Source organism: Mustela putorius, unplaced genomic scaffold, assembly GCF_011764305.1.
Source record: "Mustela putorius furo isolate JIRA1106 unplaced genomic scaffold, ASM1176430v1.1 tig00537350_pilon_pilon_pilon, whole genome shotgun sequence".
Classification (NCBI taxonomy): Eukaryota; Metazoa; Chordata; class Mammalia; order Carnivora; family Mustelidae; genus Mustela; species Mustela putorius.
In genome coordinates this window covers 1,300,887-1,877,602 of record NW_025422471.1, presented here as the reverse complement: position 1 = coordinate 1,877,602, position 576,716 = coordinate 1,300,887, and the positions used below count along the sequence as shown (strand labels likewise).

The 576,716-nt window shown below is 37.0% G+C and overlaps 2 protein-coding genes, 1 long non-coding RNA gene and 1 other non-coding gene across 6 annotated transcripts; 1 reads left to right on the top strand and 3 right to left on the bottom strand.

The window, feature by feature from the left end:
• Positions 1-37,612: 37,612 nt before the first annotated feature.
• LOC106003480 lies at positions 37,613-49,138 on the bottom strand. The gene is made up of 4 exons (XM_045074414.1): positions 49,047-49,138; positions 48,186-48,445; positions 39,964-40,099; positions 37,613-37,988 (listed from the first exon to the last, which is right to left on the bottom strand). Exons 1-4 carry the CDS (start codon positions 49,136-49,138, stop codon positions 37,889-37,891), a joined length of 588 nt encoding a protein of 195 aa, XP_044930349.1. The 3' UTR covers positions 37,613-37,888.
• A 28,410-nt stretch (positions 49,139-77,548) lies between these two features.
• On the bottom strand, positions 77,549-77,739 carry LOC123390445. The gene has a single exon (XR_006605043.1). It is a non-coding gene; the product is annotated as a U2 spliceosomal RNA (small nuclear RNA).
• Positions 77,740-166,248: 88,509 nt separating this feature from the next.
• On the bottom strand, positions 166,249-181,518 carry NUDT12 (nudix hydrolase 12). Of its 2 annotated transcripts, none has more exons than XM_004769285.3 (7): positions 181,413-181,518; positions 178,359-178,570; positions 177,217-177,806; positions 173,891-174,058; positions 172,289-172,402; positions 169,565-169,764; positions 166,249-168,378 (listed from the first exon to the last, which is right to left on the bottom strand). In XM_004769285.3, the coding sequence occupies exons 2-7, from the start codon at positions 178,562-178,564 to the stop codon at positions 168,268-168,270; spliced, it is 1,389 nt and encodes a 462-aa protein (XP_004769342.1). In that variant the 5' UTR covers positions 178,565-178,570; positions 181,413-181,518; the 3' UTR covers positions 166,249-168,267. The 2 variants fall into 2 exon arrangements, with proteins under 2 accessions (XP_004769342.1, XP_004769344.1); XM_004769287.2 differs by having other exon boundaries at positions 178,359-178,566; positions 181,413-181,502.
• A 65-nt stretch (positions 181,519-181,583) lies between these two features.
• On the top strand, positions 181,584-478,385 carry LOC123390418. Of its 2 annotated transcripts, none has more exons than XR_006604989.1 (4): positions 181,584-181,678; positions 434,445-434,518; positions 476,673-476,864; positions 477,175-478,385. It is a non-coding gene; the product is annotated as an uncharacterized LOC123390418 (long non-coding RNA). The 2 variants fall into 2 exon arrangements; XR_006604988.1 differs by lacking the exons at positions 476,673-476,864; positions 477,175-478,385 and adding exons at positions 445,736-445,891; positions 446,693-446,859.
• Positions 478,386-576,716: the final 98,331 nt, after the last annotated feature.

Below are 576,716 nucleotides of genomic sequence, written 5' to 3'. Positions count from 1 at the left end.
AGCCACATCATGCTCTCTGCTCAGTGAGGAGCCTGCTTCTCCTTCTTCCTACCACTCTGCCTGCTTGTGCTCTCTCTCTCTGTCAAATAAATAAATAGAATCTTTAAAAAACAGTGAATCACTGATGACAGAATTTTACAGAACTGATGAAATACATCAATCCAAAGACTCAAAAACCAATCAAGAATGGTGGTTACAATGGATGAAGGAACTAGACTTTTGGTGGATTTCACATTTTGTGTATGTTCAACAGATGTTGAATTATAATTTTGTGCACCTGAGACTTATGTACTGTTATTTACAAATTTTATCTCAATTAATAAAATCAAATTTTAAGCAGAATAAATATGACCTGTGTACCTAGATACTTTACAATAAAACTACAGAATACCAATGAAAGAGAAAAAAAAATTAAGGAAAAAAATAATCTAAGCCAGAAAAAAAAATGTTAGAATACTTTTAAAAGAATAGCAGTTAGGTTTATTGCTGACTTCTCAGTGCTATCTATGAAAGCCAGAAGTCAGTGGAATGATACCTTCTAATTGCTGGAAGAAAAGACCTGCCACATTAGAGTAATATACCCTTAGAAAAAACTTTAAAAAGTGAAAGTGAAATAAGATCATTTTTAGACAAACAAAGATAGGGAGTGTTTGCACCAGGTATTATGACTAAAGGAAATTTTAAGGGAGGATGAGCTCAAATGAAAGGCCTAAAATGAAAGAAGGGAGAGTAAAGAAAGAAAAGAAAAGAAAGTGGTAAATACATGGGTAAATATAAATGAACAGTTACTATGTAAAATAACAATAATGTCTTATGAAGTTACAGCACACTATTAAAATACATGTTAATAATATCATATGCTGAGTGAGTAAACTCAGTGAAAACCTATGGTCTTCACTATCTGGTAGGAGGGTAAAGGCATTAATAAAATTTAGAAATATTTATTTAAGTACAAATACATATTTTATACACTTTTCTGTATGTATATATTAATTCACAATAGAGTCAAAAAGTTTTTAATCCAGTGATTGAGTCCTCTGTAAGTTAGGTCTTCAGCTTTAGTCAGCAAGATTTTCAGTGCTTCTTGGCAATCCTGTCTGATTTCCATAGTCATGTCCCTAACATTCTCCATAGGAATACATTCAGATATTCTCCAGTCCCCTACTCTTCTCTGCTCCCAACCTATCTCCTCCTCAGCACAGAACATTACCTCCTAATTCACAGAGTATGGAACAGCCAAAAAAAGCAGAGCTTCTTCAATTTACTGCCACAAAAACAAAAGTTTTCTCATCATCAAAATCAATCCTTTCCTGAAATTTCTCCTGTTCAAGGGACTGAGCTGTTGCTTCTCCAGTCAAAAACCAATTCCTCTGTTTCTTCTAAGAGATTTTATTCTTTCTACTCCATTGCCCGTCTATACATCTCTCTCTTTAAAGGGCCCTTAATCTTAGTATTTAAACATGCTCAAGTTTAAATCCTATTTATCTTAAATGATGTGTGCCACATGGGCACATGTGTGCGCGCATGCGCACGCGCATGCGCGCGCGCGCACACACACACACACACACACAGACACGCACATTTAGACCCCAAAGTTCCCTTCTAAACTAAATTGCATACTATCTCTTTCTTTTTCATAGCCAAACTTCCTGAAAACATTGTTTTTACTCTCTGTCTCTATTTCCTCATTTCCTACTCAATTTGCTAGAATAGCAGTTTTCAAACATTTTGATCTTAGGACTTCTTTTAGACTCTTGAAAATTCACAAGGACCTCAAATAGCTCTTGTTTAGGTGGGTAGCCACAGGTATTACCTATTCTGGGATGCTTAACTTTTCTTTCCAGATGGATAAATACTCTGTCCTCTTTATTTTTACCTAGAGTGAACATAGAGTAGAATTTTGTGTCTTGCTAATCTTGGAATCCCTGGTACCTGACTCAGAACTTGTTACTTTTCGGTTATTATTAACTCTATCTGCTTATTTTCCTGATCTCTTGAATTCTTTGTTAGTAAATATGAAAGAGTCAGTGAGTATTTTTGCCGAGTTTCTTTTTAAGTTTCTTAGGTGCTTTGTGCAGATTTAAAACAAAGTGAAAGAATAGTTTATGAAACAGGAGTGCAAAACCAATTCAACCCCACTCCTTGGAATACATGAAAAAGAAAAAAAAAGAAACAACCCAGATCCAATTTCACACTCCAGCTGAATTCTGTCCTATATCTGAGAAAATTGCCCCAGGTGTCCACAATGGAACTTCTGCTTGAGATTCTAATATGCTAAAGATGATTTCTCAGGAGATGTTATTTTTTTTGAGAAGTGACTGAGAAAAAACTTTGTCAACAGCAAATTAAAATAAAGCTGAGATACAATATTATTATTCTGGCCACATGGAGTGGTTTTATTCCATCTCCAAGCAAAGAAAGAGATACAGAAGGAAGTCCAGGAATAAAGCAAGGTTGATGAGGTATATACACTAACTGAAAGTTAGTTTATGGTGGTTTTGCTGTAAGATAGGCTGCCTCTCGCTTCCACTGAATGGAGGGTTCTTGTTGTTTGTAACTTTAATATCTCAAAATCTTTAAAAATATTAAGACAAAAATGGCTTGCAGTAAATGCCATTACATGTGTGATTCTGTGTAGCCAGATTCTGGTATTATTTTACACATTATACTGGAGTTATAGCTGCGTAGGTTTTTGCTGGCCCTGAGGAAGTGTGTGTGTGTGTGTGTGTGTGTGTGTGTGTGTGTGGTCTTTGACAGGAAAGATGGGTGAAAGGCAGTTGTGGGAGGGGGGAGGGGGAGCAGGTAGGGGCAAAGCTGGGAAGTATATCTGAATGGTCCTTGCAGATGTAGTATGCAGGGCATCCTGGGAGACAATTAACCACATTGTCATTATATGGTATAAATGGGTTGGAATGTAGCTGGTGGTGGAGGCTTGGTAAATAAAAACTGGGTGCTGAACACTACCCAAGAGGTTGCTTGCTTTAAAAAAATCAAATGAAATTTAAAGAATGATTTCATTCTTCATAAGTACTCTTGGTACAAAGAACAACAACAAAAAAAAAACAAAATAGAATTTGCTTCACGAGTCCAGTGTTAAATCTGAAATATGGTCTGAGGCAAAGAGAACCAGATTCCCTGCAAAGCCTTAAGTGAGCCCTTTGTGCTCGCCAGCTTTCATTGAGTACACGGGTTGCCCTAGTGATGAATGTCCTGCTTTGTGTGGTCTCAGCATTTTTTCTGGAGAGGCTATTTTAATGAGAAGGTGAATAGAGGGGGCTTCTTTTGAAAACAGGATAAGAGGAGGGCCACTTCTGAAAATGCAAGCATAATGGTGCCATTCCTTATCACAGAGATCTGACAATCCCAGGAGACTGTCTGCTTCTCCCCGTCTCCCCCCTCTTCTCTTCTCTTCTCTGGACTAATTGCTGTTTTGGTTTGGCCTATGGTCTCAATCCCTGGAATCTTCTTTTGGAAGTACAGAGTAGCCCACCAATCAGATCCGACCTTGTACCCTGGCCTCCTATTCCCTCCTTGAAAAAGGGAATAGACTCTCGGTGTTTCAGGGAAGGACACACCCATGCTCCTTTCTCCTACCTATTTTAAAATGCTGCCCTTTTTCAAGATTTACCCACGCGCTAGGAATTATGCCGCAGCCTGTTTGAACACCCTTTCTCCTTCAGGATCCATTATGCGGGGCAGGAGGGGGAGGAAACCATATAATTGCTATATTTTAGGACTCGCTTGGGGCTAGCTTTGATTGAACGCACACAGTAAACTCTTGATTATCCATGCTAATGGAAGGAATAGTAATTCAGAGCGTACAGTGTTTCTGACTTTGAAATGTGTTATGTGATTTTTTTTTCTCTTTTCTGAAAGCAGTAGCAGGTGGTTTACTGAGAATAATAGTGAAATTACTTTTGTGTTGCCAATGTTTTTGGTAGGCAAAATGTGAGAGGCACCATTCTCCTCATTCCTGTCCCTACCCCACAAACTCACCTGGCACAGACTCCTACTGCCTTCAGACGACATGGTCTTTTTAAATTTTCCCCTTCTCTTAAAAAAAATGAACTCTCAAGAAATTGGTCAATGGGGAAGGTTTACTTGACAGGTAACCAATACAAGGCACACACTGTCCGATATTTACATTTAAATAGGAGTGAACATCAAAGCCAAGGAAACAGAAGTTACTAATATTTCCATAATATTTAGTAGTTGCACAAATAGGGTAAGTTCCACTATAGTAAGTAATTATGGTTATTAGTATTATAGTTTTGATGGTATGTATTTTTATTTGTTTTGTTTACCAGTGTTTATAATGGTTCTGTGAATTTAAAAATGTACCTACTACTACATTTTTGTGGATCAAATGAGAAACCTTGTTCATTTTTTAAGTACTTTTTTGTATACATTTCTGGGTATTCCTACAACTCTCCCAGAATACAGATCTCAGAGTTGTTGTTGTTATTAAAATAACCAATTCTCGGTTTATTCCCCCTTTGGTTTGTATGTAGTCAAATGTCTAATTCAGTGTAAATTTTCAACGGACTATAGAATGATGAAAGGGTTTTTTCCATGCACAGTCTCATCGCACTTTTGCTACTTTGCACTTTGTTGATTTGTCGGGCCAAGTTTTCATCATCCTTATGGAGACAGCTTTCTTCTGGAGAGAAGCGGCACAGTTGTATGCTGCTCACGGGCCGTTTCTGCCCCGGACCCAAGCTCTCACAGTGTGTGTGTATGTGTGTGTGCGCACGATAAACCACTCACTGCACAGTGACCCCAGCTGGGCTCACTCCAGCCTGTTTTCCTTAATAAATACAGTTAACCAAAAGATCTTTCAGCTTTGTGCCGTGTTAGTTGAAAAGAAACCAGAAAGAAAAGGTCAGCATGGACTAGAACCCCCTTTCCTTGGGGAGCCTCTCAGAGGAAGCAGGAACAACCGTGGAATATTAAGGTGGACGGCTTCTGATTCCACCTGGAGGAGGGAGGACTTGGCTTGTGGTTAGAACTTTCCTCATGCCTGTGTTGTGCTAGGGAAGTGAGTTCACTGTTGGTTCTGGAGACTGAGCAGGGGTGAGAGCCAACTCTGCCACTTACCAGCTTTGCAAATAGAGCAGTTTAAGTCCTCTTGGCTTCTGTTGCCTCATCTTGATAACAAGAATGTCCACTTTAGAGTGAGAATACATTTTTAAAAATTTGCAAAGGGCTTAACTTCATGCCTGGTACACACACATTGTCAACCCTGATGAATACCTACTGTGAGCTAGGAATGAGGCCAGATAAGTTTTGCACGGCCTGCAGTGCAATTCCTCCCTGTATCGACCCATTCTTCCCAATGAGAAAACTGAGGCTCCTGGGAGTTCATTAACACGCTTTGTGTTACCCAGCCCCCCAGGGAAATTTGGACCTGTGTCTGTCCCTTTGTATAAGCTGTGACCTCCCTGGGGTTTGAGTGGCCAAGAAAGTTATATCCGTTCCACAGCTACGGTCCCCAATAATAAATACCCCCCTTCAGTTATGAGGGAGATAAAAGGTAAAAGCATTTATCAAGGGGGTACCTGGGTGGCTCAGTGGGTTAAGCCTCTGCCTTCGGCGCAGGTCATGATCTCAGGGTCCTGGGATCAAGCCCCACATCTGGCTCTTTGCTCAGCAGGGAGCCTGCTTCCCCCTCTCTGCCTACTTGTGATCTCTCTCTCTCTCTGTCAAATAAATAAATATATATATATATTTTAAAAGAGCATTTATCAAGGCAGGGATTAGGTAACTGTGGTCAGTTCTCCTCTTTTGTGTTCTTTGGAGGGTGGACTGGGGCTTCTACCCCGGGGCTTGGCAGGGCACAGCGAAAATGACACTTCCTAAGGGAAGCTCTCCCTCCCCACCCTTCCTGGGGTTGCTAAGCCTCCGTGCCACAGCTGCCATGAAGGTATTATCAGGACCTGAAATCATGTGTGAATTTGTTTGGGTCCTCGACGGTCCCTCCCACTGCCCTGTGAGGTCTCGCAGAGAAGGGACTTGGCTTTGTTCACTGCTGCGTCTTCAGCACATGGCCCAGTGCTCAGGCGTGGGAGGGCCGCAATAAATATTTGACCGATTGACAAATGAAGAAGTCCAACCCTTGTGGGAAGGCTGTAGTCCTGGGAGGCGTGCATTGTGTGGGAGCCCCCACATGGCCAGGCTTTCAGTAAGAGATAAAGGGAGGGTTCGGGGAGTAAAAGGTGCCTGAGTTCTCTGCCGTAGGTCTGCTTTGTGCCCCTTTGATGTCAGGAGGGAGCTGTCCTGATTCTTCTGCCAGAGAGTGAGGCCTTGAGGTGCAGCCCGTGGCTAAATATGTCCCAGCTCAGCTTCTGCTTCATCCTCATTAACTCCACTTCATAGCTGGCCACAGGGAAAGATTAATTTAGTGACCAGGCTTAATAAATAGATGCTTCTGGTCTTACATTTCATGCATTGCTCTCAGAGACTAAGAGCTCACTGAAGTGCCAGTTTCAAGATGTCAAGGGCAAGCAGCTGGGCTTCGGGGAAGTGCAGAGATATTTCTGCTGAGCCTTTGTTCCCCAGCCCAAACTGCAATCACCAAAACTGCAGCGACGACAGGAAAAGCCTTCAATATCCATTTCCTGCGCAACCTAAAAACCACATTTCTGAATCGGATTGCCTTTGTGAGGCATGACCACATGCATGGCTCTCCAAGCACATCAAGCCACATTTGCCGAGGAGGGAGTGTCAGAACGTTTTGATTTTATCATCACATACACCTTTTTTTGGGGGTGGGGGTGGGGGTGGTCCCTGCATGGCATCTGACGTAGAGATTCGTAACCTCTTCCCCGCTAGAAAGCATTGACAAAGAGTTTTCATTTTGGAGGAAGAGGCTTGTTTCCGGGCAGCCATCTCCAGAGAAAATCGAGTGTGAGGTACTAGATGGTAAACAACCTCGTTTCCCACAGGGGCTGAGGCGACCTGAAGAAGTTCCAGAGTGAGTCCACGAGAGCAGCATAATCATTATGGAGTGTGTGCGTGCCCATGTCTATGTGTAATTGTAATGTATAATTAATACAGAGCTAAAATTAAACGCCTGGATGAAAAGACTGGCAGGCTGAAGAGGCTGCGGGATATCGACCTGTGAGATGCAGCTTGTTTGCAGCAAACCTCAGCTCGCAGTGCTCTTTTCCACAGATGTATGCCGTGGTTTTTTTCTTCCTTTTTGTTAGGACTTCAGCCTTGAGGAATGACGATTTTGCAGTTTATGCGCTCTCCATCCCCCGCCACCACCACCCCCCCCCCCCGCCTCTGACCCCGACCCCGGGAAGAAATTTTTGTTTCATTTACTCTTGTCCTCTAACCACTTAATGATTATTTTCTCTCAACTGGGGAGACTCCCAAAAGCAAGCAGAAAAAGGACAGAAACATCCCTTTCCTGGTACCATTCCTCTGTCCTTGGTTGGCACTGACCTTGCCATAAAGCCGTGAAGGTTTGTAGCCCGAGAGGACTTCTGACTCTTGCTCACAAATCCTGCCACGTTCCTCATGACCTCCACCATAGGTGACCCGTGGGTGCAACTGTTGCCCTTGATTGTTAATGAAGGTTGGATTCTTGGAGCAGCTGTTCATTGAAAATTTAGGGAAAAGATGGTTTCCCTTCTCTTCTTCCCTGATTGTTTGAAACTCACGGACAGGCTTGAATTAAGCAAGCATCTGGCAAGACATGGCTTCTAACTCCCACTTTACTTTTGTCCACACACAGACCCTCTGTTCCTGACGCTAGCCAAATGAATGCTCATTTTCTGCCAGAAGTTCTACAAGTTCTTTGTGTCACTCCTAGATTTTGCTATTCTCCACTTGAGCAGTGATCTTATTTCTTATTTGTTTGAATAACCTCTAGCTCCTGGTTTCCAGGGAGGCTTTCTAGTAAACTCCCTGAGCATCTTCTGACAAGATGTAGTACATACTAGTCACAGCTTTCTGACATCCTCCTCCTAGAATTCCAATGAGAGGAAAGAGAGGGAGAAAGGGAGAGAGAGACCCCATTAATTCTCTTCTGTATCATCATCAGCAAGTACGAGCAAGTGATTCTCAAACTCTCTTGCTTTTGTCACTGTGATCTTGAGCCAGTTATGAAACAACTCTGAATCCTGGGATACTCATTTGTAAATGGGGAGACAGAAGCAAAGTTTAATTCTCTCTGAATGTGAGGTTGGCAGAGGACCCAACACAGCTGAAAATCTTCAGTTTATTTTCTCTTTGATGTCCTTGCTGAAGCAGGAAAACCAGTGCTGAAGTTTCAAAAACATGCATCCTGGAATTGATCAGAGGCCATTAAAAAAAAAAATTATTTATTTATTTGGCAGAGAGAGAGCACAAGTAGGCAGAGTGGCAGGCAGAGGCAGAGAGAGAAGCAGGCTCCCTGCTGGAGAAGGAGCCTGATGCGGAACTCGATCCCAGGACCCCGGGATCATGACCTGAGCCAAAGGCAGCGGCTCAACCCACTGAGCCACCCAGGCGTCCCTCAGAGCCCATTTTTAACTGATGGGAAAGTTCACTCAGCAAAATTGGTTTGAATCCTGCATCCAATCTGATGGTATTAAATTATTAGTTTTGATGAAAGAATTCTTTGTGTGTTTTGATTAAAATAAATGTTCTGAAAAGGTTCAAAGAACTTCTTGAAGAATTCCATGTAATAATAATAGAAAATAAAGTACTGAAAACAAAACAATATTACAAAATTTACCATTGGCTAAGTATGATTATTATACTTTTCAGCTCCCTTACAATATTTAGAAAATAAAATGGGAAACGATAATGGGCCCAGAGCGTCTCTAAAAGCAGACTTAGAATGACAGTCTGGGTGGAGGAAAGGGCTAGAGTTGGTTTTGAAGTTCTGTTTCCATAGGAAGCCTGGTGATTTTACCCATGCTCATCAGGGGCAACTTTGATGCTGATGAAGTCATGGGGCTTCCCATAAAGTTGTGTTTGCATAACCAACCCAGAGTCCTTACTTACTGGTAAGGCAGCTTATTGAGAACTTTGAGTGTATTGACAGAGACAGTGGTTGGACTGCAATTCATTTTTGCTACCAGTGAGGATAAATTCTGTCCAAGATATATTTAGGGCTTCTGTTTTAAGTTTAATTTGTTTAAAACACAGTGTTAAGATTAGATATGTGAAGAATTCCAATGTTGCCAATTTCACTCACCACTAATTCTTAGACTTGGAATGATTTTTTTTCTTTGCAGAAACAAGGTGTTTGAAGAAGTAGTTGAGAATTGCAAATATGATATCAGAGCTGTGCACGTGCTGTGATTTCTTTCCTAGGACATGATATGTTTGCAAGATCTGTGATGTTTGCTCTCTTTAAGCTTGGATGTTTAAATAAGGGTTTTTAAACTCTGTGCTGAAGAGACAGTCAAATTATAGTATTTTTCCATACTTTATGAAAGGTAGTATCAGCATTCCAGAGGGGCAGTAATGTTCACTGGGGAATAAAGTTAGGTCTTACCTTTAGATGGAATACCTATGGGATTTGGTTTGAGGTCTTTCTGTCCCTAAAACGTCTTGATCTGTGCCTGAAAACCTAAGATATCTCATATCATTGGGTAAAATCAGTAAAATGAAAATGCAATCCAGGAGGAGATGCAATGTCACATTAATTTTGCAGATTCGGATATGTAAGTCTTGTCTATATGTGCTTATCCTGGGAACTATATCTGCTTCTAACTGTACGGATCAAGCAGCTAAGCTTTGTATAGACCGGAATGGCTGATGGCACAGACTGTCCTCTGGTACTTGTAAGATGGTTCTTGATTTTATTTATTTAGACATTCAATACTATTAATCAGGCACTACTCTGTAAAAGTGGAAGATCTAAATATGAACCCTTGAGTATAACTTGTATTTTTTTTCTAAATATCAGCTATTAAAATTCTTTTTTTGATCACTATTTCCCTGTGCAAATGTAGTTATTCACCAAGGGTCTTCATGTTTAGAGTAAGAAACCTTCTGAGACCTTCACACAGAAGGTGTTGGGAGTAGTTGGGAGCCATATGTCTTTGACAGGGTTCCCCCACAGCTTACAGACCAAGCAATGCAGAAAGGATGGGAAGTAACTAGGAAAGAGGGGAAGAACAATCTACCAGCCTTTTCCAGGATCTTGGGACTGTGTTTAGTGCTTTCTTTTTCATTATTTTGTGAATGGTGGACCATATGGGATGTATTTTCTCACCCTTGTGTTTTGAGGCTGACTCATTTTAGATCATTTATGTCCTTGGACATCTTTGTCAGTTTGAGAGTCAGACGTTGGATTTATTATGACACATTCTTTGGGTTTCCATGAAGAGTAAAGCCTGAGACCAGGACTTGGGTGCAGGCAGTTTATTTGGGAGATGATCTCAGGAAACAGTGAAAGAGTAAGAGGAATGAGACCCGGCATAAAGATTGAGGACATTGCCTTGGGCAACATGTAGGGGCTTGCTTTTGCTGAGACTTGATGAGACCCGTGCAGAATGCTTCTGAGACTTGTCTGCCTGAGGGTAGAAGGAGAAGGCATCCATCCACTGGCTTTCACACCTCATTGGCGGAGGACTTAGCTGGGATGTTTACTCCCCTGTACTTCTGGACTGGACCGTGCCTGCACCTGTTCTTGTGCCCAGTGGGCACCTGCAGTGACAGAGAAGGCCCTGAGGGACAGCAGAAAGACGTGCAGATGATGGCAGATATGGAATGCAGGTAGAGCATTTTGTCTGAGCTTCTATTACTGTCCACTGCCGCCATCCTAAAATCACAGGGGATGGTGATGGTGATGCTTCCTCTGGCTCATTCATCACTCTTTTCATCCATCTATCCATTTCCAAAGAGATGTCCATCCATCTCTTGGGCTAAACGCACTTAGCGCTCATTCTATCCCAGTCTATGAGCTAAGCTCTAGGGATGTAATAGGAAAGCAAGGCATGATCCTTATCTTTAGGGAACTTACATGTTATTGACAAGCAGGGACACCTAGTCTTGGTAGATTCTTCTATGAGAAGCAAAAGTAAAGGTGATTTGGAAAGGCTGGAGGGTAGCCAGTTAGATTTAATTCTGATGGGCTTTATGGTGCTCAATAAAATGAAGTTGAATTGGTCAGAATTCTAACAGTGTAACCTATTAAAATGTAATCTTCAGCCAGTCCTACCAAACTACTTGGTACATGTCAGAATTAGTTTTCTGTCACAATGGGAATATTTAAATGGTAGAAAAATTACTGGTTGATTAAGATCACATTTCTATCCTTTGGCCGTCTTCTCTCAAGTGCCATATTATTTTGTGGCTCTACACACACACACTTGCTGAAAAAACAACAATGATGTGAGTACGCTGCCTTGAGTATTGCTGATTGTTGAACTTTCAGGCAACTGTGAGGTAAGTAAATGCCAAAAAGAAAACCCTTCGAGAAGGCAAGGATTAATTAGGGGCGGCAAGCTGTTTGCGATTAACAAGGTTCAATAGGTTTCTTGCTGTGTGAGTGGATTTCCTAGGTTTTCCTGGGCTGGGGTTTAAACAAGAAGTAATTTGGGCTGCTGATGTCATGTTCCAGAATGCTCAGGTGTGCTTTCCCACAGCGCAGTCTCCAATGGAGGCTGTTTAGCATCACTTGCTGCTGAGAGCCGTTTAAACTTGCATCCGAGGTGTCACTTTCTGCCTACTGTGGGAAATTCTTCCCAAATGGTCCTTGGCTGGCATCTTGCCCCAGCTAAAATCAATGCAGTACAGTCCTTTGAGTCCGGGCATGGGGCCAGGAGAGCAGGAGCATAATTCTCATGTGGCAGAGAAAGACGGACGTGAGGGCGCTGCACAACATTATCTTACTTACAAACTCTGAAATGGCAGAATTATACTAAAGAATGGACGTTAGACCTGTGACCATCCCTCTTGTCTTCCTATGGAGAGAAGATTCCCTGGCTATAGATGGAGAAATTCACTTACCTTTTTAAAAATACTGAGTTCCTGGGGCACCTGGGTGGCTCAGTGGGTTAAGCCTCTGCCTTCGGCTCGGGTCATGATCTCAGGGTCCTGGGATCGAGTCCCGCATCGGGCTCTCTCTGCTCAGCGGGGAGCCTGCTTCCTCCTCTCTCTCTGCCTGCCTCTTTGCCTGCTTGTGATCTCTATCTGTCAAATAAATTAAAAAAAACATACTGAGTTTCCATAGTGTGCTAGTCACTACTGCCAGCTGCTAAGGTAGTGAACAAGACAGAGAAGATCCATGCTTCCATGGAGATTATATTCTTCTGGGGGAAGACGTGAAAGAAACAATTAAAAAAGATAAGCAAGAAAATGACCAGATAGGTGCTGTGGAGAGAAGTAGGGTGATGTAATAGAGAGTTTCTTGGTGGGAGTTTCTGAAGGTTTAAAATAGAAAGGTGTAGAAAATTGGATCCAATTAGTGGAGTACAGAACAGTGGTACATGAAAGTCTGGGTGATAATGGATTACCTGCATGGTGACAATGATGTGACCATGATGGGAGAACATGAGTAGCTTACTCTGGGTAGGGTTTTCAATAGGGTGTGAAGAGCAAAGGGGACAAGAAACAGTTACCAGGATTGGGAGCACAATCCTCTGAGTGGTACCAAAGTCCTGTGGTATTGCAAGCTGGAGAGGCAGTTCCACTTGCTGGGAGGAGGCCAGGGTGAACCTCTTGCCATAAGTGGTACAGTGTTGTGTTGACTGGGACACAAGGCGTAGGTGCTGGCTCTCACTGGGCAGCTGGGTGACAGAAATGATGAGCTCCCTTTGCACAGTCTGTCATCATCCTCTCCTCAAGGGATCTACTCTCATAGCACCTGCTGCATCTATGGCTTTATCCCTGAGGGAGGATTCATGAGCCAAGACATGCGTGATTTTTCCATTCTATATATATACCTGCTATGAACTGCAGATGGGTAAGCCAATTTTCTGTCTCCTTCCATGGTAGGGCAGTATGAAAAATGTGCATATGTTTATACAAAAAAAAATATTTTATTAACATCTGAAAATTTTCCTTTTTGCATATTTCTTTTCAAATGACCTCTCCTTTGGCCATTATTATCATCCTGTGTAAAATAAAAAAAAAAAAACAACACTTCCATTCTACCCATCTACTCTCTTTTATTTATTTATTTATTTTTATTTTTTGGAGATTTGCCTTTTAAATTTTATACTGCCTTTTTGAATTGGATACTTAATTCATTATTTTTCAGTTTTCCTTTAATACTTGAATTTAAGGTTGCTTGTGGATTCCTCTCAAATGACATCAGCTGTATTCTACTAGTTCTGAAATACCGTGTTTTTTAGAAATTGCTGTTCGATTCTAAATAATTTTCAAAATTCTGTTATGATTCAGTTTTTGGAGCCACAGATTAACATGTGTTTTAAGATTTTCAAATGTGCAGGATTTGGGAGTTATTTTGTTGCTGATAATTAGTTTTATTGCTCCATCAGAGAATGAGGTTTGTATGAAGTCAATGTTTTGGTGTTTGCTGAGTTTTGCTAAGTTGTATTGAATTTGGTCAATTTTTATAAATGTTCCATGTATGTTTACAAAGAACATATATTCCCCTAACAGTGCTGGATTTTATACATACATTTTTTACATCTTGTTAATTGTGACATTCAAATCTTCTATATTCTCAATAATTTTTATTCACTTGGTTTCTATGTTCTTGAGGGAGGTATCTGAAATTCTCTCATTGTAGTTTTGTATTTTGTCATTTGTAAATGTTTTCCTCATATTTTTGTTTATGAATTTTCAAGCCATGTTGTTAGGCGCTTAGAGGTTCAGGATTATTATATTTCCAGCAAATGTCATCTATCATTACGAAATGCTTTTCCTTTTCTCTATAATACTTTTTGAAAAAAAAAACTTAAAATTCTTTTTCTGATATTAAAAATGCAACCTCACTTTTTGAAGTTTATTCTTAGAAAATCTTTCTACATAACTTTAGTTTCTATTTCGGGGGAACTTAAGGTTGGGTGTTTCTCTTATTACATATAACTTGATTTTAAATAAGCTTATTTAATAGTTTCTCTTTCATTGATAGTTTTATCATGATTACTTTGCTTAAATTGTTCTACCATCATAAATTCTGCTTTTTAGTTATCTCACCTTCTTCTTGCATTGCATTTTCTTCTTTTATACTTCTATCAGATTAATAAAGTTCTCTTTACTCCTGTCTTCTGCATTTGCAAAAATGCACTCTATTTGTAATCTTTAAGAGTTTGTCCCCACCTTTTATACATGCATTCTTAACAAAATATAGGTCTAACCAAACTCTCTGGCAAACTCTTTGCCTTTATACAATAAAAGCGCTATTAAATGTCCTAATGTTAATCACTCCCTCCTATATTCAATGCTCATGTTGCTTTGTTATTTTAGTTCTATTTTTGTGTGAGTTTGGCTTTTCTATGAGACAAAAATCAAGGCAGGATTAGATGCAAAAAATTAAGTGAAAGAAATGAAAGATAAAGATAAAGTGAAAGATAAAGAAAGAAGAGAACCAGAATAGAATGGGCAAGTCTTCAGACCATAATGCACAGCTGAGAACCATGAAAGGAGAGAAGGAAAGGAAGTAGGAAGTAGGAAGTAAGAAGAACTTTAGACTTTAGAACTTTAGACTTCAGAATTTTAGATTTCTGGGATGGTTTTGATGGAGAATTCCTGACAAAAAGTTGCCCACTGGAAGAATTACATTTTGAGCAAGAATGTCCTGGCTCTTGTACCCTGGAGACTAGACCTCAGAATGAACCAAGTGCTACAACCAGAGGTTCAGTACCTGGGCTATTGATCAATCATGCTCTTTTCAACAGAGTATTTTTTTTATATTTTTAAATTTTATTTTCAGCGTCACAGTATTCATTGTTTTTGCACACACCCAGTGCTCCATGCAATACGTGCCTTCTCCAATACACACCACCTGGTTCCCCCAACCTCCCACCCACGGCCCCTTCAGACCCCTCAGATTGTTTATCAGAGTCCATAGTCTCTCATGGTTCAACTCCCTTTCCAATTTCCCTCAACTCCCTTCTCCTCTCTAACTCCCCTTGTCCTCCATGCTATTTGTTATGCTCCACAAATAAGTGAAACCATATGATAATTGACTCTCTCTGCTTGACTTATTTCATCATCTCTTCCAGTCCCATCCATGTTGCTACAAAAGTTGGGTATTTGTCCTTTCTGATGGAGGCATAATACTCCATAGTGTATATGGACCACATCTTCCTTATCCATTCGTCCGTTGAAGGGCATCTTGGTTCTTTCCACAGTTTGGCGACCGTGGCCATTGCTGCTATAAACATTGGGGTACAGATGGCCCTTCTTTTCATTACATCTGTATCTTTGGGGTAAATCCCCAGTAGTGCAATTGCAGGGTCATAGGGAAGCTCTATTTTTAATTTCTTGAGGAATCCCCACACTGTTCTCCAAAATGGCTGCACCAACTTGCATTCCCACCAACAGTGTAAGAGGGTTCTCCTTTCTCCACATCCCCGCCAATACATGTTGTTTCCTGTCTTGCTAATTTTGGCCATTCTAACTGGTATAAGGTGGTATCTCAATGTGGTATTAATTTGAATCTCCCTGATGGCTAGTGATGATGAACATTTTTTCATGTGTCTGATAGCCATTTGTATGTCTTGATTGGAGTGTCTGTTCATATCTTCTGCTCATTTTTTGATATGATTGTTTTGTGTGTGTTGAGTTTGAGGAGTTCTTTATAAATCCTGGATATCAACCTTTTGTCTGTACTGTCATTTGCAAATATCTTCTCCCATTTCGTGAGTGGCCTCTTTGTTTTGTTGACTGTTTCCTTTGCTGTGCAGAAGCTTTTGATTTTGATGAAGTCCCAAGAGTTCATTTTCGCTTTTGTTTCCTTTGCCTTTGGAGACGTATCTTGAAAGAAGTTGCTGTGGCTGATATCGAAGAGGTTACTGCCTATATTCTCCTCTAGGATTCTGATGGATTCCTGTCTCATGTTGAGGTCTTTTATCCATTTTGAGTTTATTTTTGTGTATGGTGTAAGAGTATGGTAAGAATAAACATTGTTAAAATGTCTATACTGCCAAGAGCAATCTATACTTTTAATGCCATTCTGATCAAAACTCCACCAGTATTCTTCAAAGAGCTGGAGCAAATAATTCTAAAATTTGTATGGAATCAGAAGAGACCCCGAATCGCTACAGAAATGTTGAAAAACAAAAATTAAAGGGGGGGGGTATCACGTTACCTGATTTCAGGCTTTACTACAAAGCTGTGATCACCAAGACAGCATGGTATTGGCATAAAAACAGACACATAGACCAGTGGAACAGAGTAGAGAGCCCAGATATGGACCCTCAACTCTATCGTCAAATAATCTTTGACAAAACAAGAAAAAATATACAGTGGAAAAAAGACAGTCTCTTCAATAAATGGTGCTGGGAAAACTGGGCAGCTATATGTAGAAGAATGAAACTTGACCATTCTCTTACACCGTCAACAGAGTATCTTGAAGGGCATTCTGAGAGCATTGAACAAATGCTCATGGGAGCATTGAACAAATGTTGCCAGATCCATTTCCTACTTTGCTAATTCTCTCTTCTGTTCAGTTTGACCTGATGGTTAACCTACTCATTGAATTTTTACTGTCAGCGATTAACTTTTTCATTTTTAGGTGTTCTATTGGTGTGTGTTTGTTTTTTTCAAATCTGTCAAGTTTCCTTTTTCTCAGTATCTTACTATTTTCTTATAGCTTTTATATCTTTTTAAAAAATCTCTTGCTGTATTTTAATTATGCTTATTTTATAATCTATTCTGTCTGCCTCACATTCATCCTGGATAGTTCCCTAATATGTGTCATAACTTGTGAGCTCATCTTCTCTTGGCATTGATCTTTCCTGAGGGAATCTAGGGCAGACTGATTTGCTACTGCATGATTCTTCAGAGATATTTTGGCTCATGACATACTTACCTGAATTATCATTTTGACAATTCCTATACTACCCAAGTGGAACTCCAAAGGCATATGTGGTACAATGTTGGGCATTTGGCTTCTTAGGGGATTATTTCTTTCTCCTACTTATATCAGAACAGGCTTTTTTATAGTTTTCATTGGTAGATGAGTTTAGTTTCTCCAGTTTCTCTTCTACTGAGGATTCAGCTTTTTTAAGTTCCCAGGTTTATGCAAGGTCTCAGCTCCAAATTCTGCTTCACGTGGGCCTAAGTTTTTTTTTTCCTCTGGCCCCTGTGTGTGCATTATAATCCAAGCCCTTAGCCATCAAGTCCTCATTCCTAATCTGACTCCTTCCCATGTTTCATCCCATGTCAGATTACATTCTTACTATCTTGTTTTTTTTTTTTCTAAAGATATTTATTTATTTGACAGACAAGAGATCACAAGTAGGCAGAGAGAGACAGGGGGAAGCAGGCTCCCAGCTGAGCAGAGAGCCCACCAGGACCCTGGGTTCATGACCTGAGCTGAAGTCAGAGGCTTTAACCCACTGAGCCACCCAGATGCCCCCATCTTGGTTTTCAGTTTCAACTTCATTTCTTGCATTTTGGGATATGCATTACTTCCATGAAAAAATTAACCACAATTTCAAAAATAGTCATATATATATATATGTATATATATATATTTTAATATGACTTTTCTGAGTCTTTTTAGCATGACATTTTTATGCTATTTTATTTCTTTGGGTTGCTATCCTAGACATTCTTTAACCTGCCTTAATTTTCTTATTAGTGCTTACTCTTCTGTTATAGAGTGAATTCTCCAGAAGCAGATGCTGAGGTAGAGTTTGGGGTCAACATTGTTTATTAAAAATTAAACAATGAACAGGAAGAATTTGACCTGCAGTGTGGGCTTGATAAGCCCTTGGCCAGCCATGTTAGAAGCTCTGGGGTGAATACTGCTTTTGAGAGTGGCCCATATTGAGCCAAAATGTCTGAACTTCTCTGCTCCTTTTCCCTGCTTAGTTACCAGATGCAGACTTTCTTGGAAATGGTGTGGTTTTGTGAAAGGTGCCTCTCTGCATCTCAAATGGGTCCTGAAAGAGATGACAGCTGGGCCTGCCCACTGACTCCCTTCCCCGTGGCTGGACAGTCCTTTTTTGAAGATGATTGGGACAGCACAGCTCTGTGTCTACCACACACTTCCCGAATTTATACTATTTAGTCATTTCTCTATTGATTTTTGTTTTCTTCACTAAAGAATGTAAGCTCTGTGTACAAAGCTGAGGTTGGCCTGGCACAAATGAAAAGCTGGTGTTTGTGATCTGAGGAAAATTAGTTGTGATTAGTGAATTAGGCCTAAACGTTGATGTGTCTTGAAGAGTAGGAAGAGAGTGTACATTTATTAGCTAGTGCAATAACCTTTTGTTGCTGTCGTAAATGATTACACACTTGGTGGCTTAAAACAGCACAAACTTAATATCTTATGGTTCTCTAGGTTAGAAGTCTGGTTCCTCTGCCCTTGGTCTCACAATACTGAAATCAAGTTGTTAGCTTGTCTGAAGCTTTGGGGGAGAATCTGTTCCCAAACTTATTCAGGTTGTTGGCAGAACTCATTTTCTTGTGGGCATAGGTCTAAGGTCTTTTCCCTTGCTGGCTGTCAGCTTATGGCTTCTCGGAGCTCCTTCAGGAACACCTGCATTCCTTGTCATTTTGCTCTTCTTTCTGAGCCAGGAATAGTGAGTTGAGTCCTTCTCATGTTTTGAACATCTCTGACTTTCTCTTCTACATTTCTTCTGTTTCCAGCCTGAGAAAGTCCTCTGTTTTTAAGAGCTCATATGATTGGATTGACTCTACCAGGACAATCCAGGATAATCTCCCTGTTTTCAGATCTTAGACTTAATTATGTATACAAGGTGTTTTCATCACATAATATGATAAGTCACAGTTATCTAGTGTTGACAACCTTGGGAGACATTATGCTGCCTACCACTGCTGCGGAGAAATTTCAGAAATTCCTGATGTAATGAAGTTGCCATTTTTGGAATATTTCTTAGCAGTTAGGTAGAGAATAGATAGGACTAGGGAGACAGTGAGAGGGTGTTACTCTAACAGAATATGAAAGCATGAGAGCATGGATGAAAGATAGAAGATATGGACTTCAATTAAAAGAAAGATATGGACTTCAATTAAAGTGTTTAGGAATACCTGACCAGATTTGCTGGTGGATATAGGGAGTGGAATTGGATAGTGGGTTGCATGAGATAATGTGTTTGAAAGGAGATGAGTTTGGTTGAGGAGGTCGTGTTCAGTATTACCATATTGCTACGGGGCTGCATCATCCAGACCATCAAAGACTTAACACAGTGGCAAGATTATATGGAGCAGGCTATATACATACATCTCTTTTAATTTTGACTTTAAAAGCATTTATTCTAGAAACACTGCAAATGGGCAGTAAGACCCCAATTATCTATCCAGATAAGGAGTAACGTATGCAAATCATCCAGAATAAATTTCTAAATCCTAAGTGACATACCTTTGACCTGAAAACACATTCTGTAATTCGAGACAACGTACATATCTTCTACAGTGTGTTTTTCTTAGGCTGGTGTTAAAATAAGTTTGTGTTCTCTCAATGAATCAATTGGTGACTGAGGAATTTCCTTTGGAAGCATGTTGAAGGGAAAACAGCCTAAATACTAATTTTTCAGGAAAATAACATATATAGAGATAATTAAGGAATCACTATTTTTATTCTTCTTGTACAGATGGTAGAAAGAAAGATGAGTTATTCAAAGTCTTAAGGAGAATCTATACAGGTATTACCTTAGTTGTCATTTGCTTTTCACCAATGAATTCCTGGTAGAACTGGAAAAAAATACATTGAATAAGTGGTATCCCAAAACAGAAAGGTCACGTTTCTTTGTTTGCAGCACTGAATTCTCCAGAGTAGCTGGAGTGAGTTGGTTTTTGGCAGCTTGCATGACCAGCAATTCTTTTAACACCTGCAGGCCTTAACCTTCAGGTCACTCAAGTTCAGGCTGAAGAAAAGCTAGAGAGAAGTATTTTGAATTAAAGAATGGATAGCAAAAGGGCAGAAAACATTTGGAGGGGAGAGAATGGATCAAGCAAGGTGTTTAACTGTATAGAAATGGCATACTTTTCAATATTTGGTGGATTTGCTCTGTTTCATTCGCTGTGCTTCTTTTTCTCATCAGCAAATGTCAGTTTTTATCCCATCAATAGAAAGGCAGCATTATCCCCATTAGGCTGGACAGGACAGGTTTTATGATTCCTGAAATGATACCACCAAGCAACTTTGCCTGAAATTTTAGGCAGAAATAGTTTGTTTTGTGATCGAGATGCAAGGTTTTGAGAAAGTGGGAGGAAAGAGAAATGGGTCAGTGCCAGTGTTCCAGATGAGGTATCATAGAAACAGCATCATAGGGAGGTAGTCTTGATTGACAAATGTTGGGCATGATTCAGGGACCTGGACCTGGGGTCCAGGCAAATATTGAGAGATCTACCATCTTTCTGATATACCTATGCCTAATGTTATAGTCATTGTGCCTGTGTGTGACTTTCCTGGAGCTTTCATTAAATTCTAAAGGTTAAGGACCAGTGGGCCCAGAAGGGAGATTAAAGAAGCAAAATAAATCTAAAACTAGATAAATATTATCTGAAACAGTTCCTAAAGCAATCACTAGTTGGATAAGGGCATGGGATGAAAGAGAAGAATTTTTAAAAAACATCTTCCCTTTTCTGAGAACATCAAAATAGACAGTGGGTCCTCAGGACAGTGGGGAGAAGGAATGTTTTATATTGAATATCGTTAGAGCAAAAGGCTTTAGAAGGATATGAGCCTTATTTACATATTTTCTGGAAATGTGTCAGAAAGAATGAGAGCATCTCTGTATGCCAAACTTCAACCAAAATAGATGATCTGAGTGAAGGAAATATTATTAAGGGAGCTGGCTTGCCTATTGACATTTATTTAACTCTTTTAGAAGAAAGTACACATTGGCAAGAGTTTTTGGGAAAAAAATGTATCCGATTTCCAACTATAAGAAAAGGCAACTGATTTAAAGCCAAGGAGTATTCTTGGACTGAACTTTTGTAGTGCCTTAATTTAGCCAGCTGGTGAAATGCTTTTTTTTTTTTTTTTCCAAGTATAAAATTATTTAAACTTTCCAAAGGAAAGATTTTCATTTTGGTTTTAAATCTGGACGTTATTGTAAAGTTGTCCTAGTATGAATATGCCAAAGTAACCTCCATTTTTCAGTGATATGAATATATATAAGAGGGGTTTTCATTTGGACAAAGGAGGTAAGCTTGTCCCTATATACTTAGCCAATGGTTCAATCTTAGCAAGCAGCGAGGGGACTTTTGACAAAGATATGAATGACAGCGCCCTAGATCTATATAAATCATCAGGGATCTAGCTCAAAAATTTAATGTTGAGTTTAAAAGCAAGTGGCAGAAGGAGATGTATGGTGTGTTATTTCTGGATAAGTATGAACAATTTGAAAAAATTATGTATATTGTGCTACTGGTTGCCTGGTGTGGGGGAGTTGCCTGTAGGGCAGAGAATAAAGAGAAATGAGAAATGAGGTTGGTAGTTGTCAAAGAGAACTTTAGTCCTTCCTTTCCCTCCGTCGCCCCCCCCCCCCGCTCCCTCCCTCCTCCCTTTCCTTCTTTCCTTAAAAGAAGGCAAGCACAAATTGCCTGCACTGCTTTATTTTAAATTACCCTCACAGGGAAAATAGTGGAATAGTTAATTCAGTATTAAACGTTATTAGTTCTGGGAGTTGATGGTAGGAATATATGTGTTGTTTTTCTGTGTTTTAGGGACAAAGGATCATTTACTGAAGATCCATATCTATGTATTACATCATTGTTAAGTGTTTTTAAAATGCCAGTGTCAACACCAATCTCCTGTTGTCCTACCAGGTATCCCTTAGAAACAAACAGGCAAAGAAAAGTACGAGAAAAAAGAATCGAATTCCTATTCCATATTCCATGATCAAAGTAAAAATAAGGAGGTGAAAGCACTTGGACAGAGGTTTAAAAGTGAGAAAATAAATCACATAAGGGACAAACAGTATAGAAGAAAAAGGGGAGAGAATATAAGCAAAGAGAGTAACCGGGGATAGTTGAAAACTTATACATATTATGAAGCAAACCAATTACATTAAAAGTCAGTCAAGTCTGGGGCGCCTGGGTGACTCAGTGGGTTAAAACCTCTGCCTTCGGCTCGGGTCATGATCTCAGGGTGCTGGGCGAGCCCCGCATCTAGCTCTCTGCTCTGTGTGGAGTCTGGATCCCCCTCTCTCTCTGCCTGCCTCTCTGCCTACTTGTGATCTCTCTCTGTCAAATAAATAAATAAAATTTTTTAAAAAGTCAGTCAAAGCAGTTGGTCAATATCATGTGAAACTTGTGAATTTTAAAATTTGAACTAAGTGTCATAAGATCCATTAGGCTAAAATGTGGAGAAAATGAGTCTGTCACATGTCACATTCAGATCAACCTGAAGCAGGTGTGTCATAATTTGATTAAAACGTTCTGCTGTTTCTCTGTGTTTTCTGTGAAGTGAGATGCTAGACAAGACACCCGTTCTAAGAGTGTGGGAACATGACCCGTCCACAGAAGATTTGACCTGTGAGCACAGACTTCGGCATTGCAAGGACAGACACTCCTTTCTGACTGAAGGCAGTTTTTGTCTGGAAAGCTTCCCTCTAGCAAGACAGAGACCCGAGGAAAAATAATAATAGGGCCGTGTGGTCATGAAGACATGGCCTCTGCAACTGATGACTGCTGGTCTACAGCTTCCCACTGTGCCAGGCATTCTAAGTGAAGGTCGTGGAAGGGGAACCACATCCAGGATGGCGGGGAATGCATACGTGTTGGATCACATTTGGGTCTTTGGATTCGTATCTCCATGCCCTTCCTCTCTCTCTGCCAGGACTGTTGCCATCTAACCGCAATGCTTCAAATGAAAATAGACAGGTTCCTCTTGTAAATTGTCTTGGAGGCCTCTCCTTATCTGCTTTCTTCTTCCTCTAACTGGCCCTTTACGTCCAGCAATTTGTGCTGGTTACAGAATGGGGGAGTTGGGCATGAGAAAAGACATACTCCAAAGAAAGGGAGAAACTAACAGGGTCTGGGCAAGAAAATTATCTTTGGTCCTTCAGTGCTTCCTGCTGAACACATCAGTCTCAACTGGGTTTTGCACTGGTGACCTTGAGTCCCTCCTTTGCTGTAAAAACTGAACAGAGATGCTGAATAGAGCAGAAATAGAGTTCCTCATGGTGAGTAGTACCAAGTTGAATAAATCATGCCTTCAGAACCTGACCTGATTTTTTTTTTTCAGCAGAATTTTGTGATCCCCTAATGGAAATGTTTTAGAATATAAGGGCATATATGATTTCCTGAAAACAATTAGAGGTTCTGTAACACAGCACTTCTAATAAAAATTAAGAATTCTATGGCAAAAACAAATATGAGGTTTTATTGATAAGCTGATGGTTGCACAGGAACACTAGGCCATATTGACTTTAATAAAACATTAAGTGGTTTAATTAAATCATTAATTCCACCCCCAGTTCCATTTGTCAAAAGACAGTCAATGTAAAAATAAAATGGTTTCTTTTTTTAGCTGCTTCTCTTTCCTCTATAATTTATTAAGATGAGTCTATAGATTGACTTATTGCTATTCTGCCATAAAGCACTTGCTGTCATTTCAAGAATATAGCACTTTAGGCAGGATACAAGGAGGTATTGATTTTAAGGTGACATCTTTCTTCACTTTTCATAAAAGGATTTTTTTAGACAAATCTATAAAATGTGTAAGAATGCAAGAGGTTTACGTCACAACATTATTACAATACTACTAAAATGATTATTAGCTTGTTTCTCTGATTTATGAGGAAAACTTAGGAGAGGTAAGTGAGGAATTTTAAATCCATATAATGGTAGTCATTACCTATTTTCTTTTCACATTAATTTTTATTTATGAAAGTAGAACAGAGATGGTTTTAAAAGTCAGTAATATCAGAAGGCTTAGAAGTAATCTTCTGTCTCCCCGTTGCCTACCCTGCAGTCCTACTTCCCAGAGAGAGGCAAGCCATTTCTTCAAGTATTTATCTCTATATTTAAAAATAATATGCTGTCTTAGCCTAGATTTTCTAAAAACAGATGAACTCAGGAATTAATACTTGGATACTTCATTTGGGGGGTATGAGCCCAGAGAGGTGAAGGTGAGGCAAAAGAGAAGGGAGGAAAAGAGAGCTACAAAGCATTGCCATGTGATGTGCTACGTGGCGAATACTCAGTGTGTGTGTCAGGTCCACGTGCGACTTCGGCACGCGGGCTGGGGGCAGTCACCCCACCCTGAATACTGTGCGGATGGGAAAAGGAAGGGAAATTTACCTGCATGGTTTCCTCTTGTCTCCTTTTTCTCTTCAGTCACAGTTCACTCCTTGGGGAGCTGCCTCTTCTGTCCTTTATTGCTGAGCCGTCTGGCCTTCTGGTGGCCCCTCCAGAAGCCTTATTCCCTATCTGGTGGTATTGCATTCCACTGAAGCTCAGGAGAGGAGGGTGACTTGGTGTGGGTAGGCACTCAACATGTGGGGTTTGTGGGTCATCCAGGTGCTGGATGTTACCTTAACTCTGGCCAGCTGGGACGCTTGGCAGAGTGCTAAGAGGTGGGAGTGGGGGGCTTAGCTCAGGAGGCAGACAGCCTCCTTAGAAAGGCGATAGTAGGGTCAATGTGAGTGGCTGTGTAATCCACATACTGTATTTATTCCTTGATTTACTGACTTTGGACATTAAATATTGCCTTCTTGATATGAGCTGATGAGCATTTAACTCTCTTAAATCTCTTTTCTTTTCATTTCTACTCCAATGTAGTTATATAATATTTTTTGTATTTTTGTCATGACCAGGTAAATTAGGTTACCGCTCAGCCAAGTAGTGACTGTAATTAGATTTTCTTTCTTACACAACTTTTATTTCTCCCGATTATCACAGGTTTTTATTTACATTGTTTTCTAAGGACTTGTTTGATTATTTTTCATTGCCGACAGGGATCTCTTCGTCCAAATCCTCCTTCATAGGCTGTCAATTCCATTTTTATTTTTTTCCTCCCTTTATGACTTTTTCCCAGAGCCCTGAATCTTCTTGCTTTAATCTGGACTGATTGCTTTTCAGGCCTGATGGTATGGAATCCTTGTTTTCTGGATCTCATGTTTTCCCTTTTCTTGGGTACTCCTTTGTTTTGCTTGAACACATCTCACAGTGGCTTCCTAATATAAATATGGTAGCCATGTCTAGTACCTCTCCATAATCTGCTTTCCTTCCATCTTGGACAGATGAGAGGGTGACGCTTCACTGCCTCTTGGCAGCTCTATAGGTCATTAACTAGTTCTGGTCAGTGGGTTGTGAGTAGAAGTAGCATGTTCCAGTTTGGGCAAAAGTATTATCTTCCCCTATGAAGAAAGATATCATGCCATGGAAGATATTTGACCTGGAAAATACAAAGGAACAGGAATTAAAATAGAATCAAACTTGTCTGTAATCTAGAATTCTATATCGAGCCAGGTTATTAATTAAAGGTGAGGGGGAAATAAAAATCTTTTCAGATTGAAGTGGCTCAGAAATGTATTTCCCGTGAGCCCTTTTGTATCAGTCAGGAGAGACCAGAATTCCAGCAATGCTAAAAATCTCAATTGCTTAATAAAGCAAAGTTTCCTCTCTTGACATACTTGGAATTTATGTGAGTATAAGAGATTTTCCAGGTCAAACATCTTCCATGGCAATTTATCAACCCAGCTTTAATTTGGGTCTTATGACCTTCTCTGTGTAAGCGTGATATCTTTCTTCATGGGGAAAGATAATGCTTTTGCCCAAACTGGAACATGTTACTTCGACTCTGCATCTAGTTGATACCATTCATTCCTTGAGTGTTTTTTCACTTTATGGCACAAAAATGTATTCTAGATTCATATTGGATCTTCCCTAGTCGGCCTGGAATGAGACAATTCTCCAAGAAGGCTTGGCTTTCTTCTGGCGGAAAGTCAGCTCCCAGTCACTTCAGAGAGTACCTTGGCTTAGAAGCTACTTTGCCCAAGCCGACTCCCCTGGGCAGCCCCACTGAGGGAGGTATGAGAGTCTGTGTTAGAGTATACCTCCTGGAAAACCCAAACTGTGACTGAAGCTAAGTTTAGTCACTAGCTATATTCATTGATATTGGGGTATTGTTGTTCCCAGGCTCTCAGGGGCAGAGGTATTGTGTATGTACACGTGTGTGTGTGTGTGTGTGTGTGTGTACACACAAATGCATTTACAAGTATATTCTTTTATGTGTCTGTGGTAGACTTAAATATAGGCCCCCAAATGTTATCCACATTGGCTAATTAGATCGTTGGCTATCCACATTGGGACAACCAGTGACATTCAAGGGGGTCCACAGGTTAATTGGTAGTAATATACCAGCGCTAACTTTTTTATTTTGGTAGTTATACTGTGGTTGTGTAATAGAACTATCCTTGTGAAATGCACATCAATTTCTTGGAGAGTGATGGTGCATCACTCTTATTCTCAATGATTCAGAAATAAGTGTTTTTGCATATTACTTGAAACTTTTTTGTAAATTTGAGATTGTTTAAAAAAATTCAAGTGACTTATTCTCAAATGATTCAGAAATAAGTGTTTTTGCATATTACTTGAAACTTTTTTGTAAATTTGAGATTGTTTAAAAAAATTCAAGTGACTCCCTCAGCTTTTGCCAAACAGCTCATAGCATTACTTCTAGGCTGGTTGTTGATCCTCTTGGGCAAAAGGGGATGTGGAAGAAGACTGATGGAAAGTGCAAAGTGAAGGAATAAAAATTTATGGGGAACGTCATGCCACTGAATCCCCTCATCCTGAGAACTGTCTCCCAAGATTTGATTGTTTTCCACTGAAACTCCATTCCTTTCTCATTTCAGCTCCTTACCAACCCTCACCATTGCAACTATAGGCCACTAATTTGTTTTCTGATATTTTATCCCCACTACCCAGCTTAGTGTCTGGCATGTGGGAGGCTCCATAGCCATTTAAAATATTAATTAATAATCATCTCTAGAAATGAAGCTGCCAATGAAGTCTTGAAAATATCAGTTAGTTCAGGCTTTATTTAACATTCTCCATTAGTTAAAGAACGAAGCAGCCAAAAATTTGTTTATTTTGCTTTCTGTGTTATTATTTTGAATGAGGTATTTCTATTTATGGCCTCTCCAGCTGCATACATTTTCCTGAGCAGTCCCAGTAATTAGCTTCCTGGAATATAATGCTATGTGCCAGGTTCCTCTAGTCTAGCTCTTTTATGTTTACCTGCTTGAGAGAGTTGTCGTGTCTTAAGAATTGATGGAAGAAGATGCTTTTTTAAGGATCACTTCATGATTTGGTTTAGCCTAGACTTCTGAGTACCAACCGCCCTGGGACGCTTCTTTCTTTGAAAGATAACCTTAATTGGACTGGATTTTTGACGCGTCAACTGTGATGTGGAGAGGTTCTTTCTTTCCCATTATTCTCGTATTAGTGAAATGGTGAACTTGTAGATTCTTTAGATGCCATGGGCTTGGATTTGCTCTTTCTTCCTAGCCAGGATAGTAATTCACAGTATTTTGCTCCCTCGTAGAACAGAGAAGGTCAGTACCTCTAGAACTAGGCATTTACTAATTATCACATTTCCCAGCCATGCTGCCTGAAATTGTAATAGCTCCGGTCACTCATGTCCTATGCAAGTACAACATGCTTGTCATGAGGCCAGTAGAATCTATTCTACCCCAAATTCAGAGTGCTTTCTTGCTCTTGCTTCTTGTCATTATAGAAAGCTCTCAGTGAAAGTTTTGGATTTGGGGGAAAATTTCTATTTGTTTATCTTTTCATATGAAGTAATACAGCCATTCCCATGGCAGCATTCCTGCTTCTGGTGACCAAGTCGTTATGCTTTGGGGACAGATCTCCTTTAAGAGGAATATAAGGAATTCACCTTATGATGGAATTTCCAGTTCCCCAGGGTGCGAACTATGGTTCCGTGTCCGTGAACTGACTTCAGGTCTTTAGGAGGGAATAAAAAGGAACCTAATGCATTTCTCTGAAGGTCACTGTCTTTTCTCTTCTCTCTACTTTTTCTACATTATTTACCAGAGTTTCTTGCTACGCCATCAGGTTTACTCTCTGCCTCTCAGACCACTACTTCTATGTTATACAGAGAGTTAGTGTCTCCAGTTCCATTATGCTCAGGTAACCTCCAGACAACTAGTTTTTACAACTTCTAACAAATTTCAGTTTATCTTGAAAATGAGAATTAAAAAAAAAAATCTTTCCATTATTTTTTAAAGGGAGTGAAAATATCAGATGAATTAGTTGCTGGAGCCTCTCTCCCCCTGCTTGAACACATTCACCTGTAAATGGCTAGGGAGTTCTTCCATATAGTAGGGTTTATGTTGAAGATAATTTGGAGTCTCCTTACTCTTTACTCTCAGGGTAAGTACTCACTCCTCTTTTTCCGTATAGCTTTTCTTTATGATCTCACTTACCTTTGTTGTGTCTCTGCTTCAGTACAAAGCAAGTATTTTACTCTGTGGCAAAAGAGTATACTGAATGTCTGTTGCCTATGACACAATTGATCTACGATTTTAGGACTTGTGCTTTAAGTTATTTTTTATTTAGGAAAAATTAAAAAAAAAGGTCTCTCGAGAAAACTGACAGTTTTAGGGGTGCAACTTGAGGCCTTGGAAAAGAATAAAGCTAATGCATGAAGGTGTTTGACCTATTAAAAGACCCATTAAGGAGCTCAATGGGTTAAAGCCTTTGCCATCAGCTCAGGTCCTGGTCTCAAGGTCCTGGGATGGAGCCCCACATTAGGCTCTCTGCTCAGTGGGGAGCCTGCTTCCCTCTCTCTCTCTCTCTGCCTGCCTCTCTGCCTGCTTGTAACCTCTCTGACAAATAAATAAATAAATAAAATCGTAAAAAAAAAAAAAAAGAGAGACCCGTTAACATTGGCAGTAACTAACTGAGTCAAAGAGTTGCTGAGTAAGGAAAAAATTCCTTAGCGACGTTTTGTTATCCTGAAACGATTCTATGACAGAGTATCGATCTGTGGTAAAAGTGCCAGGAGTGGTAGAGAATCAGCACCCAGTTATCTCATCGAATGTTCAGCCTAACAAGAGGCATAGGGACTAGGTAGAGGCAAGAACATGTCATGCAAAATGTAGCACGCTTCATTTTTAAACTCTGGTAATTCATTGAAAATAATGAGGTGAAATTTATGTCTTCACAGCTTGAGTAATGGTGCTTTAATAGCTAGTTTAGAATGCCACCCCACCCAGCAAAAATATTTGAGATTTCAGTGTCAGAACAATGGTTACTTTTAATTAAGAATGTATTATAACTTATTTAATCATGCCCCCTTCCCAGGTCATCTGAGTTATGGTCTGAAGGACAAGCCCCCCAGGTATCCACTATTACCTCATCTCCATTCTGGTTTCAGTATAATCGCCAATCTGACTCCATCTCCTCGCTCTCTTGTGCCCCCAAATCTCCGGCTCATGGTCAGCAAACTTGTATCTATAAACTCTTTTCTGATTATTCACTTGCTTTTCTTGTTCCAGCAGAAATTCAGCTCTTCCCAAAGGGACTTCTTCTCATCCTCTGGGTCTCAGTTGAATAGAGACACCTCTCTTGCCCATCTTATCTGACCAGCATAATTTTTATTCTCTATCTGTACAAGCTGGTTATTTTTCTCCTTGCACTCATTATCTTTTTTGCTTATTAAATTCATTGATTTATTTTGCTGTTTGTTTATGGCTTGACTCCTCTACTAGAAGGTCAGCTCTTCGATGGGAACAGAGATCTTGTATAGCAGGCAACTCTTCTCCAGAGCCTGACATACATTGAGAATGAGTGAGTGAATGGATGATTATAGAGCTAACTTTTTGATTATTTTTTAAGATTTATTTATTTTTTGAGAGAGAGAGAGAAATACAGTGGGGAGGGGCTGAGGGAGAGAATCTCAAGCCGACTTCCCATTGATCATGGAGCCCAGTGGTAGGCCTGGATACCACGACCTTGAGATCATGACCTGAGTTGAAATGAAGAGTTGGTTGCTTAACTGACTGAGTCACCCAGGCACTCCTGAGTAAATTATAAAAACTAATTTTATCTTTTCACTAAATATATGGATATATGGTCATCACTTTTTCCTGATAAATAGAATATTTATCAGTTAGTGATGGCCTAATGCTGCTTTTACCAATATTCAGAAGAAAAATTTAAAAATCCCATATAGGTTCATCAGGGGGCCACATTTACGTTACTTGGTTTTTGAAGCATTAAACTTTGTAGCAGGTCATGATGATCTTATTTGATATGGCGTATTGGCCTTTTCTCCGTAAAAAAGTTGGCAATTTTTAAGCTATTTCTCCCCCCGCCCCCCCCTACGTTTCTAGGAGTGCACTGACTAGCACCTGTAACTTGTTTAGCTGAATTGATGAATACACAATTCTAAGCTGCGTTTCAAACCAGGTATAAACAGATCCTGGAGTTAAAACACCATAGTTATGAACTGAAAAAATGGATGCTATAAGTGGTAAGAGGCTACTTTAAAAATATTTTTCCTTTCAGGATTGCTGTGGATAGGGTACCTCCATTATTCTTACTGTGTTTCAAGGGACATTTTGTTCAATTAAAACTCTGTCATGGAATTTTTTTTTTTAAGATTTTATTAAATCTGATAGAGAAAGTCACAGCGAGAGAGGGAACACAAGCAGGGGGAGTGGGAGAGGGAAAAGCAGACCTCCCGCTGAACAGGAGCCCAATGTGGGACTTGATCCTAAGACCCTGGGATCATGACCTGAGCCAAAGGCAGACGCTTAATGACTAGAGCCACCCAGGCATCCCCTTGTCATGGAATTTAAAATGTCTGTCTTACTTCAAGGCTTAGGAATTCCTAGGTAAGATTTTTAAAAAGACGATAAATACAAAAATATGTGCACACACAGATTCGTTACAAAAGAGCAGGAGCATGTTCTCATGAAATAAGGGGGGGAAATGGAAAACAGCATATCATCATCAGTATATTTTTGTGGAAGTCTGTAATTAACTAATTCACAGTAAATATAATAATGCTGAAAGAACTAGGGCTATATATAACTCCATCAGTCCAATTAGTATCAGATTTCACATGTAATTAACACTCCAGAGGAAGGTGAGAAAAGCTGGAATGAAAAGTCCATATGAGAGTAGAGCGAAACTACTGGATCACATTACTTTATGTTGGTGCAAAGAACAGATAACAGATTCCCCAAAACAAAATTCTTATTTATTTTGCAGCATAGAAAAATACAGCAGGGATCATTTAAAAATAAATTCATAATTACAGTGACAACAATTGAACAGATTCACTGAGCAAAACATTTTATTAATATCTACAAGTTGAGAAACTGGTAAAGCATAAAGGACAAATATGTATAATCAGTGGGAAAGTTGCCTGAGAGGGGGATTTTAGCAAAATAAAGGATTTGGTGTGGTTCAGTGGCATTCACCCAAGAGAATTCCTACTTCAAACTCACGTTCACAACGTAACACTTGGTTGCTTTGCTCCTAATCAACACGGTAGTGGAGCTCTGTGAAAGGTCAAGCTTGAATCCTGTATTATTTGAACAATGTCTACCAAAAGGGGTCTCTTGTTTTATATGTATAATTTTAATTACAGATTACTATATGTTTCTCATGATATTAAACTATATTGCAATTTCTTGTATAACCTAGTGACCAGTTTAAAGTATGGGGGAATGAATTATATGATTACGAACTTAGAAAAGAACAATCATTTCTCAAGCACTGTCGTTTAAGTATACTGATTTTGAAATTCAGTTGAGGGCTGAGTGTGCATTGTGCAAAAATAAAAAAAATAATAAAAATAAAGGTGAGGAAACTAAATATTGGAAAAGCCAAATGACTTAGTGGACAATACAGCTGGATGGTGACAGAACTGGGATAATATCACAGGCTACCAGTTAACAGTGGTGATCAGTGGCAGCTTTTGCTATGAAAAACAAAGTCCTGTCTCTGACACAGGACTCTGCTGTCTCCTGCCAGCATCCAGGGAACTCTGGAAGACTTTCTCACTAAATTGCATAGTCATTCCAATAGGAATTCTTTGGCCCCGGGGCTCTTCTACACCATTAAACCTATTTAAGTAGGGTATAATCTCAACCAGTGACTTCCCAAAGGGCCCATTTTCCTGACAAACTTCCCAACGATTCCACTTCCTGAAAGTTCCCTCTTCCTTCCTCCTCCTATTTCCCTCCAAACAAACACAGAGTGGGGGCTTCAGAGATCCTCGAATTTATTTTCTTACAATGTAAACCCACCTTCTCGGTCATGAGTAATTGGTCTGTTTGAATTTCTTTTCATTTTTTTTAAAAAAGATTTTATTTATTTATTTGAGAGACAGAGATCACAAGTAGGCAGAGAGGCAGGCAGAGAGAGAGGAGGAAGCAGGCTCCCTGCCATGCAGAGAGCCCAATGTGGGGCTCGATCCCAGGACCCTGAGATCATGACCTGAGCCAAAACAGAGACTTGAACCCACTGAACCACCCAGGCGCCCCATGAATTTCTTAGAATCAGTATGAAAAGAGAGAAATTATTCTCTCATGGGGAACTAACCAGACCTGAGAACATACATACTGGAAGTTGTGAGCTACAGTCCTTTTCCTCCATGTGGATGACAAAGCAGAGAATACCATTGTGCACATTATTCATAAAATGACATATATCTTACTTTGCCCAAGACATTCCCCACTTATATCCATTGTTTCTTTATGATTATGAACAGTGTATTTTCTCAAAATGTCCTGATTTGGAAGCTGAATTATATGGTCACCCTGATCACCCAAGATTCTGATGGCAAATGTTAGAAGCTGGACTTGGACAGCAGCTGCCTAGATATTGTTAAGGGTTCCGCCATCCAAAGTGAGAGACATAACGTTCAAGCACTTGGAAAGAGTGGAGGGACAGTATTGACTGCTTTGTGGGAGCAAGTGCCTCTGAACTGGGAAGTCTCCTATATCTTTTCTATGAAAAGAGGGGAACTCCTTTTTGAGTTCAGTTTTTTGTTAGTGTTGCTGGGTAGGCCCTGTGTTATTGGTGATATGCAGATTAGCTCAGCCTGATGTGTTGATCCTTCATATGATGGTTACAAAGGCTATTCTACCTTATGCTCTGGCTGCTGACTTTATGAGTAAGCGGGCAAGCAATCTTCATGTGTGGATGTCACCAAGACGCTGTGACTGTCCTTGGGATTTTGACCTAAGTCCGTGCACTCATTCTCTCTGTCCACCAAAGTCAAGCTGCAGGGAGAAAGAAGAATGAAGTGGGTACACAAAAAGCAGGAGGACACAGAGAGATGAGGACTTGGGTTTTCTCCTTTGTTTCTATGCCTAGAGGCTACCTCTGAGTTTCATTCTCGCCTTAGTTTCCAGAGAGGCTACTGTTTGTTCATAATGATACCTTCAGGCTTAAAAGTTCTCTCAAAAACTTTTCTGTCACTAGCAAACCTTAAAGTCCGAATCCAAATCAGAATCTAAACTCAAAGTTAGCAGGGGTGCCTGGGTGGCTCAGTGGGTTAAGCCTCTGCCTTTGGCTCAGGTCATGATCTCAGGGTTCTGGGATCGAGCCCTGCATCAGGCTCTCTGCGTGGCAGGGAGCCTGCTTCCTTCTCTCTCTCTGCCTGCCTCTCTGCCTACTTGTGATCTCTCTCTCTCTGTCAAATAACTAAATTTAAAAAATCAATAAAGAAGTTAGCAGATTTAGATTTCATCGGTGATCAGGTCAGTAGCTGGAATTCATGTGTTAATGCGTTTGCCACATGAATGTTGAGTGCTTAGTGTACACTGGACATTGAGCTAACCTCAGGGAATACAGTAAGTCAGACAGACATATTCCTACCTGCCTCCAGTCATCGAACCAGAAAGTACAGATGTGAGTCCTCCCCACTCATCTTCAGAAGATCAGGTAACCCACTAGCATAATTCAAACCTTGTTGGTGCCTCCTGAGTATTCATAGCCTGTGAAAAGTCACTGAAGTGAAAGACTCCACTCAAGAATGGGTTCCATTCTATTTGTGTGTGTGGTGTAAGAAAATGGTCTAGCTTCATGCTTCTGCATGTGGCTGTCCAATTTTCCCAACACCATTTGTTGAAGGGACTGTCTCTTTCCCATTGGATATTCTTTCCTGCTTTGTCCAAAAAAAAAAAAAAAAAAGTTTGGAAACATATGAGGGATATTTTTCAACCAAAAATATACATGCATAAATATTGTAGATGTGAGCTGTGAGGTATTGTTAGAGTGGTTACTGTTTTAAAAATAGGCTTTTACCTCCCACTCTGGACATGTCTTTGAAATGGTTTTACATGGCTGTTCCATGGATTTGAAGAGAAAACATTTTTTTTTAAAAGATTTTATTTATCTGAGAAAGAGAACGAGAATTAGCGGGTGAGGGGAGAGAGGGAGAGGGGGGAAACAGGCTCTCTGCTGAGCAGGGAGTCCAATGTGGGGCTCAATCCCAGGACCCTGGGGTCATGATCTGAGCCAAAGGCAGACACTTAACCAACTGAGCCACCGACACATCCCTAGAAAACAGAACTGTACTATATAAGCCAAACCTCTGGAGAAAGCATATTTTCTCAGAAATCAGGGTGGGTGGGGGACAGATAAATCCAAACCCAGGAAGGTGCTTGAGAAGTGATTTGGAAGCAAGGGATCATTGAAATCATGTTCTCAGGCTAAGTGGGCGAGGCAAAAAAGGAAATAGACTGATTGTGTGTGGCATTCCCTTTCTTAAATCATTTGTGTTCTTTGATTTCTTAATTTATCTTCACTAAATGTAATTCCCAAGTACAAAGCAGTCCAGGGATTTTCCTTTATAGCATGCACATTAAGTCAACAGATGAGGCAGAACAAGAATTGGAGTGAGACCAGCACGACTTGGGCCCATCAGGGACCTCCTGAGATAATTTGGACTTAGTTTAGGGCTTGCAGGGGTACTGATGGAAAATCTTCCAAGTTTATCAAGGATTTGGGCTAGCAGAGTTTTGACAGCAGCAGGTCAGTCTTGACAACTGTAGGGCTCTGAATAGGCGATACTATGTGGCATATGACCCAGAAAGCCTGACACTGTAACTTGGCCCTCTCTGTTAAGTCTACTTAAGGTGGAAACCCTGACAGAATGCTCCTTCATCTCCTCCACCTGCAGGCAGTGAGGTGAATACACAGGATGTATTCCTTCAGGAAGAGTCCACAGAGATGTGAGGTCTATGTGTAGCCAGCTGACAAGCCTCGCTAACGACACTCGTGTCGGGAGTTCACTGGGACCAGTCATTGTTCACTGTTCATTTCCCATAAACACATGGGACAGATACTATACTTATCCCCATTTATAGATGAGGAAACAAAAGCAGGGAGAGTTAAAGGAACCTGCCCAAGGTCACAGCCAGAAAGTGACAGAGCTAGAATTTGAACTTGGGCCTTCCGGCTACAGAGGACATGCTCTAAGAATTTTTCTGCCCAGTTCTTGGCCCACATTAGGTGCTGAATGAACATTTATTGACTAACTGAACATTGGACTCACGGCAAGTTCTCCTTGATTTGCCAAAATGCGGGCTCGTCCTAAAATATGCAGTGGGATAGTGCATCTGTAGAAGCCCGGCCGTGCACTTTCCCCTCCCTCTTTTATCGATTAAAGATGGAAACCTTGTGGATCTTGAGAAATGTTCTTAGTCTTAGAACTGAAAAGTTCTTTTTGAGTCACATATCCCTTGAAAATTGTATCAAAGCTTAAAATTCTCTCCACATAGAAATGCTCACACACAATGTTGCTGTGGTTTTGCATAATGTATGGAATTGTTTAGATCTCTAGAACCTTCCAGGAATAACAACAGTACTTTCTGAGGAGTATCTTTAAACTTTGAACATTGATACCTTTCACTTTCAAGTGAGTTATACGACTGCTTAATTCAGGGAAAATTGTATTCCCATTTTATTGAGGTGGTTGCCTTTCTTTTTCTCCTTCAGGGGAGAGCTCCGTGCCAGCATTACAGTTGGCTGTGGTCACTAGCTGGCTGCCTGGTAACGGCACAGTTTGTACGTTCTGTGGCGGGGCTCCAGAAGGGCTGAGCGCTCCGCTGGGGAGCGGATGTACGAGCTCCAGGTTTCTGACACGAACATTACTGATGCTGCCCCTGCTGAAAGACCTCATTATTATCATGGCAAGGACCGGGGGAACAAAGGGACCATTGTCAGAACAGAGGGCTATCTGTTATTGTTAATTGAATATTTTTTATTATGGTATTAAGTTGGATAGAGGATCGCAGCATGTCTTTTTTTGGGCATGGGTTCATTTGTGCAGCTTCTCTTGATAGGAGACTGAAGGAGCACAGGCTCCCACACTCACAGGCCTCCTTTGGCAGAGCTGTAGGGCACGACCGCTGCAAGCTGTCGCCATCATTTTGAAGAGTTCACAGGCTTCTGGGGGTGGGGGGCACGGGAGGTGAAGAGTATAGGAGCATGGCTTGACTTTTGATCTCTTTTTCACATTTAAGATTCTCTGTAAAATATCATTTGCACGAACCATGAAGCCCTCCGTGAGACCACAGAGATATAAACATGATGTGTTGCTGGGCTCCATGTGTTTTAGTCCTCAGGCAAAGACCAGGACTGTTGGACAACTTTGGGAAGTGGGTCATTACCTCATCTCTGTGAAACCACACTACACCCTTGGTCACAAGGAAGGGTCCTAGGATGAGTGAGAATAACACTGGATGGAGGGATGAAGACCTGGGATCCGTTCCAGTTCAGCCAGGAACAACCTGTGTGATTTTCAACAGTTGACTCCCTTCCTGAGCAGCAGCCATAAAGAAGAGGGCTTGAGCTGTACGGGTCTTGGGAGCTCTGAAATACTATTATTTTGTGAAAAGACAAGACCTCAAATTTTTTTGTTGTTGTCAGAAGCTCTTCCAGAGCACTTGAAGCTGACAGTTGAACTCCCTGCAACTTGTTTTCCGTGTTCCATTAGTAAGGGCATGGGACTTCCGAGTACCTCACAGAATTGTGGCCACACACTAGGATTGTTCCACTAAGAAACAAAGTCGATGCTTAGAATTCATTTTTGAATTTCTCTGAATGTCACTTCCAGGGTTAAAAGCAGGACATTCTTGATTTATTTTGTGTTTTCCCCTTGTAGTGTCACAGATACTCAGGTAATAATTCAGGTAATATTGTGATGCATGCCTTTGAGTTTTCTCCCCTAAGTGTAGCCTACTTTTCTTTATTTTATTTTTATAACAATACTTGTTATTATTTTCTTTCCTCGGGGAAGTCCTGGGAAGCACTTGGGCCAGTCGATTGTAAAACGGCCTGACAGAGATGACCTTGTTGAGTTGAATTATTTCCTCACCATTTAAGTCACTTCATTTCTATGATCTTAATTTTTCCAAATATCACCTTCCCACATCCTGGCCTGTAGGCATTCTAGGAAGCCTACAGTCAAAGGACAGAGCGGAACATTTAACAAAGAATATGAAAGAGAAAATAAATCAACGTTTATTGTATTTATGCTTTCAAAAGACAGGGGTATGGGACATACTACATTTTGATGCTAACATGTGCAGCCTGAGGGGCAAAAACATGGGGGGTGGGGATTAATGATGTTGACGTAAGTTGTATTTCCTGAATGTTAGATTAGATTTTGGTGCGTTGGTTCAAAAACAAAGTTATGATCTTACCACAAAGCTTTAGTGTATCTGAGGAGCATTCAGTTAAATGCTATATAACGAAAAATGCTTTTGTTTCTTCCCACAGCAGATCGGTGATGATCTGTGGGCCCCTTCTCTTAAGATGAGGGTTTCTTTCACATTCTGGTCTCCTCTAGAGGTCGGTTCATGAAGTCTTGAATAGCCTGATGCAAAGGAACCCACTTTTTGATGGATGCTTTCAGAGCCATAATCCAGCTGCCGAAATAACAGTGCAGGCCAATTAAGCGATTTTTAAACAAACAGGTCATTTAAAACAATTACTGGGCTGTAGGAAGGCAAAACGTTAAAAAAAATCTCTTAAATGTATTTCCTAATTGTTTCTTCTAGTTATTTAGTTTGAAATTAATACAGGAGGCCCTGATCCTTAGGTTTGGATTGAATGAAAAGGTAAGATATCAAATGTGGAATATACAATGGTAGAAAAGAAATAAAACTACATTGATGTAACTGATAGGATCAGAAGAAGGCACAATGTTTGTCAACAGTGATTAACGGAGCTGTAAGTCTTTTACAATCATTACTAGTATTTTATTGTTTCTAATTAAATTTCAAGTTCGAATGGTCAAATGTATAGTAATCAAATATTGCCATTAGGGCAAAATATTCCTTTTTACATTCTGCAAATCACAGCGAACTCGGCAGATTAACTCCTCTCTCTTTCCTACTCCCTTCTTTTCATTTTATTGGGTGATGTTCCATAAAATGTGCCAGTATATAATTTATTCTAAAGTTAGTTAGTTGTTATTTTTTTTAGAAGAATGGTTTGGATCAGGTAAGTTCAGGTAGGGGGAGGCATAGAGAAGTAACTCAGCATTCGTTCCAGTGCAATGTGTTAGGAACATTAATAAGTTAATGTCCTTTGTGATTCTCTGAGAGGGGAATATAATTTGTATCATCTCTTAAATTTGCCTAGCTATATTTGAGGAGTAGGGCATCTTATGGAGCCAGAATTATATGAACTATACTTTGTGAAATTCTGCTCTTAGGCTTTGAAATATTTCTCTAGTGATTCAATATTGTTACCTATTGATAATCTCCACTCACGGATTTGGCAGTGAAACCCAACTATTCAGAATCCACTCTTAAATCAGATAGGAGTTAACTTTATTTCATTGACCCCTTTTTCCTATATGCCAGCTGGAGCCTCACCTTCAAGGGAACTGTCTTAGTCGGCCACACAGATTGTAGAGCACAAGCCCAAGGAAAGAGATCTTGGCAAAATAGCTAACAATTCTATATTCCTTAACCTCCCACTCTAGCCTATCCTTAGGAATGGGAGGAGCAGACAGGGTTTACATAATGGGAGAAGTCCTAGGGAGACTCCTTTGTTCCCTACATGGCTACTGCTGGAAACCCTGAAATTCTACTTTCCAAGTTCTATTTCTTTGGGTTAAAGCAATGTAGTTGGTTCTTATAAATACCCCTGAAAATTTTTACCATGTTCTCTGTTTTAATAAATGACTGTGAATTTCTTTATTAGATCTTTTTGACCCAGACAATTGGGAGAAAGCATCTGGATGAGGTGAGGGATGGTCATCAAGCCGGTGAGGGTAGGAATGGGAGACGGAGGGCACTGGATGTCTTAGGGGTTGAAATTAGATGGGAGAGTATCCTGTATGTCCAAGAGAATACTCCTTTTGCCTCATGGTTTTGTCTCTGTTGACTCTACTGCTCTTTTTTCCCTCAAATCATCATAAACCCAAGCACCCATTTCTGCCTGCCAAGCTGGGTAGTGAACATATTGAATTAGGGAGGTAAGTTCTGTATCCTTCAGTGGCTTATAGCAAAATGAAACAACCGGCCACATTTAGATGGACACAGCAATAAGAGTTATATGAAAGGAGCCGAGACCGTGAATCTGAATTAATAACTTATAATATTTACAGATAACTATGTGAGTGGATCTTTTATATTGAAATCTGAGTCAGTCACTGCTTTAGGAAGAATGGCGCATTCCTTTTTCATTGTAAAAAAGTACTTCCAGAAGAGTCATCTTCTATGCATTGAAAGAAAAAAATGCTGGGGAATATTAACTCTAGAGACTATGCAAAGAAAGGGAGAGACTTAATTGAAGGTGGGAGTTGAAATTGGAAAATAAGGATAAGGGCTTTGCGAAGATGACTCTTGTCAGCGCAGATGATGAAGAAGAAATATGTAGACCTTGACTTACCGTTGGTTCTCTGTCTTATTCTCTGCGCAGAAATAGAAAGTCTTGAACTCTTCAGATGGAGGTTCGAGTTCAATTACTGACTGCTTGAAGCTTAGGGTCTGCTCATTCACCTTATATCCTTGTAGATACAGGCCACCTACAGAGGGAAAGAAACGAGGAGAAGAATAGAGAAAGAGTAAGATGGAGAAAAGGAATCTGAAAAAGCACCAAGAAAAATTTTTAACTGCAGGAACCTCTAATCTAAGTGTCTCATTTTACAGATGAAGAAACAGACTCAGGACAGTATGTAATTTAATCCACTAATGATTAATGTCAAGACTGGTAATAGAGGTGGCTTTCCCGGTTTTCATTTTTGTGGTCTTCTCACTGCATGTTCCGTATTTAGCGTTGGGTTCCCGTGGGTCTACTTTACCTGGAGGACACATTTTGAAATAAATTTTTTGGTATCAAAGAGTGACACCTGTGCTGTCACATTAGAGGAAAATTAAATAATATTCGATCAGGCAGAACCATTAAGACATCCTTCCTGAATAATGAGATTGCTAGCAGTTTCTAAAACCAACACAGATTCTCACCTTCTTTGTGCATATGCAAAACACATTTAAAATATGAACCCGCAGAGTGATATGAGAGAGCCAACTTGAATTAAAATGAGAATGAATGACTGGTGTTAGGAGATAATTTCTTCCCCATGGTCCTTTGAATCCATGTTAGTGGGTATATATTGCTTGGTCTGAATTTTGTTTCCATTACTTGGGATAGGGAGAGCATATCAGTTTGGGGGAAGATGCTGGAAAATTAAAACCCTTTGTGTTTTATAGTGTCTTCATGCTCTAAGGTAACCTGAATGTCTTGTTGATACTCTAGGCATCACTAATATTGATAATTCGGTGTTTAAACCTCTTTCTTGCTCTTGCTAACTCTTGTTCTAATCTCCCATCTCCCCACAAGATGCATGTTAGTGCTCTGACAATCATCCTATGCCAATAACGGACTGTGAAGGGAAGATTTGGTTCCTTTGAATGTGACTGACTTTGTTTTCCTTTTTTTATATTTGGTACCAACATCTGGAACACATACATTTTTTTTTTTTCTTTTTAAATGCAAGGAGTGGTTTTTGGACTTTAAAATCTGTCTATTCTATAGAGGGGGGTTTAGATACAGTACTAAATTCAAAAAAGGTTTTCATTTGAAGAGTCCGTTTTAAAGCTAACTTCTAGGAAAGCACTCATTGTAGAAACGGTTAGATTTTTTTCCCCCTTTAGTAGGCCCCAGTAAAACAGTGTTTGCCAAAATCTGAGATTGAGATTAGCTGTCTTTGTGCGAATGCACACACCATAAAATTCACACATTTGAAGTGTGCAATCAGTGATTCTTAGTTTATGTATGGAGTTGTGTGGTCATCACCAGAATCTAATTTTAGTACATTGCCTTCACCTCCGAAAGAAACTCCAGACCCATTATCAGTCCCTCCCCATTTGCTGCACCTTCCTACCCCCAGGTAAACCAACCTCCTCTCTGTGTCCACGGATTTGCTTTTCCCAGGGTGCTCAGGATAAGTGGAATCATATGCTCTGTGGTCTTTTGTGACTGGCTTCTATCTGATGTGCCATTTTCCGGGTTCATCCCTGTGGCACGATCAGTTCTTCATTCCTTTTTCTTAACAAGTATCTTCCATTGTATGGGCATACCACGCTTTATTAGTTAGTTCACAGACATTTGAGTTTTCTTCATTTTTTGAGCTCTTACAAAGAATGTTATGAATGTGTACAGATTTTTGCATAGACTGGGGCATATACTAGAAGTGGAATAAGCAATATGTTGGTTGTTTCAGGACCATGGGCTACTTAAAGACATACCAAAGGTTAGTTTGCTGTCTTAATTCTCTGCTTCCAACAATAGTACAAAATGTTTGTATTGTTGTACTGGTTTCTGACCTTTTCCTCCTGGTGACATTTCCCTTTCTCATATGTCTGAGCAGATATGAATACCCTCTCTCATCCCTACCCTTTTTGGGAACAAACAGAAAGTTTTGTCCAAAAAGGTGTCTGCTACAAACAGGAGAGTTTTGGGGCCCCTTTTCTAACCAGTTATAGAGTAGAAATGATTGGCAGTAAAGACATCAGATTACTACCCCATTACCTCATTTGAGGTGACCTCATTGGGCCAGTCTCTCTGTTATTAAGTAGCAGCAGTAAATAGAAAGCTGGCACAACATTTGGACAGAGATTTCTCACAAGAACTATGCAAGCATTAAGTGTTCCATTTGTTGCAATAAGATAAAATGTATCTGAGAAGTACACGCAGACCTTGATGTGATTTATTCAAGAACAATAGTTAACAGTCACAATTTGTTACTTTTACCTTCTGCTGGAGAAAAATAAAAGGGAAAAAATCACCCAGTATATGGTGAATGACAAGGGGCTTCAGGCCTATGAAGAGGCATTTGACTTAAGGGCTTTTGGAATACTGACACAGTGGCTTTTTAACATTAGCCAGCACAGGCAAGGCAGTAATGCATGCTGTTCAAGTATGAGCACATTCCTTGACAGTAAGCACAGACTTCAGGGAACTGACTGGTGCTATTTCTACAACTCTGACAGTACACATTAGAGGCATATTTATCTAGCTGAAAGTAAAATGTGAGATTCACATCTAATGTGGTTTTCACAGGAAATTAGGGCCATATTGCCTCTCACGTCGTGTACTTTCCCCTCATTTCACTGTTATCTTTCCCGGCCTTCTGTCTGTTGTCCCCAGGATTGCCTCGCTACCTCAAGTGACTGTTACAGTCAATCAATCATGTCCCAAACACTACAGATACCTGTAGAAGTGAGAAATAGCACATGATGTCTCATGGATCTCTCATCAAGAAGATAAACCAATGGAATAAAATAAATGTAAAATGAATTGAAAATAAGCAACTGAGATGCTATGGTCAGGGGGGGTCTTGTCTCTGGGAAGTGGTGACTACAGAAGCCTGAGCTTAATAACAAAGCAACTAACATGGTAGACATAGGACAAAGATAATGGGAAGGAGAAGAAGCTTTTTTAAATACCCTAAGACTGTGAACGTGAAACTGCCCATTTAGCAAGCGTGAATGCAGAGACAAGTGTTTTTGTACTTGAGTGTTTTTCCAACCTTTTCGGCTGTGATCCAAAGATGTAAATAAATGCAGAGCTCTACATTTTTAAATTTTCATACAGTTAGCCCAAAAGTTTTGTGAAGCACTGGGATGTATCATGATATTTTCTATGCAATTAAACTCGATTCTGTTGTATTTTTAAATACTTGTCACAACCTACTACGTCGACTGCATGACTCAGTCATGGGGTAAAAACCTGCAGTTTGATGAATAATGCTATAAATAGCAACCAAGGCCTGCTTCACAGGGCTGGCGAACAAGGAACCAAAGGAGGGTGGGATACGATGTGATCAGATCAGTGCAAATGTCACTCAGTATCACCTAGAAGAACTGAAAATAAGTACTAGAACTCTCTATAATCTTTATGAATATAAAGATTCATATCCCATGTAGAGAAAAATGATTACATTAACTGAGTATTTTATTTTTGATTAATGCATTTCTTTTAGTGCCTATAGTGTTCATGGCACAGCATGGGTTCAGCCATTCTCAGTAAATTTCTCTGCTGCCTGTCGTCACAACTCCTGGTGAGGAGTTGTTGGACTACACAGACCATGGCTACGACAGTCATTGTGCTAATTTCTGGAGACTAGAGACCCAGCACCGATTGCTACTTTAACAAGATTGATTTCTGGCAGGGAGTGCTCTCTCTAACATTATGGCTATGATGATGGGCATAGGGTTTGGATAGCATTTGTTCATATTTTGTCAAGTACCAGCGGGGGGACCACATAAGCGTGTTAGTTAACTTCTCTAAACCTTTGTTTCCCATTTATAATGGGACAATAACAGTGGATGTTTTTCCAATATTAGTTTTAGATGATGACTATAAAGTGCTTATAAGTCTTGGACACATAGGAAGCATTCAGTGATACATGCTAACTTTCCGCCTCCAATACACCCAAGCAGTATGATCCAGTACTCCCAAAAAAACTGTGGCTCCCCTGGGCAGTGATACTTAGTGGACAGTAGAGAGAGGCATTTCTGTTTGGAGAATTTCCCCATGGGAGACTGGGATATGTCTCCATTGTAGCTTGGGTTTTGTTGTTCCCGATCGTTGGCTCCGGGCCTCAGGTCCTGATGCAAGTTAAGATGTACAAGAAGACTGGGGAGGACTCCTAGAAAAAGGATGCAGACCTCAATTCACAGTTCCAGTCTGGGGCAGGGGAAAGTACTCCAGAAGATCTCCTGCACAGCTACCTTCATGCTAGAGAAGAGTGAGCGGCTGGTTAACCCTCGGAGAGCTTCCATCCAGACCCAGCATCTGTCAGTGTCAGAGTGGGGAGGAGGTGGCAGGAAAGCACATTTTCTGGAAGAAAGTGCATGTTCAGACAAGTGGTATTTTTTTATTTAAGAAAGAGTAGAGTCATGTAAAACCCCAAATCACAGGCCTCTATTTTAGAACATGGCCTAGATATAACAATTTCTTTAGGAATTTCAGTAATAAAATGTTCTTTTAATCCACATTTGAGATAATTTAAGCTAGAAATTGAGGGCCTGTGGACATAGGCATATTTAAGATGTACAGCAGGGTAAGAATGGATGGGTTTGGATTAAACATTTTTATTAGTCACATAATGATATATTTTCAAGAGAAGAATTTAAAAATAGATAGAAATTAGGTAACTTCTTAGGGCTAGAAAGAATGTGATACAGCAGAAGGGCTAGGCATCTGGTGGCCTGAGTTTTGGTTTTGCCTTTGAATTGGCTTTCTAATATTCTAACCTTTCTCTACTATTAAGTGAGGGAAAGACAAACTATTCACACTTGACGGGAATGATGGCCATTTGGGGTGACTTGATGATTCATTCATTCATTCATTCATTCAAAATACATAATATAGAATCATCTTTGGGGCATATAGTCCCTTAGAAGAGATAAGATGGCTATCTAGAGGTAACATACAAGGTAGAGGGTGGTAAGTGTCACAGGATAGGTAAGTGTGGAAGACCAGAGAAGGGAGATACTTTGTCTAGGACCATCTGGGATTGCTTTATAGCAGACATGGCTGGTGACTGAATAAGCATTTGAAGGACTGGTAGAATCTGGACAACTAGAGTTGAGAAATCAGTAGGTATAGACTTCCAGGGGAAGGACCTGGAACAAGCAAAGACATGGTGTCAGAAAAATGCTCAATGTGAGGTGTGTTAATGAAGTAGAACATGACCATGTTCAGTTAGAGTGCAAGTCACTTTAACACATGGAATGGAAAACAAAACCACAGAAAGGGTTTGGGGACAAAGTATAAAATTCTAGAGTGCTCTGGAGGCAACAAAGAACAATGGAAGATTCTAGAAAGATAGGTGAGATGATAGGAGCTGAATATAAAGAGGACTTCCTTTTTTCCTCCTCGTCTATTTTTTCTTTTCCTTTGTGTAACTTAGGCTACCTGGGTTCAAATTCTGTCTTCACCATTTACTAGCCAGAGGGAACATGAGCAAATGATATAACCCTGCTAGGTATCAGTTTACCAAGTGGTAGGTGGGAAAGTGACCTGTCTCATAGGAGTGTTACTGAAACTTAATGAAATGATAAGCAAAAACATTTAACAGAGTGACCAGTACAAAAGATGTAAATGGTAACTCTACTTTTGTTGTTATTATTTTTAGGACATTTATTAGTAGCTATTTCCCAGGGGGTCACTTGTGATCTTTCAGAATAAGGGAAGCCACCTAGTGGCTGTCGTTACTGTTTTAAACCCGGAGTCAGCAGCAATCTCTGGGCCCCACGGATTTGGAAGCATTTAGTTAATATTTCAGTTTGGAGTAATCTGAGCATTCAATCCTAAACCTTTCTTTTCTGTCTCTGGAAGCAGTCTCCAAAAAATGAGTTTCGTTGATTTGGTAATTAAAATGATTCAGACTTTTGCAGTGATATTTATTTTATTTATTCATTTATTTATTTATTTTAGAGAGATGTGCATGGGGGAGAAGCAGAGGGAGAGGGAGGGAGATAATCTTTTTTTTTTTTTCCCAAGATTTTATTTATTTATTTGACAGAGATCACGAGTAGGCAAAGAAGCAGACAGAGAGAGGGGGGAAGCAGGCTTCCTGCTGAGCAGAGAGCCCGATGCGGGGCTCAATCCCAGTACCCTGGAATAAGGACCTGAGCCGAAGGCAGAGGCTTTAACCCACTGAGCCACCCAGGTGCCCCGAAGGAGGGAGAGAATCTGAAGTAGACTCTGCCCTGAACACAGAGCCTGACTCAAGGCTCAATCTCATGATCCTGAGACCACAACCCCTGCTGAAACCAAAACAAGAGCTGGACCCTCAACTGACTGTGCCACCCAGGCACCCTTGCAATAATATTATATAGTAAAAGTGCCAGTCCATGACTGTTTTGGAGGTTTGTTGTGTTTATCTTCATTTCCATCCTGGTATCAGGTACTTAAAACTATGGATTTGGAGTTGAATAGGAACAGTGTGTTCTGTAAGCACTTAGAGAGGCTGGCTCTCTACTAATAGTTGAATGATGTTTTGGGTTATGTTGTAACACTCTCAATAGAAAGGTGAATAAGTGAAAGAGAATCATTGTATCCTTCATCCTGAGTAATAAGAAATAGAACATAGTGTGCCATTCACCTTGTACTTCTTTTGCATTTTCCAACAAGGCTGAAATGGTCACTAACTTCCTTTCCATTTGGCATGGCTGTCTAGCTTAATTAAACATAAGCATTAATGTTAAAAAAATAATAAATGACTGCGGTTCAAGGATATTTACTACTATTAACTATTTAAGGATTATTCATTTGGTGAAAAAAATCCAGCCACAAATAAAATGCCAATAATCTCTTTTGTCAAAAATTACAGGAAGGCTAGGGATGTCTGGCTGGCTCAGTTGGTAGAGCACAGGATTCTTGATCTTGGGATTGTGAGTTCAAGCCCCACAATGGGTGTAGAGATACTTAAAAATAAAATCTTAAAAAAAATTACAAGAAGGATAAATAATATTTCTTGTCAAAATCAGGCACAACCATTTCATTATTGAATTATATTGTTTATATACCCATTTTGTACATAGAGCTTTTAAAATACATAACTTAATAAATTGGGGCACCTGGGTGGCTCAGTGGGTTAAAGCCTTGCCTTCCAATCAGGTCATGATCCCAGGGTCCTGGGATCAAGCCCTGCATGGGGCTCTCTGCTTGGTGGGGAGCCTGCTTCCCTTCCTCTCTCTGCCTGGCTCTCTGCCTACTGTGGTCTCTGTCAAATAAATAAATAAAATCTTTAAAAATAAAATAAAATACATAATTTAATAAATATACAAGATGTATACATGCTGTATAGAGAGAGCTTTCTATGTGGAGCTTAAATTACCCTAACAGCAGTTACCTCATGTAATCTTCCCAACAGTCCTATAAAATAGATAGCTGTTTCCATTTTACAAATGAAGAAAGTTAAGTTCTAGGAAGTTAAGTAATTTGCCTGAGAAAAATTAACAGTTAATGTTCTTTTTGTTACTCAATTGCCCAACATTAGGAATACTCTGAGAAAAGGGAGTTACTACCCCCCAGAAAGATACTGGCATTGATTCCGAGTATCATCAGCGACCATAAGAATGAAGGAGTTTGGGGAGTCTGGGTGGCTCAGTCAGGCAGAGCTAAAGCGTCTGCCTTCAGCTTAGGTCATAATCTCAGGGTCCTGGGATCGACCCCCTGCTCAGCAGAGAGTCTGCTTCTCCCTCTCCCTCTGCCTGCTGCACGCCCTGCTTGTGTTCTCTTTATTTCCGTCAAATAATATTTAAAAAAAAAAAACCTCTTTCAAAAAAAAAAGAATGAAGGAGTTTATTTTTTGCTTTTCTAGGGAATAAAAGCATGGGATCTGGAGTTAGCTTGGCTGTGTTTAGCTCTCAGCTTCATTGCCTACTACTTGTGATCTTGTTGAGTGAAGTAGCCTTTCCAGCTAGTTTTCTTAAATGTAAAGGGGGAATAATAATAGTATCTCTTCATTGGAGGGTTAATGAACTAATTTAGGCAAAGCACACAGTATAAGGTTTGGTTAAAGGTCCATAAAGCCAGGACATCTCTACTACTATTACTGTAACGACTATTATTTCGACTAAAAGTTGAGTCCGTACCTGAAGCCTGGGTGGAGCGAATGCTAGCATAGAAGTACAAGCAGCCGTCCTTCAGAATGCAGTAGTGCTGGACCCACCTATCTGTGCTTCCGTCCGATTGGTGCAAAAGGCCCAGGCACTCTGGGTTCTTGATAGCCAGGGGTGGGAGGCTACTGTTGTGCAGAGTAACATCTTCCCACACATGGGTCTGCAGGTGTAGCACAAAGGGATCATCTGAGTGGTCATCTTGACTCCCAGAGCCAATGATAGCAGCACAAAGACTGTTTGATTTCAGAGAAGACACTGCCTTAAGTGATTTTATTGCTAAGTCAATCTCATACTTGAACTACTAGCCAGAAAAGCTGAATTTATCCAGTAGCTGTAGAGAACTTCTTCCTTTCCATGTCCATTAACATCCTTAGTCTTTGGTTTCTATTCTAGTGTGAGGAAGGAAGCCCAAAGAATATCAGTGGTATTTAGAAAGGAAGTGGAAATGGGCACCTCACCAAAGACTGATGGCCTTGTCTTTACATGCCGGTCCCAATGTGCTATTTCACTGACCATGGGGATTGTCCTCTTAGCCCCATTCCTGGCCTGTCTACTGTGTCTTACAGCAGCCCGTGGTTCAGACTTCACTTTAGAATTCCCATTTGTGATGGTTCACAGACCTGTACCCCTGGGGCAAATAATACATTGTATGTTAATTAAAAAAAAAAAGGAGAAAAAAATAACTCCCATTTGTGCAAAGGACCAAGTTAAATGCCCCAGGCCAGATTTGGCCTTAGGGTCAGTGCTGTGGAAAGCCATTTTAAATCAAGATCTTCTGGGAGGGCAGCCCTCAGTCCACAGGCCGGATGGGCAGGCTTTCCCCTGTAACTTGACCTGAGGCCGGGGACACAGTGCTTCATCTCTTTATCATAATTGTCCGGCCAGGTGCTGGCCAGGCCTCCTTTATTTGGTTTCAATTTTTGCATTTCAGTTTTAACAAGGCAGTGCAGAAGATTTCAGGATGCAGAGCTGACTGTATTTTTTGCTGTGAGGTGGAAGCCTGCTGGGAGTTTGGGTGTGCCTTTTTCATTCTGCTATAGACACTCTGAGAGCATTAGCAGAACAGAACCCTCTTAAAAACATCACGCTCATTAGAATGACACATTGGAGAGATGGATGAGGGCGTTGAGCATTGTGCTCCAGGTAAAATGAAACACAAGTCTCGCTGTTTATCATAGGATGATGCCAGTGATTATTCGGAAAGGACAGTTATAGGACACAGGGCAGTACATGTAAGCTCAAACAATCCAAATTCTCCTGAATGTTCAAGAGCCAGAATCTGCAGGGAAGATAATGGATTGTAAATATCTTTTGCCTGTGTGGCATTTTGTGAGAAGGTGAGCATATTTAAAGAAAATCTATAACCTTATTAGAAATCTTGTACAAAGCATAAAAATGAAATAATTGGGCATTAAAGCCATCTCCCCTGCCCAGCCAGGTGATAGCACTAGCTCAGAAAAGGGGTTATCAAATATCTTAGGGCCTAAAGTGATGACTCACCTGTTGATGTTAGGAAGTTATCACTTTATAGATCAAACCTAAATTAAACAGTATATTGCTTGAAACGGGGAGTTGTGAACAGGTAGGGACAGTGAAAGGCGGGCTAGTATGTATCCAAAACAAGGATATGAACATAAACCACTGCATTTCTGAATATAAGACGTTCATTTTCTCATAAGCGGCTCAGCCAACAGCACGATCCCAAGACATCCCCGAGATCTTGTACTTAAGGAATGAAAAGAAAACAGAAGCAGTGGTTTAACCTCCTGGACTGGGCTGTGTGAAACGGAAATCCCACCCCCATATGTGACTTCCCAGCCAGTTCGCTGAGAGAAATGTCACACCAGCCCGTGAAAATAAAAAGAACAGCAGGAACCCAAGTTCCCTCATAGAATCTGAATAGAAAACCCTGTTCACTTAAAATCCTCTTTCCCAGCTTTTAGAGATCTGAGAAGTCCCAGGGTGAACTGCGTGACATCCGACTTGATCCTTTCCCCCTCTGAGAAAAAAGCAGAATCAAGGCAGAGATGAATATCACAGATGCCTTACCTGGCGGACGGGATGGGCTGCTTTGTCCATTGCCTGGAGCCACCTGAAAGACAGTCCAATGAGAGGCACTCTCCTTTGGGGGCTGGTTAAGTATCCTTGGGAGGGGCTTGTCAAGTTCTCCCTGGAAACCCATCTTCCAGACAGAACCCTCCCGAGGCTCAGAGATATTTTGTCTGCTTGAAGATCATAGTGGAAAGGCCACACATTCTTACAAAACTGGTATTACTAGAGGGTAAAATCCCACCCCCCACCAGGCATATTTAAAATAAATCATCGTTATCCTTCTCCTTTGCCATAGTTTCATTAGTGTGTAAGAGAAAATTCTTTCCTTCTTTTATTTTTCCCAACGTATGTGGATTTATGACCACCAGCAGAGCTAGTTAACAATTGGTGTTCCTGACTGGAATGCACAGGCTGGCCAATACAGCCTGGGAAGACACAAACAGTCGCTGTCCTGAGCTCCCTGCCCAAGGGTTCCTTGGACAGTCCACTTTTAGTGCAGACCGCATTTTCTTAGTTTTAAGTTCCAGCCCATCTGCCCCACATCGTTTGCCAGTCTTTTTCAACATTCTTTTAAACTCTGTGACTCTCAATCAAGCCCTACAGCTTGCTCGCTTCCCCAAAGGTTTGACGGATTCCTTCTATCCTCCCTGGTTCCATTTCTTCTTTTGTAGGCTTCTCTGAGCCTCTGCCACATCCCTCATCAACTCCTCCCTCATCCCCACCAGGAGAGATCCTCCCTCTCCACCCTTAATTCCCAGACCGTTTTGCCTTCTCCGATAGCACTTCTCAATTTCTATTTTGCATTACAAATACCCAACTAAATGCCCTCTCTTCTTGGTTCAGCATTTGTCTGAAGGCAAGAATTGATATTTAAACATAGTAATAGTCGTTGGAGAACTTAAAACAGTGTCTTGGACACATTAGCTAGCTACCCAACAAATACCCATGATGAAATACAATCAAGTTACTATTATCATATTTCCCTATTTGTCCTTTAAAGCAGCATGTATTTGAATAAATAATGTTCCCCAAATAGGAACAGTATATTGTTTGCCTAAGAGGTTTCAGGGCTAGGCCTCTCTTTAAAATTCGAGCTGCCTCCAAAACCTCTTAAAGAGATATGCCATCGATAGACTGTTGACCTCTTACATTTTTTTCATTCTTTCTCACTGCATCCAACCTTCACCCTAAATTAGCAGCACTTACACTCAAATTTTCATTTGGCTCACAGGATTGACCAATGGTCTCCATTTCCTTAGGCTGATACACTGAATAATGATCCTAAGTCACTAAATACTTAGAATTTGTAGGCTACTGTCTTAGAAAGCCTGACCCTCCAGTTGGGTTATATGCTTCGAAATGTCAAGCTTACTGCACTATTTTTGTACCCGAGACTACCCATCCAATTAGCCTAAAATATATAAATCTGATAACTTTGGGAAGCTAGATGTGAACCATGACAGTACTAAACTTTTTTAGAAAATGTGGAGGTCTAGAGTAAATGAGTTAGGAGAAGATGTTTCTCTTCTTTAGAAAGTGTTTAAAAAAAAAAAAATTGGTGGGGCACCTGGGTGGCTCAGTGGGTTAAGCCGCTGCCTTCGGCTCAGGTCATGATCTCAGGGTCCTGGGATCGAGTCCCGCATTGGGTTCTCTGCTCAGTAGGGAGCCTGTTTCCCTCTCTCTCTCTCTCTCTCTGCCTGCCTCTCTGCCTACTTGTGATCTCTGTCTGTCAAATAAATAAATAAAATCTTAAAAAAAAATTGGAGAAATAATAAAGAACCAAACATCTCAATCTTCAGAAAAAGTTGATTGACTTATGCTGTGAATCTGCCGTTCCCTCCTCTACTTCCAATCCCCCAAATCTATAAAAGTGCTATTGAAGAAGCATTTCCTCCACCCAAAGTGAAACTCCTAAGATCAAAGAGTAACGAATTACCTTTTCATTTCTTGGTTTGAGGTTGCACAGAAGCAAAAAGTCCTATTTCCAGACTGAGGCGTACAGTTGAACACAAATGGTTTTCCCAAACTGCTATCCATGCCAACTTCTGCACCTTCTAATTTTATTACTTCCAGAGGCGAGCATTTTCCTTCATCCTGTAATTGATAAGGAAGAGGTTCGACATGGGCAGGCACTGCAACTAAGCAGATAAGGAGAAGATGACTGAGGGAAGGAAGGCTAAGCTTATTTTTTTAATTGACTGTATATTCTGAAATGAAAATATAACCCAAATGAGGTTTTGTTGATTATGTTCTCCATGATATATTCCATGAAACTCCAAATTTCCAGCTATTATATTTTTCCACATCCCTTTTGAGTAGCCTCTAATAATATGAATTTTATTTATGCCACCTTGGGGAAGTAAGATGAACCATTAATGCTCATTTTTCCCATGAGGAAAAATAAAACATTAAAAGAAATTTATTTTACAAAATGTATGTGGTTGGTAATGACACGAGATTGCTAGTTAGTGTCTACAATGAGATGCTTATTGGGGCAGGCCCTCTTCTACATTGTTAATATCTATTAATTGGTTTTTCTTGACCAATGCTCATGAGGAAGTTGCTTTTATCATCTCTATTTTATAGATCGGGAAACTGCAGCACAGAGAGCATAAAGAACACTTTTTTTTTTTTTTTAATGACAGTATTTTAAAATACCATCTATATGTGCAAGACTAAAATAATTTTACAGGTAAATATTTTGTTACATTTATTTTACAATGACATCGCAAAACATCCTGTCCATTATTCATGTCTTTTCTAAAAACAGCTATATTGCTGTGTAACTCATATGAGTCAAGTCACTAACTGTATGGGTACAAGTCAATGATTGCTTTAGTCAGTGTGCAGAGTTGCGAAACCATTGCCACCATCTAGTTTTAGAACTTTTCCATCGACCTCCAAATTTTCTTTGAGGCCATGTGTAGTCATTTGCCGCCCTTGCTCCCCCACTCACAGGCAATGACACATCTGTTTTCTGTTCCTATTAATATGCCATTTAGGTACATTTCATGTAAGTAGCATCATACACTAGGGTCTTTGTGATTAGCTTCTTTTCATAATGTAAAGTTTTCGAGTTTCATCCATGTTGTAGCCCTTGTAATTCTTCATTCCTTCTGATTTTTGAGCTATATCCTCTTATATGGATATAAATCATCTAGTTCATCCATTCATAAGATATGGGGGATTTTTCTTTCAATTTTGGTCTATTCTGCATAATGCTACTGTAAACATTTGTGCACAGGTCTTTGAGCACATGTTTTCTTTCTCTTTGGTAGATTACTAAGAGTTAAATCGTTGGGCCATATGGAAAGTTTATCCTTAACTTTACAGGAAACTGCTGAACTGTTTTCCAAAGTAGCCCTGCCATTTTACATTCCCACCAGTAGTGTATGAGTGTTCTAGATTCTCTACACCCTCACCAATGCTCTATAGTGCTTGCCTTGTTGATAAAGTTGCCATCCTACTAAGGATTTAGTAGAATCTCCTGGTGATTTTAAATTGCATATTTTTCTTTTTTTTTTTTTTTAAAGATTTTATTTATTTGACAGAGAGAGATCACAAGTAGGCAGAGAGGCAGGCAGAGAGGGAGGAGGAAGCAGGCTCTCTGCCTAGCAGATAGCCCGATGCGGGACTCGATCCCAGGACTCTGAGATCATGAGCTGAGCTGAAGGCAGAGGTTTAACCCACTGAGCCACCCAGGCAGCCCCTAAATTCATATTTTTGATGCCTGATCATGTGGGACATCATCCAGACCAGAGCTTCTCAACCAATTTTAGGTAATAACTTTGAGATACAGATAAAAAGTATGGGCCCACTCATCCTGCCCCCAAAACATGCATGTGTGCACACACACACGTGTGTGTATACCCAAACACACATGTGTAAATACATATGTGTACATGGATACACACATGTGGGGGCATGTAATACCTATGTGTGTATGTGTGCATGTAAATGCGTATGCAAAAATTTTTTGCAACTTATAAATAGACGGATATAAGAATATTCTTCAACTAAAAGTAATATCTCAGAGTTGTATGGCACTTTAGCTTATAAAACATTTCCCCGGGCTCCGTCTTTTTTATTTTTTATGACTATTGTATAAAATAGAAAGCCAATGTTATCCTCATTCTCTAGAGGAAGAAACCAAGTTTCAGTAATGCGTCTCAAGGTTAAATAGACAGAAAAAGAACTTAAACACTGGTCTTTTGGGCTCTGTTTTCTACAGTATTTCTCCCACGTGTTTGGCTTCTTAGGCCATGGAAATTTGGGAGACTGCTGGATCTCAGCATTAGCACTTGAAAGCTGTAGTATTCAACATTTAAGGAGACGGAGCATTTCCTGAAGCCATCAACTTTTCTGGAATAGAGAGAGATGCAGAATTTTGATTTTTCGATATTATTTTCTCAGAGCATTCCAAACTACAAAAAGAAATGGGGAAAGGAATAAAGCCTGGGAATTTCATTCTCTTGAGAAGTGAGAGATGAGTCATTTCCTAAGAGCAAACGTTCACGGGGTCTGCTTTCCTGTGGGTATAGGTAAGACGATATGTCGGTCTCTCAGTGTTGGTACCATTATGGTACTCCAGAGCTACCGTGTTCTCCATGTCCTTTGCTGTAGGAGAGTGCAGAGGACTACACTCATATGGTGTGTGACACGCGACCAAGAGCAGTACCTAAAATCACTCTCTCCTCTGTTCAAGGAGCAGCTTTGTGAGAAGAATGAATGATTGATGAATGGACTAGATTAAAAAATGAATGCTACTGTCTCTTATAGGGCCTCTAGCCTGGCCCAGATTCCATTTTGACTAATCTCAGCTGCTGCCTCATTGTCCATGATTAGGAGCCTCCTGTGGCCCTGGGAGCAGCTGCAGGAAGACCCTAGACACAGAGCCTGTGTAGTGGGTGTGGATACTCCTGCAGCTGTTCTTACTTGTCTGACACTTTTCTCTCAGTTTCACCCGTCCAAGAACCTTTAAGTTCACTCTTATGGAGATACAGGGTTTGGAAAAGGTTTTCCTTTTAGTCTGATCCTAACCGTGCTGTAGTTCGGTATTTGCAGATCAAATGTTTTCTAGGGATAAGGAACGACTAGAACTCCATTTTGCCGTGTTGCTGTGCCCTTAGGATCATCAACTTTTCTTTAAGCAAAACTCAGTCCCTCAGTTTGATTCTTAAGTGGGTTCTGTTTGATTCTTTCCCTATGGCTCTGCCAAAATTCTCACTTATGTCAGTACTGAAAACAATAAAGATTTCTTTAAGACCAGTTTCCCCACAACTTTGTATTCTCCTTTCCAAGGCATGGAAAGGCTCTAGCTTCATTTTTCTCTGCTTGAGCCAAAATAGAAATCTAGCTGCTTCATGTGTGCAAGATAGAATAAAATAGAAAAGAGGCTGAACAGAACAATATCACGGACTTGTTTAGTGAGGTCCAGAAGCTATCAACTTCAGAATAAAGGAACTTGGGCTCTTGATGCCAGGTGGCCTTGGATAATGTTGACATTGCCTGTCATGGAAATAAGATTTCTACGGAAATAATCCCAAAGGTCAGACTGCTCAGAAAAGGGAAATAGCAAATAATAATAATGATAAAACCCAACCATAGTGAATCTACTTCTAAATTAAATTATTTCTCTAAAGAAAAATATGGTCAAGGACATTTGTATATGTCTGCAACGTGGACTCTCTAGTAAACTAAAATTACCTACAGAGGTTTTTAGCTATTTTCTTTGGTCCAAATTTTGGTTTAAGCTTGGTAGAAATATTTTGTGGTGGTGCCTCTTTGTCTAAAGAGAGAGAAAATGTGGGGACACTATGCCAGTGAAACACTATGTGTTTCACTTTATCTGAAGGCACAGCCATGAAAATCTAGGAACTAAGAAGGAGGAAAAAGACATCTTTAGCCATGAAAAAGAGTTAATTCTCAGTGGGGAAAACAGAGCCAAAATATATTTAGAGGGAAAGAAAGCATGCCCTAAAGCAAAACAGCACATGAAAGGTGTATAAAATACACATCTAGAGAGCTGTATTTAAAGCTAGCGGATGGAAGCAACATTGAGGAGTGAGTGTCTCTTAGAGCCTTATTAATGATGATCAGAGCCTTTGATCTGTAGGCAACAGTTTGGGGGCATCCCCTCCTCTCCTCACTGGTGTCTGAAAACCATCCCTCTTTGATAGCTGAGAGAGAGTGGCCTCTGGCCATGTCATAGCTGACTAGATCAGGAAGGTGGCAAAGCCCACTGAGGTAAGAAGGAGAGATACAAGAGTGCTTTCGCTGTAGTGACATTTGCTGTCTTGGTTCTTGATTAAATGGAAGCCTTGACCCTAGGGACTGCACACCCCTCACGATACAACTCAACATCATTACATATATGTATGTATGTATGTGTTTGTTTATACTTTGCTTTATGCTCTCCAAGTAGGCAAGAAAGCATGGATGAAGAACAGAGGGCAAGTCAAACTTGTTTGTGGGTGGTACTGGGGTCCCTGCCCAAACTTTGTGAATTTAACATTTCTCACTTAGTTTTTATCCAAAGATTGAGATGATGACAATTTTCTCCCCCATGGTGGCAGCAGCTCTTGTCTGAATAGAAGCATAGTTCCTGCTCTTTTCCTGCTTTTATAGTGCCTGGCTGCCACCAGCAGCGGCAGCAGAGGTAACTGGCTGCAAATTCGGAATTTTGTGCTTTTCTTTTCGGTTTGCCTGGAGTGGGGAACCATGTTTTAGGAATGACAAATACATGTTGGCAGCATCACGTTGTTTCCTGGCACCAGGGAGATTCCAGGCTCTGGGAGGCACAGGCGGCTTTGGGGCCTGGAGGAGTCGATGTGCACACAGACCTACGTGTCACAGTGCACCCAGACAGGCTTCCTTCGGGGCAGTTAGTGAGGGGGAGGGGCGGCGGCCATGTTGGAGTCCCAGCCGCCTAGGCTTTAAGGCTTTGGAGAGACGCTTCTGACCTCAAGCACATGCCTCATTTGTCACCCTTTTCCTTGGTTCCTAAACTGTCCCTGAGAGCATAGCAACTACCACCTGGTCCAAACAGCGAGACTGGGAAGACGTTAATCTGAGTCATGCTTGTGACCTTTCCAAAATTGTCAAGAAGTTACCAGGTGAACTGTAAAACCAAGATAGTCTACATCTCGGGCTCTGCCAATGAATGCTTGCCTTACAAGCTTTCTCTCTGAACTCGGCGTATTTTTGGTTTGGAGATGGATTCTAGAGCCAGGAAAGCTGGGTTGGAAACTTCACATCTGTGGCCTTGGGCAACCTCTTTAAATTCCGTGCTTCCGTTTCCTTATGAGAGAAGATTTAGTCAATACATAGGTAAACTGTTCAGAACACTGCTGTGCATTTCATAAGTCATGGATACATGTTAACTTTCATCATTTTTATTTTTTAGTTAGCTTTCATTATTATGTCTATATAATATATTTCATATTGCATAGAAATTTAATGAAATTGGGGAATCAGAACTAGAAATTAACCGAGCTTTTTTTTTTATGTTTTATAAAGGTTTAATTTATTTATTTATTTGAGAGAGAGTATGAGCAGCGGGGTGGGAGGTGGAGGGGCAGAAGGAGAGGGGGAAGCAGGCTCCCCACTGAGCAGGGAGCAACATGTGGGGTTCGATCCCAGGACCCTGAGGTTATAACCTGAGCTGAAAGCAGATGCTTAAGCAACTGAGCCCCCCCAGGCTCCCCCCAGCATCTTCCTTTATAAGGAGGAGATGAGGTGAGATCATCTATGCAAAGTCCACCTAAAAATGAGGTTTTTTCCCTTCCCACATCTGGGCTCTGCTTTCCGTTGAAGTGCAAATAAAACATCACTGCCATATCCCTAGGGCTCAAGACACCGTGAGAGGAAAGTTCTGCACCAGACCCACCAGTGGTGGTTACTGAGAAGAGGGCTGGGCCGCGCTGGGGCCTGGGTGGGCATGGGGCTGGAGCAGGGGAAGACGGCAGAGAAGGGAGGGAGTCGGGGTGATGTCGCTATCTTATCTAAGAAAGGAGTTGTGATGTTCTCGGTGGTTGGCTCCTGTGTCTGGATTCCTGCTAATCTTCCCCTTATTCACAGATTCAGAGGAGTCCGCATTTGCCTCTAGTTATATGTAGACCTAGAATCTCCTGTCTCAGATAGGTAGATGCTATCTGTTGCAAGAGCAGGCACTTACTAACGGCTCTGCCTTCCTCTGTGATCGTGTCTTGAGGCTGCTGTCTTTTGGCCTGGTTGTGCCTGGATGAACATCCTGGCTGGAATGAATTTCTTTCTCCTTACTACCCTCTCTCTTGTCCTTCCTTCCTCCAGCACTTACTGAAGGTGTCTGTACCTTTTGCCAGACTTCGTGCTAGGCACAAAGACCCACCACGGACATGACCAGCCTTAGACTGATCTGTTGGGTCTTCAGGCAGTCTCATTCTTGACAACAATTCCTAGGCCCCCTTTCTGGCCATGTCCTTAGGTCCTGGGATTCCCAAACCCAACATGCCCTTTATTACTCGTGGTTTTTTGCCTGCCTTATTCTGCCCTCTTCTGACCCTCATTATGAAAGGGGTGACCCGGGGGCACTTGGGAGACTCAGTGGGTTAAGCCTCTGCCTTCAGCTCAGGTCATGATCCCAGGGTCCTGGGATCGAACCCTGCATCGGGCTCTCTGCTCAGCAGGGAGCCTGCTTCCTCCTCTCTCTCTGCCTGCCTCTCTGCCTACTTGTGATCTCTATCTGTGAAATAAATAAATAAATAAATAAATCTTTAAAAAAAAAGAAAGAAAGGAAGAAAGGGGTGACCCACTTCTTCCAAGAGGGAGTGTTCTGGTTCTCAGTGGATTCAGACGTTTATCCAGACATACACGATAGCATACTCAGTACTTCAGAGTAGAGAGAACGTGGTTCTCTTTCTCCAATCTCTTTGCAGACCTCCCCTGCTTTCATCAGTTGGGGTGTGTTATGGACTAAATGGTTGTGTCCTTCCCCAAATTCATATGTTGAAATCCTAACCTCCAGTGTGATGGTGTTAGGAAGTGGGGCCTTTGGGAAGTGATTGGAACAAGGGGCTAGACCTCCATGAATGGGATTCATACTCGAGTTGTTTTAGACATTGCCCCTTCTGGCATGGGAGAACACACACAAGAGACAGTCATCTATGAATCAGGAAGCGGGTCTACACTGGACACCGAATCTGCCAGAGCCTTGATCTTATACCTCCTAGTCTGCAAAACGGAGAAATCAGTATTTGTGGTTTAAGGCACCCAATCTCCAGTGTTTTTGTTATAGTAGCCTGAACAGACTAAGTCAGGGTGATAACCTAAAGCAAGAATTCTGGTTTTCCTTTGAAATATTTCACCCCAACCTTGCATTTCTTTCCTAGCGATAGCACTTTGGTCCAGGGTCTTGGCATCTCATGCCTGTATTGCTATAGCAGCCTCCTGGCTGGGTTTCCCAATGCCAGTGCAGTCTTGACAATGTAATTTGAACTGCCTGATATCATACACCCAAGGTCTGCTTCCAGTGCATTTCCCATGGTATTCATTGCCACTTGACTGCCTCTCAGCTCCAGATTTATCCTTCATTGCCTGGTTTGTGAAAATGGACCTGGGACCTTAATAGTTTAATATTAATATTAAACATAAATAAAAATTATAACATTTTTCCTATGCCAGCTGGCATGAAGTTAAGCTTTGCCAGTACAGAGTTCTGGAGGGGCGTTGCAGGAAGAAGGCTTCTTCCTTCCAGTTCCTGTGGGCGGTGTTGCATTTTTTCTCTATTCCTCAGCCCTTTAGGTTTCTTCCGGTGCTAAGTGCTTGTAGGATACAGCTTCTCCAGGGTTTCCCAGCTCCAGTTTAGGTGTTGATGGTATAGTGGGGAGTCCCAGACAGTGAGGCCTGGGTGCCTCTGTACACCCTCTCCTCAGTCCTGTGCAGCTAGACAGGTAAGAAACAGACCCCCATACCTAAGAGGTACTTAAAGTATACTAAGTTATTATAGAGGGAGGTCTTCCCAACTCCCAGTTTCAGCAGCACCCACAGTGGCACTCCAGCACCTTCTATGTACCCAACTCACTCTACATGGCCAAGCATCAGCCTCAGCTCACATGTGCCCTGGACATTTGTTTTGTGATGGTTGCAAGGCAGACACCAAGCTCTCTGGGCCTCATACCTACAGCAGTGCCCAGTACTCTCAATACTCCCGACTCCCTGCACACCTGTCCAGCAGCCTTGGCTCACCTGAGCCCTAAGGGTTGTTTCTGCTAGCCCAGAGACTGTGCACTAGCTCTGTCCTGCCAGCCCAGCAAAATCTTTCATCAACCAGTGACTGCAACCAGCCTTCTCTAATGAGGCCTGAGCCCCTATTTCCAAGTTTATGCTTCCTTGAGTACTCTCTCTTTCTACCTGAAGACACTTAAGAATTCCCTTTTTTAACTTTATAATTAGTTTCTTATCATTGGTCACTAGTTTAAATTATTGTGTGCAATGGTTAATTTTATATGTCACATTGGCTCATGATGGTGCCTAGACATAAGGTCAAACACCATTCTAGATGTTGCTGTGATATATTTTTTTAGACGTGATTAACATTTAAAGGAGTAGACTTGGAGTAAAGCAGATTACCCTCCATGATGTGAGTGGGCCTCATCCAATCAGTTGAAGGCCTCAAGGTAAAAAGACTGAGGTCTTCCAGAGGAAGGAGTTCTGCTTCCAGACTGCCTTCAGACTCCTGCTGCAAAACCCACTCTTCTCTGGGTCTCCAGCCTGCTGGACTTCCCTGTACAATTCAGATTTGCCAGCTCTTACAATGGCCCAGTCCCTTAAAATCTCCCTCTGAGTATACACACATACACACAAACACACACACACACACACACACACACACACACACACTTCCTGTTGGTTCTGGTTCCCTCACTAATACACTGTGTTATTTCTTTCTTCTGACTGGACCAAGATTAATAGACTCCTGAACAAGTCAAAAATATCTTGTCAAGGGGCACCTGGGTGCCTCAGTCCATTAAGCGTCTGCCTCTGGTTCAGGTCATGATCTCAGGGTCCTGGGATCGAGCCCCACGTTGGGCTCCCTGCTCAACAGCGAGTCTGTTTCTCCCTCTCCCTCTGCCTCTCCCCCCATTCATGCTTTTTCTCAAATAAATAAATAAAATCTTTAAAATCCAATCAAGTCTTTCCGGCTGACTCCAATCCCCTCTCTAACCTGACCCACCATTTCTATCAATTTAATTAATCGTCCTCAGTGTTTATCCCAGGAATACACCCCCTCATTCCTTCTCTGCCTGCACTCAGTTTCCCTCACCTTTCATGCCTTCCTGTCTTTCCTCTTCCTGTTCATATTCTAGCCAACCTCAGGTTCCTCTACCTTCATGAAGTCTTTTTATCTCTTGCAGCCATCACCATACTCTCTCTTCCTGCAGACTATGCCCATGCCATATCACTGGGGGCTAAACTATATAGTACCTCATTTGGTTTGTGTGTGTCTATGTGTGTATGCCCTAATATTTACTGAGATTGAGTTTTTATGGTGTAGCAGGTCCTATGCTATATACTTTTAATCATTTGATCAACTCATTTAGGAGGTTTTTTTAATCACAGACTCTTTGTAGGGGGCTATTCATTCCTCTCACACTCAGTATATAATTAAAAATTTTCTTCTTTCTTTAAGGAAACAAATGAGATTAGCAAATCAGAGCTGTGGTCTCTTGTTCTTTAAGATTTTTTTTTTTAGGGCGCCTGGGTGGCTCAGTGGGTTAAGCCGCTGCCTTCGGCTCAGGTCATGATCTCAGGATCCTGGGATCGAGTCCCGCATCGGGATCTCTGCTCAGCAGGGATCCTGTTTCCCTCTCTCTCTCTCTGCCTGCCTCTCTGTCTACTGTGAACTCTCTCTGTCAAATAAATAAATAAAATCTTAAAAAAAAATTTTTTTTTTAAATTTTTATTTACTTGACAGAGAGAAAGATCACAAGTAGGCAGAGAGAGAGAGAGAGAGAGAAGCAGACTTCCCGCTGGGCAGAGAGCCTGATGCAGGGCTCGATTCCAGGACCTGGGATCATGACCTGAGCCGAAGGCAGAGGCTTAACCCACTGAGCCACCCAGGTGCCCCTGGTCTCTTGTTCTTAAGTAAGATGCCAGAAGACTGGGGTACCCCCTTCTTGGAAGAAAAGCAACAGATACATATTGGGAGAGAGGACATATAATACGTCCTGTGGAAAACCTCTCTGTGTGTCTGCATATTATAGTTGTCTGTTGGTTTAGTATATCTAGTAAATAATGGAATCTTCCCTTGAACCTGCCTCGATTGAGACAGCCATTGTGAAACTCCTTGGAGATAGTAGATTGGATCAGAACACCTCCCCCTCTTTACATTAGTTGCTTGGTCATGTCTGCAGAGTTGACTGGGAGTTTCTAGCAAACTCCTTCCTGTCTAACCAAAGAAATCTAAATGGCTCAGAGCTTTGGAAGAGGGAAGAGAAATTTCACCAACATATTGTTAAAAATAATGTAGATAATTCCTGAATGTCATTTGACCTTGTCTTGTGTGAAGAATAAAATGGAAGCAAACAGGCCCTGATTCTTCACATCAGAAAGGATCGTCTTAATACTGCTTGTTGATTTTGGCAGGGTTATGAAACAATATCACTGTGAGAGCTGCATTATCCACATTCTACAAACCGGGAAGTGGGGACAAGGGGGTTAAGTAATTTGACCGAGGAAATGCAGGTAATAGGTGGTAAATCCAGGAAGTGAACCAAGACTTACTGAATCACAGCATGAGACTGTCTCAATGAAAAGGGATTTAATCCATACAGGTCAGATTCAATGTGTCCCATGCTCACATTCACCTTGGGAGGTTAGGACTATTATTATCCTCATCTTATAGTTCAGGAGAAAGGCTTGGAAAAGCTCACTGAATTCCCTGGGTCCACCCAGGTAGCAAGTGAGCAGGACCGAGGCTGGATCCCAGTCTGTGAGAACCAGGGCTAGTAATCTTATTAATCTCTGTTCAAAAGACTATTTCATGTGGGTCTTATGGACCCAGGTAGATACAAGCTCCATCTGAACAGGGATTATGTGTTTTTCCCCAGGTAGTAGCTAAGACAGGGTTGAATCCAGAGGAAGTACTCAGTTAAACACGCAATGATCAAAGCAGATGACTGTCAAGGAACCCATAGTCCTGGTATTCAGCACCAGTCTCTCTTGGGATAGGTGTGTTTCGCTGTGTTTCTTCACAGCTATAACATAATCCCTTCAGAGACAAATTTTCCTAGTTCTCTTTTCTCCTCCCTAGAGTTATCTGAAACTCACTTGTGTGGTGGCTTTGGCCTTTTTCAATCCTTGAGACCTCAAGATAGAAGATTGGCCCTGGAGGATGTGCTACTCAGGACAGACGATGGCTAGAGCCAAGGGGTGGCCATGAAGATGGTGTTGCACGCTTTGAACTCTGGTGTCCTGGTCCTGGCTCTGCTGCTTCAGGGGTAGCTTACCCACTACCTGTCATCCTGGAGTGAAGGACATATGGGCTATTTCTCCCAATTTAAGGAATGATCCTACAGAGTGTTTTGGCCACTGCATGACTTTAATTCAGAGATCTCATTGATTATTGTCTTTCTCCTATGATGTGGGCAAAGAAAAATAACATCATGAAAGAGGTATTCTAACTGGGACCAAAGCTTTGGGATAATATGTTGATTTAATCTGTTACTCTGTTCCACTTTTGCACAGAAGCAGAATTGACTAGGTATTAATTTTCTCTTCAGTGGAAAAACATTTGGAATCTCAGGGCTAAATGGTATTTTCTTATAAAATGTTTCAGCTCCATGAGCTCTACTTTTATTCTACTTCTGCAGATAAAAAAAATGAAACCTGCCCCAGTTTTGTAGTTTAGAGATACTATTCTTGGAATTGGAGACTGTGATTTATTGGAAATATTATTGACTGTAACAGCAATAAGAATGGGTTTCCTTAATTTTTTTCCCATTTGTTCAAAAGATTGTGCTAGATGCTTCTTTATATATTATATATATATATATATATATATATATATATAAAATATATATTATAAAATTATATGTATTTTAAATTCCAACAATATTCCTTTTGGATCTGTGTAGATCCTTTATGCCAATTTGAATTATGCAAATTTTAAAGAGTACGATGTAAGCATCAAGTACAAAATTACAAATAAGGTAAGTACTCCCAAATTTAAAAAATCACAAGAATTTTTAAACTTTTGGGCCAAGAGCACTCTTTACTCTGTTGCCACAAGGTAGTGCTTCTTTCACTGGTAATTAGAAATACCTGCCATTCTCCGTCAAGCTTAGTCTTGGATTCCATCCACTCTTGGGAAAACATTCCTTGCATAAAATACAATTGTCTTGAATTGTAATGCCAGACAGCCAAGAGCAGTGCGTTCCTTGTAGATGATGAGCAATTAGTGAATGATCATGTAGTGGATTTGAATAGGGTAAATGTGGTCAGAAACAAGATGGTTAGCCCTTCACCTTTGGGATGAGAGCCTGACCACTCTCTTTTCATCCCTTCCGAGCTCATGGACAGGGTTTACATTTCCAGCTGAGGATGCAGGTGGGAACTTTTCCTGTCCAGCCAAGTACCTCTAAGTGGCTTCAAGTTGATCCTCTCTTTGTTGCTCTTAGACTCCTTCCTCCCTCCTCTTTCCTTTAGAAAACTAGCACATGTCTGAAGGCTTTTTGTACATAAACTTTTATTCTCAAGTAAGTGTAGATTCACAGCAAGTTGAAGAAATATGTACCCTTACTCAGTCCCCCTGACACACACATGCACAATCATCTTATAAAACTCTGGTAGCACATGTGTTTCTGAAGGACAGTAGCTCACTGAGTTTAAGTTCTGAGGGAAACACATCTATACATTGAGAGGCAGTTACTGTCTCCTCAGGCTTCAGTCCGGGATGGGTCATGAGCATGGGCAGAAGGAGGCAACTGGCATCTTGGAAATCTTAAGTATTTTATCTTTGGACTTATGTTTTGTAAGTGAGGAGGGAACAATGGAGCGTGCACTGGGGGGCTTGGAGCCTCTGCTCACATGGGGTTCCACCTGCCTGCCTCTGAGAGATGTGGTATTCGTCTCCTGCTCTCCTGCTCCCCGCCAGGGACCACTGCTGACTTCCCCTACTGTGGGGTGCTGAGTGTGGGAGCCAGAGTATTGGGTTGAGGGGAAGCATCTGGTGCCTGCGAGGGTCTGTGCTTGCCCGGCAAGTATCCTCATGTTTGAGGGAGTTATTTCATATTGAATAATACAAAACACCATGAGAAGTCAAGACAGAGATGGCTGAAGAAAGGAAAAAGCGTATAAATACACTGCATTTTGAACAAAGGGCCCTACATTTTCCTTTTGCACAGGACCCCACAAATTATTATTGCCATCTCTACTCAAAACTATTTTTTAGTTAGCCCAGCCTCTTACAAGAAACCTAGGCATGAAAATGAATATTTATCAGGAAATAGGAAGCTTCCACAGAAGCACAGAGGAGTATTTGTTTGTCAAAGGCAAAAATAGTTCCCACTAATGCCAGAGAAATCTTGCTAAAGCACCTTTTTATCAAGTCAGAGGCTCTAAAACCCGCAGTGCTCCCTGCTCACAGAATACAGTCTGTAGCCACAGCCTGGCCCCGGGCTCTCCAGAAATAATCTGCCCTCATCTTATTTTCGGAATTTCAGGTTTGACCAGACCTTGATTGAAGTCTGTGCTTGCTTCCAACTGAGTACAGTTCATGCTTTCCCATTTCTGTGCCTTTGCTTAAATAATTTTATTTCCTGAAATGTCATTTTACCCATTCTTTGAGGCCGAACTGTCACTTGTCTCCTAAAGTTCCCAGTCTGTGCCTACCACAGTGCCTTTGCGCTTGTTTCCTCTGCCCATGTCATTCCTCTCCTAAGTCTTGTATAGTTAGAGCCACCTTGTCTTTAGAGAAAAGGTCACCTTGCCACAGAGGCTTACCTAAAGACCTACTCGAAACTAACCTCCTTCTCATCCCACTCATATTCCATTAATTGTATTTATCACTATTTAGATTAACTTTGTATATTTATTTATTTTTACTAGTGCAATGATCATTTTCCCCCTAAGAGTAGGGACCTCTTTTGCCTTCCTCACTTCCATAGGCCTCAAACGGTTTAAGCATGCCTGGCATATACTTGTTGAACAAAGGAAGGGCTCTTTCCCTCCTCCAAATGCTGCAGCATTGTGTATGTCATATTTTCCTTCCATGTTTTCCCTCCTCTTCTATGCTGTTAGTTAGCTTCTTGAGGGTGGGGAATGATTTGTTCTTATCCCTCACAATGCCCAGGAGAGGCCTAGGTTCTGATACGTCTTCACTGAATGCATGTATAAAAATAAATGGTGCAGAGGCAGAGCATTTCTTTTCCCTTTCAGAACAACTGGACACAGCATTAAGCCAGAGAGATCAAAACTAATTGCTGGAACGAGCAGCACATGCCATTTAGCATTCATTGCCTCTGTACCAAGGACAGCCTTAGAAAAGTGTGTAATCAACTAACAGCCCATCGTATCCAGAGTGACCTCTGTGTTCATCACAAAACTATTCTCTTCAGGCAATTGGTTGCCTTTGTGGCCTGTGGGATGAAAAGCTTCCTAAAATAGAGACCAGGGATGAAGTCTAGTTCTGATGGGAGGGATCAGAGCTGGAGGGCACCTTCTTTGTGAGCATCGGGCATCTGGGTTATTCTCTTGGCGAAGTAGTTTGTTTTTCATTGTTGATAAAAATGGAGATACGAACCCACAAATCATTTTGGGGATCTAGGGAGCGCGAAGGAGGTAAGTAAGGTGTGGTGTGGCATTAGTTGAGAGTGACAGGTTTGGGACAGAAATGGGACCATTAAGTCAAAATGGGGTACATGCAAAACAAAACAAAACAAAACAAAAAACGGAAGAGTGATCTGTTCTGACTCTCTTGGGCAGAGGCCCACTGAACGGCTCACCTGGGCTGAGGTGAGGCTTCTTACGTTCTGTGATGAAAGTGGGGAGCAGCAGATTACCCCCTCAGGCAATGGAGAACAGGGTGAACACGCACAAGCTGAAACCTCTGGAGGCCAGAGAGGGGACATGCAACATCCGGAAACTCATTTGCACAGCTCCCTCTCCCCTATTCCGGCAGAACAGCTTCTCGCCCTTAGACGCTGAGCCCTTGGCTTCCCTGAGGAGCGAGGAGGGCTCCCCTCCTCTCTTAGCTGTGCAGAACCTTGTGATGGGAAGCCTCTACAAGGAGAGGACAAACGGTTTCATTCCTGGGGAAAGTTCGGGATTCAAAGAACGTTTCTTGGAGGGGCGGGGCGGTGTGTGCGGCACACATAGGAAAACACAGCTATGCAAACTGTGAGACACATGGGAAGCGTGCCACAGCTCCTGAGAGCAATCTGCCTGGCTCAGGTTCCTCCTCAGGAGGCTGAGATTGGCCGTGGGTGCTGATGGAGAAAGGTGTGATGACCTGAGCTGGTGGAGTTAGAGCTGGGGAGGGGATTTTAGGGAAATCTTTCCAGCAAGGTCTTAGAAGCCTGGGTGGAGTGAAGACTTATTTCAGTCTTCTCCCCCGACCCCCAAGGGAAGGAAAGGTCTATTGTGTGATAAGGCAGCATAACTTGTCCCCCATGGTATGTCCCCAGTCCCCAGGTTCTCAGTCCTCCAGCTGGCATTCCAGCTGGTCTGAATCCCTGCCTGTGTCAATGTCTCGTGGCGATAGCAGGTGGGGCCCCGGACTCCAGGCGGGATGAAGGAGTGGAGGTGGTGCTCAGAGAGGTCTGACAAATGCTACTGGGGCGCCTCTCTAGGCGATTTCTTTCCTTCTCATTCCTGCCACCAAGAAAATCATTCTTCTTACGCCTCATAAGAGAGAAATTCGGCAGAGCCTGGCCAGAGATACCGTCTTACCCTCAAGGTCATTCCCTTCTGTGGCAGCTACTGCTGTCTTGAGCCTTGCTTTTCCGTTCTTGATGACAGTACAAAACCAAAGGGCTTGCCTTTAGACTTGTACAGTCTGGGCTCTGAGTTCCTTCATTTTGGCTAGATGTTTCCGGTTGGTGAGTAAATTATTTATCTGTCAAGTCAGTTACCTAGTAAAGCAGCACTTGCTTCCTAGGACTGAGGACTCTAGTGTGCCAAATGGTACCTCGGGTTCCAGCTCCCGCCAAAACAAAGACCGGCTTAGGAGCTACAGGGACTCTGGCAAGTCCTAGCAGCTCTACCTCCCAAATCCATGTCTGGTGTGTCTCCCTCCTTGTCACAGGTGTGTGTGGCCACTGTTACTCTCGGACGGAGCCACGTCATCTGGATGGCTGTAATAGCATCTCAGCTGGCTTCCCAGTTCCACCCTTGATGTCCTCCTTAAGCCATTCTCCACTCGGAAGCCAGAGGCATTGTATTCATTTCCTATCGCTGCGGTCAGGACCTGCCACACTTGTCGCAGCTTAACCCACGATCGTTAATTTTCTTAGAGTTCTGGAAGTCGGAAGCCCACAGCTATTTTCACTGGGCTAAAGTTGGGGTGTTGGCAGGGCTGCAGTCATTCTAGAGGCTCTAGAGGAGAATCTCTTTCTTGCCTTTTCCGGAGTTAGAAGCTGCTTGCGTTCCTAGGCTTGTGGCCCAGCTTCGCAGTAACCTCTGCTTCCTTTGTCACATGTCCTTTCCTGAGTCTGATTTTCCCACCTCCCCTTTATGGGGATCCTTGTGATGACCTTGGGCCCACCTGGATAATCTAGGATATCCTCCCCGTCTCTAGACTCCTATTTGTTTTAAAGACTTTATTTATTTGCAAGACAGAGTGAGCAAGAGAGAGAAAGGAGCAGAGGGAGGGGCCGAGGGAGAGGGAGAAGCAGGCTCTCCACTGAGAAGGGGGACCAATGTGGGGCTCAAACCCAGGACCCTGAGATCATGACCTGAGCCGAAGGCAGACGCTTAACCGACTGAGCCACCCCAGTGCCCTGTCAAGACCCTTGACTTAATCACGCCACAGTGTCCTTTTTGACATATAAAGGAATATATTCACAAGTTCCAGGAATGCCGATGTGGACATCTTTGGGTAGGTGGCACAGTGTAGGGGACTGGACACATTATTCTGCCTACCCAAACATCATGTCACTCATCTTGTTCAGATGTATGACTTCCCTTTGCGTGTAAAATAAATCCACACTCCAACACCTGGCTTTCAAGACCCTGCCCATACCTCCAGCCACTTGTCCACCAGCCTTTCCCTGACTCTGTGCCCCTGTCACCCTGGCTTGTGCCTCCTCCTCTGAAAACCCCAGACCCTCTCCTTTTGAGGGTCTTACTGGTTACTCTCTGGCCAGATTGTTCTGGTCCCAGCTCCTCACACAGCTGTTTACTCTTACTTTGGGTCTTTGGCCAAATGTCAGGTTCTCTGAGAGATGGTGAGTATATAGCAGAAGAGTTTCCAATTATGGATTTTGATGTTTATTAGAAGGAAGGAATATACCATTAATTATGTGGCTAGGACCTTTTATTGCTTAATCCTCAAATGCCCCATTTGTCAAGCATTGTGGGTCCCACTTGACTCAGAAGAAGAGACTGAGGCTTAAGTAACTTGCCTAAATTTCCAAGGCTAGTGAATAGTAGAGTGGAATCTGACAGCAACCCCAGTACCATTACTATTGTACATACCTGTATAGCAGGGATAGCTTAACCAATAGGAGAAAGCTCAGACTGTGGATGGACACTTGAATTCTGACAGTACCACTTAGTAATTGTGTGACCTTGAGTGAGTGCCTTAATCTTGCTGAAATTCAATTTCCACCTCTCATATCTTTGTTAGGAAAAGTAAGTGAAGTAAGATATACCAAGTGTGTAGCATAATGCCTGGTAGTAAAGTGAATGCTTAACAATTTAGTAGGTCTAAAATGGTATTAATAGAAACCTGCTACTCAAGAAGAGAGGCATTTTTGCTTCCCTCTAACTTAAAAGAAACTTCAGTGAAAAAAACAAATACTCCAATTTAAAAATAAGCAGAAGACATGAACACTTTTCCACAGAAAGACATCCAACAGACACATGAAAAGATGCTCAACACTGCTCATCGTCAGAGAAGTGCAAATCAAAACTACAATGAGATATCCCCTCACACCTGTCAGGATGGCTAAAATCCACAATACAAGAACAAAATAAGTGTTGGCAGAGATGTGGAAAAACAGGAACCTTCCTGTACCGTTGGTGGGAGTGAAAACTGGTATAGCCACTGTGAAAACAGTATGGAGGTTCCTCAAAAGATTAAAAATAGAATTACCATATGATGCAGCAATTCTGCTACTAGGTATTTACACAAAGAATATGAAAACTTTAATTCAAAAAGATATATGCACCCTTATGTTTATTGGAGCACTAAATAGCCAAATTATGGAAGCAACCCTAGTGTCCTCCATAGATGAATGGATAAAGAAGAGGCAGTATAGTTTTATACAATGGAATATTATGCAGCCATAAAGAAGGATGAGATCATGCCATTTGCAGCAACACGGATAGACCTAGAAGGTACAGTGCTAAGTGAAATGTCAGTCAGAGAGATATGATTTCACTCATATGTGGAATGAAAAAAAAAACAAATAAATAAACTTTTAATATAGAGAACAAACTGATGGTTACCAGAGGGGGCCTTGGGTGGGGGAGATGGATGAAATAGGTGTAGAGGATTAAGAGTTCACTTACCATGATGAGCCCTGAGTAAAGAATGAATAGAACTGTTGAATCACTATATTGTATACCTAAAACTAATATACCACTGTATGTTAATTATACTGGAATTAAAATTTTAAAAATAAAAGAAGCTTGAGTGAGAAGAGTTGAAAGAAATGCCCCTGGCTAATAGTTTCCTGTATTTTTATCATTACTTCTTCCTATCACAAATATTCTCAAGCTGAAACTCACTGAAACAAGTTCCCCCATCAGGAATGGATATTTTGTAACTCACTCACAATCTGCAGGGAAAGTTCAAAATTTATCAGTGTCGAAATGATGTTCTTTTGGGACAGTGGAAGCACAAGAAATATTCCAAGTGGGTGAGAGAAAATGTCCTGAGACCCAGTAGCTCTTGTTTCCACATAAGATTATCTCCCTAGTGAAATATTTCCAGAAAGCTATATTTTTCCTATCCCTCCAGGAGGGTAAATAAAGCACTTATCTTAAACTCCCTTGTTAACAATTTCCTTTCCATGTAATGCTTAATGCTGCCATGTTTAAAAGACAAGTGTGTGAAAAATGTTAATACAGATATGTCATATCCTTGCATCAAAGCTCCAACAAATTCCCATAACTTTGAGAACAAAGCCCAACCACCACTCCTTGTCTGATAAGGCTCTCTACCATCTTTCTGATCTACTTCTCAGAGTTCTATTTCTCGGCACTATTCTCCATTCCATCACTGTTGCCTCAACACACCACCCACTTAATAAAGAAGGTGCTGTTAGTTGCTCTTCATTCTTATGCTGGGAATTAACTACAAGGATGTAGACATGTTTATGTTCGCGAGAGCACCATGAATGAAATGTATCCCTACATCCTCTACAGATGAGAGGGGAGTTTCTAACATGGTCTAAGATCTCACTGTCCCAAGATTTGGACCGACCAAACCTATGGGTATTATATATCCTTACAGGCAGCTAAGATGGTATACAGAGTGCCAACAAAAGCAAAGAGCTTCAAAACTTGTATTTAAAGTGTCAATTTATTGATTACCAAATAGGTTGTCTGTTCTCATGGAAAGTTCAGTCACTGGGTCATTTTTCAACAAGAGTCATCAATGATATCTCCACTTTCTTGTATAGAAGATGTCCTAAGAGATGTGCCAAGTCCTAGATATCCATGCATCTTTCCTTTCATTTCCATACTTTTGTTGAACACCTATGAGGTCTAGGCACTTTCTTAAAGACATAGACACATAGAAGTATGGAGCTGGAATAAATTAATTATAATCTGGAGATACTTACAGGTTCTCATGAAGGAGGCCATATTTTGGCATCTATAGATCTATGTTAGAGGGAAGAGAGCCAAGCAGAAGGAATGATGTGGAGACCGGCGTAGGAATTGGAGCAAAGGAGTATTCTGGGGCAACAGCAAGTGGAAGGGCACCGAATGGAACAGAGTATGCACTGAAGAATGCTACGGGAGGTAAGTCTGGATGTTATACTCACATTACGGAGACTCTAATCAGCCAGGCTGAGGCATTTGACCTTGTTCTATGGATAGTAAGAAATTACTGAGACTTGGAATAGAGAAGTGCCACGATCTCCCATTACTTATAGTAAAATATGGAGAAGAGTTTGTTGCATGTTTCAGATGCGTAAGTCATTTACCGTAGGTGTTTCTCAAACAATACATATCCTAATTTCTTTCTGAGCAAGGATTATAAGCTCAAAAGAGTGTGCTCCTGAACAAATACAACAAAAAAGGATTGCATTGTCCACATTTTGCTCTTTTATGTTCCACTGAATTTACAAGAATGTCAACAGAATATTTGTGCCTGGTTAAGATTGGTAATATTTAGATGGAAAATTTATAAGAACTTGAAAAGAAGAAAAAATGTTTAAAAAAGTGTAACTGGACTCTAGCCAAAAAAGTCCATTGGATTAAATTTATCAATCAATTTCAAAATAAGAGTTTACAATTAAATTTAGGAAAGTCCTATTTCAGGGAAATGCAGGAACCCTCTCACCTTTGGGGCTACATTGAGTTCTAGCTAAGCCAAGCCACCTAGCAGCTAAGTGAGCTTGGGGAATATGCTCTCCTTTCTAAGCCTCAGTTTTCTCATCTGTAAATGCGAGTAATAATGTTAACTACATACATGGGTCATTGAAATTATAAGTTTGTTATGAGCTTAACAGTTCTATTTGTTCCTAAGAAACTCCTGGTAAATATTTGCCATTTTTACTGTAGTACTTTCCTCCTGTTTTTAATAAAACTGACATTAAAAAAATTATTATCTTCCATATTTCACTTCCTTATTTTGTTTATATAGTTTTTAAAGTTTTTTATGGAACAGAACAGTTGGTTCTCATTATTCATGAATTCCATATTTGTGAATGTTGTGAATTCATATTGTGAATGTCATACTTGCTAAAATTTATTTATAACCCCCAGATTAATACTCACAGCACCTTCATGGTCATTCATGAATATGTGCAAAGTTGTGAAAAATTGTCTGGTGTTCCCAGCTAAGGCTGAACAAAGCAATGTTCTGTCTTCTTGTTTCAGCTCTTATTTTGTGAACAAGTCCTTTTCCTGGTCTATTTACGCCATAAATTTTGTATTTTTCTATTTTGAAATTTTGTTTTTGTTTCTTTGTGTTCTGGTGATTTTGCTTTTGTGGAATTGATGGCCAGAGTTCCTAAGTGCGAGAAGGCTACGAGGTGCCTCGGTGGAAAGCTTGTTTGAGTTCGTCGTCTCTGTTAGATAAGCTTCATTCAGGCTTAAGTTACAGTGCTGTACGCTGCAAATTTGATGTTAAAGAATTAACAGTATGTATTAAATAAAGTGTATCTGAACAAAAACATACATATACCCTGATGGGCTGATGAAAGTGTTGTGACCAGAGGTGTGTGGGAGCCTCACTAACCCTCTTTCCCCTTGGAGGAAGGGTTCAGTACTCACGAATTCGCTGCTTGCAGTCATGTCATAAAATATGACTTCTGAGAGTAATGAGAATCAGCTGTGCTTTTGAAATTTGTCCTTAAAACCATGAATATAATAAGTGGTTAAACAACTAGCTGTTTATTTTTTTTATTTTATTTTTTAAAGATTTTATTTATTTATTTGACAGAGAGAAATCACAAGTAGACAGAGAGGCAGGCAGAGAGAGAGAGAGGGAAGCAGGCTCCCCGCTGAGCAGAGAGCCCGATGCGGGACTCGATCCCAGGACCCTGAGACCATGACCTGAGCCGAAGGCAGCGGCTTAACCCACTGAGCCACCCAGGCGCCCAAACAACTAGCTGTTTAATCAATAAATATACCATTATAAAAACATTGTTTAAAATTTCTGGCAACTTGTTATTTCTTGGTCATTTTATGAGGGACAATTATACTTATTTCATTTGCTTTTGCTTTTTTAGCTCTTTGTTACAGTCTCCAAATTTTATACTATCAATTTCATAAAAAATCAATTGAAACAACATATAAAAGGCTAGTGTTTTCATTATTTTATTCCTTGGATATTTGTTTCAGGCTATTTATATCTTAGTTAAGTTTTTGTTTGTATTTGGTTTCAATTGGTTGAGCTCTTTGAATAATAGTCACAGAATCCTGATAATGGTGGTATTAATAGAAACCAAATACATCTTTAAATAGTGAGAATGTCATTCTTCGTGAACCAGCAGGAAAGGCTGTGTCTAGGTTCTTCTTGTGAAAACTCAGACACAGAAGCCCATGGGCTATGTGCTCATAGATCAGCAGGAAAGTCTAGCTCCAATACCATGTTGTAATATAGATTTTCTTTCATCTCAGAGAGTTTAATATTTTAAAAAAGATCTGTAGAGAAAGAATTTTTTTTGCAATTTGTTTTTGTTTCAACAGTGTTCCTTAAAAGAAATTCTTTATTTTAATTTATACATAGTTATTTTCTAGGCCTTATGTTCTTTTACTTTTAATTTATTCTTGAAAAAAATTACAGAATTTGTAGACACTATTCTCTATCTATCTAATAGTCCATAAAGACAATTGAAAATGTTAGCTAATAATCTTTGTCGTCTAAACTACTGGCCTTTAGCAGTCAGTTACAAAAAATTTGAAAAGGACATTATCCAAATTGATTTAAGACCTTGATATCCACTATATGGACTATATGGACACCTCAGGGACTGAGATACAAGAAAAAAATAATAGAATTTCTATTTTTAGAACTCTATCCATAAATGTAATTATAAATTAAGCTGTATTAATATTTAATATTATTAATATTTATAATTAATATTAGTAATATTCAATACCAATAATATTAATAGTAATATTAACAATACAGCAGGGACAATAGATTGTCCCTGCTATACATTGTCATGTAGCCTGTATTTCAGGCAGTTTGAGTTAGCAACCTGTACCCAAGTTTCCAACTCCCAAGGACAGTCTGAATTCCATACTCAGAGGCACTAACAACATGCCCATGGCTGTGTGTTCACTTTGAGCATATTGCAATATCAAATTAGTATATGGGTAAGGGAATTAAGAAATTAGATTACCTATGTTAAAAAAAATCTTTATAATACTTTCCAATGATATGGAGCAGTGATTTTGAAAATTCGGCACCACACAGAGGTTTGCTGGTTATGTTGCAGGAAGATAACATGTCAAACTTAAGATTCACTGTGTATGGTTTTTTTGTTTGTTTGTTTTGTTTTTGTTCTTGTTTTTTTACTAAACCAACCAGAAACCCCTCACTTGCAGCTTTCTGACCTTTTCTGATGACAAGTAGTTATCAGTAGTGTGTTACCTAGCAGATATTTGAAACAATAAGCAGACTTGATTTGGCCCTGCAAGGTAAAGGTCACATTTTAATAATGGATGAGAAAGGAACTGCTCTTGAAAGAAACTCATGTTATAAGGAAAGTATTTTGGGAATATTTCTCTCATTAATGATTTAGCTGCCACAAAGAGTGGGTTTCACTTATAAAAACTCATACCTCCACATTTAAGGGACTTGGAATTTAAAAATCTTCCAAATAAGATGTTCTGAACCCATTTGTTAAAAATAGTAAAATGCAATACTGCCCAGATAGTTTGCATGGATGAGTGACTGACATCAGGGAAGACAGAAATTTACTAGCCAAATTTAAATGAAAAACTTCTGCATGATCGGTGAATGGGATTGAAAATGAGTACCATGGGGCACCTGGATGGCTCAGTGGGTTAAAGCCTCTGCCTTCGGCTCCGGTCATGATCCCAGGGTCCTGGAATCGAGCCCCGCATCGGGCTCTCTGGTCCTCGGGGAGCCTGCTTCCTCCTCTTTCTCTGCCTGCCTCTCTGCCTACTTGTGATCTCTGTCTGTCAAATAAATAAAATCTTAAAAAAGAAAAGAAAAGAAAATGAGTACCATGATTTAGGATGTGCAGCCAATAAGGCACTTCTTCCGTTTGAATCTCTAGCTTTGTAAAGTGTGTATTTAAGTTATGACAGCCACTAAAACTATGTAGGAAAACAAACTGAATTCTGGGCGAGGCCTTTGAATTCCTGTCAAACAAAGACCTAAACCAAGATTTTTTTAAAAAATAAAATATACTAAATGAGTTGGTCTGAACAATATTTTTAAGACGAGAGAGAATACAATGGTTCTTAGAGTCCTTAATAAATAGAAAGTTTTAGTGTTGATTTTTCATCCTTTTAAATGTATATTTTTTGTGTAATAATATCAGAGCAGCATAAGAATGTAATTTATAAATAAAGTCCCATATACTGGGGATGTGTGCGTAAATTTAACTGCAAGAATTAGGAGTTCACTAGCCTGGACTACCCATTCTAAGAGTCGAAAATGAAAATGGGTTTGGGACCTTGGATATACATTTCAATTTTCTTTTCCTTTTATTTCAAACTTTTATTTAAATTCTAGTCAGTTAGCGTACCATGCAGTATTGGTTTCAGAAAGAGAAATCAATGATTTGATTTCTTCACTGACATACATACATGTACAAGAGTCCTCCCCAGCCCATCCCCCACCCACTTCCCTTCATCAACCCAATTTATCTATTTTTTAAAGACTTATTTATTTATTTGAGAGAGAGAGAGCAGAGAGAGAGAAAGAGAAAGAATCTCAAGCTGACTCCTCTGCTGAGAGGGGAGCCAGACGCAGGGCTTGATCCCACGACCCCGAGATCATGACCTGAGCTGAATCAAGAGTCATATATGCTCAACAGACTAAGCCACCCAGGTACCCTGTTCTCTGTCTTTAAGAGTCACTTATGGTTTGTTTCCCTCTCTTTCTCTCTCTTTTTCCCCCTCCCACATGTTCATCTGTTTTGTTTCTTAAATTCCACATATGGGTGAAATCATACGGTATTTGTCTTTCTCTGTCTGATTTATTTTGCATAGCACAATATATTCTAGCTCTGGCCACGTTGTCGTAAATGGCAAGATTTTATTCTTTTTGAGGGTTGAGTATTATTCCATTATATGTATCTCCCACGTCGTCTTTATCCATTCATCAGTTGATGGACCTTTGGGCTCTTGCCATAATTTAGCTATTGTTATTAATGCTGCTATAAACATCAGGGAGCAAGTACCCTTTTGAATCTGTATTTTTTTTTTTTTGGTGCACCGTTCCTGGAAGTACTGCAATACCAGGTCGATGCGTGGAGTGGACGGAGCAAGCTCCTATTCCATCTCCCTGCTCCAAAAATCCATTTAATATATTGTCCTCGGATAGAGGACGTATCAGATATTAAACTGATAAGAACAGATACTACACTTGATCTTAGCCAAAAGGCCGAGAAGCGATGAATCTGTATTTTTGTATCCTTTGATAACTACCTAATAGTGCAATGGCTGGGGTAGTTCTATTTTTAACTTTTTTTAACCCCTTTTTACCCCAATGATGGGTAGTTCTATTTTTAACTTTTTGGGGAACCTCCATACGTTCTCCAGAGGTGGCAAATGTCTTTTAAAAAATTCTTTCCCAAAGAGAAACTTTTCAGAAACAGCTATCCTTTTGTATTTCAAAAAGAAAAGGCAATTTAACACTAGAAAATTAGGAAGGACGTGTTTACAAAAAGAAAAATAGACACTGACACTGAAAGTAATTTACTTATGAGCAACTTAAAACATTGTCCTATGAACAAATTTTTTCTGTGACCTCTTGAATACCACCATGGAATGGTACTGGCCTGTACCTCCTAATTCTCACAGTCTTTTTTTTTTTTTTTTTTCATTATACTTTCTCAGGATATTTTTTTTCGGTAATTCATTTCTTTTTTAAATTTAATTTTATTTATTTATTTGACAGACAGAGATCACAAGTAGGCAGAGGAGGAAGCAGGCTCCCTACTGAGTGGAGAGCCCAATGTGGGGCTCGATCCCAGGACCCTGAGATCATGACCTGAGGCGAAGGCAGAGGCTTTAACTCACTGAGCCACCCAGGAGCCCCTGGTAATTCATTTCTTAATGCTACATGGATTTTGACCTCTCCTGTGACAGTTATCCTCCTCCTTCATGTCTTCCTCGACTCAGGGCTCAGGTAAAGCACCCCTGGGGCTATCCTTAGTGAATCAGTGGCTTCACCAGTAGCCAGAGCAAACATTTTTGCATTTTCCATTTTAATTTGCTTTCTGGATGCATGGCCCACTCTAACCCTTTCACATTTTTGGTCTCACACAAATAGACATTTGGTTCCTCTTACCTCAGTATACATTTGTTCCCATTCACCAATTACTTCCAGTTATAAAAGCCATTAGAATTTCAGGCCTACCTTTTGTGATACTAGAAATCCTTGTGTCTATGACTCTAGTCTTCATGATCAAACTTCACATTCCTATTTTCTTGACTATTATTGAAGATGTCAAGTTACAGATTTTCAGAAACAACCCCTGAAGCTTCATTGTTTACTTGCAATAATGGAAAAGAACGTTGATAAAAATTCTGTGTACCGTTTCTGGCTAATTATTTTTTTCATTAGCCATTTCATGTGTATGTTAAAAGAAACAAAGACCTAACAAAGCAAAACCACGTTGAAATCTCCACAAAGTTCTACAGTATGCGTGTTACTTTCTCTCCATCACCAATGCCATCTCTTATAGAAAATGAAGTAAATTGGAAACAAAATCTGTGAACATTATTTTTGTTTCATCACAATATCAACCAAGAAAACACTAATGGTTTCATTTTCCATATGGGGCCTAAGGCTGTGCCCTTTTAAAAGTTATATAGCAGAGGTTATCAATTTATGCACCCGTTCCAGGATTCTCAACACACATCGTCATTCAGTAGGAACAGTCAGGGTCACTCCTAGATGAAATTCATGTTTGGTGCACATCTTGTCCCCTAAAAATACCTTCTTTCCATTGTTCAGTCAACAATTTCCTTCCTGCCTTCTCTCCCCACACCACTGGATGAATAGTCCTATCAACATGCCTCCCGCAGCATTAATTTCCCAGCAGGAAATTCCTCTCTCACCTCTTGCTCCCAATTACAAGGAAGTGAGTTAACGGAAACTGGCCTTCACATAGACACTGTTGGCTTCTGGTATGCGGCAACAACTAACTGACTGGATCCAGGAATAGCATGGTATTTAGCATAGAAAGAATTCTCCAGGGAAGAAAAAAGATTGAGATTATGCTCAGTTATAGAAGTACTGGCATTCTGAAGGTGCATGAAGCAAAGTTCATAAAATAGAAAAAGTAAAAAAAAAAAAAAAAAAAAAAAAAAGGAGGGGCAGGACGGAAGAGGCGAAAGTAGCAACAAAGTAGCAAATGAGGGGGGTTCTTTCCTTCCGTGATCTACAGGTGAGGACTGACAGATGGAATACTTTCTTTCAAAGATAAGAGAGACTTTGAAGATGGTGAGGAAATTGTGTCAGGTCATGATCTCACATGATCCAGATCTCTATAAGGCTTCTTGATGTGTAACAGTCTGGAGAAGCTTGTGTATCTTTTTTTAAGAATAACATTTTAAAATGTGTTAATCAAAATACATAGGATTACAAAGGAAATCAGTTATAGGTAGAAATACCACCATCAAAATATTAAAGACAGGGGCACTTGGGTGGCTCAGTTGGTTAGGCAACTGCCTTTGGCTCAGGTCATGATCCTGGAGTCCCAGGATCGAGTCCTGCATCAGGCTCCCAGCTCAGCAGGGAGCCTGCTGCTTCCTCTGACCCTCTCCCCTCTTATGCTCTCTCTCTCTCAAATAAATAAAACCTTAAAAAAAAAAAAGGACCCAAGTTTAAAAAAAATATTAAAGAAAAATTTGTGATATGGTAGCACTTGCCTTTTTAGTAACTAACACATTAAACAACAGAATCTGGTAATAGTTCTAACTGATGCCTTACTTTTAAAATAGTGATGAATATAAACTGTATTTTAATATATGAACAATAACTGTAATATGACATAAGCTATCTCTAATTTCTGTTATCAAAAAGTTGACAGAACAGCTTATTTTATAATGGTGTGTTTCCTATTTTATAATTGAGGAAAATTTTAAGTTGCAGTGAGAGGTTAGTAAAAATAAAGGTGGAACTTTTTTCCCCATCCTAGTCCAAGAACCTTTTAATATTACGCTCTCAGGGGTCTCTGCACTCCAGGTTAAGAACTTGCGTATCTATGGGCTGAAGACACGGGTTACGGCACTGTGAAGGATGGTGTCTACGGTGGGATACTGGTGAGAGCAGTACGGGATAGCAAGATTAAGTATGGAATGGCAGATGAATAACTGTATCTGAGTTGGTTTTTCTCTCTTTGATTCTTAGTGCCATCCCCCAAATTCACTGTCTCATCTCTTGCCTGAATCAATGCAAAGCTTTCTAAGTCACTGTATAACTCAACTTCCCAATACTGCCCCACAGTCTTAAAGAATGGCTCCATTTATCTTTCAGTATGCTCCTGGGGTTCAAAACAACTCGGTGAATCTTCATGGCCACCCAAACAAGGTACAGCTCTTTATTCTGAATTTAAGATTTGTTACTATTTGGCTTTGGTCTATCTTTACAACCTAAATCTCCTTTGGTTTTCCCCAAGTAGCTCATGGTGCAGATTGGTCCACTGACGGCTCTTTGGTTGGGTCCAAGCACATTCTTGTCCAGCCTTTCCTCAAGCTTCCATCTGGAATTTTTTCCCACATTATATGCGCAGAAATCCTACTCAAGCTACAAGTTTAAGTTCAGTCACCATCCATTGTGAGTGTAGGAGCTTTGTCCTATTCAACTTCATTTTCACACTAATGTTATCTGTGTCCCTTGCACACAAAAGATGATCAGTAAGAGCAAGAGTAATGAACAAGATGACTATACATGGGATATTGGCAAAGACACAAGGTTATAAATAACTAAATGGGATTTGAATGGGATTCAAGATAGTGTGATTCAGCATTAGGTCTGAAAAACTAGGAGAGGGGCACCTGGCTAGCTCAGTTGGTAGAGGGTATGACGGGTATGACTCTTGATCTCAGGGTCATGAGTTCAAATCCCACATTGGGCATAGAGTTTACTTTAAAAAAAATATATTGGGAGAAAGAATTCTGATATTTGGGAGAAAAAATAGGGAGTTGGTCAGCAATGAATCAGAGGTCTTTTCTCACTTTATTTGGATTAAGCTGTTTTCATTTTATTTGTCTATAATACTTTATCTTATTGTTCCTATTATTATTACCTCCCCACCTAGTGAAAAGGAGGAGAAAATGGGGCATATTAGCTGAGAACTATGGAGGAATGAATATTAATATCATGGTAAGAAGTCTAGAGAATATCTTTTATATGGAGGCTAATTTTTTTTTAAGATTTTTTTTAATGTAATTCTTTTTTAAAAATATTTTATTTATTTATTTGACACACACAGAGAGAGATCATAAGTAGGCAGAGAGGCAGGCAGAGAGAGAGGGGGAAGCAGGCTCCCCACCAAGCAGAGAGCCCGATGTGGGGCTCGATCCCAGGACCCTGAGATCATGACCTGAGCTGAAGGCAGAGGCTTAACCCACTGAGCCACCCAGGCACCCCTCCTTTTTACGTAATTTTGACATGCCATTTCTTAAATGTTGCTTGCCTTTAACCTGTATGCGTTAACCTGCCATTAACCTGTATGAGATTCTGGTTAGAAATTATACTAACAAACTCTAGCTTTCCAGTTCCCAGAGTACCTATTACAGAACAAGGCAATCTAGTGGCTGCTGATGATATGAGATCTGAGGAATTCTCTGTTCCCTATAAATTATTCAAAGGCAATTTCAACTTACCAGAAATGAATTTCCTTTTCTATGAAAAAAAAAAAACAAACAAGTTTTGGTCATCTTCACCTTAAAATAACCTAATGGTACTCAAGACTTAATACATGGGTACAGAATATTTCTCAAGAAACTTGTCCTGTGAAGGCTAACCTGACCTAAATTCATGTCTCTTTACCAGATTCAAATGCAACTTGATATCTGTTAGACGAAAGAGCTGGGTGAGAATTAATATTACACTGACCTTGAGTTCTCTCAATTTCTGATGAGAAGTTTCAAGTTGCAAATGTTCCTTCTGTGCTTTCAGAACACATTTTTCACAGCAAGAGCAGATACTCTGCTTATAAGCTTTTTATTTTAAAATTTGTTGGGTGGTATTCTAGGCAACTCCTTTAATATCTTAATTCTTTGCACTATACAAACACCTCTGACCATCTCACAAAATGGAACACAAGAGATTTGGGGACCACAGTTCAGCTTGCCTTGTCATTGTGTTTGGCCCAAGGAAACAGGAGATAGGTAGTCCGTGCCACTATGCAATATTTAGGACAAAGATGACTCAGTTTAAATGGAAACATTATCCTAATTCTGAGGCAAAGAAGAGCAGATCTGTAAGCAAATACCCTCCATGTAAATGATGATGACAAACATATCCCAAAGGGAAAAATGCAAATAGCATGTCTTTCTGAATAATTTGCCTTAATTGTCCATTCTTAAACTTGTACCCTAAGAATTTCTTGTGAAGAACAAATTCACAAACTTTAGTTTATGGATTCTCCTTTTGCTGGTCTAGCAGATATATTTTTAAAAATTTTTTTATAAACATATAATGTATTATTAGCCCCCAGGGTACAGGTCTGTGAATCGCCAGGTTTACACACTTCACAACACTCACCATAGCACCTACCCTCCCCAATGTCCATAACCCCACCACCCCTCTCCCAACCCCCCTCCCCCCAGCAACCCTCAGTTTGTTTTGTGAGATTAAGAGTCTGTTACGGTTTGTCTCCCTCCCGATCCCATCTTGTTTCATTTATTCTTTTCCTACTCCCAAACCCTTCCACGTTACATCTCCATTTCCTCATATCAGGGAGATCATATGATAGTTGTCTTTCTCCGATTGACTTATTTCGCTAAGCATAATACCCTCTAGTTCCATCCACATCATTGCAAATGGCAAGATTTCATTTCTTTTGATGGCTGCATAGTATTCCATTGTATATACATGTATATATATCCATTCATCTGTTGATGGACATCTAGGTTCTTTCCATAGTTTGGCTATTGTGGACATTGCTTAGTCTAGCAGATATTTTACTGAAATAAGGAGATAAGGCTATTCTGGGGGGAAAATCATGTATTATGGAGCCATAAAATAATTTCCACTCTAACGAAGCCTCTGACATTTTGGTTAAAGCATTTGAAGGGTGTGAATTTTGGTTGAAGAGTCTTTAAGCAAAGGTTGTTGGGCTTCTGGAACATCATTCCCAAGGTCCCACCACTATAGCTGCAGCTACTGTTAGGCACTATAGCCTACTCGAAAAATCTATGGAAGAAAGAAGTTACATGCTTTCTCTTTAAATTTTTGATGATAAAAAGTAAGAAAGAAATCAAGCATTAAATATATCAGTCTATATCGGGCAACCAGAAATCCTACTCTTTGTTGGTTTACTGGGGTTGCGTAAGTAGAAGAGTTAGTTAAAACAAAACAAAACAAAACAAAAAGCACCAAAACCTCAGTACCTAATTACAGATGGGAGGTGGGCAGGCAAGAAGTCCAAATGTACTCTTTATGCTTTTTTGGCTATAGTCTTCTAAATCAAATACAAAGATACCAGTGGATTGAGGAACATACTGATTTCCCTCATCATTCCAAACGCATTTGCCATGTCCTCATTGTTGTCTACTGCAGGGGTTAAAATCACAACCTCCCAACCCACAGTTTCACTAATGGAACTTTCTTTCCTATGTATCCCCAAGACCTGGATGAGCTGAGAGCTCAATGCTCTTGAGATTCAGGAAGAGAACATTATTGCCCACAAAATTACATCATTCATAGGAAAAATAATATTATACCCTAAAGAAAACCTAAGGTCCTTTGATTATTCAAATCCAGAAAGAAAAGGGCTCCTTTATGTATTATAGATAAAAAGCCCCACAAATTATCAAAGACCTATATGTTTTTTATAAAGGGAACTACTAAAGGTCTCTAAAACTCCCTAATGTTTTGCAGGTTTTTTGTCATGCATTAATCTTCCCTTTTTCTCTTGGAGGTGTTTTAGCCTTTTCCTACTTTGAAGAACAGCGCCTGTACTAGCAGAAATAGAAGGCCATACTATTTGAGGAGGCAAAACACTGGTAAAATGTAAATTCTACAAAGCATCAGTTCTCAACTTTAGTGTGTATGACATTTATGTGTGTGTGTGTGTGTGTGTGTGTGTGTTTTAATGCATATTCTGATTCTAATAGATCTGTGCTTATTATAATCCCCACCCCCATAAATTCTGATTTGAAAAACCTGATGTGACGCCCAAAGGTATGTGACAAGTGCCTGGTGATTCTAATTTGTGGGTTTCAGGCTACATTTTGAAAAACAATGAGGTGGAAGTAAGCAGGCTATTTTAAAAGCTCTTTCAAGAGCTACTTTGTAGCACTACCATTTGTATTTGGGGCCCTCTGTTTGTCCCTTTAGTAAATCTTTCCTGCTTGCTTGTGATGTCGCCTCTCAGCAACATCCCCGCAGCCCAGGGTCACACACAAACAATTCTCCCCCACCTCTGCACTAGGGAGAGACACGCCTGCCCTGTCCCAGGATGGCCCCTCCCCCTTCCCTCTTTTAAACTTTAGTGCCTTCAGCATCTTTCTCTACACCAGGTAGAAGGTCTCAAGATGCAATAGGAGGAACTACCCAATACTTATTAAGGATATAATGATTAAAAATTGTTTAATGCTTCTTCCACAGGTCCTTTGTATTAATTGTTTCCTCTGCTGATATCATTCCTCCTGATCTTTGTCTTATCTTAAATACCATCCTCTCAGACAAGCTTTCTTGACCCTTCCTTGAAAATGGTTCCCCAACCCCAACCCTCCCCGAGCCCCTGTCACATCCAAGTACTTGTCAGTGTCTAAACTTATCTTGTCTCTTTTCCATCTCTTCCCACAGTAAAGTGAAACTCCATGAGAACTGTTGGTCTTGACTACTATTTTTACAACTCAATCCTGGCATAAATGAAGTTTTCAATAATTATTTTGCCAATAATGGGATGGATGTGGATTTCTCCCGGGAATGTCTTTTGGAAGTGGATATGACACGATGATCTTGCCTCTAGCTCCCAGAATGCCAGGGACTGGGGTAGCCTGGAAAGTAAGCCCCAGGTGGGGTTTTGTTTTAGGGGAAAAGGCAGAAGGTGGTAAAAGGTGATTTTAAATGTCCTTTTAAAAATGGGACTTCATAATACCAGATAAATAGCTCCAATACAATAGCACCCGAAGAATGTGGTCTTCTCATGGCAGAATTTTTCCTACATACACTTGCACCCTTCTAACCCAGAACCAGCTGCTTAGTGACAGTGCATGGTCTTCTTGGGGGAAATTACCCAAAGTTGGAGGCTGGAATGTAGTATAAATAGGAGAAGTTTAGTTGAATGTCAGCCACATGGTTCAAATGATGGACCTTCTCTTGTAAGTTATATAATATTGAATCCCCATTTTCCTGTTTGGAAAAAGGAGGAAGCTGGTTTAAGTTCATTTTCCAATCTCTTTCTGCATTAACAAGAATTTTATGGTTCAAACTCTGATCCGATGGTAGCTCTGAAAACCATCTGTGAGTAAGTGGCACCACCTGCTGGGCATCTCTTAAATTACAAATGAGTTTCAAGGAGGTATTGAAATTTTGCAAGATGAGCTTTTTGGAGATCTTACTGAGAACTTGCAGACCTCTTTTTACGTTGACCATGTGCATTTACTGACTCATTCCCTTCTTTCTGAATGCTATGAGCATACTTCCTTCGACTGGATATTTATTTGCCTAAAATAATCCTGTGAAGTAGACAATGTTCGCAAATCTTACCTAATAGTTCTTAACCTTAGCCTCTCTTTTGTCCTGCAACTTTCTCTAGGGGTTGACACAGTTATGATGTGGGGACAAGTGGGTTGGGCAGCCAGCAAAGGCTGATATCTAGAGTAAAACCAGATTAGCAGGGTAAGGTCCAGCTTGGAGTTGTGAACCTGGAAAGTGGTTCAGGAACTGTGGTTTCCAAGTAGTTGACAGGCAGGCAGGCATTTTAGCCAAGCAGACCTGAGTTTGTTTTTTGTTTTTTGATTTTTTAAAAGATTTTATTTATTTATTTGATAAAGCGAGATCATAAGTAGGCAGAGAGGCAGGCAGAAAGAGGAGGAAGCATGCTCCCTGCCAAGCAGAGAGCCTGATGCGGGACTCGATCCCAGGACCCTGAGATCATGACCTGAGCCAAAGACAGAGGCTTAACCCACTGAGCCACCCAGGTGCCCCTGAGTTTGAATCTATACTCTCTTAGGACCCATGTGACCACAGGCAGTTTACTTAGAATAGGGTAAAATGGGCCAAGGAGATAGCATCTAGTATTTGAAAGTATGTGTAAGACCCTGTAACTATTAGTTTAAAAATATTATGTAATTTAATCCACATAAGAGTCTTATCAGGAAGACATCATGCCCCATGAAATGTTGGTGGCCCATTGCTTTTATCATCCTACACTCTTTTCCTGGATAATCTGGGCATGCTTATAATTCCAACAGCCACGCGAGAACAGAACAGATACCTGATTGCAGTGAATTAAGAAAGAAAGTAAAAGACTCCATTAGATAACTCTCAGAGTTTGCCTTAAAAGGGGAGAAGAGAGAAAGTTACAAGAAATATACCTGCAAGGGCATTTTCCCTCGGGATGGCAGAGAGAAATATGCCTTTAGATTTAGAAAAAGTAAGATCAAAGCTGTAGGCAGACAAAGCCAGCTATAGCAAGGGAGGTCCCTCCTCCTCTAAGAGGCTTGTATCTAGCAGGAAATTAATTCATAGCAGCATTTGACTCCACTGACCACACCTATCTTTTTGAAACACATTTGTCTCTGGCCTTGGGGAACATAAGACTTCTCTTGTCTCATTGTCTGTTCCTGATCAACCCCAAATGCTAGATCCTCACTGCTGCACCAGACTTCTGACTGGCTCTGTCCACAAACCAATGGCCTTGGCCTTAGCTCTCTCTTCTCTTGTAATTTCCATTCTTCCTAGTTTATTTCATGGCATATGGTGCCAACTCCATATGCAAATGATTAACCCAACTGATGCTCTTGCCAGACTTCTCCCCAGCCCTCCAACATCCTGTCTCCTCATATAGTCACCTGGACATCTAAAGGCACAGAAACATTCTGGTGATAAGCAAAACCAGAGGGTGCCTTCAGAAATGCCTATGCCATTTCCTTCTACCGCCCAATCAAACCAATTCTGTGAGCCTGGTTTTCTTCTGCTTCTTGGATCAATTCTAGGGCGAACACTAGGAGTTACTTATTTCCTGGCAACTGGTGGTTTACTAAAAGTTGTAATAAAAACTTATTCAAAAATGGGGGGCTGTACAGCTAGACTGGCCTTCAAAACCCACACTCTTACTCTACTTCACCTTGTCTCCATTTAGTTCTTTTCATAAAAGGAAAGCAGTGACAAACAGATTTACAAAGAGATTCAAGACACATAAAAAACCAAACTTATTTCATGCTCCAAATTTTACTCTTTGTTCAAAATGAAGTCTCCCACACTATTGTGTGTTATTTAGTCTCCTGGGTCCCTCCTCCAACATAGCAAAGTAAATATGCTGTGGCGATCAGAATTCCTGAAACAGAGACAAGTATTTAAAGCATGGCATTGTAAAGCCCAGTGTGTGAAGCGTCTCCCAGTCCCCACTATGCTCCCCCCACACACCCACATTTAGTTTCTTGCATACATAGACTCATAGGACAGACAAAAGTTAGCTTGTTCTGCTACAATATACAGAGAATGCCTTATTTTGTTTCTAACCTGGTTGAACATTCAGTCTTATCCTTCACAAAATTCAATTTCTCTTCTGGTACCTATGGGCTAGCTACACCCGAATTTTAGGATAGATGGCTTATAAGGCAAACATATCCATCAGTTATTCCTCTATCTGTATCTTCAACTTTTCCCCCTCTCTGTTTGACTCTACCCTCCGCAGCATTCACCCTTTGGTATCTTATACCAGAAAAACAATAACAAAACAAGTTTTCCCTCATACTTCCTTTTCAGCTGTCATTAGAACTGTTTTTTTTTTTTTTTTTGTAATAGCAGATTAATTAATGGCAGACGAATTAATACAAACTCTATCATTGAGAAAAATAGAAAAGTTGAAGTGTACATATAAATGGCTCTTCAAATACTTCGGAAGGCTTGTAAAACAGTGAAGTATAATGGGGCTAAAACCCAGCAGGGGAGGAGCCCAACACTGGGGCCATTTCATCTGAAAAGGCTGAGAAGCTAAAAACAGCTTTCAAGTACTTCATGGAGTTTAGACCCCCTGAAGAGGTTGGTCCTGATAAGTCAGGCTCTGAGTTAGAACCCGCAAGGAATGACCCTGGGTGAATGACAAAAATGGCCAACCCTCACAAGGACTACAGGTTGCTTACAATTATTTTCATGCTGATTAGAGGAAGATGATTTGGGACTAGCCTTTATCATTCCGGCCGAAACAAAACTGCGGAAATGGCAGGTGCCAGAAACAGACCTATGGGGGATCCTGATAAAGGATGTAATTTCGCATGACTGTGATTACTGTGTTCAAGTTGAAACATTTCAGCTTATGCAGGAAACTATAAAAAAAGAAAAGTCAAATGAAAGCTGGAACTGAAAATACAATTATGAAAATTAAGAACTTTTAGGGGGTTGATTTGATATTAAACTAGACAGTGGGAAGTATGTGAGAGGAATCTATGCAGAATAAAGCACAAGGAGAGTGTGCTTTTGGCTTTCTATGGAGAAGTTAAGGAAAATGTTGCCAGGTGAAATGCTTGACGATACAGGGACAGATGAATGCCAACAGAGCAAGTAGATATGTAGATAAATACAAGAATATTGATTGTATGAAAGGATATTAATAGTGTCTTAGCAAGTTATATGGAATTAAAATACATGGTAACACCTACTACTTAGGGTGTGGCAAAATTACATGCTGTGATGGCCATAAAAGTGTGTTAAGTACAAATTTATATTCAATGCTAATAAGTTTAAACACATGTTGTAATAGTTTTGATAATCACTGAAAGAATAGTAAGAGACTTAATAACTCCCAAGTTAAGTGGAATTGTAAAACTATTTAATGAAAGCAGGCGAGAAAGGTAAGGAAAAGAAACAGAACGGAGAGACGAGTGGAAAGCAAAAATGGTGATAGTAGATGCAAACCCAATTATATAAGTAATTAACTGTAAGTGAACTGCATACTCAGTTATCACACTGCTTCTCTAGTCACTTTCAGAGACAAGGTTTTCAAAAGACTGGTCTAGCCAAACTATGGAAAGAACCTAGATGTCCATCAACAGATGAATGGATCAAGAAGATGTGGTATATATACACAATGGAATACTATGCAGCCATCAAAAGAAATGAAATTTTGCCATTTGCGACAACGTGGATGGAACTAGAGCGTGTCATGCTTAGCGAAATAAGTCAAGCAGAGAAAGACAACTATCATATGATCTCCCTGATATGAGGAAGTGGTGATGCAACAGGGGGGCTTAAGGGGGTAGGAGAAGAATGAATGAAACAAGATAGGATTGGGAGGGAGACAAACCATAAGTGACTCTTAATCTCACAAAACAAACTGAGGGTTGCTGGGGGGAGGGGGGTTGGGAGAAGGGGGTGGGATTATGGACACTGGGGAGGGTATGTGATTTGGTGAGTGCTGTGAAGTGTGTAAACTTGGGGATTCACAGACCTGTACCCCTGGGGATAAAAATATATTATATGTTTATTATATTAATATGTCTACAGGGCACCTGGGTGGCTCAGTGGGTTAAAGCCTCTGCCTTCGGCTCAGGTCATGATCCCAGGATTCTGGTTTCAAGCCCCACATCGGGCTCTCTGCTCAGCAGGGAGCCTGTTTCCCCCTTCTCTCTCTGCCGGCCTCTCTGCCTACTTGTGATCTCTGTCTATCAAATAAATAAATAAAATCTTAAAAAAAAAAAAAAAAAAAACTGGTCTACAAATGCTACTTACACTTTTCCAATTCACACTAATGAATTGTTTCACTCTGCATAAGCCAGATTTCTCGTACCAAAATTTGCAAGGACTTGCCTCATGCCAAACTTAATGGATACTTCCTAATACTCATCATAGCGTGGTCTTGCGGCGACACTGGAAGACACTGGTAACCTTCCTTTTTGGAACTTTTTCAAAAATCTTGGTTTCCAGCACACGTTTGGTTTGTATCCCTCTGGCCACCTGGCCACCCCTCTCCACCACCCTTCCCTTTTCCTTCTACTCTGTCCACCTTGGGGTAAAGCTGAGAGCTCTCTTTTCATCTCACTTTATATTCTCTCCTTAGGCAATCTCATCAATTTCTGTGGGTTTAAATAATATATATATATTTTTTTAAAAATAATATTTAATTTAAATGTATATAATTTATATATATTTACATAATATATAATATATATTTATTTTTAATATTTAATTTAAATTTATATAATTCATGTATATTTAATTTATATATATATGTACCATACTGTAACATGTAGAATAGACAACACTACAAATTCTCTCTCTATATTCCATAGTCGTTCAAATTGAACTACTGATCTCACCTTACCCTGTACCCTTGTCACCTCTTCATTCTTCAGTAAATGATACCTCATCCAATGAGTTACTTGTGCTAGAGCTTTGAAGTCGTCCTTCAATGTTCCTTATATCTACTTTCTCTGCCACATTGAATTCATTGCCAAATCTGTTGGTTTTAGCTTTACATATATCTGGAGATCTGTCCACGCGGCTTGATTACTCCCACTCCGATCAAGACCACTACCTCTTCTCGCTAAAATGGCACTAGAACTGGTATTTCTACTCAACTCTCGTGCTCTTCCAATTTATTCTCCACAGAACAGAAAGATCTTCTGAAAAGTCCTTTGCCTGAGATATTTTGGTGGCTCTCTATTATGGTTAGGAAAACATCCGAATATCCCCGTCACTGACTCTGGGCCCCACATCACCAGCCTCTTGCTGAACTCTTTAACCTGACCTGCTGTCTTCCCTGCCTACTGCCTTGCACTCTGGTTTAACCACATGGGGCTTTCTCCGAGATCTTCAGACTTTTAAGCTTCCCCCCCCCCTCCCCAATTCGGGGACTTCACACATATTTATTCTGCTTGCAAAATGCTCATCTCAACTTTCGGTCTGGCTAACTTTTATTCAATCCTCAGGCCTCAGGTGAAATGCTACATCCTCAAGAAGGAATTCATTACAGAATTCCCATTTTGTTCATTTATACTAGACCCTTCCTTTTACTTTTGTGCCAATTGTGAGCTTCCTGATTCTCCTCTCCAAATTCACTTCGCATGTGCACCACAATAGTGGATGGAATGCCTTTCCAAAGTTCTTTCACAGTAAACGTGGGTGCTCAGCTTTTTCGGTAGAGGGCGCTGGAGGCACATTGTAGGAGGAAGCCTGCTCCTGGTCTTTCCAGGGGCTCAGACCGGGTCTAGCAGTGTGGGTATGTGGACACATGGGGGTGTTCTGTCCCAACGTGCTGACCCTGAGTCCTGGCGGCCCCAGTGTGGCCTAGTGATCACCTTCCTTCAGCCCTCTCCACGCGGACGTCCTTCCTATGCTCCAGGTCTCTGCCCGCCCCCACCAACCCCGGTATACTGATTCCCTGTGTTCACTTCTCCACCCGCCCTAGATCTGTCTCCTGCCCTCCCCAACCCACCACCCTCCAGACATAGTCTTCCTCACAAGGACACCTTATGCTCCAGGTTTCCAGTCCACACGGGCATCCTCACTCCTGTCACATACCCATGCACAGGCTACCAGCTTCTGTTCATCTGCCCCCTCTGTGATCCAAAGGGTTGCTTCCTTTCTGTTCTGTGACTGTTCTCTCAGACTGGCCCAGCAGACCAGTGGGCTGCCCTGCTGGCCCATGAATTCAACTACCTTTCCCCCAGGAGATCCGAATCCCCAGCCTTGGAGAGGATAGAAGTAGTTCTAAGTTTGTCCTTGCTTGACTACTCCCCCTTGGTACCAGATAGGTTTTTGTTTTTGTTTTCTTTTATTTTGTTTTTTATAGCCTGTAGTTACTCTTTTATCATAATTTCACAATTCTTCATATCAAACTTCCTTGTTTAAATCACTGTGTTACTGTATCTCTTGGTTAGATCCAGACTGCTACTGTTCTCCCTCGCCCTGTCATTGTACTTACAGTACTACTCACCATTGCAAATTTATTTGTGAATATATTCCTTAATACCAGTCTGTCCTATGTAACCATAAGCACAAAGAGGGCAGGTACCCTGTCTTTGTAGTGTGTGTTTCCAGAGTTTAGCATAATGCCTGGCTTGTAAAAGCACTCGATAAATATTTATTGCTTGAGTGAATACTGTATAGCTGAGTTCATTTTCTGCCAATTTATTCTGTTATGTTCTTATTATGCCCCTTTAACTCTTCTCCATCATTGCTATCTATTATAAAGATCAGACATAATATATTCTGGAATTTGCAGCTCCACAAGGGATTGGATTTTGGTCCTTTATAAACAAAATAAAGCCTTATTTTCGTATTCTACCATCTCCACACGAAAGCCTACTTGTGGCATTGATGGTCTGTGTCCAAACTATATAAGATCCACATTTCTTTCCCAAAGAGGACTAGAAACAGTTAAAAAAAAAAAAAAGCCACAGAACACCCTTTTAATTTTAACCACGATACCGCCACACTTCCAATTCTACACATAAATTCTACCCCAGGATTCATATACTCGAACCCTTACAGGGCCTACTGGGTAATTTAAATGACTGGGCTCAGTGTAAGGAAATGAGGAGTAGTAGGGATTATGGCAAATTGGACAGCACATGCTTCACCTGAATGCATTTAATTAAAAAATTTATGAAAACATTGTGCAAGCCAAACATAACATCTGCAGGCAGCACCCGTCCCGAGACTGCCACCTGGCAAACTCAGACCTGGAGCACTGGATCCAGGAACCATTCTGAGTTTAAGAACAGGAAGCTTAAAATATGGGGTGCTTGACATAGGCTGCTTTATGTTATTTGCTTCGCTGAGGAAGGCCATCCCAGAAAAGCTAGCATTGTCTTGTCACTGTTTCACAAGAAAAAACAAAAATCATCACTGAAAAGGTAGAAAGGACACATTCCAAGGATAAAGAACTATCTATCCTGTGAAAGAAAAGCTGGTAAGCTTGCATTATTGTTTTTATTTTTGCCTTCTGACTCTAGACGGGAACACACTTTGCCATGGGACTCGCCCAGGTTACAAATCAGTTGCATGAGAATTACCCTGAAAAAGCATAAAAAAGAACATAAAGTTTCCAAGACCCCCTTGGGGGGTGGGGAGGGAGAAGGAGACGGGTCTTTGCATATACTTTGGAAAACTTTTCAGGGGCTTCTGAAGCAATACCCAGGCTGGAAACTTCTGGTCTGTTTTACTTTAACAGTCAGAATAGAGAGAACAAGCCTGGACTGTCGTTTCTCATCCTGATTACAGAGAATCCTATTTTCCTGCACTGGAGGGAGACAGAGTTTTTTCAAAGTGGCAATAGCTCACATTCCCACAAAAGGCAGACACCTCTTCGTGTATGTCCCAAATAAATGACTCACAGTTTAGGAAAAGGGATTCTTCGCAATGATTCGATATGCAAAGTTATTCCTCATTTTAAAAAAGGTATTGATTTTTTTTTATTGATGTACTCCTTTCTTTGATCCAGAAAGGAATTAAGGTTTTAAGCATGTTATATATATAATACAAAAAGAAAAAAAAAAAAAAGGAGAAACTAGGGTAATGTAAAATAAAGATTGTGTCGTATGTAAGGAAAACAAGCCAAACTCCTGTTCTTACTTCACTTACTAGAGGTAGATCACACCTGTGGTTCAGAGTGAAGCCAACAGGTCAGAAGACAGTGGGAAGGAGTCAGCCCTCTCTTGAACCAGACAGCTCAAAAGCTCCTAGAGGACGGAGTCACTATTCAGCCCCCACCAACTGTTGCTTGGAAATTTTTCAAGAGAAGCTGGAAATCGGGACTTCTGTGGGAAATCTCTGACATTTATGATATTTGCATCTGATTAAACAAATTAAATGCCATATTGTGTAGGGCTGAAAAAACACTTCTGCGGGCAAGACGTGACCCACAGGCTGACCATGTGAAGGGTACCCTAGAATCACCCCAAGTGCCTTCCCCAGATCCCTGGGCCAGTCCCCATCCCTGGTGTGCTGAGAAACGCCCGGAAGGAGGAGAATCGGATCTGCTCATTTCCCCAAATATTCCAACCTTCACCTATAGTTAAAAATCGCTGCTTTGATGAAATCTGGGAAATGAAACAAGGTATTCTAGGCAGCTTCTCGGAGGCTTCAGAAGCCTCGCTGACATCAATCCCTGTAACCTAGGGAACCGCGCTCGGGCGCCGCGGTCCAGCGAGATGTTAGCTGTACTTTGCCTTAGCCCGCTTTGATTTCTCCAGGGTACTAGGTATGCCCTTTGGTTCTTATTTTCTTGGCTTTGATAAGGAAATTTTCACAGAGGATCTGAAAATAGGAATAAACGAGATAGAAACTTATGCCAGCCTTGATTTATGCAGCAGCGGAGAAAATAAATTACAATTCTCGGGACCTCTGAAGAAGGAAAAGTACTTTAAAAGTCACAGGAGAGAACACTGTTTCCAGAATCCTACAACACGGTACCTTATGAGAAAGCACTTTGGGAATGGACAGACGGCACTTCTCAGTTTACCTTCTTATGTCTGTAATAGTGGAGGCAGCCGTCATGCTTCAGCACAAACCACCTCTTCCTCCAACCCTTCACAAAACCGGAGTGAGTCCTTTTATGTAGGTAGCCGCGGCAGGTGGGCCGCGGGGTGTTGGGACAGCGACTGATGTCAGATCCCACCACCAGAGTCAAGATGTCAGGACCTAGAGAAATGAATTTGGGATAGTTCAGTGCTTGAAAAAAAAAAAAAACAACAACAAAAAAACAACTTACAATCCACTTGGAAAGGTTGTTGCTTTTCAGAAGGAATGGAGGAAAGTGGGGTTATGGTTCTCATACACAGAATAAATGAAATAGAATCCTACAGCTGGAATGAATGTGAGCGTTCCTTAGGGACTCAGTCCCTCACGTTGATGAGGAAAATGAAAGCTGGAGAGGTAAAGTGACTTCTCCGAGGACCCACAGCTCAGGAGGAGTTGAGTCAGACGTGGGACCCAGGATTTCTGGCTCTTCACGCAGAACACGTTGTATTCTACCATGTGGTCTTGTCAGCTCTCGTCTTGGATGACTCAAGTCTATCCATTCTCACTGTCTATACTAACGTCAAGTTAAATCTTTAACATATTTTGACTTAGATCCAAGGGAAGGGAGATAGGCAATGTTTGGCTTTTCTCTCTCATTTTTATTCAAGATAATTGTCTTCCACGACCTGGGTTAGCTCACGGGAGGAACTAAGCATGCTAATATATCTGTTGCCCATATCCTTTCTGATCAAAATCAATGATAATCCTCTGACCGTGGAAGTAAACAGAAATTCTAGGAAAGCCGAGGCACAAATGTTTTTATCCTTTTTTCTTTCCTGTCCAACTTAGTGCTGCGGGTTTGACCCTGAACTTCCAGGTACCTGTCCTCTTTCTCAGAGTGACTTCCTTGGGGCCTGGACTCAGAGGTGTCCCCTTCCCTCTATGATCAATATGGTGCACAGCTTGGGGGAAACTGTCCCTGTCCCTAATAATATGAGGTCACCATTTACCAATTGTGCTTTGATGCTGCCAGCGTGGAAACAGACTTTCATCATACGCCTACCTCTGGATGCCTCAAGAAAATTCTCTGAATGTCACTCAGACAGACAACAACCCTGACATGCTTTGAAGATTGCAAATGGGGTATGACTTCATTTACAATTCCTCTGAGAGGGAGGCCACATCCCTGAAGGGGGACATTTGGCCTCAGCAGCGCTGACTTCATCATGATGTCTGACATTGAGATTACCGATCTGTTTAGAGCTGTCTATGGAAATGGGGGTCAGTGAGGAGACTCCTCTTCTATAAATGACAAGCTCCAACCCAGGGGATCATTCCTGGCTGAGCCACATGGCCCTGAAAATAAAGATTTGTCCCAGAAAGGCTGACACAGTCCTAACTTTAGCAGCACGCAAAGCACCTTGGTAATTAAATAACTCTGTGTGTCAAGATAATTCTTCATTGCCATGTAAATACATTTTAATTTATTGAACTGCCCTTAAGCTCCTGTCAAAAACACATCCAGAAAAATTAGAAGAAATGCTCCAGATTGACCGGCAACCCACAAATGTCTTTGTCTTTGGACTTTAGTCCCCAAAGAACTGCACTCTGGACTAATATGCATAGTTGACACATCTGCCAATTTATTTATGTACTGCTGCAGTGGGCTGCCCCTTGAGGTCATTTTCCTCTTGCTTACACAGACTGCATATGGGTTTCTCTGATACTGATCAGGCTAGGCTTGAGTTTCAGCTGGCCAAAAACATAACTTGGTCCACCAGAAAATTCTCTCTGGGGCAGGGATACAGATGGTCCTGCTGTGGCGTGGTGTCATCATATTAAAGGAAAGTTTTTCACATTCAGAGTTAGGACATGATCCCGATACACGGGGAGTTGCTGAGTTCCAAACAGCTGCTGCTGTTGTGATGGTGGTTTGACATCCTTTGCAGGAGGACATGGGTCTGGTAGAATTTAGATTTTTTTATATGATTTCCATGTTAGATTATTTATATAGTCATTGTAGTGTGTTTGTGTGTGTTAAAAGAACTAATTATAAAGTGTAGAATTTAGATTTTTTTATATGATTTCCATGTTAGATTATTTATATAGTCATTGTAGAGTGTGTGTGTGTATGTTAAAAGAACTAATTATAAAGTGTACACAGTTAAACCCTCCTGGTTTTGTTATTACTTATCTACTAATTTTACTGGGAGCTAAAAATAGGGCAATGTCCTAGGACAGTGCTCCTCAAACTAAATGTAGATGCAAATCACCCGGTGTGTTTGTTAGACTGCTCTCTCCATTCAGTAGGTCTGGGATGAGCCCTGAGATCCCATATGTGTAGCAAGTTCTCACTTGATGTTGGACCACAGCTTCGATGGCGAGTAGCCCGGCGTGCCTCAGTGGCCAGGAGGCTCTGCGCATGAGCGGTCTTTGTCATTAACCACTAAGCTCTTCTCTTTCCTTGGCTATGATTTAGGTTCCCCCTGTGGGCTTTTCTTTTTCCAACTGCAGTATTTTACAAAAACAATATTATTATTAGCTTTCCCCCCGCTTAAGTCCTTCCCGAAGTATCTCCCCGCCCTGGAGAAAGAAACTCCTGGCCATTGCCTTCCTGGCCTGGACAGCCCAGCAATCTGGCTTGCTTTCTAGGACACAGAAGACAAACGGCCTGAAGCGAGAGTCCAGAGAACCATTTGTTTCAGGAAATGAACGAGGTTGAAAATCCACGTTTTTTGCAAATACATTTCTTTGGTGATGACGTCCTTTAAAAGACAAGCTCTCCAGCAAACTCTTCCTCCCTAGCCCTTTGGCCTGGAGTTTTGAAAAGTAGGGAGCTGTGGGTGAGGTTATTTACAGCTAGAGGAGAGAGAAAAATGATTTCTTTTTCTAATTCACACTTTCTCCTTGGATCACTGTCTTCTTATTATGCCACCAATCTTACACCGTGTCAGAGTCGCACCTCTGCTGTGAGACAAACGCCACCACTCCTCACAGGCGTGGAAGAGGAATGTGCAAGACAGGTACCATCCCTGGGGCTGCGCGGTCGGCCGGCGCTGCGTTGGGCCGCCCAGGGCCCAGACTTCTGTACTTGTTTTTAGTAAAGCTGCTCTTGGGAAACAAAGGAGCCCAGCGGGTCCAAAGGACTTCTGGGTTGATGACACTTCATTGTTTCCTTTTCCTCTTTCTTTTCCTTGATGATTAAATCTTCTCTTTCGGTCTGCGAGTAACTAGTCCCCAAAAGCCCAAACCAGGAGGATGAAGGACTTCATGAAGTCAAGATTCACATAGAACTGTTGTTATTCCCACTGTGATCCCAAGCACTTGGTTAAGTCTGTTTTAGTTTTCACGTCGGCCAAATGGAGGTAATTTGTACAGGGGTGTGGGATTAGTATTTTTGAAGAGGATTATTATTTGATTAGTGTCATATTATATGCTATATTCTACAGTGTAATATATACTAATATATTATTTTATATTAGGATTGAATAGGACTTAGGTCAATAGAATTCTTGATCTTGCAACATACAGTAGGACCCCTTTCTAGTGTTTGGAAAGCTGGATTTCAGATTTGATGTTTTAAGGAAAATGATTTGATGTTTAGATATCTAAATCAGCAAAGCAGCAGCCTGTAACATAGTAAGATTTTATGAAAGTTTAAAATATGTAGGAATGAAACTGTACAGAAATTTTAGCAGTAAAAAAAGATATCAGGCTTTTAAAGAGTTGATGCAAACAGGTACCAAAGGCGGGAGGAAACATGCAGATTTTTAAACAACTTCGGATTTACTTGTTACTCTTGTTGGATATTGCAGAAACATATTTTTTAAGATCTCTATATACTATATGAATTGAACAAAAGGTTCTATTTTTTGTTTCATGATTATTGCTTTCTCCAACAACTTGGTGACTTTGCTCTCCCGAAGAGAACCCCCAAGAGCTTGTTTCAAACTCTACACATTCCAGAGATACCCTGACCAATTTATAGCGTGCTAAAATGGAACACGTAAAGCACAACATAAAAACTAAATTATTCCTGTTATTTCTTTTCTTTTCTCCCCCCCCCCCGCCTTTTTTTTTAAGTTTCATGGTCATGGATATCCCTCTCCCAGCCCCACTGCCTCTCAGCAATCCTATTTTGTTTTCATTTTTGCTTTCCTTCACATTCCTGCCTATAAACTGTAGAATGTGCAGGGAGCTAAAACTATGCGTGGGTGGGTGCCGTTGAGGAGACCTCCTTCTGTTGCTCATGAACTTGGGTGCAGACTGCTGAGCCCATCATAACACTCAGGTCATTGCACACAATTGTCTTTGGAGTGCAGACCTCCTTTTTTTGTTTGTTTGTTTCACTTTACTTGCTGGCTCCATTCCTAATTCTCCTCACACATTCTGCTCCCCACAATAGGCACTCACAGAACATGTCTGATATAGGAGCGTCTGGGTGGCTCAGTGGGTTAAGCCTCTGCCTTCAGCTCAGGTCATGATCTCAGGGTCCTGGGATTGAGCCCCACCAACCCCCTGCATCGGGCTCTCTGCTCAGCAGGGAGCCTGCTTCCCCCTCTGTCTGCCTGCCTCTCTGCCTACTTGTGATCTCTCTCTGTCAAATAAATAAATAAAATCTAAAAAAAAAAAAAAAAAAAAGAACATGTCTCATATAGGACTGTTCATGCACTCTTTTGTGTATGTCTTTCTATTTCATATACCTGACATGCAAGATCTCATTCTATTTCTGTCTCGCTCTCTCTTTTTAAACTCTAAAACGTGTTTTTTATGGTCTACCCATGTTGCTGGCTAGATGCACATCTTGCATACTGTTTCAAAGTGAGGCATCAAAGTGCAGAGTATGCATTCATTGTTGGTTTATTTATCCGTTGCCCCCTGTGCTGGTCGCTCAGACTGCCTCTAACTGTTCTCTGTCACACAGAACACTGCAATGAACGTCCTCGTGTCTGTCCTCTCAGCAGTTTCTTTGGGCTTGTATCCACAGATGAGCAATTGCTAGGACAAAGGATTTATAGGTGCTTCACTAGGTGCCGCCAGACTGCTCTCCGAGACACCGATAGCACAGCAAGAAAGAGTACATGAGGATTCCCATTTTCTCAGAGCCTTGCCAAAGCTGGCCCTAATCAGATTCCTACCACCTCCCCCTCACCCCCCGAATCTGGGGGATCTAAAGTATCATCTTGTTCCTCGTTGCGTTTCTCTGATCACTAAAAAAATGATTTTCCTAGTTTCGTTTATTGACGTTACGCTTTTACCTTAAAAATTGAGGTCTTTAATATATGTGAGGTCCACTTTTGTATATGGTATAAAATAGAAAGCATAACGTAGGAAGGAAGAAATCCATCCAATTTATGGTTCTTTATAAAAATGATGTAGTAAAAATTTTGTCCCCTCCTCATTGTGCTGCTACTTTTATCATACATCAAGTTTTAATAAACATTTGAGTGTGTTTCTGAGCTTTTAATCCATTCCATTCCACTGGTTTATTTCTGTGAGTGCTACCTTTTTTATTAGTTATTATTATGGTTTTGCGATATACCTTAATATCTCTATGAAAAGTTCCTTTGTCATTCCTAGCCCTATTCATAAATGAGCTAGCTATTTGTAGACGTTTATCCTTCTACATATATCTGAGGATAAGTTTGACAAACTACTCAAATATTTTTAATAAAATTTTATTAAGAATTTATTGAGTAGTTGGATTAATTTGGGAGGGGGATTAAGATCTTTACAAAGTTTTCCACCCATAAAGATACTATATAGCTGTAGTTATTTAAGTCTTATTTAAGTACTTTGGTTGAGCTGTAAATATTTTTTTCATGAAGTTCTTGTGTGTTCTTGGTTTGATTAATTCTTTCCTACCTGGTAGTTTTGCGGCTATTATTAATTATATATTAGTTTCCTTTTATTTTCTTTTTGGTTATTACTGGTATAGAAGAACACTACTGATTTTTATAAGGAGACCTTGGTTTGGTCAATCTTTTGCTAATTAGTTCTAAGCACTGGTATATTGATTTTGTTATAATCATATAATCTGCAAATAATAACAGCTTTATCTCTTTCCTTCCAAGACCATTTACCTTTATTTCTCTTTCTTGCGTTTTTGAGTAAGTCAGGACCTTAGCAATGTGTATATACTTTTACATACTTTTCTCTTTTCATGGTTAGGTTTTTGAGAGTTAACTTTTATCAAATTATAAAAAGAAACTTCTATTCCTATTTAGGGAATTTAAATTGTACACTCGTATTGAACTTTATTACATGATTTTTTGTTTTACGGAGATTGTCATGCACTTTCTTTGATTCACTTGTGATGAGCTGTACTAAAATATTTTCTTAGAAAGCCATGCTTATTTAGGGATAAACCCTACTTCATTATGATGTATTATATGTAATTTTAATAAACAGTTTGATTCAGGTACTTACTATTTTTTTTTTAGGCTTTGTGCATCTATACACTCATAAGTAAAATGGACATCTTCTTTTGTTTTTCATATTACACCTATCTTGTTCTGGAATCAAGATTATAGTAGCCTCATAAAATGAGATGAGAAGCATTCACTCTCCTATTTTCTGGAAGAACTCTGTGGAGTAGGGGTTATTTGTTCTTTGGAAGTTGGGAAAATGCCATCTGTAAAAGTGGTAACTTGCACTTTTGAATGGAGAATGAAGTGGGGGTGGAAATGGAAGAAAAGTGAGGTGCTCTCTTTACTCTATAAATACCTTTATTGTGGTCTATACAAAATTTCTAACCTGGCACTAATTTTGGCACTTTAAATACTTTTGGAAAATGTTATTTATCTAGTTTTCACATGTATTGTTACATAGTTGTTCAAAGTAGTAATTTATTATTTAAAAACTTCCACTTTTTCTTTTTTTCTATTCTTTGTTATTTATTGGCATCTTTTTTATATTTATTATTTCTCAATTAAAAGCTGTGTTACAGGGTGCCTGGGTGGCACCTGGGTGGCTCAGTCAATTAAGCGTCTGCCTTCAGCTCAGGTCATGATCCCAGGGTCCTGGGATTGAGTTCCAAGTCCAGGCTCCCTGCTCAGTGGGGAGCCTGCTTCTCCCTCTCCCTCTGCTTCTCTCCCTGCTTGTGCCCTCTCTCTCTTTCTCTCTCTCGCTCATTCTCTCTCGCTCAATAAATAAATGAAAAGTTAAAGAAAAAGAGGCTATGTCACAATTAGTCTTAGAAATTAAGCCTGAGGAAGAAGTGATCAACACCCTAATCTAGCTGGGTTTAAGGGCCATCTAGATGTTTTCCACTGACTACGCAGACCAGGTGCTGCCATTTGTTTGGCTTTCAGTAGGGCGGTTTAGTCTTGGCTGCCCAGCCCAGGCCAGGGAGAAAAGCACTAAGAAGCTGTCTCTCAGCCATTCCTTGCACGAGATGTTGGGCTGTCCTGGGCTATCGGCCACACTTCCTGTTTCCCCGAACATACACACGTAGGAAATGAACTTGTTTACCTAAAAGTCTCTTAACTGTCCTTACTGGAGCGTCTCAGATCTACAATTCACCTTTCTGCTTCTGAGGCATTTCCACTGCTGTGTTTGAGAAGGTTTAGCAAAGATATGGGGAGGTTCCCTGCCAGTCAGGGAGGCCAAGCTGGCAAGCAAGGCATGGTAGAAACCAAATTACAACAGCAGATAAAGCCATCCTACAGAAAACCGTCAGGAATAACACGAACGAAGGTGTTGAGGTTAGCTCTTCTCCAGTCTCAGTATTAGTTCATCATCTCTTGGGAATAAAAGAATCCTCTTAAATTTTAGAGATGTTTTCTGCTTTCCATTAACTGGTAGAGTGAGTCTGAATGGTTCAATATTACCAAGAACATTAAGCTTGTTGGGGAAAAATAAAAGAAGGCCTAAAAGTGGAAATAAAATCAGCTTTTATTGAACTAAAAAAAATTAGAAAAGTAATTATTTGTGAGAAAGAAACTAGACAGCCAAATCCAAAAGTAAGGGATAAAATCCCCTCATTATCCAATTCATTAGTATAATCGTTACCATATTATCTGGATTTCTTATCTCTGCTGCGTATAGGATAAATATTTGTTTAGGATTTACAAGGAGTTGCTGAACGTGCTCACTGATAGAGTCCTTGGGTTTCTGAGGCACCCATGCACAACAAGTCCTACAGAGCAGCCAAATACTCAGCTAAATTCTACATCGAAAAGGGCCAGAATAGCTTACCAGGATACAAGATCTGTTTGTGGTTTTCTTGTCCTGGTCTCCACTAAAGAAGTCTGTCTCTGTTGCTACCCCTCAAGCATGATGGCATCACGAGGAAGGATAAACAATACTGACTGTTCAGTGAGTTGTACTTAACAGCACATGTGGCCTATACTAAATGCTTGAATGTTCATACCTTTCATACCTTTTCATACCTCTTGCCTGAAAATACATTTAGGAGCAGGGAGGTGTGTATGCAGCCCTTAGAGGCCAGGAACAGGACACCTCTGGAAATAATCCCAGGGGTGGAACCCAGCATTTACCAGCTGTATATTTTTAGTCTGCAGGGGGATAAGGATTTGTAACACAGTGTCAAAGAAAGTAACTTGTTTTGCAGAGAGGAAGATGTTATTGACCTTCCCAGAGAAAGTGAGTGGATGCAGGGGCATGTAGTATTATTGCTCTCTTGGTGGTTCCATCTGTGTCAGGACTGCTTTCAAGGCAGGCCCTTAAATGGCCCTAGGATCTGTAGAAGCTTTAGATTTGTGGTTTCTTTCCTTCTTCCTCTTTTTTTTTTTTTAACATTAAAACCCCGAGTCTCTTAACTCTAAAAACTGATGGAAAGGAAGTCAAGGAAAAAGGAGGGAACAGGGGAGGGAGAGAAGACAGGAGGAAGGAAGAGAAACAGTAAATAAATTCTCGTAATGAGAATATCATTACAGTGACATTTTTTTCAAAGGCAAGGGGTTTAAGGACACATTTTGGGGGTAATAAATAGAGCACACTTTGTGGCCATTTTCTGGTTTCCCTTTTGTAGCTGGTCATTAATGCAGAAGGAACGTGGGGGGCAGAAACATGATTTAATTCCTGTGATACACCCATGTTGATGGCAAGGTATTAAAGGGGGCTTCCGGGGAGAAGCACCTTTGCACCCTCCGGGCTGTTGCATCCTCCCCATGCTGGAACTCCCTGGTGTACCAAAGCCCTCTGCGTCTTCAGCTTAACGCTGAACTCTGTGAGCAGCCCACCCACCTTTCCTTGCAAGGTGCACAGCTTCTGCGTGCTCCGCGCTGGTGACCTCCGTGCCGTTGACAGCCAGCACCACATCTCCGATCTGGAGCCCGGCTTCCTCCGCGGCACTGTCTGTAAATGGACAGACAACAAGGGTCTCATTGAGGAGGGGTCCCAAATTGAGTGCCCTGCTGTTTGTCCTCTTTTTAAAAGGCTCTTTCTCTAAAGGGCCTTTCTTTCCAACTTTAGACAATTGCCTCTGTCATTAATAAGAAGGAAAACGCTATCCTCGCCGCCTCCCTTTCATTTCCTGCGCGCAGTTTCTTTGCACATTCAGCCAGGCGTCTGCATGGCCTCTTTGCAGTATAATAGCCAGGCTGCTCAAAAACTCAATCTATTCATCCACCAGAAGGTTGAACTTCTAGTTCCCATTCCTTCATTGCTGCTAGGTCTCTTTGTAACCCTGAGAAAATCACTTAACCTCAATATCTTCATCCATAAAGAGGGGGGTGGGGGCAGGGCTTCTCTGCAGGATTGTTGAGGGAACAAGTAATTGAAATACTTATGAAGTTGTGGCAAAAACAGATCTTGGAGTAGTCGGGGGTGGGGGGAATAGAGAGCTTCTTTTACTTTGATTGTAGAGGCTCCTTTCTGAGACATCTCAGAAAGGAAACTGAAAATAGTCTAAGCCTTAGGATTTAGGCTTTGGAAGGTGGGGAGGACCTCTCCAAAGGCTATTTATTTTATCTCCTGGTTTTCTAGCATCTGCACTTACTGTAACATACCTAATATTTCTAAGGGTAAGAAAGGGCGTAATAAGCCATTTCAAGGTTAATTCATTTTAAATAAGCTCTCTGATATATTGGACCAAGATTCATGCTGTAGCAATTTAAATCCATTTTTTCCCCTCTTTTAGTTGAGCTTAAGCTTATTTCCTTTTCTTTAATGGTTTTTAATGACTCTAGCTTAAAGATTTTTTTTTAAGTTTTTAATTTTAAGTCCTGTATAGTTAACACACAGCGTTATATTAGTTTCAAGTGTACAATGCAACGAGTCAACAATTCTGTACATTACACATTACACAGTGCTCATCACAAGGGTCCTCCTTAATCTCCATCATGTGTTTAACCCGACCCCTCCATCCCTATCTCCCCTCTGGTAGCCATCAGTTTGTTCTCTGTAGTTAAGAGTCTGTTTCTTAGTTTGTCTGTCTCTTTCTTTCTTCCTTTGCTTATTTATTTTGTTTCTTAAATTCTATACATGAGTGAAATCATATGGTATTTGTCTTTCTCTGACTGACTTATTCCACTTAACATCACACTCTTTAGCTCTAACCGTGTTGTTGCAAATGTCAAGATTTCATTCTTTGTTATGGCTGAATAATATTCCATTATATTTATATCTTTTTTATCCATTCGTCTATCAGTGGACACATGGGATGGTTCCATATCTTGGCTATTGTAAATAATGCTGCAATAAACGTAGGGGTGCATCTGTATTTTCAAACTAGTGTTTTCATATTCTCTGGGTAAATACCCAGTAATGTGATTACTAGATCATAAGGTAGTTCTATTTTTAACTTCTTGAGGAACTTCCATACTGTTTCTTGACAGTGGCTGTACCAATTTAGATTCCCACCAATAACAGGCTTTGGAAGGTGGGGAGGCTTCCTTTTTCTCCACAGCCTCATCAACACTTGCTGTTTCTTGTGGTTTGATTTTAGCCATTCTGATGGGAGTGAAGTGATATCTCATTGTAGTCTTGATTTGGGATTTCATTGATCATCAGTGATGTTGAGCATCTTTTCATGTATCTGTTGGCCATCTAGATGTCTTCTTTGAAGAATATCTGTTCATGTCTTCTGGTCATTTTTAAATTTGATTATTTCTTTTTAGCTTTTTTTTAATGTTGAGTTGTATCAGTTCTTTATATATTTTGGATACTAACTGTTTAGTGGATACATTATCTTCAAATATCTTCTCCCATCAAGAGGTCACCTTTTCATTTTGTTGATTGTTTCCTTTGTTCTGCAGAAGCTTTTTATTTTGATGCAGTCTCAAAGTTTTGTTTTTGTTTTTTTCCTTATATTTCCCTTGCCTCAGGAGACATATGTAGAAAACTATTGCTCTGGCTGATATTAGAGAAATTACTGCCTCTGCTCTCTTCTAGGCTTTTAATATTTTAGGTCTCACATTTAAGTCTTCAATCCATTTTGAGTTTATTTTTGTGTATGGTGTAAGAAAGTGGTCCAGTTTCCTCCTTTTGCACGTAGCTGTCCAGTATTCCCAACACGATTTGTTGAAGAGAATGTCTTTTTCCCATTGCATATTTTTGCTCACAAGAAAAGTGAGTAAAAAGCATCCAAACTAATAGGAAGAAGTATTTTACTAGCAGATGACGTGTTACTATATATAGAAAACCCTAAATATTCACCAAAAAACTACTAGAAGTGATATATGAACTTAGTAAAGTAGCAGGATACAAAACCAATGCACATAATTCTGTTGCATTGCAGCTAAAATGATGTAGTAGAAAGAGAAATTAAGAAAACAATTAAATTAAGAAAGCAATCCCATTTACAATTGCACCAAAATAATAAAATACCTGGAAATAAACTTAACCAAAAACAAACAAAGAAACAAACAAACAAAAACCCTACAAAACACTGATGAAAGAAATTGAAAATGACACAAAGAAAGAGAAAGACAGTCCATGCTCATGGATTGGAAGAACAAATATTGTTCAAATGTCTGTATTACCCAAAACAATCTACACATATAATGCAATCTCTATTAAAATACCAACAGAATTTTTCACAGAGCAAGAACAAATAATCCTAAAATATGTAAGGAACCATAAAAGATGCCAAATAGCCAAAACAATCCTGAAAATGAAAACAAAAATTGCAGTATCACAATTGCAGACTTCAACTTGTATTATAAAGCTGCCGTAATTAAAACAGTAACATGCTGGCACAGAGATGGACACATAGATCAATAGAAGAGAATAAAGAGCCCAGAAATTAGCCCACAATTATACGGATAATTAACTTTTGACAAAGGAGGAAAAAAAAAGCAATGCGAAAAAAAACTGTCTTTTCAACAAATGGCATTGGGAACATGGACAGGTACATGCAAAAGTATGAAACCTGACCACTTTCTTATACTATACACAAAAATAAACTCAAAATGAATTAAGGATTTAAATGTAAGACCAGGAACCATAAAAATCCTGGAAGGGAGCATAGGTAGTAATTTGTTTGACTTAAGCCATAGCAATATTTTCCATTTCTTCTTATCTTAGATCTTAGTCCTAGGTGCATGTTCATGGACTTGCAGAGCATTATGCAATATTGGCTGTCATTATCTAAAATGTCCTCAAAGACTTTTAATCTTAAAGCATGACTCAATTGGTGAGGTAACATGACTTTGAATATTTTTAGCTATGACTAAGGTTTGTCTAAGCCTCTTTATAATAGTAAGGGGAGGTCTTCTGTGCTCAAATAAACAGTGGCTGATCAACATAGGAAGGTTAAGTAAAAAGTAATAATTGATATAGTCTTCACTTACATAATATCATACATACAACCAATTAAAATCTCTTGATGGTTGATCATTTGAATAAATTCCTCCCATAATCTTAAAGGGTTCAAAGAACTTGCTCATGGCAATGCCTTCTGAATTGAATTCCAAAATGATATATATGTCAAGAAACAACTTCTTACCAATTTTTATACTCCCTGGGGTAACCATATCTGATGTCTTATATATAGTAGTCTTCCAGTTAGTACACAGTGAATGAACAAATGGATGACCTAAAAATTATACCTTCAAGAAACTTAGAATTACACTGGGGAAGATAAGACATGCACAATCAAAAAGAAAAACAACTTTGCGATTTGATGAGTGGCAAGTATAAAATAAATAACAAAGATAATAGGTATTGTGAAACTTCAGAAAAGGGAATTCTCACACTTCCATCAGAGTAGTTAAGAAATGCTTTTCAAAGAAGGTGGCATTTTGTCTGACCTTGATGGCTACACAGATTCTTCTTATAGGGGAATAATGAAAGAACATGGTGGCTAAGAATGCTGGGTCGTCACAAACCCAATTCCTCTTCTGTCTGGGATCATGGTTGGACAGATTTTCTCAGGCTCTCTTGCTGCTGGGTAGGCAATATGATTGAGCTCTAGCCATTGGAATGTGGATAGAAGTGGTGTGTGCCATGTCCAGGCCTGGCCCATAAAAACATCCAATGGACCACCCTTCATATTCTTCCCCCATCTTCCTGCCAGATGCAGATGCTTTAAGAACAAATGAATTTGGATCTTGAAACATTATGTGGGGCAAAGCCACCTTCCAGCCAAGAACATCTACAATGGACAATTAATGTGAAATACTAATGAGGCTTTATTATCTTAACTCATTAATACAGTTTTGTTGCCAAAGCTAGCATAATCTCAAATAGTCAGCTATCCATGAAGGAAAAGTTTTTTGAGCAAAGTTGCATGAGCAGAATGTTTTAAGACATGCCACAAATTTAGTGACTCAGAGCAACTGCAGCAGAGGCTGTAGGTGGGTAGAGGCAGTGTGGAGGATAAGGCTGGAAAGATAGCCAGTCCGTAAAAGGGTCTTGAGTATAAAGATGAATTTGTACTTGATACATCAACAGTGGAAATCCATAAACAGTTTGTGAGCAGAAAATATATATGCAGTGGTTTTTAGAAGATTAATTTAGAATGGGAAAAGATTAAGATAAGCAAGTCTATTGTTATTATAAGAATTAAATATAATCTTGCAATATGACTCTGGAAATAAGAGCTGGAAATGGATGGGAGGTGTTACATGCTATCATAGGACAGAAAACTCTTCATTGTACTTATTTGCATATCTTTCTTTTTTTTTTTTTTAAAGATTTTATTTATTTATTTGACAGAGAGAAATCACAAGTAGGCAGAGAGGCAGGCAGAGAGAGAGAGAGAGGAGGAAGTAGGCTCCCTGCTGAGCAGAGAGCCCGATGCGGGACTAGATCCCAGGACCCTGAGATCATGACCTGAGCCGAAGGCAGCGGCTTAACCACTGAGCCACCCAGGTGCCCCCATATCTGTCTTTCTACCCTTAATGGAATATGTGCAGCTCAAGGACTTATACATTTTCATATTTGTTTATTTAGGTATTTCTCATGCCTAATAATCTCTGGCACATGGTAGGGGCTTGAAGAAGTTGGCTGAAGGTATTTGTGTGTTTTTTGATAAACTGAAATAACCAGGAAAGAAAAAATAGAAAATGTTCATTGAGCTGGTAGAAAAAATAACTAGAAACCTAGGAAATGAGAAGGGCCTGAGAAATTGATTTAGAATTTATAAGTAAAGGGACAAGTATAAAGAAAAAAGTAAGAGCACTGAGGACAAAATCTTGAAGAATAAAGAAGAGCTGAAGAAGAACATAAAGAAGGTGCAAGCAGATCCTAGAGAATGTGGAAGCAAGAATATAAGATAAGTAAAAGCAAGAGAAGAATTTTAAGGTGGAGGAAATGGTCAACAGTTATACAGTAACAGCACAAAAATAACCACAATGATAGCATTTTAAATCCTAGTCTATTTGAGAAGTCAAGAACAAGGGTCAAGAAGTGATTAAATCTCAAGATGGGAAAGTAAATGATATTACATAATTTTAAGGCGTAGGATGGAAATGGAAGACAGATGTTTGAGCCGTTGGTGCTGATCAGTATATGCTGAATGATTAACCAAATAGAATCATACACTGATATCATCAAAGGTAGAAGACTTTGATGAAAGGTCTTCTCTCCCAAGTAAACAACAACTTTTGACTTGAATAACCCATCAATGTGGAAATAACTCATTTTTTAACAACTTTGTTAAGTTATAATAAACATACCATGTATTTCACCCATTTAAAATATAAAATTGAATAGTCTTTGGTATATTCATGGAGTTGTGCAACCCTTACCACAATCTAATTTTAGATCACTTTTGTTACCTCAGAAACTCCATAACCATAGCTGTCGATCTATTTCCCCCAACCTCTCAGCTCTGGGCAACCCTGGGTCTCTATGACCTTGTCTATTGCAGACATTTCATGTAAATGAATTTGTACAGTACTTATTCTTTTGTGTTTGGCATCATTCACTTAGCAAAATATTTTCAAGACTCATCCACATTGTACCAAGCACTGTATTCCTTTTAATTGATGAATAAATGTTTTATTACTAGAGTCTAGCACATTTTGTTTATCCATTGATCAGTGGACTGAAATTTGTGTTGTTTTCACTTTTTGGATAGATAATGCTGCCGCGAGAATTTGTACACAAGTTTTTTTTGTGGATACATATTTTCATTTGTCTTAGGTATATACCTATGAATGGAATTGCTGGGTCAAAGGGTAACTCTGTATTTAATTATTTGAGGAATGAACAGACTATTTTCCAAAGTAGCTATATCATTTTACATTCCCATCAGCCGTGCATGAACATGGTGAATTTCTCCACATTCTTGCCTGTATTTGTTATTTTTGACTTTTTGATTATGACCATCCTAGTGGGTATGGAGTGGTATTTCATTGTGGTTTGTTTTGCATTTCCCTGATGACTACTGATATTGAACGTGTGTGTGTGTGTGTGTGTGTGCACGCGCGCGCACATGTGCGTGTGTACACACACATGTGTGCTTATTGGCTATTTGTTTATCTCTTTTGGAGAAATCTCTACTCAAATCCTTTGCACATTTTAAAATTGGATTATTTATCTTTGTATTATTTTGTTTTGCAGTGAAAATTATTCTTGTTGTAGAAAATTATTTCTGTAGTGTAACCCTTCTTGACAGCTCATTTGATTGCTTTTAGCTATAATTATAGATTGCATTGACTATGTTCCCCTATTCTGCAATGCAACCTACAAATTTTCCCTTTATTAATCATGGTGAGAGTTTGAGGCAGTAGGGCTTCTTGGAGGAAGGAGGTATTTCAAAGTGACCCTGTAATATACCACACAGTATGTAATCTACTTGAGGCCGTTCTAGGGAGCAGATGGAAGTATATATATCCTGTATTAGGCAGTAAGGATTGAGGTGATAGGAAAAGAAGACCATGATTTTCTAAGTTTGTTTCCCTAATAGGACCCTTGACTGTATAGTTTTATGTTTATTATAAAGAGTTAAATGCTGAGCTACTCCATCTTTTGATGCATATTTACATATAATGGAGGAACTGAAAAACTTATAATTAAAAGGGGGGGCTCGTCTTTTCATTTAAAAAAAAATTGTACTATAACAGTAGCATTTTAAATTCTACAACTTCCAGAAAAATGGGCCTGTCCATAATTTCCTCTATGGTTTACACAACCCTAAATGTATAGTTTTCTTTTCAAGTTTGCTTGGTATCAAAGTTGGAACATCTGTTTCTTTTGTTTATGCCAACAGATCTCATAAGCATTGAGGCTTTCATAGAAAATGTTCATGCAAATGCCAGCCGGGTGTGGGCAATTAGTTATGTAAGCTACAAGCAAACTCCCTCTCTGTAGAGTTATGGATAATCACTTCCACCCCACCTACAGGTCTCCCTGCTTTATCTTTTTCTCTTCAGTGTGTAATTAAGCCTTTCTAGTGCATCCCGAACAATGTTTTGTGGTGTGAATGAGATTTTCAGAAGTGCAGAAAATACGTGTAATTTTAAAGTCCCTCAACCCCTCATTTAGCAGATTTGACTAGACAATAGATTTCAGAGGTTGCTCCTCAGCATTGAGGAGTACATTTAAAAAAGAGAGAGAGAAGTAGACTCAGCAGCTACATGAATCCCTGCCAGGGCAGCACTTTCTGATGTTGAATAAAATCCTAGGTTAACTCTGCATTATACGGTTTCTGCTACTGTAGAGATCCTTTGGCTCTTCCTTTTACAAAACCTCAGGGCCTCCTAAATACAAAGTCACTTGCAAGGCAAACATTGTGATTTGTTTTCCATTTGGATGGACGAGACACAGTTAATGTTCTCATTGGAACAGTTACAAAAGGATTCAGAAAATAAAGAAATTATTATGTTTTATTAAAACTGCTTTTAGTTATTTTATCTAGAAAGACAGGTATGGAAAGTGTTCTGGATGTTTTGTAAAAATCTGATTCAACTTATCAAGTCAGACCTGTTTGACTTTTAAAGGGTAGTCCTTTTTATTTTCCTTATGAGTTTTATTTCTTTGTTTAACACTGATCTTTTAAAGTCAGAGGTAGAAAGAAGAGAGTAGGGAAAGGGCAAGAGGGAGGGGGAGGGAGAAGATGGAGAAGAAGAAGGAGAGGAGAAAATAGAATGGGAAGACAGGAAACATCCATGAATACGTTCCCTATGAATAAACATTTATTTCCTTAAAAACAGAGGTCTTTGAAAAACAGTAAAAACTCAGAAGAGACTCTATGATAACAACTTGCCTATCTTTGTGTCTATGTAAAAATAATTAAGCCAAAAATTATTTTTTACTTTTGGTAATTTGAAGGGCACTAGAGGTCAAACAAGGTTGACTCTGGCAAAATTCCTCATTTTTATCTTTTGTCCCGTGACTTCCTCTTTTGCGCTCCACCCCACACTTACTTGGGGTCTGTGCTTCTACTGCCAAATTCCACCATGTGGGTAAAACCCCTCTCTTCCACAATCATTAAGGGATTTATTTGCTAAATAACCACTTACATATTTGATTAACTGATTAGAATTTAATGAAAAAATGAAAAAAGAACTTCAGTTGACATTCATTCACATAAAAAAGTAAAAATATACCCATGCATTTGCATTTTAATATCTAATTACAGAACAAAAAGGCTTTTCCCCCAGTTCAAAGAACTTTCAGCTTAATAACTTGGCCCTTTGCTTTCCTATAAACATGTTAGAATCTCACTGAAAAATTTCTTTACCAATAAAACAAAAGCAAAAACAAAAGCAGCTACTCTACTAGAATTTTTTTTTTAAGATTTTTATTTATTTATTTGACAGATCACAAGTAGGCAGAGAGGCAGGCAGAGAGAGAAAGGAGGAAGCAGGCTCCGCACTGAGCAGAGAGCCCGATGCAGGGCTGGATCCCAGGACCCTGGCATCATGACCTGAGCCGAGGCTTTAACCCACTGAGTCACCCATGTGGTCCCTCTACTAGAATTTTAATGAGGATTCCACGTATAGATCAGTTTAAGACAGAACTGACATCTTTCAATGTTAAGACTTAAAAATGATACTTAAGTTTTTCCTGGTGTTAATCCAGGTGCTCTTTAATGTCTTTATTATTTTCCAAGTAGTATTCACTATACATTTATTAGAACTATCATTATCAATATGCTTTTTTTTTTTTTTTCCTAAGGGCTTTCTGTTCCATACCCTATATGGAGGTCTTCGATCTACACTGCCCAGATATGCCTTCACCTGCCACACTTTCTGATAGTCTTACCTCATGCTGAGGTTACATTGTCACCAGGAAGTCACCAATTCCAGCCACTGACTGAATTTGGAGGGTGTACTAGAGCCAGGCTCATTCTGGCCAAGGCAAGACTTCTTGAAATAACACTCTGCTCTGGGGCTTCCTATCAGCCTGTCTCAGGATTTTTCAGAGTTACACTGCAGCTTGAGGTTCTAACTATGTAATCCTGATTCCTTCTCTGTCTCCACTCACATGTGCCAGATCTCCTTGTGAAGCCTTCAGAAACTTTTCCTATGTATGCTCTTGTCGGGGACTGCCTCCGGCCGGGAAAGTCCCCGCCATTACAAGAAGGTGCTTGGCTCACTGCTAGCAAAATACGCTGCAAGTATACAATGAACTTTCTGGTGAAGCCCGCCTAAAGGAGGACATAGTTATTGGCTGTATCAAATTTAATCAGCATAGTAACAGGACTCTCATTGGCTCTCCCCATTGCTTGACCCCTTATTGGTCACCCTGCTGTATATAAGCTAAGGAAGTTGATTAAATAAACGGAAATGAAGCATTAACACCATACCAGGCTCATGGTCGTCCTTGCGGGCCGAGGGCGACAAATGGTGCTGAGACCCGGGAAATATTAAGAAAAATAGAAAAACCTTGCAAGGGAGAAGTCCGCAGGTAAGCGGGGAAGGGACCATGATCAAAATGGTGGGAATCTTGTACAAGACCGCAATAAGAAGCGGGGCAGCCTTAGAGCCGGGATTAAGCAGCGAGTATACACGGAACAGCCATTAGGTTGGGATTCCAATTATGGGATCTGGACTGTCAAAGTCGAGGTTAGAGGGTTCCCTAAAGGACCTTCTAAAGGCCAATGGCACGCCATTAAAAACAAAAACTGCTAGGACATTCTTGAATACAGTTGAGACAGTGGTGCCTTGGTTTCTGGACGAGGGCTTGCTAAATATCCCCCAATGGGACCAGTCAGGTGAGGATTTTAAGAAGAGGGATAAAAATAAACCATTGCCACCGGGAACGTTAGTTATATGGACTCTAGTCAGAGGGCGCCTGGGAGGATATAAGCCGAAATGTGATTCAGTTATTCAGGAGGGCGCTGAGGCACTCGAGGAAGTGAAAGAAGAACGCTCATCTCTTGCTTCGGAAAGGAGTAATTCTAGCGAAGGGGAAGAAGAAATGTCGGGGAGGAGCTAGAGTGGAAGTTCAAATTAAAACCAGACCCTCCCTGTTCAGCAGTGACCCCTAGTGCTCCGCCTCCTTACAATCCCCTGGCCGGGGGAGATAACATGTAAATGTCATCCCTCTGCTGATGAGGATTGGAAGACCGCATGGAGGGGGGCCAATAGCAGCTCGATTTTCCCAGTTCTAGAGGACCAAAGTCATCAACGGTATCACCAGCCCTTGGAATTTAAATTAAACAATTAAAGGAAGCGGTCATGCAGTATGGCCCTCAGGCAGCATTTACTATTTCTCTAGTGGAGTCCATAGCAGGCATGAATTTAATCCCCGAAGACTGGGGGAATTTAGCAAGGGCAGCCCTCTCTGGAGGGCAATATTTGGCTGGAAGACAGCATGGCAAGAGCATCCCCAGGATGTTGCACGGCGTAATGCTGCAGCAGGCAATCCACAATGGAATCTGGATATGCCCAAATGGTTATCATGGGACCAGTCCAATTAGGGTTACCGTTGGTATCTGCCCTCCCCTCGAGTTGGCCTTCAATTGTTGTAGATATCAAAGATTGCTTTTTTTCTATACCATTATCTCCAACACATTATATGGGACAGAAAGGTACCCTTTTACATAGGGCATATCAGGGCACATACGGCTCTCCCCGGCCCCTTGACGGAAGGCAATCGCACTGCAGACATGTTAACCAAAGAGCAATTTATCTTCACTTTAATGGAAAATATTCAACAAGCAAAACAATTTCACAAGCTATTTCATGTTAATGCTCTTACTCTCAGACTTAAATTCACATAACTAAAGCTCAAGCCAGGGACATTGTAGTCTCTTGCAAAAACTGTGTTACCCTCTTGCCATCCCCCTCCTTAGGAGTTAACCCACGAGGCCTGTTACCCAACCATATATGGCAAATGGATGTTACTCACATCCCTGAATTTGGTAAACTAAAATATGTGCATGTTTCCATGGACACATGTTCTGGTGTCATATTCGCCTCTATCCATGCTGGGGAAAAATCCAAAGATGTTATTTCCCACTGCCTTCAAGCCTTCGCCGCTTGGGGTAAACCTCGACAAATAAAAACAGACAATGGACCTGCATACACCTCACAAGCATTTCACGTTTTCCTTACTCAACTAAACATTACCGTAAATCATGGTGTTCCCTACAATCCTCAAGGACAGGCCATCGTGGAACGTGCCCACTTAACCATTAAACAAACTCTTTTAAAACACGTTCTGGTCCCCTAAAGACAAACTAAATACAATTCTATTTATTTTAAATTTTTTGACGCTCCATAAAAACGGTCAAGCAGCAGCTGAAAGACATTCAGCCCGTATGGATTCTTCCCCCAAGCCCTTAGTTCTTTGGAAGGATATCCTTACGGGACAATGGAAAGGCCCGGATCCTGTATTAATCTGGAGCAGAGGCTCCGTTTGTGTTTTCCCACAGGACAAAGAAGTGCCGATTTGGATTCCAGAGAGATTGGTCCGGAAGGCCCCTGAGAACGAGGATGAGGACAGAGGAAGCCGTGATCCTCCTACTGTCGTGGGGGACTCTGATATTCCTAATTCCCCTGACGGCGACACGTGACTTATGGGCTATTCTGAAGGCTTGGCCCTATCCTTTACCTTTAACTAATTCTTCCTTTATCTTCCCCCTGTTCTTCACTAGCTGATATACTGAGTGTTGTTTCTATTGTTCCTTTTTCTGCGCTTTGTGTTACCCCTGTAAAATTCTCTCAATTTAATAAGGCCAGCAATTCCTCCCAACAGCTCTCTTAGTATTTGCAGGGTGCCTGGTCTGACGATATTCAAAATTTTACACGAATCCTTCTGCCTTCTGGCTGAGATAACTCGAGTAAATAGTACGTGTGTGCAACCAGCTTCCCTCCCAGAGCTATTTCAAACATTCAGCAATATGTTCCAGTTCACCAAAAATGGGCTGGTACAATTGGTCATCTTGTCCTCCTCCTTATTGGCATTCTGCTTCTATTCAGAAACGTTCACCAGTGGAGAACATAGCAGTGAGAGCAGAGCCGAGCTATAGCACAAGCCCCTATGTCAATAGAGGCTGGGACATCTCCCCAGATATGGCTAAGCATGCTAGATCGGTAGTCAAAGACGGGTAAGATCAGTAGAGAAACATACCAACCTAAGACAGGACAGAGATCATCAATATCTTGTGTCTGATGACGGGTAAGGATGTTTTCTGCTACTGACAACCTAAGACAGGCACGATCTCTGCCATAAAACAAAAAAGGGGGAGATGTCGGGGACTGCCTCTGGCCGGGAAAGTCCCCGCCATTACAAGAAGGCTCACTGCTAGCAAAATACGCTGCAAGTATACGATGAACTTTCTGGTGAAGCCCGCCTAAAGGAGGACATAGTTATTGGCTGTATCAAATTTAATCAGCATAGTAACAGGACTCTCATTGGCTCTCCCATTGCTTGACCCCTTATTGGTCACCCTGCTGTATATAAGCTAAGGAAGTTGATTAAATAAACGGAAATGAAGCATTAACACCATACCAGGCTCATTGTCGTCCTTGCGGGCCGAGGGCGACATGCTCTCTTTCTTTTGTCTGTCATAGTGATTTCCTCCACTCTTTTGCACATCTACTTTCATATTCATGACTATTTCTCAGACTATAGGAGCTGAGAAAAAGGACCTCCTTTTATTACCTTAAACAAATTTGCATCAATTCCCAATTTACTGTAAACCATGGGAAGGCTCATTTGAAACTGTCAGGGTAAGATTTCTGATGAATGGAAAATAGAGATGAGAAATAGTGAAGAAGATAAACCATGCTTGCAAGCCTATGAGGCAGGCTCAGGCAGAGGAGAGAAATTCTAAATTGGATAAAAATGCAAAAATTTTGATTATTATACTAGAATAACCTATAGTTCTATGATTACTGTATGGACTTTTAATGACAAAACAACAGTGCTTTTATTGTTTAAGAGAGACTACATAAAATTAAGATCCATCCCAGAACTCACCTGGAGCAACAAAAAGTGGGTCGGTAAGTTAAGCTTAATGGAGAGTATTAGGAAAAAATTATTTTATGTAACACACTGAATCCTACTTAACCATAAACAGGTATTTGGGATAATGTCAGTTTAACAGTTTAACTAAGAGGAGTTGATGTGGTTTTTAAAGTATTGGGCATTTTTCTTAACAATTGAGAATGGACTAGGTCCATGCATTCAAAGGCAATTCCTTGATAAGAATAATAAAATTTTTAAAGAATGGGAATCGATGGAAATAATAAACCAAGAAGAGATAGACCACCTTTGTGTGTATTAGATAACACTTTGTTGGTTTGTGTGACTTGTGTTGTCTCTCTGTGGGTGCAGAGTGTCGTGGCGGCAGTACGACTTGAGGCTCAGTTCCTTGACGTCCTCTCACATCTTCTTCATCTCTTCTCCATTATGTGGTGGCTTGAAATAGGTAGAGCAGCATTATTCTACTCTCAAGTCTGGAGCGTACCCTGGTTTCCTAGCAACTCAGGCAGGCAATGTTATCCCCTTGCATTGGGCGTAAGTGAAATAGTTCACATTGTTCTGTAGGGGCCCAGAAACCAGAGGACATTTGAGGGTTGGAGCCCATCCCCTCTCTTTTTATGACTCTGATGTGCCATTAGAAGACTAGAACTGCAGAAATCATTTTGAATCCAAATGGGAAGCTTGTAACACCAAGGAAATTGGGGTCAAAGAATTCATACCTTTGATAAAATTGAGCTACAGAAACAAATCATCCACCTACGCTAAGAACCTTCAACTTTTGTGAGTCAATCAACCCCCTTCATTGCTTAAACCATTTTCAGTCAGATTTCCTTCGGAGTTGCAACAGAAGGTCCTAACTGATAGAAGCCATAGGGAAAGAACTCTGTTTCCAGGGGCAGAAATTCTGAGATCTGAATCTGGGAGTTGTCGTGATAAAGTTGTGTAACTTTAGGCCAGTTGCTTAACCAGTTTGAGCCACCATATATTAGTTCATTAAATGGAAGTGATAATGTCAAGTTTCAAGTTCTGTTGCATAGATTACATGGGAGAAAGTATATCAAAGTATATCATAGATTACATGGGAGAAAGTATATCATAACAGGTATCCAATGAATATGATGGCTTTTATATTTAAAGTAAATTTGATTTCCATTTTGATATTATAAATTAGCAAGTAAATTTCCTGTTAGAAAACATCAATGAATGTGTAATAGATATCCAAGTTACTTAGCACTAAGTTAATCCCCTCTGGCTTAAAGGAGACTAATCCTCTATATTACACAAAATCTATGCCATTGATCACCTGGCGTAAGTGGTAACTTGTACAAAGAACTTTCCTTAGGAAAGCTTCTAAAACTATAAAACTTCCTTGTTGCATTAGGAATATTTCACATTCTACTTGGATACTCAGTATTTCTTCTATTCTCATGCACTGAGAATTGATTGTTAAATTCTGTTCATGTAAAAAAAATAGCTGATTGTCTGAGTCCACTGTTTCCCACGGGCGTCCCCCAGGACCGTGGAACGCCGGACTAGGAGGCGACGATTTCACGTGCTCAGCTCTCACCCCTCTGGCCTTTACCCAAGCTGAGTAGCCATCCACTTTTTTACAGATATGAGGACACATTCCCAGTGGAATCACAGAACATACAATGGAGGAACACCTGAGTGCTGAGAAGCAAAGGAAAATGAAATGTGATCCTGGGTGATAATGGCACCAGAGAAGGAATTACGGCACCAGGCCAAGGCAGGAAGGGTTGTCAGGGAGGTGGTACTCCTCCCTTCCTTCTGCCCCATGCTGCCCCAGCCTTTAGCCCTAAGGTTCTCAGAGTCTTCCAACAAGCATTTTGGAGCATCTCCTCTGTTGCCTGAAGACACTGCACAAAGTACTGAGGATAAAATGATGTATAAAATAGTTCCTGACCTTGGTGAATTCATAGTATAGATGGGGACCATAATGTAATTCAGAGATCCCCCAGTGGACCTGGGCCTCCCTCTGTGATAAGCTCATTAGGCCTTTCCTAATGCAACATGCTGGCTGTAGATGTCTTTATCTTTTAGTCCATCCAATCTTAGTCTTCTAGCTCTAATTTTTTCATAGCATTGATCTCAGATTATTCACCTGGTATACAGATCAGGGAGCAAAGGATCTAACTTTGTTTAGGTGTTTGTGAATTTCTAATTTGCTTGTTAGGAAAGAAGGGAATCCGAGAAGCTATAAGGGAAATAATTTAGGGAGAATGGAACTCCTCCCAGAAAGGATTAGAGACAAATAGATTGGCAACAGTTGCCTCTGTAAAACCATTCTTCTCTCCAGAGCTTCAGCCCTGTTTCCACAGCTACAGGTAGGGCTCTTCTCTGTAGGGAGACCAAGGCCTTGTGGCGACCAGGGGACCATGTTCCACAGGGGAAAGCATAGTCCTTTAGAAAGTATTTGACTATGATGTGGGCACTTTCAATCACCATGAGTTTTTGATAGACCGAGATTTAGAAATTGCTTCTATTGCATGTGTATGTTTTATGGGACTGTATCAAAGGCTATTTATTATCTCGTGTGAAGTTGGATTGAGTGGTTCTGGTCTGAATGAAAGCTGCTATAGTGAGACAACTTACTAGCGTCCACTTCAGTTACCACGATTGGTTTGGAGAATTGAATTCGGAATCCCCAGGGATAATCACCAGTTCCTTTGAACAGTCTCACCGTTCGCTCGCGAACTAAAGAGGAAGCAAAGAAGGCATTCTTTTGAGTTACTCTTTAGATACCACAAATATGATTGTAAAAGTAGCTAGTATTTATTGCTAGTTTATGACATGCCAGACCTAATAAAAATGTTTTAACCACTCACTAGTATTATCTAATTTAACCTTTATGTCAGCCTGTTATTATTCTTTTTGTGGAGAGGAAGAAACTGAGGCACAAAGAGGGTTTTTTGTTTTGTTTTGTTTTTAAGAGAGAGAGAGAGTGGGGGGGGGGGCTCCGTGGGGTGGGGGGGAGAATCTTAAGCAGGCTCCTTGCCCAGTGCAGATGTGGAGCTTGATCTCATGACCCTGAGATCATGACCTGAGCTGAAATCAAGAATTGGATCCTTAACTGACTGAGCCACCCAGGTACCCCAAGACACAGAGAGGTTAAACAGTTTGCCTGAGTCACATGGTGAGTAAGGGGCAGTGCTCACCACCCCAAGGCAGTATGATTCCCAAAAGGCAGCTGAGACTTACAGGTCTGAGTCACTCAGATCCATAAACAATAGGACATCTGTTGCAAAGTTCTACATGGAAATAAGAAAACAGAATCCTCAGCTGTATATTTAACTCTTACAGGACCCAGGGAAGCCTGAACAACTGAGTTTCTCGGAATAAGCAGGAACTGCTGGGTGGACTTTACAGATATTTTTAACTATAAGGTTGTGCTGTATTGAAGGTAGTTCCAGAGACTTCACAGTAAGAATTCATGGATTTTTACATTAGTCTAATGACCTTTAATTAATGTGGTCCTGTTATTTCTCAGTCTGCTTTTCCATGTTTCTTCTCCCTTTTCCTCCTGCTACTTTCACAGCATCTTTTCTGTATATATGTAGGGCTCTGGGTGTGTGTGGGGTGTGTGTATGTGTGTGTGTGTGTGTGTTTATTTCATCTTCTCCTCACCAATGAGTTTGGTTTATTCATAACTTCAGCTCACTCGTGGACCCTCTTGAGTTTTCTCTACCTCAACTCAAGACCTTTTCACTTCTGTGCTCACTACCATAAGGGCTTCTTCAAATTTCTGAAAGTGAGAATCTCATCAGGTGAAAACATCTCTGCTCATAACTGTTTGGGCTGTTACTCTTTGGAGGCAACAAAAGGGCAGGATTATAAAGCAGAAAATATGTCTCCGCAGGACTGTTCTTTTTGTGGCAGGACAATTCACATAATGGGAGATGTGGATATTGTAAGCAGTTTGTCTTTGACTGTATATTGACATCTTGGTTTTTATTTAGAAAAAAAAAATCTATGCCTAAGTCATACTAGAATATAAAACTGAAATAAAACTCTGAAGGGCCTACGTGATCTCAAAAAGATCCATTTTTTTCAGTGCTGACAAAGTTATCCCATGAAGAATGTTAAACAAAAGTCTTCAAAATACTGAGTGTTTAGCTATATTTAAGGTCAAATTCACCAGAGAGAACCACTCACCCAATACTGGGAGAATTAATCTGTCTCCCCAAATGATACTTTATTGTGGCATACTTTATTGAATGATTTTATTAATTTTTCTATGTTAATATCTAAAAATGATAAAGATAAATCTAATAAAATATAATGATAAACTCCCTACGCGCTACAAGTGAATTATTGGTAATAGGCCTATTGTTAAGTCTGTAGGGGACTAACTGTAAAATAAGAATACTCCTCTAAAAAAGAAAAAAGAATACTCCTCTATTCATAAGGACAGGGCAAATTCACACCTTAAAACTATAATTTAATAGTATCCCCTTTTATTAAAAAATAGGAGTACATTAGAATTTATGGGTAACATTTTGCTGCTGCTCTCCAACCCTTCTTTGATATTTTGGTATTTCCCTTCTCACATCTCAGAGGGTTTGAGATCTTCCTCCAGATTAGAGATCAAGGACATTTCCTCCTTTCAGGGTTGCATCCTCTTTAGATCCATATTCAAAGGCTATTCTGGAATGCCTAATGTAGGCAAATTATAGATAGAATTAGAAGCAATTAAGAGGCCAAAGGAAGGGGCGCTGGGTGGCTCAGTGGGTTAAGCCTCTGCCTTCGGCTCAGGTCATGATCTCAGGGTCCTGAGATCAAGCCCCGCATCGGGCTCTCTGCTCAGCAGGGAGCCTGCTTCCCCTCTCTCTCTGCCTGCCTCTCTGCCTACTTGTGATCTCTCTCTCTGTCAAATAAATAAACAAAATCTTAAAAAAAAAAAAAAGAGGCCAAAGGAACTCTTAAGAATTTAAAATGATTGACTTAACAATTACATTTTGAGTGGGAAAAGATCTTACTCCAGGTTTCTACTTGATGAGGACCTTCTTTCTTGCCATCTGATAGATGATCTGGGTGGGTGAGTCCCTGATCTTTGGAGATACTATTATTATTAATTTACATTACAGTTTAAAGATTTCTGATTACAAAGTTTGTAAGAAGATGTGCCGTTATTTTATTAAATTTTCTCTCAGGTATTCTGAGGTAAATGAGTAGGGTTTTTTTAAATGAAATTTCCTATAAGAAGTTACAAATATAGTAAAAAAAATTAGGCAATATGTCCGAATGTGTTTGGATGTGACCTTCTGCTTGGTCGTCCAGGGAACAAAAATATCTGCTAAAAACAAGGAAATAAGTGTCTCTGTCTTTAGTGATCCATTATAGCCTAATAGTGGAAGTTATTCATTGATGAACATTTACTGAATATCGACCAGGTGTCCAGGTGTTTTCCTTTGTGTTACGACTGTAATGGTAAAGATGGACAAGAAACTTCTTCTCATGAACTTTTCATGCTAGACACTGGCTGCCAAAATCGGCATGCGTTTAAAGAGAGGAAGGATAAAATCTCTTCGTATGCATTAATGGATAAAGGATAAAATCTCTTCGTATGCATAATTAGTGTTTAACTTTCCAAAATGTCTGAAGAAAATACAGTTTTTCTGTTGTTGAGAACAGTATCAGGAAAACATGCCGAAGTTCCTGGGAAGGCACTAGTGTAACCCAGCCCTAAAACTCTGTCTTCTGCTCTATTCCATGCTCTTGGGAAGATTTCCATCATTTCTTTAATTTCCTTTTGGCAGTCATTTTATATCACTGTTTTGATTGCCATTTACTGGATCTCAGAATAATTTAAGGGACAGAAATAAGAAATTCAAGGACACAGAAATGGATATTTTCACAATCTGTAACAGGCTGGTAGCCAATCAGGGCAGAAAGAAAATCAGAAATCCTATTTCTGACCTCTGTAGAAATCATTTCTAACATCCCCACTTGTCAAAACGTTTTGCTCCCTCTAGGTTACCCTCTTGATACCGTCTTCTGCTTTTGACAGATTGATTACCCAACAGATATTTGTTTAATGGAATATTTTTATTGTGTTGACTCAAATCAAATCATGTTTGTTGTTTTGTTTTTGTATTACATGAGACTGTGAAGATAGCTACTGCTTTCAAGGCTTCGGTGATGGTGACTTTTTTTTTTCCCTTCAATCAGGCAAATTGAATGTCAACAATGTATGCAAAAGTATAAACAATTCAATGAAGTCTTTAAATGGTGAACTCAACTGTAGCATTCTCCTGTGGGAGACGAGACAATCAAAATGTTTTGCAATATGTTCCCCTCCCATTCTCAAGACAATTTTCTCATATTTTAAGATTTGCAGGCCTGGTTTCCCCTGCCACTGTCTGGTGGATAATCTATGAGTGCCACACAGCTGCTGAAAAGCCACAAATGAATGTCATTGTCTTTTCAGAGACTCTGTGCGTACATCTTCAAGTAATTTATCCCCTCAAATAACACACTTCCTTGGAATCATCTTGTTAGATGTAAAAGTGCAAATGAAGGTAAATATTTCCATAAACATAACACCACTCATATATTAAAAATACCTTAAATTTTTTTTTTGCTCCCTCAATATGCTTTTTTTTTTTTTTTTTTAAATTTGAGAGAGAGTGTGTGTGTGCACTCAAGTGAGCACAAGTGTGGGGGGAGGGACAGGGGAGAGAGAGAATCTTAGCCCCTGAGTCGGGGCTAAATCCTAGAACCCTGAGATCATGATCTGAACCAAAGTCAGACATTATAAGCTTAACCAATCAAGCCACTAAGGCACCCCTCAATATAATTTGATAGTGATGCAAATCTTTACCTAGTTCTCTAACTTCTAGAAGAGCTCTTTTAGGGGATATAGATTGATTTATTTTTTAAGTGTAAAATTTATTCTTACAAAATACAGGCTGGTAGATATAAATTAGTATTGCAGTATCTTAAGATGACATTAGGTTAATTAAGGTATTTTTTAGTTAAAAACTATTCATTTGCCTTCAGCTCACCTCTCCTCTTAATCTTCGCCTTCTTCTGCTGATATCTCAATGTCATGTAGTTAAGAACATAAGCATCTGCTAACACTTCAAGTAAGAAAGATCAACTGCTGCATTCTCGAGCTAAGTTTCAGTCCAATAAATGGTATTATGAAACTCACTGGCAGCATTTAAACATTTTGTTTTTCTTAGGTGTGATATGTATATCACACATAAGATTTTCTTTGGCAAAACTGAACAAAAACACGTGTATGTGGATATGTATATGCACATATATATGAGAGTATATATGTATGTGTATGTCTGCAACTTTTGGGAAAAATTGAAGAAGTTTTCATTTTTTTAACTAAAGCAAATAATAGTGAATCAACCAAATGCTTTATTTTTTGATGACCATAAGCAGTTGTTGAAATAGTGATAATTGTACTTTCTCACAGATATCATGTATTAGTACTTGCCAAAACACTGTGAGGGAATAATTGTATTTACTCATCGCGTGTTTTCATACCTGCCTGCTATAAACAAAGAGGCAATAAATATTCATAAATCTAGTGAGTATCTTAAGTAACAGCAATTGTTTAGAATTCATAGAAAATATGTATGAATATATACAAATGTATGTGAATATATATTTAATATTTATCCAAAATTCTCATAAGAATTAAGAAAAACAGGGGTGAGGGGCACCTGGGTGGCTCAGTGGGTTAAAGCCTCTGCCTTCGGCTCAGGTCATGATCCCAGGGTCCTGGGATCGAGCCCCGCATTGGGCTCTCTGCTCAGCAGGAGGCCTGCTTCTCTTCCTCTCTCTCTCTGCCTCTCTGCCTACTTGTGATCTCTGTCAAATTAAAAAAAAAATAAAATCTTAAAAAAAAAAAGAAAAACAGGGGTGAGAGATAGCAATATCTCTTGACCATCTTCAAGGTCAAGATGGATAGAAATAGCCAATAATAATGATCAAAAATAGAATTTCATTTCATTTTTTATAACACTGTAAGATTGGCAGAGAGGTAATAACAATAAATGACTTTTCTAAAGTCAGAGAGCTGGTAGATTTATGAATGTTACTGAAATCCAGGACTTCTTATTTATTCATTCAACAATTATGTATTGGCTTCCTCTGATGAGGAATACATCAATGCATATTCCTACAATACAATACATATTCCTACAATACAATACATATTGGGTGGTTGGAATACATCAGAGAACAGATAGACAGAAATCCTAACCTCCCAAATTTTGCTTTCAGCCTGGTGTCCTTTCCCTCTACTATTCTATTACACAAATAAAAGTTAAATATTAAAATCTTTTAAAAAGTTTATTTCTAGATTCTTATCATCTATTTTAATTTTCAAAAATTCTGTTCTGAATTCTTTGAATTTTTAGACTTAGAGTCTTATACTTACTAGTCAATGAATGGTTAAGCTTATCATGATATGAATATAAATAAATATTCTAAATGTACAAAATATAAAACTTGTATTTTATGCATGTGTGTAGGAACTGATTTAGATTTACAACTTTGCCTGTACTGAACATGAGAAGTACATCTTTGTAAAATCTGTCAGTTCTCACTGTGTGTCTTTAACAACTTCCACTAGTGCCTGGACCATAGTAGGCATGATATTTGTTAAATGCATCATTGTGTAGTTAATTTACAATATGATTTTCAACCTGAATCTTTGCTTGCTCGAGTTAAATTTTTAACTCTTTATCAAGGTCATTTATTTATACCAATAAGGCACAAATTTATAAAAGCTCCACATCTTAAATTTTATAGCAAAGATTGCATGAAATAATAATTTCATATATTAAAACTTGTAATTCAGGTATGAGATTTTTCAATCATTAAGCTGTTATTGCATTAAGGAAATATACATACTGTCAGTAAACTAAAAATTTCATAACAATTATGAAATCATTAGAATATTAATAAAGTCTGCAAAAACATTTATATTATTAAATGAAGATATACTGACTAAATAATCACATTTTAAATGTGACAAACAGGCTATAAAATCTTATGTATCCGACTGTATACATGATAATATAAAACGCATATTTCATGTATATTTAAAAACAAAACTAGACCTATGTATAATACATAATAATTTAAAAATCCAGAAACAATAAAATGGTTATATTTTGGTGTTGGAACAGTACATATTACTTATCCATACTCTCCAGTAGATTTTTTAAAAATAGTATTTTTACCCCTACAATGGAAAATATTGGACCCCTCCTACGTTAATCTTTATTTCAACTTTGGAATGACAATTCTATGTTTGAATGAGCTCTTAAAACAGTTTTTAATAGTTTCAGATTCTTTCCAAATAGTAAGAAATACACTGTATATGTACACTCCAAACTCCAAAATCTCCAAACATTCCACCCTGTGTGTGCATTTTGCCAACCTCAGAAACTAGCCTGGAGCTTGGCTACAAGTTCTCTAAGGTGTTTCTTTTATACTATAACTGTAGAGTCCTTACCAGCTACGGGACGGGGTTTTTTGCTAAGACATCTGGGACTGTCCTCCGGATTCCCATCATCCCCTCGGAAAACCCATGCTGCTGAATGGAAATTCTCTGTGTAGAATCCTTTCTCTTCAAGATCAACTCGAAAGCCAAGATCCACAGAGCAGCCATCTTCTGAAGTGACTGAGGAGCAGAAAAGGGGTAAAGTGAATTATGCTCTGGCAAGAAAGGAGAACCTCATGTGCTAATGGGCAAAGTAGGAAAGCAGCAGAATGTGTGCAGGGGTGAAGTGTTCACTCAGGGCATGACATCATCCTTGATAACAAGGAGCTAAGTTTGTTAGTTCCCTTGGGAAAAACTTTGCTAATCCTAAAATAACATAAATAAAACAGACATTGCTTGAGGGCCTACATGATGGAAGTCAGTACCTTACAGATGGCACTGTGAATCTTTTTGTTGAGGAAAATATGGAGAAAATAATTGTTCTGAGACTTACATAGTAATACTTAGGGTCAAGAGGAAGCCATGTAAGACTGCAAATGAGAATCTTTTTCAAAACTCCAAGCACAAGGGAAGAAACCCTATTACTTTTTGTGGTTCAAAGAAGGCACTGCAGAAACATCCCTAAGAAATTCCTGTGATCCTCCATGTAGAATAAGGCATATCGGGAGGTGGTAAAGTTTCAGTCAGTAGGTTCATTCATAGAAGTTATGGGTTTCAATGTATGTGGAAGTCTCCTGGCTAGTGTGAAAGGCTGTGCTTGCGAAGCCCATAGCATCGCTTTTCTGTATTTGCTTCCAAGGGTTTCTTCGTTGCCCTGTTTCGGTAACTCATACCTGAATAAAGTCATGCCCCACATCTTTCAGTCTTTCAAGCATGCAGAATTAAGAAGCAGCATTTCAGAACTAAAATATAATTTCAAGAAAAGCCTAAATCTATGACTTGCATTTCTCACTTATCATGAGGAGGGGTGCGGTTTGAGGTCACACTATGCTTTGTCAACAATAGCAGAACACCTCTCTTTCAATCTCTCCTCATAGACTGTATACAGTTCTCCCTAGATCTTTCCCTCAAAGAAAGAGCTAAAGTCTCTTCCTTCTTTTCACTATGTCTAGCATTGACCAGCTGACTTCCACTGAAGGTCTCTTTTCTTCTCACTGATTGACTCTGGAGAACCCTCCAGAACCTTCCAGTCCTTGGCCCTACATTTTCACATCTGCTTTCTCAGTACCAAAGACTGTAAATGTTACTTATTGTCCTGACACACAGACAAATGCAACAATAGTTTCTAGCTCATGTATTTGTTTCAGTTGCGTAGAAATGGTCACAGGTGGTATGATGACGAAGCGTGCATCAGCCTAGTCTCTTGCAGACAGTCAAGAACAAACTCCAATATCTTCACAAAAATTTATTATTGAAGTATAATTGACATACCATGTTATGTCGGTTGAACCCCAATATCTTCAATGCTTATTCTTGTAGTTTTTATTTTGTACAGCAAATGAGATTTCATGAATCGTCTGATAACTAATCCACAGTTTAAGTGGTTTCAGGTGCATTCATTCATTGTTCACTCATTTATTGAATTGAATTAACCCAAGAGAATTGTTCTTCTGTCATAAGGAAGGTGCAAGTTAAGCACAATGGGGGTGAAAAAATAAGATAGGGGACTCATGAGGCAGTAAGAGAGTTCAGAGGAAAGAGAGAACAATTCTGGATGCAGGGAAGGAGAGGGTTAAAGGAAGAAGAACTTGAGGAGTGGGCAAAATCTCTACAGGAAGATGGGGTTGTGGATTGCTAAGTCAACATGATATAGACAAGTAGACTGAGGGTGAGGAAGTAGATACTGAGAAGCTAGACCATGTTGGTTGAATAAGTACACTGTTAGTGCAGAAAAATAACGGGGATGGCATACTGGAGTGCTATGTAATGATAAAGTAGGAATGTAAATTATATGAGAATGTTACTGGATATCTTGTTGATTAAAATAAAAAAGATGAAAACTTTAGAATACCTTAACTCTGCATACAGCATGCCTTCTTTCACACATCATAATTCAAAATCACTTTTTTTGCATTCATTTTTTTAATAACTCTGAGTGTGACATTTGAGTTTAGATGGTGGGAAAAGTAAACTAAAGAAATTATAACAATTTGTTGACCCATCTTTCTGAGGTTTAGGCCTAATTCAAAGTTGCTTTCTACATTGTACTTACTACAGTTGCAGAAGCCCTGAAGGATTTTAAAGTATGAAAGCACCTTTCCTTTTTTGATTTATATCTTATATTGTTGGCCTTAAGTATTCAGTTACATTTTAGTATTTATGAATATAAGGTACAGATTCCTGGGCCCATGGATTTATCTTTATTATTATTTTTTCCCCCAAGCAGTAGGTCGGTCTCTAAATTATAGTGATCTTTGTTTTTATCAGCATGCAAGAGACTGTTAAAACAGCTCACTTATTTACAAACAGATTTGATTATGTGGATGAGCGGTTTTCTGTTCATTCAGTTACCAAGACAGAGCTAATCGACATACCCTTACATAAACTGAAACATAAAATTTGTGATAAAATCCAATGAAGCAGCAAGCCACACACCTGCTGCAGCTTTGAACTTCCAGATTTCTCAACAACTGCCCCTGTGGAACTTTAAGCCAAGTAAAAAACAAATCCAAATGTACCTTTGTCACTAAAAATTTGTCTCCAAAATTTGGCTTGTGGCGATGAGCCTTTTAATAAATGAAACTTTAAAACAGAATGAGCCCTTAACATTGCCTGGTATTACTGAAATTGGATTTGAGCTTCTTTGTTCTTGAAAAACTAGAACACTTCTTTTCTTTTTTTCACTTGAGAATCAAAAAATAAAATGCTCAACTCAGTTCCAGATGGCTTTAGACATTCTCATATCTCTTACATTCCTCTGTATTATTTGCACATAATAATGTGGTATCACAAGAAGGGAGACCCTGTTTGGAGTTTCCCAGAGATGAATCAGGTTCAGATCTGAATGGTCCGACCAGAGGTGGTAGACTGGGTTCAAGAGCATAGGCTATGTGCGTTTGAAAACCAGCTCTGCTGCTAATTTATACCCGAGGGACTGGACACGTCACTTATCCTCCCCATGACTCAGACTGCTCATTTGGTAAAGTGAAGATGAAAATATAGTTCTTAATTTATGATGGTGTTAGCATAATTCATAAGCAAATGTTTTGTAAAGGCTGACATAATAAGCACAATGTAATTGTGAACTCTAATTTGTATTTATTTTTTATAGTATTTTGCTCTTTTTTTAAAAAAATATTTTATTTATTTATTTGACAAAGATCACAAGTAGGCAGAGAGGCAGGTAGAGAGAGAGGAAGGGAAGCAGGCTCCCTGCTGAGCAAAGAGCATGGTGTGGGGCTCGATGTGGGGCTCGATCCCAGGACCCCAGGATCATGACCTGAGCTGAAGGCAGTGGCTTTTACCCACTGAGCCACCCAGGCGCCCCAAACTCTTATTTTTAGAAAGCAGAGTTCCTTGGCCTGCTTGACACACACACACACTCTCTCTCTCTCTCTCGATCCCCTTCTTTCTTATTTCCATGGAAACTAAGGTTTTGAAAATACATTTATGCAATAATTTTTGTAGCTGAATGAAATAAAGGAAATGCTATCAAGTATCCTCACACAATTAGACTCAAATTCTTGCCACATCTGTTTGTGATACAGGAGCCGTTTGAGATGATAAAAATCAGAGCTCCATTTTGCAAGCCCTTTCTGACTTTAGTTTACAGTCTTCAAGTTATTTACCTGGTGTGCCTTAGTCAGCATTCCCCACAGCCTAGATTCATTGATCAACTGTGCCCACATACATAAATATGTCATTCCTAATGTCTTTTCCAGTTATTATGTAGGAAGTCAGAGATGAGTGAGATTAACAGACTGAGAAACACCAGCTGTAATGATGCTCGATAAAGCTGTCAGGTTTTAAGTCATGGATTAGTAGCATATCCTGACTCTATAAATGAGATAGAATTTAAGCCACACATTAAACAATGGTAGCTCCAGCACCTCAGAGTGAACTGCAGCCTCTCTTGAAACGTTTCTGAAGAAACACAACATGAGTGTCTGTGGCTTGGATTAAACTGAGAAATAAAATGGCAGACAGTTCAATTCCCTTGTGTCTTAGGTCATACCGATTGTTCAAGTTTTCCTTCCGAACAGAATTCGCCTCAAAGAAAACAGTCATTGTTTTAAATTAAAATGACTGTGCTCTTTTGGCCTGAATGTGAATGTGTGTAAGTGACACAGCTGACTCCTGTGTTGTTTTGTGCGGGCCCTGGAAAATGATTAAGTGGCTCTTCGAAAGGAAAAACGAGAAAACAACCACCCTGATTTGTAATGTTTGCCAGTCTCCACTGCACAAATACTCCCAGCCTGACCAATTTCTAGCTACCAACCTGAACTCACTGCATTGCAGTGTTAGGACAAAGTGTGCTCGGGGAGCTACTGTGAACCACCCAGAGCAGGTTCCAGCACACCCACGGCAGTGTCTTTCTCTCAAGAAACGCACAGCAGATGTGAATGTCTAGCAGCAACTATGTCTAGAGGACAAATGTCTAGATTTGTCTAGAGGACAAATCTAGAGCATTTGTCCATCAAATACTGGATGAAACAGGCTTGGACTGAAAGGATCCAGGAAGCTCAAAGACACAATGAACTAGAACAAAGGGGTCCTTCTACAGGAGAAGAAACGGAAGACCAGAGAAAACGATCCCTTTTGCTATGACACGTAGACATCATCTGTGGTTAATCAAGCAAAGCTTCCATTCAATCTAATTTTTTTTTTTAGATCAATCATAAATTGTTCCAGGTAATAGTGGAAACTACTGCTATAAGTAATAGATTTTTATTACTGCATGTAACATTTTGTTTCTGGTTTTCTTGCTTATGGCCAGATTGTTCTTTCTTCTGACTCTTGCTTCTTAGCTCTTAAGATGGGTAGATTTGGATTACGTTAGTGTTAGTGGATTGTCGAGGACCTTGGTAATTTTGGTTACATGGGTTTAGAAGTCTGAGCGGCAGTTGAATTTTCTGTGGTATAAAAGACAAGAATTTCAAGGGTCCAAAAGGAGAAAACAGAACTCAATCAATACGTGGATTATAAAAGGGAAGTGGGGTTATAAAAGGGCTTCCTCAGGTGTATACAGGGCAGTTGGAGGCCGTTAAGGTAGAGCGGCATCTTAGAAAGGTTTTCAACAACAGCAGGACCTCAGTCTCCTCATTCCTTCAAGGTTCCTGCTGATCTTTCCCTCTGGCCAAAGTCCACAAAAAACCAGGGGGCAAATTAGCCCCTTGATATAGTCCATAGAGGAGAGACACCTAGGGCTGAGTACAAGGTGGAGAAGAGTAGAAAAGGAAGCGAGGTGAGCAAATGGAGGCTATTTGTAGGTGTGGGTTCAGGATAGAGCAGTAGCAAAACCCAGGCTCCCAGTCTGATGAGAATGCTAGAAAACATACATGCAGGTAGGTCCTAATTCTCGCAGGTATTTTATTGAAAGTGTGATGAATCGAATTACACATATGTAGAAGCAAGAGTTGCAGCTGAATTTTTTCTGCATAATAAAACAGCATTTCAAAGTTCAGAGGAAATCAGCAAAAAGATGTAAGGGAAGGGTGTGTGTGTGTGTGTGTGTGTAGCACAGCATGTGTTTTAAGACCTATAGATGTGTTTGAAAGCAAGAGGGGAATCAGTACACAAGTAACTGAGAAATACCTGAAGTCCAGGATCAGCCTATAAGCCGTGAAGTGAAATCATAGCAGAGAATACATGTAAGAAAAATTGTTTCCTGTTGAAATCTATTTGACATAGAATATTATGTAAATTGGTACATAAATTATGTTAACTTGGTACATTTATATAGCATAATATGATTGCCATTGTAGCAATAATTAGCACCTGCGCTACATTTCATAATTATTCTTTTCAGTGGTTTTGAATAATGAAGTTCTAGTCTTTTAGCAAGTTTGATGATAATACAATGCTGTTGTCTGTACATTTTATCTTTAAGACATAGTTACTACTCATTGCAAGTTAGTACCTTCAAACAACATCTGTCTTTTCCCCTACTCCCCAACCCTTGGTAATTACCATTTTACTCTCTGTTTTTATGAGTTTGGCTTTTTTGATTCCACATATAAGTTATACAGTACTTGTCTTTCTCTGACTTCTCTGTAAGAAAGTTTTGATGCAGAATGACAGGAACACCACCAAGAGTGAGGGAGCTAAAGATGCCGCAGGGTGCAAACAGTGGGGTAATCAGTTGGGCAACCACGGGAGAAACAGCAGGTAGTTTGACGTTCGTACATCACTCACTTTGAACTACACTGTGGGTCAGGAAACAGCAGTGATTGTACCTGTCTTTAGCCATGAACAATGAGTGTGTGAAAAAGTCAAGGACTGAGAACAGAGGACATCCAGATGGGATATGGGATATCTTGTGCAGGAGTGTCATTTATTGCAACCTGAAGCAGGAAACTATGAGAAGAGAAAGGAAATTAGTATCTGAAGAAATCGTCTCTGAGAATTTATGAGAGTGGAAGAATGTTATGAGTCATCAGAATGTAATGGCCTGTGGGATGATAAACATGAAAACATATTTGAAATACACACAGTGAAATACATGCTAGAAAATTTTTAGAATACCAAGGTTAAAGCAAAAACTCTAAGAGCTAATAATAACAAAAGCTGGATTAATTGCAAAAGTTTTGAGAAGGAGATTGGATTTAGACTTCTCATCAGCACCAGCAGCCTCAGGAAGACAGCTTGTTCAGTAGTCAGAACCTGGAATTCTGTCCTGAACTATGCCAAATTGCCATTAAGAATTAAATGACAAATATATCTTCAGATATATCAGGACTCAATTTATCTCCCAAATAATCTCTCTCAAAAAATTATTAGAGGGGGACGCCTGGGTGGCTCAGTTGGTTAAGCAGCTGCCTTCGGCTCAGGTCATGATCCCAGGGGCCTGGGATCGAGTCCCACATCAGGCTTCTTGCTCGGCAGAGAGCCTGCTTCTCCCTCTGCCTCTGCCTGCCTCTCTGTCTGCCTGTGCTTGCTCACTCTCTCTCCCTCTGTCTCTGACAAATAAATAAAATCTTTAAAAAAAAATTATTAGAGGATTATATTAAGATGAAAAAAAGAAATTCTCTTGGAAGTAATTGGTGCATCAAGCAACGATATGGAAAACTTATTAAATATTATTAAGTATCGATTATTAAAATATTTCTTAACAATTTGAACCAAATTCTGCAATATATCAGTATAGAAACTGATGAGGGGAAGGGGGACTAGAAGTGGAAGAAAAGGAACATTACAAAATGTGAAGCAGTGGGAGTATTTTATTGGAAGTCTAATATAACAAAGGTATTCTCCAGGGAGGTGTTTCAAGAGTCCATGAACAGAAGAGGGATAATAAAACAACCCTACAGAGTAGTATATGTGAAACTAAAAATTTAAGATTACAGATCCAGAGTCCGTGTTGCCAAATAGGAAGATGCAACTGGAGGAATTAGACATTGATCAAGGGATAAGAATGAAACACGATCAGGATAAGACAAAATGGACCACTTAAATTGTCTTCTTCACTGTTTACATGAATGCAAGAACACTGTGCTGGGATAATACAGTACAGTGTTTTATTATTTCAGTATCACTATGATTTTGCCCACATGTTTATAGCTACATTCCATTCCTAATCTGTGCCAGCTCTGTAACTCACTCTGGATGAATTATCCTGCTGCATTCAGGAACTGCATTTGTGTCATTCTACCTGCTTATCTGTAGGAATAATCTAGAATAGTCACTACTGTCTCTGTCATAAAGACCTCATTCTTTGCAACACAGCTCTTGGGATCCTGGACCCGACTGTAACATGTGTGTGCCCGGGCGTGCACAGCACACACCAACAAGCAATTCTCTGGACACCTCGCTGAAAATTCCAACCCTCTAAGCTCTGTGGTTAGCTTTCTGTGGTCATCAGCCCCAACTAGGTTACCTAGGCCTTCCGAAGTTACCTTAATTGCTCTCCTCGGGGAATTCTTTTTTCTTTTTTTATTTTTTATAAACATATTTTTATCCCCAGGGATACAGGTCTGTGAATCGCCAGGTTTACACACTTCACAGCACTCACCAAAGCACACACCCTCCCCAATGTCCATAACCCTACCTCCCTTCTCCCAATCCCCCTCCCCCGAGCAACCCTCAATTTGTTTTGTGAGATTAAGAGTCACTTATGGTTTGTCTCCCTCCCAATCCTATCTTGTTTCATTTATTCTTCTCCTACCCAAAATCTATAAAGAACTTAGCAAACTCAACACCCAAAGAACAAAGAATCCAATCAAGAAATGGGCAGAGGACATGAACAGACGTTTCTGCAAAGAAGACATCCAGATGGCCAACAGACACATGAAAAAGTGCTCCATACCACTTGGCATCAGGGAAATACAAATCAAAACCACAATGAGATATCACCTCACACCAGTCAGAATGGCTAAAATCAACAAGTCAGGAAATGACAGATGCTGGAGAGGATGTGGAGAAAAGGGAACCCTCCTACACTGTTGGTGGGAATGCAAGCTAGTACAACCACTCTGGAAAGCAGCCTCGAGGTTCCTCAAAATGTTGAAAATAGAACCGCCCTATGACCCAGCAATTGCACTACTGGGTATTTACCCTAAAGATACAAACGTAGTGATCCAAAGGGGCACGGGCACCCGAATGTTTATAGCAGCCATGTCCACAATAGCCAAACTATGGAAAGAACCTAGATATCCATCAACAGATGAATGGATCAAGAAGATGTGGTATATATACACAATGGAATACTATGCAGCCATCAAAAGAAATGAAATCTTGCCATTTGCGACAACATGGATGGAACTAGAGGGTATCATGCTTAGCGAAATAAGTCAAGCGGAGAAAGACAACTATCATATGATCTCCCTGATATGAGGAAGTGGTGATCCTCGGAGAATTCTAATAAAGGTTTTAGGAGCTGTGAGGCAGCAACCAGTGGACCAAGATCCACTTTATATGAGGATGAATTTGAATTACCAGATTCAAAAAATATATTTTATATTTCTTATAAATCACAATATTGCATCAACTCTTTCATTTTTTCTTTTCTTTCTTCCTCCTTTCCTCTCTTGTCTCTTTCTTCCTTCCTTCTTCCCTTCCTCCTTCCCTCCCTCCATTTCTCTCTTTCTCTCAGGTTTCCATATCACTGTTTTTCATGACAAACTGGTATGTTCTATAAATAACACAGAAATGATGAATGTCTACTATTTGGATAAGTATCTTCTAACAACTCGCTTCTAGAATCTTGCAGCCAGACTAGTGGTGGTATGTACTGAATGTACTAATACTCCCCTCTATTTTCTTTAACACGTTATTTTCCCTTCAGTTGGATTTCCTTCCATTCTCAGTTGCAAGTGATTGTGGGACTGAGGTATAATGCTGATTTAATAATACTCTTTCAATACCAAGAGAAATACCATTTCATTAAAATATATATCCATTTAAAGACAATTCCTCACTTTAGAAATGATAAATCAAGAAGAAAATTGTTTCTTTTAATCAAACATACCAATCTTAGCTTTTTCTACTATACATATTTTTGTAAGCCAACTCAAATTCTTTGAAGTAGGGGACAGATTTAATTCTGTAAAGAATCCTATAGTTAGTTGCTTCAGTTTCTGAAGAGAAAAGGAGCCTTAGTAGACGGTTGTGTTTTGAAGGAGATAATTTACCAAGTTGGGATTCTTTAGTGGACAAGGAGGAGTTGATCATTCCAAAAACATCTTGTATATAAAGGCATAGAATCACCACATTGCCATGTTCAAGCAGTAGGGTTTATATTCTGGAGATACAAGGGAGGGGACCTGGTGGGCTTGACCTGTTGCTTTGCTCTGGTTTTGGAAAAGAAAGTGATTGTCTACTCACTGGATCCTTCAGTGATGTTGCTGGTAAATGAACTCCCCCCTGCTGAACTGCATCTTTTGCCGTCTTTGAACTGCTGCCTCCTCCTGGCCCACTGGTCTATTGCTTCTTCTTGGGAACCATCGCTGACCCTTGTGCCTCTTGGAGCCCATTCCTGGGATAGTTTGCGGAGGCTATTTATTTCCAAATTCCAATCTAGATTAAAGTATGAAAGGGAGACAACATTTCAAGATAGAAATTCAAATATTCCAGGCTTTGAAACAGAATCACTATAGACTAGGACTAGAATAATTCAACTCTTCCACAATTCAATTTTTAGACTTGTGAAACATGAAAAAAAAAATCCATTTGGATTGAAGGTGGGAGATCACCACGCATTATCTCATTTGGAGTCAATTCAATTGATAATGCTTAGGTACCAGAAGTATGCCTGATATTATAATAGTTATTCTGGAGGAGCAACGTGCACATAAATTGTTAATTATGCCCCCTGAATTCTCAAAAAGAAAACAAGATATTACCTGAATTAGTTAAATTATAATCTATGAGAGTAAATTTACTATTCCACTCAAGTCCATTATGGTTTAACTTCTATTAATCACAATAATGTAAATTTCATGCTATTTTTCTTGTTGCATGTGTTGACTCAAAATAAGGAAAAGGGAAAAAACCCCAAATGAATGAGGCTTTGATAACTTTGTATTTGAGTAAGTAACAACTTGAAATACTTGATATACTTCCAAACTGCTGCCTACTGTTATTATAAGCCATGGGACTGAGGAATAATTAGAAGAAAGAAAATTACAAATAAACTAATTGCAATAAAATCAGATTTTAAGAAAACAACTAGCAAGGCAAAATAAAAGGAAAACAAAATAGCAAAGCACATTATACCTATTAGGTAATTTGATAGGCTGGAGTTGGTTATGATTTTACTTGCTTTTACTTTTTGACACTATCTGAAAGGCAAGCGACAGCAATTTAAACAGGGAACAGATCTTAACCTTTATTTTTACTCTATTCTAAGGAGCAAAGGAGTTTTAAAATTTGGCCTTTGTAAATTAAAATCTAATTTATGAGTATCAAAGTTTACTCTTAGAACTATTTAAATAATAAATGGGATATATCCATGAATAAATTCTCTCTTTATTTTATTCATAATTATTAGGATTCATTTTCATAACAATTGAAATTTCACTTCTCAGGGACAAAGACCTGGAAGATGGGAAGAGTCATTATCTAACTCCTCTCATTTTTTTTTTTTTCTCCTCTTCATTTTCTGTGACTCAGCTGTTGACCCTTAACTCTTCCTTAGGAAGTAAGAGGAGATCAGAAAAATGACATTCATTCATTCATTCTATATTTACTCTTCGCTTTCTTTCTTTTTTTTATTTTTAAGATTTTATTTATTTCTTTGACAGACAGAAATCACAAGTAGGCACAGAGGCCAGCAGAGAGAGAGGAGGAAGCAGGCTCCCTGCTGAGCAGAGATTTGGATGTGGGGCTGGACTCTGGGATCATGACCTGAGCTGAAAGCAAAGGCTTAACCCACTGAGCCACCCAGGCACCCCTGCTCTTCACTTTCTATACATATATCCTTTACTTATTCTTCTTCTTCTTTTTTTAAGAGGAATAGAGAGCACATGTGCTCGTGGCGGGGAGCATGGAGGAGGGAAAGGGAAAGAGAGACCAGCGGCTTGATCTCACAATCCCGAGATTGATCATGACCTGAGGAGATTACCTTTATTTATTTATTTATTCATTTGGCCTCTGGGATTTCATACATTGGTAGAACTTTTAAAAATTCTCTGACCATTTTCTCCAATGCTCGCTCTAGTTCCATTTGTTGAGATTAGGAGTCCAGGTTGACTCTGAAGACATCCATGAGATAAAAAGGAAAATTTTGCAATGTCAACTATTTTACCTTTAAAAGCAATTCTTTCCTGGGTGCCTGGGTGGTTCAGTGGATTAAAGCCTCTGCTTTTGGCTCAGGTCATGAAGCCAGGGTCCTGGGATCGAGCCCACATTGGGCTCTCTGCTCCGCAGGGAGCTTGCTTCCTCCTCTCTCTCTCTGCCTGCCTCTCTGCCTACTGGTGTTCTCTGTTCTCTTTAAAAATAAATAAATAAAAGCAATTCTTTCCTGAAATTGCTGGAGAAAAAAACAAGTTCTTTTTTTTTTTTTTTTACGATTTTATTTATTTGTCTGAGAGAGAGAGAGAGAGAGAGAGAATGGGCAAAAGGAGGGAGAGAACCAAGCAGGCAGGAGAAGCTGGCTCACCAGTGAGCAAGAAGCCTGTTGTGGGACTTGATCCCAGGACCTTAGGATCAAGACCAGAGGCAAAGGCAGGCAATCCCAAAAAAGAGAAGTTCTATGAGCCTAAGAAACTGTGTGTGATAGAAATATGGCCCTGTGATATGGTGGGGAAAGTTTTCTTCTAGCCTTTTCATTTATGTATATAAATGAAAGAAATTGTGTGCCCTACAGAATGTTTTGAAGTATTCTTTGAGAACCACTGTAATGCCCACTGAGGACAAAGTGTCACTCCCATCGTCCTGCTTGGTATTTATAGAATCTCAGGTTTGCAAAAATATATAAGGTAATTTGGTCTAATTACCCTAGATGCTTAAAACACTTTCACAAGATTTCTACTAAGTAGTCATTCAGTGTAAGCTTGTACACTTCGCATACTCAAATGTATTACCCGTTTCCAACCTGGATCAGCACAATCGTTTCATATTTCCAACTGATAGAAAGTTTTTACTTGGTGAATTGAATCTGTATCTCAGTAACCTTCATTCCCATATGAACTTTTCCTCCTTGCATGAATATCCAGTGGATATTTACTGAGCATTTCTAGGAATCAGGCAAGATGCTTGCCTGGTTTGGGGCCGAAATGAAGACAGTCAAGTATTTCGAAGGACTCTATTAAAATACACACGGTCACTTTGTAGGAGTAATATGTTAATCCATTAAAAGACATACTAATGTTTTATCAACCATGAATATAAAAATAGAGAAATATCACTTTGTGGGGGAAAAAAAAAAGAAAAAGAAAGCAAGCTATCACTTTGAAAGCCAAAGGGAGGTCTGCAAAGTGAGCTGGAGACCGAGGAGAGGAAGATGCTCAGCTGGGAGAAGCCCTGTGGGAGGAAGGATGGGCACCGAAGCTGGACCCCGGATCCTGCACCCTGGACCCTGCACTTGCTCATCTACGGAGAAATGTTGAAATGGGCACCAGTGTGAAAAGTTCACAATTTCATCAAAAGCTAACTTGTTGGAAATTATCCTAACAGCTGTATTCTGCTACAGGAGAAGGAATATTTTCTTTATTCATCTTTTGATTCCTAGAACCTGATACAGATCTTGGAACCACCCTTTGCCTTGGTGTTGGCTTTCAGAATCACTCCTCCCCTGGAACGTAGCAAAATAAAGTATCTTACATATGCACGCAAGTTTTGTGTCCCATTATGTATAAAGGGCTTCTTAATGATAAATATTTTATGCCATGTAAAATAGCGTTTAATCTTTCTCATTCTTTCCTTGCCATTCTCAAAGAGTAGCCTAGTTTTGGTTTCTTCATTAATATATTATATGATATAAAATTTTTAGTTTTTTAGCAGAGATCTTACAGTTATATTTCAGTCTACTTACAGCTGGAGAAATAAGGCCCTGAGAAAGTTCTTTACCCAGGAATATGGAGACCTGACTTAGCAGGGGAATAACCCAGGATTTAGTGTTAAGACTCTCAGACTGGTTGGTATCCTTTCCTTTGTATCACTGGCTTTTTGACCTCCTAAAACCTGCCCATCTCTACCCCCTCTTTTTTATCGAGTTCAGAGGTCAAAGACTGTTTAGTCTGTACTTTGTCTTGAAAGTTTTATAGTATAGAGGTGCATGCACACACCCACACACACGTGTGTGTGTGTGTGCGCGCGTGCGCGCGCATGCATATATGTGTGTGTGTGTGTGTGTGTGTATGTATTCCAGATCTCCAGCTCTCTTGAAAAGTTAGAAGATCTGGCAGTAATAGACCTGTATTCTCATTCCCTGGAGACACAGTTCCCTCTCAATCACCAACACTCCATTATTTCTCACATGCAGCCTGCTTTACTCATTTACATTATCTTCCTGGCTCCTGTAAGCAGTCCAGATTGTGACCTCTAATCCAGTTAATTTGCAAGCACACACACAGATGGGTAGAAGGGACTACATAATACAGATCTTCTTCAAATTATGATAGGGTTGTGTCCTGCAATACTCATTGTAAATTGAAAATATCGTAAGTCAAAAGTGCATTTAATGCGCCTACCCTCACAAACATCACAGCTTAGCCTAGTTTACCTTAGCTGTGCTCAGAACACTCACATTAGCCTACAGCTGGGCAAAATCATCTCCCACAAAGCCTATTTTATAATAAAGTGTTGACTATCTCACATAGTTCATTGAATACTGTACCGAACGTAAAAAATAGAATAGCTGTATGGTTTCAGAAGGATTGTAAGCGTCTGGGTTGCCTCTCCTTGTGACGGTGTGGCTGACTGGGAACTGGGACTACCACTGCCCAGCATCATGAGAGAATACGGCGCCACATGTCACTGGTTGGGAAAAGACCAAATTCAAAATTTGAAGTATACTTTCTTCTGAATATGTATCATTTTGGTGCCATCCTTAAGTTGAAAAATTTAAATAGAATCTTTGTAAATCAGGGACTGTCTGTATTATAGTCAGCACTTTCATGCCAGGGATCCTTTTTTTTTTTTTTTTTTTTTAAAGATTTTACTTATTTATTTGACAGACAGAGATCACAAGTAGGCAGAGAAGCAGGCAGAGAGAGAGGAGGAAGCAGGCTCCCTCCTGAGCAGAGAGCTGAATGCGGGGCTTGATCCCAGGAGATCCTGGGATCATGATCTGAGCCGTAGGCAGAGGTTTAACCCGCAGAGCCACCCAGGCACCCCCTCATGCCAGGGATTCTTAATCTGAGGGACGTGGACAGGATCTGAGGAGTTGGAGGACACTTCTCAAAATTTAAGCATAAGTTTATGCTTATATCAAATTTATAATTTTCTGATAAAACAGTACAAAGATGTCCCAGTTCCTCAAAGCAATCTACACCTTGCAAAGATTACAAAATCCTGGCCTGAGGAATCCATAGTATAATTAGTAATAGTACTGAATAACTCTAACTTATAACTCTAGGAGAGTCAAATCCATGCAAATATTTAGAGATTTAAATATTTTTAATACAAACATTTATATTTCTGGAGAATTTCCCTGTTTTTTTTTTGTTCTATTTTCCCATATGAAGGCAGAGTTTCGCACAAGGAAGCCTGATGTGACTTCCTTGAATCTTGCATTCAACAAATACTCATTGAGTGCCTGGTCCACAGGACAGGCACTGTTCTAGTGTTGTGGATAGAGCAATGATTGAAACAGAAGTCCGTGCCTTCCTGACTGCATCCTTGTGAGAGAAGACAGAACAAATAAAGCAGTAAACTATATAGCATATTAGAAGGTGGCAAGTACTGTGCATAAAAATAAAACACGGAAAAAGGATGGGTTATATCTGGGCTGGAATGGACAAGACTCAGGTTGTGGTTTTAAGCTGAATGGTCTGAGAAGTCCTCACTGAGGACTGAGAAGGTCTCATGTGAGCAAAAATTTGAAGGGATGAGAGTGAACCATGTGGGCATGTGGGGGAAGAGTGGTCTAGGTAGTGGAAGCAGCCCAAGCAAAGGAACTGATGCAGTGTCTTGCCTGGCAGGTTCTAGTAACTCAAGGAAGTCTCTATGGCTGGGACAGAATGATCCAGGGGAAGAGGAGTAAAGGTGAGGGAGGGAGAATTGTAGGGACAACCTTTTCCTGAATCACACTAACACATGAAACAGATAGTTGCAATTGTTCACCCAATGAGATCATTTCAAAGTCTACTGAAATGCAGCATCAGCTTTGGGCGGATTCCAACTTGAATTATTAATATACTTAAGGAAATAGGCCTTGCTGGGAGAGGCAGTCCAGGGAAGAGAATGGCCTTGGGGGAAAGAGAGCCAGCCTGGGAGGTATGCATCCGGGGAAGAAATGCATCATTTTGAGAGGCACAAGTGCTCTTAGTGCAGATCTGCCTCTTGCTGACTCAAATAATTACAGACTGAAGCAAAAGTTGGGGTTAATGTCATTGATCTTGTTATCTGGAGGTATGTTGGCACTTGGAAGGAGTCGCTGTGACTGACAGATCTTTGCTTAGGGTGTTCCTGTTAAGCGAGTGTCTATAGCAATTTGTGTTATTTTAGGAGATTTATTCTCTGTACAGTAAATTTCATGTTTGATGCCAATACGTATATAACTGCGCTCTCTGTATTTTACTTCTACTTTTAGGCTGTATTCATTCTATTTTGGAAATTAGGGATGGAATGACAAAGAAAAGATAGTTCCATCATTCCTGGACATGTGAGGAATGTTACCAGTGGTTTGGAAGGGAGTTTTTATTTGTTCAAGATGCATTTTGTTTTTTTAAAGATTTTATTTATTTATTTGACAGAGAGAGATCACAAGTAGGCAGAGAGGCAGGCAGAGAGAGAGGAGGAAGCAGGTTCCCCGCTGAGCAGAGAGCCCGATGCGGGGCTCGATCCCAGGACCCAGGGATCTATGGCTGGGATCTATCCCAGGGATCATGACCTGAGTCGAAAGCAGAGGCTTTAACCCATTGAGCCACCCAGGCGCCCCTCAAGATGTATTTTAAGAGACAATGTGGAATAATGCTAATATTAAATATAAAATATTTTTAACTTATTGAGGAAAAACAAGGAGGGCCTTCTGTGAGGTTGTCAAAATGATATAATGTCGACCCAAGATTGAAAGCACACAGGGCAGTATTATGTACTTAGAAAAGAGCTTCTATCGTAGCCCTCTAGAGGTCTGGAGAGCTGCTGGGTTCTATCAATGTTTTGAGCAGGGCCAACCAATGCACAAGGGAGGTCAGGGGTCTGCTTGAGGTCAGACACCCCCATGGATGGCTCAATCAGGATTAGCCATGGATGTTTCTGGTTTTCGTCCCTGGCTTTGATTACTATTCCATATGGCTTCCTGAAACATGTACACCAACCTTCTGCAACACCCCAGCAAGGTATAAGAACACACTTTCTCACCAACATATTCTTCCTATTATAGATATGCTTAGCTTGCAAGAAGGAAAAAACGGTAGATTATTGAAGAGTGGCAAAAGGCTAACGTTTCCTACAAAATTGATTTGGCAATAACATCAACCTTTTAAAGAAATTGATTTTTTAAAAACTTTATATTAAATTGCAGCCTTCATGATTTTGTTATGCACTATTTATGGGTGGGGTAGGTGATAATGTAAAGAAGCAAGCTGATATATGCTTCCCCATATTCATTTAACTCTAAAATACTCAATATATCTTCAGCATTAAAGAAGAAAAGCTCAAGCAATAAAAAATAAAATAAAAGTTTTTAAAAAGCCCTCACATTAAGACTTTCCAAAGCTCAAACATGTAAGAACAATGAAAGTTAAAGATTCTGTAAAGCCACCATACCTGCCAAGGCCTTCTGCTTCTGAGGCGACAATAATACATCTATTTGGTGATAGTAAGTTTCCTTTGGGTCATTTCGATCTCCTTCAGAATTTGGCTTTGTCGATGCAATCCTTTGGCACTCTGTTGGCTCCTGTTTAAAGCTGGTTAGACCAAGGCCTTTTTCATCTTGGTTGCCATATTGGTCTGCATCATTGGTTAGTGTTTTCTCTATAACAAACAGTTTATCTGTAGCACATGCTGTGCAGCTGAACTCAGCAGTGTTCGGAAAATCCATTGGAAAACCGACTTCGTCATGATTCTCATTTGATAAGTCTTCAAAGTCTCTATGGCATGCATCCTTTACTACTGGCATTACTTGGAATTTGTCTTTTTCATCATTTCCCAGAGAGTTGCATGAGTCTTCAGGAGTTTTCATTCCCATGGGACAATTGGAATAAACCATGCCTTCTTTATCGTTTTGAATAATCAATCTTTGCTCTAACGCATCAGATACTAAGGACATGACTAGCTCTGTTGTTGTGCTGAGAGCTGCTGTCTCTGGATGGCTTGCCTGGGATTTTGCTGGACCCCATTCCACAGTGCTGTGGCTGCTACCGTTGAGGGGGCTGCCTGCAGAGAGGCTGCTGAAGGACGCAGGGCTGAGGGTTGAGCACTGTGTACTCTTCATTTCCAACAGTTGCTCTTCTGTTGTACAAGAATCACTATGTAAGGTGGCTTTGTGAAAGTCTCTGTCAGTCACATCAACATGCTCTTCCTCACAGTTTTTTAAAGACTCAACACAGTGATCAAAGGAAAATGTATCCCCAGGGATTTCTTTAGGTTCTGAATGTCTGGTGGCCCAGGGGGATGGGCCGAACGAGGTGGAAGACCTGAGAACGTTTTGACTAGAAGGCAAAGGTAAAGAGGTTGATTTCTCACAACAATCTGCAAGTGGAATTTTGCTGCCTTTGTAATAAATGTCGGCTGCCTTTTCTCCTACCAGCTGCATGCTCGGAGAAGACAAAGAACGAAAGGCAGAGTCTTTGCCACCTTGAACGGGGAAGGTACCAGTCATGGCACTTGGCAAATAATTCATTTCTTCTGTACTTCGCCTGATACATAAGTCTGATATGATATCTTCTGGCATATCAAAGATGACTTTTGTCTCTTGGTCCACATCCTTGGGATCCTCAAAAGACATTTTCTGTAAGTCCATTTCTCTTAACCCTGTGGTCTTCAGGGTGTCTTGTAAAGTAGGAAGAATGTTTTTGAGAGGAGCCTTAGCCTCAGAGAAGGGTTTTTTTTTGAGAGTGCTCTGACTAATTTTGAAGTCCTCCTGCTGAGAGATGGCAGATTCTACCTCACGGTGATCTAAAACTGGAGATATTGTATCAGGGTTATTCTTCTCCCTCTCAGGGGTTGAGCACAGAAAATCCACAGCTGTATCGATATTCTTCTCCTTCTGCACAGCAAACACAATAGGAGGAGAGACAGGCAAACCTTCTGAACTCTGATGCTTGTTCTCAAGCTGCCACTTTTCAGGGTGCCTAATTTCAGATGGCGCAGAAGACCTGGAACTTTCTTTAGTAGTGTGATTGGAGGAAATGTTTTTGTATTTAGCTGTTTTCCCCTTTCTTTTAGGATGAGTTATATTAATTAATATGTTCTGTTTCTTACTCATGTATTTAACTTTAATTCCTTTTTCCACAATGCTTACCTTTAGGGAGGGTCTCTCCATTCTGGCAATTCCTTCAGACTTGGATGCCTCCTCAGGTTTTAGTTCTTCTACCAACACATTCCTACATCTGGAAGAGCAGCTTCTAGAAGTGTACCATTTCTGAATGTGTCTGGAAAAGTAATGTTGGCGACATATTGGACATCTCCTTTTTGTTGGGAACTGCATTTCTGTTTTACAGAAAAATCTGTTCTTGATTTCTACTTGCATGCTGAAAGCCCCACATTTTACTTCTGTAATGATTTTGCCTTTTGTTGGTTTAAGGGCTTCCACTGTGTCTGGGAAATCCTGCAGGGTAATTTTTCCTGATAATGATTCTTCACAGGCATTAAACATAGATGCTGTTAACACTTCATCTCGTTGATGAGAAATGGATGGAAGAAGATGATCATTTTCCTTCTCCCTACTTATTTTGCTGTCAGGTGAAAGTTGTTTATTATCTTTAGGAAGGAAAGGGGAATTCTCTTTTCCATTCATAGAAGCAGATGTATGCTCATCTCCATTTCCCTTAGATTTCCCTAAGGCCTTAGTTGGATGAAGCACAGCCTTTGGGGTATCTCCTTTGACTTCCTTTTCAAGATCTTTTATATTTTTTTGGTATGCTTGATTATCAGGTTGAGGTACACCTAAAGAAGAAGGAAAAAAAAAAAAGAAAAGAAAAAAGAAAAAGAAGAGAAAAAAAAAAAAGGTTTTCTATGTCCATTTAGAAACAGATGGGACTCAAATTCTAGAGTACAATTCAGTGCATATTCTTTGTATTTGAGCAATATTTTCTTTCATTTCTAGTATATAAAGGTATTTTCCATAAAAATTCTTTTCTAATAAATACCTTAGTTTAAATCAGTTATTTTAGAATGTAGATTATTACTTGGTAGTTCTAGGAACTAAGAATGTAATTATGTTTGACTCTAAAGCAGAGACTTCCAAAATGGGTGAAAAGAACATTTCAGAACAAATTTATACAAATAAATTTTAAGAGACTTCTTGATAAAGAATAAGTTTCCATGATCAAGTATTTGAACATGGCATTAAAATATTATATATAACACTACTATAATACAGGCTAAATCAAGCTTGATTTAATTTGAAAAGCAAATAAAGAGACCCAAGTATGGGCTATAGACAGCCTTTTAAATAGGTCCAATAGTTTCCTTTGGATGGGTAGAGGCTTTTTATAGCACAGAGAAGGTGTCCTGGTATTGCCAAATGCGATCACTTTCCAGGGGAGAACTAGAGTCTGGATTTATTATATTGTGAAATCTCCTAATTTCTAAAGATTGTCTCACATTAAAAACAAAACAAAACAAAAAAACACAACGAAACCTTTTATAGATGGAGGCCAATAAATTTAAGGACCAGCTTTGGCCCAAGAACTGCCAGCTTGCAACCTTTACTCTTCCACTTTATAATTTTAGAATATTTTGCTTGAAAACTTTGTGAATCTGAGTATGAAGTAACAGATCTTGTGTAAAAAAAACAGTGGACAAAAGACAAAGATCTCATATGTTTTCAATTACGTCTGAGAGAGTATTTGGAAAGGAGAAGAGAGAAGAATGGGCAACAAATAGAGACATCATGGAAACCTATGATCCAGGACTCCATGAAAATAATTTTAATAGGTTGATTAAGCTAAAAATTGGAAAATATTACTTATAATTATTTTAAATGTTCTTAATTTAAATATGATATGATTAATAAAATATATGTAAATACAAATAAAATCATATTTTTATAAATATTTATATAAAGGATAAATAAATTCTCTGTAACCAGAAAAAGAAAAACATCCTACCAAAGTTTGGCTGGAGGTAGCATACAAGTATGAGGTGTAGAGATAGAACTACTTTTTTAGAATCAAGTAAAGAATCATAGGTTTAGGAATTACTGCTTCCTAACTTGAGGTTCTCAGGCATCCTGGAGTTCCGTGGAGTTCCAGTTCGCCTCTCTGCTAGTCTGAGGCAATGGCTGTTCTCATAGCAAGTCCTGAGAGAGTTCCCAGCAGGCCTGCTTACAACCTGAGAGCTGTAGTATAGAAATCGTGGGAAATAAGACACGGGAACATATCTCTCTAAAGCCCATTTACAGTATAGCATGAATATACTTTATATACTGGTGGACTGCTTTCTAAGACTATAGATGACAGTTTATTCTTAAAATAACACCCTCATGCCAAGAACAGTTCAGTTTATAGACTTTTCAATTTCATAATTTTATAGTTTATAGCCTCTTTCAACTGACTATACTTCAGTTTCTACAACTAGCAACGTAGAACTGAGATAGTTATACAATAATCCACTAATAATAGATTCTACGAACAGGGGTCTTAATAATGATAACTTTTTTAATAAGTAAATATTTCTGTTTTAAATTTTTATTATTTGCAATATGTACATACATACCAAACTTCTAAATTGTTTCATAACATTTATATAGATTTATCTTCTTTCTTTTATAGGCATTCTGTGGTAAAAAAGCAAAGTACTTAGCTGGGTAGTTCATTTTATACATACTTATAAAACCAATGAATGAGACTTACATACTGTGGGATTCAAGATTTTCCATTTTTTACAGACTTTTCTTCTTTCCTTTCTCATTTTGGGGAGCTGAGCATCTTCAGTTTTCACTGTCCTTTGAAAGCATAAAATTTGAAATTATTTTGCCCTCAGAATACTAACTTAACTCATTTGCTCACTTGATAACATAGTATCTTTCTCTGGTATCCAATAGTGCTCTCCTCTGAATACGTTGTGTCATCCTAATTATATCTTCCTTTCCTATTTAATTCTACCCCAACTATTTAAGTTCATTATTATATCCCATGTGAATGCTCAAACATGTGTTTTTTCTTATGTATAGACATTTAGGATGCAATTTATAAAATCATATTCTGTTTAACTGATGATTTTTGTATTCTAACTTTTCTTAGTGTAATAGAAATACGATTTTTGTGGGTTGACATATATTTATTATCATCAAATTTATAGCCCTGCCTTATTGAGGGGGCGTAGGGTGAAGGGGAGATGGTTTGCCTCCATTACAATATCACCATAAACACTATGTTTAAATATTTTAAGATTGGATATGTACTCTATGGTCTTGTAGAAGATAAATTTAATTCTATAGTTTCATCGCAAAACAAATGGCTATTTTCCCTGTTGATGATGTCTTAACTGATAAAAAGTATTGGGAAAATTATTTGGGGGAGTTGCAGCCTCCTAACTTCCTCAGATCACCTCCATAGGCACCTGCCTGTGCTTAGAGCTATGCCAGATTCAATTGCTTTCCTTTTAGAGGATTAAACTGTGCAAAGAGGCAAAGAGAAATAGCTTCTCTCTGAAGCAATTGTTTTGGGTGTATTTAGGTAGACTCTGCCTTTGGATACCTCAGCAGAGCAGCTCAACTTTTATCTGTTTGACACAAAACTCAAATAAAATGGGGCTGTTTTGTGGCCAGTTTTGGCAAAAATTTATTTAAATTCTTCTTAACTTCTCTCTGTCCTCAAAATCCCCTATATCATGGTATGTGATGATTTCAAATGCTTTTCCTCCATAAACTCTCAAAATCTCAACTTTCTGAAAACTCTTTTTCCTTAGGCAACCTGTTTTATATGGAGTAATTGACACTCTGTTGGTGTCTTCCAATTATCCTTTCTATTCTTTCCCCCAATAGGCACAATTAAGTTCCGATGGCTGACTAAGCAATAATCCTTTATTTTTGTTTTTTTATTTTTTAATTTTATTTATTTATTTTTAAAGATTTTATTTATTTATTTGACAGGCAGAGATCACAAGTAGGCAGAGAAGCAGTCAGAGAAAGAGGAGGAAGCAGGCTCCCTCTGAACAGAGAGCCTGATGCGGGCCTCGATCCCAGGACTCTGGGATCATGACCTGAGCCGAAGGCAGAGGCTTTAAGCCACTGAGCCACCCAGGTGCCCCGAATCCTTTCTTTTTAGAAGGCCAACATGGGGGTTGGTTTGGGGAGAGGATTACAAACACATAATTAATATTTTTCTTTTTTTTTTAAAATTCCCATCTTAAACATATAAGGTTTTCTAATTTTAGAAGTGCTTCAAAAAAGCTTGACTAGGTTATCGATTATTTCTCTGTGTAGTTTGAACAGCAAAATGTAGGGGGCTCCTCTGTGTTTAGTAGAGAGTACTCTGGGCTTTGACTCAGAAGGTCTGGGCTGTGTTCTGGCTCTGCTGCTTATTCACGGCAGGTCATGCAGTTTCTGTGAGGCTGTTTCCTTTGACTCTGAAGCAGAAATGTGACAAGTTTCACCTTCCAGAGTGGTTCTGAAGAAACAACTGAAAATGTGTGATAAATAGTTCCAGTCAAATGGCATCGATCATTCTTAACCTTATGTAGGTCAAGGTATCTACATATGTGTTAGATATACACATTAGTACTGAGCAGTGCCTGACATGCGGAAAATATCCATCACATCAGAGCTGCAAGTGAAAGCTTAGGTAAAGCTGATCCAACCATCAACTCTTTTTGAGTGAGAATTTCTAAATGAAGTATTCAAGATCATCCCATTCAAAAGTCTCATTTTGTTCGGGAAAAATGGATACGCAGAGAGTCCCTGCTTCCTTTATCACACTAACAGTGGTAAATTCAGGACTAGAACCCAGGCTATTAGGAATTGGGCTAACTCTCTCTCTGAGCAGACCAGCAGAGTATAGAGTCCTGAGATTGCTTCTGATCATACAGAGCAAATTTTATATATTTTTTGCACTTAGGGTCAGAAAGAGCATGATAACTTTGATCCAGGAAATTGAATATACTATTGAACATTGAATATGTACGTAGTATGTAGCACAGTGCCTGACACATCATGGGCACCCAATAAATATGTATGACTAAGTGAATTAGATAGACAGCTCAATCTGCATCTAATTATATTTTTAATAATGTACCCTCTTGTATTTCTAAAAGTAGTCTTTCTTATTACTGTGTATTAATTTGTTGATTGTTAATAAAGGTCTATTTTTATCTGATTTTTTAAAAAAACATTTTATTTATTCACTTTGACAGACAGAGAGAGATCACAAGTGCAGAGAGGCAGGCAGAGAGAGAGAGAAGCAGGCTCCTGCTGAGCAGAGAGCCTAATGCTGGGCTCCATCCCAGGACCCTGAGATCATGACTGAGCCAAAGGCAGAGTCTCAACCCCCTGAGCCAGCCAGATGCCCCAATAAAGGTCTATTTTAAAACAAATACACTGCTGATCTTTCTCCCCATTAATTCTCTCTCTTGCTCTGTACTGCTGTAAGAGGTACCCAAATCAATGATAGTGCCTAGAAAAATTGGTCTAAGTCCCATGAGCAGTCTCTCATGGGTGCTACAAATTCTAGTTTACTTGTTTACTTAAACAGAGGCAAAGATTTCCCCCATTTACCTGCTAAACAGGGAGCGGCTACAGGGACATTGTCTTAACTGACCATGAGCAAAATGAGGAGTGGAAGGTGTTCCTTAACGTCCCAGTCTACTGTTTCTTTGTTTCTTGTGGGGGGCCCTCTTCTTCCTAGTCAAATCACTGTATTCTCTCCCCTGCCTCTTCTCTTCTTTCACAAAGAGCCTAATAAATTTATTCATAGAGACAGTGCTTGCTTAGGACACCATAAAGCCGGGGGCACCAAAGTTTTAAAAGATTAAAGAATTCAGCATTTGATATTTCAAAAAAATTTCAGAGCAGTCATCACTGGGGATATCAGAATATTGTTAGATTTCTTTCCACATGCTGTAGAATTTTTTAATTTCACATCAATATCACAATCGTTTCAAAGCTTTCCTACAGTGATTTAGTGGTATTTGCATACTGGGCATCTGGGTGGCTCATTTGATTAAGTGCCTGACTCTTGATTTCCACTCAGGTCATGATCTTGAGCCTGGCCTTGGCTCCTCTGCTGGGCATGGAGCCTGCTTAAGATTCTCTCTCCCTCTCCCTGAGTTCCTCTGCCTGCCACGTGCACACAGGCAGACATGCAAGCTCCTTCTCAGGGAAGAAAAAAAAAAATTATTTTGCAGGGGTCCTGCATGGCTCAGTGGGTTAAGCATCTTGCCTTAGGCCCAGGTCAGGATCCCGGCTCCTGGTATCTAGCCGGGCATCAGGCCTCCTGCTCATCAGGGAGTCTGCTTCTCCTTCCCCTTGGCTACTCCCTCCTCCTCCTGCTTGTTCTCTCTCCCTCAAATAAATTAAAAAAAAAAATTTTTTTTTTGTATTTCCTATCTCTAAAACAAGTATTTCACACTTTCTCTTTTTTCCACCCTCTCAACCCTGCCCTTCTTCCCACTCTCCATGATGATATGGACATATGATCAGAGGAAATAGAAGCTGAGTGAAATTCTCTGTTTCCCAATACCAAAGCTGTGAACTTCTTCGTCTCATTTGTATCATATACAATTGAATCTCTCTTATTTGGAAGATGAAATGGTCCCTAGGACCATCGTCCTACAATTATTCCTCTCTTCTCACATAGTGTCAATTTCTGTCTTCTGTAGCATCAGTCTCATGTCAGAGTACAAACATACCATGACTACTCCCGTCTATTGTCACCTGGCTCTGTTCACCTCCACAGCACATCTTGAAGGCGTTATCTATTAAATTCCACTTTATCTCCTCACATCTCCAAACTCACTCCAGGAAGTCTGTTATGTGGCCATCCTACTGGGAGCACTCTTGCCTCAGTCACCAGGGACATCTATATTGCCAAAGCTTCTGGTCCCTTCCCTTTGGTCAGCTTTTTCACACTTTTAGCAGAATTGGAGACAATTGGTTATTCTGTTCTTCTTGACTCTATTTCTTTGCTTAGATTTCATGGCACCATGTTCTCCCAGTCCTTGTCTTGCCCCACTGACCATTCTTCGTAGATGCTTTTGCTCAGGATCTAGTCTCTGCCAACTTCAGTGCTCTTTTTGCCTCTTCATCACCTCTCTCCCTAGGAAATCTCAACCATTTTCATGGCTTTAAAACCATCTGTATGGATGACTCTAAGATTCATAATTCCACTCCAGACTTTTTCCCAAGTCCAGTGAATCCTTCCAATCTCAGCCAACACCTTCAGCATTAGTCTAGTTCAAATCAAACACTGACATATCACCTTTGACTCTTCCTTTAACTCACTTTCCTCCTGAAAACCACTAGCCAGTTTGCCCTACACTATTTCTAAACTTCTTATCCTAATGTATCCATTTATTTTCTTCTCCTTACTACCGCTCCAATCTAAACCTCCCCCCTTTTCTACCTATAAGTGTGTATATCTATGTGTGTATATGTGTATATATATTAATCTAGATTTTAAACTATGCATATGTAACATATAAATATAACATATATAACTATACATATATAACATAAGTAATATATAAATGTGCATAAAATATACAAAATATGTAATGTATATATATACATGATAAATAGGTATATATTATATTATATATGTATATTTAAAAAATCTAGACTACTTCAATAACTTTCTGACTTTCTTCTATATTTATATATTATATATAATATATAATAAAATATTTATTTAAAATAAATTGAATATATTTATATTTATTGATTGTTCATATAGCCAGAAGAATTTTTAAATATATAAATTAAATCATGTCATCCTCCTCCTGTTTAAAATTATCTAATGGCCTCTCATTCCACTTGGAAAAAAATTTAAGCACTTCAATGTTTTTTTTTTTTAACACATATGCATAAAGTCTAATTTTACTCACAAGTAAAATATATCATCATTAGACCTTAGGATGTACATTAAGGTATCCATTCCACTACAGATTCCCTAGATTTGTGTTTTTCATAAGTGTTTATTTGTTCTGAAAAATTGATAATAAAGCTTAGAAAAGTTACCATCATTGCTGTTATATATCAGCTGAATCTTATCACATTTGAGACCTTTATATTGTATTTTATAGATCCTTTATCTAACTGGGTTTTGCCTCATTACTATAATTTACAGAAGAATGAGTAAAAATATAAACAGGAAATACTAACAATATCTTTCTGCTGCAGTATTAGATAGTGACACAATTGTCCTGAGAAAACTGGTAGATGGTAAAGATTTTTTCAAAGGTATTGTTAGAAAATTTTACTGGTGCCACTATTCTGACAAATTATTTAAAAATTCTCTATAGCATTGCTAAGCTGAAATGTTTTCCTTGGACCATTCAAAAGCAATGACCTGTTAGCAATAAGAAGAGAAAGAGTCATAAAAGGGTACATAATGATCACTATTACAATTCTAAAAGGAAACTAAATATGATATCAACGATACTTCAATTTAAAAAAAGAAAGGAAAAAAAAGAAAGAAATTTCAGAAGGTTAAATGTTAAACTTCCAGGGTAGTGTACTATCTCTCTTTAATGTCTTTATTATCCATTGGCTCCAGTTTTCTGTAGAATTTGAAAGAAATCTTAGTGTATTTCTTATGGTTTTATGTCCTTGATTTTAGCACAAAGCCCATGTTCTCTGTACTAAATGTTTAAAGGAGATTCATACATGTAAAACACACCATGGAACGTTTAAGCTTAAAAATAGTCAAAGAAAAGAAAATTCTAAAGTTTCCATTTACTTTTGAAAGGGTACCAGCCCGTCTTCTGTCATTCCTGATTGTTAGTGGCATGGATTTTAAACTATATTCTTCTGGCCTTTATTTTTAAAAATTCCATAAGGTTAAGAAGACCAATATTGGAAAACGGCCCTTTCAGTAATGACCATATCATTATCATGATCAAGTTTGCACTCCGGTTCCATGGGGCTGCGAGGATGAAAGCGGACACACTTGGTCGCTGCGTAATAATTCTTAATGAATAGTTTGCTAGTGTCTTGAAACTCAGCAGCTTTAGTTAAGATCACTTAAGGCGGTCTCGGTACTATTTCAAGTTGTCTTTTATGCCTTTACTTCTTCCCCGTGTTGGAAACAGTAAAGTGTAAGTGCGTTTCTACTTATGTCTATATACGTTCACCTGGATAAAACACTGGAATCCGTTAGGTTATCATTTTAAAATAGAAACATCCCAATCTCACGTCCAGTGAAACCAGCTTTTCCTTTCCCCAAGCACACAATAAGTTGTTGAGGCTCGTAGGTAGTATCCATATTCTTGGTGATCACTGGACATCATGCGTAATGGTTGTGAGTCCAATAGACATAAAAGAGCCTCGGTACTAAAATTATTATCCTGAAACACAAGGTTTGTTGGAATGCCCTCACCTTTTTTGACCCATAATTGATCAAACAGAACTTAGAGGTTGAGGGTTATGCTTGGAGAGCGAGAGGCACGCCCTGTATACGTGAAATGAGAATCTACAGAAACGACATGAAATGCAGATAGAGAAGAGCATTGTGCAGTGTGGAATTTATTATTGTTCATGTTACTGTGACTAATGTTTTAAAAATTGGGTAAGGAAAAATTTGTATTAGTGAACCAAAAGGAAATTGAGCTCAGTATTCATTAATGAAGTTTGATAAATTAAGTAATACCAGTCAAGGCAGGAAAGGAGGAACAAAAAATGAAAGTCACTTATACACCTGAGAATGTCTGCTGTTTGTTCCAGGATAGATGGGTGTGAGATCACCTACCCAACTCCCTCCTGTCTCATCAGAGGAAACGGAGAGGCAGCAAATGGCCCAGGGAAATGTAGCCCTGAGAGCCTGCCTCACTTCCTCTTCCACCATGGCAAGACTCTGAAAGTGAAGAATTTTTTAACCTAAGATTTTTCAAAGATGTTTATGGCTATACAGTGTTAAACGTAGAGGCTCTTCCTCGTTTGCTTCAGAAACTACCCCTTTTTTCTCTCACTTTATTATAAAATGAAAGGAGTTAAACTATAGTTGGGAAAACCCAGTGTACGTCCCACAGAGGTAGCTTTCCTGCAGAGATGCTCTGGGCTCAAGGTCCTGAGCTGGACTTAATGTGGAAATGTAAATATAATGTAAACTTCAAGGAGTTCATGGTGTAGCCCAGGGAGTCTCCAACTTGAGAGTGCTCAGAATGTCACTGAACATCTTGCTAAAAATGTAGATTTGGGGCTTCACTTTAGAGATTCACAATCTGAGGCAGGACAGAGGAATATGCATTTTTAGTAAGTATTCACTCTCCTACTCCCTTGCAAGCAAGTGATTCTGATTCAGAACTGCCCCCCCCCCCCAAGCAGATCTAACTGGGTAGGTGGGTTGGGTTCTCATCCAGGAAATCTTTAACAGCCTTAAGAGTTTAGAGTAGGGCAGTCCTGAGGAAACTTGCAACGAATTCAGTTTCACTTCATGCCACCTCATTCTCTTCCTCTCCCAACTGGTATGCAATAAGGTTTACATTTTTTATTGTTTTGGTTTAAGCTCAGATTGTTTTTCTTTCTCTATCAGCAAGCTTCTAGGAAGAAAACTCCTTGAGACATCACTTGGTTTTTGTTTTTGTTTTTTGTTTTTTTTTCTCCACCCCATTTAAAGAAGCTCTGCTAAAGTTGTGTCCTAAATCAATCTTAGGTATTAACTCTCCAATATCCTTCTTTTATCTTGTGCTAATCATAATTTGTGATAAAAATCTAGCTCGTCAGATTAGCAGGCCAGAGCCTCTGGAGTAAGAAGATGGCACATATTTTTGATTGCTTATCTCCCATGTTCACATTTGACTTCTCAGAGTTAAAAGGTTCCTATATTTTGGGATTGACTTTGTTTATAAGAGCCAAAATGGTTGGCAGGTACATGGGGCATTACAGTGTAGTGGAAGTATTCAGACAGAGGGTACTTGGTAGAGTGAATGAGGTACCCAGACCTTGATCTTCCTATTTATAGTGGTGCATCCATCAGCTCATTTCCTGAGAATATTTGTTGGGCATGGCTGGTATTTGTTGGGCATGGCTCTTTATGAAGCACCTCTTGTGAGACTAGTCTCCTCTGAACCAGACTTCTGGCTGCTCCACAGTCAACCTGACTTGAGCCAACAGAGCTTTAGAGGAAATTTAATTTGGGGCCCTGCAAAAGTGGATAGAATGCCCCAGGGTATACAGCCATTGATTAACCCAGTCTCCTGAGAAATCATTAGGGTTGTGGGCTGAAATGCAGGATCCATAAGGACACAGAACTTGTCTATCTTATACTTTGATGTGTATCTATTTTACATATGTGGAAAAACACAGTAGTTAGTAAGCATTTTAGGGTGGATGAATGAGTAAACCTTGCTCTAATGTTTCCCGACTTCAGTCATTTGTATACTACCTTCATGATTCTGACTATTCCCCTGAAATATCCATGCTATTTGCTTAATAGTTTCTTGATTCATTAAAATTTTACTTTAGCTTCACGTTAGGTAATAATGTATGTGAAATTCTGGGTTGTAGCTATTGCACATTAAAACAAAAACAATAACTAATAAAAAGAAAATGTCTTTATGTTGTACCACCCCAAACCATTTTATATACCAGCAGTGGTATGTTGCCTCTTGCTTGAGAAGATAAAGTCATATGCTGTGTGCTGTTATCATGACATTATAAGACTAGAAATCTGTTTGGTATTTTGCCTTGCTTCATTTCCTTTTTGGCTTTGGGATGATTATTAGACTACAAGTTTTGCTAATCCCATGTGCAGAACGATGCATGAATTAAATATCATTGTATGAAGAGGAATCACCCTATTCAACTACAATTACAACCTGAGCTACTCTAAATTTTTTTTCAATTGCTAGGTCTGAGAAGTCTGTAATTATGGTTTTCCCCTACTCTGACCTTGACCAGCACAGGGACCTGCAGACTCTATCTTGAGAATCCCATTTCCATTCTCTCAGTCCTAAGTGACAATTTACATTATTCCTTTTCCACTAATTATACTGTCTGCAACTAGATGAGAGTGACAACTTTGTTGCAACATTTATATATTTCAAATAATAACAAGTTTACTAAACAGGTGTATTTCTATTAGACGAAGAAAGAGGAAAAATAAAGCACATATGTGCACTTAAATATGTCATTAGATTCTTTGAAAAATTGGCCAAGAATAGGCACAAAAGGATAATTGAATAGATCTCAGGGACTACTTTTTTCCTGCTCAAGACTTTCCCTACCTATTAATTAAATGAAGAATGCCTTTGAGTTTTCTAAAGAGGAATGCTGTCTCCTTTTTCACTTACGGAAGTGGAGCCACACTACTTCACTAGGTTAAAGAAGAGCTATGCTTCTCTGAAGACTTAATAATTGCTGAAATACCAACTCTTGATGGGTTTAAATAACATCCTCTTAATTTTGAAGCATTCAACCTTAAACCTCAGTTTGAAGTAGTGATTGAATATACTGTGTCTTGATCTTCATATAGAAACCTCTGTGTGTAATTTCCCCCAAACATGAAATCCCTGTGATTCTTTCAATGAGATGTCTTATCCCTCAGGGGCAGATCTCATCAGTTCTGCTGACAACAGAGTTTTTGATAGCTCAAAACAGAAAGTGTGTAACATCTTTATCCCTTTTCAGCAGAACCCAGGAAAACCAATATATAACCACACTGCCAAGTTCTAAACAGTGAGAAAAAGCTGAAGTCAACATTTAAACACTCAAAATAGTTTTTCCTACCCCCAAGCAAACCTGTACTTTGCTCGTATTAGCCTAAAAAATGGCCATAGGTTAATTTCTACTTCTTCCAGTCACTCAGAAGGAAGTAATGAATATATTCTATATATTGTATATATCTATATAGATATATATTTATAAATGCATATACAAATTCAGAAAGAAGCAATGAGTATATTCAGTGGAAATGTTATCATCATCAGCTATTTTTTAAGAGCTAGCTTTTTATTTCTATTAGGTATTTTGGGCATTTTTATTTTTTATTTATTTTTATTTTATTGGGCATTTTTATTTCATTTTATTAGGCATCACGGTTTAGAGTTCATAATTCAAGATACCTTGAATTGCCTTAAAATTAAAATTATTTGTGTTACCTCTGAAAGAAGTAATTTGGTGAGACTCTTAATGTTAACAAGACATAAGGTCTACAAAGATGCTTCAATGAAAAAACTTAGAGACATCATCTTCAGTAATTTCAGAAATCACATTTTTAAAAAATTTCTATGCTCATTTTACTAATTCTCTAAACAAATTTTCATAGCTTAATCCATTCTAATGCATGTTTTTGAAAGCAACAAAAAGGCATTTCTTTTAAATGTTTTATGTTTGATATTTTCTGCTGACCTTTCTCTTATATAACTGAGGCTACCAACTATGCTCTAGTTTGCCCACTGTCATAAAAATGTGTGTCAATTGCAGTCTGGCCAATGATGAGGGAATGAGAAATTATGCTTAGAATTAATCTGCCAGGGTAATTTAATCGCTTTATGATTAGGTTTATATTGGGCAGATAATCAGGGCTAACATTCCATCCCATCCCTCAAGTTCATGGAGCTCTGGGCAGTTACATGAGATAAGAACAACGGATCAGTGTATTTTGTGTAAGGAGCATACATCTTCATAAGTCAGTACACTCAGAATTTTCATTCTGCTTTTTACAAAAATAATCAGGAACCAGTCTATGAAAGAGCCATCATAACTGAGAGAGTTGAGAATTGGACCCATCACAGTTGAATTCCTGGTGTGTCATTTTAAAGACCTTTTTGAAAACCTGGCTATTGAATAATTTTTTTCCCCTGAAGGCACCCAGGCTCTTTCATTAAGCATCCTGATTGTAATTTCGTCACATGGGTACTACAGATTTCTCTGAGAAGTTAAATTACTGCACCCGGAATTTTTTAAAAAAGGGAATTACTAGAACTGAGAGTATATCTGGGAAAACCAAAAGTAGACAATAGAGATCTATTTTTCAGTTTACTTTCCAAATGAAGGGTTTTAGGATACTTATTCAAGACTGGTGCAATCTGACACTAGAAAAAAATCACTAATGTTTAAATGCTGGGATAAGAAAAGAAGGCTAAAAATCATTTAGTATTTAAGTTCTAAGTGAGATTAAGGAAGGTAAGAAGGACTGGCTGAACTCTTAATGGTGAGAGAAATCTTTGTAAATTTATATTGACATCAGAATCTTGGAAGATGTCATTTAAAGATCAACTGATCGTGAAATTACAAATATGTTATTTTGCAAACTTTGATTTGGTATTATTTATACAAAAGATATCAGCCAGAATATTTTGCTAATGAAATTGGTCCAAATCTCATAGTAACTGCAGTTGTTTATAGGAAAAACATTATTCCCTAATGTCTTCTTTCTGGAGATCAGATCACAATGCTTTGGGTGATCAATACATTTCAAAAAATTAAATATAAACTTTTATATAGGTAAAATTACTTTCATAGAGTATAAAATTAAGGAAGAAAAATTCTATTAACTAAATCAGATGAGAAAATCATTTTGGTGATTAGTAAATTTAATGCTGCAATGGAAACAAAGCAGAATTATAGAAATTCAAAACAGGGGCTATTGCTTTGAAATGAAACTGACCTTCCATGAATTCAGAATGAATTTCAATTATGCTTAGAAGCCTAGCTTGTCAGTTGCATTTTCCTTGCTTTCCAAATGCACAATTTATTTCAAATAACCAAATTAGGATATGGATGGTAGCTATTCAAATGTGCATATGATGTCTTTCTTAGCATAAATAAAAGAGGCCTAAACACACTGACTATTTAGAATTTTTTTTTTTTCTCCCATCCATCCTTTTTCTGTATCCATCCTATTTGGTAACACAGCAAGTTACAAACAGCTGTTGGATTTTTTTTGTGACTGGAAAGAAATGAGTTGTTAAATTGTCTTCATATATAACATTCAAATAATTTCCCTTTTGCTATTATCCTTTGCTAAGCAACGAATCTAGGACAGAGGGGATTAAAATAGAGGATACTTCATTCAAAACAGCAAAAGAAAAAAAAGAGAAAGTAAAAATCAACTCACCTGGGTAAAGCCTTCATAATTCCTCAGCTCTGAAGGAGACATAGATAAAACCCAAAGATTTATTTTGAAAAACAAGAAAAGGAAGTAAAGATTTGAATACTTCTTCTTGTTCTACTTGGGATTTATCTGGGTTGTCTAAATCCAAAATCTGATTAGCATACTTAATCTTATGGAGTGTCAGGAATGATCTACCATCCTTTAATCAGTCTATTATTATCTGTCCTAACCATTCCTTTCAGTCTGTTGGGTTTTCAAACATACCTTTAGTGAAAAATGATGTACTGTGTGCTTTTGTGGCCTAGGAATTTCGATAGGGGTACTTCAAGACACAGATGATGTTCATGTGGTGTAAATGGAGTGGAAGAACTCCCCCCCCCCAAAGGAGTTTGATCTAATTTGGTTCTTGACACTGGTGGGGTTAATTATAAGGTAACTCATTTATCTTTGTGTGAAAGAGACAGGGGCAGAAACAGTATGGTGTATGGTATGGGATGTATGGTGTGGCAGAGGTTGTAGATCTTGATGAGGAAGATTTAAATTTGAGTCACATTTCCATATCCTATATTGATTTTGAGGGTCATTTGACTTTTCTTAGGATCAATGTGCTCATTTATAAAACTGGGATAAATAATATAGGCTCTTATTTAGAATTTTTGAAATCCAATGAAATATGTAAATGAAATTAGTTTAGAAGTAGAGTTTAGAATTTTTAAATAAATGAGACATTTCTATTAAAGTAGTAGCAAATGACATGGCTCATAATTATATAGGTGATTCTTATTAATGTCGAATAAAAACTTGGAAGGTTTGTCTGTAGCTTTTTGCAAACACATAAATTATGATATATATGAGGCTGGAAGGAAGGGAAGTGATCAGAGTCCAAACTGCAGAGGTAAGTTGCTATATTAAGAAATTTGGACTTGATCTTTTGTCCAAAGTAGAGTCTTTCTGAAGAATTTAGCAAGATCTCTTTGGTTGCATTGTGAAGAAGGAATTGTGAGTGAAACCTGAAGGGGACCAATTTAAGAACCTGATGCAGAAACCAGATGAGTAGCCTGAGTTCAGATGGTGGCAATGGACAGAGAGACAAGAAGTGTTAAGATCCAATACATATTAAGAAGTAGACAGAAGGAAAGAGAAGATACTGAGACTCAAGAACTTAAAAGAAATAGGATATGAAGGAATGAAGTAGACAATAATACCCAAAAGTTCCGTATTAGAAATTGCAAGATTATTAAACAGAAATGTACTTGGGATAGAAGATATTTTAATTGTACACATGTAGTATTTGGGAGGCAGTGAAATGTCCCAGCAGGTATCCTAATAGATAGGTGGAGATAGAAATCTGATAATTAAGCAAGTAGTGAAGGTCTTACAGAAATGTCCAGAGTAACAAGAATATAAGGTCCAACCTGAAAAATGACCAAAATTGAAGGAACTAAAAGAGAAATTTGAAACAGAAGTTCTCAGTGCAGCATTATTAAGAAAATTCTGTGAGGTAGCTCTGATAAGTGGAAAGATGAAAGGATTTGAAGTGAAATACTTGGGTTCAAATTTTGGCTCTTCAATCTATTCACAATGTGACTTTGAAAAAGTTAACCCCACTTAGACAACTGTAAAATGGGGATAATGATATTGATATTCATTTCACAGGGTTAAGGATAAAAAGAAATAATAATTGTCCAGATTTATATATAAAGTCCTATATAAATATTATTAGGATTATGAGAATAAGCTAATCAAAGTGTTACATTTTCTTAGGAGTCTGTTGTAAAGATCCATAAGTAGTACTGAGAAATATGCTGGGAGAGAAAGGGCAACAAATACTTTTCACAAAGTTCAGAAATCTGGATTTGAATTAAACTTACAACTTATTAGTGTTAATGTTAGATATACTGACCAAGGAAAATATACATACCCCCTTCATGGTGTAAAAACCAAACAATGCATTCTATGTGATCATTTTAATAGAATGTTGATAAATCATTAAAGAATACTAGGATTTATTATCATATAGAATATTACAATTTATCATCATAATAAAATGAAAAATCCTTATTATTCATGAGGATGTATGAAATTGCTGGAAACTAAAGAAAAAGATCAGTATGACAAACCCAGTAATATGTGTAAAATGAGAATATTTTTCTGAACTAATTATTATTAGACATCTGTACAGCAATAAAACTTTGAGGTCCACACTGACACATGCCTATTTTCTTTTCATCCTTGACAGTGCCTCCCAGAGCACGCAGAGTTCCTACTGGCTACCACTCATGGTGACATTCCCAGTAAAGAGCTCACTACAATGCAGAGCAGATTATGCCAGGACCAAGGCAGCCTCTGAGGTTTGAATTTGTACATGTTATTTGGAGTTCCAAATCCTCCAAACTGGCATTAGAGTACTCAAACTTGTTTCATAAACACAAGTAAATCCTGCAAAAATAACTCTTAGCAGCAAAGCCATTGGATAAATGGCATTTTAAATTGTTTTTAGCTCCACTGATAGAGATAACTTCAGCTTACTGCTACCTGAAAGCAGTGTAAATATTTATAAGGTACTCTACTGAGGTGTTCAAAACATCACACTTCTCCAATAGACTACAATTTCAGGGGACAGTAAAATGGACAGGATGAAAAGTAAAAAAACCAAACCAAAGCCAAAAAAAAAAAAAAAAAAAGGCAAACAAACACTTCAAACAACATCATCTGTCCATTTACACTGGCTGTTCTAAAATAGATACAAGTACTATTTTCAATTTCTGCTTCTGGGTGGAACTTTTACATCACTAAAAATGAAACCACCTCACAAGTTAAGTGGTTAGAATGTTCCTAATCCATTAGGGATGAGACAGTTGGTCTGGTAGAGTTTCCATGAGCCTAAGACTGGAAAGGCTGGATATATATTTTTTGCTCCTTATGCTGTATTTTGTCTGTCTCTTATAGACTTCTAGTTAGAAAGAAAAAGTTTCCATTAGCAGAAAGTCTTCTTTTTAAACTTAAAATCGGTTTTAAAACTTCACAGCTGCTCCGACTATTCTGTACAGCATCATTACAATGGGAATTGTGAAAAGAAATACCCATTGTCCAATGCTGGACTATGTGTTGTATGTGTAGCAATAAAAGAGAAACATAGTATTGAAAGAATAGAGAAAAGTTGAAAGTGCTATTTCCACCAGTAAGTACAATTATATGTAGATATCCTTCAATTAAAAACAGGATGAGGAATTTGCCTGTTAGCCCAATTAACATAACCAAATGTTCTTTTTATAGTTGAAAAAATGTTTCCCAAACAATAAAAGAACTCAGGCTTCTGATTACCCATTTTTCCTATGCCATCTTTATTACTTGAATAACTTTCCTTTTGACAATTCTACTTTGGGCAAATAAAATGAACCATTTGAAAATCTATTGTAGATGATAATAAACTGTGCTTGCTCTTACAGAAGCTGTTCTGAATTCTACCTGAGTGTCCTGGGAAGAAAAAGGACAAGGCTTAGTGTAGGGGGAAAAATCATTTTCAGTATTGAGTTTATTTTCACAAAGAAACTCCTTTCCATTTCTCTTCTGACTGGTAAGGCTTTTTGAAGATGCAGGCTCTGGTGACATTATCCTTCTCTCCTTGAAATATACCCTCTGTGTATTACATCTGCCCCTACCTTTCATCTGCCTCTATGTCAAAGCCCCCTAGCAGGTGAACCCCTGGTTGAGCACCCTCCACCAGCACTGAAGTCAAACTCTCTTGCCCTCTTTTTCAACCCATTTGCTGCAAGGACTTCTGGGTTGCCTCAAGAACTAGCTCTTTTACATGTATAGACAGATACTTCCGATTTTGGACTTTTGGATTACTTTGTCCTAGATATTTTTCTACCAGAAAAAACTGTGCCTTTTGCCACAACACATACATAAATTTCAACAGCTATTACTCCTCCCTTGCTTGAATACACACACACACACATATGTATATATGTTTGTACATATATGTATGTCTATATATATGTATGTATATATTCAGAACCTAATAGTTGGTTCTAATCTTTAATAAAATTTGTGTTGTGTTAATCAATAATTAATGGATTTGTTTTAAAGAACATTTTCACCTATTATTTTCTATATACACATTAGCGACATAGTTCTAGAACCAGCTGTCTACTTTTATATGAGATTTAATTGGGTTTATTTGGCTTATTAACAAACATACTCTCTCCTTCCACCTCATGGTCTCACCCTTTGTTGTTCCATTCTTTTGTCTTCATCCAAATCTCTAACCTGATCTCTGAAAGTTACTTAGTAATTTTTCCAACTAAATATGTGTGCTTCTAATTCTTTTAGCCCTTCCATGAACAATAAACAGTGGAAAATTCAAAATGCAAAGATTGGTAATTTGAGACAAGTGATAAAAACAGACATTAGTCATATAACTTCAAATCTGATGATGAAAAATTATTGACTGTGTATACAAATGTCTACGTGTAAGTTTGTATGTGTGTATATATACACATATGACTTAAAGATTTAATTTTTCTAGATAGGACCACTTTTAAAAGGGCTTTTATACTTTTTGTTTACACATCATTAAACAAGGGAGGATGACTAAAGTTTGGCTTTTTCATTTTTCAGAAGACATTTATCAAAACATATTAAAAAATACATAACACACAAACAGAATAAATGGATAAATATTTTAATATATTGTTACCTTCATTTCCATTAGAATACATTCATGGCACTTGAACCTCTGAAATTTCTTTGCTATTCCTTTCACTTACATGCAGTTATTTACCTCAGAGGTTAGCAATGTTAAGAATGATTATTAGTAACAACAATTTACTTACTGATTTTCCCTGAGCATAGGATTAAATAACCAAAGCTAAATTTATAACTACATTTTGTTGATATTTTATATTTTACTTTGCTACCTGAACATGGAAACCTGGAACTTTATGATGTAATCTTAGAATCTCTAAGTAAATTTGGAGTAAAACTGAACCTTAAGTTTTAAGTCCCACTTCATTAGAATCAAGGCACATAGTTTTCTATGTATTTATGTAGTTCAAATTTTATTATGTATCTTAATGTCCAATGTAAGTCAATTTTGTCCAAATTCCTGATCCCAATAACATTTCATCTGTTACTAAGAAAATCATTGTTCATTAGTAAAGTTCTTAATCTAAGAAAATTATATTTAAGTTAAATGATTTTAGTTTCTAAAATTTTAATTAACAATATTGGTAAATTAAATTTTTTCTTTTTATTCCTTATTCCTAATTTCGTCTTATCATTCCTTCTTGTCATTTAATTTCTTAACTTTACCCATAATTTAAATAGTAGTTTCTACTTCCTACTAGAGGAAGAGTCCTGCACTAGGCTATATAGGACAGATTGTTAAAATTAAGCAACTTAACTATAATTACAATTAATTGTATGAACAATGGTAAGTTGTAATTGTGTAACTTTCATCGATTAATTAATTGATTCAACTTTAATGGATTAAATTAATTAAATTCACCTTTCAGGATTTCTTTTTCTTTATCTATAAAAGGTCACTGATCTACATATATTATCCTTATGGTCTCTTCCAGTTCTAACATAAAATACTAAAGAGCCAAATTATGTAAACTTATATATTTATAGACTAGCTTTTAAAACAATTTCAAAATAGCCTTATAAAATATGACAGTTCTATGTTGTGAAATTGTGAATTACTACAGTTTACTTTTCTCTGAATCTTGCTGATTCAGTTCTAAGATATACTTATTTTATAAAGGCTTCTTTGAATGTATTGAAATAAGGCCAAAATCAAAAAGTTGCATTTCAGTTTAGTAAATATAATTAGTAATGATTACATAATTTTTGCTAATACAGATACATCCCTTATCACAGAATGACATAAAGCCAGTGTTTTTATTAAATATGTAAACCTATCTGGGAAATATTAAACATCTGATCTTTGAGGAGAATTCTTCAAATACACTTGATTTCAGTGAGAAAGCAGAGAATTTTGATTTGTCTTAAAAACAACTTTGAGTGTAATAAATAACTATACATATTAATTGATTTTAGGTTTAAGGGGGAGGTTCCATACATAATGGTATGCTCTCACTTAAACTCTCCTTTCACGAAGGCATGTATTCTGATCACTAGCAGAGTTGTTAAAGTAGAAAATTCTTAACACTGATCAAAACAGACACATGGTAGCACTATAACAGCACCACTGCTAGAACAGTGAAACCAGGAGAAAAAGTGGAATACAATGGGAAGTGAACAAAAATCAGCTACTGACGGCTGAAAGAACCCTTATGGTAACACAGTGACTGGAAATGAAGCTTAAAATTCATTAAAATTATTTCTCAAGAATAGAACTTTAGTGAGCAGTCTAATGCTTTAAAGAAGCACTGGAATTTAGGTTTGTTTACATTTTAGAGTATCCATCTTTATAACATGATTTTTCTTAATAGAAATATTGTTTAATATTTGGACAGGCTGACTTGGATTTAACAAAAACTGAGGCAAAGTTTTAACTTACAAAAACACAGATTCTATGGTTAAGATGGAAAGTACGTGTTGAAACTATTTTGGAAACCCAATACTGTGTTGTGACATTCCAAAGAGCAATAAATATTTCTAATCTCACTTGAGGAATAAGTTATTAGAAATCAATTAATACTCAAAATCTAGTTATTTGATTTAGAGATTGGGGTTCATTCCAATCCAGTGTTTGATTAACTGATGGGCAATAGCTCGGCTTGGAGGCACAAAGAATGCCTGCTGCTTCCCTTTGGTCAGAACATCCACAACCTAAAATACACCATAATAAAATGTATTAGGATTTCAACACTGTCATAACTTAAGTACTACTTCTATGCTTATGCAATTTAACTAAAATGTGACTATTTTACAGTGAGTAACAACAGTACAAAGTGACAACATCCATGTTCAATATGCAAAATTTAGTACAGTACTTTTAGTTGATTCAATGAGTTAATGAATCAATTTGTAAAAATATTCCAGAAGAGCATATTCCCTTATGAAAATAAGGACATGAAAAAGAAAAGTACATGCTCCACACTTATTTTTTCTTTTCTTTTTTTTTTTTTAAAGATTTTATTTATTTATTTGACAGAGAGAGATCACAAGTAGGAAGAGAGGCAGGCAGAGAGAGAGGAGGAAGCAGGCTCCCCGCTGAGCAGAGAGCCTGATGCGGGGCTCGATCCCAGGACCCTGAGATCATGACCCAAGCCGAAGACAGTGGCTCAATCCACTGAGCCACCCAGGCGCCCCTCCACACTTATTTTCAAAGTAAAATCAACTTTCCAACAGTTTCCATTTTATAAAATTCCAAAAAACACTTAATTTGTCCTTTGTGAAGTTGAACATAAAATAAATTTTGTTTAGGCAAAGCAGAAATGATTTCACTCTTCATTACTAATAGTGCATCCATTTGTTTTCTCTACAAATACTTTGGGTTAAGCAAAACACAGACAAGTAATTTATCTTTCATTATACTACTGAAGGAAGATGTTTTAAAAAGTTTTTGTGAATATATCTTTGGTATATAGTTTTGTTATTTGTGTCCTTAAGCACATTTTAAAAAGAACAAGAACTTTTCAAAAATTTTAAGCATTTTTACTGATACTTTTTGAGGACTACTTGTTTTAATGCTGTAAACTAAAATACAAAATATCTCAGAATAATCTTCCTGTTTCTCATAGTTCTCATAATGTTTACCTATTTTAAGTCCATTGAAAAGCATCATTAATCTGAAGGAATGGCACTTGAAATTAGAAAATGGCACAGAGTCATTAACTCAAAGAACCTCACAGAATGAGCTGGTATAGGACACATCAATTACACTGTAATCCATGCATGATGGGTGGGCCATACCATTCATTCAACTTGGTGAAAACATGTATCCCTGCTGCATGCCCAAACTGATACAGTCAGAGAACAATCAATAGAAGAAGGAAATTAAATTGAACTTTACCTGTTCTCTAGTGAACCAGCGGGCATCCTCTATTTCATTCTTGTCAACTTTAATTTCTGTAGACACTGCCACAGCTAAGCAACCAATCATTAAGGAGGAGGGCATTGGCCATGGCTGACAAGAGACATACTGAACATGGCCAACTTTGACTCCACTTTCCTCTTCTACTTCTCTCCGAACAGCATCTTCTATTGTCTCTCCTAATCAAATGGGGCAAAAGAACAAGTAGCTGATGAACATGCCTTGGACATTTTGTGCTCCGAATGGTTCAAACATTTGGAAATCACTTTGGACAGAAACCCAATTCAAAGCACGAGAAAGCAGAAGCCTAAAACTAGACTGGAATTTTAAAAAAATTATTAAAGTATATGACCACATACATAATCAAAACGCCCCAAAATTTTTCCTGAAGGTCCAGATTTTTTGGTTACAGTGTAAAAATGGTAACATCTACAACTATCCAGCACCTGCTATTAGCTGAACACTATGCAAACATTTTATATATTATCTCATTTACATATTATCACTAAATAGTTACAAATTACCATTCCAAGATTTTTATAAATGGCTTTTTCCTTACTAAAATTTTGAAACTGTTTTATGTCGTTAAAAAATTACTGCAGATAACTTTCTTGAAAAGAGTTGAAAATTACATTAACACTAAAAGTTTAAAAACCATATAAGAAACAGTATTTTTTCTTTCTAAATGATTTTTTTTTCTTCTAGATGACTATTGACTCAGTTATGATAAAATAAAGTAGTGCCTAGAAATGTACTTAAAATATTTTTTAAATTTATATATATATAAATACATATCTATTTTTATTTGTATGACATATATAATATATAAATATATATATTATATATAAACATATATAAATATCATATAAGTCATATAAATATGATATTTATATATTTATATGATACAGAGAGAAAGATCACAAGTAGGTGGAGAGGCAGACAGAGAGAGAGGGGAAGCAGGCTCCCTGCCAAGTGGCGTAACCCTCTGAGCCACCCAGGTACCCCAAAATGTGCTTTTTAATTCTGATTTGTTAGAATTGAGAAATAGAATAAAGAGAATGTTTTCTAAGTTTATCTGAAAGTTTAGAAATATTTTGCTATTTAAATGTAACTTTTTATTTCAAATAGATGCTATATTTCCATATTAAAATCAACTCATGTTCACCAAAAAAAATTGTGGAAAGGTAAATCATAGACTAGCGTTAAGATATCTGCTAGACCATAGCTAAAGAATACATATTACAAAACACCTGAAATGAGAAAAGATAGATAAACAACCAAAAAAAAAATTAGGCAAAGAGTATAAACATGTAAAATTCAGAGAAAAGAAAATCAGATGCCTAAAACACATTTGAAAAAGATGCTCCAACAGCAGGGAAATGAAAACTACAATAAGACTATTTCATACCTATCAGATTAGGACATTATAAAGTATGAAAATCCTAACTTGGTGAAGATATGGAATAATAGAACATTTCATGTGCTTTTAGACTATAAATTGGTAGGAACACTTCCGAGAGCAACTTGGCAATGTCTATGAAAGGTTAGGATGCTTATAACCTATGAGCCAACAATTCTACTCTCAAGTATACCCTTGATAACTCTTGCAAATGTGCACAAGGAGCAGTATAAGAATATTCTTTGCAGTGTTGTTTGCAATAGCCAAAACAGATATAAACTAACTGTCCGACAGCAGATGGGTGAATTGAAGAGTATTTATAAATAAAATGGCACAAAGCAGTTAAAAAAAAAAAGGGCGTAGAGTTATTAGAGACAACATAGTGATTAAGAGCATGCATGGACTCTGCCAAATTGCTCAGGTTTGTATTCCTGCCCTATCACTGATAAGCTGTTTGATCTTGGGCAAGTGATTCAGCCCCTGTACCACAGTGCCCTATCTGTAAAACGGCTGTAATAAGTATGTACTTTATAAGGCTGTATGAGGATCATATGATTTAATATCTGGGAAGCCTTCAAAAGAGAGTGTGCACAAAGTATGTTTACTACTATTATTATCAGTGCAGATTAATACTGGAAGTTAAGATTAAACACATATATTAATTAGCATTTATTCCACAGATATTTGCTGAGCTCCTACTACATATAAGGCAGTGCTCTAAGGGTGTGGGCTATAATGATGAATGAAATAAAGTCCTAGCCCTTACTCAACTTACATTCTGGTATGAGAAGATAAGAAAAGAGTAGATAGATAAATAGATACATCATACATACATCATATAATAAATACAGAGATACAATCTCATATACATAAATACAATTATACATACATAAATACATACATACATACAAACCATGTCAGGTAGTAATGAGCACTATAGGGAAAAGTCAGGCAGGATGACAGAATTGTGAATGCAGAGTATGATGCTAACTAATGTATTTGGGGCTATTTGGGAAGGCCTCTTTGATAAGGTGACAAAGTTGGGTCTAGTAAAGAAGGAAGTAAGGTGTAAGTCATGCAGTTACTTTGGTAATAGCAATAATATGAAAGATGAAATGTTGAATTATTAAAATGGACAAAATTATTCTAGTAAAAACAAATATTACAGCACTCAAAATACACAGAAGATATTTAAAAATGCCCAATTTCACAGCATGATAATTTTCAAATGCCGCCTAAAATTTTTATTTGGAAATTTTAAGTTAAAGGAAGATTATTATTAAAATTATTAAATAAAGGCTTACCAGGTTCAATAAATCCAGCGAGGCAAGTAAACATGCCTGGGGGAAATCTTTTCTGCCTGCCTAAAAGACATTTGGTCCCATCTGGATGAATAACTTGCATGATTACTACTGGATCTGTTTTTAAAAAAAAAATCAGATGAGTGAATGATAGGAAAAATAATTTAGACTCATTGTGTAAAGTCACTGTCAAATAGTATAATAAAAAGGTATAGCCCTTATAAGAACAAGACTCTTTTCTAATTATGAGACTGTTTCTTTCTGCCTCATGACAGAATATTTCAGGGAAACTGCAAAGAATATGATACGTAAAGAAAGATCAATTTTGCCTTCTTCTTAATAGCAACAGGTATTACATACTTACTGTATGCTAGGCATATATTTTAATTATAAAAATGTTAGAGTAGGCACTTTTTAAAAATAATTTATTTATTTATTTGAAAGAGAGAGAGAGAGAGCACAAGTAGGGGGAGCAGCAGGCAGAAGGAGAAACAGGTTTCTTAAGCCCTACGCAGGACTCAATCCCAGGACTGCAGGATCATAACTGAGCTGAAGGCAGATGCCTAATGAGTGGGCTACCCAGACATTCCAAGAGTAGGTATTATATGGCATGAAGAAAATACAAATTTTACCATAGTAAATACGAATTTTCCTCTCCCTTCCATCCCAAACTTGAACAAATGTTTTTAAAAGCTAAAGTGGCTCTATGACTAAGTTTAAGCCATTAAAAACATAAAATTTAACTTAGAGTTTATTTCCCAGAAGTCATTAATGCAGTGAATTCTCCTTGCTAGATCATGACTGAAAACAGGAATCAAACGGAAAAGGCTCCTGAGCAGTGAAACCAGGTGTCACAAAGTCATGCATTTTACTCTCAGGAGACTTCCTCAGGTATTGATTCGTTTATTATTATTTTTTCACAAGTTATAAAGGACGAGGTTCTCATATTTCCAAACCTATAGAAGGCTCCAAAGCAGCATTTAGAAGGAGAGAAGGTATGTATAGGTAGGCAACACGAGTGATGCTAGCTCCAGCCTGTACTGCCTTGGTGATGTCCTGAACAGGTACTGAATTGTTGTTTTTTATTTATTTTTATTTTATTTTATTCTTTTTGGTCTCTGCACTAAGCAGATCCAGATTGGTAGACTTTTGAAATCATGTATTTTAATACATAAAATTCATTTTGATTAACTCAGAGTTAAGAAATGGCTAATTAGGAATGCCTGGCTGGCTCAGTAAGATTAAGTTTCTGCCTTTGGCTCAGGTCATGATCCTAGGGTCCTGGGATCAAGCCCTGCATCAGGCTCCTTCCTCAGCGGGGAGCTTGCTTCTCCCTATGTTTTGCCACTCTCCCTGCTTGTGCTCTCTCTCTGACAAATAAATATATAAAATCTTAAAAGAAAAAAAAGGCTAATTATGTACAATGTCCCTTACTTAAAAGCCATGAAACTATTTAATATTTAATACTTATAGTCTCAAGTTATATTAAATGTGGTTTTAATAAAAAGGTGAACCCCTCAAAAACTCAAAATCTTGTCTTCCCAGAATGTCTTATTCCCTAAGATTCCAGATGGCTGAAATTTCACTGTAAAAGAAAAAGCTTACCAACTCTTGGATATGATGTATTGTGAACACCATGGAGGCTAGGGCAGTCTTCTTTTAAGCAGACTCTTTTGTAGCCACCTTCTTCAATTTTAGTTGCACTTCCACAGGTTGGGCAGAATTTATATCGACTGTGCCAGGCAAGAACAGATCTTGCTTGGGCTACAACCCCTTTAAGAGAAGCATAAAAAAGTTTTATTTCTGTGATAAACTGTAAACAAATTAATATCAAAGTAAAATGTTCATAAGTCAAGGCATACACTATATTTTCTGAATAGCTAGGTGATCAAGAATTTTCATATTCGTATTTTTATAATGTATAGTTCTTTTGAAATCAAATATTTAATCCAATAGATGACAGATGAAAATCTGATTTAACTTTAATTTGAACTAATAAGATGCAACTCTTATGTAAGATAGGTATTAGCACACCTGTCTTATATACTATATTAGGTCAGGCTTTTACAATTGGTGATTTTTAAATTTTAGATACACAAGGTTCTAGTGTATTCTAGTGAACTTACAAATATTGATTTTATAATAGTGACTCTTATAAAAATACACTATGTAGACACTTCCTAATTTAGACTTGGACTATAAAGAACATATTAATAGAAAACTACAGGAATTTCCTTTCCTGGGTCCCTAAACTAGTACCGGTCCATGTCACCATGAAACACATCCTGTTTACAACTGGAAATTGCACAGAATATTAAAAAAAATACTTCATTTATAACATTCATGGTTAACTTTGTTCATGAAAAAAATGCCTACTAGAATAAATCTTCTATATACATATATAAAAATATATATACTTTGGCTATAGCCTTTACCCTGGTACTTCAAAAAAGAATATGGCCTGATCAGAAATGTTATAATTGAAACAGTAAAAGTAGAAATGTTACATTTGCATTTGCCTGACACTTGCTCTCACTAAAACACATTATTTGGGTTAAGGATTTTTGAAAAAAAAGCAAAGTGACCATAAACAACAATAACAATGTTTTAAACTGGGAAAAACAAAATAAACCATGCATAAAAACAAATTAATACTGAAATTCAATGAACCGTAGGCAACAGTAAATATTTCCTTACTATGTCATCTTGTAATATGTAATTTGTGCTACTTACATTATTTCAATATTGTTTCAATAAGAAATGCTAATATTTATTTAGTACCAACTATGTGTGATGCATCATAGAAAGATCTTCATATGTATCATTTATTTATTTATGAGGAACAAAACAGTTAGATTTCTATTGGCCCGTCTGATACAGAGGATAGTGGGGTATTGGCGGATAATACAAATGACAAATAATACAAACATATTTTATGTGAAATGAATAAAAATACTTACATAGTTCAACAGGTTACCTCATTTTATTTAATGTTTAGATCAATCCTATAATGTAGATATTATCATCCTCTCTTTCTAGAGGAGGAAACTGAGGCACAAAGAGGTTAACTGTGGAAGTTTACACAGCAAGTGAATAAAAGGGCCTCAGTTTTCTTGCTAGTAAAAAGAGAGAGGAAGAGAGAGACCCTTTTGATCCTAAAATTACATAGCTACAAAGAAAAGATATTTTCTTTTTCAAAAAATAATTTATTTATTTTTGAGAGAGAATGAGAGCACGAGTGGTGGGGAGGGGCAGAGGGAGAAGCAGAGTCCCCACTGAGCAGGAAGCCTGATGCAGGGGCTTGATCCCAGGACTCTGGGATCATGACCTGAGCTGAAGGCAGCCACTTAATGACTGAGCACCCAAGTGGCCTGAGAAAAGATATTTTCTTTAAAAAGTGCAATGTTTTCTCCATAGATGAGGAGACTAAAACATACCAATCCAGACTTTGGGATGAGATAATCTAAGCAGTCTCTGAAAGGACCCACCACACATCTTCTAAGGGAAGGTGGACAATGACAAGGTGACATTCCTTACCTCCCACTAACTTTTGAGGATACCTTTATTTAGCTTATATTCTTTCCACTTCATCAATATACCTCTTGTCAAATTCATCAACAGCTTCCTATTACCAAAATGAAAGACCCTTAAAAAAATTTTTTTTGGTCTATCTTACAGCATTCAATATATTTGACCACTTCCTCCTTGAAATACTCTGCTCTCTTGATTTCCATGAGCACATTCTCCTGTTTTCCTCGTACCTTATGGCCACACTGTCAATAATACCTTTGATGGCTCCTCTCTTTCTACCTGACCTCAACATTTAGGGGAATTAAGGTATGATTCTGAGGCTCTCTTTCTTGCTTGTTCTCAACTCCCCATCTCAGTTTCCTGAGATCTAAATATCACCTTTACGTTGATGACTCCCATATGGGTATGTCCACTTCACACCTCACCTCTGTGTTCCAGATTCCAATATCCTCCTCTATAACTGAATATGCCCAAAACTAAAATCTTGATTTATTTACTTCAAGACTGTCCTGCTTCACTTGCTCAACCTGTTACCCTATATTAATCAAGAAATAGTATCACTATACACCAAATTACTAAACTCTCAAACCTAGCCATCATTCTTGATCTTTTCTTTCATCATTATATACCCCATACCCAATCCATCAGCAAATGCTGATAATTTTCTCTCTAAAATATACCTTGAACATAAACCCCTTTCTTTATTTATACCATTATCACCTTAAGTCAGGCTGTGGTCCAGGGTACTATCATCTCTCTCACTTATAATAGCCTCTACACTGATCAAGCCTGATCAGTTTTACCTCCAGAACATCTCAAACTTTCCCTTTTGCTCCATCAAACCAATCCACTGCAATCTCTTTACTTAAACTACTGTAATCGCCAATCCCCTCTTAACAAGACTTCTAACTTCACACTTAATTACCTACAAATCATGATCTACAAAGCAGGCAGAGTGAGGGTTTTTGTTTTTGTTTTTTAAAACCATAGGTCAGGTTACAACATTTAAAAGCAATTTGGAATAAAACCATGGCATATAAGGCCCCACATGAACTAGCATACCCAGCAACAGAAAACAAAATAATCAGTCTTTGCCATCATGCTTAGTGTGTAGCAAGTGCTCAATAATTATTCACTGAAGAATCAAATAACACTAGCCCACATTAGGATTAATTTTGGGGAAAGTAATTTTGGCTGATTAAAACTACTGTAACTGCTCAGGAGAGTAGTACCCTAGAATGAGAAATTTAGGAAAGTTCTAATGAAGATAGCCTAATTTCATTGCTTACTGAAAAAAGCACGCCTCCTAGAAAATGAAGATATGTATAACCCAGTTCCAAAACCCCGATCATTACCAACAAGTAATTGTTACCAATAGGTAAACCATATACACTTCTTACCAGCTTCTTTTTCTTTCAATTGCAGAAGAGCTGGCATTGGAGGATGAAGAAAATAACAATTTTCGTGTCTTTGCTTAAATTCTTCGGCAGCAGCAGGATCTATACCTAGAGCAAACCAGGCAACCAACCCATCTTCTTCTTCTCTTGGGACTTCTCCAGCATAATTAAATGATTCTTTTTTCATTTCAAGTTCTACTCCAAGAAAAATCAAGGTGATCTTTTCACGCTGACCCAAATAATTTTTTATATCTGTGTAGTTCAGCTGACAAAGCCTGACTTCTGGCTGTTGGAAACTTTCTTTATTGCCACCTAGAGTAACCAAGGGATTTAAGTCTGAGAAAAGGATATAAACTGTGGCTGGATGGCTTTCTTTAGCTAGTAGCCAGTCAGAATTATTTCTTTTTTCACTTTTTCGGTCTAATAGTGTTCTGCTAAAATAATTTTCACAATCTTCCACTTCATTAGTTAGGAACCAAGGCTTCATCCCACCTTTAGCATTAGCTAGTAAATTAGCTATATGCTTATAACCCCAAAATTTTGCAATATCCAGTGCAGTCTGCCTTGATTTATTGACAATGGATCTGTCACACCTACAGATGGAAAGAAAAATAAAATAGGAAATAAACATTTTCTTTAATATTTATTACAATAAAATGTTTCCAGATGCATATGATAGCCCCACTAATGATTATTATGTAGATTTTTCCCTTTTAGGACATAATTTACTAATGGGAAGGTTAAAAGATATAATAAATGACGAAAAGTTAGAGATAGATATTTAGTATTTCTGGGGAATTATAAAATAAAAACAGTAAGTTTTATATGTTATAAGAAGAAATTAAAATTTTATGAGGGGTTCTTCATAGTCATAGTGGGTAGATCTACATTTTCTATTGGGGAGTAGAGGATTAGACTAACTCATAAATTTGATTTGATATTAAGTATGAAGGATTTCTCTCTCAACAAATGGAGTTAAAGGCTTTTAGTTAGATACTATGCTGTGTTTTTATATAATAAAACTGGTCAGTGAGTTATTTACAAGCCCAATGGTATAAATATGGCTACAAGAAAAATATAAAAGGAAGTATGTAACCCAGAAATTAAACCAGAGCCCTTCAAGTAGTAGTCCCTAAAATGTTTACCCTTTCTCAAGTAGAAATTGGACAACATCTGGGTGCCCATTTCTTGCAGCATACATTAAAGCAGTCCAGCCATTTTCAGACGTTTCATTGAGAAGAGATGGAGAATGACTGAGGATTACTGTTAACCTGGCAATATCTCCTTCTGCTGCTGAATAGTGAAACTGGGAAATTATTTCTTGATTTAGGCTTCTTTTTATAGAAGACATTTCTTCCTTAAAAAGAGGAAAATAGAAAAAAAATCCTCATTTTCAATTGCTATTTGTTCAATGGTGGAACATTACCTACATACAGATGTAATTAGGACAGTTATGGTTTTTAAATTACATACTCTTCAAAAGGTAATTAGTAGTCAATTGTCATCACAGCATACTTTCAAAATTGTCTTAAATATAATTTTAATTTTAAATATAATTCATCATGGGATGTATAACAACGTATGAAGAACGTTGGTAATAAAGATAAGGAGGCATATCCTTGAGAAGGAGTGTCAGGTAACAAACATTATGAAGAGGAGGAGGACTCTGAAGTATTCCGGAGGGATTTCAATATAGATCAGAGGAATGAGGGGAGTTAAAGCGTAAGTCAAGTCAGAGGTTTTTTAGCAGATGATGACTAGTATTCTCTTAGATTCTATAGTACCCAGAAACAGGTGCCTTCCCTTAGGAAAATTATTATCCTACAGCTGATTATTCGAAAATAGTGTTAAGTTTCACATGAAAACAATTTATTGCTTTCCCGTGCACAATTAATTCTACAATCCATCTGGGATTGATCTTGGTTCATAGTATGAAGTAGGGGCTAGATACATTTTTATCCCAGTGGATAATCTGTATGACTTGGCACCACTCTTGAAATTACAATTTGTCCCATTGCACTGCAGTTATCATTTTTGTCATAAATCAGGTAACAATATATTTTGGATCAATTATTGAACCCTGTTCATTTGGTCAGTTTGTCAAAATTTGAATCAAAGAAGCTTTTTAAACCATTAACTTTGCATTGTTATTTGCTGTTTCAGTAAGAAAAAATATAGAAAATATGTTTCATACCTCTTAATAAATTTCATCTCAATGTGGATTGAAAGTGGTAGGGCACAAACTGAGCTATTCTTTGTGGAAATGGTTCAAGCTTAAGTTCTCTATGAGAATAAAATATTTTTTGTAAGGTATTAATTTTTGTTCAGTGAAATGCTATTTAAGAATTGATTTGGGGGTCGCCTGGGTGGTTCAGTGGATTAAGCCGCTGCCTTCGGCTCAGGTCATGATCTCAGGGTCCTGGGATCGAGTCCCGCATTGGGCTCTCTGCTCAGCAGGGAGCCTGCTTCCTTCTCTCTCTCTCTGCCTGCCTCTCAGTGTACTTGTGATTTCTCTCTGTCAAATAAATAAATAAAATCTTTAAAAAAAAAAAGAATTGATTTGGATTCTAACTAGTTTCTATCAATCTAAGCATTAAGATATTTGGGTTAAAAAGAAAAGGTTATAGTCCATACATTTTGAGTGCCGTCTCTAGCATTCCCACACTGCAATTTGGTTGATCAGTTTTATAGTCGAGGGAGTATGAACAAAATTTAAGGAAAAATGGGCTGAAAATTTACTTTTCGTGTTTTTATCTTCCTGCTACTTATAAAAAGGTAAAATTTAACTACACAAAGGGGAGGTCGGCGGGGGTGGGGCAGGTGAAATAGGTGATGGGGATTAAAGTATACTCAGGATGAGCCTGCAATAGCATATAGAACTGCTGAATCACAAGACTGTACACCTGAAACTAATTTTAACACTTAACTATACTGGGATTAAAATAAAAGGCTTAAAAAACTACTCACAGGAATGGTGAAAATGTGTTTATAATTTAAATTAGTGGAGTGGCTTTTATATGAGAAAACTATTTCTTTACTGTAGAATTTACTTCGCTGTTCTGTTCATACTGAGATTTCTAAATGCTTTACAAATATTATCAGTAACAAAAGCTACAACTTTTCAGGACTTCATTTGGGATCATTGCTGTATACTGACTCATGGATAGTGTCCCTTTCAAGTTGCCTTTCCCCTAAAACGGATTTTCCAAAAAATCACCACACAGGTTCTTCAGCTAGGTTTACTTTAAGCAATATTTTACTGTGTCATGTTCTGAGGTCATAGTCATTTCTACACCCTCCCCACAGGACACTCCACAGGGCAGACTGCAAAACTGTCCTCCAAAAATAAAGTACCATTCACTATCTCCGGTGCAATTCTTATGACTACAATATTCTCAGAAGAAAGGCAGTGAAAAATGTATACTTTCTCCCTTAGCTTTTTTTTTTTTTTTTTTTTGGTGGCAGCATAGCCATCTAGAAACAACCATTTCTCTTTCCAAAGAATCACACAGAATCTGCACTCCAGTTCTCCTGCTGGATTTATTTTTTCATTTCTCATGGACAGGTTCTCCACAAGGTAAGAATCTGAAGGCAGGATGAGGTGATTCCCTTAGCCAAATGCCGTCCTTGCTTTCCAAAATGAACACAGACCATTCTGAGAGGCCCTTTAAGCAAACGACACCCAACTTTTACCGGTAAGTACCGAGGGCCCACGACTCGCTCACGGCCACATGGTTAAAGAGACAGGGCAGAGTTCAAATACAGATCCGTCAGTGAAGTCCATGACGATTTAACGAATTCCACGGCCTTCAGCATTCGAGGTGGCCATTTAACAGATCAAGCGCCACCTACACAAGGTCTCTGCTAACATTTAATTGCCTTGAGATAGTTTACTTTGTCACTTCTGTGAGACTCCTTTTAAACGGGAATATACAGAGGAGGCAGCACTTCGTTTTCCCCACCTCACAGACTGGGCTGCAAAGGCCACCGCAGCCTACCGGCGGCATCCCCTGCCCTCTCTGTGAAGCCGGGCTACCAGCCCATAGCTCCCGCGCCTGCACCCTCACCGCATTCCGAGGCTGCGCCAAACCACCCAGCATGGCCAGGCCAACAGCGCTGAGATCAAAAAGTACTGAGAATTGGTCACCCAACCCAAGGAAGGCACCGGGGCCGACTAACTACTCATTGCTGCTACTAACCCAAAGGTGACCAGAGTAGAGGAATGCAGGATAGAGCCGCAACACCGGGAAAACCCCACTCTCACTCTTCCCGGCGCCGGATTCAGCCTTCCTGACTTCCGGCGGAGGTTCGCTATTCTCGAACGGTTTTATGGGTAATGTAGTTTCACGGTCACAAATAGTGCGCGATCCGTGAAGGGGAGGGGTTTGGGGGGGTGGCGGAGGTTGGCGAAGGCGCTCGGGAGCCTCGGCGGGAGGTCCAGGCTGTGACATCCAGCTTCTTGGGGGTGAGTGAAAGGCTGGTTTTCTTTGCCGGTCTTCCTTAGACCTATGAAGTGTGGTGCGGCCGACGGAAAGCTGTAGGTCTGTGGAAGAGGTTTTTTAAGTTTTCCAGTGTTTCACACCCAGTCCCCTAACCTCCTCTCTTGTATGGTCTGATGGAGTGGCATGCATGTTCCAAGCATTCTTCCACCTGGAATATTGGCTGGACCAGCTTACTCCAATGCGTGACCTTAAAACAGTGTGCACCTCTGAACCTAAACTCGTTATGTGCAAAATGGTACCGTATATTATTGCCTACTTCATTTAATCGTCCTTTAAAAAGTATATATTATGTGCCCACAACTCCTCCTTGGATTATGCGGTTAAAAGAGGATAATGCGTTTAAAGCTCTTACGAAGTTTAGAATTTAGAGTTAGTACTCACAATGCAATTATCATTCATGCTGTTATTTCACTTATTGTGTTTTCAAATTCCAAAACCTAAAGTTACGTGAGTCTGAGCTTGCAGAACTAGCTGTTGGTAGTCTCCTAGACCAGGGCTTTTTTTCTTTACAAACTGCCACCTTGGCAATCAGCAAGTTGAATTGGCTAAGGCTGACCATTGCTTCCTGAATGAATTTGAGACATTGGAAGCTTTTTCTTCTCACAGTGAAGTTATGTATACTCCTTGGCATTGTGCTTTCATTACTGCTTTTTAAAATGTTTACTATTTATTTATTTAAGTTTCTTTATTTATTTTTTAATAATCTCTACACCCAGTGTAGGGCTTGAACTCGTTACCCCAAGATCCAGAGTTGCTCGATTTTCTGACTGAGCTTCCAAGGCACCCCATCATTACTGCTTTTTAAAGCTTTGCCCTATGCTTCTTTCTGTGGGTAGTTGTCTTTAGTCTCTAATGATAGCAAGGATCATACAGAAGATCAGAAGTACAAAGTTTTGGTAACCCAAACTTTTGTCTTCAAACATATATTTAATAGATTAGTATAAGGAGCAGTCATATATTAATCATCTAGCATAAACAATTACAAATATATAGCCATGCCAGTTTTTTGAATTCTTGTGAAGTAAATACCAGGCACCATATTATTTTATTGATAAATATTTAAGGGTAAACTTTTTGGAATTATGAATATATATTTAAAATGTAAAATGGCCCTTAAAAAGAACAAAATTATATTATCGTTAGTATGACTAAAATTTTTATAATAATTCTGTAATATGGAAGACTCATTAAATATCAAATATAATTGTCTCAAATTTTTAAAAATATATTTTACACTTCTTCTAAAACAAAGTTCTAAACAAAGTTTCCACATTACAGTTGATGTTTTTTGATCTATAGTTTCTTCTACAATTTTTTTCTTGTGATTTATTTAAGAATAATGATTATCTGCTTTGTAGACTGTCCCATATTCTGAATTTTAGAAATTGTATTCCTATGTTTCTTTTTGCCTTATTTCTTATAAACTGGTAGTTCTTTTTTTTTTTTTTTAAAGATTTTATTTATTTATTTGACAGACAACAATCACAAGTAGGCAGAGAGGCAGGTTGAGAGAAATTGGGGGGGGGGGAGCAGGCTCCCCGCTGAGGAGAGAGGCCAATGTGGGGCTTGTTCCTGATCCTTGGAATCATGACCTGAGCTGAAGGCAGAGGCTTTAACCCACTGAGCCACCGAGCTGCCCCTGAACTGGTAGTTAAATCTACAGGTTATTCAGATTAAAAAAACATTTTTTTCCAATGGGCAGAAAGAATTCATAGGAATTATTTGCTTCCCATTATTTTACATTAAGAGGCTCCCACTGTCTGGTTGTCTGTGTCATGTTGCAATTGCTTTTTGGGTCTAAATATTGTTAATCTGAATTTTCCCATCACTTTTCAGCTAATAGTTTTAGCAGCCATTAATGATTATTGTCTAGTTCCATTATTTCTTTAGAAGTTGCAAAATGATGAAATTCTAATTTGACCATACTACATTTATTAAGAGAAATTATTTTTTGTAATAAAGAGCTTTACCTCATTAAGTACAGTTTACATAGGAAAATTAGGATAAGTGTACAATTTTCCTTTATTTTCTAGTTTTAGGAATAATGAGTTAGTTCCCTAATATCCTTCAAGTTTTTAAATATTTTTATGGACTTATAGATGTTAAAATTTTTGATATATTTCTAGTCATTGAAGATATTATTTAAAACATATTTCTCTCTCTGCCTGCCTCACTGCCTACTTGTGATCTCTGTCTGTAAAATAAAATCTTTAAAAAAACCATATTTCTGTAATATTTATTATTTTGATGTTCAAATTGTTGAATTTAGGGTTGGAACCCTAAGTGGGCTCCTTTGTTCTTTTGACCAGGGTACTGTAGTGTTTGACAGCTTCCTTTCTGGAATAACAAAATGTTTTAAAGTCATCTTGTAGATATCCTACACAGATCTGGAATCCGGACTTTTTTCAAGGAACATTAGAAATGGTATTTAGATACCACAGTTCTTTGTATTTGGGGTGCTCATTGTTAATAGGTTACTGAATGGTTCTCTGCATGTATTCCTCCCCTAGGGAAATTGAACAGATACATATCCTATCCAATAGAAGTTTACATTCCAAAGACAAGAGTGGTGCCAACAGGGACATTGATGCCATAAAGTAATGTTTTCATTTTATTAATTTCCTGCTTGGAAACTTAAAGGTTCCCTAATACCTAGAAGAAAAAGTTTAAACTGTTTAGCCAACATTTATACCTTTCTTAATATGGACCCAACATATATTTTTTTGCCATATTTTCCCAAGAATCTCATATCTAAGTATATTCATGATCCAGGCAAACTGGCTTATAACTGACCTAGGATACCTCTTATGATTTCTTACCTCAGACCTTTTGCTCATGCTACTTTTCCTAACTTAAATGCTTTCCCTTTACCAAATCCAATCCATTTCTCAAAGTCCAACTCAAGTCCCTCTCTTATTGGGTCTTCTAGATTATTTCTGTCCACATGATTGTTAGTTTACCATTGGTATCCCCTTGCTCTTGACACTTCAGTGTATGCTGGCTTTTTTTTTTTTTTTTTAAAGATTTTATTTATTTATTTGACAGAGAGAGATCACAAGTAGGCAGAGAGGGGAAGGGAAGCAGGCCCCCTGCTGAGCAGAGAGCCTGATGCGGGACTCGATCCCAGGACCCCGAGATCATGACCTGAGCCGAAGGCAGCGGCTTAATCCACTGAGCCACCCAGGTGCCCTGTATGCTGGCTTTTATCCCAATTGCCAGCCACTGTATTCCTTTGTCTGAGGGCTCTTTCTTGTCACCAGGGTCCATTTTGTATTTCTGCTCTGCAATGCCAGATGATTAATACTGCCTGGAAGTAGCCCTAGATAAAGGCTGACATGAATGAATATATAAAATAACTGTGTCTTTCACATACTGGCTAGACTGCTTTGGACTGGTTGCCAGATATCCTGAGTGGAATTAGTGGTTTTTTTTGTTTGTTGGTTGGTTTGTTGGTTTTAATCCACAATGGATACATGATTAATAATAACCAACCCTTTATGCTTGCCTTTCCTTACCAGGCTCACTTCCTTCTTTCCCTACCATTTTTTTCTCCTATATAAGCAATTGCATGTGAATCTTTGTCTCAGGATTTGCTTTTGGGAAAACCTAAATTAAAACAATCTTTTTTTTCCTCTTTTTAGTTCAGAACCTCTGTTGTATGGTAGTTATTCTCCAATGGAAAGTTTGGGAGAATCATTAACTATTATTATATAAATATATCCCTATTACTACTCATCCTGGGACACACTATATTTTGTTGTGTATATGAGAATTAATGTTATTGCAAACCAGTGCATGGAATTTGGATTGATTGCCGTTGAGTTGAATAATTTGTAATTCAAATTTGAAACCATGTCCTGTCCATTTATAACATTGTTTTACAAAATGGCCTATCCCTCACTATTACCAGCCCTTTCGGATTTCATGGACCTTTTGTTGTACTTTTAGTTTTAGCTGCTCTGGAAAGTTAGTCTCTACCTTTTTTGTGTGCCCTGCAAATGAATGTTATGTATAACACATAGATTATTTCTTAAGACAGAAATATGCCACTGTATCCTGAAAATTTAGTGAAAATCCATTTAGTTATTTTTCCCTCAACCAGACAGAAACTTTAGTTAATAGATAATATAGAAATAAAAGTTTATGTAGATAATTTTATTTGGTAATTTAGCCTTATACTCTCTGGAGATATATCTTATTCTTACACATTGCCTTCAAATTTTTGTATTTTTTTTTTAAGATTTTATTTATTTATTTGACAGAGAGGAACCTTAGAGAGAGAAAGAGAGAAAGAATACACAAGCATGGGGAGTGGCAGGCAGAGGGAAATAGAGAAGCAGGCTACCCACTGAGCAGGGAGCCCAATGTGGGGCTTGATCCCAGGACCCTGGGATCGTGACCTGAGCCAAAGGCAGACATTTAACCAACTGAGCCACCAAGGTGCCCCTCAAATTTTTGTATTAATACTTTATGTAGTTTTGCTTTATTCTCTAATAGATTGTTTTTTTAATTGAAGAGGGTCTGATTTTTAGAAAATTGAATATGATAATGGCTGCTTTTCTTCCTATCTAAGGCACTTAATAAAGTTGGCAGTTGAGAGTGGTGAAGTATGATGGGAAACATGCTTTAAACTTGATAATATAGAGGTGGATTCCTTAAAAGTATCTTCACATAAGATCTTTGATATAAGGTAATTTCACATATAACTATAGTTGGGGTGTTTCTGATTTACATACATCATACAAATATACTACATTCTTGAATATACCAAGTTTGCTTTGGACTTTGGACAAGCTTTTCCTCCTGTAAAAATATTCTTCTCTTAGATTTTTGTCCTTTTTTTTTTTTTTTTAAAAGATTAATTCATTTATTTGAGAGGGAGTGAGAGTGCAGAGGGAAGGGGCGGGGGGGGGGTGGGAAGGAGAGAGAGAGAGAGTCTTAAGCAGACTCCACACTAAGCATGGAGCCCCATAGAGGACTTGATCTCAGCACTGAGAGGTGAAACCAAGAGTCAGATGCTTAACCAACTGCACAACCCAGGTTCCCCTCCCTTAGATTTTCTAATTGCTCTCTTCTTATTACCTTGTCCTCCAGATCTTTATTACCCTGTCATGGCAATATGGGTATGACATGTTAAGATAACCAAGTCACATGGAGATAGGACTGGCACTCACCCTTGAGAGGGAGCTGCTATGGATGGCTGCCAGACTTGAAACAGACTTTATATGAGTGAGAAATAAAACTTTTGGTGTAACCCTGAAAGAGATTTCAGGGTTAAGTCGCTACCTCACTGTAACATAGTCTGTTCTAAGTGATACAGGAAACAGTGACCAGGTTATCTCTGAACTGAGATTTGAAAGGACAAAATCAGTTCATCAGGAAATCTTCCTTTCCTTCTTGCCAGGGTGGGGTCTGGTCCCTTAAAAGAGTAGGAGAAGGGGCGCCTGGGTGGCTCAGTGGGTTAAAGCCTCTGCCTTCGGCTCAGGTCATGATCCCAGGGTCCTGGGATCGAGCCCCGCATCGGGCTCTCTGCTCGGCGGGGAGCCTGCTTCCTCCTTCTCTCTCTCTGCCTGCCTCTCAGCCTACTTGTAATCTCTGCCTGTCAAATAAATAAAATCTTAAAAAAAAAAAAAAAAGAGTAGGAGAAAACTTAGAAGTAGGTTAGTACTCCAGATTCAGATTCTAAGGAGATGGTAGAGTTTACTATGTTATCAGCTATGTCAGGAAAACATACCATAAAATTCTGATATTCAAGGGCCCTGGTAGGCAGAGTGCAGACAGTGCTTTGTCAGCAGTCCCCAACTTGTCTGATTTAAGGCCTGTTGTGCTCACTCTGCTTTTGCAAATACATTTCCTCTTACTGAAAATGACAGCATATAATAGCAGTTGGCAGAGATGACCAAAATAAAATACTTTCCCCTTTGCGATGCGTACATCCAGAAATGCATTTAATCTTTAAATATACTCATTTATGATTTTTATGGGTACCAAGCCACTTTTGTCGAGTTTAATGGTAATTTCATCTGTCTTATGATTTTCAAAAACAATTTTCAGAGTTTTTCACTCTTGGAAGTATATGGAAATGACTATATTTTTCACATAAACATCAATTTAGTTTATGTATTTTATAAAGAATTCCCAAACAGCAGTTTATTCTTATTTATAAATCATCTCTCCCCTTTTGCTGTGTGAGTTGTGTTTTATGAAGCAACAACCATGATATGAGGAGGGGTCTGTCTGATCGGGGGCAGAATTAACATTTCTTTGAAAGAGGAGCATTCTTTCTGTGTACTCAAGTTAATTGATACAGTAATTTAATCATTGAACCAATGCTCACATTTCATGTTTAAGTCACTTAAGCTTGATATTTTTTCTTTTTTAAAATGTCTAGGCTGTTGAGGATTTAAATGGATTTGTAGCATTTAAAAATGTCGTCAAAACTGATTGCAGCATGACATGCATCAGATTCCGTATTCAGTTTCAGTTTAGTTATTTTGAAGCCATCAGATGAAAAAAGATCTGCATTTAATATTCTGCAACAGGTTTTCCTATCACTATCCCAAAGCCCAGAGGAGCACAATATATTTTTTTTAGTTTTAGTCTTCTATTTTTCCTTAGGATATTTTTGACCCTAGATACATTTTCCTTTAAATTTGACTGAGCTGTGATCATGGCTCTGACCTCTAGCCTTGAAAGAAGAGGAGTTATGCCTCTCAGGAGCGATGCCTCAGGCACTTTGCAAGTCCGCTGGCAGGGATTATTTCCCAGGCTGTGAAGCAATGACCTTCTACAGAGAGTGAATGTCTGCAGCGCACGTAAATTCCTTCAGCCGTGATTGAGAGCCTTAGGTTTGTTACCTGCTCTATGAATCAGAGTCCATTCTATCTCTATGGAGGACGAATAATTTAGTGCTATATTTAAAGCCACATGTTATGTGCTCACATGTCAGTGAATTTATTGTTGGTGGTGAATATATTTTGTTTTTGAGCCCCATATAGGTTTCGTTCAGAAGTAAATCTGGAATTTTGGAATGAAAAACTGGAATGACTTTACTATTATAGAGGGCACCTTACCTGTAATTTCTCAACGAAGTGCCCCAACAGTGTTCTGTCAGCTGTCTCTAACTTGTATGATTTCAGTATCCCAGAGAGGATTTTTGTTGCCTCCTAAGCTATCATTACAACAATAATACAATGCTGATTGCCACGATAGTCTCAGAATACATTAAAAAGAGGAATGAAATTTAGAATGATTAATAAACACTTTTTGAATCTGTGGGATGACATTTTGTTTTTATTCTCTGAGCTGTCAGTCTATATTCAGTGAATTTCCAGAGTTTTGAAAAATTACAGGAATATTCCACCTCTCCCTCTTTTTATTCCAAAAGTACCTATACATTTTTAAGGTACGAAAACCTCATTTTTAACGTTATATGGTGATTTTTTTTTAAAGTCATGGTAAAGCACCTTATGTATTTTATTTATTTCTTAATTTAATTTTATTTAAAGTCTTAATTTAATTTTTTCATGTTCCAAGATTCTATTTTATTTTTATTTTTTTAAAGTAATCTATACCGTCCACTATGAGGCTTGAACTTCTGATGCGGAGATCAAGAGTTGCATACTCTATCACCTGAGCCAGGCACCCCAAAAATGCTTTATGTATTTTAAGTTCTTGTGAAAAAAATCCTTGAGAATCCATTTATTGTCACTATGCTGGTTAGCCAGTTTCAATATAAATCTGATTGGCAGAATTGTGGAAAAGCCAGAATAATTTAGGAGAGGAGCTGGGCCACTGAAGGCCACATGAAGTACTTAGAAAACACTTTACCCTTTAAGAAGCCAGGATAAGGAACCATTACAAAATGCCACTAGGGTATCTCATATAATATTCCATTTTGTCCTAGTTAAAAAGTTATCTGCTCTGAAGAAAACATTTCCAATTTAAATCACATGGAGCTTTTCTGGCAACAGGGCCACCCATGTGACAATTCTTATGTAGGACCAAGCACTTTGATCTTAAATAAAATTTGAACAGTAATTTATTTATTCATTCAGAAATAGGAAAGGGATTCTTCAAATGTTAATGGAGAATAGTACTGGAAGGTACAACTTAATCAAATTCTATTATCAAATCTTTTCCTTTTCCACAATTTAATCTTAATGGAGATCCCTTATACAGAATGTATCTAAGTTTGTTAAAGCCAACTGTTTAAACTCCCATGGATAAAGCATAACTTACCTAAATTATATCTCATTATTTGTTCTCTTTTGTTTTGTTTCTGGTTCTTAGCAAAGGAAATCTGTGATATATTTGGACACAGATTTATTTAAAAGCCCCTGGCCTCTTGAACATTTCTGGTAAAACAGAGAAGAAAGTGGAAGCAAATACTATCTCTGTTCTATCACCAGTATCATGGCATTGGGTAATTAGATACTGATTAGAACATCTTAGCTTTCTGTCATCCAGTACCTTTCACCTTCACCTTTGCCTTCCCCTCCTTCCGTCCCCCTTTCTCATCTTTTGTGAGTAATATTTAAATGAACTTACAAGAGAAAAACTAGAATGGCATAGTTTGAATATACTGCTTTTCATATATTGGTTCTAATCAGGAAATAAGAATATAATTTCATCTTTGAGTTTTAATGATCTCAAATAGGGACATAGTACATTTTAATTTGACCTGTAGGCCAACTTTTGGAAAGGTATGTGAATTATCTTTGTAGAATTGTGTAAGGTCCGAAATGTAGTAAATGTTGTAAGTCAATCTGATTTATAGTTTTATACTCTTTTTTTCTCTTACAAGTAGTCTCTGCCTCCTCCTTGGCATTCCTATTGTGCCACCATCATTATTTAAGATATTCTCATTAGGATTACTACAGTGGCTTCATAACTATTCTACCTGTCTCAGGGCTTATCTTCTAATTTACACTCTAGAATACAGTCAGAGTGACCTTTGAAAATCCAATCATTGGGGTGCCTGGGTAGCTGAGTGGTTGAGCTTCCAACTCTTGGTTTCTGCTCAGGTCATGATCTCGGGGTCTTGAGATCCAGAGCTCAGCACTGAGTCTGCTTGAGATTCTCTCCCTTATCCTCTCCCTCCCCCCAATATGCCCCTTCCCTAGTTAGTGGATGTTCATGGGCACCCCCCCTCCCACACACCCTTCTCTCTCTTTCAAATAAATAAATAGATAAAATCTTAAAATCCAATTGTTACTATGCATCACTTTCAGGATAATATAGAATATGAGGTTCTTTCTCTTTCTTTTATTGAATTACCACTAATTAAAATTTGGGGAGGACATATACCTGGTATATATTTATTTATTTACTAAAAAATTATGTTCATTAAATAATTTGTTCAAAAAGGAGAATTTTGAAAAAAAAAAGGTAGTAAGAATAATTGTATAAGAAGTTTTAATATTTTATTCCTGTACCCTTATATTTGTCTTATAAACCTTTGGGCATATGCACCCAACTTTGGAGAATCCATCACTTCCTTATTTGCTACCTATCCTAGACCCATAGCTAAGTAATTTCAGAGGATGTGGCATGTTTCTTCTCCTAATTCTTCTGGTCGAAATAACTACCCCACTCCAGCTCCTCACACATACAGCCTCTTCTGCAGTAATGCCTGCTTGATTTTTCAAAGCTCAGTTCATGTGTCACCATCTTTGGGAAATTGAGTTTACATCCCTTTGTCTGTTTCCAGAGCAGTCTGAATGAACCCATCCTATAATATTTTGTAGTTTAGGTATTTTTTTTTTCTGTCACTCAAATGAGGATCTCCTTTGGGAACAACTATTTTGTTCATCTTTTTAAACTTAGAGGCAATCATTAGCCCAGCATATGTTATACCCACTGTAGGAGTTAAATGAATTCATGAATGAATTGAGAATGAAGGAATGAAGGTAGGAAGGGATCCAGAGGGAGGGAGGGAAGAATGAACAGGTGTGCTCAAGATAAAACAATCAGTTACTGGTGGAAAGAGAATCTTAATCCATATCTCCATGGTTCCCTGATAGCCAATTGGTAAATATTCAGGAAAGATAACTTTGTATTATTTTTAGGTGAGAAATTCTGATTATATATCAGAATATATGATTCTGATACATATCAGTATCAAATATAAATATTGTTGGGGCATCTGGGTGGCTCAATCAGTTAAGCGTCTGACTCTTGGTTGCGGCTCAGGTCATGATCTCAGGGTTGTGAGATTGAGCCCTGCATTGGGCTCCACAGCTGGGCGTAGAGCCTGCTTAAGATTCTCTCTCTCCTTCTGCCTCTACCCTGTTTCTCTAAAAAAAATTACATATCTGCATCTATATATATGTAAATGTTGTCTGATTTTGTCTAGTTCCTAAATATTCACCTGGTTACTTCTTCCTATTCAAAATTTCATTTTTGTCCTTTAGAAAAAAAAAATACTCTGTTTTATGTAATGCCTAGGGCCAGCACAGGTATGTAAAATATTCAAGTGCTTAAAGTTCCTTTTGAAATGAGTATGAGGATAGAGTGAATCATAGGAAGCAGGTTATGGATAAGGATAATGTATTTTGATGATATTCAAATTCATGCAGCAAAGACCAAATAAGTCAGAACAGATTTGCTGGTTCATCAGTTGTGCTTCTTCTGCATCCTTATTAGTAAACTGTAACACATTTTACAAAGACCCATCATTTCCCACAGGGTACAGCTCTAGGTTAAGCCTAAAAAAGCAACTTTCATTACAGATCATTCATTGAAAGTGGAGTGAAGCAATTACGGTATCTCTCTGAAGAGGTACATTGGCCAAACACTCTACTTTGGAATAGTGCATTATACTGGATTAGTTATTTAATACATTGACCATTACTGAAACTTGGAAATGCATGTAGATGCCCTCTTGGGCTTAGTGATATTGTTAGAAAAGCAAGAGATATATTCTGGGGGTGGAAAAACATCCCTCACCAAGTTTCTTAAAAATTAAAATGCAGTAATTTCCCAGCTGTTTTTTTAGTTTTATGCAGTTTATAGTACTAATGAAGGTTATTTTGAGAATTTACAGAAACTGGTATTTCTCACTGTAGTAATCATTATTCTGTGACATATTGGTATAACCAAGTTTCTATTCTGTTGATAACTTGTCTTGAGCAAATTTAGATGTAAAATATAGAGACCCTTCTTTTATATTTAATTTGTCTGAGTTTTCCCACTTGAAATACTGGAATAAAATGCATAAGATCTGCTTTTTCATAATGGACCAATAATAAAATCCTGGCTCATTTTAGTCAAATTAGTTTTTCTAAGGAGTCAAATGGTCTCCTTGGAAATGTTTGACTCTTTTCTCCTAAAAGTAATGGATTTTTGTCACCTTTCTTTGATATTGGGACTTGGGTATTTTCTTTTTCATTTCTTTAAATTTAAAAGCTCTGAGTTATTTGAATATGTCAAATTTAAATTATTTAAATTAAACTGAATCTTTTGAGTCTTTCTTGAAGGTTTTGAATATAATTCCAAATTGGAAAAATATTTTTTTCCAGCTAGTTAATGATTTCTCAAATCACAGTTGGAATTTCAGAGTTGAAATTTCTCTGTTTAAATGGCATATCTTCTATATAAAAGTAATAGCTTATAAAAACTTGCCATTGGTATTCAAATCTCCATCTAAGATATGTTTCTTTCACATTTGCAGAGAGTTGTTATATATTTACACATTCTGGATATGTAGAAGTCCATCATTCTGTGGGACTTTTTTTTTTTTTTAACATTGCCATCTTTATGTATTTATTCTTTAAAAGATATTAAAAGATATGAAAGATGTATACTATACATCCAACTTGGAATGCATTTGTGTGGAGTACTATCTTAGAGAGATGCCATAGCTGTTATTTATTGTGTCACAATTACCATACATTTATTTGTTCATGATCTTAGCTTTTTCAACTTTACTTTTTCATTACCAAGAACACAGTCTAGCTCAGAGATGAAAATTTCTCAGCCACACTGGTGAAGAAATTGTAACAATAGAAGTAATGGATTTAGGTGAACAACATTTATGTTAGTTGATGCATTTACATGATTTCTATCAATATAAAATGTCAATAATTTAAGTGACTGGGATTATTTAAAAGACAGACTTAATATCTACTAATGAAATAGTAGTTTATTTTTGATACAGTATCATTTGCATTTTTTCCCCAAATTCTTTTTGGTTCACTTGTATTGGTATGATAATATTTGGTTGAAATGGAGTTTTAATATTGCTTGCCTGGTTTCAAAACCTGACTCTGCTACTTAAGAGGTATGACTTTTGGACAGTTACTTAATCTGTGCCTTAGTTTTGTTTTAAGAATGGACTAATTAATGGTAACTTCCTCATAGAATTGTTATAAGGATTAAATGAGTAAAAATAAGTACAAGGCTTAGACAAATATTAACATATGCAATTTAAAACACATTGAGATCATTTCTTAGTCTCTTTTGTTAAAGACATGAAAGTGTTTTTGTTCTTGAAATGGAGATGTTTTTCAAATGATCACCTAGAATAAAAAAGTGAATTGCATGAGAAAATTCTCTTATTAATACAGTTTATTGTGCTTTTAAGAGTGGGGTTAGGGGGCGCCTGGGTGGCTCAGTGGGTTAAGCCGCTGCCTTCGGCTCAGGTCATGATCTCAGGGTCCTGGGATCGAGTCCCACATCGGGCTCTCTGCTCAGCGGGGAGCCTGCTTCCTCCTCTCTCTCTCTGCCTGCCTCTCTGCCTACTTGTGATCTCTCTCTGTCAAATAAATAAATAAAATCTTAAAAAAAAAAAAAAAGAGTGGGGTTAGTAGGTTAGTGGAGAAGCAGAAGCAGTTTCCAACATTACCTGATTCTTCAACAATCTAGTTTTTGTACTAAGGTTTATGGAGACTCTATTTATGCATCTCTTCTGCTTCTGTTGTGATCAAGTGCCCTTTTATTTTTTAGGTTAGGGAAGAGGTTATAGCATTATTTGGTTCCTACAACATGTGGTAGGCATAGATTATTATCCTCATTTTTTCTAAGCTTCTCTGTTGACTCATAGAGGTTGAATGACTTCCCTAAAGTTACATAGCTAATCTTAGTGACAGAATGCATAACATTAGCCTCATATTTTACCTTACATTTTTTTGATAACTCTTTCCATCTATCAAAACTCTATTAAATAGGACATTGCTTTCAAAGATACTTAAACAACAGCAAAATTAATACCTGGATTATAGAGGATTTAAGGCCATTGGTATTATAAAGCGACCAAGGAAATAGGAATGGTATTAATAATTTTTTTTGTTTTGTTTGTACTCTTTGGAAGGATCAGAACCCTTGCTATCAGGTTGTTTTCATAAGATTGAAGGAAAACATAAAATTGGTTAAGAACTTTTTCTTAATTGATACATTGTTTTTGAAAAATCTTATTGTATTCACAGGTTTTGGAAAAGTACAGAGGCTAGAATTAGAATATCTTTGAAGTATTTTAAGAAGTATGTCTTTTTGATTAATCTGTTGACCATTCTTAGAAACACAGAGGAAATAGTAAATCTATCCTTTGGTAAGCGTTTTCTCTAAGGATCCTTAAAATCATCAACAGTATGATAGCTTGAAACACTAAAAGGGCTTATTTAAAATATAAGCTTATTGGCAATATTTAAATGAACTCCAAGATAAAGTATTTACTTGGCTTTATTTGTAATGAGTATCTATTTGAGATAAGTACCTGTCTGCTTTTGCTGGGTTATCCCATGGTACCAATCAACTCCAAAATTTCAGTTACTTATAACAATACAGGTTTATTTCTTATTCCAATTACATACCTATTGCAAGTTGACATGTAACACACCTGCACATTATTATAACACAGGCTCAGCCCCCCCCCCCCCCCTCCGTGGTCAGAGAGAAAGGAAAGCAGGCTGACTCTGTGAAACTGGAAGATTGCCTTCACATTCCTGCTTGGCAATGGCAGTCCCTTGGCCTTCCTTTGGATTGGCCAAAGCAAGTCATGTATCCAAACCTGAGGTTGTGGTGGTGGGAAATATATTTCTTTCATGGGGAGAACTACTGGAGAGGGAATTTAAAAGGAGGAGGGATGAATATTTTAAAGAAATAATATAATCTGCCACAGTCACCACTATAATTCCTAGGTAGGGACTCTGTTAAGATAAATATTGCAGTTTTCCATAGAGGTTGCTCATCTTTAAAATTTATTTCATACACAGTATCTACATCTTTAATTTTTTTTATTACTGGATGGGGTTCTAATTTTTTGGTTGTATCAAAAATTTCTCTGTATCTCTTGTGTCAACAAATTGTTGGAGTCAGGGCTTTGTCTTTAAGAAACAGAACCCACTGTAAACCAGTGTGACTTTAAGGGTGTGGGGTGGAAGGTAGGGTTGGGGGGAGCAAATGAATACAAGGGAATGTCTTGGAGCCCAAGGGCAAGAAGTACTCCTAGGCTCAGTTGGAACTGGAAAGGTTTAAGACATTACTCCCTCTCTCTGTGTTGTCTTTTCTTCTTTATTTCTGTACATGTCTTTCTTTATTTTCTCTATGCATATGGACATTTCTCTCTACTTTTCCATGCATTCCCGTAGATCTTGAGTTTTCCTGTCACCACTTCAGAAAACATCGGAGACCAAAATATCCTTTCTGAATTCCAATTCTGAACTCCCAGAAGAGAGTAGCACTGCCCAGTGGCTTATGACTGGCTAGAGTCATGGAATTTGAATTTCTATGATAGAGTTGCTGGATGGGAAAATCCACAGAAAGAGAGTTGTACAGACAACCCAAAAGCTGTCTTTTATGCAAATGTTAGGTTTCTTGGTAAAAAAAAATTAGCAGCTTTAAAATGAATTTTCTTTCTTTTTAATAATAATAAAATCCTCATGAATATGTTTTAAAGAAGTTCTCAATTATGGCTTTTTAGTGTATGATAAGAGAGAGAAAAGGAAGCACAGTGGTAAAGCTTTCAAGGCAACTAACATTTCAGTTTTGAAGCTGTTAAATTATAAAAGAAAAAAGTGTTGGATAAACTCGTGTTCTTTTATACACTTTGTTCCTGCCTTCACTAAGAGGCAGTGTTAGGCACTGCTCTGGCTCCACGAATAGCCATCTCCCCTAAGACCCATGGCTGCTGTATATCATGTTTTTCTAGAACAGGGGAAAAAGAGAGAGGCTCAGTATTCTTTAAAAAAAAAGTTTTTTTCAACCTTTCTCAGACTTAAAAATACATATTAAATTTGTCTATTATAGTATCAGTGTTCCCTTAAAGTTTGTAATGTTTAGCTGCACTGGTAAAACAGATTAAAAATATCAGCATATTATAATTTTTTCTCCAACTTTTTATTTAGAAAATTTGTAAATTTAAGCAAAGTTGAAAGGCTCAAGAAGTGCTTTCCCCTATACCCTTCAGGTAGATTCACCAGTTTTGCCACATGCTTATATCTTCCTCTACTTCTTAGACATGGTTTACTGAATTAGAAGGAAATCATATAATTCCTCCTGGAAGAACTTTATTACTCTCATATTCCTGGAGACTGCAACCCGTTCTTTTTTGGCAAATAAATAATGCTCTTTTAAAACTATACCACAAACAAATGTGAATAACTAAAAAGGTTCAGGGCCTTTATAGTTACCTATTTTGTTCCTTTTGCATACTAAGAGGATTTTACCATATAGATATAACTTTAGGTACTGTCATGCAAAACTTTATCTGTGGCTTTCACACAGATTGTCTCTAAAATCTGTGTTGCTATTTGTTTTCTAGACCAGTTTGCCCATGCTAATTCTATTTTGGTTTATTATTGATATTTGCTGAAAAATGCTTTAGAATGAACAGCAGGTGGCAGTGCTAGTAAAGGTTGTGACTTTCGGTATATAGTCAGCTTTGAAAGGACTGTATCTTTTAAATTTACACAAGTAAAGGTTAGTAGGGAATCTTTAAATAGAGACCTACATTTATCACTAATTCATTTTATTTCAAGAATTATTTTTGCAATCAATTGAATGAAGACAAATTGTATTTAAAAATACTGTTTTAGAGACTGAATTTTGTTTTAATTGTAGGACCAAGAACTCAGAAAAGCCAACTTATTTTTTCCTTGCTTTTTGCTTATTCTACAAGAAACAAACAAACAAACAAACACCGAATACTTAAAATTAGAAAGATTTCCTGTTGCAGGAAAAATGTCACAGCAAAATCACTTATTTTTCTGTTGATGGAAAGGTGGTTATTTTGAAATTTTGTGGCAAACTTCAAGAAAGCTTTTATAGAGCTAAAAATGCTCTTATTCCACAGAGTAATACATTTTAGAAAGCTTAAACTGCTTTAGGCATTTGTGGAAATAATTGAAAATTTCTTCTTTAAGTTATGATTTTTTTCATAGATCATAATTTTGCTGTATTTGTCTGCTTTCCTTTTAAAGAAGAGAAACCGGGGAAATAAAGTAATTTGTTTCCACTGAGGTGTTATACTTGTTTTCCACAGTTTTTGTGTCATTTTACCACAGATGATGAGTTTTGAAGAAGATGTATCAAAACTTAACTGTTTCTCAAATTTTAATAGATCCATACATGTTTTTAAATACCTTACATATTGCATACTTAAACATTCCTATGTTTGTATGTCCATGTGTCATCTAGATGTTAGCTTACAGCAGACTAGTTGATTTCTGTTATTAGCTCAACTTAACTTATTAGAACTCACAACACTTAAAACTACAAGAGAATTGGGAAATCAGGGTCATTGCTCAGATGAAGAAACTGAGGCCCAAGAGAAATTTCATTGAAGGATAATTAATGTTGTGCAAGACCTTGTTACATTGATTCTTGGGACTCAGGAATGACTCAGCTAAAAATTATTATTTTATTTAATTAATATTCTCTGGACTCCTGTTGTGTTCCCTTGCCCTCTTAGGAAACAGGGTAATGGAGGAGGCAGTATCATTCACTAGGTCCTATATTTTATTATGAAGAAAATGATTTTAACAAATACTCTTTTTCCTCCAGGAAACACATAGTTAGCCACTTAATTAACTGAATAGTTGACTTCATACTTGATGTGTAATTAAAATTAGATGAGCTTTTCTGAACCCTAGTTTCAGTGCTTTCTGAGAAGTAAGCTATGTAGTGACAGCTATTATTATCCCTACTTTTTAAGATTAAGTGAAAAAAAGTGACAAAATATTTAAGTTGCATTAAGATAAAACACTGAGTCATCAGGAGATTTGAGTGGGACAAAAGGACTCTTAGGCATAATCATCACCATTCCCCCAAGGAACAGCTTTTTCCATGAAGAAGAAACAAAACAGAATCAAATCTTAAATTTTTCTTCCAGAACTTCATTAGAACTAGGAAATGAGATAGAAACATCTATACATTGTATGTGGGATAAATCATTATGAAATAGAAACACATTGCCTTTTCTCAAAATATCAATTATTAAAGTTATTAGTTAACTCAGATACAATTTTTTATACTTTTGATATTTAGTTATGATCAATTCTTAATCATTACCCCTTAAATTTAGTTTTTACATATAGAGTAGCTCCTTTTTTTTTTTTAAAGGCTAGGCAAGTCACTGTTTCTTGAAAATTCTCAGGTCAAGTCCATAGCCAAGTGAAGTACCTTAAAAAAAGAACGTTATCAAGTTTGGCCTGCGGTAATCTATGCTTTAAATTACAGCACAACTCATTCCAAATCAATATAATGAATTGATTTGTGAACGTTTCAGGCAGGATTGCTTTCTTTGGATTTTGTCTATTCAATGTGCACTGCAGTTAAAGCATCTTTTTTTTTTCCCCTGCATAATTAAGTCCATGTTCTTGGCCTTTCACTGAGTTTAAACTGGGTTTAAAAGGCAAAAATGTATGTTAAAGCAAAATTATGCACATCCATTATTCTTAGTCTTATAAATATTGAAACATTTTTTTTCTCTTTTATTGAGAAATAGAAGAGAAAATACAGCTGAATGGCCTGAACTTTAGTTCCCATTTCTTAGGATATTTTATGTCTGGAAAAAAATTGAACTTAGTGTTTTCGAATGCCTAAATTGCCTGAATATACAGGGAAATTCTTTATAGATATGATTATGTTTAAATTATGGTGTATGACAAAGCATAAGAAGAAACGAGATAGTTATTTAAATTTTGAAAAACCTGGAGAGATTTTGAGTTAATATATACACGGAAGGCACTATAGGGAAAGAGCAATTCAACTAACATTTACTGAGTACATATGTAGCAGTGTCTTCTATGTGCCAGGCACTGAGTTAGTCATTTTATAGGTATCTTTCAGTTTCCCAGCCATCCTGCAAGTAATAAAATACATAATCATTTACATATATGGAAAATGGAAAGTTCAGTGCAGCTAGGATTAAAACACAGTCTTTTTAGTGATGTTTTGGACTCCAAAACCATCTTGTTGCATCATTACCTAGTACTTTTCAGGTACTGGGAAATATAAAAATAAATCAGTTCAGTTTGTAAGGTCTTTAAGGAATTACATAGGGTAGTCTGTTGGGAGTCCTAGGCATTCAAGCAAATCATTTGCATTACCATGTGATAAGTCCCAATACATATCGATATACTGCAATAAGGGAGGGCATTATTTCTGCTAGAAGGAGCTAAATGTGTAACCATTGCGATGTGCAAAGTAATAGTACTGAAGAAACGAGAAGTAGTATCCTATGGCTGATTTTGAGGTCCTGGAATTTTATGCAAAGTAGTTGAGGACCCCTGGGTTACTCCACTTTCCAACAACCCTCATTACTAGCTTCCTAGGTGGTTGTTAGAGCCAGTAGATTTTAACTGTTTTGTATCCTTGAATGCACAATTAAATTATCAGATTTTGTAGGACACATCAGACTTTTATAGAACAGAATACATTCACAATGCTCGTTAGCAAGACATACTCACTTTAAAAAAAAAAAGATACACATATTTATAAAGTATATTCTAGTTGTCCAAAATTATTATTATTGTGAAAGAATGCATACCCAAGGAGGTGCTTGTAGGGCTCACTTGGCAACTTCCTATCAGTTGTTTCAGTGTTTATGAGCTGTGAACAAGATATGTTAGACAATGCACATGGTTGTATTGTAAGAGAGATGACTCGTAGGATTTTAGATTCTTTGGAAGTATAATTATAAAGAACATTCCTGGAACTCACAATAATCTAATGCTCTGAAGTGCATATTTTCTGTGAACACATCTGACACACTGAATAATATACTGGAAACTTATGGATTGATACCTTACAGGCATTGGGGATCTTTTTAAGTGCTGTTATCTACTGTGAGAAATAATTGCATTTTTCAGTTCATCCACCCCAAATTTTATTTTTAGATTTCATTTGTAATTTGGGAATTAACAGAATCTTAAATTTGGGACATTATCCTGTGTAATATCTGACTTTAGCTTGATGAAACTGTGTTTTCTGTCTCCTGAAATGTTGTTCAGTTGTGGAATTTCTTGCACTCTTGGTGAGTGCACTTTTGTGCCCTTAATAATATTAGTTGTATTTTGAAATCAAAGTTATTGATTTATAGATATATCTATTGGTTCTGAAGTACTTTTCTGACAAAAATATGAATGTAATATAACTTAGGAACTTAAAATCCATATAGTGCTCAAGTTACACTTTAAGTTAAAAATACACAATGTGAGGCAGTCACCTCAGTAAGAGAAAAATATATGGAAATGCAACAATTCTCACAAATACTTTAAATAGTAGTTTTTCTGCCATATGTAGAGTTAGAAGAGTTGCTTCTCTTCACCTCAAAGCAGATATCCTTATCACTAGCAGTAGCACGAACTCCAAAATAAGACTTATCATTATAACTTTTCATGTTTTTTTCCTAAATGTTTTCTAAACATGAAACTTCAAGTAATAGAAGATTTTAAGTCAGGAAAGGAATAAGAGTCTTTCTTTTTATTATGGGTGTCAAATTAAGCATAATAGGTAACAGTTGGTCATTAGTTTGGTTTTTTTTTATGATCTCTAGGTTTAAAGGAATTTAAGGTTTACAAGACAACATATGAGTCAATTAAAGTATAAAATGTGTGTGTGTGTGTGTGTGCATGCATGGGTTTAATCTTGCTATTGCTACTTTTTAATGAAAAACAGCCATGTTACTGCTGTTCTTTTTAGACTATTGTCTTACAGAAGTCATTTTCATTCTTTGTATAAATAGGCCCAAACAAACTCTAGGTTGATTTTTGTTTTATCAGTTTCAGGAAATAAGGCCTGTGATGCCCGATGATGGCCTTTCTGTTGAATTGTTTTATGCCTAGGAGGCCGAATCTAAAATTCTTATTAGCTTGTTAATATGTCAGACATAATTGGAAAGTATGGAGTGCTTCCTAATTATTATCCTGGTAACCTCGACTCTATCTACTTTGGTTTTCTCAGCAGTGTGAAGAGGTGTGAGCTTCAATTAATATTTGGGATTATGAAATCACAGATTTAAAGGTGTGAAGTGTGTAAATGTCATTATTCTAATAAAGATTCAAATTTACAAGATGAAACCTTTAAATAGCCTTGAATAAATTGAATCTCCCAATAAAGCAAATCCGAAAATGACCATAAGAGGGTGCACAGGCATTGTAGGAACAAACAAACCCAATTCTTAGAATGACACAGAGAAGTTTATCTTTGTGACCATGAAATATTTAACATTTTAGAAAACATTCAACGCTTCCAGAGTATTTCGTTGAACATGACATGAGTTTATGCTCCTCTGAGTATAATCCTACTTTTCTTGATTTCTTCTGAATGAACAAGTTGTCACTATGTTGGTTCTTGAAAGGCTTAAATAGGATCAAATCAGGAAAACAGTGTCAAAAAGAGGATGTAATTATAGCTGTTGCTATTGAAACAACTGAATCTAGGGGTTTTTAAGTCATAAATTACCATATTAGAGAAATCTAGATCCTGTTTTATATTCTTCATGAAAAGATGGACTTTTCACTTTAGGGGAGAGGAAATTAATTCTTAGAATAAGGGCTTTGGGAAAGTTTGAGAAAGAAAGACAAAAATGCTATAAAATGCCTTCTAAATACAAAGTACGAAGTTTCCATTTGTTAGTTTGGGCTTAAAATTATTTCCTACTTTAGATTATATAATTTTGTGAAGCATATCTGTAAGCAGTCTTTAATGGACTGTTTCATTCTTTGCAATTTTTAAGAAACAAATTCATTTAAAAAAAAGAAAGAAAACCAACTTAAACAAAATACCTAACCTAAAATTAACTTTAAATATTAGTAGATTAATTGACAAATTGATAAAAGGAATAGTGCTCTTATGGGGAATTGTTTTTATAAATTTTCATTGCATTAGAGAATTAGATTGAAAAAATTTTTAATATAACGTCTTTTGTTTATTTTGTGATAACCCTAGAAAAATTGAGAATTATATCTCCTATTAGATTTAAGTGAGAGGGAATAAAATAAATGAATGTTGGGCATTCAATATTAAGGCTGTATCTAAAGGAACTACTTTAGAAATAATCTATTTGGTTTCATGTTAGCTTTTCTTTTTCTTTCTTTTTTTTTTTAAAGATTTTATTTGTTTATTTGACAGGCAGAGATCACAAGTAGACAGGCAGGCAGAGAGAGAGAGAGAGGGAAGCAGGCTCCCTGCTGAGCAGAGAGCCCGATGCGGGACTCGATCGCAGGACCCTGAGATCATGACCTGAGCCGAAGGCAGCGGCTTAACCCACTGAGCCACCCAGGTGCCCTCATGTTAGCTTTTCAAAATAAAGTCAACTTTGGAAGTGAAATTTTGTAGTAGACGTCAAGTCAGTGGAAACATTTCTTGATTATATGAGGTCACGTACTAAGAAAAGCCCAAAAGCTCATGGCATTCCTCATTTTTTCTCCATCAGGATCTTAGAACCACAAGAAGCCCCCCCACCAAATTACTATCATTCTATCTTTTAGGTGACTGTCCTTCATAAGAGCTGAATTAAGGGAAGATCTGGTAACATGATTCTTCACATTGTTGTGGTATGTCAGAATCAGATTCTTGGAACTTGGTTATCCAGATAGATATCCAGATCATAGCCCTAGAAATTTAGCAGTAGAAATATCTCTGCTTACACCTTGGCAGATTTTTATTACAGTTAAATTATTATAAAGAATTCTTAGAGTGGTGGTGCATAAATAATGAATCTTGGAACACCAATAAATAAATAAATAAATAAATACATACATACATACATACATACATACATAAATCGCACACAAAAAACCAAACCAACAAGGGTTGAATACTATAGACTGATGTATGAATGTTAGAAATTATCAGTGGGATCTGGGCCTAGTCTAACTCCTACTCCACTTGTTCAGTTTCTAGTTGAGATGGAAAAGGTGGTCAATTTAGAAAAGAAAATTTATATTCTTGCTGAACTCTCAAAAATGTATTTCAGCAATGACTGAAAGATCTGCCGAGATTCATACTGATTTCAAGATTTAACAAAGGTAACATAAACCTCAGCTGCATAAAATAACCCAGTAAGAATCTAGATATACGCAATTACACTTTTTAAAAAATATTTATTTTAGAGAGAGAGAATGTGCATAAGTGGGGCTAGGGGTAGAGGGAGAGAATCTCAAGCAGACTCTCTGCTCAGCTTAGAGCCTGCTAGGAGGCAAGGGTTAATCTCATGACCCTGAGATCATGACCTGAGCCAAAATCGAGAGTTGAAAACTTACCTGACAGAGCCACCCATCGGGCCCACAATTATACTTTTTAAAATTGAAGTAGAATTGCCATACAATATCCTACTAGTTTCAGGTGTATATCATAGTGATTTGATGTTTTTATATATTTATGAGAGGATCACCATAAGTCCTGTTACTGTCTGTCACCATACAAAATTATTACAGTTATTATTGACTATATTCCCTATGCTCTTCATTACATCCCCATGACTTTCTTATTTTCTAACTGGGAGTTTGTACCTTTTAAACTCTTTCACTCATCTGCTAACCCCTTACCACTCTGGGAACCAACAGTTTTTTTCCTGTGTCTATGAGTCTATCTCTGTTTTATTTGTTTTGTTTTTTAGATTTTACCTATAGTGGAATCATGTCTGATTTATTCCACTTAGCATTATACTAATGTCCATCTTTGTTGTCACATATGGCAAGATTTTATTTTATTATTTTTTTATGGCTGGGTAATACTACATTGTACATACAAACACATCTTCTTTATCCATTTATTTGTTGATGGAAACTTAGGTTGCTTCCGTATCTTGGCTATTGTAAATAATGCTGTAGTGAACATAGGGGTGCATGTGTCTCTTTGAATTGCTATTTTTGTTTTCTTCCGGTAAATACACAGGAGTGGAATTTTTCAGTTGTGTAGTAGTTCTATTTTTAATTTTTTAAGGAACTTCCATACTGTTTTCTGTAGTAGCTGTACCAATTTGTATTCCCACCAACAGTGTACGAGGGCGAGCTTTTCTCCACATCCTCACCAACACTTGTTATTTTTGTCTTTTTGATAATAGCCGATCTGACAGGTATGAAGTGATGTCTCATTGTGGTTTTGATTTGCATTTCCCTGATTAGTGATGTTGAGCATTTTTATGTTGGCCATCTGTATGTATTTTCTGGAAAAATGTCTTTTCAAGCCCTTTGTCTATAATCAGGTTGTTTTATGATATTAACTTATGTACATTTTTATGTATTTTGGATATTAACTCCTTATCAGATGTATGATTTGCAAATATCTTTTCTCATTCAATAGGCTGCATTTATGTTTTGTTGGTGGTTTCCTTTGCTATGCAAAAGTTCTTTAGTTAGATGCCATCCCAGTTATTTTAGCATTTTTTGCCTTTGCCTAAGGGCACTAATCAAAAAAATATTGCTAAGACCAATGTTGAAGAACTTGCTACCTATGTTTTCTTCTAAGAGTTTTATGGTTTCAGGTCTTACATTCAAGTCTTTAATCCATTTTGAGATTATTTTTGTATATGGTGCAAGATAGTGGTCCATTTTCCTTCTCGTACATGTAGCTATCCAGGCAATTACACTCTGAATGAAAAAGAAAGCAAGATGTATTAATTCCAGTTTCATACTGGAAGGAGAGAAAGGTCTGAGCATATTGTGAAGGGCAATAAATAGTCATCTTACCTGGGTTGCTCAGTTATTGGGCACCTGCCTTCAGCTCAGGTGATCCTATAGTCCTGGAATCCAGTTCCGTATCAGGCTCCTCGCTTGGTGGGAAGCCTGCTTCTCCCTCTCCCGCTCCCCCTACTTGTTCCCTCTCTCACTGTATTTCTTTCTGTCAAATAAATAAATAAAATCTTTAAAAAAAAGAACAAAGGATAGAAGAAATAAATATAGTCCATTTACTCAACATTTAGTTACTATATACCAGACATTGGTAACCTGTTGCTATTTTAAAACTCATCAGCTCTTAGTACTTGGGAGTTCTGAAGAGATGACCTTATCTTTCTCTTAGAGTCTACGTCTACTCAGAAGATGTCAGATATCCTAGTACTTTTAATAAACATTCCAGTCACCCTGCATTAATTATTAGACTCTGCAGACTTGGGCATAACTGAGTTCTAAAAGGCAGTTATATCTTCTAATTTAGTGTTGATATGGGTCTTCTGTGGCTCATTATGCTACATTGGTATTTTTCATAGTAGTCAATTAATTTTGTAGCTCAACTGGACAGAGTTGGTGCTACTTTGACATTTAATGTCAGGGTGGCAGAGAGTTACATTTAAAAAAGAAAAATTGCTATATTGGAAATAAAGAGTGTTTAAAGGAATTGTTTTATATTGTGAAGATAGCTAATGTTTTATTTCATTTTGCTTTTCCTTTACTCATAGGCACTAGGGACAGCCAAGGTTTTTTAATTCATTCTTCAATCTGTGATAAGGATTCCATGTCATCCTTCAAAGACGGTTTGATATTTATCTTCTTTAAAGGTCTCAAGGGAAGGAAAATCTATAAGCTACCTTGGTGACCCATCTTAGTATAGAATAGCCCTTATACATTTATACAAAAAAGAATGAAGAAAATTTCAGTTTGACATAAAAATCATCATTTATAACAGCTCACTGAGGGTGAGGGGACGACTACACATTCCTTCTCTTCCCATGTGGAGAAGACTAATGACCTCTCACAGCTCTCACTTTCCCCTGCGTTCTGCCTGAAATCCTTGTGATCGGTGAATGTTAAATGAAGGGAGATCAACAGCTGTCAGGCGGTGGATGTATTTTTGGGGAAATGAGAGGTTGAGGAAAACTGGATATCCTCCTCTTCTTCCATCCTTTTTTTTTTTTAATCCATAGGTCTTTTTTCCTGACTTTCTGCTGGCCTCATCCATTTCTCCCAGCTCACAAGCTTAGGTCATGACAAGTATTGACACTGGGATGCAGAACTCTCTGAGTTGATTAAAAGTTGATTAAAAGAAGAAAGGAGGTGATTAAAAGAAGAAAAAACAAAAGCAAAAACAAAAACGAAAAAACTGACTTAAAGTGAATTAGGTTGGGCCAGGCATAAAAGCTGGAGTGTTCATCTCAACTTGAACTCAGAAGCTGATGCCCTGGGGATAGAATGGACGGGTAGTAGGTGAAGGGGATATATTTTGAAGCAGCAGCTTAGTAAATAGACTCTTGGGCCTCTGTGTAATATAAGGCCCTGTTCCGTTAGGTCTCAGGGATAATCTATGTTCTCCTGGCTACATACGCCATAGTTTGAGACTTTAAAGAAAGCAAGTAAGAGCAACCAAAGCAGGAGTTATATTTTAATAAGATGGTAATTTTGAACTACTCTCTCTGGAGATGGTCTATTCAAAAGTTTTGTGGGTATGATGCTATTTTAATGAAAGCAGCATGAGAAATGCATCATATTACTACATAATCAAGCTGTGATAATGTTTTCATTAGCTATTACATCACTGCTCTGTGATCTGCTCTGATTCCAGATGAGATTTAAGGTGTTGACTGCGGACTATAAAGTCCAAAATTATCTGGATCTTGGTTGCTTTATTCTCCCCTAATGTGATCATTATAAATTTAGAGTTCTGGGGGCATTTTTGCTGCTGGTTTTCAGATTACATTGATGGAAATTGGAGAATAGGATACATGAGTCCTTGCTTATTAGGAAATCAGCTTTTGGGGCAGGGGCAGACATAAAAATACTGCAAACAGCATCTGTTAACACTGGGCTTTCTTTGAGAGAGGAAGTTTTATTTCAAAATGTTAAATATTTAAATTATTTTAAATAACTGATTGCTTTTAAAATGTCAAGTATTGTTTTGTATATGTAATCTTGTACTTAACTTGTATGGAGTTAAATTTATGTTATACAATAATGTGGTTCTGGCTTAGGGCTAGAGGCGTGTTACAGACCAAATGTTTGTGTCTCCTCAGAATTCCTATGCTGAAGCCCGTCTTGAAGATGATAGTGTAGGAGTGCTGACAATGTTGGGGTTACATGTTCTGAACCTCTTGACGATTACCTTAGAAATAGCCACCGAGGCTGGGTTTCACGGCCAGCACGACAAATCGACCAGGAAAACATGTAGGCTAAGGAAAAGAAATTAAGAGACAAAGAGATGGGGGCAGGAGGGACACTGAAGATGATGTCCACCAGTGCCAATTTTATTCCACATCTTACAAGCATTTGTAAGGCAGACCACAATAGGAGGAGTAATACATCAGTACCTAGTCAGATGACTGCAAGTTTCTATAACAAGTTTACATTAACTACAAGCAAACCTCAGTGATGCCAGATAGTCTCCTCCGCTAAAGCCATTAGCAAGTCAATCAACCAGGGAGTAGATTATGGGAAGTACAACAAGGACTAACTAAGAATGCACGACCCTGACCACATTGTTCCCTTCTGTAGGGAGAGTGTGTGGGAAGTCACATAGGTGAGCGCACGACACATAGCACAGACCCTTTTCTCAGTGTTACTCAACTTTCCTGTCCTTACCCTTGTCAAGGTGTCTGGACTTTGAAGGAGACACAAGTCAGGGCCTGGTTTGATACTCGACTCCAACCATGCCATAGCCTCCAACAGCTGGGATGGAGGGAGGCTTGCTTCAGGCTTCCATGAATCTGTTAGAGCTAATGGAGTTTTTTTTTTTTTTTTTTCTTCCTGACTCACAGGTGGCCCATAAGATCTAATAAAGTTTAGCTGTCACATAGGTATGCCAACCCTCTGAAATGCATGCAGACTCTTTTATCTTACTGTAGTGCCCCCCACCCTTGCCCCACCATCTATCCCCTTGCTCTATAAAATTTATAGGCTAAGGTCCAGACTTTGCAGAGAATAACTGTGCAGGGTAGGTCATCACCCGCCCCGTCTATCCCGGCAGTAAGTTACCCTGAATAAAACTGTAAACTGTAGAGGGTCACCTGCTTTGTTTTTCAGTCTCAAAGTGCCTCCTCAGTTTGGGGGATAGTTTTCTGTTCCTCCCCCACCTTCTGGTAGACCTTATTTGTAGCTAAGGACTTTGGGAAGTCATTAGGTTTAACTGAGGTCATGAGGGTCGGGGGGTGGCTTATGATGGGGTTAACATCCTCTACAGGGAAGAGGGCTTGAGGAGAGACTGGTGTGCTTCCCCCCACGTCCATGAAAACTCAGTGAGAAGGCAGCCTGCTGCAAGCCAGAAAGCTGGCTCTTACCAGGAAGTTTATCTGCTAGCACCTTGATCTTGGATTCCTCAGCCTCCAGATCTTAAGAAATAAATGTTTTATTTAAGCCACCTACTTTATGGTATTTTGTTCTAGCAGCCCAAGTTGACTAGGTTAGGATGAGAATATCAAAACAATTGTACGAGGTAAAATACTACTCTCTTCGCTTCTTTTGTGAACGTTCTTTTGAACTTTCTCACTACCTTTCACAAATCCCTAGTTGCCATGGACCCATCCTACTGGCTTGAGAAAGTATCTATCTCTCAAAAATCTGTACTTTGGAATTTTACTTGTTTTCTAGTACACAGCCAAAAATTTATGTCATTTATCAGTACATCTCCCTCCCTTTTAACCCATATTCAAATGACCGTTAATTCTCATACCAACCCCCCTCAATAATTCTGATTCTTCCCTTTTGGTTCTTATCTATACTAGTCCAATTTATTATCATCTCTTGATTACAGAAGTCTCCTAATTGGACTCCTTCTTCCATTCTAGCTCTACTCCAATCCATTTTATTCAAAGTGATCAGCATCATCTTTTTTTTTTTTTTTCTCAATGGATTTATTTTTCAGAGCAGTTTTAGGTTTCTAGAAAAATTGTGTGGAAAGTACAGAGTTCCCGTGTACCTCCCTGAACCCAGTGGTTTCCCCTATTATGAATGTCTTGCATTTTTGTGCTATACTTATTACAGTTGATGAGGTGTAATTGATACATTATTATTAACTAAAATTCATAGTGTTATGTTAGAGTTTTCTCTTTGTAGGGTACATTCTTTGTGTTTTGATGTATGTAGAATGGTATATATCCACCACCAGAGTATCATTCAGAATACTTTCACTGCTTTAATAATCCTCTGTATTCTCCTGATTCGTCCTTCCCTCCCCTCCCCTTTGATACCCACCAAACTCCCAACCCTCTCCATTCACTATTTTGAGAATGAAAGTCTGACATTTTAACACAATGTTTTATGACTTATCTGTTTATGCTATTAACAATATTTAGATTAATTTGTTTTACATTTTAAAATGAAACCATTTTGAGGATTTCAAGGAAGCTGAGGACCCTCATCCTGTATGCACTGACATCCATCCCATCATGTAATTTCACATAAAATTTCACTGGCTTCATAGGCACTCTGAATCCATGCTCAGATTAGCCCTGTCCCAAAGAGAACAATTTGTATACAGTTCTTTGTACCTTATGGAATAAAGTACTAACAATTTCTTTCAATATTAACTAAAATGTGTAAATTTAATGTGCAAACAAATTTTAAGCTGTCCTCCTGGGGTAGCTCTATTGGTTATAAAGAAACAGAATTCACTTTTAGAACAAATTTGATGAATATATTTTTTTCTCTGGTGAATAGGGTTTTTTTTTTTTCCACTGCTGTTTGAGCTTTTAAGATTGCCCAAACATTCATAGGTTGTAAAAAGTCATTCTCATTTCGGTGTTTGTGAAAGCCATTTCAATATGTGCTGTTTCTCATTTGCAGTGTTTTCTCTTTTTCATTTTCATTGTTCCAATTGTTTTAACCTATTCAGTTTTTCTTATAAATTATTCCTTCTTCAAATATGGGATTCTGTTTCTAGATAGAATATTTACTGAAGATACTTGAGTTCATAGAGATAATAGGACTGGAGATCTAGGAAAACCCTCATTTGATTACATTAACTTTCTTGGCTTGTCCAGCTCTCCACCATGATCTCAACGGGTTCCACAGCAGATCGCTGAGAGGTCCACAGTTTCATTGCCTCTTCCATAGCCATGGTCCATTCTCTGGCATTTGCAACGGAGGCCTGAGGGTTCCATGGGCTGCTCAATTTCAGCAAGACCTCCCAGCTCTGTGTATTTGAGGAGTCTATCTCACTAAGAGAAGCTTAAGAGAAGGAAGCCCAGAGACCTCACTTTTTGCTGGTAAGGCAATCACTCTTCATTTATCTTATGACTACAAGTATCCAAGGTAATAATCATCAAAAAATGCTGCATTTAGAATTGCTTACCGTTCTAAAAAAAAATCAGGACAAATCCCATTACACTTTACTCTCATGTTTATCTAAATTACCTTCAGAAGCCTCCAAATTTCAGTTCATAGATCATCTTTGATCATCAACTAGTCTCATGCTCCAAAGCTTCAAATATCTCCTAATATGACCAAGTCATTTGCCTCCACATCATACTTCAAATTCTTTCACTGCATCAGGCAGATGCTTAACTGACTGAGCCACCTAGATACCCAAAACCTGGTCATTCTTGAGGATATTGGTACTCATCTAGTTTTCTTTACTGGTGACAATTTTAAAATATCACTTCCCACACATAACAGAGACTGGAGATGAGGTAGATGTCCTCCTGTTTCATTGTTTTTTTCTAGATTATTGTATTTCCCTTCTTGGTAATCTATAAACCTCACTAAAGATTTGAAAAGCTGAATCACTGTTTTCATTATTGATGACTTCAATAACCTTGTGGATGATCACACTCAACCCCTATGAGCTTCTTGACCTCAGCTTTCCTGATCACATTATAGTCTATGTGCTTAACTTTGTCATTACCAATAGGTACCCCACCATCAACATACTGAATTTGAACATTCTACTCTTTAACCAATTGTATTAGTTTACTATTGCTACTATAATGATTTTAGTGGCTTATACAACACCATTGTTTTATCTTGTATTTCTGGAAGTAAGAAGTCTGCAATGGGTTTTAGAGGCTAAAAGCAAAATACCAATAGAGCAGCATTCCTTCTGGAGACCCTCTGGAAGAATATGTTTGTTTGCCTCTTCTAGCTTTTAGAGGCCACCTACTTTCTGTGGTTTGCGACCTCTTCCTTCCTTCCTTTCTTCCTTCCTTCCTGTTCAAAACCAGAACCATGGTATCTTCAAATCTCTCTGAATTTGACTCTCTGTTTCTGTCATCACATCTCTTATTTGTCTCTGATTTTTCTGCTTTCCTCTTGTTGTGGCCCTTGTAATTATATTTGGCCCATCTAGATAATCCAGGGGAATCTCTCCATTTCAGGATATTTAACTTAATCACATCTACAAAGTCCTGTTTGCCATATAAGGTAACATATTTACAGGTTCAGCGGATTGGTATGTGAATGTCTTCAGTGGACCATTATTTTCTTCTGTCAGATCAACTATCTTATATTTCCAGGTCATTTACTTATTCTGTCTTTGTCATTATTTGATTACATTTGGATCTAATTCATTTAATATACTACTTATTCATTGTGTACTACTGTTGTAATGGACTCACTTTTCTCTTTATCCAATTTATATTTGATGGCACAGACACTCTCAACACCCCCTCTCGCTTGCTCCTCTGCACGCCTGCCTTCTGTAACCTTCATGAGATTGTATCCTTGGTTAAACACAAGCAACTCTCTGTCCACCCATTTTGTATCTTCACCTGAGCCACAGGAAGTGGCTGGAGAAATGCAACTTTTCATGAAGATGTTTCTTATCCCTCTCTTCCTCTTTTCTTCCATGTGTAGGGCCTTAATAGCATACCTGTCCTGTCTCCAGCTTCTTATTTACATGGCAGTAGAGGAGATGTGACTTTATTTATTTGAGAGATTGAAAGGGGCTATTGGGAACATTTCCATCATCCTCCTTGGCATCTTACTGCCTGCAGGAGTTCCCCGTCCTATGTGCTATGTTGCTGTGAGAGGTTTAACTCTATCAGGAAGCCTGCAGTTTTCCAACACTGATGATTACTGGGTTGGTAGGTCTGTCTAATTGTGGACTTTAATATTAGGGATTCTGCTTGTCCACAGATATCAGACACATTTTCCACAATCAGTGTTATTTAAAAAAAGGTGATGTTTTATTTCCCATTTGTTTTTTTCTCAGTTGAAACACAACTTGAGTTTATTATTTATGGAGTACCCCTATATCTGACCATTCTACCTAAAATATCCCTTTCATTCTCTGATCCTTTGCCTTGCTTTGTTTTTCTTTGTAATAATTACAGTATGATATATTTATTTATTTGTTCTGTTTGCCCTACTAAATGTAAGTTCCACAGCGTAAGACATTTGTTTTACCTATATCCATAGTGCCTGGAACAGTGATTGGCTTATAATGTGTATTTGTTGAATGATTATTGAGAGAAAGAGTATGAGAACATTTTCAGTATCATCTGAAGATTTAATTTAGATACTTATAATTTTATTTTGCTTTATTAAAAAAGCACCAACTCTCAGTTATCCAGTTGCTTAATTTGGAGATTAAATGTGGTAAAAAGTAATAATAGTTCATATGTTAAAAAATTAAAATCTGAAAAATTTTGGTGTATAGAAAAAAAGTTTTGTATACCAGAAAGAGTCTATTTTCTTCTTTTCTTTTTAAATATTTTATTTATTTATTTAAGAGAGAGAGAGAGAGAGAGAGAGAAAGCATGAACAAGGGGGAAGGACAGAGGGAAAGGGAGAAACCGACTCCCTCCTGAGCAGGGAGCCCAATGTGGGGCAAGAGTCTAGAAGTATGTAATAACTAACATCTATCAAATATATCAAACATATATCAAATGTGTGTTCTTCAACTTGGGAATATCTTTTTTCTTGTCAGCCAGAAGTATAGAATGTTAATTTGAATTTTGGAATTGAAGCAAAAAAGCAGAGTGGTTAAAGAAATCATTCCATAGAGAAAAAAATGCACCATTTCTTTTTTATAGCATGTTCTAGGGGAAAAAACCAAATTTTTTTTTGAAAAATATTTTCTTTTATGCCCTTTCTGAGTTCAAGTGGTTTGAAAAAGTGAAAGCATGATAACAGACCCTCTTTTTGAAAGCTGTGATAAAATTTGGCTCCATTAGCAATGGTTAGAGAAATGCTGTTCTATGGGAAAAAAGTTTATTTGAAAGTCTCAGAGTGAAAGATGTAACAAATACCTACTGTTCATCTTTTCTGATAGGAGACCTAGGTTTTCCTGTTTTGAGTCTTCCCTTTCCTCTTGCAGTTCCTGTGATTCAGGTGGGCCTGATTGCTCTCCTGGTTCCAGAGGGTGTCAGAAGGGTCAGGCTTGCGTGATCACCATATTCCATATCCTTGGCTACAGTCACTGGTGTGGAGATGAGCTCATGACCCAAGCAATCTTGGTCAATGGTAATGCCAGGACTTCAGCTGGAACTCTTGGAAAAAAGTATGCGTTTTAGCTGGGGTTGATTGGCTTGGTAGAATATAAAACTGTGGTTGCTAGGGCTGTCTTGGTGGAGGCAGGCCAACTCACTGAAAATCAATTCTACAAAAACTAATTCTCTGAAATTAAATTTACCAAATGAAAATTTGCTCAAATGACAAATCTACCAATTTACCAAAATCTTATTTCTTTTAACTACTTATAAGGATTACTACAATTTATACTTAGTGGATGTTTTAAAAGATGTAAATGCTTTTTAAAAATAAGTTTTTATTTTTTTAGTTCTTATTTTTATATAAGCATCTTGAAGAATTCATAGCTAATAAATTCTAAGATTATGGGGTGATTTATTCTTCTAAAAATATTTCATGTTTAGAAAACAATATTTCATCATTAATAACTAAGAGAATTTTATGTGAATTTTTTTCAGTTTCTGTTTCCTTCATATATTTTTAATTTCAGTTTTTGTATTGTCAAGATTCTTCTGCCAATCTTCCATGTGACATTTAAATCTCAGTTTATTTCCAAGAAGTGGTAGTAAAATTTAATATTTGGTTTGAGTTTTTCTTGGTGCCTTCCTGTTAGTTTTGTACTTTAAGCATATAATTTTTAGGATTTTTAATCAATTTCTATTTTGAGTCTCCAGTATTTTGTTTTTTTGTTTCCTATATGCTAAATATGACATAGTAATCACATAGTACATTACAGTAATAACAGCAATCTCCTCTGTTCATCCTAATTTTCCTAATGCTGCTTTGAATAGTTTTATTGTTTAAAGCCAAATCTCTTAACAAATTATTTCTAAGTTCATATATTCAATTGTTTATTGTGGGAAACCAGAATAATGTCATTTCTTTGGGTGATTTTTTTTTATGTCATATTCTTCCACTTTTGGACATTTTAAGCTTTTCTGTACCAACTCCTCAGATGACATATGAGCTTAACTTTAATTTTAGCAATTGTTTACAAAATTTCAACAAAGGTATTAACATCAACAAAGTCATGAGACAAATTTATTTTCACAGCATTGGTTTTGGGAAAAAAATTGGTAAAATGACCTAAAATCTACTTTATACCACAGAGGAGAGACTTGTTAAAAATGAACTTCATGCCGAGCTAAGAGATAGATTGCTGACAATAACATCATTTGAAACCTGGATCCTAATATGCTTTAAAGTAGAGGTTGGAGATTGGGTTGTCAGGGATGTAAACTTGGAACTAGACTTTAGCATATAGGAAGTATACTGTGATCAACACCTACAGAATTGAAGTAAAGGTGGCTGATTGGACAGAGCGAGAAGTTGGGCTATGATGTAGTCTCAACAAGGACTGCTGACCACCCCACTTTTTGGGGAGCTGGAATTCCTTTATTTACCTCTATCTTTTCCTAGCATCAAGGGGCCAGGGAAGCTGAACTGTAAACAGAAGGTTGCATGGGAAACATGGGGAGTAGCGACTTTACTCAGCACACAGTGAAGCCTTCGATATCTTGCACAGTGGAGGATTTCTTTCTGGTGACTGTTCATGTCTCTTAGAAGTGGTACTCTTCCCCATGGAAAGTGTCGGATAGAATCACAGTGCCACTTTTGCCTCTGAAACCCCCCTATTTCCAATCTCACTGTTCATAGCTTTTTTGTAACAAAATTCAATTTCTCTTTTTTCCCAGTTCTTCTAGAAGGTTCTGACTAGACCCTCCATGAATAGTTTCCATGTGTCTCCTACAGCCTTTGATTCTTAGAACTAAACTTATGTTGTGAACACTGATGAACATATAAGTATTTTCATTGCACAGGAATTAGCTATATCTGGGAGGGGGAAGTCTCCAAATAGGGTTTTTACCTGGTATCCTATATAAATGGGGCTTATTTTCACTTGCCTTGATGCTAAAGTCTTCATGGTATCTGGTACCAAGACTTAACATCTGTCTCTGAAAGACTTAAAGCATATAGGCATACCTCTTTTTGTCATGCTTTGTTTTCTTATACTTCGCAGATACTGTATTTTTACAGATTGAAAGTATATGATAACCCTGTGTTAAGCATGTCTGTTGGTGCCAATTTTTCAATAGCATTTGCTCGTTTTGTGTCTCTGTGTCACTTTTAGTAATTCCTGTAATATTTTAGACTTTTTCATTATTATATTTATTATGGTGATCCGTGATCAGTGATCTTTGATGTTACTATATAATTGTTTTTGGAATGCCACAAATAGTGCCCATATAAGAAAGTGACATTAATTAATAAATGTTGTGTGTGTTCTGACTATTCCACTGACCAGCCATTTCCCTCATTTCTCTTCCTCTCCTCAGGCCTCCCTATTCCCTAAGATGCAACAATATTGAAATTAGGCCAATTAATAATCCTACAATGGGGTCTGTATTCAGATGTTCAAGTAAAAGGAAACATTGCACATCTCTCACTTTAAATCAAAAACTAGATATGATCAAGCTTAATGACGAAGGTATGTCGAAAGCCAAGGCAGGCTGAAATCTAGGCATCTTGTGCCAATCAGCCAAGTTGCAAACATGAAGGAAAATATCTTGAGGGCTATGAAAAGCATGACTCCAATGAACACAGAAATGATAAGAAAGTGAAACAGCTTTATTGCTGATATGGAGGAAGTTTGAGTGGTCTGCATAGATCAAACCAGCCACAACATTCTCTTAAGCCAAAGCCTAATCCAGAACAAGGCCCTAACTCTTTTCAATTCTATAAAGGTTGAGAGGTGAGGAAGATACAGAGCAAAAGTTTGAGGATAGCAGAGACAATAAACAAGTGAACAAGATAAACATGATCATTTCAAACAGTGATAAGTGCTCTATAGAAAATATAACAGAGTAATGGACAGGGAGTGGAAAGAGGGAGCCGCTTTAGGTAGTGTGATCAGAAAAGGACTTCACGGGTGGCATTTGAGCTGAAAACTGAATAGTGACAGAGCTAGTCATGTTAAGGTCATGGGAAAGATGAATCAGGGCAAAGAAAATAAGTAAGTGGTGATGGTAGATCGGAGTCTAATATAGACGGTAATAGACTCTTATTTTTATTCAAATAGCCAATTGTATTCTGATGGAGGATTTTAAGTCAGGGAACAATATAATCTGATTCATGGTTTAAAATGGTGATTCCAGATTTGGGGGACATAAGATCGTCAGGGAGCACGAGAAGAGGCAAGGAGACTGGTTAGTGATTCTGCTAGTCCAGGAGAGGGATGATGGTGGCTTGAAGTGGTGGTCCATCCGGGAAGATGGAGAGAAGGGAGAGAATTGAGATACACTTTGAAGTTTGACTGTAAGACTTGCTGATAAATTGAGATAATGCTAGGGAAGATAGTAGTGAGGTAATGAGAAAAATCAAGGTTGATAAATTTCCTTCTTTCTTTCTGTAAGCAGTTTCCTCACAAGGTGATGGTCTTCCTTTGCCACTTCCATGTCTGCCCCCTCTCATCTTCAGAAATAGACCACCTTCCAGGTATTGTCGTGAAAGATACTTTCTGGAAAGAGAAGTCTGTCTTTTGCCCTGACTGCCTTGTTTTTGAGAAACAGGACTACTAGAATTTTGATGACTATGTTTCCATCTTAAAAACACCATGTTATATTTGCTGCCTTTGTTTTTGCTGTTACCCCTTGCAAGTTTGTGTCCCCACAAAATTGATATGTGAACTCCTAACATGCAGTGTGATGGTATTTGGAGATGAGGCCTTTGGTAGGTGATTAAGGGTGATGAGGGTACAGCTATCATGAATGGGATTAATATCCTTATTAAAGAGATCTCAGTTTCCTGGACCCTTCTGCCGTGTGAGGACACAGCAAGAAGACAGCCCTCTATGAACCGGGCAGCAGGCTCTCACCAGATATCAAATCCGCAGGCACCTTGATCTTGGACTTCTAAGCCTCCAGAACTGTTAGAGATAAATATTTGTTGTTTGAGCCATTCCATCTATTGTATTTCTGTTATATCAGCCTGAGTGAACTATAACACCCCTGCCTTAAATTGTTTGACCTGTGTCTCTGGCCTCCTCCAACCCTCTCCAAGCTCTAGAAACACAATTTTATCTTTCACATATTAACTCTTCTCTTTAGTTTTCCCCACTGTCTTCAGCGGTATTAGCCACTCTATCCTTCTGTATCTTTTTGTACCTGCCTCTAATATTTTATTAGAACACTTTCTCTATTCTATTTTCATTGTTTAAATTTTTGTCTCTTCTGTTGGAATGTGAGCTCTTCAAAGATAAGAAAAACATCCTTTTTCATCCTGGTATCCCTAGCACAGAATCTGGTACATTATATGCTCTGATTAAATGTTTGATCAATTAAAGGCATTGAGTTACCTCCCATTCTGTTTTAATTAATTTTACTTGTAACCAATTACTGAAATAAAAGTGTTATCAAATAACACCTAAGTTCCGTTCTTACCAAAACAGCTAATTTATGTGTTTAATGTTTATTTAAAGGAATCTTTTAAATTTCACATTATATTTTTCCAATCTCTAAAGCTCTTTGCTCTGCTGGGTCCAACAGATGTCTCAGAGAGTTAAAATAGGTGAATATTAACTGACCTCTTTCCTTTTCCCCTGTTCCTACTAATATCAGTTCTGGAAAGCTTCAGCCCCCTGCTGTTTGATGGAAACTTGTCAACAGTATGTCCCAGTATTGCCACATGAACTCTTCCTAAGGAAGACTGTGGAATAGCTTGGCTTTTTTTGAGGAGCATCTTGCTTCTGAAAAGCAACTGGTTCTCTGTTGCCTTAAGTCTGCAGGTAGAGATACTGATGGTGAGAATGATGTCCTGTGTGAAGGGTGGCCAGAGATTTTAGATTCAGATTCTTCTCTTGAAGATGAATGTATTTCTTTCTTCTAATTTTGGAAGATTTATCTTTTTTTTTTTTTTGCTTTGAAGCAAAAGGAAAAGGAGAGAAACAATTTGATGATTCATATTAAAAAGGGAAAGATACTAATGTGTGTCATATTTTGTCAGGAGGAGACAGAAGGGTAAGTACACCTTTCACACTTTACCAAGGTGATAATTGTGGTAACTAAGTTGAAGTACAAGGCATTCGTTGATAGAATATGTTTAAAAAATATTAAATTGTTAGCAGGTTTGAATATGCATTTTTCTAAGTTAATCATTGAAGGGAAGCCAAAATAATTATATTTTGACCAAGGATAGAATGGAGAATTGTGCTGCTATTACTGCCTTCTAAAGAAATGCAGACATTGGTATATGTCTGTGGTTATACCAGAGTCTCAAGCAGCTTACCGTTGATACATATTGGGAACAGCATGGTATTGGCTCATCTCAAGATACAAATCTCCTCAGCAGCCTGATTTCTTTGCTTCTCTTTGCAGTAAAAGTCCTCAAAATTGTTACCTGCACTTCTGGTCCCTGAGAGCTCTCTTTATATCTGCCTACACTCACTCTTCTCAGGTTGTTGCTCCTCCACATCCCACCAAAATCTCTCTCATCAAGGTCAACAAACAGCCTCAGGCTGCTCAGTTCAATTCTCAGTCCTCATCTTACTTGACCTATTAGCAGCGTTTTACACAGTCAAGAATTCCTTTTTTCTGAGAACTCTTTATTCGCTTAGCTCCCAGGATACCACGCTCTTCTGATTTCTTTCTGCATTACTACTGCATCTTCTCTCTCACCTCTTTTCTGATTTTCTTATTTATCCTGACCTTTTAATGCTACTTTGGCTCAGGCCTCAGACCTTGGATCTTTTCTCTCTCTTTCTCCTTACTGTGTTAGTGATCTCATCTGCCTTGTGGCTTAAATTTTGTCCATGTGTTTGCTATTGCCAGATTTATATCTTTTGACCCAGACCTCATATATCCAGCTGACTATTCGATAGCCTCATTTAGATCTCTAATAGATACTTCAAAATTAATATGTCCACAGAGGGATTTCTACTCTTGTCCTCTCCAAATTTATTTCATTTATAGTCTCCCGCATATCAGTTAATGATGACTCCCACTTTCTAATTGCCCAGCTCTGAAAGCTTACACCAATCTGTTAGAATATACATTGACTCCACCTTCAAGGCAAATCCGGAATTTTGCATTTGCTTACAGTCTCTATTGCTACTAACAGGGCCTAGTCTACCATTATCCCTCATTGAGATGGTTATAATAGTTTTCTAACTAGTCTCTCATGTTCCATAATTACTGCACTGTAGTGTTTTCTCAAAGGACAGTCTGAATAGTCTTGCTAAATGTAACCTACATCATATCACTCTTCAAATCACCTTCCACCGGTGGCTCTTGTTTTTCTTCAGAGTCAAAGCAAAAGGCCTTACAGGATATTATGTATTAGTATCTTGGTTAATTATAACAAACTACTATAGACTGATTGGCTTAAACAATAGATATTTATTTCTCGTAGTCCTAGAGTCTAAGAAGTATAAGATTAAGGTACACCAACAATTTGATTCTTTTTTTTTTCTTTTTTAAGATTTTATTTATTTGAGAGAGAGAGAGAGAGACAGAGAATGAGCAGGGGGAGAAGCAGAGAGAGGGAAAAGCAGACGGCACACTGACTGTGGGGCCTGATGTGGGGGCTCAATCTCTGACCGGATCTCAAGTCAACATTCAGATGCTTAACTGACCGAGCTACCCAGGACCCCCCAACAGGTTTGCTTCTTAATGTCCTCCTGGCTTTTGGAGGGCTTCTTACTGTTTCCTCACATGGCAGAGAGAAGAAGATCTGGTGTCTTCCTCAACTTAGAGGGGTGCTGATTTTATCATGGGACCTCCACCCTCATGGCTTCATCTAAACCTAGTCACCTCCCAAAGGCCCCACCTTTAAATACCATCACGTTAGGAGTTAGAGCTTCAACATTTTGGGGAAGACACAACCATTCAGCCTGTAACAGCTTATAAAAATCTCTTGTTCTCCACCTTCTCCCAACCCCTCACAGCCTGTAGGTCTCAGGCCTTCCTTACAGTATGCTAGTCTGACCATGAGAGCCTTCTTCCTTTTCCTTGAAACTACAAGGTACTATCCCACATCACAGCTTTTGAACTGACTGTTTTTCCTGAAATGTTCTTTCATTAGATACATGTATGGACCTACCCATATTCCCCTTTAAGCCTTTATTCCATTGTCACTGGATAAATGAAGCTTACTCTGAGTATCTTGTTTAAATTTGTGACCTCTTTCCAAACACTCAAAAGCCTTTTTACTTTTGTTCATTTTTATCCCATGGCACTTTTGCCTTCTAATATATTGTATATGTGATGGTGACAGTGGTTTGTACTCATTGAATATACTTCCTTGCAGTACCTCTTATGCCTTTTGCATTTTGGTGGGTCATATAGCTTTTTTGCTTGTGGAATATGTGTGGAAGTGATATGTTATCACCTCTTGGCCAGGGCGGTTCAGAGCAAGTATTTCGTCTTCACGTTTCTACTTTCTTTCTTCATCTCTTGGCTGGCTGCTGATGATTGAGAGAGACTGCTAGAAGGAGAAACCTGATTTTGTGAATCACAGGAAGGCTGTCCATAGAACACCCAATTAGAACAAAAAAGTTGAGGAGAAAAAAAAGTTATTGCATTCCAAAGGTGTGTCCAGCTTCCATTCTCATAGGCTAATGCCCATGATATTTTATTTCATTATTTTTTAATTTATTTAAATTCAATTAACCAACTTATAGTACATCATTAGTTTTGGAGTAATGTTCAAGAACTTCTCAGTTGCGTATAACACCCAGTGCTTATCACCTCTTGTGCCCTCCTTAATACTAACATCACCCAATTGCCCATGCTATTTTAGAACATTTAGAATATCACCCTGAGAGCATAACTGGATCAGTGCGTTCACTTGAAGCTGAGTGGGGTAAGTAATAGCGATTAGTGGAGAGGACTATCAACAATTAATATGGATACTATAGGTGTCATCAACAATTTCAAGAGTTCCTTAGATGAATTAAATAAGGATCACATGCATTCAAGATCATTGAGTATTGACTAAAATTTGGGCTAGTTTATGTGAAAGTTAGTATCTTAAATCTTAGCTGGTGAGTTAGACAGGTCAGGAGAAAAGGTTTCCAGAAGGGAGTCAAGACCCTACTTTAGATGTCTGAGCCAAAGTTAAGAAACAAATTATTATATTTGAAATTCGGAAAACCAAATAGATGTTCAGGTAAAAAGAAAAATCTAGGTGCTACTCCAAATAGCCCTTTATAGTCTGACCTAATGATAAGCTTGGGGTAGTGAGTTTATGGTTCAGAATTGGCTCCTGCATCTGATATAAGTCTTAGTTTATAATTGATAATTTAATGTTCCCAAAGCTAAAAGTTTTGAGTGATGACAAACAAGGAAAGAGGAGATGTTTTCACTTTCGCTGTCCAATAAATACCTCCACAATGCTTTGTTAATAAAGTAAAGGAATGAATAGGCAGAAAGGTTTAATTTAGATATTTCAAAGATGATTAATAATCTTAAGTTGTCCAGTGAGTTAAAATATATTTGGTTGTATCTAGGTAATAATCTGAATATGAATTTTTTATCATAATTTCAACTTGCTCTTAAGTTTATGTGGGGCAGTTTTTCGACATGAAATGTATTTATAAGACAGTTTGTGATACAAAGTACATCCAGGTGATCCTTGACCAACTCAAGAGTTGGGGCTCTTCTTCCCTCTGCCCAATATAGTTGAAGATCCATGAATAACTTTTGACTTCCCAAAAACTTAACTGCTAATAGGCAGAACCAGGAGAGACTCCTTTTTACTGCCATGTGCAATTTACTGGAGAGATGAACTGCTCAGGCGGAGATGATTGGTGTCACACAGCATTTTAAGCAGATACTTGCAACACTTGAGCTCTCTGCAATAGCAACAGGAAGTGGCTATGAAATTATTACGGTAGTACAGTATGTACTATAGTTAATTTTATGCAGTTTGATTTAATTTTTCATCTTTATATTTGTTTACATTTCTCGCAACTCTGAGTGGCACCAAGTATGGTCTGTAAATGTTCGTGTGCATAACTTTTTATAAACTTTAACTTTTTATAATAAATTGGTGTATGTTTTATAGGTAGTAAATGATAAAATAGAGTACTATCTACCTGTATTTTATGCATTCATGACATAGCTTTCTCTTAATTTTTTCAATATTTCTAGGCTACATGGTTTGTCTCTTGAGTTTTTTCATTCCTAAAAGTCTTCCAATGTATTTATTGAGAAAATATTCAAATTTATGCAGTTCAGATTCATATCTATGCAGTTCATTTCCATGATTTTCAAGGCTCAATGTGTATTATTTGCAATTAAAGTCATTTAATTAATAGTAACTTAAAAATAAGTAAAGAACTAAAAATAGGGATAGCATTAGTTTAAGAGACATAGTATGAATTAACCATTTTTTTAAAAAGACTACTTATTTGAGAGAGAGATAGAGGTAGAGGGAGAAATAGACTCCTTGCGCAGTAAGGACCCACTTGTGGGACTTGATCCCAGGACCCTGGGATCATGATGTGAGCTGTAGATAGACACTTAACTGACTGAGCCACCCAGGCACCATGAATTCACCTTTTGTACAGAGAACTGCCAACACTTAGTGTATATAAAAGTGACCATGGCTATCAATATTTTCTAAAATCCACAGGATAAATTTATTCAAAATGTAGAAAACTAGGATTTTAATATGTGATCTCATATGTTTGATTTCCTGGATCAGGAAATTAGGGTTTGCTTCTCAATGAACAAATAGGAAAAGCCAGGATTATATATATATTCATTTTATTTTGAAATAAACTTTTGTTTTAAGAAGGATGCAAGGCCCACAATGTCTTTGGGTGGGATTTAATGCCTAGGTGTGTGGCTCTTTATTAGCTAGAGTGATGGGTGATAATAATTCACCCTCCTTTGCTTTGTTGAATCCAGCTAAGTTCTCCTAATGATGAACTGGAAAGTTGTGTCGACCCTTTGCCTACTCCGTGAAGATGTGGCTGGTGTTACTGCCTTATTGTCAAGTTTCTCTGTATTGTCTTCATATTGACCTCTCTTGGGCCACAGGCAAACATGAGAGTTTTGATGAATTGCCTACAAATTGTGTATGTTGTTGTTGTTTTAGAGAGGGAAGAAGAGTGGGAAGAGGCAGAGGAAGACGGAGGGAGAGAGAGAGTAGACTCTTTGCTTACTGCAGAGCCTGATGTAGGGATCTAACAACCCTGAGATCATGACCTGAGCCAAAATCCAGAGTTGGATGCCTAACTGACCCCTAGGTGCTCCAGAGATTGTGTTTTTTATCTTATTTTTACAGTGACTCAAAACAAATATCTGAGATAACATTCTAGCCACCATCCTAGTCAGTGCTTTGTTGAGTCAACTCTCTGTCAGGATAATCTTTTGAGCTTTCTAAAACACATTTCTCTCCCTGTATTTTCTCCTTTTTCTTTTATGCAGGTTAAAGATTAGGTGTTTCCTTTGTTCAGAGATGTGTGGAACAACATAAATTAAAAATGGTAGTGAAAATTTATTGAATATCTTAAACAAATATTTACGGTTATGTTCAGTTTAGCCAAAATATAGTACATCATTAGTTTTTAAGGTAGCATTCAAAGATTCATTAGTTGTGTGTAACACCCAGGGCTCATCACAACATGTGCCCTCCTTAATACCCATCACTCCATTACCCCATCCTCCCATCCCCCCTCCCTTCTGTAACCCTCAGTCTGTTTCCCAGAGTTCAGTCTCTCATGGTTTGTCTCCCTTTCTGATTTCTTCCCATTCAAATTTCCTTCCCTTCTTCTATGGTCCTCGATGCTATACCTGATGTTCCATATATGAGTGAAACCATATAGTAATTGTCTTTCTCTGCTTGACTTATTTCATCTAGCATAATCACCTCTAATTCCATTCATGATAATGTAAATGGTAGGTATTCATTTTTTCTTATGAGTGAATATCTTCTGAATGCTAAGTACTTTACTACTTTGTAAATGAGAACAACTTTAATTCTCATAGTACCTTATAAAATGTGTATCATCATTATTCCCAATGTTGACCTGAGAACAGAGAGCTGCAGTGACTGTATCACAATAGTATTATACAGAACAGAAATGGGTAGGGTACTTTCCTTTCTAATTAAAATTTCCAAAGCTGAAGTCACCTGAGGAGACTAAAATTGGTGTTCCGGAAATAGAGGAGAAATGGAATATCTCTAAGATAAAAGTAACAGGACAGAGGTATATTTTCCTATGATTAAAGTGAGATTCCCCAGACTGGGAAGAAGAGGTTTGTGGACCTCAGAAGACATGAGAATTTTTCTGATTCCTGACCCAGGATTAACATACTCTAAAGGCAGGTTGTCAAGCTTTATTCAGCCTATGGGTCATGTCTAGCTGGCTGCCTGTTCTTTTTGTCTGTGTGCATTTTCATAGACTTTATTTTTTTTAACAGCAGTTTTGGGTTTGTAGAAATATTGAACATAAGGTAGAGATTACTTATATGCCCTCTGCCCCCAACCCATGCATAGTATCTCCATTATCAACATACCCCACCAGAGTGGTACATTTGTTACATTTGTTATAATTGATTAACCTATACTGACACATCGTTATCACCCAGAGTCCATAGTTTACATTAAGGATCGCTTTTGATCTTAAATTCTGTGGGTTTTGTCAAATGCATGATGATATGCATTTACTATTATAGCATCATACAGATTATTTTCAGTGCCCTAAAAATCCTTTGTGCTTAGCCTATCCATCCTTCCATTTCCTGACCCCTGGCAAACACTGGTTTTGTTATTGTCCCTATAGTTTTGCCTTTTTCAGAATGTTAAATCTCTGGAATCGTATGGTATGTGGCCTTTTCAGACTGGCTTCTTTCACTTTGTAATGCGCATTAAAGTTTCTCCATGTCTTTTCGTGGCTTGACTGTTCGTTTCTTTTTATCCCTGAATAATATTCCATTGTCTAGATGTACCGCAGTATATTTATCCATTCACTACTGAGGGACATCCTGTTGCTTTCATGTTTTGGCAGTTAGGAATAAAGCTGCTCTATGCATCTGTATGCAGGTTTTTGTATAGACGTAAGTTTTCAGTTACTTTGAGTAAATACCGTGGGTCATGATTGCTGGATATTTATATTAGTAAGAGTTTGGTTAGTTTTATAAGAACCTGCCAAACTGTCTTCCAAACCAGCTGTTCCATTTTGCCTTTGCACCAGCAATGAAGAGTTCCTGTTGCTCTATATCATAATCAGTATTTGGTGATATCAGTATTTTGGATATTGGCCATTCTAATTGGCTGCCTATTTTTGTAAATACAGTTTATTGGGGCAAAACCATGCCCAGCTGTCTACATATTGTCTATGGCTGTTTTTGCACTACAGTGGCAGAGTAGAATAATTGTGACAGAGACCTATGACCTGCAAAGGCTAAAATATTTACTCACTGCCCCTTTACAAAGTGTTTGCCAACCCCTGTACCACAGAGTTGTTGTTACGGGATCTGTTCTGGGTATAGCTGTTTTACATGAAGCTGACATTCAGAAAATTATTTTCCTGTTTCCTATGACCCTATTAGAACTCTTGCAATATCTTAGTTGTTATGGATTAAATAAATTCTTTTTTTTTTAAGATTTTATTTATTTATTTGACAGAGAGAGATCACAGTAGGAGAGAGGAAGGGAAGAGATCACAGAGAGAGGAAGGGAAGCAGGCCCCCTGCAGAGCAGAGAGCCCGATGTGGGACTTGATCCCAGGACCCTGAGATAATGACCTGAGCTGAAGGCAGCGGCTTAACCCACTGAGCCACCCAGGCACCCTGGATTAAATAAATTCTTGAACAGTTTCTTGAGGCTCAATATTATTTTAAATAATCATGCTTTGGGAGTGCCTGTTTGACTCAGTCAGGTAGGCATACAACTCCACTTTGGCTCAGGTCATAATCTCATGAGATAGAGCCTCACATCCTCGGGCTCTGCATTCAGTCGGGAGTCTGCTGAAGATTTTCTCTCTCTTTCTCCCTCTATCCCACTATCTCTCTCTCCCCTGCTCTCTCTCTAAAACAACTAAATCTTTTAAAAACATGCTGTATTTTTATTTATAGGCACATATCTATATTTCTGCGAAGTCTTTTTTATTGTTATTTCCTTAAGCACATGAATTCAATTAAGGTTTATTTTATTTTATTTTTTTTATTTTTTTTTTTTTTAATTTTTTATTTTTTATAAACATATATTTTATCCCCAGGGGTACAGGTCTGTGAATCACCAGGTTTACACACTTCACAGCACTCACCAAATCACATACCCTCCCCAATGTCCATAATCCCACCCCCTTCTCCCAAACCCCCTCCCCCCAGCAACCCTCAGTTTGTTTTGTGAGATTAAGAGTCACTTATGGTTTGTCTCCCTCCCAATCCCATCTTGTTTCATTTATTCTTCTACCCACTTAAGCCTCCATGTTGCATCACCACTTCCTCATATCAGGGAGATCATATGATAGTTGTCTTTCTCTGCTTGACTTATTTCGCTAAGCATGATACGCTCTAGTTCCATCCACGTTGTTGCAAATGGCAAGATTTCATTTCTTTTGATGGCTGCATAGTATTCCATTGTGTATATATACCACATCTTCTTGATCCATTCATCTGTTGATGGACATCTAGGTTCTTTCCATAGTTTGGCTATTGTGGACATTGCTGCTATAAACATTCGGGTGCACGTGTCCCTTTGGATCACTACATTTGTATCTTTAGGGTAAATACCCAATAGTGCAATTGCTGGGTCATAGGGCAGTTCTATTTTCAACATTTTGAGGAACCTCCATGCTGTTTTCCAGAGTGGCTGCACCAGCTTGCATTCCCACCAACAGTGTAGGAGGGTTCCCCTTTCTCCGCATCCTCGCCAGCATCTGTCATTTCCTGACTTGTTGATTTTAGCCATTCTGACTGGTGTGAGGTGATATCTCATTGTGGTTTTGATTTGTATTTCCCTGATGCCGAGTGATATGGAGCACTTTTTCATGTGTCTGTTGGCCATCTGGATGTCTTCTTTGCAGAAATGTCTGTTCATGTCTTCTGCCCATTTCTTGATTGGATTATTTGTTCTTTGGGTGTTGAGTTTGCTAAGTTCTTTATAGATTCTGGACACTAGTCCTTTATCTGATATGTCGTTTGCAAATATCTTCTCCCATTCTGTCAGTTGTCTTTTGATTTTGTTAACTGTTTCCTTTGCTGTGCAAAAGCTTTTGATCTTGATGAAATCCCAATAGTTCATTTTTGCCCTTGCTTCCCTTGCCTTTTGCGTTGTTCCTAGGAAGATGTTGCTGCGGCAGAGGTCGAAGAGGTTGCTGCCCGTGTTCTCCTCAAGGATTTTGATGGATTCCTTTCGTACATTGAGGTCCTTCATCCATTTTGAGTCTATTTTTGTGTGTGGTGTAAGGAAATGGTCCAATTTCATTTTTCTGCATGTGGCTGTCCAATTTTCCCAGCACCATTTATTGAAAAGGCTGTCTTTTTTCCATTGGACATTCTTTCCTGCTTTGTCGAAGATTAGTTGACCATAGATTTGAGGGTCTATTTCTGGGCTCTCTATTCTGTTCCATTGATCTATGTGTCTGTTTTTGTGCCAGTACCATGCTGTCTTGATGATGACAGCTTTGTAATAGAGCTTGAAGTCCGGAATTGTGATGCCACCAACGTTGGCTTTCTTTTTCAATATCCCTTTGGCTATTCGAGGTCTTTTCTGGTTCCATATGAATTTTAGAATTATTTGTTCCATTTCTTTGAAAAAGATGGATGGTACTTTGATAGGAATTGCATTAAATGTGTAGATTGCTTTAGGTAGCATAGACATTTTCACAATATTTATTCTTCCAATCCAGGAGCATGGAACATTTTTCCATTTCTTTGTGTCTTCCTCAATTTCTTTCATGAGTACTTTATAGTTTTCTGAGTATAGATTCTGTGTCTCTTTGGTTAGGTTTATTCCTAGGTATCTTATGGTTTTGGATGCAATTGTAAATGGGATTGACTCCTTAATATCTCTTTCTTCTGTCTTGCTGTTGGTGTAGAGAAATGCAACTGATTTCTGTGCATTGATTTTATATCCTGACACTTTACTGAATTCCTGTATAAGTTCTAGCAGTTTTGGAGTGCAGTCTTTTGGGTTTTCCACATATAGTATCATATCATCTGCGAAGAGTGATAATTTGACTTCTTCTTTGCCGATTTGGATGCCTTTAATTTCCTTTTGTTGTCTGATTGCTGAGGCTAGGACCTCTAGTACGATGTTGAATAGCAGTGGTGATAATGGACATCCCTGCCGTGTTCCTGACCTTAGCGGAAAAGCTTTCAGTTTTTCTCCATTGAGAATGATATTTGCGGTGGGTTTTTCATAGATGGCTTTGATGATATTGAGGTATGTGCCCTCTATCCCTACACTTTGAAGAGTTTTGATCAGGAAGGGATGTTGTACTTTGTCAAATGCTTTTTCAGCATCTATTGAGAGTATCATATGGTTCTTGTTCTTACTTTTATTGATGTGTTGTATCACATTGACTGATTTGCGGATGTTGAACCAACCTTGCAGCCCTGGAATAAATCCCACTTGGTCGTGGTGAATAATCTTTTTAATGTTACTGTTGAATCCTATTGGCTAGTATTTTGTTGAGTATTTTCGCATCTGTGTTCATCAAGGATATCGGTCTATAGCTCTCTTTTTTGGTGGGATCCTTGTCTGGTTTTGGGATCAAGGTGATGCTGGCCTCATAAAATGAGTTTGGAAGTTTTCCTTCCATTTCTATTTTTTGGAACAGTTTTCAGGAGAATAGGAATTAGTTCTTCTTTAAATGCTTGGTAGAATTCCCCCGGGAAGCCGTCTGGCCCTGGGCTTTTGTTTGTTTGGAGATTTTTAATGACTGTTTCAATCTCCTTACTGGTTATGGGTCTGTTCAGGCTTTCTATTTCTTCCTGGTTCAGTTGTGGTAGTTTATATGTTTCTAGGAATGCATCCATTTCTTCCAGATTGTCAAATTTTATTGCCGTAGAGTTGCTCATAGTATGTTCTTATAATAGTTTGTATTTCTTTGGTGTTAGTTGTGATCTCTCCTCTTTCATTCATGATTTTATTTATTTGGGTCCTTTCTCTTTCTTTTTGATAAGTCGGGCCAGGGGTTTATCAATTTTATTAATTCTTTCAAAGAACCAGCTCCTAGTTTCATTGATTTGTTCTATTGTTTTTTTTTGGTTTCTATTTCATTGATTTCTGCTCTGATCTTTATGATTTTCTCTTCTCCTGCTGGGCTTAGGGTTTCTTTCTTGTTCTTTCTCCAGCTCCTTTAGGTGTAGGGTTAGGTTGTGTACCTGAGACCTTTCTTGTTTCTTGAGAAAGGCTTGTACCGCTATATATTTTCCTCTCAGGACTGCCTTTGTTGTGTCCCACAGATTTTGAACCGTTGTGTTTTCATTATCATTTGTTTCCATGATTTTTTTTTCAATTCTTCTTTAATTTCCCGGTTGACCCATTCATTCTTTAGAAGGATACTGTTTAGTCTCCATGTATTTGGGTTCTTTCCAAACTTCCTTTTGTGGTTGAGTTCTAGCTTTAGAGCATTGTGGTCTGAAAATATGCAGGGAATGATCCCCAATCTTTTGATACCGGTTGAGTCCTGATTTAGGACCGAGGATGTGATCTATTCTGGAGAATGTTCCATGTGCACTAGAGAAGAATGTGTATTCTGTTGCTTTGGGATGAAATATTCTGAATATATCTGTGATGTCCATCTGGTCCAGTGTGTCATTTAAGGCCTTTATATCCTTGCTGATCTTTTGCTTGGATGACCTGTCCATTTCGGTGAGGGGAGTGTTAAAAGTCCCCTACTATCATTGTATTATTGTTGATGTGTTTCTTTGATTTTGTTATTAATTGGTTTATATAGTTGGCTGCTCCCACATTGGGGGCATAGATATTTAAAATTGTTAAATCTTCTTGTTGGACAGACCCTTTGAGTATGATATAGTGTCCTTCCTCATCTCTTATTATAGTCTTTGGCTTAAAATCTAATTGATCTGATATAAGGATTGCCACTCCTGCTTTCTTCTGATGTCCATTAGCATGGTAAATTCTTTTCCACCCCCTCACTTTAAATCTGGAGGTGTCTTCGGGCTTAAAATGTGTTTCTTGGAGGCAACATATAGATGGGTTTTGTTTTTTTTATCCATTCTGATACCCTGTGTCTTTTCACAGGGGCATTTAGCCCATTCACATTCAGGGTAACTATTGAGAGATATGAATTTAGTGCCATTGTATTGCCTGTAAGGTGACTGTTTACTGTATATGGTCTCTGTTCCTTTCTGATCTACCACTTGTAGGCTCTCTCTTTGCTTAGAGGACCCCTTTCAAGATTTCCTGTAGAGCTGGTTTGGTATTTGCAAATTCTTTCAGTTGTTGTTTGTCCTGGAAGCTTTTAATCTCTCCTTCTATTTTCAATGATAGCCTAGCTGGATATAGTATTCTTGGCTGCATGTTTTTCTCGTTTAGTGCTCTGAAAATATCATGCCAGCTCTTTCTGGCCTGCCAGGTCTCTGTGGATAAGTCAGCTGCCAATCTAATATTTTTCCCATTGTATGTTACAGACTTCTTTTCCCGGGCTGCTTTCAGGATTTTCTCTTTGTCATTGAGACTTGTAAATTTTACTATTAGGTGACGGGGTGTGGGCCTATTCTTATTGATTTTGAGGGGCATTCTCTGAACCTCCTGAATTTTGATGCTCGTTCCCTTTGCCATATTGGGGAAATTCTCCCCAATAATTCTCTCCAGTATACCTTCTGCTCCCCTCTCACTTTCTTCTTCTTCTGGAATCCCAATTATTCTAATGTTGTTTCGTCTTATGGTGTCACTTATCTCTCGAATTCTCCCCTCGTGGTCCAGTAGCTGTTTGTCCCTCTTTTGATCAGCTTCTTTATTCTCTGTCATTTGGTCTTCTATATCACTGATTCTTTCTTCTGCCTCATTTATCCTAGCAGTGAGAGCCTCCATTTTTGATTGCACCTCATTAATAGCTTTTTTGATTTCAACTTGGTTAGATTTTAGTTCTTTTATTTCTCCAGAAAGGGCTTTTATATCTCTCGAGAGGGTTTCTCTAATATCTTCCATGCCTTTTTCGAGCCCGGCTAGAACCTTGAGAATTGTCATTCTGAACTCTAGATCTGACATATTACCGATGTCTGTATTGATTAGGTCCCTAGCCTTCGGTACTGCCTCTTGTTCTTTTTTTTGTGTTGAATTTTTACGTCTTGTCATTTTGTCCAGATAAGAGTAAATGAAGGGGCAAGTAAAATACTAAAAGGGTGGCAACAACCCCAGGAAAATATGCTTTAACCAAATTAGAAGAGATCCAAAATCGTGAGTGGGGAGAAAGGGGATAAAAAGAGGTTCAAAAAAGGAAGAGAAAAAAGAAGAAAAAAAAAAAAAAAGAAAAGAAAAGAAAAGAAAAGAATTTTTTAAAAAAAAGAAAACACCTAAGAAAAATGTAAAATATATATATATATATATATATATATATTAGATAAACTAGTAAAAAATCGTTAAAAAAGAAAAAGGTAACAGTTAAAAAAAAAAATTTTTACCCGAAGGCGAGAAAAAAAAAAAAAATGAAAAAAGAAAAAAATTAAATTAACTGCAAGACTAAAAAAAAATCACAGGAAAAAAGCCATGAGTTTCCGTGCTTGGCTTTCTCCTCCTCTGGAATTCTGCTGCTCTCCTTGGTATTGAAACCGCACTCCTTGCTAGGTGAACTTGGTCTCAGCTGGATTTCTTGTTGATCTTCTGGGGGAGGGGCCTGTTGTAGTGATTCTCAAGTGTCTTTGCCCCAGGCGGAATTACACCGCCCTTACCCGGGGCCGGGGTGAGTAATCCGCTCGGGTTTGCTTTCAGGAGCTTTTGTTCCCTGAGCGCTTTCCGTAGAGTTCCAGAGGACGGGAATACAAATGGCGGCCTCCTGGTCTCCGGCCCGGAGGAGCCGAGAGCCCAGGGCCCCACTCCTCAGTGCGCCCTCAGAGAACAGCGCCCAGTTACTCCCGTCTGCCTGACCTCCGGCCGCGCTCCGAGCTCACCGAGCCTGCGACCGGTTCAAGGTAACACGGAGCTGCGAGCTTACTGTCGGCTCTGTCTCTGTAGCCGGCTTTCCCGTTCCAATACCCGCAAGCTCTGCGACACTCAGACACCCCCGATCCTTCTGTGACCCTGCGGGACCTGAGGCCACGCTGACCCCGCGTGGGCTTCGCCCCGGTTTAGCCTCTGGAGCGATGTCCCTCAGCGGAACAGACTTTTAAAAGTCCTGATTTTGTGCGCGGTTGCTCCGCCGCTTGCCGGGAGCCGGCCCCTCCCCCCGGGGTCTATCTTCCCGTCGCTTTGGATTCACTTCTCCGCCGGTCCTACCTTTCAGAAAGTGGTTGATTTTCTGTTTCCAGAATTGCTGTTCTTCTTCTCTTCGATCTGCCGATGGATTTTCAGGTGTTTGCAATCTTTAGATAAGCTATCTAGCTGATCTCCGGCTAGCTGAAGCAGTCTCAGCTTGCTACTTCTCCGCCATCTTGACTCCTCCCCCTAAGGTTTATTTTAATATACATTTTCTTTTAGCATTCTCTGTTGCCCTCCTCTTTTTTTCTAACAAGCAATTATGCCTCTTCCTCGGTTTCAGACTCACCCTGCTATGTAGCAATTTAAAATAGTGCCAAGGAAAGATGCTTGTCCCTGTTGAATCTGTGAAGCTGTTAACTAGTTTCTTCTCAGGTGTCTGCTGAAGATGAAGCATGTTTTCAACAAATGTGTTTCAGGGACTCTCTGGCTAGTTTTTCATCATTATTTTCAGCTACAAGGAGGTTCTGACCAAGAGAATCCTTTGTATTCTAAATATTATTTTACCAAATTGCCATCTTCACACATGTAGTAACTTCACATTTATTTGGCATAGACAACATGACCTACCGAGTAATTTATGATCTAAATGCAGCTTGTAATAGCAGAATTGCTGCTGGTGCTTAGAATTAATTCAGAAATCACTGTCTGTAACGTAATGATTTACCATTGTTTTTGAACCATGTTATGGAACCTACAAGTATTAATTAAGAATTATGGCATAAGGCCAAAGAGAATCTGGTGAAGTTTTATGTTGCAGCGAAACAACATAAAAAGTACTTTGAATATAATATCAAAGTATTTTGAATATAATAAACATTTTCATGTTTCCAGATCAAGTTAGGAGAGATATTGTTTAATGTACTCTGAGGGCTTGAATCATGCCACATTTAGTCTACAATTTGGATAGTTCTAATAGATAAATAGGTCCCTTTTGTGAATTTTAAAAACTTAGTAAGAATAATTCACCAAGTTTGAAGCAATTAAATGGATTTAAAATTGAAGTGAGACTTAAAGAGGAGGATTTTATAGAACAGGTCAACAGTGGTGATTTTTAAAAGTTGGGTAGAGTTGAAAAAAATTGGTAAACAATTGAAAATAGACCAGAATGAGGAAGTGGAGATTCATGGAATGTTTAAACAATATGGTCTGTCTCAGATATAGTGCATCCCTGAAGGCTTGGCTTCAAGTAACTTTCTCCCCAAGCAGCTACCAGAAAATCCCTACTAAAAGTGATGATGCTAATGAGAACGGCATTAACATCTTATAGCATTTTATAGCACTCTAGTCTATAACGCCCTCTCTCAAAATGAAGTTCATTTGATTTCATAATGTGTCTAGAAGGTATCTTTATTTCCTGAACTCCTTTATTTATAATTGCCTGTCAGTGCAATATTCTTCCGTCATTCCTTCTTTATCAGGGATGTATGTCCAAGATTCTAATTTGGGAAGTAGGTTTAGGTGTAGGCTACCACTCCTTTTCTAATATTCCTGATTCTAACATGTACCATCAGGATCATCTTATATGAAGCATTTTATGTGCTGTTTTGCCTCTATTTATGTTCAGGTTTTGTTTTCACAACTAAGGTAACAATTATTAAATGAATTATAAGGCTAATCAAAACAAAACATATCCATAGAATAGGTATCCTAGGAATTAAAATCTGACATTCGAATTTTACAAAAACTCCCATTTGCCCAGAATTTAACTCAACTTAGTTAATTTGACAACTCTTTTTTTTTTTTTAAGAATTTTATTTATTTATTTGACAGAGAGATATCACAAGTAGGCAGAGAGGCAGGCAGAGAGAGAGGAAGGGAAGCAGACTCCCTGCTGTGCAGAGAGCCCAGTGCAGGGCTTGATCCCAAGACACTGGGATCATGACCTGAGCTAGCGGAGGCTTTAGCCACTGAGCCACCAGGCACCCCCGACAACTCTTAAAAGTATTATGTGTTGAGTGAAATAAGCCAAGGAGAGAGAGTCAATTATCCTATTGTTTCACTTATTTGTGGAGCATAACAAATAGCATGGAGGACATGGGGAGTTAGGAGAAGGGAGTTGAGGGAAATTGGAAGGGGAGGTGAACCGTGAGAGACTATGGACTCTGAAAAACAATCTGAGGGGTTTGAAGTGGTGGGGGGGGGGAGGTTTGGGGGAACCAGGTGGTGGGTATTAGAGAGGGCACGGATTGCATGGAGCACTGGGTGTGGTACAAAAACAATGAAAACTGTTATGCTGAAAATAAATTTAAAAAAATATATTAAAACAAAAAGTATTATGTGTTAAGTGTTACAGAGACTTCCAAGCTGCGTAAAACATGGTCCTTGTCCTCTAAGAGCTGGTAATGAGGGAGGTGAGATAAAGCAAAGTAGAATATTCTCACAAAAGGAAATCCTAAGGTTAACTGAGAATTATTACAGTTATCCTAAAGAGGCTATCAATGACCAAAAAAATACAAAAGCAGTATAACATACTTGATATCCAAAGCCCACTGTAGCTTTACAATATTCTTTTGATGCCTGTGGAAGAAGAATGACTTCTCTCTCTCCTCAAATGTGTTGGAATCCAGGAGAATCTTCCTTTTATGGGAGAGAACCAGATGTAATAAGTAGGGGAAAATAAAATGGCATCCCAGGAAAGTGCAGTTTGCAAATGAAGGCAAATTTAAGTAACCGGCTGGGGATTAAAATCTGGAAAAACAAGGTGATAGAAAATGGGAGAAGATTGGGGATTAATTCTAGGTGACAGAATCATGTGCACTTTGCCAAGGTTTCTGTGTGCTCCCAGGAAATGTTTACAAACAGTATTCTAGGTGCAAAGAAAAGGGCTGTGACAAGTGGACAACTTGGAAATGCTACAAAAATACTGGGGGATGTTATGGTTAATTGGATCATAAATAAAAAGTTAGTTTTTTCTTTTTTTTTTTTAAGATTTTATTTATTTATTTGACAGAGATCACAAGTAGGCAGAGAGGCAGGCAGAGAGAGAGGAGGAAGCAGGCTCCTTGCTGAGCAGAGAACCCGATGCAGGGCTCGATCCCAGGACCCTGAGATCATGACCTGAGCTGAAGGCAGGGGCTTAACCCACTGAGCCATCCAGGCGCCCCAAAAGTTAGTTTTTTCTATGCAGAGAAAGAAATTCTTGAAATGTAAACTGTGCCTCACTGTCAAAAGTTTCTCCCATTTTTTCTTTTAGTAATTATTTGAGGAATAATAATTATGAGTAATTCTTCATAATTATGAAGAATTATTAAGAATTATTTATGAAACACCATACAGCTGTTTATTACACTTGATCACTAGGCACCACATGGTGATATTGTCTACTTTTGCCATCTAGTAAAAGCTTATCATGCAGGGTTTTTTGTTGTTGTTGGTTTTTTGTTTTTTGTTTTTTTTTGTTTTGTTTTGTTTTTTTCCTAGTGAAGAAATCTGTCAGCTTGCTAAAACATAGGTTTACTGTCTGGCATTGTTCTTTCAGGCTTTCACTTTATGAGGCTACAAATGTTCTTGATCCTAATGGGAACCCATTTTTGTTGTTATTTTTCTGGATAAGTGGCTTCTTTTTCTTTTGTTGATGGCCTGAGGTGGATCGGGCTGAAGACAGCACTACATTAGACTTGTGTTCTTTTGAGGCAAATACAGTTTGTAAAGAAAAGTGGAAACACACCTTGATGAAGAATGTCCAGTAGGCATTGTGCTTTTGAAAGTGCCTAACCTTTCCTCTATATGTAATAGGGATCAGGATTCATCCTCTCAGTTAATAATTAGTATTTGTGGGGTGCCTGGGTGGCTTAGTGGGTTAAAGCTTCTGCCTTCAGCTCAGGTCATGATCTCAGGGTCCTGGGCTCAAGCCCCACATTGGGCTCTCTGCTCAGCAGGGAGCCTGCTTCCCTTCCTCTCTCTCTGCCTGCCTCTGCCTACTTGTCTCTGTTTGTCAAATAAATAAATAAAATCTTTAAAAATAATTAGCATTTGTTAGAGACCAGGTAGTATTTTAGATATTAACAATACAGTGGTGCCTGAGCCGGGCCAGGTTTCTAAGCTAAACAAGTTTATGAAACCAGTGAATAAGTATGTCAACAAGATAGCGATTATTGCTAAAAGAAAATAAAACAAATCGATGGGATAAACAGGAATGTGGGTCAGAGACAGGTGGTAATTTAGGTGAGCTGATCAGGGAGAGCCTCTCTGATGATGATAGGGCATTTAAGAACTGAATGACAGAGACAGTGGCATATGATGATCAGGGGCTCTGAATGCAGCCCAAGGAACAAAACTAGCACATCAATGGCTGGGTGGAAGGAACAAGGCTATAGGTATTAAGAAGCTTGTTGGGCAGTTCTTAATTTTTGACTTGGTAAAGATGTCTGTGTAAGCCGTAGCCAACTAGGGTTGGAATACAGCTGAATTCAGAAATTTTAATAAAGATGAAGGTTTTTATTTATTTGTTTCCTTTGTTGTTTCTTCTAACCAGATTAAAAGTATAAATAAGTTATGAGGGCAAAAAATTTGTTTAACCTACTTAGACAACAAGCAGTTTTCTTATTTAATCACCTAAGATTATACCCAAAAAGCAAAATGATTTTTTATTATATAAAATCATGTTTTGTAGTGTTGAAGCAGAATTACCAAATAGTTATTGGAAATATTTTATTAATCTTGTATAATTGTTGTGGGTATAGAGTAAATGAATGTTTATGAGCACCCACAGTATTTCAGGAGGCACTGTCTAAAATTCGTTGTAACTGTTGTCTTCTTTAAACTTGCTCCATTTTATGGACAAAGAATCAAGGTACAGGAAATTTAAGTTATGCAAGTAGGAGAGCTGGTCTCTCTCATGGATCCTAAGCACAAACCTGCCATATTACTCTTTCCCTTGCAGCTTGAAAGTATTAACAATTCTTTAAAAATAAACAATGATTATGATCATTTACTTGTTCAGGTGGGTTTTTTTTTTTACCTGGTTCTAAGTAGTGAGGTTTATCCTGGATATGATAAAATCTATGTTTTTTTTTGTTTGTTTGTTTGTTTTAACCCCTTTTAACTAAAGCTTATTATGTGGAAGTGTTAAAGGTTAGATGGCTTTGTTATTATTTACCATCTGACCTGCTATTGTACTGGAGTAAGATAATAGCATTTGGGGAAAATAGAACCACTGATTAAAAGATTTTGTTTATTTATTTGATTTTGTTTTATTTATTTATTTATTTTGTTTATTTATTTGACAGAGAGAGGTGACAAGTAGGCAGAGAGGCAGGCAGTGAGAGAGGGGGAAGCAGGCTCTCTGCTGAGCAGAGAACCCGATGCGGGACTCGATCCCAGGACCCTGAGATCATGACCTGAGCCAAAGGCAGTGGCTTACCCACTGAGCCACCCAGGTGTCCCAGAACCACTGATTATTTGACACATTCCTGTACAAGTTCAGGATGAACTTCATTCCTAATATTGTTTTTGATGATTCATAGGTGGGTTGGGCTTTCCATTCAGAATGCAGCAGAACAAAACCTCTGGTGGGGGTAGTGATAGCTGCAGTCTTGAAACTTTGTGACACAATTCATCACTGTGATTTGAATTCTCAGAATTATTCCTTTCTGCTTTTACTACTGGAAATGTTTTACTTTAATTAAAAACGTTCAGTCCCCAGCAGGCCTCATATGTATAGACTTGCTAATCCATAAACTTAGTTCATGGCTTTGAGTTACAATTTGTATTCTCAGTGACTAGATTAGTGATCACTAAGAAAGCTAGTTACTAAATGTGACTGGTTTGGTATAACTCAAACAGTATGTTGTAACAACAGTAAATCAGCTTATCATTTTGAGGCACAGATAGCACATTGAAAAGAAATTATCCCATCCAGTCATAGAAGCTAAGAAATCAACACTTTTTTATGAAGAAATATTTGGAAAAAGAAACCAAACCACATAGATCCACCCTGGTTTTATTTAAGTAAAATGAATGTCTCCTTATATAGAAGAATGTCCTCTTACATATTTTCAGTCTTGTTGAAGAGGTAAATGAGAAACGGTGTTTCACTGTCGAGATATATCTTGCACATTTGATGGAAAATTACTGAAGAGAAGCAGTCACATTTTAGAGTCTCAAACCTGTTAGAAAGTAAGAGCAGTTTCTCTCTATGGAATTGTTATTGTGGAAAAAATAGGCTAGCTTATAACACTGGGGTGCTTGATTTCAAGTCCAAGTTTATATTGGGCCTTCAACAAGGTGTGGAACTATAATAGGATGTGGTGGTTTGATATAAGGTAGTTTATAAGTCTGATTTTTACAAGCCCATGACATTCTACTGAGAAATCTCTGCTCTGATTTTTCTCAAGTAAGAAATGTATATATGGGGGTCATTGTTAGACATTCTGTGTGGGTTAAAGAAAATAAATATGAAACAACTACTGCTATATGGGAACATTTCCTTAGTGTCTATGCTATGGTATATCTCTGGCATGTTTGAATTGTTGGTAAAAGAAGAAAAAACTACTATAGATATATTGATACCTACAATAACTTTGGGAAAGTATTGGTCATATTTAATTATCTTGGATTTTGGCTGTTCTACTGATATTGTTTTCAGAAAAGAGATAAAAATAAGACCAATTATAATAAGAAGACCCAAGTTCCCGGTGGTTTTCTCATCAGTGGGTAAAATTTTAGGGAAATCCCAATTTATCTGATTTAATAATGTCTGTGAGAAAGTAATTTCCAGGATACAAATAGTTCTAATACCGATTTTTTTCATTGCTTTACATAATCCTCAGTGTTTCACCATCTTTAATTACTATATTGCTGACTTGTGAATGAAGATCTGTAGTGATCACAGAATATGTCCTAGGCATGCTTACTTTGGCAGATCCCAAGCCTTACTGTATCACATACTAATTCTCATGCATCTACTTGAATGCAGCACATTAGACTGATTTTTTTTAATGTAAAAATTTTAGATAATTTTATTTGAAAAGAATAAATTATTTCTTTTGCTCTTGAGATTTAATTTTTTTGTATTTGCATATGAACCAAGTAGCAGTTGACATACATTTCTTTTTATTTTTAAAGATTTTTATTTATTTGTTTGGCAGATGGAGAGAGAGAGCATAAGTTGGCAGAGCTGCAGGCAGAGGGAGAGGGAGAAGCAGGCTCCCTGCTCTGGAGAGAGAAGCAGGCTCCCTGGGATCCTGATGTGGGGCTTGATTCCAGGACCCTGACATCATGACCTGAGCTGAAGGCAGCTGCTTAACCCACTGAGCCACCCAGGTGCCCCAAGTTGACATACATTTCTGTGGACATTATTTGTACATTGATTTATTTTTATTCTTGGAGCCAACTATAAACACATTTGGAGGGAGGGGGCCCTTGGAAAGCTCATATTTCCTATGTTTTTTGTTTGCAGTATTAATGCAAAAAATGCCCCTGGCTCTGCAAAATTGGTCTAAACTACTACAGTTCTGTAAGAAGTCTAAGACAGTTATTGCATAGCTGATTTCATGGTTCTTATGGCAAAAGTTGGTAAGTATTTACTTCCACTTTTGTAAAGAGTAATGTTGAAATGTTTGGGCTTCTTGAGACAAAATACTGTCACCTCAAGGATAGTGTAACTGTCAGACTCAGTAAATCTGAGATAAAACTGCTACTTGATATAGAACAAGTACTACTCTGGTACCAATTTTTTCTAACAGATAAAATGATCATTGATTTAATCACACTTATACATGCACATATGTTTGTACATATAACTTTTAAGATGACTGTATTATATGTCTTTACAAAAAGACAGAAGCCTTCCTACCCCCACCTACACTGTAGACACAACAGATTGAAAAAAAAAAAAAGAAAAGGTTGAACCTTGTGGATCGAAGAAGAGGCAGGAGATATAAAACGGATTAAAGTTAAAATGAAGATAAATTCCTGAAAGCAAACAAAGGCATGAGAAAATGCAAAAAGCTTTCAAGGTTAAATAGAGTGATAATCTCAAAAGCCAAATGAATTTAAAGTTCTATTCGGTTTTATCACAACCTTTCGCAAATAAGACCTTAAAGAGATACCTGGGTAAATATGATGAGCTACTGCAGTGGTTCACCACAGGAATACCGTATCTGTCATCTGATTCCCTCTTTCTTACCGTTACGCCTCCATGTAAAAAACTGTCGGTTTGAGACCGATTTCATGACTTATTGATGTTTGAGTCATCTCAGTACAATGTGTATTTTGCTTTCAATTCAAATCCTTGGGTCCGTCCAAGGCCAGGCACCATTTGATAATTAGAGAAAGAATATTCAAATTGTCTGAACATGGTTAACACCCCAGTATTGAGTTCTGTGCCAATGTGGCTGGATTTTGTTTTTAATATCTCCATGGAGCAGCAAGTTTTACTGTGGCATTAGCTGACGATTTCTTACTCTTCCCATTAATCTTTTCCTGTATACTTGCTGAGGGCTTTTGACCTGGTCACTCAGGGACTTGCCAGCCAGCAGTTGACCAGTATGTGTGCTTTGTTTTGTTTTCTGGTTGATCTGGTGGGTCATCAGGTCAGTGCCCAACTATATTAGAAATAATAGCTGTAAGTTAAATCGTGGTGAGCCTTTAAAAGCCCATAAAATGGGTAAAAAGCCATTTGATCACATTTAATGCTTAAGTAATACCCTGGTAGAAGTTTGATTGTGTGAAAAATGACAGGTACGTATACTACCACTAACCTGTCCACTGACTCTTATTTTATAGCAGTTTTGAGTATTTCTAGTTTTCAACAATACTAAGTTTGATTTTTTAAATAGCAGGTTAATTGGAAAGGGGATTGCAGTAAAGATAGTACAAAATATCTTCATTTGACTGCTAACATTTCTTTATAAGGTCACACTGTGCTTCCTCTAATCTCAAAAAGAAAGTATATATTGTGCTTGCATTGCTTGACTTTTTTCTGGTAGAAAGCATACCATGTTGTAAATTTATAGTTTAAAAATATTATGGATAAGAAAAAATATCATATCTAAAATTAGAATTTGTGGAAACGAAAATAAATAATGTATTTATTCAAGAGTTGAGAAATGAACCTTATTTCCCAGTGGAATGTGGAGTTACTAACACGGAGAACGAAGGTATGTTAGTTAAAGTTCAAGACAGCAGAAATTCAAGGAAAACAGGCTTTTTAGGTATCTTATTACTTGTGAGAAATGACTGAACCTTTGAAAGTAGGACACTGAAGTGAAAAGTAAATCTATAGGAGGTATAAGTAGATATGTGACCCGCCGATAACTTTTTGATGTGGGGATGGAGCCTGAAAGTTTCTAGGTACTGGTCCTGCTATAGGTAGCTAACCTGTGGTGGGGCCCAGTGGGAAGCAGTTTCCAGATGACTGGGCTAGTCTTGCTCTGAGAAAAAGACAATGAAGACTTAGTGTGTTTGAGGAGAGGGGAGGGAGAACTCAGGTAAGATTATAGATGACAACAGTGATACTGAATTCTGGATCAATTAGAAGTGGCAAGCAATCGGATAGTTAAAGTAGAAGCTTGAATAGACTTCCCTGTAATAAAAAGGTTAATACCATTTTCACCCCAGGCACTCACTTCATGTTTGTACAAATTAGCTTGCAGTAGTAATGTTTTTGGTAAGAAAATGGGGGAAAACACTGCCCTGGCTTTTCTACTGGCTTTAAAAACATACACAGTTTCTTATATAGGTTGGGCATTTAAAAATAAAACATAGTTGGTAATACTTAGTTGAAGAAAAATACAGCTAAAATTTGGGCCTTAAACAAAAATCATAGATTCCATCATCTTCAACAAAACATAACATAAGCTTGTGTCAAAAAATTGTCCATTGAGGAGCAGGGATTCTTGAATGGTCTGGGGTGCACTTAGGAATCCAGAATGGGTTGTATTTGGTAGGAGTTAGTCTCCTTACTCTGACTCTCATTTGCAATTTTCTTACCAAACCAGGGTCATCTAAGAAATTAACACTCACAAGTTAGATGACTTTTAAGCAAGAAACTAACTCGTAAATTTAGAGATTGCCACTTAAGTGGACAGTGAATGTAAGTGGATTATTTTATGGAGGCTTTGAGGCCTCTAATAACTTTCTGTAAAGATTCTTTGATATATTAAGAGAGCTTGTGCACAGTTGATTTATTTACTGCATGCTCTTTACCCTCTGCACCATGGGCATTAAAAAAATGCCTAAATCTAGAAGTGGCTGAGTTGAGTATGGTATAGAAAAAAAGTTGAGTTGAATGATAAGCATTTAAGAATATGAAAAAGAAATATTTCTATATCCATTGGGCTCTACTAGTAACAGATTGGTTCAAAGCAGATCTCAGTAGCTTGTAAGGTAGTATTGGTCATTTTCACGTCCACCCTCAGCCCTGAAATTGCTTTCTCTTCAGTGCACTTTGCTTTACTTTTTCCCGTAAAGACTCTTTGTTCTGTACTGCAGTTAGTGGTGGATACATCGGTCTTTTTTGATAGGTTTTTAAGCTCCGCTTCTTATATATCTTATTCGGCTCTCAAGACACTGCCTTACTGATAGTAGCCTTTCAATCACTGCTTTTTGAATTAGATCTTGAGAACTATTTAGCCTGCATCAGGAAATAAGCAGACTGCCTAGAGCCTCAGATGCCATTCCAGCTTTACCACTTGCTACCTGAGTGGCCTTGGAAAAGTTACTCAGTCTCTTTGAGGCTTAGTTTCTCCACCTGTAAAATGGGCTAATAAAAGTACTTGTCTCTTAGAATTTCTGTGAAGGTTGGCTAAAATAATTTATGTCAAGACTTAGGACAGTGCCTAGTGCCATCTATAGTATACATATAAAGGAGTCCATACATTTGAGGTATTTGATTTTGGTGATGATATCCCAGTACTTTTTTCAGAGATTACTTAAAAGAATTATTGACTACAGCAGTAGAAAGAAAACTGTATTGAAATACTGGAGTCTAGATTTTCTTCTTGTTTTTATTGGTATTTATGTAACCTTACCCTGACCAAGATTTCATGAGCTTGATTCCTCATTTAGAAATGAAGTTGTTTGGATTTGATGTCTCTACAACTACTTCCAGTTTAAAAGTTTAGTGATTATTATCCTATTTATGCTAATGGAAGGGCATTTTAAAAATACAATATATGAACCTTTAAGATATTATGTAATTTATGTATGATAGATTATACTTGATTAAAAATGAAAAAATATTAAGGTCTTATTGAGACCACAACAATTAAATAATGTTTTAATCTGTATAAACCTCAGTTAAATAAGTAAAAGTAAGATGTATGTTTATTTTTTAGAATTTAACATTTTTGTCTGCTTAGCAAAAGTTGAAACTAAACAGATGACTTATCAGGTGAAGTGATAATCCAGATATTGATAGAACTGAATAAAACGCTGCACAAACTTAATGAATGTGTCCTTTTCCCAGGGGCAGTTTACTAATGTTTTGGTGACATCTTTGGATCCATTATGCTTCTGTCTGGATGACTGCTGAATGGTTGAGCCATTCGTCTGAAGTTCTCTCTGTGACTTGGGTTCCAAAGCAAACTGACATTTAAGTCTTGATGACTGGAAAGTGGAAATGATCCATTCCACCATGAAACCCTGGGTTTGAAGGGATTACCCTGGATCTTTCATAGTTCTGAGTTGCAACACATGATTGATTAAATCTTTTCACTCTAAGTACCCAGCAACTATAACCCTCTTGTTTCTGCTCTGTTGAGTTTTGAAGTGATAACATTTAGTGCTATCTCTCATTCCTCAGGCCCCATTCACTCTCCAAACCATTGCAATCCGATTTCTGCCTTGTCATGTCATTGAAACTGCTTTGGCAAAAGATAACACCTTCAAAATTGTAAACTCCAATGGATATTTTTATCCTTTTTTTTTTTTTTTAAACTCTACTGCTTTAGATGATACTGCTACGTTCTCCTTCTCTAAACTTTCTTTAAACAAATACACTTCCTTTGCTCTGTGCATTCATAACTTGTTTTCCTTTCCTACTGACTGGTCCTTCTTATTTGAAACTTTGTATTATCTTTTAAACCTTAATTTTATCCTTTCTCATATACTCAAACTCAAAAGATCCTGTGGGCTCTACTTTCAAAAGGTTCCTGATTCCTACCAGTTCTTGTTACCACTCTAAACTACCATCATTCTCTTATGAATTAATGGTACGACCTTCAAAAAAAAAATAATGATAGCAACAATAAAAGCCTGTTTTTATTGTAAGTAACAGCCAGAGTAGGTTCATTAAAACAGCCAGAGTAAGTTCATTAAACGTAAATCATATTACTTTGCCAACTTAAACTTCCACTGGCTTCCAATATTATTCAAAGTAAAACTCCACATAATGAAGTCTATACAATGTTCATTAAGGCTCTTCTTCATCCGGCTCCTTATTCTCTCTCTGACATCTCTTCCTTCTATTTTCTTTCTACATTTGTAGTATTTTTTCATCAATACCGACCCCATGTTGTTTCCCAATCCAAGCACACTCATAACTCAAGATCTTTGTATTTGCTAGTTCCTTTTTCTTGGAAAGCTCTATTCCTAGGAATAGGAATTCCTATTATCTAGATATCCGACTATCTAGGAATGATTCCTCTAACTCACCTTCTCACTTTAGGTCTTTGCTCAAAAATCACCCTAAAAGTGAAGCATTTCCTAACCATGCCATATAAAATAGCAATGCTCTCCCTCCTTCAGACCTTATTTGATTTTTCTCAGTTGTACTTGTCTTCATCTTTTTATACTATTGGTCGCAGTTAGATATATTGTCTTGACTTTTTTCCTAAGCTTCCTGAAAAACAGTTCTACTTAATTGTCCTGCAGACACCTTGAATGCACATGTTCAAAACTTAAGCACATTTTATGCCCCAGAAATACCCATCTGTAACCTGAACAAAACCTTTGGGATCATTCTTCTATGTAATTATTTGTATTTTTTTTCCACCTGTAACACTCTTTGTCACTTGTTAATTCCTACCCATGCTATAAGATCAGATTTCATTTCTTGTAGTTTTTTATTAGCATGATTTCCACTCTTAGAATGGAGTGTTCCTCCTCTCTCTTTCTATAAAACCTTGAGCTTTATCTTTAACCACTGTATATATTGAATTATAGCAATTTGATTTCTTTAATTATCTCTCTCCCCTAATAAACTATAATCTCCTTAAGGATAGGGATTGTGCTCTACATATCTTTCTGTTTCTAGCACCTTAGTATTGTCAGCATAGAAGGCACTCAAGGAGTATTTGTTAAACTGATTATAGAGTTTTAAGGAAACTACTAGCCCAAAAGGGCAGAAGAGAAGAGAAACAGGAGAAAAGGAACTTTGTGCCCTAACCTGATTCATTACCAAGATTAATCTTTATGCATCTCTAAAAGCTTGAAGTCTTGGGGACTGGAAATTGGGCATAGGGGTAGAATAGGATTGGCATGAATTTTGTACTTTTGGTGACAGATGTGTTTGAAGACAGGAAAGATAATAGAGGTAAAACAACAGAGCATCCTTCTCTTAACAATTTCATAGCAGTGTGTCAGGTGGCTGGCCCAGCTTTAGTATCCCTGTTGGGTGGTAGCAGAAGGATAAATTCCACAACAGTGAATTCTTAGATCCAGCAGCGTCTTGTAAACAGGAGGAAAATAGAGGACAGTGTTATGTTTCAGAGAAACGTTGTGAATGAACAATATAAATAACAAACTTTTAGTATATTTAAAATGTATAGATAATTGGATAATTAACTTCCTTTGATGCGTGGCTGTTTTCTTATCCTTCCCTGCCTAATGGCAAATAAATAGATGTTGAATTGAGGCTTAGAGTTAGTTAGTTCAGTGGCTGATGTTTCCATATCTGGTAATTACAGAGTTAGAATAGAAATCTACTTCTGACTCCAAATATTTGCTTTTTGTTTAATCTCTTGCTTCTTCAGAAAGAGGTGTTTCCAAAGATGTGTATTCAAGTACTGGCTTCCTTCCTTACTAATCAGTCACTTAACTTAATATTTATACCACCTAGCTCCCAGAGTTGTGAGGCTCTAATGAAAACTACAAAGTGTTACATGGAGGTAGTATTTTTAAGATCACCTTAAAAATAGGAGACTATCTTATTGGTATATATATAGTCACCTAATTTAAAATTATATTATTTGATGTTTAGTATATTAAAGTGACAAACAATATTTATTTAACTAGGCTAATGTTATTTTGTTATTGTTACTTCCAGAACAAGCCATCTACTTGATAAATTAATTAGAATATATTTAAACCTTTCTCTGAGACAGTGTCCACAATCAAAAACCCAGGGTCTACACTCAACTGCCACTTATGATGAGCATGTATTCTTTTGTTTCTGCTGGTGGCTTATGCTTCCTGAATGGGTTCCAAGAAAGAATCATGTTATATTGATTTCCTCTTAGAGCAAGTTGTTGTATAGCCAGCTTGGAATGTATACATGATTGTAGGAGTTCGTAACATTTGTTAGAGGAAGCAGATCCATATTTATAATAAGCACTTTGCAGAACATTTTTTTCAGGAAGAAATATTCTAAGTTTTTACTAGGATATTAAGTGAATTATTATATAGTCATTCATTTACTCAACAAATATATACTGAGTAGCTATTACATGCCAATGTTTTAGGCACTTGGAAATATCTATGAACAAAATAGAGTTTCCAGCTTCTTGTTTCAGTAGGGGGAGACAAACATCAAACAGTGAATATAATAAATGAGTATATTATGTAGTATGCTAGTATGTGAAAATTAATATGGGGAGAAAAAGAAAGCATCGTAACAGAGATCCAGAGGCTGAACTTATGCGCTCATTCAGCCAAATAGTGAGTATTTAAGTATAGCTGCAAAGAAGGTAATATCTAATTCATACTGCACTAGCAGTACTTAGAGAAATCCAAAATCTAGCTTGAAAAAATCAGCAAAGCTGGTGATGATATGGGGAAATGAGGCTAGCTAACAGATTGCTAGTGGATGTGGGAATTATTCCAACTTATAAGTAACATAATTTGACATTATCTGTTAAATTTATCATGAACAACTATTTCACCAACTTCTGTGAATCCATCCTCCCAAAGGGAAAATATTAGTATATAAGGAGTTTAAGGGTGTTTATTCCAGCATTGTGTGTAGTTGCAAAAGAAGGAAAGGAGGTGATTGAGTAGGAGCCAATGCACAAAGAAAGCAGAAGATGGGCATGCATCTGAATACTACCAGTAACTGAATCCATGAAATTTCATGGATAGAACCAGGGAAAACAGAATTAAAGAACAAGTAGGATTTTAAGGAAGTGTAATTGACATCCTTAAAGAGATAAAAGAAGCTAACGCAACCAGGAAACAATGACAGGCTTCAAAAAATTAACCAATTAGAGATCATCAAAGTAAAAAGCTCAGTAAATGGTCTAACAGTAGAATAATCAGAGATGAAGATTTAATTAATGATTAAGAAGATGGAACAAAGGAGTTTACCTAAAATTCAGCACAAAAGACAAAAAGATGAGAAGTATGAAAGAGATAATTTATTTAGGTTCAAAATTGCTATATTCATTTAAAAGATTTCCAGGAGTCTCCAGTTATTGTGAAGTGAGGCACTATGGGCAGTAAAATCTCCCGTGACACTCTATACAAGGCCAGGGGTTGGGGTTGGGGGAGGCAGGGAAGGTCCTGTGCTGCTACCAGGAGGTTTTTGGATACTTTACTGTATGTTTTTGTAGATGGTGGAGCTGCAGATCATCTTGAAGAACTCTGACTCTTAGTAAGGACAAACACCTCTCAGGCACCATCAGGCTTAATTCCACTCCCTGCCCCAAGTTCTCTGTATGTGTTTTGGAGGACCAGTGGCATCTGTGATGAGGCCAAGGTTATGGATCGTCCCCACATGGACATTAAGGTACTGAAGAAATTCAATAAGAATAAAAAATTAGTCCGGAAGGTGGCCAAGAAGTATGGTACTTTTTTGGCCTCAGAATCTCTGATCAAGCAGATCCTACATATCCTGGGTCCAGGCCTTAATGAGGATAGCAAATTCCCTTCCTTGCTGAGATTTCTGAGAGGAGAAAAGATTCTGTGACAGTACCTCTACCTGTATACCTCTATACCTGTATATTCTTTTTTTTTAATTTCTTTTTTTTAAATTAAATTAATTTATTTATTTTCAGAAAAACAGTATTCATCATTTTTTCACCACACCCAGTGCTCCATGCACTCCGTGCCCTCTATAATACCCACTACCTGGTACCCCAACCTCCCACCCCTCTGCCACTTCAAACCCCTCAGTTGTTTTTCAGAGTCCATAGTCTCTCATGATTCACCACCCCTTCCAATTTACCCCAACTCCCTATACCTGTATATTCTTAAAGGTTGGTTATTTTTAATTTAACCTTTTTTTTTTTTTTTTGCAAATCCAGTAGGTTAAAAATTATGAATGGCATTGAAGTTGAGGATTATTTTCTATAATGAATAGATATGTGTATGTATATATATGTATTTTCTATTCCCTCGTCTATTACCTATTTGTGACCTTTGGCTTTTCTTAATTATTGCTTTTTAAATATATAAACCTTTTTTCTATGGAGGGGATAATAATCTTTTGCCCATCATATAAGCTACTAATACATAATCTTTGTCATTTAAAAAATTAGTTATGATATATTTTATCTTTGAGATTTTTTCCCATTTATTCAAATGTCAATATTTTCTTTTTATGTTTTCTGAATCTTATGAGTATCTTAAAAAGTATTTCCTTTTGCTTAGCCCCCCAACCTAATCTATATTTTATTTAACTCCTTTACAGTTTAGTTTTTCAGTTTTAGATCTTAAATCAATTTGAAATGTATGTTTAATTACTGTATGAATTAGGGAGTTTTCATATTAAGTCTTTGTGTATGAGTTTAAAAGCTTGAGCTATAATGTTCCATTCATCTCTGTACTTGTGTTCCTCCTAGTACCATACCGTTTTAGTTACCAAATCTTTATATTTTTAACCAGTAGAGAAAGTGATCTCATATTATTCCTTTTTCCAAACTTACTTTTGCAATTCTTCTGTATTTGCTCTCTAGAAAAACATAAGAATCTATTTGTCAGGTTTCTGTATTTTGTTTTAAAGTAAAACAAATATGTAAAACCACAAAAAATATATGTAGCTTCATGAATTAATGTAATGTGAACACCCTTTTAGCCACTACCTGAGCAGGAAATAAAATTTTGTCTGCCATCCTAGAATCCGTCCACGTGCCCTATCCGAATCCCAATTGCCCCAATAGAAACCACTATCTTGACTTTTATACTTACCACTCCCTTGAATTTCTTTATTAGTTTATTACCTGCACACCAGGGTGCTAAACTGAAAGAAACTCAAGGGAGTGATAGGTATAAAAAGGAAGACAGTACCAAGGTTTAATTATTTCTTGTAATTTACCAGTTTCCAAGATAGAGAATTGATTTCCGATCATCTTGCAGAGACCTATTGGCTTTTTTCCCGATCATTATGAACTCATAGATTTAAATGTGCTGTGATAAGTTTCAGTATCTTGGCATTATTTTTTTCCTGAAGCATAAGTTGTCTCATTTTTGCCTGGTGGGAGACTCTTCCATTTGACTCATGAGTGTTTTGACAGGATTCCGGTAGCTTTTGATTGCTTCCTTTCTCTACTCTCTGCCTGGTTTCACAAGAATTTCTGGCTTTATCTTGCATATTTCCCATGTCGGTTCTCAATCCTTTTTCCAAAAAATCAAACTCTGGATTATTCAGTGGTAAGTTGGATTTCGAGTTTAAAATCTGGATGCCCGTTTATGTTGGTCTAGTCATTGTTTCTTGGCATTTTAATAAAATTAAGTTTGTAGGCAGAGGTGAGAAGCCCACAGAAATAATATATCTTTGAATATATACATATCTAAAAATAATATGAGTTTATATAGATATATTCCAATAAATGTAGGTTCTATGGGTTTTTTATGTAACCTCGTCTCAAGGACATAGGAGATTGTAGAATTAAAATTTCTTATTTCCTTTATCCTAGATTATACATACAGAAGCCTTAAAATGACATTACTAATATGACAATTATCAATACGAGCATGGAACACAATTAAAGTAATTTTTGTACATGCTATTCACATTCCTTGCTCATTTCATTTTTTAGTGGTTGAATTATAAGGTCTGAGTATATAAAAGTTACCTTTTAGTTTAATTCATTTAGTTTTAGTTCTCAATGTAATTATAAATGTAATGCTCAGTCATCAGTGCTTATGTTGATATTTCTGTAGTCATTTTGGTTGCCAGAATTCTTTTCTTAGTAGATTCCTTAGAAAGTTCTCATGAGAGTATTCCTGAATTCTTGAACATCTGTAATAGTTTGCTTTATGCCCTTTGTATTTGAAAATTAGTTTTGCTGCGTATAAGGTGCTTGAGACACATATTCTATCATTGAGATTGAGATTGAGATTGATAATAATAAAATATGTTATTCCTTTTTTTTTCTGGCATAGACATTGCTATCAAAGTCTGATGATAATCTAATTTTATTTTTCTTATAAGATAAGTGCTTTTAAAAAAATGCCCAAACATATTTTTTCCCTTTAAAGTTCAGTAATTTTTTAGAGTACAACTTAGTGAAAGTAGTTCCAAGTCTGTAAGGTACATGAATGTTTCAAGTCTGGAACTTAGGAAAGTTTTCTTGCACATTAGTTTTTAGTATTTGTTTTATCCACTTGCTCAGTTTTGTTGTTGTTGTTGTTGTTGTTTTAATTTCAGGGACTCCTATATCCAAGACAATATCTTCAGTATTTTTATCTCTTCAATATTTGTCATGTCCTTCCTTCCAAGCCATGTTTTGTCTTTTCTTTTTCAAAAACCTCTAAGGTATAAATTTACATAAAGTAAAATTCACCCATTTTAGTGTACTGTCCTTTGGATTTGAGGAAAGTCAGTAAATGGAAATGGAAATGGAAATGTGGTGTAAATGTCATCACAACCAAGATATAGAGAGGGCTCCAGCACTCCTATCCCCCAGATTTCTCTGTACTCCTTTGTAGTTGAGAATTTCCCCTGCACCAATCCTGGAACCACTGACATATTTTCTGTCTCTATAGTTTTGCATTTACAAGAATGTCTTATAAATGGTATCATATAGTGCATATCTTTTTTGAGTCTGAGTTATTCCATTTAGTGAAATACATTTAAGAGGCATGCATGTTGCTTCATTTATCATAGTCTGTTCTTTTATTGCTGTTTACTGAGTAATATTCTAGCATGTGAATGTACCACTGATTCTTCATTCCTCAGTTGAGAGACATTTGGGTTGTTTCTAGTTTTAGGTAATTATGAATAAACCTATAATAATTTGTATATGAGATTTTTGTGTGAACTAAGTTTTCATTTCACTTGAGTAAATGTAGGCATGGGATTGCCAGTTGATATGGTCATATGTGTTGAGAAAAGCTTCTGCATCTAGAAAGAATGAAGCTGGTGTGATGAGGGAGGAAGCACTGAGTGACCTAATGGTGTTAAGTTCTTGGTCTCAATTTTACCTAAGATCCAGGTGCTTCTTTGTTTTCCCCATAACTTGGTTATTCAGTTTTCCTTTAGATTTCATAAAATAATGTCCTTTGGATAATTCATTTTTGTCCTGCCAGGCAGTTCTAAATATATTTCTGATGTGTGCAACAACGTAAGACTTGTTTCATGGCAACCTTTTATTGAGCATTTACAGTGAACTAGTTACTGTGCTCAATCCTTAACATGCATTTTATAATTTGTGGACTGAGGTTGTCCAGCCCATTGTCCATTGATTGCAATGAAAATTTAACTCATTGTTATAAAGGAGAGAGGAGGAATAATGAAAATGAATATCCTCATGTGGAACTGATGTGTTTACTCAAGGGCTAGAAACATGATGTTAGGCATTGCCAATGTATTTATTATTTTGGAGAAATGCACTTTTGATTACAAGTAACTTTATTGTTTAGTACAGGCACTTTAATGTTGACAAGTCACTTTGGGCAAAAGAACAAGTACATTGCTATGAATTCACACATAAATATGTAGATTACTTCTTTGGTGTATATATTAATAAATAAAATATTTATGAACTAAAGCCTTAAAATGAGAGATTTAACCTCATTATGGTTAAAACACTTTGCTATTTCCATTAGTTCTAACAAAATCCAACTTTATAGTTCCCTTTGGAACAGAATTTTAAAATAATAGATGAGATATTATACCCCTCAATATGGCTATGACCTTTATTGAATAATTTAAAATATTTTGACTTTTCTTCTGTTTTGGGATGAATGTTGTCTTTTCTTGAATTACTTTATAAGGACACATATGATAGGTGCTATTTCAGTAGTTTAGATGCTAAGTGTTTCTGGAGTGGAGAAGAGGGAGAGGCCAGTTTCTGGGTTGGAGGCTCAGGGAAGGCTTAGGGGAGAAGGTGATAGTGGAATGGGGCCTTTAGGTTATTTGTGTTCAGGGACCACTGGCACCAAAAGGAATACCTTTATTTAATTTGTATGTAATATAGTAAACTGCTATTCTGGTAAAAGATTCACTTAAAAAAGGTAACAAAATTTCTTTTTTCACAGTATTTTGAACATACTGTTAAAACAATTAAGTCAACATTGCTGGATTATTGACTAATTATTAAAAGAAAATCATGCCCTCTTTGATCCTATTTCCTAGAATAAGATTATTCTCTTATCTAATTTATGGTGGGATTTTTTTATATTTAACAATAATTCTATATTGCATCATTGTAGTTGATTGACATGAGTTCCAGCAAGAGAGTTATTTTTAAATTTTCATGATCTCCTGGAAAAATAATAGGTCATTAAAAATGAACATTATTTATTCAGTAGAGATCAAAAGAATCAATGTAGTCACTTGGTAAAATATACTTTTGGACTTAAAAATGACTCAAATGGATTTTTAGAGTAATAAAACAATCCAGAATGCAATAAAAGCACACTTCAAAACAGGGAAAATCATCATGACATTTAGAAGCTATAGAAAAAATAATATATAACCTATTTGTAATTGATTGTAGTAGGACCTCTGACATTTCTGTGTACTAAGGGTCTTGTTCATGGAGCCATTGCTAATAAACAGGGAAGTGTTGCTGATTATTTATGAAACATTTAAGAAATAATGGTTCATATTTGGCATAAATTCTAAATTAATGTCTTGAATACTTGTATGCTATATAGTATTATCAGTCTAATATGCTGATATACAGGGATCACTATAGACACTCGTGTAGAGAAGTTTTCTTCGTATTTACAAGGTGTTGAAAGATTTGATTGCCTTAACCAGAAACTGCAGACATTTGCTATAATGTTTGTGTGTCCTATAGTAAATGTGGTGTTTTGTATGTGGTACATGTTAAGCATCACACAAATGATTTTAATCCATTATGCAAATTTTTTTAGTAATACAATAGACTACATGCTTTGAAATGCTTGTGTTAGCATTGGTTGACTCCATTAATCTTAAGATAACATCAATGGAGCATGTGGTGGCCCCACGCTCTGGGCAAGTGAACCTCTTTCACTTTATCAAACCCACAATATGGGTTCCAATTTTTATTTTTATTTTTATTATTTTTATTTTTTCAAAGATTTTATTTATTTACTAATTTGAGAGAGAGAAAGAGAGAGCCCTAGCAGTGGAGACTGGGGTGAGGGGCAGAAGGAGAAGCAGACTCCCCGCAAAGCAGGGAGCCTGACTTGGGACTTGATCAGTACCAGGACCCTGAGATCGTGACCTGAATCTAAGGCAGATGCTTAACAGACTAAGCCATCCAGGTGCCCAAGTTCCAACTCTTATATATGCCATGCCAATAAAAAGTTTGGGAAGCCCTGAAAGTAACATTTATTGATCAGTCATTATGTGGAAGATATTGGCCTCAGAATTAAGTGATTTAAAAACAACAAAATATCTTATGTTTTTAAAAGTATTTAAAATCTAATATAAGAGGAATATGTAATGAATAAAAAACCCCAAAGATTTGTTATTTTTTTTAATCAACTTAACATGTATTCCAAGTCCCCATTTCCACTGTAATGAGAATCAATCTTGCCAAATCGAGGTAACTTCCAATCTAAAGCTGTATCTTCTGGATAAACTCTGGCAACTTTAAGTCTCCTTTCCTGCTTCTCTTCCTCAGAAGGATCTAGGTTCTTAGACGCTTCCATGTTTTCATGACATTGAAGGGAGGTGGTAGGTCTGGGGTTGCTATCTGCTGTGTTCAGTGTCAGCATACCTTACCCTCTGTTCTGTGTCAGCAGGATGCAGTGAGCATTCTGGGAAGTTCATTCTGTGCTGGAAGCCTCCTCACTCTTACCATACTTTTCATCCCCTTATTCTTCAGGGACACTATATCTTAATTTTCATTTATTTCTCTCCCTTACTTGGGCAAGAGAGTCTTTTCTGATTCTCTCCATATCCCACAGGATTCAAGGAAAAATGTTGGAGTGGGCACTAATCTCAAGGTACTTCTCTGTCTATGCCTGTCCTGTTGTAATTTATGCTTAAAAGTAGTGGCTCCTTGTTGGCCTGCATCACACCATCAGGCTGCCTGTCTCCAAAATCCATACGAGACGTGGAGTTTTTTCTTTTTTTTTTTTTTTCTGCCTTCATATTCTCATGAAAGTTTTGGTGGTTTCTATTGACCCCATTTTTCTGGGTTTCAGGCCATCAATGGGAAGAAAGTCTGGTAGAACAGTTGAGAAGTTGCGCATAGCTTCCCTCCTCAGGTCCTCTCCAAGCTCAATCTCCCATATCACCCATGAACATACGAAAGTTCTGGACAACGGGACTTACATAAGCATATTCCTCCTCCACCCTAATGTGCTTTGTAATCTAGACTAGTATTCTTCAAATTTCTTTTTGATAGAAACCCTTTGTGAGAGGTATATTTTCATATCGACTCCCCAAATCACACACTTACCTTAGTCTTACTAATTGCAATGTACTCTGTTCTAATTCACTAGGGAACAAACAAACAAAACAATGCAGCCTAGACCCAGGAAATTTTTTTTGTGACTTACGGGTGGGCCCTGAACACCAGTTTGAGAAGCGATACTATAATCCTTTGCTCTTACTCCTTCTTACTCCTGATAAACAAAACCAGATATTTAGAATTCTAGTAGACATCTTCCCTTTTCAAGTGGGTGGGTCTTGCAAATAGAGTTTTGACCTTCAGACTAGTACCTATGCTATATGCTCTAAAAATCCATTTGAATCATTTGTTTTGGTCTATACCCTACTCTCCTCCTTTGGCAGGGACTATCTCTGGGTATATGGGCAGACAATAGTAAGAAAAATGAGGGAAACCATCTACGGATTTTATCCTGCTGCATATAAGTCAGAGAGAAGTACAGAATTTTAAATTTCCAAAGAAATTTAGGTTAATTTTCCTGGCCAAGGAGTTCACAGAGGACACTGTTATTCAGGGGGATTATTTGAGTTGTCCAAGGTCACAGAGCTTGTTAGAGACACAACTTAAACTCTTTGCTGTTGACTGTCACGTGATCATTTTTTCTAACTAACACTATTTGGTCTTTTCTTAAAATTAGAAAATTGGTCAATTGTAAGATAATACAAAGTGCTGACATGGAGTGGGGGCTGGTTTGCCTCTTGTACTTACTAATTGTTAGGGCTTTTTTCTCTTCCTCACCTTAATGGGTCTGAGATTGAAGTATTCATTGTGTCTGATGCAGTTCCGAATTTTATATATTCCCTGTCTCTTTCTGTCTTTTTCATCATACTTAGTGTGCTGAGGGAAAAGTGAATATTGCATTTACTTTTGTGGGATCACTATTAAGCCTTGGTGTTAGAGGGCCTGACAACTCATGTACCATAAGACAAACGTTTGTGGCTTAAACTGGTAGTCACTTTGTTCTTTGGCTGATTTACCTGGTAATATAGAACCATCTTCCATTTCAACTCTTCTTAGAGAAAACATATTTCATACACTGACATGCAGATATCTGGACAGTTTTGATGGTCTACATCAGGGATCAGCAAAAAGAGGTTTATTTAAAAAAATACATATCTAAAGAGAAACATGTCAACAACTCTTTTAGAAAGTGTTTTATCAATATGTCAAAGATCTTTGAAATACACATCAGTGTTTATCTCAGAGTTGTGTCTGATCACAAAAGACTATGTTGAATATAACTTAGATATTAGCAGTAGTGATATGATTAAGTAGATTATGGTACTTATGCAAAATAAATTATTATATAACCCTGAAGTATGATATTGATGAACTGTATCCATGACTATGGGAAATGTTTTGTGTTTTTAGTTTTATAAAGGACACATAAAATTGCAACCTCAGTTTGAGATTAACTATGTAAAAACAATCATATGGAAAAAGATGAGAAGAAAATAGATTAAGATAAAATAATGATTATCTTTGGGAGATGAATTTCCAGTGGTTGTACTTTTTCTTTTCCCTTCCAAATCTTAATTTTTTCCTTCAAAATGTGTAGTTTAGTATGCACCTGTGTAGTATGCACTACACATACTTGGGGGAAAAAAGTTTAAAAAAGGTATTTTAAGAATATGTAATATCAGTTTTAAAAGTTGGAAGCAGGAAAAAAAATCTCAGGTTTTGGGTTTTTATGGATTTTAGGTTGTATTTGATTATAGTGTTCAAAAAAGCTCTGTGAATCGGACTACAGCACAGTTTTTCGCATGGAGAATCCTGAGATGTAATATTAGTGAATCGCACCCACTATTAGTAATGTGGAATATGAAGAAAGAATACGCTGAGTGGAAAGAACATCAATCTTTAAACAACAGGTGGAGTTATTATTTAGCATTTTGAGTGGGCCAGGGTGTTTGTTTGTCTCCTGCTGCTACTTATAATTCAGCACTCTTGTTATTTGATCCAGAATAGAGGAGCACGTTGAAAAGAGAAGAAGAAATGAATAGCTCCTCCACATCCTCTCCAAGGAAGGTTACCTGCAATCAATCCCGCCCGAATAAGCAGCAGCTACAAATGGGTGTGCTCTCTTGAATTCACTGGCTGTACCCACAGTCCACGCTGCAGTAGTTGAAGCAATCTTCCTTTGAAGATATTGATTTCCTATGGAATTGTCATTTGAAATGATGGATCTACAGTTGGGTTGGGACCTGGAGGAAAGATGGTTGTGTTTGTGTTGCAGGCGTGAATCTCGACAGGCTTTGTCCTTCACACAAAGGACGAAAAGAAAGGAAAGAAATTATTAGAGTTGGGAGAAAGATGAAGGAAAATACTTTAATCAGTTTCCGGTTTTGCAGCCCATTTCTAATACTTGGGACGAGGTTATTTATGGGCTTATCATTTCACAGCAGTTGAATTTTTTTTTTTTTTTTTAAATTCCTAAAACGAAAGTAGTAAGACATGGTTATGTACTTTACAACAGAAATGCAGAAGGTTTTCTGTTTTGGCTAGAGTATTCATGCTCACAATTGTCTATTTCTCAGAGGTGGTCTGAAGGCTGATCTTTGGGTCAAAGTGATAACAGTCCTTTTCCCAGGGATTAGATTTCCTGGAGCCCTGGAGCCTTTCTTTCAGAAGGACTTGAATCTTGATTGTTTGCATCCTAAAATATTGGGCCTTACTACTTTCTTTCCAATCTCCCTTCTCTTATCTTCTTTTAGATAACACGAATTTCACATAATATAGATCATCTTTTTCAGTAACAATCTTTCCTTTTTTTTTTTTTTTTTTTTTTTTTTTTTTTTTGCCATATTTTGAGGCAAGTTATTCTAGCCTTTCTTTTTTTCCTCTTGTCATTTGTTTTTCCTGTTTGCTCTACTTTTTACCTCAGAAACTATCAACAATATTGGGTTGGGGTTTGTTAATCAGACTGATTATTTGCTTGACCTATATTCTTTTCATATTATTCTAGATAGGCCCAAGGATATTAATATACCGTTTTGTTTTCTTCATTTTTAGAGAACAGTCTATGATGCAAAGTATGTATGTGAGATTCTCAGAGTGTGTGATATCCAAAAACATTAAGTTCCTACAGCAATTAATAAATACCTATCAACAATGAATGCAGCATTCTTCATGAATAAATTTCATAACAACAAAAAGGTGGCTTTATTATCAGCCTATATTTTTAAACCATTTTCTAACAGAAAAATTTCTATAAAACCCGTCTTTCTACTACATCAATTATAGTAAAATTATATCACTTGTAGGTGTTAGTACTGTGTAACTGGTACTTTTTGGAGTTTGGGGTCATTGAGTCATATGTCCTTAGGCTAAATGACCACTATGATTCTTTGTAACGGCATTTAATATATATATACTGATTTTTTGGATATTGCATTATATATGTCTTTAAGCAGCTTTTTTGGCTGTCTGAAACATGTGCTTTCCCTCTTTAATTTTCTGCTTTTAATCTGCTATGTACTATAAAAAATTGTGTCTGTACTAAGCAGAATTCTGTTAGAAGTAGGAATAAGTAGTAACTGGGTAATATTTAAAAACACAAATTTTGTAATATCAGAGTTGAGCTTTGGGTTCAGCTTTTGACCTCTATTTTTTTGCTGCCTTGAGCCCTTTGATAAAACACTTGATTTTCTGATTCTTATTAGGATTGCAGAGATTTGAAGTTGTTGGGCAAGTGTGATATTGAACTATGTGACTATTTCTAAGCAATGCCCATATTAATAGGTAGATCAACTCTCAGAATGTTATGAGGATTAAATGTATCCTATATATGAACATTTGATACATGACAGTCGCGTCGAATGTGTGTGTGTGTGTGAGAGAGAGCGGGGGTGGAAAGAAAGGGAGATGGAGAGAGGTAGGAGGGGGAGGGAGAATCTAAACCCATCTTTCAGGAAAGAAACGACTGTGAGAGGTGGCTGAAAACTTCCTTCGTAGCCATCTCTAGCATATTTCACTGACCTGAATCACAATTTTCAGCACTATTGTCAGGCAAACAGCAATGTCAACTTCATCTTTGTTTTGTTTAGGACACATTCCCTGTAGTTCTTCTATTTAGAGAATCTATTTAGTTTGGGGAATGGACTAAGATTTGTGTATGTGGATTAATTTAAGGTGAAAAAGAGTATGAGAACATCCAAGTGGAGCACTGATTCATCTGATTTTAGTATTCGAATGAATTTCTTTCATACCAAAAAAAAAAGGAAAGTCCACTTGGTAGATGCTTGGTGATGATCACGTGTCATTATAGCACTGGCTTATTGCTGAAATTAAAAACACACTTCCAAACTAGAGAAACTCTTCCAATTTGGACATAAACATGTACTAGGATTCAAATACCAATTTAGGTTTCCGTGGATGAAACCTTAATTAATCAGAAATCAGTATGTTAGGAACTCAAATAGATTTCAATAGTTAAATAATTTCTCTTCTATCATGGTAAAATAAAATAGCCTAATATTTTTAAAAGATTCTTCAATAACAACAACAAAATTGTGTATTTTCTAGGAAACTCTCATATAGCCAGGGTTCATCGTCCATTTCTGGCAAGATATTGTTAATTGAGTTTTTCTTGTAACAATTAAGGAAGAAATGTTTACTCCTTCAGGACAGTGGGACTCTATGCATTCTTTAAGTTCCTACAAATCAAATTCTGATTAGATGTATTTATAAAGATTATCTGATATGGATTTTCTATATAAAGATTTTTATATTTGTCTTCTTCATGCATGTGCATTATTAATGGGAACAATGTCATTTGAAAAACTGTTTTACTCAGATTCTCACATTTATTTTAACAAAGTAAAGTGTTAAATAAAACTAGTTCAATGAAACAGCCTGTTATGTTGCTGAATGTTTATAGTAAATACGTACCATTTCTCGCTCATCTTTGTTTAGACAGACTTTCATTTCTGACATTTATCTATCTTATTTACCAGTCAGTGCTATTTATATTAGTAGGCAATACTCTTTCCTATTTAACTTTGGTATGATCACTATGCAAGTATAATTTTGAGCTCAGCCACCTGTTTATACTTTCTTTCATATGGAAAAACAAAATCCTTTCTAGAGGAAGTATTTAAAAGAAGGGAGGCAATGGTGTGAGTGAGACATTTGGCAATCCTAACCCTAAAGCAGCCTTAGATTACATTTTTAAAAACTGTTAGCCTGCATTAATTCCTGAGGATGCTTATTGGTAGGCAGTATAATTGAGATGCTGGTGAGAATGAATGGAGTAGCAGGACCATTATTGATAACACTTGGATCTAAGCTTTTAGCTTATAAATATTGAAAATGTGTTAACATGTATTGATGTTTGGTCATGAACCCAGGGGCAGTGAAATACATAAACAAGGCACTGAATACATAATAAATGAAGGAGCCACAATTCTGTTGTTACCTTGATGATGTACTTTTCACATCCATTTTTTTCTTTTAACGTGGAGAATATTCTTTCTTGTCAAATATTTGGAAGGGACCTGTGAAATCTTTTAGTGCTTAGGTTTGCCAAATTTCAGCAGTTTACAGAAAAATCTCCGATTAAGTTTCACAATGAGTGTGGTGTACTAGGGAGTCTGGAGATCAGAGTTTAATCCTATTACAGTGTTGTTTTCCACCTTAACACCAGGAATCCATTTTGGACATTGATTTCAATGAGCTATTATTAGGTGAATGTCATTTTACTGAGTGATCTAAAACTGAATGAAATCCCCCAGTCAAATCTTTTGTCTTGTATACACCAGTAAATGATGTATGAAAAGAATAATTTACTTCGATAATACGGAATTTGACCTGGTAGGCTCTGCTATAAAATAAGGAATTTTCTTTTCTTGAATTAGGGGTAATCAGAAAGTATAAAGAGAGATGGAATTCTGCTGAGCAAAAATAGTCACTATATTTTTGTTAATGAAAAACATTTATTTCTGAAAAAACATTTTTTAAGGTGGGCTGAAGGAAAAGCTATTAGGTCTTTAGGTAGTAGAATGAGAGTTTTGACCAAGGTTTTGTCTTCCTATCATTGAAAAGAATTTTCTTAGTATGAGTTTCTAACAATATGGGTAATCAGAATTGGAAAAGAAAAGACTAGTCTTGTAGGATGTCAGGAAAGGGCATGAGCAAGCATTAGATTAAATGAATGCACACAAAAAAGACCCCTAATGGGATGAATACCCAGCTTGTCACAAAAACGCTTAATGATGGAGTAAAGATAAATTTGTCAGTTTTTCATATGTTGAATATTCATCATATAGTCTATGCAGCTGTATCTTAGAATGCTATTTCCTTTTTTTTTTTTTTAACATAAAGCAGATTACTAGTTTATTCTTAGGTACTGCATTATGTACCTTGCATGCTTAAGTTAACCGTATAGACAGAACTTGAAATGGTATTTTGTTATTCTCAGTATTTTTTTTTTCTATTGTGTGATCAGGTTTATGGAATCTACTTTTTTTTTTTAAATTAGGCAAAAGATTATGTGAAAATGGGCATATTCCTGGTTGGTACACAGGTAATCTGATTTATATTTATTCAGTGTTAAATAAAACTAGTACTATATTAAATCATATATGCACATATGTGTTAAGGAATGGACATGCACCTGATTATTTATTAGTAGAGGACATGATCTTAATTATCTTTCTAGTAGGTTTCATAGGTTACTTCAAAGTCTATCATATCTTTCCAGATTCAATAACACATATAATTCAAATTTTACAAAACTGTAACTTGGAAGTATTATTTACAATATCTCATTGGTCTTTATAATCTTTGTTTCAAACTAATTTAAATGACCAATTTAAAGATTTAAAGTAATTATGTAGATAGATATATAGATATAAAATACCTGACTCCAGAAGTGAGTTTAAGATGAAACTTATGAAGCTTAAGCCTCAGGGTCCCCACTTGCACAGGTCCTTTTCAATTCTAGCATGTCCTCCTCCATGGATATGGAAAGGAAGTGCAGGTCATGCTCTAGGTATTAGACCTGTGGGTAGTTGTGGGTCACCAGCATCTCCATGTCTACCCACGTCCTCTATGAAAATCTTACCTGGTAGAACTCTTTGTTCATCCAGACCCTACCACTGTTTATCCTGGGGATCTGAACAAATGGTATTCTTTCCTTGTGTGGATCAGAGGGCTCTGAAGGTCTTGATTTGTTGCCATTTGTGCCCTCTTCTAACAAGGACCAGTTCACAAGGGGCTGGAAGGACCTAGTTAGGTCCATGGGGGTAAGTCTAGGGAGGACCTCGCCAAGTCCATGGAGTGAGGCATATATTACAGATCAAAGTGCTGAGATTCTTCAAGAGCTTGCCCACAGTGATTGTAAAACACTATAAAACTGTGGTTTTATAGTAAACATCAAATAGTATAGTAAACATAAAACAACATAAAAAACATAAAACTCCCTCTGTGTTGAAGCTAAAAAAGCCTTCTAAGCTATCAATAACACAAAACAAATTTTCATTAACCATGCTAGAGGAAAGACTGAATTATCATTTTTTTTGAAAGTGATATACAAATTATTGCTAGTCAGAATGAGCCCAAAACGGAGGTTAAAAAGTATTACACAAGTACTACGGAAGTGGCAATTAATAATATTGTTAAAAGTGATAGGTTATTTTCTTATATTCTGGTATTTTTCAGCTTTTTAAAACTTTATAATTTATTACAAATCCTTTCCTCATTTAAATATATACTCACTTTCACAGCTACTTGTATATTTACAGTTTTATTTTCTAAAAAATAATTCTCTAGGCTACACGAAACCTGGATCCTGTCTCTGCCTGGTGCATAGTAGCTATTTAATACACATTTATTTTATTCCCCTCTAGAGCCATTAAATTTCCATTGACTGTATAAGTAATGATGACTTTATCTACTAATATTGGTTACATACAAATGCATAGTGTCTATCAACTATGTTACACTTACTTATTATACCATTTTAGTGGGTTGAATGATGGCCTTCAGAAAGATATGTCCACATTCTAATCCGTGAAATTTGTGAATGCTCTCTTATTTGTAGAATGGGTTTTTGCTGGCCAACAGACACATGAAAAAATGCTCAACATCACTCAGCATCAGGGAAATACAAATCAAAACCACAATGAGATACCAGCTCATACCAGTCAGAATGGCTAAAATTAACAAGTCAGGAAATGACAGGTGTTGGCGAGCATGTGGAGAGAGGGGAACCCTCCTACAAATTTAGTGGGAATACAAGCTGGTATAGCCACTTTGGAAAATAGTATGGAGGTTCCTCAAAAAGTTGAAATTGATCTACCCTATGACCCAGCAATATCCTTACTGGGTATTTACCCCAAAGATACAAATGAGGTAATTCAAAGGTTCACCTTCACCCCAATGTTTATAGCAGCCATGTCCACTATAGCCAAACTATGGAAAGAGCCCAGATGTCCATCAACAGATGAATGAATTAAGATGTGGTATATATATACAATGGAGTGCTACTCAGCCATTAAAAAAATTGAAATCTTGCCATTTGCAATAATGTGGATGGAACAAGAGGATGTTATGATAAGTGAAATGAATCAATCAGAGAAAGGCAATTATCATATGATCTCACTGATATATGGGATTTAAGAAACAAAACAGAATCATATGGGAAGAGAGGTAAAAGGATAACAAGATGAAATCAGAGAGGGAGACAAACCATAAGAGACTCTTAATCATAGGAAACAAACTGAGGGTTGCTGGAGGGGAAAGGCATAGGGGGATGGGGTAACTGGGTGATGGACATTAAGGAGGGTACATGATGTAATGAGCACTGGGAATTATATTAAGACTGATTAATCACTGAACTGTACATCTAAAACTAGTAATATATGAGAATTAATTGATTTTAAATAAAGAGTAATAATAAAATGGTTTTTGCAACTGAAATTAAGTTGAGGATCTTGAGATAAGGGAGTCATCCTTCATTTTCCAGATAGTCCCTAAACTTAGTGACAAGAAACAGAGAGGACAGACAAAAGAGGAGGTGGCAATGTGACCATGGATGTAGACCACAGAGGAGGAGTGATGGGTACACGAGTCAAGGAATGACAATAGCTACCTAAAGTTAGAAGAGAAAAAGAACATAGTCTGCTCTAGAGCCTTCAGAAGAGTGGCCCTTCTGATGTTTTGGTTTTGAATTTCTAGTCCCCAGACTTGTGAGAGAATAAACTTCTGTTTAAGCCACCTGGTTTGTGATAATTTGTTACAGCAGCCACAGAAAACAAATACATCTTCATTTTACCACAAACATTTTCCGATGCTATCATCAATGCACATTTTATTGTAGTAAACAAATGACAAGAAATTAGGTGAAGGAGATGGTATTGGAGGCTGAGAAGGAGAAATAGAACAAATTTTGAAGACCGAGCAAAATCAAGAATGTATATTCATGAAACAGAAAATTCTGCTTTTTCCTTCTCCTGTTGCATTCTTTTTGATATCATCGTTTATTTTTTTTTTTCTATATGTATTGGGGAAATGGTTAACGAAGACTCTATTTAAAGACTTCGTGAATTAGAAAAGAGCCAAGGATCACAGTGGTGATTCAGGACCAGAGTCAAAAGACAAGTAAAGAAGACATAGTTACAAATTTTATGAAACTTCCCAGTTGCACAAGGAGGCACACTGTGTTTTAGCCATATGAACAAACACCTAAAATACATCCTTTTCATATATACAGGCTCAAAAATGTATCCCTACCCCAGGAGGTTGTGAAATATCCAGTGTGCCTAGTTGTGACCTATTAATGGTACTGTTTTCCTGATTATATGAAGATCTTGCTTTTATTCTTTTATAATGTATTTTAAAAAGCATCTACTTAAATAAACTGACTTCAGTATGTTTTTGCTTTTTTAGTTGTACAGTTGTTTTTATGTAGATATACATAAGGTATAAATACACATAAGCTAATAAGTGTACAAGTTGTTTTCATTAAATAGGAACAGTGATCTAGACTTAAGATTTGAATTGATGTGACTGTTAGAAAAAATGTATTAGTCATTTGAATGCATGTTAGGAAATATACTGAACTAATATATGTAGAAAAATTATTTCAATTTCATCCAAGAACGTAATTTAACCATTTATATTTAATAATGACTTCCTATTTTGATGTGTCTGTATATTGAATTTTTATTTATCATCTTTGGAAGGTATAGTCATTTTTCTTAAAAATTGATGAGGAACTCATGCCTTATATCCACTGATGGACTCATTGTTCTTTGTAAGAAAAAAGATGAGAAGTAATGTTTTATCTTGTTTTGTATTAAAGGACATTTTTTCTTTTTAAAAAGATTTTATTTATTTATTTGATAGGGAGGGAGAGAGAGAAAGCGCCCAAGCAGGGGGAGTAGCACAGGGAGAGGGAGAAGAAGGCTCTCTGCTGAGCAGGGACTCTGATGCGGGGCTCAATCCTAGGACCCTGGAACCATGACCTGAGCCAAAGGCAGACACTTAACCCAGTGAGCCACTTAGGTACCCCAGAGGACGTTTTTTTCTAAGAGAAATTTAATGTATTTATCAGTATTGGCCCACATTCTTTTGGTAGTCTGTCCAAGACAGGTGGGAGATAACAGGTTCTCTTATTTTTTTATTTTTTATTTTTTGAAGTCTATTTTTTTTAAAGACTTTATTTATTTGTTTGACAGGCAGAGATCACAAGTGGGCAAAGAGGCAGGCAGAGAGAGGAGGAAACATGCTCCCTGCCAAGCAGAGAGCCCCATGTAGGGCTCTATCCCAGAACCCCAAGATCATGACCTGAGCCAAAGGCAGAGGCTTTAACCCACTGAGCCACCCAGGTGTCCCTTTGAAGTCTATTTTATCTAAGTTTGGCTATCTTCTCTAAAAATTTCAATTATTTATTATTCTTATTATCATCATTATTTTAGTTTTTATCTTAATTCCAGTTAGTTAGCATACAGAATAATATTAGTTTTTGATGTACAATGTAGTGATTGAGCACTTCCATATAACACCCAGTGCTCATCAGGCTGGCTCAGTTGGTAGAGCTTGTGACTCTTGATCTCAGGGTTGTGAATAAAAAAAAAGGGGGTTCTCTTCTTTTAGACAAATCTCCTATGTTGCCCCATCCGGAGCTATCCTCTGAATCCAATTCTATATATAAAAAATATAAATTGCTTCTCATTGTCTCATTGCTTCTCATTGTAAATTTGAGCTCTTTAGCATTAATAAACAAGCTCTTTTTAGTTAAATTACTTCATCTCCTATTATTGCCTCTGCTCCTCATCCTCTATCATTTTATATTGCAATTATGTTGTACTGTTGAGCCATATTATTCTATGCCTTTGTACATTTTTACAAGCATGGTGGGGTTCTAAGTGAGATGCAAACATCAGGTAATTTGTCTGGAAAACTGGTGGGGTGGGCACTTTTCCTTCATTGACAGAACTTCTTAGAAGAGCTTATTCTGAGACAAAAAGAAGGATGAGTGTGTTGTAATAAGTGAACCTTGGCTGCAGAAGGGCAGAGCCAACCTCAAGTTCAACATGTTCCCCATCATTTGGTTAGCTTCCTGTTGTGCTCATGTCTGAATCCTATGGAGACCAAGTAGGAGAGAGAGGTAGAAAAATCATAAAAAAGATTAAAGGTAGTAGGTGGGGGGTGGGGGGTGAAACAGAGGATAGGGATTAAAAAGAGCTCTTATGATGAAAAATAAAATGATAAAAATGGTAAAAGATTTTAAAAAGTCACTTTTTCCCTAAAATCTATATAAAACATTTAGACTGCAGCATCCTTGCTTTTTGAATCTTCTATTTGAGTAGAATTCCTACTATGCCTTGTTGTAGAACTCCCTGAAATTTAGATTATATGAATATCCAGTGATGGCCCCCAGAGAGCCTGATGCCAAGGAGATGCTCCTGGAAATATACTTTATCATAGGTCTGTATAAGACACTTGGATCTCAGAAATATTTGATTATTGTGGTACTGGCATTGGAATTACTAGGAACTATACATTCTGTGTTAATAGATCGAGAAAAGCTGGAAACGTTTGGAAGTTTGGAAGTTCCAAACTTAATTATTTGGTGTCCTAGAGTCTTGCTAATTAAATGAATCTCATCGGATTTACTTATTTATGTTATTGTATTAGTGTCTGGAAATGGCTAAAATAATGATCCTTCTACTACTATTTAAATATCAAACTATGGAAATTATACAGAAATTAAATTCTTTAATTCAAAGACTTAACTCTGTTATGGTGGGATTTTAGTGCTTGCGGCAGGGTTGCAGACCTGATTTTTGATGAGATGTTTTTCAGGTGTTGTCCTAAATCACACCTCCTAACTTCCTACCTCGTTATTCCTTCCAGAACTGCCTCCAAATAACTAAATTGCTCTAAGCATTAAGGGTACTCTAAGATGGCTGATGGCTCTCTGGGGAGAGGGCCATATGCTCCATTTTTTACTCCTAACTCACTTCACTACTCCCATCTACACATGAGAATCCTCATATTTATTATGGAATATACTGAATAGGAAAAGGTCAGTTGTGATGGTTGCTGGGAAAGCCAGTTCAAAGCAGTTATTAAGAAAGATCTGCTCTTTATCTTCTTTTTTGTTTTGCTTTATGTTTTTTGTTTTTGCCTTAAGAAATACTGAACTAGAGTTGGGGAAACAGTCTTGGCATAATAACATTGTGGGTTGAGATCTACTGGTTTCATGCAGGATTCAGATTTGTGCATTGAAAGAAGTAATTGATCCAAGAGAACTTGAGAAACCTGAAACAGTTATTACATCCCATTCAGGAATAATATCATTAGCTAACTTATTAATTAAAGGGAATTTTAAAAACAAATTTTTCTCTGTTAAACCTTGATTAAATTGAACAAACAAGCATAACCTTAACCCTTGATCCATGTGAATGGAGGAGATCTTAGATAGTGTCAAATGAACTGGGGACAAGAATGGCCACCCAGGGTTGTGAGTGTCCCTGTAGACAGATCCCATTGTTGGGATCTCCTTCCCCTCAGTGTGTGTAGAGCTCTGATGAGGACCAAAGTAGACCTCCACATTCTGTTGTGCCTGAGATACTACCGGTCAGACTTCCCTCCTCTTTAGTATATTGTTGTGGCCCCAGTTTCTATATTTTTTGCAGATTCCAATAGTTGGGTTCATGAAAAACTGTATTCTTTCTGTTTTAATGGCATTCAAGTGTTTCCCTCTGAAACTGCCTGATCAAATTTTATTACTCTGTATATGAAGCATTGGAGAAGTTAAGCAGCTTTCTGTTCACATAGGTTACTAAGACCAGAAGCCAGGTAATGACTGAGACAGACCAGAACCAAGACTTTTGTCTGCTTCTCAGTCCATTCAGATTTTTTTTCACATTATGTATTTTTTGACTAAAATGCAGAATAAGTAGCTCCTTTTCTATCTGAGAATGCAAAAATGGCTAAGGTGCTCTTGAAAATAATTACAGTTTACTGCACCAGCCAATGGAAAAAGAAAGCTAAGTCTAATCACTTATTTTTAAGTATTTATTAAATGGACTCTTGGTGTGGGCATTGAAAAATAGAAAACCTTAATGAAGACCATACTATATGACATGGCATATTATATATTTATTTGAAAAAGGAAACAATGAAATTATTTACAAAGTGCACAATGGTTATACTTACTTAGCTGCAATTTGGGAATTTGAGAGCACTTAAAAATTTTTTCACAAGTATTAAATAGGAATCTACAAAGTGTCAGGCACCCTGTGAAGTGCTTAGGTTGCAATGATAGCAATTTGGACATGTCTCCTGCCTCCTTGTGCATACTGTCCAGAGGGCGATATAGACAAGTAAGTGGGTAAGTAAGATGCATTGTGAAAATGAGCATCGGAGGGGAAGTACAAGACATGTGAGTACTTAGCAAGGGTACCATATCTAGACATGGGAGTGTGAGAAGTTTCGCCAATAGTAGTGACATTTAAGCTGCAAAGTCAAGGATGAAGAGAAGTTAACCAGGTGAAAATAGGAGTTAGATCGGGTTGGACAAGCATTGTAGATAGAGGAGCAGAATGTGGAAAGTTTCCAAATTAAAAGAGTAAATGTTTCTTTTTTTCAGGAACCAAGAGAAGTTTAGAATCATTGAGGTATGCCAGCTGCAAACTTTGCTGTGGTTATTTCAATGATAAGTAGACAATGTTATTATTTTTCCTCAGGGCACAAATTATTTGGCAAATGAATACCTTTTCTAGACCTGGACATTTAGGAATTTTTTTCCTTTTTTTTTTTTTTTGGACTTCTCTTTCTTTCTTTTTTTTTTTTTTAATTTTATTTATTTATGGGAGAGACAGAGAGTGGGCAAGCTGCAGTGAGGGCCAGAGGGAGAGGGAAAAGCAGGCTCTCCACTGAGCAAGAGGGCTCTATCCCTAGGTCCTCGGGATTATGACCTGAGCTGAAGGCAGATGTGCTTAACCAACTGAGCCATCCAGGTGCCCATCCTTTTTATTTTCTGAAGAAGGGACAGTATGATAATCTCCAAACGTAGTGGTTGTTTATTATCTCTGCCTCATGTGTATGACTGTGTGTGGGAGTGTTGCCCATAGGATTGGATACCAAGCTTTTACATAACTTGTTGACCCCTGTGAATCATCACAAATAGATGCCTTCTGTTGTCACTAGCAACACAAAATGCAGGCCTTGTGATCAAAAACCTTGTGTGACTTGTCATATACAGTTGTTAACGTGTTTCCAATTCTTGGCTCTCCTAAACTTTATTTTATATATTTTATAACTTGTTCACATACAACACTTCAGAATCCTACTTTAACACTTGAAAGTTTCTGAGAAATTTGCCACATTGGACAGTTGTACTTGACAACTAGAAGGGGAAAAAAAAAAGTATAAAAAATGATTGTAACTAACTTATGCCTATCCAGAGCAAACTGGTGATGAAAGATTGTCCTCTTTATGTTCTCTGTACTGAAACAACTTGCTCCCTTCCAGCACAGCTGATGCTTATATATTAGGTCATTCAGTATTAAAATGATTATGAAGATTCTTAATGCACAAATGTGCCCTAATAATGTATAGTAATGATTAGCAAATATAATCATGATCATTTTTAATGTTATTAATAGCTAAAATTTATGTCATGTTACTATATATCAAATACTAAGCCAAGTGTTTCATGTTTATTATTTCATTTCGTCTATGTTTCGTTCTTATGAAGCAGGCATTATCATTTTATTTATCCTACAGTAAAAGAAACAGATGCATGAAGAGGTTATATACTTTGCCCCAAATCACAGAACTAGTATGTGGGAGGAAGTATTTGAATCTAGGCTCTCTGACTTCAAAGCTCACTTGCATACTAGATGCTAAAGTTAGTTGCATCATAAAAGTTTGCAAAAAGAGTCAAGTAGTAGCCTGCCTAAGAAACCAGTTGAGTATGGCACGAATTTAAAGGATAAGTTGCCTTGGCATGATGAACTATCTTCTTATGAGTATTTTCAGGATATTTATTAGGTTAAAATTAACTTGCAGTTCTTGTGGATGCTAATAAGCTGCCCTGTTTACCTTTAAGCTGAACTTTACAAATGGTATTGTACCTTTATAACCTTGACATTTATTAAGGTTTGAAAAGTGCTGTTCACTACTTGAGAAAAGAGTAAATGTACTCTTAGAGTGCTTTGAAAAAAAAACAAAAAAACCCCGTGCTGTATGTGTGAATTGTTTGAGTGGTTCTTTATGGTACACCGAGCACTTTTGCATTATTTTATTTTATTCTTATAGCTTTCCAAGAGTGGAGATATATCGAGTGGGCATTATTACCTCCGTCGTGCTGTTAAGGAAACTGATTCTCAGGGAGTTAAGGATGAGCCAGAACCAGAACATGGAACACTGCTATTTTCCCTATATGCTGCTTCTCCCTATATGCCTCTATAAAATTCGGAAGAAAAATAGGTTGAGGAAATTTCATAGGGAATACTATGTAAGAAGATAAAGTCAGCCCCCCCTTAGGGTAAACTAGAAAGTGACACTGCCTCCTGACTCCTTAACATTACCAGATACGACTTAGTTAATAACCTCACTGCAAATAATGAAATTCCCAATTATAACAACTTGTAAACATGGCATATAGCTTTTTTTGCTGGCACCTAATATGTCATTAGAAGATGGGGGGTTTGCAGGCTTCATGGACTTTAGTTCTCCCCCTTTACCCTACAGTGATGCTACTATGGAAGGAAGACAGGTACTTATACACAGTGGCTTTATAAACCCTAGGAAAACTGAGGAAGCTCCTTCCTCCTTTATGGAGGTAACTCATTGACTGTCCTGGCAAGGACGTAGAGAATTTATTTTAGTAAATAGAACTAAAGTAATTTTCTTTTTGAGAACCCATTGTAGAAGAAAGCTCCATTCCAGTAATTAGCCAGCATAGTCAAATTCTTACTAAAATTTGTATTCAAATAATCTGTGCTGTGTTTTAGAAAATGTAGCTCTTGGCCAAAATTTTCCATATTGATCTATAGAAATAAGAATGAGGTAAGTGGAAGGGTGTTTTGGTGGCTCAGTTGGATGAACATCCGACTCTTGATTTTTGGCTCAGGTCATGACTTCAGGGTGTGGGTGTGTGGGTGAGATGGAATCCCCACATCAGGCTCTGTACTCAGCAGGGAGTCTACTTCTCTCTTTCTCTCCCTCTGCCCCTCCCCGCTGCTTGCACTCTCTTTCTCTCTCTCTCTCTCAAATAAACCTTTTTAAAAAGTGAGTCAAGTGGCAAAATAATTGAGTTGAAAGTATAGATTTTGGTGAATAATGGGTAAGAATTGGACACCGTAACATGTTTGAGAAAAATCTTGTAATAATCCCAAGGCACCAAAAATGTTAGCCTAAAGCAAGTGTCTGAAATGGCCAGTGTGCATAGCAAGATGAGGGCAGGTAGGGTCAAATAGAAAAGACAAAAATTAATGTACATTAGCCAATAGAAAATATCTTTTTTATTAAAATAGCGCTAGAATACTTTTACAATGAACACATGTTACAGGAACTTTTTGGTCTTCAAATGTGATGATAAAAAATAATTTGTTTCAATTGAAGAAATATTTCATTACCAGGCAATTGAGAGTTCAGCTTTTTTTTTTTGGTCTTCAAATGTGATGATAAAAAATAATTTGTTTCAATTGAAGAAATATTTCATTACCAGGCAAGTACTTATAGTCAGAAGCCTGGGTAGCAAAATTGCCCATTGTATTGGCCAAAACATCTAGCTTCATGCAAGCCAGGAAGGCACTATAATGCCAAACAACTTGAAGAAAATAAAATGACACAGGGGTCAATAGGCTGATTTAAGGCTCCTTTAGAAAGAGAATTTGAGGTTTGCCCAGGGCAAAGACTTCATGCTTCTGGTGATAAGGTCCAATTCTCTCTGCCTTAGAAATATAGGTCTTAATCAAATCTATTATACCTGGGTTTAGGCCAACTCTAGTTTATGTAGTTAACTTAAGCAAGATCTATCATGGGTCTGCCTCAAACTAGCTCTGTGACCTTGGTCTAGTACTTAACCTCACTGGGTCTTTTTCTATAGCACAATCAATATACCTCCTGTTCTTTTTCAGTCCTCACTGGGATGCCTGTGAACAAAAAACGTAGTAAATGTGAAGTTGTTTTGAGTTTCTCAGAGAAAAGACACATTGAACACTGGAAGTTATTGCTGTTATTAAAGTTAGTGATCATTATTAGCAGTACATTGGGATAAACAATACTGCCAGTCAAGATTTGAGTATCTCTTAGCTAACAATTGAGAGTTCAGCTTAAATGTTATGAGGGTTCTACTGGAGTAGGTACAAGGTTCAGGTATAATACTTTTTTCTTTCTGGGAAGAGCATGAACGATAGGTTTATTTAGAACCCACTAAAACATTTTCTTAGTTTTTTAAAAATTGGAATTTGAAGATGCACAAGTATCAGAAAAAAATCTGTTCTGTTTGATGAGATTTACTCATTTCAGTGATGACTGATTGGCTTTAGTTGTTTGTTTTGTTTGTTTGTTTGTTTGTTTTTTTCTGCTCCCTCTATACATAGCCTCTTTTCCTAGCCTCCTCCATACATGACTATGAAATAATTATAAAAATCAATGCATTGAACAATCTGTTTACCAACATGTTAACATGTAATACTCGATTTTTTCAATATTTTGTGAGGATGTTTTTCTGTTCCGCTACCCACTGGTAAGACTGGGGAGTAGAGAACCTTGATCTTTATAGCAAAAGTATCTCGATACATTCAGATAATTTTTTTCAAATCACATTCAGTATTTATTATGGTCAATGTCTACTTTCAGGGGAGGGGTAGTCTCCTGCATTCTCTCACCTGTGTTGGTTGAAGTCTGGGATCTAGGTAAGGACTAACTGCCCATGTGAGGTGCTGCATGTTCTTTGTGAGGAATCTGGGGCACTTCTCTAGTTGGCCATTGCCTCTTCTCCATCTAGCAACTGGCTGCTGATGAGATTTGATGCAGCTGGTCTCTAGTGTTGGTTCCCTGGGATGGCACTTGAGATGATCATGGGTGGCTAGGGGCATTCTCTCTGTGGCCCCCTATCTGAGAAACAGCATGGGGATGGTGCCACTTCTTTTCCGCAGAATCGTTATTGGATGGTCTCTGTGTAGTCTCCTGTGGTCACCACCTATCCTTCCTTGCCTGACATTGTTTTTGTAGCCTGCTCTGAGTGCTCAGAAAGCGTCATTTCCTCTGCCTTGGAGCTTCAGTGTGGGGAGAAATTAAAGAGAGTAAGCTTTGTCCTATTCCCGATTGTTTGCAGATCTTGGTGCTTAGCAAACAGTGCTTGGTGCCTGTCAAAGGTCTGTCTATTTCTGCAAAGGACAGAGGAGAAAGGAGGAAGTTTAAGTGCTCTACAAATTCCTTTCTATCCATTCTCCGTGGATGCCCCTTTTCCTCTACAAATAGGCTTTTTAAAAATTTTTATTTATTTATTTTTTTGTGGCAAAGTTTTGGTTTCTTTGGAAATGCCTAGTGCCAGGTAATTGACATAAAGACTACTCCATTTCACATCCCTATATGATTCTTGGGTGGTTCTGAATCTTTTAGAAATTAGTTTGAAAGTTGTTTTTATTTGTTCTCTTTAATTAGGCAAAATAAGACATCAATATTTCATGGTAAATGAAATCTCTCTCCTATTTTTAAAGATGCCAAGAGATAAAAATATAGGTTAATCAGTTCCAAATTATGTGTGTGTGTGTGTGTGTGTGTGTGTGTGTGTTTCTTCCCACAAATCAGAAATGTTGACATTGTTTTCCTGGCTTTACTGATGTGAGAAATGAATCTCAGAGAAATGGTCATATATCTAATGAAAGGCAGAGGATATATTCAAGTTGAGATTTGGCAGACTTCAAATTCTGTATTCTTTCTGCTAGACAAAACTACCTCTTAGCCTGCCATTCCACTTGGTTGGCCAGCATTTGAACCCTATTCCTATGTAGGGGAATGATCTTTTCTTTATGCATTTTGAAAGGGGCATCACCACTTGCTATTATAGAAGGTGAAAATATTAGATACTTTCTTAGCCTCCCTTTTACCTAGGACAAGCACATGTGACCTAGGTACTTCTAGGTCAGTGGTAGTCATCCTACAATAGGGGGTACTTTGAGGAATTTTCTTGTCAGCGGTAGGAGTTGTCTGTTGGGTTGAACTCAGGGGGAGCGAAAGCAGTGCTGCCTCTGCCTGCATCCAGTATGGAGGGCTGGCAGTGCAGATAGTGCGCGCTGCAAAGTCCCTACCTTGAGATGGCCGTCATGGGGTTCAGATCCACACAGTCAGTGGCCGAATCAGGGGCATTCTTCTTTTTTTTTTTTTTTAAAGATTTTATTTATTTGTCAGAGAGAGCGAGCGAGAGCGAGCACAGGCAGACAGAGTGGAAGGCAGAGTCAGAGGGAGAAGCAGGCTCCCTGCGGAGCAAGGAGCCCGATGTGGGACTCGATCCCAGGACGCTGGGATCATGACCTGAGCCGAAGGCAGCTGCTTAACCAACTGAGCCACCCAGGCGTCCCAGGGGCATTATTCTTGACTGCATAACTATGTGTCTCATTTCCCAACTTTGCCAATGAATCTGAGACATACCTAATATTCTTTTAATAGATGCCTTCCTATTTAAATTAACTAGGATTGATTTCATTTTGGGGTGGGGGTTCCAATCTCCAGTCTTCTGAATCATTTTCAGCCCAATTTTCTGTTTGATGTTTTTTTTTTTTTTTTTTTTTTCCCCTGACTTTGGGGTCTGTAGTGTTTATTAAAGAGCAAGCATTGGATAAGTTTTGCAAAGCACTATCCATTATTTCCTTAAAACTAAGTGTGATTATTAGGATACAAAGAATGTAATTGCTGCAACATCCCTGGCAATATGCAATAATATACAAGAGCATAACCAGTTTCCCCATAACTTAACAGGCACGGGCTTTGGAATTTGTGAAAAGAAGAGCAAAATAAGCATTTGAAGGAATTAATTTTATGAAGCGATGTCCTTCAGTCGCCATCTGCCTAGCGGCACCCACTCAGTTCAAGAGTTAATGCACTTGAAGTCCTTTCTCCTCTGTGCACTCCTTCCTTTCCTAACAAACCAGTCTCTCCTTTGACTTTACCTTTACATTCCTCAGTATTTTCTCCCTCTGTCTTGTAAGCTTACTCCCAACACACACTGATACATAGGATACATTCGGTGGCTCCTCAGGGTTGTGTCTCATTTTCATTTTCCTCCTCCAAAATCAAGGATACTGTGTCTCATTTGTATTTCTCTCCAAAATCAAGCCCAATGCCTGGAACAGAGTTGGCAATCAGTGAATATTTATTCAAAGAAACAATTAGTAATGTAAATTATGGTATGGTTCATTTCTTTCAATTTCACCTTTTCTTATGTTAAATTTTCAAGAGAGGTTTCTCTGCATGATTTATGTAATTCTTCATTAAATTTCCATGATTTATTTGGCTTCTTCCAAAACCCCTAGTTCTTTCTTAACTCAAAAATTTCCATATTCTCTTCTACCACTCACCCCCTCTATGTAAACCCACATATAACCCATGTGCCCTACAGAACAAGGTGGTCCAGGGTTCATGGCTATGTTTTTTTAAATAAAAAATCTCCTCTGAAAAACCTTGATATTAATAGCAGCACATTTTAAACACGTTTTAAACTACCTTGTATTTCTCTGGCTCCACTCCATTGTTGCTACTATCTACCCATTAATACTTAGGACAAGGGTTTTTTTGATTGCTTAGTGACACATGGTTATGTTCAACATTTTAAATATAATTTGGGGAAGAGAGAAGTTTAGATTGGACTTAGACATGCCTTTAACTTTATATGCTTAGAGCCTACCTCCCAAAGTTCTCTGGTACAGTCATTATCCTAGTCTATAGTGTAAAACTCTATTTGTGTTATCTGTCTCAGAATTCTGAATTTCATGCTGTGAAATATGGGGTTCCATTTTGTAACACTCCCTTTCTAGAACCTACTCTTTATTTTCAAAGAGAACAAGGATTATAGTGGAAGAAAAGAATGAGGATAATAATGGCTCCATTTTACAAGCACCCTGTCAGGTTTTTGTGATGTAACCTTCGTCAATTTAAGTAAAGGCAGGTGAGAAAGACCCAGGGGCTCCAGCCACACAAGGCTGCCCTACATGTACCTACTGTTCTATCTAACCCTAACTCTCTCCCAGTCTTTTCAAAAGGAGAAAAGAAAAAGACATGAATAGTTCCTGTCTGTTGTACTGCAAACTGGATAGAATATATCAAAGAGGAAATTATACGTCTGGGATTTGGAAAACATTCATTATAACTGATCATAGAACAAATTGACATGGACTGGTGCAATGTGCTGGCCTTACAGTAGATTTAAATATATAGAACAAAGGCAAGGACAAGCAGTAGCTTAACCTTGATTTTCAGTCAATTTCCTTAAATATCCTTTTAAGATTTCTACTATATTTTGGGCTTAAAAAAAATACTGTGGTCCTTTTCTAAAAAGAGACTATGTTAAACATCACATTGTATAAACAGATACCTTTGAGGCATTTAAAGTTTAGTCAGGGAGGAGGCAGGGAAGAAATACAGCAAGTGATAATACAAAGTAAGATTTAATACTAACTGCCTTACTGTGATTAATTACCTTGTGCCTTAAACTCTTCTAACTGCTGTACCAAGAGGACCTCATTTAATCTTTGTAACAACCCTATTACTAATCTGCATTTTACAAAGAAGGAAACCAAGGCACAGAGAGGTTGCCCAAGGCCACACATAGAGTGAATGGTGGAACAGAATTCAAAGCCAAACCGTTTGGCTGCAGAGCACGTATGCATGTTTTAGACAGTAAGAAGAGGTGACATGAGGCAGTACATATATGCTAAATGAGTGAGTATCTCAGAGGTGGCTAGATGGTAGCTTGGGCTAAATCTGTCCCTTCACTCTTTGGGTCACACTCTGTTTGGCCTGCAGGTTGTTTTGAAGTTCCTGTGTATTTTTAAAAATTTGAAATTAATTGCCAGTACTTAAAAAGTGAGGGATTTTCCATAAATATTCTGATGTTTGGCTCTTCCTGATAATTCAGAAGATACGGATATCCTCTATCCACATTCTTATGAGGAAACATTGTCTGCAACCGCATAGCTGTTGTTCACTTAAAAAGAGGCTTGAGGGGGCGCCTGGGTGGCTCAGTGGGTTTAGCCGTTGCCTTCGGCTCAGGTCATGATCTCAGGGTCCTGGGATCGAGTCCCACGTCGGGTTCTCTGCTTGGCAGGGAACCTGCTTCTCTCTCTCTCTCTCTCTCTGCCTGCCTCTCTGCCTACTTGTGATCTCTCTCTGTCAAATAAATAAATAAAAATCTTAAAAAAAAAAAAAAAGAGGCTTTAGTCTTCTGTTTGCTACAGTCCTCACCACTCCCTTTTATTTCCTGGATGAATTTTGTGTGTCAGCCGCCATTTATCTTTCCACTTCAATATTTTCTGTTTGTTTCTCTTGTGGTAAAGTTAGTACTTCTGCTTGTGTCCATATCAAGTGTGAGAAAAATGAGAAATGAACATAGATACCAAGCATTTACAGTTATTCACTCATTTGTCAGGTTTGTAAACTTGAAGTTTTAAACTATGGAGGACACAACACAAGGCTCACTTGGATAGGAAAACTGCTCAATATATAAAAGGAAATTACTTGGTTCCAAGACAGTGGATCGGATTGTTGTAGATAGAGCAACATATGTAGGGAGGATAGGAAGGTTAAATGGGTAAAAACGAAATCACAATTTGAATAAAAAAAAATAGGTTCTGCAGCAAAGCAAGCATTACTCAGTTTTTGACTGGAGTCATTTGTGTTGGTTTTGGTGGCTTTTGAGGTTGCAATGAATGAAATGCATGAATAAACCTACAAATGTTTTCATGGAAGGACAAATTATGTCTTCTCTTTCTCTTTGTCCCCTGTCTGTAAGCTAGAAACATGTGCACACACACACACACATACTCAGATATATACATATATATCCAAACATACAAACATATGCATACACTGATACACACTCTTCTTCCGTTTGAATTGTTCGATGGTTTTAGTGACAGGATTAGACATAATGTTGATGCAGCTACCAAAGTAAATTAATTACTGGACCATAATTCTATCCAGATGCTCAGGTAATAGTATTAGAGATACTGTTTTCCTTCAGGCAGGTACTTAGGGTATCCACAGGGTCACAGAATCAGTAGGGAGTAAGGTATAAGCCATGGATACCCTACAGATTGAATCAAAAGGTAACTATGTCCGTATGATTGCCAGCCAGTCAAGGTTTGGCTTTTCAAATTACCTGGCAAGGTCTTCTATTGTCATCTTATCTCTACAAGCTCTGAGTGCAGCCTCCTCCAACCCTTGTTCCAGATGGAAGAAATAGTTTTAAAAAATATCATTTTAAATAGGTTATTACCTGGCATCTCCCAGAATTATAAAGTAAGGAACAATTTCAAAACTGTCCTGGAGTGCATTTGACTGAAGCATCTTCATGCACAGTGAGGCTCACTAAGCATTATTTTGCTACACTTCACTGTACTAGAGATAGTTCTCAATGCAATAGTCCATTCCAATTTATCTTATGCCAAGAAAATGAGTATTTTTTAAATTCCAGAGGTACAATTTCCTTTCTTACTCGTTCTGTCTTAAAAGAAAATATCACTTCCAAACAAAAAGCAAATATTTAAATATCTCCCTTACTCCTTTCCATCCCTATCTTTAAAAGATTAGTTATCAGAGTAAAATAATTTGTAGTAACTGTGCAGATTTTTAAGATGTAGCCTGGCTGAGCTACTTCTGTTCAATACATAAAATTTTTCTTAATAAATTGCTTGAAGCAAAATAGGAATTTCACAGGTGTTAAGTCTATTTTTCTCTCTTCAGATGTAACAGCTGATTTCAAACATGTTGGTTTGAGACCCATGAAAAATAAAATTACTGTCCTGCAGGTGCATAATAATAAATAAACATTAAAGGTTGAAAGTATATGCAAAGCACATGCAAAGGCAAGTGCTAACCAGGTTTTATAATTGAGAAATGTCATAGCATTTGCTGCAGTGGAAAAAGCCTAGGCATTTTCAAGTTCTGTTCTGTGGACACCAGTTTCCATCTGTAAGGGACTCCCTTCCTTCCTTCCTTCCTTCCTTCCTTCCTTCTTTCCTTCCTTTGGCTCATCCTCTCTTTGTAAAGACCTATGTACTCTGTGCCACTTACTGTGCCGGGTGCTGGGACACGGACTCCCTGTATTAGTCTGCTTGAGATGCCATAACAAAATACCATATCATATCATAGGTGGTTTAACAACAGAAACTTATTTTCTCATCTCTGTGGAGGTTAGAAGTCCAAGATCAAGGTTTTGGCTGGTTTGGTTTGTGCTTATGCCTTTCTCCTTGGTTTGTAGACAGCTGTCTTCTTGCTGTAATCTTACATGGTTTTTCCTCTGTGGACAGGCATCCCTGGTGTCTCTTTCTCTATTGATCAGTACACCAGTCATATTGGATTAGGGCCCCAATCTTAAAACCTCATTTAAACTTTATTACTTCTTTTTTTTTAACCTTTATTACTTCTTTTTTTTTTTTTAAAGATTTTATTTATTTATTTGACAGAGAGAAATCACAAGTAGATGGAGAGGCAGGCAGAGAGAGAGAGAGAGGGAAGCAGGATCCCTGCCGAGCAGAGAGCCCGATGCGGGACTCGATCCCAGGACTCTGAGATCATGACCTGAGCCGAAGGCAGCGGCTTAACCCACTGAGCCTCCCAGGCGCCCCGAACCTTTATTACTTCTTAAAGTCTCTATCTGTACATACAGTCATATCCTAAGGTACTTCGGGTTAGACCTAAATGCATGAATTTGGGAGATACAGTTCAATTCATATCATACCCTAATAAAAAGTCCCTGCTTTGGAGAGATTTATAAGAGAGGGAGACAGAGAAGAGAACAAAAGTTTGAATCTCTTGACCAAGGATTCTTGGTCACTTCACCTATCTGCTTCTCACCATTTTTCGTGTAAGTGGTGAGTTGGGTAAATAATATCTAGGGTTCCTAAAAGCTTCTGATGATCTGTGATTCCAAGCCTATGTCTAAACTTAGGTTTGCCAAATACAGCGTGTAATAAATATGGAGAGTGGAAAAAGAGCATGACTGGGCAGTGGGAACAGTAGCAACTGAAACTCCCTTTCCAAGGGCTACTGGTATGACTGAGATCATTCTCCTTCAATTTGCTAAGAATGGTCCCCCATCTCCCATGGAGTTCAGGCAGTTGGTGATTTTTATTAATCAATCATCCACCAACTTTATGTTCTAAAAGAATGAACTATCATGTAACGAATTCTAAGCAAAACAAAAGAAAAAACCCCAAAACTCTCTCCTGAGAGTTGGGCAGACATTTTGTTGCTTGAATTTAGGGACTGACTTCCTGAAAGAATTCCAGAAACATGTACCACCAACCAATAAACTAACTTCTCCCTTACCATAATATCACATGCATGCAATGGAAACCCTTAATGTTGCATATTCAGTGACATATATATAAGGCTTGTTTTAAAAATTGTGATTCTTCTTTCCAAAAGTGAATTTCCCTTTTCCTTTTACCTTTTATCAAGTGTGAAGTAATTTAAAAATCCATTAACACATATTGCCATGTTAATTGGATGATATTTTTCAAGGTCAAGAAACTATCAATAGATATTGAATAGTGACTATAAATAAACTCATCACAGTAATTAGATTTGTCAATTAAAATTGGGAACAGCTAGCTCTTTATGACTGGATTAAAGGTGGATCACTTTGGGAAAATAATTTTACTCAACATAATAGATGAAGATTGGATGATGATCTCATAAGCAAATTTGACCCCATGAGTGAAATGGCTTTTGAGTTTTTTCATATCAACAGATTCAGAAACTCTAGGAAGTATGGACGCAGCTGAATTTTCTCTAAAAATACTTTAAGAATTAAAACAAGTGAAAACTCCAACATAATATTTACAGGACAGTGTAAAAGCAAGATCTAACATTTATTAAGAACTTGGTCTGTGCTAGCCTGTGCACTGAAACTGTAATGCATTATCTCTTTTTATTCCTTATAAAAACCACATGGGGTATATAATTATCTTCTTTTTGCAGGTGAAACTTTTCCAAGGTCATTCATACTACTAATAAGTGCCAGAGCTGGATTAAAATTTAGGTCCATCTGACTCCAAGCCCAACACTCTTGTCACCTCTCTGCATGTCCATGACTAGATAAATATTTTAATTAGTTTCACTTTGTTCGTACTCTCTCCAAGTGAGAAGATTTGGTGAAGAAAAATGTATCTCTTGTTGTTTTAGTTTTAGTAGATTTGGAAAGGTTATTCTGAAAACCAGATTGCATAATTTATTGCATAGTTCTTTCTTTTTTTAATCTGGGTATTGTACAGTATATAGAAATTTGTGGCCACTATTTGCATTCAATTTTGTTGGTGACACAGAGCTGTATATTTTTTCCACATATTCTTTCTTATAATGGGGTCTAAAGATGCATAGCAACTTTAGCATTACTGGTCTGGGGATGTCAAGTGTTTTGATGGATGGAATAGAGGTGTGACTGTCAATTTCGGATACTGCCAAAGTGACCTATTCACTCAGCAAATAATCTTTAAGTGCCAACTATGTGCCAAGACCTGGTCTATGTGCTGGCTATACAACAGTGTAATCAAAAGACAAAAATTCCTGTATTCAAAGAATTTCTGTTCTGGGGGTAAAAAGGCAGAACTAGTGTGTGATCTCAGAGCTTTCTGACTGCAAAGTGCGTACTCTACCAGTAAGCTGTTCTGCTTTCATATCTACTGAGTCAGTTTGTTTGTTTGTTTGTTTTTACATAAAACACATGTGTTTGGTGTGTCTGTGTGAGGTGAAAGTTTGGGGGTATATAGAATGTGTGGGTCATAGCTGGGTAGTAACATATTAAGCTTTGGTCTGCCTTAGTTTCTCAAAGTGTGACAGTAACTACTGCCGTCGGAGAGCATGATGCAGTAGGGCAGGGTTCATACTTTCTGATTATTGCAGAAAATAATACTATTGATTATTGCAAAATGTCTGGACTTTGTGGTATGTTGGATCCCCAAGGGGAGCGGCCCCAAGAACTTCTGTAATGAGTGAGGGATTGTTATATGGACTAGCTGTCATTGCTGATGGTGAATTGGAAAACCAATTTTTATTTATTATTTTAATAAATATTGTCATTGAGTAATCATTGTGTTTTAGGTTCTGGATAGTGGACAAACATGAAGATTTGGAAAAATGACACAATGGGGCATATATAGCAAACACCAAATATTTTGACATGGATATAATATTGACTGGAAGGATAGCTGATGGTAAGGCTGAAGAGATAGAATGTATGCTGTATTGAATGGTGTTTGATTTTATGGCAAAGAATATGAGCTTTCCATACTTCTCATACTGGGAAGCCGACATCTCTGGGAGCATGTGGTTGATGCTACGTGGTATAAAGCTGATATATAAACCTGTTTTCTCTGTAATACCAACTTTTTCTTGATTACCCCAGGGAAAATTAAAATTACTAAACAAGGATAGATTACAAGTCTATATGCATTTTAAGTTTTATATCATTTTTTGAACTATAATGCACAAGAGAAAAGTAAGCATCTGTGTAGAGAGGGCAACTTTTCACTGGTGACTACCCATGTCTCATCAAGAAATAAAATATTACATGCACCCTGAACCCCACCCCCTATGCACTTCTCTGGTGTCTATCTCCTTTCACAAAGAGTAAGCATTTTCTCCTGACTTCTAAAAGCACAAATTAGTTTCACCTGTTTTGAACTTTATAGTCAATGGAACCATACATACAGTGTGTATTTTTTGGTGTCTGGCTTCCTTCATTCATCATTCTATTTGGGAGAGTCATCAGCATTTTCTGTATTGTTGTAGAGTGTTCATGCTCTTGGCTGTATGGTGTCATTGTGTGAAGGTACCACATTTTGTCTGTACACCCTGCTCTTCATGGGCATTTGGTAGTTTATGGTTTTTGGCTAATACAAGTAGGTTTGTTATGACATGAAACTCTGTCTTTTCATGGACATATGTGTGCATTTCTAAGAGCCAAGTTGCTGGGTCATGTGTTTGTATATGTTTGGCTTTAAAAGATACAGTTTTCAAAGTGGTTGTGCAATTGATATTCATGCTAGCAATATCTTAGAGTGTTGGCTGCTCTAGATTGTTGATAAAAGTTTCCATCTTTTTAATTTTAGTCATTCCAGTCGGTATGCAGTAATACTTGATTGTGACTTTTAATTTGCATTTCCCTAATGAAAAATTTCATATTTTTTATCATTTTGATATTCTCTTTGGTTAAGTGTTAATTTTTGTGCACTTCTTTTTAAAAGATTTTATTTATTTGAGAGAGAGAGAGAGAGAAGGAATGAGAGACAGAGAGATCACAAGCAGGGAGAAGCAGTCTTCTAGCTGCTCAGGGAGCCCGATGTGCAACTTGATCCCAGGATCCAGTGATCATGATCTGAGCTGAAGGCAGATGCTTAACCCACTGAGCCACCCAGGTGCCCCAAGTTTGTGCACTTTTTAATTGGATGTTTCTGTTTTTGTCTTTTTCTTAGTGATTTGTGTAAGTTCATTGTGTGTTCTGATACTAGTCCTTTGCCAAATATCCATATTAATAATATCTTTTCTCAGACCACATATTGACATATATTTGGCTATTATATGAGACTTGAATGAAATACTGCTTACAAGAAGGCACTTTGGGTTATTCCCCAATCATAGGATGAAACTTTTCTCATGTATTTGCTCCACTACCACTTAGGGGTCTAGGTACCATATTCTCTAGCCCTCTCCTGGGCTCCTTTCAATCCAGAAAGATTTAAGAAGTGATTAACAATGCTAAATTCAACAATGTTTACTAGTATACTTCATAGTCTCTGGAGTATTGTAGAATTCATAATATGGAGTCATATTTAATAGATTTTAGAAGATTAAGGTCATGTTTGTAAGGATGAGTTGCATGTGCTGTTGAATTAAATACCATGTTTTAGGAGGCTTAGGTGGTTCTCACTCAAACAAAGAAGTGGTTTTTCAAAAATGGTGACCTTAGGGTGCCTGGGTGGTTCAGTGGGTTAAAGCCTTTGGCTCAGGTCATGATCCCGGGGTCCTGTGATTGAGCTCCAAATCAGGCTCTCTGCTCAGCGGGGAGCCTGCTTCCTCCTCTCTCTTTCTGCCTGCCTCTCTGCCTACTTGTGATCTCTGTCAAAGAAATAAATAAAGTCTTTAAAATATTAAGAAAAATAAAAAGAAATGGTGACCTTCTGGTTAGTAGATACCTAGCATGTTTTAAATCTGAGGATGACAGCACTATTGTTATGTTGAAGCCTTGGTAGGCCATTAATATATTGGCCCATATCTTCTATCACTCTTCCTCACAATTTAAATATGTGTATCAGTTAGGAATTCATTCTGCTGTAAATAGCAATTTAAACCCATGAGGGCATATTTGTTTTATGAAACAAATTTCAGGGGTGCGGAGTCCAGAGCTGGCATAGCAAGCAGCTCAAGATGGTTGTAAAGGACCTACCTGCTTGCTTTCCATTTTCACACTCTCCTCTCTTTAGCATGTAGGTCTCTGTCCTCCTGCTTCCTGACTCAGGGTCATAGGATGACCACTGAACCTACGGGGAGAGAATATGTTATCCAGGCAGGAAGAAGCCAGAGAGCAAAAGAACTAGTAGGCTTTATGTTCATAATGAAATCATCTCTAGGAACTTCTACCTAGTTCCTATGGCCTGAACTCTGACATGGCTGCACTTGGCTCCAAAGCAAGCTGAAGAGCGCGATCTTTTTGCTTTCTAGCTGAGAGAGTAGGCAGACTTGGACAAAGAGACCTGGAAAAAGGGATGTAGGGCCCGGAATAGGCCTTCCCTCTCTTCTTTCTTACGTATTTTTTAAACTCCTGGTTATCCTTATAAAAGTATTAGAGGCTTATTGGGGAATATTTGAGAAATATTTAACATCCTAAATAGTCATTATAGATATTTTGGCTTGCAGTTTCCTAGTCACTTTGGAAAACAAAATTGGAGTGCTCAGTGTCCTCATTAGTGTTGGAGGCGTCAACTGTATTTCTACATGTATCTGTTTATTATGAAATAAGTGAGTTAACATCGACATATTTAATCCCACCCCCCCATCCTCTTAGCTGTGGTTTTCGCCCCCCTCTGTTTGTCAGCCCTAAACACTGTGAGAAACCTGGCTCTCTTTATTGTCTTCTGATTCACTTACTTGATCCATCCTTTGGTAACCAGTCTCCTGTCTTACCACTTTCCTCTGCCATCACTCCGCATGTCTTCCTGGCTCTGTTCAGCCTTCCACATCATGTGCCAGGTTGCTCCCTCACAGAGACATGACCTCCTCTTCCCGCTTGGGCTCTGACAGCTGGTGCTAGGCTGCTCTTCTGTTCCCACTCTCTTCCTACTTCCCAGAGGAAGCCCCTTCCCCTAGAGGCAGCTGAGTGCTGCAGCTTCTCACCGGTTCAGCGGACCACCGATGCCTACCTTGATGGGTTCTGTCAGTTAATTCTGGACGCAGTTTTGCAGGAAAAGAAGGGAAGGAGATAAGGATATGAAAGAAACCATTGCCTTTTTATTGTATGCTCTTTCTGATGGTAGGAATTTTCTATTTTCTTGTAAGTATATAGGGTGATCTTTTTGGGGTCATTTAATGTATTATTTTTGAGTCTAAAATAATATGCCCGTAAGGGATATTGAAAAATATATTAATTTTTCTAAATTTGTTTGCATTTAGTTATCTGATCAATTGGACATTGATTTGGTCATTTAATCTTCTGCAAGAGGAGAAGATCTGAGCTCTTCATTCTGTTATTGCAATACCACCTTCCTTTTGTTACTTTCCTCATATTCTCTTCATGTGGCTCCCCTCATCCCTTTTCTGTTTCTCTCTATTTGTATTTACTTTTCCTCTTTGTATCTCTGTTTCTAGATTCCCTCAAATCCTGCCACCAGAGATCACAGCCCCTGCCAACTGCCCCCTAGAGGGCCCTTTGCTTTCCCCTCTGCCATCCGCAGAAGGCTCTCTCTTATGCCTTGAATTGTCAGCCAGGTTTTAGGCACTCAGGCTGAGCCACTCACAGTAACGAATGCCAAATAAATCACAGACATGTAAGGCTGTTCCTAGGAGAGGTGAGGGAGGGAGAACCCTCCGATGCTCTAAGATCTTCCAGCCCTAGCTTTCAGTCAGCAGAACTTTTTTTTTCCTTTTCTTTCTCTCTCTCTTTTTTTTTTTTAAGATTTTATTTATTTATTTGAGAGAGAGACAGTGAGAGAGAGCATGAGCAAGGAGGTCAGAGGGAGAAGCAGACTTTCCATGGAGCTGGGAGCCTGATGTGGGACTCGATCCCAGGACTCCAGGATCATGACCTGAGCTGAATGCAGTCGTCCAACCAACTGAGCCACCCAGGCGCCCATTCTTCTCTGTGACATGACTGTCTTACCTTAAGCAAAGAATAAATTGCTACTCCAATATGTTTCTACCGTTGGTCAAAAGACTTTCCCCATAATATCTAGGTCAAATATTTTACGAGTTGGAGAGGGTGAGTGTAGAGGTTCCAGACACATCCCAGGATGGCTCCCTCGGTCCTCCTTTTTCTTTCCCAGATAAGCAAAAACATGCTTAGTTTGCGTATTGGAAACAGTCATGAATGTGAACTGCTTTTTGTTTGTCTCAGTAAGACACCATGAGAATAACAATTACTCATTTCACTACTGTAGGTTTTACATTTCCTAATATATTTCCAGTCTTTAAATGCCTGGGGCATGGTTCTCAGACCACAGCTTAAAATAAGTAGGGACTAAGGGACTAGAGAGATAAAGAGAAGGTTGAATGAAACGGAGTTGGAAGGACTAAAGTACAGTGAGTAATTTCCCTCTCCTCTTGATTCCTAAGTGAATGCGTTTGTGAAGAGCTTTGTTTTCGAGGGATGCTTATGTCCTGAGAAAAGTCCGAAAAGGCAAAAATGATGTGGTTATAATTAGGAAATGTTTGGGGATGGGCAGAGACAGAGTATATAACGTATTTGTGAGTTGAGTGATTTTTGAAACTACCTTCAAGGTGAACGTAATAAGCCAACCCTATGTCAGTCTTTCTGGAATATACAGTCAACTCTTGATTAGGTAAGGGAGCCGTGGAGGGAATAATTAGCCAAGAATGGATAGTTCCCTATGCTTTTCTATTAATGTGGTTAAGGTTGTTTAATAGAGGAGAGAATCTTTTTTTCTCTTCTACCTTTTCATTTTAAACTCTAACTTTGTTTCTCATTTCACAGAAATAATCGGGAGAGAATTTCTTTATCTTCCTATCATCACATCATTCAGCACACTGCATCTACACACATAAACTCTTTTACTATGGATCAAGAGTTTCTAGGTATGGTAAAATCCTCTGTCTCCTCTCCTGACACCACAATTTACTCTTAAGACCCTATCCTCTCTGGCCTAGTCAAGGGTATTACTCTAACAAATCTTTTCTCTCTTGCTTTATTATTTCTTGCTTTTTACCAGATCATTCCAGTGAATTAACATAGAAGCTTTCCCCTATCTTCCAAACAAATAACAGTAATAAGAAACCCCTCAAATTCCCTGTACTCCATTTATTTTTCTTTTGAGTAAAACGACTAGTAAAGGCTTTTCTATACATACTGTATACTTTTTGCCCTCATTCATCTTTGAGCCCACTTGATGACCTTGAAACCACTCTCATAAAGTATGCCTGACTTTTATGTAGCTAAATGGAATGGTCAATTATCACCTTGTCTTACTCAGCCCCTCAGTATCATTTTACACAAACACTTCCTCACTCCTAAAACACTGTAGCTGATTTCTAGGCTACCCCTTCAATCTTGGTTTCCTACATAGCTAGAGATTCCTCCTTAGTGTCTCGTTGCTACCCTGACCTTTAAAATTTGGAGAGCAATTTCTCATTGTTCTTTGCATTTCTGTGGCTTTAAATACTATCTCTGTGCCAAGGACTTCTTTACCCATATATAAACAGCTTGGTTTTATTTACTTATTTAACTTTCTCAAGGCCCCTGATCAAACACTGGGTTTTTAGTAAGTCTTCTCTGACCTGCCTCAGTAGAAGGGTCAGTCTCCCCCGTCATTCCTTAGAGCCCCTGATCTTCCTTTTTCTCCTCAGCCCTAAGCAACATCTGGCATGCTATATATTTACCTCCTAAACTTTAAATAGAATATAAACTCATGGAGTCAGCAATTTATTGTTCACTATTGACTCCTGGCACCTAGAACAACATCTATCATGTAATAGGTACTAAATACATATTTACTGAGTGGATGGCAGTAGAAACAAGCATACTTTTTATTTTGCTTGAAAGTTGCAAGGGCTGGAGTTAGGTCATGTTTGTGTAATAGGATGGGAAGGGGAGATGGACATGTTGTAGAAAGAGCATGGAGGCCAGAGTCCAAGTGTCAGCTGGTTGGCACCCAGCCAAACTCTTTGGAAGGGAATTCTAGCTCTGAGTGATGATGAAATGATTCATGCAGCATAAAGATGGGCGATAGACTTTGTTAGGCATCAGGGTAATGAATTAGGATATCCTCATGTGGCGGTGGGTAGCTCCAGAATTTTTCGGTCAGTTGGAAAGCAAATCGGAGATACGCTAGCTAAAAGAAACTGTTTTCAGGACTGACTAGCTCTGTGAATTCTTTAAACCTATTTGTCACAAACTGTAACTTCTTCAGTAATATATATATATATATTTTTTTTTTTTTTCCTAAAAGATGGGAGACTAATGTTCTTTTCTTAAGAAGTGTTTTGGCTTATGAAGAGAGGCAGCAGAAAAAAATAACACATTATGTATATGAAAATCAGCAGCTGCAATGTGATGAAAATAAGGCAATAGGATTTTTAAATTAAAAATATTCTAATTTCAAACCTCCTGTCTCTTACTATTAAAAAAATTCTCTAAGACAACAAGATATAGCTATAAAATCTCAAAATCTGTTTTAATCTAGGTTCTACTGTAAAACTAATGGAATAGCAAAATGGAGAATTACTTATATTCTCCTTACTTTTGCTTTTTTTTTTGTACATTGAGGATGCTGGCCTGGGGTAGAGTTAGCCAATATATTTCATCTGCTATGCCAACTGTGATCTATTGGTAAGGGCAGCCTAGAGTGCTGTGTGGATAATCATTGGAGACCACACCTAGGCTCAGTGAAAAAGAAGGCTGAAATTGATTGGTACTGTCTGCCTTGGGTTTAGGAAAGATGAATGGCAGCATGTGTGCATTGTGTCTCGGCTATCCTGCACTATGCAGGCTATAAGATATTTTCAGTTCTAAAATTCAGTGATTGGGAATACCTAGTATGTTATATGCAGTCTTTGCAATAGAGACAAAGATAAGATTTTATATGTAAGATATTAAATTATTATTTTTAGTGTATGTTTTTGGAGAATCTGAATGTGTTTCCTAGCTATTTCTCTTAAAGGTCCTAGGGTTTTTATATTAGTCATAGTGTTTTTAACATTGCATGCTAAGTGCAACATGGTAAGTCTATAAAAGCAGCATACAGAAATAGTAGTAGTATTTTGGCATGGAAAACTCTAACATAATGAATATGATTTTTTTTAATAGATTGTAGTTTAATTTCAAAATAATTTTTCAGTTTTTCCCACTGGCTTTTCCTAATAAAAACCCATGGGAAGTACTATTTTAGCCTCCAGCAAATGAGGCATTTTAATCCTAGTCTTTCCAAATTACTATAGAAATTTCTAGAATTCAGTGATGCTATCTATGTTAAAAGAAATATAAGGACGAGACATAAGGAAGACTACCTAGAGACATAGAAAGAGACTACCCAGACATAAGGAAGACTATCTAGAGATATTTAGAGATAATACAGCTTTAAACATGGAACCTTAATTATGATGCTTCAATTCATATTTCTGAGAGCAATTCTTCCCTGCCCTCTACCTGCAATATGCCATGTAAAAGATAGAGGACATTTTGGGTTAAGCCTATGGTTCTGATAGAATTTAATCTGTTTTCCAAAGAAAGTACCAAAACATGATACAATGATGTGACTGGATGAAAAATATCATTATGTTTTGAATGTTTTTAGTGCTAGTAATCTAAATGATCACAAGGAAGAAACGTCTGTTTGTGGAAGTAAGCATTTGTTCTTCACATAACTATTAAATGTGTTTTATTCATCTTCAAACCTGACACTGAACTTGGCACTTAACTTCTTAACCTTTTTGAATAGAAATAATTTAAGTTGGACTTTGGATAAATGTATTCTGAAACATATTACTCCATGTATAATCCTGAAGCTATTTGTGATATTTGGATGGCCTGTACACGTTTTCTCTAATTTCTAAACTTTATATATAATGGATTTTTTTTTTTTTAGAACTGAAAAAGGATAGTTAGAAATCATCATTCAATTTCTTCATTTTCTTTTCCTCTCCTTTCTTTTACTTTACCATTGATATGATTTCTGTGTTCATCTTGGTAATTTGTTATTCTTCTGTTTTCCCATTTTTCTCATCTTGCTCTTACTGTTTTAGATGTACTACAATAAAACAAGCCAGATCCCACTTTCTAGATGATGCCTAGTGGCAGCCAAACACCTGGTTCAAAATGAAATGTCTGTTAAATTAACTGAACAGTGGTTTGCTTTCACACCCTGACCAAATTGTCTGATTTTAGTTTGGACTGGGTTGATGGTTTTCCATTTAGGCTATCCATTTTAGTCCTTTTAGTAAGCTGATTTGATTAACTGAGTTTATTTTACTTACATTACTGTAATCTCCCAACTGATGGTCTGCAGGTAGCTCAAGGACATGAGGGGTTTTTGTTGTTGTATTTTTACAAAGCAGCTATCTGCTGTTGGACAGGTCCATGACGTGTTCATCTCTCAGCATCTTGGACACTGCTTTCTACACAGTAGGGGTTCAGTATTTGGTTTATTTTTAATCTCTATGTATTCTCTTAGTTTGTTTACTTGAGATATAGTTTAAGAGGTTTTATCATAAATTAGGACCTCACTTACGTGGTTTTGATATGAATTCTCTGGAGTCTTCGTTGAATCATGATATTCTCCTGAGCTCTTTAGAAGTCTTCCCAAATTTGACCCATCTTTGAAGACTTCACATTAATGAGAACTCTATCTGGTATCTGAGATTCTTTCAATAGTTGGAAATACCCCATTCTTTTCACTTTGTATTTTTTAGATTTGTTGAAACTCCAAAATTTATTATATCATTGAGTGTTATTGATATGTGGATAGATGACAATTTCTGAATAAAGTTTACTTGAGAGAAATGTAGGTGATTAAACCCCAAATCTCTTTTTTGTCAATGGTAAACCACTACAGAGGGAGGAAGTGAATGCTGGTATTTAAGAACACTGAAGGAAATGCAGAAATGGGACTTTTGTAGTCACCAAAGGGAATTCAAAACTGGATGTTGATAAGCCTCTTTCTTTTACATATAAAGGAATAAGGTCAAATAAAGATTAAGTGATTTATGCAAGATGCAGACTAGTTAGTGACTGAGGGATCCTGGCTCCTATTCCAGTGCTCCTTTGATACCACCATCTGGGAGGTAATTCCTAAGTTCCTTAGATGTTCACATCTCTCGAGCTCTGTTCCTGCCCTTTCTTCTGTCTAGAATAGATCATAAATGGCTGGGTCCCTCTAAACATTTTACTGAAATTATTAAAACAAAAACAGTGAAATGTCCTGCTGAGCTGGGTTGGTTAAATGTGGGAGGCTGGGTAAGGGTGAGTAGTGAGTGGTTAAACATCAAAGATTTCATAGGTCATGTTTATCTAATATTTTCCTAGTTGTTAAAAAAAAAAAAACCCTTACCAACTTGCATGGGCTTTTACAGCGAAGACCAATCATCCCATAATCACCACACTCTCCAGCAATGATTTTCTTCCTTATTCTGTTATATGGGAGTGCATTCCAATTTAAGGTACTTTAACTGTCAGAAATATCAGAAAGAGCTTTTGCACTTTAAGCAATCTTCTCAAACCCCTCTCCAGTAGACACACAGTGAGAGCAATTTTGAAGCAATCCTTGTTTTGCCTTCCCATTGCCCTTTCACCCCTGATGTAGCTTTCAGCTAATTAGCTCTTCCTGACATCAAGATGGGAGTTATAAGGTGCTCTACCTAGAGAGGTAAATTGGGGAGGTCATACAACTCTAGCCTTGCTGGGATTTATTTGTGAAAGCCATATTTTGTTTAGCTACTTGACACCTAACTTTTCAGTTGCCCAAGTGCTCACAATTTCAAGGTTCCAATGAACTGAAACTTACCATCTTAACTTTAGGTCAGCATCTTTACTCTGCCCTTGCCTCTTATCCTTAGGTATTACTAGTTCCAATCATAATGAAATCCATTTTTATTTTGCTTTTTATAAATTTGAAGAAATATTGAATGTCAGGACACAATCACTGGACTTATTTCTGCAGGCACATTACTTAAAGATGTAAAAAGGCAATGAAAGAACAAGGACCCCCCTCAATATTTTTAGCCTACAGTATGCTTTGGGAAGCAGCAAATCAGAGGATGGTGCTCTGCTAGACCTTCAGAGAGGAATGAAGCCAATTAATGTACAATTACCAGCAGCAGTGCTTTATTTGAAGGGTCTTTTACAATGAAACTTTTTAACAGAGTAATTGTAGACATCTGCTTCATGTACCTTAGCAGCAACATAGCCAGTATTTGCTAAGATCTTCTGAGCATTTACAGCTTTACACAAAAGGACATATTGGCAATTTTGTTTTCTATATAATAGGCAGACTATGCAAAATACTGAGCTAGAATTCAGCATTGTTGTAGAAATGCTCAATGTCACCAAAGCGATTGACTCGTTCCACCTGGCTTTCAGACATTTGGAGAAGCAAAACATATGTACCTTAATTGCAAAATGTGGGCTTAATGAACGTGCAGGCGTTATGTTATACCAAACGCAACAATCGACATGATGGCAAGCTGCTTAAGAACATGTCACAATGTTTGGTTTTTAAGAGGTTTGCCTTTGGCAATGTTTCAGAGAAGAATGTGTTCCTTACATTTGCAGTCCTGTGAGCCAATAATAAAATGTTCAGCATATGAAACTGGTATTTATTTTAAATTGCTATGTCAATATTTTTGTTTAAAAGCAGGTTTGATTCCCTGTGTGGACTTTGTTGAAGCCTTCTATCACTGCTTTTTATTTGAGTTTGATTTAGCTTCTTTTCCCCCTGATTTTGTGTTTTGCAGAATGGCTTGCATGAAAGCCTTCTGATTGGGTTGGGGGGGATAAAGTTGCTATGTGAATTTCAAAGCCCAGAAAATGTAAAAAGGAGCAACACTTGCTGAAGGCATCAGAGAAGTGAATGCAATCAAGCAGGGTTGGCTTGTGACCTTGAAGCTTCCCAGAATAGCTACCACATTTGGAATAATGGAAGCCCTGGATTCAGATGCCTCAGGATGACCTCATCAGCAGCAGCCCCCTTCCTCCTACTGTGATGTCTCGGGGCTTTATGTCAATGTTTAGCCCGTTAGCAGAAATCCAGAAAATCAGGCTTTTGTTTTCAAAAATACAAAATAAAGGCAGCCATTATGGAATATTGCATAACTGATTTAATCCTAATGTGATGTCAAAACAAATTTACCCCACAGTTGAGAGAATGCTCTGTCTACCGCGGGTACCATTGCTTTGTGGATGCTGGGTACTCTTCCAATAAATTTTTGGGCAGTTGTGTTCAAAAACTCTCACAATTCTCCATCCCGGGCACATTTCTGTGGGGTAATTAAAACGGTCTTTTTATAACAGCAATATGAAACAGTATGCATCATCTATACACAGTGAACTGAAAAAATATTGTATTCATAAATTAAATTGGACATTTTGAAAGGTTAACGCAAAAAGCTACTTTGCTCTTGGTAATCAATAAGGAAAAAAGGATTTCAGGTAATTAAAATCTGTGAAGTGAACATTTCTCATTTGGAACCTATTAAAAAGAATATAAGCGGACAGAGGCAAGAGATAAATATGGAAAACAAGCCCTTCAAAATTTTTGTTAAATGTTGGCAAGGGAATATAATAACATATATTCAGAGGTCTGAAAGAATATAACGTGTTATCACAGATAATGTAACAAATTATACAGTCTGTATATAAGTCATGTCTATACATTATTTAATTTATGCATTAGGTTGTGATTTTAAAATATGACTGCTCTATATTTTGGGCTCCACTTTAGCTATTCTGTATGTCTTCCTTATTCAAAGTGTGACTCAGGAACCAGTATGAACCATGGGTGCTTGAGAAAACTACACAATTCCAGGCCTATCTCTGACCTTCTGAATCAGAATCTGCAATTTAATGAGACCCCCCCAGGGATTTTTATGCACATTAGAGTTTGAGAACATGGCTTTGGGTGATTGTCTCATAGTAAGGTGGGTTGTCTCTTAAAAGTTTGTGTTCATTTTATTAGACGTGAATCAGTATTGTTTTTTTTTTTAATTTTTTATAAACATATATTTTTATCCCCAGGGGTACAGGTCTGTGAATCACCAGGTTTACACACTTCACAGCACTCACCAAATCACATACCCTCCCAAATGTCCATAATCCCACCCCCTTCTCCCAAACCCCCTCCCCCCAGCAACCCTCAGTTTGTTTTGTGAGATTAAGAGTCACTTATGGTTTGTCTCCCTCCCAATCCCATTTTCTTTCATTTATTCTTCTCATACCCACTTAAGCCCCCATGTTGCATCACCACTTCCTCATATCAGGGAGATCATATGATAGTTGTCTTTCTCTGCTTGACTTATTTCGCTAAGCATGATACGCTCTAGTTCCATCCATGTTGTCGCAAATGGCAAGATTTCATTTCTTTTGATGGCTGCATAGTATTCCATTGTGTATATATACCACATCTTCTTGATCCATTCATCTGTTGATGTTTTTTTGGCTAAATGCAAGGATAGTAACTGACTCTCCAGAGGTTATTCCAGAGTGCCTGGCTTCCTGCAACATAGGAACTAAAGGAAATGCTCTGTGAGCGTGGAGACAGACTCTAACGCAACTTAGTTCTGGGCCCCTGTTGACACAACTTTTCTTTTTGCTCAGTAGCAATGATCTTTCCTTGCTTTACCATTTGCCTATCAAAATTTAATCTCTGGGGGCGCCTGGGTGGCTCAGTCAGTTAAGAGACTGCCTACAGCTCAGGTCACAATCCCAGGGTCCTGGGATCGAGCCCCACATTGGGCTTTCCACTCAGCAGTGAGTCTGCTTCTCCTTCTCTGTGATCTCTCTCACTTTCATTCTCTCTCAAATAAATAATAAAATCTTCTAAAAAAAAAAAAATTTAACCTCTGGTTCCAGGTTACAGTTCCCTTCATCTAGTCTTCAGAAATCACTTCAGTGGAATTTTTTTGATACCTTTGTTGGAATATTATCAGTTCTTCAGAATTTTTCTAGAATTTTGACCCTGGTTATAGATGCTAGACTTTGAAACATGTGAACACTTGCCCTTCTGTGGTGGTTAATTTTATGTGTCCACTTGGTTGGGCTAAGGGTTTCCCAGATAGCTGGTAAAATATTATTTCTGGGTGTGTCTGTGAGGCTGTTTCTGGAAGAGATTAGCATTTGAATCAGTACACTGAGTAAAGCAGATGGTTCTCCCCAATGTGGGTGGGCATTCTCTAATCTACTGAGGGCCTAAGTAGAGCAAACACACAGAGGAAGAGTGAATTAACTTCCTCTTTTTGAGGTGAGACATCCATCTTCTCCTGCCCTTGGATGCTGGACATCAGCTTCTGGTTCCTGAGCTTTCAGACTCAGACTGGGACTTACATGATCAACTCTCCCATCCTCCCTCCAAGGTGGGTCAGTCCTTAGATTGATTGCCTGCCTGTGATTCCTGCTTTCCTCGTTTAACCTTCTGGTCTCAGGCATACAGCTTCTGCTAGATACAGTATGCCAGAATATAAAATCCATTTTGCTTTCTCTTCAGTTTTCATATAGCTCTTAGAACACTGAAGTGGCATATGCTTCATTTTTGTTTTGACATAGAGTTGCGAAGATGTATTGTTTTTATGATGGAAGAAATTTGTTTTTTGCTAAGGATTAAAATATATGGTTATGGGTTGTGGATAATAAATATTAATCTATCTATTTATCTATCTCTCTATAATCCTTTCCAATGTGCTGTGTGCTGTGTGGTATAAGGATGAATTATAAAAGACATGGTCTAGAGCTCCTGGTGCATGTTATCTGTAATACAGGTAGGCCACTATGTAAGTGCTATGAAAATAGAAGTGACAGGAAGGGCATTAGGTGCTCAGAGCAGAAAGAAATCACATCAGCCTGATATTCAGGAAAAGGCCCGAAGAAGAGGCAGTGTATGAATAGAAACAAAATGGAATAGGGAAATGGTATTCCCAGCCCAGAGCATAAAAAGGGCACAGGGGCTAAAAGAGATTTATATACAGTGTACCCAGAAACATAATGGACATTTTGCTGAAGCTGAATGTATGTGAAGGCAAGAGGTGGGAGGCAGAGAAATCTGAACGCGATGTGCTAAGCATATGAACTGGAAGGAGCATAACTGGTAGTGACAAAAATGGGAGAAAAATAATGCTGTAGGGAGGAAGGACGCAAAGTTCAGCAGTACCTGGTTACTAAAGGCTAGCCATGGGAAGATCACACGTGGCAATGAAGAAGTGTAAATGAAGTCCTTTTTTGTCAGTCTAAACAAGATTTCTCATCAAGATGAGGAAAGGATATATTAGAAGTTAATGGCATCATCAAGTGAAGGGCAGCCACATTGGGAATACTGGAAACCCTGGACAGACAGAATAATACATGGGTCATATGTATGGCCAAATGGATCGAATCGATCAAGAATCCTGAACATCCATTTATGAAACTTCGCAGCTCAGGACAGGGGAATCAAGCAAAGTGGTTCTCATGTACCAGAACAGGTGAGTTCGGGGTAAATGGAGAATAGCGTAATGCAGAAAGCATGGACTCACTGTGTGACTTTTGGCAAGTCATTTCAACTCCCTGGACTTCGTTGTCGTCATCTATAAAATGAGGATAGTCTCTCTATCTCTGTGGGTACTTTTTGCCTAATTTTCTAGTTCTTTTGAAGATCACAAGCGAACCAACAAATTTCATCTGGGAGACTGTATCAGTATGATGAGGTGGGCAGTTTACATTTCTTTTGGAATATCAGGATAATAAAAAGATTGTTGAATCTACGTTCCAAATGCCAATTCCCATGGAGCATTGTTGGGCACTCAGGTAGTAGTGGTCGAAGCACAGTGTGTGAGAAAAAGCACCATTGGACCCCAGACCCATGTTCACAGACTTTTTGACCACTGGACTACTGGAGGAATCAGTGGAGAGTGGGAGTTAGAAGTTACTAGTTAGTCATCCCAAGGTGACTCTGTAGCATAGGACATGATATTGGACCTTCAATAAAAATGTTCTACCCTTAGCTTATGTCTGCGTCCATGATGGTTCAACTTCAAGTTATATATTTTTGGGTTTCATCTTTGAGGAAGTTCTTAAAACAATTTGTGATTAAGACTTTTGCTTCCAAGTATGATACGGTCAGTTTACACACCTCAGGGAGGGTCTGCCAATCAAGTAATACTTTTCAGTGCAATGTTAAAAAAAAAAATTCTGGTGGTTGTAATCCCTTCTCATTACAATTTTCTGCACAGTCTACTCTGGAAAGAAAACTGCAAAAATAGAAAAAAGGTGTATTTTCAGGATATTATTCACAATTAATGCCAAGTGAATAAAATCCCTAAGTGTTTAAACGTCAAGGGAAAGACAATGTTAACTTGACCTCCTTCAATTTTCATATGGAGGCTTGTGAAGTTTGGGTAGGATAAAGAGAAAAGCACCTTTTATTCCCAGAAGCTTTTTAAACCTGCCTTTAGTAGGCACTGTGTGTCTTCTTTTTGTAATCTCAGGTTTTATAGTCTCCTTTATCAATTGTGAGAGGTGTGGAAGGGCTAGTTTATATCTTTCAGAAGGGACACCTGGGTCAACAGGTTGAAAGAACTTTGAAAGTTATTTGTATCTTTGCCAGTCACTGCATTGTGTGAGAATCACTGTAGCTAGTGTGTAAACTACCTTTGAATAAGAGACAGAAAATGGAATTTATCAGGGGACAATGCCCTTTGTTTAGAAGGAGCAACAAAAGATGAATAAAAGACCACAGCCAGTCTTCTGTGTTTAGTGTCCCATTTTTCCAGATAAAAAAGGGGATAATATTCAATCTTGATTGTGCACAGAGGCCTTTGGTACTTTAAGGAGATGGAGGAAGAAGGGAAATGAAAAAGAAATAAAGCAACCAGTATGTTCTTGAACTGTGACTTCTGGCAGATGCATTTAAAAAACAACCATTACATTTTGTGGGTATATCTGTGAGGCTTATCCATTATGTGTGCAAACACAATCTGATTAGTATTTGTTATAAGCTCATCTTGTCTGCTTTTATTACAGACATCACCTTCAGATGTGGGGCCACTGCAGCTATTAAATCAGGAATATTTAGCTATTATTTGTAATAAATGTCAGCAGGGCTGAACTGAAGCCAGCAGGAAATGTTCAGGGCAGAAAACACACTGACATTCATTCATGCAAATTTGTACCACTGGTAGAATTAATCATAAAGAGGGAGGGTAGAGCATACAATGCATTTATATTACTGGTTTGGCCAATTCTCCTTCTTCCTGAATATGAGAGTTATAATGAACAGAAAGCAATCTGCTGACAAATAGTCCCATGTGAAGTGCAGGCCGTGAGATTAACTTTCCAAAGCAGACATGTCTGGGTTTATAGTGGACCACCCCCTCCTTCCCACCACACAACCCCAGCCCTCTGAGGCAGTCTTGCAGTGTCCTTTTTTCTCTTTAAAAGGCATCTAGATTTAGCATGCACATAACTATTACCTCTTAAAATCCCAGGGACACTCTAAAGAGCATTCCATGCATATTGCTGAGTATTGGATCAGCCATACCCTATTATAAGTCAGGGTGCTTGCGTCACACTGGGAAGGTATGGTGATAGGACCTGGGTTGGTGACTATGAAGGAATCGTAGTTTACCCAAATGGAGAGAATTTAAACTTTTTTAAAAAAAATCTGTTCTGTGTAAAGTGATGCAATTTAACCCATATGACTGAAAAATGTAGTCTCCTTTGAGAAGATTGCAGTCACCATCATCAACAAAGCTATGACTTGCACTGAACATCATGGAGTATCATTTAATTGTATGAGTGAGTAAAGTTAAGACCAGAAAAGAATTAGTGCACTTATTTTTTTTTTTAGAAAGGTGAGACAAATATAAGATGAAAGCATCCTTTACAATTTTTCTCATTTTCTCACAGCATGGAGAAACAGAAATTACTTAGAAGAGCTGACATAAAAATTATAGGTGACTTCAAAGATATTAATTATTCTTAGTTGTTGTAGTCCTATCATTTGAATTAAAAACATGGAAAACACGAGATAAAACTATGCTTGATAAAGTTAACACAAAATTTCTTTTAAAAATGTATGCTGATATTGGTCAAAATTAAGGAAAAGTCTTCTTAAATGTTTTATGTATCGTGGAAATCATTTCAAAGTAATGCTTTTCTAAAACACTATCATTTTCTCCCCACTGCATTGAATATGCTCACATTTATGGAATGTGTATTATAAACTGGATACTTTTCTTCCTAATTTTAATCCCTGATATGATTGTATTGCTTGCATTATTTTTCTTTGTCTAGGTTTTAGAAGAGAGCTTGTACAAACCAAGTGGAAAAGGACATTTCTGTTGATTAAGTGAAAATTGTAGTAAATATAGTAACTGAATTGAATGACTTATGCTATAATTAGGGAGATCAGTAATGGCATCAAGGTGAGGGATGGAGTGTGTTTTAACCTATAGGGTTTCTGCTGTACTAATGGAGAAAATCAGAAAAGCTGATGCAGCATTTTGACTTCATGGCTTTTCAAAGCTGAGCTATTTTTTTTTTTTTTATATAATGCCCTTATAGTATAATTATTGATTCCAAGTCTTATTCTCCAGAGGATTTGCAGGAATTATACAGAATATATATATATTTTAAAGTAAATGGAGAAAAGATGTATGAATTATTAGTACCAGCTAACATATACTTACAGGGAAGGTCCGTATAAGGCAGATACACATATAGAGACTATTAGAGCTTATGTAGCTTCTAAAGCTGAGTCAAAACTTTGGCTTTGGTCTTCCTGATGGCCAAAGAGAAAGAGCAATGCAAATCTTATGTGATAAAAGTTGTTGGAAAGAAGAAAAAGTATTACTAATCCGAGGCAGACAGACTAGTAACTAGTACAGTATGGCAAAGGTGAAGGGGGGCGTGATTATATGTGAGCAATTATATTACATAATACTAATACCACTCATCTTGCTAGGACTTTCAAATTCTCCCTTGCTGGCCATCTCCAAGATGGCATATGGTGAGCTGCCATAAGCGGAATGCCAATGGCAAGGGGAGGTTAATCTCCAGCCAACAGCCAGCAAGGAACAAAGGCCCTGATTCTGGCAGCACAAGAATTGAATCCTGCCAGCGATCACATGAGTGGATCCTTTCCCATTCGAGCCTCAGATGACACTTGCTGACACCTGTTTTATTGTATTGTATTGTATTTTTTAAAAATTTTATTTATTTGACAGACAGAGATCACAAGTAGGCAAGGAAGCAGGCAGAGAGGGAGGGGGAAGCAGGCTCCCCGCTGAGCAGAGAGCGCGATGCTGGGCTCGATCCCAGGACCCCAGGATCATGTCTGGAGCTGAAGGCAGAGGCCTTAACCCACTGAGCTACCCAGATGCCCCACTGACACCTGTTTTAAAACCTTGTATGACTCTGACACAGAAGGCCCAGGTAAATCATTCCTGATCTTCTGACCCACTGAAATTGTGTCTTGTTAAAAGCACAATTTCCTCTACAGAAATTTTCTATGATTTCTTATGTGCAGCAATAGGTAACTTCTGCAAAATATACAGAGAAATCTTCAGTTTCTCTTCTGTTTGGGTCCTTAAACTATTTAAGGATTTTTTTTTCTACTCCCCCCGCAAACATCAAATCGCCTGCATCTTTCGCCCTCAGAGAAATTTGTTCCCTTTGCTTTCTAAAGACCTCACTTTCCTCTGTTTTTCCCTTTTCCATCATGAGACAGTTCTTTCTACACCCAAAGAAAAATGATTGTTCAGGAGTGTCTCAGATAGTAGAGCATGCTACACTTGATCTCAGGGTTGTGAGTTTGAGCCATACATTGGGTATAGAGGTTACTTAAAAATAAAACCTTTAAAAAGATTAACATCCAGTCTCTGGAGAGACTACTGGCTGTTTTCTCTTCCTAAGAGATTTTGATGCCACTTTAAAAAATAAGCATAGCAAACACATATTTATTATTTGTCAGGCTCTGTTTTAACTGCACACATGTTAACTCATTGTACATTAATAAAAACCATTTTTTCTCATGAAAGAATTGAAACTCAGAAAGATGAAAGAATTTTCTTAAGGTCACACATTTGTTAGTGCCAACTGGAATCTGATTCCAAGCAATCTGGTTTCAGAGTCTGTACTTTTAACTAGTAGGTATCCTCCTGCTTAAAGGCTCATAATGGGGAAGACAGTTATTGGAGTGTGTATGTGATTGGATATAAACCCGAGTCTACGTTTCCTGGTGATACTTGCGGAAAGTGAAGTGCTAATTCATTTAATTTTCACTGTGTAAGAATACATTCATGAAATGGATAATGAATCAACCATAAAATAAAAGGAGAGTCAAAGTTGTTTTGGCTTCCCTGTTGGGCATGTGGCCTGAATCACCTCATCAGGAGGCTCATTTCAGCGCCAGTTTTGATTACTCTGAACTTTATTTAAGAAGGCAGCTTTTTCTTTCTTCTTGATTATTCTCCTTGAACCTTCAAGTTTAAGCAACAGGACCAACTGATGTGCCTTTCAGAATAAATCACCCTTGGCCTCCTGTAGCCATTCCTCCGTCTCTACCTTTACTTGCTTGATTGTTGAAGTTTTGTATGGTGTGATGATTAATTTTCTGTGTCAGCTGGGCTGGGCTACCGTGTACAGACATGTGGTCAAATGCTATTCTGGATATTTGTGAGTGTGTTTTTGGATGAGATTAACATTTCAATCTATGGACTCTGAGTAAAGCAGATTGACCTCCCTCAGTGGGAGGGTCTTAACCAATCAAATGAAGACTTGACTAGAACAAAAGACTTCCAGCAAAAGGGAATTTTGCCAGCAGATAGTCTTGGACTTGAACTGAAACATGAGCTCTTTTTGGACATCTAGCATGCTGGCCGGCCCATCCTGCAGATTTTGGAATTGTCAGCCTTCAGAATCATGTGAGCCAGTTCCTTAAATGTTTCTACATACCTATACACATCCTAATGGTTCTGTTTCTCTGGTGAACCCTAATATAGTAGCCATGTGCTTCAGAGGGAGGTTGGTCCTCCTTTCAGCAAAAAGAGGGGAAAATGAAATGTTAAAAGAATTCTACTGGGGATATTTTGGGTTTCCTCAATGATAAAAAGAGATACAAGAGAGGAGACGGTCTCTTACATCACTCTGGACTTTATGGGCTGTTGAGACACCAAAGCAATGCTAGTCAATTTGGGAGGAGAAGAGAAGGTAGCCAGAGAAACTGGTTATATGTTCAGGACAGTAAAGCAGGAAGCTGAGAGATTATAGTCACTTGAGATATCATTGAACTGGAGAATTAGGCAACCCAATAACTGAGTTCGGAACTTCTTGGCATACAAGATAAGAAATGTTTATATTGTTTAATAAATTCTAGTTGGGTATTTATTTGCTGCTGACAAGTACTAATGGATATTGTTAACCATGATATAGCTCTAGGGAGCTGAACAAATAGATGTGCTATATGTAATTATTAGATATTGGTTACTAAATCAGATAACAGTCTTTTAAGAAATCAGAGTCCAGGCAGTTAATGTATTTGAGTCAACAGTAGGAGTGGTGAGGACTGTGGGGCTCTTGAAGAGGGTGTAGTCTACCTAAGGGGCAGCTACCCAGCGTCTATAAATTGTTGCTATTTGAAAATGCTATCCTGGGACTGTCAGGTTTTTTGAATTGTTGAGAGAATCTGAAAATTTGGATATACCTTTAAAATCTCTCAATTTTTAAAGATTTATAATTAATTGAATTTATAAACATTAAAACATAAGGGGGCCAAACAATTGAAGTTGAAAGCCAGAGTCTACCTTTATGCTTCTAGTTTGCAATTTCTGAGAAAAAGTGCTGAATTTCTGCAACATATATTGAGTTCTTGTTTCATCTTATGCTTTTGTGATTAATATTTACCTCTTTTTCTTTGTACTGCATAGGTAGCACAACTAATGATCTCTTAAGGCCATTCCTGGATAGTGATAATAAGATCACATTATCTGAATACAAGAGAATGCTTATCTTCCCATTTACTTTAATTTAAAGCATTAAAAAGTAATTATGATGTAAAGTTTAAAAGATAGATGGAATGTAGAACACATTCTTTTTACTACCCTTTAAATTGATACCAAGACACCATTTTCTCTACAGAAATTTTCTATGATTTCTTATTTTTATTTTGTTTAGAAACAGGCTTGCTGAATTAGCAACACAGTCCATCTCGATTTTAATTCTAAATGAATATGCAAAAATTCCTGTGCAGACTACAACACTATTGACTCTGAGAAAAGTTAAAAGTTAAAGTCAAAAGTTAAGTGTTTGAAAGCATTGTTTTTCCATCAGTAAAATGTGAAAGCTGAGAATTTAAATAGGTAGCATCCTTTTGACTTTAAGATGTAATGATTCTTGGTTTATGGCAATAGCACACAAGTTACATTGGGGGAAGAGTTCAAGGTATTATCTTTGTAACATTATTCTCTAGTTCATGTATGTTACCCATTGAAAAACTTGTGAGGGAGTCAATCTGTTAATTCACCTCGACCTCTAAACTTTTTCAGAGTTAGAATTTGAATAACATTTTGGGGTTCATGAGTTCCATGGATTCTGTAATCAACAGGTAATGAAGTACTTTATTTCTTCCCAAACAGAGATTTTAAAAATGAACCACAAAATGTAAAAATATTTACATTACTTGTCCTCCCAGTCAGGTCTATAACACCATTCATAATTTCTTTGCAAAAAAAAAAAAAAAGAAGAAATCTATAAAAGTATAATGAAATGGATGTAGTGATGTTGCTGCTGTACAGTGATGAAAAAAATAGCAGCAACATCACACCATCGTGGTATCATTAATTAAAAGATGACTTACACTTTCTCAAGGCGATGAGTTCCCCACGCACACTCCATAGGCATTCTAAATTTTCTTTTTGATTTGTTTGTATCTGTTTTCAGGCTCTTGGCTAATTATGCCAAAGTCTATGTATCAATCTTCTGTGTGAATAGAACAAATATATGCTAAATAGAATAGAAGTTTCTTGTTGAATGTGTACACAGAATTCATTGACTAACAAATATGACCTAACTCTTTAGGGAAGGAGAATGAAATTGATGTGTTTCCTAACACTGAGGTTTGGTGTTCATGATGAATTGAAATAATCTGGTTTTCATCCGATATGGAATTCTCACCTTCTTGAAGATTTGTATTATGTAGAGATTTTGATGCCCTCTACTTTACATTCTAGGTGTTTAATGACCATTTGTGTAAAAGAAAATTTTACACGAAAAAGGAAACACTGCCCCAAATTGGTTTGAGTTTGGGGGTATTTAAGAATTTTATCCTCTTCTTGAGATACTTTTTGTTATATTCAGCACTAGGAAATTTTTAGAGATCCTGGAAGCAGTAGGAATGAATTATTGTGTTTATTCAATCTAAGTTAAAAGCTCTCACACTTGATTCCTCAGCTGGCAGCTCTAAACTAGAGCATTTATGCTTGTTAAAAATTGATTTTTACCATGGCTAAAAAGTTGATTTCTTTTTTCTTCCCCGCCTTACCCATTCTTATAAAAAGGAATGAATATGAAGTGTTTTTGTGAAATTCATTCACTTTATTTTTTTGGCAGCTGAGATTTCTCTGGTTATTTGAATATGAACTCGTGATCCTCTCTCACCATGATGTGAGATTCTTAAATGTCTTCCACTTGAGGTAGAAAATACGTCAGAACTCATTAAGAGGTTACCTGCACACTATATTGATTTTTATAAATTGCTCCTTAAATTGTAGTGGGCAGCTTGACACACATAAAATCACTAAGGTCAGGTAGTATTTGGATGAAATTAATGCATTTTGCTCGTAGTTACGGATTATGGCTATTCTCTGGTACTGTGCCATAAATAATTGTCTGTTAGTAAATTATTTAAAATACATATTTTTATCTTCATTTTTAATGAAGGTATATGTTTAATAAATTGTACTCATTGTTATATTAAAGATGTCGGCCTTGGTGCCTAACAAACTATGATCCTTCCCAGGCCAATCTTCCCTATCCACAGCTATTGCTGAAGAATCTGATCTGTGCAGATAATGGAGCTCTACCCCCTTGAATCAACTGATCGGGAAATAGGGAAACATTAGTGGTTAAGAAGGGGAGGAGAAGCTGAAAGATGTCGTGAGATATAAATAGAACCCTGAGTGATGATCTTAAATCAAAGTTCTGAGGAGGTAGAACCGTGAGTAATCAGTGGTTACAAAGAGGAGAAAAAATTATAGGTCTGTCTCTAGGTATATGAATAGCGACAGTGGAGTATGTATTTGACCAAAAAAACTGGGTTAAGGTAATGCCAGTGCACTGGTGTGAAGAATCTACCATGCCACAAGGATTTTATCCTTCTGAGCACCAGATTGCCCTGGGTTTCTGTAGCTGTGTATCCTTATGGTACCTTTCTTGTTATATAAGGTAACTCAAGTTTTTCTCTATTTCTTTTTTTTTTTTAATTTTTTTTAAAGATTTTATTTATTTATTTGACAGAGAGAGATCACAAGTAGGCAGAGAGGCAGACAAAGAGAGAGGAGGAAGCAGGCTCCCTGCTGAGCAGAGAGCCTGATGCAGGCTCGATTCTAGGACTCTGGGATCATGACCTGAGCCGAAGGCAGAGGCCTTAACTGACTGAGCCACCCAGGCGCCCCAAGTTTTTCTCTATTTCTTGACATACAATGAGAATTAATCCATTTTTTTTTCTAGCCACAGAACCAATTTTTTTTTATAAAGATTTTATTTATTTATTTGACAGACAGAGATCACAAGTAGGCAGAGAGGCAGGCACAGAGAGAGAGGAGGAAGCAGACTCTCTGTGGAGCAGAGAGCCCCACACGGGTCCCAAGACCCCGGGACCATGACCCTTAACCCACGGAGCCACCCAGGCACCCCCCGAATGAATTCTTTAAGTGAAACTTTTTTTAGCTCACTCATATTTAAAAGCAGATGAAGTCCTGTACACTTGAAGTTGTGGTGGGAAGTGTCTCTCAGGCTCTTCCCTTTGTTTTCCCCTTTTCTTATTGTCACCTGCTGAGACAATTTTGTAGTCCCCTCCTCCTACAGTTTAAAACCCACATATGAACTGAAGATATAGGTAAGTCCATAAAGAGGTGATGAAAGGAACCAAAGGACCCAGGTTTGCGGAGGCATTTATTTTTCTTGGTGGGCTTGGATTATTATTTTATTGTGATTCCAGAAATGAATTTTTGGCTGTGGGACCTCTTCTCTAACTACCCTCATTCCTCCCATTGTCTCACAAAATACCACAAAATTGTGTTCAATTTGTAAGCTTAAAATTTCCAGCCTAAACCACTTCCCAAACCTCCAGAACTCTGGATGTCTCTGTCCAGTTGTCTACCAACCATGACCTTGGTGTGGTTAATAGATAGCTCATAAAATAGTGGGGAGAAAGAAGTCATTACACAAAGCAGTTGTGTAGTTATACTGAACTTAAGAAAAGCTGTGTAATCGTAGCCAGTAATAGAAACATGTTGGATCTGGTAATTTGACTAAAAGCAAAGCATCATCAGACATTACATTAAATTAACATTAATTTTAATTTATTGCTTTATAGCTTGATTATATTGAATTCATATTTTGATTTTATGTTTATGTGAGTTTATATCTTGATTTATGTTTTAAATATTTTAATTACCATGAGCACAATTGAAATTCTTACTAGTAATATACAATGCTTTCTTTTTCTATAAAGCTTCCACGAGAACCACTAAACTGATATCATATTGCATACTGTTAACATTGTTTATATAGTTCACGGAGTGGTCTTTTATCTGTAAGTATCCCAATAGCAAAACATTTTTTTTAACCAGAAAATTTTATTTTATTTTATTATTTTTTTTAAAGATTTTATTTATTTATTTGACAGACAGAGATCACAAGTAGGCAGAGAGGCAGGCAGAGAGACGGAGAGGGAAGCAGGCTCCCTGCTGAGCAGAGAGACTGATGCGGGGCTCCATCCCAGGACCCTGGCTGGGATCATAACCTGAGCCAAAGGCAGAGGCTTTAACCCACTGAGCCACCCAGGCGCCCCTTAACCAAAAAATTTTAGAATGGAAATGGCATGTATATATTTTTAAAGATTTTATTTATTTATTTGAGAGAGAAAGAGAGCACGAGAGGGGGAAGGGTCAGAAGGAGTAGCATGCTCCCTGCTGAGCAGGGAGCCTGATGTGGACTGGATCCTGGGACTCCAGGATCATGACCTGAGCCAAAGGCAGTCACCTAACCAACTGAGCCACCCAGGCACCCAAGGGAACTGTATATTTTTGTTGAAAAGGTCAGGATAAATTGAGGAGTCCCCTTTTCAATGTGTGAAAGTAGAAAATCGCTATTTAAAACCAAATCAAGTATACAATGATATTCCTTACATCCACTTCCTTTTTTACCATGTCTTTGGAGGTAAAGGTTATGTTTTGATGAGATTTTTTTGGGAATCCATTACTAATATGAATAAAAAGGTAGTAAGTTAATTTTTGAGGTATTATTAGATGTCACAGCTTCTCAATATATTGATTTGCTGAAAATATTTGGTTTGCTTGCAGACTGATTTCCTTTTAGGAATACATGATTTTGTTGATACCAAGAGACATATTAGTTGTTTTTCCTTCCATATTCCCCTCTCTAATAATTGTGGCATGGCAAAAGGATGGAGATTATGTGTAAGTGGAGGAAGCTAAAAGTGAAGTAGAGAGGAAAAAATAGTGGAGCAGGGAGGAACCAAGAAAATTATCAGATAAAATAGGATTTCACTGATACTGGTAATAAAAAAAAACTACCTCTTGCCACTAGTATTGTTTTTATTGCTAGCAATCTTTGTAAAATTATCTTCAGAACTAAACTCAAAAGAAGTGTCTCTGCTTTTGCATTTTATGTAATTGTGGAGAGGTTGTTTATGGACAGATAGGCTTTTTAAAGCAGTATCTGTGGATGAGAGACTGTGAACAGTGTTTCTTACATAATTTTACCACCATGAAAGTCTTCCAAGTCTGTGCAGATTATGCTCTTGTGCAGGTTATGAAATAGAAATGCCAAGTACTTAGGTAATATGGCCTGGGTCAGACAATATGTAGTGGATGTGGGTGTCAGAGTCCTCTGGCTCCCATCTTCCTAATGTTGGGGTCAACATCTCTTTAATGAAAATGCGAAAGATGACCATGGAATACTATGCATTTAATAAAACATAAGTCTTGTGTTCTTGTAAAACTAGTTCTAAAGATAATCCTATATTAATACTCTATTAATATTTGAAGCCCTATCTGTATTTTAAACCTTCCAGGATAACTAATTTAAAGAAAACAACACAATTTTATATTTGTAATATTTAGAATATCAAAAATAAAACATAGTTGAATTATTTTTGTTACACTCCATTGAGTATATTAAAAAAAAAACTTAGAGTGACTGAAATACCTGTCATGTTGAGATGGTTGTCTTCCAGAATCTAGAATTATATACCTAATGTTCTTATAAGGTCTTATGGAGACCAGTATACTAGTTCCTTATTATTTCTAACATTATTAGTATTAATCTTACTACTGCTTTCCAAAATTGGGCACTTTATTGGACCAGTAAATAATTTTCAGGATTACTGGACTCTCTCTCATTTCTCCAGGCTGAAGCACTTGATCCCATTAGGTCATGGTTATCAATACCAAAAAGCCATTGCACTATTCATTTTTGGGACACCTGTGAACTTTGCAGTTATCCAGAAAACAGTGATGGTATGTGTTTCTTGAATGATTAGTGGGTATCAGAGAACACACTAGTTCTTCCCACAGCCCTTTACCACTGACTTCCTAGAAACCTAGGCAGTGTCAAACAGTACACATTTGTTATAACTAAGCTCCATTCTTGTTTAAAAAAAATAAAAATGCTTTCTCATCTTTTAAAGTTTTTTATTTCTCTTCTCAAATCTAATTTTATTGTTCTGTTCTCACATGTACATTTTTTGATAATATGCTTATTATTTAGATTGTCCTCAGTTCTTTTTTTAAACTTTTAAAGATTTTTATTTATTTTTAAAATTTCTTTTCAGTGTTCCAGATTTCATTGTTTATGCACCACACCCAGTGCTCCATGCACTACATGCCCTCCAGTTCTTTTTAGAAAGAACAAGTATTCTCTTTCTGCAGAATAATATAGCATTACCTTGTCCGATAAAAATAAAGGATAATTTGGTTGTTGAATCTATGAGGGCAAAGAAAATTATGACTAGAGACATAATTTATTGACTGTATTACTGAAATTTATCATTGTCTTACTATACGTCCTGTGTAACAATACTACCTTTCAAAAAGTTGTCTAAAAGGGGATTGCCTTTGTATACTTTCTTTGGAATATTATTGGCTGACTGCTTGAAAAAAGTGAAATGGCAAACCACAGACTGCGTGCATGTTTAAAAGTTGATCTTCACAACTAAGAGAAAATAGTGGCTTTTGACTTAGTTATTCATTCCACACAGCAGTGGATGGGTGGTTATTGTACAACACCAAACATTCTGGGGTGAGATTTGCTGTAATAACACAAACCAACAGGTTTAAACCTCAGAAATGACCTTTTAAAGGGCAGGCATTCAATTTTGACAAAAATGATCAACAGCAGGCTTGAGGGTAAAATATAAAAATTTAAAACCCTACAATTAGGTAGCTTATTTAAAAACACAGGATGAGAGGCACAGATGGTTCATATTAACAAAAGCAAACAAACAAAAGACTAAACATATGAGTATAAAATTAGCAATGGCAAGAGATGAACTACCTTAACAGAATGACTCTAAAAATATATGTATCTCTTCATCTATGAGTATTTATTGGGAACTAGAGGTAAAATAGAAGTCTTTGCTTTAGAAAAGTTTACCGTCTAATAAGGAGGATAGACTTTATATCAGTTATTTAAATCTATGTGCAAATAAAATTTCACCCTATAAATTTATTTGTACAGAAGTATGAAACAAGTTTTGAAAAAGATTAAAGAAAACTCATGCATGGATACAGATACAGATGTAAATTGTTGTGCTTCTGTATGTTCCAAGAGCTATATATTTCTCTCAATCTGTTCTTCTACCAAATGATGTAGAATCAAAGTATAGAAAAGTGATATTGTTTCCAACAGTAATTGCTGGATTCAGATGATTGGACTTACAGGTCAGGTAACATTTCTGAACCAGTGAACCATCTGCTATGCTCGTGTGGTACTTCATTAAAAGCTAGGTGAGAATGAGAAGATACTGGGTTGGATGGAGGAGGGGCGACATTCATAAAGAAATAAAAGTGCTTTTTGTCCTTATGAGGGTAGTAGTTTGAGATTATAGTTATGGCTGGGAGAAAAAGAAGTGTGAGTGAAGGTCTCTGTTCCATAAACTATTCTTCATCCTCTTTCCAACTTTTGTTCGTGGGCTTGTTCCTCCTTTCTCTTTTAAAATAAAAGCTTGTATTTTCCAGATAATTCTGCACTGAGCCCAAAGTGGTTTGGATGGAAGAAGTTGGATTGCTTATGGGGCAGCATTTTAGTTTTACTTTTCTATTGGCCTTGATTCTTCTTTGTGACTGTTTCTGGCTGTGTGGGAGGGAGAATTTTAATTCTTTTGCTTGTCTAAAGGCTTGGGATTCTTGATATATCCTAATTCGAGGGCCTGAGCAACAGAGGAGAAAGGGCCTTCTCAAATTCCAACTAACTCTGAACTTTGGTTTTATGAATGCCCAAGGCATTTGATTGTTGTCCTTCATAGATACTTCCTGTGATAGCATGTGAGGCTGTCAATAGGAAGCTAATCTGTTTGATCTCTTAAAGTGAATGGTTTCAAGGACACCTGCTTATATGGAACACTATTCTATATCGAATTGCTTTTATTAAGTTATTTTATAGATTGAAAAACTTCATAGCATAAAAAGTTTAGTGACTTTCCAGCACCACTCAGCTAGTCATTGTCAAGATAATGCAGACTCCTGAAACTGAATGTAAAGCCTAACAATCAGGTGATTGTATATGTACTCTTTTTTTTTTTTTTTTCTGGGCCCAGACCTCTTATAGGCTCCATTATATTTTTTTGTGGTTGCTTGTTTCTTTCAGCTGGCCATACTTCACAAGCTCCAGCTCTCAGAAACAGTAACTCCGGGAGTGGCACCCTTGGCAGCATCTGGCTCATCATTGACCCGGAGACTGGCTCTGTGTAGCAGCCCATCCACGCAAACGTGCCTGTGATTGACCCACAAAATGTTCTCATTCCATGAGTGAGATTTTATGACTTGAATGGGCCAGGGGTAGTAATGTGCACACAGAAATCTGTAACACATTTTTTCTTTTTTGAAACTGGGAATGCCACTTGTCATAATAAAGAATTTTCTTTTCATTTGCAAGATTTCTCTTTATCTCTGACTTCTCCATGTTTCCTCTCAGCTACATTTAGCCATGAATGAGCTGTAAATGGGATAGTATGGAGCATGGGATGAGATGTTCAAAGGCAGCAGGGCGGCGGGAGGTTGGGGGCGGTGATTCTTTTCGCAGTTGATCTTCTAATGACTTGTTCAGTCTTCCAGGCGGCTGGCCCCGTCATCAGTTCTAGCACTTGAGACAGTGTACCCTTCCAGCTGCTAGTACCTTTGTCATACCTACTGTTGCATTCAGTGCCAGTCTGATAGGGCAGCGTTGGCAGAATTTTTCTAACCTCCGGTACAAAAGCAAAGCAAAGCAAAGCAGTTATATGATAAATGGATCAGAGTCATCTCCTATCTCTCCTTGGAATGAAATACTTATTTTTCTTTTTCTTCAGACAAATGAGGGTGAAATAAGACAGGCTTGTTGTGGGGAAGGAGATGAATCAAAGAATTTCCTTACGTTTCAATCAATACTAAATGCTTTGACATATGTTTTCCACTGGGAGGGCGGAACTGGGGTTGTCATAGAGTAATTAGAGGCTGGTGCACTGAGCATTGTTTATGCCCTTCAACCAAATACCACAGGTAATTAAGCCTTTTTGTGTGTCTCTGTGGCAGGGATTCTCCTTCCTGGCGGTGATGGAGAAGAGTCTACAGATGTTTTCTACAGATGTCTCCCAGTGGGGACTCCCTTTTACTGACTTCTTTCTCTTTGTCGCCCGCTTCCTTTCTTCTTTCTCACATCTGCCCATTCCTTCCAGTGAACTTTGTGCTGCTGTTCAGTCTCTCATACCTGCCTCCTAGATCCCTTGCATCTGACTTAGCTTTGTCCCTTCTACTCCTTTGCACCTGTAATCTGTCAAGAAGACTACTTGCTCTTTTCCAGATCTCTTGTCAAAACCCAGTTTTGGAAAATGTTTTCAGTACATTACCACAATAAATACATTTCCATAGATTAATTGTTGAGTATTCAAAGGAAGAAGAAAAAATATATATACATACACATACACACAAAACTACAATAAAAATAGTGTCCACTAAGGACACCTGGGAGGCAGATGCCTTCGGCTCAGGTCATGATCTCAGGGTCCTGGGTTCCAGTCGCTCGTCAGGCTCCTTACTCAGCAGGCAGTCATCTTCTCCCTCTGCCTCTGCTGTTCCCCCTGTTTGTGCTCTCTCTCTCTCTCTGTTTGTCAAATAAATAAATAAAATCTTTAAAAAAATAGTGTCTCTAATTTAAATCAGCCATTAAATGTGAACTATATGCTGTGCTTGATGCATTCCGTTAATATTTACTGATTAAAAGGGCCTGCAAATCTAGACTTAGAAAGAACTTTGACTGACCTGCAATGAAACAGTATATGAAAAAGTAAATAAATATGTTACTAAAAATCAAAAGTTGGTCCATCATTACTGAAGCTGTATTTTCTCCTGCTAATATGATTACCATTAGATATATTACTATTATACTAGGAAGAATAGGAAAGTCTAATGGAAATAAACTGTTGGACTAGATAAGGTATCTTGTCAACCCTTAGAATTTTTAAAGTTTTGTGCAAAAATAGTATATATAGTATTTTAAATTTGTTTAATTCCCCTGGAAAATTATTTTTCTTTTACTTCTGTGTACTTTTATTTCTCCTCTAGATTTTTCTATAGTTTTCCCATAGTTTTCTATAGTTTTTCCCATTCATTATTCTCATATGATTACAAGCATCCTTCTATACTTCTAGTTAAATTGTATAAGCCTGGAATTTTAAAGAAATGTTTTTAAAATCATAATTTTTTTATTTATAGGATTCTTTTTTTTAATTTAAATTCAAATAGCCTTTTTTCTCTTTTTTTATAGGTCCCAGTTTTTACTTTATTATTATTTTTTTTACTCAGCCTTTATTTCTAAATTTAAATTCAGTTAGCCTAAAATTATAACTTATAGGGGCGCCTGGGTAGCTCCGTCAGTTAATCAGCCAGCTCTTGATTTCTCTTCGGGTCATGATCTCAGGGTCCTGGGATCCAGCCTGGAGTTGGGCTTCACACTCAGCAGGGAATCAACTCGAGATTCTCTCTCCTTCTGCCCCTTTCCCTCCTCGCACTCTCTCTCTCTTTCAAATAAATAAATAAATCTTTGAGAAAAAATAAAGTTGTAATTTATATTAGTTTTTTTGATCGAAGATAATATGGATACATACCAGATATATTATTCGTTGTTTTTTTTTTTCTTTTACTAGATGGCATGCAGGTGAGATTGATAAGGAACCCTTGGGGAACATTTATTTATAATTGTTTCCATAGCCTATCTTTTCATCTCTAACTAGCTTTGGAACCTAAAAAGATAGGAAAAATATATACCTTGCTAAAGACAAGAGAAACACACACTGTGCTGGAACATAAGAGTTTGTACAGATGTGGAGAATGTGTTTCGTCCTGGCTTTCACAACTGACTAATGGAGTGGGGGCAATCTGAAAGTGTGTCATTAGCTTCTTAGAAATCATTAAAAGTGGAAGCAAACAAGTGATGAAATGGAGTGAATAGAAGAGAGGATTAAAAACTAATGTCAAAACTGGAGGCATTCAAATAATACTTTATGTGTATTTTTTCTTTGGGTTAATTCTCGTTTTTGTTAGGAGACTTTATCTTCTTAATAGTAATAAACTGATTGATACCTTTAGCTCTAATTTTTATCCTGGGTGAAATTTACAACAATGAGTACAAATCAGAGTTGTTTAGGAAATATTCCAGGTGTGGAACAGTTCTTTTGCTTTTTGTACTTTTGTGTTAGAATATGTGGGAAATGCCTGAATTTGGGAACCCTGTGGCTACCTAACCGTTTTATTTGCCATGATATTTGAAAATATGTTATTAAAGACAGTTTGTTACTAAATTCTCACTGTAAACCAGCGAGAATTCTTCCATTTGCCTTTTTGATGCCTGAGGACAGAAGAAAAGCAATGATGATTTATAGTAATGTTCTATATCCAGAAATATTTTTAGGCAAATACTTAACTACATAATTGGGTGACTTCATCTAGGGAGGAGAAATTAGCATACTTTATTTAAAAAAGTATACACCAAGGGCAAACAAAGGTTTAATAAAAATTCATTAAAACATTTTTTAAAGTAATTAAAAAAATATTTTTCAAAGGTGGCAATTTAAAAGTCCTTTGGTGGGAGTGTGTTCATTTTCAGACGTACGCACCTCTCTAGCACCATTACATGAACACTAAAGAACCATTAGGGCCACTCACACCACCAAGGGGAGCAGAGACTTCAACTGAAAAAAAAAAGAAAGTTTCTCTACTGTAGGGGAATCTTTTTAAAAAATCAGACCTTTTCCTGCTTTCTAAAGTGATAACAAAGTTTCAAAGTTCTCTCTCCCATGAGGCAGGTGACCCAGTTCAGGAATATTATAAATATAATGATAACTCTCTTCCTGATATTGCTTTCAGGAAAGTGCTTATCTATGGAATGCTCATAGTAGGATGTCCTTGTATTTTTAGGATTGCCCAAGGTAAACAAACCTAGAATCTATAGATTTATGGAACATCCTCTCTAGGTTCTTGTCTATTACTGTGGGCCAGAAAGTTTGTTGTATATAAAAGGGAAGGGCTTATAGGGTCATATTGGATATCCCAGAGCCCTCCCAGCTTCACCTGTGCCTCTTGATTCTGGGTAAGATCTCTGATTTGACAGTCTAAAACTTTGTGTCATCACCAACATAGCTTAAATATATTAAATAACTAAATTGGATAACATGCGGGGCGCCTGGGTGGCTCAGTGGGTTAAAGCTTCTGCCTTCAGCTCAGGCCATGATCCCAGGGTCCTGGGATCGAGTCCCACATCGGGCTCTCTGCTCAGCAGGGAACCTGATTCCCCACCTCTCTCTGCCTGCCCATCTGCCTGCTTGTGATCTCTCTGTCAAATAAATAAATTTTAAAAAATCTTTAAAAAAAATAAATTGGATAAAATGCAATACTTTTACACATGTGATCTCATTGGATTGTCCAAGAACCAAGTCAATGCCCTTATTTTAACAGGGGAAATAACTGAAGCTCAGAGAGGTTACTTAAGTTACCTTAAGTAACTTTTGTCTTAAGTTACACAGTTAGTGGTAAAGGCTGGCACATGCTAGACTTCTTGTGGGCAAATGAAAATATAAAATCTAGTCTGTTTTCCTGTAGTAATCCTCAATGTTTCATACAAATGATATTCTCTGTCACTGCAAATAATATGTCAGATTTTTACTAAAAAGGATCATGAGTATATGGTTGCAGGAGTAGTAGGCTAAAACCTATTTAATTCTGGATGTAAAAAAAGGGAGGGGCCTTGTTAAGGAGAGAATTTAACTGGAGAGGAGACCGAGAAGACTAATTTCAGGTAATTTGAGAATCTGACATTGGAGTAGCTAGGATAAAGGCTAACAGAAGAGTAGGCAAGTTGACTTATATTCGGAGATATGTGAGGAATAGAAGTGTTTAAATGGATGTTAGAAATCATTTCATGCCATCTACTCTGTAGTGATGTAAATCTCAGTTGACAAAATCGGGTGTGCTGGAGTGTAACATTACTTTTTATTACTTATTTTAACCTACTCTGGCCTCCTTTCCACTGGGTAATGGAAAATCTAAGGCATAGTTCTGATCCCTTCCCTGAAGTGAGTTTAAGTTCTAGGGGCCTTTGAGGAACCCAGACAATGCACTGATACTGGAACACCCTTAGGTCCTTGATACCTGCTGAGTTGTACATCAACCTATTGGTTCCTTGGTCTTTGCTTCACACCCCCCACCTCCGATATCATTGCTCTGCCATGCCTAGACTTTTAGCTAGTAGTGTGCTAAGGGCTCATTTCTAAGTTTGTTCTCTTCCTGCATTTTCCTAGTGGGCAGTGGAAGCAGCAAGCTTATTTCAGGCCCTTTTTTTTTTTTTTAACCCACTATGCAGGGAAATTCTGGGGTCTTCCCAAATCTTTGGGTTCTACTGGGCAGTGAGGTAATTTCCCTGTAATCTGAACTTCTCACAACTCTGAAATCGTTTTTTCCCACTGTAGCCGTGGTCTGAGATAAGGGGCACGGTGAGTACTCAGGCCACTTTGTTCGGGCCACATTAACTATCTAAGCTCTCTTTGCTTCACCTCTGAATTAAAGTAGAAAGCTTTACTTTTACTTCCGTATTTTTTTTTAAAGATTTTATTTATTTTTTTGACAGAGAGAGATCACAAGTAGGCAGAGAGGAAGGCAGAGAGAGAGGAGGAAGCAGGCTCCCCGCTGAGCAGAGAGCCCGATGCGGGACTCGATCCCAGGACCCCGAGATCATGACCTGAGCCGAAGGCAGCAGCCCAACCCACTGAGCCACCCAGGCGCCCTACTTCCGTATTTTTTATATTCTGAAAGTCCCCTTGGCCTTAGGTTTTAGACACTCCAAAGCTTATTCTTTGTTCTCCTGCTGTCCCAAACTTTCCAGAGATGTCAACTGTTTAGCTGCCTAAATCGATTAAGTTTTTTATTTTTTTATTTTGATCTTTTTAACATTTTTTATTTAAATTGAATTAATTAACATATAATGTATTACTGGTTTCAGAAGTACAGGCCTATGATTCATCAGTCTTATATAATACCCAGTGCTCATGGCATCATATGCCCTCCTTAATGTGATGGACATTACATTACCCCATCCCTCCACTGCCCTCCCTTTCAGAAACCCTCAGTTTGTTTGCTATGATTAAGAGTCTCTTATGGTTTCTCCTTCTCTGGTTCTGTCTTGTTTTATTTTTTCCTCTCTTCCCCTGTGATCTTCTGTTGTTTCTTAAATTCCATGTATCAGTGAGATCATATGATTATGGTCTTTCTCTGATGGACTTATTTCGCTTAGCATAATACCTTGTAGTTCCATCTGTGTCATTGCAAATGGCAAGATTTTTTTTTTTTTTTTTTGGATGGCTGTCCAATGGGAGAAGTTTTAAGCAATAACAGGAAATAGGAGAAATATAAAGATGAGCAAGAGAGCTGTGGTGTTGAGGAAATGGAGTGAAATCAAGAAGCAGAGCCAAGATTATTAGGTAGGTAGTTTAACTTTACTTCCTTCCATGATGCCATAGCCCACGGACAAGAGAGAAATGTTATAGCAACAGTAATAATGATGGCTAACTTTTATTTATGGCTCAATCAGCTGGGGACTCCTCTAGTAAATATTTACAAACTATCTCATGAATCCTCACCACATCTGTATGAGGTGTATGTATTTTCTTCATGTTACGGAGAGCAATGGCCTCTGCAAAGAGAAGCAGTAACAGTGACCTTCTAGGGTATTCTACTTCAGTGGCAATAGGCAATATGGTTATATTAGTTACATGTTGCTTCATAACAAATTACCCAAAGCTCAGCAGCTGAAGTCAATAAACATCTTCTGTTGTTTCTGTTGGCCAGAGATTTGGAAGCAACTTAGCGAGGTCGTTCTGGCTCAGGGTTTTTCACCAAATTGCAATTATTGTATGGGCTCAGCCTGCATTCACCTGGAGGCTTGAGTGGTGCTGATGAATCTGCTTCCAGTGAGGGTCACTCATATGCCTGCTAAGTATGTTCTTGACGTTGACAGGAGACCTCAGTTCTTTGCCATACAGACCTCTCCACAGAGCTGCTTGAGTTTCCTCATGACATGTAGTTGGCTTCCAGACAGTGATGAGAGATGCAGAGAGGAAAAGAAGCTGCAATACTTTTTATGTCCGAGACTTGGAAGTCACACTCTGTCACTTCTTTCGTATTTGCTTATTAATTTGTTAATTTCATTTCATTTGTTGGAATCAATCACTAAGTCCAGCTTATAGTTTAAGGGCAGGGCAATTAGTCTCCAACCTTTTGAAGGGAAGATGTCAGAGAAGAGGTGGGCCTATTTTAAAACATCAAAGTGTGCATTCGACGTTCATCATGAATGCTGTAACTTAGTCCAATTTGACTTTTAACTTGCTCTGTACACATGTGTGTGAAAAAAATGTGTCTCTATGAAGAAACATATCCAAAAGCTTATTAGGAAGGTGTATTATATGCAATGGAATCTGCCCATACTTTGTGCTAGTACTGTGGTATAAAATGATCAATCATAGCTTTGATTTGTACTCTATGGTGCTTAGGAAGCAAATTTTAAATTTCCTTTGCTTTTATTTGTAACTCTCTTTGGGTTTTCTGCTTTTTTCCTTGATGTATTGAAGTCAGTCTCTGTGGTGCGTTCATCAACCTTGGGTTACATTTCTAGGTAAAATGCAGTTTACAGGCTCTAGCTCTGCACACATAGGTTCAAATCCCCACCTCATCACTTAAGAGTTTTGTGATCTTGGATATATTAATAGTCTAAGTCTCAAATTCCTTGTCTGTAAAATAGGGCTAATAATAGTACACATGAAAGATTATGCTGATTAAATGGTTTAACTGCATATATATTGTTTAGTCCAGTGTTTGATATGTAAGTGCTCAATAGAGGTTACTGTGTTGTCATTGCAGTTATTTTTCTAATTATCTCATAACAGAACTAGCATAATACCCCCCAAAAGGCATTATATCTTTTAAAAAAAGGTTTTTTTGAGTGATAAATGATAGGAGACCACCAATCTCTTTCTCATGGGGTATAATATTTAGAAAATGCTTCCTCTTTAAGAATGAAGCTTTAAACCTATCAGTTGTCATGAACCTGATTTTTTAGTACCTGACTTTCAAAAAAAAGTATTCATATTCCCACGGGATCAGGCCAAACGATTTAATTGATTTCTCTACTTCCTGATAAGGTCAGTTGGTTAATGATGGTAAAACACTTAATTGTGGTAGAGTCACAGGTCAAACTTCCCAGGTCATTTCAGTTTTACTGAGAATTTGTCTTTTGTTTTTCTTTTTTCAGCCTTGTTCTCTGTTAAGTCAGATCTCAGATGATTGTGTTATCAATCACTGTGACAACTCTTACTCTATATGCCCAATAATATGCTCAGGAAATCATGTACATTCTTTTCATGATATAGTTCTATTACTGTTTTCATTGCACATGATAAGGAAAGCAATATGCAAGTTTCTGAGCTGGGAAATGGAATGTACCAAAACATAGAATTTATTTATTTTTTTAAATTCAGGAACTATTCTATTCAAAATGCTTAGTTCCTGGGCTTTTTAAGACTATGAATCTTGGATTGAATCTCTGGAAAAGTAAATAATTTAATTATCTGAATTCAAATAAGTGTATGTTTTCCTCTTTTATAATGATAACATTTGGAATATTCTGTTTCATAGAAAGCCATGAATCATCCAGCTATCTATGAAGGCAGGGTATGATAGATGTGACAGTGCACAGAAGATTCTGTAAGGTAATTTGGCTTCAATTTGCCTAGACCAGCCCAGTTCAATGCTTAAAACTATATATCTCTTCAGCATATAAATGGGTATAGTTGTTCAAGGTAGGCTGTGGAACTCTTTCCCTACAGGCTGTTTTTCCAGAGAAAGTAGTGGGAGGGAAGAAGATACTTTAAACTTTTTCTTTTAGGAGGTGCTTGGGTGGCTCAGTTTGGTTAAGCATCTGCCTTCAGCTCAGGTCTTGATCCTAGGGTCCTGGGATTGAGCCCCATATTGGGTACCCTGCCCAGTGGGGAGTCTGCTTCTCTCTTTCCCTTTGCCCCTGTCCTGGCTTATGGTCTCTTTCTGTGTGTCTCAAATAAATAAATAAATAAAATCATTTTTAAAACCCCACATTTTTCTTTTAGTTGTTTTACTAGAAATTCTCAATTCTAGATGTGTGTGCATCATGATCATCTATGGGGCTTTAAAATATCCAGATGCCAAGTCTCCAGCATAGACTTAATGAGTCTAAAATCTAGGGATTGGGAACAGAGATACATAAATTAGAAAATCTCCATGGTTAAATTTAATGTACTTTTAGATTTGATAGTTATCATCTATGTTGAAGTTTTGTTTGGAAAAATATACCAGGAGTCATTTTGTAATTTCCTTTTACTAAAGGCATAGACAAGGAATTGATATACAGTGGACATGCTCTGTCATGGGTAGGAATTTTGGACAGAGCTTCAAAGCCCGTGTTGAAGGAAATAAGGAAATGGGGAAGTAGTAATAAGGAATCTCTCTCTTCCCCTAGCTTGGATTAGAGGAATTACCTTGGAAAGCTTTGCTTTGAGCAGAAATCTAATACTTTTGAGCTGGGTTTCAATTTTATTTTTGACAAACTAACATTTCAAAGTTTTTTTCTCAGATTTGATTTTACAGACTTTACTGACTTGTGATTCAAAGTAAAGTTGCATAATGACTTGTGTTTTTGTGATAATGTACTTTCTGTGTAGAATCTATTGTATTCTATCATCTTGCATAGGTCGTTTGCTAATTTCAAGGTTTAAAGTCTCAGAATGAGTAATCCATTACATCAATCTTACTTTCAATTATTAATTCCTTGAGGGTAGCTCATGTGTTTTGCTCACAACTCTGTATCAATTTTTGGTTATTGTGTTCACTGTTTTGGCTCTACTTCCAGTGTCTAGCATAGTGCTTGGAACATGGTTAGAGGTCTTTATCTATTGAGTGAATAAATTCTCCAAATCTGCTCAGTTTTTACTCTATTATTCTACTTCTTTTGGCCTGATAGGAATGTATGACATTTTATTATTGAAGCCTTTTTTTTTTTTAATACCTGCTATGACCATGCAGTACTTTTTTGAAGCATTCCCATCGAGAACTGAAGAATGAAGGAATGAGGAATAAGAAACATTCCCACTGAGAACTGAGTCAGTGCCCTACTCTGTTCCCCTTGCTACTTCACATGACAACACCTCTCTGAGATACAGTTTTAAGTGTTGAACTTGAAATGTTAATTCGTTTGTGCTTATGAGCTGGACCAATTCTTTACAGCCATCACCATCCTGCTCTTCATAGTACACTTAACCACTTTGCACTTAATATTTTCTGGCACCTGGCTGCATATGTATTACTCTGGAAAAAGATCTTGGCTTTTGTGAAAGATGGCTTGGGAGAATTCAATGTATGTGAAGTGAATGATTGTGACCATTATTTTTAGGAAGATTGTCTTTAAATAGTAGTTTTCAACAGAAAATAAGACATGATTCTTAGCAGTAGTGTATATGCAGCTTTTAATAAGTTTTACTGATTTTGCATATTTTATCATGTTCGATGTCATTTTTAATCCCCAAACAACTGGGAATCTTGAAACTTTGAACTTGAAACTTGAAACTTTGTACTTCAAAGATTAAGCAGTAGAAAAAGTGTTGCGGACTTTCTTATGACAGTTAGTAGTTTCAATAATATCTACCATTTAATGAACTATTGTAATACATCAGGAGCTCTGCTGCTTGCTTTATAAATATTATTTTATTTAATTCTTAGGGATGTCCCAAAAAGTAGGTACTGTGAGTAGGCAAACCGAGACTTAGAACTATTATCTTGCTGACCGGGCTATAAGTGGCACAGTGTCTGGGTTTGGTCTCAAGTCCATTGAGAAGTTCTTGTTCTTAACCAACCTAACATGCTCTTGGGGCTTGAATGCCACTTTCCTGATAATGAATTCTTATGTTCCCCGTTGCATCATGCTTTCTCTTTATCACAACTACTTTAGGCCTTAAGTCCTTGAAGACAATGTAAATATTTTGGCCACACTTATAAATGCTGGATTTGTTTTACTTAAACTACGTAAAGCATTATAAAATTTATACAATAATGAATTATATGATAAAATTCAGTATTGATACTCAAGAGTAATTATTATTTGATTGGATTTTACTGTTTTACTGCTTCCTAGCATGCAAAACAATTACCTGGCTATTGTTTACATTGAGATTTGTTGTTTTATAAACTCTAATTCTCAGAGAATAGATATTCACTCTGACCAAATAATATCTTTCCTCTGTCCCAAGCATGCCATTATTCACAGGTATACGCTAAAGAAATCCTTTTGGATTACGGTGATGTAAGTAGCTAGTACTTTAGAAAATCCACCGAAAAGCAAGCCATGGAAAGGCCAAATAGGCTGGTTTTGAGAAAAATCCTTTTCTTTCTTTCTTTCCTTTTTTTTTTTTTTTTTTTTTTTTACCCAGTCCTCACCTTCACCTCTTACCCATTGCATGGCTGGATTTGCAGTGCTTCTGTTAATGTGCTGTTTCTCTTTGTCCAATTTACTGGCCAGATGACTGTGTCATAAAACCACCCTCACCACCACCACTCCTGGTACTAATTAGCACCCCGTTTGTCAGCTTCAGTCCAGTGGTGAGGACTTGAGTGGTTATAAATACTGTAATACCTTTTCACCTGTGAAAGTAGCTCTTCCAAAGACAAAGAAGAAAGCACAGCAGGCAGGAAGCCTGCACTATTGCCACCTGAGCTGTTCCTTTCTCTGGACAATTTCAAGCTTTAACATCTGTTCTAAACACTCCATTTATTAAACTAAATAACAAAATACATTCATCTGTGTATAATAGTCCTCCCAGGGGATACAGAATGGGATTTCCCTCTTTTTAAAGAAAGTGAAACACAGTTGACAGAGTCTCGGGTCTGTTTAATGTCAAGAAAAGCAGCCTGGGAAATAGGAAAGAAACTTATTAGGAAAGATTTTTTTCCCCCCTCTTTGACCGTGGCATGACTGCTGCTGAGGATATGCTTATGTGTATTCTCCTACAATTTTTAATTACTGGGTTTAATTGTTGGCAGGTGGGTAAGAGTTCTGTTACATGTAATGTTTAATTGTTTATCCTTTGCTCTTTGTTAGAAATTGAATGCATTAGTTTGAAAATGAGACTCAAGAGGTCTGTTGTGGTAATGTGTTCTTTTCCCTGCTAGAGGACAAAATAGACTCAGATTATAAAGTTCTGATTCTTGCAAGGTCAGAAACTTTCCTCACAAATAGAAGGCCCATGATTACCTATGACTATGTAGGTCACTCACTTTACAGTCTTAATGAAAGTAAAGAATGGCAGGAAAATATAGCCCTTTTTAGATGGATATCAAAGTCTGTTCTGAAACTAACATAGATAAAGATTCCCACTTTCTCCCTGCATTATCATAGTTCAGATTTAGATCTTCATTCTCTTTCTCTCATCGTTCTCACGCTTTCCGTCTAGTCTCCTAAGGACTTCATCCAGATTCCGAACATCCTTCATTCCCAAGACTCTCATTTAGAATTCCCATCCTTTCAAGTCTCAGTCATCTATAGAGCACAACCTCTCTCAGTTTACTGAGTTCATAAGGAGTGGTTCGGCTTTTAGAAAAGGGACTGGACGAGTGGAAAAGTCTAAAGTGTAATAAAAATAAACTGGTTAAAAGTTTATAGATGAAGTCGATGATATAAGTGATTCTAGGTTATGGATGGAGGTCGTGGAAGATAGCACTGAAGTGGAAGCAGTCAGTCAGGGGAGAAGTGGGAGGACAGGCTTCAGGGAGGATGAAAAATAATGTATTTAGTGAACACTGGAAGAAAACGTGCTCTGAGGATGTTGGTAAGCTTTTGAAATGAGGAAAAGAAGACAAAGAAGGTTCAATACCGATTGGTCTTGAATTTACATTAACAATATCTGTAGTGTACCTAGGGTGATTATTACTGTATCTGTAAATACGCTGTTTCTCTCGTGACCTACAGAGGATTGTACATTTATGGTACATGCATGACTACTGACTCATCTATCTGGTATCTAGGAAACATAAGGGAGCTTGACCTTTTGTGAAAAACATACCTGTGGTGTGAAATGCAGCAAAAATACTGAGTGGTATGAATTGCTACGTTGAGTTTGACAAAAAGGTCTTTTGTTTAGCCAAGTTAAGCAAAAAAGTACTGTGTTTCACTTATGAAGAACTTTATGGATTTTATGAATCCAGTTTGCTTGCTATAGGCTTACTTAAATTGGTGATTTGGATTGCTAACCTATCATAAAGTGACTTTTTGGGGGGGGGCTGTTGTTATTCATAGATACAGGATAAAATTTAGATCATTCTTAGATCTAGATCATTCTCTGCCAGACCCATGATAACTATGAATTCACATTCTCACATAATTTGTCCTCTTCCCTATAAAATGATGACTCAAACTGATTCCTTAGTATCTGCTTCCTTATCTTTAGAGACCATCTGTGTAATGCACTTTATTTTAAAACATTATTTATTGAATTTTCATTAAGAGGTGTGAGGATTTAGTTTTATTTAACCTATTGCACATGTATGTTTCTCTTTCTTCATACTCCCCAAATACTGTAAGTTTGGGTAGGTCAAAGTTAGGTGTGAGGAATTAAATGCTATTTAAAACTGAGCCATGTAGTATACTCTTAGCACTCTTCCTTTCTTAAATAAAAATGGGAAGGAGAGTGTGTTTTGAGAGAACACTGAATGAATAACTCCTGATGATCTCAGATGGGTTTGGAATTCTAAGTTAAGAGAACTGTCTCTTGGAAATTTGAAGTTGTTTTCCTACTAAATTTGCTTTCCATTATTTCTTTGAGGATGTCCAAAGGTCTTTAAATGCTTGATGCTTTGTTTATGACTTTTTCTTCTTTCTGAAAGAAAACCTTCTTCTTTTTATCTCTTGCATTTTGGTCTTTCACACTGATGTGTTTCGTTGAGCTGGACCTTCATTTAGAGGGCTCTTTCAGTTGGAAATTGATATTCTTCAGTTCTGGGAAAATCACCTGGTATATTTCATTAATGATTTTTTTCCTTTCTGTCATTTCCATTATTTGGATATTAATGGTAGATTTTGAGGTTTTCTTCCTCTGGAGTGGCCTGTTTCTTTCTAGGTGATTTTTAAAAATAGGATTTTACTCTCCTTCATGTTAGAGACTTTCCAAAGATGTCTTTTCACATTTATAAGGTGCTAAAATGTTGGTTGGATATTCTGGTGGAGCTTATCAATTCTGTACTTTACTAAGTTGGCCTTGATGGGCTATATTCTTGTAATGCCAGTATCTTTAAATCTTTTCCTGATAGCTGGACTCCCAAGGTGAGTATCCTCCAACCATCTTCCTAAAAGATATTAGCCTGGCTTCGGGATTCTGGAGTCCAGATGAGCGAGGAGCCCTGTGGGTGACAGGTAGGGCAGAATGTTGTATTCACGTATTGCTCCTATTTCCCCTTATAGTCTTGGTGTCAGCTTGCCTGTAAGTTCTAAATTCACAGATTCTTTTTTTCACCCTCTGTGAAAATAAACTTCCAGTCGTTTGCAGGGATGAAGTGGTTCTTTGGCTGCACAGTTACTATAGGAGAGAGGAAGGTATCTATGAATTCTAACTGCTTCTAATGCAGATTTCAACCAGCCTTCCTTTTAGTTCTTCTTTCATCCTGCTTCCAGGGGTAACTAAGTGTAACTGAGCTCAAGGGATTCACTGCTTGGGGATCATCAAACTTGGGGATCATCACTGCTCGGTGATCATCAAGGAAGTGCTGAAAGCAAAGAACTTTTTATTACTTATTACAAGTGAGGAGACAGGGAGATAGCTCTCAAAGCACTCTCTCCCTATCTGTTAGTACAGGAAGCTTTTATTCAGGGCATTAAGGGGTGGGGGCAGGGAGCTTGCATAGCACTTGGGTTCTATTGCTCATGCCTTATAGGTCAAGGTGCTTGTGCATATATGGTATGAACATATGGTATGTTCAAAAAATGGTGGAAAATTCTACACATAAGAGGAGATCTTAGTATTATAATGAGTATTATAATCAGGGAGCTTCTGTGCAGGGCCTCAGCACAAGGTGGCTCATAAAAGGGCCACTTAGCAAGGGGCGATCAGGTGAAACTCCTCCTTGGATATCTCCTTACCTAGATGTGTTGGTTCTCCAAAACATATACCTTCCCTGTTTTTGTTCTTTCCCCTCCTTCCTTCAGCTGAAAGCTTTCATCTCTCTTCTTTGAGTAACTTTCCATTGCATCCTAGCTAACATAGGAAGGGGCTCCTATTCCTGAGTTTTTGTGGATTCTGAGTGTGATTATTTCTTTCCCTTCTGTATGGCCAGCTCAGGGTAAAGTTTCTCATAATTCAGTTACAACTCACCCACCTACTTTCCAGATTCAAAATGTCACTGTTGCCTTCTTCTCTTATTTGTTTTTTCTTCTGAGTTTATACCTTTAAATATCAGTGTATTATCATTTTAATGGAGTTTCAGGAGGGAGCTAGAGTAAAAGCAAGTATTCTGAGAGCTTTACTTGGAAGTTGATCATTTCTTAAAATAGTACTATTCCTGCCTGAAGTATTTATTTTCTCTTAAGTGTACCTATATTTGATATATTATTCTTGGAATATGAGTGGAAATATTCCATCCTACCCTGGACAATAAGGAAAAAAAAAACCTTAAAAATTTACGAAAGTAGCCGAACCTCTTTACAATGCTGATTATGCAATATCCACCTAATCTTAAACTGGCTATATATATTTTATATGTTTTGAACCACTACTTTGCAGTAGGATTAAAAGACAAGGTGAGTGGGTTTCAGGACTGTTCTGATGAAGCTAAGAAATTATGGCATACAGAAACAAGCATTCCGGGGCACCTGGGTGGCTCAGTGGATTAAAGCCTCTGCCTTCGGCTCATGATCCCAGAGTCCTGGGATCCAGTCCTGCATCAGGCTTTCTGCTCAGCAGGGAGCCTGTTTCCTCCTCTCTCTCTCTGCCTGCCTCTCTGCCTACTTCTGTCAAATAAATAAATAAAAATCTTTAAAAAAAAAAAAAAAGGAAAGAAACAAGCATGCCGAAGTGATAATTACCAACAACTCAAGAGGAAAAATAAACACTTTAGATCTTCAACATTCTGGTATAAAAAGCACGCATAGTATGCACAAATCAATAATAACACATAAGTTTTGAAATGAGATTTTATTTAATGAATGCCAACAAGAATTTAATCCTTGCAACTCATTGAAAAAATGTTTCATTCATTTGAATACATAAGGTGTTTTTTTCCTACTGAATTTGTGACTCCAGAAAGATTTTGCAAACATTAGAACAGCTGCCAATGCTATCAATTATGACATACACTAACTAGAATTGCACTGAGAATTTAAAAGGGGGAAAAAAGAAATGTACAAACACCTTTAAGGTATTAAATTTTTCAACAAGGCATTCTTGTTATTCCCAGATATGTGTAAAACTTCATAAAATGCTACATAAAGTTATTGTCCATTTTGTTACTTTGGAAAGAAATTTGTGATTATTTTAAACAAGGCATTTTTTATTTTGTTTGCAAGATATTTCTCTATCATGGCTGCTCGTATTAATTTCTATGTGTGATGTGTATGTGGGAATTAGTGATACTTGAGAGATCAGAGCCTATTCAAAGACATAAAAGGAACATACTTTTAGGAATTCATGTTAAAACAGCCTGGAAACTACTGATACTGATGTTTCTCAAGAATTAACTTTCATCATTTTAGAATTCTGAGCCAATGTGTCTATGCAGGAAAACAATCTGTCTTTGGCTCTCCATTGCCTTGTCCTCAGCCTCCTTGGTTCAGGACAACGAAATACTTCTTTGTTGATCCAGATGAACTGATAGGAGTTAATTAAGCAGCATTTCTTCTGCCTAAGACAATTCCAAAAATGAAAGGAGCTTGATTTCAGTTTTTTGAGGGAAGTGTTTCTATTTACCGTGTCTTTTTATGCATGGATGGGGTTTTCCACCCTGCAGTTAGGACTCCAGGAAAGATTTGATGTACAGTATTTAGAACACAGTAGGGAGAAAAACAGACAAGCAATATTCCCTCCCTTACCAGGGAGTCCTTAACCTAGCACCTCCTTTAGATGGATCACAACAGAGAACCAAGAAATGAATAAATAAGGTTTGTGGGTTGCCAAGATATATGGCCATGTACAAAATAAAGCTCACAGACTCAGCTCATAGGAAAGCATCTTAGGTCCTTGTATACCAATTGTTTGTTTCTATTACAAAAGTCCAATAGGTTCTTTTCTACCCCACCAATATTATTTCAAAAATATTTTAAAAGAAGGGGAAAAGGGAGGTAGAGAGCTGGATGCAGACACGCTGAAGGGATGCTTACTGTAGGTGAGGGAGGAAGTAGGTCAATAAATCCCTAAGAATCCCGAGAGCAACACTGCACAACTCAGAATATAATGCTGATGTTGGTAGTGGTAATCATGTAGTGGATTTCATTTTTTGAGTGGTTTCTATGGGCCAGGATTTGCTTTATGTAAACATTCATAGTTGATCTTTGTAATAAATCTGTGAAATACAAATTGTTTTCTTTAATTAATAAATGAGGTACCAGAGGCACAGAGAGGTTAAGCCATTTGCATGAGGGTCCACAGTTAATGATGCAGATGCAGAGTAGGCACTCCCACAGCTATGCTGTGCTCTACTGAATAGCTTTCATCTGATGGCTCTGAGTCATCAAGAAAATGTTAAATTATGCTCAAGATTTTTGGTTAAGAAGATAGAGAATACTGTAGCATGATTAGTGGGATAAATGTCAGTTTTCTAGAAGAATTCTCTTTTATCTAATTACAAGCATATGTGAGGGACAACTAAACAAGGCCCCATGACAAAGCTCTTAAAGATAAGAGAGAAAATGGTTGATGTGCATTTATTATGGGCATTATTCCAATCAACAGGGGCTGATGAATGACATTTGGGATGCCTGAGACAAGGGTTGATACTGCTGCAGAGCCATTAGGGGCTGTTATTGAGGACTTATGTGAGGATGGCAAAGCCTTTCAAATTTGACCAAGGGAACATTTGTTTATAAAAGGAAAAGCAATCTTGTCAACATACAGGAATAAAATAAAGTTCAAAAATAGAAAAAATACTAGAATAGTAATATAATCCATACCATTAGATACAGTCAGTAATACTCTTTTTTTTGGTCCTATGAATGTATAATATCTTGGATAATTAAAAAAAATTAGTAACCTCTTTGACATCAGTCACAGCAACTTCTTTCAAGATGTGTCTCCAAAGAACAAGGGAAACAAAAGCAAAAGTGAACTTTTGGGACTTCATCAAGATAAAAAGCTTCTGCACAGCAAAGGAAACAATCACCAGAGCAAAGAGGCAACCCACAGAATGGGAAAAGATACTTGGAAATGACACTACAGTCAAAGGGCTAATATCCAAGATCTATAAAAAAACTTCTTAAACTCAACACTGAAAAAAACAGATAATCACGTCAAAAAATGGGCAAAGGATATGAGCAGACACTTCTCCAAAGAAGATATACAAATGACCAACAGACACATGAAAAAGTGTTCATCGTCATTAGCCATCAGGGAAATTAAAATAAAAAACCACATTGAGATACCAGCTTACACCAGTTAGAATGGCAAAAATTGACAAGGCAAGAACCAACAAATGCTGGAGAAGTTATAGAGAAAGAGGAACCCTATTACACTGTTGTGTGGAATGCAAATTGGTGCAGTCACTTTGGAAAACAGTGTGGAGGTTCCTCAAAAAATTAAAAATAGAGCTACCTTATGACTTAGCAATTGTACTGTTGGGTATTTACTCCAGAGATACAGATGTAATGAAAAGAAGGGCCATCTATACCCCAATATTCATAGCAGCAATGTCCACAATAGCCAAAATGTGGAAAGAGCCAAGATGCGCTTCAATAGACAAATGGCTAAAGATGTAGACCATATATGCAATGGAATATTACTCAGCCATGAGAAAGGATGAATACCCAACTTTTGCATCAACATGGATGGGATTGGAGGAGATTATGCTGAGTGAAATAAGTTAAACAGAGAAAGTCAGTTATCATATGGTTTCACTTATTTGTGGAACATAAGAAATAGCATGGAGCACATTAGGAGAAGGGAAAAATGAAGGGGGAGAATTCAGAGTGGGAGATGAACCATGAGAGACTATGGAGTCTGGGGAACAAATAGAGGGTTTTAGAAGGAAGGGGGTGGAGAATGGGCAAGCCTAGTGATGGGTATTAAGGAGGGCATGGATTGCATGAGCACTGGGTGTTATATGCAAACAATGAATCATAAAACACTACATCAAAAATTAATGATGTACTGTTGGTGACTAACATAACACAATAAAAAAATTAGTCAGTGTCAGTCTTTAGGTGGGTATGCCTATGAATAGAAAACTACATAAAGTAGTTGTGCTATCTCAACCTCAAAAGTGGGACTAATTTTTTTTTTTAAGATTTATTTATTTATTTTAGAGAACGAGAGAGAGAGTGAGCTACTTGGGGGGCGGAGGGCAGGAGGGGCAGAGGGAAAGGGAGAGATTCTTTAGCGGACCCTGGGCTATGTGCAGAGCCTGACTTGGGACTCCATCCTACAACTTTGAGATACAACCTGAACCAAAATCAATAATCAGAACCTTAACCCGCTGTACAACCCAGGTGCCCCAAAAGTGGGGCTAATTTTTGATGTAATTGATTTTTGTCAAATTAAAAAATAATCAGTGTCTTAGATGAAACTTGGCACATATATATCAAGGTGCATATGACGGCTAACAACTTAGATGACAAAAGTGCTAAAGTTGAGCAGATCATGAAAAATTAGACAATAGCCAACAGAAGTCAACTAGGAGTGATTACTTGCAAATATATTAATGACAAAAAATTAATAACATATATGATTGAAAAAAGTCTGGCTTGGAGGAAATATGCCTGGAGATTACCTAATAGAACTATAAAGAAAAATAAGAATCACAAACCTACATGAGTTGATAACTTCTAAAGTTATTAAGACTTGTTAATTTAATAGTATTACTGATGGTTTCATCGATGAAATTAAAACAGGATTGGAAAAGGACTCTGTCCAATGTCTAAATACCAAAATAATGGCCGAACTAGAAACACAAAAGATCAATGTTAAAATGCCTCTATTTCATACTCCCTAAAAAGTTCTTCAGGTTTACTATGCATCTTTTTCATGACCATAATTTAAATGATGGTTTTTAAACAATTACTTAGTGTTATAAAATGGAATGTAGAAAAAGTAAGCTCTTAAAGGTAATTACATGTTCTATTTTTTAAAACATGTTGCAGGCTGACATTTATACAACCTTTCTTCCATATTTCATCCCTTTTCTTCAGTGCATTGCAATATACTTTCACTTTATATGCTATGTTGTGGTAGAGACTGTTAGTTTTTAATGCTCTCAAGCTGAATTGTAGTGATTTGTCTTCATAAATAGGCCAAAGTCATAAAAGCCATGATTTAATGCATTTTCTAAACAACATATGACATTATATAATTAAATCTTAAGTAATTTAATCCATAAACAATGTGATTTAATGTGTTACAGAGTCCTTGTGTAAAACAACACAGTAAAGTTTCATTATAATCTACTGTATGGCTTTAAGTTTCATTGTATGAACTTGAATTATTACCTTTGAGAGAGATTTAGACTTACTTCATGTTATGCTAAATAGTATCCAAAGTATGGAAACAAGTATTTGGAACTTAGTTGGTGTTCAAGTAGGTAGTGTAAATAGTAACATAACATTTACACACACACACACACATACACAAATCCCATCATGTTGTGCTACTTTTTTATGAAAATGTTTTGTTTGTACAGAGCATAAGTGTCCTGTGCAGCTCTAATAAAAGATAGACAGAGTAGGGAATGACTAGAGGGATAGTTTCTGTTTTTTTCTGTGGGGAATTTTTAGCTTAATAGCATCTGGTAAAGTTCCTGTTATTTTCGGTAAAGTCAAATCAGAAAGTAGCATATAAATGCTTTCTAGACATTTGGATTCAGAAATAACAAGGATTATATCCTTATCATAGACAATAATATATTTACAATTGTGGTTCTCAGTTTTTATTAAATCCATACTCCTCCTTCTTTACATATCTCTCATTTATACTCATAAAAATCATCTTTCCATTCCCTAGCTTTTGATATACTTCCTTCTCTTGCAATCTGGCTTAAGAAACACTAATTTATTTATTTTATTTTATTTTTTAAAGATTTTATTTATTTACTTGACAGAGATCACAAGTAGGCAGAGAGGCAGGCAGAGAGAGAGAGAGAGGGGGAAGCAGGCTCCCTGCTGAGGGGAGAACCTGATGTGGGGCTCAATTCCAGGACCCTGGGATCATGACCTGAGCCGAAGGCAGAGGCTTTAACCCACTGGGCCATCCATGCGCCCTAAGAAACACTGATTTAGAACATGATTTTGAAAACAGTGACTCAGTTTTTCTTTTGGGAACCACCTTGCCCTCTTTTAGTCCATATAGTTTGTTTGAGCTAATTCCAGTCTAATCTAGAGAGAGGAGTAACTCATGGATTTTTTTTTTTTAATACCTAGCTGCAGTTCAGAGATTGATATATGAAGTAATAGGTACATAAGATTCAATTCCAAGAACTTTGGCATGAACTTGTAGAAGAGGCTATTTTTGCTTATTTATATGCTTTGTAAAATTGCTTTCTGTTAGGATAGCACAAGGCTGGAAACGTCAGTACTCACAATATAGAGAGGTCACACTTAAAATACAGCTATTGCAAAATGAAGCTGTGCTAACTGTTGGAAAATGATGAAATACTGATCATACTGCTTGAGCCTCTGGGTCTAACCATGCCTGAAGCTAACATTTTTTTCATGAAAATTTTCAGTCACGGAAAAAAGCAAATTAATGCCCCTACTCCCATTTTTCCTGTGCTTTAATGAATTGACTTAGCTTTCCTCTCATTGCAAGCAAATATCCTGACTAATACAGAAATAACTTATGGAGATATGCATATTCCATTAATTGATTCTTTACTTATATGTTTGTCACCCTCTTTCTCACTCTCTCTCACACACACATGCACACACACACATATATGCAATGCAATATAATTTTCCTCCAGCTTGTTACTCTCTTATCCACAAGCTCTCTAGCAACATGAATATGGATTATATATTCAGTAACCATTATATAAATTATTCTTGAAGCACAAACAATTACTTTCTTCAGATTGGATACTAATAATCATGTCCTTTTAAACAAGTATAGTTAGCTTATTACCATGTTTACCTGCAAACTCTTCTTTTATCGCCAAAGCTGACAGTATTCTTTTGTGCTAGTTTATGATTCTCCTCTAAATTCATAGTGTAGCTGTGCCTTGGCTGTTTTATTTCCTTATCCTCTCTCTTTCCAACTGAGTTTCTGTTTTTGAGATGTTATTGACTTCTGGATCTCTTCCCTTTCTCATACATACTATATCCCTTACTGCGAATCCTTAACTTAAACTTAAATTAATCCTTAACTTAAACCTTTGTCACAGCTGCTCCTTTGCTAATCTCCTCCCTCCTCTACCAGTCTTTAAAGCGTCTTCCAGGAGGTACACGTATGAAAGGAGTTTTGTGGACTACGATGTTTGGATTTTTTCGTACGGTGTGCCAAGGACATAGCAGGCATTCAATACTTGTTTATTGAATTAGTATAAACTTACCTGACTAAAATAGCATTCTAGACTTCTAAGAAAATTAATGCTGTTTCAGAGCTGCCTGATTTATGCCCAGAGAGCAGATTAGACAAGGAGAGAAGTGAGCTTATTCATCTTCCCTTCAACATATAGTTAATTTTGATGATGCCTGTTAATCACTCGCTGCTGTTCGGAAGGTGGTAGCAGCCATGTCTCTCTTTTTAATGAGGTTATGTCTTCCTACAAATGTGCCAAGAGCTAAACAATGAGACTTCAAATATTGGTAAGCAATTGTTCATCTTTAAGTACAAGTTCCTGTACTATTTTATCCATTTTTTAAAAAGTTTATGAGACTCTGGGGAGATTATTAGGAAGAAAAGGCTGCCATACTTTTGGCGTTATAATATTGCTGCATTCCCAATTTCAGATCCTTTCCCACACTCATTGCCCGGGTTCTGCCCTTACAGAGACCTCAAATGGCCCAGTTCCTCATTTCCTTCAGTCATCATTCCCTCTGACTTGCTTGTTTAGAATTTGTCAGTCACCTTTATAAAGTCCTAATGCCCTGGATTGCCTGTGCCTTCAACCTCTAGCCACATCTGCTGTGTCTGGATCCAGTCCTGGCCAGTTTATCCTTTTTTATGTTCCAGGGGCTATCGACTTTCAATAGAGAATCATTTGTAAGTGTTGATTTGATATGCTCTGGTTTCTAATTTACTTTTTAACTCAGGGTGAATAGCAAGAGTTTTTAAATTCATCTATCAATTTCCTAGTAACAAGTTTTCTAAATTTCTGATGTCTTTAATCCTTTAATCTCATTCCATCAGCCCCAATATTGTCAGATAACCTTACCTTGATTCACAAAAGGATAGAGACCGTCATTTTAGTCGCAACTTTGCGCATCTTCCCTCTTCTCATGAGTACCCTCTCTTGATACTCATCTTTCTTCCTTGTGTCCTTTTGTGTGGAAGTTGCATCCTGTCTTCTTTGTAAGGCTAGGTGCAATCCATTTGCTCCTTAAAGACCCTTCATTCTTTTCTTGATCTATAGCATCTTTAACCTTTTCATCATCAAACTTCTTCTCTGAAACCTGCAAATGTACAAAGGTCTCACCTCTCTTTTACCATTGCCGAAATGTGACATTCAGAACTAATAATTGTTGTCTCTTCCTAATTATGTACTCCAAGACACTGTTTATTTAGCTTTGTTATCTTGCATCTATGAAACCCTTTCTTTAAATTCACCTACAGGATCCTAATTGCCAAATCCAGCAACTTTTTCTGTTTTTACTCTCAGAGCATTTGGCTTTCTCTAACATGTTGTCTTGTCATTGAAATTCTTTCTGCCTTTGCTACAACATCCCAAGAATCTCATTTTTCTTATCAAGAGACTCTGCCTGCAACTCCCCATTCCCATGTCTACTTTATTTTCACCTTACATCTGCTTGGAGACCTAGTATGCTACTATGTGTGTCATCTTTTACAATACTGGCTTATTATGACTCTATGATGCTTTAAAACCAAGATAAGTTCTTAACATCATAGCCAGGCAGATAAAGACAACAATCCTCATCTCTCCTACTTACCCTACTTACCGTAACTCACCCAATTTGCCTACTGCCCCATCTCAACAGGGATTCCATGCTACCTCTAAACTAACTTGTTCACTATACTAAAATAATTCCCATAGGACTCCTTCCTTTTTGCCAGCTAAAATTTCTATGACTGGGAAAAAAATACTCTTAGAAGCTAATGATTTCCAAACATGTATGATGAGCAGAAACATTAACTTACTCTTGCTTTCTTTGAAATATTTCCTTCTTTTGATAGGAAAGCTAATATTTATTAACTTCCAGATGAGACATCCACAGAATATTGGTGTGTGCAGTTGAATATCTAAAGTGTGTCACAGCTGAGCTAGGTTTAGGTATGACCTGAATGAAAAAACAGGCTCTGCTAAAAAGGACCTCAACATTAGCCTGTGCAGTAGGGCATTAAGCCTAACTTTAGCTCATATATGAAAGCCTTCACTAGTTTAAATATAGTTCCTTTTTAAAAGTTAAAATATTTTTTTCTCTTGGGAGGTAAGTAGATATTTTATTAGTATTCTTAAAATCATGGCAAGATTTTAAGTGATACTTTTGGTTCAGCATGTGAAATTTGATTATTTTCTGTGATGTACTGCCACTTAATCCAATTCTAGAATATGGACAAATCCATGTTAGTGAGTTTATAATCACTTTAGGATTTACTAACTTACTGTATCAAAATCATACCCATTTCTATTTAAAGGTTTCCAAAAAATAATCATTTATATTGAAAAGAAAATATGTTAGATACATATTTACTCTATTACTGATGAAAACACAAATGCAGAGTCCTTCAAATGAATGTTTACTCAAATACACAGTGCCCCAATTTTTCCTTCTTTAATTGATTATTATTGGTTTCAGGTGTTATGCTATGTTAACCATTTAATATTACATCATGGCATCACATTCATAGAGAAATGGGAACACTCAATTTATGTGTGTGCTAGATACTAGACATTTGTTATAAATGCTTCCAGTGGCTTGCATACCTCATTTTAAAATGTGTGTATGCTGTCGCTTTGGGGTTTCTCCAAAATATTGTATAGTTAAAATCATCATTAACATGAGTACTGTGAATAGCAAGAAAAGTTGAATTTTCTTTCCTATAATTCAGCTATACTTCTCTGTGAATAATAATTATCAATTTATCTGATGACTTAAAATGATTTAAAATGATGTTTTTGATATGGTTATTTTATATACAGTAAAATAGCTTCTTACATTGTCTTGCATTCTTTAGGTTACATGAGGTTGAGTAAAGAATACATGTTTACTGTGCAGCATGTATTATATGTTATATATGTGTATATAATTTGCTTTCTCATACTACTCTTAAGGAAATTGTCAAGATTAGTTTTAAATGAACTATGCCTTCCCATGGAATGATTTAAAAATCCTAGTCCATTTCATAGCAATATATTGAGATACTTCCCATACTAACTCAGAAAGAAGTTTGAAAAGTAACGTCATGGGTCGCAAAGAATATGAAATGTAGGTTCTTCCTTTTTCATCCTATTTTGAGGTTGATGTTTGCCAATGTGAAAGTCACAAAACTTCATGGTTTGGCTTCTTTACCCTCCACTAATGAAAATATATATGAGGATCATGAGGTCACATCTACCACAAAAATCTACTGGTATCCCTTCTAAGTTTGTGAAGCTTTTGTCTTTCTTGTTGGGGTTGGATTTGGAAGATAAGTGAACTTTGGGGCCTTTATAAAGTTTCAGTTTCCAATAGTTATGCTTGCCTTTATCAGCGTATGGTCCTCTGGGATGTGAATTTGACTTCAAAGACAAATTGGTGCAAAAGAGAGATGAAGCCTTCCTATACTGCAATAGCGATGGGTTTGGGTGTCTGTGCTTCCCTAGAGGTCTGACTGCCTGCCTTGCATCCTACGTAAATGCTTTTTTATTTTTAACTGAGAGTCTATTTCCCTTGATATGGAACTCTTTTGGACAATGTGTCCTCTGACCTGAACCCAAATATCATTTCTTATATGTTAGGGATCTAATAAGGCATTTCTATGATGTCTGAAAAATCCCTAAAGCATAAAATCTTTGAAATTACTACTTCTCCTGATAGGGACATAATGTGAATACATGCTTAAAAGCTTGGTCCTGTTTTTGAAATGTCTAAATACATACACAGAACAGATAAGAAAATGGGGTTCAAGGCTGATTGTCCCTTCTTCCCTGTACACTTAGCTAACTCAGAAGAATAGCTAATACCTTCCATTCTGTTCACAGAACATGCTACCCTCTGCCCAAGTCTTGCTGAACACGAAGGTCTAATGGGCTACTAGCCTGCTCTATGGTTTGGTATGTTTTTACAGTTACACTACTGGTTGGCTTATATGCTTACAACAGTGTCTTCCCAAACTTATGTGTCGATTATTATTATAATTGTGTAATTTACTTGATAATCTATGAGTTAATGTAGTGTGAGTGTGAAAAGATAGTTGTTTCCATGATAACTAATTAGAATGCTCTGGAAAGGCTTGATAAAGGTGAAGTACTAAAAATACTGTGTTTGCTGTCAAATTAGGTGTGAGCAAGCCCAATATAAACAACTGGAGGATAAGTTATTAAAACATAGAAATTTGGTTTTTGATAGAATTTTAAAATTCTTGTTTAAAAGATGCTCTGTAGAAATTGCATATAATGAATTATATGTATGATTAATGAAAGAAGGAAAAGGGGAATTACAATCAGCAGATTCATATATTTGTGAAGAAAAAAGCCTTGTCCTACATCAAAATATTATATAATGAGTGTGGTTTATCTTCCATGTAAGATGAAATATTTAAGATGTTACATAGTTTTTCTTTGATTTACATACCTTCTCTTTGATTTCCTGCTTTTTCAGTTATCTGACCAATCACTGTTCTAGATAGCATAAGACCTTTTCTACTGTAAATGCTTTGGTTCAAATAACTGTCCTTTGCTGCTTATTTTAACTCAGAATCCCCAATTCTGAGTAGAAAGCAGATTTTTTTTTTTTTTTTTTTTTGGCTTGGTCAAGTTGAATTTCCTAGGTGCACTGTATTCTTTCCCTACTTTCTCAGCATCTTCCTCCACCTTTTTCTGATACATCCAAAGCAAGAGCCACATCTGAGTTCGGACTACTTGGCAACATGTCATAGACTTTATACATTTGATTGTATCATTTGGGTTTGCATCAGCTTCCCACCCATCTGATCCATCCGCTTTATCCACTAGCAAAGTCCTATTCAAATATTCCTGCTCAAATATTCATCTCCTCTGTAAAATCATCTCAATAGGGAACTCCCTTAATATTCCAGGAATCTTTGTTTTAGCACTTACCATTCATGTTGCAAGATGATTTTTTTTTTTTAATGCAGCATTTGTTTCAGCTGGAGTCTAAGCTCCTTAAAGGGGAGAGAAACCATGTAATGATTGTTTCTGTATCCCCAAATCCTAGCTAATACTAGGTATTCAGTAAATGTGTGTAGAATGAAGTAACAAAGAGATCAAATTTGTTTCAAATTGAACTAACAACTAGAATCTTCAGAGAATAAGGTCTCCTTCAGAAACTTGTGAATTCCCTTGTCTTTCCACCTTAAGTTACCTCTTCTCTTTTTGCCTCTTACCCCATTCTTTAATCTGTTTCAACTTCTGTATCTCTTATTATTCCTAAACCTACTGTATTTCAATTTCAGCCCCCACAAATTTATGGGAGATTTTAAAGAAGATGATAAACAACTACTGGCAGGGAATTCTAGAAGGAATTAAACTATCAGATGGTGGGTTTGACCATGTTAAATTTAAGGCTCCCTCTTGCGCTAGTATTCTGTGAGTTATCTTTCAGCAGGTACTAGTTCTCTCACAAATTTACGGTACCCTTCACATTATACCATATGGACTGTCATCCATTCTACTTGGTAACCATGACTCTCTTATGGAGCCTCTCTTTTATCATCTAATTAGTGACAAATAAGAAGGAGTGGGTAAAGTGCCCATTTACCATTCTACCTACCTCTTAATAAATACAGCCAAGGGAATGGGCTCTGTAGAACTGGAAGTTTGTCCTGGCAGATGGCTGGTTTTGTTTACATATCCCCACATTCTACTCTCTATTATCCGAGATTAGCAGAGTGATAAAACTTGGGGTGTGTGTGTGTGTTTCCCACTCTGCATCCATAATCTTCCTGAAACAGAAAAGACAGTGTACTTCCGGTATATAAAGGTAGTAGCAAGAAGAAGCAGGTTGAGGGAGATTCAAACACTGGGTCACATCTTATTGTCAAATATATTCAGATGGTTTGGAGTGAAGATAGTCCAATGCATGTGTACCTGTTACTCCTGAGTATTAAATCGGATATCAGCAGATTCAATTTAGGATGTGCAGTAATCTAGGATAATGTGGGGGCAGCAGGATCTTAAGTACTTAGGGGCGAATGCCAATTTAGGTCCCAAGTGCTGCCATAAACTCAAAGATCTTATGATCAAAGAATAGTAGCTTTTTTTGTTGGCAGGACATTTATTTAATAGGATTAAGATCATGGAAGTTACCTAGAGCCCAGTATTTGTAACAACCAATACTCAATTTCATGATGCCCCATATAGAATTCTGCTCTTTCTGGCCAATGGATGATCATTTCATTTCTTTGCTGATTATTTCCTAAAAATATGCTATACACTTATATTCTACCACGAGTGGTTAAAAACTCTGAAGTCTTATTTTTTGGTGATTATATATGGCTGATAATTTTAATCCTCTAAAGCTACTTTGTTGGGAGCAATTTGGTTTAAGATTTCAAAACAAAAAGTGGTGATTTAACCATATGAATTTCCACGGTATTTATGAAAACAAAGTTTCACTAAATACGTTTATACAGGGCTCTGAAATTTTACCTTTAGTGGGATTAGAAAATAAACATTTTGAAATAGGTTTCCTGGACATCTGGCTAATGCTAGCATCGCAAATCATGTGTGTAGGGGTGTGTGTCTGTGTGTGTGCACGTGTGCATGTGACAGAGACCTACAAATAATAAGAAAAAAAAAATGTAGATCAACCATCTATAAAGTCAAGCAGGACACAGAATAGAAACAAATGAACACTTTCAAAACTTAATTTAAAAACCCAATTGAGGGTATGTGGGCTAGAAGCACAGCTACATCTTTTAACCACACAAAATTGCATTTCATTTCAGGTTCCTGTCAAACAAAGCTACATTTATCAGACACTTAAAATGAAAACTGACATTAGTACCAGCTGTTGGATGAAGGCGGGCAACAACTCTCCTTAACTTTAGCAGTTTGCAGTGTCTGTAATCTGCAGTTAGCTGTGACTGATTCAAGTTTATGTCCTTGAAATAGAGAGTGAAGCACCCTGGTAGATAAAATTAATTGATAAAATTTAGGTATATGATTTAATGCACAAAAATGAGTCACATGGAAAACAGAAATTAATATCTATTCATAACAAAATTACCCTTTGGCTCATTGGCAGCAGGGAGGAAAATAATTCTGGGATCGATAGGAATTCAGGTTTGAGCTGAGGGACTTTGCCAGTTACACAATTACCTTGTGGCCTGAAGGGGCCAGTGTCTTGCCCTAGGCAGTGCTATCACTCTCAAGTATTCCAAAGCCCTAAACAAGTCACTCACTTCCCTTCCAAAATTGTATGCATAGACGATAATCCAGAGGAACTGAGAAGCTTCAGATGCCCTGTTATTAATATCTGACATGTAATATTTCATTCATAAAGTAATGACTTTGGTTCTTTGGACCCTCAGCAAGAAACTAAAACAAATGTGACTACACTTTATAATAAGCAACACTTTATAATAATCTCTTCTTTTTCCCTTTTGGTATTCATTGTGATATCATTAATCAGTGCTGTACTTCTGACAATAAATTGTGATGTTCCCAAGAATGCGAAAATACATTATTCTTCTGTTGTCCAGTATTCTGTATGCCACACATGCCTTCTAGTTAAAAACAACTAGAAGGGTCTAGCAAAAGCATTTAGTTTAAATTCAGTTATTCAACTGTTTTACTTTTGAGACCATCACGATTACCTTGGGATCTCATTAAGAGCTGTGAAGATTGCTTTGTCATTTGTCTATTGTCCCTGGAAGGAAAATAAATTCCTTCTTTTTGATTTTGAATCTGTAGTCTTGGAATGTTTGTTTTTTTCAATCTATATATTATGAATATGCATATTTGCCTGTTCTAGTATCCATTGCAGATGATGGACATAAAAAGGGAGGAAAAATTATGTCCATTTGATCCACTTCCTAATGCGAACATTATCCATCTGTTCTTAATAGACTGTAATCAGCCCTATTTATTTTTAATTTTTTTCTAAAAGAAATTGACAAAGACAAAATAAAAGATGCATTTAGGATTTGAGAAAAATAGCTTCCTCATCATGAATCTCTACTAGATCTAATTTGTACCATGTCACAGATCACGTCATGAAAGCAATATCCACAGATTAAAATAATACTCGTACAATCTGCAATCAAAACAGAAACAGTTGGCATTTGATATGTGACACTCATGTTTTCCAAGTGTATTTTAAAAATTGGAGTAATAGTAATATCTACTTACTAAAAAAAGTAAGATGGATTTGTAAAATAAGGCTTAGGATGAGTTTTCTTTGGCACCACATGCCAGGCTCTATTCCTGGAGGAACTACATTCAACACTTTCAGCTATTTTATTCCTAATATCCACCCCATATTTCTATAGTAAGTGGTTTATGTATGTGTATGTTCTTTTTCTTTTAATATTGCCCCAATACAGGATACCTGGGTGGCTCAGTGGGCTAAGCCTCTGCCTTTGGCTCAGGTCATGATCTCAGTGTCCTGGGATCGAGGCCCACATTGGGCTCTCTGCTCAGCAGGGAGCCTGCTTCCCCTTCTCTCTCTGCCTGCCTCTCTGCCTACTTGTCATCTCTCTCTCTCTCTGTCAAATAAATAAATAAAATCTTTAAAAAATTTTTAAAAAATATTGCCCCAACACTGGTATATTATTATATTTGATTAAATAAATATTCAGGTTTTATGTTAATGATTATATAAATACTATTAACTGTATGTCAGGTGGCATAATCTGCTACCTTCCCGGTATCATATGTTATGTTGAAAATTGCCTTTTTTATATTTTCTCTCTAATTTCTTTCAAACTCTTCAGTGGAACTGTGAAACACCTCTTAGTACCTTTATTCACACAGTAAAATATATCAGATAAACTGTCAATTTTTTTTTTTCTTTAACCAGGAGACTTGTCTCAGGACCAGTAGCCCTCCCAAGCCCACTGCAGGCATAAGGCAACTTGTGCTGCATGACTTCAGGGTGTTCATTTATATAGATTATGATGTGAATGACAGCTTCTCTCTCTGTTCCAACCAAGTTGTACCATGTAGTGATCTTGACCTTTCTTGGACACTTTATCTACTTGTTTGAAACTATGCTAGCTGTTCCCCAGGCCTGTTGCATGACTGTTGCCCTGGGTCTTTTCTTTACCTTATTGTGATATTCTTTTCATCTCTCTCTGGCTTTTCCTGGATTTTAGGTTTTCATTGCTCTAGGTTCTCTACATCATTTTAGTGGGGCTCTTCTCTAGTAGGTCCCAGAAAGCATGCAAAGGATGTAAAGCTTGCATGGTTAAGAATATTTTCATTCTACTCTCCCACTTGTTTGATAGTTTAGTTGGTCATAAAATCATAGTTTGGAATGTTTTCCTCAGAATTTTAAGGCATTTCCCTCTGTTGATGGTGAAAATTGCTGTGTTGTGTTGTAGCTCCATCCTTTGTGTATAGTCTTTTAATTTTTTCTGTGGAAACACTTTAAAACAAATGTTTTAGAATTTTATGATAATGTGCCATAGGATGGTACTTTTTCAATGTATTGTGGTTGGTATTTGTAGTCCCTTTCAATGTGGCAACTAACCTTTAGTTGTGGGAAATATTATTCATTATATAATTCTCTACCTCCTCCTTTTTTTTTTTTTTTTTAACATAGATCTCTTGCTAGGTAAATGTTTGACTTCTTGCTCCAACCTTCTAATTTAATTATTCTTTCTTCTCATTTTCCAACTCTTTCCTTCCTTCCTTTCTTCCTTTCTTTCTTCCCCCTCTTTTTGCAAAGTAGACTCGATTAAATCTTTCAAAGTTTCTATCAAAACTTGTATTTTAGCATGCCTGAGTGACTCAGTTCGTTAAGCATCTGCCTTCCGCTCAGGTCATGATCCCGCAGTCCTGGAATTGAGTCCTGCGTGGGGCTCCCTGTTCCACAGGGACCCTGCTTCTTCCTCTGCCTACTGCTCCCCCTGCTTGTGCTCTCTCCCACACAAATAAAGAAATAAATTCTTTAAAAACAAACAAACTTGTATTTCATCTAACACTTCCATATGCTCTTTGTTTTTTATACCCAATTTTCTTATTTTGAGGATGAAATCGCTTCTTTAATCTCTCAATTTTTTTTTTTAAATCTCATTACATTATCTCTGTTTTTGCCAAGTTCCTTTTACCTGCTGTCTTTTTTTCACGTTGGAGGCTTTTTTGAGATCTCTTTTGGTTTTTGGCAATCATTCAGATGTAGGAATAGTGACTGAAAAACTGATGGGTAACTTTATGTGTTATTTATAAAAGGTAGATCTAACACAGATCCAGATTTGTTGTGAGTTCCCTGAACGTCTCATTGGCCTCTTTTCTAATCATGTTCTCCAAGATTAATTCATTCTATTGCTAGAGTGTCTGTCTGCTAGCATGGTGATGGTTTAGGTGGGACAGAAGCCTGGAAACTCATTGTGCAGTATATAGAAATTAACTATATTCTCTATTTTAGTAATAGAATTTAACTTTATTCTCCTCACCTCTGCCTTCACCAAGTTTTTAGCCTCTCTGGTCAATTTCTTTAAATACTGAAGCTCTCCATCTCTTTATAAAGGGAATAGTTGCCTACTTGTTTAGGGTGGGAGTCTGGACCTGAGGATAGGGGTTATCTGAGGGGAAGCATTGTAGTGTATACACTTCTGGCTTTTAGCCTACTACTCACCAAAGTCTATACTTGCAGACGCTTCCTAAGTCTCTCCAGAATTCTGCAGCATAAACAGACTTTCTTTCACTGGTGTGTCTCACTGCACATGCTGACATTTTAGTTTTCTGCACTCAATTAAGTATGTTACAACTCATTCACTTCCTTTCCACATCCCAACATTTGTTGATATATATTCCCTATTGTTTCCTCATTTTATCTTCCTTGTGGTTTAAAACTCTTTATTTTCTTGTCATCATTATTTTGGTAGGGGCTCAGAAGGGAGTAAACAGAAATACATGTGGTGGGCACCTGGGTGGCTTAGTGGGTTAAGCCTCTGCCTTTGGCTCCGGTCATGATCCCAGGGTCCTGGGATCAAGCCCCGAATCAGGCTTTCTGCTCAGCAGGGAGCCTGCTTCCCTTCCTCTCTCTCTGCCTGCCTCTCTTCCTGCTTGTGATCTCTCTCTGTCAAATAAATAAATAAAAATCTTAAAAAAAAACCAACATAAATACATGTGTAAAATCTGCCATGTTGTACAGGAAATTCTCTAATACAATTTTATTTATCAGGAAAAATTACCATATTGAAAATATCTGTATGTCTATTTACAGAGTATTTTCCCTATGCTAAAATCCTCTGTGCTCTATCTATTCATCCCCACCCTCCAAAGCCCTGGCAATCACTGATTTTTTACCATCTCCTTTTTCAGAATATTATATAGTTGGAATCATCTAGTTTATAGCTTTTTCACATTGGCTTCCTTCACTGAATAATATGTATTTAAGTTTCTTCCATGTTTTTCCATGGGTTAACAGCCCATTTCCTTTAAGCAATGAGTAATTTTCCATTGTCTATAGGTACCTCCGTTTATTTATTTATTTATTTATTTACTTATTTTTAAGAATTTATTTATTTATTTGACAGTCAGAGATCACAAGTAGGCAGACAGGCAGGCAGAGAGAGAGAGGGAAAAGCAGGCTCCCCGCTGAGCAGAGAGCCCGATACGGGACTCGATCCCAGGACCCTGGGATCATGACCCCAGCTGAAGGCAGAGGCTTGACACTGAGCCACCCAGCGGCCAGTACCTGAGTTTATTTATCCATTCACCTGATGAAGGACATTTTGGATACTTCCAAGTTTATGCAATTGTGAATAAAACTGCTATAAATATTCATGAGCATGTTTTTGTGTAGATGTAAGTTTGTAGCTTCTTTGGGGAAATACTAAACAAATGATTAGTTTTGTAAGAGACTTCCAAATTGTCCTTGAAAGTGACATACCATTTTATATTCCTATCAGTGGCATAGAAGAGTTCCCATTGTTTCACATCCTCATCAGCACTTGGTCTGTCAGTGTTCTCATAGGATACAATGAACTGTCCTGTGAAGTGAGATGCTGGGGGGCAAGAATGATGATGTTGAATGTCATGCCTATTTAGCTGAGAGATCCATGGTCAGAATTCCTTTGATTTTAAGACTGTGAAGAAATTTGATAATCTTTATATATCTGTATCGTAGGTGTTGTTCGTGCCCTATTGCTGCTCTAACAGATTACCATAAACTTGGTGGCTTAATATAAATTTATTATGTTACAATTCTGAGGTCAGCAGTCCTAAAATCAAGGTATTAACAGGGTTACATTCCTTTTGGAGGCTCTACAGGAGAATCTGTGCCTTTGCCTTTTCAGCTGTTAGAGGTGGCCTGCTTCTTAGTCCCCTCTTCCATTTTCAAAGCTAGCAGGGTAGTGTCTTGAAACCTCTCTTTGTCTCTGAACTTCCATTGTTACATCTCCTTCTCTAAGCATCCTGTCCTGATGAACCTCTTTGATTACCCTGGGTCCACCAGGATAATACAGAATAACCCCTAACTCGAGATCACATCTTAAAAGTCCTGGTTATATTATAAGATAACATATTCATAGGTTTTAGGGAATAGGATGTGGAAATCATTGGTGGAGACATTATTCCGCCAACCACATGAATTGAAAACATTGCTTCAATCATATTGGTAGACTGCATATTTCTTTGATGAAGATCCAGGAAATGATTGGCTTCAGGTCAAGTTCTGTATGTTTGTTTTTCTAAATGGTTGATTATTTCCTGTTTTATTGACTCACTATGAAAGTGAAATGTCAATTTTAGCCCTCTACTTTTGCTAGTCTATTACTTATCTCTTATTAATCAACTACTTATTTATCTTTTTTTAAAAAGATTTTATTTTTATTTATTTGACAGAGAGAGACATGGTGAGAGAGGGAACACAACTAGGAGGAGTGGGAGAGGGAGCAGCAGGCTTCCCCCTGAGCAGGGAGCCTGATATGGGACTTGATCCCAGGACCCCGGGATCTTGACCTGAGCTGTAAGCAGACACTTTTAAAGACTGAGCCACACGGGCGCCCCACCTACTTACTATTTATCTTAATTGAGGAAAAGGCTATTGTTTAAATCTTCACTTGACTGACTCTTACTCCCTTCTAACATGAACCTTTTTGGTATTCATGTCATTTTATTATTCTACCATAAATTTTATATTTAGATTTTATTCTACAGAACTTCCTTTTGGAGTCTTCTGGCAAAGAATCATTATATTCAAGATTTAATATAATAACAACAATCAACTGAAGATGAGCTAATAGAATGAGCTAATAGAATATATGCCTTGAAAAACTGGCAAAATAGCTGCAACTGTGCCAAGACAGATGAAGAAAAAAAGTTTAATGTGTGTTTTTTTTAAATTTTTTAAAAAGATTTTTTTTAAAAGGATTTTATTTATTTATTTGACAGAGATCACAAGTAGGCAGAGAGGTAGGCAGACAGAGGGGGAAGCAGGCTCCCCACTGAGCAGAGAGCCTTATGCGGGGCTCGATCCCAGGACCCTGAGATCATGACCTGAGCCAAAGGCAGAAGCTTTAATTCACTGAGCCACCCAGGCACCCCTAAAATGTGTTTTAAATAGAACATAGATATAAGGTAGCATTTTAAAAAGAAGCAACAAAGCCAAAATTTGACATGAAATGTAAGGTTTCTAGATGTACTGTATACTATATTAGTATAGGAACCATCCATCGGAAAGGGGTACCAGGCCTGAAGAGTTTTGCAAATAATTTTATTCCAAAACTCAAAAAAACAATAAATCTTATCTTGAACAAACTCTTCCTGTTATTGACTATCTCCTTTTATGTAGGTATAAATACCAGGGATGCAAGAATAATTCAACAGATCAAGGTATTTTTCTATACAGAGTAAGAGCAAATAAGTGAACACTTCAACTGATGCAGGAAACAATTTGATAAAATTCAATATTTGTTTGTGATAAAAATCTTACAGATTAGGAATAGAAAGGAACATTCTTAATCTGATAGTATTTTGCATTAAAATCATTTAAAAGTATAACTAATGGTGAATAAATAGTATGATATTACTTTTGGGACATAAAAACAATGCTTTTATTTCTCCTACTTTTGAAAATAAATGACAAGTTGGTATAAGAAGGATAAAGGTAAAAATAAAATATAGCAGCTTTATTATTGATAAGGATTCTTAGAGAACGTGGTTTGTGTATGCAGCCACATTGGCTTTCTAATTCTTTTCTCCTCTTTTGAGCTTGTTTCCGAAGTGGAAACGTTCCTCTGCCTGTCTCAATGTGAGCACTGCATAGATGGCCAAGGAACCTAGGATTCCAAAGGGTAAGTGGTTTTGAGGAAATGTACCCCAAAAGGGGGTGATTAGAGAATGCTTAGTTCCTTATCCTAAACTTAACAGTTTGATGAGTAGTGGCAATAGCCACATGGTATTGTAAACTTGGAAGTCTATGGAAATGTGAGGAATGAGTAATAAAGTTACAACTTAATAGTTTTTATTGAAACCAAAAACAAGATGGTGATTCCTACATTATATCCACTATTTGATATTGTACTAGAGAGCCAGGACAATAGACTAAGTCATCAAAAACGAATACTGTTACGCTGAAAATAAATTTAAAAAATTAAAACAAAATTAAAACAAAAACAAAATCAAACAATAGTTGAAGGAAATGAAAGAAAGACATGAAGATAACAAGTGTAAAATCAAGAAAAATAGATAAGAAGTTAGAAACATTAAGAGGATTCAATGAAGTTGCCAAATATAGCATGAATATTGAAAAAAATAGGAGAAAATTATACAAAGGGATAAAGGAAAACTTGAAAACTGGAGAAATGTGTTACAATTATTACTGAGAATATACATTTTATAAAGATGACATTTCTCCTTCAAGTCAATCTACATATTAAATGCAGTACCAATTATAGTCCAAAAATAATTTTTTTTATAAATATTTTATTTATTTATTTGATAGAGAGAAATCACAAGTAGACGGAGAGGCAGGCAGAGAGAGAGAGGGGAAGCAGGCTCCCTGCTGAGCAGAGAGCCCGATGCGGGACTCGACCCCAGGACCCTGAGATCATGACCCGAGCCGAAGGCAGCGGCTTAACCCACTGAGCCACCCAGGTGCCCCCAAAAATAAATTTTTCTGGGTAAATTTACAAACTGATTTACAAATTTCTGTGGAAGAATAATGGTCCAATAATGGTTCAGTAAGGAAAGTAAGACTATGGAGGTTAGTTGATAAAACAGAGTAGGAACTCAGGAACAACCTGTGGAACTCATGGAAATCTGATGCATTTGATATGAAATAAAGGAAGAGAGGCAGATTATCCAATAAATGGTGTTAATACAATTTATTATTATGAAAAAGAAACATTACTACACTATGTACAAAAAGGAATTATGTAAGTTATGGAACTGATATAAAACATTAAATTTTTTAAAAATTAGAGGAGATTATGGGTAGAACTTATTCTACATTTTTGTAGGAAAATATTTATTAAACAAGACATTAAAAGTATCAAATATAAATGGAAAATTGATAGGCATGTCTGTTTCAAAATTTTTAATATTCTGAGAATATATTTCAACATAAATGACAACAGATTACAATTAAAATTATATGCATTTTCATGGGCTACTGAACCCTTTGAAAATTATACAAAATTGCAAATTATGTTCACAGTCTATAAAATGAGTGTATGACCTCCAAATTAATTATAAGAAGCACTATTTTAGGCAATCTGTACTAAACTCTGCCTGTATTCACAAATACTCAGGAGAGCAGGAGAGTCCTCTTTAATCTATTTGTTCCCCCAATTCTAATATTTTTTGGCACTTGTCTTGACTCTTCAACTGGTCCTTGGCTTTTAGACTCAATACATGTATACCACTCTCTGCTTTAGGAAGAATTTGATTGACTTTTTAAAGATGTAACTGTTAACGATAGTCTAGAAAAGACATCTGTTACCCTCAGTTTTGCAATAGAGCTATGGTGCGATCATTCCCTCTGAGAATTAGAAATTAGGAGTAGATATATCTGATAGCTATACCTGATAGCTTAAGTGTTAAATTCAAATTTCTTATGAAATTTTAAAAAAATGAATGCTTTTTAGTGTATTTTTTGCAATATTTTGAACATACTTCTAAAAATGTGTGTCTTATGTGAAATTCAAATTTAACTGGTATGATACATTTAGCAATCCTATTCTCTGGTGTAAAGACTCTTGCCATTGCCTACTCCTAAGTAACTTGGGTAACACCAATATGTCCATTCTTTGGAACATAAATAGGGATTTTATGAATATTGTTCTCTGATTCAGAAAATGATTCATCCCTGGACTCCTACAATAAATTTATTGCAGCAGACCAAAATCATTCATCATTCATTACATTTATCTTCCCAGGTGATTAAAACCAACAAACCAAAAAAAACCTATGATTTAGTTCACCAAGATTACCAAAAATACTCAAATTATTTAAAACTGTAATTTGAGGGGTACCTGGGTGGCTCAGTGGGTTAAAGCCTCTGCCTTCGGCTCAGGTCATGATCCCAGAGTCCTGGGATCGAGCCCCACATCGGGTTCCCTGCTCAGCAGGGAGCCTGCTTCCCTCTCTCTCTCTGCCTGCCTCTGCCTACTTGTGATCTCTGTCAAATAAATAAATAAAATCTAAAACAAAAACAAAAACAACCCCCCCCAAAAAAACCACTGTAATTTGAGTCAAATTTCTAAAACACCGAGAATCCTAGTTTTACAGATTCTCTTTGAGAATATTTCTCTCACCTTTACCCCTCGTCTCCCCCACACATACACAGTTATTACCTCCAAGCCTGTTGTTTGACTTTCAAATTTATGTTCCAAATACATTTTAGGTGGTTGTTATGCAGGAAATCGGAATTGATACATAAAAGCAAGCCTTAGAAAAATCTAGTCAAAATTTAAGAATTTAACGATATAATACCTTTTGAGTATAAGAAATTTAAGTTTCCTAAATCTATTATCTCTGTTCCATAGCATTTTAAAACATTGACTCAAATTATACTTTATGTGATTAAGTTATTTTGGCAATCTTGGTGTTTGGTAGCATGATTTTATATTTTCAAATCATCCATGAAGGTAAATTTATGAACAATGAATAATTGTATATTTGAACTTAATTACTGTAGGAGTCCATAGTGGGTGTGTTTTCTGGGACAGTAGGAAACAAGAATAATATGAAGATTTAAGGTGAATTTTAGGAACAATCATTTTATAATACAAAGAATAAATTTAAGGATAGATGTTGTGGTAGACAGAATAATGGCTCCTCAAAGATGCTTATGTTCTGATGCATAGAACCTGTAAACATGTTATATTTAATGCCAAGGAACAATTAAGGGTGCAGATGAAATTAAGGTTGATAATCAGTTCACCTTAAAATAAAGATATTACTTTGGATTATCCAGGGGGCTGAATATGTTCACAGGGATTCTTCACACTATTAGGGAAGCAGAAGAAGAATCAGAGTCAGAGAAATACTTGAAGATTATATTCTGCTTGTTTTAGAGATGGAGAAAGAAGTCATAAGTGAATGGGCACAGGCAGACTGTTGAAGTTAGAAAAGGAAAGGAAACAGATTCTTCCCTAAAACCTCCAAGAATGCAGCCCTGTAATATCTTGGTGTTAGTCCAGTGAGACCCTTTTTGGACTTCTGACCTCCAGAACTTAGAGATAGTGAATTTGTGTTTTTTTAAAGCCATTATATTTGTGGTGATTTTCCAGAGCAGTGATAGGAAACCAATACAAATATATAATTTATGTAACAGTAAAGATTTTCAATTCTAAGCTAAAGTTTCTCTCTTCTAAGGTAATGCATTGGGTTGGTATATTTACTTTTTAGCCATCATTTATTGGGCTTACTATATGTGAGTACTTTGCTAATATACTTTACATATTTTACTTCATTTTTCCCCAACCAATTAGGTTATGCTTTCTTCATGGATAAAGAGACTGAGCCTTAGAGGGATGAATTCATATGTCCACCTTTGAAAAGCAAAATAGATATATCTGAATTTAAAAGCTCTTAAGTATTCCATCTTCATTAGTAGAAATAGCTAATGTGTGATATGCACATCACTAAAACAAATTTTTTTGGGGAAAAAGGATACACTGTTCTCACGGGTAGAAAGATTAAGGAAGATAATGGAAGAACTTTGGGTTAAGAAAAGTTTGCCTATATTATTTATACTATAATCTGGGTAGATATTTATAAAATTTTTAAAAAAGATTTATTTATTTGACACAGAGAGCACAGCAGTGGGAGTGACAGAGGGAGAGGGAGAAGCAGGCTCCCCGCTAGGCAAGGAGCCTGTTGTGGGGGTTGATCCCAGGACCCTGGGAATATAACCTGAGCCGAAGGCAGATGTTTAACCAACCAAGCCACCCAGGCATCCCTGGATAGATATTTCTACAGAGACGTTTTCTATGGTTTTCTGGTGTGCTTGTACTGAAAGAGATATATTTCAAGTGGGTTGAAAGTTGTGGCTTTTCTTGCTTCATGCTAATGTTGGCATTTTGTTATACATTTAAAAGAAAAATTTGATATTAATTCAAGTAGTGACCTTAACTAATATTGGTTGTACTTTTGGTCCTGATAAAAATATGAATCGTGAACATGACACTGGATGTAAGATGGCTAGAAGAGAAGTTGAATGATCTAACAGTTCACAGGACTAGCATCATATTGGGCCTAAATGAAACAAAACTTACTTTGCCCAACATTAACTATATATCGGGGCTTGGTAATGGAACAAAAGATGTGGGGGAATCTGCTTTACTACTTAATTCTAAAATTCTCGGATACTATTCTACTTTGTTTTATTCCATTTAACTTTATTTTAAAACAATCAGGAACCATGAATAGAATGCCGTCTGTTTTATTCTTTGCCATATTTCCTGACTGAATGCAAAATCCCATTCACTGTTGGGATTTGTCTCATCAACTCTTTTTCCCAGACAGAGAACTTAGTGGACTCACATTTTATGATAAGTAAGTGTATGCAGTATTTAGGTAAAGTTTATATTACTTATAACTGGTATTTCAGAAAGTGTTCAGACTCTGGGGGAAAAAGAAATTGACTGAAAACTAAGAAAGCAGTTGAATACCTTTGTTAGACATCTTTTTTTTTTCTTTTCTTTTTATTAATTAAACATTGCGATAGTTTACTTTGCTTTCTTGTATCAAGAGTGATGTTTTGCATCTGATGGTTGATGTCTCTATCTTTACTAGAGTAATTTCAAGAACTTTTTGTTTTTCAATTGTGAGACCCAAATGCATCCCTGCTATTTTTATGAAAGAGACTCTGACCCAATCTGGCTGAAGCAAAGAAACTCACCTTACTGAAAAGTCCTAGGGTATAGCTGTCTTCAGGGGCTGAAACATTATCATTAGAATTGACTTCCGGGGCACCTGGGTTAAAGCCTCTGCCTTCGGCTGGGGTCATGATCCCAGGGTCCTGGGATTGAGCCCCTCACGGGGCTCTCTGCTCTGTGGGGAACCTGCTAACTCCTCTCTCTCTCTCTGCCTGCCTCTCTGCCTACTTGTGATCTCTGTCTGTCAAATAAATAAATAAAATCTTAAAAAAAAAAAAAAGAATTGACTTTCTCCCATCTTTTAGCTCTACTTTCCACTGTGTTGACTTTAATCCTATGAGAGCATCGATTTCTATCATCACAAAATCAGTTTCAGGGGAAAGAGAGCTTGCTTTCTAGGTTTGAGATCTGTTGACATATTTGGTTTAATGTGACTCTTGTACCCTTCCTGAACCAGTCCTATGGTTGAGCAGTGGGAAATCCTAAGTAGCTAAGCATAAGTCATGCATTTCATTTGTGGGGACAGAGTCAACCTCACCAGATCCAAGCAGAATGGGCTTCATTATCATAAGAGGTGGAGATGGATGCTAGCTTGGGAAACCTATGAATAATCACAAGGTCCTATTTTTCTAGACCCTGCTTTACAACCAAAGTGTGAGGAAAACAGTCACCCTTGATTATTTTGACAAATGGTACTGTGCATTCTCTTTGCCTGGTTAGGATGAGTTGAGTTTAGTGTTTCCTTTGAGGATTATGGAAGTGACTTGACCTTTGTAAGAATAAAAGTAACACCACTGACATCAGCTCAAATGAAACTAGTTTTCCACAGTCAAGTGAAAAGTTGCTGAACAGTGCCTATTCTAAAAGAAGATTACAATGAAAGATGACACACAGAAGAATTAAAGTAGCTGTTAATTTTAGGTTCTTGCTAGTTTTAGTTACAAGAAAGAATTTAATTAACTTCAGTTTAGGTAGCTAGCAGAAGAGAACATCTGCTTTCTTGATCTAGAGGGAGTTAAAATCAAAGTTTTGAGCCATTGAAATAGAGGGGTTGGGAATCCTGACTGAACTTTATAGCAGATGAACAAGTACAAGAACACAACTTTCCTAAAGATACGTAGATAACTAGCTTGAGTTTTTTGGGGACTGGTTAAGAGCAGGATGGGTTTATTATTAATTGAGGGAAACCTTAAATGTGTTCAGTTTCATATGTAAGTACTATGTCATTTAAAATTATGAGTAACTTTCTTAGAAAAAGATTTGAGGAAATTGAGTATGATAACTTGAACCATGTATATTTACTCACTGAAGTGAACTTTTAATCAGTTTCTTTTGAATGACAATGCAATTGGGATCCGAGGAAATGAATCTCGTTTATCACTCACATTATCCAGCTAATTGAAGTCAAATGAGTCGGACTTATGCACTGCCTTTGGTGCTCTGATGTGTATAGTTTTCTGGTTTGATTTCTAATCCAGAGAATTCATTGATGTGGCAAAATGATGGGCTGAGAGCTCAGCCAGCTAACAGAAAAATGGTACACAATGTATAAGAGACTCCTCTGAAATCCAGTTCAATGAAAGATAGTGTTTAGGGCTTCCTGAATGAATTACAGCCTGGTAAGATACAGCTAGAAAAGCAGCGCAACCATTAGCATAGACAGTAGAGATGCTAGGCTGGAATGCTTTTATATGCCAATTTAATGTTTGTGATTATGCTGCACAGATTCAGTCCTTCATAAACCCATTTCTATGGCAACAGAGAAATGTTGAAAGCCCATGGCATATAGCTAAGACTTTTGAAAATTCTGACTACTCTAAAGGAATACGTTATCTTCTTTTAATGCACAAATTTTAAGAAATTGAAAATTACTGAATAACCCATGAAGCAGAAGATCTGACATCTTATAGTTAAGCCTGCTGAAAGCCTTATTTGATAGCTTATTAAATGCAGCTGGTATGTTTAAAAGTAAGACTAGAGGGGGAAAAAAGAGTTGAGTCTGTAAAATGCTTTAGTCCAAATAAGCCTTTAACACTTTGGTGATAGTAAGAAAATGCAGCCCATCTTCCTGCAGCAGTTTACTTTTAGGATTCCTTTACAGTTTTTGAATGGGATATTGTGAGATGCAGCACAGAGATTTCAATAGCAAATAAATAAACAGAAGATAACCCGGGGAAACTTTTAATAATCTGATCGCCTTGTAAATGCTTTCTTCAGAAATTAACTTTGGGGACTTTGACATTTATTTTCTTATAACAAGGGTGAATCGATTATTGAATGGTTGAAAGCACACAATGCATATTGATCTGTTCATGCGTAGCCACTTTCTCCCAGCAGGCACCTTGCTGCCTGCAACATATTTTTAAATAGGATTACTACTCATTAAATTACAATGACCTGAAGCAGTGGTCAACGAAAATGAAATTGCCTCGGTTCATCATGGTTTGGAGCATTGCCATGGACATTCAGTGGCTTGCTTTCCCTGACGGAAGTCGATCTGAAGTATATACATGGATGACCGCTTCAATGTCTAGAATTGAGCAAAGCAAAACCCTAAATTTTGTACCTATGACCAAGGCTGAAATACGAGCAGAGCATTATACCACAATGACAACTAGTTTTGAGAAATCTTTATTAAGCAATATATATTCTTAATCGATATTTGATATTTTGTGTAGCAGTTTACCAGCTACTGATGCAAGAGATTAGAGTTTAATTTTAGTCAATATCAGAATGCTGATGAACAAAAAAACCTGTTTTCTTGCTGTGAAAATAAAGCCTGTTTTGTAATTTAGACTACACAAGGCACTCTTTTGGAAAAAAAGTTAATTGTCCTCCTTGATCTTTTTAAGCTAAGGGGAATTTTTTCCTTTTATTTTTTGCTTTTGCTTTTTTTTTTTTAAATGGCAAAGCATATAGGCAATTGCTTTAAAATAATGTCCCAAGATATTAATGGAGGCATCTAGATTGGATGATCATAGGAGGGTATGAAGAGGTATAATGTGGGCATATTAACATTTTTCCAAAGGTAATGTATTATTCATGTAGTAATTCTTGACCATTGGGGATAAAAGACCTTAAGTGCCCTGTTTATATTTTATTATTCCATGATTTAACCTCTATTTATACATTACAATCTGTGTAATAATTTCTGCCTTCTTAATTCATTTTCTGATACATGAGAACTTGGTATTCGTATATGTTTCATATCTTTCTCTGAGAGATCAGGTCCTATGTTATGATAAAAACTTGGGGGTCCAAAGCCCTCATTCTGGTATATTAAACTCTGTGTCTATCAGGACTTCCCATTATATAGCTTAATGCATTGAGAATTTGTTATTCATAAAAAGATCATGCAGTCTCTTCATTTCCTCTGAGAAATTGGGACCAGGCCAAAAGAGTCTTGTGATAAAGTGTCAAGACCATAAGCTCAATCACAAGGTCTGAATTTCCTTTTTTCTTTTCTTTCTTTTCTTCTCTTCTCGTTTTTTTCTCTTTTGTTAGTTTTCTTTTCATATCTCATCTAATATAGTTATTTACAGGAGCCCATTTAGTTCCACATCTTCTGTCTCTCTAAAGTTCAATTTATGCCAGGTATCTTCATTCTGGTGTGACTCTGACTTCTATGTCTACTTGAACTGTCGTAACTCTTTGGAAACTCAGAGATTTCACTATTGAGTTAAGTCCCTGGGGCTCTGGGCTTGGATACCTATGAGCCTGATGCCACACCAGTGAACTTACTATTCAGGTGTGATCTTAGTGTTTACATTTGTCTCTGTATCCATACTATTTCTTTATATTCAGAGTGAGCTTCCCTTTTTCCTGGGGTATCTATAATAGGATCTTTAGCACCCCACTGACTCTCCTTTATAAAGTGACACCCTCTCTACTGTCTGTAGCCTTCTCTGTTGCCTTACTTTGCTTTGCTTTTCTCTGTAGCACTTCTCATCTGACATACTGCACATTTACTTACATATTTATTTATTGTTGGTTTCCTTCCATTTGAGCCCCTTTGGGGCAGAGACTTTGTTTACTGCGATTTCTCCTTTTCCTAGCTATAAATGCCAAGTAATTATTAGTTGAGTGATTGACTACATGCATAAAAGGCTGAGTTTTGAGGGTTAAGATCCTAATGACAGTCTTATCTCTGCTTTTAGGAACAGTCGTCGACAATAAGATTCATGGGTCTTTGAGGAAGATATAAAACTGAGAGACCAAATTGCATTGCTGATATTTATAAAAATTTTATAATTATTTTAGTTGAACTGTTTTATGTTTTACTGGTTGGAACCTTCCGATAATTTGGATCTGCATAGATAGGTATTACCTGTATGCTAAGGAAACAAGAAAAGTGGAAGGGAAAAACTTTGGATCTACATTAATCGGTATTATCTATATTCCAAGGAAACAAGAAAAAGTGAAAGGTAAAAACTGATATCTATCTAAGAATGATGTTGCCCTTTTAGAGAGTAATGTTAGTTAACATAGGTAAGAAGTTCCTATATAATAGTTTTTGCTTTATTCCCGGTGCTGAACTAAGCTATTCATGTTTATTGTTCAAAAGTATAACTACTGTTTGGACATATGAATGGATTATGATCTTGATAATGTAATGTTTGGAAGACTTAGCAGTTCTTTTACCATAAATCCCAGGAGAAACTAGCTCCTGGTGGTAAGTCCTATGTAGCCTTCCTGTTGTGGAAATAAATAACATGACCACATATGAGAAAGAACTATCACCACAAAAGAGAGATCATTGCTCAATCAGGGTGAATTTAAGGATGGAAATATAAAATGCAACAACAACAAAAAAATGTCAGCTGTTTAGGAATAATTGGTCAAGTGGAACATTCAGCCTCACTTGAATGATTTTGGATTATGAGTCATGATTTCATATCAAAAGTTAAGTACTGCAAACCCCTGTGAATTTTAAAGTCTAATAAATAAACCAGAAAAAAATTAAAAAAAAAAAAAAAGGAAAAACTAAGCTGGTTGGAGTATAAAAAGATCTTAACAAAAGAAAGTTCACTTGAGGATATGAGCATATGTGAAGTTCCGGAAAATATCTAGAATTGATGATCCTTTCTTTATGCTGCTCATCATTTCCTTCTAGAAATTGTGCTGCTTCCCTTCTTGGAATTCTTCTCTGCCTGATTTTATTATCCAAATCTTACTCATTATGAGGGCTTCCTTCTGCAGGAAACCCACTCTGTCAGATTTTACACTGAGCAATCTCTATGTTTATAAAACCTGGGAGATTTTAAACTTATACATGGTATTTCTAAACTTTAGTTCTTTGATTCTTTCAATAGGATTTTCAGTAACTAGGGGGCAAGGATCACAGTGGTTTTGCTTCCTCTTCCTTTTTCTCCTTCTCCTCTTTCTTTTCTTTTCTTTCTTTTTTTTTTTTCTCTTCTTCTTCCTTTATTTCATTTGATTGGTGGCCCATTGATAGAATTGAGTATGTTTTCTATTTCAAGGTGCTTGATAAAATTTGGGAATGTGTAGTGCAGTTGAAAGGTTTGGAGTCAAACACATAATCTGCCAAAAATCTAGTAGGTTCTTTGACCTTAGGCTAGTTTCTTCCCTTTATTTTTAAGGGACTGCTTTAAAAGGATATACCTGTTAATGCCTTTGTGAAATTTAACTTGATAATGCACACGATCTGTTTGACATACAGAATGTACTTGGCCATGTCCTAATCTCTTCTCATCTTTATTTTACTCATTTGACTTTGTGATGATACTCATTTTTTGTGTGGGTCATGAAATCTAGTATGGCAATTCTAAATGAAGATACTCTGTCTGATCACTGTGGTGCTACCTAGAAATGCTTGGTAAAGTGGAAGATAATTATTTAGTGAAGTAAATGGTTATTTTGGGGGTATAAATATTGTCCTTTCATTCCGGTTTTCTAATTTTACTTCCTCTCTTCCTTCCCTTCCTTCCTGCCTGCTTACCCACCCCTTCCACAAAAAAGCATAACATTTATATCCAGAGATAAAAAGCAATTTAAAAACTTTATATAGTGGTATATAAAGTGGATATACACATAAAATTCATTTTATAACACCTAAGTGAAAAAAATGGTATTTCATTACTTCATTCCTTCCTTAGTTTGACAAACAGAAGCAGTATACACTTAATGCGTTCTTTCCGTTGACAAAATATATTCTCTAGAAACTCATTGTGAATTTAAAACTATACATGGCTCTGATTAGGCACATCTTGCTATCATTTAAAATTTTTATCTAATTCTGGTGGTTAAACTTGACATTTCTTTCATACATTTTCCACAGATGATTTACCTTTCATATGATATATAACATTAACATCAATTTTCCTACACTTGATCTAATTTTTATTTTTTGTCAACATTTCTTTTCACTCAAGTGCCTTTGTCTAGCTTTTTTATTTTTTTTTAAGATTTTATTTATTTATTTGACAGAGAGAGATCACAAGTAGGCGGAGAAGCAGGCAGACAGAGAGGAGGAAATAGGTTCCCTGCTGAGCAGAGAGCCCCGGTGCGGGACTAGATCCCAGGACCCTGGGATCATGACCTGAGCCGAAGGCAGAGGCTTTAACCCACTGAGCCACCTAGGCACCCCTAGCTTTTCAGTTCTTACTGAAAGTTGCAACACTATCTGATTTATCATAAACTTGAATATTTCATTTCATAATCCTTCTTCCAAATCATTTCTGATTGTGTTAAATAAGACAGACTCATTTTCTATTCTCTCATTACTTCCTCAGTGGTCTTTATTTTCATTATTATTTACCTTTACTTTTAGCCCTTAAAATAGTTTATAATTCTCTGTTATAATATCTTTATGGAGGCCATTTTAAATTTTTGAATAAAATTTTATGATACACAAAGTGTTAGCAGAACTGGAATGCATTATGTCTCTGTACCTTATTTACTCTCTTTCTATATATTTTTATGTGAACACTGAAAAAAAAAGATTATATACATTTATACATATATTACTTAACTAATGTTAAAATGTGAAGAAATTACATTTTTCTCTTATGATAAACCAGTATTGTTTGTTGGTACTTTTATTTATTTTTAGTATCTTTTCAATTTTTATCTTGCTTTTTTTTGCTCATTCCAGAATGGAAAAGTTTTGTGCACTAGAAAGTATGGACAGGATTAGCCTAGAGCTATTTGCTTTTTCTCACTTTTGAGAAATATATTTAATACCACCTTTCTTGAGAAAAAATTATTTGGTTGATTTTTATAATAACTACTTTGGCATAAGAGAGAAATCTCTGTACTTTGGGGACCCTAAAATAACCTTGTATAATTTAGAAACAGTATTTCTAATTACTGAACTTTTTGTAACTTTGATGATAATACTTATTTCTAAACTTTTCCCATATCCATATACATAGATCTATGTTTACTATTGATCTCATGACCTAATTTTTCTCTCTGGGCCATTTTTTTTCCTTTTGTTTGAGAAAAAAAAATTGCATTTTCAAAATACCTAAGGACCAGATTAAATTAAAAAAATATTTCAAGCATTAAAGTTTTAGTTGCACCTGCAATCACTTTTTTTTTTTTTTTTTGGACTAACCATTTGGAATAATTTTGCCTAAAACAGCTCCTTTTTATTACTTTCTTACTGGCACTTAAAAAAAAAGACACATGTTGCCATCTAAAACTGGCATCCCTCCCTCAGCCTTAATGTATTCACTTAGGAGTAGTTGTAAAATTCCAACTTAAAGTACTTTAGGGTCTGCTTCCTATTCCAAGATCTACTGGAAAAGAAAATATCTGGAAGGGGAGCATACCCAGGAATGATTTAAATATAAATATGGTAACTAATGTTAGTCTCACTCTATAACTATACTTACCATTTTAATTGCTGCATAGGGATTCTAATTACTATTTGTTCTTGCTATTATTAATTTTTTTTATTTGGCTTCTTTTGATACCAATTTAAGGAAATGTTTTCTAAGAAGTAAGGCACTTGTAGGATATTGTGATCTTTAATAATACAAACAACTATTCAGAGATTTATAATCAGAGATTACTTTGAATTTCTTCATTCCTTTATATAAATGGGCACTTGACTATATGTGAAATTTTTTTAATTGGTTATGGTTGACACACACACATTAGTTTCAGGTGTACAACATAATGAACACTCAACTATAATGAAACTTCTAATTTTACTGCTCCAACCTAGTCTTACTCAAAATTTAAAGTTAAACCTCGCTTGTTTTTTCTTTTCTTTTCTTTTTTTTAAAGGCTCCTATCCTGTATTTAAATCATTTCTTTTGAATGTTTAACAATGGAGTAACCAGGTACTAGGGGTGTTTATTTCTTGTATCCATAGATCCAACAAAGACTCTAGAAGATTCCAAAAGTTTCCTTTCTGCAAGAATAAAACTTTCCTGGTTTCGTTTCTTTGATTCCTTGAGCCTAGCTATAATAGATCGTGTTAAATTATATGACCTAATTTATGTTAATGGATAAACTAACCAATATGTTGTAAACTTCTCCCCAGATAGTTTTTCCTCTATCTTAGCAATAGCGAGAATTTTAGAAAGTGCAACTTAACAGAAGAGGTAAAATTTGTCATGTTGATACATATTGCATCTCCCACATCATAAGGCATTTTTATCTGCCTATTTTTCCCACAAGTAAAATCAGTTCTGTTGAGTAGACTTCAGTGTTAGGGGCTCATCTGGGTTAACTGAACCTGATCATGTTTATCTCATGAGATTTTAATTGGTCTGATACGATTATGATGCATTATGCATTCAGCACCAAATTAGTGATAATCTATCTATGGAGTACAATATCATTATTGATTGCATTTATCACATTTTAATATGCTAGCAATGCAATATTTCTAAAATTTTAAAATTTAATGTTTTTGAATAGGTAATCATTCACATGGCTCAAACATTCAAAAACTGTGAAATGATAGTAAAACTTTCATAAAACCAATGTTTCTCAGCCACCTGGTTTTTCTTCATATAGGCAACCACAGTTATCCCTTATATCCTTATGAAAATATTGTATATATATATATATATATATATATATATATATGCAAGACATAAATACACTTCCTCATTTATCTTTTTAAACCAAATGGTTGAATATTATAATCATACATATCAGATATCATTGTTTCATATTAGTACATAAAGATGTAGGTTATACTTTGACTATGGATGCAACATATAGATATACCACAGTTTATTTAACTAGTCCCCTATTAATGGATATTTAGTTTTTTCCCAAACCTACTCTAGTTCAAACAGTCCTACACTGAATAATCCTGTGCATAAATTATTTGTACCCATCTGAGTTGAATTATATTTGAATCAGTTGTATTAATAATACTTGATCCTGATTTAATAATACTTGGTGCCTTGCCTTACTCAGTTTTTGGAAGTTTAATTTTCCTTTTATTGAGTTAAATTTAAAAGCATTTCCAAATACAACATTTTGTCACTGAAAATAGTGAATTACCTTTTAAAGAATGAAGTATGTGATGGTTGATTTAATTAAATAAAAGAAAAAGGACAATACATTCAGTGTTGGGGCTTACTTATTCAACTGGTATAGCATGAAAATATTAGAAGTAAAAGGATTTTGAGGATGCTTTTCTGTAGTAAGCCAAAGGATCAATGCAGAGGATAAAACTGCTTTTCTTCTTATTTCTAAAGCCAATTACAGTATGAATTTGAATCTGGATATGGCAAAGTTTTTGGTTTTCTTGCTTCCCAGGCTTGGTGTGTACTATGAGAAAGAAAAGCAGGCACTCATTTGAGGCTGATTACATTATAGATACAGGGAAAAATCATAACATCTCTCTTCCTATAATCACATTTTTACCTCCTCATGCAGTGCACACCTGTGCCTTGTTGGCAGTTGTACTCAATGGGAAGTCACACATCACATAGCTCCAGTAAGGGAGGAAATTAGTTTCTTGCAATATGTGTCCTTTCAGATGACACTGGGTGTTTCTTACTGAAGATCTGAGATATAAATAAATAAAAAGTCAGAAGAGAAACTTTGAACAGAATTCAGTGCAAAGGGCTTCTGGCATGTTGGGCTCAGATCTCCTTGCCATTGGTAATGGAATCATAATGACTTTAGTAAATGCTCATGTCTCAGTTTATTTAAAATTTAATAGCAATTCAAAGAAGAAAGCTTTAGAATAAAATTATGTATACTAACTCTGCACTTTGCATGAATTTTCAGGCTGGCTCAGCTGAACAATTAGGATGTGGCAGTGCATTCATTTGCCATATGAGTTCAACATTGTCTTCCCCTACCCCACCCCCTGCCCAGTCCTCACTGGAAATATTTTGCAGCTGTGTGACTTCCACGTTGCAAGACTGTCTGAATTTCTCTTGTAAAGCCAAGATAGTTCTTGGAACTTTTACTTTGCTGGGTAGTTTTCAGTTTCCCAATTATTTAATCTTCTTTTCATTTTTGTGTTAGCTAGTTTCAAGCTATGTTTCCTATCTATGTCTTTGTTTTATGTATTTTTTGGTCTGGACTATCACATGCTTGGATGTGTTTTGCTACTTCCTTAATACAATTAATGTCTGTATATAAAGGGAAATTACTGCATTTGTGAAGTTAATTTGTCAAGTTGGATTACTCAATAAGCATATTAGATATATGATTAGGGCAAAAACAGGGAAAATCATTCAAAGTTTTATTTGAAGTTATATGTTTATTTCGCAATAAACATAAAAGTAGTCATAATTAGAAAAAATCAGGGTTTTGCTGGAATTGTTTATTCTTATTTTGTGACTTTGTGTCACAAATATTTGGAATTTTATGTAGAAGACCATGAAGTCTCTTGAAATCCTTAGGATCTTTAATAATTTTAATCTGATCCTACTCGTGAATTCTCCCAACCATTTTTTTCTCTTCTTCCCAAGTTCCCAGATATTAGAAAAGAGAAAAGCTATTTTTTCTTTTCATTTTTCTACCTCATCCTTTTTATAGGCAGACTGTTGTGTCTACAGAGCAAAAAGAGTCATAGTTCTAAAATCTTGATCTATTTTAGGGGTTGATAATGATGACACATGAGCCAAATTCAGTTTGCCACCAATGTCTGTATGGCCTACCTGCTAAGAAGGGTTTTGCACTGTTTTAATGGTAGGAAGACAATGAAAAGATGAATAGTATTTCATGATAAATTAAAAATTATCTGGAATTGGGAGACCTTTATTTCCAGGAAGAAAGAGTACTCATCCTGCTAAGTATATTAAAAAAATTACATATGAAACAAAGAATAAGACCCTGAAAAATAGAAAAAGAAAGACAATTAGGGTCTTCAGGACACAAACAATAATACTGTGATATGATGAGTTTCTTTAGTCTTCTTTTTACCTTATACAGCCTATCCTTGGAACTGAAAGAACCAGAAGCCTGCAAATGTCAATGGTCACATAACAACAAAAACCTTATTTTTCTAGCCAAACACTAGGATAGGCACAGGCTAGGAAGACAGAAGATTTTCTGACAATAACGACTATACTTCAGTCAAACACCACAGAAAAGCTTAGTCCAACTCCCTACTTTTCTGGCAAAGTCTGAGTATGAAACCTTTGCAAGGCTGTAATGAGGCATCCCAGCCTCCCTGGTTTTTCTTTTTCTTTTCTTTTTTTTTTTTTTTAAGATTTTATTTATTTGACAGACAGAGATCACAAGTAGGCAGAGAGGCAGGAAGAGAGAGAGGAAGGGAAGCAGGCTCCCCGCTGAGCAGAGAGCCCGACTCGGGACTCGATCCCAGGACCCTGAGATCATGACCTGAGCCGAAGGCAGAGGCTTAACCCACTGAGCCACCCAGGCACCCCCTCCCTGGTTTTTCTACCAGGGTTCATGTGGTGGGTCCTTACTTCCATCTCTCTAGCATCTGTGGAAACAATGTGGGGAGCCTAGACTCTTATCTAATAGTAATGAGATAGGTCTCCTCCCTCCCACTGTGGTGGTGTCAGAGGAAGTTTAGTGGTTATTCAGAACGTTCACCAGTGTCCAGTTGTAATGAGTCCACTCCTTACAACACATGGTATCAGTGGAGGCACTCCTGTTCCTCCCAGTCACAATAGTATTAATGGAGGCCTGGTGGGGAGCTAGAACTCCCACCCTGCCAGCAGTATCAAGGTCTTTCTACCCTTGAGAGTCAGGGTATGTCAAGTTAAGTATGTCAAGAACCTGGATTTCTACCCTCACTTTGAAGTAATGAGATGGTAGTACTCCACATTTTTCCTTTGGAGAAAAAAGCTAAAAATACAGGTTTTAAAGAGTATCCAGAATCTCATAATATAATACTGAAAATGTCCTATTTCCATTTGAAAATTTCAATTTGAATGGGAAATCAGTAGATACCAATATCAGTATGAAAAAAATCTTAGAATTATCTAACAAAGATTTTAAAGCAGACATCATAAAAATGCTTTGATTAGCAGTTACACAATTGAATAAATGAAAAAAAAAGTCTTAACAATGAAACAGAAATTCTCATCAAAGAATAGAAGACATAAAGAAGATTAAAAATATAATAACTGACATTAAAAAAACACTCAGTGGGATGACTCAACATCAGAATAGAAAAATTAGAGGAAAGAATCAGTGAACTTGAAGATATAACAATAAAATTTATCTAGTCTGAACAACAAAGGTAAAATTTTTGGAAAAAATAAACAAAGCTTAAGGACATGTAAGACTATAACAAAAGATCTAATACATCACTGGATTCCCCAGAGGAGAGGAGAAAGAGGGGTGGGACTAAAAAAGTAGTCAAAGAAATAATGGCTAAAATCTTCTTAAATATGTTAAAAGTCAGTCAAGTTGTTACTCAGGCCCAGAATTCTGAGAACTCCACACTGACACATTATAGTCAAACTTCTGAAAACTAAAGGCAAAATAATAATAATAATAATAATAATAATGAAAGCCAAGAGAAAGAAACAAGTATTTGTTAAATAGGGACAAACAATTCAAAGGACATTGTGTTTTTCATCAGAAGCCATGGAAACCAGAAGGAAATAGCACACATTTTTCCAAATCCTAAAAGAAATGGGCTATTAATATAGAAATCTTTACTTGGTGAAAATAAACCAAATTTTATTCTAAAATAAGCAATTATATCTATAAACTATTAATTATATTATTATTGGTAAGATGTTAACACTTGTAGAGCACAGTGAGTTGTTTATATATAATCTAATACAGGGCATTATTACTATAAGCGATATAAAGAGCATCTTGAAAAACTGTTGGAAAATCAAAATGGAATCCTAAAAGAATGTTCAAGTAACACACAGTAAAAGAGGAAGAAAAATGAAGGAACAGAAACCAAAAAATAAAATGGCAGACTTAAGCCATAGCATATTAATAACTACACTAAATGTAAATGGTCTAAATATATCAGTTAAAAGGCAGATTTACATAGTGGATTAAAACACATTCGCATATTGTTCACACACACACACACATTTGATCTTGCTTGTATGTTGTCTGTAAAAACTCACATTAAACATAAAGCAGTTAGGTTGATATTTATAGATCATGTGAATATTAGTATACATAATAGCATATATGTTGTAATCCTAAATATGTATGAACCAAGCAACAGAGCTACAATGTATGTGAAACAAAAACTGATTGAACATGAGGAAGAAATAGACAAATACATAATGATAGTTGGAGACTTCAGCACCCTTATATTAATTTCCTCAAATGTCCATAACTAAGTACCAGAAACTTGGTAGCTTAAAATAATAGAAATTTATCCTCTTTCAATTTTTGAAGTCAGAAGCCTCAAATCAAGGTGTTGGCAATTCCTGCCCCCACTCCCCGAGGTTCTAAGGAGAATCTGTTTTATACCTCTCTTCTAGCTTCAGGTAGTTGCCCCCAAATTCTTGTCATTCCTTAGCTTACAGAGACACCAGTTCAATTTCTGTTTCCCTAGGTCCTCTACTGTGTCTCAAATCTGTCCCTCCTTTTCTCTCTTAAGGACCCTTGTTGTTGCCTTAGGGCCTATTCTCTATTCAGGCTGATCTCATGACAAGCCCTTTAACTTAATTACACCTATAAAGAACCCCTTTGTCAAATAAGGTAACCCTCACACCTTCTAAGTGAAGATGTCTTTTCTGAGGACACCATTCAATCTATTACAGCTCCTATTTCAGCAACTGACAGAGAAAATAGGCATAAAATTGGCAAGGATAAAGTAATAACACTGCTATCAACCAATAAGATATAATCAACATTTATAGAACATTATACCAAACAGAAGAATACACATTCTTTTTAAGTGTTTATAGAACATATACCAGATTAGATCACTTTCTGTGTGTAAAACAAACCTCAGAATATTTAGGATTGATATCATACAGAATTTTTTCTTTTGCTGCTATAAAACTAAACTAGACATAAGTAACAGAAAGATAACAGGAAAATCTCCGAACACTTGGAAACACACATAGCTATAAACAACACATTTCTAGATAATTTATGGGTCAAGGAGAAAGTCTCAAGAGAAATTACAAAGGAAACATTTAATTAAATGCATATTAAAATAAAACAAACAAATTTGTGGGACACAGGTAAAGCAGTTATGGGAAGGACATCTATAACATATTTTATATTAAATTTTAATTAATTAAGCAGATTAAATTAAATAAGTTTAAATTAAATAAGCAGAAATGTCTCAAGTGAGTAATCTAAGACCCTCTGTAAAGAGCCTATTGTAAAAAGACCAAATTAAACCCAAAGGAAGAAGAAGAAAGGAAATAATAAAGAGAAGAACAGAAATCAAGGAAATTGAAAACAGAAAAACAATGGAGAAAATCAATGAATCCAAAAATGGCTCTTAGGAAAAAAGAAAATCAACAGACCTCTGGCAATATTGACAAAAGAAAGAGAGAAAAGACAAAATATTACCACTACTACTAAGAGTGAAATAGGACCTGTCACTATAGGCACTTCAAACATCAAGAAGGTCATGCAGGACGACTACAACTGTATACACATATATTTGACAACTTAAACAATTTCTGAATTCCTCAAAAAGTACAAATTTGTACAACTTTCTTAATATGAAATGGGACATTTGAGTAGCCCTATAAATATTAAGGAAACTAAATTTGTAATTTAAAAACGTCTAAGCCCAGATGCTTTCACTGAAGAATTCTACCAAATGTTTAAAGAATTAATGGCATTTCTACACAATCTTTTTCATAAAATAGAAGAGGGAGAACATATTCTAACTGAATTTATGAAGCTAGTAGTACCTAGATACCGAAACCGAAAGTGGTTAGAAAGAAAGGAAAACTATCGAATTATAACCATACCATGGCATACTACTGAGTAATAAAGATGTACAAATGTGACACATAAAATTTGGATGATTCTCCAGAAAATTATGCTATATAGAAAGAGCCAATTGCAGAAGTTATAGTATTCTTGAAATGACAAAATTATAGGATGGAGAATCAATTAATTGTTGCTAGGAATTAAGAATGGAGGTTGGGGAAAAGAATGGGTGTGTTTATAAAAGGACAACATGAGGGTTCTTTATGGGGTTGTAGATATTCTGTCTCTTGACTCTGTCAATATCAATATACTGGTTGTTATATTCTACTATGGTTTTATGAGATGTTATCTTTGGGGAAATAGGATGAAGGGTGTACAGGATCTCTTTGCAGTATTGTTTACAACTTAAGTTAATCTACAGTTATCTCAAAATAAAACAATCAAAATTACAGTAAATTCAAATTTCATTGTTTATAATTTTTTATTTTTACTCAATCATATGCGGTTGTCTATATATTGTCTATATGTGCTTTTGTGCTGAAACAGCAGAATTGTTTAATTGTGACAGAGACTTATAGCCTAGAGAGTCCAAAGTATTTACTATCTGTGTTCGTTTTTTTTTTTTTTTTAAGATTTTATTTATTTATTTGACATACAGAGATCACAAGTAGGCAGAGAGGCAGGCAGAGAGAGAAAGGAGGAAGCAGCCTCCCTGCGGAGCAGAGAGCCCGATGCGGGGCTTGATCCCAGGACCCCGGGATTATGACCCGAGCCGAAGGCAGAGGCTTTAACCCACTGAGCCACCCAGGCGCCCCACTATCTGTGTTCTTATAGAAAAAGTTTGCCGAGCCCTGATCTATTTGATGAACTTCCCTCATCTCTGTTTCAGCAGCTGTCTTTTTTTTGCCAATCTTTAGCATTTTCTTGGTGGCTCAGTCCTGCCCCATACTTACCAGCTGATGTTGTTTTCAGGCTGAGAATGTTATGACCTTTGGCTCTCTTGATTAGTGCTCTGTTGTTAACCTTACTTCTGGTCTATTCTAGGCCTTACCTTGTATTGTTGGACTGGAAACTCATCTTTTGCTTTATTTCTGAGGACAGGCCTTTAAATCATATCCCATTTCTAATAGGTGATTGCTATTTGGCTGCCTCAAGAAAATTTATTTCTGAAACAAGCTAGTACCCTGTTTTGATTTCTTCATTCAGTAAGTACTTATTAAATGATTTTTATACCAGATCCTAGAAATTCAGGATCACAAGGCAGACAGTTTTCAGTCTCATGTAACTTAAATTCTTGCAGGATAAACAGACAATATTCAAGTAAGCAAATAACTAAACAAGATAATTTCAGAAAATAAGAAAGTATTGTGAAGAAAATAAAGCAGCAATAAGTGTTACGGGTGGTTGTCCTTAACTAGGCAGGTAGTGATGTTCTGTCTGAGGAGGAAGCCCTCCTGTTTTACTCTGCCCCTGTGGAAATATAGTGCCAGGAAGAGAATATCTTGGGGGAATAGGATCCCAAACCCTTTTAATAACAACTACTAAAGGCCTAAAATGCCATTTGTTTATAAAGCTTAGCTTGTTTGAGCAATAGGATATGTGGCCATTGTGGCTGGCGTTCAGTGGGTGGTATATGAGATGAATTTAAAGAGGTAGCAGGGGTCAGATCAGCTGGAGCCTTACAGGCCATGATGGCAATGAGTTTAGATTTTAAGATTTTTAACAGAGGAATAACATGAACTCACTTATGTTTTTAAAAGATAATGCTGACTACTTAATGGAGAATGGAAAAGTTAAAGCAAACAAATTAGTAAAGTCATTCTTGTAATAATCTGGACAAGAGAGGATGATGTCTGCCTATGTTTCCTCAAATTGAATTAATTAAAAATTCCATTAATAAAGGAAGAGGAACATTAGAAGTGGTTATTTCAAAAGATCTCACTGCAACCAAGAATGTAAATAATGGAGTTTAGTTCCTTGGTCATTTGATCAGTTGAAGGGTGAGTATCCTGAGAAATGAGAAAGAAAGGAAAGTTTATGTTATCATTAAATATTAAGGGTTACATCCAGAATAGTCTGGTATGTGATATATCTAGTGTGGTATAGTGGTCAGGGTTCTTCAGAGAAACAGAACATATATACATTTACATGTATGTATATGTGCATATACATATATATGTTTATGTATATGTGTGTATGTGCACACATATATACATGTGTGTGTGTAAGAAAGAGGAAGAGAGAGAGAGGGTGCAGTGTTGATTTATTTTAAGGAATTGGTTCACACAGTTGTGGAGGATGGCAAGTTTGAAATCAGCAGGCAAGCAGGCTGACAGGTTGGAAACTCAGGGAAGGTGATGTTGCAGCTTAAGTCCAAAGGTAAACAGCAGGTAGAATTCCCTCTTCCTCAGGAGTGATCAGTCTTTGTCTTAAGGTCTTCACCTGATTGGATGAAGCCCACTTATGTAATAGAGGGTAATCTGCTTTACTCGAAGTCTACTGATTGAAATCTTAATCTTAAAAAAATAACCACAGTAACATCCAGATGTATTTGATCAAATACCTGTGTACCATGGCCTAGCCAAGTTGACACATAAAATTAAATATACCTAGAGAATTTCAGCTGTAGATACCACAGCCCTGAAGAGACCATGTTGGACAAAGTGTAGGAATTTCAGGAGTAATAGGTGGAATCAGGTGCCTAATGACCAGAAGGACACACCTTGATTTTGGGGCTGTGCAAGTCTTGTCAAAGTTATTGTTGAGGGTATGAGTAAAACCTTGGAAATAATAATTATGGTTAAGTTTATCAGCTGCTTAGAGAGGTGAAGGCTTATAATTAGATTTGATTCAAAGAAAATAAAGAAATGTGGTTTATTTTTCATACTCAGATTTATGGACCTGATATTAAACATGATGTAGAATGCCAAGGAGGGTGAGAACAGTTCACAGGTTAGGTTTTAATTTTATAAGAAAACATCTATTTAAGAACTAAAAAGGCACAGGTAAAACTTCTTATTTGTGCTGCTAGTGCTAGAGTAGGATGTCTATGTTAATGCTAATTCTAGTCTACTTCAGCTCCTGTTTCCTCTCTGAGACTTGGTGAATTTGAGAGGCAAAAAATAAGACCACTATCAGAGTTTTTGTGATCCATTTTCAGAGTTCTCATTATAACAAATGTATATTATTATATTAGTTATATTAGTTATTATTATATTACTTATAGTATATATTTATATATTATATTATATATTAGTTATATTAGTTATTATTATATTAGTTATCTTGTATTTGTAAAACACTGGGCTGTGTACTCAGGGAAACACAAAGAAGACATAATATCTGCACTAAAGGAATTAATGCTGTAGGTGGAGGTCAATAAGCAGGCAGTGTATATACAGACCACTCTGACTTTTGGGTCAGACCAGTAGGGGTTATAATTCCACACTTAAACTGACTACTAGCTCTATGCCCCTGGACAACTAATATATTCTCTTTGAGACCATTGTAAATGGTAATAATACAGTGGATTCACATGTTATACTTGAGTTACTTTCTCAAGTAAAAGATAAAATGATAATCCCATCTAATCAATATTATGCTTGAAAATATCCCATCACTTAGGAAATACTGCATCCACAGTTTCATATATACAGAGCTACACAGTACCTCTTATGTACTAAAATTTGGCAATTTCTAAATTGGACTAATGAAAGAATAAAAGGATTGTCTGTAAGTAAGTGTCTGAACATTCAACCATTTTTCTTTTGAAATGGCTATCAATCCCCAGGGAAAAATGGGGATTTAGGTAGGGAATTATTTGTTTCTGCTTTCTTAAAACATTTTCTCCATAATAAATCTTTTTAATTATGTGTATGTGCTTATAGATTTGATTTCATCGTGAGAATTAAATTGAATAGTGAAATAGCTACATTTTTTAAGGCGTCAAGGGAGAGGAGATTTACTGGGAATATGTTCTAAAGCAAGTCCAACTACAACTCTAGTTTGTAAGACCACTGTGCAGAGTAAATAAAACACTTAGATAAATCACCTATTCTCACACCTGACATAGGATAAACACTCAAATGGTAACTATTTTTGGTTAGTTTAATTGATTTATATGTTATAGATATAATTTGATCATCATAAGGTTGATTGAACTAAGTGATGGCTTCATTCAGCCTTAAATTCTCTTAAATATTTTTAAAGTCTAATACATGATTGATTCTGACATTTTGCACAACTGTTTAAAGTATCTTGAAAAAGGATCCCTGGTTTGGAAAAATGATGCCTGGTTTGGAAATCAGGAAGGGCCACATGGGGTGGGGTGTTTTGGGGACACCCTTGAATAGTGGTGTTTAAAGGCTAAAAAGAGTGATTTTGACAGCCACTTTTGGCTGAATATACAACAATCACTCCGCTTCCTACTCTGGCCTTTCCCGATGTTCCTTGCTGTATAGAGCCCTGACTCTACAACAGACCAGAAGCTTTCTTTTCCAGCTTTCCTTGCTGCTAGGCACAGAATGATTTATAAAATATGGCTACTTGGTAGCTTCTAGATCTTTTATCTCTAATTATCAGAGTGAAAGATGAGACAGACATTTTTCTATGAGCACAAAAATATAGGAAACATTTCTGTAATACTATATGCCACATGCCATGTTAAGATATTTATAGTTTTTCATATTAAAATATTAAATCCTTACTTCACATATATTAAGTCATGAAATCCTAGAAACTATTTTTTCTCTATGTTATAGATGAAAAACAATCTAAAGCTCTGAGAGCTTATATATATTCTGAAGGTTATAAAGCAGTAGATTTTGAACTCAAGTCATTTAATTCCAGCAGCTGTGGTCTTGGCTATTTTCTGTGTAATGAATCCCAGCAGACTGGTGATGATAACTGAAAGAGGGAAAACACCAGCTCCTTTTCTCTTGGGACAGAAAATTAACCAGAATATACAATTGAGTTCCTCTGCATCCTTTTTCCTAAAGATTTTATTTATTTATTTATTTGCTTGTCAGAGAGAGAGACAGAGAGAGAGAGAGAGAGAGCACAAGCAATCAGAGTGGCAGGCAAAGGCAGAGACAGAAGCAGGCTTCCTGCTGAGCAAGGAGCCTGATATGGGACTCAATCCCAGGACTCTGGGATCATGACCCTGGGATCATGACCTGAGCTGAAGGCAGCGGCTTAACCGACGGAGCCACACAGACATCCGAGTTCCTCTGCATTTATAGAATTTAGGAATATTTAAGGTCTTTATTGTTTCACTCATGGTTAAGTGGATTTTCTCTTATTTGCAAATAATAAGAGATAATCAAGGGATTCCTTAGGCAGTACTGGTGGTAGTGTTGGAGTGGGAAATGAACATTTCAGGGAGAGCAGCATGGACAAATTCAAGGATGAGGTGGGTTTAGGAATTGTTATTAACCTCCATTTGCTGGACCAGGTCCATGTGAGAAAGTTGTAGGCAGTGAGTCTTGAACTATAGGATAAGTTTTAAAGTAATAGCATCTAATTCCAATCTTCATTAATCTCAGACAGCACTGAGTGTTTCTTTTTAAGGTCGTTTAACATGGGAGCAATAAATGGAGAACATTGTTTTAGGAAAACAACCAGATGATGTAGAAGGTCTTTCTTCCAGAGGTATGGACAAAGCTGCAATTGCATTTCATAAATGTGGCTACAGAAACAAATTTCTCTATGGCATTTGTAACTGAAGAGTTATCTCTAGCCCTGAATTGTATTTATATATTTGCAAACTCCTAAGAAATATCTGTGCCAGGAATATCTGCTGCCCTTTATGTTTACATGGAAATGTTTGATTTCTCACTATTAACTCTTTAATTCATTGCAAAATGTTTTAGAGCAAAATTACTTCCATTATCATGTCCTGTAATGCTTTTTTGTTAGAATCCATATAATGTACAGCTTTGTAGTTCCCCTGTTTAATGAAACACTACTGGTAAAGGCTCTAAATCAAACCTAGGCTTTACTTTAGTCCTCCCATTTTGCTGAAACTGAAGGACAGATCATCTGTATCACCAACATTGGTTGTTTACTTTTTAATGTCGCCTCTATTCTCCTGATAGTAGAATATTCTTTTCATGCCAGAGGCAGTGTACTATAAAGAAAAAAAGATGGCTTTTGATTGAAAGAGAACTAATTTCAGATGTGACTCTAACATTTCTATTTTATGTCCTTGGATACGTTCTACTTAAGCACTCCAAACCTCGGTTTTCTCATCTATAAAATGAAAATAGCAGTTTTTCCTTGTAAGGCTGTCGTGAAGAATTAATGAGTCAATATATGTGTTCAGTAAATGCTAGACATCTTTTCTTTATTTCTGACTCCTAATGAGTAAGTGGAGGTAATTATTAAGAGTTTTTGTAATATATCCTAGAAATATGAAAGATTAGAATTACTTTTTAAAAAAGGAATTAGCTATTTTGAATCTGTTTAAATATTACTTTATTACTTTATATTATGTAGTTCAAGATGAAGTATCTGCTTCTATTGGAACTCTTTGTAGTTTGTTTCTTTAAGATACTTGTATTACATTGATTTGCAGAGAGCTTAACCCATAATTTTTATAGCTAAAAAATATGTTTCTTCTATACTCACCTGCTCCCTGTTTATGATATCAACAAAACAGTCACTATCAAATAGTAGCAAAACAGAAAATCAAACGAAACATGGAGGGCATTCTTTGTGTTCTATTTGTACTGATTAGTTCTTTGAAAAGCGAAGATTTTATCATAGGTTCTCAAGGAAGTTCTTACTAAATTTGAATTTATGTTCACAGATTGATAGTAACAGATTTTCACTTTGTTTTGACATAAAGCAACCATGACATTTAACGGTGACTCACCTGCAAGAGAATGATAAAAAATCAGGCAGTTGATCAAATGAAAACCAGTCACTAAGTCAAATATAAATCTGATTTACTCTGATACTCACCTTTGGTTTGATTTTCATGGGCATCTCTGGAAATCCCGAATGTATCTACTAAAAGCAGGTACTTCAATGGTTCTAAACTTAGGGATACTCTGAACAGAGAAGTTTAGGAACTGGGAGACTCATAGGTGAAGGTATGAGATAAATAAGTCTAAATTCAGGACAAATCCAGGACAAATTTTCTCAATAATGTGATATTTCATAGGACTGATAACTTCTAAAAAGAGCAACTAAACTAAAGTCATCTTTGGAAATTGAAAGCACTTTCATAATTTCCTGCTAAATAAGTACTGACTTAATTTTGACATTCAGTATTTAAAATTGGTTTCACCATGTGTCTTTCACAGTTGAATTTATCCTGGGGATGTTTAAGTAAGTTTCTGGTAAATGTAGTGTCAGTACAGTAGTGATGATGGAAGAAAATTATAAAAATCCATACATTTCAAACCTTAAAAAATTATGTAACAGAGTTATAAATTCCAGATAGAGCACTTATCATCCCTGTGTCTTCCCTTAAACATCCAAGGGAATTATAGACACAGTATCAAGATTTAAAGAAAGCTCCAAAAAGCATTTTAGATCCCCCAGATAACATAACTGGAAAGGAATTGTTTGAACCAATGTACTCATTTCATAGGGGCAGAGACTGAGGCACTGAATTGATTTACGTTGAATGACAACAATAACAAGCGTTATGAAGATTTTACAATCCAGCTGAACAGGCAATCACTGGAATAACATTATTTGCACGTGAACATAAATTATAAGGAGAAACTTGAAGGTGATGGTCTTTCTGATAACACTAGACATAGAAAAGAGATGATAAAAGGACCACCAAATATGTCAAATAAGCATGTGAAAAGAGGCTTCACATTGTGTGTCAAGAAAAATGCAAATTTAAACAACAGTGAGATATCACTCTACACCTATTAGAATGCACAAAATTCAGAACACTAACACCACCAAATGCAGGCAAGGATGTGGAGTAATGGGGATTCTTATTGCTGATGGGAATGAAAAATGTTACGGCCACTTTGGAAGAGAGTTTGACAGTTTCTAATCTACGAATCATACACATATTATGTGATTAGCAATTTCACTCCTTGGTATTTACCCTAAGGAGTTGAAATTTATGTCCATATGAAAATGTGCACATGAATGTTTATAGCAGCTTTACTCATAATTGTCAAAAGAGGGAAGCAATCGAAAGTCCTTCAGTAGATGGGGCGCCTGGGTGGCTCAGTGGGTTAAAGCCTCTGCCTTCAGCTCAGGTCATGATCTTAGGGTCATGGGATTGAGCCCCTCATCGGGCTCTCTGCTCAGCAGGGAGCCTGCTTCCTCCTCTCTCTCTCTCTCTGCCTGCCTTTCTGCCTACTTGTGATCTCTCTCTGTCAAAAAAACCAAAACAAAACAGAAGTCCTTCAGTAAATGAATGGTAAATAAACTGGTATATCTAAACAATGGGACATTATTCAACACTAAAAAGAAGTGAGCTATCAAGCCATGAAAAGATGTGGGAGAATCTAAATGCATATTACTAAGTGAAAGAAGCCAATGTGAAAAGGCTACATACTGTATGATTCCAATTATATGACATCTGGAAAAGGCAAAACTATGGACACGGTAAATCCCAAATTTCCAGGAATTGGGGTGGGGAGTGGAGGAAGAAGGGATTAATAGGCAGAGCATACTGAATTTTTAGGACAGTGAAAATACTCTCTATGACTCTATAATAATGTATACATGTCATTATATGTTTGTCCAAACCTATAGAATGTACAATACCAAGAGTGAATCCTAGGGTAAATTATATGGACTCTCAGTGACTATGATGTGTCCATGTAAGTTCATCAGTTGTAACAAATGTACTGCTCTGGTAGTGGATATTGATAATAGGATACTATGCATGTATGGGAGTAGGACACAGGGGATAGAAATCTTTGTGTCTATCTCTCTATTTTACCGTGAACCTAAAATTGATCTAAAAATATAGTCCTGAAGATAGAAAAGTTTTAAGAGAGTTAGTATTGGTTTAGCTTGATCCTAGATTGTCCAGGTGGCGACGAGCTCAGTCTAATCCAATAGAACCATTGTTTTCACTCCTATAATTTCTTAAAGAAAAATTGCACCAAACAGGTTAAACTGGCAGGGAAGATTTTATTCAAGACTATTGTAATAGGGATTGAGGTTATTGAAATAAGGGAGACAGTGAACTCAATTCTGTTGAAACAAAAGGGAAAAGAGTTTTTAAACATTGGAGTAAGTTAATGGGAAGGTACCAGAGGACACACTGGTCAATGTGATTAGATCATCTGTGTTTGCTAATTGCTGCTTATCAAAGTTAGGCTCCTACCTTCTCACAAAGACTCAGAGATAGGAGTACTATCTTTCTTGATGATTACTTCTCACAGGGATGGTTTTCAGGTCTTAGAGCAAAATATCTTTGGATTACAAGAGTCTCAGAGAAGATTTATATCTGAGAGGCAGAGAAAGAATTTACAATTGAAAGCTTTCTTAAAAAAAGGGGGGGGAGATTGGGGCTTATATTCATGAAGATACCTGTCTAAAGTGTTATCAAGGTAAGGGGAAAGGTAAGGCTATCTTGGTATGATACCACTATTTTATAAGTCACCCTTATAACAAGGGTTATGAAGATTTTGCAATCCAGCTGAACAGGCAATCACTGGAATCACATTATTTGCACGTGAACATAAATTATAAGGAGAAACTTGAAGGTGATGGTCTTTCTGATAACACTAGACATAGAAAAGAGATGACATGACATTTATGATTATCTAGATGAGTCATGTAATTCTCATAAAATGGTATTAAAATAATTTTGTAATGAATCAAGTGCTCAGGAAGTACATGGTTAGACAGTGTCTCACAATAAAGACTTGAAGGAAGTTGCATCTAGGTTTTTGACTTGTATCTAGTACTTCTTCTAGGTGTTAGCTTGTTTCTTTAAAATAACAACCATATTTGGGCAATTTACAGTTTCTATAGTACTTCCATGTCGATTACCCAATTTGCATTTCACACAGAAGGACAGGTGGAGAAGCAGTAATTACCTTTAATTATAAATGAGGTAATTGAAACTCTGAGAAATTAGGACACTTTCCAAATAATGGAATTGGAATCCAGTTATCATGATCCCATTAACTAATGAATTAAACACATATTTAGACAAATACCCAATATGTGTTCAAGTTCTATGTCAAGAGCTTGAGATTCAAAAGGTAGCAAAGTCTCTGCCTTTGTGGAATTTGCATCCTAATGAGAAGATGAAAAGGCAGAATGAGAGGAAAGAAATATGAGAAGGAGATTATAACAGGAAGCGATAAGGGCATTGAGAGAAAGGGTATCCTATCAGGAAGGGTAGTTTTGCTTCTTTGAATGAGATGCTTGGGAAGGCTTCTCTGAGGAGCAGACATTTGAGCTGATAACTAGTATAATAACTTCCTAAGAGAGGGGACAAAAACTATACAAGTCTAAAGGGGGAAAATCAGCAAAATACTTATTAAGTGCCAGACATACTTCCAGTCCCTTGTGAATATGAACTCGTATAATGCTCAAAGCTTCCTTTGAGGTAGCAATTTTTTTTTTTTTTTTTTAATTCCAAAGCTATAAGTGGCCACAGGAGGAAGGCTGGTGTGGCTGGAGCATAACGGGAAGGTAGGAGTACAGATAAAGCTGAGGTCAAAGAAGGACTGAAAGTCACTGGTAGGGCTTATGACCCATAGTAAGGAGTTGGGATTTTATTGTACAAACTATGACATCAACTAGAGTGTTCAGCAGGAAGTCATGAGATTTGACTTACCTACATCACATCAAACATCATGGACTCCAGGGCACCTGGGTGGTGCAGTAGGTTAAGTGTCTGACTCTTGGTTTTGGCTCAGGTCATGATCTCAGGGTCATGAAATAGAGCCTCGTGTCAGGCTCTGCACTGGGTTTTGCACTCAGCACAGTCTGCTTGAGTTTCTCTCTCCCTCTCCCTCTGCCCTTCCTCTCCATGCATTCTCTCTCTTGCTCTTTCTCTCTCAAATAAATAAAATAAGTAAATATTTAAAAAAATTAAGGTTTCCTTCTCTCTAATGTTTGATATTTATATTCAGGAACTATTCCTGAGGCCAGCTATTATCAGCCCTCTATCTGTGAAAATAGGTGAGGGGAAGTAGAAATAGTGTATAGTTGGGGAGAGTTGGGGCTAAAGCTGGACCATACCTTATTGTATGGAAACCCTCCAACAAAACACTGGGGCACATGTTACAGTACTGCTATTGACAAATATCTTTTTTCTGTCAACATAGGAGAGCTATGCAGTATAAATATTACAGTGGTAATATTCATTTTAATAAAATTTCATTTTATTATTGTAATAAAATTTCATTTTATTATTTTTCAAAGTTTTTATTTAAGTAATCTCTGTACCCAATGTGGGGCTCAAACTCATGACCCTGAGATCAAGAGCTGCACGATCCACTGACTGAGCCAACCTGATGCCCCTGTAAATGGGCATTTCATTTTAATACACTTACTGCAACTCTTTATCACTAGTGGCATCATTCTGGGTATTTTTCAACAGGCACATTTATCTCTTGTTATTCAAAGTAGTTGACATGTTGATCTGCAGATTTGTGCCTCTTTGAAGAGACTGTGTTTATTGTTATTATGTTGAGACAGTTTATCAAGGTCAAAGTGTAAATGAAAATAACCAATATTCTACACAGGAGTATTCAGGAAGAAAGTTGCAATTCTTTCTTGACTCTTAACATATGGAGCTTAGGTTGATATTTGATATCTACTTGGGAAAAAATATGATGGATGTATTGAAAGTTAAAGGGAATAAAAAATAAAATGTATATAAACTGCAGTCTTAAAAATGAAGTTAAAATTTTTTTTCAGCAGTTTGCATTATAGATTTTATAATCCTTTAACATCCTGAAAACAGAAGAACTTACACAGAGATTTAGTGACTTTCAAGTCAAGCAAATTAGTTGATGAACAGGGATCATATAAGAATATCTTTCTTAATAGAAAAGGCTGAGATGAATAAAAACCCTTGAGATCAAAACACTAAAAGGATTAGGCCAATTGAGTTCCAATCAGCATACTTTTCAATAGGCAGAAGAGGATTTTCAGCCGTGTTCAATGAGTTCTTTTTAAAAAATGATACCTGAGTGACGAAGTGACGAATACTATTACAATATAGGGAGAAATGCTGATGGCACTTCTCTCCCTCCTTCTTGCAGCACTTCCTTCAGTGCAGTTGGTGGTTTCGTTACAGACAGAAGAGCCCACTCAGCATATCCAGTGTTAGGTAGTTCCAACCTCTAACGTGCATCTGGGAGAGATTGAAGATGAATGCACCGAGAGCTCTGAGTGTCACAGGGTAAAGCTCGCGTGAGTGCCAGTGTGAATACATTTATTCCTGGGACTAAACATTTTTTCCCTTTCTCCTTGGACCTTGGTAGAATATCTTCTCATGAACTTCTAGGTGGGTACTGTCCTTACTTAACCAATCTGGCTTCCGGGTTGTCTGTTTAGTAAATGCTCTCAGAATCTCCAGACCCATGCAGCTGTTCTAGTTTGATGGTCGACTTAACTGTGAATGATGCCTCCTGACATTTGCCTGTGAAGATGACTTTGGCAGAGTTGTTAAGAAGGAGAGAAGGCGATTTTGTGTCAGTTAAAACGCATCAACATTTTAATTGTTTTAGTTCATTTCCTGTCCAGAGAGCTCTTGAAAGTTTACCCATTCTGCCTAAAAATCCGGGACATTTATTCTGCCCTGGGGGTTCTTGGTGCTCGGGTATATCCATTTGGCCATATTTCTCTTTGGTGTGATTTCATGTTTATAAATTATTGTTTGTCCCTTTTGTAATAAGGCACAGGACAAGATTCTAGGGAAGAAGGGGGAATAATTAGTATTACCATTCATGGGGAAATAGAAATATGGCAAAACCGGCTTGCTTCCTTGGAGCGTTTGGGATGAACTACCATGATTTGGAAACATTTTGTGAATTTACAAAGATCTTCAGGACTAACCATAGTTTACCATGTGAATTTTGTATTGATTTTTAGCAATTTCAAAAATTTGACACTTAGCTTAATATGCACTTCTAGGCTCTTTAATTAGATCTGTATATATAATTCCAAACTGCTGATGGAAATTTTATGAATTATTTTAAGGTTTAGGAGAAAGAAAAAGAAAGAAGCACTTTATCTTTTTATTTAGTGTTGATTTTCCTTGTGGTGATTGAAGTGAATACAATGGAGAATTTTACTCTTGTTAGGATATTTTGAATATTTAAAAATTTTTATAATACTGTGCTTTCATATCATTCCACTATAAGTTGTTAGAGCATGACATTTTCATAATCCAGTATTAAAATAAACTTCATAAAATAAGAAATTGTTAAGGCTTTATTTTGTTTGAAAAGGAATGTGTGTATTTTCCACTTAATTTTCTAGGCTGCTAATTTAGTTACTAAGAGCTTCATAAATTCTCTTTTTATAAGCTGGAGAATTATAGGATGATTTACTAAAGGCAATGCATGTGGAACAAAATCTAAAGGTTTTACAATCTCTGCTTTTCTGTGAAAAATGTGGTTTAACATCTACCTGGATAATTTTGCTTCCTGTATCACTGAGACATGTCTCATCTTGTCTCCACTTTGATCATCTTTCACGGGGATTAATTCACAACCTTCCTGACTTGTCATTTCCTCTTCATTCTCACATACCGCCAGCTAGCTCACTTTGCATTTTAGTAAAAAGCCTGCTGTACTTTAGTAAAAGCATGGCTCTGTGTCTGGTCTATGTCAACAAATAACCACTATGATTTGGGTGGATTATTTGATAGTAATCTATTTACTACATGCCTCACAGAGTGTTATGATAAGACATGAGATAAAATACATCAGGACATTTTTAATGATGAAATGCCATATAAGTAAGAGACATCTGCGCTTATTATGTCTTCCTTGCTCAGAAATCTTCAAATTGTTTTCTGTTTCTTAAATAATCAATTCATATTTTTCCTATCATTCAAGGACTCCCAATCTCCTACCGTAATATTGTCCCTTAATATTACTCTTACTTTTCCAATCCTATTCCCTTCCCTCTCATGCACTGTTGATTTCAATGATGTTTTCCAAATTCTGAGCTTTTGTACATGATATTTCTTCTACATAGAATTTTCTTGTCCAAATATCCAAACTGTTATACATTCAGGAGGTTTTTCATGATTGTGCTCCTACATATGGACGCAATCTCTCTAATATCTGAAAATCCAAATCTGTTTTTCTGTATTTCATCACTTTCTGTGTTATTTATGATCAGACCTTATCTCCAGTACTCTGCTTTTCTGAAAGGTTCTTTTTACCCCAAAGTACCTAGAATTTCCAACTGCACATTTTAGTTGCTCTATAATATTTGGTGAGTAAATATAAGAACTTATTGTTTTTCTTTTTTCTCTCTCTCAACATTTTTTCAGCTTTTGACAAAGTAGTAAGATACTCAACGTACAATGTGGTGGTTTGATATACATATACATTGTAATGGGATTCCCCTCATTGAATTCATTAATATATCCATCGTTTCACATATTTACCCATTTTGTGTGTGTGAGAATATTTAAATTCTACTGTCTTAGCAAATTTCCATTATATAATATAGTATTATCAACTATAGTCATGCATTAGACCCTCAGACCTTATACATCTTTTACTTGAACGTTTGTTCCCCTTTATCAACCTTTTTCTATTCCCCCTCTCTCCAGCCCCTGGCAATTACTTTTCTACTCTGCTTCTGTGAATTCAACTGTTTTTTACTCTGCTTCTGTGAATTCAACTATTTTTTTTAAGATTTCACTTATGAATGATACCATGCAGTATTAGTCTTTATTTGTCTGCCTTATTTCACTTAGCATAATACTCTGCATTTCCATCCATATTGTTGCAGGTATTGTTGCAGATAAGATGATTTCCTTCTTTTAACAGGCTACATAATATTCCATTAACTGTATAAGCGTGTGTGTGTGTGTGCATAGATATATAGACAGATAGATAGATAAAGATGTTTATCACGAACTCTTAGGCAGTTTCCATACCTTGAGTATTATGAATAATGCTGCAGTGAAATATGGGAATGCAGAGAACTCCTTAAGATAATGGTTTTGTTTCCTTTAGATATATATCAGAAGTGGGTTTCTGGGTCATATGGAAGTTCTATTTTTAATTTTTTCAGGAACCTCCGTGCTATTTTCTGTAGTGACTATACTAGTTTACATTAACACCAAAGTGTATCAGGGTTCCCTTTTCTCCACATTCTTGCCAATATTTATTGTCTCTCATCTTTTTCATACTCACCCCAACATACTGGTTTAGGATACCTTCATAGCGATTTTGTTTCTCTGATGAGTGATATTGAGCACCTTTTCATGTAGTTTTTGGCCATTTGTATGTCTTTTTTGGAAAATACCATCTAGTCAGGTCATTTGTCCATTTATTAATTTGGTTATTTGATTTTTTTGCTATTGCATTTTATGAATTCCTTACATATTTTGGGTAATAACCTCTTATTGAATCTGGGGTTTGCAAATATTTTCTTCATTTCCCACTCCACAAGTTGCCTTTTCATTTTTTTTTTAAAGATTTTATTTATTTATTTGACAGAGAGAGATCACAAGTAGGCAGAGAGGCAGACAGAGAGAGAGAGGAGGGAGCAGGCTCCCTGCAGAGCAGAGAGCCCGATGCGGGACTCGATCCCAGGACCCTGAGATCATGACCTGAGCCGAAGGCAGCGGCTTAACCCACTGAGCCACCCAGGTGCACCGCCTTTTCATTTTGTTGATGATTTCCTTTGCAAGCTCTTAATTTTGATGTAGTCTTACTTGTTTATTTTTGCTTTTGTTTCTTTTGATGTCAAATCCAAAAAGCATTGCCCAGACCCATGTCTGTGGAACTTACCCCTATGCTCTCTTCTAGGAGCTTTATAGTTTCAAGACTTACATTTAAGTTCGTAATCCATTTTGAGTTTATTTTTATGGATAGTGTACAATAGGGATCCCGTTTCATTCTTTTGCATGTGGCAATCTAGTTTTCCCCACACCATTTATTAAAGACACTATCTTTCCCTGCTGAATATTCTTCCTTCATTTTTGATACATTAACCATATATGTGCAGATTTATTTCTAGGTTCTGACTCTGTTCCATTGTTCTATGTGTGCATTTTTATGCTACTAACATACTGTTTTGATTTTAATAGCTTTGTAATACAGTTTTGAAGTCAGAAGTGTGATGCCTCCAGCTTTGCACTTCTTTCTTGAGAATCCTTTGGCTCCTCACTGTCTTTTGTGGTTCCTTACAAATTTTAGAATTGTTTTTTCTATTTCTGTGAAAAATGCCCTTAGAATTTTGATAGGAATTGCATTGAACCTGTAGATAGCTTTAGATAGTGTGGACGTTCTTTCTTTCTTTCTTTATTTATTCATTTATTTATTTTTAAAGATTATTTATTTATTTATTTGAGAGAAAGAGAGACAGAGTGAGAGAGTATGAGAGGGGAGGTCAGAGGGAGAAGCAGACTCCCCATGGAGCTGGAAGCCCGATGCGGGACTCGATCCCAGGACTCTGGGATCATGACCTGAGCCAAAGACAGTCACTTAACCAACTGAGCCACCCCGGTGCCCAAGTGTGGACGTTTTAACAACATTAATTTTTTGTTTCTTCTACAATTTATTTCATCAGTATCTTACAGTTTTCAGTGAATAGATCTTTTATTTCCTTGGTTAAATTTATTCCTAGGTATTTTATTCTTTTTTAAAGTTATTGCAAATAAGATTGTTTTCAGATGAACCTTTTTTTTTCAGACTTGAAGGATTAATAAAGCATTGGTTTCAGAGAAATTAAGACTATCATTTTTCTTATTCCCTGAACTCCTTTCAAGAAGTTTCTATGCTTAATGGATCCTAAGGAAAAAAAGATTATTACTATGATGATGATTGCAAGTATGTACAGATTGCAAACATTTGATGTCAACTTTCATTTTTTTAATTGAAAGTTAGATAATGAGCAAATCTTTTGTTAAGAACTGCTCTTTCTCTCTGTGTAGAGATTTTCTTTGAAGGTTATCAATTTCTTCTGACAATCCCCTCAAGTTAGTAATATCTCTTGTTTAGACTTTACTCTTAGGGACAAAATGCTGCAATGTTGTGAAGGCAAGGAAAGTTTTTTCTTCACTCTCAACTTCTTCCAGAGAGACACATTAACAGGAGAAAAAACAGAAGTTTTATTACATGTGCACAGAGGCCCAATAATGAAGTTGAGTCCTAAAGAAATGACGAAGGCAGGCAGTTTTTGTACTTTTTAGACAAAGCAACAATAAATCTGTGAGGCATTGACAGGACAAAGAAAACTTAATTTTGGGAACTTCAATTAGTAAGGAATTCTAAACAGAATTAGGATTGTGGTGAAAATCAGTAAGAAGTAATAAGTGTTGTTTATACAGCCTTCTCAGCTCTAAATTCCCCATCTCTGATGATAAGGGATGCTTCTTTATTTCCTCGTACTGGGAGGGTACCTTGCACGAGAGATTTATTTCTTGCTTCCAGGGGCACAAGAGAGGGTCGGAGTGTCTTTCCTGCCTTGACTGTCTCTTAAGTAACTTTTATTTGGAATAATCAATATGCCAAAGTGGCCCATTTGGGGGTAGCCTTCCTCTGGCTCCCACATTTGGAAATAAGAATGAGGAATAAGAGGGACATGTATCTATCTCATTATTTGTTTTAGTTGTTGGCCATATTGGAGATAGTGTGTGTGTGTGTTTGAAGGAGTGCGTTGGGGGTTGTCCCAGGAAATGTGGGCAAATGACAGAATTTTGAGAGTCATTTGGGAAGATTTTACATTTTCATTTGCTCTTAATGATAGTTCAGTGTATTTAATGAATGTTATGTCATTTGTATTTGTATAGTTGATGAGACATGTACTTCTCTTATTTCATTAAGGAATTGAATACTTATTTGGAAATGTTACACCATTCCTAAAAGGCAATAAAAAATGAAGGGAAGAGTTAGATTCACTAAGTGGAACATTTGTCCCAGGTTTACTCTATATTTCTTTTATGTGGGTTTTCTAGTCAGTATAATGGCATCGTAAAACTTCCTAAAACTTTAGTAGCACAAAACATCGTTTATTATTTTCAGAGACTCTGTGGGTCAGTGATATTTTCAGGGTATGGTGGGCTGCTTTGTCTCTGCTCCATAATGTGTAGGGCCTCACCTGGAATGTATGAAGACTGGAGACTGAAATTAGTTGAAGGTTTCTCTGGGCATCTCTGCTTCTAGTCTCCCTATGTGATCTTACAAACTTGGTGGGTTTAAGGTAGTTGGACTTCTGACAAATCAGTAGAAGACTCTGAAGTCTCACAACCAGAGAAAGAGAGGGAAAGTCAGCAGAAGCTGAATTGCCTTGTTTTGACCCACTCTCAAAAATCACACAGCATCTCTTCCTGTATTCTCTTTGTCAAGGCAATCACAGAGTCCTACTCAATTTCAAGGGGAGGAGAAATAGACCATACCTTTGGTGAGAGAGTGACAAATTTCCAGAAAATCATGTGGGACCAGAAATCTCACACTGGCCATTTTTAGAAAAGATTATGGTGCATGTGTTGAACTTTTAACTTAAACTATGGTATAAGATTATAAAATTTAACATAAATTACTAAGACTTGGTTTGGGAGTATTGGTCTATTTCAGACTACTATTCTAGATTTATTGTTTTTTGGGTTGCCCCCCCCCCCAGGATTTTAGAACTTCTTAGTTTTTCTTACTAAGTTGCTTCAGCAATGGTCATATGCTTGACAGCAAAAAATAAAAATTAAATGGGCATATTTAAACAAATATATACTCCTACAATGATTTCCCCAGAAATAATTACCATGTAAAAGTAATTAGAACCTCAACTGTATTAAAGTTGAGTCCTTTTGCTGACTTGGTTCAGCAGACACTAATCAAGCTTAGGAGGACGATTGTAATTTCAGCATACAATATCCAGAAATAAAGTGAACGTGAAAGACTCTGTGACTTTCAGAGATGGAGTTGTGCCCTTTCTAGCAAAGCCTTTTATTTCTAAAATGTGTGCTGTTTCTAGCAGACCTGAGTCATTAATGCCTGTCTCCTTTCCATGTTGTTCTGGATGGCCAAAGCATCATTATTGAGAAACTACTTTGTGCAGGGCACACTTTTTTCCTAATTGCTTTGCATAGAGATGAGTGCTTTTTCAAGGTTGAAGGCTTTGGTTGAGATAAAGACTGCTATTGAGCTAATCAGAGCATATGTGGGGAGGGTAAGGGGATCAATGTTGTTCTAAGAACAGAGCCTTTTCCTCTTTACCTTTTTCTCTTTTTCAAATACAGATCTATTCTAAGCCTTTAACATTTTCTTATTGTTGTTTTGCCTTATTCCCATCTGTATGTACATTTTACCTTTCACAGTAATACCCCTTAGACACACACACACACACACACACACACACACATTAATTCTAAGAAAGACTAAAATCTGTATTTCCATGATATGGGCCCTCTTTTAGAAAATAGTTCTTTTGTGTTGTTATGAACATTGCAGTCAGTTGGTATATTTCTGTTAACTCACTCTAAAAATATACTTTATAGAACTGAAGGCAAAGAATACATACTTTGGCCTGCAACTTTATGCTTCTAGAGTAGTCAAGCTTTTAGTACATGTCATGCTCTAACTAACCTTTAAAGCATAGTCGTAGACCACTTTTTTTTTAATAGACTTTACTAGGTTGATAGTAAAGTAATAAGTGAATATGTTGATAGTTTAAGTCTATACTTCAAATGCCATTTTATTATTCACTGTAGTTTTTAATGCATTTTGATTTAACTTATTATATTTTTGCCCTGAGATAATTCATGCAAACTGTGCCATTCAGAAAAGCAGAGTATATACCTACATGGTTTTTAATGTATTTTTTATATGGATTTAGAGAGCTGAAGTGCAAAATGAAAGTGGACTTCTTGCTTCAGTATTTTGGTCCTTGTCCTCAGGCAGGTGAAAGTGCTGGTGATGTAACTTCATGAGGTGCAGGTCTTAGTGTTAACATTACTTGGAGTAGAAAACCTCAAATGAGGTTTTTGTGATGCACTTTTCTTGCCCACACCCATGTTTGTGTGGCCCAGTGACATCCATAATGAGGTATCTCTCAGGGGCAGGGGGCAATATTAGTTACCAGCATTCTGTGATTTCTCCAATAATTCAGTGAACCACTAGTATTTCTAGTAATGAAATAGGAAGAGAAAAAAAAAAGAGGAAAGACAATGCAAAAATGAATAAAGGAAAATACAGCTAGATGTAGGTAGGAAAGCAAAGATTAGATTAGCCATACGGAAGCAATTCCTGTCTGATTTGTTAAATAATATAATTTGAATAAGTGAAAAAGGAAAATTAAGCCAAAGGAAATAGCATGGGCATATGGACCAAATTGATTCAAGATTATAAAATTAGAATTTAATTTTTTTTACCATCTTCTGTTTCTCTAAATGTTTATTTCTGTTCAGAATCTATGGCTATAAAGACATATGCATCTTTTCTCTGAATGTTTTGAAATGCTTTTTCTGAAGTCTGGGCTGTACTAAAAATTTCAGTTGTTTATTCGAAACTTTAGGTGGCTGAGTAACTTCCTATATTCAATAATAATAATGCCAACAATACATTAAATAACTACTCTGAACCAGAAATTGTATATACATGCACACACACACATACACACACACACTCAGTCTACTCTGAACCAGAAATTGTACACACACACACACACGCACACACACAAAGAGTAGATGAAAGTGTGCAGAATTAACCACCTCAAAATATTCCTTTTTGGCATGTGGGTTATTTTAGGCTGGTTATTTTTAGGAAACAGAGGGCAGGAAAAGCTCTGAAAATAGTAAAACTTACCCTTTCATAAAAGACATACATATATATATATATATATATATGGGAAATCCCTCTCTATACCATAAAGTGGATGACCCCAAATCTCTAGAGACTGCTATTAATGAAGAAGGCAACGACTTCAATCTGCATAGCAGCTTTACTCTTGTTCACTCTGCTTTTCTTGATAACCTCCTATAACAGGACCCCTACTACTTCAACAAGTTCTTTGTCTTTAGCTGGAAATGGTATTTAAGGTGATAGCTTGGGCCACTTAGAGTAGTTACTCAGTTTTCCAGGATGTTTCTCATACACAGGGGAGGTACACGTGTTACTAAATTTCTTTTTGTTTTTCTTTTGTTAATCAATCTTATTTTACAGGGGGTCTCAGTCACGAAACTTGAAGGAGAAGGGGGAAGTTATTTTTCCTCCCCCACATAGATCATTTTGATTCTATTACACATATGGCAAAACTGAGATTCAGAATGTTTGCCCAGAAGTACATATTTTTTAATTGGCAGACCCAAACTACATCTTCATAAAAAGTCTGTTCTTTCCCCACTGTTCTGTCATATCTGTTGGTCACAAGTAAGTCATAAAATTTAGAACAATAGTCCTTAATGTGGCTTCTGCTTAATAGATGCAATTATTTGTAACTCTGGTCGGATTTTATTTTATTTATTTATTTTTTCATTTCGTTTCATTTTATTTTATTTTATTTTATTTCTTTTCAGTGTTCAGCATTCACTGTTTATGGACCATACCCAGTGTTCCATGCAACAATACATGCCCTCCTTAATACCCACCACCAGCTTACCTAACCCCCCACCTCCCTCCCCTCCAAAACCCTCAGTTTGTTTCTCAGAGTCCACAGTCTCTCTTGGTTTGCCTCCCCCTTCCCATTAAAAGGATGTTCCATTGTAAGTGGAAAAAAGGCTTAAACTTGTGTCAGGATATTTGAAGTTTCCCATTGGTATTATGGGTTTTTGTTGTTGTTGTTGTTGTTCAGTTAGGTCATCTTAAAAAATGTAATCTTTATCTTTTACTGGCTAACCTACAGTGAAAAGGTCTTTTTAGAAGAATGAATTAGAGATCAGAGGTTTATGTTCAAAAGCAAAAAGATCAGAAAAAACTTTATCTCTGCTAATAACCCTTATTCACGGAAAGACCCCCAAATCAGATTTTTGTGTGTGACGGAGGGAAGGACAGAAATTTCTCTTGAGCCTCCAGGGTCTCAAGTGCCTTCTGCTCAAAATAATCCATATTCTGGGGGAGCTATTCTGAAACCCTTCATGTTTCATTAATTATTAGTTATTTACAAAAGTCTCTTTTCTGTCTTCTAAGAGTAGCCCTAGTGTCCTCCCCCAAAATTCATCTTACTCTTTCATCCTTAATAACATCTCAAAAAAAACAGTGTAGGTTAACCAAAATAAACATTACCACTTCTCTGTGACTTCCTTTTATCCTCACATACTCTTAATTATGTTTCTATTGATGCAAAAATAACCAATAGTCTGTTGGCATTTTTAGCATGTGCCTAGCACACCAGCAGAAGAACATAATGGATAAGAATTATTATTATTATTTTTTAAAGATTTTATTTATTTACTTAACAGAGAGAGGTCACAAGTAGGCAGAGAGGCAGGCAGAGAGAAAGGGAAGCAGGCTCCTCGCTGAGCAGAGAGCCCAGTGCAGGTTTTGATCCCAGGACCCTGAGATCATGACCTGAGCCAAAGGCAGAGGCTTTAACCCACTGAGCCACCCAGGTGCCCCTGGATAAGAATTATTAATTGAAATTTCAGAATGTAATGTAAGTAGTCATAATGGACAGAAAGCTATCTCTGGATAATTTTTATACCAAGTGTATAATTTAGTATTATTTGTGAATTACATGTGGAGGCGATGAGGCTGGAAATGAGGATTAGGAATGAGACCTTTAAGTTTATAAAGATATTAATTCCTCCCTGATTCCCATTCACAGGTTCACAGGTTTCCATTCAGTTTAGATCACAGCCATACTACTCACCTTCTCTCCTGCTTGATTTTTCAATGTGGGTTTTCTCCATAATATATCCTATGAACAAAATAAATCCTTCTATTACTTCATTCAGTGGATCTATGTCCTATGACATTGTGTTTATTTCCATATGTTAGTATTCGCAGCTGCCTTTGTTCAATACCAGCATGCAGGGCAGTTTGATATCGTTTGGTTCTCTAGCACAGAAGTGAAGTCACCCTGTGGCTAAGCAGACACATAGAGTGACCTGGTGGTAATTTGTGGATATTTGTTCAGGAAGGCATGTCCCTTAGGGGCTCCCTCTGTTCCCTTCAGTGCAGGAGCTGGACTTCCTATTTAAATCTTGGGATATAATGAGCTGCAAAGTAGTTATTCTTTTAAAAAGAAGTGTTGAGGGGCTCCCGGGTGACTCAGTGGGTTAAGCCTCTGCCTTGGGCTCAGGTCGTGATCTCAGGGTCTTGGGATCCAGCCCTGTGTCCAGCTCTCTGCTCAGTAGGGAACCTGCTTCCCGCTCTCTCTCTGCCTGCCTCTCTGCCTACTTGTGATCTCTGTCAAGTAAATAAATAAAATCTTAAAAAAAAAAAAAAGATTTTATTTATTTGACAGAGATCACAAGTAGGCAGAGAGGCAGACAGAGGAGGGGGGAACAGGCACCCTGCTGAGCAGAGAGCCTGATGTGGGGCCTCAATCCCAGGACCCTGGGATCACGACCTGAGCAGAAGACAGAGGCTTTAACCCACTGAGCCACCCAGGCACCCCAAATAAATAAAATCCTTAAAAAAAAAAAAAAGAATTGTTGGTATTTCATTCAATTCCTACATTTCTGAGAAAGGCCTACAAATATTCCTCTTTTCTGTAACATTAGTCTAGTTGTAATTTTAGTGGGGAAAATGCCTTAAATAACTTAATTTGGGAGAGACAAAAATTAGATGAACAGAAACAGAGCTTGAAAGGTAAGTAGAGAGCTGAGCTGCTGTAGCTGGTCTTTGTTCTTGAGAAAGTTGCCAGACTGCTTACCAGTGTGAAAGAGAGGATGTGTTAGGGTCCCATGGTGCCTATTAAGGCTTTCTAAGTAACAACTGAACTTCACTGGGCTCTGAGTGCTTGAGGTAGATAGATGGCTGATGCTCAGATTCAAATGCTACTCCTGCCTGAAGGCCCTATTTTTTGAAATACTGAGATAGCTTGTAAATTCGCTGAATGCAAGGGAATAAAAGCGACTGTTATTCACCAATTAAATTCTTTCCTCCCAGTGCAGAAATCAATCCTGTACTTTAGTCAGTGGGGGAGATAAAACTCTAGGACAGCAACCAGCTGTGGTAGCAGAAGGAAAGGCAATGAGAGTTTAGAGACAGGAACCACGCTTGGCTAAAACAGGGGAAGAAAATGGACTCAAATTGGCATTGGGTGTTCACTCAAGGGCATGTATCCTCTGTCCTCGGCATAAGCTGATAGAATCAAAATAGACCACACGGGGCAAAGGGCTGGCTTGAAAAATCAGTGTAAGCAGCTTGGTTGCCTCCCATAGATGTGGAGGAGCATTCTGTGGTCACATCCCAAGGGCGGACAGGAAACAATACTCAGTTTTCACTTTGTTTGCCATGACTATTAAAGAAAAGTCCAGGAGATGGCTGTTGGAGTAATGAAACCAGCATATTATGAGTGAGTGGAGACCAGGTGACTGGGAGCATTGTGGACTGAATGCAAAGTACTTTAAATGAATAACCCAAGGCAGTGATTGTAATTGAGTGAGATTAAATTGGAAAACTTTCAGAGGCCATGATGAAGGGATTACATTGCTCACAGCGCTAGGAGAGAACATGCATGTAAATTAATTGAGCTCACGTAGGCCAGAACTTGGATCAGAACATCTATATTTCACCAACGGTACTTATGGAAAACTATGTATTTTACATAGTGGTACATAGTGGTAGAAAAGAAATTCTTTCCCTTTTTAGGAAAAAGCAACCCAGGAGTCCTGGAATAGTGAATTGGCTCTAGAATTTTCCCTATGATCAGTTTCCCTTCCTTAGCGGATCCCTGTCTTATAGAAACAGGGACTGTGATTTATCCCTGCTGTGGAACAGGTGGCTCCAGGTCCTTCATTATAACTGAGCAATTTGTGATGGTCCTGTCACACTCTCAATTTGCTTGCCCATGGATTGGTGGGTCTTTCTGGGTCACAGGAGAAAAAAGCAATCCCAGAAGTTCCTCCTTTTAAAACGGTATTCTTAGGATAATCTAATGTGTTCGCTATTTTACATCAAACGCCACTGCAAGAATAGCTCACAGGATTGCAGCCTTGAAGAAGCATGGGGCTGGAGCTTCAGAAGCCCCAGCTTACCTTGTGTTCTTTTTTGTAGGGCTCTGAATAAGCCATACACAGGGAACATCACAGTGGTAACTCTGCTTAGTGATCACAATTTCCTGCTTTGTGTTTTTGAAAAGTTTTACTTCTCAAAGGGCCTAGATCAGTAAGCCCTTGACATCAAACTTGGACAGAATTTTTGAAATTTCATTTAAGCACAGAAATTTGAAGTTGCCTATGATTGTGGCATGCCTTATCCCCAAAGTGCATGAGTTCACATGTTGGGCTCCTGTGCAAAACAAAATTGTACACATCCACACGTGTGTGCATCCACACACATATGTTTAAAAGGTGTTTACTTATCGAAAGTGTTTTTGGTGACCACATGTTCAGCCTATACAAGTAGCAAAAGTACAGTCATGTTTTATCCTCTGATGTAGGGTAGGGAGCCCTATTGTGTCTACTTGGACTCTGGGGGAAATTAGTTTATTACACACCATAGCCAGTTATGAGCAAGGATGTGAGTGAACAAGAAGCAGAGGATGATACACTGAAGAGAGAAAGCAGAGAAAAGGATGGTGAGGAATGTGTCTTACTTGAGGGTAGTGCTTATATGACCTGAGAGGTGACATCATGGGAGGCGGCAATGGAATTTGGGAAACCCAACTCTTGACAATTATACGTAGCTTTAGATCCTCTCTTGCTGTTAGTCATCTATCCTTAATATTGCAGGGTAGCAGAGTTTGCTACTCCAAAATATCTCTTTGTATAAGGATTATCTTGAGCTGCTTCTTTTTAGGCAACCACAGCCACAGGAGAAGCTCTGAAAACTGAATAGAAGTTAACCTTATGTAAGAGGCATTTAGACGTATAAGGAAAAAATCTCCATTTGTAACGGTGTCTCCCTCTGTACCAGGAGGAGGAGAAGGAGGACCAAATCTACCCTCATAGGTAGAGCAGGCAACTGACAGATCTGCAAATAACCAGACCTTATTGTACTGTGCTTTGCCTGATCATCTCCTGAACCTGATTTCCCTCCCACACAATCTCTTTCCTCTTTAGCCGGAGATGGTATTTAAGATGGTAGCTTGGGCTATTTCAGGGAGTTACTTAGTTGTCCTGGGTACTTCCCATACAGAAGTATGGGATACATAGAAGATACATATGACCTGAAACTTCTGTTTGCTTTTTTCCTGTTAATCTGTCTTGTATTACAGAGGAGTCTCAGCCAGGAACCTAGAAGGATAGAGGAAAACATTTCTCCTTTCTCTAATAATATTTTTCATTTATTGCACTGGAAATTCAAAGTCTACCACCTTTCTCTCTCTCTCTCTCTCTCTCCCTTTCTCTTTTTGGGGAGTCGCCTCATTATTCTACTTTTCTTACTCTTTCTGGAAACACAAGAACCAAAATAACATCATCAACAAAAATAATAACTCTTCTCTTTGCATTTTTAAATTCCTTTCATTTTTCTTATTTATTGCCTCTTCAGGTGTTCTTCTGAAAAAAGGTCTGCATACATACAGGAGTTAAGTAAATATGAAACTGACCACATCAGGGATCATACCGCTGAACCTAGTGATTTCAAGTTTCTGACTTCTTGGCCTATTTCTTATGCTTCTAAGCATAAAGGCAAAAAGCCTGATTTGTGTCTTTGCTCTGTTTGCTATACATGAAAAGCTCTGATGCAATGACATTGGTTTGGTATCTTTAAATCACACAAAAGTTACTAAGTGTAACACATTTTTCCAAATTTTATTTTGCTTTTTAATTTGTTTTTACTTTTTTGACATGCATGCTGTTCAAGATTTGACACACATGGAAACACACACCTACATATATACATTAATATGTTTTTTTTTTCTTTCTGAGTTATTTACTGTTTTTTAAGCTCTTTCTCCTTCTGAATCAGTTTCTTACCAATGTCTTTATTTTTCTGATACACTTTTTTTCTTTAACTTGAATCATCTGGGATTTATATCAAAGTGTGCTATGAAGTGTAAATCTGTCCTTTTGAAAAAATAATTGTTTCATACCACCTACTGAATAATTTACCCCTTTGTTATTGGTATCCATGATCCTTTATATCACATATTAAATTCTTTTGTACACAGAGGTCTATTTCAGGGTATCTTTGTGGTTTTCATTATGTCTGTAAATTTTCTTGCCACTATCGCAATATCTTATTATTGTAGATTTATAATACACTTTTGTATTTAGCACAATAAATTTACTTCCATTATTTTTCTTTGTCAAAAATATATTAACTTTTAGATGAATTAATTCGTGTTTGTATACAAGGAATCGCTATGCTAACTTCAAAAACTGTCCATCTGAATTTTATAGGCAGTGCCATTAAATCTATATATTATTTTGGAAGAATGTGTACTCATAAATAAATCAGTTTGCTTTTTCTTTTTAAGGACTTTATTTATTTATTTGACAGAGTAGAAGAGAGAGAGCACAAGCAGGGGAAGCAGCAGACAGAGGGAGAGGGAGAAACACGCTGCCCTCTGAGCAAGATAGATGCAGGGCTCTATCTCAGGCCCCTGATACCATGACCAGAGCCAAAGGTAGACACTTACCTGACTGAGCCATGCAGGTGCCCCAGTAAATCAACTTTCTGATTTATACTAATAGAATAGTTTATGATTTATTCAAATCTTAATATTTTATGTTTTTCATGAAGATCCTCTGAAATTTTATTGGCTATCTGGAAGAAATTTTTTATTATGGTTTATAGTAGCTAATTTAAATTATTTGCTTTTATTATTTTTTTCTTAATAAGTGTCTATACTAATTAATTCCATTATTAACTATAAAATTTTATAGTAGAGTATATGGGGTTTTCTCAGAATAGAATCATACTAATGAGAATATTGTTTCCTCCTTTCTAAGTGCTATGTTTTTCTTCTTGTTTCACATCTTGTGTATTTGTTAGAACATTTAGAAAAATGTTAAATAATATTAGGAAATTAAATATGCTAATCTCATTCCTGAAACCTTTAGAATTTGATGACCAAAACTGGTTTTGGTCTGATTTTAAGATACATTAATGGTGAATTGTTCATTTCTTAAAATACATATCAAGAATAATCTTTTTGGAATCTGTTGAGATTATTAAAAGTATTCTCTTATTTGAACATATTCCTGTTAAAAAGATTTTCTGTGATTTGTATTCCTGAATTGAAACTGACTTGGTCATGGTAGATGCACTGTTGAATTCAAATTGCTTGTATCTTATTTAGAAATATTCATATCTATATTCATAAATGAATTTTCTTTAAGGTTAGTTTTATATGTCAAATGTATAATATTAATAAAATTAAAGTTTAATATTGAACAGAATTTAAGTGAATATAGAGTAGCAGAACATTTTCAAACTTTTTATGCCATTCTCTGCCAGGTACCGGACCATGCTTTTCTTAAGACAGTATAGTTTTGAAAAGCCACACATTTGCATAATGTCTTTGCTGTTGTTCCTTTGTTCTTTGAGTTGTACTGAACCAATTGCTTTAGAAAGTTATTTCCCAAATTCTTCCCACAGGTAACATTTAGGTAAATAAGGCTCTTCAAAGTTAGAATCAGGGACTTGATACTTGGTATACATCCTGCAACATCAAAGAGCAAGGCCAGAGACTCTGAAGAAACATAACATCAGAAACTTCTCCCACCACTCCTCTGGTTAAAATGTCTGTTCTGATTAGAAAGGTATCAAGAAGGAACCAGGAAAAAAGGCAATACTGCTGCTGACAAAGTCTTAGGGAAAGGCATTCCTTCACATTGATTCTGATGCGGGAGTTCTATCAGACTGTCAGTAAACTCTCTTCCGATCCTTCCATCCATTGTCCATTTTTCCTATCTGCTTTCTGGAATGGTGTCTATTCCAATTATCTGTTCCTTGGGAATGGGAAAGAAGTCACTGATAAAACTTTCTTTTGAGACATTTCGTAATTTCTTTTCACACATCTACTTTATATAATGGCTTTCGTTTTTCTCAGGTTTTCAGCTTCTACTTGAACTAGATTTTGTAACTGTGATTCCCAGAAAGGAGTACACTGACACTGTTAAATTTATCATCACAGAATTATACATACATAAGTTAAAAATCTTCTCTGTTGTTGCTTCTGTAGGTCCTTTGACAATGAATCATTAATTTGGTAAACTATTTCAGGTGGATCCCCCTGAGCTGTAGTTCACTCTGAAGGTTTTGCTGAGATTTTTCCATTAATTTCTAATTACTACAGTGGAATTAAATTTCCTTTCATAAGCTTTCTTGTACTATATATGGCAGTTGTAACTTTGACACCCTTATCGTGTCACTTGGATTTCTGTGTCTGGATGCTCTGTGGGCACAGTGTCTTTTCTTCATTCAGAGTTCTAAATTTGCCCTTGGCAGTGAGCTGTCTCTATTTTATGACATGCTGATCTATGAGCTATGTCTCTCCTTTGTCTGTTGTTGTAAACAAACCTGAGATGACTGGGAGTATTTCTCTAGTGAATGAATAGTCTGCTTAACATTCTACAGTTTCAAGCATGACAGTATAAGAGACTCATAAATACCCTGGTTGTCTTGCCCCATCACTGACTTTCAGGAAATCACACTTAACTTTCATATCTTTACTTTGGAATGAAAACTTGGAGGTCTTCTGAGAAGCCTGAAAACAATTTCACTGAAAGATCCGGGAATTCTTTGTATTAGCCAGGTATGGAAGTAAAGTACATCTGGTTATTTTCTACTCTTTCGGCTTTCTACTGACCTTCAACGGAAATGAAATTTAATTCCCTCAGTCTCCGTACAGCATATGGTGAATGATTAAGAATCAGTGATTCCCATCAATTGTGGAAAATGACAGGACAAACATCATCTGAAGATGTGAACATTTTTTTTTTTTAAGTGTAATGACTGATTTGCCATAAGCCACCTACATCTCTCTGTTTTCCCTTTCACCAAAGGCCTGGATCTGCCAAGCAGCTCATCTCTCTACTGGGGCATGGAATAGAAATTTTTTTTCCAAGTGGTGATTAAAAACCTACTAATTGCTTTAACTAGAATCATTCTGTAGTATAGAAGCATAGTCTCTGCTTAAGCCTGATCTATTTTACGGTAAACCTATACATGCTAGACTGTTTTATTTAATGATAGCCTTTCTCACTAACTAAAATTGTATTTTATATTTTAATTTATTTATTGGTATCTATTCTATGAAAATATAAGCTATATCAGACTAGGGACTTGTCTGTCTTACTCTCTATCATATCTCTGTTGTCTAGAACAATGCCAGGCATTTAGGAGTAAATCTTTCCAGACTTTCTGATATATTTACCCTTCTTTTTATTAGTGTGGATTAATATTTACATTTTAAATTGAATAGTCTCATCTATATGTATGTTAATATTATAAACTATCTCAAATCTTTTTAAAATACAGTAGAGTACAAATGAATAATAAATAAGAAGCCAACCAGTATAGTGTACTTGCAGATATGGCTTGAATTTTCTTAAATTATGTTGTGATTTAAAAAATATGTCAAGAGAAAAGGGAAACAGATACTCTCATGTACTGTTATTGAGCATATGAATTGGTATAACTTTATGAAAGGTAATTTGGCGGTATCTAACATTATATAAAAAGCACACACTTTTGACAAAGTGATATCATGTTATCAATGTTAGAAATGTTTATAAATATAGTCATTCCAGTGCAGAAAGATTTTCGTAAATGAATATATATTTCAATATAGTTTTAGTAACAGACAAATCAAACCAAAACCAAACCAACCCACCCCATGCCAAATCTGGAAGAAAATCCGATGACCAAGAATCATTGAAAATTATTATGGGGAATGATCTGATGTAAGACTATGAATCAGTTAAAAAAAAAAAAAAAAGGAAAAGAAAAGAAGTAGTTCTGTAAGTTCTGACATGAAAAATTGCCAAGATACAAAATAAACAAGTTGCAGAATAATGAGGTTGTATAATTTCATTTTTAAAAGGTTTTTATTTTCATATTTATATAACAGTAATTTATAAATACAAGTACAATAACCACATTAGTTAGATTTTGTATTTTAAGATTAGAACCAGTTTGTCAGAAACATAAACCAAGTAAAAAGATCAGTATAATGACTTAACTTTTGGTGAATGTATCACAGAATCATGGATATTCTCCAGGTGAGGATCGAAGAAGTGATTTTGTTGAAGGAGAGGAAAAAATTTTCCTTAGTCCAAGGTTCTTCCACCCTGACAAAGAATTAAATTTACATGAAAAAGACTAACAGGAGAAAAAAAAACAAAGTGTTTTATGTGCATATGGAGGCCCAATAATGAAACTGAGTCCTGAAGAAATAACCAAAGCAGGCAGTTTTAATACTTTTTAGACCAGAAGACAATAAATCTGTGAGGAATTGACAGGACAAAGAAAATTTAACGTTGGGAGCTTCAGTTAGTAAGGAATTCTAACAGAATTTGGGCTGGGGTAGTAAATTAGTAAAAAGTAATAAGCATGTTTTTTATGCAGCATTCTTGGCTCTAAATTTCTTATTGGTGATAAGGATGTCTCTTTACCTTCTGGCACAGGCAGGGTACCTTTCAAATGAGAGATTTATTTCTTGCCTCCAGGGGGACAGAGGAGGTTCTGAGTGACCTTCTTGCACAGGCTGTCTCTTAAGTAACTTTTATTTAAAATAATATGCCAGGGGCGCCTGGCTGGCTCAGTGGGTTAAAGCCTCTGCCTTCAGCTCAGGTCATCATCCCAGTGTCCTGAGATGGAGCCCCACATCAGGCTCTCTGCTCAGCAGGGAGCCTGCTTCCTCCTCTCTCTCTCTCTCTCTCTCTCTGCCTGCCTCTCTGCCTACTTGTGATCTGTCAAATAAATAAATAAAATCTTAAAAAAAATTAAAAATAATATGCCAAAGTGGCATATTTGGGGGCAGCCTGCCCTTAACCTCTACACAGTGTAGCAGATAGGAATGTAATTTAAGAACTACAGACAGGGTTGATTTTTAGCTATGACCTTTGATTGCTATGTAATTTCAGATCATTACTTAAATTCTCTGAGCCCCATTTCCCTATATGTAAACTGGAGATACTAAGAATGGTTGATATGCATTGAGGGCTCACTATGTGCTTGAATACTTATTTAAAACCTATATCACCAAGCCTGTAAGAAAGTAATTATTTCTGTCTTACAGATAAAGAAATCAAGGTACAGACAAATTAAGTAACTTGTCCAAATGATAGAGTTAAGCAACTGTGAATCGTCTGTGACTCACGTGTGAAGGTCTGTGAATCGTCAGGCTTACACACTTCATAGCACTAACCATATCACATACCCTCCCCAATGTCCATAATCCATGTTAGTTCTTAAACTTTTTCCAGTAGCAGAGATGAATGACTTTATAGTTCTCAGGAATTCATTCCTGGAATGCTTCAAAAATGTTTTAAGAATTTCCAGCATGAGGGACAGTGGTTAAGCTGAGAATGTGTGTATGTGGTAAGGGAGGAAGTAATGAAGTGACTATCCTATAGCAGTGTTAGGCGGGAGCAATCCAGTTTTATTTCCCAGTTCTTATGAACCATATGGGTAATTTGACACAGAGCTCATGTGATAGAATTAATAACTGTAAGTGATGCTCTTATTTCAATTTTGGTCTATAGATCTTTGAAACTTTGATATTTCATTATTTTGCTGTCAGTTTTCCCCGGAGTAGACCTTGGCATAGGATCATTTGATTTTTTTTTTTTTTTTGTAGTGTTAATACTACTTCTGCTAGATATTTATTTTTAGCAACATTGTCAGGTTTTATATGGTGTATTTTCTCTGCATCTTTGAAGATAACATTTTGAGTTTTTAAGGTATATTTTTGGTTGGCATTAAATCATTGTCATATGCATTACCACACTGCCATCCCTATTCTTACTCAAATGTACAAGATAGTAAAAATTCAGTTGTTGTTGTTTTTTTTAAACGATTTTATTTATTTATTTGACAGACAGAGATCACAAGAAGGCAGAGAGGCAGGCAGAGAGAGAAGGGGAAGCAGCCTCCCTGCTGAGCAGAGAGCCCAATGCGGGGCTCGATCCCAGGACCCTGAGATCATGACCTGAGCTGAAGGCAGTGGCTTAACCCACTGAGCCACCCAGGCACCCCAGTTTTTTCTTAATAGGAAAAAATAGAGTAATCTCCAAATTGAGGAGGTCAAGAGGGAGAATGTATTAATGCGTATTTGACATAATTTGGAACATTGATTAGCTTAGTCTGTGAGCTGTTACTCAGGTATTAAAACTAAACTTTTCCAAACACTGGGATAAAATAGAATGCTGCATATTATCATTAGAATCCTTTTTTTTTTTTTTTTTTACAAACCGAATTTCTTTGCAACTTTTCTTTTAATTCAAAAAGGTATAGTAATTAGGTTAGCTGATGATCTAGATGTTGGTCACACTTATTTTTAAGTGAATTAATTTTTGAGTTGTGTAAAAATACAATAAAGGCTATGATATATTTTTTGCTTTTTAAAATTGAAATAACACCAAAATTTTTATTGTTCATGTTTTTTAAAATAATTTTTAATGTCATAAAACCAAATCCTTTCTACCTACAAGTATGTTTTAGAAATTTTATAGTTTTGCTCTTTTGTACCTGAGGATTTCTAATGAAGAGTGTGACAAAGTGTCCACTTCTCTGGGTGGAACTGAGAATTGTTTCTAAAACAAAATGTCTCCCCTCCAGGGTCTAAAGGTCTAAAGGTCTGAAAAGGTCTAGGGGTATAGGTTTATCTAATGAAAAGTAAAAATAAAAGAATTAAAGCTAGAAGCTATGTAAATGAATCAGGATGGCTTTTGTTTAAAAATAAATCCAGCATGTGAAACAATTAGCAAATATTAATATAGACTCATGAATAGAATCCCCTCTTAAATTAAAGCCTTTTACCTAAATTTTAGTATCAACCATGTTGATATCATGGAGAACTGTCAGGAGAGCTGACATTCTTAGAAGACATAACATCCCCTGTAACCTTTAAAGAAAGCTGCTTTCTGAAAGCCCTAAAGGCAGACTGGTCGGAATGGCATTTGTATAGTGTGGTAGGAGATGTTAAAATAGCAACACACGGAACCCTTTCAAGCAATTTTTATGCCATGGACAGTGAGGCTTTTGGAAAGAAATCTATAAGTAGTGATTTGTCACCACTTATGTAAAGTGGAATAATTTCAGACATTTTTTTTTCCTAGATCAGAAAGTGCTATACCCAAAGTGAATAATAAATCAAATTTGAATCTTCTCATCTTGATATATACATCTCTGAGGATATTATTTTTAAACCTAACATTTATGTCTTCATTCTCCACAGAACTCAAGTCCAATTTTATAACTTTGCAAATTTTTTCAATCACTTCCTTTGGTGTAACAATTACAAGTGCAACATATTTGTAATAAAACTGTCAACCATGGTTCAATTCAAAATGTATCATGGGGAAGTCAGACTTCTGAAGTGGGAAAAATCTGGTACTTTTCTTTGAGAACCAGTAAAGGTAAACTCACAGGATACTTCAGAATCAAATAGAAATTTCCCAAACTCAGGGAAATTTCATAATTTCAGCTTTTCATAATTACAAAAAGACTTTAAGGGTACTTAATAAACTATTGTCTCCACATTTTTGAACCAATGTGGTGGGCATTGTTTTCAACTGTTGTCTACCCTGAGAAAAGACTGACTTCATATTAGAGAGAAAAAAAGAATATCTATTTATATTTCACCCTCAGTCAGTTGTATTTTTACTATCAGTGAGGCTTCTGAGATCAATGTGACTCTATGGTTTCTTGTGTGTGTTTGTGAAGTACAAAAATGAAGCTGTCTATCTCCCTATCTAAAATATCCCAGGAAGACTTATAAGTCCTCTATTTTGTATGTACTTCATAATCTGAATATACTCTGTAATTATTTACTGACTTTGTCCTCTTCAAGTTTGTACATCAGAGATTTAACACAATTGCTCAAGATGCCACATTTGTTCACAGGATTCACAATTTCAATTATTCATAATTGAGTATGTGATGATCTTTAGTGTTGACTTTGTTTAATACCTTCCTCTCAACAAGAGTTTATAAGGTAGATGTAGGAGGTATTTTAGCTGAGGTTTTGGTTTCCTCACCATCAGCTTTTTGTGCACAGTACGAAAACAGTCTGAGATTACTGATGAACTTTTTCTACTTAAACCAGGTTACTGACGAGGTTCAGTGTGCATAAAGAAGTTGGGATCTGCCAATTCACAAATACATTAACGGCTAAGGTTCAAACCATAGTATAATAAATGTACATAGTTAGGGTTTTACTCTTTGAATGCTATCCCTTAAAACAAACATCTATTTGTGATTTTCATATTTATGTCTTCTCTTGATTACATTTTAAATCCTAAAGTGTAGAGGTCTTATTTGTGCATGTTGAATATAAATGTAGGAGTAGATATTCGGTTGCCAAGGCAAAACTCCACTTTTCTATTGACTGTGAGGATTTACTAAATCATGATAGGGGTATTTCGGTAGGGCATATGAAATTGCTGAGTATAAATGTCCAAGATATTGTAACTTTACTTGTAATGACCTCATGCCTTCTAAAGTAACCAGGCAGTAGTAATGCTATGTAGATGTTTTCCTGGGTAAACAGCCAGTCCGTCCATAGGGAATAAGTTTAATTATCAGTTTTTCTTTGCCTCTTTGATCATTCTAAACCTCTGAGTTATGAATACTTTACTCTGAAGATACATCATCTGGGAAGGTTTCCAGATTCATCTTTAAAGAACTGAACTCCCAATTTGTGATTCTTTAGGTCATCTTCTTACATTGGAAATATGACCAGTAGCAGTACATTAATACTAAAAGATAGAATGAAAATTCTTTTATATTAAAATCCTTTAGGAATCATTTTGGAAATTACTTGTGAGTGAAAAATGTAAAATATGGTGGGTTTTTTTTTGTTATTTCTGGCTAAATTTTTAGTAAAGTAAATTCTTTTTTTTGTCAAGTAGGTTTATTTACTACTTAGAAGTCCATAATTCAATTTCGATAGAGGATCCTATTTACTGATAGCAACATAATGTTTTGAAAACATTTATTAAATTGTTACATATTTCCACAAGTGACTTGTTCAACATCAAAAAAAATCATTACGTACTAAGAAATTCTTTATCCTCTGAAGTGGAATAATGTAGAATGTCATCTCATTCCTAGATAATGGCGATACAACTCCGATCCTTTTAGTTTTCTTGTCAGAGGACAAAAAAAACCTATACTAGAATTTACACAATAGTGAAGTCACTTTGCCGAGATAAGATTATATGATAAAGAACACCATTTACTTGAGATATTTGAGACAGTGCCTTTTTCCTAAATATTAGACAGACAATTACATACACACACATCCATGCACACATGCACAGCCTTAGAAAATATATATTGATCTTATGACAGACTTTTAATTCACTGAGTTACTTTTTTGGTAAAGTTCATTATGACCACATAAAAGAGAGAAAGTGATGTTTCCTAACTGTCTTTGAGATAGTTATATCAACTCTTTCTTTTATGGCACTGAAATAAGATATAAAATTCAGTGGGAGCCAACCGGCCCTTATCTGCTTTGATGTTTCCTACTGTAGATGTCAGTCTTTTGAACCTTAAGCTTTTGACTTGACCACTATTTCTCTTGTATCTGGACATACTTCCTGCGTTTTTGGTTGCATTTCAGTAATTCTAATTATAAAAAACAATGCTGTTTTCCTTCAAATGGAAAGGAACTTAACCAAAAGCAATTTGTTCAAAACAATATTTTGTTAGAAAATACACATTTCTAGTTCCAGGGTTTTTTCCATCCCTTTTTTGATTCTTTATTGTTTCATATTCCCCTTTTAGTCATTTAATTTTACCTTGTGCTCTTTCAATACTAAAATATTTTAATACTGAAATATAACATGTAAGTGTACTAGTTGAAAAAATCTATTAGAAAAACAATAAATACATATGTTGCATATTTAGAAAGCTATCCTGAAGAATGTGACTTGTGTATGTGCATGTCCATACACATGTCTGTACATACATGCCAGTAACAGAACTGGACTTTGGAGACGTTAGAAGAATTATGGGTATTATAGATTTTCATATCTTGAATTCTCTCGAATGAGCCTGCTTTGCTTTCATACAGTGAATTCTGCTTCCATTTCTCATTGCTTTAAGACAAAGAAAGCCTACTCCTAGGCTTTGCAAGGTACCTACAGTGAGAGTTGCAAGACAGGATTGGGTTTGAGGTAGAGAATGAAAATACCACAGGGAAAATGCCAGTGCTACACAAATGTGAGCACATGTCCATAAGTGTGCATATACAACACCACACACACACACACACATACACACATAAACACGCACACAGTTTGCTTTTCTCACATACCATTCTGTCACATAATAAAGAAAGTAGTACTTTGAGAGAAAGATCCCGATAATAACACTCAAATGCTTTATAAATATTCACAGTGGTTTGCATGCTGGATGCTGATCCATTCTGCCCAGTAGTTTATTCTCCCTGTGACTGCTTTTCAGTGCAAAGGAAACGATACTTGACTAAGCAGACGGGATCAGCATGATGCAAATACTGGTAGGAAATGCATAAAAGAATGTCACTTGAAGAACAAAGTCCTACCTCATTTCAATTTCAAAATATTTTTAAACATTCTGTAATTTTGGTCAGTGTGTGATTTTGTATTTGCAGTTATAAAGCATTGTATTTACACATAAATTGCAGACTCAATGCAGTGAGCTTCTGGCTGGCATAAAACATTGACAACACGTTTAGACAGCTTGTGTGTTTGTATGGAAGGCAGTCACATATAAGGGATGAGTTCCTGAAAACCAAGCATAATTCAAAGTTATCGTATTTCAAGAAAATTTTCTTAGAAGAATAAATGTAAACACTGAGTGCCTCCTTTGAATGCCTAAATATTTAAGTTTGTAGCCTATTTTAAAATTCTTTTTATTTTCTCTAAAATAGTTACAGTAATTTCTTTAATAGTAACATCAGGGAGAATCAGAATCATTCCATCATCATTTCTATCAGTCAGTGTCCATTCAGAAGACAAAATCTGTGGAACGATTTGAAGGAGGAGAGTTATGTTAAAAGGTTTGGTAGTTAGAATTCTAAAGATTATAGTATTACTAATACAAAGAGCAGCTCTTACCCTTAGGGATGAGATAGAGCACCCAAGGAAGAGTTACCTCACGACCACTTAGAGGCAGACCTTGAAGGAGGTGGCACAGCTGGGGCTTCCTGGATGGCAGAAAAATCATGGTACTGCTGCCCTGGTAGAACCTGCTAGAAACCTGACCTCTAGAGCTTGCCAGAAATCCACCTCTGAGAGTGCTGGGGTAACCGCTTCACCATGAGGTGTCTTTCCAGAAAATTCTCAACTACAAGACTCTTAGCCAGGTGCTATGGTAACTGCTGTGCTCCAGGTGCTGGTGACTAATCAAAAAGAACCTGCCTACAGTGCAGGTGAGGCACACACCAGAATCAGGAAGGAACTCACTTTTCTCATGCAATGTCCTTCTCACCCGCCTGACAAACCTTAACATCCTGCCAGCAAGTGAAGGGAAAAAAGATACTTAAAGGGTTCTATTTTTTCATTGAGCAGGCAATGAAAAATGTATCAGGAGCCAACAGACAGTAAGTTGGTAACAGGCACAGTCTTTATCTTAATATTTTATTGCCTCTAAATTTTACTACCAAATTATGGATTTCCAGATTTTTTCCTCTACCACCAAGCGCCATTTATGGCCACTTAATCACTTGAAAAATAAAGACTATAAAAAGATTTTATATTACATTGAAGGTGAACATTAAAATAATGTCATGAGATGCACTCAAATCATTAATAGAAGTATTTAAGCCCATAAAAATGTGTTGCTCAGATAATAGGAATATTCACCAAATGAAATGGAGTTAGAATTTATAGTTCAATCACCATGATTTTAGAAACTAGGCATTCTTGATGTGTTTAATTTTTTGATATTTGTGTTATGTTATATTTTGCATACAATGAGATTCATAAATATATTTTTTTCATATTACTTTATATTTTCCAAAATCAAGTTCATGGAAAATACAATTTCACTAAGGATATCCTCCATCATGTGGTTAAACCATTACTCTTTGCTGTTGGACAAACAGACGAGAGTCTAGAATGATGATCCTGAAGCTAATCACTGTAATGGAAAGAAGTTGTTCTATCTCCCATCCATCCCAGTGAGGAACTGGTCATTTTTCAACACTCTTAACATTGTCATTTAACCTGTGCTTGACTCATTCTTGCTTACATAGTTGAAATTATACTTGGGGGAGTTTCTTCATCTTCTTAAGCCATTTTACCTTTCAGAGTTTCACATTATTTTTAGAGAGTAGTAGTCTGGGGCTCTGGGCCTGGAGCCCAGTCCTCTATCCAAACCTCTAATTTGAATTAGTCACCCTGTAAAATCATGCAGGTCATTTAACCCTTCTCCTTAGCTTTTCAAACTCTGAAGAAGAGGTACTGTTTTCACTGATAATGCTGAAACTGAAGTCATTCTACTTTAAAATGCCATTAAATTTAGAAAAAAACAAAAACAAAAACAGGCTTGAGTCACATTTTATAAGCAGTTTTCTTCACATTGAGCTTTCCTTCTGTAAAACCGGTGCTAATATTACAAGGAGAAAGCATTTTCCAAGACGGATACTTGGTCGACATTCCTGGCTTATGAAAGACAATGATTTCATGTAAGAGAGTGCCAGGTATGCCTTTGGGCTTTATATTAATTTGTGAAACATTCCTTTCATTATGTTTCCTGTTCAGAAATTATGCACATTTGAATCAAAGCCCAATGACAGTGTCTAGTAACTGAAAAATATTTATTTCTCCTTGGAAATCTTACCTGCTTAATTACCCAATCTTTTGGGAACACAGCCAAAGCCTAGAGTGAGTCTTTTGTTGTAGGAAGAAAAGTGAAAAATAATTTGGTGCTAAGGGGAAACAACTCTCTTACAGCTCTTGTGGACCATCTTGTCATGTTTGGAGTCACTCTGCTAGGCTGCTGTTGTTATCTGGTTTTGTGTCATTATGGTTCACATCATATGATAACCTCAAGGTAAATAACTCATTTCCTTTAACCACCCTTCTTTTTCCTTCTGCTCTCTCCTATTCATGTCCAACTTGCTCTGGCTTGTTCATATTCTGGGAGTAATGGGGTGAAGTTAATATAAGACCGTTAACTCTCAATTACTCAGGGGCTAATTATTCAGTCTATTGATTGCACAGTCCAGCCTTTGCTTTTCCTGCCTTTTAAAGGGTGGTTGGCTGCCCGTTAGGACTTGAACCTGACAAGAGTAGGGGGTGGAGAGAGAAAGCGATAAAATTCAAATCTATCTCTTCTGCAGCTTATTAGCACTGGTTAAGAGCGTAGGTGAATGGCAAAAATATAGTTTGGGGACACCTGTGTATTTAATTTGGTCTTACTTTTCCGTGTCATCTTTTACCATGGATAATTGAGTTGGCTTCATTACCTTATGTTCATATAGTTAATTCTCAGAAGTTGGGTTTTTTATTGCTTCAGGGCAGTGACTTAATGGATACTTAAGGCATTTGAGGGAGCTATGGGTAAGCTACATAAACTTCATTTTTCAGATAGGGAAGTGGAGACACAGAGTTTTCAAAATGAAGAGGGGCATTTGGTGGATTAATGGGTCAAGTGATTTTTCACTCTTTGGTCTGAGCTCACAGATGTATAGATGTGCTAGAACTACCTAATGCTCATTTGTCTCATCCAGTGATTCCCTACAATAGTCAGCAAATCTAATATAAGTGGAATATTAGAATAGTGGAAATCTAGTATTAGTGGAATGTTATGGAATGTATTAAGTACTCAATAAGGGTCAGCTTAATTCCATTGTAGTAATCGTAGGTGTAATGGTATTAGTACTACTACTAATGAGGTCTTTGGTTTTTTAATATTTCAAGAATAATAAATAAAACCATGCATTTACCAGTGGTAAGACTGGGTAGGTAATTAATTATACCAATTAATTATGTAGTAATTTAATTTCATAATATGGCTTTATGAGATTTCCTTAGTGCAACTCTTTTATTTTATAACTATGGAAACATGGGTCTAAAGAGTATAATTATTTTTCTAAGTTCACCTTACAAAGGCAGAGGTGCCAATGGAATAAGGATGTAGGACTAGAGGCTCCTAACTCACCTCCCCCCTTTTTTTGATAATTGTACTGATGTTGGATCACCAGTGATTTAACTCCTAGAATGAACAAGTGCCCTTCACTACCAGTGTTCTTGATGTTCTGATTGGAAATGGGATAGAAGAATAACTTTAATAAACCTGGAGGAATGATAACAGCAGCAAATCCTTAGGTGTTAGTAGTCCAACAAAATGCATGGAATAGTTGTAGAAGTAATGTACGTTCCTTCTAAGGCAAGTCTTTTAGAAATATGCATGCCATTTCCATATTCTTTCATTTTCTACCAGCTGGGTACAGAAATCCATGAAATCTTAGGGGATAGAAAACCTATAAGATAGATATGTCCAGTGTCTCTGGGTTGCTACATGGCGGAAAACAGCTTTTTATTTATTTATTTATTTATTTATTAGATTTTATTTATTTATTTGACAGGCAGAGATCACAAGTAGGCAGAGAGGCAGGCAGAGAGAGAGAGGAGGAAGCAAGCTCCCTGCTGAGCAAAGAGCGCGATGCGGGGCTCGATCCCAGGACCCTGAGATCATGACCTGAGCCGAAGGCAGCAGCTTAACCCACTGAGCCACCCAGGCGCCCGGAAAACAGCTTTTTAAACAGGAATATCTGCATCAAACTGCAAGGACAATGAGAAAATTCCATCATCATAAGATAATGACATTTGGGGGGTATGTTAGTAGTACTGCAAATAACATCTATGCTAATTTTTTACAAAAAAAGTTATAAATTTGCAATGTCTAAACTATAATACATATAAGCATAAATATTATATTTTCTTATGAAATGACAATTCAGTTTGGCATAAGTAGTTACTGTTTATTTTAAAGAGGCTTCTTGTAGTTATTTGATAAGGCATTCATATAATACTATCAGAAATACTGAAATATAAATCTACATTCTTCTCAAATAATATCTTGTTATGGCAAACAAAAAAAATTACATTTCAAATTATTTGGACTAAAAACAATAGTGAACAGAGCATGCAGAATGGCACATACAAAGTATGCAAGACTATATGAAGTTAAAGCAACAGTAATGTACCATAATTTATAATAAGTATAATACTTTTTATTCTGTCAGAGAAGTTATCACACTATGAAATTTATGTGAATTTCTATAACTAATACTTCTCTTTGAAAATAAAATTAGATTTATAGTTTCTTTTTTTGTCTTGTTTTGTTTTGTTTTATCACTTTACCAGTGTCTCAAAACTATGGTAATGTTCACAGTTTCTCCTGATGCCACCTGCTATTTAATCACATATATTCACCCACAGAGACATGAGCACATTTTAAAAGAAAAACTCCTACATTTGACTGCCACCATACTCCAGATCCCTGTGCGTTTGTCTTTAAGGCTTTAGCTAAAACCTAAGGCCAAAGCTTTCTTCATGCTCCTCTCTTCCTGCCAGTCTCATTTATTCCCTGATTCTCATCTCAGAGATTCTTTAAGAGTATAACCAGTGGCTCCTTTCCCAGAAGACCCCATTTACAGGACTGAGGCTTAGAGCTGACTTAGAGAAGCAAAGTCTCTGGGTCAAGAACCTACGGCTGCTCCTATGGGGGTGATAGTTAAATCATGCTAGATTGGGGCTGATAAAACCAGGAAGCCAGAAGCTTCCAGACTGCATTGGCTATCAGTGTGAAGAATTGTGCTGCCCACTCCACCCTGTAACGTTGCTGTCCAGCATTACCTGAGAGGAGATTCCACTTCTCTCAGATTCAGTTGCCGCGTGCCTCTCACACCACAGGCATATCACAACACTGAGAAGGATCCAAGCAAATATTTTTCATACAACATACTTCCCATACTTCATCTGGTACTCAACTAAGAGACAGTAATCTACGACCTCTACGACTGGAAGGGGGGAAAAAAAACTGGCCTGCGTCCCTGTTGAACTTACTGAAAAGATCATCATGAAGCGAAATTGTTGATGGTTGATTCTACATGACTTTCACGATATAAACAGACTTGAGAACCCAAGTTCTGAGTAACACATGGGAATCCTGGTGCACTGGGATTGGAAGTAACAGATAATGCTTGCATATGGCTTCCTCACACCCACTGTCCCTCTCTAGGAATGCCTTTTCCCTTCCCACTTCTCCCCCTCTCAGCCTCTCTTCTTCCCTCCATTCCTTCCTTTCTTTTCTTTTCTTTTTTTCTTTTTTTTTTTTTATTAAAGATTTTATTTATTTGACAGACAGAGATCACAAGTAGGCAGAGAGGCAGGCAGAGCGGGGGGTGGGGGGGAGCAGACCTCCTGCTGAGCAGAGAGCCCGATGGAAGGCTCCAACCAGGACCCTGAGATCATGACCTGAGCCGAGGGCAGAGGCTTAACCCACTGAGCCACCCAGGCGCCCGTCCTTTTCTTTTCTTTTTTAACGGAGACAGCTGCATCAGGTTTTTGGAACTTGAGAATAAGAATGCGGCCCTTCTCAGGTTGGCTATTTCTATAATATAGAACATACAACATTTTCCTTCCATCCCTCTGATGGCACTGAATCAAGCTTGACTTCACAACTGATTCTGAGACATCGCTGGCACAACTTTTGGCAAAACAAAAAGATTTGCCTGACTTTCTTCCAAAAAATCTGTTTTGTTCCACTTTCAGCCTTACCTTTTGCCCTTGAATAATAGATCTTACCTTTCTCCCTTTCTAGCTGGGGATAGTTTTTCTGTCTCAGGAATAAACATTTGGAAAATGCAGATATCTCAGGAAAAGTCAATTCTTTGACTTAAAATCATTTGTCCTGGGAGTCAGAAATTGTGTAAGTGTTTGACCTGAGACAAAGACATGAGGGAGTTTGAGGTATATGTGTCTGTGGGGGTGGGAGTGGGGTAAGTTCTTGGTGGCTGGGGAGAATTCATGACTCCGGAGGATTAGAGACCACAGAAAGAAGCTTGCTTAGATTTCCATCTTCTTTTTACCCATGGCCAACTCTGTTCCTCTTCAACTATGTGGATGCAAATAAAAAAGAGAGGCATTGAAAATATGCTACTGGCACAAACTACTCTTTCTTATTCCTTTGTAATATGGTTCTCTATCAAGTTACAGTTCTAATGAGAAATTGCCTCTTTGCAACTATGGAATATGTACCAATGTTCTGGAATAATCTTGCTGAGAATGCAGGAAAAACACAAGCAAGAGACAGAGCATTGCAAATCAACCCATTCAAGTTTTTTGTTATGGGCGGGGGAGGCAATCATACTCCATTCCTGCTGACAGAACTCTGGCTCAGAAATAAATATTGGCAACATCTCTTTTCTATACCAAATACAATGAATAATTTTTTTTCACTATAAATGCCATAATAAACTTGCTCTGTTAGGAAAGAGCAGAGATGAATGAAGCTTGACGTTCCCTGGTTTATACTCAGAGAATAGCTATTCATTGTGTTTTATTCTTGTGCTACAAAGTAAAATATGCAAGTTTATCTTTTAAAATTACTCAGGGAAAAAAATAAAATTACTCAGGAAATGACAATGAATTGCAAAATGTAGCACAAGAATCTGGAGGAGAGAAAATAGAGGATATACTAATTAATAGAAATGTCTTGTCTCCCCCATAGGAGATCAAGCTAAAATATAATAAATTTTTCCTTACCATAAATCTGTCTTAATGATCAATAATTCAATGTCTTATCTGTTTGTGTTTTTAAGCCTCAATGCAAGTTGCAGTGCTTTGATATCCAGTCCGAATCTGTTATCATTGGCTGATGCAGTGGGAGAAGTTGCATCCTGCCCAAGGCTCTAACAAGCCTGCCTAGTTTTCCATCAAAGGACTAAAAACAATCAGCGGCTTTTTTGTTATTATTTTAAAAGAATCTGTAGTGGGGAAAATGACTATTCTGGAAGAAACAGTTAATATATTCAGTGCTTTGTTCAGTTAGACCCCCAGTTTCTTGATGGCTACCATGGTGTTCAGCAACACTCTATAAAATTAACATCTAAAGCACAAAAGACCCCCAACAAATAGTTTTAACAACAACAACAATAACAACAACAACAACAATCCCCCAAATTGGCAAAGAAGCAAAATGTGAACTGAGGCGATCCTTAAGTTTGAGACAAATGTGTCAGGAGATGTTTCCAGTTTCAAATCACATGAGGTAGGAAAAGTACAAGATTATACAGGTGTTACCTCATAAAACTGAACTTTAACACTGTACTTATTTTTTTCTTTAAAATGCAGTACAAAATGGACTCATCCTTATTGTAGTCTTTAAATAATTATTAGGCTTAATTGCCACAGTTCGTAGAAATTTTAAAATTAGCTAGTGGAGCTTATCTCTCTGCAGTGCTCAGTGTTAATAAAACATGCCGCTCCATAAATACATTTCACATCATATTTGTCCATGATTATTTCATTGTTTTTCCCAGTACAGATGCCAAGAGACAAAGTGTTGCTGAATTCCTGTAATTACAAGCATTTCCCTCAATTTGTGTCCATGAAGTATGTAGTCAATCTCTATTGTCTTCTGCCTTAGTTTTGAATCTGTCCCCAGTGCAGGAATGTCAAAAACACCATTTAGCTACACAGCCTGCACAATTTAAAAAAAAAAAAGGAAAACCGTATTCAAGCTACTAATTAAGAAAAGAAGTGAGCTGTGAATAAAAAGAACTGCCTTCTAAAAGGCTTTAAAGAGAAACTTGCAACTATGCTGCTTTCAAAAAAGGGATGATTCTTAGTTTTCAAAGCTAAATTCTAATATAGCAGTCAGAGGCAAATTTAACTAACTCCTTAATGTTTTAAAAGCAGCAATGTGAATGAAAATTCAGGTAATGTCCATTTCTTTTCTACCTTTAAAGGGGAGCTTAGTTAATTAATTTTTTTTTTCAGTTAACAGATGCTTGTTTTTCTAGAAGCTGCTTCTGTCTCTTTAAGATCATTTTGACAATTTTGTTAAATATGCATTCCTTTGAAAAAATCCAGTGATATCCTATAATGCAGAGATATCTGGCAAAATTGTCAATAGCATTTTCTCCTCAACAGATAATCTTCAAAATGATTTATTTCAACAGCTTCTCAGATGTATTTAGAATAAACCATATTGTGAGAACCATAGATAAAGGGTAAATGATTTAGACAGGTCAATTAATAGCAAATAGTGAAAAAATTCTCCTTCCATTTAATGTTGCAATGTAGAATTCTCCTGCAAGAAGAGGGTAAAAAATTCCAGATATATAGCTGGAAATAGAATCTAAGCAGGCTAAAACCTAAAATCTAAGTGGATTTTGAATCCACTTCAAAATCTAATATCTACCTTGAGGGCAGGAATGTCATATGTTCTCTTGAAATTCATTCTTCATCGTTTCAATGCTCTGTGTATTGATTGACAAAAATATGGAAAGTTCTATATATTCAGCAATATGTTACTGATTTTGGTTTAACTGAGTACCTGTGCTGGAAGAATACCATATATTAAACTATTTGGATATCTTATGTTTCTTTATGTCCCCCCCCCAACGATGCTTTGAACATGTAGTAGTCTAGTCAGTTGCCCTTATTTCTATTATTATTCTCCCAGAAATGAGAAGCCCACTGAAGTCCATCAGTAGTTCACCATGGTCATTTAGGTTCTCATTTTTTGTACCTTAGGACCTACGTCCAGGAGCACTTACAGAAGAAGGCCACTAGATGCTGCTAGTATTCTTTCCATTGCTCAGTATTCCGCAAAGCCTTTCCCTTCCAGGATGAGTCCTCAGACATGGAAGTCTGTCCTATCACATTGGAGCCATTTGGCTTCCCACCTTTAGGAGTAGCTTGGTTGTTATCTTCAGAGTATTCCTTCTTTGAGGCAGGAGGAATGAAAGAAGGTCCAATTTTGGAGACTTATTCTCAAACGACCTTGTAGGATATTGTACCAAGACCCAGTTTTTACCGAAATTCTGTTTCCTCCATGCCTGCAATTCTGCTTTGGACCTCATGCAGGGTCTATGAAGGGTTGGATACTTGGCAGTCTCCATTTTCCCTTCCACCTTCAACCCCAAAAGATGGAGTTTTATTTTTCAACCTGATTTTGACAGCTGGGTCCCTGCCACCTTCTGAGAAATGGGCTGTCTTCCAGTTGCTGATAACCATCTGAGTGTTTTTGTTGGTTAAAATACATGGTCTGTACATATATTCATAGTTAGTTCAGATGGAAGGACAATATGGCTTCACTCTGGTGACCAAACCAATACAGGGGTTTCATCTGCTAATCTGACTAGCTGGAACAGTGTCCTTTTCCTTTTTGTAAGTACTTCTTATTTCTACCTCACTCCACTAACTTACTTAATAGAGTGAAATAGATGAAGATAATGTTCGTTGGTATAGGAAATCATTCTTTGCCCAAGGTTATGCAAGTAGCCCCCTTTCCTATGATACTAAAACTTTTGGTCTTACTTGAGCGAATCATGTTTCCTAAAAATTAATACTTAAGTGTGTTGATTGTAATGAGATTATTTTTTAAACTAGTAACATTTCTTGAGATTACTATTATAAATAATATATTTTTGTTTCAAAACTACAAAAGGAAATTGAAATAAGGAAAACTTCAAAACTTCAGTTATCTGTGCTCTTGTGTGTTATTTCTATTATAAATATATCTAGAACTTTTGACTGTGTACCAATATTCTACTAAACCCTTTATAAAGAGTATCTTATTAGGTAGGTAGGTAAAATATTTGCTCTATTTTTTCAGGTGAGAAAACTATAACCCAACTATAACAAAACTATAACAGAGAGAGATTGCCCAACATATCCACTGTTTTACAGTTCCTAGGTAGTAGGGCTTGAATTAAAATACAAGTTGGACATCAGAGTTCAGTCCATCAATCAATGTAATACATCCCTCCTCTACTTTAAGCAAATTTGTTTGCAAGAATTAGAATAGCTAATAAATTTTCACATAAATTCTTCACTTTATATCCTTTAAATATACTTCAGTGAAAGAAATTATGAAAAATGAGCTTTATTAAATTGTTTACCTTAAATATGTATTTGCTCTTTTTATGCTGGTAGTCAGGCCCTAACACAGTCTCATCTTTCACACATTTTCAGTGGAACTATTTGGTATAAAATGTCCATGAAGTTCTTAAAGCAAAAATGTCTTTAAGGAAAGGCTAGTATTATGTTGAGAACATTTTTTTTTTTCTCACAGGTTTCTGAGTTCTTCAGGGATTTGAATTTCATTTAAATTAGTGGAGCTCTGATCAGATTGTTCACTTTTTCACTTATGATGCTTGCTATCTATAATTTAGGAGAAATGCATGGATCCATTTTGTTCAGTGTGGTCTCTAAAGGACAAGTTTGATATGGAAAGCATTGAAAAATGGTAGCATATAGTAATTTATGGATTTTTTAAATAGACCCTCTATAGTAATTGGGTTTCATCTAAAGACTGTAAGTAGAGTTTTTCCCCTAATTCTGACAATAACAATTATTCTTATCTAGTTTAGTTAAGAAGGAAAATAATTCAGGTGCTCATAGCTCAGAAACTAATGATGACTTTGAAACCACTCACAGCTCTGCAATAATTCCATAATCTATAAAGAGGATAGGAGCATATCCTCCTGCAAGAAATACTGAGCTTATTGGGTGAAAATGAATTACCTATTATCATTTGTTGGAAAAAGAATATTCAGATGTAGATCTGAATATGAGGATATGTGGCAGAGAAAATGCAAGTGCTATTAAAGATAACATACTGTGGTGTCGAAGGAAGAAGCCTATCTTCTACTGAAGATGATTTTGCAAAATATATCTGGGTTAGTGGACATCCTTCAGTGAATATTTAAAATATGTGCACCCTAACTACAAGTAGGCTTAACAGAAAAAAAATATTATACATAGCATATGATATTGTAATAGATTTTAAAGACTATAAAGTCTATTCATTTGCTTTTCAACGTTTCTGATTTGATGAAATCTGAGCCTGATTTCTTAAGTGTGTATTAATCAATGTAACTTGGAGGTCTACAGTAGATGTCAAGTAAGATCTGGGCTCTATGTTTAGACTTAACATGAACTACTCATGATAACTTTGTTAATGATCTTTATGCCTCAGTTATTTTATTTCTAAATGTGGGTTACAGTTAGTCCTCAATATTTCAGAGAGAAAATTGTAACACACTCTAAGTAAAAGCTAACATGAATTGTTCACATGGGAAGAAAGTTTACCAAGGGAGATTGTTCAGGATATAGGGAAGGAGGGAAATAAGAGAAGGTGATTAAAACAAAAGGATGGAATAGACACAGAGAGAGTTGTTCCCAGTGGAATTAAAGGGGAAGGAGAAAATTTAGAGTTTTTTAGGGTGGAGAACTGATCCCATCTTTCAGTGGACAATTCATCAAGATATCACCAATGAGAGATCTGTGAATTCCCATATAGGTATTATGTTTTGGAAGTTTGATTATGAAGTCAAGAGGATGACCTTGGAGGAATTGTTTTCATTGATCCAAATACCAAATGTACCTGCAAATACCAATCATAGCTTTACTCAAAATGACATGAATTATTACTTTCAAATTGATACCTGGAAACAATGTATTTAAGTACCAGTGATGGGAAGGACGACTCCTAAGCAAACAAAGAAAGAAATAAAAAATCATTATGTATATTCATTACATAATTTCTACCCATCCTTTAATTCTTATAAAGATATTAAAAATTTTAAGTTATCTAATTTTTTTTAATGGTTAGATTTCGAATGTGTAAAGTCTACGTCCCACATAAAGAGTGAGACTATCTTATTCTAAAGAAAAAGACCAAGGAAGAAGATAGTTAATTTATATATTGAGACAAAGTATTTAAAATATAAGTAATACATATTTTAGAAAGAAGCTGGTCATAATATAACAAAAGGATTGTCAGAGTCACTTATATTAGAAGCAAACCCACTTCAGAAGAAGCAAACAAGAGAATCTCCTCATATTGGCTAAAGCCTGATGGGGGTAGAGAGAATATTTGTATTCTGCTTATTGCTACCTAACTGTAATCATGAGCAAGTGCCTTCATCCCTTCGAGTCACCTTGAAGGGGGAAAGAGTAAGAGGATCATTAACTGCAGATACTTGGTTAGAAAGCATCATATTGAAAGCATGGCCTCCAAAAGGAGGGAAAACAGGCTGAAAATATTGTAGAAGTACAGCTGAAGTTTACTATTACTTAAAAAAAAGTTTTGTTGACACACACTCCATATATAATACAATTCCCCAATTTAAATTATATAATTTGATGTTTTTTAGTATGTTTGCAGGCTTAGGCAACCATCCCCACATTCCATTTTGGAACATTTTCCAAAATGAACCCCCTACCTATTGCAATGGTTCCCCACTTAGTAACCTACCTTTCAAGGCCATCCCTATCGTGTTTATAGGAATAAACACTTCTATCGATTTGCTTATCATGGACCTTTCATATAAAGAGAATCCAACAGTAAATGGTCTCTATTACTGGTTTCTTTCATCTTGCAAAATATTTTCAGTGTTCACCCATTTTGTAGCATGTATCAGTACTTTATTCCTTTTCGTACCAATATGCCACGTTTTGTTTATTCGTTCATCAGTTATTAGTTTTTACTTTTTGGCTATTATGAATAGTGCTGCTATGAACATTCCTGTCCAACTTTTTATGTGGAAATATGCTTTTATTTCCATGATTACTTTTTGTATCAGAATTTTTTTTATATCTGATTAGTTTAAGGTAAATAAAAAGTATGACAAAGATGATAAAGGAAACAAACAATACACAGTAAAGTTTGTGAGGAGTAACCTATTTGCTACCTTGTCCTTGAAGAAAATAAGACTTATAAAGACATGAAATAATTATAAATGTAAACGTCTTTTGAGCTACTCTAACAAAAGGCAGGATATTAATCTAAGTTTTGGGGTACTGATGTTGTGACTCTGGACGAGGAGACATGTTGAAACTGAATTCTCTCATAAAGGAGGAGATAGCTGATATAATTAAGAAGAATGTTTTGCCAATGAAGTCAGGCTTCTCATTATGATTTCAGTGTATTTGAGTTTGGTATCCCTTGGTAGTTTGTACTGTAGAGGTCACATTGTTACACATCTGGCATCATGTCTTTTAGGGAAATCCCGTCTCCACAATACCAGGTGGACTTTCAACACATGATACATCCCTTTGGAGCAAATTAGCTGGGAGTAGAAAGATGTGGGTGTGTATTTTCTTGTTACTAAGTGATGAGTGAGAATAGACTATAGTGATGAATATAAATAAAAAATTAAGAAAAATAAGTAACTGCTCTCTATTTAGATGTGGTAAACATATTTATTCCAAAATGAAGAAAAAGGATAATTTTGATAACTAAGGAAATACTTAATAAGTGGGCTAATACATTCCTGACTTTTAAAGTTATCTGAACAAATAACTGAACATTCTAATTCCAATACAGAAGTTAACATAAAAATCGAATTTGAGTTTAAACTAAATGCTAAGATGCTTGAAAAATCTCTTTAAAAAAGCTTTTTTAAATGGTGTTTAAGAAAAAACAAAGTTTTTTTGCTTGTTTGTTTTGTTTTTTTCTATCCCTGAAGATGAAGGCTCTGGTCCCAAATAATAATAATCACACAAAATTCATAAGTATACTGAGAAGAGGTGCTCAGGGAAGTCCTAGTAAATGAATAAGCATATGTGTAGTGCTGTGATTAGAATATAAAGCAAAACCCTGGGGTGCCTGGGTGGCTCAGTTGGCTAAGTGTCCAACTCTCCATTACTGCTCAAGTCATGATCTCAGGGTTGTGGGATAGAGCCCCACCTTGGGCTCTGTGAGGGGTTGGAGCCTGCCTAGGATTCTCAATCTCCCTCTGCCTTTGCCCTCTCTCTCTCGCTCTCCAGGGAGGGAAGAAAAAAAAAATTTATATATATAAATTTTTTTCTATATATATATCATATATATAGCAAATATATATGATATATATATAATATATATAGCAAAACTATATATTATATGATATATATATGATATATATATCATATAGGATTATTTGGCCAAATATTAAATATTGGCCAAATATCAATCAGCTGTACTTCTATATTTGATATATATATATCATATAATATATATAGCAAAACTCTGAAAGGCACTAAGTTGAAGTTAAGTTTCAAATGTCTAAATATGCTTTTTCTGGGACTGTATTTTTAATTTTAAAAAAATTGATATTCTTCAGACACATTATCTCAGAGTACATTATATTCTGATACTCATATGCCTATCTGAATGTCAGATTCTGTATTTACATTTATCTTCCAATTGGTATATAGCTCAATTTTGCACTCCCAACAAGAAATCTTTTGTGCAAGACTCCATACAGTTTGTAAAAAATATTTCTTCAAAAATAAAGCAGGTGATATTGCTTTAGTTCTTACAGTTCTAAGCCTGAGTTTAATTGTCCTTGGTCTTCCCTTGTCAACACTTCTCAGACATAGGAACCAGTTAGATAATAATGACTAAGTTCTTTTTTTTTTTTTTAAAGATTTTATTTATTTATTTGACAAAGAGAGATCACAAGTAGGCAGAGAGGCAGGCGGAGAGAGAGAGGAGGAAGCAGGCTCCCCGCTGAGCAAAGAGCCCGATGTGGGACTCGATCCCAGGACCCTGAGATCATGACCTGAGCCGAAGGCAGCAGCTTAACCCACTGAGCCAACCAGGCACCCAATGACTAAAGTTCTTAGCAATTGATTTTATTTTAAATTTTTCTGGGGGAGGGAACTTAATTGAAGAAAAACACTAGGGAAAACTTGAAATGATACAATTTGATGGATTATAAAAGCTTTTATAGAAGATACAAGCATAATGAAAATAATACAAATCTGCATTTTTTTAAAGTAAAGGCAAGCATAAAATCTTACTTCTTTTGCTCTTTAAATTTTTGTTTTTCATTTGATTGCCTGATTGCTTAAGTTTATATTCTAGTGTTATAAACTATCTTGTTCTATTTGCATCAGTGCAATGATGATCATAGCTAAAATTTCTACATAGTTTTTCATATATGCTGTATATTGTTCTTAGTACTTTCACATACATTATAATAATTGTTATCATCAAAACACACTATGAGAGAGATAGATTATTTTCACATAAAGAAATGAGAAGTGTGGAAAAGTTAAGTAATTTCCCCAAGGTCATCATACAATAATTGTCAGAAATGGGATTTGAATTTAAGCAGTCTGATTTCAGAGTTAGATAGTTAAAAAATTACTGCATCTGTCTTTCATATGTTAACATTATAAGCAGTCTCTTTGTGTGTGTGTGTGTGTGTGTGTGTATGAAGGGGCTTGATGTGTATCTCTAAAGATAGATTCAGGGGCGCCTGGGTGGCTCGGTGGGTTAAAGCCTCTGCCTTCAGCTCAGGTCACAATCCCAGAGTCCTGGGATCGAGCCCCGTATCGGGCTCTCTGCTCAGCAGGGAGCCTGCTTCTCCCTCTCTCTCTGCCTGCTGCTCTACCTACTTGTTATCTCCATCAAATAAATAAATAAAATCTTTTTAAAAAAATGTACATACCTTAATGAAATAATTTATAAAAAAATAAAGATAGATTCATTATTTACCACATTTGTGTATATAATATACTTATTCCTTAGGAGTATTTGGCCAAATATTAAATATTGGCCAAATATCAAAATCAAAATAAATAGTTATTCTGATATTACCTGAGACAGAGGAAACTTCTGAAGGAAAATACATTATTCGGTCCTGGCCTTGCCAACACCAAAGTTTAAGGTTTCAGATTCCCATCCTCATTACATGGCACTTCCCTCTAGGAATTAAATATATCATAATTCTATATATCTATTCTATCTATATATCTGATACATTCTAAATGTATCATATCTAAATCAAAACCTATAGCTATGTTTTTCAGGTCCTCTAGAAAAATAATAAACTTTGTGGAATAGAGAAAACTGGGATTTATCATTTTGTTTTAAAAATGGATGTTATGATATTTTAAATATCCCATAAACTATAGTGTCAATATTTTGACGGAATAGGACAAAATAAGTCAAACTAATTTGCTAAATTCTCCATAGTGCTTTAATATCAATGTCTTTCAAGTATATTTTTTCGTAACTCCTCTTCTGAAGACATATCTTTCATTTCTCCAGTGTATACACTAAAATTAGCTATCATTTTTTCTTTTTTAAAATTTTTATTTATTTGTTTGTCAGAGAGAGAAAGTGCACAAGAAGGGGGAGCAGTAGGGAGAGGAAGAAGCAGGCTCCCTACCGAGCAAAGAGCCAGATGTGGGACTCCATCCCAGGACCCTGGGATCATGACCTGAGCCAAAGGCAGCTTAACCAACTGAACCACCCAGGCATCCCACTATCATTTTTTCTAATATGACATTGCATTTAAATTAATATAGAACATTTAGTTTTATTTCATGTGAATTTCATAACAACCCTTATCATAATGTTTTATTATTTTTATTCACTTGAAATTCACATTCCATTTTGTTTTCTTTTACTCCATGTCAGGATGCAGTACCTTCAGCAATGATGAGACCATGGCAAAAGGCTAATTTACAGGGTCCACTACTGTCTGTCTCATTGTTTGGTTAATGAGGACCCCTTTAGGGATCGTAACTAGAAGCTTTGGCAATTTTATAAACTCAACAGAATCAGTATCAAACCATGATTCTAAGGTCGTGTGTTTTGGGGGTTTTGTTTGTTTGTTTGTTTGTTTGTTTTTTTAAAGATTTTATTTATTATTAATTTGACAGAGAGAAATTACAAGTAGATGGAGAGGCAGGCAGAGAGAGAGAGATAGGGAAGCAGGCTCCCTGCTTAGCAGAGAGCCCGACGCGGGACTCGATCCCAGGACCCTGAGATCATGACCTGAGCCGAAGGCAGCGGCTTAACCCACTGAGCCACCCAGGCGCCCTGTTTGTTTGTTTTTTACCTTCCAAAGCATTTTCCTCTCTGATTATGGAAAAATGACTTTGATGTGGTAGGACAGAGTACTGGGTATTGATACCTTTTAAAAATCTACTTTAAAACGGAAAGACACCCAGCTGTGACAAAATGACAATGCAGAGGAAACAGGTTGATGTAGTTACTTGCCTCCATATCTCATTAGGAACATTTAAAGATGACTTAAAATTCAGGAATTGGGAATGTGTGTGTGTGTATATATATTTACACCATATGATATATATTTTGTTTTATTAAAAATGATTGGAGTATAAGCTTTTAGGACAAAGGAATTGTGAATTCAAATATTGTTTTGAATAGTCCTTATAAAGTGTATCTACTCAAGTGCAATTAAGTAGCCACTGTGATAATTATCTCATCTATATTTTGCTTTCTCTCTCTAGCCTTTGGATACTCTGCTCTCTGACACAGCAGGTAGCTGAGATACAAGCACTTTGAATATGACTCTGACAGCCTTAGTGGCTAGCAGCTTTTGTGCCTTTTGAGGAGACAGAGTTGTAAATTGCCAGTCACAGATACAAGCATTGCTTGCCAAAACTAACAAACTAATAAATAAATAAATAAATAAATATTTGAATTTTATTCTAATGTCCTATAAACCAGACTACATGCTTTCTAAGGATGGAAAGATCTACAGCTTTGCAATTCATCTGAATAACAAATATCAATTAGGAATACTTCATGAATAATTCATATGCATATTAAACTACACAATGTTAGAAAGCAAGGTGCCTGTAGAGGTAGTTGGCATGTGTTTCTAAGGTATGTGTGAAGTTACCAAAACTGGGCTGTTGAAAAATATTATTCTTTTATAACTTCATCTTTATTAGAAATGCAGGAAGTACTTACAATGTTATTTGAACAGCCTCCCAACACGTAAGTTATGTGGCAAAGCTTAGATGTGGTAAAAACATGATGGATTAGAAAGAGGCTTTACATCTTTGAAAAAGAAAGATGTTCAATTGCATTGTCAAAGGAACTATACTTATTTGAATTAACGGCTGCTGACTTTTGCCTGGGGTTTTTTCCAGATGTCAACAGAAAGGATAAACATAATCCTCAATTACTCCCCCTGCATCTGCCAAGCATTCAGGCCAAGTCTAGGTGAACAGCATAGAGAATTAAGGGGAAAGGAGCCCTGCCACCCCCTTCCCCATTCCTTTAAAGCAGAATTAATGCCATGCTAATTGAAATGGTTTCATTTTGTTCAGAGTATTTCTTGAAAATTCAGGTGCTGTAAAATGTCAGTTGTTATGTTTTGGCTGAAAATGGATTTTAAAAATACTTTAAATGGTGTTGTTATTGATCTCTTGAAAATAACAGTTGAGTACAGTGCTCTAAAAACACACTTACACAATAAAGTCCCAATCGTTTCCATTGAGATTTAAGAACACAATGATGACAAATCTTCCCTCAAGTGGGCTGTGGGGCTCTCAGAAGCATCAGGATTCCTTGATTAACTTTTGCAGAGTGCCTTGAGGAAGCAAATTTCAGGAGCAAGAGAATTCTCTAACAATGTGGTACCTGAGAGCAGTTAGACAATGTAACATTGACCAAGCACCCAACTTTCCTCGGGGTCTAGTTTTGTTTGTAAAACCAAGAGGAGTAAGGTCCTTCTTTTTGGTGGGTATCTTAACCACCTGAGAGGACCAAATCTCTGAAGGTTCAGTCTTATTCTACATCTGGTAATATTTGTAGATTTTGCAAGAAAATGGCTATAAAAGCTCACTTTAGGGAGTGAAAGAATACACTTCTCTGGTTCATTTTTCTTTTGTAATACTCAGACTAAAGCATTTTTTTCCCCATCTTTTCCACCTCCCTCCCTCCCTTTCTTGCTTCCTTTTTACCTTTATTTCTATTTTTTGTCTCAGACGCTTATTAAAATCAATAAAAGCAACTGAAACATCTGCTTGAGTTAAGATGCTTATTGGTTTTCTTAAACTGGAAGTTCAGAGATACACTGGATTCAATTGATAGTTGATCAGAGACAACCTCAAGTACTTAGTTTTTTTCCATTTCTGTACTTTATCCTCTACAGGGTCAGCTTCATCTTAATTCAAGCTTTTCTCTAAAGACTACCTCTTTTCTGATAGCTTTCATGGGAGATCAGGAAAAACTTTTTCCTTGAAGATCGTCTATTCCCATAGCCAAAGCTGGACTGGACCCAAACCTGAAGTCACTGCCAAGCAGATGGAATTTCTGATTTGCTTAAGCCAAGGAGTTTCAGTTAGGTCTCAATACCACCTGAATTGCCTGGCTCCAAATGGAGGAGATGGAGGAGAAGTAATTGACTAAAAGGAATTGGCATGCTATACTCAATTTCTACTCAGTTTCACCTGGTCATGATACTGTAAATTTAATTCAACAACAGTGTCTCTAAATTATATATGGATAATATTTATAAAAGGCACTTTACATATATATAAAAGGCGCTTTCCTGTGCCTTTGAAAATTATATATAGATATAATTTTACATAATATATAATAACCAATTAGACCAGTTCCCTCCCTTCTCCCCTTCTCTCTCTATGGATAGATAGATAGATAGATAGATAATAGATACTTTGTTGAGTTTGTATACTCGACACCTTCACTTTGATGTGTACATAATAGACCCTTACAACTGAGATTGTCTCAAATCGAACTCTTGATTTCCATTCTCTGTCCACTATATTCTACCTCTACTCTTTCCTGTCAATAAAAATTCACTCAGTTGTTGAGCACAAACATTTTGAAGTTATCCTTGAGTGCTTGCTTTTCCTGACATTTCCTATCTGTTTGGCTCAATATTCATTATGTATCCTGTCTTCTCCTCCCTCCACTGCTACTGCTCTCATAAAGCTACCAGCCCCTCATTTCTGTAATGACCTCTTGCTTTCCTTGGGACTTAAACTCTCACTACGTTGTTCTACTCTACTCACTATAAAAAGCATGATATTTTATAAACAGATTTTTGTCAGAAACAGCAATGGCCTCTGATCACACTGAGAAAAAATTCCAAAAAAAGATCCTTTATAATCTGCCCCTTGGATATCTTACCGCTTTCATTGCTTCCCTATTTATAAGCCTATTTCGGTCTTACATCTTTCTGGTAGTTCCTCAAAAGTAGTAAGCACATTTACTGTATTTCACTAAAAATCTACTTTTAAATAGAATGATAGGCAATTTTTCCAAGTTGTACCACCTTACACTCGCTGGTGATGTGTAAAAATTCTGTTTGCTCCACATTCTTACCAAAACTTTTGTCTCATCAGCCTTTCCCATTTTACCCATTTTGGGTTCTGCTATTCATTCCTTCTTTTCCCTGCTCTTTTCATTTCTTTCTTTTTCTTTTTCTTTTTCTTTTTCCCTTTCCCCTTTCCTTTCCTTTCTCTTTTTCTTTTTGTGTGTGAGTGTGTATGTGTATGTCTGAAGGGCTTGCCTTTAACAGTTTTGCTTGTGCATAGAAACCATTAATGAGTAGAAATTATATATCAGGGAGATTATTTGTAATAAGGATTAGATTAATCATCTGTTCTATTAAGGATGGATCCATTTTCTACTTTTGGTGAAGTATTATATACTGAGCAAAAATAGTGTCTGCCAAAATAGAGTGTCTTGAAGTCCTAGAGTTCACAATCCTGTCAATTTATTATTTTTTGCTGGATATCTGTGTTTTTATATAAGAAGTAGTAGGCTCGTTCATTTTGTATTTAAGCTATTCTGCCTTTCCTGTTTGCTTGGATGTTCAGCATGACTGAGAGTCTATGAGACTTTTCCTGTGCCTTTGAAACATGAATATATATTTGGGAAAGCATTTTAAGAAGGTTTTATTTTACACCATCTATTTGTTATTATTTACTAGTACCTTGTTGGCTCCTGTCTGTTGAAACATGATAAAAAAAAAAAGGTAATTAACTATAGGCAAAGTCTAGATCTGGGGATTCTTTCTTCCATAGTTAGAATAAAAAATTGCATGGACACCATTTGTTATGTAGATTCTTATGTATGGATAAAACATGACTTTATTTGAGTCTGGACGTATGAAATTATCTTATTATATAAGCAAATAAATACATGATTTAGGGGAAAAGTTTTATGTCGTATTTCTCTTATTTTGTGAATACTAATCTTTTGGAATGGTCACAAATTTATTAAAGGAAATTATTTTCTGTTTGATGAATATTTTGTTTTGTTTCTCTTTAAGAGGTTAGAGTAGTGTAGATTTGGAAGAAGAAATGGAAATAAAATCTTTCTGAAGTTCTAAATCCTTCAAGATAAAATATGCAAAATTTCTTGTAACTGCTTTTTATGTGTAAATCCCAATGTGTAGCACATAGTAGTGTCTCAATAAATAGTTGTTTTCTGGCTTTTTTAATGGTTGAGTAATAAACCACTGAATGAAAAAACCATGATTTATTTATCCACTCCCTTGTGATAGACATTTGGAATTATTTTTTCTAGTTTTGGACAATTATAAATAAATCTGCAATGAAAAATAATAGCTAGATTTCTCACAGATATGTTTTTATTTCTATACTATAAATATCTAGAAATAGAATACATACAGATAAGTATGTATTTTACTTTCAAATAGATTGATTAGCAATTTTTCAAAGTTGTACCACCTCACACTCACTGGCAATGTATAAGAATTCTGTTTGTTCCACATTCTTGCCAAAACTTGGTCTTAGCAGTCTTGTGAATTTTAGCCTATCAGGTGGCTGTGTAATTATAGGAATGTCATTGTGATTTTAATTTGCATTCCCCTCCTGATACTATTGATGTTGAACACCTTATTTTTTTTCTGGCTATTTGATACTCTCCTTTTTAAATGCCTTTTCTTTTGCCCATTTGAAAAATTGAGTTGTTTTCATTTACATCTGTACCTTGATTTGTAGGAATTTTTTATATACTCATGATACAATTCCTTTGTCAGATATATGAATTGCATATATCTTCTTGTAGCCTGCACATTTTTGTGGGATCAATTTTAAGTCAGAAAAAGTAATGAAATGTTTATCCTGATGATACCAATTACTGTCAAGGATGAATAGAGTCAGACACTTTAACTGAATGAGCCACTTAGAATTTCACTTGTTGTTGCTTCATTATTAGTGTATAGGAATGCCACAGCTTTCTATACATTGATTTTGCATCCTGTGACTGTAGAATTCATTTATCATTTCTTGTAGTTTTTTGGTGGAATCTTCAGGGTTTTCTAAATACAGTATTGTATCATCTGCAAATAGAGTTTTACTTGTTCCTTACTAATCTGAATATTTTTCACATCTTTATGTTGCTGATTGCTGTGGCTAGGACTTCCAGTACTATATTGAATAAAATGGTGAGAGTGGACATCCTTGTCTTGTTCTTGACCTTAAGGGGGAAGCTCTCTTTTTTTCCCCATTGAGGATGATGTTACCTGTGGGTTTTTCCACATAACGCTTTTATTATGTTAAGATATGTTCCCTCCAGACCTACTTTGCAGAGGATTTTTATCATGAATGTATGTTACACTTTGTCAAATGCTTTTGTCTGCATCTATTGAAATGATCATATGGTTTTTATCCTTTCTCTTACTGACATGATGAATCATGTTGATTGTTTTGTGAATATTAAATCACCCTTGCATTGTGGAATAAATCCCACTTGATTGTGATATATGATTTTTTAATATATTCTTGGATTCAATTTGCTAATATTTTGTTGAGGATTTTTGTATCTATATTCATGAGAGGTAATGGCCTATGGTTCTCTCTCTCTCTCTCTCTTTTTTGGTACTATCTTTATCTGGTTTTGGTATCGGGGTGATACTGGCCTCATAAGGCACCTCTACTCTTAGATATCATGAAGGCCATTAATTTTTTATTTCCTGCTCAATTCCAGTGAATAGACAAAATCAATTTTTTCTTAAAATTCTAGTTACTGTGGCTTCATGATATATTTATCAGCCTAAGACTTCTCAGGACACGGACATACCCTGCAGAGAATGTGAGTTCCGTGGCCCTGGTGGCACTGTTTGGTACCGAGATGTTGTGACATTGTCTCAAATATTGGAGATGTAGATGCACCTGCAGTTACTAAGGAATTGCATTCTCTGTTACATTTGACTCTGTGTTAAATGCTGCTGTGAAAAAGGGGCAGATAAGTGAGAGACTTTTGGGTATAGAATATATGGGAAGGGGCATCTCAGCCAATTCAGTGACCATTCTTTTTTTTTTTTCTTTAAAGATTTTATTTATTTATTTGACAGAGAGAAATCACAAGTAGATGGAGAGGCAGGCAGAGAGAGAGAGAGGGAAGCAGGCTCTCTGCTGAGCAGAGAGCCCGATGCGGGACTCGATCCCAGGACTCTGAGATCATGACCTGAGCCGAAGGCAGTGGCTTAACCCACTGAGCCACCCAGGCGCCCCTTCAGTGACCATTCTTAAAGCCAGTCCCCCCAGTCCCACTGAAACAGGGCTAACACAGTATTTTAAAGCTCTGAGATTAACACTGTGGTTAGGGTGTATCCACTGCTTCTTTAAACCTCTGGAATTGCTTTCACGATGATGAATTCTAGTTCTACTGATATGCTACATTACAAATGTGACAGGGGACCCTTGAGAATTATAGCAGAGTGTACTTTGGAGAGGTCCCATTTTCTATATGTAAAAGCCACTGGGTTCACTCTTTATATAATTCTAACTTGAAATGAAAATTAATATATGGTAATCAGAGTTCATGTCATAAGAATACTTATCTTGAGAATACCTCTTTTATCTAAGTGTTCATTAGCAAAGGTAATAAATCTAATAATCTCTCCCAAATAATCATGCATTAAAAAACTATTCCTGAACAGGGATACAAATGTGTGTCACCTGAATTAACTAAGGAACAATTCTGAAGAATTTAAAGATCAATTTTAAGCAGGTGCTAGGATTTTATTAACTGTTTTTTACTTGCCAGAAAAGAGAGCCATTTCTCTTCATCAATCAAGGCTCATACACTTCATTTAGAATCTTTGACATTTGTAGTTATAAATAGAGCGTGCGAACAAGAACAGGACATTTAGGTGACTCTTTTAGTAGAGTTGTGAAGGATAGGGTTATGCACACTAATAATATGATTATCAAAATTGTTTCTGATGATGTATAGTATTGAAAAATGGGTATGATGATTTCTTAGTCTGTACTTTACCTAAGGGAAATGGAAATAGATGAAAAGATGTATAACAGTTAAAAAGATCAGGATACGGAAAGAGCAGTTATCATTATTACAGTAAATTTGGTCTGGAATATTTGAAAATGAGCCTGAGCACTTGGTTGATAACCATTGCCCTGAAGAAACCTACAAATGATTTCCCCTGGAAGTAGGCTAAGGAAGATAATTCCAAAAGGACCTTCTTGATTATAGTTAATAAGCTTTCAGCCTGTAATGATGTCCATGCACACGGAATGAACAAATTCCTGAAGTGGACTTCTGATTTCAGAAAGTCCTCGGGATTTTCTTAAGTAAAAATGGTCCTTTGTGTGTATTAACTGTAGAGGTACATATGTGTAGGTCCATTTGTATATGCAAATTGTAATGCACATGTAGGCTCTATTTAGAGAATACAAATTCTCTTCTCCCGTACATTTAGCTATTTGCATTGATGTCTGTGAGACTGGATATTATTCAGCAGGAATGGCATAGTAATTCTCATTTCATTTACATTTTATAGGTTTGTACCAGGTATATGTCACTTCATGTATCGCATTTATGACTCAGAAACAGCTCTATTTCAAGCCTGTATTTGTGAGTATATATGTGTTTGTAGGTTTCTATTTTAAGAATTTAAAGGTTAATTATATTCACCTGAATAGTGTTATTCACCTTTGGATGGGGTAGCTTAAGATAGGGAACTATATTAAGCAAAGCTCATGGTAATGAAAATCTCAAAGGAGAGGAGGCCTGGAGCAGGACAACTTGGCCTTGAATCCTGGTTATAATACTTACTGGCTATTTGGCGTAAGTCCCTAGTTTCTTCACTTGTAAAATATGAATAATGATGATAATAGCACCTACCCCATAGGATGTTTTTAAGATTAAGCAAGATAACAAAATGAAAAGCACCTAGTATATTACTTGAATGAAACACAGTTAATCTTGAGTAGCCAGTAGATACTGCTGTAATTCTTTCTAGATCAGTAAACTTCATGAAAGCAGTGGTAGAACTGACATCTATGATATTTCCAACACAAGCAGCTGCCTCACCACTATGTGCTGTGGGCCAGAAGAGCTAAGAGATTACAGATGGTCTGGAACAAGTCATTCCTTCTGCCTGAGAAATAATTTAGAATGAATTTTGAAGTTTAATCTTCGTAATTCATCAATATTCTTTAATAGACACTTTAATAGACAAAATTAGAAGGCTGAAAGAGGAACGGCATGCTAAGTTTTCAAAACTGGGTATTCCAAGGCGTTTTTGGAAGAACTTATTCAAGATAGACATCCATGCCAGGGCTGAAGAATCAGAATGAAGCGTAGAGTTATTTAGAGAACATTCACAATTCCAAAAAGGCAATCTGGGTAATTCATAACAAATAGTGGTGGCTTTATAAGACAATTATCATCAATAAACATTTATAAGCATCCGCAAGGGCCAAGACCATACCTTGCACTAGGCGTTACTGAATGATTACTTAACTCCAAGTCTCACTTCAGTTCTGGGGACCTGGTTATCCGTTGATGCATCAGGGAGTAGTTATGATGGAAAATGATCACAGTAAGCTTTTATTGTGACTACTAAAAAACATGTCACACATAGTTTCAGATTTTTGATGGAGCAACTGAAAATAGGATTATGTTCAAATATGTCATATTCATCAACATGACTTCATTTAATGTAGGAACTGTTCCAATGAAATTTTTAAAAGACTTGAAAACGACATTTCTTTGATGTTGTTTTTGTATCACTCTACGCTATCCCGCTTTTCAGTTAGCTTTACAACCACAGCTTTACACATACACACACACGAAATCATGGGGGAATTCTCACTGAGAAATACTTAAAGATTCCAACTTTATTTCAGGCTACAGCAGAATAACTTAGAGCAGACAGAGTGAGTACTAGTGATTGTACTTAGTGAAACTCCCTAAACTCTATTTTTGCCAGTGGACTTGGGGTAATTCATACCAGCATAGAAAGAATGGACAGTTTGGGGTTACTCATATATTGTGCTTGGCTCATGAGCAACGTTAATGTACCTTGTTAGGTGACTATATATCTCAGCATTGAATGTTATTCACATAATATTAAGATTACCTTTTATTTTCAGAAAGAAGCTCTTAATTACTACATTGGTTACCTCTATCTTTAGTAAAATATCCCCCCCCTTTTTTAGACCTCAGGCTTCTTAGATTTTGTATAGACACATCATGGGGACCCATTCTATTAAAATGCAGATTGTGATTCATTAGATTTGGGGAGGGACCTGATATTTTGCATTTCCAACAAGCTCTCAGTTGAGGCCTTTGCTTGTGGTTCAGGTACTACAGTTTGAATAGGAAAGCCTGAGTCAACACATTGGCAGTTACTCTATTTTAAATGGAAATGCCTCAAATTAGGGGAAAATGTGCCTTTGTCCTTACTGGGATCTGGTTGCTTTCAGTTCCAGAACTATGAGGAAAGACATTCTAATGACATTCTATCAACCTGAGAGAACAAATCCTATATCTCAGGATATTCCTTGTTTTATGTAAGACTTCTTTTAGATTTCCTGACAAATGTCAATAGTGAAGCCACATTTTTTATTTTGTTGTAAATTTATGAGGAGAAGCTTATCAAAAAGTAAGTGTCATCTTAGAAACAAAATCTGAAATGCTTTATTTCCATTCCTTTGCAAATTAACATGGATGGCTATGTTTTCAATCTTGGATCCTATTTTTTTTTTGAAGATTTTATTTATTCATTTGAGAGAGACAAAGGGAGAGATCGCACAAGGAGAGAGGCAGAAAGAGAGGGAGAAGGACTCCCCACTGAGGAGGGAGCCTGACATGGGACTCTATCCCAGGACTTGGAGATCATGACTGAAGGGGAAGGCAGATGCTTAATCTCTGAGCCACCCAGGTGCCCCTATTATTTTATTTTAGTCCCTCATTTATTATTGGGTTAACATTTTGAAAGAATACCAGAGATAGTTTCCCTTTTACATAGTTCTTTTTCCTTTGCATCCTGGAACCTTTCTCCCAGTAGAGCTTGATCAGGAGGCTGAGGCATACTACCCACTGAAACAAGCATGCACAATAATCTAAAGGGAATAAAGAGTCAAATTTTTGACTTTTGAGCTCATAGGTAGACGTTTGTAAATCTGCTATGAAGTCAAAAGTTTGAAAGTTGAACCTCTTTTTGAGCTGGAATGGGTAGACTTTAGTCAGAGACAATAGTTTTGTTTGAATTCCGAAAGAGGGACTCTGAATATCAAGAGCAAAACCTAGGGAACTCAGGGCTCAGAGTTGACACAGCAAACTGCACACTAGGGAAGACTGTATGAATGCCATGAAAGCATTGTCCCCATTCACATGGAGCCAGTTTTGATCACTGGTTGAGAGAAGATCAGAGGGAATGTGACTAGAACTCGGAGGCTGCCTGGAATTGTGATCTGGGTGGTGGGGGTGAGGAGTGGGGCTGGGCAGTTTATATATACACAGATATGTTTAGGAGAATCTGGGAATAGAAGACACATGTGACCAGCTTCACAGAATATAGTTGGTGAGAAATACAAACCTCTTTGGAAGACTTGTGTTTAGTGTATTGTTAAAGAGAGAGCGGCAGAGGCTGAGAAGAGCACCTCTAATATACCTGCTGGACTGTCTCAAAGTCCTGTCCTCTTAAGATGGGGAGGGATATCTGAGAACAAAGAAGCCTAGGTCAGCATGATGAGTGTATACATGCTTGGGCTGGATCGAGGCTATCGGCAGAAAATAACAGCAACTCATGAGGAGACTAGAAGAGATGTGTTACATACAACATTGAGAATGGAGCCCTGGACCAAATCCCCAACCATACAGCCAGCCTTTGAGAAGAGAGATTACCTCAAGAAAGAAAGGAAGGGAAGGTCAGAATGGAATGGAAGTTGTGGAAGAATCCTAAGGCGTGACCGCTCTTTGACGAAGTTGTATACTAAACGGAGTTCAAGACTCAAACTAGAAGTGATTGTGTTTAACTTGAATTGTGAAGACTGAGTTACCATCTCATCCCTGGGAATTGGGGAATTGAGGCTAAGTGAGCTAAATTAAGTTTAGCAACATAATAATGAAGTTACAATTTATTAACCTGAGCTCTGTGCCTAGGTCAATTCATAATATCTATAGTAAGACAATGATAATAATAATGCTAGACCTACTTACTTCAATTTTAATTAGTAGGAAAAAAAAACACATTCCTATTGAAATTCAGAGTAGGGATCAACCTCAAGGATAATCAGGTTTTGTCATTACTCTTCTTACAATCTTTGAATACTTTTTCCTCATTTTCTGCATAAAGCTCTAAATCCTTTATGTCGCTGGGAGACCTATAGGATCTTGCCCTTTAGCCCCATCTTTTTCCTGTCACTCTCTTTGTTCCAACTATATATTCTTTTCGTTTTTCAAACCTGACTGCACTTCCCCCACCCCAGTGCCTTTTCAGATGTAATTCTCCCTGCTTGGAAAATTCTCCCCTCCAACCGCAGGTGCAAGTCAAGTTTCCTTGTTAAATGCTCCCATATCACCTGGCATTGCTTCTTTATAGTACTTATCACATTTGAAATATGTATTTGTTGTTGCTATGGATAACATAAGTCTTCCCTCACGGTCTGTGGACTTCAGTGCCTCAGAGACCATGCCTGTTTTCTTCTCGGATGTAGTCCCAGGGTATAGCACGGGCCCGATGTGTTTACTTACACATTAATACTTGAGGAGTGAGCAAGTGTATGAATGAATGGTATGATCCAATACTCTCATTTTACACATGAATATATAGGGATTGACGCATCTGCATTTTCCAGATATTGTTGAACTAGAACTGAAGGTGTTTTGTTATACCGTGGGAAGAAGATGGGAGAAAATTTTCTCTAACCCTCGAAGATACTCAAATGAAATTCAAGAATATCAACTTGTTTAAGAAATCATTACCCCATCTCCTACTGTCCCAGGCTTTTTTACTATATATTATTTTATGTTTATTAGTAAAACTTGTTCTTAAAAGAATCGTTGGTCATACCTATATCATATCTTATGTATTATGTTATGGCTAGAATGTAACACTTCTATTTATGAACAGAGAGTTGGTCTCCTTGGCTAGCTTCTTAAATTTTGTGGGATGTTTTGAAAGATGAATACCCATCAGACTGATAATGGCCTCTTATAGGTATTTTTTTCCCCATGTTAGCCAGAAAGGTGCATAATATTTTTTAAAAAGATGTTTGTTATACCATCAATAGTGAAGCAATAAAGACCATGGAAACAGCCATACATGTCACTAGACAAAATAAGAGTCTCAGCTTGTATTCTCTTATACAAAATTACACAATTTTAAATTGCACTAAATTGGTACTAATTTGGCAATCTTAGCTTGGATATGCTTCCAGTCTTAAAATTCTAAGGACTCTAGACTTGAGGGGAATTCACACCAGGTTTAAATGAAATGTATTTACAGCACAGTGGGAGAAAAGTTTTATTTTATTCCTGGTTTTCTCTATGCTTCTTGGTGTGGAAGCTGTGGAACTAACCAATCCTTATCAATATTTAGCATCTCTTCTTTAAAAATGACAAGCTTTTGGAAAATAATTCAATATCAAGATAAATAACCATAGTTCTGGCTGCCTAGGTATGTTTTAAATACTGTTGAGGAGAGGGAACATTTCTCCTAAGAAAACTATATGAATGTCAAGCAACTATTTTTTTCTGTAAGACCTTATAAATAATAACTAACATTGTGCTAGGACAATAGAGGATTTTCTCAATCTCCTCTGGGTGCCAGGTGGAGTACTGGCTGTTAGCTCGCATTTATGACAAAGTATTATTTTTCTGCTAAAACAGATGGATTTTGAATTGACATTTTGACATCACAGGAAAATACATACTGTCCTTTCAAATACTCCTCTCGGATATATCAGGAAAGCAACTATTAAGTGAAATGTATGACAGCAGGACTTCATTCTACTTTTCTTATTCGAGTGTTTATTTGTTTGAATTGGCCATAGATAGGTTCCTAAGGATTTGAACTGTGTCAGAAATGATTTGATTTAAGTCAAACAACGAACGCAGTCACACCTTGTCACCACTCCCCAAATGACTTTTTGGGGGGATGGGCCACCTTCGTGGGCAAAATGTAATAAGTTCAGTAAAGCTTTCCTGGGCATTGCCTCATTTGTAAGATATACTTAAGACTGGAAAATGACATAGGAATATTTACCAGCTACAGATATTAACAAAACAATTTCTACTTCTATAAATGTGAATATGGAAGTGCTTAGAGACAAGTATGTGACAGCTTGAAAATAGCATATAAATTATATAGCATACCAGATAGAGATATTATCAGAATAATTTCTGTATCTGTAAATGTAGACTTAGAGATATGTTAGTTTTCATTATAGAAGCATTTGCTCAGGGGAATTATCACAGTGGGGATTTTATTGTAACTGTGTGTGTGTAATGGGCAGTTGGTAAAGATTAATTGATTATTGTGTTTAATTAGGTATAGGGGAATAGTCAAATCTATTTTATTTTTTATTTGGGAATTTCCTGTTATGCTTCATGTGCAGACTTCTCCAGGTTTTCACATATTTGAAATTTAGATTTTTTTTTTCTTGATCTACTTACTAAGTTCATTCCTTTGGATTTATTTTCTATTCAGATATGAGATTGTTCCTAATGTAAAAATACACCTTATGCATTTTGACAACCCCATTGAAGATATACCTTCTGTTCACACTTGCCTTACCCACACTTACGTCTGCCTGTATGAGCCACCGTAGTAAGCTGTAGATCATTGCACCTTTTTCTTCAATTCTTCTGAAATCATTCTCAATCATTTTGATAAAAGCTGTCAGTCCTTATTCATTTTCCCTTTCAAAAGGACTCAAAAGGTGCTGCGTTCTCATTTGTGTGCCTAATCCAGTCTTGTTAGCAGTACACTTTGCTTCTCCAGCATGAACTTAGGTACTGTTTTGTTAGGACAGTAAATGACACCACAGGCAAAAGTATTATTATTATTACTATTGAGATTACTATTACAGACATTTAGTTGTGACTTTTTTCTCAAGAACTTACTTTGTAAAGCTGGCTAAAAATTATGTTCAGTTTATATTAACTTTACCTTTTAAAAATCATGTTTCTAAATCTTTTGGGTAATATTGTAACAAAAGAGTGTTTCAAGGTCCCCTTTCTTTTACGTGAAACCAGTTCAGTCAGCAAAGTAGAAGGCAGAGCTTTGACTATCTTCTTATTTGTCTCCTTATTTGAACGATCCAGCTTTGTCTGCAGTGATTACAGTGAATCACAGTAAAATGAATATGCCGGAATATATATTCCAGGAAGTGTGGGTATTTTGTAATTGCCTGTTCATATAATTTAGACCTCAAATCCATATCAACCTTATAATTTAATCAAAAGAAAGATGTTGTCAGGCAATTATTGTGAATTCCTAATGTATGCCAGGTATAAGCACTTTGTCATTTCAACCATACTGAACATGGGGATGACTCTATGCAGATGAGGATACTGATGCTTATCAAGTTTCAATAACTTGACTAGTTATTGTTAATATAATAACTTGACTTCTGAATGACAGAAGTGTGAGTCAAATTTGTGTCTTTCTGATTCTAAAGACTGAGATCTAGTGAACTTTTGGATTAGGTTCTTTCATGTTTGTTTTCCTTATCTCTAATGCTTAATGGTATGCTTTTAGACCTTGGTAATGAATCCATGGTTACAAGCTGAGTCTTAGATTCTTAAGGTTTCCATTGCCAGCATTTTCCTCCGCTTCAACCGATTTTTTTAAATGATTCAATACAAGGCCTAGGTTGGTTGAAACCTAAAATTTGAGATAAGGGACTCAATAGTCATGCATTTCAAAATTCAAGCTTTTCCCCCCGTCATCTGAAAATCTCTCTTATGGTATTTGGAGATAGCAGTGAGAGAACCTCAGGTTGTCAGGGATCAACCATATTTTATATGGTTGTTAATATTTAAAGTATTTTACTAATGATCTAACTGTTCAGTTTACTTCTGTTGGGGGAGATTATCAAGAAGATATAACTGCCAGTCGACCTGTAAGCTGGATCTGGGCAATTGGAGACTCTGAACCACCTCACCTGCCTTAGAATGCGTGTTCTGCTTGCTTTCCCTGCTCCTGGAGGTTGCTCCAAGCATTCAGCCTTGAGATAGGAATGTGTTGAGGCTATCTGGACTGGGTATGTGGCTAAACCCGGTTAGGGCCTCTATATAAATCTCTAGGAGTTGGCTGGTGAGTGAAGTCCACTGTTTTGAGGCTGCCCAAGTCAAGCCTCATCTATCAGTTCCCTTCATTACTAAACTGGCTATCCACCAATCTGGATTCATCTGCCTCTTAGGTTTCTCCCTACACTTCATGTATGGGGGCCGTTTCAGATTATATTGGGAAGTTTCATTCCAACTTTCCTCTTGTGATTGAGTTCTAGCTTCAGAGCATTGTGGTCTGAAAATATGCGGGAATGATCTTAGTCTTTTGGTACCAGTTGAGACCTGAATTGTGACTGAGGATCTGATCTATTCTGGAGAATGATCCATGTGCACTAGAGAAGAATGTGTATTCTGTTGCTTTGGGATGGAATGTTCTGAATATATTTGTGATGTCCATCTGGTCCAGTGTATCATTTAAGGCCTTTATTTCCTTGTTGATCTTTTGCTTGGATGACCTGTCCATTTCAGGGAGGGGGTTGTTAAAGTCCCCTAGTATTACTGTATTATTGTCAATGTGTTTCTTTGATTTTGTTATTAATTGGTTTATATAGTTGGCTGCTCCCATGTAGGGGCATAGATATTTAAAATTGTTAGATCTTCTTGTTGGACAGACCCTTTGAGTATGATATAATGTCCTTCCTCATCTCTTGTTATAGTCTTTGGCTTACAATCTAATTGATCTGATATAAGGATTGCCACCCCAGGTTTCTTTTGATGTCCATTAGCATGGTAAATTGTTTTCCAGCCCCTCACTTTAAATCTGGAGGTGTCTTTGGGTCTAAAATGAGTTTCTTGTAGACAGCATATTGATGGATTTTGTTTTATCCATTCTGATATCCTGTGTCTTTTGATTGGGCATTTAGCCCATTTACTCAGGGAAACTATTGAAAGATATGAATTTAGTGCCATTGTATTGCTTGTAAGGTAACTGTCACTGTATATTGTCTCTGTTCCTTTCTGGTCTACTACTTTTAGGCTCTCTTTTTGCTTAGAGGAGCCCTTTCAATATTTCCTGTAGAGCTGGTTTGGTGTTTACAAATTCTTTTAGTTTTTGTTTGTCCTGGAACCTTTATATCTCTCCTATTTTCAATGACAGCCTAACTGAATATAGTGTTCTTGGCTGCATGTTTTTCTCATTTAGTGTTCTGAATATATCATGCCAGTTCTTTCTGGCCTGCCAGGTCTCTGTGGATAAGTCTGCTGCCAATCTAATATTTTTACCATTGTATGTTATAGATTTCTTGTCCTAGCTGCTTTTGGGATTTTCTCTTTGTCACTAAGACTTACAAGTTTTATTATGAGATGACGGGGCCTATTTTTATTGATTTTGAGGAGGGTTCTTTGTGCCTCCTGCTTTTTTATTCCCTTTGCCATTTGGGGAAATTCTCTACAATAATTCTCTCCAATATACCTTCTGCCCCCCACCCTTCTTCTTCTTGTGGAATCTTAATATTATTATTAATATTATTCTAATATTGTTTCATCTTATTGTATGACTGATCTCTCGAATTCTCCCCTTGTGGTCCAGTAGTTGTTTGTCTCTCTTTTGCTCATCTTCTTTATTCTCTATCATTTGGTCTTCTATATCACTAATTCTCTCTTCTGCCTCATTTATCCTAGCAGTTAAGAGCCTCCATTTTTTTAAGAGCCTCCATTTTTTTTTATTGCACCTCATTAATAGCTTTTTTTTTTTTTTTCAGCTTGGTTAGATTTTAGTTCTTTTATTTCTCCAGAAAGGGCTTTTATTTCTCCAGACATGGCTTCTCTAATATCTTCCATGCCTTTTTGAAGCTCAGCTAGCACCTTGAATATCATCATTCTGAATTCGAGATCTGACATATTACCAATGTTCTTATTGATTAGTTCCCTAGCCTTTGGTACTGCCTCTTTTTCTTTTCTTTTTGTGGTGAGTTTTTCCACCTTGTCATTTTATCCAGATAAGAATATATGAACAAGAGAATAAAATACTAAAAGGGTGGGAAAGACCCCAGAAAAATGTACACTAACAGAATCAGAAGAAACCCCAAATTTGAGGGAAAGAAAGGGGATAAAAAGAAGTTTAAAAAAATAAAAAAAATTTAAAAAGTATATATACTGGTGAATAGAACAGATCCATGCACTTGATTTTGGGTATATTTTGACTTCTTAAAAGAAACTACCTTCCAAAATTTTAAAGAAAGAAAAACTTAGATATATACAAAAATAAGGGTAAACACGATGAAGGGATGGACTATGACTGTAAAGATGAAAATTTTTAAAAATTCTAAAAACAGAATTGATAAGTTGGTTGGAAAAAGAAAGTGGAGGGAATTTGCTTAGACTGGAGACTAGAACAAAGCCCTGTGCTAGATTTAGGGTATATTTTGATCTATTAGAAGAAATTGTATCCCAAGAATTTTTTAGAAGAAAAAACCCTATATGTATACAAAAAATAAAGTTAGGTACGATGAAGGACAAAATATGACTATAACAATGAAGGTTTAAAAAGATTTTTTTTAAGAAAGGTATTGTTAAGATAAACTAGTTAAAAAACATTAAAAGAAGAAAGAAGAAAAGTTAAAAAAATTAGAATAAGAAAAAAATTTTTAATTAATTAACTTTGCAAGACTAAAGAATCAGGGGGAGAAAGCCATGAATTCCATACTTTGCTTTCTCCTCCTCTGGAATTCCACTGTCCGCTGTTCTTCTTGATCAGTGAGCTTGGTCTTGGCTGGATTTCTTGCTGATCTTCTGGGGAGAGGCCTGTTGTAGTGATTCCCAAATGTCTTTGCTCGAGGCAGAATTACACTGCCCTTGCCAGGGCCTGGGCTAAGTAATCTGCTTGGGTTTGCTCTCGGGAGCTTTTGTTCCCTGAACGCTTTCTGTAGAGCTGTAGAGGATGGGAATGAAAATGGCGGCCTCCCAATCTCTGGCCCCACTCCTCAGTGTACCCTTGTAGAAAAGCACTCAATCACTCCTGGTCTTCAGCTGTACTCTGAGCTCACCTGGCCTGTGACTGAGCATTTCTGTCTCTGGCACACAGCCCCATTTGGAGTTGCCAAACCCAGCAGATTCCTGCCTCCAGAGAAGGAAGGTGCGTTTCCCTGGACCTGCCACTTGTGGGTTTCTTTAGATCTGCCACCTGCTCAAAGAGCAGTGGTCTGACTGCCATGGATCACAGTTTAGGGTAACCCAGAGCTAAGAGCTCGCTCCTCGGCTCCTTCTCTGTAGCCAGCTTCCCCACTCTGATACCTGCGAGCTCTGTTGCACTCAGACATCCCTGATCCTTCTGTGACCCTGTAGGACCTGAGACCACGCTGTCCCTGTGAGGGCTTCACCCCCCCCTTGGCCTTTGGAGCTATGTCCCTCAGTGGAAGAGACTTTTAAAAGTTCAAATTTCATACTCTGTTGCTCCGCCTTTGCTGGGAGCCGGCCCCTCCCGCGGTGGTCTATCTTCCTGTTGCTTCAGATTCACTTCTCCGCACATCCTACCTTTCAGAAAGTGGTCAATTTTCTGTTTCTAAAATTGCTGCTCTTCTTTGATTTGATCTCCTGTTGGGTTTGTAGGTGTTTGAAACGGTTTGATAACTATGTAGCTGAACTTCTGCCACCTGATGTTGTCTCAGTCTGCTACTCCTCCGCCATCTTGACTCTGGCTCCTGTAGTGGGAAGTTTCAGAAGAGGTTTCTAACCAACAACTTTTACCACTTTAAAGGAATAAAAGTGAGTAGCTATTTTATGGGATGCCTTGGTTATTTTTCTCTTTCACTCAGGGGCCCCTGTTACAATATTGGTCTAGAATTTATTCTGAGTTTCAGATGATGATTGACAGTGAAATCATCATTAATATTTGTAGGGGTTCCACAGGGTATGTGATACAGATGGTGAAATAAACATACATCAAGAGATTTCCTAACACATAGCTTAATCAAACTCACTTGTATCATGGAATGATAGAGGTCAATGAGTGTGAAAGGTAGCATATTCTTCTTTTAGTTGAGGAAAATGGAGTATAAAGGAATAATTAATTGATAGTAAAACCAAGGCAAACACCTGTTCATCCACAGAGCCGATCAGTGAAGGAGCCTTGATTTAAAGTCTGGCTGCTTGAGTTTCCATCTCATTATTCTATATAGTCTATAAGGTCTGGATATCCCCTGAGTAGGCCATCAAAGGGTTTTTGGAGGAGGACTGGGTCATATATTTCCTTCCAGTGAGTTCTGAGTCTTTTAGGCAGAGGTGGAGTGTGTGTTTCTCTATGAAAGTGACCTCACATCATGTCCCCCACAGTTGTAGAGTAAGCTGCCTACACACTATCCCCATGCACTGCCCCACCAAGCAGTTTGTGTTGCTGCTGTAGGACTTCTGGGTGGGGCTGCCAGTCCAGGACTGTTCTGAAGCTCTCTACAGACAGGTTCAAGTTCCCTCTTGTCATTGAGTCCCAGAAGTTACCACAACTCCAACACCATCCATGCCATTCCTAGTCAGGCACCAGGCTAAGAGTGTTTTCTCTTTATCCCACAGCTTTGGATAAGATGGAGAGTGCTGGATTCACAGGGCAGTTGACGATACTGAGGTAAAGAGAGGGAAAGGGACTTGGCCTGCAGTCACAGAGCCGGGAAACAGCTGGTAAGAACAGATCACTGATATAGCCGCTTCTTCTTTGCAGCAAAGCTAGAAGAGGGGTTGATTTCCCCCATCTTATCCCCTGAGGAAGCTGAGACTCAGAGAGTCTAAGGAACTTGTTCAAGGTCACAGAACTGTGAAGGAGGGCAAATAATAACAACAACAGGAATAATAATATTAAGATAACATTCTTGATAGTTACTATATATCAACCATCATCTCAATGAATGCTCACAGTTCTAGGAAAGTAGATACTATTTACCCCTATTTTGCAGATGAGGAAACTGAGGTCTCAGAAGTGAAGTAACCTGTGGAAAGCGCATGGCTACAAAGTAGGGATGAAAAGAAAAAGAAGCTAACCTTTATGGGTTGTCTTGCTATTTAATTCTCACATCCCTACTGGGAGAACTGGTGCAGTTACCTCCATTTTGAGGAAAATTTGGCTTAGAACATTTATTTGATGAAGGTCACACCATTAATAAATGAAAATATAAAAACAGTAATAATAATACTAATAGCAATAGTAAGCTAACATATTGAGTACTTACTGTGTGCCTAGTATTATATCACTCAGAGAGTTAAGAGATTTGTGTAAGACCACAGGGCCAGGAATGACAGAGTGGGGATTTAAATTCAGATCCCTAAGAGGGAGAGCCTACTGTGGGAAGGGAAGTTGCTGAACACCAAGGCCCTTCAACTTGGAGGACATCAGCTGCTTGGAAGTCTTGCTGGCACAATAGGCATTTGCAAGGTAACTTCCTCACCTATTGTATTAGTTGCTTCAAGACAGGGTAAGGTCTATGCCAAGACTATCTCCCATGATGCAACTCAGTGTCTCAAGATACAAGCTTGCCAGCAACTCCTGGCAGACATCATGCATGACATCAGGGTGCTGACCCCCAAAGACAATGATGAAGCTGGGTACAAAGACAAAGAAGCCAGGGGATCTGAGAGCAGGGGCAAAATGACTGATGACAACCACCTGCAGAGGCATGGAAGGAGATGGACCTGTACCTCCAGCCTCTGAGTCTCACTCACATTGGTAGAATGCCATTTCCAGGCTCCTTCTCCATACCTGAGCGGATCTCCACTATTGGTGGTTTTCTGTATGTACCACCCTAGTTCTGTCCCTGCAGTACCAAGAATGTCCTGCAGGGGCACGGGGGCAAGAGAAGTGATCCTGAAGTTCTTGATCAGAGTCCTGGTTCTGAAGGGTCCCACTTTGTCCCACTATCACCAAGGTAATTGGTCCCAGGACTCCCATAACTATGCAGCTTACTGGAAGCCAGGGAGGAGTAAGGAGGAGGTCTATACTTCCTGGCCTGACCCACAGAGAGAAGAATTCCCACAGTTCTGAGACCTCTCTGTTAGTCCTATTTTACAGGTTGGAAAACTGGGGTTCAAAAGAGGGAAAGGGACTCAAAACATTTTTATTTTGGTCCTCTGACTTTTTATATCTTATTTTCTACTCCAATATATTGTTTGTTTTAATAACTTTTCAATCATTGTGAAGAATCTAGAGTTTTAACTTTATTTGAATAAATGTAGAATCTTGTGTATGTACTAGGAGTCTTTTGTATATGGTAGCTATTCAATGATTATTTGTTGATTTGAATATTTTAATTAGAAAATGGAAAGGAGTATCTTCACACCATTTCAGAGAATCCATGAGTCCTATTGATAAAGGGATTTAAACCGAAGTGCTATTCAAGAAAGCGTAAGATAATAAGCCCCACAGGTAGGAAGAAAGAGTATGCTAAGGATAACGACCCTCATGCTATGAGATGTAGGGTCCTGATGGATAGCACACGTGGATTTAAGAGGACGTGAAAGCAAATGTGCCTATTCAGTTGCTGATCAGAAAATGACAGATGGGTTCCCTGAGAAAGCTGAAAAGGCACACCAGAAGGAGAAAACAATACTATTTTTTAAGATAATGGAGACATTCTTCACAGATCATTTCTGGAAAAACCAGCCGGCAAGTTTATCCCCTGATTGAGGCACTGAATACTTTTCAATCAGAGCACGATGAGTTGACCTAATAAAAGTTTTCAGAACAAAAGTAAAGCAAAATTGAAGACATTATAGGCAGCAAGCGTTTTACCTTTGCACATTTTGCAGTGCCATTGAGCGATCACATTAACCATCTTAAGGCAGTGTTTCTTAAAGTGTCTAGGGGTATTCTGAGACCCTTTCAGGGTTTTGTGAGGTCAAAACTATTTTTATAGTATTACTAAGATGTTATTTGCCTTTACCAGTTTTACTCTCTTGTGGATACACAATAAAATTTTTCCAGAGGCTACATAAAGTGTGATATCACAACAGATGGAATGCAGATTTGTGAATATAGCTGTCTTCTATTTAGTAAAGGTACTGAAGAGGTTTCCAAGAATGTAATAGAATACACTTCTCTATTTTTTTTTTTTTTCATTTGGAAATCTAGTTATTTTTACTAAAAAATATTATTTATGTTATTGTATAATGGGTATATTACGATTCTCCTAAAATCAATTCATAAATTTCTCAGCTTTAATTTAAAATATAATAAATATTGATAGATAAAATAAACATCAAAAAAGCCCTTAGCATTCTCAATGATTTTTTTAAGTATGAAGGGGTCCTAAATCTGGAGAATTTCAGAACCTCTGTCTTTAGGGATATGAGAATATTTCCTCTAAAAACTGCCTGTGGATGCTAAAGATTGCACATGATCACCAATGCCCATTTTTCTTTCCCATTTGGAAATAAAGGAGGAGAATACTTTCTCACATCCGTACAAATAAGCAAACCTATGTGGCTAGTTCTAGAATGCATTATGAGTAGCAGTGATACCTATGTGTCACTATTTGTCAAAATGTTTGATGACCAGTATGAGATATTTAAAAAACTCTCTTTTCCTGCCATTGTGACCATGGCAGCATGTGTTGACATAAATGTGCCAAAGATTAAAGCAGCCTGGAATATTGAGCCAACCTTAGAAGAAGAGTAACTCTGGGGGACCACCTGGATTGGCAGTAGATCTGGCATGAGCAAGGAAAAATTTTTTGTTAGTGATAAATCCCTGAAGCTTACAGGCTGGTTAGTACTGGTTAGCCTATCTTGGCGTGTACCAGAATCGACAGATAATTTTAAGGGCTCATTACATTGATAGCTAAGGGAAAGTCCTCATACTATTAGAAAAAATGGTGATTCAGAATATTTTTTCAAAATTATCATTGATTAATTTTTGATGCTTTAGAGGCAATTAAAAAATCACATCAGGCTCTGTGTACCTAATATACCTAATATAGATATATAATACTTGATATAGATAATATGTAGTTCCTTCTCTTTAGGAACATGTGACCAAAATGCTGTGTTTTGGGGGGGCTGCTTTGGGATATCCAGAGCTCAGATATAACAATCATTTGCATTTACAGAAAGTAACATTTTCCTATGTAGTAGCTCACTGAATGATGGTTATTAAATGATTACTATGTAATATGCACTCTCTTGGAGATAATACAGTGACAAAATCTTCAATGTCACCATTTAACTTAGGTAGGAACTTGAAGAAAAAAGGGCAAAGTTTGAATGCCAAAGCAGTTGACACATTTTTCTAGTGCTTTCCAGGATGTCCCTGCAAGGCCTTAGGTTGCATCTTATTGACCACTCTTAGCTATGAGGAAGGTTGGAAATCACAGGGTTTTTTTGTTAGGTAAACTGACACCCTGCAGAAAACTGGTGGTTCTCAATAAGGTAGAAGAGCAGATGGATGTTGAGTAGGGAGCCAGGCATGTCTTCTATACTTATCCTTGGTTTTTTTGAGGATCTTGCCACCTTAATTATGCTGAAAACATGGGCTCTCATGTGCTGGCAAGGCACGGAGTTTCTCAATCCCTAGTGCTCCAGAATATCACTGTATCACCCACCACCCTGGCTCAGAGAGCTGCTTCCGGTCCAACAGCATTCTCCTTCTCACATGTTACTTTAGAGGCTGAGACATCTTTGAAAACTGCCTGCTGATCCCTCTGCAGCAATGTACCACACAGTCATACTCTCCCCTGGACTCTGCTGTGGGAGTCAAGCCCAGGTTCTCTTTGCTCTTGGACCCACAGACTTCTGTTCTCACAGTGTCTTCTAACAGCAGGGGAAATTGGCTTTTCTTTATGTTGTAAACCCAGTCATTTTGCCTATACCTAAAAATCCTCTCTGTCCTTTGGAAGCAGAAGGACTCATGGGCTATTTTTTCTGATGTCTGTCTCCATAAAGCAACATGGTAGAAATTGAAAAGACAATCAAGCAGGGGCAGAGATGTAGAATAAGAATTCTCATACACTGTTGGTGGGAGTGTTAAGTGGTGTAACCAATTGGAACAGTGTGGCCTTATCTTGTAAAATTAAAGACATACGTGCTCTATGAACCAGCACTTGCCCTTCTAGATATTCACAAGCTTTTACACATATGCAACAGGAGACCTCTACAAGTGTTGTTTATCAGATTCCCAAACTGGAAACAACCCAAATGTCCATTTGCTGTAAGGTAGGGTAAGTAAACACTAGTATATTCCCACCATGGAATACTATACAGCAGTGAAAATGAATGAAGGGCAGCTGTCTCTATCAACACAGGGACATCATGGATGCAAAAAGCAAGTTCTAGAAAAATCCTTATAATACAATCAATCTCCTTTATAAAAATTCAGAGACAGGAAAAACTAATATATTTCTTAGAGATAAGATGCATGTGATATAGCTTGACACAAAGTGAGGATAGCAGTGGGAAGGGGAAGCATCTGGGAAGGACGATTAAGGGCTTCTCAGGGGATACGGGGGATATTTTTGTTATAGATCAGTATGTGTTTTGTTGTATAAATGATCTTTTCACCAAAACCCCTTTCTTAAGAACAAGAGCTGGGCAGTCAGAGGAGTCTCAGAGGGTATCTTCTATGTGGGTGATCCATCTGGATGGGCTGAGGATACAACATCAGAGCTGGGATGGGGGACGGGAACATGAACAGGGGCTTACCCCATGCCAGGGTCTAATATGCACATTCTCAATGGGCATCAAATGCTGCCTTGTCAATAAAACTTGCCAAGAACAAATGGAGGGACTGAAATTCTGCATGATCATGAATTAGAACTTAATGTACCCCCCCCAAAAAAAAAAAAAAAAAAAAGCACCAGCTCCCCATTGGGATAGAAAAGAGGGTGAAGAAAATACCAGTTACCATCACAGTGTCATTCTACTACATTAGTGACTATTTTTCAACATAAGGATGTAAGGTTTCTGATATGCATATGCACAGCATGCTATGGGAAGCCCTAGAGATCCATTCCAGGAGCTCTCAGTGATGACTTCCTGGAAAAGGTGATGTCTAAATTGAGAAGTTACTTGAATCTATCCAGTTGAAAATAAAAGAGGGAAGGAAAGACCAAAGAAGGGAAAGAATGAGACCAATTACAGAGAAAGGAAAAAACATGTGTAGAAAAAGAAAAAAAAATTATGAAGGAGTCAAGAGATTGTCAGTAATTCAGTCTATGGCTTGAGAGTACAGTGTGAAATGGAGAAGGGTGGAGATGGAGAAGGAGTAAGAGAGGAAAAACTCATTTGGATTTTATCCACGAGCAGTCCTAAATATTATACTTCAGTAATATCTCTCTGACTGCAGTTTGAAAAAAGGATTCAAGCAGTGCAAAATTGGAGGTAGGGAGACCTTCTAGAGATCTGCCGTAATTCTTTTGATAAGAGATAATGTGAGGTTGACCTCTTGCTATAGTAGTGGGAAGGAAATAATTGAATGAATTGGAGTGTTAGTATGGATATAGAGTAATTGCTACATCACAAATCAACCTTTGTCTTTGGATTGGCAGTTGAGTGTATTTGGTGACATTCTCGGAGACAAAATCATTAGAGGAAGATCACATTCTATGAAGCAGCCCGCCAATCTAAAGTCCCTCCCCATTTCCTGCTCCATTTGTTTTTAGAACTTAGGATATTTTATTTTTTTCTGAGTTTGTACATTGCCACCCCAATGTAAACTCCTTGTGGAAAGACATTTGTGAAAGTTTAGTTCTCTATTATATCCCTGACTTCTAGAACAATGCCAAGCACATGGTGGCTACTGAATTAATATTGGATACATGGTTGAGCGACTGATTGGCTGTCCAAGTGAGTAAGAATGGGCCAATAGTCAGATAAATAATGTTCAGTATTTAGACCTTCTGTGTGTGAGTTGCCATTTGGCCTTCTTTTGGGGATATCCAGGAGACATTAGAGATATTGTATAAAGCTCAGATGATGAATTGATATAGAAATAGAACTTCGTACGGGTCTCAAATTATGGATAGCCTTTTAAATAGTAAGAGTGAATGAGATGTCTATCCTGTGATTCAGCTCTTGGTTAAAGAAAATATCCTCTCAGTAGCTATTCTACTTCACAGCTACTTTTGTTCATGATAGAAATTTCATTTCTTTATCAAGACCATGGAAGACTCCTTTTTGAAGGCAGCTTTCCCACACTTCACTCTCAATATTTTCTTCACCAGGAATATAATCTCTTCATTGAGATGTATTGATTTTTATGTTTCATGTTATATCTTACATGTCATGCTCTATCTCATGGCTTAAGTTACTTAGATACATGGGGACCTTTTAGGATTTTGTGATTGACAACTAAGAAATTGCCAGAAGGCAAAGGCTACTTATCTTGCACTCTTTCCAGTCTTATTTAAGTGTTCTTGAAAAATGTTATATTCACACAAGTATTTTCCTAGAACTTCCCATTTTCTTTCTTCTAATTATTCTTTTTTACATTTTTAAAATGACCTGCACCTAAGTGATTTTTCTCAGGAGAAAAAGTTTAAGATATCAGACAGATACTTGCTTTTTCTTTTCCTTTTCTCTTTTTAGATGGAGTTAGCCTCCAATTGGCCTCTGTTTGTAATAACAAGGAAGTCTGAATTCTTCCCACTAGTCAGAAACAGAGCCAAATTTCATCAATCAGTTCTAGAAGGTAGAGCTTAGTGGTGGCTCTCTGTAGTAGTTATTTTGGAGGTTACTTAATTTTTTTTTTTTTTTTTGCTTTATTTTTTAGAGTAGATGTGAGAGGAGTCCTCAGATTGGAAAGTGTTGATGTTCATAAAAGTGGCTGGAAATGTTATGGGGCTGAGGAACTGATGAGGGCCAGGCATCACTAGTATGTTATTTTCATCCCAGGCAACAAGGTACACCATAGGAGTCTTAGGAGACTCAAGACAGATTCATGAGGTGGTGGATAAATTGACCGACTTTATAATAAGAAGAAATATTTCTAGGTTTTATGTGATAATTAGAGTATTAGTTTCCTTAAAGATTCTACTTAATTGATAGTGTTTCTTTGTAAGAGCTTAAAAGAACTTGAGGGTTGCAGATGTGAAAAAGGGAACTATCTGCCTAGTATTTTCTTTTTCAAGAAATTATGCCAAATTATGTTGAGATTCCTTAAAAGTCATCTCAGCTCTTGTAGTAGCTTCTGTTCTCCCAGTGTGAGAAATGGCTATTGGTTGTTATTAAATTGTTTGCAATCAGTCTATAAATGATTCTAGAAACATGAATGAAAATATCAAAAACTTGGCTTTGCCATATAAATTGTAACATTTGTGAAGTCAGGGCCTGTGTGTTATTTTTTTTTTAAATACTATTCATCATATGTCACAGCACTTCATATAAATGGGCTTAAACACATATTTCTTGGTCATTCATTTGTTAATTATTTGAAACATGCTATAATGCATGTTTTTTTTTTTTTGTTTTTTTTTTTTTTTTTTTTTTTTTTTGGTAGTAGCTCTGTATTTGCTGTATGCAGGATGTTTGTTTTTAGCTTTTAATTCCCTAACCTGGAAGTCTTACAGGTAGAAGTTTGAGGCGCAGCATACTTTACCTAGAAATTTATTAGTAGAACTTTAAATGGAACTTAAGACTTTATATTCTTAGTGTTTGTATTTGATAATAGAAATGATTCTTAAAATGTGTTTTTGCCCCTGTGGATAGAATAAGCCCTTTGGGAATCAGTTATTCCTCAACTGTGCAATGAATAGTTTTCTCCTTATCTTGAAAAAACAAACTGACCCTTGGAGATCAGCATCCCATTAAGGGAGTGGTTTGAGGTTGAAACATGGATGGATCTACCCATTTGCAGGACAGTTCCTAGATACTTATTTGAAGCTCTAAGCAGAGGTCTCTATATTCCACACTTACCCTCCTTCATCCACAATCATAAACAATTCTGAGGTAGTTAAAAAGCTTTTATAGTAACAATTTACTCTTCTGTCTTTGGGGGAGGAGACAATGATAAAATAATTATTGTCCATAGAAACAGCTCCAGCTCTTCATTGAAAATCCAGTAACAAATTGCACATGGAGTCAAATAAAAATAATCTATTTCCTTCCAGTCACCATAAATTCCAAAGGCAGATTGTTCTTTAACCCTTCTTCCAATTTTTTTTTTTTTAATCCCTAACACCCATCCCTGGCATTGGTGAATAACATGATTTTAGATTTAAGCCTGTTTCCTACCTCAGGCTTAACATTTAATGTCACAGTTTTAATAAAATGATTCATTTTGGAGAGGTAGAGAGCCAAGCAAGCATGTTAGGTACTGGCTGTTTATTCATAATAAATGTAAAATACCCAGAGAAAATATACATCCTTAAGCTAATCAGACAAGTGGCTTCAGGAATTACAACACAAAATCTTTCATCTGTTTCTTGAAAACACTGGAGCACTGGAGTTCAATATTGATTGAAAAAATCTGTAAGCACAGGCATGGAATGCACAATGAATCTCTTTGTGTAGTATACACAGTGAATGTGTTTTATGTCAGTGTATGTGCATGTACAGCACAAGGAATCTCTATCTAGGAAAGTGTGACTTGTGGTTAAAGGACTTGCTCAAGTGAGCTAAATTACTTTCAGGTACCTGGCTCTCAGTAATGCCATGTGATTTAGTGTTGCTCCTCCTGATCCATTCGCTTCTATGTGACAGAAACTTCCAAGGAAGGTCAGTGGTATATCTAAGAGATTATGACAGCTGAATTATGGTTTCAAACAGGTTTGGCTTTTATACTACCCTAGAAAATGAAATAGCTTTTGATATATAGTCATTTTCCATTAATATGCATTTCTCTCTTGTATTTCACTTGAAATTAGGCAGGCCCGGTTTATACATTCCACATTACTTCTTGAGACGCCTTCTGAATTACATATTTTAAACAAATCATTCTGTCTAAGTTGACATCAGGTGCAAACAATGAGAGAATAAGTAAGAGGCTTTGAATTTCCCTGGCTATTAATAGCAACATTAAAGGCATCGAGACCTCTCTGTATGACATGCTAGTCACGGTTAATAATCTTGTATGCAGCAAAAATTTAAAAAGCACCAGATTATCGGTTCTATGATATCCATCATTAGGTTTTTTTTACATTATGAATAATTTGGGAAACAAATTTTCAGGTTTCTGGGTCTTTGATGGTAGAAAAGTGCATCCCAAATTTTATAAACTTAATCAATAGTAGAAGAGAATACATTTTCTTCTACCTGCTAAAATGTACTGTTTCCCTTTCTGGATGGTCTTGTGATTTTCCCTATTACGATTGACTGGATAGAAATTTCACATTCCTCTGCCTCTTCTTTCAGTCTACTCTGGATGACTTTCAAGGGCACTTCAATCCAAGCTTTAGAAGGATAGGAAGAGCGTAAGCTGATAGTCCCAGATCTTCACACTGTGGTTGACTGCAACTTTTGAGCTTAAAGATATGCTACTCTGGGTTCTCTTAAGTCTAGGTTTTGAATGTAAAAAGAAATGTATTTTACAGCACAGGAACACCAACTTACATTTGCTTTGCCTCACTCCGTTTACTGTATGGAAGAGTAGATCTGCTATCACTAATTCATTGATTTATTCAACAAATGTTTGTCACGTGCCTGTTGTCTACCACATCTTCTTCAAGAAATTGAGAATACAGAGATGATGACGACAATGTCTGTGACTTTACAACACTAATTTCTCACTAATGAATTAATAATGTTATTTTTATTATTTATTGAAATTAACTCTGAACTCAAGTTTCCATGATCTGATGAAATCTCACAACCTCTTACCCATAAAAGGAAGGGCATATTAGGGGAGAAAGTATAATTTCATGTATAAGTATTGGGAGTTGAAAGGGAGGGAAAAGTTCTGCAGGAGACAGTGATGCTGAGGCCCTTACCCATGCTTCATCCATCAGGAATGGCCTTTCTGTGGTGCAAGAACACTTTTCTAACATTTTAGTTCAGGTAGTGACTCATTCCTCAGTAAACCAAAAGCTTCCTACATGCCTGATATATTTATCTAAATTATGTGTAATAAGGCATCTCTTTATAGTTTTCAGAATGCTCAGTTTGAGGAAACTATTTTAAAGAGAATTATATAGTTTTGCCAAGGAAAGAGACATGGGACCCCATTAAAAAAAAAAAAAAATGGATGACCTGTAATAAAGTTGCATGGAAGTATTCTCACAACCACCTGAAAATATTTAAATGCAACTGAGTTCTTTGTTAATAGAAAGTTTGCTGTTATTTTGGAGCATTAGAAGCTTTTGCTCTTACAGGGACCGGTTAACCAGGAGCTCTGATCGCCACAGCAGGAAGTATTTTTTCTTTAATATTACAGATTTATGCCTGAATGCATGAGGCAGTTTGTGTTGCTGGAGCTGATGATCCTCCTCCTCTTCTTGTCTTTTCAGGCAAACCTCATTTAAAGATCAGGTCTGTGCAGGCCTGCTTCCAGCTTAATCTGTTCTTCTCCATATATTGCTGTCTGCATCATTATTACTGATTTGCTAAATAGCAAATCAAATCCTGTGTTACAGGCTTCCCTAAACATCGCTCTGTGCCTACCACGTGCTGTGTTTCAATCAACAACTTATAAATAAATAAGTAAAAAAAAAAAATCTTTAACAGTGAAGTTTGCGGGTTAGTGTAGTTACTCTTCACTATGGATGAACATTAGACTCGGTGGAAGATTTTTAAAAAATGTGGATTCTTGGGGCACCTGGTGGCTCAGGTCATGCTCAGCAGGGGTCCTGATTCCCCCTCCCCCGCCTCTCTGCCTACTTGTGATCGATCTCTCTCTCTCTCTCTGTGTCGCATAAATAAATAAATAAAATCTTAAAAAAAAAATGTGGATTCTTATTCCTCACCAAGTCTGAGTGGAGAGTTTTCTCCATGTGATTTTAAAATTTTCTCCATGTGATTTTCTCCATGTGATTTTACTGCATGTCTGCATGTCCCTTGGAAGTGGAAGAGATGGCCTTGACAACAAATAGATATTAAAGAATACAATAAATATTATTGTCTGGGTGCAGCATATAGTGAGCTTACAGATGGGAGGGTGCCTAGCTCTGCATGGGCAGGTCACCTGACTGAGGAAATGATATTAGTTTAAAGATGATTGGAGTTAGATCCGTCGGGTAGATAGGGAAGGTCAATGTATGCAAAGTGCATAGAGGCATGAAATAACTAATATTATAACAGTTTTCTAGTACATAGAAAAATTCCAAGAGTTGTGTGGTGAATACACATTTACCTTTACCTATATCCCCCAACTGTTAATATTCTAAAATAGCCTTTTGAGAAAAACAAAAACGAAAATAAAAACAACCAAAACAAAGAGAAGAACCAAACCAAACTCTAACCAAACAACAGACCTTTAGCTTCTTCTTAATGCAAATATCAATGAAATAAGGCATTTGATGTTCTAGTTATACTTTTGTTGATGCATAAATAATATGCCTTTTAAAAAATTAATGTGCCCTATCAAAATAACTTACTGCAGTTATGAGACAACAGTCTAGTTTATCTGTACAGTTTTAGCTAACTCTTAAAGTCTGATTCTGTGTGTGCATGTTTTGCTAGCAAAATAGACATATATGCTTTATATAAATATATCTATTTTTAAGATAATACTTTATAAAAACCTCTCCTTCTCCCTGCAATTCCAACTTGTGAGAATTTGCCATATTTCTTTGGGAAATTATCTGATATAATCCAGTTCTAAGATGCTTATTTGCTTTCCATGAATACCTATGATAATACTGAGGAAGAAAAAAGAGGACTGTCAATAGAGTTATTTGACAGCCAATATACAGGGGTACATTTTCCATTAGAAATTTGAGAATTAGTGACTCTGGAAAAAAGGGCGAGAGTTAATGTTTACGATGACCACTTTTTTTTCTGGACACAAAAATAAATGTCAAAGGTAGGCCAGCGTATTGGCTTTCTTACCATTTTTTTTAAACCATATATTGCTTATAATCAGAAGCATGTAGGATAGTATCCATCCTTAGTCCTATGTTCTGTATTGAATTGTATTTGGTTTTAATTATGTAATATGTGCTATTAGAGCATTAGTAATCTCATGAAATAAATAATTTAGACTAAAATGTTTCTTAATCACCTTCTAAGACACACATCTCATAACTCTATGTAACACATCCTTTAGAAATTGTCCTAAGGTATCATTTTGGTTCATAAAATTATTTTAAAATTTTTCGAATTATTCCAACTTGCTTATTAATTTTCACTATTTACAATGTATTTCTTGAGCAACACACAATATACAAATGGTCATATTGTGTAAGATGTATCTGTGTTACAATAATTATTAACTCGGGAAATAGAAAAGTCAGGACCACTGAGGTGGAATTTAGAATTCTGATCAGTGTTCAGCATTATTTTATTAGTTATCACATTAAATTGAAACCATTTGAATGTACTTTTGGTAACTTATTTTTGCTCAAAGCAGATAATGCTTATGAATTGCAGATATGTGAAACATCTATAACATTACATGTTATTAAGGTTTAATGTTTGTGGTGGTCAGATCAGAACTATCAAATGTAAATTTCTCTCAGGTGTTCATGCAGTCAGGAATGATTTTCAGGATAGATATGCTAGTTTGAAGCATGGATTAAATCATTTCTGAGGTGATTCCACTTCTTTTCCTTTGGGCTGGACTAACTGCTATCTCTATGTTAGATATACAGTGACTTATAAATGTGAAGCCTGATCTGTAGCTCTAGAAAGAAATAATAAATTGTTGGTCACCTCAGGCATTTAGACTGTTGCTGGTAAGCAAAGATATTTATATACACTATCACTTGAGGAGGGCACTTGTCCCAGATTTCCAGTGTATCCTCTGCTGTCTTGATTTGGGGATCTTTGAATAATGTATGTACTTTCTTATATGTTAACAGGCATATTTTCATTAAGGGGTAGCCATTATTATTGTTATTATCATCATTATTTCCTTCAAAACCATAAGTGACTCTTAATCTCACAAAACAAACTGAGGGTGCTAGAAGGGGGTGGGGATTCTATGGACATTGGGGAGGGTATGTGATCTTGAGGTGGGTGTAAACCTGGTGATTCACAGACCTGTACTTTAAAATATGTTTATAAAAATACTAAAAAAAAAAAAAAAATCAATGCATGAGTTAAGTCTTTATTTCTTAGTAATATCCTGATTTTCTTTTGAAAAATTATCTCTTTCCCATTGTATGTGGTCTGGAAAGTGTTGTTAACCATATTGTACTGTTTTTTTGGCCTGTTGAGTTCAGCTAGAAGTTCCTCCACATCTCAATACTCATATATACTCGAGGGGTACATGTGAAACCCAAGTTTAGCCAAATAGAATCTCTCTTCTAGGATTTTAAGTCTTGAGTAGAATGAAACAGGGTGGAAGAAACAGCTAGAATTTATTCATTCCAGCAGTTTGTTTGTTTGTTTGTTTCTTACAGAAAAACAGCTGTAGTCTGCGTTTTTGCCTGATTCTAATTCTGATTCTAATTCTAATCTTGGTTATCCTCAATTCCATCCACTTGTAATGGCCTGATATTCTTCTAATAAGTTTATTTTTATTATGTTTATTAAGAATGGGTTTCTTTTGTTCACAAATTAATATAGCTCACACTGAAGTTAAGTTACGTAGTTAAATAACACCAATAACTTTGAACAAGGAAATTAATATAGCTGTTAGGCTTCTGGTCCAGAAAACTGCCACCTTTTTTGAATCTTTTTTTAACTTTGAGAAGTCCTTTTGCTCTTGACCTTCAGAAATGAACAATTCTAATAAAATATTAAAAGATATGGACTTGATTTATTTTAGTAGAATGAAAATGAAAGGGGAGAGGTTTTTTTTTAAGCTTGACAATATCGATGTCTACTTCCCTCTAATTTTAATGCAGAAGCTGTCAGTGTACATTAGAGACAACTCAGTAAATCTTTACAGAGAGGAGACATTGAAAAATATTCTCCTGATTATCCATTTCCCTCTTGAGACCAGAGCTACACTACACATGATATACAATATGTTTCAACCAAAATGGAAAATATAGCTAATTACCATTTTAGTCAAACACATCAGGGATTACAAAAAAAAAAAAAAAAGTAAGCAAATATAGCCTATTTCTAATTATCCAGGGAGAGAAACTTTGTGAATTGTTTTCATAGATTTTCTTTTTTATTCTGTTTCTCTCTCTGTGTGTGTGTGTGTGTGTGTGTGTGTGTGTATGTGCATGTGATCACCTATTTGAAACTTTCTTTTGCTCATTTGCAACAAAGAGACTGCATAAGCCAGAGTTTAGCCCAAGCTGTTCTCATAAAGGGTAGATGGAAAGCAATTGCTTCTATTGAAATCATGGCCATTTTACTCAATTTCACTGATATACATACTTACATAAATAAGCCAGAGAGCTTCTTTAATATTCCAGCAGTTTTCACTGTAGTGGAAGCATTTGGTCCTGGTTACACTGCAGCTGCTTATTTTCTGTATGACCTTGTATGACATCTCTTAACCTTTTTCAGGACTTACTCTTCATGCTGCATAATGAAGTGCTTGGATTAAGTGATCTCTAAGGACTTTTTTCCCCTCTAAAATGAGAAAGGTAGATACTGTTACTAACGATTGTCAACATATGCATCCCTAGGATCCATTTCTTCAGCTGAGTGAAGTCAAATTCTGGTAACTAATCTACTTTTCTGTGGAAAAACCATCATCAAAGATTGTGTATAATTGCCGTGTTTCCTCCGTATTAGTTTTAGGTTTAGCAAGGGTGTCTCTTCATGTAGTGCAATCTTTACTTAAAATATCTCATGAATAGGATGACTCATCTAGTTTTAAAATTAAATCTTACAGGCCAAAATATGGTATTTGAATCAGATCCTCTGAGTTTTAGGATGAAATTGGAGGCTTAGTGTTCACTTTTGCTTTCAAGTGGTTTGCTAGCTTGAATATAAGACCTTCATACTCTGTGTGAAGAAAGTATTACAATGTAGAGTACTATGTGGTTTATCTCTCAATTAAAAAAAAATCTTTTCCATATATCCCAGAATAAGTTTAATTTGACAAACATTTATTGAGTACCAGGAATGGTTGTGGAAGATAATGGTACAAAATAAAATAATAGCTGTATTATGCAATAGTAAGCTGCAACAGTCTACTTACTGAATATGCCTTTCCAACCTTCAGCTCCTTTTTTCCACTGTACCCATACATTAACTTAAAGGTAACTTTTAGATCCTTGATTTTTCAATTTTCTATCTCCGTACCCTAGCCTCATTTTCTTCTGCATTTCGTCTTGAAACCATGAACCTCCTTTTCTCCCATAACCTCAACAGCTTTGTCTCCCTATCTTTCTCAAAACCTGCATGCTGAAGGCTTGTTGTCAGCCTGGATTATCCGTTCAACTGTGTTCAGGCAACTAAGCACTGCTAAAGGAAATCAAGTAACTATGGAAAGATGGGACAGAACAGATTTATGGTTTCTAGCTTCAGTTGGGTACTTAAATCTTCCCAGAAATCCTTTAAGCTTTTCATCAGTCTCTCTTCTATGCATTTTTATTCTAGGCTTCCATAACTCTTCCCCAAATCCCTAGCCTACTCCTCCTGTCCTTTGACTCACAGAAGTCAACTCTGCCTTGGAGTTCATAGAGAAAACAAACCAGACTAGGAGGACTCTTCTAGTTTTTCAACATATCTCTATCCACTCTAACCTTTTCCCTGTTTTCTCAGAGGAAGCAGACATTCTTTCTGTTAAAAAAAAAAAAAAAATCCCCTACTTTGCTATGGGTACCATCATGCCCTTTTCCTCAGGGACATCAGTTCATCAAATATCATAGCTGAATCTTACAATCTTATAACTGCAAAATTCCTGTAACTACTTCTTTCAATAAATCTCCATTCCTGCAACCTAAAACAGTTAATAAGCCCAGAAATCACTTCAATCTTGTATATTTTTCTAACTTTCCCACCATATAATTCTGTCCATTAACAACCAAGTTTATTGAAAGAATGCCCCTCATCTCTTACTCATGCCACTTATACATATGTGATTAGAGTCCTATCCTTGGAAATTACTGAACTTCTCTTGCCGATATTTCCCAAAACTTCTAATTGTAAAACTGTATGGTTCTTACATAATTGATTTCTGAGTGGTATTTGATAGTAGAGTTGACTTTTTCATTTCCTTCCCTTTAAAATGCTTTCTTCTCTTGGCCTCTTTGTTTTCTTTCTACTTTTTGAACAGCCTTGGCATCCTTCTTGGAGATGTATCCTCTACCGCATTCCCTATTTCTGTGTTTCCCATGGTTTCATCTGAAGCCCATTACCTTCGCAAAAAATATGCTGAGTGACAAAGGGCAGATTCTGCTACATTTTCTGTGACCTCACTAATTACCATCAGCTGCTTCTTTGGTCTCCTCAGGAAGGAAAATCTTGGGAATCAGGTTTCTGAGAAGATCCATGATGATAACAAAGAAATATAGATTGATGACTCACCATGCCGGACTCAAACACAAACTTGCTGCTGTGCATCTTAGCCAATCTCCATTAGTTCTATGTTTGCTCCTCTTAACTGGCCAGTGGCACCTCAAATTCAACTTGTATAAGACTGAACGCATGATTTCTCTGCCCTAAATCAACGGTTTCATTTTATCCTTCTTAGTAAATGGAACTTCATTATCATCTGATTTCATAAGCTAAAAATTAGAAGTAATTTTTTTTATTATTCCTACCCTCCTCATTCCTATTGTTTCCTAAGTCCTGTTGATTTCTAAATACCTCTTTAATAAATTCTGTTTGCTCTGTACTCAAACTCTATCTTAGCTACGTTAGCTTTGTTTAGCATAAATATCAACTGTATTATTTCAGTAGTTTTATAATTAATGCTTTTGTCTCTCACTTAGCTTTTTAAAAATTAATTTAAATTTAATTTAAATAATTTAATTTTAATTTAATTTAATTAATTTTTAAAGGCCTAATTGTTCAAACTCTTGTGTGGAATCTTCAGTTGTTCTTTTTTACCTTTAAGATAGAATTTAAACAATCTTGGGTGTAACAAACCAACAAACATGGATTTATCTTATTCAGTCTTTCCCATGTATTTCCTTCCATGTAGCCCCTTTTTGGACCACACCCTAATACATGCTTTTTTTTTTTTTTTTTTTTACCTGTGGCTCTTCACGACAGTCCTTTAATGCTTCCTTTCTTTGCTTCAGGAATCACTATAAATATTATCTCTCAAAAGCATTTTGATGGTCCTCAGCAATCCACTCCCAACCATACCTATTGAATTCTTTTGTGCTGCCCTTCTCATGCCTGTTCTTATCTGCCAGCATATCACTAATGTATTTTTTAATAGTTTGATAACTTTCTATTTAGTTTATGAGAAAGTGAGATCTTTGAGGATAGGAGTTCTATCATTTCCTGAGTGCCTAGCATCTTTCTTGAATAGGGCCTATGAGATATAGCTAATACAAAATGAAAGACTGATAAATGAATTAACTCTAGAAACTTCCAGAGTCTAGTGATTTCTATAAAAATACTTAACAAATTTGGAAGGTGAGTGAGATTTTTAAAGGTAAGTGGGCTTGATCCGTCATGGACCTGGAGCTCTGATTTTTAACTGCTCTCTACTATAAACTTATAAATGACAAAAACCTTCTCCAATCTCATGTTAGACAGCATGTACTCATATCAGAATGATGTGAACAAGTTTGTTGATGATTAATGAATTCAATGAAAAAAAAAAAACTGTACCTTGCAATGTCAGGAGAATTTCTTTGTCTGGACAGGTAGTCAAGTTTCCTGCAGAAGGAGCTAGGGAGATATTTATTCTTAGTTTTTTTTCAGGCTGGGATGGCTTATTCAAGTTAACTTCTGAATCTGCTTTCTGCCAATGGTCACAAGTCATAAAAATTGTTCCACAAAACTCCTTCAGTTTGCAATATTGACTTTCCTGTCCACTAACTTTATTCTGCCTCTTGATTGATCTTATTTGCCCTTTGGATTCAGTACAGTTTTCTTGCTACAAACTTGGACCATAAATACTGTCGTTCTAAATCCCAGTTACATAGCCTCAGGCTTCCTTTTGGTATAACCCTTCCTTGGTTAATCTAGGCCATTGTTTCTCACTATGGCAGTATGCTATATAAATATCTGGAGAACTTAAAAAACACAGATTAGCAGTATTCCAGCCCAGACCAATTAGAGAAATCCCTGAATACAGGGTTCAAGTGTGGGCATTTTAAAAAAAGCCAGACATGAGTATTATTGACAGAGACCCATTGGCCCAACACAGTGAGAATTTTGTGTTCTGAAAGGAGAGTAAAAGACACCATCCTCTGTTCTTTGGAATAGGGAGTTGAGAAGAGTCTGTAACTCAGTATGGAGGGATAGTTTTCGATGAAGGCAATATTCCACTAAAGGGATTCCCAGGTAAGTAGAGTAAAGTAAGTTTTAGAATGGTACCATAAATAATTTACAGAAATTACTAGATCATTGATTCAGTTTAACTGTGTTCCAAGACAAACCAATTTCCCAAAACCTCATCTAAAAGTTTTGATGTGGAAACACCTTTGTAACAATACATGAAATTTTATTTTTTTCCTGATTACATTGAGTAGAGGATATGCCAAAGATTTTAATTTCCAGAGATTTAATTAAATTTTCTTTCAATTAAAATGTTAAGTTTCCTCTATTTGAAATTCAATCTAGTAGTAGCAGTAGTAGTAGTACCAAACTATTAAAAAGCTATTAGGAACATATACTCATATACTTATCCATTAATGTCATTAGTATAATAAAAGTTTGTTTCCAGCATTTTTGTTTCTGGGGAGGTCTAAAAGCTGAAAAGCTTAATCTCTGAACACATTGTTTTTATTTGCAGGACAAAAATGAAATAAGTTTACTTTGAAATTAGAAATTGCTAATCCTATTTCCTAGAGTTGTTAACAGTGAGTCACTGTTTACAATTGGATTATCCACTGAACCAAGGGCCGCATACCATGTGTGATGGAAATTGAAAAAGCCCGTCTGACTAGCTGCCATTGATTTCATGTTACTGCACAATGGTAAATGTGCCATCTCTTTAACACTATACTCTATAGCTCTATTAAAGTGCACTTTCACGATTAGAAGCACATGAAAGTAAGTCATTGGTGAGGAGAAAACTTTAAATACAATTATAATATTAATGAAACTGACTGAACTTTTGGCTGCCCCAAAATAATAATTTTTTTTTTTTTTAGGAAAGCATTTATAAAAATGTGCAGGTGTCATCAAAGTCATCATATCATTCTAGGAGATAACTATTCTTTTCATTTTGTTTTCATTACCGAAATAACATGAGTTGATCTCCTGGTCCTCATGTTAGGATGTAAATGTTATCTTCAGTCCTCTTTATGTAACAGTATATTACTCAGGGTACTGCAGAGAAATGGAATATGTGTGTGTGTGTGTGTGTGTGTGTGTGTAATGGCATCAATACAATAAAAAATTCTTTTCCAACATTTTAGTTTGTGTATCTTCATCAGTATCTCTGTCTGTATATCTCTGTTATTATCTATCTATCAAGAGATTTATTATAAGGAATCAAGGAATGGCCTAAATGATTACAGAGGTTGGTAAGTCCCAAGATCTGTAGGGCAATTCAGCAAGCTAGAGATCCTGATGGTATAGTTCTAGTCCAAAGGCCAGCAGAGTCAAAACCTAGGAAGAATTGGTATTTTAGTTCAAGTCTGAAGGTAGGAAAGAATTTATCTTCATAGTTCTTTATCTGAGTATCATCTATACTTGGATTCTCTCTCTCTTTCACACACACACACACACACACACACACACACACATACACACACAGAAATCCACTCTTTTTCACTGTGTTTTGTTTTACTCTTACTTAAATATTAGCAATAATAGAGCATTCATATTGTGTGTGTATGTGTGATAGTGTGATTTAGGTAGGGCAGAGAGTTAGGTGAGGAAAGCAGTGGGGCGAGTACCCCAGTACATTACATTCTTTAGAGAATATTTTGGGGGATGCATGGGTGTAGGTGGGACTTGATAGCCAAGATACTGACAAGAAATGTCTTTGTAGCCTGCTCTCCTTACTCCCATCCAAGGAAGTCTAAAGGGTTCTGCACAGGACCTGAGTTCGTTCTAAAATGTAGAGTTCTAGTTGACTTTGCCTAGATGCTTTATGGTGAACTAGGGTTTTGTATAGGCAACATCTCCAATTTAAACCACGGCTTCTGAGGAAGTCGGTACTAGAGCAAGAAGACGCCATGCCTGGGGGTGTCAAGCAAAGGACAGAGTGAGCTAGAGATCAGGGCAGCCTCTGTGCTAGAGATCTCCTTGAGCTGGAGCCTGCTCCTGCTAGAGTCAGAGAAGCAGGAGGCCCAGGTGTAGGGTTAGCTGTAAAAGTTAGATGAGGAGAAGATCTTGACACACAGGGTCCTGGGGTTTCCCTGTCTGCCTTGCTGTGTCTCACACTCACCCTCCTCCTACGAGGGACAGTTCCACCTACACATTGGTCAGCATACCTGATAGGTCCAACTACTAACTGCCATGTTCATTTTTTTCTCAGTCTCTTCTGGAAACCTTCTTGTGGGGGGTGTGTGCAGAGGGAGGACACAAACATTAACTTTGTGTCTCCTGGAGTCCAGACTGGGTTTGCCTTGTGCAGTGAGTGCGAGAGGTGATGAAGAGTACCCCCGCCCCTCATTACGGGGAAGAAAATCCATGTCTCACAACCCAAGGGCTGCAAAGGTCTTGGCTGCCCCTCTACTTGGGGAATGGAACCAAATCTACCTCTGTCCCACCCCCCCTCCTCCAGGTGATTCTCACACCCTGCTCACCATGGGAAAAGGATGTCTTGGGATCAGTGACCCCAGCTCCAGAGCTCTGAGGCAGCGGGGATGAGGGTAAGTCATGGAGTCATGGTGGGGACGATCAGAAGAGAGATTACGTTTTCTTGAATTTGTTCTGCTTCCACAGAACAGTTTTTCAAATTCTTCAGGAGATAGGGAAAGAACCCTGGATAAGTCTTCACTTGACAGACACATTTCAGACCTCATCTGATCCCCACCCAGAGGAAACTTGGTTCACCTCTTATTGTTTGCTACCAGCATTTCATAGTGACAGATCTACAGGCCTGGCCTTCCAGGCTCACTCCTCCTGGGCTGAAGTCTGTGGACTGTAGCTAGTTCAGGGTGGTCTCACCATAGTCAGAGAACACTTGGATGTCCTAGGTCTTGGGGAGGTTTGAAAGGGTGTCTGATCCAATAGGAACTGAGTTTTCCTTAAGTAGGTAATGACTTTTTCATTTCTTCCTTCAAGATTATCTTTCTCGAGTTAGAGAGTCGCCTTTCTGAGTTCCTGTCTTTGACCCTTCCTAAGACCCTCCATCTCTTTTCTGGCATTATCATCTTTCTCTACCTCTTCCTGTGATGTCTTCTGCTTCTTTCTTTCTAGCTCCACAATGGCCAGTGACAAACTGCATAACCAATAATCAATTTCAATCTTGGTGAGCAGGTTGGAGTCCGGGGCTGGGCTGCAGGGAGCATGGATGACTTGATGACAAGATCCTCAGAAGAAGGCTTGTGCTGAGAGCTGCTATCCACAGATTCTCTCTGCTTATGGATCTGTGTCTGCTTATACATGTGGGAATCTGAGTAGGATGATGATGGGAAATGGGCCAGGGTATTCTGGGGGGTCCCGGTAATTCTTGGGGCTAAAGCCTGGGAGATGGTTCCAGAGGTCCTGCTCTTTACCCACACTTCTGGGGATGCTAAGGGGGAGGGAGACGTGGATTTGGTGAAAACAAGATCTTGGCTTCCGAGCCATTCCATGTGTTCCAGGAAGGAATAGGGACAGTGGAACTTGTAGATCATGAGGAGGCAATTATGTCCAAGATAATTTTTTCCTTGGGGATGGCAGCCAAGTCCTTGTAGCCCAGCACCTTAATATCCATGATGTTTGTGTGCCAGCACAACTAATAAAATATTTGTAAAAATTGATCTGTGTATTATGTAAAATAAGTCAGGATACCAGCAACAGCTTGTGATAAATTAAAGCTGTGAAAATTGTTGTTAAAGGAGTATAATACCAGTATAACTTGAAATGTTTAAAGCTATTATTTTTAAAAAACAAATGTTTAATTTTGTGTAAATGCCTAAAAATGGGCTATATGTGGGATTTTGGTAAACTAGATATAAACTAGTAACTAGATTACTATTTGGTAATTTGGATATTTGGTAAACTAGATATAAGAGTTTGGTAAACTAGGTATAAGAACAATGGGCAATAAATTTGATTGTATAATATTAACATTAGTAGATTGATAATTTAGGTCTAAATATATGAACATGGGTGTATTCATAAGTAAATTCAATATGCTATGTAATATGTATTACATAAAATAAGCCAGGTTACCACCAGAAGTTGGGATGAATTAAAGTTTGTGAAAATTATTGTTAAAGGATTATAATATCAACCATAACTTGATTTCATATATATATATGTAATGACATATATATAACATATATATGACATTAATGTATTCTATGAGCTAGAAAATATAAGAATTAAAAGTTTTAACAGGTGGTATATACATATGAATTGAAATGTATATGTAAAAATGGTTTTTTCTACAACTCAGTTAATAGTCTTGAACAGCCCTGAGTGCTTTTACTTGCATTGGGTCAAATCTGTGAATTAGTATCAAAATCTGACTGCCTCGATGAATCAGTGATTTCCTATTTTTTGAAGACTCTCCATTTTCCCCTTGATCTCTTGGGATGCAGTTGTTTGTTTTATTATCTCCCCTCCCCAATTTCTAATTATTTGAATACTCTTATTTTAGTTGTGTTATGGTAGTAGCAGAACAAAACAATAGATTGGGAAATCAGGGAACAACTACTGCAGAGCCAATATAAGCAGATTTAGGTGTACTAATTAGTGGTTTTCAAGAATGTTAAACATAGATGTATTTTCCTAGAAAAGCTTCAGCTCCAAACAGAACAGAGATAGCTGAGTTGGCAAATAGATACTTTGCAGATTGCCGACTCAGTGTTACTTTACTTCACAGTTGTTTACTGTGAACTTAAGGGCAAACAGGACTCCTTTAGCTTTTCCTTATGAAGGCAAAGGGAAAACCTTCTGTTTTAAGTAGGATGTGGCTTATAGAAGCATCTTATTAAAATGACATTCTCCCTGTGGGCTTATGTATTAAGAACCAGTTCACCCAGCCTAAAATCAATTACTTCTGCCTATGGCAAAGAAAGTCTGAGTTAAACATAATTCTCAGAGGTAGTTAGCATTCCATTGAAGGTTATTGCTTCCATCCGAGAGAGGAGTTATCCAATTTAATCAATTCTCTGAGTGTTAAACCTCAGATAGTAAACAACTTAAATTATGAACAGTGCAATTATTAGGTATAACAATTAAGACACTGTGTTTTAACTGGATAATTCGCTGAGTAATCAATGGTTAGCCAGAGAGTTCTCGTTGTTTAATACTTATTGGAACTCTTTCTCAGAAGTGAACACCTTTGCAAATTCACTTATTTCCATGGCTTTAGACTTGCCCTCCTCTCGTGTGTTTCGCACATTGCTGTCAGAGTTTTCTTTCCAGAGGAAAAACTGGGGTTGCTCTTCTGCTTAAAATAATCACTTTGCTCTTCCGTGCTCTTTTGGTAGAATTCAAACAAATTTATGTGTCTCCGTCGGTGCTTCATGATCACCCTATTTGCTTCTTTAGCCTCATCTTTTATCTCTGTGTGTCTTTCCTTTCTTTCACTTGACTTCTACGCTCCCGTCATTCTGGATTTTTTTTTTTCTTTAGTTTCTCCAGACGTGATATAATCTCTCACTTCCTAATTTATTTCGTCATTTAGTTTTCAACATAGATACCAATTTCACTGGACATCTTTCCCAGACTGACCAAGATGAAATTGATATTCTTGCTGTGTAGTCCCAAAATTCTCTGTTTTTCATCTATCCTGTGTCTCTCCATGTGGAACTTGCTGGCTTATTTAATCCTATACCTCTTCTTCACACTGTTGTATTCCTATAGGCTAGGCCTTAAGCAGGTAGTAGTTGATCAAACAAATGTTTATTGAATGATTGCATGATAAACTCTTTGTTAATGTAAAGGTGTTTCTAAATCTCTTATGGTTAATAAAGAAATAATTCTCAACACATCCCAGAAATTTGATACACTTCCATTAGAAGTTACAGCTACCTTGTAATGATTTCGAAGGCAAACGGGAGGCATAGGAAGATCTCTAGTATAGGAGTTGTGTGTGTGCAGGAGGGTACATTTAGTTAGAAAAGTTCCCAGGTAACATATATTCCTCTGCAGCACTATGGTTTCTGAACTAGATTCAGGTATTTAAGCACAGAAGTTTGAGCTCTTCCTAAGCCAGCTATATTTTAAATATGACTTGAAAGTCTTTATACCTAAACCTTGGGGGAGGGAAAAAGAAAAAGACCTCATCATTTAGATATAACAAGGAAAGAAGAAAATGGTTAAGCAATTACCTGTGCCTCTATTTTCGCATTCTAGTTTTAATAGTTTCATTTCTCACTTGGGAATTCTTTTATTTTCCATTAAGGTTAATGGCTCCTTCAAGATCAGGACTTAGCTGTACTAGCTCCCTGTTGAAGAGGTATATGGAAGTGCTTGTTAGGTCTTAGGGTTTACCCTAAGATAGCATGAATCTTAAATTATAGATAGAAATCTTATCTGTAAGCAGCTACTGTCCCTTTTCCTAGTTATAGTTCATTAAAAGATTTGGGCCATGTATTCATACTAAAAAAAAACAAAATAAGACATGGATATTAGAAAGTAAAATGTTTAGAATTTTTTTTAAAAAAGCAAATATTGGCTTTTGGAATCATCAGCTTTTAGAGATAAATTAGGAGGGAGCTTCAGAAGCTTCAGAATTCTCTTCTATCAGTAAGGAATGGGCAGCTACTTTCTTAATCCTGGACAGGATTTACTGAAGTGTTGGGAGAGTGTAGAGGAAAAATGGCTTTACCCATTTTTTTTTTTAAATTTTGCACTCTATATCTTAGAGAAAGAATGCTTGGATAGAGAAGAACTTACTATTTGAGAACCAAACATTGAGGATCATGATGGATGGGTCCATTAATGGTATGGAGATAGGAAGCTCTCTGAGAAAAGCAAATTTGACTCCTATATGACACAATGTAAAGTTGTTGATGACTTAAATGTAACAAATATTTTGTAGTATTTGAGGAAAAATAAGTATATTGTATAACTATTGACATTAGTAAGTCATTTAAAAACAAAACACCATATTGCATGGAGCACTGGGTGTGGCGCATAAACAATGAATTCTGTTATACTGAAAAGAAATTAAATATAAAAGAAAAACAATTCTTCATTGACTTTGTTTATCAGAGTAGACAATAATTATATGGAGAATATGGAAACACAAACCTTAAAAAGGAGGATTTCTCAAATATTGTAAAATACTAATCATAAGTTAGAATCAAAGGTATAGCTGTTTTTCTTGTATGCTTAGAGCATATTTGTATTTTTAAATAAATATTCAGTAATAGAAAAAAAAATACCAGAAGCCAAAATCACCATAAACCTCTTTAGTAAAATTTACCACAAAATTTTTTTAAAAATAGATATTTTTCTATCATATATAATGTCGGTTTGAGGACATGTTTGAAAAATACATATCTAACAGAGAATTTTCTTAGTTTATAATGAAATGTCACAAATAAATTGGAGATAAAAATGAAAAAAAAAAAAAAAAATCTTTCCGTTAAAGGGATAAGTAGGCATTTCATACATGCAAAAAAATAACCGGGGCAACTTAGTGGCTCAGTGGATTAAGCCTCTGCCTTCGGCTCAGGTCATGATCCCAGGATCCTGGGATTGAGCCCCGCATCAGGCTCTCTGCTCGGCCAGGAGTCTGCTTCTCCCTCTCTCTCTGCCTACTTGTGATCTCTCTCTGTCAAATAAATAAATAAAATCTTTGAAAAAAAATAATAACCAATAAAATGAAAATGCTGAAAATCAATAACAATGTAAAAAGATACATTATAGGGGTGCCTGGATGGTTTAGTTGGTTATGCAACAGATTCTTGGTTTCAGTTTAGGTCATGATCTCATGAAATAGACTCTCATATACCAGTTGTGGGGTATGTATTGATACCATTAAAAACATTCAATTCTATTGACATTGAAAGTTTGTATCCAGCCTTTATTGTAAAGATACACATAAATCAATGATACAGATGCATATACAAGAATATTATTGTTGGGCTGCCTGGGTGGCTCAGTGGGTTAAGCCTCTGCCTTCGGCTCAGGTCATGATCTCAGGGTCCTAAGATCGAGTCCCACATCGGGCTCTCTGCTAGGCAGGGAGCCTGCTTCCTCATCTCTCTCTCTCTCTCTCTCTCCTCTCTGCCTACTTGTGATCTCTCTCTGTCAAATAAATAAAATCTTTAAAAAAATATATTATTGTATATCCAAAACGTTAAGTTCCATGGGGGCATGGAATTAGTCTGTTTTATTCTGTTTAATGAAAATTATTGGAACAGTGTCTGACACATAGTAGGTACTTAATAAATATTTATTTTTGTTGTACTGGTATGTAGTAATGAGAAAAAGCAATTTAATGTGGGGTGGCTAGGTGGCTCAGTCAGTTTTAAGCATCTGACTCTTAATTTCAGCTTAGGTCGTGATCCTGGAGAGATGAGATGGAGCACTATATCCGGCTCTGTGCTCAGTGAGGAGTCTGCTTGACATTCCCCGCTCTTTCTCTGTTACTCCCCTGTTCATGTTCTCTCTTTCTCTTTAAATCAATCAATCAATCAATAAATAACCCCCTTTTTAAGAAAGCAATGTCAAGTGTAAAAATATAGAAATGGTTATGTAATTAGGATGTATTCAAGAAATATACTTTTATGCAGTTATTTAAAAGAAAGATATGAAGAGTGTGCTATGCAAGGACTTTTATTATATATTAAACATGTCCTTTAAAAAGCAGGTAACATGATGCTCAGTATAGTCTCAGGTTTGTAAGTGTTTTTAAATGGTGCACACTGAAAGGTTAACTGTGGTTAGATATCATGTAATATTTTTTTCTAATGTTATATTGTTACCTTTTACTTGCCAAAGAAAATAATAAAGTGAATTAGTGAAAAAATCATGTTAATAATTCTCCACAACTAATGGAACACATTTCATACTGATTTTTTTTTTATGTTATGTTAGTCACCATACACTGTATCATTAGTTTTTGATGTAGTGTTCCATGATTCACTGTTTGTGTATAGTATGGCTAAAGGCTTGTGATCTTACTCTCATTGTCCTTTGCATAGTAATGAACTACTTTCTCTTCATGTACCCTTTGTTATAGGCAACCTGAGTCTCTAACTCATCTACAAAGATAACTTTATTCCGTGTATTTTAATATTACTTCAAATATTTTCTTTTTCTGAAAAAACTTTTTCTAAGAAAATAAAGTTACCTTTTATTTCTGTTAAAATGTCCAAAATGTATCTTAATAATAAACTTTTAATTTTTGGAAATATAATTTTAATTTAAAATTTTTTCATTTTTCTATTTTGTATCCTTCTTATGGCATTTAACATATATATTATGTTTTTTCTTTAAAGATTTTTATTTATTTGAGAAAGAGAGAGAGAGTAGGAGCAGGGGGGAGGGTCAGAGGGAGAAATAGTCTCCACACTAAGCTGGGAGCCCAATGCAGAACTTGATCCCTGGGATCATGACCTGAGCCAGAGGCAGACGCCTAGCCAACTGAGCCACATGTTTCTAAACATGTATTTTTCACTCATAGAATATGTTTTTTGATGATATGGACTAATACGTTATTTATCACTTTACACTGTATAATGCATAGCAAAATAACTTGAATAGAGCAGATGATTTTTTTGAATTCCTAAGCTGAGAAGATGTTGTCAGAGAAGTTCAAATATGGTGTTACTCCTATAGAAAGAAAAAAAGATAACATTTAGAAGGTAGCTTAAAATTCTAAGGAGAAATTTCAGAGTATTTAGCAAGTTTTTATTTCACCGGCAAAATAAGAGTTTATGAGTATATTCTTAAATTTAACTCAAGTATACAGCATTAGAATGAGGGATATTTTTAAACCAATGTTTTATTAACTCTGGGTCATTGTTATGTTTCATTTTACAGCAATTAATATATGTCAGTGATCTTATCAGATCACACATGCAGGAGTCAGAGCAAATGTAATTTTGAAGCTCTCCTGAGTAAGAGATTTGGGACTGATATATGCCTGCAGAAGTTTTTGTGATTTTCTTCAACTTCCAAATATCTGAAATCTTTCTGAGCTGATCTGTTTGAGAATTTAAGACCAGAAAGTTCAGATAAGCATCTTAGGAATTATGACTATGTTTTCTCAAATGTGGCAGGTGTGCAGCACTTTATTTTGGCTTTCATACAGAATCTTAATCCATGCAGGAAGTATGCCACTTTATCTGTCTCAGTCATTAGTTCTACTGACACCACTAAGTTGGGAGATCCAAATGCAATCACGGATAGCACACACCTGTTTAATACTTAACAGCTCTTGTCATGGTGGTCATTTAAAAAGAAGGTGGTTCTAAATGCATCCTTATCTCCTGGGCAAGTCATCGTGGGGTCAGCACATTTCCTCACTTGTCTGACTTTGCTTCTGTGTCCATCGTGTCCTTTAACTCTGCCATTAGCAAGCAGTCGTTCAGCGAAAGGTCCCTGTTGCCTTAGCTGGACCCTCCAAGTCCTCTGAACTTATAGTACTCAGATGCTCCAGGACTGGCTGTTTTTATTTCTGTTTTTCCCAAGAAGGGTTTTGTCCAAGTAGGTATGTGTTAGACTCGAGTTTATGAAACAGCTGAAGCAAAACAGCCTGTACCACAGTGAAAAAATTGGGAAGTCTCACGATGAGTTGCCCCAACTCTCTGAGCTGGGGATAAAACAGGGCTGATTTATTTTGAAAGGGTTTTTGCTCAGATCTCATTACAGGGCTTAAGAGACTGCCCCAACTGTCCTCAGGTATGAACAGGAGAATAAACTACAGTCCAGGGAAAGGGTTGAGCTCAAATGTCCTATTGAGATCCGGCCTTTTTCTTTATTATTGACAGCCACAACATTAGCCGCGACCGTCACCACCACACACACAAAAAAATATTTTCTATTTTTTATTTATGCCCACAATGCATGTCTAGTCAGGTCGCACATTTGCCTGGAGAACACCACTAAACTGCTTTCAGATCATTTTTCCATGTTACTCATGTGATTATATTGTGATGTTGCAGATGTGATCACGGATATTTAAAATATACAGTTTAATTGTATTGTAATTTGCTTTTTTCCCTCTGTTTTCAAAGCTCAGGCATTTTAACAGTTTTCAAAAGCTCAGGCATTTTAGCAGTTTAGAAAAATATTTTAGGGTTTCATTTTTTTTTTCCAGATTAAGACAATGTATGCCTATAGCATTATTTAAGAAAATGGTTTTTTTCTCTTTCAGACCCCAATTTCCACTCATTATCAGAGAGCTGAATCCTAAATCAGAGACTGCAGAGGAGAGATGTGCAACCTGAATAAAACATTTCCAGAAGAGCCTGATAATGGTTCTGAATAAAGGGAACTGAAATGTTCTTGAATTATAATTGGGAAAATTTTAAGTATGTGTACTCAGGAACACATGTACTAAGAAGAGGTTAGTTATTATTATTCTTTGTGGTTTTTAACATTTATGGGGCCCCCTAAGTATTTTTAGTTCTGAATTGAACAGAAGTGGTCTGATAAGTGAGCTCCCATCTAAATTACCCATGTGGAGATTCCCCTGTAATCATTCTCTGTGCAGAGAGAGGCAGCATTGATAAACTACTCCTGAATAAGTGGACTGTTAATGCTAGCCACAGAGTCTAACTCACAGCAAAATAAAATAATTAGTTCAGACAAATATGGCCTTTAAAAATATCACTTGGCCCCCTTTTTTTTTCTTTTACCTAAATTCTCTGTGGTAGGGCATTCAGAAATTAGCAAACACATTTATTGGATTAATACAAGATTACTGAGAAATTTGGAGAAGGAAGTAAAGATGGAAAGATGAGGAAGACTAAAGATTAGAGTCAATCTCTGACTCCAAGGGCTTTATGCTCCATAGGTAAGTAACCGAATATCTTTTCTTCTTTGTCTCATATCAACAATATAGAATAAAGCGATGGCTACTTTAGAGAAACTGCCTCTGATACTTAATTCTGTAAAGCTGTGGTAGAAAAATTTCTGAAGCAATGAATATTATAGTCCAGAAGAAACTTTAAAAAAGAGAGCTTAATCCTATGATAATTGAATGTTAGATAGTCAAGAAAGGTAGATATGTGAGCCATGATAGAATCTGTAAGAATGAATACATGCTTCTATATGTAAATTTCTCTGCCTGTTAATTTATAGGCACAAAAGTAAAAAATGGTCCTACCACTTAAGAAGAAACCAAATATCCACCAATAATTATAATACGGGGGATGCTTTGAATTCTAAGCTAAATATAGACTTTATTCTCTAGGCATTGGGGAGCTGTTGAAAATATTTGAGCAGGTGAGTGACATGTCCAGAATTGCATTTTATGAAGATTAACCTGATGGCATTTTCAGGATTGATTAGCGTGAAGGCTGTATTGTGACAGAACAGATTGTAGTAATGCAAGTCTGAAATATGGTGGTGGCAACGAGAGTAGAAAGGAAGAAATTGACTTGAAGGATCCATGACAGTGGACTACGGGACTTGATTATTAAATATGTGACCTGAAGTAGGGAGATGTCAGTGATGACTCCAGACACTTTGAAACTGGATGAGAAACCAAGGGTGGAAGGGAAAGAAAGTCCCGACTGTTAGTGGTTTATTATTATTTCTTGGATGCTGTGAATCATGTAACTGATTACATTCTAAAAATCTTGGGTCCAAATATGTGTTCCACATCTACTAAGCATGCTGTGTCATCCTGCCATTTATTTTTTGCACAGTCACGCACTACCAACCATAGGTATGACGTTACTGAGAAGTGTACTATGTGGCAAAACTATAGTTGACTATATACCAAGAGAATGCAGAGATATGTGATTTAATGTATTTTTAAAACTTTAACTTCAGTCAATAAAAATTCTAGTAAAAACCTACTTCCAAGATAAACTAGATCATTGAGTTAGAAATCTTTTTTAAGGGGAACCTGGGTGGCTTAGTGGGCTAAAGCCTCTGCCTTCTGCTCAGGTCATGATCGCAGGGTCCTAGGATCAAGCCCCGCATTGCAGTGGGCTCTCTGCTCAGCAGGGAGCCTGCTTCTTCCTCTCTCTCTGCCTGCCTCTCTTGTGATCTCTGCCTGTCAAATAAATAAATAAAACCTTTAAAAAAAATCTTAAATTTATCTGTCTCACTGAAACCAATACTAGACAAACACGCACACACACGCACACACATGCACACACACGTATACCACATAGGTAACTTTTCTCTGAGATCACTGTTCAGGAAATATTGCTGAAGTGGTGTAATGTGCTAGGACAAATTCTTTTAGAATTTTTATATTATGCAATGTGTATTTCATTTTAAAGTTTTCAAACCACCCCTTACTGACTTGAAAGTTAATGTATCTCACACTTACATTCTCCTTTGCATTTTTAGCAAGTTTCAGGCAAGTTCTTTTGTAATTGCTTCACATGTTCACAAATTGCCAAGATCCGGAAGGACATGTATTTCTACTCTTCCTTCCACATATTAAAGAGTATGGGCTTTAAAGCATCCCATAGACTTGTTTAAATGGTTCAGAAAACTGGGGAAGTAATAATTCCAGTAGACTCTTTTGCTTGAAGGGATTAGGGCTATTCTGTGTGGAAATATATGTGTGGCACTTAACAATTTTATTCATATATAACAATTATGCAGAAAAACAAAAACACAATTGGTAAAGCCACAATTGGGAAGACATTTTACTAACTTCCTTTGTGATTTCAAATATTCGTATTCCTTTGCAATTTCAAATATTCTATTTTCCTCTTTTTAAATTTCTTATCTTTATAACTTCATTTTCTTTAACAATATGTGTTGTCATTCTCAAACTGTGGAGATATCATGGTGGTACATAAAACCAGAGGATTAATGTCACTATCTTTATGGAAAGTGTGAAAATGTTACTTTAATTTTGGGGGACAGGTTCCAAAGCTTTAGCAGTAAAATAAACATTTACTGTTGTTTTTGTGTATAGGTAGCCTTCACAGGAATTTAAGTGATAAACTGAAAATTTCAAAAGGATGTAAGGTTTGGAACAGGAAGCTATATTCTCTGCCCATGATTTTTGAAGGACTTGCTCACAAAGTGATGTGAGTTTAGTGGTCAAGACTTCCAAGTATTAGGATCAAACAAATCTAGTTTGAGTTCTGATTCCATTATTAACTAGCTGGGTGGCTCTGGTATTTACTTAATTTCTGTAACTGTTAACTTCGTTGTTTGTAACATAAGAGTATTACTATGCTCTGTGGTTACAAATATGAAATAAGATATTGAGTGTAAAATACTTATTACACCCCATTGCATGCTTACTGGTTCATATAGGGTTACTTGTATTAATCCACACCTGCTATTAGCGTTATATGGTAGTCGTAAGAGAAGATACCTTTTGATATTGTGAATTTTAAAACACCTTCCTAGGGCACCTCATCAGTTAGACAGTTGTTTTTCTCTTCATTGCTTTGTCAATTTTGTGTTCTTTCCTTCATTACCCATACATCTCTATATTGTCATTGTGATTTAATAATTTGGTTGCCTTGTTACTCAGAGGAAAGTGTGGGCTTCCTGAGTACTTGTTCTGGGAGTGGCTATGGCTGTCTCATTATATGCTAAGTGGGGATAGATTTGTGTAAGATCATATCTAAACCTAAAGTTAAAATATTGTTCATCACAAGTTTTGTGTACTTCCATTCTTTGGTTCTAGTCTGAACCAAAATACTTTATTAACTTGATAAAGTTATTTATAATGAGTTTTAATCACATTTAAGTAATGTGTAAGTTTTAAATCTTTGTTTCATGGTATATTATGGACAAAGCAGGACAGTTTGTACCTCTAGCAAGGACAAGGAGAAGGACTAGATCACTTATGAGATGAAATTCCCATTCTAAGGGAATACAAAAAATGCAAAAGTTTCAAACAGATCATGATCCAATTAGGCATTCATTTCCCAATTCACCATATGGGAAGGTGTTGATAATACCCATATATTATTCAGTTTCCTCAAGAGCCTGGTTTATTATTTTGAAATTAGATACAGATTAATTTGAAGCAAAACGCTGCTGTATTAAACTTTGTTCAAATGCCTAAAGATGCAAGTATATTTTCAGTGTAAAGATAAATTTCAGTATTAGCCTTGAAGGTTGAGGGCAATCCTTTCTTTCCTATCCCTGAATTTCTCTTTCTGTGATATAAAATAAGAACATATATAATCTTCTTTTATACTTAATGACACTTTAGCAACTATCTAATTTTCTTCTAAGCCCCCAAATCAGGCATAAAATAAAAATAACTATGTAAAACTTAACACAATAAAATAAACCACATACAAAGTAGACTTAAGCAAATTAGAATATGTGACTCATCATGCTAAGGCCAGTTCTCCTTAAGCAAACCTATGGATAGAGATGCTTATGTTGGTGATTTAGGAATAATGTCCATCTCATTTTAGTCTGAGTTACCTTGGCAAATTGGAATCATGTAGTTTTACGTTTTTTCCCTCTATAACATGGGGAATGATCCTGGGGATTGCCTGGGTTTCTGTTCTTCAACACAGGCTAAATTTTGGAAGAGTGTGTGTGTGTGTGTGTGTGTGTGTGTAAACAAAGATATTTAAAGTCACCACTTAATATATAATCCTTGTCAAAGATTGTTGGGGAGAGATAATTAATGCTTGGCTCTTTAAGATTAAAGTATTTTCTAACATTTTGAGAATTTCTTGTATGTGGAAAGATTTGGAGCTGTCCTTCATTCATAGGTGGGTGTGAGATTATCTGAAGAGCAGTGTTCTTCTCAGACTGGGGCTCTTTGAACATGGATTCTGAAAATGCAGGGAATCAATGATCACTTCTAGGACATGAGCTAATTTTAGGTAGTAGGAAAACAAGCACTTTTTAACTTTAATTAGTTGAGATTTTTAACTTAAATGTGGGGGTAGGAAAATAACAGCTAGCAAAATAAACCAGAGATTTCATGAGATAACTGGAATTAGTGTGAAATCAAACAGGTAGTGTCAATAGCAAATATTTGTATTCTTTGTCATGATATGTGACATATCTTATAAGGATATAGCCAGAATTATGATGAGATTATGTAAGTGATTGAAGTTTGGGAAAAACTGCCCTTAAAAGGGGGAAAAATAGGCAAATCATGTATCTTTTCCCTGTCTTATTTCAGTGGGGGCTACTGAGCATTTTTTGCTTTCACCACCAATTAATAAGGATGAATGCATTAGGCTAATATCTTCCAGTGGAAAAGAATATAAGTAATTTTGTATGTACTGTCTGCTAATGCATTTCTTTTGCTTACTTTGGTTTAAGGTAACGCAGCAACTGGTTTTAAATTACACTTTGTGAAGAAAGCTCATCAGTTTTAAGTAGGGTTCATATTTCAGGTTAGAAAATTTAAGTATTCAGAGAACAGATGTTGGTTAAATCTGTGTGCACATTTTTTCATTCACTTGAACATTCAACAAATATTTATTAAGTTTCCATTTTCTCTTTGAATTAGCCATAATATCCTTATAACAAGATTCATATTTTAAAATTTTAGTTTTATTTTTGTTGCTGTCAGGAAAAAGAAAGCCACCCACATTTGTTAGGTAAAATTATCATGGATCTTATTATTTTTCTTGTTTTAAGAATCTAAAGCAGCGTTTTGCCAGTATGAGGTCATGCACCATCTTAAGAAGTCTCCTGAGATACCTTCCAAAATATAAGTTCTCTACAGGTGGGGTCTATGAGTCCATAACTGTAATGAGTTCTTAAGGGATTTCTATTTGTACTTCAAAGATTGGGAGCCACTGAAGAAGAGAGTAGGGACTGAATTAGAATTTGTGCAAAATTCTGCATATAGATAGATGTTAAACACTCTTTAAATAATAAATAATTATGGTTCTATAATTGAAAGAATAGCTGATTGGTTTTATTCTTTTTTCATTCTCATCTCCCCTCTTTTCCTTCCTCTTTCTCCTTCTTGCTTCAAACCCCCTTCAAAGGCAACAGCGCACAGATCCTCAACTCCTTAATTAAGACTCCTTGAAAAAGTTGATTCCTCTACTATTATCTTTATATACTCTTGGAGACCCCCCAAGTACAATGTTTCCATTTCATTTCCTTTTCAAAAATGCTTAAGAAGTGAACAATGCGCATACAATGCTCTCCATCTAGCAGCTGAAAAATAAAGTGCCTTGTTTCAGAGAATGCTGTGGCTTGAATAGCTGACTCTGCTTTACGATATTTTCATTGATTCATTTGATTCACTTTCTGTTGAACTGATCACAAATTGTCAGAGCAATTGTCAGTCTCAGAATAATAATATTACTACTTCTAGCTGTACCTTGGCGAGGAAAAAAATAAATAAATAAAAGGAAAGTGAAACACATCTTGTTCTAATGCAGAGATGAATAGCACTCAAAGAGTCCCATTGTGGTGCTTCTGGCATTGGTCAACAAAGCTGAAAAGCAACGTGGAGCAAACAAGGAAAAACGGGGCAATGTTCCCATAAATTCAAAATTAAGTTCCTTCTTCAATTTCCGTGAAGCAAACCCCCCGTGGTGAACATCTGGCAGACCATTAACTTTTGTTACTTTATTTTATTAAAAAATCTTAAGGTGAGAGAAATTTCTCCATTTGGAGACTTGATTTAACATTGAAGCTGAAGTCTGGGCCATCATGTTATCATTTGCATAGTACCCATGATCCAAGACAACAGATTGTCCATACAACCTTTACGAAGCTTTCCACCAAAGGTTGCAATTCTCTGTCACTTTTAAAAATCATTAATCCTGAGAGTTACATTTTTAGCATATAAATCAGCTGATCAGTGGCCTGTATATGCTGGAGGAAAAGTGACTGTGAGATTCTTCATACTTTATAGCTTCTTGCTTGCATTTTTTTACTGTATTATTTTCAACAGGAGCTTGAACGTCAAAACTATTTACACAGAGCTTTTTCAATGATCCATCAGAAGGATGTGAACTGTTGATTGCACCATTTTCTTTATTTGCACAGCTGCTATAACCTTCAATCTAAATCATTTTCTTACTGTGTCTTCCCTTTCTCTTTTTTTTCCTTTTGTAAGCTGTCACTTTCTAAAGTAAACATTTCATATTCCACCATCAGAACTATTTGTGCACATTAACTTTCAAGCCATGCACTTGCTTATTAGTCAAGTTATTTTCTGTGAAAAATACTGGGTAAATGTTAGAGAAACAAATGATTTATTTTTTGTTTAATTTAATGCAATTATGAACTTCCATCTTTATAATGCATTTCTTTGATTGCATGTATGCAGCTATCATACCTCTCATCTATCTTAATTATTTGACATGATTTTTAACCTAAGCAATTTTAAGTTGAAACATTATTCATCTTTGGGAATGGTTTTAATGGATTTTTCTCTAAAACAGCACAGAAATACAGTTTCTGTTTATTACAGTTACCTTGTCTCTGTACATTCATACAATAATTACAACAAGCTGCTAACCAACCCTGTATCTTTCGAGAGTATTTTGAATGTTCTTCTTTTAGTTTTACAAAGCCTTTTTGAGTATAGGCAGGTAGTAAAACTTTGATATTGACTTCTGAAACTATTCCAATGCCTTTTTTTTTTCCAGTTTATAACAATTTTTTGATGATAATATTTTCAGATGTAAAAAAATTAAGTAGCTAAATCTTAAGATTTGTTTTTGAATTCTCATATATTTCTGCATAGAGTTACATTAAAAATAAAAAGAACTTTGGTTGTTATGTATTTTTCCCCAATAGTCTCAACTTAAATATATACATCTGCTCAATCAGTATACTAATTACTCTGCTGTTTGCAAAGTGAATTTTATAGAATTACTTTGTATTTGGTGGTAGCTCTGAAAGTTGAGTTAGGGTAGATATGATTATGGAGATGAGAAGTCAAGCAGGAAAGACATGATTTTGAATAGGGAAAAAATGAGGTTCAGATTTTAAGGGATTTTTATAAATGTTTATATAAAAAGTAAATGCAAAGTTTTATGGTTCTAAATGTGCTGTTCTTTCCTATATAGTGGGGTTATTATATTTTTGGAGACTTTTTAATTTTCTTAAGCCATTTTTAAACATATATACAAAATAGGTTATAAAAAATTCAAACAATTTTTGATGTATAATTGAATCCCATAGCTCCTTGAGAGAAATACAGGACTCATAAAGAATTTTATATTTGTATTACTTTTTAATTATATGAGTAATACAGAAACACTTGATAAATTATTCTAAAACCCTGAAGTATATAGAATTAAAACAGGCAAACCTGCTTTTAGCTTTTAGAATTTTAGGAATTCTAGTTCTTTCTACAATGTAACAGTGCAACTTCTTTATCTATTTCTGCTACTGGATTTTTTTTCTTAAATTTAAAATATGCCTTGGAGTTCTTTTCATATGATTTATCTTGTTCTTTTTAATTACTTCAGAGTTTTCTGTAGTAGCAATATGATATAATTTTATTTAGAATTCCCTCATTATTGAGCAATTTACTCTTATTTTTGCTGTTAACTGTGCTGCAGTGAACTTCTTTTGTGATATGTTTGTATACACAAGTAAATACTTCTAACAGGTATGTTTCTAGGAAAAGAATTATTGGTTCACCAAATTCTCACTTTTGGGTTTGACACATCTTGCTATAGTACTTTTCTCTATCAACAACATATAAGTGATCATTTGTCTCTCCCAGTGCCAAACCAGATATAATCAATTATCGATTATAATTATTTTCTAGTTATATTACATTATTACCTCAATTTCTATCTTGTTGATTATTGAGAGCATAGATCAGTTTTTCAGATGTTTATATTTTTCCTAGGAATTGTATGTCCCTATGTTTTGACCATATTTCTGTCAAGTTTTTTTTTCTTATTGATAAGAAGTTATACTTTATGTAATCTAGTCAAAATCTAATCAAAAAGGAGATAGAAAAGTGAGGTAAGTTCCCAGCCCTGTGTTGTAGCATCTGCAAAATCTGGACATTCAAGGTGCCTTTCTCATAGTAAGGGCTGAATAGTTGTTAGCTTTTATTAGTTATGACTATATATCTAAATCTACAGGGCTCTTTCTAAAGAAGTCTATTGAAACTATGGAGCACAAGAGTACAAAATAGGGGGGCGCCTGGGTGGCTCAGTGGGTTAAGCCGCTGCCTTCGGCTCAGGTCATGATCTCAGAGTCCTGGGATCGAGTCCCGCATCGGGCTCTCTGCTCGGCAGAGAGCCTGCTTCCCTCTCTCTCTCTCTGGCTGCCTCTCTGTCTACTTGTGATTTCTCTCTGTCAAATTAATAAATAAAATCTTAAAAAAAAAAAAGAGTACAAAATAGGGTAGACAAGTTCCAAAAATGTTAATTATGTGTATTTTTCTTACCTAACCTGCAGATTCCCAAAGGGAATGAATCTTTAAGAGGGTCTTTGGGTACTTTTCAAAAATTAAGTAGACATTCACTGTCTGATTCATTTAATCAATACCGACACAAAGGGAGTTTGCTTAGGCCTCCTCTCCAAATATATGTCTTTCTGATTCATTTAAATTTACTTCTTGTACGGGATAATTTAATCAGATAATTGCTGATTGCTAATGAATTTATTATTTGTAGATATAAGTAATGTACCTATAAAATTTGTGGGAATTTATTTCCAAATTTAACGGCTAGACTATTCCAGATTACTAATAAGTTTCATGAAGTCCCAATATTAAGTCTATTTTCATTGACTCTTTGAATGTTAAGTTCCACTTTATATTTGTGTATAAGCATATATATATATGTACATATATATATATATATATATATGCCTATTTTATCAGAGAAAGATTATTTAGAGAAATGGAGGAGAAATGAACCTAAATCTGACCAGAAGACATACCTCATTCTTGAAAAACAAGAAATTTATTCTAATGTCCATGCTGGCAGATTGTGATAGGTGATTTTAATATATAAGGACTTTTCCCTGACAGTGTTCTCATTATTGCAATTCCCCAAAATTCCTAGTCATTCCAAAGACCTGAATACTTTTATCACCTTACTGTACTTTTAATCTTCTTTGAAGTTGCTTATGTATTGCTCTTTTATTCAGAACCTTGATTTTTACCCACTCGATCTGTTACTTGGGATTTTACCTTCTGAGGTTCTTGGAGCTGCTTTCTTACCAGCTGACCCTTTGCGCTCTCAACATGCTTCTTTACACTCACCCTCTGCCTTTTCATCTTTCAATTTATATCATCTCCCTCATTCCTCTTTTCTTCAGCTGCACTGAGCTTGTTTTATTTTGTGCACATAGACGAAAAATGCCCTCATGACAAGAAATGTCACCACTAATCTTATTTTCCATTTCTAGTGTGTATTTTATTAAATTTTTTTTTCATTTCTTAACCTACATAGTGACACAGTGCCAGGCTTATTTCAAGATTTTTAACTCAGTCAACACCAACTGGCATGTGTTAAACCAGGAGAAAAAAAGAAATCAAACAGAATAAGAATTACCGGAAATCAACTGCACTTTCTGGATGAAGAACTTTGGTAATTGAATTGTTACGTAGCCACTAGGTGTAGAGAAAGGAATATAGAATGCCCAAGATAAAACTGAGGAGAATTATTGAGTCTGTTAAATTAGATTTGAATAATTGGCTCCTGTGATAGAACCTATTCCTATAGAAAAGCGTCATATGACTTAACCTGAAAAGAAAATTACTGTCAGTCCTAAATCTCAATGACGAAGCAGCAGCAAGCCAGATATGTAGTACATTAAGTAACATAACCAAGTGCCTGGTTATGACTGACCACTAACATCAGGAAACAAACATTGCATAGGTATTAGGTGTAGAATAGCTTTTTTCTGTTTCTATATGTGCGAGTAAGAATGGGCAAATGGGAAGATTTGAAGTTTTCCTGTTTTTGACATTTTACTGAATAAATTGGGGCTAGCCTGGAATTTTAAAGTCTTTTAAAAATACATTTTCACTACAATCTAACTCTTTGTACATTTTGGTGTAAACATTTGTTTGAGTAACCCTACCCATGTGGGTGTATGCCATAAGGTGAGGGAAAAAAGAATGTCAAATAGCAAAATTTTGTTCCAGAAAGAGCTTTTGATTTCTAAGGATGAAAAAATGAAATTGAATTTTAAATACAATGAGAAATATTAGCTTATGTTGTATCAAAACAGTGCAGTGTAATGATCTTTTCCAAAGCTGGAAGTCATCCCAACATAATTCTAGTGTTTCTGGAAAAAAATTATTATTATTTATGATTATTTATACCTTATAACCTTTCAAAATAATCTCTTATTCTGATGTTTACAGAATATCCTCTACTTACTTAGGTGGTCTAACATAATCTTTGAGGGCCAGATCCCTTGTTGCAGGATGAGTTTACTGGTCTTCCATAACAACTACAGCTTTGGGTTAGGTTTTGATGTCTTATATCCTGAAAAGGAAAAAAAAGTTGAGTTTTCATTTTTTAATTTTTAATATTTATTATTTTTAAAAAGATTTTATTTATTGATTTGTCAGAGAGAGAGAGTAAAACAGGAGGAGCAGTGAGCAGAGGGAGAAGCAGGCTTCCTGCTGAGCAAGGAGCCTGATGCAGGACTCAATCCCAGAATCCTAAGATTATGACCTGAGCCAAAAGCAGACATTTAACTGACTGAGCCTCCAGGCTTCCCAAGTTTTCATCTTTTTTAAAATAAAAATGATGAAAAATATAGTAACCTAAAAATAGTTTTTAGGATAAACGAAGATTTGGGATAAAATTTAAATGTAGTCTTACATATTATGGATAGATTTTGTGTAGCTTAGATTTGTAGTACTATTAGTCTTTTTTATCAAGCTGATGAAGATACATATCTCATCAAAAATATGTTGCCATTTTCTTATATTTCAGTGTAATTTGACTACTTCCACTTCAAAAAACCAGTTGCCTGATGGGATTTACTAGTCAGGAGAATTTATGCTAAGGCCATCCCAATTTCCCTGCATTTATTGAGGATTAGCAACAGATTGGTAGATAAATGATACCCATGGAAAGCTAAGAATACATTGAACTTATAAAGCTATTGTTTTATTTTGTTTTTGCAGGGATGGGCTTAGCATGAAAGGCCTGCTGTGTCTGCTTCCAATGCTTTGCACTTTATCAGTATAATCAAGAAAGGCTCAAACCTGAAGTAGCAAGGGATGAGTCAGGTCCTCAGTTCAGAGGCAATGCTGGGGACATAGGTGAAAACCCCTGTTTGCTCAGGGCTCTGGGCTTCAGCTTTCCTGTCACTTTCCCTTCAGCTTTCTCAAATGTTAGAAAAGCACAATTGGAATGACATTCCACATGACTAGTGCACAGGCTAACAATGTTGATAGAAAGGATAAACAATAGCTGGACCAACATATTTTATGAGAGAAACACTAGCTAAAGAAAAACCACAGACATGCTGAATACTGAGAAAAAAAGAACATTTTCTCATACGTTAAATTGCAGAAATAGATATTTGGAACAATTTTGAAGTCATTGTTGTTGATGGGAACAAATAGGTAGTGTTTATATATATATATATATATATATTTTTTTTTTCCCATTTTCTCCAACTGTTTTCTATCTCTTCTCGGCTGATGATATTGCTTTTTAGATGACTGAGGATGACTTCCTTCTAGGAGCTCAGATTAAAATATAAAATTTTAGGGGCGCCTGGGTGGCTCAGTGGGTTAAAGCCTCTGCCTTTGGCTCGGGTCATGATCCCAGGGTCCTGGGATCGAGCCCCGCATCGGGTTCTCTGCTCAGCGGGGAGCCTGCTTCCTCCTCTCCCTCTGCCTGTTTCTCTGCCCACTTGTGATCTCTGTCTGTCAAATAAATAAATGAAATCTTAAAAAAAATATATAAAATTTTAAAGATTTTATTTATTTATTTGATAGAGACCACAAGTGGGCAGAGAGGCAGGCAGAGACAGAGAGAAGGGAAGCAGGCTCCCCGCTAAGAGAGAGCCCAATGCGGGGCTCGATTCCAGGACTCTGGGATCATGACCTGATCCGAAGGCAGAGGCTTTAACCCACTAAGCCACCCAGACACGGGGCTCAATCCCAGGACATTGGGATTATGATCCGAGCTGAAGGCAGAGGCTGAACTGACTGAGCTGCTCAGCTGCCTTCCCTTTCTGTACAAAGTTCAGATTGCATCAGGACACAGAGAGGAAGTGGCTGTAAGCCATGCCTCGTCGGGGAGAAACAGATGGGGAGCAAAGTAGTTAACTTCACTCCAGTTATGTTCCCAAATAACAGAATGAACTCACTTGCCTCTGGCCAACTTATATTAGTAGTGAGTGAGGAGGGGTTTCTGAAGAGGCTATGTACTTGGGAACAGGGATGGTTTAATTTTCTCTACAGGTAGTGATGTTTGTACACCTGTTAGAGCTATGTAGAGTTCTGTGCACTCCTGGCAGAATCTAATCCCCTTGGGGGCATCTGAGTGGCTCAGTCAGTTAAGAGTCTGTCTTCAGCTCGGGTCATGATCCCAGGGTCCTGGGATTGAGCCCTGCATTGGGCTCCCTGCTCAGTGAGGATCCTGCTTCTCCCTCTCCCTCTGACTGCTGGTCCCCCTGCTTGTGCTTCTGCTCTCTGTCAAATAAATAAATAAAATATTTAAAAAAAAAAAAAGAATGTAAGCCCCTTAAATCGAATGCAACCCTGGGTATAGTTAGGAGGAGGCTTAGACTGATTGGAACTATGCTTCTATCACTCCGTGAGACAGAGATTAATAAATACTTTTTTTTTGTTAAATTAGATATAGCAGATTAAGGCTTACTTGTTAAGGAGAAGACCTTCTTTCCCTGACTAAAGGAGATGCCTTGGCAACATGGTTATCAGGCTTCACAAATTTGGCATTAATTTTAAAAGATCGAAAAAGAAAGTGAAACTAAAAATTAAAAACAAAACAACAAAAATATGTCACATGTACTGGATCAGAGGAATTATTAATTACTTGTATTTAAATATTTAATGCTACTTATATGTGATTACTGTGTTGTAACTAAGAAGGAATGGTATAAAATAATGTATCATTTTGATGACAAATTATATAAGGTAGCATCTTATTATTTTTAGTATTTTAATGGGTTTGACTATCAATCGTATACTAATTATGCTTCATATTTCTGAATTTTGTCTCTGGTTTATTATGTAAATTTTAATCTCCCATTATGAGTATAGCCTTTTAGCTGTTTCAGAGTGGCTCTCTTTTTGTTTTGTTTTGTAATTTTGCTAGACTCTTTCTTTTGTTTAACTCTGTTTCAAAAATGCATATTCAAATAAATTTTCCTCTTTACATTTGTGGCCTGCTGGCTCATTTGATAGAACATGCAACTCATCTCGTTCAGGGTTGCGAGTTTAGGCCCCACATTAGTCATAGAGTTTATATTAAAAAAAGAAAGGAAAAAGACACCATTTTAAATGGGCTGTCTGTTACTTCCATGTCTAATTTATGTTCATTCAACTTAGCTAATGATAGCATAATTTTGAGTTTCACAAGTCTACCAGTTGGCTTGTTTCAGTTGGAGGCTAAATTTATAGTAACTTATAGAAACTCAAAGCAATTGACATCATTCAATTACTTGACTCTTCCAATAGCCACATCTTCTTCATGAGAGAGAATTTGTGTATAATAAGAGCTAAAAATCTTTAGGTGGGCCTGGGAAAAAATGGATAATGGATAAATACATGCAAAAGCCTGAATGATCTTTTTAAAATGCAAATAAAATCATATTATTTCCCTCTTAAAAACATACTATGGCTTCTTGAGACATTTAGAATAAAATGGGGGGAAAAATACCTACCTTTACCAACAAAGCCTGGTATGTTCTATCCCTTGCCTACCTCTGAAATTTAACCTCATGTCTCTTCATCTCCTGCAATTTTATTGACCTTTTTCAGTTCCTCCAGCATCTCCTGCTCTTTCCAGCTTTAGTATCTTTTGTATGTACTGCTTCCCATGCCTGAAAGCTTTTCTTCCCGACCTCTTCAATCTGGCTCTTACTCACCTTTCAAGTCTCATCATGAAATATAATTTTTTCTGTCACTCTGGACACTGGAGTGCCATTCTGTCATTCTAGTCAGAATTATGTAATTGCTCCTGAATAGTACTTTTTCATGGCTTTTTCTATTACCTAGCTCCTATCTTGACACATTAAGGGCATTCAAAGAATGCGTATTGACTGAGGGGTCATTGGATTTCTGAAGTCTCTCAGACTGTATTTCTTAAGTATCAGTACATCTTTATGTGAGAGTTACTGAGATCTTTGCTATTTCACTACCTCATCATGCTTCATACCCCAGTGACTATTCGCTTCCATTCCAAATTAGTGTTTAGTTGCAAGTTCAAGAGCTCTTGATCTGGAAATTCATTGCTGTAATCTTCATCACTCAAATTCCAAGTCTTTAATGTTTTCCCTCTTTCCCCAAGTTCTATCATAAGGGCCGAATGGGAAAGACAGTGCTGGGAAGAAGTTGAGCAGAGGAGCTCAGCCATTCCTCTGGAAATTTCCATGTTTATGGCCCTTGGAGATGAGATAACAGAATATGCTCATGTTAGCCATCAGATAAAGAAACTGCTTCCTAATGTTTTATGTCCTGATGTAAATGGGTGAGAAAATATGAGGACAGATAAGAGTAGATTTCTCAGTCTGTAAATTTACCTAAAAGCTTGATGGCAAGCATTACATCATGGGGTATTTATATCTGTCTGTGGATTTAGAAACTGCATTTTTCCCCCATTGTTTTATTTTCTAGTTTAAGTTTCTTTCTCTTGCGTAACTCATTGTGCAGTGAGAGTCCCCATGGATCAGTTGGCTAAGCAACAGTCTGGAAACTCAGGTGCTCTGTAGCCCATCCCCTGCTGGGTTTTTAATTTGCTGTGTAACCTTGAACATGCCTCTTAATATCTCTGTGCTTCAACCTCAGGGTCTGTGAACGAGTGGAAAAAAGTATTAAACTCCAGGCATATTTGTGAGGAAAAACTAGTAAATGTGGTTGAAAAGCACTGTGAAAATATCAAGTCCTGACCATAAGAAAAAGAGGAAACCAGACAAACCCTAGAACAACTGAGATATGTACTTATAGCTGCTGATGGAGAGATTGAGTTTTGATGTGAGGAAAATTTTTCTGACAGCAAGTTGTTAAAATAGGCTACCTCTTTGGTTTATAATATTTCCCTGCTGTTTCACTTTTTATTATGTCAATGCCAATCTCTCATCAAAATGTATGTGAAAGCCATAAAATAGAAATTGTCATAACTACAGCTAGTTATATGAGACATGTCCAGGCTTTGAGTAAACAGCCTTTGTTAGTGGTCACATTTTATCTATAGCTCAGATAACTACTAGGCTGGTACTACCAGATTTTGTCAAGTAAAAATAATGGTTTTGTTGTTGTTATTGTTGTTTTGGTGGCTTTAGAATTTTACAGCTTAAAGTACTGTTCTTTCCATGAATATTTCCTTAATTAAATACCAACACAGAAATTGCAAATTGTTGAATTTTAGGCCCTTGAGAATAGGGGAATAATGTGTATCTATGTACTTTTTAGGGGCTACAGGAACCACATCCTATATAGTCATTTATTTTCTTCCTATTTCCAAATTTATTACCAGACTTATTTCACCTCTTTCTTGAATATATCTGAAGGAGCTGACATCTGGTAAGGAATGATCTTCTGGAGGAAGGGATTAAAATAGTGATTTAGGAATTGATATGGACATGAAATATTGTTTAAGGAGATTCTAAAATATTTGCCTTTAGAAGTCATATAATGAATTCATATAAACCCATTAATTTTCAGAAATCCAATGTTGTTCTCTTCAACTTTAATATTAAAGATTATTAGATCCACTTTTTTATAGTTAGAATATCAGTCTTCTGAATGTGTGCATGATCAAAGACCCTACCTTTGGAATCAATGTTTTTGCAGTGATATCTGAGCAAGATTAGAATGTTGCTAATAATAATGAAAGTCTTAATTAAATATAAAATCCAATGTAAAAATTCTGTGGCATTACCATATGGTTAAGAGGTTTGCTTTGCATTTATAAAGATTGTCCTAGATATGTCAATAAACCCTGATGGATATGAATAATATTTCCATCAATTTATCTGAAGTAAATCTTGTGATTCTTAACATAAAAGAAAGGTGCTTGAAGACTGTGAGATCATTTTGGTTTTATCTACAGTTTTTAAGTTGAAATACTTAGTAGTTTTAGTTCAAGTTTGAGTCGCTAACTTGTCTGTCCTTGATGAAAAAACTTCAAAGAATTTGGAAACACGGTTTCAATAAATTTGTCAATTTGCAGTTTTTCTAATTAAATTGAAACTTTTAAGCATACAGCTTTTAATTGTAGCTATAGTATATTGCATTTGATTGTTTAATTATTGAAAATATAGTGCAGGCCTTTCTTAACATGTACTTCATATACAACTTTCAGTTTCTGAGCTATGGTCATGTCTTAAAATGGATATTAAATTATCTATGCACTCTTGGCTTGAAGTTTCTTTCTGATATAACCCTTTTCTTTTTGTTTTTGGTTTTTGAATTTATAAAAACAGTGGTGGCGAATGCTTTTTTGAATTACGGCATGGTTAAAAAAACTTGAATCAATATCCAATACAACGTATAGCATTAATAACATCTGAAGCTCTATATTGAGTTTTCTTCATGATCACAGTAAATATATCTTTTTCCAAGAGGAATATACAGTGTTTGCCTTTAACAGTATAGGTTAAAATGAGAGAATCTTAAAGGAATAATGGAAGAAAAACAGATCCAATGAAGGCAGAAGCTATATTTTACTTAGAAAACCAGAAACAAAATTTATAGCGCACTCTTTAAATAATACGTTAGTTTGACTCCTGCTGTGCTATATAATTTCATACATTTAATGTGAACTTGGGAACCCATTTATATTTGGACCAAGTTCATCTTACTTGCATCTGTACCAAGTGAACTTAAAGGACAAACAGGAGAAGCAGTAGCTTATACATGGCAATTTTCTGAGACTAGTTGACTCTTACTGACTTATCACAAAACATTTGTTTGATATAGTGTGCAAAGCAGCATTCAGTATGTTAAGACTTCCTCATGTGGCATAAAATTCTATTGGTCATTAATAATATTAATACTTCTGTAATTCACGTGATCACTAAAATTGAAATTACGCGCTCTGTTCACAAATTATGTGCTCTTTCACAATGGAAAGTAAAGAACTGAAGAACTGACAATTACTTCCTGGAGTATAATATATTGGCTGAATATAAACAGTTTAATAAATATCTTGCCTTCAAACTTCATTGATAGGACAACTCTTTTCCTAAGACCTATTTTACACATACCTCTCAGTACATCACGATAATTTCTTTTTTTCTTTCTTGGTGAGGATTGACTAGTTAATGTTTACAAAGTATTTTGAAGGTGTCAAGTGCTATGCAAGTGCTAAACCCAATAAAAAGTATTTTATACTGAATCTGATAGCTGATTTGTGCAGCATCGAGCTTTGTGAGTGAATAGAGCAAAGATGATTAAAATCAACATCATTTGTAATTTAAAATACTGTGAACAACAAAGAAGATCCAACTATGGCTTTCGTTTTGGCAGGCTGCAAATATAGATTGCTGAACAGCGGTAGTCTGTCAATATAAAGCATTTAGCACTTCACTAAGCAGCTTGAGAGTTTTCTACTTTAGGAAGAAAAAAATACAGATGAAATCAGATTTGGTGTAACATTATTTTGATGGATTGACTATATCGTTATTAAAAAGAAAACTAAAACTCAACAAAATCTGAGAAGAAATAGTCTTCGCTATAGAACTTATCAGCCTGGTGAATGTTCCAGAATGAGACTCTCTCCATGAAGTCTCCTCATTCCATCCTGAATGCACAGAGTGATGATGAAGCCGACCGCACAGGAAAACAAAGCACAGAATTCATAAAGAAAGATTGACAATAGATAAGAAATGGGTAGCCACTCATACGAGAAGTTGTTTTGGAATCCAGTTGGGCAGTTTCCACAATCAGTTTCAAAAAGGCACAAGATTTTTTTTTATTAAGTAATCAATGTTGAGGGAGTCCATAAAATATTCTCTGGCCTTCGGGGGAACACTTTTATTTATTATGTTTATATAATGCCAGTCTTAAAAATAATTTAAGATTGCTCTTAAGGGATATAAAATGAGTAGGACACAAATAATAAACTCGCAGAAGTAATAGTTGGAGAAGTATAACACAATGCCTAAGTAAAATATCTCTACTACAAAGGAGAATGTGGAAGTTACATGAGTAAGATATTGATTCGACATTTAAGGAATTCATAGGAAGAGATATTGCATCCATCAGGAGAAATCACAGGCTACTTTTAAATAAGGTGTTACAGATTTGCCAATATCTATCTCTCTCTCTCCCTATCTCTCTCCCTCTCTCTCTCTATCTATTGAAATGTTTCTGAGAGAAGAGCAATATAAATAGATTAATTTGGTTCATTAGTTACACAAATATTTATCCTGATTCTTATATTTAAAAATAAAGGTCTTGTATTTAGGAAATGCATTACTTTGCTAATAAATCAAGGCTGTGCATTTGCGGTTCACTGATTAGTTTTTTGTTCTGTTACAGAATATTACTAAGACTAGTGTGTTTAATAATAATGCACATGTAATTTTTGAAAAGTTGCAACAAGATTCATTCTCATATTTCTACTTAAGTTTTAGGCAGATAGGCAAAATCATTATGCTTCAATCATTCCATTGGCCAATAAACTTTCTCAGTAACAAAATTGGAGATATGACCTGCCAAAGAGTTAAAGAGAACTAGGCACTTTGATAGTAGTAAGACTATATTTTTATTATCATTCTAATCCCTTCTACTGATGCTTTTATTCTTTAGCTTATAATCTTTATATACCTAAGACCCCCGTCCTGCTTCTTAATTTCCTGCCATCCATATTCCTGCTCTCCAATCACTAACCTGTTTCCTTTCCCATATTAGAGTTTCTCGTGTATCTGCTTTAATATGCACACTCCTTGGAGAGTATTTTAAAAATTCAGAAATGTAAGGATATTAATAAAATCTCTCATGATCTCACCATCAGAGATATTTTTCTAATACTTTAGGGTATGTCTTCCAAATCATTTTTTTCATCCCTACACTTTTAAAAGTTAGTAGACTATATAAATACATATTTAACCTCATATCATCAACTTTCCAGAGGTTTCTTTTGGAAGATGGTAGTGGTGTCTTTTCACCATTTCTTAAATCCCAAGAAATAGGAAATAACAGTGTCTCTCCAGGATGGAGAGACGTTAATTTGTAAAGCTCCAGGTCAAAGTATTGTGTGAATAAGGCTAGCCTTACTGTTTTTCTGAAATATTTGAGAATGGAGCATCAACCAACATTTATTGAATTCTCATTGCATGCTGGGACAGCATTATATTCTAGAATGGGATGGGGTGTGTTGGGATGGCAGGACTATTGCTCTCGCAAACCTAATCTGTGCATTCATGGCATAATAGTCTTTGTGCACCTCTAGTTCTTCATTAAACATTGGGCTTCGTGAACCTTAAGATAGTTAAATTCATTTTTAGATCACCAGCACCTAGCACAAAACACAACATATGCAGCGGTTAATGAAGGGTTCTTGAACTGAATGTCAGGGCTATCCTAGGTTACTTTAAGATGACTTGAAGTCCATTTTTTTGTATGAATGATTCCTAAGTTATATATGAAACACTCATAACTAAAACAATGACTATGAATTCTGGTCCTTCCCACATGGCAAGTCCTTACTCTGTAACAGTCAGTGTGCTTTATATGTATTGGCTGATATCACCTACAGAAACCTGAAGGAGTAAGGTCCCTTACTGGCATGATTTTACGATAACTGAGGTTCCGAATCTTGACGTAATTTTCTCAAGTTCATGTAGAGAGCAAGTGGGGAACAGTATGTGGACCCAGTTCTGACTGGAGTGTAACCCTTATGCGAGACTGCCTCACACCAGCTAAAGGGAGGCACCAAGGATAAGAAAACAGAGCAACCACAACTTAAAATGACTCATCTGTTCAGTTCAAAGGTGATCTGAGAAGGTCCTTAAACTCATTTGCAAAGATGAAATAACTTAAGTTCTATTAAGTAGAGGTAAGACATAGAAGAACCATGAGAGACTATGGACTCCAGGAACCAAACTGAAGGTTTTGGAAGGGAGGGGGGTGGGGGGATGGGGGGAGTCTGGTGGTGGGTATGAAGGAGGGCACGTATTGCATGGAGCACTGGGTGTGGTGCACAAACAATGAATCTTGGAACACTGAAAAACTAAAATTAAATTTTAAAAAGGGGGGAGGTGGGTGGGGGGATGGATGAGCCCAGTGATAGGTATTAAGAAGGGCCAGATTGATTGCCTGGAGCACTTGGTGTTCTATGTAAGCAATGAATTGTGGAACACTACATCAAAAACTGATGATGTACTGTATGGTGACTAACATAACATAATTAAAAAATGATTATGAGGCAAAAAAAAGGGACCTACTAAATTTTCTTTTACTGTATTCATTTCTAAATGCTTAATTCTGAGAAGGATATTTTCAAATTGGGATTTATCCCACAAAGACTGAAGAAACTAAAATCCATTTCATTTAAGAGCTACAGTAATGGGGTTTTAAGAGCTAGGAGAAGAAAAAGAAAAGAGTTTATGTATGATTTTGAGGGAAGGTTATTTGTAGGATGTGGGGTTGAAGCGAAGTTTGGGGATGTTGACAGGAATCGAATACTATTCGAAACATTCCATGTTGGAGTGTGGATTTGCAGAAGTCTGAATGAGAATCTATTCCATGTGACTACGGAGTTCAGACTTAAGAACAATGGATGAAAATTCCCAGGAGACCAAATCTAACTGTGTATAAGGAATATCATTTTAACAATTTCAGCTGTCCCTCTCACCAAAGGGCAGGTGAATGTGCTTTTGATCTTTTTTATTACCAAATGTCTGGCAACATGCCTGACTTGCAGTCAACTTCAGTGTTGGTTTACTAAATACTTGAATGGGTGTTCAAAAGCAGTCTAAAGAGCTAAATGATGAGGTATGGATTCCTATTAATGTAAGGTTCATTCATTCACAGTCATTGACAGGGACTGGCTAGTATGCCGTGGAACGGTTCTTGAAGAGCCTGGTATGAGGAAAACCTGGCATCAGGCAAAGTGCAGAGGCTTTGCTACGAAAACCTGGTTGCCAGGTTAGGGTGGAGGTGTAAGCTGGACAATGAGCTATGGATTCCTGCTTAGAGACCAGATGAGTCCCAGTGCTCAGGGCGGGGCTGTGGCGGCTGATCCACACTAAGAGGTTCCAGCTGTCAGGGAACAGGCAGGCCATTTACATGAGTAAGTCTTAGACAACTTTGATATAAAAGATTTTAGCATTTTGATGAGTTAAGATTACTTGAACACTTGGAAAAATAAAATTGCAGATCTTTTCATAAACTGTTAGTAATTACTAAAAGAAATCATTTCCAGAAATAGTATGTTCAAATCAGTGGTTCTCAAATATGACAGCATAAATCCCAACTGAGAGCATTAATTCTGATTTAGGAGTGGGATGAAATTATTTCTAAGTTAACTTTTCTCTTTTAAAAGAAATTAATCAGCCTCCTTTTCTCTTTCCCCAACCAATAAAATATAATTATACAGATTTTTTTAAGGTTTTGGGTGCTCTCTGATATATGGAAATGTTTTTTTCACTTATATTTATGAACATCAGTGAAATATTCAGTTTAAAAATGAAAGTTTAATTAGCTTTTGTTTACATTATGGTAAATAATGGATTGTTTTCATTTTAATTAGACTGAATCATCTAGTAGTTTGGGTTTTTTCCCCCTTCTAGGAGGCTAGTAGTCTGTCTTTAATGTTTTTAAAATGAGAGAAAAAATTCTATTCCAAATATCAATTATTCTGTTCTTGTTATTAATAAGAATCCCAAATTTTAGCTGATGACCTTGATGTCCATTGCAAAAGTTAGGTTTCCTTTGAAATGGTTGTAGCCTTATGAGTAAATGTTGATCAATGAGAACTAAGTGTTATTTGCAACTTCCAGCAAATATCCTCAAAAGGAATGAGGTTTCCATTCTGAGACTCTTTCTTTATTCCTGGGATGTGGACATGATGACCAGAGCACAAGCAGCCATCCTGTGAAATGAGGCAACACACAAAGGATGGTAAAGTAGCAGGAAGCTGCAAAATAGCTCTGGGCTGCCTAAATCTGTTACTGAAAGAGAAATGTTGACCTTGTTCATCCTTTTTTATTGGTGGTTTTTGCTGCTGTTGTATATTGCTGAACTTACCGCTGCTATACCAGAAGATTTAACTGTGGAGGGCATATGTATACACGCACACACACACACACACTCATATTTGTGTAACACTATTGTAACTGATTTGTGTTGGAGCTGCTCAGTAACCTTTACAGTTGTGACAGTGATTAAAATCTACCAAACACCTTTGGCGATTTGAACTGTCACAGATTGACATCAATGACTGATGTATTTCTAGATTTTGCCTTCTGGGAAAGAAGAAAGCTGCCCTTGAATCTTCCTCCAAACAGTATTTTCTAAGTTGTTGAAATTTATGTTTGGAAAATAAATCATACACGAGAAAGAGAATTTAGAAGAAAATAATAAAGGTTTTAGGTTAAAAATGCATTTTTGGCACTTTGAAGTCCACAATAGTATAAAATTATTTGTGATAAATAATTATTTTATTTAAAAGTACTGCAGCTTAGGCTGTTCATTCAAATGATGTGGAAATGATGTGGAGTAGTATAGGATGGATTGAGTCCCAAGTTTTTGCTTCTCCTTGTGGTCTGGTACCTTTTGATCCCATGGGTTTGCTCTTTAGCACAGACTTGACTGCAATTAATTAACTGAAATCTTGCCGAATTCCGTTCACGGAAGCTGGAGCCAAAGGCTCCCTCCTTGCCTTTGGGTGCTAAGGGCATTGTGCCGATACTTTGATTTGAGGTCATGTTTATTCCTTTATTCATGCTGTTCACAATGTGGCTGCTAAATGTACACCTATATTAAGAATTCCTGCTGTTAGCGTAGGTATACCAAATGGAGTCCAAATCATGAGTAAATGCTCTACAGGGAAATTGGGCAAAGTCTGTGAAACTTTTTTTTTAAGCCCTAGGAATGTTTAAGAACATCTTTAATAGAAGGAACTAAATTAAATTTCCATTTAAGTCTTGTTTTAAACAATAGTTCACCCAAGGCAAGAGGAATATGTAAAGATTTTTGTGACTCTAAGATCCGTGCAAGAAAATAATTGCAAAAACAATTTACGCCGAAAGTAATTCTAGCTAATTGTTTTTAAAATGTGTTAAAAGTAGCATCTCAAAGAGTCGTGTTGTAGAGAATTACAATTTGTTATTGTGCAAAAATTACTGATAAATGTACTGTTAACCCTGTATCTATAACAGCAGACTGTCCTTATATACATTCATCTACACAGATGAGCCATGTAGTAGAGAAAGAACGTGAGATTTGTAATTTCACTTAGCTGATTCTGATGTGGGACTAGGGGGCGTAGTTTGAAGAAGCTGACTTGCTTATCTCATCACAAATACAGGGAGGTCTTCTGTCATATATATATATGCATATATGTGTTATTCACTTATTCTCACTCTTTTAATCTGTCAAGTATATATGTGTGTGTGTGTGTGTATGTATATAAATGTGCATGTGTTGTAAGTGTGCAACTCGATGGATTTTCACAAATTCAGAATACCAGGCAACTGGGACTTATGTTACGTAAAAGAAAGTTTCTAACTTCCCAGGTGCTCTTGTTCTCTTCCAGTCCCAACTCATCACGAGGATAAATAGTATCCTAACTTCTAATGATACAGATTTTTTTAAAATATTTTTCTCAGTTTTAAAAATTGAGGAGCAAAATATTTTCATTCAAGCAAAGAGAGTACAAGAATTTTAAGAGTTCAGCTTAACAAATGTTTATACACATTATATACTCATATAACCATCAGTTAAGTCAAGATACAGATTTCTATCATGCAAGAAGTTTTCTTCTTCCCCTTTTCCTGTCAATACTCATCCCCTCCCCAGAGATAACCACCTTGTAGTCATACAAGTCTTAGAGTCTTACTCTTAATTATTTATTCAGTGAGACTTTATTGTGTTAACTGCTGTGCTGCCTGCTAGAAATGAACAACATGTCTCTGCCTCTAAGGAAATTACTGCAGAGAATCTAGATCCCTAAGCAGGAGATTTCAATATTTTGTGCTGGGGGCTATGATCGAGATAAGGTGAGAGCTCCCTGGGAACTCTAGAAAGAGCAGCTAAATCCAACATAGACATTCCGTCAGGCATCCTAGTGGAAGGGTTGACTACACCAGAGGTGAAAGCTGGGGGGGAATTAGCCAGGTAGAGGAACTGCAGAGGAAGCCCTTCTACTGAACCCTAGGGACTGAAAATCGAATGACTTGGAATGCAGGAGGACTGGATCTTAAAATGTTAGATGGAGAGACAGAAAATAAGCTGCAATGATAGTCAGAGACCAGGCCACGTAAGAAATCTGGGCTTTGTCTTGAGAGTTTGTGGCAGATATGATATGAGCAGATTTGAATTACAGAAAGTTCACTGGCTGTGGTGTAGAGACTGAATTGAAAAAAGCAAGAATGGACTTAGGAGATTCAATCTTGAATTGAAGGAAGGGGATTGTCTCAATATTCGAAGTGACCCCTGAACCAGAAACAGGAGTACTAAGAACTACATCTAACATTTTAGCCCACATTCACCAAGCCATTAACCTCAGGCACTGCCGAGGGCTTTCATAACCTACTGTTTGTGGATCCTCAACACAACAACAGAGGCAGATCTAACCAACTCCATTTTATTGGTAACAGACTGAGGCACACAGCTGAGCAACATGCCTAAAATCACACTGTGAGAGATGGAGCCAAGATTCAAACTCTGAAATTCTGACAGTAGGACTTGCCTTCGTAACCACGCTGAATAGAACTTCTCTGTTAATACATTTGATTCCACATTGGCACGTGTCTTCAGTTCACGTGCACTGTGAGCTGAGAAGACTTCCTCACAGAGAAACCTGTGGAGTTTTGTTTTCTTGAACCTGTACTCCCATCTCCACTCCCACATATCTAAAATGTTCTTTACTCTAAGTTAAGGTGTTTTAATAATAAAACTCTCTTACAATTTTCTGATGGTTCTGTTAATAATTAGCGTAATGGTCTAAGCCATTCATTAATGATTTCTCGGTTTCTTTTCTTTTTTAAATTTTTTTAAAAAGTTATTATTATTATTTTTTAATTTTATTTATTTGACAGCCAGAGATCACAAGGAGGCAGAGAGTTAGGCGGGGAGAGAGGAGGAAGCAGGCTCCCTGCAGAGAAGAGGGCCCAATGCGGGGCTCGATCCCAGGATGCTGGGATCATGACCTGAGCTGAAGATGGAGGCTTACCCCACTGAGCCACCCAGGCGCCCCTTATTATTTTTTTAGATTTCTCATTTTCTTTACTACAAGCAAATTAAACAAAATAAACCTTGTTTGTATTCTATGTTGTTCTAATTGCCATCTGAATCCAGTGCACAGTCCCTAACCCATTACTTCAGATCCTCTGAAATTCTGAGGCAGTCTGTGGCTACACTCATTTTTCTCTCTCCAAATCCCAATATATCATAGGTCAAACTCCACCTGAAATTCTTGCTTTTCCTTGTGCTGCCCTGCTCTCTCACACTTGTTTGTTGCCATCTTGAATGATCTCTGCCTCTCTGTTGGAATCCAAGGCACTGTTCAGGGCCTCTTTAACCCCTCACACCTGTCACTTAGACTTCATTTAAAATGGATTCCTTCTCTACTAAACAATTGTATTTCTATAGTATTTGTTTATAACAAATATACTTGTTTATACAAATATATTTGTTTATAACAAATAATAGTACTTTGTTTTTAATGCTCCGTGAGAATTCTATTTGGTGCCCTTTCAAGGAAACTTAGAAGGACTGCTTGCCTGCTAAAGTGATCTCACCATCTGGCTCCTATTGCCTAAATTTTACAATTAAAACCAGAAGTGGATTAGCCATGAAGCTAACAAAGTTTCAGCTTCAGTGCCCCTCACTTGAACAGGCAGGCCCCTGTGAGTGCTGGGAATTGAGGAATATTCTAGGGGAGAATGGAGACAGGTTGCTCTCAGGAAGCATGTATGTGTAATCATATTTGTAAATTTTCTAAAGATATCTAAAAATATAAACATGCATGCTCTCTCAGGTCTTCACTATTTTGTTGGGATTCTTTTCTTATTCTAAAGCCATGATCACTTTCATACCCAATTTTGCATTTGTAATGTTGTATTCTCTTTCTTAGCCCTCCAAATTATACAAGCTTCAGGTTTCCTCAGATCCGGATCTATCCCTAATTATCACATTATTTCACTTACTTAAGTCAGAGTAATGCCTTGCCTGGTTTCATATTCCGACATATTCCATTTTTATTGCTGAGATAAAAAATTGTTTCCATTTTTATTGCTGAGGATACTTAACCATCTTTCAGATAAACGTCAGGCCTAGCTAGAAATCAGTCTTATTCCCAACCCAAGCATGAAAGCAGTAACTCAGTCTGTCTGCAAAGGTCAGCAATGTTTGGATCCTTTTGTGGTCTTGTAGTCAGGTTCTAGGAATCTGGTACCTTTTCCCTGTTTGTTATCATCGCCTAATGACTAAATCACTTTGTTTCCTTGAGTCCCTGCCTGGGATATTTGTTAGGGAATATAATCTCAGAGCTGTAGGAAAAGACATACTGCTGAAGAAAAGCTTTGACTCAAGCCTCTAGAAAGACTAGACACTGGATTGTTTTATCACACACAGCAACAGCAAAACAGCAACAACAATGGCAACAAAAAGGCAGTATTGCAAGAATGAGTAGCTTGAGTGGAATCAGCAAGCTGGGAATGAAGGACAAGCAGGGAGCTGCCATGATAAGAGATGGGTAAAAGGGGCAGGGTAGGAATTGGTTTGTCAGAAAGAACACTGGGACATAGCCTTGGTAGCTAAGAATTAGAATTGCCATTTATCATGACTGGCCTTGACAGTACAATATCAGAGAATTTTCTGATCTTTCTTTCTTAAGTGAACCCCTGGATATATTTTGATGTATACTGAATCACGTTACAAAGTTAGCATTTGTTTATAGATAACTGAAGTATATAGGATTCAAAGCATATTGATAGTACATGAACAAAATTATCTGTAACTGTTTTCTGGTTAAGGTCATAGACAATTTATTGCATTCTTTTTTTTTCTCCCTCTGCCAATTGTTCTGCATTAAGCATTTAGTTATTTTTTAATTAGGGGAAAATAAAACTACTACTGTTAAACAATGTTTGGAGGAAAAGATACAAAACTAAACACAAAAAAATGTACCAAAAGATCATATACCAATTTATTTACAATGATTACCTTTAGATGGTTGGAGTACGTGGGTTTTATAAACATTACATTATTATTATTATTTTACTTTGTGTCAATTGATTTATCCACATTTTCATATTTTGGTGTATTTTATTTTTGAATTAGGAAAATGAATAATGTTATAAAGGGACATGGGAAGAAATATTCTGAAATATTAAGAATGATTATCCTTAAGTGGAGCCAAGTGAGATTTCCTTGTTTTGACATTTTCTTTTGAGCAATTTCTATAATGGAAACTGTGAGCATTTCAATTTTATTTAAAATAAGTCAACATATTAATATCTATTGTATATGGATAAGTTTGTGTATAACTATTTCTAGAAGAACAACCATCTTTTCAGTAAGTATATTACTTTGTTATCATATATTCTAAATAAATAACTAACGTATTTGTAACATACATATCTTTTTGACAATATCTATTTTGAACATCTCATAAATTTTCTTGAAGTATTGGATGAATTCATTGCGGAATGCAATAAGCATAAAGTTAACATGAGTTAAGAATTAAGTAGTTATTCATTTCTTCTGTAGTAGTATCTCAAACTTTTTTCATTTTAATAGTGGCAATGTGATAATAAATGAAAATATTTTCAAGAATGATTTCATTGATAGCCACTCTAACACACATGATTAAGTAGAAAACCGTAGTCTGTACTTACTAAATGATAGTTTCATTCCCTTCAAAATAGATATTCATCTTGGTTGGCTACTCTAGTAGAATTTTGTTTAAGACTCTAAGAATTGCATTAGAAGGCAGATGTGACTTAGTCTAACTTTAAATTCTTGTTAATATAGTACACAAAGAAAGGACAACTATTCTAAGATCCAAAATGTATACATCTTAATCCTGAAAGTGATATCATTTCAAAGTGAATTATAGCACTCTATGGAAAAGGCTTGCATTGTTATTTAAGTTTATCCATTCATTTCAACAGGATTAAAATAAATGATGCACTTACCTTACATAGCATTGAAATTCCTGGTGATGAAAGGAAAGGGTGAACTTCAAAGGTGCAATGTGCAAGATTTAAGATCTGATGGAGGGATTTACTTTTCAAATTGTCATTGCCATTGATTGGATTTACTAATCAATGAGCAAGAATTGACTGAAATGAGAAGCTGTGCCTAAAACTGGTAAATCTATATATTTCATATTTTACTTTTGCCTTTTGAAAGACAAGGCAATTTTGATCAGTGGCTGAGATAACATTATGTATGAACCTCCAAAACTTATATCCTGGATCCTTACAAAACCACTTCAAAAGCACATCTAAATTATTTTGAAGTCTATTTATTTGGAAATGTTTTTCTAAAACAATGTTTTATAGTTTTAGATTTTAACAATGCCTTGATTCTTCTAGCCTTGTGACTTCATTTTTGTATTTCTGTGTTTTTATAGCCTTTGACATAACTTTCTGCTCTTGTTTATTTTTATTTTATGAGCTATTTTTTAAATAATTAATATGATTTTTGAGGTCATCAATCTTAATCATTGAAATTGTATATTATACAAAAATGTATGCTCAATTAGATGAAATTAATCAAAGCTACTGTATGTATTGTGCAGGTTTAGTGATGAGTTACAGTGCTTATACACTTTTCCAATAATTATTTTAAGCTAATTCACTTCTTTTTAGAAAATACATACATGACTACCAATCATATTACTTTAAGGTTGCATTGACCATACCTTATGGCAACCATGATAGAAAAAACCATTCTTTTCTTTTTTTTTTTTTTTAATTAACAAATAATGTATTATTTGTTTCAGGGGTACAGGTCTGTGACTCCTCAGTCTTACATAATTCACAGCACTCACCATAGCACATACCCTCCCCAGCGTCCAACACCCAGCCACCCAGTCCCTCCCACCAACCTCCCCCCTCCTTCAGCAACCCTCAGTTTGTTTCCAGAGATTAAGAGCCTTTTATGGTTGGTCTCCCTCTCTGGTTTCATCATGTTTCATAGCAAAAACCATTCTTTAAAAATGTTTTATTTGGGGGTGCCTGGGTGGCTCAGTGGGTTAAAGCCTCTGCCTTCAGCTCAGGTCATGATCCAGGGTCCTGGGATCGAGCCCCACATCAGGCTCTCTGCTCAGCAGGGAGCCTGCTTCCCCACCCCCTCTGTCTGCCTGCCTCTCTGCCTACTGGTGATCTCTGTATGTCAAATAAATAAATAAAATCTTTGAAAAAAAATGTTTTATTTTACCGAGTTTCTGTTTGGTGTGGTGAAATGGTTTGGAAATATAGTAGTGATGGTTGCACAACATTGTGAATATAAGTAATGCCAGGAATTTGGACATTTAATAATGGTTTAAAGTGGCATATTTTATGCTATATGTTTTTAGTACAATAAAACTTTAAGAAACTTTTAAAAACTTCAGAAAAAATTAAGTTCTGTGTGTTTTGCAATCAAAATAACATTTCGAAACATTAGGATTGGGACAAAAGACTGCCAGTGTATCCTGACAGGCTCGTGTTGAAGATTCAATGTCTTCATCTGGAATTTTAGGAAAGAGGGATGCCTGGGTGGCTCAGTCGGTTAAGCTACTGCTTTTGGCTCAGGGCATGATCCCAGGGTCCTGGGATCGAGTCCTGCATCAGGCTCTCTGCTCAGCACAGAGCCTGCTTCTTTCTCTCTCCGCCTCTGCCTGCCACTCTTCCTGTTTGTGCGTGCTCTCTCTCTCTGACAAATAAATAAATATAATCTTTTTTTTTTAAAAATAAGACATAAAAATTGGAAAGGAAGTAGTAAGGTTTTTTTAAAAAATGGAATTTTAGAAAAGAAATAATTTGTAAGTTGCTCTCATTGAGAACTTTTTAACAAGTTCACCATGGGTGAATATGATGTTGACTTTCAGAGTCCTCTGAGTGACTCTGTGGCATTTTCAGTTGATGATGTTTTGAAATTTTCCGTCTGATTTAATCAACAAGGGGGTTTTAGGAGTATCCCTCTCCAGTATGGAGGTTGAGGTGGTTGGCAACTTGATCCTTTTATTGCTCTTGGCCACCCTCCCCTTCCCAAGAATCCCCAACTCTCCACAGCAGCCAAGTGCTGCTTAGAGGCATGTGGGGAGGCCAGGAGTGTGACTCCCACATCCTCTTAAAATTCTGCCTCTCTGTTTGGACTGGGCATCCCAGTCCTCAAAACCATCCCTGAGAAATGGGAAGGGAAAAGCTCAGGGTGAGAGAAGTGGGATATTTCAAAATTCTGCCAAAAACAGCAAGACCGGAAAATCCTTGGCAAAACAGAAAAACTGGCTACTTTAACACCTTTCTCATTCCTGAGATCCCCTGTTAACTGCAGTGCTACTGTCCCTAAAGGTTCTGTTTTTGCAGGTGGAAAAGCAGTTGGAGCAGCAGCACCTTCTCTCCAACTCAAACATTCTTTTCCAGGCCCTCTGTGGAGCAGCTTGCTCCAGTGAACACAGCCTTCAGCTATCAAATCCCAGAAGACCCATTAGACCTTAACCAAATGACAGCCTATAAAGTTCCTTGGAGTGAAGAATTTAGGTTGAGCGGTTAACCTTCCCCATGCAAAGGACAACAAAGAAATTCTAGTAAGAGGTAAAAGGACAGAAACTCAATTTACTGTTTTACTCTTAAATTCTCATCCCTCACTCACGGTGGAAAAAAAATGCATTCGCTTTCACAGCCATTTTCCTTTGGCAGTTGGCATAGGAGTCTACCTGCAGCAACAGCCTCTGCTTCTCTGCCACTTACTATCCATTCCCACTCGCTGCCTACTCCACTCAAGCACCTTGTATAAAGTGATACTGCTTAAGCCGAAGTGCTAAAATCGGCCTGCCCTAAATGGGACATGAAAATGTGGGAATATTAGCCCTTAAACAGTAGGCTAGAATTTCTTTCATCCATCCATCCCTAAGGCAAACTGGGTTTTAAAGCCAAAATCACAGGTTGCCTTTTGCTTTGTAAATCAGCAGTTGGATGTGTAATTGGGATTTTTTTTTTTTTTTTTAATGTCAAAATGACTCTTGGGTGTTGATCTGGCAAGTGGAAATAACATAGAAAGGCTGTATAAGTAGTTTTAGAATGGCAGTTAAAATCTCATAATCTGACTTTAACAATTGATTTTGCTCCAAATTTCCATATTGGTATTATTCAGCTTTTGGCTGAAGATCTGGAAATGGAACTTTTCCCAGTGAAACTTGGACTAAGCCTAATATTGGACTTATCGTGTTCATAGTTTGGGTAGGTAAATTTTATACATCTAATTTGCAGACCAGCTTATAGAAACAGGAGATGAAAAGACCATTTCATTTATTCCCCTGGTGGGGTGGAACATTTTCTCCCAATATGTTTTACAATTTACTTTTGAAATTTATGGAGCTTAAGAAAAGTACCATTCCATTATCTAATAGTTCTTGCTAATAGGCAGTTTCCTTAAATACCCAGCCTAAATTTTCCATTGCTCATCTGACTTCAAATCTTCACCATTTTCCAATCTTATGGACTTTATAACTTAATGTTTGCTAAATCCTTAGTTAATAGCCATTCTCAAGATTGTGATTTTAAAAAAAATGTATATTAAGTGGTTTTGCTCCCTTAGAGATTCTATAAACTACTGATGGAATGTGCTAAACATTTATGCCCAATTTGTAAAAGAGCAAAAAGTATTCACAAACTATTGCTCTGGATAGCAAGAGATGAACCTATTTCTTCTGCCTTGGTAAGAGAATTGTTTTGCTTAGTTTGAAGCTATCAAAGTTTCTCTAAGAGAGAATAAAATGTGGATTGATCATGTTTGTGGTGGTTTTCTGAGGTGGAGCCAAGAATGGTGCATATGGAAGGACATAATACATTTAACAGAACTGGAAAGCAGCAATTTCTTTCAATCACTAGTAACCTGTGGGGTGTTTTAATCATTGACCTACCAGCAAAAGACTGCATCTTCCATTATCAGTTCACTGATATATTTGGATCTTTTAGTCCACTCACATTTCAACTATTTTTTTCCCTTAAGATTTTATTTATTTGTTTGACAGAGAGAGAGAGAGAGAGAGAGAGCGAGCTCAGGCAGGGGGAGTGACAGGGAGAGTGGGAGGGAGAAGCAGGGAGCCTGATGGGAGGCTCCATCCCAGAACCCTAGGATCATGACCTGAAACAAAGGCAGACACTAACTGACTGAGGCACCCAGGTGCCCCACATTTCAACTTTTATATTCTATGTTGAAAATCTGTCTTTACTAGACTTGTCAGTTTGGCTGCTGTGTGGATAACAATTATTGGGAATATTTTCTGCATGTTCCTCTTTATAATTAATGTCAAGTTTTTGGTAATAATAGCTAAAATATATTGAATACTTACTATGTACCTAGTGTTATTTGTCTTTATTTATGTAGTCTTGACAGAAATCTTATTTGTTAGGTGTATTTATTATCCCCATTTCACAGGAGAAGGATATGAGATACTGATTAATTCATTTGCCTACGGTTTCAGCACTGTGATGAGGCAAAACCAGAATTAGTTTCCATGTATTCAGTCTCCAGAGCCTATGGTTTTCACCACAACTCTACAATGGTCAAAATGAGAATATTTTTATTATTAAACAATACTTCACAACAGCATTTTTGGAGTATTCTTGCCAAAAGTATTAATCTGTATTTGATTAAGCTTTTATTTTTTATTTTTTTAAAGATTTTTTAAAAAATTTATTTGAGAGAGAGACAATGAGAGAGAGCATGAAAGAGGAGAAGGTCAGAAGGAGAAGCAGACTCCCCATGGAGCTGGGAGCCTGATGTCGGACTTGATCCCGAGACTCCAAGGTCATGACCTGAGCCTAAGACAGTTGCTTAACCAACTGAGCCACCCAGGCGCCCTGATTAAGTTTTCAGATGCAATTTCTAATTTACAGGAAATACGATAGTGTTAAGGAACCCATAGTGATGTTGTCAGTAAAATCCAGACTAAGGGAAATTGGTGGATAGTACACAGAACCTACTTCCTTCAACAAATAAAATTGCAAGGAAGAGAGTGTATGCATGTTAAAAGGGTAGAAATTGGTAGATTAAAAAAAAAAAACTTAAGAATCTGTACTCCCATGTTCATTGCAACGTTGTTCACAATAGCCAAGAGGTGGAGAGTATCTAAATGTCTATCACTGGATGAGTGGGTAGAGAAAGTGTGGTCTATACATACAACTGGATATTATTCAGCCTTACAAAAGATGGTGGGGATTCTCCATTTGTGACAACATAGGTGAATGTGGAGAACATTATGCTAAGGGAAGTAAGCCAGGCACAGAAGGACAAATACTATACGATACTATTTATACAAAGAATCTAAAGTAGTTAAACTCATAGAGGTAGAGAGTAGATTGGTGTTTTCCAGAGCTGGGGAGGAGATGAAACAAGGTGGTTTTAATCAAAGGGTGCAGAAAAGAATGTCCAATGGAAAAAAGACAGCCTCTTCAATAAATGGTGCTGGGAAAATTGGACAGCCACATGCAGAAAAATGAAATTGGACCATTTCCTTACACCACACACAAAAATAGACTCAAAATGGATGAAGGACCTCAATGTGCGAAAGGAATCCATCAAAATCCTTGAGGAGAACACAGGCAGCAACCTCTTCGACCTCAGCCGCAGCAACATCTTCCTAGGAACAACGCCAAAGGCAAGGGAAGCAAGGGCAAAAATGAACTATTGGGATTTCATCAAGATCAAAAGCTTTTGCACAGCAAAGGAAACAGTTAACAAAATCAAAAGACAACTGACAGAATGGGAGAAGATATTTGCAAACGACATATCAGATAAAGGACTAGTGTCCAGAATCTATAAAGAACTTAGCAAACTCAACACCCAAAGAACAAATAATCCAATCAAGAAATGGGCAGAGGACATGAACAGACATTTCTGCAAAGAAGACATCCAGATGGCCAACAGACACATGAAAAAGTGCTCCATATCACTCGGCATCAGGGAAATACAAATCAAAACCACAATGCGATATCACCTCACACCAGTCAGAATGGCTAAAATCAACAAGTCAGGAAATGACAGATGCTGGCGAGGATGCGGAGAAAGGGGAACCCTCCTACACTGTTGGTGGGAATGCAAGCTGGTGCAACCTCTCTGGAAAACAGCATGGAGGTTCCTCAAAATGTTGAAAATAGAACTGTCCTATGACCCAGCAATTGCACTATTGGGTATTTACCCTAAAGATACAAACGTAGTGATCCAAAGGGGCACATGTACCCGAATGTTTATAGCAGCAATGTCCACAATAGCCAAACTATGGAAAGAACCTAGATGTCCATCAACAGATAAATGGATCAAGAAGATGTGGTATATATACACAATGGAATACTATGCAGCCATCAAAAGAAATGAAATCTTGCCATTTGTGACAACATGGATGGAACTAGAGCGTATCATGCTTAGCGAAATAAGTCAAGCAGAGAAAGACAACTATCATATGATCTCCCTGATATGAGGAAGTGGTGATGCAACATGGGGGCTTAAGTGGGTACGAGAAAAATAAATGAAAGAAAATGGGATTGGGAGGGAGACAAACCATAAGTGACTCTTAATCTCACAAAACAAACTGAGGGGTGCTGGGGGGAGGGTGTTTGGGAGAAGGGTTTGGGATTATGGACATTGGGGAGGGTATGTGCTTGGGTGAGTGCTGTGAAGTGTGTAAACCTGGTGATTCACAGACCTGTACCCCTGGGGATAAAAATATATGTTTATAAAAAATAAAAAATTATATAAAAAAAAATTAAAAAAGAATAAATAAATAAAAACCAGTTGACATTATGTAATAGGTATATGCAGGCTTATTCTATTTTTGGTTTCTTTTGTGGATTTGAAATTTTTAAAAATTAAAAGTAAGAAAAAACAAAAAGGATAATTGATAACAATCTTTTCAGTCATTTGTGAAAACTGTGATTTATAACAATGTATGAAATTAATTATTACAGAACAATGAGCCAAAAGGTTTCAGATACTTATGGTTTTATGTTATGAGCTGTCATTCTCATATTTGAGCTAGCTTATGTTTTCTTTCATGAAGAACTCTGCAGGCATCATTGTGACTTTAAGGGACGATAGTGGGAAAATTTATTTTCAAAAAGAGCTGACAGCAAATAAAAAGATTGCCGAAATCCTTCAGAACAGAATATGATCAGATTTACTCTAAGTGGTACTCATTTACCAAAAGTGATTAAATTACAGTCAGGATGTACCCTGAAGTACCCACTTCAGTAGACAGCTGGGAATATATTTAGGAAATATAGAACACTGCAGTACCTCTGTGTTTTATCTCACGCAAACTACTCTTAGGTTTTCATGATAATAGAATACACCACCTGTGTTTTCACTGCATATTTCATTTGGGCTTAAACATGAAACTTGTTGCAAAGGAAGATCATATTTTTCCTAAGAAAAATTGATCAAACTTTGTTTAAAAAAAAAAAAAGGCACTATGTGCACTGTTAATGTTTTTTTCTGTGATGTTAGAAGAAATATGTCCTAAGAAAGGTAATCCCTGATTTAAAAGGAAAAAAAACAGGTAGTATAATCATAAAAGTTAGAAAATGCCACATATGGGAATAACTTCAGCCACAACAGAAGTGCTAACTTTTGTTGGTAATGCCTGGCTGACTTCCTTCAAGCAAGCATAACTATATGCTTTGGGAAAAGCATATACCCTACTGGTTATTGGATGTATTTTCCTTCAGGAATGGCAGAAATAACTGCTCTTAAAATTAACTATCAAAGTAAGAATTCCAAAATATATAATCTGTCAAAAATCATATTTTGGCCTTTAATACCCAGAAGGAAATCATTATGAATTTATGGGGCCAGAGCCATAAATATATATAACATCTGCAGGATACTGTGCTTATGAGAACTACTTCATCAGCTAGATTAAGGTTACATTTATTGCATTTGAGTATAGTTAAGCAGAACACTTCAAAACCTCATTTTACCGCAGTTTACTTCTCTGCCATAAATTACCAGCACTTTTAACGGAACAGACAACGGGAGAGGTGTGCGACTGCTGATCCCCCTGTTTATCTCTGTTCTCTGTAGCAGAAATTTCAGGTTTACATTTTCATTCAACAGTCTGCAGAGGAGAGGAATCCGACAGACTGTGACGAAAGCAGTGCCTGACAAAACGCCTATTGCACTGCCCCGCACAGCCTTGCTGCCGCCCATAATGGTGCAGTGAGTAGCCACGTCACACCACCACAGCAGTTCACGCCAGTGATTTCAACAGGTTTTGCGCATTAATATATGATACGCTGGTTTTTTAGATCACATGGCAAGATGCTAGTGAAATCCTTTTCCAGGAAAATGATAAAGACCCCTAATTGGCTATTTTAGGTTCAGTATTCCACGTATTATTTAGCTGCTCGGGAATAGGTAGAAACAGAAGTCTTTTTGCTAAAGAGACTTGATTTCTAGGAAATTTGGTGTTTGCTGATTGAGTTTGGTGTCTAAAAGGTTTTTTTAGCATGATTTTTAAAGCAAATATTTTATTTCCGGTGTTCTGGGCACTGTTTTATGTGGTGTATTTACCTTAAAGAGATAAGGTAAGTTATTATGATCTTTTGTTATTTACTTGGACACAAGGATACTGTCCTACTAATTGTGACTCATTTTTTCCCTCAAGAAAAGGATGGTTTAAAGTTAAAAATTATTATTAATTAATTTATATTATGACAATTATGATTCCCAAGAAAATAATCTTCTGTTATCTGTACATATCTGTGAATGAACAGTTAGTTGTTACATTATGCAATTAAAATGTTTATGATGATTTGATTTATCCCTCAGTGTCATCTATAAAATTTAAAAAATGAAGGGATGAAACAATTGGGTGAAGATTTCTTTCCTATGTTAAAGTAGTTTCAAGAAAATGTATTACGAAATGAGTGATGAGAGATGCCATTATTGCCTGTATCATTTTACACAAAGTTCTGATTTTATGTCCCTGTCATAAATACTAAAAAGTGGAGAAAACAATGACTTGTCACTTTCTAGTTTTTCTCAATTCATAATTTCTCCCTTGAAAAACTGATTCTACTTGAAATATTTCTGCACGTACCAAACAAGTATTTTGCTTCACAGTCAACCATTTGCTTATCCCAGAGTGACCATTATTTCCTTCCTGGTTTTACAACTTTTCTAGCTATGTAACTGTTATTAGCACCCATTTTCACTCTGAAATAGTCTGAATTAGAAAATAAATCTTACGGTCAGTCGAGTCCATACCTGTGTACGTAACTAGTTCAAAAATTCTAGTTGACTTTAGAATCCTGCTCTGTATGAAACGAATCTTATGCAGTTACAATATGAGTTCTGTCTTGTGATGGGGTTCAGGATATGCTCCCCCCCAAATACGGCAAGTTGGCACACTGATTATTTTAAGCTGAAGAAGTTTGAGAAGACAAGCAGAAGCAGGAAGGTCACTCTGGGGACTTTCTCCTGCTCTTCCCTGAAATAGGTTAGAAAACCCCCATGTGAGAAATACCCTCCATATTCCAGGAGGAAAGGAACATCCTTATGAAGACAAAAGTATGCTGAGTACAATCCTAACAAACTTTCCTTACTAAGTTTCCCCCAGTTTACTGCACGTACTTCATACTCCTTGATCTGTCATATTTCTCCATGACTGTCCATCTTTCATCAAATCCAGTGTAAAAATACTGATTTTTTTTTTTTTAGGTCTTCGTTTCCTTATGAGGGCTCCATGTCACATAAAATTTGTATTACATACATTTGTATGCTTTTCTTCTATTTGTCTTTGTCAGTTTAATTTTCAGTCCCATCAAGGGGCCCCAAGAAGGTTGAGGAAAACGTTTTCCTCCCCTACATTTATGTTGTCTTTTCTATGAATATCAAGGATAAAACAAAGAATGCTGAAAATTTAAAGGACTTTAAATAAAGTATGACTTAAAAAAAACAGATTGGAAAATATGAATCAGAAATTAATACATTAAACATTCATATTTTATGAATTTTGGAGAAAAAGATTATAAGGAGTTGTAAAAAATGTATTTGAGCAATTACATATTGATACATGAGTATATGGACAGGAATTTCTCAAAAATGAAAGTATATTAAGGTGATGAAAATTTCAACAAATATTTTCTCTGAAGCAGTCTGTTAAGCAATGTTATATAGTAAACTACTAAAAGTAGATAGATTCAAAGTATTACAATGTATTTATTATGTAAATTATATTAGAAAGTTAATATTATGCATATATATATATTTAAATGGGTCAGGTGCAACCTTAATTGATCAATGGGGAAATCAGTTTATGACATTTAGATTCACCCATGACCTCCTGTAAAGTAGGAATTGTTTCCTGTGTACTTTTTAAGGACATTGGGCTGGCATCAATTATCTGGGGAAATAGAGAACCTGAACTGACACTTTAAAGGATAAAGAACCTCTTAGGTACCTCTAAAGTGTGTTTTAGTAAACCATGCAGATTGATGCAACAGTATCCTGAATGTAACATACAGAATGAAATATGGATAATAATTAGGTAAAATGTTACTTTGAGATTTTTTATTCCCAAATGGCTTATTGCTTTCATATTCTTAATCCAGTGCCCTTGTATGTCCAATTAAGATGCATAATTGAAGAATTCCAAGTAAGTAGACTGCCTTGGCACCCAGAGGGTATTGTGCCTGGTAATGATAACTCTGAGTTGGACAGAAAGAATATTCACAAATGTTAGCAGAGGAACATGTATTTAATAACATGAAAATAATGTATTTTCTAAGCATAAAGAAAATCAAGCCCGAGAATCCGGGGTTCTGTGGTAACTTAGAGTGCCCTTGTTTTCTTTCTTCAGGTCTAATTTTTTTTTTAATTGAAGTATAGTTGACACATATGTTACATGAGTTTCAAGTGTACAACACAGTGATTCGACAAATTTACATACTATATTACATCCACCACAAGTGTAGCTACCACCTGTCACCATCCAAGGCTACTACAACATTTAGGTCTAATTTTATACTTCATTCCTTAGTTCTTTCTTCCATAATGCCTTCAGTCTTAAGTAATGGATAAAAATAAAGGCAGAGGTAGCAAATTTTAATTTATTAACATTATTTTCTGGTTTTTGTCTGCAACTTCCTTTTAAATGCTGGGTGAGGCAAGCCATTTTACGACTACCAGGCACTCCTTCCAAAGTATTCTATTAGACTAATCAATGCTTTAGTTTTAGAGAGAATTGCATACACATATTTGATTTTGACATGGGCGTTAGTGACCAAGTATACAGGCAGTATGTTGAACCAACCATTGTCATGATGCACTTCAACTCTTTTATGTAGGGACTTTTATTATTTTACCTGTCCTCTGTCTTATACATGTGGAGGCAGGTGTTCTCTGTACTGTGGATGAAGAGCACACAAAACATGGTGAAAGGGAATCACTTGGGCAGTATTTACATTTACATTGTGCAGTATTAACATTTCTCTGATAATTGTGTGACTGTAACTATGCTGTTATGTTATTTCTCTGTTATGAATTATATTTATGTCTTATTAGTGTGCCATTCCAAAAAATAGGGGAAAAGGGTAATTGCTAATAAGAGTACCATTCATCTTTGTAAAAGGAGTTTAGGACTTTATTTATGACATATAATTTATCCATAAATTTTATATTTATAAATATAAATGAATATATATAGAGAGACACACATATATATATATGTGTAGAATATATATATATATATATATATATATATATATATACAGACACACACATATAAATGAATAAGAGTAGAATGGAATATTCTATGTTCTATTCTAAATTCTAAAAGGTATTTTATTTATATTTGACTATGGGTTTGTCCAACTATATAATGAGAAACAAATGGAAAGCTATAATTGGATATAATCATTTTCTATTTCTATCTGAAGATGATTACCTTATTAATATTTTCTCTTTGCAAATAATAAGTACTTGTGAATAACTGTATCCCTGCCCCCACTGCCCGGCTCTCCTTGGTTGAAACTACCCCTTTTGTGTTTGAAAGTCATTCCTTTTTCCATCCATTGGCATTTTAACTGAGTACTCAGACCAACTTTTGTAATTTCCGTATAGTGATTTTCTCTGAAGGTAATACCAGTAGTGCTAATGTTCCTTTCACTGACCAGCAAATATTGGTAATCCTTAGTCACCAAGCAGAAACAATCTCTGCCATATATCCTGCATATAAAACTAGTGTCCTAGATCATAGGGCAGAACACAACACTAAAAGTACATTTGTGTTGTTACAGGGCTGTCTATTGGTCAAATATCCCTGATTATTGCTTGTTTCCAGTTTCATTTTTCTTCTGATTTAGCACATTTTGGAATCATATGTCTGAATTAAACAAATGCTGCTCATGTTCAAGTATTTTATAGTTGTCAAGAAGTTAAAATACATTGAATTAAATCACTTTTTATTCTACTTATCTCTTAAGAGACAAAATCTAGAGGAAGAATTATCATGGAGCCAACTTATACAAGTCTTTTTACTTAATTTATATGAGGAATTGAACTATGGACTTTTCTTTCTACAGGTGATGTTTGTGTATTTTTAAAATATATAACAACAACAAAAGAATATACTTTTGCCACAATTCAAACCATTCCTGCCAGCCAAGCTACTCCATTTGACGTCAGTCTGCAGCTTCTGTATACTCAGTCCCAGAGAACTGGGATTAGATGTAGTTTCACTTCCAACAGGTGTTATGAGAGAATTTTTCAAAATCAATATGTTCGTTGTGGGACTCAGCTTTCAAGATTTGTTTTAGTCTTTCAGTTTGCCCTTCTTGTTGAAAACTGTACCTTCAAAAGGAAAACCTTCCTTCAACCTCTTGACTTAAATTATTGGTATTTAGTTAACGACTGAGCTTTACCAAGACTCCTGGGAACAAACTTGGTGAAATAGAATATAGAAAATTATGAAAAAGTAGAAGAAAACAAGTATTAGGAACACGGTGTATAGCAAATAAGAACTTTTCACCCCAACAAGATTGCTTTAGTTTGTTGTTTAAGTGGTTTTGGTCCTGGAAAACTTCATCAGATAAAAATAAGATAGCTCTATTTTTTAATGAGAATAAAGAATGCTTGTTAAACATGCATTCTTTTTTATGAGCTTGTGTGTTTAGCTTCTTTTTTTCAGAGACAGCAAAATGTTGTATTTTTCCATTTCAGCATAATTTTAGTCCACTGAAATATATATTTGCCATCTGATAGGAATGGGAATACCTTCCAGGTTCTATCTCAATCAAGAGGGCCTCGCTACGGGCAACCTTTGCCTCTCATCACTATACTTTCCTAAAGATAAGACAAAATACAGGCATCTGGGTTAGACAAATAGTACTTACGTTGAAATAGTGCTCTTCATTCTACATCTGGCAAGCAGTGGAATTTGAATTGGCTTGTTCTTTATGCAATACTACAGTGCCAGGATTTACTGCTTTAATGGTCAAACCTATTCAAAGTATGTAAGTGTGAATGTGGGGTGTGTGTGTGTGTGTGTGTGTGTGTGTATTGTGTTTGATGAGGAAATGCTGTTTACAGGATATTTCAATTGATATTTTATTGAGAATGTGTATGTAATTCTTTTTCAATAATGGCTATCTATATCGAAATGTTATTTTTATTTATTTTTTAAAAACTTTTTATTTTTCATCTTTTTACTTATATTTTTATTTAAGTATAATCAGCATGAGTATTATATTGGTTTTAGGTGTGCAACGTAATGCTTTAACAATTCTATACATTATTCAGTGCTGATCACAAGAAGTGTACTCTTAATCCCTTTCACCTATTTCACTTATCTCCTCCCCCTACCTCCCCTCTGGCAATGACCAGTTTGTTCTCTATATTTAAGAGTCTGTTTTTTGGGGCGCCTGGGTGGCTCAGTGGGTTAAGCCTCTGCCTTTAGCTCAGATCATGATCTCAGGGTCCTGGAATCAAGTCCCACATCAGGCTCTCTGCTCTGCAGGGAGCCTGCTTCCTCCTCTCTTTCTCTCTGCCTGCCTCTCTGCCCACTTGTGATCTCTCTCTGTCAAATAAATAAAATCTTAATTTAAAAAAAAAAGAGTCTGTTTTTTGTTTGTCTGATTTCTTTGTTTATTTTCATTCTCAGGGTTTATATATGAGTGAAATTTATGAGATTTGTCTTTCTGTAACTGACTTATTTCGCTTAGCATTTAATCCTCTACATCCATCCACGTTGTTGCAAATGGCAAGATTTCATTCCTTTTTATCACTGAGGATTATCATTTTTACATGCATACCGCTTCTGCTTTATTGGGTCATCCATTGATAGACACTTGGGTTGTTTCCATATCTTAGCTAAATAATGCTTCAGTAAACATATAAGTGCATATATCTTTTTGAATTAATATTTTCATTTTCTTTGGATAGATACCCAGTAGTGGAATTGATTGGTAATGTGGTAATCCTATTTTTAATTCTTTGAGGAACTTCTGTACTGTTTTCCACAGAGGCTGCTTGAGTTTGCATTCCCACCAGTAGTTTAAGAGGGTACCTTTTTCTCCACATACTCACCAATACTTGTTGTTTCTTGTCTTTATGATTTTAGCTATTCTGACAGGTGTGAAGTAATATCTCATTGAAGTTGAGGATCTTTTCATGTGTCTGTTGGACATCTGTATGTCTTATTAGAAAAATATTTATTCATCTCCTCTGCCAATTTTTGATTTGGATAATTTAGTTTCTTTCATGTTAGAGTTATGTAAGTTCTTTATGTATTTTGGATATTAACCCCTTATTAGATATATTGTTTGCAAATATCTTCTTGTATTCAGTAGGCTGCCTTTTTGTTTTGTTGAAGGTTTCTTTCTTCAAGAAAAGCTTTTTATTTTGGTGTACTCTCAATACTTAATTTTGCTTTTGTTTCCCTTGCCAGAGGAGGCATATCTAAAAAAATATTTCTTTGGCTAATGTCAAGAAATCACTACCAATGTCTCCTTCTAGGATTTTTATGGTTTCAGATCTCACATTTAGTTCTTTAATATATTTTGAGTTTATTTTTGTGTGTGGTATAGGGAAGTGGTCTAGGTTCATTATTTTGTATGTAGCTGTCTAGTTTTCCCACCACCATTTGTTGAAGAGACTGTCTTTTTCTCATGTATCTTCTTGCTTCCTTTGTTGTAGATTAATTGACCATAAAAGCATGAGTCTGTTGTATTTCATTGATCTGTGTGTTTTTTTTTTGTGAAATTACCATATTGTTTTGATGACTACAGCTTTGTAGGATATCTTGAAATGTGGGTTGTGATACCTCCAGCTTTGTTTTTCTTTCTCCAGATTGTTTTGGCTATTCAGGACTTTTGTGGTTTCATACAAATTTTAGGATTATTTGTTCTAGTTCTGTAAAAAATGCTGTTAGCATTTTGATAAGGATTTCATTGAATTTGTAGATTGCTCTGGGGCATATGGGTAATATGGATATTTTAACAACATTGGTTTTCTCAATCCATTAACATAGTACATCTTTCCATTTGTTTGTGTCATCTTCAATTTCTTTCAGTGTTTTATAGTTTTCAGGGTATAGGTTTTTCACCTCCCTGATTAAGTTTATTCCTAGATATTTTGTTCTTTTTGGTGCAATTTTAAGTGAAATTGTTCTCTTAATTTCTCTTTCTGCTACTTCATTATTAGCAAAAAGAAATGCAACAGATTTTTGTATATTAATTTTTTACCTGTGACTTTACTGAATTCATTGATCACTTCTAGTAGTTCTTTGATGGAGTCTTAGGGTTTTCTATATAAAGTATCATGTCATCTGCAAATAGTGAAAATTTTACTTCTTTCTTACTGATTTCGATGCCTATTATTTCCTTTAGCTGTTAGCTATATCTCCTGATCTTGAAAGTAGTGGTTTTATGAAGAAGAGGTTCTATAGTGCCTTGCAGTGCATTGTCTCTTGTTCACCAGAACCAGGTACTTCAGAGATGTCTCCTGTACATGTTGCATCTGACCCACGGTTGTGGTTAAGCCACATTTGCCTTTGGTCCAGTCAGTTCTAATAGCCGCTTTGTCTGTTGTGGGCAGGGTTTGATCCCTTTGCTGTTAAGGGGCCAACCTGGGCCCCCTCGGTCTTATAGTTGGGTTCAATCAGATACCTTCCCTCATTCCATTTGCTGGAACTGTGGTTGCGATGAACTTGGGGTGCTTTCCTTTCATCATCCCCTGAGAGGCTTTTGTTGGTGGGTGTGGTGTGCAGTCAGACCAGATATCTGCTCCCAGTCTATCTGTTGGAGTTTCAGTGACCCTAAACTACAGGGCTCTCTCTTTGTCCTGCCCCCTGTGAGGTTTTTGATGGTGAAAAGGACCAGCAGTCAAATCAGAGGTCTTCTCCCAGCCCACTGCTCCTGCCGCAATGGAACTAGAGTCTTTGATAATCTGTCACTCTCCCCAGAGCAGGGGTTACTTTGGAGTGGTGCTGGTCATTATTAGGATGTCAAGAGAACTACTTTGGAGGGATTCCTGCAAAGTGGGGCAGTTTAGATGGGGTAAGTCAACAGGAAAATGCATGGGCAGAGCATGGGTGTTAGTAAGCCTCGATGTAGAGTATTTGTTCTGGTTTCCAAAGATTTCAGACTATCTAGGCTGGGGTGGAGGGAGAGAAATGACACCTGCCAGCTCTTTTGTTCTTGGAGAAGTCTCCTAAAGATCCCTGCCCCTCAGTACACCTTCTGAGTTTAGTAAGCGAACCTTCCCATACAGTGCAGGCGCTTTTCCAGCTGCTTCTTTGATGTGGAGTTGTTTGTTATGTGGTCTCTTTAAGGGTGGGGTCTCAGTTTCCTGCTGTCCTCTGGCTTTCCCAGGGCTTAGTCAGCTGATTTTTTAATTACCCACCTTAAGCTCCATTGATTGTAAAATCTGACAAAGTTAAGCCTCACTTGTTTTCAAAGCCAAGTGTTAGTGGGATTTGTCTCCCAATGCAGGTCCCCCATCTGGGGTGCCTGTTGTGGAGTCTGTTCTTCTCCCTTTTCCATGCTTGTGGTGTCCCTCCCATTTGTGGCCAGTCTCCCTAGGAGTTGGTTTCTGACCACATATCCACCCCTCCTACTATTTTAGATGTGGCCTCCTCTTTATGATTAACTGTGAGGTTTCTTTTCGCAGTTTTCAGGAAGTTTTCTAGCTTAGTTGTACTAATACAGCTATTATCTGGGTGATAGTATCTGTGGGACAAGATGAACTTAGGACCCTCCTACTCTGCCATCTTCCCAGGATTCCCTTCCTATATCTAAATTGAACATTGTAAAATAATTTTATGTTTGAATAAAAGTTGGGTGAAAAATAACAAGTAAATACCCATCTGGAGCAAATTTTCTATGAAACTTGCTTTCAGACAAAGCTGTGTTTTAATTTGTATCAAGCACTTTTTAAAAACTCTGACTTATTATCAGCAAATAAATTCCCACCATTTGAAGTGAATTACTAAATTCAGTACTTTTAGATCAGAAAAAAAAAAAAGGCAACAAAATACTAAGTAGTACCTTACCGAATGTACAAAACAGTTACATGGGTATTTACTTTTCTGTTTTTAGAAAGAACTAAGTCTTTTATTTTTTGAAATTTCTCATAAAAAAAGAAATGCATATTATCTTTTATTCAGGTCATTGTAAGTAAAATAAACAGCCTGACCTTAATAACTTTAACTCCTCTATTAACTTTGTGCGTGCTCAAGAATTATAGGCACAGCTGAGTAAATTACAGGAAGAATAATTAGAAAAACAAGGACAACAGGTGACAATTTGGTCAGGCTGCCAAAATCCTAGCTTATTAATTTATTTATCTATCCTTTCCCATTTTACAGTTTTCCTCTTGATATTGGATACTGTGCTCATTCCCTATTGCTCATTTTAATGAATACTTAACCATATAAAATATTTGTTCATTTCAAGGGAATTCCCTCTGGTTTCAAAAAAGAATGCAGAAGCCATTTCAGAGCTTAATTAGGGAGATTTGGAACCTCTATGCTTGTTCAATCGATTTTTATCACAAGTAAAAGCATTTTAACTATTCCCTTTGTCTACACAATCATTTGCAACCCAGCAAAAATATTCCATTTCTTCCACAGTAAGCTTAACTAGGCAGGACAGTCAGTTGGAGTGAGGTCACACTGGAAAATGTTTTTAAAAGGTTTTATAAACCCTTTAAAATTTTAAGTTAAGTTTTAATGAGCATTGCAGAAGAGTTAGATCCCCTGGGGGCAAATCAATTTTGAGTGTTACAGCGCCTGTTCCTTCAGCCTGTGAAGTACCACCTTAACTGACTTCTCCCTGGTTATGTTGAGCCAGATATTTAGGATGAAAGAATGCAAATATACAGCCTGTGAATTTCTCCCTTACCAAGGGTCACCAAATCCTTCAGCCATTTTATTTTTTCAAGTGGTGAGAGGGATGGAATGGGTGGAACAAAGTAGTTGGCTATTTTAGCACTAAGAGAAGTGTGAGGTTTAAGGTGAACCATGGAGGATTTGGGAACCTTCATCTGTTTTTTGTTTGTTTGTATGTTTCTCCTTTCCCTTGGGTCTAGATCAGCTCCCAATATAGTAAATTTAAAATTCAGTCTGGAACCCACTGTGGTTTAACGTGACTATTGAAGGATGAAGGAAAGCTGCCTAATGAAGTTCAGAGGCCATGTTTACTTTCACTTTTTTACTCAGCTGTGCTTTGTTTTCTGGATTTTTAGACTCTCATAATGTTGGACATATGAGATTCTCTCCTACACGGTTGCACAGTTGCTTCTTCCTATATTACCTCAAATAAACTGACACCAAGCATCGCCCTGAAAAGGGCATTATGCTCCAGAGTGTACTTCTCTGGAGCTATTTACTACATTCTGCTGTCTCCCTGCAGTAAGGAAATTATATATTAAAGATTAACTGAGCATATCATTTCCTCTCTCTAGGCTGCCATGAAGCAAGTCTCACTGCTGCTCAGTATTTTTACAGCTTACCCCTCTAAAAGAAAAATGTTAAGGCTAGATGAAAGCATGTTCTTCAGCCCATCTGTGAATAAATATTTAGCCTTCTACAAATGCTAAGTAATGGGCTGTATTGAATCCTAGAATGTATTTCTATAATGTTTTTTATTACTATATTTACCTGTTACCCACTCAAATTTTTGTTTAAAGGTCATCTTCTCAGTGAGGCCTACATAACTGTCCTATTTAAATTTTGCAACATGTACCACAACCCTCTCTTTATTCTCCACCCTTGCTCTCTTTTTTTTTTTTCTCATTGGATTTTGTACACCTAACATAATGTATCTTCATTCTTATTAGTTCTGTCTTTTCCCCAGGGAAAAGACATAATGCAGGCTGCCATGGGCCAGTAGTTGTGTCTGTTTTGTTCACTTGTATATCCCAATTATCTAGAACAGAGCCTGGAACAAAAGGAGTGCCAAATAAATGTTACATTATGTAAACGTATTCAATAAATATTATTATTATTAAAATATAGATTTAGATACATAAATAAATATAAATTGATACAAACTAAGCTCATATATCATTGTATTCATTTTTTCATAATTGCATTTCACACATGATTTAATATTTATAGCAAAACTGAGTAGCTGTTGGTCCCGTTTCATTGAAGAGGAAACAGGAAGGTTGAATAACTTGTTTGAGGTCATATGATTTGTAAGAGGTCAAGATGGACTTTAGGCCCATTTGTATCTGACTCCAGTGTACATATTCTTTATACTTACTATGAGATTTTATTTATCCTTGATATGTTTGAGAGAAGCCCTTGAATAATATATGTAATCATATTAGTTTCTTCTTGATTAGAAACTTGTTTTTTTTCTATCTGAATTTGCTTTGGATATTTCAGTTCTTCTGTGGTAAAGTAAATGATCCCTGACTTAAGATAGCTCAGTTTCTTCTCAAAACTAGTTTAATCACTGACCAGAATTTAAAGCTGAATTTAAATTTGTTGGCTCCTTAGTGTGTGTGGGTTTTTTTTTTTTTTTTTTTTTTTACTTTGACCTTTATATAATCCTTGGGCTTCTGGTGCTAAGTGACACTAAGGGTGACTGACATCTTATTCTTACACTTAGCTATTTTGTAAACATTTTGTAGCTGCTTCATAAGAAATTGCTTGCAAGTATAAGGCACACAAACAACAAAAACTGTAGCTAATTTAATGTAATTTTTCCTGGATGAATTATTTTAAATGTTTTTAGAGTGAGGATGTAATTTCTTTTAGAATTTTTGATTGGATTCATCCCCAGTTTGGAAACACAAAAGAAGAACACAAGCTATTTAAAATCTCATCAGCAAGGGAGAAGGGGGGGTTAAAAAGCTATTTTTTAAATGACTTTTTCAATACATTGTTACATTAAGTGGGATAGGTTAGATTATAATGAAGTAACAACTTGAAAAATTGAAGTGGCTTACAACAAACTTATTTCTCCCTTCCATCCCTCCCTGGTCAGTTACTATTCTGCTCTATCCTGTTCATTCCAGGACTCAGGCTGATGGATCACGCTCTAACTAGAACATTACCAGTGGTTGTTCCAGAAAGACAAAAGAAACCTGGCAACTTGCATGTTGGTTCTTAAAACTTTCGCTGAGAAGTGGCATTTCAACAACCTAAACAAACCACACGTTCATGCCTGAATTCAACAAGGCAAGGAAGGAGCCACCTGCTGTACTTGATGACAATGGGGAAAGGGTGCCTGATAGTTTTTAAGGGCGGTAACGAGTAATTTCAAACATTAATAAGATCTACTTAAGAGATCTTTTAAAATGTAACCTCACTGGCTTTTTAAAAAAAAATTATTTCTGTCTCCAAATAATGTGAGAATGTTTTTCCTTTGTTTTTGTTGTATCTTAAACATAGCCAGGCAAAACTATATTGTGCTATATACACACTTGCATAACACTCTAAGATTACCATGCTTTCCACTAATGGTCAGATTAAGTAAAAACAACATTTCCTACCACATTTTTTTGGAAGTAACTTTGTATTTACAATAAGAAATATAGTCTTTGTTCTGAAAATCACTCATTTAGATAACCCCACCCTAGGCTGGCTCTTCCAGTGTTCAGTTTCACCTCACGTGTTTACACACACACATTTGTTGTCATACCTCTGCCAAACTGGAATAATCTGTGTCAACCATGCTGTCCAAACTGTAGTGTGTTTTACATAATGAGAATGCAGCTGGCACCATGCATTGATTCCACATACTCTGAACATATGGCTTGGAGAAGGCTGGAGAAGCTCTGATCAGGAAACTTGATTCCAGTTAGAAAAGATGTATTAGAGTCGGTAGTCCTGTGAAGAAAAATATTGTTTCATAAATACAGGCTTCATTAAGCACCTGTCTGCACAGTTTACTGAGGTTATTCAAGTTTAAAGTAAGAATAGCAATGAGGGATTATGCGTCAGTTTGAATATCAAAATTTATTTTGACTAAGGTCGGGACTACAAAGTGAAATGAAACATAAACCTCTTTATGCACCTTTTACTACTGGAAATGTGAAGGTTGACTTCACTGTCCATTTGGCTCGCTAAATCGCTAACAGGCTAATATTTTTCCTCTTTGTCCAAAGAGACATTTAGACAACTTTTGTCCTCTTGCCTGACATATTCAAACAGTAAATGTTACACTTCTATTCCAAGTTATTGTATTCCCCAAGAATGGGCTAGGGGTAGGAGGGATGGAGATTTGCTCAGAGTCCTATGGGCTTAAGGCCTTGGTCAGCCTCGACACAGATTAAGATGTCTGCTTGCACTATGGCTTTTATCTCAGTCATTATTTGCCATGGGTACTTTTTTATTTTTTAAGATTTTACTTATTTATTTATTTGAGAATGAGAGAAAGATAGAGATGGACATCCAGAGAGAGAAAATGAACAGGGGAAGGGACAAAGGGAGAGAGGGAGAGGGAGAAGCAGACTCCCTGCTGAGCAGGAAGCCCACCACAGGGCTTGATCCCAGGACCTGGAGATCATGTCCTGAACCAAAGGCAGATGCTTAATGGACTGAGCCACCTTGGACCCCTGGTTTTGGGGTATTTTTAAGGCAAACTTTTTCCTCACTCTCAGAGCTGGGTGTTAGAACTCTGTCTCCTATAGGCTTTCCCTTATTAGTCTTGAACTCTAGCATCCTTAGTAGAAAGTTGCTCCAAGGAGCTTCTGGTCAACAACCATGCCCATTTTGAGTAGTAAAAAGCAATGATTTGGGGCACAGACTTTTCCACTCTCTCTGCAATCAGTTACGTTATTCATCAGTTCTATCACATAGAGCACTTCTTGGGATACTATATTGCAGAGCATTATTCCTTCAGGCAGCAGCCACTTAGGAAGCACTTTTTGATCTCCTAGGATTGTCTGGTAAAGTTAGATTTGGAAACACAGTGTGAGATCATTGTATTCCTTCCACAGCCTATTAGTTAAAGGTGATTTCTAACACTGCATTAGCATATATTGAATATTGGAGCCAAATGCTTTCTCTGTTACTGGTTCTCCTTAAAGTTATGAGATCTAGAAATAAGTGGTCTTGTGCACAGAACTTGGTGGGAGCTCAAGGAACGGCTCTGAGTTTCCTACAGCTTGTGAAGAGCCAACAATGTGCTCCAGAGATTTTCCAGTTATTCTCCATTTATCCCACCATACCCATCATTCTCCATCTTGTCCTATGCCTCAAGAGGTTATCATTTTGAACTGCATCAGTAGGTACACTTGCCCTCTGGCTTCTGGTTTGGTCAAGTAAGGCACTGGTAGGAGAATGAAAGATGTAAGGAGGGTGAGATAGGCACATTTAGTCCCATGGTTCCCACCGTATGCCATTTTTATAGTGGCTTCTCCTTCACTCCTAACAGGTATAGTAGTTCTCTATGTCCCAAACCCTGATGATCTGAACCATTCCTTTTTTTGATTTATCTTAAAACTACCCACATGTAGTAAATAGTCCCTTGGGTAAACTCTCCTCCATAACCCCTTTTGATACATCTCTTTCTTCCATGACTTTGGATGATAGGAAAGTATTTTGTAATCAAATGATTGTGGTTGTAAATAACTGATCCAATAAATTATGTGCCACCATTGTGCACGGTGCGTTCCTAAAAGTTGTTTGCTACAACTTGTGGATGCAGTTGGTCCTGTTTAATTGTATCTCACTTTTATTCTACTCTTGTGTTCTTAGTTTCCTGAGATAGAACCTATCCCTTCCCTTACTACATAATCTTCCAATTTTGATAAGATATGTTCCTAGATTTGGAATCTAACAGTATAGGGATATTACTTTTCTATTCAGATTGACCAGATGCAGCTCTTTGTTTTTAGGAGAGTTTGGCAAAAAATGATTAGAATAAAGGATCAGCTAGTTTTGCTGTTGATTTTGTAACTCTTGAGTAAGATTTTTAATGTCTCTAGATTATAATTTCCATTTTTGTAAAGTGAAAAAAGCTGGGCCAAACAAGTGCTTTTTTCTATGACTACAGTTTTAAGCCTCATCTATATGCTAGGCACTCAAAAGACTGCTGATGATCTATTAAATATCTAGAGCAACTTAATGGAGAATTGTGCTAGGAAGTGCCATTTTTTGTTCCAAATTATTTTCCCTAATTCTAGCATTTCCTAAGTTGGGATGTGTCACCTTTTGGAAGATCCATGGACGGTCTTTAGGTAGGGTGTATAGTCCTTTGAAATTATATGTTAAAAAATGATGTCCACTCATGTTTTTCTGAGGTGAATCTCTATCTTTGACCGGATTCTCAAAGGACTAATGACTTCCTTTGTCACACAAAAAAATCAAAAACCATAGTCGTTTCCCTTATCCCTACTGCTATGAAGACATGGGGATATTACAGTTGCAGGCTGCCAAATACATAATTTATGTATAACCCACTGCCCCCACAAATGCACTTATCATGTACCATGAACCATCTTCTTTTCACAAGTTTTCACATTTCTTTAGGATCTACTGATGGATTTTCAGATCAACTTTTGACTCATAGATATGAGAAAGAGGCTTTTTGTCTATGTGACTTTCTTTTTAACTATAAACAGCAGAAATATTCAAAGATTCTCTTAGGATAAAGCAAAGAAGCAGATTTCTCTCGCAGAGAAAAATCAGATTAGGAGACTTTATTTTAAAATAAAGTGTGTATGTTCTGTTTCTTACTGTGTTTTTCTTTCTCTGAAGTACTAACTGATCTTAACAGAATTCTCATTGAAGTTTCTATCTCTATTACACTGCTCTATCAAGCCTTTGTTTTTTCTTTCATCGATTTTTTCTCCTGTTCTCCTTATAAAAGGCATCAGGTCACATCTACATGATAGTAAATAGAGTAGCAGATCAGTACTTTCATGCAGAATCAAACTCTAAAGGAGGCAGACAATTACTTGCCTATGGGTAGTGTTTCGTTATTCAAAATATATCCCTCTCTCTTTAATATATTTCAATCCATTTTCCATCCTCAATATTCCCCCCAAACACTTTAGTTTAACCAATGATTGTGTATCAGTCTCCCTATCTACCTACTTTTGGTCATCCTTTTTTTTTTAATCTTTCTGCCATCTACTTTTCTATCATCTATTTTTCTTTTTTTTTTTTAAAGCTTTTATTTATTTATTTGACAGAGAGAGATCACAGGTAGGTAGAGAGGCAGGCAGAGAGAGAGAGAGAGAGAGAGAGGGAAGCAGGCTCCCCGCTGAGCAGAGAGCCTGATGTGGGACTCGATCCCAGGACCCTGAGATCATGACCTGAGCCGAAGGCAGCGGCTTAACCCACTGAGCCACCCAGGAGCCCCTATCATCTATTTTTCTATCTCTGTTTATCAATCTTAAGATAGAATTTTGAGATGTCATCTTAAGTAGTTTATAAGAATTAACTCATACATTATAAGAATTACCTTATCCTCAAAACCTATAATTCTCAATTTTTTCATCAGAAGCCCTTTATATTTTTATTTTTACAGTTATCAAAGATCTCAGAGGATTTTTTGTTTGCATAGGCTTTCTCTGTTGATGTTTTTTCACATTTGAAAATCAAATTGAGAAAACTTCAATATTTATTAATTTAAAAAAGTAACAAAGCCATTGCAATCTTAAAATAAATAGTATTTTATGAAGAATAAAAATAGTTTCCAATACAAAAGCAATGTATGAAAACAGTAGCACTGTTTTATATTTTTCTAATGTTTTTAATACCTATTTTAATAAAAGATAGACTCTCATATCTTCTTTTGCATTCAGTCTGTTGTGATGTGATATTTTATAGGAAGCATATGAAGAAATTCTAGCCTCATTTAAATATCTAGTTGGAAAATGTATGACTATTTTAATAACCTAAAGGTTATTTCAATGTTGAGTCCAAAATCATGTCAATAAGTTTTTTATAGTCTGTTACATTTGAATCCACTGGAGTATTTTTCACATTGAATGGATATTTTTGCCCATGTAGAGTTTTGAAACATCATGCATTAGTCATTTGAAAAATGTTGGTTCATAGATATATGTGGATCTTGGCAGTGTTTACACAGTCTTTTATATAATATAAAAGAACAAAATGAAATAAAATTAATATTTTTTTACTGGTATATCTATAACATTCTTAAAGGGAAAAGGAAATTGGTTTTTTTTAAGCTGCAAGTGCCTTGTAGAAGAATAGAACCATAATATACATTAGTGCTACTACCTTTGTAAAAGTCAACACAGTGAAAAATGCAGATAATGTTTTAACATTATTATGAAAGTGGTTTTAATCTCACACATCTCCTGAAAAGGCCTCTAGAATCCCCTTACATCCACAGAGCACACGTTGATAAGCACTGCTCAAAACAGCCCTTTGAGGAAGGTTAACATTATTTCCATTTTGGATAGAAATGGTGGGTTGAAAAAAATTGAGGCAAAGGGAGTTTTGTGGCTTACTCTTCAACCAAGGAGTAAGTGAAGGAGGTGGGTATTACTATGATAATCTGCTGCCAAATTCATGTCCTGAACCTCCATTTTGATAAATGCAATAACATTTTTCAGTCCTCACCTTATTCAACCTACACCATTTGTCATTACTGCTGTTTCCTCTCTTGACTACTTCCTTCCCTCTTCTTCCATGGTAGCGTTCTCTCCTACTTTTCCTATGCCACTCAGGCAACTGGTTTATAGCCTCCTTTGCAGTTTCATTGTCCTGTAGCCATCCATTCTCTAGCCAGAATACCTTAAGCCTTCCTCTTTCCTCTCCCATCTTGCTCACTTTAGAATCCTGCTAGGCGATATCCATGTGTAAGCTTTAATTACCATTGATATGCAAATGACTCAGAGATTTATAGCTCCAATTCTGATTTCTCATCTGTGAAACATTTTTTATTTTTAACTCATTTTACATGATTTCTTCTCTCAAACACATTCTAAACTCTGTAGGACCGTAAGCAGAACTAGGCATCTTCTTCCCACCCATGACTCCAATTAAAGCTATTTTTCTGTTTTCTATTGAATAAATGTTATTTCCATCTACCTACTTGTAAGACAGGAGCTTAGGAGTTATCCTGTTTACTTTTTTTCTCCCTCAATCCCACTCCTCACCACGTACCCCCAAGCTACCATTGTATCTTATTTGGCTACCAATTTCCACAGTGAAGGCAGAGTGTCATGCAAGTTCAATCCGGTTTCCTAACTTCTAAAGAAATTCTGGGACTCTTCACTGCATTTAGGATAAAGTCTAATACTTTAAGATGGCCAATGAATAGGATGACTTTTACCCAGCAACCAAATTATGCCTCTTGTTATTAGTAGGAGCCTGTTTCACCTTTGAAAGTGCCTTGGTTTGGATGATTAACCCACATGGGCAGCCTATCTATTGAGATCCTGCCTGATTTGGTTTCTGAAAACATGTACAAATCTCTCTATTACTGTGAAATTCACCATAAATACTTTTCTTCTAGTCCATGAGTTACAAGTATTTTTATCCACTTACATCCTACTTTTTTTTTTTTTTTTTTTTTTTTCAGATTTCATCTCAGTCTTCTCATTTTAAGGTAGGGTTTCAAATTCTACACGATTCACCCCTTAGCACCGTAAACACTCTATTGTAGCTCTTGTCTCATTTGTACTGGGTGGTTTTGTGATACATTTCAATAACCCATTTTAGCCTATAAGCTTCTGGGGACAAAGAATGTCCCCAGAGTATTTTAGAGCATTTTATACTATACAGAGTATTTTATAGTATACAGAGTATTTTATAGTATACAGAGTATTTTATAGTATTTTAGACTATAAGCTTCTGGGGACAAAGAATGTGTGTGTGTGTGTGTGTGTGTGTGTTTTAAACTCACTGTAGTATCCTTAGTGCCTTTCAATATCTGGACAGAATGTACATTCAATAAAATAATTCAAATAAATGAATTTTCAATGCCTGAGATAGTAATTCATACTCTTTGCTAACGTTTGTTAGGATCAGAAAAAAAAATGTTTATTTATTTTTGGATACTCTTTTAAAATGCAAATATGAAAAACTTTAAGTAATGCTAAGATCTCTTTTTTCTGAGATAGTTCATCAGAGAATTTTTCATCTTCATAAGAAGAGCCAATGGATAAAAATGGAGTTGGTGAAAGGGAAAGATAACTCAAGAATAGGGAAATGGCAGGAGTTGAGTATGTGTGTGTGGGTGTGTGTGTGTGTGTGTGTGTGTGTGTGTGTGTTTAGTTTAATGTGGGAGGAAGATGATGATTTCTGCCCTGCAGCCCTGTAGGGTAAGATGCAGAGTCCCATGAAATTTTAGAGCTTAACCACTGGAGAAAAATATTTGGATATAAGCAAGCCAATGGACCTTTTGTTTTTTTATTTTTCCCATGGTAAGAGAGTTCATTCTTGGCTCGCTGGTCCTCCAGCGTAATGGCATGGCAGCTCATGAAGGAAAGGCAAGAGAAAATGGTACAGTTGGTGCCAGATAAAGACGGTAACTGGAGACAGGTTACTGCAGCTTTGTTTAATGAGCACATGGGAGGACACAACCTCTGCCCCCAAGTCATCAGAATTTTCCAGAAGTTCAATATTGATCTAATACCCTGAGTCATAGATTTGATAATGACCTTTGTTATAAATGCCTTGAAGAAAGCTTCTTTAAAAGGGGTCAGTCTGGGATCATGCTAAATTTGATAAATGTTCTCAGATATTTTAGCCCATTGGCTGTCAGTGGATCGAAAACTATAAACCCCAGATTCTAATGGCAGACACTTTTTTTAAGCTAAAATTATGAAAACACCAAATGACCTCTGACCTACAGGACAGCAGGAGACACTTCACATTGCTTTGCTGACCTGCAAAGTGGCACATGACTCCTGTAATTACATGATGCAAAGCTCTTCCTAAGCCTCTCCACTTCTACCTTCAAGGCAGATGATGTAATAGCCACATGTCAAAGCATCTGAGGGTATATTGAAGGCCTCTGGTATTTAGTTTATTTAGCCCCAAGGCGTGGTGTGTAATCTATTCCCTTGAAAGGTACCAGACACATTTGAAATACAGTTTGGTGTTGTGCATTTTCTGTGACTTAATGATAGTGCTTATTTAGCAGTGTGTAGAAATCTTCCCAATGACTAGTTTTCAATCATAAAGTGACTTAAAGTGTTAGACATTTTTATAAAATAAATAACAAAGCTTATTTCTATTAGTCAAAATTATCTTTCCTCATAATTTTCAATACCTTTTCAATTGGTGATTTTTCCCTTGTAGCTTTGCAGGTTTAATATAGTCATCGGCAGCAATATGTAGAGAGAGAAATCTTTTACCTCTTTAGTCTCCATTATTAAATATGTTGGGACAAAGATTATTCCTACCAGTCTAGAAAACTAAAGAAATCAATTTTAATTAATGCAGATCTCATCATAAATTCATTATTAACTTGTTAAATTTTGCCTTCCTTTATATTTTTGTTTTATAAGCAAAATTATCAAAATAAATCTCTTCTAGAATTAAGGACTAGAAATAATTAAATTAATGTACAGGTAAAACTCAAAAACTTGATAGTTTTGAAATTTTACTCAAATTTTATAAATGTTAAATTTTTTTCCACTTAGAATACAAATTAAGTGCCACCTAAGAACATATTTGGAAATGAATGATTCATTTTGGATTTTAATTTGTCTTGTTATACATTGGTCCATAAGTTTTAAAAGAAATGCATTAATAGTATTTGACTGATAAATGTTTTTTAAACACTAGCAGTGTTGAGAGTCATGATTTAAACTATCCATTTTTAATAAGCAATGTTCATTAAGTACACATTTTGACATCCCTTTATTATAGAATGTGACACGCTGAATTCTCATCATTTCTTCAAATGTCTCTTATCACATCAATGGTAAGATTGTCTATTGGAAAAGCACTGTGATTTATTTAAGTTTGTATCTCCTGAACAAGCACAATTTCTGGTCCATGACCAGAACTTGATAATCCCTTGTTGAATGAATATAATCTCTACAATATATACATAATTATAAGGGAGTAAGCTCATGAGAAGAAGAATCAACCACTCAAAACCCAAATTCAAAAGATAACTCAAACGCAAATACGTCAGCAAAGAGAGTCAATGATATGCTGTGGAATCAGTAGAATTGGTACATTTAATTTTGCTTTCTGGCATGTATATGTGTGTGGGGCTGAGGGGGCTGTCAACATGACAGGATCAGGGACAGTGGAGGATGAGCATACCATAGAGTCTGAGAAATTCAAGGTAGACTTAATGTAGCAACATCATCCTAAAAGTGTATTATTTTTTTCCAACAAATATGTATCAAATCCTTGCTATTGTGAGGATGTAGCAGTAGATAAAACAAAGCCTCTATTCAGAACTCACTTCCTAATTAATGAATAAAAAAGTTTGGAGGATAAAGGAATTTCATTTGTTATAGAGACAATAGAAAGATATTTTTCCCACTATAAAGATAACATTTTAGATCATCTTTTAAAAAAAGAGATGCTCAGAGAAAAGATTCCCAGATTTCCGTCTAATTCTCTGAATGCTGAACAGATTTACCTGAAAGAAATTTTTCCCATTGTCTTACCAACCGCTCCCCCCACCCTACTGCATTGTTAGCCAGTTTCTTCAGCATATGTCTATGATGGGAATGAAGGTAAATGAAGGACATATGCTTGAATGAAATAATGAACAGGAGAGGAATGTTTAACAGGAGAAAAGACTTAGGGGGGAAAAGCTATATTCAGATTTTATTTCTAGAGCAAGTAGAAAGGAGAAAAGAAATGTTTGTGAAAACAGCATCCTGCTTGGCTAAGATTCCACGGGATTATATTCAAACCTAGGTATTGATATTTAAACCCTTGTATTTCTTTAGAATATCTTACTCAGTTGTGGTAAACAAATATTCTTTAATCCATCCTTTTAATTTACTTCTCTGTAAAGTTCAACACATTATAGTTTTCTTTACTAATTAGGGGTATATTTCCTTTACCATGTTCTACAACTTTTATCTATTTTTCTTTTTACATGCGATCCCCCAAACATGCCATGGTTATCAATTTTGGAGAAAATTATTATGTTTCTTTCTTTTTATTATTTATTACATATTAAAAATCATCTATCTTTTTTAAACATTAGAAGTTGTACATTTTTATATTAGAGAAGTCCTGAGATTTCTTTCAAGGGATGCTTGAAGCTACCTCTTTATTAAAACTCTATCTTGACATATTAAGGAGACGTTTGCCCATGTCAAAATTTGAGAGGTACTGGAGAATGCAGGAGGCCTGCCTCTTCCCTCATTGAGGGCACCAATATATACAACATCTCTCAGTAATGTGTGTTGCGGCCTTGATCACTCTACATTCCATATCATTCAACATAGTGCAAAAAATAGTCATTTTCTTGTGCCACTTAAAATGTTATTGCTTTGCTTTCCTAATTTTTTCTTTGCATAAATGTATTTTAATAAGCTAACACATTCTAAGACAAGTATCATTCTAAGACAAGGTAAAAATATGTAAATAGTCACTATGACCATTTTTATTTTTTCTCCTGTACTTCCAAATTCACCTATTGGGTTTTCACGCATTCTGGCTTGAAATTAAAATCTTGCTACTGCCTCTAAACTCAGTCTTCTCTCGGATAGTCTAGTTTTATGAGGGCAGAAACATTTTTGTAGGTAAACTCATCAATTCACTGAAAATTGTGTGGTTTAACAGCTTCCAGGCTGTGCAAATTTAAAGACTTAGGCATTCTTCAACTCAAGTGCAGTTGATTAACCTAAGGATTTAGTAGTTAATACAAGTTACACATTTGCACAGTCATTCCTAATGTTTATAAAGGTGTAAGGTTTGCATAACATTTGCATTGTTATCCTTGTCAATCAGCTTTAGCCATTCTTAGTTTGAGTAGACTAGACAGGTCTAGTTGGGATATGTATAGAGGCATGAGGCTGAGAAAAGCAGTTAAATGTTATTTGATCACGTAAGTGAAATAAGATGAATACAGGGTCAAGAGTGGGTTCCGTAGTGACCACCAAATTTATTGGACATCATTCTTTCATTTTAAAAGTATTAAGGATTATTAGCCTGATTCTTCATTTTCTCTTAACCGAAGTATTTTCACTAGCTGTGGTTCTACTTTGCCCTTTTTAAAAAATTACGTTCCTATGTGGTTGCTCTCTTCCTTTTCTAATGATAGCACACAAGAAAATCATTTAAACCGTAACCTCTAAAGCCACTTAATCAAATCTTACCTATAAAATGGAGTGTGCATCTTCACCACAGTACATTCAGATTGGCATTAGAAAAGGGAAATCTTAATTTTCAGACTTACAGAGTTGAAAGGACTATACCACAAAATGTGCATGATGACATTTACACAGCCTCAATGACACAACACTTTAGAATGAGAGCTCCAATCTCTTGACTGTGGCCCACCTGCAAGTCATTACAGACCATAAAATGTTTCTCAAGTCCTGACCATGTTATTTATAGAGCTTGACCAGCCTGTCAGAGAATAATAACAACATTTTATACTTCTGCTGTGCCCTACATCTCAATGTTCCTTACCAACATGAATAAATTCGTATATCACTTCTGTGCGGTACTGGATAAATATTATGACATCAAGTTTTACAGATGGGGAAGTAGAAAATGAAGTACAGATGTTAAATAATTTTCTCCAATCCCAAGTCACTATGTAGCACTTTTCTACAGGCCATATAAATAATATCAATGATCAAAACTGATGTGTAGGGGAGTAGGGCTGGGTGGAGGGAAGTGGGGCTCATTTAAGTCAATTGAATATAGAAAACCCGCAGTGGGAGTAGTTAAGCTAAGAAAATGGTTGGGGGGAAAAAAGAGGGATTAAGTCACTATGATTTATTTATAGCTTCTATCCTACTAACTTCCAAAAAGGGTTTGAAATTGGAGAATTAGGATGTCTCTCTCCCCAGGGTATTTCTGCAGGGAAAAGGAATGAGAATAGACACTGAGAGAAAATTGTGAGAATTCCTGATGAGGGATTACTGCTCAGTTGATCTGATTGTATTTTTTGGTAATGAGCTTGTAGATGGAATAAGCAAAGAGTTGGTTGAGAATTGGTATTTATTACATCTTTAGCCCTAGAATTCTCATCTTCATTCTTTTCTTCCCCTTAATCTTTATCCACATCTTCTCATAGCTAGTCACTTACCCACTCCATTCTATGTCATAGATATCTATGGTTGATATGTACTTAATAATACAAGTTGAATGTAAATAAATAATATAAAAGTAATTAATATATAACCATATAATATAATAATAACTATAGACTATATACACAATATGTTATATATATGTATGTGTATATATATATATACCATTATTTTTGTCTTAATATTTTGATATTTTCAGAAACTCAGATGAAACCAAGGTTCACTCCACGTGCAGACCCCACAGGATTAAATGACTATTTGGATAATTATGTCTTTAATATCTATCTCCTATAGTGGATTCTATGGCAGCAGGAACCATCTGTCAAGTTTCCAGCACTACTTCTTTCTCTGGTACATACCACAGGGTCTGGCATATAATAGGGCTCAATAAAAGTTTTGTGAAAGAGTCTCCCATGGGGATAGAGCATACCGTGCAGTGGAATATACAAGGCACTCATGGAAAGTAACTTTAGAACAAGAGAGTAAAAGGGCTTTAACATTTTTTACCTGTGGAGAAGCTAGGCTTCAAGTGAATAGTATAAACAATATGATCGAAACATTTGAAAGAAAGCTCTCTTAATATGGAGTCTGTCATCATCCTGAGAATAAATTAAATGGGAGAATTCATAGTTACCCACATCTCTAGCAATCAGAGGATTAAGTGAGAATAGTCATTATATGACAAAAAATGCACTGAATAGAATTTGGTTCTATTAAAATGCTATAGATAATTTCTTGATTATTTTGAAATAGCATAGACATTTTCTTTCTTTTCTTTTTTTTTTTTTTAAGATTTTATTTACTTATTTGACAGACAGAGACCACAAGTAGGCAGAGATGCAGGCGGGGGGGGGAGTGGAAGCAGGATCCCTGCTGAGCAGAGAGCCCGATGCAGGGCTCAATCCCAGGATCCTGGGATCATGACCTGAGCCGAAGGCAGAGGTTTTAACCCACCGAGCCACCCAGATGCGCCAGCATAGACATTTTCTTGATTGCTTTGTTTTAGGCAGTGGAGATTGACTGGCAGTCAAGATTCTGGATTTTGTGGAAGCTATGTTTAACCGCATGGAACCAGACATTACACACCTAAACAAGTGTTGTTTAGTTTAGTTTAGTTCTAGGGCTAACTATAAATACGGTCATTTTGGATAACAGTATTACAAAGAAAAGGGGTTAATATCACTGTAAACATAGCTGTAGAGAAAGAGGACTGTTCTAAAAGGAAGCCGGAGACATAGGCAGGAACTTTACTTGGGTCCATGTGTAGTCCATGGAAAGTTGTTAAACAGAGAGTTTATGTGGGCTAATTTACTTTTTTAAAGGATAGTTCTGGGTCTTATGAGAAGAATGAAATGTATGAAGACCACAGAAGAGGTGGAAAGAGGTAAGAAGTTCTTGAAGAAGTCTGGGTGACATTACGGTTACTGGAAGTAGGAAGATGGCATTCGAGATGGAGATGTGTAGATGCGAATATCAGTAGAACTGGGCATGTACTGATGGGATGATTGTGCAAGAACAATGTTTAAACTCAGAGATGTTCCATAAATATTTGGTGTAAGCAAATCAATGTATGGTAGTACCCTCCTATAAGGTGGGAAAGATTGAGAGGAACAGATAATGGGAGTTATAACCAGGAGTTTGAAATTGGACATGCAAAAATGTCAAGTTGGCCTTTGTGAAGTCAGGCTTTCCTAGGAGATACCTGAACTGCAAATATAATTGTTTAAAGGCATTGGACTATGTGAGAATACTGAAAGTGAAAAGCGAGGAATATGCCTGACCTAGGCCTTAAAACACACTAGCATATGAAGATTCTGTAAGTCCTTGTTACTTAAGATATGTTCTGTGGACCTACAGCATCAGCATCACCTGGAATCTTACTAGAATTGTAGAATTGCCAGACTTTCTGATTTGTAATCTGAATTTTTACACAAATTTCTATTCTACAGCATTATATTATAGTCTTCCCTAGAGTGGTATAATGATTGAAGTAGAAGGAATAACGAGGAATGTGTGGTAACAGAAATAGCAAAAGAGGAAAGAGTTTTAGGTATGAAGAAGTTGTCAAACTTGTGGAATGTCCCTGATAGGTCAGATGAGGTAAGGACAGAGATGATTTTTTTTTAATTTCATCCCAAATTACTTTCTTAAAAAATCAGTTTAAAAATTTACATATTATTATTAATAATCTGCATCAGCACAAGACATACTCTATTGGCTCTCATGAGGTCATCTCATTATCTCATAACCACCACTAGTACTAACTCATTATTCTCCTATTTTCAGAAAAACCTTCAACCAAACTGATAAAACAATTGTCTCTGTGTCTCCTTTTCATATTTCCTCTTCAAAAAATTCCAATCTGGTTTCTCTCCTTATTGTACCCGTTAGGGAGGATAAAACAATTTTACAGCTGGACTGGGAAAGTTTAATGCTTTTATTGGGGAATCTTAGATATTTTCTTTGAGTGGGAAAACTATTTCTTAAAAATACTTTTAAATAAGTGTTGCTAAGTAGGCCAATTTTATGTTCATTACGGGTATATTTCCACATAGCAATCATATCTAGGATTGAATGGCGCATCTATATACAAGCGTAGCATAAAAATGAGTTTAAATAATCACCTTCATGGTAAAGTGGATAAAATTAATACTGCACCAAGGGATCTGTCAAGATAAATAGAAAGAGGAAATTGAAGATGTTGACAGCTATATCTATCTGGGTTATGTGTTGATGGGGAATTTAGCAGATGAAAAAAGCTAGAGTGTGTAAAAAAAATAGTCTTCATCATTAGGTGAAGAGCTGCTAAAAATAAGAAGAAAGGAAAAAAAAATTAAAAGAGCTATGTAATTCTACCATCCCGTCTCCAGCGGTGCAAGTGCCACATGTCTGAAAGATGCCACTAAATGCTAGGTGAGAGCTCTAGCAAAAGGATGTAATCTTTAAGTAACTCAAGGTGCGGTGAACAGAAAATACACTCAGCTCTACTGATAACATTATACCTGGGCTGAATTATACTCGTAATGTGGCAGTTATAAGGCAGGTAATGAATAATTCAATTAAGTTTCATTCCTTTTCTCAAGTTACAAAACTAGGCCCTGTTCTAAACATCAAGATTTGTAAGTCTATGGCATCTCATTTAATGACAAAGGAAAGGTATGTTTATCAAAATGTTACTAGAGACAGCAATAAATGGAAATTCCCAAAGTACAGATGAAGTGTTGTGTGTGTCAAGGAGTGAGCAAAGGAATGATCATATTAAGTTGTGGGGATGAGAAGACATCTCATGAATAAAAAATCTGCTATGCATCCCCAATCCCAGTCATAGGACCTACTGCATCGGCACACATAAAATAAAGGGTGAGTGCTTACTAAATGAAATCGAAGCTTCAGAAAACTTAAGAAGTGTCCAAATGTATAAATGGGGAGAAGGAACATGAATTAAGGCACCAAACTAGGGAATAACAGAGGGTACTTTGAAGAATTGCAAATGAACCATCGTAACAGAAACACATAGGGTGTTACGTGAAGTGCATGGTTTTGCACTTTGTGATGTCTTACAATGCTTTGCTAGATGCGGCATGTGCCCTGGTATTCAGGGCACACTTATCCACAGGAAGAGTCCAGGTGGTTGTGTGCTCTAAGCTCAAATGTGTGCCTACAGGATTACATCTTCCCAGAGTTAGCGTCTTTTTCTAATTTGCACAAATGTGCCCTATAGATACTAGGGTCATTTTGTATAAGAAGGTATTGGAGAATGAGTATAGAAAGATAAGCTAAGGGCACATAGCAGAGTATCTTGAATATTCCTGGGAGGAATCTGTTCTTAATTCAGGAGGTGGTGGGCAACCTAATCAAGGAATTTTTTTTTTTTTTTTAGCAGAGAAGGGCCATGTTTGGAGCTATATATCAGATCTTACAATTGGTATTGGAAGAAATGGGACTGGTAAGATTAATTAGAGGAGCAAGTCACAGAGTATTACTTAATGTAAAAAGTACCTTTTATGGATTAAATCACAGATTATGGTAATTTTGTGATTCATTAATTTAGTCAAATGTGAAAGCACATCTGCCTTAGTAGACATATGAAATCAATGTCTAAAAAAATCAATGTCTATGACTAATAGAAAAATACCTTCTACGTATGTACATGTTACATAAGCAAGATAAAAGTTGTGTAATTTTTAAAAAGTGTATATATAGGACAGTTTCTGGCCAGCTTAGTTATTAGGGATATTAAAATGAATAAAACAGGGGTGCCTGGGTGGCTCAGTCAGTTAACTGTCTGACTCTTTATCTCAGCTCTCGTCTTGATCTCAGGATCATGATTTCAAACCTGCATTGGGCTCCATGCTGAGTGTAGAATCTACTTTAAAAAAAAAAAATAAACTAGAATAAAATGAATGAAACATAATCCCTGGTATGGTGAATGACACTTAGCATGATAATAAATATCTTCTCTTGATGTTTCTGGAATTTATTTTAAGCTAAATGTTTACAAATTGTTGCAAGGTAAGAATATTCTTTTATCATAGCCAGTTATTCCTAGTTTTCAGTGGTATTATACTCTTTTTTCATTTTTACATGAGACAGTCAACTTTATTTAAAATGGTATGAGAAGAGCTTTTATGATACTTAAATTATATCTAAGCAAATAAACAAATAACCTTTAAATCTTATGTATAAACATAAGAAAGCTTCATGAATATGTTACTCCTGATTCAGATGCTGTGATACCTATAGTCTTTAGCCTACTGCATTATTAATAGAAGCACCAAATGAAAGGAGATATATATTTAAGATATGTCAGTCACTACATTTAATGTTGAACAGGTAGCATAAGGTTTTTTTTTTGTTCTAACACTATTGTTAATTAATTTCCACTATATCTGGATAATCTATATTGGTATCAGAAACAATAGAAATAATTTAATTAAAAATTGATTAAAATTAATTAAAAATAGAATTGGATTCAGGACAAAGAATTGGGATGATGAGAGCTCACATCAGGGTGAGAGTAGATTGGACCATAATTCAAATTTGTGGGGAAGGAAGATTATTAGATAGTTGCCATTTATCCTTCCAAGTTTGCTCTCCACTCTTTCTCACCCTGTTCTCATAGCTGTTGTGGACCACAACAATAGGCTTTCTTGCTTCCAGCTGGGTTTGGCTAATGGGAATGGATTTATTCTCCTGACTTCCTCTCTGCAGGACCATCTTGGGTTAGCTATTTCCCTCACTGCAGTTCATTACTCTTCCAACAGTGACTAACTTTCACCTAACGTATTCCAGTAACCATTCCCTCTTGTTCCCTCTGGGTCTTCTAGGGCTTAGAACAATTCTGATTTTACTAGCTGGCATTATCCCACAGTCCCTTGAAGTGTTGTGAAATTTTGTAAATAATCTCTTTAAACTCTCTTCAAATAACCCTAATGTGAGAATGATATCTCTTTTCTTTTGAGGACACTGAGGGGACAACAATGGACCAGGAGGCTATAACAGTATGTGCTGTATTAAGTGATCTTGCCAACAGGACAATATTCAGATATTTTTAAGGTTGAGAACACTCAGCCGGGTAGAATAAAAATCCCTTAGAGAACAGAATTTAGAGATTAGAGAAAATAGGCAGGTCTGAAGTTCTGGGTAACCATGAGAATACAAGAATTAAAAGATAAGGACAGAACAAGTGGTAAAACAGAAATGACATCAGTGAAAAGGAGGGTATTAAAGGCAATCACTTTATTTCCCCACTTATCTGAATAACTACAGGGACAGGGAGGCACTATGTATCTATCTATTTGAAGCACATGGCTAAGATGATGGGGCTAGAGGCATATATGTTGACCTTACTCAAATCTCTTCCACCACTTCTCCCAAGTCTGAACCTCAACTCTTTGTACTCCCTAGGGATAAGAAAAATAGCTCATAGCACTTGGAATTAAGAAGAATTATTCAGGTGGTATGATACACAGAACAATAACCCCCAAAGAGGTTCACATCATAATCCCTAGAACCTATGGATATGTTATCTGACATAGCAAAGGGACTTTGTAGATGTGATTTAAGGTCAGGAATTTGAGACTGGGAGATTATCTTGATTTATCTGGTGGGCTTCATCTATTCACATGTATTAGTCTCCAAGAGCAGAGAAACTTTCCTGGCTGTGGTCACAGAAATGGATGAGACAAAGAGTCAGAGATATATGACATTTCTGGCTTTGATGATTGATAAAGAAGACCACCAGCCAAGGAATATGGGTAGAATCTAGAAGTTGGAAAAGACAAGGAAATAGATTCTCACCTAGAGCCAAGAGAAAGAAATACAACCTAGGGAAAACTTTGGTTTTTATCTTGGTAAGATCCATGTTGGACTTACAGATGATAAATTCATCTTGTTTTAAGGTAGTAGGTTGATGGGGATTTGCTAAAACAGTAATCAAAAGCTTATACCAAGAAGGTTCACAGAGTATGGAACTTGGAAATTTTGGATAAAGAAATAAAATACAGGGTTGCCTGGGTGGCTCAGTGGGTTAAGTGTCTGCCTTTGGCTAGGTCATGATCCTGGGGTCCGGGGATCGAGTCCCATATTGGGTTCCTTGCTCCGCAGGGAGCCTGCTTCTCCCTCTGCCTGCTCTGCCTGCTGCTCTCACTGTTTGTGAACTCTCTCTCTCTCTGACAAATTAATAAATAAAGTCTTAAAAAAAAAAGAAAAAATACAACAGATAATCCTAGCTCTCTTGGAAAGAAGTTGATAAGGGTAAATGCCTATTAAGTTGGAATTTCCTTTTGAGTCAATACACTTTTTTTCACCTATACTAAGGTGAAATTTCACATATACCTTAGTATAGGTGAAAAAAAAGTTGATAAAAAAGACAATCAGTAAACTAATGACTGGCTCTGCCAATAACTATATAAAAGTTCAATAACTTATGCATAGAAAGTTCGGTGTTATTCAGAAACTCAAGAATATTCGCTTGTTTGGCGTATGTGGGATATGACAGTGATGGAGATGAAGAGAAGATAAGCTTACAGTTTATAGTTAAGCAAGGCTCACTGCTGCCACCTGAAGTCACCAAAAATATGCCCTCTCCTACTGACTTTTGTGTGCTCTTAACTGTTGCATAGCGTATCTATATGCATTTCTGTGTGTGTGCTTTTCTCTTTTTTTAAATTTTATTTCTTTTCAGTGTTCCAAGATTCATTGTTTATGCACCTTACTGAGTGCTCCCTGCAATATGTGCCCTCCTTAATACCCGCCACCACGCTACCCATCTCCCCACCCCGCTCCTTTCCAAAACCCTCAGTTTGTTTCTCAGAGTCCACAGTCTCTCATGGTTCATCTCCTCTGCATTTCTTAATTGCCCTGGCTTGGGAGAAACAACCCCATTTACTGTACTGTTCCCAGCAGTGAATCTGAGGTTAGTGTTGGCAGTGGTTGTAGAGATTTTGATTTGGTCACACAGTTTTACTGCTGATTTTCATTTTGATCACACCGTTTTAATGTTGATTTCTCAAAATTGTCAAGAATTTAACTCTGTCTTCTACTTTAGAGAAGAAATAAACTATTCTTACACCTTTTTCTGCCCATTTCAAGAAGAGCAGCTGGAGAAATCTCTATATGCTACGGGGAATGATTCTCAGATAAGGACCCATAGGTTCTCCATAGCCAATCAATTTCAGGAGAGACTGTGGCGCTGGAGAGTGGGATTCTTCTCTCATTTAGGACTAGAGAACAAGGAGGTCTTCACACTTAAAGGAAGAAAAGTATAAGATATGCTAATAAAATAAACCCGTGTATACAATTCATTTCTATAAGTCATAACCCAATTTGAAAAGCAGACCGAAAGAGAAAGAATTTTGGAACTTTTTCTAAAAGCATTCCGTATTTTTAAAAATTGGTGCTTTAGATTTTGTGATGAGTGTGCATTAAAAAAACAGAAGTCAGCTGGATAATTCGATGACTGTAGATTTTTCCCCCCACATTGTCGTGTTTCAATACAATTCACAGCTGTATAAATAATGCCATTCATAAGCAGAACTCAGACAAATTCAATTCTGTCTCTATTAATGCGGAATGTGCTAAAATTTTCCACTTTTGTTTGCTTAAAGAACATGTATGTCTTGGCACACAAAAGCTCTCTTGTGTTCACATAATTGTAAAAAAAAGTTAAACACCCACCTCAAAATCCTAAGGGCACTAAGCAGTCATCCTTCCAAAGAGGTCTATATTTTCAGACATGACGTGTATTACTGATTGTGCAACAAAATCCACTGTAAGATTTCTGTGGTTGTCTAATACAGACAAAGCAGCTGGGAGAAAAATCTTACTGGTTGCTATTTCCCCAGATTTTCTTTCATCTCCCTCTGAGGAATTTGTTTCCAGAGCATACACAACACAATCCAAAAAGGGAGGCTTTTTTGAATGAAACATGTTCTGTCTTAAGCGAGTTCTAAAGTGGTCTGAATGTGAAGCTTTAGAATCTGATGATACCTACTCCATGGAGGCCTGACAGTAAGTCATGTAATACATCGATGAGTTTATGGGTTTCTCGGTTAGTAATTCCAGATGGTGTGTCTGTGCTCCGGCTGTGCACTCTGTGTAAATCATCTCACTCACAATCAACAGATACCCAGAAGCACTTTAATTGGAAACATTTATTTTTACCAGTTATTTATAACTTTCAATAGAATCTCATTCAAGAACATGGAGTCCCTTGTTTTTCCTATTAGTTGAGCTTTCTTTCTTTCTTTTTTTTAGAGAGCAGGTTTTGAATGGGTACATACTGCCTGAAATATTTTTCCCAAGATTTTTGTATGCTCAATATATTTGTGGTTTAATCTTAAGAAATGCTGCTATCAAATCTTTTGCCCCTCTCAACATCACCTTCTTGCCAACTCTTATTGTGGACTAGGAAGGACTTCAAAAGAAAAGCATGTTTGCCATAGTTGAAAAATGATTTCTGTTAATGCCAGGGTTTTGGTATCAGCTCTTCAAACCACCATCATTAATCTTAATTAGAAAACTAAAGCAAAGGTTTTTACCATTTGCAATTAATATGGGACCTAATTTGGATTCAGATTCCAAACTGAACTCGCTGTCTGCCTGTGTTGGAAAATGTGTTTTATACCTGCCAGTACCAATATTGTTTTAGTAACCAAGGAAAGAGCAGTGCCTTGACTGACATCAGAATAATCTGTGTCGACCATAAACATTAATCTTGTTTAGAAAGTCAAGCTGAACTTTGTCAAAGAAGAAAGGTCTAGGAGGAAAAAAAACACAAAAAACAAAAAACAAAATACCCAACAACCAAAAAACAAAAACCAAGTTTACTTCAAGGCTATACAGAATATCAAAACCACTGAGCTACATCTTCATATTTCTCTCACTGGAGAGGCAATGGATTTGTCCATTTGTAATGACGGCCCTGGCCTTTGCTCTTTCTTATATTGTTCCTCAACTTTGGAGGAAATATGACATCTGAGCTCGTCACAGGAAAATTAGGAGACCTACTTTTATGTTGCTCTGTGTTGAAATGATACAAAAACTAATTAAGAGATGATATCTCAATTCTCAGAGACATTACTTCCAACTTGGTAAGCATTTCAAGTTGCGTTTAATTTAATTGAATTTAGTTGAATTTACTAAACACAGAGATCTCTCTAAAGCGATATTGGCCAGACTATTTATTATATTAGAACCATTATTTATCTCACCTTCGAAGTGAACCTCTTACCACTGATGGTCCATTGGTCTATTTTTTTTTTTTTTTACCCCCCTGAGGTTGTGAGGACTTTTCAGGAATGTTGAAAACTGAGCTATGGTGTTTGAACCTAAATGAAAATTATCTAATGTTCACAAGAGTATGTATTATTTTCAAAAGTTTACCAACTGCTATAGTAAAATGATATTTGTATCCATATAAAGAAACATATATATCTTGGTATTTATATGTGTATAAATATCAGCTTATTAAAGCACATGTATATGTGTGTGTGTATATATATATTTACACATATAATCTATATGCATATAATGTTACTTGTGTTTTACACATTTTTCAAATGTGAAAGAAAAAAGGTTTTCAAAAAGGTATATGATAGGGCACCTGGGTGGCTCAGTGGGTTAAGCCGCTGCCTTCGGCTTAGGTCATGATCTCAGGGTCCTGGGATCGAGTTCCGCGTCAGGCTCTCTGCTCGGCAGGGAGCCTGCTTCCCTCTCTCTCTCTCTGCCCGCCTCTCTGCCTGCCTCTCTGTCTACTGTGATCTCTCTCTGTCAAATAAATAAATAAAATCTAAAAAAAAAAAAAAAAGTATATGGTAGCTCTCAAATCAGGACCAGAATTCCTAGTATCTAATTTTTAGTAAATTGATAACCAGCCTGCCTTTCAGTTTTAACACACCCAGATGAACAAAGCTAATGATTGGTATTTAAGTGTTTTATCTAGTTTTATTTGGCTAGCAGAGAGGAGTATAACTGCTAAACATTCTCCTAAAAAGGGAAAGGAATTTCTGATGCTATTTTTCATATGGTCTCTATTTAAGCAAACTTTTTACATCTTGATCCTAATAAAGAATACAAAACACAATATGTTTGAAGATGGATATTATTTATATGGAAATTCATCATAGTAGTTTGTGTATGTTTTGCCCATATTTGAAAAAATCCATAATAAAATACTTTAGTGTTTAATTTTTTTAAAGATTTATTTATTTATTTTAGAGAGAGAGCATGAGTGAAGGGAGGGAGAGAGAGAGAGAAGCAGACTCCACTGAGAGCAGAGCCCTCTGCAGGGCTTGACCTCATGACCCTGAGATCATGACCTGAGCCAAAGTCAAGAGTTGGATGCCTATCCAACCAAACCACCAAGGTACCCCAATAATAAAACATTAAAAAAATTAATATGGTTGATAAACACTGATTAACAAGAATAAATTAAATAGAAACTCAAACATGACAGCTGACTCTATTGACTTCAAAATATACCCCAAATATAAACCTTTCCTCAGTGCACATCCTTTTAACCACTCTCTTGGACCCAGAAATTTACTCTAGCCAAATATAGCTGAATTTCACTCATCACTAAACACCTTGGTAATACCAGCATTAGGGGAGGCTGGCAACTGTAAAGAATTTTGCTCTTTCAAAGAGTATCCACTTTTGCCTTGTCAATTTCATTATGGGAATGGCATTTCTCACAGTTTTATATAATATGGTTTTATGCGTGTATACAAATGACTTTTCAATGCTAGACATTCACCATCAGAATTCTATTAAAATAGTGCTATTCTGGCTATGAAGGATGCTAGATGAATTAACATGGGGGTCATTTATGTAGACAATTTTCATTATTCTTATTTAGAAAGTCATATTTTCTGATGGCCATGAAAGGGTTTTATTTTGTTTCTGAATTCTCAGCTGGCAACTAAATCAAAAACCCATTTCCAATAACTGCCACCACATAGCTTACATATTCCTATGCTTCATTTTCTTCAGCTATCTTCTAAGTGTAAGTGTGATAAAGCTGCAAAATGATCTTCTCTTGTGAAGGGCATCAGTAGACACCTAGTTTGTATCTTCTTACCACTCTCTGTTTCTCACTAAGTACAGCATTGTCTTTATCTTCTAATCTCTAGTTATAGATGTCTTCATTATAATCTGAGGGGAGTTGTGCTAGTAAACATGATGAATTGGGAAATGTCTTTAAAGTCTGTAGCCTAGGGGCACCTGGGTGGCTCAGAGGGTTCAGCCTCTGCCTTCGGCTTGGGTCATGATCTCAGGGTCCTGGGATCAAGCCCCGCATCGGGCTCTCTGCTCAGCGGGGAGCCTGTTTCCCCCTCTCCCTCTGCCTCCCTCTCTGCCTACCTGCCTACTTGTGATCTCTCTCTCTGTGTCAAATAAATAAATAAAATCTTTTTAAAAAATAAAAAATAAATAAAATCTGTAGTCTGGTGAATAACTCTAGCAGCAGGTTAATATATTGTAATAAATTTGAAAATAATTTAACTATGGAGTATATTATTGTCTGCTTTCCGTGGTTTTTTTTTTTTTTTGCTTTCCGTGTTTTTTTTTGTTTGTTTGTTTTTTTTTTAAGACTTGATCTGTAAGGTTTTGAAATAGAAACAAAGAACATCTCAGAAGAGATCTTGGCAATCCCAAAGGCAATCCCTGTTCCGCATGTAGTACCATATGTTGAAAGACACTAGTGCCAAATGGCCTATTGTGGCAAATTGTACATTTTTCTTACTTGTTGGAGTTTTCTTTTCAGTCAATACTATTTTTTTTTGTCAGAATAGTGAAGCGATCCAGTTGATTGAAATAGAATATAATTAAAATCATGTATCATTTCAAAGATATTAACTAGCTAGTCCAATATTTCTTGAAGAACACATTCGTAAATTAGTTCACAATTTGGTTTAGCTTAATTAGTCTTCCATTTAGGGTCTTACAACATATGGTGAGTCTGAATAAGATGCAAATAGCAGTTTTTCATATTAAACAAAGTGATACTTGTTTTGATTCCTATCAGCTTATTCTAACTGACCTAGTGTTATGATTTGTAAATGCTTTAGAAGTTTGGGGGGAAAGCAGATCATCTAGAAAATAAACATTTTAAATTAAATTAATCAAAAAGGAATTTTTGATTAAAAATAAAATGCCTAGGGGCACCTCGGTGACTCAGTTTAGCATCTGGCTCCTGATTTTGGTTGAGGTCATGATCTCAGGGCTGTGGGATTGAGCACCGCCTAGGGCTCTGTGCTCAGTATAGAGTCTGCTTGTTCCTCCCTCTCTGCTCCACCCTTTGCTCCCTCTTTCTCTCTCTAAAATAAATACACACAATCTTTAAAAAAAATTTAAAAAAGTAGAATGTCTGTAACACTCCTAAGCAAATTTTAATAGTTTGACTACACTCTTTTGAAAAATAATTGTTAGTAACTTGGGGAAAGTATCTTCTTACAAAGTCTAAATATTGATGCTTACCTCTGGGGAAAAATGTAAGAAATACATGAAGAGAAAAGGAATATATCCATATCATTTTCCTATAAATATATGTCTAGAAGTAGCAGCAGCTTTGGAACAAGTGGGACCAAAATCTAAAATTGTTAAATAAAAGCATTGCATTAAGTCAAAGTCATGCATATATAATTGTTTTAAGTTAAGATAATACTCTGCTGAGTATCTCAGGGGATAGCGGTATAAAGTCTTGCAATATTTTCATTGTACGTTTTTTCCATACACCACTAGAGGCCACACAACTCCAAAAATAAATGAATGATTACACAGACTGCTAATCAAGGCATAAAAGAAAATAGGAAATTAAATGGAAGGATTACCACTGTCTGCATGGCAAGGTTTTATGTTCAGGGATTTTCCTGGAAGAGTTTAGATGGCCCCTATGAAGCCACCAGAATTTGTGCTTTTTATTTCCTTCTCTGTCTGCAACATACTCTTCTGTTGCACATTCCTTACACAAACCCTCCCACACAGAGTATATGAGATGTGTGAGTCAGTGCACGTGGCATACAGAGCTTTGAAAGAATTATAACTCTGTGCCTAATGAATCATCTACCAAGAAACTGAATTAAAAAAAGAATGTGCTGTATTATAATTTAGACTGCTAAAAATTCGTTTGCTTTTTTTTTATATTACATTAAATAACAGTGTCTACATGTGTGACAAAAATATCACCATTTTTGTGTGTCAAACTTTACATTATGCCACAAACATATTTTTATAATAATTAGGTAAAGACCCCTGGAGACGAACTGCCTTCTTCGTCCAAGAGCACACCTCCTCCTAGATGATCTGAGAATAGCGTGGGGATACATGTTATGTTACTAGTAAACAGACCAGTCTTCTGGATCTCTTCTTACATCCTAAGTAAAATTAGATGTAGCGTTTTCAGCCTAGTTTCTAAATGTTTTGTCTGTGAGCCGCCGCTTGTCACCTTGAGCAGACTTAACCAATTAATTCAGTTCTCTGGTTCCTGGCTAGACTTGAATCATAGGAAGCTTTCATACCATCTTAGAGGAAGTTTAAACTGTGATCTCTATGGTGAATAAAGAGTGTCTAGGCTCTGGAAATTTATTTTATGAAAAACCAATAGCACCTGTGCTTGCTTTTATAGAAGACATGGCAATGTTACCAAGTATTTCTCTAAATGCCTTTTACTCTGGGCACTTCTAACAGCTTTCCTGATGAGTAAATATAATTTTTCTTCTTTTTCAGCTAAGAGAAGAGTAGTTGAGGGAGGTTAAATAGCATTGTGATAGAAAACTAAGATCTAAGGCAAAGTGTCCTTGGATTTTTCAAATACAATAGTTCATATTGACAATTCATAAATGATGCTATGTCAGAATTAATAGATCAAAATCCTATAGGGCTTCTCTCATGTCCAGAACAGTGTAGACTACTCAGGAGATATAAAGACATGTAAGGTCCAGTTCTACCTCCCAAGAAACTAACAATCTAGATGTAAAACTAAAAATCTATTTTTATTTTTTTTATTTTTATTTATTTTTTTTAAGATTTTATTTATTTATTTGTCAGAGACAGAGGGAGAGAGAGCAAGTGAGCACAGGCAGACAGAGAGGCAGGCAGAGGCAGAGGGAGAAGCAGGCTCCCTGCCAAGCAAGGATCCCGATGCGGGACTCGATCCCAGGACCCTGGGATCATGACCTGAGCCGAAGGCAGCTGCTTAACCAACTGAGCCACCCAGGCGTCCCTAAAAATCTATTTTTAATACCAATATAACTACATGCTGTGTACAGAGGTACATCTGAAATAGTTAAAAAAAGTTGGTCAAAGATGGAGAATTACCATATGCAAAATAAGAAAACAGAATGGCAATAGTGTTCTTGAAGAAGAACACAAAATAGAAGGGAAGTATTAAACAACAAAAAATGTATACCTTATAAAAGAGACTGCAATCTTTGCTGAAGCTTAGTATTAGTACGATTAGTATTTTCCCTCCAAATGAGATAGCTTCATGACACAAGGATGTTATAAATACAAAGAAGTATCAATAAGGAATATTAATGAGATACTTTGAAATAATGTTATCAATGTTTGGAAAATCAAAATGAATTAATAATAGAGAGGTATATTTCCTACTTGAGTAATATAAGTAATTATAAATTATGTAGATATCCTTGACATTTTATATTGCATATAATTCTATATATGTATTTTATATTAGATAAATATAAATTGCATTATAATTTATCTGTGTATATATGCTTCTTATCATACCTAATATATATTCATATATTTTGTGTTATATATTACATTATATATTACATATAACACATATCTTTATGTAATTATGTTTTAGAGAAAAAAACTACCTGTCATCAAATGGTATAGAGAAAGGATTAATATATTCCAAACTTCAGATATTATGTTTCTTTTTAAATCCCATTGGATATAACTATAAACGAATAAAAACTTTAAAAACTCTTAACTCTTAACATTCATAAAAATTATCATACGGGGGCACCTGGGTCGCTGAGTCAGTTAAGTCTCCAGGTCTTGGCATGATCTCATGGGTCATGGGATTAAGTCCCGTATCGGCCTCTGCTCTCAGTGTGGAGTCTGCTTGGGGATTGTCTCCTTCTATCCTTCCCTTTTCTCTCTCTCTCTCTCTCAAATAAATAAATAAATCTTTAAAATAAATTATCGTTCAGAGTAACTCTTACATGAAGACATATAACTGAAGAGATAGTTAATGTTTATGTACTTTAAATACTTTAATAGTGCCAATACTGCGTAGATATAGATTCAAGGTTGCTCAAACAAGTTTGTTCTTTTTTTCTTTTAAATATTTTGTCTATTTATTGAGAGGGAGAGAGAGAATGAGCGGGGGTGGCAGAGAGGTAGAGGGAGAGGCAGACTCCCTACAGAGCAGGGAGCCTGATGTGGGACTTGATCCCAGGACCCTAGGATCATGACCTGAGCCAAAGGCAGATGCTTAACCGACTGAACCACCCAGGAGCCCCAAACAAGTTTCTTCTTAAACAATAAACTGTTTCTAAAACTTATATGGAAGTACAAAGGGCCAAGAGGAGTAAAACCACCCCAATAAAAGAAAATTTTAAAAAAGCAGATTAAAAAGACTTAGATGCAAAAGTTGTGTGTTCATCCTTTCTGATGGCTGACTAATATTCCATTGTCTCTATGGACCATATCTTCTTTAACCATTTGTCTGTTAAGGGCATCTTGGCTCTTTCCACAGTTTGGCTATTGTGGGCATTCCTCCTATGAACACTGGGGATAAGGAATAGCATGGAGGACATTGGAAGAAGGAAGGGAAAAATGAAGGAGGGGGAAGCAGGAGAGGGAGATAAACCATAAGAGACTGTGGACTCTAAGAAACAAACTGAGGGTTTTAAAGGGGAGGGGAGTGGGAGGATGGGTTGACCCAGTGATGGGTATTAAGAAGGGCACAGGTTGTGTGGAGCGCTGGGTGTTATATGTAAACAGTGAATCTTGGAATCAAAAGGTTGCATCAAATACTAATGATGTATTGTATGGTGACTTACATAACATAATAAAAAAATAATAAAATAAAAATTTCCATTAAAAATTTTTAAAAAGCCTCTTAGAAAACAAAAATATTAAGATTGTTTAGGAGTGATTCTGGGACAGACAATTGCAAATAGGAGAGAGGATTTCTATGTAGGAGGAGCTTTGCTGTATGAAAGACGTGGGATGGCAGGTTATTGACCAAAGGAGTGACTATTACCTTTGGGGATGTGGAAAAGTAGATTTCTTATACAAGAAGCAAGGCAGTAAAAGATTGAAAAACTTAGTAATATAAAAAATTAAGAACTTTAGCTCTACAACAAAAACTTATGATGTATTACATGTTGGCTAACTGAACATAATGAAAAATTTAAAAAAATTTAAAAAGGAGAAAAAAGAACTCAAGCTTGTGAAAATGCATTTTAGAGAAAGTGAGAAGATAGAACACGAACTGGAAGAAGATATTTGTGGCACATGTAAGCAAAAAGTATTAATTTCCAAATTTATGAAGACTCTTGGGGTTAATAAACAAACAGAACTGAAAAAAATCTCCAGACATGAACGGTATTTTGCAAGAAAAGTAATACCAATGGCTAAAAAAAGATGTGATGTGCCAAACTTCATTAGTATCACAAAACTCTAAGTCAAGATAGCTATGAGATACTATTTTAGATCCATCCAGTCAGAGGAAGGAAGTTAAATCTGCCTACACTGAGTTTTACAGATAAGGTGGGTCCCGGGGGTCAATTCTGCTGGCAGAAGCATAAACTGGGTAATCAGTATGGGAGCCAGTTTGACATTATCTTGTAAAAATGGGCTTTTGCTTCCTCTAAGATCCAATAGTTCAACTCCTAAGTATTTATACAAAGAAACTCTTTTGAAAGTTCATCAGGAAACATACAATTAAGGTGCAGAAACATACTTTTTGTAATAGAATATCAAATATCATAACTTCCATAAATAATAGATGAATATGTTTTATTATAACCACATAAGGGAATATTAGGTATCAGGAAAAACAATTGAATTGTAGCTGTGCTCAGTAATAGGGGTGAACTTATTACGATAGTACTGAATGGGAATCCCATATGCAGTATGATGACCTCTATCTAAAGTTTAAAAAAAAATCCATGTAAATTGATTATCTTAGTTATCCTTTATTTTATTTTTTAAAGGTAAATTTTACCCTATTACTTTTTAGAGAGAGAAAGAGTGAGCATGGGGAGAGAGGAGGAGGGAGAGAATCTTAAGCAGGCTCCACACCCAGCACAGAGCCTGACAGGGGATCAATTTCACGGCCCCGAGATCATGACCTGAGCCGAAAACCAGAGTTGGATACTTAACTGACTAAGCCATGCAGGTGCCCCAGTTATCTTTATTTTATACTTTAAAAAGGCTTTTTAGTAACAGATGGTAGATGTGAAAAGGTAATTAGTATAAAAATATGCCTAGAAAGTAAAAATGTAAAATATTTAAATATTTAATCAAGGAAAGAGTATAGTCTGATAAACACTTTTCATTTTCTATGGAAGGGTAAATGGAGACAATCTCTCTGCAAAGCAATATATTACTATCTTGAGTAACTTAAAAAATTTTTTTTTGAGGACATAGTTCTTAGACTCAGTTCCAAAAAATAATCAGTGATACAAAGATTTTATATAAAGATATTCATCACAGTGTGATTGACAGTAACAAAAATTAGAAATGAAATGTAAACTATTATAATTATATATAGTATATACACAAAATGCACATTAGGCAATAATTTAAAATTATACTTTACACTTTTTAGAATGATCAGTTAATTATTTTGTACCAAATAGTACCTAAACATCATTTTAAGATGTAAGGGGGAAGAACCAGGAAATTAACTAAAACATGTCTCCATCCAGAAATAATGCATTAGTAGAATATTGTTCCTAGTTCCCCAACCCCTTTCTCCCTTTTTACTTATTTATTTACATATAAAAATAAATGAGTATTTATTATATATAATATATTTGTATTTATTTTACACACAGAGCCCTCTGATTCATGAATTTTCAGGAGTATTTCTTTTACTGCTATTGTATGTGAACAAAAAGTTATCACTGTTTATAATTTTCTTGCATCAACATATATTCCTTGCAGATCTACAGATAATTTGTTCACTGCTATCTGAAACTTCTTGTGGGAAAACCTGAGGCCAATTGACTGGGTCCACCTTTAACCCCCAATGGTGACATTTTCTGCAAGGATCCTGAAGAGTTCTTTATTTTTCAAGTCTGATGGTATAATCACAATATTTTCAATATTATATGTTACATTATTTAAAAATGCAATGTGCCATTTTAATATTTATATATACTTTTATTATGACAGATTTTTATTCATTTGTTGGATTCTCCTTTCTCAGCATCATTTATATCAATACTATGATTTTCGGGCATAGTTATCTATTCCACATGTTTCTAATTCAGTTTTTATTTCTATAAGTTTTTTGGGGTCCACTTCACTGTAATATTCCTGTTTTTTCTTGGTTGTGAGGCACTCTCAATAAGCTGTTGCTTTTTTTTTTTTTTTCCTTTTTTTTGCATTGTGTTTCCTTTTAGATTGGATTCTGACAGTTTTAAAAATGTGTTGTACATTTCTTTTATCCATTTCTGTGGTATACTTGCTTACTTGCTAAATATTTTCTTTCTCTCATCTCACTTTGCTAAAACCTTTGTTTGTTGTTACATCATGTGGATTAATTCTCCTCAACTCCATGACTACTATGTTTGAAACCCATCTTTCATCCTCTACCTACCTCTGGTTTGTAACTAGAGATGTGACTTTTTGGTCCACTTGGGAGTAAGATCTTTGCTGGAATTATATGTAGCTTTTGTTTAATATCCTGGGCACTTCTTACACTTCTTAGCTTATGTGACATGGTATGAACTAGAGTTGTCTGGACTTAGCTAGAGGGAATATCATGATCCTTTGGCAGAAGACTTGGGTGCCTCAGATCACTCCCCACAGCTCATCATGCAATACTTGTAAATGGCTGGAGGCTCTTACTCTAGAGGGGTTTAGCTTCTGCTTTTCTTAGATTATCTGCTTACCATGTTTATCCACTGGTCTTCAAACTGGTGGGTATTGGTGAGACTTTTGGAGATTTCCTTGACTCACATTCTGTCCAGAAATGATACAAATGTGTTATAACAGAAACATTGACATAGCAGAATTCTTTCCTTGGTTGAGATTTTTCAGAGATTATGGCATTAAATTTTACTTCTAACTTGGTTTGTTTTGCAGATGTTGAAATTTCTCTCTGGTTATTTCTGCTTTTTAAAGTTTTTGTCTAATACTGAGGGATGTAGATTTTGTAATCTTGCTTTGTTATCTAGAAATCTCCTTTTATTACATTTTTATGTTTTGTGTTTTTTTAAGACATCATTTTAAGTAATCTCTACACCTACCATGCAGCTTGAATTTATAACCCAGTGATCAAGAGTTGCATGCTCTACTAACTGAGCCAGCCAGGCACCCTAGAATTCTCTTTTAAATTATACATTTCTGGAAAAAAAGACATCCGTATGAACAGTAAAATCCCCATATTAGAATGCTTAAAAAAACAATTGTAAAATAATGAGTAATATCTTTTGTTAGGACTTTACTGGTTATTTTATTCTTTATAATTTTTTGTTTTTCAAATTTATTATTATTTTTTAAAGGATTGTATTTATTTGACAAAAAAGAGACACAGCAAGAGAGGGAAAACAAACAGGGCAAGGAGAAGCAGGCTTCCTGCCTAGCAGGGAGCCTGGAGCTGGATGAGGGTCTAGATTCCAGGCCCCTGGGGTCATGACCTGAGCTGAAGGCAGAGGCTTAAGGACTGAGCCACCGAGGCGCCCCTTTCAAATTTATTCTAAGTATTTGCTGCTTTGATTGTCTAAGCAAAAAACTGAATTATTTTGGAAATACATAAAGTTCTTCAAACATATCAGAACAAATAAAAAATAGTAATTTACTTGCGTTTTGCAGGATTCAGTTACATTTTAAGTTTGATGTAAAATGTTGACCGACTGGTAGAACCTTGTTAATGAAGTCTATTAAGTGTATAATACGCAGAAAGTTTAAACACAATAGTATGCAGATACGGGAAATTCTGAGGACTGTCAAACCTCAAACGACTTTTCCAAAAATTGAAATTTATTCAATTATATATCAAGTGTTCATTCCATAGGAAACCAATTCTGTTTAATTTCCCTTATTTCCTGAGTCTTTGTACTCGAGGTTATTCATGTGAGTTGTTATCTAGGTTTCTTTAGGAACTGTAATTTTTCAGATTTCTGGTTTCCATAGACCAGGCCCATTTTAAAAATCCGTTAACTTAGCAAACTCAACACCCAAAGAACAAATAATCCAATCAAGAAATGGGCAGAGGACATGAGCAGACATTTCTGCAAAGAAGACATCCAGATGGCCAACAGACACATGAAAAAGTGCTCCATATCACTCGGCATCAGGGAAATACAAATCAAAACCACAATGCGATATCACCTCACACCAGTCAGAATGGCTAAAATCAACAAGTCAGGAAATGACAGATGCTGGCGAGGATGCGGAGAAAGGGGAACCCTCCTACACTGTTGGTGGGAATGCAAGCTGGTGCAACCTCTCTGGAAAACAGCATGGAGGTTCCTCAAAATGTTGAAAATAGAACTGCCCTATGACCCAGCAATTGCACTATTGGGTATTTACCCTAAAGATACAACGTAGTGATCCAAAGGGGCACGTGTACTCGAATGTTTATAGCAGCAATGTCCACAATAGCCAAACTATGGAAAGAACCTAGATGTCCATCAACAGATAAATGGATCAAGAAGATGTGGTATATATACACAATGGAATACTATGCAGCCATCAAAAGAAATGAAATCTTGCCATTTGTGACAACATGGATGGAACTAGAGCGTATCATGCTTAGCGAAATAAGTCAAGCGGAGAAAGACAACTATCATATGATCTCCCTGATATGAGGAAGTGGTGATGCAACATGGGGGCTTAAGTGGGTACGAGAAGAATAAATGAAAGAAGATGGGATTGGGAGGGAGACAAACCATAAGTGACTCTTAATCTCACAAAACAAACTGAGGGTTGTTGGGGGGAGGGGGTTTGGGAGAAGGGGGTGCTATTATGGACATTGGGGAGGGTATGTGTTTTGGTGAGTGCTGTGAAGTGTGTAAACCTGGTGATTCACAGACCTGTACCCCTGGGGATAAAAATATATGTTTATAAAAAATAAAAAAATTATATTAAAAATCCGTTTGGGGACTGGTAGAATATTGCCAACATTTTGTTTTTTCAAGCTCCAAAATGAAAGAAAATAGGACTAACATCTCTTTTTATCACCTTAAAGAAAAGATTGTATATATCTGGATAATCCCCTGTAATTATCGGCTTTGAAGCAAAAGACCTATTTTCTACATTTGGTTCCTCTCACTTAAAAAAGTTTGAAACAGGACACTTTGTGGCTCTCCCCAGAAGTTCTGGCTCTTGATTTTGGCTCAGGTCATGATCTCAGGATTGTGAGATGGAGGCCTAGGGTGGGTGCTCCGTGCTGGGCTCTGCCCTGGTCTCTGTGCTGGGCTTGGTACTGGATGTGAAGTAAAGTTCTCTCTCTTCTCCCCTCACCCCCAACCAAACCCCTCTCTCACTACAAAAAAAAAAAAAAAAAAAAAAAAAGAAAAGAAAAAAAAAGAAAGAAAGAAAGAAAGAAAAAAATTAAAATGATGCAAATAGTAAGTTGTGGAGTCGTGACTGTTAAAAAAGCTTATAGTTTAGTCACAAGCTATTGCATTGTAGGATAACTACAGTAAGAAGTATGGGGCTCTTGAATACATTGTTGCAGTGTAAGGTATATTACATATAACACACCACTTTCTGCATTAGGAGGTGAGAAATGTATATCTTGATTTAATTGGAAACATCCTTTTCTCCTAGAAAAGATGCTTCACATACCCCACTGGGGAGAGCACACTCACAATTCAAGATACAAAATGGACTGAGCACAGTCACAGAAACAATGAGGAACTGAATCGACTGCAGACAAATCATTTCAATTCATTACAAAATGAAAGTTAGGCCTGGACTATTTCATTTTGGATTGCTTTTTGCAATCTCATAATCTCTTTAATGGAAGTGATTTGTTAATATAACAGTGGTAATGAAAGAGAAGTATCTGTTTACAACAGTCCCCTTATATTTCTTGTGCTTATGCCTGCTTTCATTATTCATAGAGAAAGTACACAATTTGGTCTGGTATATATCAGTAATGGAAAGCCACTTACAGGAGGGTAGGGAAGGACATCATCAATAGAGTATAATCTCTGTTTCTGGAATCATTATTGCCCTCTTTGGAGTGCTTTTTCAACCTCAAAGGCAATATATCTTTAAGCAAGCTAAAAGCTATAATAAAAACATATTTTACCTTTAGTCCTTTAAACGTATCTCTTTGATCTAAATGGGCTCTCTGGTTTAGCAATTACCACTTAAGTTTTTCTCATTTCTTGTCTTGGGAACCTATATTCTAGTCTTATCCAATGGTAAAATTCTAGAAAGAAAAAATTCTCTTTCAGAGATAGATGAATTATTTTTCTTCATATGGCAAAAATCCCTTTATGACACAAGTGATGTTGCAATAGTCTGTTGTGTCTTGCATAAAAGTCTGAATTCCCTTAAAATTAGAGGTCCATTATTGATAGAGGGGTGGTAAAAAACCTTATCTAGGATATTAAGACAAGTTATATTAATTAAAACGGGGGCAGAGAGAAGACATTTGATCTAAAGCATTAAAAAGATTAATAGATTTTTATTTTTGAAACAAAGTGTGAAAAAATTCATTTTTGAAAAAAAAATGATCAGAGCACAAAATCTGAAATAAACATTTATTTAACAGAAGCTTTCAATAACACACTTAGAGAAGGTGTGAACTCACCATTTACAATGATGTTTCAGGATACTTAAGTCGTTCAATTCATAAGTATTACACCTTATATAATTTTCAGTCTCCAGCACTTAAGATATCACAGACACAGGCACAAACACAGATCTATCTCACTAGAATATCTATGGGAAGAGAGGGACCGTTTGTCTATGGAAGAACGGTGGAACGTTCTTATGAACCTTCTGCAGAATCTGCCACATGCAAGTGAGTGGCTTAAACTCTTCACATTGTTTCCTGTTGCTGAGAGCTCAGAGAAAGATCAGCTACATACTTTGTGGGGCTCAATGCAACATGAAAATGTAGCATCCTTTTCAAATAGTTTTAAGTTGACTATTCACTTGCATGCTCTTTGGGCAGGAGGATATCTGGAGGGTGATTGTGGATATTCCCAGGCCCATCAGGGCCCTGTCCCATCACTTGAGTGTGCTTGCATGGCTCACCTGTTGCTGGATCCCCAGGTCCTGCCAGGCTTCAGACCAACATGCTGAATCTCAAAGAGCAGGGAAGTCAGGCCAACACCACAAAGGGCACTAAGACTTGCTTCTGGAGGCACTAGCTACATAGCCCAAGGTGAGTGAGAGACTCCTGTAGAATGTCCCAAGCCTCTACCATCTGGGGAGGAATGATCGCCGCCAAGTCCCACCAGGGTGAATGTGCCTGACCTCCACCCTCTGCATACTCATGAGCAGGCCCTAGCTGGTGACAGAGGGCCCATGCCATCATCAGGCAGGCAGGGAGAGGGAGAGGAAGAGGTTGAGAACTTGTCCAGCAGAGGTGGAGGGGGATGGGACTGCAGGTGAAGAGACATTCTAGGTCCCTGAGCTATGCAAAGGTCAAATTCAAAGATAAAATTATTAAGAACTTCAAGTCAGTGATCCAAGTCACATTAAAACCCAAGTGTTGGGCCTTTACTGTGCATAGGGCCCTCTGCCACTGTTCTGGCTGCAAGTTGGTGAAGATTGTCCTGGCCCAAAGGGCAACAGAGAGTGAAATCTGTACCCTGGGCATCTGAGGAGGATGTGCCTCCCTGGAGCATTAAGAAGAGTTGGGGGGATGGTGCCTGGGTGGCTCAGTGGGTTAAGTCACTGCCTTTGGCTCGGGTCATGATCTCAGGGTCCTGGGATCGAGTCCCGCATAGGGCTCTCTGCTCAGCGGGGAGCCTGCTTCTCTCTCTCTCTCTGCCTGCCTCTCTGTCTACTTGTGATCTCTCTCTGTCAAATAAATAAATAAATAAATAAATAATATATTTAAAAAAAAAGAAGAGTTGGGATGATGTTTTTTCATTTCAGTATGAAAAAAATATCGGTTTCTTTGTTTTTAAATTATATTTATGAATAAAAATCAAGGAATAGCCTCAGAATGAGCATTGTTTGGAGTAAACTCTCTTTGCAGGTACATGCCAACCTGATCGTGATTTGGTTCCCTTGCCCTTTGGGTCGACTCATAGGGAAATTTGTGTTTATTACCTACATGATTTTCCTGACTGCCATTCCCACTGCCTGCATTGACTAATGTGACTAAGTGTTTTTCCTCCTGTTCCAGTAGATAGCCTATTAGGATTCTCTGTGTGATTTAATTAAATAAGGCGTTCCCTAGAATTCAAAGACAAAGTCAGTTGACATTGAAACAATTAGAAATACAAATAAAATCTGTGAAATTAGGTGGAAAGATTTCACTGGCCCTGTTTCCATTATTTTTCTCCGTAGAGAGGTCTGTTCCTTCTCTCATCCCCTACACACTTCATAGTGAGGGTGAGGATAAGGATGCATCTTCCACTCATAATCAAAAGGCCTCCTTCTTGAATGCTCAGGACTACCCACTCTTGGCCAACACTGTCCATATATTCTTCTGAGAATTTGATAACTAACTCAGGGTCTTCTTCTCTCCTTCAGGTTTCTCAAGTTACCCTGGGAACCTCAGGGCTGTTCACATAATGAATCCAGCACTTTGCCCGTTTGATTTTCCTAGTGAATCTCCATTCCCCTTAAGCAGCAACCCACACCGAGGGGTCACACAGGACAGCCTGTCCTAACTGACAGTTTTTTCAACTGTGAAATCGTGGAGTCCACTAATCCACTTCTGCACAGTTTTCCATTTCTTTGGATTTCTTACCAGCGTGCTGCCATTCCTTTTGCTCTTCCGCACCCCTACGATTCCCAGTCCTTTGCTTTATTTATCTGGATGCTACTAGTCCTTACTGAGTTTCCTTTCTTCCTTTTACGCACTCAACTCCTTGGGCTATCACCTTAATCTTACCTGATTTCTCTTTCATCACGGCCACCTTGTAAGATTTCAGCTTTGATTCTGTTCACTCCATCCTTCTCTATTTCTGTGGCTTATAAATAGTATAACGGAATGGGGGGGGGGAATCTAACTCTAGGATTGAGTTTTACTTCAAATTTATAATTTTAAGTCTTTAGCTGAGCAGGACGTTCATTGTTCCCCAGGTTTTATTTTTTATTTAAATTCAAAGATAAAATTGTTGGGGCGCCTGTCTGGCTCAGTTGGTTTTGTCTGACTTCAGATCTGGTCCTGATCTTAGGTCCTGGGATTGAGTGCCACAGTGGGCTCTGTGCTCAGCAGGGAGCCTGGTTGTCCCACTCTCTCTCTCCCTCTGCCCCTCCCCTTGTTTATGCTCTCTCTCTCAAATAAATAAAATCTTAAAAAAAATTCCAACAAAAACAAATATAAAATTATTTACCCAGCTTTTTCTCCCTGGATGTATATACTCATATTTTTGTCACTTTCCTCTGCACTTGAGTCTATTTAAGCACTCATTCAGCAAACTACTTTCCTAATTCACAGAAAATCTAGAAGTTCTTTGCCAAAATTCCATATTTTGGCAAAGGAAGCATTCCTCCTTCCTTTTCAAACTACAAAGTTATAGACATCTCTATCAGTTCTTTCTCTCTCTATTCAAACTCTGGCATGAACACTCTGATCTCTCTTTGGAAACTGTGCTCCATCAGTCTATTCTATTTCTATCTGTAACAATATCTTATCATTTGGCCCTTTTCCTCTAACATATAAGCAATTGCTAATTTCCCCCACATTATAAATAGAGAACAACAAAAACTTCATTTCTCACACCATTATACTCCCTACTGTCCTTTCTTTCTCTAGTTTACAGTTGAAATTTTTGAGAGAATATTCTATATTGGCTATCACAATGCTTACAGACCACTTATAAGCGAACTTTCACTTTTATTTCGTTTCCAAACATACCGTAACTGGGGAATCCAAAGATATCTTATGGGCATTTTCTTGTCTGACTCTACTTATCTACTTATCATTTATTACCGCTGTCCTCTTGATTCTACTTAAACTTTTGCTATTCACTCTTATCTGAGAAAGAAAATTACTGGAATTAATGGGAGATTAGATATTACAAAGGACATAGGAGATTTGAAGCTATAAGAACTCTCCGAAATGGGGGAGGGGAAGGAGAGAATAAAAAATACATATATACCTGTGGGACAACTTTGAATAGCCTAATATAGGTATAATTAACTTTCCTAAAATAGCGTGGGAAACAGTATTTATTTAAGTGTCACAAAAAATGTTGCTAATTTGATGAAAATTATCAACTCATAGATTCTAGGAGCTAAGTAAACCGCAAATATATACACATGAATTTCAACTTTTGCATATTTGTGGATGACTGCCAACTAGGGAAGACATGCTTTTATTTTTTATTTTTTAAATATTTTAGAAGATTTATTTATTTATTTTAAAAAGAGAGATGGCCCGGGGAGGGCAGAGGGACTGTGAAAGAGAGAAAGAACTCAAGCCCAATCTTCCCTGGGCACCAGTGGGAAGCAGGCTTGATCTCACCTCCCTGAGATCAGGACCTGAGCTGAAACCAGGAGCCGCAGGCCCAAACCACAGCGCCACCCAGGTGCCCCGCGAAGAAAGGCTTTTTGATCAATTAGTTTTGTATGTAATGGTCAACCTATTAGACACCCTTACCTGGATGCCCCGTATTTTAAAAACAACATGGGGGCGCCTGGGTGGCTCAGTGGGTTAAAGCCTCTGCCTTCTGCTCAGGTCATGATCCCGGGGTCCTGGAATCGAGCCCTGCATCGGGCTCTTTGATCAGCAGGGAGCCTGCTTCCTCCTCTCTCTCTCTGCCTGCCTCTCTGCCTACTTGTGATCTCTGTCAAATAAATAAATAAAATCTTAAAAAAAAAATAAAAATAAAAACAACATGGCTACGCATTTGCCTGTTTGTTTGTCAACCGGCATTTATTGAGATGCTGATAAGTTCCATACAGGGCAACAGGGATCAAAGTTGCAAAAATGGAAAAGAATGCTTCCCAACGACCTCTAGGTACCTACGCAAGACAGACAAGGTATTTAAGATGCGATGTGTCAAATTCCATAATGGTGATGACTAAAAGGTTAAAAGTACCACAGGTCAAGGCATAACTGAATCGGACTGAGAAAATCAGCCAAATGTACTACTATTTCAATTAAAGGCTGAAGGTTGCCCATTAACTGTTGTGTTCAAAAGGTCATTGGCAAGAGCTCTGCCGCAGGCTTTGCCAAGTGCAGCGTCTTGCTACGCTGGCTGCTCCAGCCACCAGAGGGCGCCCTTTCCCCCAACCGGAAGTCCGTCTGCGCAGCCCGGAGGCCCAGTTACTGCCGGCCGCGGGACTCTTGGGAGTGTGGTCGAGGTCCCTGGCCCCAGGTGGGTTGGGGGAGAAAGGCGAAGGCTGCATGGAGATACTTTAAGGGAAGGGTACCTGGGAACACAATCTAGGACCTAGGACTGAGTCAGAGGATGGTCCCGGGAAATGTGGGGAGGGGGCTGAGGAGATGCAGGTAGGAGGATATGGGCTCCCTGGGGCTCGAGGCGGGGTGGGGGTTTTGAGAGGCGGTGGTCTTGGCCTGAGGATATTTAGGCAACGAAGAGAGGCGAGGAGGTCCTGAGAAGTGAGAGGTGGAGGCTTCTGTCTGGAGACACGCCGCCATTGGCTGGGAAGAGCCCCGCCCCCGTCCAGAGGGTGTGGGGGAGGGGGCGAGAGAAGAAATGAGTTACAAAAGAGATCATTTGTCACTTAGTTAAAACGTATTCATTAAAGTAGTAGCGACAGAAGCCAGATTCCAGTAGGATGAAGAGAGAATAGGATATAAAGAAATGGGAACAGGAAATACAAATTGCTTTTTGTCTCCGTGTGTAGCTGTGGAGGAAGGTTGGCATGGGACAGTCCCCGAATCGGAAAGCAGGGAGGACACGTAAGGGGAGAACCATTAATTCTGCGTAAACATCTTGGGGTGGAAAGTGGTAGTGCTCACCAATATCTGGCTTCCCTGCTTCCTTGCAACACCATTGCCCTGTATCCAGCTGCAAACCCTTGCCTTTAGTGCGGGCATGTGACTGACTTGTGATCAGAGAAGTTTGGGCAGAAATCATGTTCAGCGCTACCAGATATGACCTCTAAAATCTCGTATGGACTCTTCTGTATTCTTCATAAAATTAAAAGAATTCTTGTTTTCTCGTGTGGATGCAGGTGATCCAGAAGACTTGGTGAAATTGTGGAGCACAGGGAGGAAAAAGCCTTGGTTTCTTAACCACAGTGCGGAAGCTTATCTACTGACACGGTACTGTGACATGACTATCTTTAAATTTAATTTCTGTTTCTTTAAGCCTGTGGATATTTGCTTTGCAGTATTTCAGGTTGCAGCAGTTTTTTAAAGCAGAGCGTCTGAACTCTTTGAAGGATTTTAATGATTCCTTAACATGTTTTATTGGGATGTCTGAATATATTCTTTTATTTACTTGTGATTTATTGCCTCTGGTTCCCACAGTCCCCAGAGTTAACATTTGTGCAGTTGGGTGCAGAGAGATGAGCCAAACCCCATGCACTGCCCTCATCAGAAGACATTCCTCTCAACTCCCCTTCCCTTCACTGCCACCCCAGCTGCTGTTTCTGCACCTGCTGCTGTGGATCTGTACCCAGGTCGTGGTCAGCTTATTCTCTCAGAGTCTCGGGAGTCCTGGAGAGGGCTAGGCAGGCACATGTTGCTTTGACAACCCCTCCTGTGCTAGTTGCTGCCAGGTGTATCTTTTTTGCTCAGAGACAATGTCTATAGTTACAGAGGATCTCACTTAGAAAGGTAGGCCCTGAGATAAAAGTTTGTAACAATTTTAAGAAGGCAACAGCAGAGCATTAAACCAAGTGTGGAGTTCCCTTTTGGGCATGGAGCCTTGTACAGCTGAGCAGATTGCCTGGCAACTGAGCTGTTGAAATTCCAAAGGTGGTGCAGGTGTAGGTGCTGTTTGATCCAGAGGTTTATAATGTCAGGATTTCATTCTATTTTTCTCTGTAGTTTTTTCGACTTTTCACTCTGAGTTATTTCCTATATTGGTTCCATCCTTTGACTAGCTTCCTGCCTGGAAGAAAAATGGTCATAGGAGTTCCAGGTCTTTTATGAGTGTGTTAGGTAGTCGTAAGCAAAATTGTATTTTTGTTCCATATATCTCATTCCATGTGTTGAGATTCTCCCCAGTTAAATAGGCATGGGTTACATGGCATGTGCTTGGGGTAGGCTACCTGCTTGGCTTAGTGTAGATTATGTGCTTCACCACTGTCGTAAGGTTTCCTGGAACCAGTGGCTCCCAGCAGGATAACTAAGGACTTTTGGAAAGTAGGAATTGGTACTGTGGAAGAAATCAGAAATGTCCAACACAAAACATTTCTTGAGTTAATGATTGACAGATTGGAATACTTTATATCCTGGGAGAGGATTTGTAAATATGCTTCTTGTTTCTAAAGTCTTAACTGAAATTGTAACTAGTATCCTATAAGCTGCTCTCTAGGTAAATATCACATGACAGTTGTTAAAAAATTGTGATGAGAAACAGATGTCTACTTAGGGATGTTGAAAAGAAGCACTGGGTACAGAACATGCTTAGTATTTTAACAGCATTGCTGGAAAAAGATGTCTCAAGGCTTCAGATGACCAGTACTAGTTATATCCTAGATTTATGTCTCTCTGAAGATTTAAAGAATAAAATACTCGCCTGATGTAAATATCCTTGCAGCAATGGCAACATTCCCTATAATTGTTCTGTGGTTAATGGACAAATTTATATGATTCGGTTTGCCTAATGAAACTGCACACTGGGAGGAAGTGGTATATATAAATTAATAGTAACTACTAATAAATTATCAGTCTAGCTTAAAATAAGCCTTTTAAGAGAGTTCTTATGTGTCCCATCTCCCAAGAAACTGAATGTCATTCAGGAATTGAAAAACCAAAAAAAAATAACAAAATTTAAAACAAGTAGACAAAAAGATCTTGATTATGTTCTCAACTTGTATAGCTGAGGATATGACCCCTGGTAATGTCATACATTTGTTTGTTCAGTAATTGATTAATTAATATCATGTATTGGGCACTCTAGTGTTGTTCTCCGGTTTGTGTTGAGATGCAAAGATAAGGCTAATCTGATAGAGTGGACCTTTGGTCATTAGGCCCAAAATCTTGTTTTCTCATGATCTTAACAATAAATCCTAGCCATTGTCCCTGATTCCTATGCTTCACTACCAGATTGCAAAAATTCTATTATATAAATTTAGCTATAATTATATATACTTGTTGATTTTTTCTGGGGAGTCGTACTAAAATATGTACTTTTATAACATGTTATTATGTTATTTCTCTATCTAGAACTTATATATTAAATAGGAAAAATAGGCATGGAATGAAGAAAAATGTAATGTATTTGTTTTGATTATTAAATAATGCAGCATATAATTTGATTAATTTCAAAGGCATTTATTTTTTACTATGATAGCCACTGAATTTCACTTTTGGGGGCTATGTTGTTTTTTACAAAGCAGATTATTAGATTATAATTCCCTTCCCGAGTCATTTTTGGTTTGGGTTTTCAATTAGCAAGACAAGCAATTACTACTGTTGAATCTGGCAGCTAGCCACTGTTTTTAATTGAAATGGTATTTTGCAAAATAAAGAGCATGAAGTAATTCAAGGAAGTGGTGTTGATGTGTTAACAGGAGTGAAGTATAAGGAATGGTGATTATATATTCTTAACATGCTAAAAATTTTCCAAATTAACAGTTGGTAAAATTGTTATGAATGTTGCAGCAAATTCATCTACTTCTTGGAGAAACTCGAATAATATGGGGGCACTTGCAAAGATGCTTTTTTCAAAGAGACAAACAGATCATAACAACATCACAGGAAAGCAGGGACTTAGCTTAAATAGAAATAGCATGGCTTCAGAGTTAGATGGGTCTGGATGATCCCGTATTGTCCATCATTTAGGTGAATGACCATAATTAAATACTGTAAACACTATGAAGCTTCAGTTCTCTCACCTCTAGAAACTGGATTCAGATTTTACATTACAGATTTTTTGAGTGTGTATGGAGAGTAAATGAGATAATATCTTGGAAAACACATATTTCTGGTTCTGTAGTGTAGGTTTTCAATAAATGGTACACGCTGTTTTTGTGTTTGCTTATTGGGGGCATATTGATAGAAATGTATGGAAAAACTGATAACTTGTATGAAGAAGTTTTATATTCTACCGGTAGTCTATTAATATATATCAGTATTCAAATCTCACAATATACTTACCTCAGTTTAATTTAGCATCTCCTTCTGCTCAGTTTTTTTTTTTTTTTCCTTGCTCAGTTTTGTTTTGAGCTCATCTAGAATGAATCTAAAGTCAGGATTAAAATCTTGCCAAGCCTATGAAGCCTATGCTGACCTCTGAAGTTTATAAATAAAGGTTATATTGCTTTCTGTAAAAACTATAGACTACATGCAAAAAAGAATGATTGCATAATCAAAATAACCAAAGTTAATTAATTATTAATTAATTCATTCATTTTTTCCCTCACCAAATTTTTGTCTTGTGACTATTGTAAGTCAGGAATCATTTGGGGCACTGGACGTTTAATCTAGTTAGTTGAATGGTTTTCAGCCCTGGTCTCGTATTAGAATCACATGGGAACATTTATAACGTTCGAGTGCCTGGGCTCTATACCCAGAGATTCTGATTTAACTAATTTTTGTGAAGCTCAAATGTATCTTAAAATCTCCCGATGGCAATTGTAGGATGTAGCTGTGCTTTGAGAACCACATATTTAAAATAGTGGATCTCAATCTTGTGAACAATTGTAATCGTCAAGGTAGTTTTAGAAAGATACTAATGTCTGGGTACCATTATTACTTGTGTGAGAGTTCTGCAATGTATGTAATGGAGGTCTAGGTCCTTGGATTTCCCACAAGAAGATTTACGTGGGGATCTGTGCTGGAATATAGACAGCAGGAAGGAAGCAGCAAATACAAAGTTTATTAAAGCTAATGTACACTCTCAAGGTGGGATGGGGGCAGGTTCCAGGAGGTGAACTGGCCTCTGGCTTGTTTTGGTTGTTATTGGGTCTCCCAGGGCTCGGAGGAGCTGTAAAGTACAGTAAGGTGGTTTCTAATGGAGGCTGTTTCCGATAATTTGGGGGACGATTCCCACATGTTGGGAGAGGGAGTTTTTTACTCTGTAAGGTTTGTACCTGAACTGTCATGGCAGCCTTTCTCCATCCTGACAAGAGCTGTGCTGGGAATGCAGCTGCATTATAATGAGTCTTGGAGTTACCCTGGAGCAGAGGTGGAAGAGAAGAGCTCATGCTCCACACCCGTGGCTCTGGATCTATCACCCCTAAGGTCTTGGAAGCCATAAGATCAGGATGTTGTGCCCCTGGGCTTTTTAATGTGTAGCTTATTCATCATGGTGCTTGCCTCTAACTCTTGTTTATATCATTCCCCTTCAAGGACTCTGCCTCTGGGCTTTCCTTCCTCTGCTTCTGTCTAGCTTCTACTTAACACCATCTTGGAGAATTTGATGTAATTGGCAATTTTAATATGCCGACAAATTTGAGAGGCACTAATTCTGGAAAAGATTAATAGAGGTTATGAATGTATTGAGTATGAAGTTACTGACATTGGGCATGTCTAGTTTGGATATCAGGGAAGACTGTTCTGAAACAGTGGCTGTTGAACTGAGAACTGAATCATGGGTAGACAGCAGCACTGATGATGTGAACCTAGAAATGGGGGTGGTTCTTCAAGGGGAATGTGTTTAGAGGTTGTGAGAATGCGGAGAATAGCAAGGCATGAAGAGCAGGGAAAAAACTGGCATGAATTGAGGCAAGCAAGGTTGGTCACTGGGTTTGATCATGAAAGAGTTATATATCAATTATCAATTTATCAATTAGCAATTATCAATTTTTTAAAAAGATTTTATTTATTTATTTGACAGACAGAGATCACAAGTAGGTAGAGAGGCAGGTAGAGAGAGAGGAGGAAGCAGGCTCCCCGATGAGCAGAGAGCCAGATGCGGGCTGGATCCCAGGACCCTGGGATCATGACCTGAGCTGAAGGCAGAGGCTTTAACCCACTGAGCCACCCAGGTGCCCCAGCAATTATCAATTTTGATAAAGTTTTTCTACCCACAGTTTGGCTAGTAAGTTAGAAGGAAGAAAAATGGTTGCAGATCTGTTGGGAAGCTCTTTTGATATTCCAAGAGAGAGAATTGTGAATTAGTATAATGTGGTGATAAAGAAAGATGGAAAGGTGAATGGATTTAAGAGAAGGAAGCCTTAGGATCTGCTAATTGATGAATTGGGGGCAGAGAGAAGAGGAAAAAATCAAGGATGCCCTATAAATTTCTGGATTGTGTAATTAAGTGGCACATAATGCCATTTAAAGGGAAACTATTGAGTAAAAATGTGTTTGAAAGGAAAGATCATGCATTGATTTAATTGACTAACATTTGAACCATAGTATTATAAATAAGAATAGGTACATAAAAAGAGGCAAAAAAAAAAAAAAAGGAAAAAGGAAAAGAAAGCCTATACATAATTAGAGTTAGGTTTAAAATCTGAAATCTCAAAGTAAAAAATATTAAATCAAAATAAAGGTATTTGTTGAAGTTTCTCTAAACTAATTCTTTGTGAAATGACTAAGGTTTCTTCTGAAAGGGAGAAAAAAGCAAGTGGGGGATACTCTAGTCTCTGATTTTTGCTTGCATTCCGTTTTTTTTTTTCTTTTGGTCATACTAAATAGATATGAATAAACATTAGCAAGCTAAATTCATCTATTCTTTCAATAGGTGGACAGTATTTGTAGGTATGTAGTACTTTGAAATCCAATTAATGTACTTTCTATTATTGTTCATTCCTGGGAGTTCCTTTTTCTTTTCCCTCATTTTCCCTACTCATTTTCACATTTTGTTTTATCTTTTTAAGTTATAATTGACAAAATTGTAAGACATTTAAAATGTAGAATGTGATGATTTGATATAGGTATACATTGGAAAAGGATTTCCTTCCATTGAGTTCATTGATACATCTATCACCTCATATGAGGTGACTTTGTTTTTGTTTGGTGAGGACATTTAAGTTCCACTCTCTTAGGAAATTTCAATTCTATAATACAGTGTTATCAACAATACTCATCATATTAAACATTAGATCCTCAGACTGTCTTCACATTTTGAATCGGTAACATTCATTGCCTAAGGCATATTTATCATAGAACAATGAAAGCACTGCTCAGATTTGATTAGAAAATCAGAGATTTTTACACTCATAGTATATCAGTGATAACAAATGTACTGATTTATAAATTACTCAAATTAGTTATTCTACAGATCAGTTTTAAAGCACAAGATTATAAGGGAAGGGAGGAAAACATAAAAGAAGATGAAATCATAGAGGCAGATAAACCATAAGAGACTCTTAATCATAGGAAAAAAAACTGTAGGTTGCTGGAGGCATGGGGGTAGGGGATGGAATAACTGGGTGATGGACATTAAGGAGGGCACATGATATAAGGAGCACTGTGTGTTATGTAAGACTGGTGATGAAATCACTGAACTGTACCTCTGAAACTAATAATATATTATATGTTAATTAATTCAAATAATAAAGAAATAAAAAAATTAAAAAGATAGTGGAAAAAAATAAAGATCAGGGATTGAAGCTTATGAACTTTTAGCATAGGATTTTTCAAACCAACAGACAGTAAAGTGAGTGTAGGATGCTCATGTCAGAGCAGTTGTCCTGGGCTTGGGAGATCAATTTCTAGGAAATCAAGAGAAGAGAATCAAGAGTATACTCTGGTGTTTGCTTGGGGAAGACATTTTGCCACATGGCTATTTCTTAGAGTCACAATTCTTTGGAAGAGAGGGGTAGGGTGGTGATAGAACTACTTAGGTAGATTTGGGAGAATCCCCAAGCCAGACTTTTTTTACCTTATTTCTCAAGGTAGAACCCAGTCCTACTAATGAAGCCTTACACCAAGATGAATCTAAGCTGATGGACTGAAGAAAGCTTCACAGAGAACCATATGCTTCAGTATGGCTTTAGGAAAGAAACTATAGCACCCAAATGTCCATGAAAGAGAGGTCGTAGTACTGGGATAGAGAAGGGTAGTTACTATAAGGAACTAGATTTGAGGATGACAATGGACAGCAGCAACAGTTGGTCAGCAACACTAACCATTATTGACCAGAGGTTGTTGTGGCATGTCTTATTTTAAGTTATTATTAATTTAATTAATGTAATATAATTGAATAATTATATATTGAGATATATAAGCATAGAAGTACACTGATCTAAAGTACACCGCTCAATGAATCTTACATGTGTATCTCTCTGTATAATGACTGCTGTGGTCATTACCTTTCTTCTACCTCAGAATATTCCCCATGGCCCTTATAACCAGTAATCTACCCCTCATAAGTAATTACTTTTTTATCATCTTTCATCGACAAGTAGTTTTGCCAGTTCTTGAAATTCATGTAAATAGAATTACACAGCAAGTTCTCTTTTGTGACAGGCTTCTTTTCCTCAGAATAGTATTTTGAGATGTATCCATGTTTTGATGTGTACTCACTGTTTTTCTTCTCAATTTCTGTGTAGTATTTAATTCTATAAATATACTACAATTTATTGTTTTTATTCTCCTCTTATTGGACATTTTGATTATTTGCTGTATTCATGCCCTTGTATAATACCCTTCCCTAGAGTGTGAGCTGGAACTAGTGATTTGTTTCTGATGATTAGAATATGGCATATGTGACACGATGCCACTTCTGTTAGGTTAATTTACAAATGACTGATACTTTTGTGTTTTTGGCATTCTCTCTTTATTGCCTTATTGTTTTGTGTGCACTGATGAAGCAAGCTGCGCTTTGAAGATCTGGGGTAGCCTGTGACCCACAGTTAGCAAGAACTAAGGGTTTCAGTCCAGTAGACAATTAGGAACTGAAAACCACTGCCTCCTGTGTTTGGAAGCAGATGAGTCTGTAGATGATACCAGAGCCATGGTTGACATCTTGATTGTAACCTTGTAGGAGACCTGGAAACAGAGGGCCCACCTTAGTTGTGCTCACATGTTGGGTACATAGAAACTGTGACATAATGAATATGCATTGTTTTAAGCCTGTAAGCTTTGGGGATAACTTGTTATTCAATAAGAGATACCTGTTTGAATTGGGTATATTGTTTTATAACTGTCAAGTTGGTTGATACCGTTGTTCAGATTCTTACTGAAACAGGTAAACAGCTAGAGCAATTACATGAAAATAGGTTTGTTAAGACTTTGGACATCAGACAGTCATATACAGTGATATTTGAGAGATGAGAAACTAATAAGGTAAAGTTGTGATTGCCCAGTTTAGCCTTAAAAAGAGTTTTCAGGCAACATTGCAAGTAAGGGAGACTTACAGGGAGTCTAGAAGACTTTCTAATTTGAGGAGCCAGAGCAAACATTTAGGAAGGACAGGAAAGCTTAAGTTCTTAGAGCTGAATATCCACAAGGAGAAAGGAACAAAGAAAGACAACTCTGGAATCTTCATTGGTTTCCCCTCTAGTGTTCAGTGGATACATTAACAAATGCATGTGGTAAAACTATATTAAGTCAGGGATAGAACAATCACCATTCATTGGGCACTGATTAGAGTAGTCAGGTCTTGCCTCTTCACAATAATTAGCTTTAGAGAAATACTGCTTTGGGTCCACAGAATGAACTTTCAAGTATTTTAACTATGTTCTAGAACAAAGCCTGAGTATATTTATAGAAATTACATTATATATGTTATATATATTAATGGATATACAGTGTGTGTGAGTGTGTGTGTGTGTGTGTGTGTGTATCTTAGCCCAAATCTAATGAGGTAGAATTCATAATATACTACATCTAATGAAACATTTTGAAGCACACAAAAAAGAACCAGGGATGTATGATTATGAGGAGGAAAATAAATCAGTCTAAACCTACCTAGATGTTAGAAATAGCATACAAGGACTAAAGCAGTTATTGTAACTCTGTTCCATAAATTCAAAAAGCAAAAGGAAGTTGGACATTTTATGTAGAGACATGAGTTAAAAAATACATCAACTAAACACTGGATGAGATTAATGGCATATTAGATATGGAAGGAAAAAGATATTACTGAACTTGAAGTAGTAGAAGCTATCCAAAATGAATGCAGTGGGAAAGGGAAGAAAAAGGAACTGAGGCCAGGAGGCCTGGAGGACTACAAGTGGTATAATATAATATATGTATATTGGAGAAAACCCAAACCCAGACCCAAA

Bases quoted from the DNA above. Each gene is read 5' to 3' on its own strand.
- LOC106003480 (XM_045074414.1), bottom strand. From the start codon at position 49,138: ATGCAAAAATTGAAACCAAATAAAGGAGGCCTGGCCAGCACCTGGCCG. The intron at 48,446-49,046 runs GTCAAGTTACAG...GAAATCAAACAG, and splicing joins CACTGTGTCCCCGGCCTCAG to TCTTTGTGCTGCTATCATTG. The intron at 37,989-39,963 runs GTAAGTCAAGGT...TTATTTCGGCAG, and splicing joins AATAAGACAGAGAACCAACG to CTGGATTATGGCTCTGAAAG.
- NUDT12 (XM_004769285.3), bottom strand. From the start codon at position 178,564: ATGTCTTCTATAAAAAGAAGCCTAAATCAAGAAATAATTTCCCAGTTT. The intron at 172,403-173,890 runs GTAAGCTTTTTC...TTTTAAAAACAG, and splicing joins TACATCATATCCAAGAGTTG to ATCCAGTAGTAATCATGCAA. The intron at 168,379-169,564 runs GTAAAGTTCAAT...GGTGTATTTTAG, and splicing joins GCTGGTTCACTAGAGAACAG to GTTGTGGATGTTCTGACCAA.